This window comes from Zootoca vivipara, chromosome 7 (genome assembly GCF_965207765.1).
Source record: "Zootoca vivipara chromosome 7, rZooViv2.hap1.1, whole genome shotgun sequence".
NCBI lineage: Eukaryota > Metazoa > Chordata > Lepidosauria > Squamata > Lacertidae > Zootoca > Zootoca vivipara.
In genome coordinates this window covers 35,197,992-35,680,119 of record NC_142590.1, presented here as the reverse complement: position 1 = coordinate 35,680,119, position 482,128 = coordinate 35,197,992, and the positions used below count along the sequence as shown (strand labels likewise).

General features: G+C 41.5%; 7 protein-coding genes, 1 long non-coding RNA gene and 1 pseudogene across 30 annotated transcripts; 6 read left to right on the top strand and 3 right to left on the bottom strand.

The window, feature by feature from the left end:
- Positions 1-29,700: 29,700 nt before the first annotated feature.
- Positions 29,701-47,452, bottom strand: TM2D1 (TM2 domain containing 1). Of its 3 annotated transcripts, none has more exons than XR_015951030.1 (8): positions 47,265-47,452; positions 45,534-45,607; positions 44,884-44,992; positions 43,121-43,212; positions 40,416-40,489; positions 35,812-35,930; positions 35,143-35,318; positions 31,008-31,878 (listed from the first exon to the last, which is right to left on the bottom strand). XR_015951030.1 is itself a non-coding variant. In XM_035122731.3 (7 exons), exons 1-6 carry the CDS (start codon positions 47,423-47,425, stop codon positions 35,820-35,822), a joined length of 621 nt encoding a protein of 206 aa, XP_034978622.1. In that variant the 5' UTR covers positions 47,426-47,452; the 3' UTR covers positions 29,701-31,878; positions 35,812-35,819. The 3 variants fall into 3 exon arrangements, 1 of the variants encoding a protein (XP_034978622.1); XR_015951031.1 differs by having other exon boundaries at positions 35,260-35,318; XM_035122731.3 differs by lacking the exon at positions 35,143-35,318 and having other exon boundaries at positions 29,701-31,878.
- A 1,828-nt stretch (positions 47,453-49,280) lies between these two features.
- PATJ (PATJ crumbs cell polarity complex component) lies at positions 49,281-207,238 on the top strand. Of its 14 annotated transcripts, none has more exons than XM_035122724.3 (45): positions 49,281-49,403; positions 51,532-51,587; positions 51,678-51,844; positions 52,405-52,599; positions 53,921-54,060; positions 54,658-54,853; positions 55,326-55,454; positions 58,712-58,933; positions 62,197-62,287; positions 62,426-62,514; positions 63,903-64,044; positions 65,540-65,680; positions 69,686-69,762; positions 71,575-71,631; positions 72,882-73,016; positions 74,736-74,903; positions 77,681-77,803; positions 96,344-96,553; positions 98,631-98,750; positions 100,062-100,415; positions 101,154-101,241; positions 101,426-101,558; positions 102,319-102,390; positions 106,630-106,807; positions 107,861-107,971; positions 109,122-109,193; positions 116,787-116,898; positions 138,717-138,913; positions 151,384-151,475; positions 162,617-162,689; positions 165,749-165,841; positions 170,962-171,033; positions 172,676-172,790; positions 173,541-173,671; positions 180,306-180,389; positions 186,194-186,387; positions 187,770-187,917; positions 188,112-188,198; positions 189,803-189,920; positions 191,253-191,293; positions 192,254-192,376; positions 194,629-194,733; positions 198,355-198,458; positions 201,680-201,803; positions 205,174-207,238. In XM_035122724.3, the coding sequence occupies exons 2-45, from the start codon at positions 51,566-51,568 to the stop codon at positions 205,318-205,320; spliced, it is 5,592 nt and encodes a 1,863-aa protein (XP_034978615.3). In that variant the 5' UTR covers positions 49,281-49,403; positions 51,532-51,565; the 3' UTR covers positions 205,321-207,238. The 14 variants fall into 14 exon arrangements, with proteins under 14 accessions (XP_034978615.3, XP_034978616.3, XP_034978618.3 ...); XM_035122725.3 differs by having other exon boundaries at positions 62,423-62,514; positions 100,065-100,415; XM_035122727.3 differs by having other exon boundaries at positions 62,423-62,514; positions 116,790-116,898.
- Positions 207,239-228,335: 21,097 nt separating this feature from the next.
- Positions 228,336-266,810, bottom strand: KANK4 (KN motif and ankyrin repeat domains 4). 2 transcript variants are annotated; one of them, XM_035122516.3, is made up of 10 exons: positions 266,398-266,810; positions 251,579-251,665; positions 246,936-248,936; positions 244,398-244,509; positions 241,487-241,711; positions 240,171-240,258; positions 238,814-239,033; positions 235,402-235,544; positions 234,273-234,473; positions 228,336-230,844 (listed from the first exon to the last, which is right to left on the bottom strand). In XM_035122516.3, the coding sequence occupies exons 2-10, from the start codon at positions 251,592-251,594 to the stop codon at positions 230,743-230,745; spliced, it is 3,108 nt and encodes a 1,035-aa protein (XP_034978407.2). In that variant the 5' UTR covers positions 251,595-251,665; positions 266,398-266,810; the 3' UTR covers positions 228,336-230,742. The 2 variants fall into 2 exon arrangements, with proteins under 2 accessions (XP_034978407.2, XP_034978406.2); XM_035122515.3 differs by lacking the exon at positions 266,398-266,810 and adding an exon at positions 253,880-254,026.
- Positions 266,811-278,923: 12,113 nt separating this feature from the next.
- Positions 278,924-285,103, top strand: LOC148685038 (uncharacterized). The gene is made up of 2 exons (XR_015951029.1): positions 278,924-279,875; positions 281,673-285,103. It is a non-coding gene; the product is annotated as an uncharacterized LOC148685038 (long non-coding RNA).
- A 10,008-nt stretch (positions 285,104-295,111) lies between these two features.
- On the top strand, positions 295,112-308,900 carry USP1 (ubiquitin specific peptidase 1). Of its 4 annotated transcripts, none has more exons than XM_035123065.3 (9): positions 295,112-295,793; positions 296,732-296,962; positions 298,496-298,625; positions 300,490-300,585; positions 301,502-301,659; positions 302,201-302,898; positions 304,343-304,513; positions 306,172-306,373; positions 307,840-308,900. In XM_035123065.3, the coding sequence occupies exons 2-9, from the start codon at positions 296,793-296,795 to the stop codon at positions 308,558-308,560; spliced, it is 2,346 nt and encodes a 781-aa protein (XP_034978956.3). In that variant the 5' UTR covers positions 295,112-295,793; positions 296,732-296,792; the 3' UTR covers positions 308,561-308,900. The 4 variants fall into 4 exon arrangements, with proteins under 4 accessions (XP_034978956.3, XP_034978957.3, XP_088530084.1 ...); XM_035123066.3 differs by having other exon boundaries at positions 295,401-295,652; XM_088673958.1 differs by having other exon boundaries at positions 295,409-296,023.
- A 1,254-nt stretch (positions 308,901-310,154) lies between these two features.
- DOCK7 (dedicator of cytokinesis 7) lies at positions 310,155-424,534 on the bottom strand. 4 transcript variants are annotated; one of them, XM_035123060.3, is made up of 50 exons: positions 424,002-424,534; positions 412,653-412,758; positions 397,646-397,821; positions 396,804-396,872; positions 394,608-394,737; positions 394,275-394,487; positions 393,506-393,591; positions 390,479-390,545; positions 388,481-388,630; positions 385,747-385,827; positions 385,354-385,519; positions 384,056-384,198; positions 381,041-381,134; positions 379,763-379,925; positions 361,012-361,129; positions 359,609-359,679; positions 358,550-358,688; positions 357,540-357,641; positions 357,204-357,290; positions 356,789-357,020; positions 355,642-355,806; positions 354,698-354,867; positions 352,503-352,595; positions 350,854-350,943; positions 348,715-348,810; positions 347,367-347,507; positions 347,085-347,198; positions 346,269-346,439; positions 344,700-344,839; positions 343,078-343,247; positions 341,733-341,887; positions 340,058-340,240; positions 338,992-339,127; positions 337,863-337,959; positions 334,262-334,358; positions 333,902-334,036; positions 333,492-333,644; positions 332,647-332,805; positions 331,934-332,034; positions 331,651-331,843; positions 330,823-330,966; positions 329,538-329,669; positions 327,599-327,613; positions 317,769-317,894; positions 316,233-316,322; positions 315,477-315,713; positions 314,168-314,311; positions 313,193-313,299; positions 312,053-312,220; positions 310,155-310,648 (listed from the first exon to the last, which is right to left on the bottom strand). In XM_035123060.3, exons 1-50 carry the CDS (start codon positions 424,037-424,039, stop codon positions 310,606-310,608), a joined length of 6,396 nt encoding a protein of 2,131 aa, XP_034978951.3. In that variant the 5' UTR covers positions 424,040-424,534; the 3' UTR covers positions 310,155-310,605. The 4 variants fall into 4 exon arrangements, with proteins under 4 accessions (XP_034978951.3, XP_034978952.3, XP_034978954.3 ...); XM_035123061.3 differs by lacking the exon at positions 327,599-327,613 and having other exon boundaries at positions 317,769-317,903; XM_035123063.3 differs by lacking the exon at positions 352,503-352,595.
- ANGPTL3 (angiopoietin like 3) lies at positions 363,693-374,478 on the top strand. The gene is made up of 7 exons (XM_035123067.3): positions 363,693-364,252; positions 366,585-366,695; positions 367,316-367,427; positions 368,083-368,196; positions 368,746-368,841; positions 372,575-372,847; positions 374,247-374,478. The coding sequence occupies exons 1-7, from the start codon at positions 363,764-363,766 to the stop codon at positions 374,429-374,431; spliced, it is 1,380 nt and encodes a 459-aa protein (XP_034978958.1). The 5' UTR covers positions 363,693-363,763; the 3' UTR covers positions 374,432-374,478.
- Positions 424,535-434,803: 10,269 nt separating the features above from the next.
- On the top strand, positions 434,804-463,412 carry ATG4C (autophagy related 4C cysteine peptidase). Its single transcript, XM_035122968.3, has 11 exons — positions 434,804-435,091; positions 438,692-438,822; positions 440,822-440,905; positions 443,988-444,221; positions 445,249-445,579; positions 448,602-448,672; positions 451,609-451,745; positions 453,417-453,495; positions 454,199-454,275; positions 457,218-457,337; positions 460,780-463,412. Exons 2-11 carry the CDS (start codon positions 438,747-438,749, stop codon positions 460,948-460,950), a joined length of 1,380 nt encoding a protein of 459 aa, XP_034978859.1. The 5' UTR covers positions 434,804-435,091; positions 438,692-438,746; the 3' UTR covers positions 460,951-463,412.
- On the top strand, positions 442,648-442,791 carry LOC118089570 (U2 spliceosomal RNA; annotated as a pseudogene).
- Positions 463,413-482,128: the final 18,716 nt, after the last annotated feature.

Sequence of the window (482,128 nt, the reverse complement as noted above, 5' to 3'; positions counted from 1 at the left end):
CATTTGCATGCTCTACACTGAGCACAGAATTTGGCCGACTTGGCTTAGGAGGCAGAGAGCCGTACACCTCGGGCAGAGCAGAGTGGTGGGACTTCTGTCAACTGGCTATTTTAATCAGTATCTGGGTGCCTTCCAGATTCTAACATTGGCACAGCTTGGTCGGGATGGCCTAATTTTCACTGTATTAATATGCTCTTCTTGGGTAGGAAATTGCCAGCCGCTGAGGAGCCTAAACAAATGCCACAGAAATAAATGCTAATGCTTCAAGCACAAGGAATGCTCATGGCTTCAGTAACCTAGGTGCAAAGCTTGAATAATGGTTTAAAACAACCCTCCTTTTCACACTTCTTGTTACAAAATACTGAAAGAGGTCAGCTTCGTTTTATTGCTGCTTCCAGTCAGGGGCATCTTTCTCTCCTTCGCACAAACACACAGGCTCAAATTGCAGTGGCCCAGTCATACGAGCTGAAAGCCAGGAACTTCCTCAACATTTAGTGCTGTGGTGATGAAGGGGCCTGGCTATGAATTTTTACCTCTGCCCTGTTACGTATCTTCCTTCAAGCTCCAGCCCCTGCTGCAAACAGAATTACAGCACTTTGGTTTTCAGATTAGCTGTTCACTGGGAGCTGCTTCCCTTGTAACTAAAGAACGGAACCGGGCCTTTAATACTCAACAGCCCAGCCTTCTTGCTGCCTTGTATGAGTAAAATTCCTATTTTTATCAATACGAATGGCTGCAGAGTTATAGTGGGCTGAAGAATGCACTCTCAAGGAAAAGATAAAGATCAGGTGTGGTTTCATATCAAACATACAGCAAAACTCTATGTAACACATGACAAACCTGGACGGTTTCATCTTGCTGTACCTCAAACAGGATCAACTCAGTTCCGGTTCCCAAAGTTCCCCTGCCTCCTGGCAAAGGAGGATAGCAGAGGAATGCCTTCCCTCCAGACCTTGGAATATGCTCTACTTCACCCTTCCCTGCAAAATGAGGGGAAATAGCTAAACGTGCCCCTCTCCCCTTTATTCTCCAGCAGAAGTGTGTTTGCAGCAGTGACTTTTTTGTGTTGGTGGAAGAGAAACAACACCTCTGCTGAATACAGTAAAAGATGATCAAATATATCTCTCAAGCTTGGAAAGAGTCAGCCTACTTTCCTCCATCCACCTGAGTGTTTGGACTGTCGCCAGACCAAATTTATTCCTGAGTCAGTTCTGCAGCGTTGACATGCTGAACTATTAAAAGCGCCTCAAGTGATTGGCTAAGAGGCACGGGGCCTGCTTGGTACGACAGGGGAAGTCCAGCAGGCCCCTTCCAGAACCCCCCGAGGCCAGGGGCAAGGGTACCCCTTCTGCACAGGCCTAGTCAAAAACCCTAGCTATTCACCTCTGCCTGCCTCTCGGGGGGTGGGGGTGGGGGGTGGATGCCACCAAACCAAACTTCCCCTCAACCAGGCTCTCACCCTGGTTGAAGGCCACAAGCCTGTCTCGCATGGTGCCTGGCCTGCGCTTCTATAGTCTGACTGAAAACATGGGCCATCCCTGCGTCTCCATGGGGCCAATCCAGCCACGGTCGATTCCACCCCCCCCCCCCCATGGCAGAACTTGCTGTTATAGTAAGGCAGGCCCTGGCCATGCCCCAATCCCACAGCTGCAGCCACTCAGGCAGCAATTAGACACCAACCTCCACTACAAACAGCAGAAAACTCTCTTAGGCTACAAAGAGACATGTTGGATCTTAAGGGAAACATGTATATGGGTTTTCAAAAATCGCAAGCTGGAAATGCGGAGAACCGAAGGTAAGTGGGGGGCAGGGGAAGTCAAAGACTGAAATGGGCAGGTTTGCTTGTCCCTGCTTTGGCTGTTTCTTTTTTCCTTTTAGCTGTCTTAATTAAAGGAGGTTCATAATTAACAAGGGTACATGTAGTTTTCAATTCAGAGGCCTTTCTACAGGTCAGTTGCATTTGGTGTGAGGACACTGCTGACATGGAGATTGCGAGCTTTGGGGAAGGGGGGAGAAAGGGGGGTTGTGATTTTTCATTTTTGTGTGGTGTTTTTGTGTCAGCACTGCGAGGATAGGTTCTTTATTTATCTGTTTGTTTTTGTTGGTGGTGTGGGAGGTTGGAAAGCCCAGTTGGTTGCATTTAGTTGATTGCAGTGATTTTGTTTGTGTGTTAGAGAGAGGGTGGGGGGGTCAGATTAGCCGTATTGAGTTGTATGCTGTTGGGGGGTTTATGTTGTTGTAATAAAGGGGAGCCATGCTGAGGTGAAGGCATCCTTTTGGGGTTTATATATTCCTGTTTGTTAGGAATATGGCTGTCTCTTTAGGGGCCATGGAGTCTTCGGCTAAATCACTAATGTTTATTGGGATATCTCATATTTTATTTCTCTCTCTCCCATCCACATTTTTTGCCAATGGTTAATTGTGGAAACTTGGGAGGGGGAACTTCTCCCTTTGCAAGGAAGCTGGCTATATGTATATATGCTGCATATACATTACAATAACAAATAATAATAATAATAATAATAATAATAATAATTTTTTTGTACCCCGCCCATCTGGCTGAGTATCCCCAGCCACTCTGGGCGGCTTCCAATCAAATATCAAAACAATACAGCAATAGCACAATTACAAAAGTCACAAACAATACCTAAACCACATCAAAAAATAAACAACCGAATGGAAAAAATTTCCGACATAAATCAAAATCTAAAACTAAGAATACATCCTTAATACAGTTTAAAATAACATATGTAAAAAATAACAGGAATTTAAACAAAACAAAATGGAGCCCTCTCTGCCCAGCAGCAGTGGCGGCAACAGTCCTTATAGAGCCCATCAGGCCCTGCCCTGGGCCAGGTGGTGAGTGGCAGGACTGGGGCCTTCAGGCGCTGAGCAGGAGAGTCTGTTCCATCTGATCCTTGACTTAGAAGTTAGCACTTTTTCAGCAACTTGCCCTGATGCAGCTTCAAGCAATCAGTAGGTATAGAAACCTGCCTTGAAGGACTATGGTTTGCAGTTGCAGCATTATTCCCAAACCCCAGGGAACTATGCTGCATTTCCAGGAATGAGGTTTTGGTTGCTAGCTGTTAGGGCCTAACACCAGCAGGCAGTGTTCTGCCAGACTTCAAGGAAAGTTGAAGTCCCACTTCCAGGGGTCTTTGAAAACAAAAACAAAAACTGACATTCACATTTTAAAGCCCAAAATGCCTCAATCACTGCATGAGAAATGACTGATCCCAAAGTTTTTCATCATAGAGTGACAGTAGCAGCATTGAGATTCAAATCTCTATCCCATCTATAAATCCTTTAACAGAATGCCTACACAAAAGTTTCCAATACAGAATGTCTCAGTGTCTTCCCAACCCAGAGAGTTTAGCTTGTGTAAGAAATGAGACTTTCCCCTTCCTGAACAATACCATCCATAGCTGTTGGGGAGCGAAAGAGGGAGTGAGTGAGAGCTATCTCAGCTCATTTTCACAATTTCATTTTTAATCTGGCTGGCAAGTCTCTTCCACTGATGCAGAGACTGTTGGATCTATGATGTCATTGATAGCAAAGCCCTAGGTTGGGACACTGATCATGTGCTAGGTCATCCTCTGGGCATGATTATTTTCTGAAAAATGCCTCTTTTAACACATTCAGCCTGATTACACAAGGGCTAAATATGCCCCCAAGGTCCCCTGCATCTGCTCGACTCCTGACTTTCTCATATTGAACAGGTTGGTCTGAAGGAGGTTGCTAAGTATGTTCACTTAGAAGCCTCATCACTATCAGAAACCCTGATAACCCAGTATCCCATTTTTCCTTTTGTCTGCAAATCTTGTCCGCTTGGTTTCCAACAATGCATCAGTCATCTTTAGACCACTCTTTTTATACAAACAAAACTTTGCCTTCCATCCTCACAGCCTTTTGTCATAGACATCAAAAAGCATCAACCTGGAGGAGTATCCTTATCCAAGAGCAGGAACCATCTGGCCAAGAGTTTTCTGTAATCCACTCTTGTAATGAAGGTCAAGGGGTCCAGCTGGACTCCCTCAGTGTCAGTGTTCTCTTCAGTTATGCTTATGGAATATGTTTAGAAACCTTCCAGCACTGAAACAGCAGCCTCCCCTACCCCCAACCCCTTTGCATGGTGATAGCCTGAATATTTAAGGGGAAAGCATAAGATTTGTTTTCTGGAGCCAGTTCAAGACTCCTGTTACAGTCTCCGCAGAGGTTCCGCAACTCTGTTGGTTCAGTACAGTATTTCAGTCTGGTAGCTCTCAGACATGCTTTTCCTACTGATGCAACTCTACTGGTGGGACAGTGGAGCAAATATCCTTTGCGTGGTTCTTGCTTTCTTGCTGCAACCCAAAGTTCTCCTTGCAATCCTGAGTCCATTCATAGCCAGAGAACGGCTGGGAGAGGAGCAGGAGATAGTGTGCAAATGAGAAATTTAATATTTTCTCTCCTTGCAAATTAACCGATCAAGACATTACAAGGTCCCTTGATTGAGCTAAATATGTTTAGTTTTGGAGATATATAATCTTCAGGATTTTGCATCACCTTTCAAGCTTATTAATACTGCATAGACATCCTGAAGAATTCTCTTGGATGTCATGGGTATGAGGAGGAAAATACCAGCCTTTTAAATTCATGTTATTAGCTTATTGGGCTATTTAATCTCTTCCTTAAAGTATAAAATGTTTCTAGGGACATGGGAAGAAAGGGAATGGAAAAGCATTATTAAGGGAGTAGGTTAGTTTAATGCCTTTTATCTGCCAGAGACAAGCCAGTACTGGAGATATTTATTGGTTCAGTACTTCAGCAACATGGTATTAATTGCCTCTGAGTGTTTTGATAGGTAGTTAGCACAAGGGTATTAATGAAAATAGCACCACTTCATTTTAAAATTAACTACTTGGCCATTCAGCAACATGAGCTGATAAATTATGGCAATAAATTTGAAATGGAGATTTATATAATCATAACTCAAATTCTGCTCAGTAGGCACACTAAGATGAGGCTGCATGATAACTTCAGTGCAATCTTCCTTCTCACTTACTTAGAACAAAAGCTATATTTTTAAGGTTTCCTTCACACTAGGTTTCTCCCTAAGCACTCGCCCTTCTCTTCCCAGTTCCCCTTTGCTTTAGCTAGTTGCTACCCCCAAGACAAACTTGGCTGCAATTATGCTTTGCCATAATTGCAAATATAGAACCTGTAGTCCATATTCTTTATTTTGCATTTTGTCATATATTTTTAGGGAGCGTTGAATCTTGTTAATTTAGGTCTCTCCCCTTTTCTAACTTTTCCAGCCTTATTCACATTCCCCCACCCCAGTTTGTAATAATAATAATAATAATAATAATAATAATAATAATAATAATAATAATATCATGCAAATTTCTCATACTTGTCAGCAATTTTTCCTACTGTGCACACAGAATGTGTGTTGGTGCTAACTATTATTCTAACTCTAACCCCAGCTCCGATAAGGACCAAGGTGACCAGCTAGGAAAGGGGACAGGGATCCTCCACCTTCAACAGTTGTGTAGAAGTGGGGCTTTCAGCAGGCTTAGCTCCACACAGCCACAAAGTCAAAGCATCTGTTTACTCACAACTGAGACAGGTACTAACTATCCATGTCATCGTAGTCCTCTGAAAAAAGATGGGAGGGGTGAGAGTTAAATATAGAACACCCTAAAGTTAGGGTCTAAAGCTTCAAAGTAAGGATATTTGTTTCATTGCACAGAAGTCACGCTAGCCAAACCTTTAAAGGCCTTCATGAATAAGTTCCCTTAATCAGCCTTTTTTTCCTGACCAGTGATTCATCTCCGGAAAGAAATGAATGACAGCTAACAGCCTTAGGCAGCAACAAAATTGAAAAAGTGGCCCTATAAATGTATTTCTTATTATAGCACCTGCCCACATATTGCATTATTGTGACCTATTGGAAAGAAAGGTACTCTTTCAGTGACCCTGTTACGTGGGGCTTAATCCAGCTAATGTTTTCCCTCTTGTTGCAGAAATGCAAGTCAAGCTGACATGCTAGATAACAGACGAGGTGCAGGGCTTTTTGCAGGGATGCATTCTTACAGCAAGTTACAGTAAACTAGTGTGAGCTATGAACTGCAAGATAATGAATAGCGGCCGTATTTGCAAAAAAATCCATGTGTATTCGTCCCTGCTCCTCCAACAAACTAGTATTTCTAGAGGACAGATGAAATCTAGGACAGAAATAGCCAATGTGCTCTCTCCAAATGTCATGCATGGAACGGCGGGGAAGAGAAAGAAGCTGATGTTAATCCTAAACACACTTACTGGGGGGAAAGTCCCATTGAAACAGAGTAAACATGGATCAGGTTGCCCTGACAGTGACAGGTACGAGTTCACAAATCCATGTGATTTATGTTTTGAAATTATCATTTTGAATAGAGTGCATGTATTCTTTTGAAAAGCCAATAACATTTTATGCACACGCACACGCACACGCACACACACGGGTTGAAAAAATAAAAACACAAACAACCACCACCACCACAACAACAATTTATTATTTATATCCCGCCCATCTGGTTGTGTTTCCCCAGACACTCTGGGTGGCTTCCAACAGAATATTAAAATACAATATTAACCATTAAAAGCTCCCCTAAACAGGACTGCCTTCAGATGTCTTCTAAAAGTCTGGTAGTTGTTTTTCTCTTTGACATCTGATGGGAGGGCGTTCCACAGGGCGGGTGCCACTACCGAGAAGGCCCTCTGCCTGGTTCCCTGTAACTTGGCTTCTCACAACGAGGGAACCGCCAGAAGGCCCTCGGCACTGGACCTCAGTGTCCAGGCAGAACGATGGGGGTGGAGATGCTCCTTCAGGTATATTGGATCGAGGCAATAGGGTTGGCCTGTACTGTGGAAGACATTCTTTTAGATACTTGAGTACTAAACTGTTCAGAGTTTTGTATGCTAGTACCATCACCTTAAACTGGACCTGGCAACTGTTCAGTGTATCATTTACTGTTGCAGATAGCAAGCAGGTAGTGGCATTCTGCACTGGCTGCAGCTTATGGAGCATCTTCACAGACAATCCTACATAGAGCACATTGCAGTACTCCAGCCAGGAAGCTGTCAAAAAATGGGTTACTGGAGCTAGGTTATATTGGTCCAAAATTGGCTGTACATGTCAAATGAGCTGGAGCTGGGCATAGGCTTTCTGTGTCACTGAGTCAACTTGGGCCTCCTGTGACGGTTTGAATACCCTCCCATTGCCCCACCGAAACTAGGTGAGCAAAAAGTTCCAGCAAAATGAAGACCGCTACCTGTCTGGGGGGGGGGGGGATTTCTTCTTGCCAAGAATAGTTCCCTTGGCTTTGTTCAGCAGTGCAAAGTTGTAAAAAGCCAGAGAATATCAGGAGCATCTGGGCTTTTGTACTACAGTGTAGCAAATTGCTGTTGCAATTATCTGGCAATCTGGGTTTTTTGGTTTTGAAACTGTTTCAACTATAATTGGAGAAATCCTAAATTACAAATGGACAAATAATCACACAAATCGTCTTCATCCACTTACCAAAACAACAGAGCTCTGAAGAAAATATCAAATAAGTAGAAGCCCCTGACAACAGTCAAGCCAATTTGGTACTCTCTTAACTTCTGACACTTTACAAAGTCAAATAATCAAAAGGTGAAAGTAGAAGGTAAATGAAATAACTGGGAGGGAGAATCAATCACAGTTCACCATTATTTATTTCCTTTGTGTGTCTATTTAATTAAAATGGTTAAATTCCAATAGTAATATTCTTAATGCATAATTAAACCAAGAAGGGAAGCTTCCCAAGGCCAATGGCCGGGCATCTCTCTCCCATGTACTCCTTTTTCTCACAGGAGAAAAAAGGGGGCTTGAATAACAATGAGAGATGTGATCTTGCTGAGTGGCACAAAGAGCTACAGAACTCAGTGTAAATAATTCACCATTTCATTCAATATTGTGTTCGATTTCATCTGCCCAGCTGCCAATCTAGTTTTGATAAACTCTAGGTATCCTTAGCCTTAAGTGTGCTTACTGTACATTAAAAGAGATTGGTTTGGGGTAGATTTGCATGTCAGCTATAAGGGGGGAAATGATATGAAGTATTTTCAATAGGCAGCCTTGATTTGTGTGATCCTCAACCCCCCCCCCCACAACCCCCAGATGTTAAATATGGTGTTCCTCATTTGGGAAGGAGGGGAATTTCTTTTTCAAAAAATGGCATATTTTGGTTACTGAATGAAGTATATGAGAGTTTTATGTGAAAGTCAGCTAAATATTGTATTTATTTATAAACATGACAAATTTAATAGGGTAGGACCTGTATTTGAATTATTGATTGTGAAATATGTAAGCACAGAGTAACCATCCATCAGTATATGCAGGAAGGCTGAGGACAGATTTATGATGTTTGAGTTTTTCTGCTTTAGCTGGCACTTGGTGTTTCTATTAATTATAGCCCCGTGCATTAGTTTCTGCAGAACTTGTTACAAATGCTTATAAAAGATGTCTCTATCATAGCATTTAAATATTGTTTGTGCAACTGAAACATGTTTTCTATGGAGGATTAATACACTCCTTGATTTAGGGAGCAAATTAAACTTGGTGGTGTAATTTACAATGGACAAAAGCTTTCTCTGCAAGGTGTCAATGTTCATTTGGATGTGAGTAATACCACCCTGATGCCGGTGTTCAGTATCATCATTGCTACATACTTCGCACAAAAAAAATTGAACCAAGGAAAGCTGATTCTTAGTTCTGCAGCCCAATTCATTTATGGCAATTTACATAGGCAATGTTTCTGTTCCCGTTTAATTATGAAGATGGGTAAAGAAGTATGCAGGACAGTAAAAAGATGGCCCTTAGAAACCCTGCTTAGGTTTCCCTCTGGTTTCTGAGAGATCCATAGAGTTACAAGCCTATTTTCACAGCTTTTGGGCCTATAAACTTGCTATTTAAAAGGATGAAGCGGAGGCTATGAAGATTCTAAGTTCTGCAACTAACACACAATTCTGCACAAAGGATTGCAAGAATTCACACACCCTGGCTATGATATGATTTATTTACTTATTGAAAGGTTTATAATCCACAATTGCATAAAAGCATATCAAGGCAGCATGCAGCTTACAAAATATAACAAAATAAAAGCATCCATGAAAACCTGATTTAAAATGCCAGTAAATACTGGTTGGTTAATAGAGAAATTAATATTGCAAAGGCCCGTCTAAACAATGCAGTTTTCAGTGCCCAACCTAGCCAACTCCTGGTGACAGTCCTGATGAAACAATTTTGGAGGGAAGTTCAAATCTGAATTAGTTTGGGCCTGGGGAGGTGCCCATGCAATGTTAGGACATGTACCTACTGAATGGAGGTTGTCTGAAGAGCAGAAGAGGTGGCTTTTGTAGAGCCATGACACCAAATAGAATAGACCTTCAGTATTGGAAATCACATTGCATATCAGGTATTGAGGGTTGAATGCATGACTTTTTGCCATTGGTAGCTCATGAGAAGATCCTGTTCAGCAAAAGCACAAGGTTCCATGTCATCTGCAATAGGTTTTTCAAACATAGTAGTGCCTAGAGTCTGAAGGTAGTGGTGGCATCTTACTCTTTTATTTTCCCATTTGTTTTAATCATTATTTACTTATTCACCTGGTCATTCCAGAAGCAACAGTGTCACTGCCCATGTATAAAGAATTAACACATGGTTATTACAAAGTAATTGCAAGCAGCCTCCATATACTTGGGACGTATATTACATCAGTGGCAGCACAGGAGGGAAGAGACGGGGCAGGGGCAGCTTGTCATTAGAACAGCTTGGAACTAAGAATTTGAACCTGAGTTTGCTTTCTTCAACCTCCCTCCCAGTCCATTTTTCTTTTCTGTCGTGTATTTTTATATTGCAAGCCTGTGGGAAGGGACTGCTTTTTTTAAAAAGTGATTTTATAGGATTCTATAGGGAATCCCTATAGGATTCTATAGGGAAAACTACTCTACTTTTTCACGGTATCAAAAAGCTTTATTGAAATATCTTAATTGCTCGTCAAGTATCTATTAAAGTTCACTAACTCACGGAGTCTGTAGGATGCTTCCTGAAGTGTCCTGCTTTTTGGTGCCTTTTGAATTGGTTCAGAAGAAACAACAAGAGGGCAAGTGGTGACTGTTAAATGACTTTTGCCTACGTCTTATTGTCCCTGCAAATGAAAATATAGCTGAGACTGAAAGTTCTGTGAATGGCATCTGAGTAGAATCTTCAATGGAAATAAATAATGACACACATATATCCCATCTTGACCACCCTAGTGAAGCAAGAGCTGGATGGAAATTAATCCAGCACATTAAGAGACAATGAATAGTGTACTTTCATTATAGTGTATGCATTATGGGTGCCTCTAGTGGGTACCAGAAAATTGGAAACAATTTGTAATGGGGAAATCAATCACTGTAAGCATAGGAAATCTTGATTTGTACAAACGTTAAAGCACATATATTCATCTGAGCAAAAAGTGGTTAGATGCCATTTCTCTTTGTTGTGGTCTTGATTACCTCTTGCTTCTGTAAACTACACAAGAGATAACAATGTTATATGTGCTAGTTATCCAATACTTTGCTCAGCCAATGCAGTTGTTGAAGGACTGGTGTTATATGTGTTCCAAACCAGCTGACCTTGTTGGCAGCGACATTCTGCTCTAATTATAGTTTCTGGACACCCTTCAAAGGCAGGCCTGCATAGAATACATTGCAGACATCTAATCTGGGGCATTAATTACAATGGCCAGGTCGTTCTTCTTAAGGAATGGGAGCAGCTGGCAAACTAGCCTACGCTTGGGGAAAGTGTTCTTGGCTAGAGCCATGACCTAAACATTGAGAGGAATCGAAGAGAATAACAGTGATCCTGAGTTTTGAGGGACAGTGCAATCCCATCCAATACAAGATGCGTCCCTACTCCTGAATCAGCTATCTTCTCCATCAAGAGAGAAGGATCAAAGGAGGAAAGGATTATCTTCCCGTTTGTCCGAATCCATCAATGACCCCAGTTACAAGTTCAGGAATTCAATTAGTTCCTTGGAATTTTATTGAAAGAGGGATCAGTATTCATGCCAACAGACCTTCTGAAAGGTCAGTGTTTGGTAGATTGCACCTATCCTTTTCAGCACCAGTTGTGAAGACCAGTTTACTAGATAGGGTGCTACCGGTAAGTGAGACAGATCACTCTGGATCTCACAGTTGATCTCACATGTAGCCATAGGCAAGCAAAGCACTATCAAGGAGTATTTATTTAGCCATGGCTCAGCACTTCGTAACCACAATGGATTTCAAAAAGTAAAGCATATGCATAACATTCTCTTGCTGGACTGAAATGAAACTTAAAAGAGCTTAACTTTGATGCATCTTTAGCCTCTCCTCTCCTCCCCAACAACAACAACAACAACAAAAACCTATTGTGAGCAAAGTGGTACGTTAACCTTTTGCCTGTTGATTTATCACTAGGAACTTGGTAAAATATGGGTATATTTTTGATCACATATTTTGAGTCCCATATTCTGTTGCATCGTGCATATTTCCAAGTGCATGCAAAGCAGGTGTATGTGCCACAAAGGCGGTAAAGTATAATGAAAAAGTGGAGGCCTGGAAGAATGCATAAATAACGCACATTCAGCAGTAATAATTGAAATGGGGTGGACGAGTTATAGCAGCCCTGGGACATCAGTAAGTTACATGCCCTTGACTTTTTCAGGTTGTAGTTGGGATTGTTATCCCATGATTCATTGATCATTAATAATAGCCAAGCCACATCAACTTCTCTGTCATATTCTTCTCTTACTCTGACAGGCTTCCGCGTCTCATGAGGGATCCTGCAATCTCTGTTTCCTGTCCTTGCCTCAACTTCATGAGAGTTCTGCAGGCTGCTTTAATTTTGTGTCTTGTTTTCTAATATCCTGTGGGATGGGGTTTCTTTCTTCTTGCAAAATGCAAGTATTTTTTCCTTCCAATTACATCATCACCCACTGCCATTCTGAAACTCCAAACTCTGCTTTCTGTCTCTGCTAACTATCTCTTAGTTCAGGATGGGGCTCCAGGCATTTGCTGGCTGGTATATTATTTGCCTGTTAGTGTTCAAGTTTAATGTTTCACCTCCCAGGCCATTACCAGGCTTTGTTCCCCTAAGGAACCATACTCAGTGAGCTATCACCAGGCTGGCCTGGCTTGTATTTTTAACATAGGCTGAATCCAGGGATTGAGTGTTCAGCCCAGTTTAACTCCCCAAACCTTAATTAATTCTTACTTTTATTGGACCCATAAATTGAGGGTGTCTCACACCCCACAAACCCATAACAGTATGGAGACTATGTTCTTGCCCCAGATACATATACAGGGGTTTCCACCTACTCCTGCATTATGGGATTTTATTGACCATGAGCATATGTAATCTGTCTTCAGCCTTAGAATTCCTATTGCATTTCTAGATTTTCTAGATTTATTTAAATATTGTAGCACTTGCTTGCCAGTGTGAGTTCTTAAAGGCCTGCACAAGGCCTGGGAACATAGATAACTGGTGTGCAAATGCTGCAGGCCTAGAGACGGTGAATGGACTATGGACTAATAACCTTCAGTTGACCCAAATCAGTCAGGCCCAAACTTTTTTTACTTATGATAACGATAGGTTTTGAGTGTTTGGTGTAATTTCATTTATTACCTACTAACACACTTATTCAGATCGTGAAGCTGAGGCTCCAATACTTTGGCCACCTCATGAGAAGAGAAGAATCCTTGGAAAAGACCCTGATGTTGGGAAAGATTGAGGACACTAGGAGAAGGGGACGACAGAGGACGAGATGGTTGGACAGTGTTCTCGAAGCTACGAACACGAGTTTGACCAAACTGCAGGAGGCAGTGCAAGACAGGAGTGCCTGGCATGCTATGGTCCATGGGGTCACGAAGAGTCAGACACGACAAAACAACTCAACAACAACAACACACTTATTATTTCTGTCCCTGATCAGTTAGGAAACTTAGGATCCTCAAAAGTGCTCGTAATTCATGTTGTATGAACGACACGGTCCACCTAATGGAGTCCCTTTGGCTGTGTAAAAGATTTGGTTTAATTTGACAAATCCACTAATACTATACTCATGCTTAAGATATTAGCAATGTCTCTTGTTGAAATATGAGCCCCTGTGGTACCTGAGTGGGGCTGAGCTTATCATATAACATTACTTTAAGTGGTTGGCTCCTACATATAATCGGTATGTAGAAATACACAGCAGTACACATGTTCTTTAATTTCAGATCACCTGAACTACAAAGTTCATAAATAGCCAGAATAAGAAGTACATTTAAGCACTTAAGTATATAACTTAAATGGAAGGAAATTATGATATCTGTCATCCCATTCACTTTGTCTAGGCCTTGAGGCAGTCTTTGAGGCTCTGGTTCAACTAGATTCCTACAGACTCAATTAACTTTTAAAGGCTGTGAATGAACCATTGAAACCACTGGGGCTACTCATGTGCTTAAATTAAATCACCTGCTTAAGTGCTGAGCTGGATCAGAGCCAGAATAAACTGAGAAACTGAAACCAAGGGAACTAGACATATCACTGGTGCATAAATAGTATAAAAGTTCTAGAAACAGGACCAAAGCTAGAAGGAAAGAAAGGAATGGCTTGGGCTAAAACTGTTGAGATGCCTTGCCATTTGAAATTCATTAACTGAATCAGGGCATTCATCCGCTTCAGTGAAAACCTGAATCATATTAATTACCTTTGTGAACTTTGTTGTTTCAGATACTCATTAAAAGCCCCAAATCCATAAATTTATTCAGTCAATTTAATCTCATGGAAATAATTGGCAGTCAATTAACTTAACCCCAACTGTGGGTTGACTTCATGTATAGATTGTACAAAACTTCTTCATCAAGTGTCTGTGTATGAATGAGAAAGAGTGAAAAAATTATCTTGAATTATCAGTTTTCAAAAAAGTGTCCTCATTTGGGATCTTTAAACTTCAGATCCACAAGCTTATTTGGGACAAGTCGCAGCTCAGTGTCTTGTTCAAGTCCATCCTCAAAAGTAACAACAGCATTGCCCAATTTTGAAACTTTCCCCTCCTTTCATCAACTCCTGTCTTGCAGCACATGCTGGCCTGTTAAAGTATTGGTACACAACTGCATGATAATGTGCATTCAGGGCTGGATGCAGGCACATTTTTGGGGTGCTGTATATATGTTGTCTCTGTGACACCCCTGTCCTACACTCTTGCTTGATGTAAAGCACATTCTGCAGGAACAGATTTATCAGTCTGTTGAATTGCAGGATTTCTTCCCCACAGAGGTGTGTCTGGCATGTTCACTATATAGCTTTCCATGAAGACTGAAGACATACCTCTTTTCTGTGGCCATGAACACCCAAAGCGTGTGTTTTAAAGACCCACCCAATCACTGTGACTGTAGTTCATTTTAACAGTTTTTAATTCTAATTTTTAAATTATTGCAATTGTTTATTTTTTAATTGTTGCAAATTGTTCTGGTGAAAGGTGGGTAATGTATGCAGTCATCTTCGTCACCACCCTCTGATCTGTGCCAAGATTGCACTTCTAAAGCACCTGCTGCCGCCATGTGTGCACCAACCGTGTTTTCTTTGGTCACCTCCTATTGGGGCAGACCTAGTGATGTTGCAGGCCTGTGTCACGCACCTCTCTCCTACCAGTCTTCTGGTACAGTCATACCTCGGTTTAAGTACGCTTCAGTTTGAGTACTTTCAGTTTAAGTACTCCACAGACCCATCTGGAACGGATTAATCCACTTTCCATTACTTTCAATGGGAAAGTTCGCTTCAGGTTAAGTACGCTTCAGGTGAAGTATAGACTTCTGGAACCAAGATTTTCATAAGCTTCTGCGCAGATATTTAGGATGGTTTGGAGGTCATCCTCTGAGCATGCACACACTACATTGTCATCAGCATCCTGAAGCTCTATTTGGTCCAGAAAACTCTTGTTTCAACCACCCTGGCATCTTCTTCATTTGCAGAACCTGCATGAGATGCATGAAGAGGAATTGGCAAAATGATAATGGGAGAGACTCTTGTATGGAAGGTTTCCAAATTCACCAATGGATAATACCAATGGAATCTTTTGGCTTTTTTGTCCTGGGGGTGGGGGTGGGGGGAAGAGAAACCTAATAAAAGGCAGCTGCCATCATATATAACCCCCAAGCATTGCTCCAACTGGCCAATTTAACTTTCATGATTGTGTCCCAATTTTTAAGGGACAAAAATCAACCTATAGCTCGATGGTAGAGCGGTTGCTTTAGGTGCAGAAGGTTGGTCAATCCCCAGAATCTCCAAGTAGGGCTGGGAAAGTCTCCTGACTGAAACCCCACAGAGCCATTACCAGTCAGTGTAACCAACACTGAGATAGATGAACCAAGTATTAGTATATGGCAGCATAGGGTAGACTGCGTCTACCAGTGGAGGGCTGAGAGGTGTGATTCTTTAAACAACACTAAATAATTTCAGCAGGAAGAAGGTAGCAACAATCCATGGACTTGACTCATTTGAGGATCAGGCCATAAAACTCAAACTATGATGTAAAAAAATAATAATGTCCCTATGTTTCATACTACTTTATATAAATAATATGAAATAAATTAACATCTGATGGGTTAAGGCTACCCTGTGAGTTACAATGGTTAGATTAAGCCCATTACCTGCTAGACAGAGTAACTAGATGGAAGTCTGTTATGTCAGTGATCTGAGAAATAAGAAGGACTTACCCGAGCTTTGGCCAACCTGGAGCCCTCCAGATGTTTTAGAATACAACTCCCATCAGTGCTGACTGGGACTGATAGGAGTTGTAGTCCAAACTTCTGGAGGGCACCAGTTGGCCACGATCTCTGTGCAATAATCAAGAACAGCTCTGAATAAACTGTTAATCTCCGTCAGACCAATAATGCACATTCCAGAAAATAAATATCTCTGTAAATGTATATCTCTGTGATAGATAGTAATTGCTCCAGAAGAGCCATTACAGCCTATTAGGTCAATATTCTGCATTGCTAAAGTGCTTTAATTAATACACATTTACATAAGATATCAGGAGTTTCTCTCTGAGCCATGACGCAGTCGGGCAGCGGGGGGCGGGGGGCGGGAGTGGAGCGCAGCACCTAGGCTTGCATTGCAATACAGAGCACGTCTTGATGCTCAGTTATTTGTTTTAATTTATTAAAAGTGCCTGTCAGAGACTCAAGGCACCAATTACGTTCCTAACAGCATGACTATCTTCATATTCATCAACCGGTGTGTTCTCATGCTTCAGGAAATGAAGGGAATTATATGTTTATGGACTGTACGAGAGAGGATGATGTTCTTAAAGCTCTGCCAACTTGGCCTCCATTCACCAATTGCTTTCTCACTTTCTGGTGTTCTTTTGGAGTCGTTAAAAAACTGTAGCTGTGAGATATATGGATGCCACTCCATTTATCCATAGGGATGTGAAGCCCCCCAGTTTCTCTATAGGACACTTGAGAGTGAAGGGGGGGTTCTTGTTTCTCTCCCCTCAAAAAGTTGTGCTTCACAAGCTGAGTTCAGGTGCATGAATGGATGAAATAACAGCTGGTTGTGTTGCTTCCAAGTAGACCCATAAGCTGCCTGTAACTGCAAATATGGCATGCCTGCTCAGACGTCCATCCTTCCTTTCCAGAGCTGTGTTTCAACCAACCCTGTAATGCCATGAAGAGCCAAACACAAAGTTCTATGCAATTTAGAGAACCGTTGCAGCCACCAGTTCTGAAAAGCAAAACCTGACAGAGGAAGTTGTGTTGTTTGAGACTGTCCATTGGCTGGTAGTGATCTCACAGTTAAGGGAGAGGAGTGAGAAAATAAAGTTTCTGGAGAGTGATTTGTCAGTGAAAATCTCCCAGTATGTTACCCTGTGAAGAAGGAAGAGCTGATTTGGGCTTTGGGTCGGTTTAGTAAATCTAAAAATGTGTAACTCCACTTGTCTTTTATACTGAATCATTTTAAATAAAGGCTTACTTCAGCGGTTATATTTTAGAGAAGAAGAGGTGTTTATCAGAAAATCCTATCTCCAGCCTTTTACTTTCCGTGGAAACAGACGGCTTGCCTTGCCTCTCTGTAGGATCGTGATTATGACAGAGTTATAAATCATCTGAAGAAACTTTTGCAATACAAATGGAGGTTTGGGATGCATGTGACAAGCTTCTTCAGCCAGCATATCTCATGCACATGTGGAAAATAAACAACTACAAGAGACTTAACGAGCAAGAAAGACGAGAGAAGGTTTGAAGCCTTAGCTCTTGAAGGTTGTGAGAATTTTATTTCAAAACACACACACACACACACACACACACACACACACACGAGAGAGAGAGAGCGCACTTATATTCCACACGGCTTAATAAAACTTGTCAAAATCAGCACTTCACCCATGTCATAATACTACCTCTCATCAGTCCTCCCCCCCCTAAAATAAATAAATAAATCTTTAGGGGTACTCATTTTCCTACTTATATTGAAATACTGCCCCTCAATGAGGCCAAACTTAGATCACAAAATGTTTAGGGGTATGCATACCCCTGCGTACCCCAAGCAAAAAAAAGCACTGCCTCTCATCTCTGAAAGTAAAACATCTGAAAGCAAGTACATTTGCAAAGATCTGGTGGCACAAACACACTTTCACCAGTGGAACAGACCCCAAGTCAAAGGTGAAGTAGGCTCACTCATAGCTGTGGACAGGAAGCCTTGAGACTTGGCTGCATCACCTACCTAAGACTTATATAGGCTTGGGTGGAGGGTGATTTGATCCTGCCTCCCTTGACAACTTGGAACTGTGCAAAGTTCTAAACAGCAACTGGCCTGCTTCGCTGGGGGCCTTGTGGACACCTCTGTCCCTATCTCTGATGTAACTCTTCAGGAGAATTTCTCTTTTGCCTCAGGCAGCAAAAGTGTCTCTGACTGAGTCCCCGTCCCATGACTCTTTTGACTGCTAGGAGCAGGAGTGTATTTTAAATGTCCTCTATGCAAAAAGAGGCAAGCCGTGGAGCAGGAGCACATTGTATATGGTGAAAGGGTGCAGGGTTTTAGCAGCAGTGTGAGGCCTGATTTGGGGTGTTATAAAAGACCAGCAAATGGGTAATTATTTGCTTTATAATTGCTTAATTCTCCAGCTAGGGGGATTTGCTTGTGAGATTTTCTCCCCCAGGCACCTCAATAACTTGACTGGCCTTTTGTGGGGAGAGTTACTCTGCCTCAGATGTATTGGGCCAGCCCTAGCTTATAGCCTGCCTAGAAGCCTCCTCTTCAGATCTCCCTTTAACACTTCAGCCTTTCTCCATAACAATCATAATAATAGTGAACATCTGAACATTCATTTCCATCTCCCTGCCCCATTTTCCTGCTCCTATGTGTGTGTGGGAGCCTTTATGAAGCGATTACATAGCTTTGTACACAATTAAACATATTGACCCCACACATTTTCACTGATCCTTTATGAGCCTGTGCTGAATCAAACACATCATTTCCCTATAAAATCACAACATTTTGTGTGTTTTTCTTCTTCTGAAGACCCTGTGGTTTGCATTTTAATTTGGGTATGCCCAAGGAGAAGGGGAGAAGGATCAATGGGCTTAAATTATTAAAATTATAAGCATCTGTTAATGATTCAGTCAGGTGTTGTAAAACTTACAGTACATCAATTTGCTTGCTATATTAATTTTAGTCATGCACCTTGACAAGAGAAGGAAAGGTGTGACACACATCTCTCATCTCCTTTACTCACAGTGAATGGAAGTGACTCAGAAATACACAGCCTCCCCCCCCCCCGCTTTTTTAAGATTTATACCGAGTGGTGAGCAACTTAGAATGCAGGTGAATGGCAGGTCTGCATTACAAATGCCTGAGGTAACTATAAAAATATAAATAGTATAAGGTTATTGATTTTTTTCCTTGAGGCCACAAATTAGAAATGGCATGCTGAAGGGGGGGGCGGAATCACTGGTCTATTCACCAAATTTTAATTAAAACATAAATAAATCATTGTAGTCTCAGCACTTGCATATAAACAATGGGGAAAGATGGCATGCTTACAACAACGTGTCAGTGTTTTGTGACTAACGAGTCACTGTAAAAATACAACATAAATGGGAACCAGACTCCCAAACTAAATAATATCATATGCAAAGCATTTCAACCTATTACACCAGAAGCCACTGAAACCACACATTGGGATTTGGAAGAAGTTGGGAAGAGAGAGGATGATTTTGCAAAGTACAGCAGTACTTAAAAAAAAGTTAAATGCTCTTCTGACAAAAAATTGTGTGTGGTGTGTGTGTGGGGGGGGGATATCTTCCATGGAGTAATGGGCCGCTATGTCCTTATAGCAAACAATAACCATATGCTGTGTTGGGTACAAAGTGTTTGTTGCTTCATCAGTGCTTAAGAAGCTTGGAAAAGGAAGAATTTTTGTTGTCATAAGCACTCTGTAAAGGCTTTTAATCAAAGCTCAAGGGAACAAAATATTTAATATGGAAAAACAACAATAACAACAACAGGAGGTTGCATTACAGTATCCTCAAAGGGCTCCCTTGCACTTTGGGAGCAGGAAAAGCTGCCCTGTGACTTCCACTGGGATCTAAGGAGATGCAGAAAGAGCAATATACATTCCCACTTAAGAAAGGGAGATGTTGAAGAAGATAACGGTGGCAGCATAGAGCTGGAGAAAGAGCAGAAAAGAGAAGCACCAAGATGATCTGGGGCTGGAACCAGATTGGCGAAGGATGCTTGAAGGCATCTTGGACATTACCATGACTGAGATGCAGCTATGGAGAGATCCAAGAAAATCAAAAGCTGTGAAGGGTTCCAGAAGAGGTTCACACTTGCCCTGTCTATCTCTCAGTGTAGATCGTTTGAGTGACCAAAGCAGTTTTAGTCCCAAAGTGGATCAGAAGCCAGACTGGTAAGAGTCCAGATAACATGTTGCTAAAACACTACCATACAGTCCAACACTTTGCTCAGAAAGTACGTTTAAATAGATGATAGATAGATAGATGGCATAGCTTGTTTTTTTATCTATCATCTATCTCACTACTATCACAGTAAAGCTATCCATAGCCATCAGCTCTGCCCTTGTCTTCTTGACCCATCAATGTGCTTTCTAATTCTCTGGACAGGATATTTTGCAAAGTTAAGGGGAAACAGTGCTATAGAGTGCCAGCTGGCACAGATCATTTACTGAGCCATTTTTGTACTCCTCACTTCTTTAGTGCAGAAAAAGGGCCTGTGCTTACTCAAAGGCTACACACTAAGGTGAGACTGGCAGTTTTATGCTTTGTTTCTTTCATGCAAGGTTGTCTCAGCTGTTAAGTTATATCAAATGTATGAGAGGAAGGTCACAGGCCTGAGTGCCAAAGATTCATCAACAGGCCCCACTAAGCCCCATATCCTGGTTCAAATTCTTTTTAAAAATTCAAAAAGCCGCCTGTTTCCCAGTTGAAACGCTCCTCTAGAAGTGCCTCTAAAATTAAGCTTTAAAATAGAAATTTTAAATCCAGTAAAGTATCCCATCCAATATGGGCACAACCATGACTGCCTCTTTGTGTTCTTCACGGCTGGTTTATTATTATCGGGATAGGGATCGGTTTCCACATATAAATTCATAATGTAAGATCAATGCTGCTGGTCCTCAGCATCAATACCACTGAATAAAACTAGCTGCCCATAGTTCTGTCCCTGTCTTGCTATTTTCTACACAGGAAGTTACCTTACACTATGTCAGACTACCTTGCCAAATATTATCTTCTCTGACTGCAGCACCTTTCCCTACTGATTCCTTTTTTAATGGAAAGTGCTAGGGATTGAACCAAGACATTATGTGCTCTGCCACTGAGATTTAGTCCATCCTTTACAAAATTTAAAGTGTGTTTACAACCATTGGTAGCCTTTGCTTTATAACTTTTGCTCATAGAGAAGTTGCTTCAGCCCCTTAATTATTTTGTTTGTCCTTTTTAATAACCTCTTCTAGCTCTACAATATCCCCTTTGAAGTGTGGTAACCAGAACTATACCCAGAATTCCAACTGTAGTTGTACCATGAGTTTGCATAGACTTTTTGATGTTGGCAGTCTTCAATTCCTGATGATTCCCAAAATGGATTTTGTCTTTTTTCCTACCAGCTGCTTATCAGGATCTATGTTTTCATCAAGCTATCCACCACAACCCCAATATCTGTTCAGATAGCTCAGACCCCATCAACATGTTTTTGAAGTTGGGATCTTTTTGTTCAAAAGTACATCACTTTCCACTTGCTTCCATTGCCCATTTCAGTGCTCACCCCTCAGTCTGGAAGGATGCATTTGAAGTTCTTCACTATCTGCTTTTGTTTTGTTTTTTATTACTCTCTACATAAAAAAGTAAAGGTAAAGGACCCCTGGGCGGTTGAGTCCAGTCAAAGGCGACTATGGGGTTGCGGTGCTCATCTCGATTTCATGCAGAGGGAGCCGGCATTTGTCCACAGACAGTTTTCCGGGTCAGGTGGCCAGCATGACTAAACCGCTACTGGTGCATGGAGGACTGTGACGTGCCAGAGCGCATGGAAACACCATTTACCTTCCTGCCACAGTGGTACCTATTTATCTACTTGCACTTGTATGCTTTCGAACTGCTAGGTTGGCAGGAGCTGGGACAGAGCAATGGGAGCTCACCCCGTCATGGGGATTCAAACTGCCGACCTTCCAATTGGCAAGCCCAAGAGGCTCAGTGGTTTATACCACAGTGCCACCCACGTACTTCTGTGAATATATTCTACAACTTTATTCATCCAAATGCCTTAGGTACATTCAAAGCATTTCGGCAATCAGATATTTAACTTGTCTTGATAATATTATGTAGGACTGGCATGAGTTGCAGAAATGACATCCAGTAATTATGCTTATTTTTTTTCTTTAAAGATTTTGATTAATTAAAGATACATTGAGCGTTCTTACAGGCCTTTTAACCTAGCAAATTATGAACTGTCCAGCCGTTTAGCAGAATAAAATAAATAGGCCAGTGGAGGGTCCTATTGCTATCACAGCATAATCATGTGTATAAATATGGAGGGAAATGTGCTTATATGGCAACATTGCATTGGAATGGCATGTGGTTGATGGCAATGTAGGTTACATTGTATCACCAGAGGACATATTGATTAACTCAATCTATCTAAGTGGCAAATACATCATCAGTGATTTGTCATTAATGTGGTATTTACAGTTATCCCTAGGGATTTGCTTTATGAGAAATAGCATGTGGCAACAAAAGTAGAAATAAATTATGACCACAAAACATCTTCCTCTTCTGACTATAACACATATGCTAATTATTGTGGTGATATATAGATATATAGATAGATATAGACCAAACAAAAGTGGCAATAGGTTTGGAACAGAGACATGCACCTAAGTTGCTCCCAGCATTGAACTATTATAATGTAATATGTGGAAGGGTTACTGTCTGTCTCATATTACGGCATGTTTAAATCACACTACTTGTGGACCCATGGGGCAACACTCAAATTATGATGGAAATCCACAAGCACAACCCACCCTCTCCAATTTTTGCAAAAACTTGCTCCCCCTCCCAAAGTATTTAAAAAACAGAGCTTTGGGGCCTGTCACGAAAAGGTGAGGAGACCAGCCCTGCTCCCTTTAGCTCAAGCATGGGAGTAGTTTTGTGTTCCAGGCCTTCTTCACACACATTTCGGGATAATTTTCGACATGAGAATTACCTGGAGAACCTTCACTGAAGGTTTGGAAAACTAAACTAAAAATGATGCATTCTTTTAAAATTAACTTAAATATTCCATCCTTGAGGAAGATGAGATTTTTTTAAAAAAGCACATATATAATGTCAAAATTATCTACAATGCAAAGAGCACATTTGTAAATCTCCACTAGTTTAATAAGGAATTAGCGCAAAGGCACTTTAGAAAACTGCTCAGCTTTGGGCTCCCATAAGTTGCCAGCAGGGCAGAGTGCCACTGTTGGGAAGGGAAGCACAAAGAACGCTTTGCGACATGCCTGTCAACACTTCTGCTTGGTCTTTTATGTGCTCCTGCTTGCCCGCAGCCCCATGTAAAACCAAATGAGGAGGAACCACTTTCAGGCTTGCTAACAATTCTTCCAAAAGGGAGGTCTCTCCCCCCCCCCCCCCGCACTCTTCTGTCCCTTAGGAAGTTTTCAATAAATAAAGCATCCTCTGGCATTTGAAGAGTTAATTTGCTGCCATCTAGCGGCCCTCTAGTATTTTTGCAAGCTGTCCTTCTAAGTGCCCTGGAGACAGAGAAGGATCTGTAAAAGGTGTGATATGCTTTGGCATCACCTGTGCTGATACTATGGGCAGGAAAGGGAGGAACATGCTGTCCCTGCAGAATTATTTACCCAAGGATTCATGATCACTTTGTTGCTTGTTAGAAGCAGGTTTCTCAAGCACCTTTCAAGGAAAACCTGGCCTTGTTTTGTTTGAAGGGAAAGAAAAACACCCCACAATTCACTTATAGCTTCCCTGTGCAAAGATAAATAATTAAAATAAAATAGACAGTATGGGATGGCATGCAAGTTCAGTCCAGCCTTGCAAGGTGGTAAAGTGATCTGCTTCAGAGAGCACCATGTTGAGGAAGGAAATAATTGATTCTGAATGGTGCAGAAAGGCTCTTAGTCTCAGGGTCGTAGGTTAGAGCCCCATGTGGGGCAAAAAGATCCCTGCATTGCAGGGGGTTGGACCAGATGGCCCTCAGGGTCCCTTTCCATCTCTATGATTCTATGAAAACTGTTAGTACTAGCAAGGGGGCTGGGGGACATTTGGGTTCTTCTCTGAAGAGCAAAATGTATTGGACTTTGCGGCAGAGGCAACACTCAGGTATATTTCATATACTGTACTTAGGAAGACTAATTGAAGTATACATCCAACTGTTGCACATCTGTGTTAACTATCCTGCATACACACACCATACATTTAAAGCACATTATTTTCCGTCAATGAGTCCTGGGAACTGCGGTTTACCCATTACAGAGCTACAGTGTCCACTGCTCTTAACAAACTACAGTTCCCGTAGTTTTTTTGGGGGGGATTATGTGTTTGGGTGACAATAAAAATTATTTCTTTGTCAATTTTTTAAAATTAACCTGGCTGCATTGTGTTCTCTTACAGTTGGATTTCCTTTTAAAGTCTCCATTTTCTCAGTGCCAGTTGTCAAAACTTGTTTATCCAGCTTCATGTAATGCCTTTGAATATGACCACTCGGTAATTATAAATCTCTGCAACTAGCTTGTTCAGTTACCTGAATTTTTGTTACCAAAACATTCTAAATGGCCTCACATGGCACTTACAAGTTGTATTGCATCTGTGCCTTATTTTTTAGATATCTGGTTTCATGCAAATATTGCAGCTTTCTTTCCCTGCAATGCAGGGAAAGGCTATTTGTGCGTAGTGAATTGTGTACTGCGGCAAAAGGCCTCTCTTTTCTATATATATAAAATTTGAATTGATTTTCAGTTAATAACTTTTAACCTCCTGAACCAAAGAGTCTGTTGCGTGGTACATGCATCAAAGCCTTGAGCAGGTGAATGATAGGCTGGAAACTGCTTTCCTATGTGTCTTCTCATCTAGCTGCACAATCCTGGTACCTGCTGAAGATCTAACTGAAGATTTCAGATGCTAATAGTTGCTTCTTTTCTCTAAATTGGCTAGTTAAAATTCTACAACATTTAACCAATCTAGGCAAATAATGTAGCTGTTCAAAACACATCCCTTGTTTGCAGATGCCAGTAAGCCACAGAAAAAAAGAAAAGCAGTCCTGTATTCTAATTTCAGTTTGATTCCCGGAGTGCTATTGCTTAGGAAGACAAAAATAGCCCAGTGAGAAGTGAGCATGCTCTGTGGGCATGGAATGCTGACCTGCTATTAGGAGAGGGTGTAGAGAAATTTGGGGGGGGGGGGAAGGAATGGAGTGGAGTGGCTGGAACAATGAACAGAAGTACTTCACACTAAATATTCTACTAGCTCATGCAAATTATCAAGGTGGGATGCAATATTTACAACACAAAACTCTTGCTCATATATTAATAATATCTGTTAGTCTTTAAGGTGCTACTAGACTTTTTTTGCTGATGAAGACTAACACAGCAGCTACCTGCTGGTAGTAATCAAGTCTTTGAATGATTGCAGCCAAACAACACCATCAATGAACAAGAGGGAGTTATCGACAGACTTGGGGGTAACTGAGATTGCAGAAGTATTAAAAAAAGCTTTAGGAAAAAGCTTCTAAGACAGAGCTGGGAAACTTTTTAGGCCTGGTAGGCCAGATCTTTTTTTCTCTCCCTCCACCACTGCTCATGGGCCAACATTGACAGGTGAGCAGGACTATTGATCTGCCCGCCATCTAACATCATGATACTGTCCGCAGCTGACTGATAGGTGGGCGATCCCACCCATCAGAGTTGTCCTTTGGGGTTGGGGTTATGGGTCTGTTTCACTAGTGCGTTCCCTACTGGGAACATTTTAGCAAAGGAGATCCTAGCAGATGAGTGGAAGGTTCAATCCTGTTGGCTACGAGGGTCTGCTTCACCCAAGCATTCTCCACAGGGAATGAGCTAGTGAAGCGTCACCCAGTGAAATTGAGCCCCACCTTCTTTCCCATCAACTGGGTGATGCCAGCTGATGGACAAATGGGCATGGTTTGGGGTAAATGGCTTCACAGGCCAGCTAGAAAAAGAATCTGCATAACAAAGAAAGGTAATATTCTGCTGTCCTACTGGTTTGACTCATTTACAATAAAGAATCTCAATTGATCTTGAGCATCAATTGGGGAATACTGCACTAGGTGATTTAAATGACTGCCTGGGACAGTACATTGAAGGGAGGAGGTGCCATATTTTGAGCAATGGCAGTTAGATAGTAGTAATGGTCCATCAGTAGCACGCCTGTGTGGTGCTTTTGTTTATGTTTCTCTCAAGCACTGCAGGATCTAAGAGGAGGCAAGCAAATGCAGTGCAATAGATTTTAAGAAGTGAAGACTTTTAAGAATTGGATTCAGTTTTATGAAAAATGTGCTCAACGAACATCATCCTAACCAGAAATGCTTGTGTCAAATAGGACTATGTGACCATGAAATTACATGAAGCAGTAGCTGCAGGTAGCAGATTTCAGAAGGGCAGCATTTTCTTATCTCCAAAGTCTAATTGGGAGCAGTGACCATGGTGCTATTAAATTAAATGTACATGTAAATGGCCATTTGCCAAGAAAATCCAACATGGTCACATTTGACTTCAAAAAAAGAAAATTCCCCAAAATGAGGGGATTGGTAAAAAGGAAGTTGAAAGGCAAAGTCAAGAGGGTCAAATCATTCCAAAATGCCTGGGAGTTGTTTAAAAACACAATAGTAGAAGCTGATCTGGAGTGGATACCAAAGATGAGGAAAGGTACCATGAGGGCCAAGAGCATGCCAAAGTGGTTGATGAACAGAGTCAAAAGAAGGCTTCCTTTTAAAAAAATGGAAGTCTTGTACAAACAAAGAGAACACAAGGAGCATAAGGAGATTGCAGAGAAGCTGGACAAATTATTTGGATTTGTGGACATCCAATGAAACTGGATATTGGAATTTTCAGGACACATTAAACAAAATACTAAGCAGTTCATATTAAAACCATGGAACTTGCTCCTTCACGAGCCAGTGATGGCCACCAACTATGATGGCTTTATAAGAGGATTAGACAAATTCATAGTGAATAAGGCCATGCCTACTAACCATGATGGCTGTGCTCTGCTTCCATGGTTGGAGGTGGTAATACCTCTGAACACTAGATTCTGTAAACTGCAGGAAGCCCTGGTTGTAGGCTTCCCACAGGCATCTGGTTGGCCAGAACAGGATGCTAGGTTAGATGGCGCCACTGGCCAAATCCAGAAGGCTGCTCTTATATTCTATTGGTACATGCTATTAAGCAAAAATGCACAGGGAGAGGGTTGGAATCAATTTACTAGTTTGCTGCAGGTGCAAAAGTGTCTAAAGATGGTTATATACACTTATGCCTTATGGCTGGTGCTTTTCGCCATCCCTGCCTTATCATCTTCAATGTGTGAGAGCTTGTAGTGCTGGTGAGTAAAAGGCGGGCTTTTGTAAATATTTCTGGACCAAATCCTGACCTAGCAAGCTTTACTTGATGGCTTTGGTTGCCACCCCATCTGTAGAACTGCAGCAATTTGAGCGAGTCATTTGTGTTTGGTAACATTTAGGATAAACAACACCCAAGTTCAGTTTACTCTTTTGTGTCTTACATACGGCCCCTGGTATCTGCTCGGCAGGGTAGCCATATAAGGGATAAAGTTCTGCATGTCTATAAAGCAGTGGAGCTGTGTGTGTGTGTGTGTGTGTGTGTGTGTGTGTGTGTGTGTGTTTAGACTTACAGTACAGTCATTATTTTAACAGCACTTATTGTGACTTAAGGTCAACATTCGTCTTCCAGAATTTTCTTTATTGAAGGAACGAAGCTTTATGCCATAACCCCATGTCTCTTCTAATTGAATGAGTGCTTCCTTTGTCCTTGAAGCAACAAAGAAATATGTGCATCTAGTCTCCGCAACATGGAAAGCATCTACTTTCAGATTTGGCATGTCTCAACTTTAAAACCGGCTCTCTCTTTTTTAAGGTGTATTGGCACACCCCTGCTTCAGTTGCAATGTACAGTACTGAAGGACATTGCTGTGGCTTTCTAGAACAAAGAATTGGCAACTACCACAGCTCAGACACTCACATGCCCATGTGTTTTAGGCATTGATGCAGTCTGTTGGAAGGTTAGGGTCCTTAAGCTTTTCCTTAGCTCTGCTACACATACCTGCAAACGTCTGAATATGCGAGAAAAAATGCTTTCAAATAACTTGAGTTGGTTAACTGGAATGAAAAGACTTTGAATAGTGTAGTTCCTTAATAACCATGCTTGTTGCTGTTGCCACGTGCTTTCCTTCCTGGATAGAATGAGAGAAGATTGTTCCAGCGTGTGACACAGAGAAAATGCAGCAAAGGATAATGTAGAGGTGCCCACATGTGCTGGAAGTAGCTTTTGATACATCACCATGACATGTACTGATGCAGGGTGGCCCCTTCTGCATTGCAATAAAAATGGGGATGGGGATTTGCAAAAGCTAATTTGTGTATATAGGTGCAAATGTAGAAATAATTAATATACTGCACAGCTTGAGCAGTGAGTAAAGGTAAAGGACCCTGACAGTTAAGTCATCGCAAACGACTCTAGGGTTGCGGCGCTCATCTCGCTTTACTGGCCGAGGGAGCTGATGTTTGTCTGCAGACAGCTTCCGGGTCATGTGGCCAGCATGACTAAGCCGCTTCTGGCGAAACCAGAGCAGTGCACGGAAATGCCATTTACCTTCCCGCTGGAGCGGTACCTATTTATCTACTTGCACTTTGATGTGCCTTCTAACTGCTAGGTTGGCAGGAGCTGGGACTGAACAGGAGCTCACCCCATTGCGGGGATTCGAACCGCCAACCTTCCGATCAGTAAGCCCAAGGCTCAGTGGTTTACACCACAGCGCCACCTGCGTCCCGAGCAGTGAGTACCTCAGGAAAATCCAAGCATTGGTACAGAGAATATTGTTCCCTAGTTTTTGCTAGTCTAACAGAGTGTTTCCCAAACTTTGTTTTCCTGCTGTTTTTGGACTACAACTCCCATCATCCCTAGCTGGCAGGACCAGTGGTCAGGGATGATGGGAATTGTAGTCCAAAAACAGCTGGAGACCAAAGTTTGGGAAACACTGGTCTAACACACCGATGTTTATTTCATAGTGCTATGTTGTTCTATGTAGCATACTTCCTAATTTTTTTCATTTCTCATCAGTCTCTTTGCTTTTGTGCCCTACAAATTATTTCACAGCACATCATTCCATTAGCAAAAAGCCCTTGCTTCACTCCTTAACCTGAACTACCACCTGCATAATGAGTGGCAACTTGGTAACCATGCTGTCTAGATTCAGCCTACCTGATTCTAGTTTTTACGTCACTGTCACTTCTAAACTACTAGCTGCATTGTATTTCTACAAGTATAGTTAACTGTCACTCTGAACTCCGGCACTACCAGTTTTAACTTTAATTCAGACTGGAATCCCTTTGAATTTATACCGTAATCCCAATACCTTACCTAGGAATAGTCTCTTCAAACTATGACTCAGAAGAAGTAGAGGCTTTCTGGGTATAGTTTTTAGTAGCTTGTATTTAGCTGTTGTGGAAGAAAAGCATTTGATGTGCAAAAACTGGCACAGGAGAGTGACACCCAATTATTGCTAGTATCAGTTAGATGTATCTCATGCTAATATCCTTAAACTTTAAACATATTCTAGATAGACTATGGTATGTTAGATATCAGAGTACAAGTCAGCTTGACAAAACCCAGGTACACTTTGTTAATAACCATGTATTAAACCTTGAAGAGACATAAGTGCAGGAAAGACGAAAAAAGCTCTGTGCTTGTCAGTACTGGAGGACTAAAACATGGTTCTCTAGCTTTAAATCAGAAGATTAATTGTTTAATGCTATGTGTTATATGTTTTGGAAGTCTACATTCTCATTGTGTTCAGTGGGCATATTTTCCTATCACCAATAATTCTCCACTGCATTGTTCCACTGCATTTCAGAAGTAACCACACTCCAGTAGCTGCACTTTATTTAAAGAGATTTCTTTATCATTTAACTTTATTACAGCAGGCACAGCCTGGACGCTGTTCGAGTGACAAGGACTATTTCCTTAATTACTGTGCATTGATAATAGCATTTACTCTGGCAGCTCCAGTGCTATTCAATCAAGCGAGATTCAATACAAAAAAAGCTGATTTGCCAAAAGGAAGATTAGCATAAGTGCCTGCAGTCACATTCTATTTTTAAAGGTAAAGTTACTTCTTGTCAGAACTTTATTAAAAGCCATAACATGATTACTATCATCTACCTGCTATTGTTAAAAAATAAATAAATCTTAAAAATCTGCAAAGTTCAATATTTAAGCTAAGGACATTTAACATGCTCCCTCCTCCCATCCTAAAGTATTTGATCACATCTGATTTACAAAAGCAACGGCAGGGTTTATTTCTCTGACGTAGATACTCAAATTTATTGTACCAAGTTTTCCTCCCCCTAATTTTGTATTGCTGCACTTAGTCATCGCTTGATTAAGTGATGACTAAGGAGATTGCTTTTTAAAATGGAACATTTCTCTTTTTTTGCAGTGGATCTAGCATAAACTGGAAATGCCGACTTCAGCATTACGCACATCTCTTAGCAGAAGGTTAAACAGGACATTTAAATATTATGGCACGCTATGATGAGATCAAAGCTCAGAAAACAAATGGTAACCGGATAACAGCACTTGGTATGCTCAATTATCAAACGTAGAAGATTGAGGACCACATTATGACCTGTACACGTAAATGAGTCCAGCAGGTCAAACCACTAAAGGAAAGGCATATATATTCCATAGCTTCCTCTTAACAAAATGGCAGGCACACAGTTTTAAATCCTTCTAAAACGGCTGAGAGCATTGGATAGCCATCTTTTTACAAAGACTCTTGTTGCCGATTATAGCTATCTCGCTAGGGGTTGTTCTGGGCTTGTTCCTTCACAGCTGGCTATTGTTGCGAGAATAAGAGAACAGACACTACTTCAATAAGTAAAACTATGAAGTCAGTACCGGTAACTGAGCTCGCTCTTTCAGCAACTTGTTTAACAAGTGCTGATGTAGGCTTAGAGACACAGTGCATTCCCCTCTTATTTTAACTCTTATTAAGTAGACTTGACTTTAAACAACAGTTAAGACTTTCAAGGTGGCAACAAAGCTGACAAAAGTGAAATTGCCAACAGTAGTTGTGCTGAAATATTAAGAGACTTTTTATACCTCTCTTCATACTGGGAAAAGTAAAATGCTTTATGGTTGGAAGAAGTGACAGAAAGAAGACAAGGGAAATGACAGCAATGACCATTGTTTATATTCCTCACGAACAGCAAGATGAAAATGCTACAAACATTTAGCTCTGATTTGGGGAGAGGGACAGTGATGTAAGTGTTCCTAGGGAACAATATTCTTATTCTGTTGAAGGAGGTGAGCCAAGACACTTAAGCTCCAGAGAACCTTTAACACAGGAAGCTATTTATCATAACAAGCTTGGTTGAGACTGCTTCCCATACTGAACCAATTAGAGTAGCTTATTTCGTCATACTTCATAACTTGCAATGATAGGTTTCCAAGCCTGGCACAGTGCAGTAATTGAATTTTGATCAAACACACATGGCCCATAACCCACTATGTGAAACTTTCAGAGCAGTTCGCAGCTTTTAAATATCCAGTCAACTTGTAGCCAAAGTACAGGATGTACTTGATGCAAGGGAGGGAGAGAATGAATGAGCTGGAACTTGGTACATCTGTAAAACAACATTTTTTTTGTTTGGCTTCTCCTCTTGCTTTTAAAGAGCAGTCAGGAAAGGGATGCTGAATCTGAGGTCATTTCTTCCTGCCTTTACTTTTATGTTCGCACATACGCTTTTCACAGTTTTTATGCAATTTGTATTAAGTCCATTGTGCAGTAATTCATGATGCATTTCCCATAATTTATGTCCATTGCTTATTCTTATTTAACAAAATAATTTAAAAGGAAAGTCACTGTCCTATTCTTGACAGGGCTATGGTTATTGTCAAAACCATGGCCTGTGTATGATGAAGCTGTCTTCTGCTTTCTGGCATGGGCAGAGACAACGAGACAACTGATGACACAGATGCTTCCATCAAATCATGTCCTTTGAAGGCAGACCCTTTCCATTAGTTTTTGTTCAGCTGAACTCTGGAAGAAATCAGAGTATTAAATGATTAATTCCTGTCAGTGGGAAAGCATGTGTGGTTCCATAGCTTCCATGAATGAAAGACAGTTTCTGAAGCTGCCTCTTGTCCCACAGGAACCCAGAGCACAATAGTAGCCTCTTGAGTCCCCTTTGCAATTCACAGTCAAACACACATCCCCCTCAAAGCCTGAACAACAGCTGCCCCCCATTTGCAGAAAGAATGGAGCTTGGATTTTCTTCACTTTTGTTCTCCTTTCTGCTCCCTTTCATAGGACTAAAATTCTATAAGGCTGGTTATAGGATAGACATGAGCTGCATCTTCTCTTCCAACCACACCTTTTATCTATGTTCATTCCCAGTGCTTGTTATCGGCATTCTACTGTAGGACACAGCTGCTGCTGGAGCCCCATGGGTGGCAGCTAGGTTAGCTTACTTCTCAGCTTCTTCCTCTTTGCTCTATGTCATTCTATAGCTTAAAGCAGGGATAGCCATTGTGATGTCTCCAGATATTGCTGGACTCTAGTGAGCATGACCAATGGCCAGGGATGATATGAGCTGTAGTCCGGTAACATCTGGACAAGCTGATGAACTCTGACTTCAAGTATAGCTAAGCACATTAAACTATTGCATACCCTAGAGATAAACACCAGTAGCAGCAAAATGCATATGTGAGCTAGTAGACAGCTGTAAATCACCTGCTTCTTGTCATCTGGCTGTGAACCAGCAAGGAAATAGAGACATTTCAATAGCAAACTTCCATACACTGGAAAACAATGCAAATGAATGGTATCCTTGGTAAGATTTGTAATTGCAGGATACAAATACATTCTGATTGCTTGAAGTTACAAACTTGCATGCCTGCAAACTTACAGTACAGAAGTTTAATATGGAAGTCATTTAATATGACCCTGAGAAATACTTGTTGGCTGTATTGGGAAACCAAATGTCAACTGTATTGGGAAACCACATGGCACCAACTGAGCCAAAGAACTCACTGGCTTAGCACAAATGAGCAAATGTGTGGATTCCTGGTGAAATCAGTCACTGTGCTCCTCAGTCATTTTGCTCCTGCCATAAGCTGTGGTCTGGCTTAGGGTGCCATCTGAACCTGGGCTCATGATTTAGCTCTCCCTGACAAACCATGAGCTGTAAAAACCATAGGACAAACCTTAGTTTCAGTTTGTGATTTGTCTAGAGACAGCTAAGTCACGAGTTTGAGTTTGAATTACTGTACATGCTAAGCCAAACCACAGCTTTAGCACAGCAGCAAAACAAGTAGGGAGGGGAAAGTGGCCATGATCTCTTGGGAGCTGGCACATTTTTATTAAGCCATGCTTTGCTGTAACATGATATGTGAACCAGACCACTGGGTGGTACATGAGTCCCATGTGTTTTTTTCAAGCCTTCTTCCTATGTCATATAAAATGTGCCTTTCATCAATGCATAAGACAGACCTGCCAGGAACATAGGATATCAGTCTAGAAAACTTCAGTTGTCTCATATGCCTGTTTGGGGGTAAAGGTACCATGAGGATATAAAGGTTAGCGGTACCAGCATGCTCAGTTAAAGGATCTCTGGTGACTGGGCTGGCAAGGATAGCTGCTTGAGATCTTTAACTGACAAACTTTCCTTGAGAGCTGCTGCCAGAGTAGACAATATTTGTGAAGATGAACCACTGCCAGTTCATCTATATGCCAATCCCATGCATATAAACAGCTCCATTTGTGATTGCAGAAAATATATATAGGGTTCGAAGGTCTAGAGGCAGCCAAATCATGAGCCCTTTCGGGTTGCCACACATATACATGTGTTGTAGTGAGAGCCAGGGTATTGGCATACTAATTATGAAACTAAATCAAATTCAGATCACAGCCATTTTCCATGCTTTTCTTAATTTTATTTTTGCTAGTGGAAAAGATTAAAAATGAACATGATCCCTATTTGATTGCTGTGTTACTGAACAATTCAGTTGTAGATTTAAAGTTGTTGTTGTTGTTGTTGTTTAGTCGTTTAGTCGTGTCCGACTCTTCGTGACCCCATGGACCATAGCACGCCAGGCACTCCTGTCTTCCACTGCCTCCCGTAGTTTGGTCAAACTCATGTTCGTAGCTTCGAGAACACTGTCCAACCATCTTGTCCTCTGTCGTCCCCTTCTCCTAGTGCCCTCAATCTTTCCCAACATCAGGGTCTTTTCCAAGGATTCTTCTCTTCTCATGAGGTGGCCAAAGTATTGGAGCCTCAGCTTCACGATCTGTCCTTCCAGGGAGCACTCAGGGCTGATTTCCTTAAGAATGGATAGGTTTGATCTTCTAGCAGTCCATGGGACTCTCAAGAGTCTCCTCCAGCACCATAATTCAAAAGCATCAATTCTTCGGCGATCAGCCTTCTTTATGGTCCAGCTCTCACTTCCATACATCACTACTGGGAAAACCATAGCTTTAACTATACGGACCTTTGTCGGCAAGGTGATGTCTCTGCTTTTTAAGATGCTGTCTAGGTTTGTCATTGCTTTTCTCCCAAGAAGCAGGCGTCTTTTAATTTCGTGACTGCTGTCACCATCTGCAGTGATCAAGGAGCCCAAGAAAGTAAAATCTCTCACTGCCTCCATTTCTTCCCCTTCTATTTGCCAGGAGGTGATGGGACCAGTGGCCATGATCTTGGTTTTTTTGATGTTGAGCTTCAGACCATATTTTGCGCTCTCCTCTTTCACCCTCATTAAAAGGTTCTTTAATTCCTCCTCACTTTCTGCCATCAAGGTTGTGTCATCTGCATATCTGAGGTTGTTGATATTTCTTCCGGCAATCTTAATTCCTGCTTGGGATTCATCTAGTCCAGCCTTTCGCATGATGAATTCTGCATATAAGTTAAATAAGCAGGGAGACAATATACAACCTTGTCGTACTCCTTTCCCAATTTTGAACCACTCCGTTGTTCCATATCCAGTTCTAACTGTAGCTTCTTGTCCCACATAGAGATTTCTCAGGAGACAGATGAGGTGATCAGGCACTCCCATTTCTTTAAGAACTTGCCATAGTTTGCTGTGGTCGACACAGTCAAAGGCTTTTGCATAGTCAATGAAGCAGAAGTAGACGTTTTTCTGGAACTCTCTAGCTTTCTCCATAATCCAGCGCATGTTTGCTATTTGGTCTCTGGTTCCTCTGCCCTTTCGAAATCCAGCTTGCACTTCTGGGATTTAAAGTACATGTTGCAAACTTCTTCAAAAGGGAATTTACCGGTATATAGTAATTATACTAATGGAAGACAACCTTTGAAATTGTCGAACAGTCTAGAAACTTGATGCACCAACACAGCAGCAGACAATACTATAGGCTTTCCTTGTAGGCTAAACACAGACAGGATCAGTGCTGAACTTATAACCTGACCTTTGCAATGCACTTGTTTCAAACGGCATAAGGTATTTGGTTATGGGGTTTGGCTCCACCTACAGGAAAGAGGAGGCAAAATGTGGGGTAACTAAACATTGCTTTTGCCGAAAACTGCACCTTGCTGTCTTTTCAAGCAAGATCCACAATATTGGCTTAGTTCACTGTGGAGAAGGTAATGAACAACAGCCTCCTCTGCCACTGTTAAGAAGAGAATCACATTGTTTCTACTTTCTCCAAACCACAACACAAATGAGAGTTTGGAGTAGGGGGATCTTCGCACTGCTGTGTGTTCTTCTTATCATAGGTGAGGGGAAGTTGCATGTGATGAGTGAATGCAGTTTTGAACACTCAAAGGAGATAGTCTTGCATTAGTCACAAAACTCCCTAAAATTTGTAGGGGGTTGGTTACAAAAAAACCATTCTGGTTTCCTGTTACATGACAGGAAACAGGCATTCAACTCCTCTATGTCATGCGTACTTCATTTTACAAGAGTAATAGTTATTAATCAATTAATGAATTTTTAACATACCCAAATCCAAGGCACTTACCGGCATATTTAAGGGTATATTTGTGGTTTTCTGAATGTCTCATTAGAAATACTCAGTCTGGTAAGTCTTGCTCCATAATAATCTATGATGTAACTAGAGCCATCAGAAGGTCCTACGATCTAAAAGAGAATGTATTACAATATATATATATATATTTAAAACCATTTTGAACAAAAACAAAACAAAACACAATTTTGAACAGTATATGTGAAAAAAAATCTATTAAAACCATTACCCTAGCCCAGCAAGACATAAAACCTCTTATTAGAGCTAAAACTACTTATTAGAGCTTATTATTCCAAAACAAATATGACTGGAATTCTCTTTTAAATGTTTTTCAGGTGACTCATTTATAGTCTCCCTGCCCAGAACCCAAGAATGTTTACAGGCAGTCACCCATCCAGGTACTAACCATACTGAGACCTGCTTAGTTTCAGTCAGGTGGTGGGCGCATGAATCTTTAGGTGCAGCTGGGACTTAGAAGCAAACAAAAGCCACAAGATTCCTACAGGAGAATATGCAGTAGCATGTATAAATTGTTATAGCACTGCTGACATTTTCTGAAGTTTCAACAATAGGGTGGAAATCACACTAGCTTTACATGTGAATACTGACACATATATTTCCACAAACACCTGTGTTTAGGAAATTCAGAAACACTGTTTTTTGTTTAAAAGAACCAGCTCTTCAAGTGTCAAGCACAATCAAATGTTTTTTACTAAGCAACAGTTTCAGCAACCATTTCAGGCCATTTAGGAAGTAAATACATAGTGCCAAAATAATCTGGAAACATTCCCTTTTGTAAACATCCTTCTCATCCTCAACTTTCTTTAATTTGATATAAAAGCTGACCCAACTAAAAATCTGATCTTTGCATTAAAGTGTTTAATTGGCAGGTGTTTACAATTCATCCAAGAAACCTCACAAATTCATCTATACCTATGATGGCAACATGCAATTTCAAGCACACTGTTGTAATGGATTGAGTTCAATATTATATAAGATAGGCTCATAATTACAGTTGCCCCTCCCATGCTGTGAGATTATGTTCTAGCAGTTTTAATGCCACATCAGTTTTACTTAAGTGCTAACATAGCTGAACAGAGAAGCTGAGAGGAGCCTGAATGGATAGATTTAAATCAAGGAGTTTAATGTCTGTATTTCTATATTGTATAAAACTTCCACAAACATGTACTTCTTCCTTTGTAATGGCAAACTGAGAAAAGTGTCAATACATGAAATTATTCTGCCAAAACTCCTCTTGAATCCATGAGTATTATATTGCTGGCATACAATAATTTTGAACCTTTAAGGTTATTTTTAATCATTAGCTGGCAGGTACAAAACTCATCTATTCTAAGCCCCACTGCTAAAAAACACACACCCCACAAACCCTTCCTGTTTTTAAAGCCAGAGAACTGTGATCACTGGCAGTTAACACCCAAAAATTAATAACATACCTTCCAAGTGTCAAAAACAGAGTGGAAATGTCTATAACTATGCTTCATAGCAATTTAATTGTTTGGTCCTGAAGTTTAAGTTCTATCTGCCACCCAAGGATTCCTTACAGCTATACCTACCCTACTAGTATTACACCTCTATATTTTATGATATTGTGGTTCAAGAAGAGGTTTGGAATTCGAGGGTAGAGCAAATCCCTTCAAATGAATGGAAGTTATTTCTATTTTAGCTGTAACCCACCTTGAGTCCCTTTCAGGAAAAAAGGCAGTGTGTATATATATAATATTATAATACGTTGTATGTCTTTAAAATTTCAACAACATGGGTGGACCTGGTTGGTTTTTGAACTCTGGATTATGGGGTGCTGTACAGGAGCAGATCCACTTATATGAACGAAAGTTTGGTTCCAGGAAGCCATGATTATCTTTATGCCTAGGTCAAATATTTTAATGAGAAAGCATAATTGGATACAGGGATAATTCTTCCTACAAGTCTAACTTTGAGATAAACACAGTGATGGGCCCTATATTTTCCTTTGAAGATAAGTGTCTGGATGGTTGACAGTTCTCTGATAGCAGCACCAAAGGAACTGCAGATGAGCAAATTATGGTTCTCCCAATTCTAATTAAAAACAAGGAAAAAGAGAGGATTTATCACTCTGATCCGTTCAAACCTGTGCTGGAACAATACAGATTTTTTGTTTAATGGGGACTGGAATAAAATATTACTTTCATCTATTTCTGTTTTGGGGTACCTTTTGATTGTACATGTTTCCTGTTCAGAGTTTAAGAGTTACCTATTTCTCTGTTAATTAAACCAGGAAGCAACTGTTCAAAGAAAAGTGTCCCAGTTACAAACTATGGCATGAAAGGGGAGTGTAAGATATGAACTGGGTTCTCAAGTTTGTGGTGAGTGATGTCTTCACCCGTTTTTCCACTAATTGCCCAGGTGTGTGCCTTTGTACTATATGCTTGTTACATTACAAGATTATTTTTATGTTAACGAATATTTTCTTCCCTGGTTAGAGATAGAAGCCTTTGTTTGAGGCAATTAGTTTGAGAAAGGAGAGTACAATCTTAGCTAGAAACCAGGTGGTTTCAAGGATCTTCTTCCAGGCTTGGTCAGAATTTATAACATAGTTCTGATAAGGAAAGCTGAAAGCCTCAAGAGTTGAAAGTAAAGGAAGAGGCACAAATATTAAATATTGGGTCAAGGCATAAAGTAATTAAGGAGTAATTTTAATGAGCAAAGTATTCACATTGTGTCAGGAGATTTGAAATGAGAGGGGATCTATATTAGTGAAACACAAGGAAGTGGACATAAGCAGGGAAGGGGTTTCTCTATCTCTCTTGATATTTTCTTATGTTTTAACTTAATTGGTAGCCCCCCTCCTCAACAGCACAGTCCCTGAAGGCATGCTAGCTTGGTGGTGTGGGGAGATTGAGAGTAGGTTGTCTGTTTGCTAAGAGGAAACGTGCTTCCAGGAGTAGCTTCATAGTTTTTCTAGGGTTTTTTCTTTTACATTCTATTTTTATTTCCCCTAAAGCTTATGAATTATTTTAGCTCAAGATTTCCAGGAGAAACCAGTAGCCCTTACCATAGCAATTCTTGTAGATATATAGCTTTGCTTAATATTTTCCAAATTTAAAGCCAATTATTTACTCTTTAAGGAATAAAGCCCTTAATTTTATCTCAATATTTGGGAAACACATATCTATGTATCATACATTTAATTTACTTGCTTTAAAGTCTTAAGTAACTTTTTGTATATTGTTTCAGAATACCTTTATAATAAAGTGAAACTTTCCTACTTTTTTGAGTTAGCTAGTCTGCAGGGACGGTGTTAGAAGGATAACTGCTTTCTTATAACAAGAAATTATAAATGAAAAATGAAATATATCTCACATAGTTAATACAAACACTTCCTATTTCTTCTCTTCAGCATTTGTAGTAGCCCCATTATTACATCTATTGTAGTATGATCACTTTTATGTAACTTTCTGTTTATTCATATCATGCTTTCACCATCTTAAATGGATATTTACAATTTCTCACAATGTGCCGGTTATTTAGTCTTAATACATTTTAAAAAAAATTTTCTTTTTGTGTGGTTCTGACTCTTCAGTCACATAGAAATATGCTCAGTGGAGCATATTAATACAGATTGAATATAGAACCTGTTATTCATACTTGCTATTACATGTCAACCAAGAGAGCATGATGTCAAGAAATAGTGAATATCAGTCAGATAGGTAAAGGTTAAGTCAACATTTTTAGCCGGCTGTTCAAGCTGAAAGACATGGAGGCTAAATCAACTCATATGATTTGGCAGTGCTTGGTTTAGATCACATAGCAAAACATGTATTTTGAGACTAGCAGATACTGTGGATTTATCTTGGTGGCTCTCAACTATATATAGACAACTCCCCATTTATGCAGGGGTTGCATTCCAACGCACTGTGCATGTTGGCGGGATGCACATCAGCAGTCGTGCATGGCCTGAATGTGTGCAAATGGGGAGTTGCCTGTATGTAACATAGGTTACAAGTAAAAATTAGGTGGCATGGGTCTATAAACTGACTAATACTACAACAATGGAAAGCAAACTCCTCCCAATTATGGAAGATTGGCCTCAGAACATAACAATCTGAATATGTAGTCTTTAATAAATAAAAGAAATCTAGGGACCTCTCTCTCACACTTTTCTGGACTGCCAAGCCTCATATATTTTATTAGTGTTTTTCCCTCCTCCCCACCCACCTCCCACATAATTTCACTTTTCCCAGCAGTGACAAAGGTATGGAAAAATTGTGTTCCAGGGGACTCTATCAGAAATGATACAAATATTTCATTGCTATATAACTCCTACTATTCAAAAATAAATTAAATGTTAATAAACTAGAGCTGCTGGAATAAAAAAATGTAAAACACATTCTTTAAAAAACAGAACATCCCTATAGCAAACTTCTTTTGAAACTGAGGAAAGTTTTAAAAACAGTTATTGACATGGCATGGGAATCGGCTGTTCAAATGGTGTGTGGGGGGGGAGACAATTCTGCTGGGCTAGCACAAGTCCCTTGCGGAAATCTAAGTAGCTTTTTGGATCCTAGCCAATGTCTTTTATTCTGATGTTGCAAGCTTACCTGCATTGAAATCAGAATGAAGTCTATTAAACTACCGATTCCACAAAATCCTACTGTGCAGAACTTTAATAAACCTGTGAATTAAGTGACAATTATACATTGAAGAGCATAAAAAGGTTTAGAGTGTTAGTTTTTAGACAAGGATATATTTTCCTTCATAAAACATCTTTCAATTTCTTAGAAGCCCTTGAGTGTTATCCTGAAGAAGAATATATGTAGCCAATTAGTCATTTTTCAGTGCTTACTTTACACATACACACACACACCCCTAAATAGAATTTTTGTGGGGAGAGATGTGGCTTTGACAGGTACACTACAATTAGCAAAATACTGTGGGTAACTTGGAATGGCCACAAACACACACAGGGTGATATCCAACTAAGTAAAGTTAGACCTATTGAAATCAATAGACTTAAGTGACTTAAATTCATTGATATTATTTGGTCTACTCAAAGTATGACAGTAGATATCACCCCCAGGCTGTAAATTTAGACACCTACATGTGAATGATTTCAGTACATAAAGTATAAGGGGCAAGAAAACCCTCTAAAGTGATTGGCAGGGACTTGCTCCTTGATATTATGGAAGATGGCCGTTGAGAATTTTATATTTATTTAATGCTAGGAGTCCATTTGATGCTGTGGCCGGGTCCCTGTCCAAACAGCTTCCAATCCAAGACAAAAGCAATAAAAAAGAACAATGTTAATATAGTAGCAATATTGTAGCAATTTAGGAAAGATTTGGAACTACATTGGCTTACATGGGAGAGCAGAATGTTTTTAAGTGTTGTAATAATACACTGGAGTCGCAGAACTGTCTATTTGTCTAACATGAAGAAGAATGACAGACTTAATGGGTTGTTATTCCATTGGGAAAAACCAAAATGACACTCTATAATCTGAATGGGTTTCACTCCAAATGGGTACATGAGGATTGCTACACTTATAAAAATATGGGCAAATAAATAATTAAAACATCTTTAGCCAAGCATATAAAAGCACAGGCACTACTCCTGCCAACAGTGTCTCAAAACAGCAAGGCCAGCTACTACCAAAATATTTACTGGCAACAGGGAAAAACTGCAAAAATAACAGAAAAGCAACATGTGCCAATTCTTTAAAAGATACTTGTCTTCTACCTCTATAGCATTTTCTGCCGAGGCAATAGTCAGGGAAGTCTTCCTGTAGAGCTGCTTGCATTTTAGGGGCCTGACAGGCGCCTTACATGCCCAAGTACTGATGTCTGGCAGTACATTTCATGCCATGACAGAAAAGCTTTTCTAACATGAGGTCAATTTGTGAAGACAAAACAATGATAAAATGGCTCTAACGAGATTTTTTTATGATTACACACAAGTTAATATCTCTGAAATGTCTATTAACCTATTTTCTAAGCCTATGATATTCACATGTGAATGAATTCTCTTAAAAAACCCGTTTCTTGGACTGGTAGATATTTTCCTAAACCCTTCTCAATTTTGTTGTGTATGTTTGATAGGGTACTGCCAATCATTTTGATTGCTGGTTATCAATTGGGACAACACTGATTTTTCATGACTTCATCTCAAGCCATGAAGAATCTTAAAACAAGCGAACAAACACACACACACACACACACACACACACACACACACACACACACCATTAACTCTTTTCAACTCCTTGACCTTAGTGAAGCATATGAGTGGGTGTTGTCAATCACATTGGCTGTTTTTGTTGTCTTTTACCCGATTCTTTTCAAAAGTCCCATTTATTTGGATAAATGAGTATACAACCATAGCCTCAACACACTAACCTCAGTGGCATTTACTCCTCAGCAAGCATGCATAGTATCAGGCAGCTTGTCATACTAAAACCATGATTATTTTTTACCAAGTTATGAATGTTTTCAGACAAAGCCTAAGCCAAATGACTTCTACCAGATCACATTGAGGCTCAAATACCAACTCATATTTCTTAGTAACTACAGTATTAAGACTGTGCAATACTCTAATTTTACAGGGTATACAGCCAAGAAGGGTATCAAAATGACAAAAGAAGTTTAAATTTGGGAGCAGGGAAGAAAGGAGAGAAGAAAGAGGATATTCAAAACTATGTGATTAATGTAGATCCCTATCAGGTTTATAGGCAAGATTGAGAGGCATATCATGTGAGTAAGTTTTCAGTGTGGTCAAGGGCAGGACAGACTAAGGGGCTAATGCCTGACTGGGAATTCTCTTCAGAAAGGCTGCTGAAGTCAAGAGGAAAAAGCCCAAGCTTTTTCTCTTTTTGTTCTTTGATACACAAGTTCTTTGATACACAAGATACAAGGTATTTGATACATAAGATACATAAGTTCTCTTTTTGTTCTTTGATACACAAATGCCTAGGAAGCAGGCATGGCTTGTAAACATGGAAATCAATGGAGATGTGATCTGAAATGGCAGCTTGTGAAAAATATTTACTTTTAAAATACGATGGTTGATTTAACTAGCCTACCAACTGAGTTTTAATGCTTATTCATCATATATATGGCATAAATTTAGGTCACAACTTGTATTTATCATTACTTCACATTCTAGCTGTGATCAAATATACACATAGTCTTCAGTGTAATCGTCTTTGTTTACAGTATGAATGGCACCTGCATCCTATCAGCTCTTAATACAAGCTTGATGCATAGTGAGCCATTGTGGTGGCCTAATACTAAGAAGATAAAACACTCACCTAATGCAGGATACCCTAGATAAAACCTATCTGCTCCCAGCCATCCAAGAAATAAAGACAGAGCCACTGCTACTTTGTAGGAGTAACCATTTCTAGAAACAGGAGAGAAATGTGGATGAAAACAATTTGTTAAATCAAACCACCTTGCCCCAGTGAGCAAACTGGCCGCTGAATTCTGAACCAACTGAAGTTTCCGAAGTGTCCTCAGAGGCAGCCCCCCCATATAAAACTTTGCAGTAATCTAACCTATAAGTTATCAGAGCATAGACAACAGAAGTTAGGCTGCCCCTGCCTAGATAGGGGTGTATTTGGGCCAACAGTCGAAGCTGATGGAAGGCACTCCATGCCACTGAGGCCACCTGAGCCTCAAGGAACAGCAGTGGAAGTACGCACAAGCTGCCTACCTGCTCCTTCAGAGAGAGTGTAACCCTATCAAGAGCAGGCAACCTCCCATACATCCAGTCTAAGGAGTCACCCACTTAGCAGTGTCTAAGTCTCTGGATTGAGCTCGTTTCTTGGCTCTCATCCAGTCCATTAACAGGGCAAGACATTAGTCCAGCACACCCACTGCCACACCTGCAAATGTAAAGGAGAAGTAGAGCTGTGGGTTCTTAGCATATTGCTCACAACATACTCCAAACCTCCCGATGACCCCACTCAGTACTGTATATTTTGCTCCATAAGATGCACTTTTATCCTCCTTAAAAGTAAAAGGAAGTGTCTGTGCGTCTTATGGAGCGAATGCATGGTCCCTGGAGCTGAATTGCCCAGGGCAAAAAGCAGATCGTGCTTTTTTATATATAGCGAGAGCTAAAGGCTAACAAGAGGGAAAGAGAACCCACTCAGCAGCTGAGTGCAAGAGATTGGGAGGGAGATAAGAGAAGCTAGCTCCCTTCACGGCCCCACCCCCTTGCCCAGGCCTCCATTGTTGTGTTTCCCCAGCGACATGTGACTGGCTGATTAGATTATCTGTCTGGAAACTGTAGAAATGGCTCCTTTTCCTTTCCTAAAGAAGCTGCAGAACTGTGAGTTGAACTCCATAAAAACAGGATTTTCCCCTTTGCAAGGTAAGCTGCACAACTTTGAGTGATGCTCAAAAAAATGGAGCTTCCCCCTTTGCAAAAAAACTGCACGACTGTGAGCTGATGCTCCCCCAAAACCAGGGCTTTCCCCCTCTAAAAAATTAGGTGCGTCTTTTGGTTAGGTGCGTCTTATGGAGCAAAAAATACGGAAGTTTCACGTATATGATAAAACAGTATGGGGAATAAAATCAAACCCTAAACCCAAAATGAAGCATCCACAGAGCCAAACAATGCTCCCCAAACATCACCCTCTGAGAACAACCATCCAAGTAGGACTGGAACCACCACAAAGCAGTGCCACCCACCCACAACATAGACAGCCACTCCAGAATGATACCATGGTTGATAATATTGAAAGTCGCTGAGAAGTAAAGGAGAATTAACAGGGACATATTTTCCCTGTCTTTCTCCTGACAGAGGTAATCATACAAGGCAACCCAAGCCATTTCTGTGCCAAAACTGGGCTGAACCTCTTAGATGTGAAGCAGTTTTACTACAATTTCTTAAAACTGACGTGCTACTCCCTTACACTCTCCTCTGTCATAGAGCTGAGAAGAAAGAGGGCTAAGTCACACTTCAGACTAAGGAGGTGGCTGAAGTATATGAACAATTTCATAATTAATTTAGCCAAGCTTTACAACAAGTGGTGGCATTATATATTGAACGAAAATATTCACTTACACGTTTCGGCACTCTATAGGCTTGTAAAATCCAATTTCCTTTCCAGTAAATTGGGTTTCATTCCCAAATAAATTCTTGCAAGTAATATTTGGTGCTGGAAGACAGGCAACTGCGGGCAAAAAAAGGCATTCTGCACTAAACTCCAGGGAAAAGCCTCAAATACAGAACAAGTGAAATAAATATATGCACGTTTTTTATCAAGACAGCTGATACTACACATAGAAGAATGCAACTGCACTACAGATTAAATGTTAAATATTTTCTGGAAAAAGTGGAAATATACAAGTTAAGATTTATGAATTAACATTATAAAGAAATGACTAGCATGATAAAATAGTTCAATAAATTTATTTGCACCTATGGCACTAAGTTGTGCTAAACAAAATATATATGACAAGACAGTGAAGTGCAAATTAACATAGACTATCAAGGTGCATAGAAGGTTGTGGACCAAAGATGTTTACATACCACTGTGAATAAATACACCAATTATGCATTTAATTATAAATTGTGCCATACACAGTGTTACTGATCACCACTATACATGATCAATATGTGGTGGGGGAAGTAGTGTTTATCATGAACAGCATTTAGTCAAATAATATGCACCAGTAGCTAGACTAAAAGCATTATATTGCCATACTTCTTACCATATGCAGTGTGATTTGTACAGTTCAAAGGTTCTTGTGTTTCATTGTCAATTTTAGGATCTTCACAAATATATGTTTGAATAATTAAGGAAAACAAATATAAACTGAACTCCAATGTTAAGTGTTCAACAATAACAACACAGTAAATTATGATAAATTGTTTTTATCTGACTAAGATTTTACAGGTGGAAGTGGCCTGTTTTCCTTCTTATTACAGTGGTACCTCGGTTTATGAACACAATTGGTTCCGGAAGTCTGTTCATAAACTGAAGCGTTCATAAACTGAAGCGAACTTTCCCATTGAAAGTAATGGAAAGTGGATTAATCCGTTCCAGACGGTCCGCGGAGTAACCGTTCATAAATTGAAGCGAACTTTTCCATTGAAAGTAATGGAAAGTGGATTAATCCGTTCCAGACGGGTCCGCGAAGTACTTAAACTGAAGCGTTCATAAACTGAAACATGGGTGTAATTGGTTTCGGAAGTCTGTTCATAAACTGAAGCGTTCATAAACTGAAGCGAACTTTCCCATTAAAAGTAATGGAAAGTGAATTAATCCGTTCCAGATGGGTCCGCGGCGTTCATAAACTGAAAATTCATAAACCGAGGTGTTCATAAACAGAGGTTCCACTGTATTAATATTTTGGGTAGAAACTTTGTATTTGAAAAGCGAAGTGCTTAACTAGGCTTTACAAGAGACATAGAATTTCCTGGTATTTATTTATCTCTTACTAATAATGTGAGACAAACAAAATGGAAGAGATCAGACAACCATATAATGGCTTAAATAAAACTAAATTTAAGGATGATTTTTGCTTGTACCCAGACAGCCCTTTGTATGAACTATAATTAAACCTATTCAGTATAGTTTCCTGTTTTATCCAATCCAAGAAATGGCAGCTAGCAATTTCATAACAAATTAGGATGCTACTAAACTATGATTTAAAAATATGTTATTTAAACCATAGTTTAATATCCTGGCTTTCTTCCTCTGCTAAAAACAATTAAATGTTGTAATTTTATCCACAAGATATGACCCAGAAGCCTCAGATAGGCGGGCCATTTGATTAGAACAGGTGTGGGGAACCTGTGGCTCTCCAGATGTTGCTAGACAACAACTTCCACCATCCCTGACCACTGGCTGTGCTGGCTGAGGCTAACAGGAGTTGGAGTCCAACAGCATCTGAAGAGCCAAACTCTTCATTCTTGAACTAGGCTTTTTTCTTCTTAATTTTATTAGCATTCCTTTAGTCCAACACATCACAGACTCAGATAAAGTGACTGTACTACGTTACTCCAAAACCATTTCAAAGACATCTTAGCACAACAGACAAAGAGGGCTCACTACCCTTAACCCTTCCCCTACTTAGGGGTCCTTTACCTTTTACTTAGGTTAAATATTTTTTCTACACCTGATCACTGCCTGATGTCAGATAGCCTTGCTTGATGAGGTCACTTCATGAGGTTTAAACATATATTTCACCCCATAGCTTGCCTCTTTGCGGCTGCCACTTTTTTTGTGTATGGCAGAGCTACTGTGTCCCTTAAGACTACAAAAGATTCAACAGGTGTAGCTTCTGCCCAGCATGCAGCTGAAATGGTGCGAAGGCCTCACCGCGTGCTTTAAATCACCGGGAAAAGGGGCAGCCCCACCGCCCTCCCCAACCCATTGCAAGGCCCATCACCATGGCAACCAGGCGCTGCTGGGCGCCCTCCGCGCAGCTTCAGGATATTGGCCGACTCTCAGGTCTTCGCACTTCAGAGAAGGGTCGCCACCCGCCGCGCCCCGCGCTGCGAGACAAGCCAGCCACAAGGCTCCCAAGGACCAGAGCGCGATCACGCTGCCTTTTCCCCTCTTGTTCCCTGACAGCGGCATCTCCTGCCAGGCGGCCATGTTGGAAAAGGAGCCCCCTTGTCAGCTGACGTTTTCGCCCTATCTAGTAGCGTTGACGCCTCTCCCGAAGGGCCAGCGGGCCTCGAAATGGGGCGGAAGAAGCGGCGCTGTCCTTTCAGGGAAAAAAAAAAACCTTCATTTGCCCATAGCAAAGATGGCTCCCGTTCCTTATACTTTCCAATGCGATTGAAGGCAGAAAGCGCCCGCTTTCCCCCGGTAAACAGATAGGCGGCGAAATGGGAAGCCGGGTGCCTTTTTGAAAGATGGATGCCTTCCTAACAAAGCCGCGAGAGGAAGCTCGGATGCCCTTACTTAAGATGGATCCTTTTGAAGCGCGGAAACTTGACTAAACATTTCAGCCCCGCCCCAATCTCAAAACGAAAGCGCGTGCGGTGAATGTAGAGTATGAACAAAGGATAAAGTCAACCTCACAAATTAATGCCTGTATCATGTTATTTATTCAATTTATATTCCACCCTTCCTCCCGAACAGGGTTTCTCAAACTTGGGTCTCAAGCTGTTTTTTGGACTACTATCCCTGACAGCTGGTCCTGCTAGCTAGGGATGATGGGAGTTGTAGTAAAAAAAACAGCTGGAGTCCCCAGTTTAGGAAACCCTGCTCCCGAAGAAGCCCGGGGAGGCATAGTATCCCTTCCGATCTCGTTGATAGATTCCTCTCGTTTCCATCCACAGTCGCAACCTCTAAAGGCTGCATTTTTCACACACAAAAAAAAAGCTAACGGGGCTCCGGGCTCATTAACCGAAATTGAGCAGTTTCACATACACACGCAAAGCGGATATTTATATATCATAATAAGAAAAAGCTTCACATGCTGGAAATTTCTTTTAGGTTTTTTTTTTAAGGTCCAAAGGGGGTGAAGGAGTTCACTGGCAACAGGGATTGGTAAGCATGCATTTAAACGGTTTAAGCTAATTTTATAGAATAATAGAGAATACTATTGTGTGGTAACTAAGGCTGCAATCCTAACCATGTGTATTCAGAAGTAAGCCCTACTTAATTCAATGGGGCTTTCTCAAAGGTAAATAAATTTAGGATTGCAACCCTTACCCCACTTCCCTGCTCCTGGATTCACTGCCACTGGAGGCTCATGTGCTACGGTTCCTTTTAGACCGAGATGACTTACCACCCGTACTCCATGCTCTACCTAGATTGGATTGTGGCCATGTGCTCTACACACATGATGAAGGGCAGGTAATAAATAACAGCAAAACAAGACAGTACTTTGTTAAGAAGATTTTTATAACTAACGTGAACTATCCTGGAGTTTAGAATGTATCTATGAGACACTGGGCTGTCCGTTTCCTGTCCGTTTAGGAAAAGTTTAAAAACTATCCCGAGTTCTAACAATAAGTAAAAGCCAAATATGACGTGTGTGTGTGTGTGTGTGTGTGTGTGTTTTTCCAACTTAAAAACCCCCCAAAACTGACTTATGATTTCTTCATGCTTGGGGTTGAGCATATTGCTGGTTTCATAAACAGCTACTGCTAAGCCACCTGGATTCTCTTTCGCCACTGCCGCGTATTCACACGTGTCGGGAATTAATGGCGCGCTGGCGCCTCTCGCTTATCTGCCCTTCATCTTGCTTCTCAACCCCTGGATTATTTCCTTCTATGTCTCTCCCCACATCTTTATGTGCCTTCCCCAGTGCCCTTATTAAAAGGAAAACGAAGGGTCACCGCGGCCCTTGGGCTTGTTGGTTAACACCACACGGAAATCCAGCGGGGCAAAACCTCGCCGCCTGCTGCCTGCCGCTCTCTCTGCCTTGCTTTCCCTCCTGATCCGGACTCTCCCGGCGTTGGTTTCCTTGCCTAAGGCACGGCTCCCCCTTGCTGCCAGCTTCCTGTGTTGCAGGTGAGGCGCGGCTCAAATCCAGGCTCTCGCTTCCGCCCAGGTAAGAGCGAGTGGAAGATCCGAAAGAGGCAGCCGTGGCAAATCTCTCCTCCCACCGCAAGACCAGGTAAGAGGGGGTCCAGGAACACGCGACCCTCTCCTCGCCCCCCTGTCATTTTGCGGGAAAGAGAATCAGCGCGCAGCCGCTGGAAAAGCAACCGGCGGCGCATTTACAGGACGCCCTCCACTTACTTCCTGGATGTTTCTAAGTTTCGTCCAAAACACTTGTCGCACTTCGGGCTGGGCTGCTTTGCAGAGCCCTGAGCTGGAATTTAAATCTCTATGGAATTTGTTCCCAGTTCGTGCTTTTCCTTCTAATTATCCAAGGCTAAAAAGATTTAATAACAACAATAAAAAAAGATTGAAATTCTAATTTTAACTGCAAGCTTCCAAACCTACTGGACTTCCTTGTTTTGGCCGAGGCGAGGCATTTTGATCATTGCATGGTGGTGGCCGCTTGCTTTGGGAGTTGCCCTGTTTAAAGTTTTAACACAAACAGTTTAAAGCCTAAGACAGGGTGGAAGAGAGGCGATGAAAAGCTATTATCAGCCTGGTTGTAACTCTCGATCTTGGCACAACAGGTCAGCACAGGTGGGCAGCTGCTGAGGCCCCACACCTTGGCCCCTGACTAGCTGCTGCACCTTGCTTGAGTACCGTAGTTCCCCTCTCTCCACTTCTTTACACAGCCTCTCTGTCTGGTGGGCATTGGGGCTTGTGAGGCCACCCACAGGTTGAGAGTGGACACACCTGTACTGAACTCACACCACCTGCTTCTGAGGTCTCTAGCAGCCACCTCTGCTGGTGGAATGGAGGCTTTGAGCTTTGTGCCTCTCTGAGGACAAGGGGCTCATCTTTCCTGTGCTGCACCACTGTCTACAGTGGGCAGTGGCAACAGCTCCAACATTGTTTTGTCTCACTCTCCTGACAAAGTGAACTGGTGGAGCTGCGAGGAGCCTCCCCCTTTTCTTTCTTGTTGACCCTTTCTGTGTTGCGCCTTCCTCTAGCTGCGCCTTTCTCTGTGGTTGGTGACGCAGGGAGGATTAGGTCTAGCAGGGCTGCCCAGGGCAAGCGCTGCTTCATGGCAGAAGCCACATCTGTCATTTGTGAACTGCCTTTGGGCAGCTTCTTGGAAGAGATTGGGCCAAGTGGGTCTGGAGAGAGAGAGAGAGAAAGAAAGAAACCTAAGCTGTTGCTGCTTCTGCCTGCTCTTGGTAGTGAGCAGCTAGGATTGGATGTAGCAGGCATGGCTCTGCCAAGACATTTGCCACCTAAGGCAGAACAGCAAAGTGTGCCCTCCCGCAATCCATGCACATAATAGCCTCAGCCAGTTAAGTTTATTTTGCCACTCAAGGCAGAACAATCCCCAAAACCCCTCTCACGTTCCCTGGCAGTAAAATGCAATAGTAATAAATTAAATAATCATATGAAGCCTTTTCGTGACACCCCAAACCAGCTGCCTCATTCTGCCAATGATAGGGCTGGCCCTGCTGTAGCACGGCTTGGAAGAGTGCCAAAGCTGGGAGGCCAACCATAATCCAATGTGAATTAAAACTTGTATAATGGGAGAATATGGCAGGGGTGTAATTTTTTAAATTTTCTGGGTCCCTTTTAAGTCTATGTGTAGCAGGAAGGTAAATAGTCACATGGATAATTCCAGGCATCCCCAAACTTCGGCCCTCCAGATGTTTTGGACTACAATTCCCATCATCCCTGACCACTGGTCCTGTTAGCTAGGGATCATGGGAGTTGTAGGCCAAAACATCTGGAGGGCCGCAGTTTGGGGATGCCTGGATAATTCTTCTCAGCATTGTTTGGGTTATGCTAAATAATAATACATATTGGATAATATGTAATGTTTTGTGGCTGGGGATATTTTTTTTCTTTTAGATGCTTTAGGCTGCAATCCTGACCCCTCTTGTCTGGAAGTAAGCCCCACTGAATTCAATAGCACTTGCTTATTAATGGATATGGTTAGGATTGTGCTGTTAGTGAAGAAGCTGTATTTATCACAATAGCAATATCCCCATGAACAAACATTTTGATTGAATGTGGGATTTTAAGAAGCAGCTGTAGATGTAAAATAATGGTTACAGGTATTGTGTGTGTGTGTGTGTGTGTGTGTGTGTGTGACATCTTTGCTCCACAAAGAAACATGTTGACCTCAACTTAACTTGCACTTTTCTTTTAAAATGCAGATTATTTTGACTACTGCAGCACAGATAAGCCAACATGCCAGAAAATCCTGTTGCAGGTAGGCTTCTCTGGAAAAGAATTTCTTGGTCAAATAGTCAAATATTTCAAAGCAGTTGTTTAATGTATGATGTTTTATGGAATCCCACAGATAAGCAGCAGGTGCTGCGGATTCTGGAGCGTCTGCTATTGAAGCTACACGAGAGAGGAGACACTTCACAGATCGATAATCTGGCTTTCCTGTACAATACACTCAAGAATCCCTTGTTTAATCATATGCTGACTCTTCAGCAGTCAATCAAGCAACTGAAAGAACAAGTAAGTTAAAGAAGTTTAGCAATGCTGGTGGTTATGTTTGAGAGATGAATTAATGAAATATTCATCGCTGACAATGTTGTTTTACACTATATATCTGCTTGGGGTGAATGCTGATCTTTTGTCACTTCTATGGTGAAGTTATCATCATTTATAATCTACCATGGATTTACTAAATCACTCACTAATTGCCTTCAGACAATTCTGTTCTATGTCTGGGTTTTCTGCCTCAAGCAGAGGGTTGGGTCCTGCGCTGGGCTCCTTTTGCAGGAAGGTGGGATAGAAATTCAGTAACTAAAATAGATAATAAATAGATGACCACAGGGCCCTCCCCCCACTCTGTGATTTGTTACTAAATTATACAAAGGTTTAAAGGTTTAACATCAGAGGTCAAACTGCTGGCTATCGTGCCTTGAACCTAACATTTGAAGTTTTCCTAGAGGTTTTCCTACATTTGGCCACTCCTGAGATAAATAAGAAGCGCTCAATGCATTGACTCACAAAGCGATTGGCAGGAGAAACAATTATATGTGCAAACTAATGCCTTCCCTTGCTATCCACAGCTTGCTTACGTGCCTCCAAATCGTTCAGTGGATTTTGATTTTACTAGGAGAGGTTTGCTGGTGTTTGACGCTGATCAAAATTCTCTTGCTAATGGAAACCTTTATATGACTTGCAACCAAAACAGTCAGATGACTCTTCTAGTTCCAAAGCATGGAGGTGATGAGTTTAATTTGGCAATCCAGAGGATGGCAAAGGTATGGCACAGCACCATTGGCAGACTAAATATATATTGCTCATCCCATTAATTCCAAATATTTCTGGTTTTTAAGTTTTACATTTGTACAGCAAAGCATGCAAGTGTTTTTTTTTGGGGGGGGATGCATTATAATTGTATAATGGTAAGTAATAGAAAGCTTATGTTATAAGTATTTTTTGAGCAGGTTCTTGCCAAACCTTGAATTTGTGGCATTTTCTTCAATTCTTGCATGCATTCAATATACTTTTTAAAAAAAACTCAGGAAGTGTGTAGTAATCATCATCATCAGTGCTTTTTTTCTTAAAAAATGTTTAGGGGTACTCTCATTTTGACTCAAGAAAATCACCATTTTATAGTTCAAATCGGGAAAAATAAATATAGTACAGTGGTACCTTGGGATACAGATGCTTCCGGTTGCAGACTCTGCTAATCCAGAAATAGTACCTCGGGTTAAGAACTTTGCTTCAGGATGAGAACAGAAATCGTGCTGCGGCGGCGGCGCAGCAGCAGTGGGAGGCCGCATTAGCTAAAGTGGTACCTCAGGTTAAGAACGGACCTCCACTGTAAATGGACAAAATTACAAAGATTGACAAAATGTTTAGGGGTGTGCATATCCCTGCGTCCCCCCAGAAAAAAACACTGATGATAATAATATTTATACCCCACCGATCTGGCTGGGTTTCCCCAGCTGCTCTGGGCAGCTTACAGTGTACAGTCATACCTCGGTTTAAGCACACCTCGGTTTGAGTACTTTCAGTTTAAGTACTCCACGGACCCGTCTGGAACGGATTAATCCACTTTCCATTACTTTCAATGGGAAAGTTCGCTTCAGGTTAAGTACAGACTTCCGGAACCAATTGTGTACTTAAACCGAGGTACCACTGTATCTAAAAACATAATAAAAGCATTAAAATATCTCCTGATACAGGGCTGTCTTCAGATGTTTTCTAAAAGTTGTGCAATTCTTTCTCTCCTTGACATCTGAAAGGTGGGCATTCCACAGGGAGGGCGCCACTACGAAGAAGGTCCTCTGCCTGGTGTCTGTAACTTTGCTTCTCACAGTGAGAGAACTAGCAGAAGACCCTCAGAGAGGGACCTCAGTGTCCGGGCTAAGTGATAAGGGTGGGGACTAGTTTAGTGGTCAATTTCATTATTCTATGTAACGTTATTGTTTTGTAATGGCATGAAGTTGAAGCCATACATGAAATTTGGTTCTCACTAGGCTTTGCTTGTTTAGGTTTTTTTGGGGGGGGGGAATGTATTTTAAGATAAATGAATAGAATATTGTAAGTTAATTACTTCTATTTTTCATTTATTAGGGCAGGCAAATAGAAAATATTGCAATAGAGAAGCCATTTAATGGAGGACTTGGATTTAGTGTGGTTGCTCTTAAAAACCAAAGTCTTGGAGAACCTGGTATCTTTGTCAAGGAAGTTCAGCCAGGAAGCATAGCAGCCAGGTGAGATTCTTGTTTCATATTGTCGAGGCTCATAAAAATAACACGAATTGAATAAAGGGTATGACATTCTTCACGCTGTTCTTTAAAATCATTGTTCTTAAATACTATTGGCATTGCCAGGACCCTAGAGTTGTAAGACTTGTCAAATCTCCTTGTTGTAAGGCAGGACATCTTGCCTGCCACAGATTAGCAGATGTGAACTGGACGCTACAGTGCACTAGAAGCAGAGTACAGGGGCAGTATGGACAGCTGCCTGCCAAGGGTGGCTCTGTATAATGAAAGCAGATGAGCCAATAATGATGATAAAGTTTAGCATTCATTTTGGACTTGAGCAACCAAGAAGCCCCATCATTATTCCTGTGATTCAGAAGGTGGGTGCTGAGATATAGTGGTCACTTTAATGAATTTATGGACAAGTGTGATACGAACTAGGGACAACTCATGCTTTTCTCACTATACCACCAGCCAACCACAATACTATTAGAGAAGGCAGTTTTGTGTCCCACCGCATATCTGTGGGGGGTGTTTGTGTCTTTGAAAACCTGTTATGAAGATGCTGCCATGCTCTTTTCAAACATTTTGTTTGCTTTATCCAAGGGATCAAAGATTAAAGGAGAATGACCAAATACTGGCCATTAATCACACCCTGTTGGATCAGAACCTTACCCATCAGCAGGCCATTACATTGCTCCAGCAAGCCACAGGTTCCTTACATTTGATTGTGGCCAGGGAGACAACCCAGAGAAGCAGTCAGACCTCAACCTCCTTAAGTGATGTCAATTCACTTGAAATGGTAAGTTACAGCTTTGTCAGAATTGAGTTTTGAATTACAAGTGTCTTAAAACACATTGTACAGTGTTTACAATGCTCGACAAGTTGCACTGGGGCATTTAACTCCGTATGATTAGTGTCTTTGTCTTCCACACAGATAAAATGTAGATCAAACTAAATATGCAATAAAAAAACATATTCCTAGATGTATGTGTCAATTTGCAACTCTCTTGGAACAACCTTTCCTGTTTTAAGCATGGGAGCTGTCTAGAATCATGGTGGAACAAAAGGCTTCATTTGACCCAGTAATCCTAGATAGCATTTTAATATTTTCTTAATGTTTTCCTGCTCTTAAATCGACAAGAGCATAATGCATTAATGCATAAATCATTTTACAACTTCAAATGGAGTTGTAAAAATAATAAAATTGCTTTGTAGGAAGTAACTAGCTGGTAACCCATTGTTCAAAGACTTTCATCTTCTGTCTCTTCCAGATCAATTGGGGCCATGTTGAGGAAGTAGAGCTTGTTAACGATGGCTCCGGATTGGGTTTCGGAATTGTAGGAGGAAAGTCAAGTGGCGTAGTGGTGAGGACTGTTGTTCCTGGAGGACTGGCAGATAAGGTAACTGGTTTGTACTAAACAAAACATCCAATTGTTATCAGTTGGAATTTTAAAGCAAGCTAAGGTGTTGTATTTTAAAGAGTGGCAGGTTGGTGGTGGGTGATTGATGCAACCAGTTGGAGACCCCTTGCCTAGCTTAACCTGCACTTCCCTTCACTAGACACTGGAGAAAGATGGCAGAGTTATACCCATCTCTTTCCACTTCTTCATCACTACTGCTGTTAGCAAAGTGAGTGGCAAGCACAATCCTAGCCGTGCTGCTCATTCCATTCTGGGGAGAGGGCAGTAATTGGGCAGAAGTGCTGACTCCAGTCTATGGCCTTTATTTCCCCATGCCTATAATGATCAAATAAGACAGATAATATTCAAGACTCAAGAGTCAGTATCTATAAAAGCAAGACTAAAGCTTGGGCAAGGATAACTAATTTTAAATGTTGACAGTGTTTGTGTTCCAAGTCAGATGAATGGTTTTTCTAGTATGGTATGCCACGGTAAGAAGGGGAATATTAGAAAACATGTGCACCATTTGGATCTAAAGATCAGTAATATGTTAACCATTAGACTTAAAGTATTGGAGAGCAGCAATGCAAAGCTGCATTCATGCAAACTCAGTTAATCATTTCATGTACTAACAGCAGTGAGTTTGCTCTCATCCTCCCTATATGTCTTCCTAAGTATTATTATTAATATTAATTAAATTTCTATACCACCCTTCTAAGGTCACAGGGTGGTTTACAATATAAATATAACTATCCCTCACCCTCTATTCACAGAGGTTTCCTAGCCAATCAGATTTTGATTCTATCAGTCTAATTTGCTGTATTTGCATGCAGCACTCAACACAATAGTTTACTGAGAAACTGGAAGTTGGTTGGGATATTGCTGTGAATGTGTGCTGCCGAGGCTTGCCAGTTGTTCAAAACTAAGTTTTGGCGTTGTGTGTGAATGCAGCAAGAAAGTTTATAAACGAATCATATTTGTTTTGGTGCCTATGGAACTAATACAACTTACGTTGTATTTGAGCTCTCTTACACAGAACTCTCCGGACTTTGCAAATCTGGGGCGTTCATGCTTGAGATTCCCAGAATAATAAGTATGAGTTCAAATAGGAATACTATTTAATTATGGCATTTTCAAGTAATTTTAGTGGCTTACATAGTTTCCTACATCTCCAATTTTTATCTTCACAACAACCCTGTGAGATAGATCAGGCAAAAAAATAGGATACAGGTCTCCCTGGCTCTAGTCCAAGGCAGTTGTTAGTGCTTCCGCCTATAGCTTGATCATGCCAGGAAGATACCTACATGATCATAGAGTTGTGAATCTTCATGCAACAACCCAAGTTGCTTTATAAGCTGTGGGTTTTGGAGTCGGCTGATTGTGCACTCTTGATAGGGATTGATACTTCACCCTGAGTCTATTTTTTTTTAATAGAATAAACCTCTTGTACTTCCATGTCCATCAGCTGGCACTAAAGGATGCTACATCTTTTGGGATTGGCGTTTCAATGCAGCTTTGACTAATCAAACTTTCTGCCTCTAACCTTGTGGATACAAAGAGGGCTTTGTTTCATTTTATTAATATTAATGTACAGAAAAGAGACAGATTATAGGATGTGTTCCAATTCATAATATAAATGAAAGTTGGGAGACTTGAAGAGTTGAAATTTTAAAAGTTGGCTGTTCTGCCTCCTCTACAAAACTGTCTGTTATAATGAATGCTTTTCTCTTGTGCCTTTGGAACACCTGTTTTGCTGTAAGGAACAAAATGTTTTGGCATCCAAAAGCATATGTCATACTGTCTTAATTTGCAGCAGTCTTGAGTGACTAAGAATAGGGGTACAGTACAAAAAGGAGAGTAATTATGTTAAATTTGGAAAGAAAAGGAGGAAGAGATATTGGCCACATCCACCCGTAACACTAAGCCAAACCATGGCATAGGGTGAACATGTTGACTCCCAAGGAGAGGATTGCACTTTCTTTGCTCATCCGTGGACTTTTTACCTCAGCCCGCCAAGCAAAGTTTGGCTTAATGTGTCATCTGAACCAGTGTTTGTGGTTAAGGTCTCTCCTCCTTACCTATGATTTGTAGCCAAGGTTTGTCCTGTGGTTACGGAGGAGAGACCTGAGCAACGATCCCAGGTTCAGACAACATGCTAAGAAAAACTTTGGCTTAGCTGCTGTTTCATGCTGCGCTAAGAAGCCCTCAGAGAGGAACAAAGCAGGTGTGAGCTCCTTAGTTGAAGCCAGCACGGTCCCAGCAAGCCATGCTGTGTCTTGCCTTGACATGAAAAAAAAGGCCATTGACTGGAAGAGCCAGCACAGATATTGAGACATTGTTTTCTTGGGGAGTTTACTTTGGCAAATACTTGCTGACACAAACAATCTGTTCCACATGGGCAGTGTAATAGCAGAGGGCCAGCTCATGGGAGATCACACCATCTACTTCTGTGACAAAAAGAAATTCTTGCGTGCATCCATCTTGCAGCAGTAACCACTCTATACTTGTCTGAGCAGCTCTTCTGGTTTTCTGGAGCTCATGTGTGGATGGTTGTTAGTCCATGTAAAGTCTGAAAAATGACATATCCACTAAATCTGAATTATGAACATTTGCAGAAGCCAGAATGTTAACTTATGAGGGGAAAGCGTATCTGATTTTTCTGTCAAATTCTCCATGCATGTCTGGCAGTTTATGGACTTGTGTTTGGTGCTTTGTCTTGAGACGTTATCTGAAATGTTTTACTCGCAACAAAATGATGGTTTAAGACTCACTCCTATAATTTATTTACTTTTCCCAAGAGTGATCTTGCTTGCAAATATAGTTTGGTGGAAAGTATGTAGAATTCTTTAAAAATAAATGGTCTTGCAATGTGCGTGTGGCATTTAAGATACTTTTTTCTAGGAGCACTAAATCCAAATCCCCCCATTTGCTTTTCTGTTTAATAGACCAGTTTTTATAGGAAGTTGCAAAACTACAAATATTTTTCTGTAGTAGTTTCTTAATTCCTGCCCCCTTGCCCTTATGAAATAACCAAAGAAGTGGCTGGTGGTGCAGTAGGTTTTAAAAAAATTGATATTTAATATTTGACTTTTTCTTTTCAAAGTAGCATTTGGTGGCTGCATTGTTTCATTTGATAGTATTTTGCACAGTCTGGAGGCTTTGGGGGGGATAGTACTTATAGTTTGGCAGTGCTTCATTATACTTGAGTTGCAAATCTTAAAACTATGCAAAAGTAAAGCCATGTTTCCTACTCAAAGGATGGCAGACTCAGAACTGGTGATCACATCTTGGAAATTGGTGGGACAAACGTGCAAGGAATGAGTAGCGAACAAGTGGCTCAAGTGTTGCGAAACTGTGGGAACCGTGTCAAGATGGTTGTGGCAAGAGACCCCACGTGTGAAGTGACGGTGACACCGCCAACCCCTGTAGCTCAGCCTGTTGGGATGCTGTCTCCTTTTCACGACAGGCGATTTGGAACGGTGAGTATCTTCATGCTTTGCAGTTCTGCCGCGAGTTGCATTCTGCAGCAAGTACACGGCTGAAAACTCCATATAGATCGCAAGATTTCAAGGCTATAATTGCCCCTTTCAAGTTGCATCTCAGCCAATGTTCCAAAAACAGTCACCACCACCTCCACCATCACTCACCTTCGCTGTAGAAATTCAGAGACTCTCTCGCTATCACAGAGCAGATTATTTACTACTTACTTATAGCTGAGCTCCCTTCATTTTCTAGAGCTGTTCCTTCTGCCTCAACTGGACATGATTTGTTTGAAGTGGATGGCCTTGTTAGGGAAGGCCTTCCCCTGGTTGGCTCACCTAGCCTTGATAACGGCTGTTTTATATTTGTTGGGGGAAATCCTTATTCTCTCAGGTTTAATGTCCTTTAAAGTATTCTTAGATTCCCTTTTATTTAAAAGCCTCGTCTTTTAGTTGTTGTTAATCTTATAAACCTATTTGTAATGACAGAAGTAGGCTGGATAATCTGTTCTACCTGAATAGCTCATTATACTTGTGACCTATGTATATATAGGTGTATACGGTATATACAAGACAGGAGTGCCTGGCGTGCTATGGTCCATGGGGTCACGAAGAGTCGGACACGACTAAACGACTAAACAACAACAACGGTATATACATGGGGGGAAATATGACCCTTCTTACATATTTGGTTTATAGTCATAGAATCATAGAATCATAGAGTTGGAAGAGACCACAAGGGCCATCCAGTCCAACCCCCTGCCAAGCAGGAAACACCACCAAAGCATTCTTGACATATGGCTGCCGAGCCTCTGCTTAAAGACCTCCAAAGAAGGAGACTCCACCACACTTCTTGGCAGCAAATTCCACTGTCGAACATTTGCTGTCTATCTAAAGGTTTGCGAAAGTTAACAAAATGTTAAAAATTGGACTACTTAATTAAATTCATCTAACCCCATGGTTCCCAATATGGGGCACATGACCCACAGGGGGGCAATTTGATTCTTAAGGGGGGCAATTCGAGAATGAGTTATTAACAGTGAATGGCCTTTTAGGCTTCCTCCATGTGAATAGGAGTTCACTTTTTGAATAATAAGAATTATATGTCACAGGAAGGGGGCATCAGGATTTTAGAGATGCTTAGGTGGGCATGGCCAAAAAAAGGTTGAGGACCACTGATCTAACCCCTACTGACAATCCTGCAACAGAGCTGCTTAACCTCACCTACCAAAACAATGCAAAAGATGGTATTCAGACTTTAGGAGTAGATCTAAATTTAGTCATAATGCTTAAGTAGACCCATTAAAAGAAATGGGGCCTAAGTTACTCATAACTGATGTAGTACTGGCATTCCATTGATTTCAGTGGGTCTAATCTAAGCACAATAAAGTCTGGATCCAGCCCTTTATTTAGAAATTTATCCAACAGAAGGTTTGGCACTTGACATAGCCCTCTCTGTTTTAAGTTCCAGGGGTGATGTAACGATGTACCAGAGTCCTTGTAGTCTACACTAATACATTTGTGGCTAAAAATACACCTTACAAATATAGTTTTAACAAATCTTTAATTTTTGTCACATTAAAGTGTTTTGTTTAAACAAAAGCCCTTCTCAGTTTTGAGTAATTAAAATAAACTAATGCTACTCAAAGTATGCAGGAGGTCTTGAAATGTAAGCAAAGCTGTGCTTGTATTCCATCTGTTGCTACTGTGCTTTTTAGGCATGGAATATTTTCAGAGATCTCTCTCCTGCCCTGTGGTGTGGGGTTTTTTGTTTTTTTGCTGCTACTTCTTCTGTTCCTTCTCAACTACTACAGTGAGATATTTGGGGACATGGCTCTTAGAAACATGGGTTTATATTGTGGGCCTTGCTGGCCCTACAGTTAGACAGAGTGAGATAGCTTTGGGGAGTCATGAAAGGGCCAGCAAATTGCTATTTATTATTCATCATTATTACAATTTTTACTGTCAGGGATGGGGAAAGTGCATGTGGGGTTTTCTGCCTCAGGTGCCAAAATAGATTGGCTGGTTGGCCTTGGGTACTATGAACATGCCTCCTGGCTAGGGAAGAAGCATTTGATGCTCCATTTAGGGCCATAAAATACCTTGGGGGTGGCCCTGGCTGAGGTGATTTCAGTTTTTGTACTCTGATTCCAAATGCATTTAAAGTCTAATGTTTCTGGATAATAACAAAACATTATTCAGATGAAAGGGGGGAAGGTGTAATCTCGGCCCCAGTGCCATCCCTCTGACTGAATCACCTTAACCTCAAGGAAATCCATGCTGGACCCAAATGAGTTGCTTGCTAGAGATGGTGTTTGTTGAGACTCACTGCAGCCTCTTCATGCAATATGATTGCCTTCCAGCGTGGACTGAGAAGTTCAAGGGAGCCAGTTGGTTTGGGATGTCATGTCAGGCAGCAAATTGGCACGCCATCCAGTTTATTGCATTTTTACTGCCAGAGAAGGAGGAAGAGGCATTAATAACTTCTTGACTGTGCCCATGTTGCTGTAGCCTTGAGATAGTCCTCTGGGTCAACATGTTGGACATTGCCTAGTACAGTACCAGGACCTTACATATATGATGAGTTAGAAGATACCTAACTACTTTAATTGAATTGCACTATCACTTTGTTCTAAGCTGTTGGTGGCAGAGTGGCCTTGTGGTTGATAATTTCCTTCCATCTTTGCCCTCACTTCATCTTGGACATATCACATTCTTGCTTATCCATTAAATTATATCATATTGTCCCATATAGTATATATATGTAACCAGTCTTTTTCAGCTATTTTCACCTTTTGTATCCTACTTTGGACAAACTCATGTGCCTTTCCAAGGTGGTAAAATGCCTTACTGCGTTCGCCACCTCAGTTTCATGTGGGGAATTGCATATTTGAAATTACTCCTGTGTGAAAAGCAAATGTCAGAATTTATCATGGCTCCTTAAAAACCTGGAAGAGTATCAGATCCTTTGACTGCTGCGTCGGCCTGAGCTAAGTCCCACTCCTTTGACAATCCGCTGCAGCCACTGATGGGAGCAACAGGAACACTTTAGAGAAGAATTCATTTCAGTACTGAAGCTATGAAAATAGCAAACCTCTTGTGGACCGAGATTGCAAAAGCATATTGCCCTTGGATTCTGGGACCGAAGAAACATCCAATCGGGAGATGACTTATGGGAATTCATGGCAGAAGCTGGAGAAGTGCTTAATACAGATGTTTATAATCTTAAACTTCAAGCTTCAAAACATGCTTTTATTTCCTAGGAAAATGAAATTCATGAAGTTCAGTTGACTAAGAAGGACGGACAGAGTCTTGGTATAACAATTGTTGGCTATTCAGGAGTTTCTGATACAGGTGAGTTACGGTATATGACACTTTCTCTTTTGCTACAGAAAGCCCGCAAAATGGACTCTTTGCTGGAATCTGTAAAAATTCAATGCATTCTAAATGCAGAATTAACAAGTAAGAGTGTTCTTTTTTTTCTTTAAGCAGAATCTTCAGGGATTTTTGTCAAAAACGTAATACCTGACAGTGCTGCGGAACACAGCGGTCAAATAAAAGTCCATGACAGAATTATTGCTGTAAGTTTAAGTCTAAGTCTTATTTTTGCAGGCTGTAGAATCATGCGTTGCAAAACATTACTGGTGTAAGGTCTGAGAATGTTAGGCATAAAATAATCTGTTCCAGATTATTTGCTGGCTGAGAATCCCCTTCACATGCCGTCCATCAAATGCGAGTGACTTTTCCCTTATGTAAATCTTCTCTGCCAGCAAAGTGCATTCAAGACCTATGTAGTCTGTGCTGTCCACAGGACTGCATCAGTCACATGTGGCTCCCTCCCACCACTCCCTGGTGGCTGCAGCTGCATATAAATGGCATGACCACTGACCGCAAGTTCACCTCTGCAAAAAATGCAATGTGTGTGATAGTATATGATAATGGATTGGATCCTCACGTTCCTTCTGTGAAAGGAACAGAGCTCATATTTATAGAAATGTACTTTTTTTTTTGCCTCCCCCTTTCCACTGCCATTTCCTGGAAGTCTAATCTGGGGGTTGAAGGACTGGGAAATGCTATAGAGTATGGTGTAGAGCAGGCATCCCCAAACTGCGGCCTTCCAGATGTTTTGGGACTACAACTCCCATGATCCCTAGCTAACAGGACCAGTGGTCAGGGGTGATGGGGATTGTAGTCCAAAACATCTGGAGGGCCAAAGTTTGGGGATGCCTGGTGTAGAGGATTGAGATGGATGGGAAGCTGACAGGTATCATCCTCTCCCTTGCCTCTGTACTTTTATTTTTTTAAATCCTGAACTCTTAGTTGCAAGGATCCCATATAATCTGAGAACGTGTTCACTCACGCACACAGTCTTCAAAGGTAGCCCCACATAGAGCGCATTGCTGTAGTCCAAGCGAGAGATAACTAGAGCATGCATCACTCTGGCGAGACAGTCCGTGGGCAGGTAGGGTCTCAGCCTGCGTACCAGATGGAGCTGATAAACAGCTGTCCTAGATACAGAATTAACCTGTGCCTCCATGGACAGCTGTGAGTCCAAAATGACTCCCAGGCTGCGCACCTGGTCCTTCAGGGTCACAGTTACCTCATTCAAGACCAGGGAGTCCTCCACACCCGCCCGCCTCCTGTTCCCCAAAAACAGTACTTCTGTCTTGTGAGGATTCAACTTCAACCCATTAGCCGCCACCCATCCTCCAACCGCCTCCAGGCACTCACACAGGACCTTCACTGCCTTCACTGGTTCTGATTTAAAAGAAAGGTAGAGCTGGGTGTCATCTGCATACTGATGAACACCCAGCCCAAACCCCCTGATGATCTCTCCCAGCGGCTTCATATAGATATTTAAAAGCCTTAATTAGCCTTAAAACTGGTGTTATCATTCACGTAACTTGCTTTCTGACATGGATTTCCATTTAGAAACCAATTGTATTTTTCACACATGTCTATGTATTAGGTCGATGGGATTAACATTCAGAATTATACCAACCAAGAGGTGGTGGAGGCATTGCGAAATACAGGCCCGATTGTACACTTGGCGTTGCTTCGAAAGAAACCGTTGTTTCCTGCTTTCTCTTCAGAAAAAGGCTTAGGCAGAGGTAAAGCTCTTCTTTAACTATACCTAATGATATTCTAAACCAATGCAAATCCCTTGGCATTTATTTCACTGAACACCTTGGTATTTTTGTGCTGGTGGTAAAGTCTTATTTATTTACATGACTGGTCATTCCTGCAGAACCAGTTCATCCTGGCCATGTCCTTCCACACTTCTGAGTACATGCTAAAAGGTTTTATGTGGGACATCGCTTGAGGGTAACCACAGTTACTACAGATTGCAGCAGTAACTCAGATCATATTGTGCCAGTTTATACACACCCACCCACCCCTTTATGTTTTCATATAGAACAAACAAACAAACAAACAAAAAGAAACATCAGCAACAACAATCCATTTTATATTGAGGTGTTAGACCTGTGCTTGGAGGTTGTGATAGGCTGGATGTGGGCCAATAACCTGAAACTGAATCTTGAAAAGAAAGGGGTGTTCTGTGTCCCAAGTTCTTGTGTCCAGGAGGTGGGGAGGCAGCCTGCCTTCGAAGGAGCCAAGTTTTCAGCTTGGGGGAATGATCATTGATTTAGCTCTGTCACTGGAGGCTCAGGTACCCTCAGGGGGCTAGGAGTTTTTTAAGCCCTAAACAACTCGGGAGCCTACAAACCTGAAAGTCTCCTTCTCTACAGAGCCTCTCGGGTGCCAAGATTGGCTGTGTGGTGGGGTCCTCTTAGTCTTTGCTCTGCCCTCAGAAGCTCAGGTGGTGGTGGTTCAGGAGACGGCGTTCTGTGTGGCAGCCCCTAAGTTGTGGAACTTGTTCCCCACAAAGGTTAATCTGGTAGCTTTATGTTATAACTTCTGGCAAATGCTGACGACACAGCTCTTTGCCTTGTCTTTTGACCCTGGAAGTTTTTGGGTTTCTAGGAGCTACCATCTTTTCTCATTGTAAGTTATTTTAATCTGTTTTAATATTGTGTTTTAACATTGTAACTTGCTCTGGTACATTTGAGTGAAGAGTAGGTAATTAACAACAACAGCAACATACTCCAGTATTGAGAACATCATTGGTTATCTGTTAGTTTTGGGGCCTTCAGAAATTAACACATAAACAACAGAGCTCTCAAAATGCTATAATCTGGTCCAACTGACTATATTACTGTGCTAAATATAAGGTATTAATTACTGTGGAACCATTTATTTCCCTAAATCAATGTGTGTGTTTTTCATTTCAATTAAAAACATTCTAATAATTTTTAATAAATTATGGAATTGTTGTTCTACTCTTCTAAGAACTTCTTGGGGTGAATAAGCCCACTTTTACTATTTTAGCTGCTAAATGGGGACAAATGGCTTGTTAATAGTGCATTTGGGAGGTAATCCACATCCAGTAATCACAGGGAAAGTTGTATGCTGTGCCATAAAATCAGGCTTGATCTGAAAGGTGAGGTAGGTGGAGTGACATGCTTGCTATCTAAAAGGTTATATAAGCACACTTCTTCCATACAATCCTTGGATTGTGCAACTGACTGGAAATTTTTGGAATAGTTGCAGTGCAGCCAAATATGCCAACCTTATCCTTGGCTGGTGTCGTGGAGACTGAGACTACCGTAGATAGTGATAATGAGGAACTACAAAAGCGAAAAGACAACTCTGAACATGAGAGGAAGCAAAAACGACATGCAGTTGGTAAGTGATATAGCTTTGGAGGAGACCTTTGCTACACTAACCTTCTGTTTGCCAACCATATCATATATGGTCTTCAAATACTAGTAGGACAAAAGAGTGTCAATAGAGGGGGATATTGAGCAATTAATTTTAGTAGCAGCCTTATTTGGCCTAATAACAGCAGGATAATGTTTGTTGTTGTAGCACATTAAAAACTTGTTTTTGAAGCTTTGTATCTGTGCAGGAGACGCATTATGCTGCAGTTACAGAATTGCTGGAACCCTTGTTTTCTGCTGCAGTTGACAAGTTGTGATGACTTTGTCAGCTTTCACCATATTGGGGCATTCACAGGCTAATTGGAATGATTTTTAAACAAAATAAGTGGTCTGTGGCATGCGATTCTTCATCTGTAGGCTTGTCATTTCGTAAAATTTTATTTTATTACAGAAAGGTAAAAACCATTTAGGATACAGGAATGTAAAAGTGTTTTCACACTGGTAAATATATTCACTTACCTTTCGTGCTTGAGAGCTAAAAGCAGTCATTTCATTTCAAACATGGTTGATACTAAAACACTGTCTATAAAAGTTCACCCTGGAGCAGAATTTAATGGCCAAATTAAATTCCAAAAATAGGTACTTATATTGGAAATGCTGACAGGCACTTAATTATAATAGCACTAAAGTAAAACTCCCCTAATTTAATGCCCTGTCTAAACTCTGGAAACGCCTTTCAAACTTAATGTAAAAAGTGTGTTTTATAAAACGTGTTTTTTTCTCTAGGTCTGATTGTGCTAAGCTTTAATTCAAATTCCTGAATAGATTTAAAACAGTGGTGTGGCCTAACAGCTACAATGATGTTTAAGTAATGGTACAGTCAGTGAAATATAATTTAATATGATGTTTGCATGAAACCCTTTATTGGGTTCTAGCCGAGTACCTGAGCATCAATATGATGCATTGGCTAGAATGATAGAATCACAGAACTGTAGATTGGAAGGGATCATCTAGTCCAACCCCTACAATGCAGGAATCCTGCCGACAGCTGTCCCTGGATGGGCTAGAATCACCAACCTTCTGGTTAACAGTCAGATGCACTGACCCATTGTGCCACAGACTGCACTTTGCTTCTGATCCTGTAGGTCTAAAATCCCTTTGAAGCCATCCAATTGGTGGCAATTACTACACCTTGTGGGATCAAATTCCAAAGTTTAAGTATGTGCTGTGTGAAGAAATACTTCAATTTGTCTGTCCTGAATCTTCCACCATTCAGCTTCTCTGAATGACCCCAAGATCTGGTCCAGAAAAGTTATCCGACCCCGAAGTAGACTGCACCATTACTTCAGAGCATCTGGTTGGGGAGTCTTGACAGGTGTTCCAATGGTTTAACTCCTGTCTGGCCATATTCACAATGTGGTTGATAGAGACACTAGTTCAACTCCATGTGTGTTGACTTACGGTGTCATAAGGCTTGGTGTTACAGACAATGCTTCATTAAGATCTACATGAAGCCACATAAGTGTAGATAGGAGTGCAATTTAAGGATGCTTACTTAGAGAGACTTTGCAACCGTATGTCTTCAGTTATATGTTTCCATATTTCAGAGCGTTGTGTACACAAAGCTTCAATGGCAGCTAGCTTAAAATTCATTTAATAAAACTGCACACATGTTCTTCCAAAAGTTTACATAGGGCTGTGTAGGAAAGATAACACTGCCTTCAAAGGAACTTGCTTTCATAAAAATGAATCCCGTGCAAGATTCTTGATACAGAATCTTGATATAGTTCAGTAAAAGAAATAATCTTAAATTTCACTGTGGCCTTGCAGAGATCTTTTGTTTATTTATCTTGGACATTCAGGGTCATGCAAAAGGCACAATGGAGTCTTAGAAGCTCAGTGCATCTGAATAAATTCTTGCCAGGTAGCAGAGGTAAAACTAGCCTGTGTCATTTGGGAGTCCTCCAAAATGACACTTTGCTCAAATGTTTGAAGGATTATCAATGAAGATGAAATGCATGCAATCCAATCCCTATGTGTGTTTTTTGCCTGGAAGTGAGTTCTGTGGGATTTACTTTCAAATATGTGACTTCTACCTTGATATCTTAGGATGTAATTAAACACTATACACTGACATCCTGTGGTGGTTCTCTGTTTCTAATGAAAGCAAAACTTATTCTCTTAAGTTAAAGACTCAAGACAAGACTGGCTGATTTTCTGGTCAAAGCAGATCCTTAAGTGTCCTATCCAGACTACTTCCTGCAGTAGTTCTATTTAATGTGACATTGCATGTTTTAAAAAACATAAATAACAAAATAATGCATGTGGTTTTAGGTGGAAAAGCATTAAAGTAAGTGCAGTATACATTAGGATTTCAGGAACATGGAATGCTGCTCATATGTAATGTCCTGTTACTTGTCCCAAATGGTAACAAAATAAGCCATAAAATTAAATAGCTTGCGGTAAACTTATCCTCCTGTTGGTGCCACTGTTACTTGAACTTTTCTGTCTGCCTGTGGGAGTTTTTTGACTTCTGCAAGTTAAATATTACTTAGGGAAGGAACTTTTTATAAGTACGCTGAGCTTCTGGCTGGGGTCAAATGCAGGGCAGCCAGCCATTTTTATGTTGTCTAGCCATGTCAAATTGTCTTACATGGCTGTAATACCGCTCTGGATGCATAAGTAAGAAAGCTGAAAAGATATAAATGTCAAGATAGCCAAGTTCCCACGGAAGGCTGGTTCAGAACTGAAGCTGATGCTAAAGTTCACATGGCTTTTATAAAAGCAAGGCTTTTATAATAATAACTCTGCTGGATGAGGCCACAGGCCCACCTAGTCCATCACCCTATTCTCACTGTGGTCAGTCAGATTCCTATGACAAGCTTGCCAGCAGGACCTGCATAGAACCCTCCTCTCCCTTATTAGGATTCTCAGCAACTGGTATTCAGAGGTGCTTCCTCTTACAGCGGAGGTAGAACATATCAGTTGATAGCCTCTTCCGTAATTTGTCCTGTCCATTTCTTTAAAGCCATCCAAGTTGCTTGTCATCACTCATGTGTAGTAGCAAATTCTACACTTTTAACTATGTGCTGTGTGAAGAAGTTTTCTTTTGTGTGTTCTGAATTTCCCAGCATTCAGCTTCATGGGATGGCGTGGCTTCTAGCTTTGTGAGAGAGGGCGAAAAATGTTTATCTACCTGTTTTCTCTACACAACGCATAACCTTATGCACTTTTGTCATGTTTCCCTTATGTATCTTCCCCTCCCCAAAGTCCCCAAACGGAGTTGCTCCAACCTCTTGAGAATTCTTGTTGCTCTTTTCTGCACATTTCCCATCAATGCAATATCCTTTTTGAGGCAAGGCAGACAGAACTGTACGCTGCTATGTCTGCCATTCTGTTGCTGTAGTCCTTGATGAGGAGTTGCTGCAAGTGAATGATGGCCCAGTCAGCTTTTATAAATGTCAACTGGTCCTTCTAAGTTAATTGAACTGAACTTTGTAGCCAAGAATGATCAATTGATGCAGCAAAACAATGCAGCACCCATGTCTCATTGACGCAACAATTGCTGCCCTTACTTTTGAAACGAAACAAACGGTATTGGGTGATGCTTTGTTCTCCTGCAATGTTCTGCTCTACAGGGCAGAATTCTACAATTTTCCTGTATACAGGGATAGCAGCGGCCAGCTTACTGGCTTCCCAAAACTGCATGTTGCAGCTGCTTACACAGACTGGGGAGGGCCAAGACTGCAGGGAGCTTGGCAGGAGCAGGAATGGCGGTGGAGCCAATCCAGTGCTCCTGCTGCTGTTTTTGCAGCTGCAAAGCTCCCTGCTGCCATCTCTCTTCCCTCCTCGGCATCAATGCACAGTGTTGGGAAGCTAGGAGTGCACTGCCCCTTTCCCACTACTGTCCCAGGGTAACACTCTTCCTGTACATGGATGTAGGTATAGATATGTTGGTGCTTTATTAATGTTTAATGGGGGAAAATGCATTTCTCAAGATCTGGTCTCAAATTTTAATTGTTGCATCTAGGGAAAGCTCCAGAATTGCCAGAAAACAAATTAAAATCCAAGTGGGAAAAACTGCTGGGACCTGACTTTGAAGTTACGGTATGCTGTTCATACACTTTTGTTTCTGTGATATATATTTAGTGTAAGTTTAATATTCTTTACAAATTTACGAGAGTGATTATCTTCTGCATTTCTAGCTACCTCTTAGAAAAACAACAACCCCAAACACTCAAGGTAGTAAAGTAAACGCAACATTTAGAATATTGAGTAAAATGTTATTACCAAAGGCATGAATGATGTGAAAAATACCATTAGAAGATGCAACAGCAGCAATCAGAGTGAAAAGAGCGATACCGGAAGATGTTCACTAGTAAAGGGAAGGCTTTGTTTCAATGATGTAGTCAAGGGGGAATACAGGAGAATGTGCACGTCTGGGAATATTTTTTCACAGCAGGAGTGATGGCATCGTCTGCCAAAGCACTAGGGAGTTTGATGGTGCCAGCTGATCTTCCTTCAGAAGGGTATTACTCTGTCTTGGCACCATAATTTAAAAGGTCCATGTCCCTTGTGCCTCCACCCTTCTGTAATTCCCCCAGTCCTGGCTGTCAGACAGATTTGTACGTGTGGAGGCGATTCTTAAAATATTGCAGTCCAAGGCTATGCAGGTTTTAAATGTCGAAAGCAGTTTGAATTGAACTGAGATGCAAATTGATTGTCAGCGCAGGCGATAAAGAATTGGAGTTGTCTTAACCCCATCTGATCAATTCAAACTACGGTATTTCTTAATGCTGCTAGCTATCCGCTAGATATTTCTCCTTTTATTTCAATGATCAACTAAGGGCTTTCTCTTCCAATAAATAATGTTCTATAGTTGATTGGACTTTTTGAAAGCAATTAAGGTGACCCCATAATATTCAGGTTTTGTCTGTCTGTATTTTTTTTAAAAATGAAACTAGTCTATTATTTTCCTAACCCCATGACTGAAGTCAAACTTAGTTGGTCTCTAAGGTGCTACTGGACAATTTTTTAGTAGTTTTACAGTGAGTTGTAAGTAGCTTTTTGAAACTATACAGAAACTTATTTTACTTGATGAGGAAGTGGCATCATTAATTATCAGTATTATATCTGCCTTACAAATATTCTGGGCAGTTTACAGATTATTAAAACAATGCACAATGTTAAAGTGCAGTTATTATCTAAATTTCTGAAGTAAAATAGTCTTGTCTGAAAATGAGCAGCAAGAGGTCCCGGCAGCCATCTCTCTTCAGAGGCTTTTCCAGATTTTGGTGACACAGCTGAAAAGGCCCTCTCCCACCTGTGTTTCTGATGCGGGGGGGGGGGTAGGGTCTGATGAGCAAAGTGTATAGTGCAACACACTGCGATACCTCTCGTTCAGTCTCTGCACATTTAGGCTCTAATGCAATTTAATCTCTATGCAAGCAAGCTCTAATGTAAAAGTATGTGTGAATTCAGTTTCAACCACCACTGGCAATGCCTTGACATTCCAGAATTACTGCTGGTATGATTGTTTGTTTCAAGGTGGTTTAAAAGAAACAGTTATTATATCCTTATTTTACATGGGGTCCCTGGTCATCCCTCATCCAAGGAGCTGACTAGACCCACACCTGTTTCATGTTAGCAGTGCTGCACCTTCATATGCGCCCAGACCATTAAAAAGACCTGTGGGGTCATATTCTTATGTTTAAAGGAGCAGCACAACTTTATCCATGCGCCACTGTCCTAGTAATGTACATGTAGGATGATCAGCACTCTCTCCTCTCCACAAAGGGGCATTGCTATGATTTATCTATTTTACATCTGTTGTGCACTTACTGTGTTTAGCCCACTGACTTTGAAATAAATATAATGCTTTAATGAGTACCTGTGAAATCTTTCCTTTTTAATCTTTAGGTTTCAACTGTGGACATGCCAATCACAGATGATGCTGAGCTACAGAAATATTCAAAGGTATTGAGTCGTCCCTTTTTCTATTTCTGTAACACACTAGGAATGTAAATAGATATGGGTATTATCCACCCATTTAGAACTTACTAGATTTGAAAGTTTGGGCAAATTCCTGATTTGTATCTCTTTTTATGTGCTGGACGTGAATTTGTCCCAAGAAGCTATTCTGTCCCTCCTTTTTCAAATGATAGTCTGTGCAGAATTAAATATATTGGTTAGATGTCTAGTATTTAGCAGCTTTGCTCTTTGAAATGCTTTGTGCCGATGTCTTGGCTTATTGATTGCTAGGACAGGAGTTGTAGAATAATGCAAGCCAGAAACATTTTTTTGTAAATCAAAGCTTCACCTTGACTACCAACTGGGAGCAACACAGGCTGTAGACTTTACTGTTAGAAGCTGCACAAAGTTAGTATGCAATCTGCAAAGGACAGACCAATGCCAACTCGCTTTGCTGGATTTCATTTGACCAACTACATCTCATCAGCCTTAATAAACATATAACTTCCTTGATCATCTGAGATTTTCAGGTGATGGGAATTGGCTTCTGCTTTTGCTTTTCCACCACTTTGCCATCTTGTCCAAACCTGGAGCTGTGGGAAACATTTATTATGGTTATTTGAAACAAACCTCCTTCAGAAACCACAGTTGGATTGTTTGAATCTCACAATATTAAGCACATTTTGTCGACTCCTCCTTCTGGCTGCATGGGAGGAGGAGAGGGGAAGATCGGGCATGGAAACCCAGGTGAAGGCTCACGTTTCACTGAACCATGATTTAATGTGATGTCTGAATGCAGCCATTAGACATTATGCAATAAAACTGATGAAGCTATAGATAACACTGCTGAGGTGTAGTCTATGACCCTTGTTTTGAAATACAGTGGTACCTCGGGTTACAGATGTTTCAGGTTACAGACGCTTCAGGTTACAGACTCCACTAACCCAGAAATAGTACCTTGGGTTAAGAACTTTGCTTCAGGATGAGAACAGAAATCGCACGGCTGCAGCGGCATGCCCCATTAGCTAAAGTGGTACCTCGGGTTAAGAACAGTTTCAGGTTAAGAACGGACCTCCAGAACAAATTAACCCGAGGTACCACTGTATATAAATCTCAGTTCTCCAAATCTATCAATTGACTTCTCCCAAGAGGCCCTGTCCCTAGAGGTCAAAGTCGCTGGAAAAGCTGATAAAATACCATACATTTTGGGTTTTTAACAGCTGTTACTTACTCACACACTGCTTTGTTTTCAACAGCTCCTACCTATTCACACAATGAGACTGGGGGTGGAACTGGATACATTTGAAGGACATCATTATATATCTTCAATAGCGCCTGATGGTCCGATTGCCAAACTTGGTTTATTGCAGTTGGAGGATGAACTTCTAGAGGTAAAGTTTGTAGACAATACGTTGTATGTAGCCATGATATTCAGTCACATTCCAGTGTTTTACAAGTGTTCATGTGGGTGAAACTCATCAGAGTACCTTTCTACACAGCTACAAAGAGGAATAACATAAATTAAAGCTATGAGTGGAGGGCAGTAAAGTGTGTCCTTAAGTCTGGAAGTCTCAGGCCTTTGGGTTTTCCGTAGGAGATGGAAGCAGTTCCTCCTTTAAATAATTTAATTCACTATGTCACAAACTCATGCCCATCAATGCAGTTTGTTTTTCCTTTTGGGACATTCATTATAGGAAATGCTGAGTGCCAAAGATTTAAAGGACATGGGGGGGGGAGAGAAATATATTGACAATCAACCAAAACTGTAGTATGGAAGTAATAAAGTCTTGCTATGATTTAATTGTTAGTGAATTATTGTTATATAAGCCTGGATTCTGTCTATACATTACTTATCCAAACCCACAACTATGTCCAGAGCTTGTGAAACATTTCTTTCATCCCACTCTCCCCGTTTTGAGTTTTTTTTAAAAAATAAACAGGCCTCTTGGTTAAAATATACCCCCTGTTAGCCTAGAGCACATGTTAAAAATTAACCAGGTTATGCACTCCATTAAATAAAAGCTGTAATGGGCAGAAAAAAGTAACAAACTCACAAAGAAAACAGCACTGCCAAACCACTGATATCGCTATCAAGAGACAGGCCGTTGGAATTAATAAGATATGCAAGAGAATGCCCATTGACTGAATAGGAGTCAGTCCATAACTCTCATTCCTTCTCTTTGCTGTCCTTCTCAAGACCATCGTTTTGTTTGGAAATTGGCTACTTAGTAATAAGGAAGGAAGGAAATGTGTAAATGAAAATGTGTAGAATGAAAATTCAGGATTATGACATACAGAGAAGAGGCATTGCAATCCTATTCAGATGTGTTTCATCCTGTGAGGAAGGTGTATAGGAGTCTTAATTTTGAAATTATATATATAATGTTTCAGGCTGCTTTAAGGGATTTGCTTTGAACTGGTGTGCTGGAGTTGGAGGGGAGGCTCAGTCAGGGGTGTGAAACCTTTTTCAACCCAAGGATTTCATTCCTTTGGGTGGGTGGAGGAACACACGGCAGTGGTGGATGGGGCCAGGGGCAAACATGGATGGAGCAACAGTGTGATGCTTAGCTCGTAGGCTACCTTCCAGCCACACAGAAGTCAGAGGTACCTACACCATCCTCTCCAACCTCACGAGTGGGAAATATTGTCACATGTGATTCAAGGACATGTTGCCAGCCAGACAAAAAGGCTCAAGTAAGGCACAGAGCAGAGCTGATGTGGGTCGGGGTGTCAGGGAAGGAGGGGTGTGGCCTGGGCAGGTAGTGGTGTTAGAGTCCGATTGAGAGGGTCAGATTGAGAGACTGGGGGAGGAGGTAAATTTGGCCGCTGGGCCTGAGGCCTCCCACCCCTGAGATAAAAGCAACTGATTACTTCTTTCATGAGTGCAAACACATACACACAAAAACAGAATAAGAAGAATAAAATTAAACCATAATGCATCACAGCCTGGAAGGACCAGAAGGGCAAAGATACAACTCAAAAGGGATAATAAAGTATTCATACACATATTCCCTTTACAAATATTTATTTTAAAAAAATAAAAGTATGATTTAGGGTGGAACCAGATCAGTTGCCTTCAAGTCCATGTACGTTCTCATTTCTTGTCATAGGTAAATGGTGTTCAGCTCTATGGAAAATCCCGCCGTGAGGCAGTTTCTTTTCTTAAGGAAGTGCCTCCTCCATTTACCCTGGTTAGTTGCCGGCGCCTGTTTGATGATGGGACAGAATCCTTTGTGGACGAGCCCACAGCCATTCTTACTCGCTCCCCAGAACCAAAGGTAAAACAATAACATTTTTAAAAAACAAAAGAAAAAGGGAAGGGGGTGCAAACAGATGTACCTTGACTTTCAGAAGATAATGGGTTGGATCCAGATGTGGTCCCATTGCATTCAGTGGGATTTAAGTTAGTCATGACTTAAGCTAGAACTGTACGTTCTTGTAACTCTCTTTGCCCAAGTGGTAACAGCTGGGGTAGTTGCAGTTGAACAATGTTGTGGTCTAAAATTGTAACTACTTCTTATTGGCCCTCTAGGCTCAACTATGAACTAGTTACTTTTCAGAATACAGTCGTACCTTGGTTTTCAAATGCTTTGGTACTCAGATGTTTTGGCTCCCGAACGCTGCAAACCTGGAAGTGAGTGTTCTGGTTTGTGAATGTTTTCTGGAAGCCAAACATCCGACATGGCTTCCACGACTTCCAATTGAGTACAAAAAAGCTTTTGCAGCCAATTGGAAGCCGCGCTTCAGTTTTTGAACGGTTTTGGAAGTTGAATGGACTCCCAGAATGGATTAAGTTTGACAACCAAGATGTCTTGAAGAAGACTGTCCTGAAGAAGCGTTCGCAAGACAGGACAGGGATTGACAAATCAATAGTAGGAATGGAAGAAAGATGATGTGGGAGAGAAAGGAAACGGAGGTATTGTTGAAGCACTATAATCTCATCAAGGAGAACAGCAGGGTGAACCAAAACAGTCTAAACTTGAGATAGCAGTTGCAGGATTCTAGTTTTCTACTTCATTTCTCCTCTGAATCCATATTCTATCCTGGTTTTAAAACTTTTCTGACTTCCCTTTCCCCCCAAAGCCCTGTTAATTGTAGTGTTTTGTAAGCAGAGAGGAAACCAAACACTGGTGTCAGGATCAAAAGTGTAAGTGACTGGTGATTTTTCTAAAGTTCCATTTAGGTGACAGCGGCAGCCCCACCCAAATAGTGAGGAGATCCTTTAGAAGAGCATTTCAGGAAGCTCAGGAGCCACTGCTAGAAGAGAGAGCAAGCACAGAAGCATTTTGCCACCCCCACCCCCCAACAGGCTTTGCTGGATCATAGCCTGCAATTCCAAACATTCCACCAGGGGAGTCATATATCTTCTGTGCATAGTGCAGAAAATGATGGTCAAAGTCTCTCTTCTTTTTTTGCCTTTTCTTGGTGAGCAATGAATCTGATCAGAATCTGAAATTCAGGCTCCACTGCCTTGAATTTTATGAAGCTGAGTGTGTGCTTTTGAAGCAAAGCTACAACAGTAGTTTAACAAATGCATCTTCCCTGAGAGATATTTCATGTTTGTGACTTTACTACTTTCACTGTAATTGGAAACTCCTAGTGGCTTTATCTAGGCAGGTAGCTGGAAACATCATTGTACTAATGATACAAGGTATGTAAATCAATGGGCCGACATGCTGACAGTGTACATCCCATTCATCATTCTTCAGTTTAATAAGGGAGCAAAAGCTTTGAATTATACCTAGTCTCAGCTTCCCCATTAGCTGATTACTTCCATCTTGTGAACAAAGGACCTGATGCAAACTGGAAGAATACAGTTTGAGTTTTAAAAATTTTTTTTTCCAGAAGTACAGACCTTGTCTTTCAGTGTTTTGTAATAAAGTAAAACTTTTGCTTCTGGCTCCATGGCTCCATAATGATGTATCTTCTTGATGTACTAGTGTCCGGCTTTGGATAGCTTAGCGATTAAGTTAAACGTTCCATTTAACTGGCAGTGCAGTGCCAATATACTTCTATGAGTTTATCAGTGGCCACTGAGATCTTTTAAAACAATGGTTTTACACTGATATCAGGGCATTGTATAAATTCATTTGTTTCTGAGATATACCACAGAATATGCTTTATGAATCTATTTACCTTGTTCTTATTATGTGAATATCCCTGAGATGCTGTGATGAAGGGCAGTGTATAAATTTAATTAATAATAATAATAATTGCATTACGTCTAAGTCGGGGATTGTAGTTTGTTTCGCTTCTAATAAATCACAGATAATAAGCTAAGAACAAACCTTGGCTACAGATCGCAGTTTATCTGGAGCAAAGCCAAAAGCGATCCCTGGGACTGTGGTTTGTTTCTTTGCAGTATGAGTGGGGAGGAGCAAAACAGGCACAATTAATTCATGCATGGTTTCATCATGCTTTTTAGCTTACCAAGCCTTGGTGAGTTCTTCCATTTTTGACCCTGTACATGTATACAGACTTTTGGTAATGGGACCTCTTTCGGATTTTCAGTGTAAGGAGTCATAACATTGCCTTTCAGAGTCTCCAGCTAGAAGTGCTCTTGTTTTTCCACTGAAAGCATTGTGGGATCATGTGACTGAATATTTTAGGGCCTTGTTCCTTTGTGTTTTGCCCCTACTATTTAAAACTATGAATTTTGGATTGTTCAAAGAACTTTACCGATAGTAATCCTTGCAACAATCCTATAGAGCAGTCCATCATCATTACCCCCATATGGAAGATGGCATGCAAGATACAGTGGCCACTTACAGGATTCCTGGCAAAGATAAGTGTTGACCAGGAGCCTCCAAGTTCACAGCTTTGTTTGCATACCAGGTTTATTTATTTTATTTTATTTTATTTTTTGCTTTCCTCTCTGTGCCCTTTTATGCATCTAATGCTACCATTGAAGGTTAGTGACCTTAGCTTAAGTGAACTGAGCCAATATCTAGTTTCACAGAATGATTTAAATTCTAGTCCAGGCACCCTCTTCACCTTGCGTGCGATGGATAAATTTATCAACAGGTGGAAAAAAGCATGATATCTTATTTCTCAGGTGAAACCAGGGCAGGAAGAAGAGGAAGAGGTGGAGCTAGAACTTTGGTCTTCTGAAGTCAATGTCATTGAACTTGTAAAGGACACTAAGATGGGCTTAGGATTCAGCATTTTGGACTACCAGGTATGCTGTGCATCCATGATGATTAATTGCCTTTGATCCTGATTGCATTTACGGTTGTGCCTTAGTATTCCCTGTACGTTTTGTTGACATGATCTTTGCATATTAGCAAAGAGCTGAGTCGGTTCTTTTGCAGTTTTTGTTTCTGGTCTCAAAAACTTTCTGTGTAGATACAGGAAATGTTTTTAAATAGCTAATAAAAACTACTATCCATTGTTATGGATTGGAATACTGTATCCAGTTCTGGGTTAACAGTTTGCCATAACACGCTGCATATATGAGTGCTGCCTAAATGCTTTTGTTTAATAAGACAAATTTGTCAAAGGATATAGAAATCTATAATACTTTTACAAAATAAGACACGAACTGGGGATGGATTCAAGACAAATACTTGAGATGTGCTTGTGAAAAGTAATTTTTTTCTTGACATATTTTATATTTCGGAGGGGGCTCCAAATGTTTACAGTATAGCTACCTACTATCCTTTGCAGAGGGCAATAATATGCAGACTTGCTTTTATATTTTTGTATGATCAGAATTAATGGAGGCTTTAATAACAGTTTTTATTTACTTACTGATGCAAATACATTGGCAAGGAATAGGATGCAGCTAAATTTGAATTATTTGAAATGGGCTGTAAGCCATTTAATTTTAGATCTTCCATCATTTTAAGATATTGGTTTATAAAGTGCAGTGTGTCCTTGCTGAGCTACTAAGCTTTTTATGGTGCATATCTATTAATGGGGTATATTCAGTCACAGTAACTCTTTTGATAGGCCATGGGGGGGGGGAGCAAATTAATATATGCAACTGGAATTGGCCCTTCAATAATAGACTGGAGTGACCCGTAGAAAAATAAATTATTGCCTTAGCCCAGGAATGGCTAACCTGTGGCCCTGTAGTTGTTGGGACTATAACTCCCATCATCACTCACTACTAGCTATGGTTGCTGGGACTGGTGCGAGCTGAGAGTCCAACAACATTTTGAAAGATCCATCTCTGACCTAGCCCATGCTTACCTGACCTCTGTAGTATTTTGCACTTGCTTCTCCACTTCCATCAATCTGTAAGCCAGCCTTCACCAACACAATGCTCTGGACTATAAAACAGGGGCTGATGGGGGTTGTAGTCCAAAGCATTGAGAGGGCATCTAATTGGCAAAGGCTCTCTAATCTGCCCTATGGTACCACTTTGGGTGTATATATTGGATAATGCACATAATAGCTTCTCTCACAAATTTACTGTTTACTGCTTTTCTCTCTCCTTCTCAGCCATATTCTTACAAATGCTTTTTAATGTATTTTTTTTATAAACTTGGTCTGTAACCAAGGTTGCTTCCACACAAGGGCCCTTTGGCACTGCTGAGGCACTGCTGTTTTTGCATTCAGCCGGAAGTCTTGGTAGCAGTAGACCATCGATGCTTCTTGGAAATGGGAATGATTGGAGGATAGGGATTTCCCTGAGTCAGGGCTCTGAAAAAAAAGGTTTCCTTTCCAGCTTCCAGGGACTATTGGAGGATAAGTTATATGAATGCAGTTACAGTGATTCTCATGACTGCATGGCTGGGGGGGGGGGGATATGGCTTATGGCTAATCAATGAAAACAAAATGAATCTACTGGGGGGGGGAATTATTCAGTGCTAGACACTGTTTCTGATGTATCCTTGCAGCCATATCCTTGCTGTAGATGTTTATATTACCTCCAGATTAGATGTTGTAATTGCTCTACGTGGAGCCACAGTTGAAATTCAGCAGTATAGCTTTCGACTGGTATTAACTGCTATAAGCATGTTTAATGTTACAAGCTACTCAGCTGATTACTAGTCTCAATTCAAGATGGTGGTTAGCTACTTAAAGTTCTGAGCATCTACCGGTAGGTTTGGGATAATTCAGGGAGCAGCTCTGTTATGAATAGCCTGCATTTTCAAGAGGGTACTCAAGGGCACGCAGTACTGGCACCTCTGTTGTTGTTGTTGTTGTTGTTAAAAAGTGTGACACTTCCTGTAACAACTTCATGGTTAGTACCGGCACCTATTTTTCTATTAATAAAGCCATCTTTGACCACCCAATGAGATCCTATGGTAGATGTATTTGCCTTCAGATACCAGGTTGATATCCGCTAGGTGCAGGGTTGCCCACACAATTTCAAGTTGTTTCCCATGCAAGCTAGCTCTATTGCAATATTTAGATATTGAGTTGATGTTGCTGATCAGTCAGGAATTTGAAGTCTGAAGGGCTATGAAGTATTATATTCTTCTTCTGTTTTCAACAGCGCTTGTATTTTTGGTGGTTTTAGTATTGCTATGGTTGTTTAATAGAAAAACATGGCAAAACGTAAAATGTTTAATTTATTTATGTTACACTGTAGCCGTTGGCCCTTGGTAAGCTGTAACTTGGCCGGCTCGTTCTGACTTTTCCACACAACTGCAGACTTGCACTCAGCCAAAGACTGTTTTGTCTGTACGCTGTGGTGTTTGTGTGAACTGGGCCATCGTATCAGACAAAGTTAGACAGAAGGAAGGGTGGCTACAGAGAAACTTCCTAAATGGAAAGGGTGGACCATATGTTTTGCCTCTAAAGCTTACTGGAAAAAATATCTGCTCTTTCCAGCAGCATTTGCAATATATCATTATATATTAAAGTGAGTAAATGGCATCCGTTGTGACATTTGTATGGCCGATAACTTAATTTAAAAGTTTTATACTGTGTGAGATAATTAATGAGCTCTAATATCTCTTTGCTGTAATTACATAATAAATCACACACAGTAAAACTCACTTTTGCAAAGCAGGACAGAGGTTTATTACTGGGAGAACAAAGGCCATATCTGAGGCTTTCTGTATTTCTGGAATTCTTAGCCGTTCCTCACTCGTCTGCCTTTTCCAGTATTCTGCTCTTAACTGTGAGCAATACCAGATGAGCTTTTGGAAGGCGAAGGGAATCCCAAAATGGGTAGTTTGGGAATAATTTGCCTGTAGGCTTTAGTTTTATAGAGATGTCAGAAAGAATCTGGAGTTGTTTTTTCCTCATTTTGCATAAACATTTGAAACGTTCTTATAGTTTAGGGTGTAATTTTAGTTGCTGGACAGTTGGTTGTCCAGCATGTTATGTGCATGACCTCCGAAGATTCACACAGAGGAAAACGGGGACTTGCCTTGTAATGTGCCTATTCCTGTGGCAAGGATTGTTTTACTGAAGGCTCTTTGCTCTCCGGCATTATTCATTTGCTTAGCAAATTTATTGGGGTGGGGATAAAGTCAAGAGCACGATAGTGGTTCTTTTGGCAAAAGAAATAACGGGAAATATAGGATACTATCATTTCAAAATATACCTTGGCATCAGCAGTGTGTGAAGTGGCAGGCTATGTACTGCATGGTACCTTAGGGTTTCATGCATGTGCCATTACTGATGTGCACCCAGCTGGTGGTGCAACCAGCTACGTACTCAAAGGGTTTCATTTCTAGAGGGAAGGATGCTACCATTTTATAGTGTGTCTTTAAAAGAAACAAAGGAAAAGGTATCCCTAAAAGGGAGAGTGGTGTGCCAGGGCCAGGGATTAAAAAAAACAGGGGATGTTCCTGAAAAATAAGGGGTGGTTGGAGGATATGTGTATATGCTCTCCTTTGTATTGGATTGTTTTTTTTTCCAGAGACCTCCCTTTCTATATCACTACTCTGGATCCTTCATTCCTTTAAACATCTAGGAGGAAAGAAGGTTGCTTTGGCATAATTCTGTGTTCATCGCTATCATGGAGGCATGGGTGATCTCCATGCCATGGAATGTTTTTTACCTGCTTAGGCTGGTGGCCCAACTCTGCCTCTGTGTGGGTGAAAATACCCTGTCAGAGGCTGGCAGGGCTCTGACGAATGTGTGGCAAAGACAGGGGTGGTGGTGGAGCCTGACCCAGGAGAAGGGGCCATTGATTTATGAGGTTTGGTGCCACCTGTGAGGTAGGAGCCCAGGGTGGGAGGAAAAGGAAATGCCCAAGCAGTGTGAGGAGGGGAAGGGGGTGGAGGACATGTCAGAAGCAGTGGTGTGCGGTCAGTGGACTAGAAGGACTAGGCTAGTCCCCTAAATCAGGCATAGGCAAACTCGGCCCTCCAGATGTTTTGGGACTACAACTCCCATCATTGCTAGCTAACAGGACCAGTGGTCAGGGATGATGGGAATTGTAGTCCCAAAACATCTGGAGCGCCGAGTTTGCCTATGCCTGCCCTAAATGTTCCCCTGGCACATCCTTCCAAAAGCCTGGGAAGCTTCTGCCCAGCTTAGGCAGGGAGACGCAACGGTTTTGGAAAAAAATGACGTTGCATGCTAAATTTGAGCCCTTGCTGTGCCTAATTAGGCCTGTAGGCCAGAGATTCCCTATGCCTGGGTTGTAGTACTTTCAATGGGAACAGTTTTAACATCTTAGACTTAGAGCTTGTGATTTGCTTTCAGCTGGTGGTTTCTTCACTGTTTATTTATGTTGACTGATGTATTTTAAAGTTTTATGTTGTTTCTTTGGCATGTTTTTGTCTATATAACATAAATTGCTCTGGAGGCATTATTTGTGTTAGGTGACCTATAAATTTTAATTTAATCTACTGAACCAATAGGCCAGTTGATAACTCAGGATTTTTGTGGTGTTGCAGGATGCAGCACAAACCTACATCTGCTGGTCCCCCCATGCCTGGTAATTAAATGTGGGATGGTGTTAAATCTAATATTCTGGCCAAGTTCTAGGTTGAGTAATATTCTCTGGCTCCCTTATTTTTTCTCTCCACCATTCTGTTTGGATGAGTAGCTCACCTCCTAACTAACTTTTATGTAGTGTTGCTGGCGAATTCATAGATGACTTCATTTTACTTGATCTGTAGACTTAAAGTTATTTTTCATATGAAGTTCATAAAGGGCTTTGGACAGAAGGTGCTGTAGAAATGGATGCTCTTTGCCAACAGTATGCAAGTGCTTTGCTTATTAATAATCTTGGTAAAAATCAATTATTTACCATACATTCCACAAAATGTAGTATATGAAAGAAAACAAGTCTCAAATGAGCAAACATCAGTTTGGAAATCAGATATGATCCAGACCGGAGTTTCAAACTCTGGTCAAGAATAAGATTATAGAACTGGAAAGACAAATGAGCTTTTTTATAAATATACTTTGACTGCACAAATGTGATATGTAGTGCTCTTACTGTGTGTATGGTTTGGCAAGTTTTCACTTAGTTTCCAGCCTAAAATTCGAACGATTTTCCCTAGTCTACCATTTTAAGAGCTTCACATTTGTTTTTATTCAATTTCTGTCCGATCAGATATGTTAAAGGCACTGTCCTTAATGTATGGAAAACTAAGCTCTGTGGAAAATGCATTTAGCTGTAGGATTAATGGTAAAGCCATGTATATTATCAAATCATTCAACATAATATAACACCAATCAATAATACTTGAAACATTGCTGGCCTTGTTCCTATCACTAAACTAAAGTTTTTGGTGCAAGCTGGTATTATTGAATGGTCTAGCATTAATTTCTTAGCTGTTCTTTGTTATAATGATTATAAATTTAACTTGTGTTAGCTAGGTAGATAAGTCAACTAAAAATTCATATTGTTTACTACCATCTCTAATTATAGTTAAAAGCTCGAGAGTCCCATGGGATAGTGAAGGCCTGATTTCGGCCTCAGAATCATAGATAGAAATTAGGATAGTTAAGTCTGCACTGGATTGAGCATACCCTCCAACAATCCTCAGATGAAAATAGGAACATTTCCCAATTCCCCCCCCAACTGACCCTGCTCGACCCCCTATTTTTTGTGTCACCCCCCCTTGAGGATTTCCTATCTGAAGAAGGATGTGTGCCACCACCACTGCACCAATGGGGCATAGCACACACATCCTTCACTGTCATGAGAAAACACCTTAATCCAGATTTGATTTGATTCTTTGGTAAATTTACAAAATATTTGGTAGATTTACAAAAGATTTACAAAATACACTGACAGGCCGTGGCTGCCTGGGGTTCAACAAGGTCTCTCCTAGCTCTACCTGGAGATGCTGGGGATTGAACCTGGGACTTTGCTGCGTGCAAAATTATTAATAGGCTGATTTATGTTTCTTAATGCTCTTCGGTAAGATCCTCTATTGTTTGCTCTGCCCAAGTTCCAGCTTTAAATCTTTTTGTTAACCACACCGTTCTCTAACATCTTTGCCCTTATGTAATTGGGATGCGGGTAGCGCTGTGGTTTAAACTACTGCACCGCTGGGATTTGCCGATTGGAAGGTCGGCGGTTCCAATCCTCGTGACGGGGTGGCCTCCCGTTGTTCGGTCCCAGCTCCTGCCAACCTAGCAGTTCGAAAGCATGCAGTGCAAGTAGATAAATAGGTCCCACTCCGGCGGGAAGGTAAACGGCATTTCCGTGTGCTGCTCTTGCTTCGCCAGAGGCGGCTTAGTCATGCTGCCACATGACCCGGAAAAACTGTCAGCGGAAGCGGACAAACACCAGCTCCCCCAGCCTGTAAAGCGAGATGAGCACCGCAGCCCCAGAGTCGTTCGTGACTGGACTTAACTGTCAGGGGTACCTTTACCTTTACCGAATTATTAGCATAAGGAGCAGAGGTGCCATTAAAGCATGGAAGCCAGTCTCGTCCATACCATACATTTAAAATCACCATTTTAACAGTCATGGCTTCCCCCAAAGAATCCTGGGAATTCTAGTTAGTTAAGGGTGCTGGCTTCACAATCCCCAGAACCCTTAACAAGGTATAATTCCCAGGTTTCTCTAGGACTGTTAAAGTTGTGTAATAGAGCTTTAAAATATGGCACCTTTATCCTTTTTCAGCAGTTGATTTATTGCTTCCATTCCCCCCCCCCACCTGCTCACTATTTGTGGGGCAAATTCAGAGTCTTTCTGTCCTGTCTATCCTGCACTTGTTGCTACTACATGCACATGAAGGATGCAATGTTCTTGGGATCTCAGGCTAGTTTTACCAGTTTGGTAACTTGGGCAGTACAGTGGTACCTTGTTTTAAGAACAGCTTAGTTTATTTACAGGTAAGTAGCCGTGTTGGTCTGACGTAGTCGAAACCAAAAAATAAAAAAAACCCTTCCAGTAGCACCTTAGAGACCAACTAAGTTTGTCATAGCTTAGTTTATGAACAACTTGGATTAAGAATGCTGCAAACCCGGAAGTAGGTGTTTTGGTTTGTGAACTTTGCCTTGGAATAAGAACATGTTTCGCTTCCTACTGAGTATGTTTCGTTTGTAAATTGAGTCTCCTGCTGCTATGGGAAAGCACACCTTGGTTTAAAAACGCTTTAAGAACAGACTTCCGGAATGGATTAAATTCGTAAACCAAGGTACCACTGCATCTTCTTCTTCCAAGGCTTCCTCAAGTGAATAATATCAAAAATGATATAAAACTCAGAGCCAAGGTTTGGCTACTAACTAAGTGATCAGTAGGTGAAACAAGTGTTCTTCTTTTCCTTGCTAACGTTCCAGGTTTTATAGTGTCCCCTGCTGGCTTTAGGTTTGCAATGTCAAAAATCTCATCCACTGGTTTCAGACTTGTATAAAATTCTATGAGGACAGCTGGCCTAAGCTAAGCAGAGATTTTCCAGGTCTGCTAGTGGGGGGTGGGGAATGCCCAGGAAAGGATATGGAATATCACCAAAGGAAGTTCTGGCCTGAGGGGAGCACACAGCTTGGATGGAGGAAAGGCGCAGGTGGTTTTTAGAAAAGCCTGTTTGAAAGGATGGCTGGAAAATATTCAGGAATGGATTCTAGACGGAAGAAATGGATTGAGTAGAAAGCGATTTTATTCCTGAGGTATGAAAATAGCCCTGATGTAGCTTGAGTAAACTGGCTTTTGATCAGGGTGGCCGATGAAAGTTGGATCAAATCCACTTCATGAATCTCATGTTCCAACTTGGTTCAGTCATGCCTATGCTGGCAAATACTCCAGGTACTTTTTCACCCACCTTTCAGAAACAATCCAGTAAATATGTGAGGGCTGTTTTAATCATTACACGCCCTCTGTAGAGAGGGCAGCAACACCAGGTGCCCATTGGGCCTGGTGGGTTCGGAGGGCATGTCACCAAATGGTATTATTATTATTTTGGAGAGTAGTGTTTTGGAGAGGGAGTGGCAGAGGGTGTTAAGAGGGTGTTCGCACTGACACCACTTACCGGAACATGCTTACATAGGAGTAAGTCCCAATGAACTCAATTCAACCTACTTCTGAATAGTCCTGCAGAGGATTGCTCTGTATAGCTTATCAATACTTCACTTTCTCAGGTTGAAAAGAAAACCAGGTTCCCACTTCTATACAACAGTTAAAGTTTCAGAAGCCGCCTGCCTAGTTTTGCATCTGACCACCCCCTGTTTCATATGTTTGCTCAGTTCCTGCTTTCACTTGCCCCCCTCCCTTTCTAAGACTGCAGACTTTATTCATCTTTTCATGGAGCTTGGTGGGATCCCCCCCCCGAACAGATAGATATATAAGACAGGGTTGGGGAACCATTTTGGCTCCTTGGGTCAGATCCTTATCAGCATCTGACTTGCACACCAAATCTGACACGTGGCAAGACTGCCCACCTGTCAATCATGTGGCATCATTGTAATGAAACATAACTGACAGGTGGTTTTGCTCTGAACTTAAAAGGAAAGTGGGGAGGTGGCTTGCAAATCTCATGTCAATCTTAAAGACTGACAGATATCACTTTGATTTGGTGTTTCATGCAACTACTGCTTGCTATATATAAACACACACACACACGTAGGCAAGCTCTGCAGAATAAGTTATGGCAATAATCCAACATTATCATGAACTTACCACTACTTAATACTTAGCTTGTGTTGTGCTTGGGAATATTGGTAACATGAACAGCAGTTTTAAACCACACATTTTTTGGTGAAAACAAAATACATTGGTCCTCTGAATGAACAAATTTGGGGATTTCATTCGGCAAATGTACATGGTTGACAATCTCTCCCATAGCAAACCAGTCCAAATGATTACCAGATTAAAATAGCATTTGAACAGCTGTCACAGGAACACTAATAATTCTATTGTTGCTGCTTTGACACCAGTTAAATATGATTTCCGAAAGCATCTGTAGTTGGGCCAAGTGGGATTGCCAATCTTGGCAAGTATTAGGCTCCTGTTCCTAAGGAGTTGCTTTAAAGTACAGCGTGTCTCCTTGGATATCCTTTTTTTTCCTTTAAGGTCTTTAGTTTGAGAGAGGGTGAATGAAGAAAATTTGGAAAGGTTATTTCAACCCCACAAATCGAAACTGGATTTTAGGCCACCAAGTGAAAAAAGAAAGAAAGAAAAAATGTTAGGACTAGGCAACGATTTTTGCCAATTCTCCCTGCAGTTATTTTTCTTCTTCTTTGTGTAGTTTCTTTCTCTGGATCTTTACTGACATTTTCTACAACAGAAGTCTTGATTAATGCCAGATGTATAGCAAGCGTATGAAATTCATTGCTGTACTCGCCACTGCAGATCAATAAATACCCATGTTTTATTTTCCAAATGCTGCCTTCCACTACTCCTAAAACACCCTTCAGTTTAACAACTTGAATACATTTATGCAATTTAGGGTTGTATCACTGTCATGGTGGTAAATCAGCACTTTTATATTCTTACCTAGAGGGGTTGGCTTCTGTTCACTTCTGGCTTCTGGGTTTTGGGGTCACTCTCCCTCCCTCCCTCCCTCCCTCCCTCATTCCAAACTTTTGGAGAAGAGCAGGCTTGGTTGGCATTCACTGTAATTTGTATTTCAGATCTGTTGTCTTCAGTGTGAGGGCTTCTTGTTTGCTTGTTTGTTTTTGTGATAGGCAGCAGGATAGACGTTTTTGTAGATCTGTGTCAGATTGAAACTGTTCCTACAAAGTAATTTTCCATAAAACAATCTTTCAATAAGAATGGTCAAGAGACGTACTACTTCAGGATAGACATTGCCCTGGTTTATTCCAAGTAACTTGCTTTTGGAGAAGCAACAGCAAAAACAAAGTTGGCCAATGAGAGAATTAAGGATCCAGTTTACTGGCTGGATCCAGTTTTCCTGCCCCAGATATATATGATATATCCAGCTATATCCTCCTACAAGGCCCCTTGTATGGTTACTGCTCAGAGTCATTATACCTTGGGTCTACCTGTCGCAAGCCAAAAAATGGCTTATCTTCTGAGTTAGCCAGTAAAACTCAGAGACAAGAGGTGTTAGGAGTCTATTATGTTTATTGCAAAGCAATAAGGTTACAGTCGAAACTTTTCACAAAACTGCAACCCCGCCCAACGTGGGGCAGAGGAATTTATAACATTTCAGACAAAGGATTTCGATTTAACCAATCATACAATTACATCATTGTATATTTAATATTAATCATTACCTCATTTCATATTTAATACGCATGCGCAATAAGCATTGCTAACTAAACTTTGATTCTTACCGTGATCTGTTACATATTGTTAGTTTGAATGCATGGGAACCTGTGTTACGTGTAGATGTAACAATTTATGTTCTAGTTTATGAATTGCTTCTTTGTTATTGACGTATTAGCTGACCTTCTATCCCAGTAGGAACAGCTTCTTGCTGAATCATCAGTTTCTTTAAAGCAACAGGTTACCATAATTCACTAATATAAGCATATTCCAGGATTTATAGGGATTTACATTATCACCTTAATTGGGGCCCTTGGGGCCCCTGCTACATACGGTACCTAATGCTCTTGAGCTGTGCTGCTTTGAATAGGACATCCCAGAATTACAGAAGCCATCCTGGCTTCTGATTATCTCCTTGGATGTTTTGTTTTGGCTTCCACAAAGGCACAGCCCTGAAACACACCTATTTTGGGGTGGGGGGGGGTGAGCATGGCCCTGAAAGATGTGTGTCCCTATTTCTCTATGTTGGAAGGGTATGCTACCTTGAGAGGGGCTATGCACTGATGATTATAGCACATATCTCATGGAACACCAGTGTGCTATTTTTTAATTGTATTTTATTACAATTAGCTCTGCATGTAAGCAGGAGCTGCTGGAATTCACTGTACACAGCAGCTACCACAGAAGTCATTATGAAAACTAGTCCTTACTTTGGGTAATTTTGATGGGTTGTATTCAGTGTAGCACTAAGCAAACTGTTTTGTCAGTGCAAGTATTTCTCCTTGCACATTCTTCCCCTCCTCCCTACAACATATTCCCTAAATCTGTTCTGGGGTTTCCAAGCCTCTGGAGCAGATTTGGGAATGGCATGGGGTGCGTGCAGGGGGAGGAGAGGGAGGAAATTCCATTACACTAGTGCTAATCCTTGCGCAAGAGCAACAATTTAATTGAATATCTAGAGTCTTCAGGTGGCTTTGGTAGTAATCCATTTGTTCCCTGCCTTTTGTCTAAGGCAGTGGTTCCCAACAGGTGGTCCGGGGACCCCCAGGGGTCCGCGAGCTATGCCAGAGGGGTCCGCAAGATGCTATTAGAACAAAAATATATATTAAATATATTTCGTATGATAACAGATTTTTTGTTTTGGCCGCTTCCTGCATGAGCAGAGTCTAGCGCAAAACTAGAATTAGATAGAGGCAGTAGTTCTGCTGTATGCCATTAGGTGGCGCTTTACAAACACTACTGTTTTGCAAAGAGGCAGCGCACGCATTCTACTAATGCTCACCTCCCCAAGATGCTTTGCGCGCGTCGGCTTCATTTGTGCGCTACTGCGCAGGTACCCTCTCTTCTCCATTCCCCTCCCTCCTCCCTGGCGCGCGCTGTCTCTTTGCAAAACAGTACTGTTTGTAAACAAAGCGTTTTTCACGGAAGCTACAGTTCGCGTAGTTAAAAATGGACCGTTGGTTAAAAAGTGGTTCGTTAAAACGACAAAGGCCTACAGATGAAGAGGAAGAACTGTAAAAAACGTATAAATATAAAATATAAAAAGACTCTTAATTTGGCTCTCACTTTTTAATTTTAGGATTAGGAATTAATGGGGGTCCTTGTCACAATAGCGACTCGATGAGGGGTCCTCGAGAAAATTTTGTTGGGAACCCCTGGTCTAAGGAACTCAGGGCAACATAAAAGGTTCTCTCTTGCAACAGCCATGTGGAGTAGGTAGCACTGAGATAATGACTCTTCCAATGTTAGAGGTGCTCTTAGTGGAGACCTGGGAGAGGAGCTTTTCAATCCAGATACCCATATAATGGGACTCCTTTTCCAGAAAGATCCAGTCAGCAATTTCTCTCATGATTTTGAGATGGTCTGTTAAGACTGCTTTATTTTGCCCGACTTTGGCTCCCTGTTGTGCTGATTGTGATTTTCTTGTGTTGACCTTATTTTAATGAATCTGTGTCATGCTCTCTTATTTTTATTGTTAGATTTCGGTACTTTGCAATATGACCTAGCTGCTACAGAGCCTTAACTACCTATATATCTACCTACCACACAGGCTCTGTGATGAGGACTGCAGATCCTCAGCCACGGAGCTGATCTTCAAAACAACTTTTGTTTTTTTAAGAATATTCAAATTATATATATGCAAAATGAAATTTACAAAACACAGAAAACAAAAGAGTTCATAAACAAAATATCACAAATAAAGTAGAAAGAAAAAAAATACAAATAAAAATTTACTTCCTGTTATTTACAACACGCGTTCCTTTATTTATTCTCTTCTTCTTGCTGTTCCTCCTACTCTGATCCAAATCATATTTTCACTTTAAATTTGATTTCTTTTCTCCTTTTAGTTCCTAATCTAAGCATTTCGCTAAATTAATCTCTATAGTCTCTTTCTCCAAATAATCCTGAACATACTTCCATTCATCTATTAATCTCTGCCTCGGAACGTGTCTAATTATTGCCGTTAATTTTGCCATTTTTAAATATTCGATTAACTTCTCCTGCCATTCTTGGATCGTTGGTAAACTGGCCCCTTTCCATTTTGATGCGACCAATACCTTTGCCGCTGCACAAGCGTACAGCAGGATGTTCACTCTGTCTTTTGGAATGTCCGGTGGGGTCATGCTTAAGAGGAAAGTTTCGGGGGTCTTTTTAAATGTGCATTTTAATATTTTTTTAATTTTTCATATATCTGATTCCAGAATTCCGCCACTTTAGGGCATGTCACCAACAATGATAGTAGCTCCCGATTTTGTCCTGACATTTCCAACATTTCCCCTCCCCTGTTTTATAATATTTCGCGATCTTATCTGGGGTCCTATGCCATCTGTAGAACATTTTTAAGATATTCTCTTTGATTGTTGTGCAAGCTGTAAATTTGGCGTCGAATTTCCATAATTTATCCCACTGGTTTGTCGTAATTGGTCTGCCAATGTCTGCCGCCCATCTTATCATGGTATTTTTTGTGAGTTCATCTTTTAGCTCCCAGTCCAATAAAAATCTATAAATTTTCCCAAGTGTTTTTTCCCCATTATCTAATATGATTTCTTCTAATTTGGATTTTTCTTTAGGGAACCCAATTTCCTTGTGTATCTTAAAAATGCTCTGTACCTGGCCATAATGAAGCCAGCTCGAGCAATGTATTTTGATTGCTTCATATGATTTTAAATTGAGTTGATCCTTATCTCTTACCAATAAGTCTCGGTATGAGGGCCATTTGTCATGTATTGGATATCTGCTCATCGCCGTCATTTCGGTGGGTGATGCCCACCAAGGGCTGTATGTTTCCAGTAACTGTTTGGAATCAAGCCAAATCTGATGCAGGGATTTCTTAATTACATGGTCTCTGAATTCTCTCTGATTACCTCTTTTATCCAGCAAGAGGTAGGCATGCCACCCTTTCGTATGCCTGAATCCCTCTAGTTCTAACAATTCTTGATTATCTAAGGTCAGCCATTCTTTTATCCAGCACCAACCGGCTGCGGCATAATATACAACAACTTTTGGAGTGACCACTGTGAATTTCCTAGCAATTCAGAATGTGGTCACTTGCAATATTATGATTTGCAGGTGCTTTTGCAAGACTACTTCACATGTAAAAACTAAAAGTGCCTCATAGTTCACCAGCCCTGTGTCAGTACAGAATTGGTAACATTATATAGAGTTTAAAGGTTTCTATGAAAGGGTAGGAGCTTTGTGAATTAAATGGAAAATACGCAACACAGTTTAAAGAAATAACTTCATAGTTTAATTCTCTAAATGATGTTTTGCAAAATGTAATGCATTTTGTGAGCTGTAATGTGTGTTTCTCTTGGCTCTGCAGTGCAAAATGTGTGGCTTACACAAACTGGTGGTAACTTAAAATGGTACAGACAAATGACTCTGAAAATGTATTTGTTTTGGTGCCTGGTAGCTGTTCTGTTCAGTGTTAGTTCTGATATATTTATATTTGGGTATTTTTGTGGCAGCAGGTATTTTGTGACTTCACTATGCCAACTTTCCTCAGAAAGCTGATTTGTCTGAACCCGGAGCCGAAGGAGTGCCAAAGCTAATATAGTTGGAAAGCAAATGGCAAGAACTGACTTATCTGTGGCATTTTCTTACACGTGCTTCTTAAAATGACATGTGGTACTTGTTCTCAGTGAAGCTGTAGTTACAGAATAATGAGGTGCTGGCAGCAAGTCCTGGGCTTCCTGGGGCAATTCAACATGGTAAAGATCAGTGCTATTTTTTCTGGAAAAGGAGGTGCCAGAACTCACCACAAACACCTCCCTTGTTCTCTTATAATGACAATGGCGCCCACCTGAAAGGTGTGGGAACTCCATTCCGTCGAGTTCCGGCTGAAAAAAAGTCCTGGTTAAAGAGATATTCTGATAATTCCCAATAAAAAATGGAGGACACAATTGCTGGGGCTCTAGCACAGAGTTTGTTCCCCGCACTGGGGGTGGCTGGGAACAGAGTCACGATCAGATAAAGTTCACCTTCTCCATTGCCCTTCAAGGATCTTGAGCAGGCATAGGCAACCTTGGCTCTCCAGATGTTTTGGAACTACAACTCCCATGATCCCTAACCACTGGCCCTGTTAGCTAGGGAGTTGTAGTTCCAAAACATCTGGAGAGCCAAGGTTGCCTATGCCTGATCTTGAGTCTTCCCCAGAGACATTTAGCTATTGAAGCTGCGGTCATTGCTACTCTTTCCACTTTCGTGTCAGCTGGGTTTCTTAGTTGGGGTAACATTAAAGCAATTGTCACTCTCAGAGTTTCCGGCTCTACCCTTGGACCCAGTTGGCAGTGGCCACAATGCTCCATCACCAATTGCACCATACCCTAGCAGAACCCTCTAGGTTCCCTTTCTTTCTCCTTCTGTTGCTTTCTCTGTTTACTACACCTTTCTACCTTTCCCCCTCCCTCCACTGCTCATCTTAACGCCCTTTCATGCTTAACTCCTTCACTGGCCTGTGCCTGAGGCCACCAACATCCCATCCATCTTGTTTTGATTTCTCCTGCAGTGCCTTGAACTGTCACTGAGGCCCCTTCACTTGCTGTTTCCCAACCTTGTGGTCCACAGTCCTTTCATAATAATGAAAAATCTTAATCTGATGGCTGGACAAGTAAATCTCCCCCCTGCACGCATACACACTTTGGCTGAGAACATCAGATGCATTTAGCATTTAGCGATAGATCTTGTTGCTAGTCTGTAAGTGCCCTCTGTTGGCCAATGCTGAAATATCTACCGGTACTTTAGATCTATTAAATCCATCTTATTGTTATGGCTCCTGGGCACCTGATATTGATATTACCGGTAGTCCTACACAAAACCTGCTGTCAGGCTCAGAAAGAACATGAAATCTGGTACATAATAAGCACTGGTAACTACAGAACACGCCACTGTGCTCCGAGACCTTTTTATTTGCTTTTGGAACTATTTGGAAATAATAAGTGAGAAATAGGCATAAAGGACCAAAGTAATAACTTTATGGAAGTATCTAGATCAGGGTGGCTCAACTTTTCATACCAAGCGAGCCACAAGAGTAAAAAAAAAGGGGGGGATAAAGGACCCCTGGACAGTAAAGTCCAGTCAAAGGCGACTATGGGGTTGTGGCACTGATCTTGCTTTCCGGCTGAGGGAGCCGACGTTTGTCCACAGCTTTCCGGGTCATGTGGCCAGCATTACTAAACCATTTCTGGTGCAACGGGACATTGTGATGAAAACCAGAGCACAAAGAAACACTATTTACCTTCCCGCTGCAGGAGTACCTATTTATCTACTTGTACTGGCGTGCTTTTGAACTCCTAGGTTGGCAGGAGCTGGGACCAAGCAATGGGAGCTCTCTTCATCGTGGGGATTTGAACTGCCGACCTTCTGATTGGCAAGCCCAAGAGGCTCAGTGGTTTAGACCACAGCACCACCTGCGTCAGCATGGAACCTACGGACTGCACATTGCTTTGTTGCGTGGGGGTGATGGGGGGAAGCTGGACCAAAATTTAAAGCCCTCTCCCAGCCCTTGTGCTAGCTTCCCAAAACTGGCTAAGTGAGGTACTGGCAGGGTCCTAGAGGCCTCCCACCTTCTTCCCAAAGCTGGAAAACAGCTAAATAGGCTTTGGAAAGGAGGCAGGACGACTCTAAGACCATGTCACTTACCTGGCTTTGAGAAGACTAAAGGGGTCTGTGTGTTTCAAATGTTCTTGAGGGCTGCCAAAAAAGGCATTGAGTGCTGCGTGTTAGACCACCTGATTTAGACTGTGCTCCGAATGCAAATTCTTCATTTTTAATGGAGTGTTCTTGTTTTGTGTATATATTCATTAATTTAATACATTAACACCCTGTGGGTGTAGGGCGGTATATGAATTTAATTATAAATAATAAATAAATAAAAGAATTAACACCCCATGATTCTGAATTTAGCAAATAGGTCACAGTGTGGGTTACTAAAAACTAAAACATCAAATGCAAACAAATGGGGGGGGGGACTGCAGGAAGCCCTTTATTGCTATTCTGAACCAGGATGTAAGTTGCAGTTCAGCCTCCCCAAGCTTGCCACTCTCCAAAAGTTCTGGATTACAGCTTGCATCATATGATGGGGCTAATGGAAGTTGTAGTCCATAAGATCCAGAGGGCACCAGGTTGGGGGATCCTGTTTTGGGCCAACAAACCTAAGTCAGGGGAAAAGAATTGTTTTCTTCTACAGCTGAAGATGCACGAACTGCAGTTTTAAAAGTGTCTGCTTTGGGGCCAGCAGAACGAAAAGTACAAAGTTAAATCTGGTTGTATTTGGTGCCTTCCTTGTGTATATAAATAGCTTATCTGGATTAAAGCAAATTCCAATGGCCTTTAAATGCAGCACATCACTTTTTAATGGATAGTAGCAGTGCTTTTTTCGGGGGGGGGATGATGATGCAGGGGTACACAATACCCCTAAAAATTTTGTGAATTTAAGTTTGGCCTCATTGAGGGGCAGTATTTCCATATGAGTAGGAAAATGAGAGTACCCCTAAACATTTTATAGGGGGGAAAAGCACTGGATAATGGTATTCACAGTCATTGGTCCTGATGGAGAAGGAAAAAAAGTTGTCTAAATGACATAGCCACCACTACAATAGTGCAGCGAGGGACTGGTCAGGTATTTTGCGTTGCTAGTTTTCTTGAGATTAGTTCTCTGTCTTGAAGTTCCTCAAATGGGTGGCATTTTAGGAAACTCAAGCAAGCCTCCCAAAACATGGTACTTATTTAAATATGTCTGTTTCATTGGTCGTTTACAAAAGCATACTGCTTATAACCTATTTTCCTTAAATGAAAAACTGGGGTCTTTGAACAAAAATGTGGCTTTTGAATCTTTTATTGCTTGACTTATAAAATAAACTAGATTTGTAGGTTTTCCCCTTCAACTATATTGCCATCCAAATCTTTTGGGGGACAGAACAGTTTCTATGTGCAGCAATATGTCCTTTCTATCTGATTGATCTTTCCCATTATGTAGCTTCTCTTCTCTTCCTATACAAGAGCTCCCTCTGCTTGAGAATGGTAGAGTAGTTATAGCAAATGCATTCTTCATTTTATCCCCTGAATATTTGTATGCTTCGATTCTGCTCTTAATTAGATTTGTTATTATTTTATTTTTGAAGAGGTTAGATGATTGCTGACTCACCTCAGAGCTAATAGAATTTGGCTTCCACATCCCTTTACTGTCTTTTTATTCTGAAATAAGAACTATAAATGGGGAATTTTTTGTTGCAATTAGGTTCTTGAAAAACCATGCTAAAGGAAAGGTGCTGTTGCTTATTATACCTTGGTCTTTCCACCTAATAAAAGAACCACTCCCTGTTTGTCTCTGTCACATTGGTGAATGTCTGTGTCTACTGTTGGGTGGCTTGATTTGATCCCCCAAAATTTTATCTGTTTGCCATGTGTCCTTTCTAGTGGAGATGACAATGTACAGTATTTTAGAATATCTGAGTAGCCTTGCCTGCCATGTTTTTCTTCCAGTTCTTCTTCTTCTTTTTAGCCATATCCACATTTCCTCGTTGAAATGCATGGCCTCTGACACTAGTCTACGCACTCTTTCTCCCCTCCCTTCGTGACATGTGACATTCTTATTATCATTTGGCAAACCTCGTCATTTTGCTCCTTTTCCTTCTAGGATTTTTCAACTCTGTGGCCCAAATTTTGCTTATTTTTCAGGACCCCTTAGATCCAACCAAGGCAGCATTTGTGGTCAGTTCACTGGTGCCAAATGGAGTGGCTGAGCGTGGTGGCGAACTCTTCCCTGGTGACCGTCTGGTCTTCGTAAATGACATGTGTTTGCACAATACTACTCTGGCAGAAGCTGTAGAGGTGTTGAAATCTGTGCCACCAGGAAAAGTTCACCTTGGGATCTGTAAACCTTTGATGGTAAGGGTTGGTCATCTTATGTTATGTAACCTCCCAAATTCAGCAAAACAAGTTTGAGTGGAGTTTCCTATGTGCAACCCAGCTGGGGCTTGCAAGAAGCAAACCACGCCTGACCTTCTAAGTTCTTTGAGCATGGCATATCTTATGAAACGGTGTGCTGAAGGGCAAAAAAGCATTTTTCTTTGATATTCTTGGAGTATCCATTACTGGCATAATGTTCACTCTCTGGTGATCAAATAAACCATGATACGAATGAACATCCTGCACCTGCATGCAGCCACTTTGCTCCTCCATTTGCACCAGCACAAAATGGAGCTAGGAAGTCATAGTTTGCCATAGATTTCCATTACATCCAAACTGAGAAACTGTGAGTAATAGCTTCCAAACCAGCCAGGATATGGAGCCAGCTTTAAGCCATGGCTTGTTCCAATCGCCCTTTCCCAGCTTGGATGTAATGGAAAGATATGTGATACAATGGAAGGATAAAGTGCACATTGGTACAAAAAGGTTGACCTACACACCTACACACACACACACACACACACACACACACACACAGTTCTGGACTGTGAACTGGTGGTAAATGACCAGGGAAGATCAGTGAAAAGGTTGGCCCAGTGTGCTATAGCTGTGAAAAAGGCAAAATCAGTGTTAGGGATCCTTAGGAAATAAAATTGTCTATTATACAAATCTGTTGTCTGATTGTACTTGGCACTGTGTAAAGTTCTGATTGCTGCACCTCCAAAAGGATATTGCAAAGCTTGAAAAGGTTCAGAAAAGGGCAACCAAAATGAACACAGAGCTTAGACCTATGAGGACAGGTTACATTATTTGGGGCTTTTTAGAAAAAAGGGTGATAAGCACCTAGGAACTTAAGAAGTTGCCTTATATCGAGTCAGCTCATTGGTCTCTCTAGTTCAGTGCTGACTCAGCAACCCACCAGAATTCATCCCAACTCTGCCTGGAGGTTGAATCTAGGACTTTCTGTGTGCAAAGCAGACGCTCTCCCCCTAAGCTGCAGCCCTTCTTGAACATCTTGGCTACCATTTTCTACAGTTCCCCCCCCCCCAAGACTAGTACTGGGAAGTGTTACAAATGCCAGAAAATAGATAGTAATTTGATAGGCTATCAAATTAATACAGCTCTTTGAATACCAGTTGTACATCACAATATAAATAAATAAGGTGACTGCCTCTGCTCTCGTGTCCTGCTTGCGGACTTCCCATAGGCATCTAGTTGGCCACTGTGAGAAGAGGATGCTGGACCAAATGGGCCTTTGGGGGCTCTTATCATTTAAATGTGGCCAATGTCAGTATATGCATATTGTTTATTGGTTACTTACTGGCTTTATTGTTCTGAGTACATCTTCTATCTTCTTCATCCATATGGCTGCTTATAAAGGCTCTGATATGATTGGTTCTGGATTTGATGCTTTTTAACATGCTGCACCTTATTATATAAGCTAGATATAGGAAACAAGTAATATGTATGTGTGTATAAGAATACAGAAAAATATAGTGGAATGTGAGGAAAACTGCAAAAACAAACAAACCAATAAGCCAAGCATATGGGCATGGTATCCAAACCCTTATGTTGCAGTAATTTTATTTATTCTACTTTGGTTTATTGCTTTCAGTAAGTTACTACATAAATAAAGTTAGGAAAAACAGCAGGGCGGTTTCTAAGCTCATCATCATCTATGATTTTCACTGGCCTAAGCAAAACATATTTACATAGCTTTAACTTTTTAATTAAGCGTTTTAAAAGTTTGTAATGTAGTCAAGTGGTCCTGGAATAACTGATGTTGTAGACTGCTCAAGCTAAATACTGATGGACCTTGTCAGTCCCCTGGATAGGAGACCAACAAGAGCCCAGGTATAAACAGGATATTTAAAATTTTACAATAAAATTAGTACTCTGTACTTTTCTTATGACTTGTGTCTCTTGAGTTTACTTTATGCATTCCTTCCGGGTTACTTTTCAGCTCTGCCCCTCTGCAAGCTAGTTTCTTGCCATTCTCTTTCTCAAAAAGTTTGGCCATTTATATTTTCCTGATTAGTGTCTTATTTTTTTAAAGGCAGGAAATAATCAGCAAGGGACCTCTTCCACTGTCGATCGCAAGGGTATTGCCAAAAGTTTTGTATTTCAAGAACCAATCAATGATGTGGATTCATCAATATGCCTTAAAGCTCCAGAGGTATTTATTGACTGTTTCTTTCGTTAAATTTAAAGTAGTGGTGCATAGAGATTTATATTTTTTATAAAAAAAAATATTGTAGGGAGCAGGAAATGTTTCCTGATTCCATCAGGAATTGAACATTTTCTCTTCAACTGTACACATCCCTAAATAATCCACTCAGATCATTTCCACTATTCCAGAGCAAGCAATTTTGGGGATGCAAATTTTACTGTGAGGTAAATTGAATTGCCTTGTGCTTCTTTTCCATATACAGTAGTCTCTTGCTATCCCTGCAGCATAGTATATTAATTGGAACCCCACCTCCTTTTGATCTAGCCCCCAACTTCATTTTATAGACTAAAACAGCCAGATGAAAAGCTGGCTTAAGGCCTTCCTGAAGCAATAGCATGAGAAGACTGGTAGGAACATCTGGGAAATGAGGGATATGCTCACGCCCGCTCCATTCTACTCCTCAAGTTGCTCTCAGCGTTCTGTTGATAGAGTATATGTGTACAGTGGTAACTCGGTTTAAGTACACAATTGGTTCCGGAAGTCTGTACTTAACCTGAAGCGTACGTAACCTGAAGTGAACTTTGAAAGTAATGGAAAGTGGATTAATCCGTTTCAGACGGTCCGCAGAGTACTTAACCTGAAGCGTACTTAACCTGAAGCGAACTTTCCCATTGAAAGTAATGGAAAGTGGATTAATCCGTTCCAGAGGGGCCCGCAGAGTACTTAAACTGAAAGTACTCAAACCGAAGCGTACTTAAACCGAGGTATGACTGTATGTGAGAAGAATAGTAGAACACAAATCAGCACCTTTTTTTGGCTACATATAGGTTACCAATTTGCAGTGAGCCTCTCAGGCAAAATAGGCCTCCTCCTTGCTCCAGTGCCCCATAGCCTTATGTGTTGCAGCATCTTCTGACTTACTTGCTATTAATACTATGGCCTGGGTCCTGCATCATAACCAAATATTTGCGCTCATTACTTTCTCCTCTGTTCATGTGCTTCTGTTTCCCTTCTTCATTTTTATAGCAGCTGTAGTTTGCTGTGACATCCAGAGTGAAATACGTCCATTCCAGCCATAGTTTTCAGCCTCTGAACAGAACTGGAAACTTTTAATTTAATCTGGCATTAAACGCAAGGAACCTAGTGGGACCAAGTAAACATGCATGGAATTGTGCTGCAGTCCCATCAAATTCCACGTACCTGGAATTAGCCAAAGCTTGCTTTTATTACAAATTCAGCCAATAGAAGAACTTCCGTGCTTCAGTTATTTTTAAAAGGGCTACTGCAAATCTCTACTTTCTTTTTTTCTTTTTAAAGCAGGACTTCAGAGCTGAATCTTTCTCTAAAGAGGAACTTGTGGATGAACCGATCCTGCATTTGGGGAGGCAGTTTCAGCTTGCGCAGAATGAGATGGATGCTGATAAGGAGTCTTGGGAAATGCATGAGTTTTTGAAGCCTACAGAGGCTCATCTTGGTGAAGAGTGGGAGATGCTGGTGGATGATGAGTATGATGTGGATCAGGATTATTTTGGCTATATGCCACTAGGTGTAAAAGAGCCGGCTCCCTCTAGTGAGATGCACGTTGAGACTGGAAGGCATTGGGCAAAGGAACTCGAACCTTCTGCCATGGCAGAACTAAGTTCTGACATGGGCCTTGGTGCTGCTAAAGAGGTACTTCTTCTTCTTTTGCATATACAGTAAAAAGAAAAGTAGAAACAAGTTTTAATGTGAAGTATGAGGGTGGGATGGCACAAGGAGAAGGGGACAACAGAGGACGAGGAGGTTGGATGGTGTTCTCGAAGCTACCAACATGAGTTTGGCCAAACTGCGGGAGGCAGTGCAAGACAGGAGTGCCTGGTGTGCTCTGGTCCATGGGGTCACGAAGAGTCGGACACGACTAAACGAATAAACAACAACAATGAGGATGGGATGCCCCCTGTTCATTACAGATATTGCTGGGGAGTTTTCCGTTTGAGGACAAACTCTGGGATGGGGAGCACAAGTCCCTTCCAGGTGCTGCTGGACTTCATCTCCCATCATAGCCGCTCATATTAGCTGGGGCAGATGGGAAATGGAGTCCATTGGCATATGGAGGGGCACAGCTTTAACTAGCACAGATTGAAGTGGTTGATTATTTAGACAGTTAGGAATTTTCTCAATGAAGAGGCTTACGTGATACTCTGCAAGCATAATGCTACAAAGTGTAAACAATGTCAGCTGCAATAACTGTGGTTTTGGGAAGCAGGGTTCAATTAATGGTCACATCTTATGTTCATAAGAACATGTTATTGAATTAATTTTAAAAAGTTAAGTTTCCAGTAAACTCAGCGTGTCTCTGCAACATAGCGCAATGTCAGCAAATTTCCAAATTTGAATTGCCTGGTGTTTTTTCTCCCTTTTTCACTGAAGGCTGAAGAAAATGGAATTAACAGTTCAGGGGTCCCTGGAGCATCAGAGTACAGCCAACCAAATACTATCTTGGATGCCCATGGAATGAGTAAGTTATCATCATAAAAATAAAAATCAACTAGATTAGCTTTCTACCTTTATTGCATTTAATTAATGCAAGATATGTCAGCCTAAACATAAGATGACTTTGGTCAGTTATTCTAAGCTCACTGTACCTTTTTGCTCACAACCTCTGCATCAAGGAACAATAACTGATCTCTTAATTGTGCCAGGTGCCAAGATGCAAAATGACATGGAAGCTCCTCTATGTGTTGATGATGATCTCGAGAGAAATAACCTGAAGACTGAAAATTGTGACCTTTCCAGCGCTCTGGATTCTGCCTCTCTTCAACTAGGGCTGCCAAGGTATGGAAGAGACTCTCCACTTAAAAATGCTTGCTTATTGTCATGGAAGGTGTAGAAGACACATCACTCACAAAGCTGTGCAAAAAAACAAACTTTGTTGTCTGCCTTAAAGAAGACAAGAGCAGAACAGCAATGGGAAACTCCTGACTCCATCCAGATACAAGCAAGTCCCGTGTCACCAAGTAATTGCACTGTAAGCCTGTTCAGACATTTTTCCTGAGCCCATGATCCATGGGCAGGGATGGGCATGCAATCTGTATCTCCATCACATAAAGCACCACACAGTCCATGGCCATCCCTTCTTTGAGTGGCAGAGGTCTGCAGGAGACTTTACTCTTATTCACTTGAACATGAGTGGAACCCTCCACACAATTGTGTGAGGTGTGTGTATATTTGAATATACTTCGAATATTCACATGTTCAGGCAAATACTTGAACATCTCTTATATACAGTGACATTGCACACCCTTATTTTGCCTGAACTGAAATAAGTAATGAGGCAGAACTATTTTCTTCAATGGTTTTAGCTTTATTAAAGAGAACCTGGATTTCTCGCCCTGTTGTGCAAAGCCAGGGTGTGCTCACTTCCAAGAGCATGGAAAAATATAACTATTAACTGATAAAAGATGTATTGTTTTGTCCGCTGAATATCTGTTGTAAGCGAAGATAAGGTGGTAAAGGTGTGTCGAGCATAAAGAATGAATGTTAGGAAGGAGAAAAGTGTGGGAAGCTAAAATTTATTTTCATTTTACTTATTTAGTGAATTGCCTGAAAGAGAAGAAGGAGAAGGAGAAGAAACTCCAGTTTTCAGTCACTGGGGAACGCCCCAAACGTGAGTTGATAAATGTTTCAACATTTCTCCTGCTTTAGAAATTATTTGAGGCCTTTCAGCGTGGAGTATATGCTTGCCTTAACTTTTCATCTCTTGCTAGTGACTGTTTGCTTGACCGTTTATTTAGACCATTCCTGAATAGCACTGAGGTAGTTGTGATTCCAGCTTTGCTTTACTACAGATACAATTAATGCTTAGCAGATGTCCTGCTGAAAAAGCTTTATTATATCAATCCTGTTGCTTTTAGAAACTTGCCAGTTTTCCATTGTAGTTAAATTATCAACGAATGTTGGATCACCTGTGTATTCCTACTTACACCATATTTGCTGTCAAGGCATACCACTTGCATTCAAAGCTCCTGGCAGTCACAATGAGGGAAAGTTCACACATCGTGGATGTTTTGGTGTGTCCCTGTGCCCTTATAACACATGTATTATGTATCCAGATATGTAGAATGCTGAGATGTGTTTTGATTTGGGTCTTAACTTATCATTGATTTTAATTACAGTATTTTTGAAGGTTTTAAATAGTCGTCTTTACTGATAATCTCATTGTTTTATGCTTTTTGTAAACTGCTGTGAAGTTTTTCTTATAGTTAAGCACTATATATAGTTTATTAAATAAGTAAATGTTGTAAAAGGTAAAAAAAAAGTAAAGCATCCCTGGACGGTTAAGTCCAGTCAAGGGTGACTATGGGGTTGTGGCACTCATCTCACTTTCAGGCCGAGGGAGCCGGCGTTTGTCCACAGACAGCTTTCTAAGTCATGTGGCCAACATGACTAAACCGCTTCTGGCACAACAAAACACTGTGACGGAAGCCAGAGCCCACAGAAACGTTGTTTACCTTCCCGCCCAAGCGGTACCTATTTATCTACTTGCACTGGCATGCTTTCAAACTGCTAGGTTGGCAGGAGCTGGGACAGAGCAACGGGATCTCACCCTGTTGTGGGGATTCAAACTGCCGCCCTTCCAATGGGCAAGCGGCTTAGACCACAGCACCACCCGCACCCCTATAAATGTTGTAGAGGTCCATTCATCATGGACATGCAATCAGCTATAACTATCTATGGCGCATACATTCTCTCTTTTAGATAATTTTTATTAGATTTTCTAAACAAAAAACAACAAAACAAAAACAATTACGTTCCAACTTAAATTCCCCCTCTCAGTTCTTTACGCTCTGCCAAGCTGTGACGTCCCTCCCGTCATTCGGCTTTGTTTCTCACTCTTATCTCACAGTTCCTTTTTACAAACGTATATAGATTAAGTTCGTAGGATTTACTTCAGTCCCGCCAGTGTCCTTAAACTTCTACAGTTTTTCTCCATATAGTCAATAAATTTACTCCATTCCTTCTGGAACTTTGTCTCTCCCTTGTTTCGGTCCCACAAGTCTACTTTGCCAGTTCTGCATAGTCCATCATTTTCGTCTGCCACTCCTCAATCATTGGTATCTCTTGTTTCCATTTTGGGGCTAATAACGTCCTCGCCGCGATTGTAGCATACATAGATAATCTCTGATCTCCCTTTACTATTTCCTGTCCCAGTAAAAAAGCTTCGTGCTTTTTGGGAAAGGTATACTTAAACATCTTTTTCAGCTCGTTATATATCATTTCCCAAAATCCTTTCCTCACATGTCCATATGATAAAATACACCACCTTTATCTTTACATTTCCAGCATATTTTATTACTCATCCTATACATTTTAGCTAATTTTACTGGTTTTAAATACCATCTATACATCATTTTCATTACACTCTCTTTCAAAGCGGTACATGCAGTAAATTTCAATGTTTCATTCCATAATTTCAACCACGCATCATATTCAATGTTATGCCCAAAATCTTTTGCCCATCTGAAGCTTACATTCTCAGTGGTGAACTGTATTTTGTGAAGTGGCTCTACAGCAATGCTTGCCCAGGGCCGGATCTAGACACATCAGAGAAGCGTTTCAGTTAAATGCGTTGTAAACTTTGTATGAGAAATCGGGTTGGCAAAAACAGGACTCCACAGTGCCATCTGGTGTCAGTGTTATTATAATACTTATACAATGCATATTAAGTGCTTTTTCTTTTCCAGTGTAGCTGAGTCCCAGCACTATTTAAAGTAGCTTTACATCCAGCTGCTGCAAGAAGAGATGTGTGTGCATGCATGCTGGGCTTTTTGAGTCATGCACTTATTGGGATACTTGTGAGTCTATCTACTAAGTCCCCAAAATTTGAGGGAATCTATAAAACCCTGAGGGCCTGACAGGAAGTGCTGTTGAAAAAGGACTGCAGATAAAAACAACAACAAAATGCACATGGTTCTGAAAGATGTGCACCTCTGCATCAGAACTGTTTTATTTAACTGAGTAGCAAAAACAGATTTATTATTTTTATGCCTAGTTTGCCTTTCAATCTGTGTGGATTTGCTAGTGTTTCACAAAGCAACATGTGCCTGCCAACTTACCCGAGTTCATTTCACCTGGATGTTGAATGACAAGTTCTAGGAAAGGAAGTAGGGAACAGACTTTAAAGATACACAGTGGCATAGTTAAAATGATAAACTAGCTGATGATGGCAACTGAACAGCAGTTTTTCTTTCTGGGCTTCCCAGCATATGGCATGCATGCTAAATGCAGCTGGCAAAGAGCTGAAGTGCAGGGTTGTGTGTGCATGTATGAGCTCCCTAGTGTTTTAGCTGGAGTTCTCAAGCGCATCAGTTACAACTTCCATTAGAAACACAAGACCTGCAGTCTGTGCTTGGATGCAAGTCTTTCTATTGGCAGTATGGACCAGTGGAATAACTTTAATCTAACTGGCTTTTGTCCGCACATCAGCTTCTGTTCTGGCAATTTTATTTTTTTTACTTTAAATGTAACCCTACTAGGTGTGTGGTGTGTGTGTGTGTGTTTGTGTGTGATGATGATGATGATGATGATGATGATGATTGATGATGATATTAGTACTAAAGGAAATGAGAGCGCTGGTGATAAGGGTTCTGCAAAGTATGGATATAATAATAGTGTAAGGTCTAGATTTGTTAGGCATTGTTGAATATTGTAAGACAAGGAAAGCTGGTACACAAAAAATGGGTTCCATTTGGACTACTGCTTTTTTTATATATCCAGAAGGTTACAGAGCAGTTTCTAGATTAATATATGGGATAAAAGCCAATTGGAGCTGGGGACTAAGGTGCTAAATAAGAACATGAATATAGTGGGTATACAGTAGTACCTCGGTTTATGAACACAATTGGTTCCGGAAGTCTGTTCATAAACTGAAGCGTTCATAAACTGAAGCGAACTTTCCCATTGAAAGTAATGGAAAGTGGATTAATCTGTTCCAGACGGTCCGCGGGGTACTTAAACTGAAGCGTTCATAAACTGAAGCGAACTTTCCCATTGAAAGTAATGGAAAGTGGATTAATCCGTTCCAGATGGGTCCGCAGAGTACTTAAACTGAAGCGTTCATAAACTGAAGCATGGGTGTAATTGGTTCCGGAAGTCTGTTCATAAACTGAAGCGTTCATAAACTGAAGCGAACTTTCCCATTGAAAGTAATGGAAAATGAATTAATCCGTTCCAGATGGGTCCGCGGCGTTCATAAACCGAAAATTCATAAACCGAGGTGTTCATAAACCGAGGTTCCACTGTATCAGTAAGCTGGTAGAATGAGAGAATCAGTGGGACAGACTTGTCCCTTAATGCAAAATCTATGGAAAGGAGAGAGAAGGGCATATTCGGTATGTTGTTATTATGTACTGGATAGTGAAGAGTGGAAATAATGCAGTACGCAGAAGACTTGAGAGGGAGTGGGTTGCTGTACTAGGTGAATATTTTGATCTGATCAAGCAGGGTTCTTCTTGTGTCACTTTCTCATGATAAAATGCAGGAACATTTCCTTTAACTTAGTTTCCAGCAAGCAAATTCAGTTGTTGCTGTCATCTGGCTTTTCTATTGTTTGTAGGACAGGGGTTGTACCACCATCTCTTATAACCTCAGACTGAGGCCTTCTGGAATCACGGACTGGGCTGAGTCCCCTGCTTTTGCGTGTTTCATCAGAAGGAGATACTGAGGCTGCTTTTCAGCAATTTCCACCAGGCTATAACATAACATACAAATCGCTTCTCGTTTTAAAAGGCTTATGTTACACCTTACAAAGAACAATATGTTTAGATTAGCATCAGGACTACAGAGTGAAACAGAAATCATGTAACTCAAACCTCTCATGTTTAAAGGATTGTCTTACTCTCTACAGTGTTGAAATTTTTCGAGAACCCCATGTGCCACTTGGCATCAGTATTGTTGGCGGACATACAGTTATAAAACGCTTAAAGAATGGAGAAGAGCTTAAAGGTATATTTATCAAGCAAGTCTTGGAAGACAGCCCAGCAGGCAGAACAAAAGCTCTCAAAACGGGGGATAAAATACTTGAGGTAAGTTCAGACAAACACCTGTATCTTTAAAAGTTGTGTCTGTACACACCTGTTTTAGCTGTATGTGTTAAAGCATTAAATGCATATTTTGAACAGAAAATCCAATCAGCTTTAACTGTAAGTAGACATAGTAAGCATTCATTTGTGAGTTCAAGATGTATGAATTCAAGGTGTGTGAGCTCAGTGTTCCGTATTTGCACACATTGTTAATACAGTGGTACCTCAAGTTAAACGCCTCGGGTTACAAACGCTTCAGGTTACAAGCTCCGCTAACCTGGAAGAATTACCTCGAGTTGAGAACTTTGCCCCAGGATGAGAACAGAAATGTTGTGCCGGCAGCACAGCAGCAGCAAGAGGCCCCATTAGCAAAAGCACGCCTCTAGTTAAGAACAGTTTCAGGTTAAGAACAGACCTCTGGAACGAATGAAGTTCGTAACTAGAGGTACCACTGTATTTGAAGGGTGGGTTTGCCTAGGTCCCACATGGAGATGTGTGTGCTCCTTAAGCAGAATGCAGAAGTCCCACTGGAGGTGTTAATATTATGCATAAATACAGGAAGTGCAATTTAATACAGGATTCCTGTGTTCATGCTTTCTGTATATGTGCACATCACTAATGACTGAAACTACTCAGACTCGCCAAGTCTGAAACTACTTCCTTCCTCGAAATTAATCCATGTGAAACATGCCACTTTGTCAACGAGAAGAAATTAACCATAAGGAAAGAATGTCTTAGCAACACAACCACAGCTGAGGAAGAGAGCCATGCGTTGCCAGGCCCTTGTCCAGCTACTGTTTCTATGTATTTTCTTATGCCGGCATGTCTTAAGACAATTATTTGTCAATGTGAATGCATCACTTGTCTTGGACTGAAAACTGTACTGATTTGATTAAGGACAATTTCGAATCACTCATTTAGCTAAATATATTTGCTATAATAAACCTCCTGGTGACCTTTTTTCTGGCGCATAATTTTTACTGGCTGAGATTTTCTGTTGCATCTTGTACTGTGAACAGTGTAGAAGAGCATCTAAATAGGCTTCTTGCTCTGCAGGTGTCTGGAACAGACCTGCAGAATGCAACTCATGAAGAAGCTGTGGAAGCCATAAAAAATGCAGGCAACCCCATTGTGTTTGTTGTTCAGAGTTTGTCTACCCTTCCAAGGGTAAGTTACGTTGCATGCTGTGGAAGGTGTGTGCGTTTTTCAAACAAAATATCTACATCCTCTCTTTTTTTAGTTTCCTTCTCATACTGTCCTAGTACCGAAGGGTTCAAGGTAGGTGGCAACCTTCAAATACAAATTCAGCCAAACAAATACAGCATCGGAATGTAAAATCACCCCATACCTACTTCCGGCAGTTAGGAGGTAGCCCAAGACTTGAGTGAGTCTCTAGCACAGAAATGTGGAACCTCTGGGTCTCCTCAAACTAGGAGACAACTTCCACCATTCCTATTGGACATGGCGACTGTGGGCTGCTGGGAGCTGGAGCCCAACATCTGAAGGATGACAGATTCCCTATCCTGGCTCTAGTGGAACACAGTTTTCTTTGTGCGTTTGGTACACAGTTTGTTTAATGAAGAGTGCTCACATTTGCTCTTCAAGAAATCCAGCTTCCGATTAACCAACAGTATTCTGAACTATCACTCATTTTTCTGTATCTCCAGAATAATGATTTTGATCCCAGGTCACCCTTCCATGAATGGGAGGATTCCTTCCATTGGCAGGAGGACTTTTAGCCTCTTTGCAGGAGAGCTTTGATTTTCTTGTAACAAAACTGAGCTCTGTTCTGGTACTGAAAACAAACTACTGGATTGAATGTATGCTCAGGTGAACCCTTTCCTTAGTTCTATATTGCCTCCATCCTTTGCCTCGGTTTTGCATTTGGCTCTGCTTGGTGGGTTTCAGGGTTTGGGGGAACAAAGTACTGTATATCCTTCGAGCCTAAAGTCTTTCCAATATGTACTAAACAGAAAATTTGTTTTCCAAGTACCAATCTTGTATAGCCTACAAAGAGTTTCCCCAAGCCTGCTGATATCTCCCACTTTTGTGTGGATTATGCAATTTTGTAGAGTAAAACTTTAGGGCTGGGGATTTGAAGGTGCAAGGTAACTGCCAAATGAGGACTGAGCATGCTGAGTTCGGGTGGAAAGGAAAACCAGATGGGGAGAGAGTGATTTGTAATATCCTGCAAGACAAGATGGCTGTCTAGAATCCTGAACAGGAGCTTCTCACATTGTTATAGGCCCCCAATTGTATGGAATGAATGTATAAGCAATGTATTTTTTTATTGTTTTTTTAAAAATGTATTCTGCAGATAGTTTCCATTGTGAACCCCAAGAAAAATAAGGATCACAAAGTTCAAGACCCAGAGGGAGACTGTGGAAAGGTATTGCAGATGCTATCTCTCACTTACAAAATAAACTTCACGTAGCAATGCATAATACAGAAGGTAGTCTTTTTTCCATTTTAAGACACAGGGAGAAATTCCTTTAAACACAAGGATAATATCTAGAGATTTTGTGTGCCTGTGTGTAGATTTGCTTTCATATTTGGAAAGGCAAATAACAATATGATTTTATAGTTGCAATTGAACTTTACTGTTGTTCATAATGTCATGCATAAAAATGAGATAACATTAAAAGCAATAACTCAGTAGCAGCTTAATTAAAAAAGAAATGTGAATTAATGTTCATATTTGAGTGAGTCGCAAAAAACAAACAAACAGTTTTGCTGAAGAGGGGAAGGTGTCTATATTCAAGCCATCTGCAACTCAATCCTATGCATGCAAGTCCCACTGCGATCAATAGGTGTTACTCCCAGGTAAGTGTAGGGTTCCAGTCTTAAATAATTTTTTGCCTTTTCAGTTAAATGTTCAGAGTGAACCAAGAAAATGCATATGCTGGTTTGTAGGTTTGAGGCCTTCAATAAGTCTGTAGATTTGACTCCAACTAGTTTTTAACTCTAGAGGGTTTGTGTGTGTTTTTCTCATGGGCGAAAAACAGGGATGGCTGCATCAGGTCCCAACATTTTATGCACTCCAGCTGCCATCACAGTCCTCAGAGTACGTTTTGGGATTCATAACCTGCTCCGTATGGCTTGGAGTGGACAACACAAGCTAATATCTAACCAAACAGAATAAAAACGGATTCAAATTAAAATAGTGTTGAAATTTCCCTGCCCCTTGCTCTTGCTTGATAAGCAAACCCCAAATGGCATGCTTTAAAATTATTTTGAAAGCTGAGAATCCACGGGGGTGGGGCAGCCTGCAGAGGGCATCAATAATGCCTCCACCCCACATAATCCGCAAATCTGATGTGTAGATTATACCCATGTGCAAACCCTATGCATATATTGGAAATCGTAATGGAGACTGGGGAATGCCCTGAAGTTAGAGGGATTAATTGGCAGGGTGATAGATAAAACTAAAGGTTAGGATTGGGCCATGGTAAGGGTACCTCATGAAAAGCTTTTTCTGGCAGTTGAGTAGATGCTACATTCTGGGCTATTTCATGTGTGTGTGTGTGTGTGTGTGTGTGTGTGTGTGTGCCCGTGCGCGCTTGCGCACTTTTAAATTTACTACTACAGTGGTACCTCGAGTTACAGATGCTTCGGGTTACAAACTCCGCTAACCAAGAAGTGGTTGCTCCAGGTTAAGAAATTTGCCCCAGCATAAGAACAGAAATTGTGCGCCAGCGGCACAGCAGCAACAGTAGGCCCCATTAGTGAAAGCGCACCTCAGGTTAAGAAACGTTTCAGGTTAAGAACGGACCTCTGGAACGAATTAAGTTCTTAACCTGAGGTACCACTGTACTTTTTATTTTGTGTTTGTCAATGGATTTTAGTGTGTTGTGCTATAGCAGCGGTCCCCAGACTATGGCCCGGGGCCCACATACAGCCCCCGAGGCTCTTTTATGCCCCCGGGGAACCCCGCCGCCCGCTCTTACCGGCGCGGTGTGGCGGCAAACTTCCGACCCGGAAAAGCGACAGAAATAGCTTGTGCACACACGCAAACGTCATTTCCAGTGTACTTCTGGGTCGGAGGTGGCTTCTGCACATGTGCACAAGCTATTTCCAGCGCTTTCCTGGTCGGGAGTGTGCCAGAAATAGCATTTGCGCATGCGCATGGGCGCGCACAACCACGCGCTCCCGCACGCTCCCCCACCCTCCGGCCCACCACGCAATCGGCGCAGCAGGCATCCGGCCCAAAGCCGGGTAATTTTGGGGACCCCTGTGTTATAGGGTGTCATTGGGGTTTTTTTTTAAAAAAATTGTTGACTAGTTTGGGTACCTTTGTCAGTGAACGTAACTGAATAAATTCAAACGAATAGAAATAAATCTCATTTTCCTAACTGAGTTAAGGATGTTGCTTGATTAGGAAAAAAAAATAGTTGCACAGTAGCTATTACAAAAGAAGATTTTCCAATCCTACCCAAGGGACTTGTTTTTTCATATTAATTAAGAAGGAAGTTTTAATGTGCATGCGGAAGGAAGGCAGGCCAAAGAAGGGTTCTTTCTGCATCTTCCAACTCTCTTTCTGGGTTAGGGCTGAAGAGGTGCAAGACTGGAGTCAGAATGTTCTCTCCCCTCTGACAGTGGAAATAATGGTCAGGTAAAGACCTTCCCTTGTGTTTTCCCTTGCTGTCTCTCCTAGAACATGGCAGGAGCAGAGGTGAAGTGCCTCGCGAAAATTAGACAAATTGGTTATGCAGAAAGAGCAAGTCTGATTTGCATAATTAATATATCTCATTTGCATGATATGGAGATTATGCTGCTGTGATTTGGACCTTGAAAAAAGCAACCCCCAATAAGTAGTTAGAGTATTCGTGGCTGATTTTCATTCTCTGTAGCTGCTCATCTGAAAAAGAAGAAGAAGAAACATCCATTTGCAGTGTATCACCCTTTTAACCTTCTAGATTCCCGATTGCTGCATTTTTACAGTTCAAGAGCCGAGTTCACTAATCCTCCTGAAAGCAGTGAAAGATATCTCTTTCTTTGCTACTATAACTCTGTAAAATGAAATGCATGTATACTTTTTCATGTAGGCGATCAAGATATAAAACAAAATATAACATAACAATTTAAGACAGACTCTGCTTGCCTACCAATAATGGATTTTTTTTTCCTTTGGAGATTTCTGTATCTGAGCTGCATCAGAGAATCAGAATATTGAACTATTATGTGGTGAGCCTATAGGCCATGTTTGGTTTAAGCCAAGATTATCATTGCTAATTACTTGAGTCACTAGTGGTTTTCTTCCTCTTTGTATTTTTAGAACATGAAAATCATTCTTTGGTAATAACGTATTTGCTGTATTTGACAGCTCATTCACAAGTGCAAAGGTTTAAGTGCATGGGAGCTGGTAGAATACATACACTCAAAGCTTGCTTAGTGGTCATGCTCTGCTTTGTTTTTGGCAGGGGAGGATGTTAGTGGAAGATGGAGAAGCCACACCCCAGTAGATGGTCTAGCGGTGGCAACTGGTCTCTGTCTCTCTTTCTGTCCCTCTCTTTTAAAGTGCGCATGCAGTTCTAGTGTGTATAAGGTTAGTGCAACACTAGTGCAGTTATCCCTTTGGAAAGTCCCTAAATTGGTAATTCAGGATTCTTTTATTTTAGCTTAACAAGCTGAAAACTGGGTAAAACCACCGGTAGTAGATAAACTATTCCTGTGTTTACAGTAAAGATGAAAAGGCAATCAAACTATTGCTGGGATTGTTCTCCTGAGCATCCGAGGGTCCTGTTATAGAATTGGTGTACATAATGAATGAACATTAATTTATGAATGAACATTTTGAAATTACTAGTAGCCAGAATCCTATTTACAGAACCCACTCCAGCAGACAGAGTTAAATGTGTCACATTCCTAGGCACCAGCAGTAGTATTTTCCCAGTCTAAGCTGCAATGAAATCAGCCATGCTTGTTCAAGGTGATGATTTCATCCTTTGCCTCTGGGCTTTGGCTCATTGTAAATACAGAAAGTGATCCAAGACATTTCATTTGACAAGCTATTACCGGCCAGAGATAAGCACGGATTAATTCGTGTGTTTACCTCGTATTGTAGATAGCAGAAAGCTACGTGGGCCTAGGCTATGGAGGTAGATTTAATGCCACAGGTAAACAGACATATATCCTGCTTCTTCATCTTCTGAAGACAGAACCATTTAAAAAGTAGATTATACAGAGAGGGGGGGGGGAGAGAAAACTAGATATCCAATTGCTAACAAAGTAGTTCCATTAGTGCAAGGACTTCTGGCTGCGCAATAGAACTCCACCCTTTTCTCTCCCCATCCCCCCATCTGTTCTGTTTCCCCTCCCCCCCAACTTCCAGAACAGATTTGGGGGAGGGTACAGAAGTTGTGTGGGGAGAGAGAATGGAATTTGCATTTCCTAAATGGAAATACTTACAGTACAACCACAGAACTATTTAGTTGGATACTGCCCTATACATTCTTTTTTCTCATGGCAGTTTTAGTTTGTAGTTTCACTTAGAAATGGAATCCAAAATGCTTAAATTCAAGTGTGAGGGATGCACACTTAGCATTTCTTTGTAATAGCAAGAGGCATGTTTTGGGGTGATCAACAGTACCAGTGTAGTCTTCTGTGGCTTGTTAAGTGTTTTCTTGTAATTGTTGACTGTTAATCATTGTTATAGTGATGTACTCTATCTTCTTCACTGCTTTTTTAAAATAAAAATAAATAAAATATAAATAAATTAATTAATTAAATAGTATCTTATTATGTAAAGAAAAAATAAATACGATAAGTAGTGTTGTTGTTTTTTTACAATTTCTTTTTCTTTCTTTCTTTCTTTCTTCTTCTTCTTCTTCTTCTTCTTCTTCTTCTTCTTCTTCTTCTTCTTCTTCTTCTTCTTCTTCTTCTTCTTACTCATTTTCTAAGTGGGCCCCAATCTGTGAAGCATTCTTCCAAACTGGTGTTCTTTATAGGGAATGTAGTTGATGCAGGTCATTGTTTCATCTAGCTCACTATTTTCTACACTGAGTGGCAGTTTCAGTCTAGGGCAGGCATGTCAAACCAGTGGCCCTCCAGATGTTTTGGCCTACAACTCCCATGATCCCTAGCTAGCAGGACCAGTGGTTGGGGAAGATGGGAATTGTAGTCCAAAACATGTGGAGGGCCGCAGGTTTGACATGCCTGGTCTAGGGTTTCAGACAGGAGTGGTGGTGGTGTTAATTGTTTCTATGCAGAGCATGGGCTCTGCTACTGATTTACAATCATTCCCTATAGGTAAGAGAATAGTATAGTTGGTACTTTCCCATGTATATTAATAGGCTAGTACATTGAAGCTCCCCAGCCTCCACATAAGATTTCAAATGTGACTACAAGTAAATAGATAGCGTCAATGGTGATGCTAGACATCAATTCAGGGGCCCTGATTTCTATTGAGGAGACTCTGAACTAGGCCCTGTGCTGCCTCTCACGCCGCATTTCAAATGTGGCATCCCTTGCAGTACCCCTGAATCTCTGCGCCCAGTGTGACCAAACTGCTTGTGCTCCCCTAAATCCACCTGTGCTCCAGGAGTCTTTGATTTCAGACACACACATTCATCACTTGATGTTACCATCCCTGATACCTCTGTAGGGAAATTTTAGGGTATGAGAGGCTACACTGAGAAGGTATTTCCTGCCTATTATCTTCCATGAGCCTTGTGGGTAGAAGTTGTACTGTTAAATTATGCAGTATTCCTGGCTGTTCATAACAGGAGCAAAATGTGGTTGTTCTGCTAATGGTTTCTTTTTTATTATTATAAGCAGTAAGCATTCCTCTTCATCACTTAAGTTCTAATAGGGCACACAGGATTTGATTAAAGGCTAATGGCATACATGAGTTTTGGAGATGGCATATGATTAGAGATTTCACTGACAAAACCCCAGTGTGCTGAGTCTTGTGCGCTAAAATAGAAGTCAAGTATATGTATAATATACAGTCCTGAAGGATCAGCTTTGCACTAAAGCTTATATAAACTCAGGAGAATCTGTTAGCTAGGTTTTTATCTGGATTTTCCATTGGTACACCCAACTCAACGAACAAATTATAACCGCACAAAATAAGTATTTGTTAGAATAGCAGCTCTGTGCTGGAGCTCCTTTGGTTTTCAAATGGAGTTTACCCTGTAGAGCAGGCATCCCCAAACTTCGGCCCTCCAGATGTTTTGGACTACAATTCCCATCTTCCCCAACCACTGGTCCTGTTAGCTAGGAATCATGAGAGTTGTAAGCCAAAACATCTGGAGGGCTGCAGTTTGGGGGTGCCTGCTGTAGAGCCAAGAAAGAGTTACAGCTTGGTGAGGAGAAATTTCAAGGTAGAAAAAAATGGAACCTGACATTGTAACTCATTATAACTTGAGACTCCCAAATGAATTTGAGTTTTAAGTACATGGGATCCCATTTATCCTTAAAATTCTGTTGGGCTTTGGTAGCAGATACCCTTGCACCCTACCCAAGCAGTCTTATTTTCTTCTAACGCCTGAACTTCTTTATATTGCTCATGTGATTGAATGGTTTTTATTTTAGAGAGAGTGCAGCTTTGCTTATAATTTTGTTGTTATGAAGCTTTTTTTAACAAGGTAACATTACCTTGCTTTTTGTTTAGTACCTCCTTTTATTTTTAGCTGAATGAAATTTGTTTTATGTATAGACACACAAGAAAAAACCACGAGCTGATTTAGAATCATATGTACAGGTGAAACTCGGAAAATTAGAATATCGCCAAAAAGTGCATTTATTTCAGTAATGTAACTTAAAAGGTGAAACCAATATATGAAATAATGCATGACATGGAAAGCAAGATATGTCAAGCCTTTATTTGTTGTAATTGTAATTATTTGTCTTTAGATGGGTCAATTATAAATGGGATGTAATTAATGAAATGTAATAGCAATGTTTATTTTTGTACTATTGTAACTATTTGTTTTATTACTGTGGAATTTCCAAAAGAAAGCATTTGTAAAAATTAAAAGAAAAATTAAAAATTAAAAGTTGCATTACTGAAATAAATGCACTTTTCGACAATATTCTAATTTTCCGAGTTTCACCTGTACATTAGTATAAATGTGGGTGGTTCATACAAGATTGTGACATCCTTCAAGATGTTGCTTTTATTACAGGCATTGGCAGGGGGTGGGGGTGGGGATCTTTCAAAAATTGGCATGTGGACCTTTGGTAATCATTCTCTCCTGTAGAAAAAGGATTTTCCGGCCATTTGCGCTACTCTCATGACATCTGGTACTTACCATTTGTTTACTAAAGTGCACCAAGCTATTAGCATTGTGATTGCATGAGATGCAATTGAGCATAATTCAGTAAAACTGTGCAGCTAAAGAATGATTCAGTTACTTGGAGCCCAAGGAAACAGATGCTTGGATGTGTTTGCTGCAGTAATCTTGAGCTCCTTTCTTTTTGGACTGATATGTATCACTATATGCATCATTATCGAAAGTGCCTTTATTTATGTGAGGTAATGGAATTTTATTGAAATTTTGTAATGTATAACCTATCTGAAATGGAGCTGAGCTCCAAGTAAAATATTGTAAGCTATAACGCCTGTAGAGCATTATCAAAACAGCACATCAAAAACAGAATTGTTTTTAAAAACATTAAGGTTCTTGTCAAAAAAAGGGGGGTGTTTTTAATTGATGTTGTCAGCTAAGTACCTTGCTGCTATCATGGTTTTGGTATGTATATTAATAATGAAGTCCTTTAGCGGGGTGGGGTAGTGGTGTTTGTTCAGAACCTGCTATGAAATCCGTGTTCTGCATTTTCTGCTCTTTGATTTGGATTTAGAAACATTGTGTGTGGGGGGGGGGGTGTCGTTTTTAAAGCAGTCAAAAATTTCACTGAACCTGAAGCTTCTGAAACTTTTAAATCCAAGATATGCTTCCATAAGTGATTTCTTGAGCTGAAAAAGGAAGTAACTCTGAAGGTTTTCTGCATAATGTACTGAGCTTCCCTTCTCTTTCAGAAGAAAAGTGGAACTCCACCGCCCATGAAATTGCCACCTCCTTACAAAGAAAAGTCCCACTCTGAAGAGACTGAGGAAGAGGAGGAGGAGGAAGATGACACTTACACAGATGGTAAGTTGTCTTACTTAATTTTACTAGATTGACTGAATTTCTGAATAGGGTTGCTCTATATAGAATGGTGTCTTCTAAAATAGCGTTGTATGGTAAGCACATTCTAGAACTGCAGTTAAATTTTGCCAAAGGGAGTGGCCATAGGTCTGTGGTGGAGCATTACGGTAGCTTTGCATGCAGAAAGTCTCAGGTTCAATCCCTGGCATTTTGACGCAAGGTTGGGAGAGACTCCTTTCTAAAACCTTGGAGAGCTGCTGTCTGTCAGTGTAGACAATACTGAGCTAGATGGACCAATGGTCTGACTTAGTATAAGGCAGCTTCCTGTGTTCCTATGATACTCATAATTTGAATGTGAAAAATATGTATTTTTCACTAAGCTCGTGAAAATGGAATTGGTCCTCTGGGGTAAATGGTATCCATAGAGTAATATCAACCATAGGCTTTAGTTTCTCTCATTTACGTAGCCAGTACTGAGGATTGTTTCATTGAATGTCAGATTTCACAGATTTTAGCTTGTTCTGGTAACCAGAGAAACAACAGGGAGTGGTTCCTACTTTTTTCTTTATTTGTTTTGTGACTTAACTAGAGTGGAAGAGCAAGCAAGCAAGCAACAGTGGACCTAGTATGTCTCTTGCTATAACAAATGTCTGTTTTTACTTAATCATTTTGCATTTGGGGTGGGAAGAGAATTGTAGGATTGGAAGGAGTGATGGTGGGTGGCTTAGGTATGTGTTGTAGCAAACTCTGTATTGGCCATTTCCCTGCATTCACTCAAAAGCTCCAGCAGCTGCTGTGTGGGGCAGGGCAGGTTGATCTGAGCCACCTGCAATTTCAGAACAAAAACCTTAGAGACCAACTAAGTTTGTCATAGGTATGAGCTTTCGTGTGCATGCACACTTCTTCAGATACACTGAAACAGAAGTCACCAGACCCATATGTAAAGTCAAAGGGTCTGGTGACTTCTGTTTCAGTGTATCTGAAGAAGTGTGCATGCACACGAAAGCTCATACCAATGACAGACTTAGTTGGTCTCTAAGGTGCTACTGGAAGGAATTGGTTTTATTTTTTTGTTTCGACTACGTCAGACCAACACGGCTACCTACCTGTAACATGCAATTTCAGAGTTGTTGTTAGCATCCATCTACCTCAGGAGACAATGGAGGAGGGCACCTTTGGGGTTAAAGTCAAACCGTTGCAGAGTTACAGTGCCTGCTGTGGAGTATTTGCAGAAAGTGTGTGTGGCTCTGCTTCCAACAAGCCCCTTGCCTAACTTAAGTTCAAAATATATTGAATTCAGGAAAAAATGCTCCTGCTGTTGTTTTTTACGTTTCTGAGCACAATTCAAAGTGTTGGTGCTGACCTTTAAAGCCCTAAATGGCCTCGGTCCAGTATACCTGAAGGAGCGTCTCCACCCCCCATCATTCTGCCCGGACAGTGAGGTCCAGTACCGAGGGCCTTATGGTGGTTCCCTCATTGAGAGAAGCCAAGTTGCAGGGAACCAGGCAGAGGGCCTTCTCGGTAGTGGCGCCCGCCCTGTGGAATGCCCTCCCATCATATGTCAAAGAGAAAAACAGCTACCAGATTTTTAGAAGACATCTGAAAGCAGTCCTGTTTAGGGAGGCTTTTATTGTTTACTCAATTTTTTTCCCTTGGAAGCCACCCAGAGTGGCTGGGGAAACCCAGCCAGATGGGCGGGGTATAAATAATAAATTATTATTATATTTTGCTTGCTTTTTAAATGAGTTTGTCAGTAAATTTCTAAAATGCAAAGTTTGGGCTCAATGTCCTATTGGGACATCATATTGACTGATTCCGCATCCTGCCCCAAATCTGGAAAATACAGGTGGTGACTATTTTGCATGGGGATTCTGTTCCTAGCTCCCGTGCGTGTCGGCAGAGCACATATAATCCTGCCACATTCCACATCACGTTCTGCCCTCTTCTGGGTCCAAAACGACCCACACGTCCACGGTTGTGCATCAATTGGACGCACAGAAAATGTTTGCTACATGTAGTAATAATCAAAGAACACATTGCTAAAAATATAAAGAAACTTGTAACAAATTCATTGCATATATTGTTAATGAGCCCATGTGGGGAGGCAGCTGAACTGTTGACTGACAAGGATGTCAAAAGTATGCTAGAGGAGGAAAAGAAGTTTGACATTGACAGACTTACATGCTTCGGTCTTCACAGCAGAAGATGCATGGTAGATTCCTTTCTGACTTTCTGAGGAAGCAAGCGATGATCACCAACTCCAATGACTTCAAAAGAGGATTAGACAAATTCCTGGCAGACAAGCCTATCAATGGTTACTAGCCATGAAGGGTTTGTTCTACCTCCAATGTTGGAGTATGCCTTTGAATACCTGTCACTGAGTATCACAAGTGGAGAGCACACAGGTCCTGTTCGCAGATTTCCCTGGCTGGCCACTGTGAGAACAAGTATACTGGTCTAGATGGGCTTTTCTTATCGGACTGCAGTTCCCATCATCTCTGACCTTTGGTCATGCTGCTGGTTTTGATTGGAGTTGGAGGAGGGGCACATGGTCCTTCTTTTAGAGCAGGCATGGCCAAACTTGGCCCTCCAGATGTTTTGGGACTACAACTCCCATCATCCCTAGCTAACAGGACCAGTGGTCAGGGATTATGGGGATTGTAGTCCCAAAACATCTGGAGGGCCAAGTTTGGCCATGCCTGTTTTAGAGGGTCAAGGAGTACCATGTGACTTCAGCTTGTTATAAGGCTTCTTTTCTGGTCACGCTAGTTTCCATTTTGCTAGTGGTACACAGGTTGAATCCCTATGCTAGGCTCTGAACCCACAGCAGATTCAGTTTTGGATGAATTCCCATCTGCATGTTGTTTCAACCACCTCAGGTGGCCTAATAATAAGCCCATTCTTAGATATGTGTTGTTTTGCAGAAGAAATCTATAAAACCATGTTCTTCTGTACATGACACAATACAATAGTATGTATATTTTGCTATATGTTTATATGAATTTGACCAATCTGACCATGTATTAGTTCACAGACACTTGACTTGCATTGACTGTGTGGTAATGTTATTGAAGAGTGTATCTTCATTTCTTCCTTTCTTTGGACTAGTAGGACTCAAAAGGGGAAGGGGGGAAATAATTTGATCGATGGAAAAGATAGCAGTATATATAGCTATCCTAAGGTGAACAGGAGTCTGTAGTCAAACACTACCTCTCCAATAGATGTCACTGCAGCCACCAGCAAACAGTGCTGAACCTGATGTGGAAAAGGCAAAATAACTTTAGAAACCTTTCTGAAAAATACAGACTTTCGATATTTAATTTTTGTTCAGTTATTGGATTTTCTTAACGTACTACAAAATGTTTCATTCTCTCAATAGTGACACAAAAGCAGGGTTGTAAGCAAGGAGCTTGGGTTTTAATTTTGATGCTGTGCATTTATCTTCATACAATGGATTTTTGTAAGTAATTTTTTGTTGATGTCGTTCCTATTCTTTCTTTCAATGACCTTTCTCATCATACCTTCCTGAAAGGGCGGTGGAATACAGTTATGTATTCCTGTCCAATAATGTAAGATTTCATCAAGCATGCCCTGCTACGTTCTCTGTAGTGTTGCATGACTAAAGTACCAGTGCACAGATTTTTACAGCTACTGAGGCAGTGTTGGAACACTTAAAATGTCGTCCCCTAAAACTATTTGGAGAGTGGTAACCAATAACAACATTTTGGCTCTTTCCCTGTTAATACACTGAGCAGATGGTATGTCAATGAATGTACACATGCCCATGTATTTTGGGATGGAAGGGGGCAGGGAATCCTAGAAAACATTATTCAGATGCAAACACTGTCCCTCCCCCTGCATTTAGAGCAAATAATATATAGGAAACCTCAGTGTTGAATGACTGTTATGCAGGCTTGTGATTAAATTTAACTGCTATGAAAAAGCAGTATTTTTAAATTTATTTAAATGTCTCACTTTGCCTGCATTCTACTGACAGGGAATTGAATGCCTTATAATCCTCAGGGCAATGATAAGAATTTGGACTGAATCAATGTCAAGAGAGCAGATAGTTTGTTTCTGGGTTGCAGACATGATCCTCTGCTGCATCTCCCATTTAATGCGAAAACCGAAAGGTAATACTTATGAAACTCTGACAGGCGTTCATTGATGATTGGAACTTGAAACATGCATCTCTAAATGCATGTGACTGGATGTTATAAACCATTTTGCCGTAATTAAGAGCGGGTCATTTAGAATCACATCAGCTGTATAGCTAGCCGAGGAGAAAAGGGGCAGCACTGTGTTTAAATTGACTTGTGTTTTGGGACAGGGATGCCATTGGAATATTAGTGATCTCCAGCAGTGCAACATCACAGCAGCAGCAGCAGCAGCAGCACTAGCAGTAGCAGTAGCAGAGCGTCAGTGGGTCAGATGTGGGAAGCCAGGGATTTTCTTTCCCCTGCTGCATAGTTGTGCCGGCAGTTTTGCTGACAGGCGTAATAACTATTTTGCTTGTGGGCAAGCCTGAAAATAAGTATAATTGACCACATCTCACAATAGAAAGAGGACTGACAGCTTGCCCTTAAGGCGAGGGAAATCTCTCTGTCAGGCCCAAGGTCGTCAGAAGAAAGACGAGCTCCGAGTCTCTTTCTGTCTATGTGTGTGAAGAGGATTTGAGCTGCTCTCAGCATCTGAATGTTTGTCAGGAATGCAGATACCTTGAAGTACACATAGCGATACAGCAATGGTACAAGGGGGTTTCCCAGGTACGTAGCAAAGTATCTATGTATATTGTATTATTTTCAGCAGCTCGCATTTAATAATGAGTGGGAATTAGTAAATGAGAATAGCAGCATTTTATCTATTCTTTTTTTAGTTACTTGCATGTAGCAAGGATTGATGGCTAGATGAATTCTGGTGTTGTTGTTTTTAAAAAATGCATTTGGCTAAGTTTTAAGTTTGAAACCATTGATGCAATCCATTTGAATCAACCTGTAAAACTGAGAGCATCATAAATCTTTCACAGTTGCTTATAATGATCAAACTTCCTTATTTGTAACCAAATTGCATTTTTAAAATGTGAGTGCAGGTGGTGGTCCTTTGTTTAGAATACAATTTTAAAAGCTGCTGTTGAAATAACCAGCATTCAGCATTTTCATTGTGTAAGGGCAGCAGCATGCAAGTAAACAAACAGGCTATTTCCAAAAAGTGTAGCTATACTATAACATTATTTCTTACTTGTTGGGAGGTGTGATATACTCTCCCTAGCCACATATATAGTGAGTAGGTTTCAAACATTTTGTATGAACTCCCACGAGTGTGTGTGTGTGTGTGTGTGTAAAATACACACATACACAAAAGACTCAGGTCTAAATATGTAACTATAAAAGACATGACAGCAATAGTTTGGTATTTTTGGCACCTCTCTTTTTGCTTCAACCATTCCTTTGCCAAACACTGCATATGTGGAACTTGAAGCTCTTTATTCTGTATACAAAGAGGTAGCTTTGGGTAGCTACAAAGGAGGAATCTCTTAGGGAAGCAGCACTCTATCACTGAGGAACACTTAGCATCACTGCAGTGACTTGCAATTAGAGAGATGACATAACAGGTGGTGAGGAGAGAGGGGGGGTTGTGTGGGCATTTGCCTGATCAGGAATAAATTATTATATCCCACTAATGCATTCCAGAGGCTGCTTTCAAACGTAAGCTGAATTCATTGCCCCAAACAGCATCTTTTTAGCAGTACCTGTTACAAATAACACTATGGCACTGCAGAGGGAGTAAGAAACATCTGATCTAGCCAATCAGCACAGCCATGAAAATTATATTACAAAATTTTTGCTGCATGTCTGTTTTTGAATCTGGAACTTTTGGAAATGTGAACAGTATATAATCTGCTCAAGGCAGGGAAACTTAATACCTGCCAGCACCTTACTGTGTTCTGCAAACCAGTTGCAGAATATTGTCTGTACAGTAATTGCATAAATTTGCACATTATCTCTCTGTTCATGCTTTTATATTTCCTCTGAAGCTGCTGCTGTTGCTGTTGTTCAGGGGCAGGTTTATAGATGGGGTTAGTGAAGACCCCTATGCTAGACACCACAAGCTGGGTTCAACAATGGCCTCATCTTTTATGGGATATAGCTTCACAGAGGCAAATGGCATGGCATAAGCTCAGCGTCCCATTTCTGACAGCCCCACAGAATGGTTGGCTCAGCCCAGGTTGCTGAGTCGTGTTGGGAAATCGGCACAGCTGTGAAAAGCTCATGTGATTCCAGCAGGGATCCCTCACCCGTGCCCAACACAACTGGGACATAACACTGTTGCCAGTGGTGTGATGGGATGATCCATATCCACAACCTTAAGGAGGCATCACCTGCAAATTCCATGCATTTAAGGATCACACCTGTTGACAAATAAAATATTTGTTAATGTTAACAAATAAAGATGACAAAAAACAACAGCAGCAGCACAAAAACCCTGTGACCAGGGTTGTTAACCCTGGGTCCAGAGAAATTCTGGACTGCTGCTTTACTCAGTACATGTTACACCATGTTTTAGAAGAAGTAGGGATGGGTGCCTGGGGAAACAACAGCTGCCCCATTTCCTCTTTACCGGATTGACTGGAGGAGTGAAGTTCCCTCCCATGGTCCACTTGGGCAAAGGAGGCTGGTCTCTTAGGGCAAATGGGGCAATGTCCCACCAACCTCAGCCTTCTCTCAGCCAGCCTCCACCTGCCTCTCTCCTCACTTCAGCTAAGTCCAGAAGGTGGCACTGCCTTTCAGCATCCTTCTCTTGCTCACACTGCTGCCCCTTGTAGAACTCAGCAGGGAGCAGGAGGCGGAAGATGGGGACAAAACTAAGAATTAGTTGGCTCTGCCTGCTTTTGGGGCTCTCTGTCTTCTGCCCCACCAGTCCCAATGTGTATCAGCCATTCCTGCAACCTGGGTGCCTCTCTCTCTTCCAGCTCTCTTCCGATCGGCTAGGAGAAAAGCATAGAGGCCAGTTGATAGCAAAGGCTGCCCCAACTGTGAGCACAAAGAATGCAATTGGGAACCCAGGTTTCTTTAACAATTCCGTATCTTGTATCACCAGCAGTGAGTAGATGGGTGGCTGTTGCATTGCTTTCTCTCTTTTTTTTCTTGGCCAACAGTCAGAGATGTAGTAGTCCAAGAACATCTGATAAACTGCCAGTTCCCTAACCCTGCTTTAAGCAGCGCTAATAATTCCTATAGCATTGCAGTGGAAGAGGACCATGTCTGTATGGCAGGTGCCTGTATTTGTTGGTTGAGCATAGTGGCATGCAACTGGGAGCATCTGCAGAAAAGGAAGTTCCTCTTGGTCCCCAGGATGCTTGCAATAAGAATCTGATCGTGGAGACTGCAAAGCCATATGCAGCCATGCATATGGTCACTGGAACTCCTGCAATTATTACAGTAATCTGTTTTGCGGACTGTAAGTATGAGAAGTGTAAGCACATTTCCCAGAATAAGCTCTGTGCAGTCAATTTCCAATAGATACTGTACATAGACCCCAAAATTCATTTCAAGGGAGAAATAGTACAAGTACTGCGATGTTTTGGTAGTTCAAACATTTCACTTTACCTAGGAGTTTATTGTTCTGACCCAGGCAAACAATTAGTGATTGTTCTCTGCTTGAAATACAGGTTACTGTCTGCAGTCAAGCTGATTGAAATAGTTTCATATTCAGGGCTAGACGTCCTTACAGGGCTGTCCTACGCATGTCTATACAGGGCTGTCCTATGCACTCAGTTCAATGTCTATAGCAGGCATGTCAAACCTGCGGCCCTCCAGATGTTTTGGACTACAATTCCCATCTTCCCCAACCACTGGTCCTGCTAGCTAGGGATCATGGGAGTTGTAGGCCAAAACATATGGAGGGCCGCAGGTTTGACATGCCTGGTCTATAGCATTGCAGATATGCCTTGGGGGGAAGAAAAAAAATAGCATTGAGCAGAATGAGCTAGAATCCAAAAAGTATTACAGTAGGACCATGCAAACTAGTGTGCTAAGTACCTTTCTTGGGTTTGTTCCTCTAGAGGTGTTCATATGCACCTCCCCTCAGTGGAGGCTGTTCCAGTGGGGCCAGTGGAGAACTGCTTCGCCATCCTCAGCCACCCCCACCTGCCAATCTCTCTGCTTACAACTAGTCTGGGCTTTGCCTGTCTCTAGCTGTGGCTGCATCGACTGTTGCTCTTCCTGCCTTCTGCCTTACCAGTTCCCATGGGCACGCACTGACCCCCTTTCTAAGAACTTATTTTTAAAGCTAAGTAGCAGGTCTACTTTTCTGAGGGAATTACTCTTTTAGCCTTTCGTCCTTTTGTGAACTTTTTGGAACTCTGTAAAAAATTTTGTCAGGGGAACAGGGAATTCTTCAAAATATTAGACACAATGCACTTCTTGTTCGATTTCTTTATCACAACTGCAGGCAAAACAAAAATTATAATCTGCCCAGAGCTAAAACTTTCTTAAGATTCCTCCTTAATAAACCATTAAGACATGTTCCACCTATTCATCTGTGCAATAAGGGACAAATAAAATGTATGTTTCACGTTTTCTCTGAAGTGAAAAGGTTTGAATGTGAATGCACCTGATCCTTACAGTGTTTGTTACTGGGCTTTGGGGGGCTTAGTGTCATCAAATAATAGATTCTACAACAAGAGTGCTGGCATTTAGTTTTAATTTTTAGATCTGGTACAATGAATAAGGTGGTGTAGTTTTTGATTGTGTATGTTTTATGTTTGACTGTTTTTCCCTTCCCAAATCTGCTCTAGTGCTGTTGTTTAGAACAAGCAGAATATTATGTTATGCTGTCCAACATCTTCTTATGTATAGTTCTGGAAAGATGACATATGTTATAGGGAGAGTTATGCTAATATTAGAGGGAGATCTTTCAAGTGTGCCTCAAAACATTGCTTTTTTCCCAGTGATGTAGCACAATGATTTCAACTCTTCCATTTATAATTAGTGACTGAAATGGCTTTTATCTGACAGCTGAAAAACTTTTATGCCAAAACTGATCATTGCTCCCATCGTATTATGTTCACATAATTTAATAAGCTATGTTATTTCTGCCTGCATGTTGTCACTTGAGTCAAGACAGTGATCAGAAGTAGAATTTTCAATATGCAAATAAGTTAATAATGAATTCTAATTCTCAGCTGCATGGTTTTTTGTGGTTTAAATAAAAGAAAACTTATTTAAAAACATCTCAAGTCAAAATTGTTCTGATATGCATTAGACTAAAAGATGTGGCCTTCCCAGAGCTAAAGGGATGTGACAAACACGAAATCCGAATTAATAAAGAATATTGCCGCCCGAGCTTTAATTGGTTTAAAGCTTACTTAAAATAGCTAGATGAGGATTTGTACAATAGATGGTCCCTTTGCCCCTGTAGAGGAAGGACAAGGAACCCATGGATCTTTAGAACACAACATCATCCAGAATCTCATAAAAACAAGAATTAGGTTTAAATCTCACAAGAATTCAGATAGGCTGGGTACATGGCCTGTAGGTTGGCTCCTACCTTGAGAAGTGGCAATTGGATTAGAGGGAGGCAGGTTTTTCCCTTATATTTATTGTGGATGCTGGTTCATTAGGGCCAGTGGGGTACTGCTCCACCAACTTATTCTGCCCTAACCTGCCTGATTTATGTCCACTCTACGTGGGCAGCACTGACTGTCAACTTCCTTAATATCAGTTGTTACCATTGTAGAACTCTGCAGGAAGGGAAACTAGATTTTCTTAGCTCTACCTGTTATTGGCTCTAGCTCTGCAATTATCATTGACTCTGGCTCCACATTGGCCTCCCTGGCTTCCCCTTACTAAGTCCCACTGGGAACTTTCCTCCACTGCTGGTTGCCCTTCATGAGGGCTGAGGAGAAACTTCCCATGCTGCCTGGAATTTGGCATGTTTTCTGCTTTTTATGTCATTCATCTTAATTTTATTAGCTGAGATTGGCTTTTGGACTGTTACAGCTGAACATTTTACTGATTAAACAAAACCTGTTAAGCAAAACTCCCAGCAGCATTTTGTGTGGATTTGTGTGCCTTAAAGCCATACCTTGGTTTGCCTTGGGACAACTTTTTCTGCTTGCTCATCTGTCTTCTTCCTTCACATTTTTAAAATTCCTCCTCCTTGAAGGAATCCAGAATTTTGATGGTGGAGCATGAAATGATACACTGTGGCCTTGGCTATTAAAAGAGATGGTTCTTTTTAACCTTAAACAGCAGCAGCATGATGTATTGACGTTTTTGCTTTAGCATTCATTTGGGAAAGCATAAAATGAAAATGTGCTGCTGGGCTGTTAATAGCTTTCCTTTCAATATTATTGAGGGATTTGTATCTCTTTTGGTGCTTCAGATGTTGGCAGGTATGTGTAGGCTACCCTGAGCCATCATTTCACAAATGAGAAGCAAAATTGCGTTAAACACATGGCATGTTCTGCTATTAAAATTGGTTCCACAGGGTTTTTTTGTGTGCTTTTAGTCAAAAGCCATACATCAAGTATTTTTGGGCGCATCTTTTCTGAAAACAATTAGAAGTAATGATGGAGCTGCACAGGGGATCAGTTCCTGATGTAACCTATGCAATATCAAAGGTCATGTTGCAAATTTGTACAGCTCAGTTTTTTGGGAAGTGTCATGTTTATGTTTTTCAACGTGATGGGTTTAGCTGCATTACAGCAGAATTAAAGAGTGATTTCAGTGCAGAAAGACAATCTGATACTAGATTGTGAGAGCACTGCTGAATCAGAGCAATGTCCTAGCTAATATTGCAACTTATTTTCTGCCCTTAAAGGTAGCCTGAAATAGTTTAAAATACTACAGTAATACCTCGGGTTACGAACGCGATCCGTTCCGGATCGCAGTTCGTAACCCGAATAGTTCGTAACCCGAACGCGATGGGCGCCGCCTTTTTGCGCATGCGTGATCGTGCGCGCGCCGAAAACACTTCCGGGTTTGCGCAGTTCGTAACCCGAACTGTTCGCAAACCGAGGTGGTCGTAACCCAAGGTACGACTGTAATACAGTGGTACCTTGGTTTAAGAACAGCTTAGTTTATGAACAACTTGGATTAAGAACGCTGCAAATTCGCAAGTAGGTGTTTTGGTTTGTGAACTTCGCCTTGGAAAGCAGAACATGTTTCGCTTCCTGTTGGGTGTGTTCCATTTGTAAATTAAGTCCCCCTGCTGCTATGGGAAAGCACGTATTGGTTTAAGAACGCTTTGGTTTAAGAGCGGACTTCCGGAATGGATTAAGTTCGTAAATCAAGGTACCACTGTAAATGCATCACCATTGTTGCCAAACGTGCTTGCTGATGCTCTGTGGAGAAAGAGAAAAATTATGACAAAATCTATACTTTCCACTATTGTGTAGTATTGCCATGGCTTTGGACCATGGCTGTCTTGGACCATCTCAGACTTTTTGTATAGAGAGGATACTGACTGCTTGGTGTTCTCTGGACAAAACAAAGAGTTCTGTAGCATGAGGAGCACTGCACTGCACTCGTTTTCATTTGCTTAAGTTCTCATAGGACATGGGGCAATTCTCAGCAAATGGGACTTTGCAGAACATGTAGTCCTATGCAATAGTAAGGGATGTGTCCAGTTATTTGTGATGAAGTTTCATTCATTAAAAAGTAATTCTGGTAACAATAATATTGTGGTACCTTGGCACTGAGGACACCTTGACCTACATAGGGCTTATTGAGTGATTATGCCAGAACGCACTGAGATTTCTCAAGGATGACAGACACGGATCATTAGAAGTTATACTGCTTGGCAGATGCTTATGTCTGCCCTGTTGTTGCTTTTTTACATGGTCAGAAATGTTTACTCCTAGTGAAGTGTTCATAGATATTTTCCCAGGGGCCATTTCTATGACACAAAGCAATGACCAAACCCTTTCTGGTCTCACAGAAATATAGACATAACATTGGTAAAATTGGGCCCTTATTGATTGATCAAAATCTAAACTACATAGGATAAAATAGTCTGTTATGTCAATTAGTAATTTGAATGATCTTTAAATTACTGCTGACTTACAGAGAACCCTTCATTTTATTTTCATCCTATCTCTTGGCATCTCCTTAGTCCCCCCAAGACAGCTCACAACATCAATTTAATTCAGTATGCAATTGTTTTGGATGGTCCTTGTGCTCTGAATATGTAATCTTACGTGTTGAAGATTTCTGTGCAATTCGGAATCTCTTTTTCGCTTTAAACTTCTCATTGGTGAATTAAATAGCTTAATGCCTCTGTCTCTACAAAGTGATGTGAATTGTAGGAATCATATATGGGCTCTCACCATTTAATTTGGGAGGATTTTGCATTTCTATCTGTTAAGAATGTATTTGAACTTTTGGGGCAACCGTGTATGTGTGTCTTTTTGTTCAAAATACTCCTGCTCTCAGCTCAATTCTGCCCTTGGAACTGCTTATCCAGCTGCTTATGTCATTAATGCAGGATTTTATCAGGAAGGGGGGGATGTCTTCATCATTTATATATTTAATCAGTGATGTCAGGATGGTGATCATCAATCAGCCTGCTCTGTTTCTTTCCTAATCTACCTAAAGCATCTGTTCCTTTATCAACAGTGAGGAAGTGGATAAGAAACATGTAGGCAGCTCTTTTCCCAATTCCCTTATTTTTCAATGGTGTGGAAGCTCTCTAAACTCAACAGTTGTTATTCTGCATGAATAACTAAATGCCCAGAGGAGATGGGATCAAAGGGTAGAATCATAGAGTTGGAAGAGACCACAAGGGCCATCCAGTCCAACCCCCTGCCAAGCAGGAAACACCATCAAAGCATTCCTGACAGATGGCTGACAAGCCTCTGCTTAAAGACCTCCAAAGAAGGAGACTCCACCACACTCCTTGGCAGCAAATCCCACTGTCGAACAGCTCTTACTGTCAGGAGGTTCTTCCTAATGTTTAGGTGGAATCTTCTTTCTTGTAGTTTGAATCCATTGCTCCGTGTCTGCTTCTCTGGAGCAGCTGGAAACAACTTTTCTCCCTCCTCTATATGACATCCTTTAATATATTTGAACATGGCTATCATATCACCCCTTAAACTTCTCTTCTCCAGGCTAAACATTCCCAGCTCCCTAAGCCGTTCCTCATCAGGACTCATTTCCAGGCCTTTGACCATTTTGGTTGCCCTCCTCTGGACACGTTCCAGCTGGTCAATATCCTTCTTGAACTGTGGTGCCCAGAACTGGACACAGTACTCCAGGTGAGGTCTGACCAGAGCAGAATACAGTGGTACTATTACTTCCCTTGATCTAGATGCTATACTCCTATTGATGCAGCCCAGAATTGCATTGGCTTTTTTAGCTGCTGCATCACACTGTTGACTCATGTCAAGTTTGTGGTCTACCAAGACTCCTAGATCCTTTTCACATGTACCGCTCTCAAGCCAGCTGTCACCCATCCTGTATTTGTGCCTTTCTTCTTCTTCTTCTTCTTCTTCTTCTTCTTCTTCTTCTTCTTCTTCTTCTTCTTCTTCTTCTTCTTCTTCTTCTTCTTCTTCTTCATTTTTTCTTTTTTGCCCAAGTGTAGGTGCAACTCCTCCTTCATGCAGGAAATCTAGACAGACCATCCTCAAGAACTGGTTGTCTAGTCTTCAGAAAGGTAATAGTTAGATTGTTGAACTGCTCTTATAGTCAAGAAGGTTGCCCGTACCACCCAGGCGTTGTGGTTAACTGAGTAGGTAAATGCCTAAATAACTTAACTTAAGCTCATTAGATCTAATCCTGCCCTCTAGGACAGTAGAGAATGTGGGTTGTACCCATGGTTATTTCTACTTGGACTAGACCAGGCATAGGTAACCTTGGCTCTCCAGATGTTTTGGGACTACAACTCCCATGATCCCTGACCACTGGGCCTGTAAGCTAGGGATCATGGGAGTCCCAAAACATCTGGAGAGCCAAGGTTGCCTATGCCTGGACTAGACCATTGAAGTTATTAGGCAGGACTAACTTAGGTCTATGCATTTCAGTGAGTCTGCTCTTGAAAGGAACTTAGTTGGCTACAACTGTGTGACACTCCCTGGGATATTTGAAGAATACTGTCATGATTGTGATCCCACCCTTCAGTCTTCTTTGCTCCAGGCTAAACATACACAGCTCCTTCAATCCTGACTCATAGGATTTGCTTTCCATTCTGCTGATCATCATCATTGACCAGTTCATTTTGCCATTCTTAAAACACAGCACCCAGAACATTCTTGCTTTGTGGCAATTGTGTTGATGCTCACAAGCAGCCAACTGAACAGCTGAATATGTATGAGATAGCAGCCCTCCTTAGGACTTCCAAACGAAGAAAGGAAACATGTGGGGGAAGCGGGTAGTCGCGATGATGAGCATGCTGCCTCTTGTATTTTCTGTCACCTTCCAATTCACAAATGGTGACTGCCTTCAAGCCTGCCTGGCTTAGGTCTTTCGAAGCTTGCAATGGCATCCAGAGGATACATTATTCCTGGGTTCTGAATTTTGTCCTCGGAGGTCATAGAAGTCTGGTGCCAGGCAGCTGACCTGTTTGCAAGAGCAGCAAAGGCCCACTGGCATTTGACCAGGTGGCATCAAAGAGGCAAGAAAGGCAAGACTGTTTGGAAGGAGATGAGATGGTGTTCACAACCCCATTAAACAGACAGGTCTTTCGTGAAATACAGAGCCACCAAACACTCTCTGGTTTGTGTCCCTGATAAGAACAGTGAAGAAAGCATAATGTTTTAATTTCAGGGTCATGGATTCGAGCCCAAGTTGGACAAAAGATTCCTGCATCGCAGGGGGTTGGACTAGCATCATGGGTAGGCAAACTAAGGCCCGGATGCCGGATCCAGCCCAATCACCTTCTAAATCCTGCCCGTGGCCGGTCCGGGAATCAGCGTGTTTTTACATGAGTAGAATGTGTCCTTTTATTTAAAATGCATCTCTGGGTTATTTGTGGGGCATAGGAATTCGTTCATTTCCTCCCCTCAAAATATAGTCCGGCCTCCCGCAAGGTCTCAGGGACAGTGAACCGGCCCCCTGCTGAAAAAGTTTGCTGACCGCTGGGTCACTAACTGATCCTTGTGGTCCCTTCCAATTCTACAATTCTATGATTCTGTGACCTTTCCCACCTCCCCGCCCTGCAGCTTCTAGCTTTCCTGCTAAGGGAAATACATTGGGTTACACTGCAATCCTGCAAAGCTCAGAGAAGTGAGAATCAAACTCTTGTCAGCTTCTCAAGAACGTTTCATCAAGCTACTCGCTACAGGCAGAGGAACGGGGGTGGGCGGGGGAGTGCACCGCCCCTGGCACCATCGGGGAGGGGGGTACCATCGCAGCCACCGCCCTGGACATAGGCCGCACACCCTCCCACCGTGCCAGGTGCCATGCCCCCGCGGCCGCCGTGCCCCCAGGGCGCACGCCAGCCACGCCCTCGCCTGCTCTCTGCCCCCAGTGCCAAAGCATGCAGCTTCACCACTAGCTACTAGGCAAAAGTATCCTGGATATATGTTGTTTTTTAGTAGCTTCCAAGCATTTGCTGATTTTATATTTGGGAACAACTCGTGAGCCTTTGTGGGAGGACAAGTGGTTCCATTATAGGTTCTGTTTTAACTTCTTGTTCGCTACTTGTATGTTCAAGTCACAGGGGTCCATCTGTCCTTTTTTAATTGAGGTGCAGAAATCTCGTGGTGTGTATTCAGTGAGTGGGAGGAGAGCAACATAAATTGCCTTTTCTTTGGTTAGTTACTGTACTTCTTTTGATAGTTCTCAAGATTTTTTAATTCAAATTTTGTGTTATCCTAAGATAAGATTCTGGGAGATATTAGGAAAGATGTTTCTCATTGTTTCAGCGCTAAGGAAATTCTAAACCCCAATTTGTTGAATTGCATCTTTTTAATATGCTCCATTTAGGGACTTGTAACCTATAATCAGAGAATTAGATGCACTAGCTTCACAGCCCTGTGATTAGCTTTCAAGGGGCTGCTCATTTCGAAGAAGTGAAACTAAGAAAGGTATGAATCATTTGATACACAAGATTGGTCCTGTAATTGTGTATGCAAGGCACACGTTGAAGCTGGATAAATACTGAATGAAGAATGTGAAATAGCAGTGCTGTGATTCCATGCCCCCTTGTCTCTCTGCATGGAGGGCTAGTTATTGAGGCAGACATGTTAGCCCACTTATGCTCATTAACATAGGGCAGAACATTTCATAAATTAATATATATTACCTTACCTTACCTTACCTCCAGCCCATTGATATTAGAGAATTTTATTATGGTCAAGTAGGATTCATTCATTTCCCTCTAATGCAAATTAGGGTGATCTAATGAGATTTTATGAGATTTGGGGAGGGGGAGAGCGGTATCACATGGATAACTAGAGCTCCAGCTACAATGACAAGATGCCATCTATCTTCTTTCAGTCTTCAATAGTAGTCAAGAATGCCATCCTGCATAGCAAATGTGTAGCGTAATCCAAAAGCACAAAGGGTGATTCTTGGTGATTGTTACCTTTTCAGGAGCTTGGATAGAGTAAGGAAAAGTAGGAAACTCTTGGAGCTGCCTTGCTTTTAGGCATATTTGTGATTTAAAATTGTGTCTTCCACACTCCTGATCCCAGCTGAGCACAACTGTAAAAAAAGAGACTATAATACAGTCTAAAGAATTTAAGCCAGGCATCCCCAAACTTCGGCCCTCCAGATGTTTTGGACTACAATTCCCATCTTCCCCGACCACTGGTCCTGTTAGCTAGGGATCATGGGAGTTGTAGGCCGAAACATCTGGAGGGCCGCAGTTTGGGGATGCCTGATTTAAGCCCATGAAGGCTTTCAGTGTGGGCAGGTACCCAAGACTCTAAGCTTTCTTTCTTTTCTTTTATATATATATATATATATATATAGAGAGAGAGAGAGAGAGAGAGAGAGAGAGAGAGAGAGAGAGAGAGAGAGAGAGAGGGAGGGAGGTCTGGATTGAAAGTTGTTATGCAAAATATGCAGGTACCTTCTAGGTAATTGTGTGAAACAAAAGTGATGTGGCCACCTTGTATATTATTCCTGGTACTGAAGAATGCTCCCTGTTGCTACGTATTAGGTAGCAAAAGCATCAGTGTGTGTATGATCTCCATAATTGGGACTGGCAGGACATAGCTGACTTCCCATGGTAAACGTATGGTTGTCATGGGTGGTTGTCTTATGCCCCACTCCCTGTGGTAGCCATTTTGTGTTACGTCCCCTGCATGGCAGCCATTGTGTGACTGGCATCCCCAGCTCTGCATCTGAGTTCAAAATGGGACCACCAGTCCAAAAAGGTTGGTGACCTTGGTCTAATGTCTTGCTATTCTAACTAATCTTAATAAGACACAACTGTTTGGGGTTTTTTTATATAAAAAAAATGCTGCACTTGTCCAACTGCTCCAAAAGCCTTATCTTTAAAGCAGTTCAACAAATACCAGAGAACTGAACTTTACCTTTTGTTTTGGAGAAGATCATGTGACTTGGATGTCAACATCACAGTCATCCTTTACATGTATTTTTCGGAGTAAATCCCAATCAACTCAATAGCTTTTCATCAGGCTACAAAAGTCTTGCTGCCATTATCTCTAAACATGTAAGTTTTTTTGTCAGAATCAGGATTTATTTAGTTACAGGTAGGTAGCCGTGTTGGTCTGACGTAGTCGAAACAAAATAAAAAAATTCCTTCCAGCAGCACCTTAAAGACCAACTAAGTTTTTTATTTTGGTATGAGCTTTCGTGTGCATGCACGCTTCTTCAGATACACTGAAATAGAAGTCCCCAGACACTTATATATAGAGAAAGGGTGGGGAGAGGTATCACTCAAAAGGGTGGTGGAAATGGGTGGTTGACTGATAGCTGATTGACTGACTGATAGCTGTTGACGACTGTAAACGACTGCAAATGGTCTTGCATGAAAAAGCAAGGGTGAGATGGCTGAAGATCGCTTTATCATGTATAATGAGATAAGAATCCAACATCTCTGTTCAAACCAGGTCTCTCCATGGTCTTAAGCTTGGTTTTTTGGATTTATTTAAGTATTGTAAGGCTTTAAAAGTTATGTGTGGCATTCACTTGTTTTCTGCTTCTGGGCTATTAAGGCACATCCAGAAATCTATATTTTTATTACGTGTTTCAGGGTCAAACAAGGCAACATAAGGCACAGACTGTAGAATAACCACGCAAATAGACGCAGAAAATGTTAAGAGCAGCACAGTAACCTCTTTTGTTTTTCTTCCATGTATGCTCTTCAGAAACATAATTACCTGCCAATAAAACTGTGAATCAATGCATGAAGGGAGGAGAACACCTTTTGCTCATGTTTATCTTTTGAGAATGTTTGCTATTCCCAGATGTGATGCTTTAGAAAGTGATGCTTCAGTGTCTGACAAAATACTTCTTTTGCACGATTTGTCAGTTGAGTTTCATGTAAGCTATATCATTGACTAGATATTAAATGGCTCTATTAGCTCTAAGCAAAACAAAACAAATCACTCAATATCCTTTCTGCAATGTAATAACAACAGAATTGCAATTGCCTTGTGTAAAATATCTGGTAATGAATACAGATAATGGAATTCTTTGCAAAAACAGGTACTGATTGGCTTTCCATTGCTTAAGCAGAATTCTTTTTTAAAAAGTAAAAAAAAAAAACCACCAAAAGAGGAAAAGGAAGCAAAAATGAGAATGATGGGATTTGAAAGTTGTCTGCAATGCATTTGTTTAGGCAGTAAATATTTGTACAGAATGATTGCCTGATAATGCGATCCATGTTAAGATCTAAAACCAGCAAGCAATCCTAGTGTTAAACAAAGCAAGCAGGAAAATCCAGATGATCTTTGTATGTTGATTGCATAACTAACATCAAGCATGGCGTAGCCAGGATTTTTGTTGGGGCAGATCCTCAGTTAACTATGTATTTTTATTGATGGGGCAGCTGCCCCTCCCTGGCTAAGCTCATGACAACTCCAGGATTTGCTTGCGCTCTGACCTGTAATTTGGAGGACAGTGTTGTCCTTCAAGCTGTATCTGCCACTAACCCAGAAATAGTACCTTGGGTTAAGAACTTTGCTTCAGGATGAGAACAGAAATTGTGCCGCCACCGCGCAGCATTAGTGGGAGGCCCCATTAGCTAAAGTGGTACCTCAGGTTAAGAACAGTTTCAGGTTAAGAATGAACCTCCAGAACAAATTAAGTTCTTAACCCGAGGTACCACTGTATAGTCTATGCAACCCCAAACTCGGCCCTCCAGATGTTTTGGGACTACAACTCCCATCATCCCTAGCTAACAGGACCAGTGGTCAGGGATGATGGGAATTGTAGTCCCAAAACATCTGGAGGGCCGAGTTTGGGGATTCCTGGTATAGTCCTTCACACAAGTGCTCAATCAATTTTTTTCTTTGGGGAAAAAAAAAGAATGAAATCTTATTGGTGTGCAGATTTCTACACATTGCATACTCCTGCGATATACACAGGTTGATATGTGCTGGCTGAGTGAGTGAGTGTGGAAATGGCCAGAATGTGGTTTTCAGTTTTCCTTCAGATTGCTCGAGTCCTATCTCAGTGAGCAGAGTGTGGACTTGCAGTTTTCCCTTGGTTTACACTTCCTCATTCCGTATGCATTGCCTTTCTTGCCACTGCAGATTAGAATGGCAATACCTGCATTCTACGCCACTGCTTTCCTATGCCATTGTATGAATATCAGGCTCTGTGCTTGCTGCCTCTCAGACTATGAAATAGAGCAGGATGGCTAAAAGAAACTCGAGGAGTGGATAGGAGCAGGGAGTACAGGGAGGAGCAGGCCGGGGACTATCTTTTCTTCTCATTTATTTATGCCATCCAGTTTGTTTTTTTCTGATACTGGGCAAATAGAAAAAATTAAGCTAGCTGTGCCCTAAAGTCATTTGGTTTTAGGGACACGTCTTGTTCCCGCTGAACAAATGAGCAACAACTGCACAGCCTATGGCAAGGCCCTTTATAAGCAATTGACAACCTGAGCACTTTTGCATGTATAGAAAGGTAGGTGACAAGAAGAAATAAGTGGAAGGGATTCAACTGATCCTTGTGTCTCAGTCCAGATTCAGCCTGAGAGGTCTTCCACACTCTTTGTAGTACAGATTAGTGCAGTCATTTGGTTTCTTCTTTCCCATTTCTTTCCAGGGGCCCATCATCTGGTATCGTTCACCGTGACAGTGTACTATTTATCTTAATTTCCTTCCATTCAGTAGACTAAACAGTGAGGAGCAAGAAATGCCTTTCTCATTAGGGGGTGAACTGCCCCATGCTTCCAGGGGTTTCACACCTGCATATGTCCATTTGGTCATTAAAATAAGCTTACTCTTTAAGTTTTGTATCATATATGATTGACCTAATCATCCATTTAGTAGCTGTTCCGAGCTGATACAGCTAAGTACAGGTTGCAAACCTAAATAGAGGTGGAATATACACACATATAAAAACCATTCTAAAAATGCTTTTTAAATGTATTTTTTTTTAAAAAAATACATTGAATTTTGTATAAGGTTCACCATCGCCATCTAGTTAATATTGTATATTGCACCTAAAATGTTTTATTTGCAGTCCCGTTTCAAATCTTGCCACTGTCACTGGATGATCTTAGGCATGCCACTATATGTTCAATGTTATTCTTTCCCCAACACACACTTACGAGCAGTATGGGGATAAATGCAATGGCCTACAGAATACAGCAATTGCAATAATTATATTTATATTTATAAAATCATTTATCCCAACTTTTGGTTCTTAAAAGTATCCTTGAGGGGACCGATTAAATAAACAAATGAAACAAACCACAACATATAATCTTAAAAGTCATTAAAATATAATCAACCAGTGTGTGTGTGTGAGAGAGAGAAGCATCTGATTATCTAAACTAAACTACTGCATAAAAGCATTTGTTTATGTATGCATTTATTTACATAGTTGGCTTGCAATTGCCTGCAGGCCTGCCAAATCAGAAGAGCCACAGTGTATCCTGTCACAAACGCACACCCTCACACCTCCTTCCAATTTAAACACACACACACACACACACACACACACACACACGGGAAAATAGAAATACTAGCTGCTCCATACCATGTTATTTCATAGTAGGCAAGTTGTTATTGTTTTTAAGGACAAATTTCGCTTTCTCTAGGCACGAATGGATGCAAAATAAATGGTGTGATAATTTCAGGTTGTAAATGCAGAATTAGTTTTCAACTATTGAAACATTGTCCTGTGGTTTGATAGCAATGTCTGTCCTTTAATTTGATAGTTACTCCTCTGTCAAGCTGTTCTTTGGTCTGCTGTTGCTATAGAAACATTTACTGTTCAGAATTAACATTGTACAGTACCGCTAACCTAGTCTCCCAGTGGAACAGTTGTACCTCTGACAGCGATGCAGGCTTAATGTACAGTTCTATATTTATGATCTCATTTCTTTCCTTTGAATGAATTAATTGCTTTCACCTTGTGCTGTTATTGGATGCCACTTTCAAACAATAGTTCAGACTGGGTTGGTTTTTTTTATAAAGAAACTAGGACTTAAAATGTTGTGGAACAAAGCACTCCTGTGGTATAAAATACGAGGCATATTGGGGTCAGCATGGGCTGATGCAGTGCATAAAGGGACAGTATGCAGAATTCATCCATAATATGCTACCTTTTTAGCATTGCGTGACTAAATTGTAAAACTAGAAGCTCAGGAAACAAATGGAACAAACCAATGAGTTGCACTGAAAATACTTTCCTAAGTATGTATATTGTGTGTTTGTCTCTCTTCTTTAATAGAAAAAATCAGGCAAAGATATGCAGATCTGCCTGGGGAATTGCACATTATTGAACTTGAAAAGGACAAGAATGGACTTGGACTCAGCCTGGCTGGCAATAAAGACAGGTCTCGCATGAGCATCTTTGTCGTGGGCATCAGTACAGATGGCCCTGCAGGGAAAGATGGAAGATTGCACATTGGAGATGAACTTTTAGAGGTAAACTTTCATCATTATTATTATTTTTAAAAAGTTAAAGAGTAATCAAAGGAACCCGCTGCTGAATGCAAACTAATAATGCAACAGAGCCGCCATCCCCACTTCAAAGAAGTGATTCAGATCCTATGACTCACCCCAGTTTATTAAGTTTGGTCTCTCAAGAGACTGAATCCTATGAATCCTATGAAACATTTTCACATATGTGGAGCCACTTATAATAATTCTGCTGGAAGAGAATCTTTTATTTGGAGCGGCTATCGTGCCTACAACTTGACTTCAACGGGTCCAGTGATTTGAAGGTTTAGAAAGCAAACTAATGTGTGGTATATTTAGATGGGGGCTACTGTTGGTCAAGGGACGTGGGTGGCGCTGTGGGTTAAACCACTGAGCCTAGGGCTAGCCGATCAGAAGGTCAGCAGTTCGATTCCCTGTGACAGGGTGAGCTCCCGTTGCTCGGTCCCTGCTCCTGCCAACCTAACAGTTTGAAAGCACATCAAAGTGCAAGTAGATAAATAGGTACCGCTCTGGCGGGAAGGTAAACGGCGTTTCCGTGTGCTGCTCTGGTTCGCCAGAAGCGGCTTTGTCATGCTGGCCACATGACCTGGAAGCTGTACGCTGGCTCCCTCAGCCAATAATGCGAGATGAGCGCCGCAACCCTAGAGTCGGTCACGACTGCACCTAATGGTCCGGGGTCCCTTTACTGTTGGTCAAAGAGGAAGCGATTGCCATAAGATTTCATTGATTGTACATCCAGTGCCAGAGAGAGGTGCGCCCATTCTATGCTGCCCCCTTGTTACATAGGATTCCAAAGGAAAGGTCAAATTAATTGCAAGAATTTAAAAGAGCTGTTGGCTGTGAGTGTGAGCTGACAAATTCATGGCTAAGAGCATAGGAATGTGCCTTATACCAAGTGAGACTATTTGTTCACCTACACCTGTATTGTCTACCCCAGGGGTGGTAAGCCTCCAGCCTGTGGACCAGATTAGGCCCACCAGGGCAGGCAGTTCGGCTCATATGGCTGTTTTGGCTAGCCACACCTACTTGTCACTCATGTGACATCAGATGACACCCAGTACACCCTCTTTGGGATGGTCACAACTACCAGGGAAGAATCAGAGCCGGCTCTAGGTAGACCCCCGGTGGCGCAGTGCACCATGGCGCCTGGGTGTTCAGGGGGCGCTGTCGGCATGGCCTGTATGGCTTCTTGCCAGCGCTGATCTCCAGGCGCTGCTGCCGCTGCCACTGCTCCGGTGCCGCTCCGGCTCCAGCTTTGCCTCGGGCCGGCTGGAAGCACGTGTAGAAGGCGGCCAGGCTAGCGGCCAGCTGCGCGCCCGGCTCAGCTCCGGCTCTGGCTGCGCTGCTGCCGGCGCCGCAGTAGAGCCCCACGAGCGAGGCCACGGGCACCGCCGAGCCGTCGGGCGCCCTAGCGCCTCACCCAGCAGCTCGGCCAGCGGTGCCGCGGCGGCAGCGCAAGGCGACGAAGACATCACCGCCGAGCCCCACGCAGCTCCCGCCGCCACCGCCAGTGGGGGGGGTCAACTCTGGGAAAGGGGGGGGCACCAGAGGGATCTCACCAGGGCGCCGGGTATGCTTAAGACGGCCCTGGGAAGAATTGTTTGATGTTTTATTGTGTTTGTGTGTTGGTGGCCACCCAGAGTGGCTGGGGTGTCCCAGCCAGATGGGTGGGGAATAAATTTATTATTTTTATTATTATTGTTATTATTATTATTATTGTTGTTGTTTAGTCGTTTAGTCGTGTCCGACTCTTCGTGACCCCATGGACCAGAGCACGCCAGGCACTCCTGTCTTGCACTGCCTCCCGCAGTTTGGTCAAACTCATGTTCGTAGCTTCGAGAACACTGTCCAACCATCTTGTCCTCTGTCGTCCCCTTCTCCTAGTGCCCTCAATCTTTCCCAACATCAGGGTCTTTTCCAAGGATTCTTCTCTTCTCATGAGGTGGCCAAAGTATTGGAGCCTCAGCTTCACGATCTGTCCTTCCAGGGAGCACTCAGGGCTGATTTCCTTAAGAATGGATAGGTTTGATCTTCTTGCAGTATTATTATTAGGAGGGTGCAAGTGTTTACTGGCAATGGGGCTTGCATTTGACACTGTTTAAATTCAGGGCCAAATGCAAGTCTTGCTTTTGGGTGGAGCCAATCCATGCCAAAGGCAGTGGGGACATGCAGTCAGCACAGAATTTAAACAGCACTGAATGCAATTCCCACTGCTAATAAACAATTAGGAGCTTATGCCCTGGAGTGCTGTCCTGACTTCCTTTGCGATGGGACCTGCATTTGCTGCTGTTTCAATTCACTAAAAGCATGCCCCCATGGTTTTGTCCAGTGGGCTTGAATCTACCTAATATCATACGACAGGTGCCCTCCGAGGATTTGACCCGCTGGACAAAGGTTCCCCAACCTTCTGACTCTGACTTTTACTAGCTCTCCTGGGTCTCTACAGGTTTTCCCCAGCCTTGTTGCTTGAGCCTCTTAACAGGAAATGGCAAAGGTTTCACTTAGGACCTTCTGCATACAAAGCCTGCCTGCTTCCACTGAGTTAGGTCTCTCCCACCTTAGCCACAAACTCACTAGGGGGACTTAGACAAACCATTCTTCTCTCATCTTCAGTCCCCATCTGCCCATAAGCCTAATACTAACCTACCTTACTGGGCCATTGTAAACCTTACTGGGGTAATATATGTGAGGCAGTGAACACTTGCATGTACTCCATGAATAGGAAGTACTGTAAATAGTAGTCATAGTTGAAGAAGATGATAATACAAGAATGTTATATCTCACAGTAATAATTTGTATTTTTAATGCAGTATTTCCTACTTGGCGACTTCACAGCTTTGGCAAAATGAAAAAGGATGCCTGAGGAAATGCGAAAACAATCTAAACATTTGTCAGTGCCTAGGGATCCTCTAATTACATGCTTCTGACATAATGTGTAGATTTGTTTTGATGTAAAATATTGTTGCCTTTCTCTCTGCTGGAATGAAAAACTATTAAAAGTCTGTTTCACTCATGAAAATGTGACAGGCAAATTTGGCATCTCCTTCAATTCCTGTGATGTTTCATATTTCAACAGGATGAGATTTTCTCACTATAAGGTTTAAAACTCTGGACAGATATAATATTGTCTTCATACCCAGAACAGAGGAGATGGCTGACCAGCACTTTAAAAATTAACTAAATAGAGTCAAATATTAAAATTGCTTATCCCCCCAATATGAATTTTTTGCTAGTGGGGGCAAAAAAATAAATGCCGTAAATCAGTTAGGTAAGGAGAAGATAGTTTGTAGCAGGGATTAATATGAGGCTGAGTTTGGGACCTATTTTACATAGGCATACAAAATAGTAGTAGTAATAATATTTATACCCCACACATCTGGGATATATAGAAGTGGAGGCTTAAATGTCTTCTCCTGACCATATTCCCCTGAAACTGAGGGTCAAGAGCTTCCACATGAGAATGATTGTCTGTGGTAGGTACCAATTCCTCTCAGCTTATAAATGAATAAGTGTTTCATCTAGATCAGCAGTGAGCAACTGTGGTCCTCTAGAGATTGTTGGACTCCATCTGCCCCAGGCAGCATGGTTAATTGTTAGGGATGATGGGACCTGCAGGTTCTCTGTCCCTGATCTAGTCAAAGGGTTGCATACTGTAAAGAAGATTCATTTATTATTATTAATTAGTATTCTTGGCTTACTTGATGAACCCAAACACCCAGGTCCAGGTTGCTTAGATCTATTTTCACACAATGAACCAGAAACTGATGGCAGCACTGAATGAAGCCTACTAGACAAGAGGAAGATTTTGCACTGGCATCAATTATCTCACACTACCTTAGGCTTTTCAAAGCAATCAGTCATAAGAGAATAGGAATTCTGATTGATGAACCCAAAGGCGCATCAATTCAGATACTCATCAGGACGCTCATCAGCAGGAGATTGTATAGTTTTGAATTCCATCTGAACAATTTGGGAGCTTTGCCCTGCAATGCAGAGGGAAACCTAGTTCTTTGTTCAGTTTTTAGAACCTGAACAATTTTAGAATGATATCTCCTCTGCTGAAAGTGAGCAATAACAGAAAGGTGTATCATATTGCCCAAACGCATCATTCAGATTGATTACTAAACTTGGGGTGCCGCTGGCCCTACATTCTTGGAAATCCAGCATTTGTAATCCACTTTCAACACCAAACTCCCTGACATTTCAGCTGCTGTTGTGCATTTCTGTATCAGCTGGATTTTAATAGATAAGTTATCACCATCGTATAGGAACATGCTGAGTACAAATCATTTTGAAAAGGACTTCTTTTGACAAAGAGCATGAATATGTTCTGTTTGTAAGGAAGTAACTAGACAGGGTAATAAAAAATGGAGAAATTATTTTGACCAACCTTCCATTTTTTTAAAAAAATAAAGCATATTGCTTTTAAATCCAGTTAATTATATTTGGCTTATCTGTTGAGCTTGAATATTAATATTTTTTGCTGGCAGAACTGCTGCTTGTCTTTCGGCTGGAATGGTCACACTAATGAAATGTGATCAACTTAAAACATAGGTGGGCTGCATACTCTTGGAAAATAAAGACAACAAAAACAATCATTGGGGGGGGGGAGAATCTGTGGCCCTCTAGATCATAGCTGCCAAGTCTCCCGTTTTTCGCGGGAAACCCCCATATTTTAAACCGTTTCCCGCTGGCAGCCCGAAAAAAATCCCGTGAATCGCCCATATTTCCTACCTACCAGGGAGGTTCCATTTTTTTTTTAATAATTATTTATTAAATTTTCCAAAATAAACACATTTAAAACATTATACAAGACAAACAAACACATAAACAAACATTCAAAAATACAAACATCCCAAAAAAAAAAAAAAAAACGCTCCGCCGAGCTTGACTTCCCTCCCTCCCCTCAAAAGGTTTTCTAATCAGTTCTTATCTCGCAGTTCCTTTGTATCTAATCTTTAGGGTCAATTCGTAGGATTTATTTCACGCCTGCAAGTGTCTTTAAACCTTTACAGTTCATTTCCATATAGTCCACAAATTTACTCCAATCCCTTAGAAACCTTGTCTCCCTCTGGTTTCGAATCCTGCTAGTCAGTCTCGCTAATTCTGCATATTCAATCATCTTTGTCTGCCAGTCTCCAATTGTCGGTAAGTCCTGGGTTTTCCATTTTTGGGCTAATAATGTCCTCGCCGTGGTTGTCGCATATAAGAAAAGGGTACTATCCTCCCTTGTTATCTCTTGGCCTATCAGTCCTAACAGAAAGGCCTCTGGTCTTTTGGGAAAAGTATATTTAAATATCTTTTTCAGTTCGTTATATATCATTTCCCAATATCCTTTAACCTTTTCACATTTCCACCACATATGATAAAAGTCCCCTTCCTTTTCATTACATTTCCAGCACATTCTATTACTCATTCTATACATTTTCGCTAATTTCACTGGAGTTAAGTGCCATCTATACATCATCTTCCAAACATTCTCTTTCAAAGCAGTACATGCTGTAAATTTTATTGTTTGGTTCCATAATTTCAACCACGCATCATATTCAATATTATGCCCAAAATCCTTAGCCCATTTTATCATTACCTCTTTCGTCAACTCATCTTTAGTATACCACTCTACCAGCAAGTTATACATTTTGGACAACAATTTCACTCTGCCCCCTAGCAACTCTGTTTGAAATTTGGACCTTCTCTCCTCAAAACCAATTTTTTTATCTTGCACAAATACATCATTAATTTGATGATATTGCAACCAACTCGTCAAATATACTTTCACCTCTTCATACGGTTTCAGTTTCCAACCTTGTTCCGATTGTCTTAGAAAATTTTCATATGTTGGTCTCTCACCTTCCATATTCACTTTTTTCACTATAATCACTTCCATTGGTGAGATCCACCATGGCGTCTTGGTCTCTAACAAGGCTTTATTTCTTTCCCATACTTCAAATAACGATCTTCTTATAACATGGTTCGTAAATCCTTTATGGGGTTTTTTCTTATCATACCATAGATATGAATGCCAACCTGCTCTGTTGTCAAATCCCTCCAAGTCCAACAAGTCCGTATTTTCCAATGTTATCCATTCTTTTATCCAACAGAGACATGACGCTTCAAAGTATAATTTCAAGTCTGGCATGGAGAATCCGCCTCTTTCGGTCTTGTCTACCAATATTTTATATTTTATTCTTGGTTTCTTCCCCTGCCAGACAAATCTTTGTAAATCTTTTTGCCATTCCTTGAATTGTCTTGTCCCCTTTATAATAGGTATTGTTTGAAACAAGAATAACATTTTGGGCAATACGTTCATCTTTACAGCTGCAATTCTACCGAGGAATGACAACTTCCTCCTATTCCATATCTCTAAATCTTTCTTTATTTCTTTCCATACCAATTCATAATTATCATTAAACAAATTTATATTTTTGGTTGTCATCCATATTCCAAGGTATTGTACCTTTTTTACGATCGCAATACCATATCTTTGCTGCAAATCTTCCTTCTCTTCTTTACCAAAATTTTTTATCATCATTTTCGTCTTTTGTTTATTCATTTTAAATCCTGCCAATTGTCCAAATTCTTCAATCACTTCTATCACTTCAGCAACACTTTCTTTGGGGTTCTCTAAAGTTACAACTACATCATCTGCAAATGCTTTCAGTTTGAATTCTTTCGCACCTAATTTAATTCCTTTGATGGATTGTTTTTCTCTAATTCTGTTTAGTAGCACTTCCAAGACCGTAATGAACAATAACGGGGACAGCGGGCATCCCTGTCTGGTCCCCTTTGTGATTTCAAATTCATCTGTCAAAACATTATTTACTATCAATTTTGCTCTTTGTTCCGAATATATTGCTTCAATCCCATTCAGGAAACATCCCCCTACCTTCATCTTTTCCAGGTTCTTTTTCATAAAATGCCAAGATATATTATCAAAAGCTTTCTCTGCATCAATGAACATCAGCGCCGCAGGTTTATCTATCCTAACCTCCAAGAATTCTATCACGTCTATAATATGTCTTACATTATCTTTTAATTGTCGGTTAGGTAGAAAACCTGCTTGGTCTTTATGGATCAAGTCCTTCAAGATCTCTTTCAATCTTGTTGCCATTATGTCTGCAAAAAGCTTATAGTCATTATTCAATAATGAAATTGGTCTGTAGTTTTTTACATCTAAACCATCTGAACCTTGCTTCGGTATCAAAGTTATATAAGCTTCTTTCCATGTGTTTGGGGTCTTTCCTCCTTGAAGTATGTTATTCATTACTTCCACTAATACAGGGATCAACTGTCCATTCAGTACTTTATAATATTTTGCCGATAGTCCATCCGGTCCTGGCGCTTTTCCTTGCTTCATCTTCTTTATCGCATTCTGGATTTCTTGTGCAGTTATTGAGGCATTCAATATATTCTTCTCTTTTTCCATAATTTGCTTTAACTTATGTTTCTCCAAATATTCATTTATCTTTCTAGCATCTTCTTTTCCTTTACTATACAGGTTTTTATAATAATTTTGAAAGGCCCTTCTGATTTCTTTTGGGTCTTCAATTATTTCTTCCTGAACTTTAATTTTGTTTATTATATTTTGATTTTGTCTTTTCCTCAATTGCCAGGCCAACCATTTCCCTGTTTTATTTGCCGATTCAAAATTCTTTTGTTTCATCTGCTTTATCTTCCACTCTATTTCCTGATTCACCAACATGGAGAATTGTGTTTGCAACATCTTTATATTATTCTTAATTTGCTGATCATACGGTTTGTCGATCAGCCTCTTCTCATTCTCCATGAGGTGTCTCAGAATTTCTTCTTTCTTCTTTTCTTTATTTTTCTTTAAATAACTGTTTTTTTGTATTAAATAGCCTCTCATTACTGCTTTACTTGCATCCCAGACTATATCTATTCCAGTTTCTTTATGCAAATTCCAATGGAAATAATCCTTCAAGATTTCTTTTGCTTTTTCCACAGTTTCTTTATTTTCCAGGGAGGTTCCATTTTGGGTCTTGGCGTCGCCCAATTTCCGGTGCCCAGACATGGGTAGCGAGGCACCGGAAGTCACTTCTATGCATGTCCGGACATGTGTAGAAGCGACTTCCGGTGCCGCGCTACCCATGTATGGGCACTGGAAATCGGGCGGCGCCGGCACCGGAAGTTGCTTCTACGCATGTTCAGACACTCGTAGAAGCGACCTCTGGTGCCGTGCCGCTGCTGGTCCTGCATTTTTCAGCGGGAGACTTGGCAGCGATGCTCTAGATGTTGTCCGGACTCCCAATTCCCATGAGCCGCAGCCAGCATGGCCAATTATCAGGGAAGGGGAGGGACCATAACTCAGTGGTAGAGCATCTCCTTTGCATTCAGAAGGCCCCAGGTTTAATTCATGGTGTCATCAGGTAAGGGTATCTGGTACTCTACCTGATACACTGGAGAGCCACTAGCAGGTAGACAATATTGAGACAGGATGGACCAATGGTCCAGTTCAGCTTAAGGCAGCTTCCTATGTTCCTGTCAGAAGTCAATAAGTTACCTTATTGGGTTTTTTTTAAAAAGGAAGAAAAACATCTTTTTCCTCTGGAGACAATTCTCCATCCCAATCCCCTTCCACATCCTGACACGTATAGCTGTAATTTCCTCTTCCTTAAATTTCACTCGTTAGTTTTCATTACCTTCTGTATCTCATCCACCTTCTGTGAAATATTTAAGATGTCACCCTCCCACCACTAAGAACTTGCTGCCTGTTAAGGTTTTCCTGGTATTAAATGTTATTGTAGACTTAGTTAATAATTTAGCCACTCTAGTTCCCTAGCTGGTAGTTCCATTTATTTATCTTACTCTCCCTTGAGCTTTGCTCTCCCTCCTTGACCTCCCTCCTGTGTTTCTCGTAATGAGCCTAGAGCAGCAGATTTTGTCATTACAGTTAAGTCATGGTTCTTTCCTATCCCTACCCTGAAGCCTGTAAGGAAAGCTATGCAATTGGAGGTTTTTTATTACAGTAGTTTGTGGGAAGGGGAGAGAAGCCACAGGTTGTGTTTGTGTTTATGATTTATAAAGTTACTATTAAAAATCAGTAGATTTGCTTATTATTACTATGCTTATATCCCATCTATCCTCCAAGGAGCTATAGTGATACAACAACAACAACAATTTATTATTTATACCCTGCCCATCTGGGTGGGTTTCCCCAGCCACTCTGGGTGGCTTCCAACAAAATATTAAAATACAATAGTCCATCAAACATTAAAAGCTTCCCTAAACAGGGCTGCCTACGGTTTTCTTCTGTGTTATCCTCACAAAAGCCCAGTGAGGTAGAAAAGGCTGAGAGACAGTGACTGGCCCAAGAATAACTCGGTAAACTTCATGGCTGAGTGGGGATTTGAACCGAGGTCCAGCAGTCTAGCCAATAACCCGCAGTGGTTGCATTCTACAAGCATAGATCTATACTTACGGTTGTTACTGGAAATGTCCGCACCCCTAAATCCAACACTGAGGCACTCAACAGCTGTGTTGAGGTGCCAGCTTATGACTGTCCAGTAGTGTCAGCTCAGGGTGGCTGTTAGAGCTTGAATAGACTGAGCACTGGTGTGATCTAGCAGGTAGCTGTTACCTTGCTGTTTGTGGGATATTCATGGCATGGGTAGATGGTAGAGGGTTTCTATCTTAATATGGAAAGTGGACTGTAGTACACAGTTGGGAGCTTAGCAATTTGTGACTACGCATTCCAGCTGATAACAATTGGAGAAAAATAGTTAAGTTGCTTAAATGCACAAGTTTTGTAAGGGAAATCTCAATCTTGCTTCATGTGGAGGGCTGCCTTCTTCACATGGAGACAGACTTCTGTGACAGTAAGCAGACGGAGGTTAGCACTGCCTGTTTTCACCCTTCATGCGTTTTTGCACAATATCTTACTAAAGTGCAGTTGTGCTTTAAAAAGACTCCTGTAGAATACTGATCTGTACTTCTGAAAGGGAAAAAGAGTAATGTAAAGTAAAAGTCTGATATGGTTTGACACTGTAATAGGTTCATAGGAAATGGGATTTCTATCGCCTCAATTCCACAGTGTGTGCAGTTTCTATCTCTCTTTCATTCTGTAGCTCTGTTTGAAGTGGTACACAATGCAAATTATGTTAATGCAACTAAACTTAACTCCCAAGGTTGTTGTGGCATAATTGATAGCCAGCCTTGCCCACATGGGTAGCTAATGCCAGACTAAAAATGCAGAATGAGAATATAAAATACATAATACAATGAAAACAAACCAATAAGTCTCCTCCCATAAACACATTTAACATTTAGAATGTTTTCAGTCAAAGGCCTGGTTGAAGAGAAAATTTTTTGCCTGGCACCTAAAGATATATAATTAAGGCACCAGGTGAGCCTCCCTGGGGAGAGCATTCCACAAATGAGGAGCTGCTGCAGAAAAGGCCCATGTTGCCACACTTGGACCTCTCATGGAGGAGGCATGATCACAGGATCCAGGTCAATTCATATGGGTAGGGCTGGTCCTGGAGGTATTTTGGTTCTGAACCGTTTAAGGCTTTATAGGTCAAAACCAGCACTTCATTGGGCTCAGAAACTAATTGTCAGCCAGTGCTTCTTTCTTCTCTTTGGTGATCACTCATAGTGGAGTAAGATTGTCTTCCATGAACATGGTTTCCGTAGGTGATTGTGGAGGCCAAGTCTGGATCCACACATCCTTCCACAGTGGGGACATAGGTTTCTGGGTGGGAGTTGTCATGGTGAAGGTTTGCCAAACATGCTTCCCTCTTAGCTCATTTCTCCCTTTTGTGTGAGTTCGAGCATCTTCAACGTCCATGACACCTTTGGTAAAGGCTGTTCTCCAATTGGAGCGCATACAGGCCAGTGTTTCCCAATTGTCAGTGTTTATACTACATTTTTAGGGACCCAGGTGGCGCTGTGGTTAAATCACTGAGCCTTGGGCTTGCTGATCAGAAGGTCGGCGGTTCGAATCCCTGTGACGGGGTGAGCTCCCGTTGCTCGGTCCCAGCTCCTGCCAACCTAGCAGTTCGAAAGCACGTCAAAATGCAAGTAGATAAATAGGAACCGCTACAGCGGGAAGGTAAACGGCGTTTCCATGTGCTGCTCTGGTTTGCCAGAAGCAGCTTTGTCATGCTGGCCACATGACCTGGAAGCTATACACCGGCTCCTTCGGCCAATAATGCGAGATGAGCGCGCAACCCCAGAGTCGGTCACGACTGGACCTAATGGTCAGGGGTCCCTTTACCTTTATACTACATTTTTAAAGCTTTGCCTTGAGAGAGTCTTTAAACCTCTTTTGTTGACCACCAGCATTATGTTTTCCATTTTTAAGCTCAGAATAGAGTAGTTGCTTTGGAAGACAATAATCAGATATCCGAACAACATGACCAGTCCAACGAAGTTGATGTTGAAGAATCATTGCTTCGACACTGGTGATCTTTGCTTCTTCCAGTACACTAGTATTAGTTCACCTGTCTTTCCAAGTGATGTGTAAAAAAATTCAGAGACACCGTTGATGGAATCTTTTGAGGAGTTGGAGATGGTGTTTATAAATGATCCATGTTTCAAAAGTGAACAGTAAGGTTGGTAGTGCCAGTGCAGTCAGGCTAGGAGCAGTATAATATGCTCAAACCGTCTTGCCCTAGTGTGTAGCCTGGCCACCAAATTCTGCATCAGCTGAAGTTTCTGAACCATCTTCAGAGGTAGCCCTACATATAACATGTTGCAGTAATCTAATTTAGAGATTACTAAAGCATAGACAACAGTAGTTAGGCTATTCTTGTCCAGATAGGGGACAACTGAGCCACCAGCTGAAAGTGATGGAAGGCACTCCGTGCCACTTAGGCCACCTGAACCTCAAGCTGACAGCATAGGATACAGAAGTACCCCTAAGCTACATACCCACTCCTTCAGAGGGAGGGTAACCCCATTAAGAGCAGGCAACCTCCCATCCATCTGGTCTAGGGAACTGTCCACTAACAGTGTCTCAGTCTCTGGACTGAACTTCAGTTTCTTGGAAATGACCAACCAAATAGGACCAGAATCATTGCAAAATGATGCCACCCACCTGTAATTCAGACAGCTGCTCCAGAAGGATTTTATGGTCAATGGTATCAAAAGCCACTGAGAGATTGAGGAGAATTAAGAGACTCATTTCTCCTGGCCATCTCCCAACAGAGGTCAAAGCAATTTCTGTGCCAAAACTGGGCCTAAACCCTGTTGGAAATGGACCTAGAAAATCAGCTTCCTCCAAGAGCAATCAAGGAAAGTCAAGCAACAAAAAACAATCCCTCCTTGTCTATTTCCTTCACTTTCTCCTTTTTTGCTACTGAAGATAAGCTTCATAAAAGAAGGTTAGGATATTTCCTTCAGAGTTATTGATGGTGTAATAAAATTAGAAAACAATACTTAACCTTTTGTTACTGTTTAATTTGTAACTGTCTCAAATATTCTTCATAAAACAGATAAATAACCAGATCTTGTATGGGAGAAGTCACCAGAATGCTTCTGCAATCATTAAGACGGCACCGTCAAAGGTCAAGCTGGTATTTATACGGTAAGAATAGCATAGTCATTAACTCTTGTGCTCATCATTAGTGGCCTGAACTTGGGGGAGCTGCAAAATGAGAAAGATTCAGTATTCAAATGAAATTGAGGGCTGCTGAAGTGTGCGCCATTTGTCACACAGTTCCCTTTCTTTCATTTCCCCCCATGATGTAACCTCTCGTTCTGGTGGTGCCCTCATCTTAGTCTACTGAAAACTGATATGTCAATGCCTCGAAATTAAATTACTTTCACATTTTAGCAAGTCATGGAAGACCACCAGTGTGATAGATTAGAACAGAGCATAAGGTGGTTTGGTAGAAGACAATCCAAGTAAAACAGAACAAGGTGCTCTTCTTCAGTTTAACAAAAGATTGGATAATATTAAACTAACTGGATATTGTGTCACTTCCTTGAGCAATTCAGGATCCAAGTAGGAAGGGAAAACAACTAAATGATAGCAGACTCTCACCTTTTTCATATGTATTTCATGACTGCAAAAGCAGGAAATTCTTCTCATATAAGCCAAGCTTAATTCAGAGATGGTGAAGCTGTGGCTCTCAATATATCACTGGACTCCAGCTTGAATCATTCCTCACCTTTGACCACATTGGCTTGGGTTTAATGGGAGTAGGAGCATGGCTATATCTGGACAGCTACAACTCCCTTATCCACTGGTCTAGGCCATATGTCTGGCTTGCTGTGTGGAAGTAGAGAGGTCCTGGAACTGGAAACGACGACATGAAAATACCCTGACACCATGGGGGTGGGGGGCATTATCTAAACCTTAATCAGTACACAATTGCTCCAGTTTGGAACAGAAATGGGGAACCTGCAGCCTTTTGCCTAATTTCATGTGATTGGGGGGAGCCCAGGGGATAGAAGGTGGGTGGGAGAGGAAAAATGAGGTTGGGGGAGATGGAAGGTGGAAGGAGAATGGTAAAGCCCCCTGTGGTTAGTTCAGGCCTCTGGCAAGAACCAAAATCCCTCCCTCAGCAGCCCATTGGACTTGAAAGAAGGGGGAGGGAGAAGTCAGATTGAGAGAGAAAAAGAATGGGGGGGGGCGGGACTCTGCCTACTGCAGGCATGTGGCCCCTGACTTTAGCCCTAAAGGGAATGCAGCATTCAAGAGAAAAAAGGCTCCCCACCCCCAGTCTGGAGACGCCTTGAATGAAATCCATGAGGACAATTTGTGCGCATGTCATTTATTTGCCTTTGTTGCCATATTTCGATTATTACATATATCCATTCAGTTAACAACAAGGCAATCACTGTACTCTAGCCAGCAGGTATAGTGTGTTCAAATGAAGATTTCCATTTCCATGGCCTCAGCTGGATGGGGAATTGGGTGCATAAACAGGTCCTGTGCTGGCGGCTAACCTTTCAAATCAGGTAGTTGGGGGTTGTACACATGGAGACCTTTCAGAAAGACCCCGCCAATCAGCTGTTCAAGGAGAGGTGCAGGGGGCTCATTTTTTAATGGTTCCCTCCTGCTTCTCCTTCCTTGCCAAGAATCCGGCTGGTGGCATTTTAACCTTTTGAAAGAGCTCCTCACAGGTGGATCTGCTACTCTCATTTATGCAAGCTCAGTTGGGTTGGTGCATTAATGTCTATGCTGCTGGGTGGTCCCAGAAGTGATAAGAGAGCACAGGAGGCCATTGCCTAGCAACTGAATGACTGGGTTTGGTTTTTTAAATTTGTGTATATTACACAAGCAGAAAGGAGGAAAAACAAGGTAGCATTGGCATGATACGAGAGAAAGCAGGCACTAGAAGAGAAAGGCCTGCTCCCCTTATGCTACCTGCTGACCTTAGGCGTGCCTCTCTCTTTCGCTCTTCCCCTTGCCATTCCATTCCCTGAGCAGTTCTTTAAAGCAAGGAAAGTAATTCAAGCTGGCAACAAACAGGAAAGCCAGCATTTCCTCATGGGCGGCCTGTCCCGTTTCCCCACCTGAGGCAAAATGGGAATTGCCCCTCCTGCCCCTCTGCCATGCCCCACTTCTGCTGCTACCACATCCCAGCTCTCACTGTATTCGGTGGGAGCCAGGGTGCTCCTCATAGTGTTGCCACTCACTCAGCTTCTCCACCCAGGGGTGGGGAAGATGAGCAGCAACGCTGCATGCCAGAAGTTCTCTTGAACTTCCACCGCTTGAGGCAGGTGCTTCACCCCACACCATGGGCTCTGGGGGTGGAGAATCTGAGGCCTCTAGGCCTCTATCTAGCCCTCTCCTCCACACAGGCCTCCTCCCCAAACCACACAAGGAATGTGTCCTTGCTTGTCTGGATGGAGAGGCACATGTTTATAAACCTCTGACTTTTCAGTGGCTGTATAATCACTTGCCCTGTTTGCTTTTTTTGTCACCCATCAATAGCATGTGGCCCTCAGAAAGTTGCCCCCAAGGGGATGTGGCTTCTTGGCTGAAAAGGGTTTCCCCGTCCCTGCTCTACAAGATTGGAATCCGGCTTAGTTACTAAACCCATGTTTTGCTTTTACTGCTACAATAAGCTTTGCTGACTGTGTGTTCAGTTCAGCTTTTAGGAGACTGCCTGATTAGATTTTAGCCCAGTGGGCGGAACTACTGTTTTATTCGATCTTTTAAGAAGGTAGAGTGCCCAGCAGATTTTTAGACGAAGGAGAAAATATTTGTGACATGTTGGTTTGGATGTAATGATCCCCTGGTGCAAGTGAAAGATGCTTGTGTTTGTGTGGAAATGGAGAAGGAGAGAGAAGAGCAGGAGGTCTCCATTTTCTACCAATTTTTGAAAGTGCCAAACCCTGTGCTGAATCAAACACCATTCTGAAGGGTCTCACTGACCCTCAGGAGAGGTTTTCCAGGAAGACGAGGGAATGCAATTGGACAGGAAAGTCCGTTCTGCTATGTGAAAACACTAGCACTAGTAACACTAGCAATTCTTATTGTTATTATTTGGCCTTTGCTTGATAGTGTGACTGGGGAACAAATGGCAAACTGGTTGGTTGGTTGGTTGGTTGGTTGGTTGGTTGGTGCACTGCAAAGAAAACCATTTGAGGACCTTTGTCATCACTTTGGCTGGTAGCAAAACAGCTCACATTGCAGATGGGATGCCTCATCTGTGGAATGCAAATAGGTCGGCTGCCACAGGGTAAAGGTAGGCAGCGGACAAGCATGATGCTATTACCTGCTAGATGTGGAAATAATTTTCTGAAGCATAGTTTTGTATATGATCTGGTATGACATTTTGAAAGAGACTGGGGAAAGAAATTGCACTATACATGAGAGGCATGGAAATATGGTGAATGGAGAAGGAACTGAGAGGTGAAATATTGTAGGATGTATAGAGGACCTAAGTTCGCTAGGAACACCAGCCAGCCAAACAATTAAGCATGTCCTTTAATCTCTCCCAGACCCTACCTTTGGCTGATCTATATCACTGCAGGCATGAACTTACTAAAAGGCTTCACCTTACTCTGCCCTTATCACATCTGTAAGGCAGGGATATTAATATTGGCTTAGCTTACAGTGTTGATGTAAACATCATTGGGACAATTTTGTGAGGAGGCTATTGCTGTATGTAAAAAAACACACCACCTTTTTTAAAGCAAGCTTTGATGTCCTGTGGCGGCCAACTACAGAATTAACATGGAAATGTGTTTCCCAGTTTTAGGATTGGAAGACTATCACTTGTTCAGATTCTCTCTTCTTAGTTGGATATTATGGAATGGTTTCCCCCTCAAGGCAAACAGCTTTAGTTTGGCTGTGGCATGCGCCAGTGACTGTTAAAATCTGTTGCCTACGCAGTTAACATTATGGTTTTCTATTGCATGTTCAGCCATTTATCAGATTTTGCAGTACAGTACCCTGAAAGCCATCATGCACCAGCTATTTCTGTAGATGCATGTCGATTTTTAATGCGTATTTTATACATTTCACGCTGTTTTGAAGCCAGAATGGTAGCCTCATCCCCATCTCAGAGTTGTGTTTATCTATGCTGGTAATCAAGAGTGAAAATGAAACCACCTCCATCCTTGGTTTCTTGTGTAGTATAGGTCAGGGGAAAACTGATGTCCGGGGGAGGAGGGTTTCTTTTCTTTTTGGCATTGTAAAAAAAAAAAAAGCTGAACAATTTTGGAAGTTTCCTAAATAGCTCAACAACTTTTGGGGTCTCCTGGTTTTTACTTTTTGAAATATGTCAACCCTATGAATACTGAAGTTTGATTCTGGTACCCACTGTTTGTTACTGACCCTGCTTTCTGAGAAATGTAAGTAGTGACTAAATCTATGCTCCATATACTTTATAACTATATCAACCTTAGAGTCACTGTGTCTGGATCTTAAAGTCTCAATAAGTTTGACCATATGTGACTATGGTTGAAGAGCAGACCTAGTAAAATGAAAAAATAGTTGTTATCCTTGGCAGTGCAAGGCAACCAGAGGAGATTAATGATCTTGCTTTTAGCCTCCTCTTACTTTTCTCAGTTACTGAAATTAAATGTCGTGTACAGCAACTCACTCTCCATTACTTAATTGCATTTGAAAATATGTCTGGGGAAAGCTGCTCAGACGGTAGAAAAATAATATATGAAACTGGATCCAAGTGGGATTGGCCATTGCCTTGTTCTGCAAAAGATTGGATCGGTTTATTTAAATAAATAAATAAATATAAAATGGGGCCAGTGATAAAGAATGGTTAGTTTTGCATAGGAATTCTCTCTTCCCCCCTAACAGTCTAACAGATACTTGAATTTTACATAGGTATATATATAGTATCAGTGCTTTTTTTCTTTAAAAAATGTTTAGGGGTACTCTCATTTTGACTCAAGAAAACCACCATTTTATAGTTCAAATCGGAAAAAATAAATACAGTAAATGGACAAAAGTACAAATATTCACAAAATGTTTAGGGCTATGCATACCCCAGCGTCCCCCCCCCCCCAGAAAAAGCACCATATAATATATAAATAGCCTTTTAGTCCTAATGAGGGCCCTCAACATAAACTTTAAAATAAACTTGAATCAAACCTTTATACAGTGGACCCTCTAGTTACGTACTGCTCTGGATATGTAACTTTCGGATTACAAACGCGGCAACCCGGAAGGGTATTCGTCCAGGTTCCACCCCCGTGCGCATGCACAGAAGCGCTCAATCGTGCCGGGCACACGCACACACAGAAGCAACGCCTCTGCCTACAGACTTTTCAGGTTGTGGATGGACCCCCGGAACAAATTTAATTCGTATCCGGCGGGTCCACTGTATATCAAAAGGTAGGTCCATCCTACTTGCCTTAAAACTGAAGCAGTTCATGAATTGTTATGAATTAGATCTCTTAAGAACCCCTCTCACTACTGATGGTGTAACTCAGGAAGTTTTAGGAAAGGAAGGAGGCAGCAGCGGCAGCGGCAGCTAGGGTCATGGCAGGGGGATTTCAGTTTTCTCCCTGACTTGATCTGGATTGGTATCTGAAGAAGTGTGCATGCACACGAAAGCTCATACCAATGACAAACTTAGTTGGTCTCTAAGGTGCTACTGGAAGGAATTTTTTTATCTTGATCTGGAGGCAGGGTTAATAGGTTTTAGCTGCTCTGAAAAGAGAGAGTGAATCTCCACATTGGAGCCACATGTATTCTCAGCTTGACTAAATCAACACTATAAAAATTGATAATAATCACTGAAGTTCAGGTTGCCTCTACCATTATAATTTTCAGCCACGAAAAGTACTTTTTGTAAATGACAAGTCTGAAGGAGGCCTAAGCTCCATTGTGTGTGGTCATTTGTTCCATTCTGTATACTTGTGGTATTAAAATGGTGTGTACATAGTTGGCCCCAAGTTGTTGGTTGTTTTTTTGTAAACCACAAAACTCTGATCTTAAAAGAAACTCTTTTCCTAATGTCTTTGCTTATTAAAGCATGGGATTGTCAGTCTTCCTTGTTTTGCTTGTTTAGATAGATGAAGCATCTATCTGTTTAACGGCTGTTAAAATGTAACTGTGAAAAATGTGACACGAATTAATAAATTCCAAGACAATACAGTACTTGGAAATATTAGGATTTAAATAATAACAAACCAAATATTGTAGATAACTAACAATGTATTCATTATAGAGATACGTATGGTCTAAAATACTGAACCACAGGGTATAATAATAGCTGGCACTTGTGATGATAAAGTAGGCAAATGAGATACAGTTAAATTTGAAAATACAGGCACTTGGATGCAGAGATCTGTAAAGCAGAGCTCCAGCAATAGATGGAAGGGGTTTGGGGAGAAGTGATTTTCACAAGATGTCCCTTTTCCCTGCAGTCTGCTTGTGGCCTTGAAAAATCTGCTCTGGAGAATTGACATACCCTCTGCAACAGTGCAGGATGTGGCCCGGGGACTGAGAGGCGGAAGAGGAATTAGTAAAAAGTTTCTCCACGATCCCTTCTGTCGGCAGAAGCCTCTACCAGAAAGATCCTAGTCACTTCTGCAAACAGAAGGGAAATTGCCATCAACTGAAGGATTCCTTCCATTTGTGGAGGATATCCACTGGATCCAGTTCGAATTTTAGTTCCTCCTATTTTCTGCTCTGTGGCAGGCTATCTGCTTTGTTTGCAGAAGATTTCCGGGTCCTATCACTGGCATCTTCAGGTAGGGCTGGAATTTACCATCTGAAATCCTTGAGAGCTGCTGTCAATCAATGTAGATAATAGAACAATGGTCTGACTTTGTATCAGGCAGCTTCCTGTGTTCCTGTACTTCTGAAATAAATCCTATGTATCCCATTGTTATTAGGATCCTTTAGCTGACATGCATATTCACACACTTTCCCCAGCGTATTTCTTTAAATGAATTAAAACCTGGGACTTTTTGATGGGGGCTTTTCACACTTCCACCTGGAGATAAATTATAGCATTTGGTGTCCGTGATCATCATTTTACACATGGGAGTCACAAACTGATTGTGAACTTGAGAAATGTGCATGTGGGAATTCACCTTTTTTTACTATAGTACTACTGGGAATTGAAAGGCTGTGGCAGATGGTTGCATTTGTGCTGAGTTTTTATTGTCACGCACTGTAATTTCAACATTGTGTTCAGGCCCCCTCACTGGCCTGCTTTATCGTGAAAGCGAAGTTGCTATTACTTTTCATTGTAAAATAAATATATTCTGTTTTACAGCTGCTGAGATGGTAGTACAAAAGTCCATTTATTTATTTTCTGTGGTGCCGTTTAAAACACGCCATTACTTTTGAAGCAGCCTCCTTTGAAGCGGGACTAAAGTTGTGTTGAATATGTACAGTCACAGCAGGAATAGATTATGTGCGGCAACCTCTTTTCGCCTAGTTTTCTTTATTTCTTTCCTCTTACCTCAGAGAGAGTTGCTTTATATGAATAAAAATTACCATCTCTTTCTGAAATTGCACACGGTGCAGATTTAATGGGGATGGGGGAAGGCAGGTGGCAGAGGTGTGCTTAAAAATTGCTCGAAACAATGGCAAGGATCCAAAGGGCACTTGAGGGTGGTGGAGTTACATCATGCCCTACAGTGGACTTCTTTTGGAAATGGCAGCCCTGCATTGCATTGTCACATCGTGTGTTTTTCTGTACTCCGTATCATTACTTTCGGGACTGGGAAAACCACTTGTTTAAGCCTTCCTAAACATTAGTGTGCAAAGGTACTGCTCTGGTATCTAGTTTCCCCCTGAGGCACAAGCTTTTCCAATTACTTCTGCTCCGCTCCCCAGTCTTTAAACTGCAGCTCTTCACACCCCTTTCCTAAGATTAGGAGAGGCTGGGGAAAGGGAATAGCTTTGCTGTATGTGCAGAACTTGCCACAAAGCCTTCTTGTTGCCTAAATCAAAAGAGAGGACCTTTATAGAATGTCTGAAGTTGTTTTACTGCTTACAGATCTCCTCATTAGAGGCTGCATCAAGGGCTGCGGGGGCTTTGTGCTGATTTCCTTGTTACTTGTGATGATTAGCTGTTTTATATATATATTTTTCACAAAAAAATTAAACCCAACAACTGGCAGAACCTAAATGGGCACCAGACAGAAATTACCAGGTGTTATGGAGCTTTTAGATATGCTGATTAATTCTCATCAGCAGGAGCTACATCATAATTGGTTTGTATGCTTGGGAAAACAAAAGGAGCTAGAAAATTGCTGTTTTACATGCTGTACTGTTTTAAAGGGAGGTTCTTGGAAATGTGAAGCACAGCTGAGTATCATTTATCTGTAAGAATATTCTGTGTACTTCTGTATGCATTGTTCAAATATTGTCATTTCTGGCTGCCCAGCCCATCACGTTCTTTGCTAAACAAGAATATGAGAGGTTGAAAGTATAATATTGATTGCCTTAATCAGAAATTGTTTCTATCAACTATATTAGTACATCACTACAGTGTGCTTTTTTCTTCTAAAAAAATGTTTAGGGGTACTCTAATTTTCCTACTCATGTTGAAATACTGCCCCTCAGTGAGGCCAAACTTAGATTTGCAAAATGTTTAGGCGTATGCATACCCCTGCATAACCCCCCTCCCCAGAAAAAAGGCACTGCATCACTAGTTATTAGAAGAAAATGCACCAGTCCTTGTTAGGCCGCTTGGGGGGGGGGCTTAACATGGCAATCCAGTGTAGTATAGTGGTTAAAGTGTCAGACCTGGGAGACCAGGGTTCAAATCCCTCACTCAGTCAGGCAACCTTGGGCCCATTACAGTCTTTCAGCCTAACAGAGCTTGCAGGGTTGTTGTGAGGATGAAATGGAGAGGGGAGAACTATGTACCCCACCTTTAGTTCCTTTTAGGAAAGGTGAGATATAAATGTAGCAGCAGTAGTAAAGGTAAAGGGGACCCTTGACCATTAGGTCCAGTTGCGGACGACTCTGGGGTTGCGGCGCTCATCTCGCTTTACTGGCCGAGGGAGCCGGCGTACAGATTCCGGGTCATGTGGTCAGCATGACTAAGTGGTGAACCAGAGCAGCGCATGGAAACACCGTTTACCTTCCTGCTGGAATGGTACCTATTTATTTACTTGCACTTTGAGGTGCTTTTGAACTGCTAGGTTGGCAGGAGCAGGGACCGAGCAACGGGAGCTCACCCCGTCGCAGGGATTCGAACCGCCGACCTTCTGATCGGTAAGCCCTAGGCTCTGTGGTTTAACCCACAGCACCACCTGCAGCAGCAGTAGTAATCCTTTTAATTTACAAGTTTTATACTTCATTTAAAATATTTTTATATGTTCTTCATTACAAATACAAATCCAGAGGGGCTTATCAATTAAAACAAATCTAGATGCATCATACTAGTACTATAAACAATGTTGATAGTTACAACCAGTCAAATTAAAAAAAAAAATCTGGCCTGGTACTTTAGGCCACCAAAAACTTGGCCAAAGAACCAGAAGGTTAAAGAGTAGGCCTCATCCATATCTCAGGGGGCAAGGAGTTCCAAACTAGGTGCCGCCACTGAGAAGGCTTTATTCCCATGTTGTCATATAGCTCAGCTAAGAAGGGTTCCTCAGCAGATCTTAACAAGCAGGCAGGTATACACAGGATAAGGAATTCTCCCAGGTGTCTATTCCCCAGATTGCATAGGGTTTTGCAAGTCAATAGGAGTACCTTGAAGTGGTAACATATAGAGAGTCTGTGTATTTCTTTTCGAATTGGTATTACATATTTGTGACAGGACACCCCAGATAAAAGTGTAGCCACCATTGTTTGCACTAGCTGAAGCTTTCTTCAAGAACAGCTAGGGTTGCCAGACTCAATAGCGGACAGGACTTCTGTGCCTTTAATTGCCCTGCTCTCTTTTGAGTCTGGAAACCTTAAAGAGAAACCAGCAGACCCTTTGTTTAATTTCCAAGCAAAGGGTCTGCTGGTTTCTCTTTAAGGTTTCCAGACTCAAAAGAGAGCAGGGCAATTAGAGGCACAGAAGTCCTGTCCTCTATTGAGTCTGGGAAGCCTAAGAACAGCCCCACGCAAAGCACCTCCAGTCTTGAGGTCTCTGTTTCACTGTGAGCTTCTGAATGCCACTTGCTGGGAATTACAAGTGGGATGTCTGCTGTTGACCTGAGATCCTGCTTTTTGACTTCCCATAGGCCTCTGGTTGGCCATTATGAGCCATGGGCCTGATCCAGCAGGCTTTTCTTATGTTCTTATGTACTGTGGCAAGGCCAAATGTGGTAAAAGGCACTTCTTTCTGCAAAGGTCACTTGAGCCTCCAGTAATGGTTCTAATGGCACTCCCAGGCATAGCTGTCAAGTTTTCCCTTTTCTCGCGAGGAAGCCTATTCAGCATAAGGGAATTTCCCTTTTAAAAAAAGGGAGAAATTGACAGCTATGCTCCCAGGTCACACACCAGTTCCTTCAGTGAGAGTGCTACCTGTCCAGAACAGAAAACCTCCCCGATTTGCAGACCTACCCTTATCAGGATTTATATTCAACGTATTGCCCCCCTTTGACCCACTTCTGTATCTAATCAGCAGTCCAAGACCTGCACAGCCTCAACTGGCTCAGTTGTACAGAGAAAGATAGTTGGGTATCATCAGCATTCTGATCACACCTCTCTCCAAACCCTCCAATGTGCACTTCCAACAGCTGCAAATAAATGTTGATATAAAAAATTACCGTACAAAAAATTGATGGGAGCATAGCACACTATGTAAATGTTACAGGAGAGAGCAGTATTGAAAGTACTGTTGGAAATAGCCATTGGCAGGAAACATAAGCAGGAAATAACAGGTAGGCCTGTTAAAACAGTATGCTGGGCCCCACTATATGGGCCCTAATCATACTATAAGTGGTGCTGGGTTATTTGCATGCAATTTAAAATATGGAAGCTTTCCAAATTACAACGCATTTCCAATGTGGTTCTTAGTGCTGAACTTCTTGCCCCCTTGTTTTAAGCAAAATAAAGAGACAGTGATGCATTATTTGGCCAGTATCTAAATGCCTTACATTTTTACAGGGCTATGTACTTTATTGTGTTGAAGGTGCATTTTTCTTGCTCTTGCTAAACAGTTCTGGATCTGGTCAGTGCAGAGTTGGGAGCCCACCTAGAAATTCTATGTATACCACCTTAAAGGAGGGTTGTGAATGCAAGAGATAACTAAAATAACCAATAAAAGAAAATGAAGATGTTTTTGCAGTTTGTCTAATGTATTAATTCCCTCTTCTCTCCCTCTCTCGCTCACTTTTCAGCAATGATGATGCATTTAACCAGATGGCTGTTGCTCCTTTCCCATTACCCTCCAGCTCCCAGTCTTCCATTGAGGTAAGATACTTTCTGATTAGTGTTTCCTAAATGAAAGCAATTAATCATAATTAGCAGATTAATATAAACCATGGCATTCATCTAATTAAACTCTACAAAAAAATTCAGCAGAAGGCCAAGAGAGCATGAATTTCCCTTCATAATGCAATAGCTGGCATGGTTCACTGTTGTGCGCATCTGTTTGCATTTTTTCAATGATGCAAAATCAGCTCTATTTAAGTTTGAAACATTAAACGCAAAGATGAACTATGCTGAAAACCTGATACCTGAAGCACTTTCCTCTCCCCAAACCAAGGACGGAGCACTCCAGTTCACATAGGGGCACCCTCAGTGTTTTTTGGAGTGACATCCTTGCGGGTCTTGTTGATGTATATGTGTGTGTTAAAGAGCATAATGAGAATAAAGGGGCTCTCCGTGTAGGTCAGCACAACCTCTTTATATGAAGTTCTGAGACAAATGGGCAGCAAATTGATACAGTATAGGTGTTGTGGACTCCAAACATCTACCTTGTCCTCTCACAGCTGCATTCTATAGAAGCTTCTCATAAACAATTGTCTTGTCCATCAATACCACCTGGGCATTGAGTCTAGGAACCAACACTCCAGAAAGGGCCAAAGCCTCCATAATATTGTGCCTTCAGAAACTGTTCCAGCAAGGCGGCCCAGCAAAATACTATGAGTGATGATATCAAAAGCTACAGAAAGGTTCAGGAGAACTCACAGGGTTGCACTCCCCCTGTGCATTCCCCTATGTAAGTTATCCATCAAGTTGACAGCCATATCTTTCCTAATTCAGTTGGAAGGCAGGCTAAAACAGATCCAAATAATAATCAGTTTTGTTCAAGACTGTCTGGAGTTACAAGGCTGCTACTCTCTGCAATACCTTTCTCAAAAATTGTAAATTAGTTGCCAGGCAAACACTTGAATCCAAACTCTATCCCAACTTCAAATTAGGGTCTAATTATCACTTTTAATGGATCATGCCATCCATTAAAACAGGAACCTTCTATCACTTGTTAGAGTCAACATGACATTGGAGATGGAGAAATATCAACAGTGTTATTCCCTTGCATGCCAGAGCATCAGGTAGAACTTTTCATCTTGTGCAGAACTGAGTGTGAATTTTCAAGGACAATGGAGAGTTTCACTTGTACTTATTCCTATCCAAATGTAACAACTATTGTCAACAACAGAACATTCTTCTCCTGGATTTAATGAATATTACCAATTCATGGATTCATGGAGTGGCTCCAGAGGTAGACCTTGCATATGTCTGTGGAAAATGCAGCTATTGCATGTGCCTACAAGCCCCCTGTCTCCAAATACTGTTGTGCCATCCACAGTACAATCTAAACAATCAGAAAGCCAGAAAAAAACCTATGTACATAGCAAATAACTCAAGAAAATGTGCCAAGCTACAAACTGCAGGTCATATTTCGACCTCTTGACACAACTACATCTGGTCTTATGCCAACTTCACATTTGAAGCTCATTGAGTTGTCTTTGGGAAAACCACCATTTTGGACAATGGCCAGTTTCTTCCAGCATCCATTGAAAACAAAGCAGTATCTGACTCACAGAGAAAGTAGGTTTCTACAGTCAGGAAACCCTGGGATTGCTGCCAAACTCATTTGGAAGCCGGACCAAAAAGATGCTGTATGTATATTGGTGAAATATCATAATATGGAATTCCAGAAGTTTAATAATGAACATCTATTATGTTGCCTTTTATTTTGACTTGCAAGCCCAATGATTGCATGTTTACTTTATAAATAAGAGAAAAGAGTTTCCTCCTTCACATTGGTCCATGCCCTCTTCAAATACCCTTGTTATCATTTTTATTATAGAGTTGATTTTCTATCATAACCCATGAGTAGTGCGTAAATTTCTGGATAATTACTGTTTCCCTGATTGTATTTTATTTTTTTGCTGCATTGATGTTCCCTGGTATTGAGTCAAATATTTCCTTCTATTATCCAGTTCTTCTGCTTTAGTTTCTTTGTGGTTTCTCACTCTATAGCATTTTTTTCCAACTTTGTGTGTCTTTTATACCCAAACAACATTATTCTGGTAATGACTTGGTGAAATACGTAACATTATGCAGTTGCATGGTTTAATCATGTTGCAGTACACCAACGTTTTTTTAAATGTTACTAAAGATGTGGGGTGTGCTGGCATCCTTTGTCCTGTGTGTGTACACAGTGAAGCAGACCAAAATTCACTGGGCTAACTCTAGAAAATCTGGCTTTGAAGGCTATGGATACTTTCCAGTTAATTTGAGTGGAAGATTTCATCTTCTGAAAACCTGTTATTTTTCATTTCTGTTATTTATAGGCTGCCTTTCAACCAAAATTGGTTCCCAGGGTAGTTTACAGAATTTTAAAAACTTACATATATTTAAAACCAACAGTAAAACTTCAGGCGGAAAACTGAACCATAACAGCCAGTTAACCACTGCTGTTTTATTAAGAGTTTGAGAGTGTACAGAGCGTGGCTCATTTGATGCATGTTCAGGATCTGGGATTTATTAAACTTCCCGGGAATATCAGCTTTCTTTCTTTCTTTCTTTCTTTCTTTCTTTCTTTCTTTCTTTCTTTCTTTCTTTCTTTCTTCCTCCCTTTTTCTTTTTCTTTCTCTCTTATTGAGACACATTTCTAACTGTCATGCTGGTGAACTAACATCTGAAAATGTACGTGTGTTCTCTGCAAAAGAGTCAGAAACCCAAATCCTCAGTGTTCTGTACCTTATTCTCTTCCTACTGCTGCTTTTTGGTTCCTAACCTCTATACAGCATGTTTTTTTGTGGGAAATGTGCCATCTAAGCCAAGGCTGGGATTGCAGTGAATTGACAGAAAACAAGAGTGATCTGAATGGTCGTATGTGGATATTTGTGTTTCCAGAGCCTTGTGGACTATAGCCCAGATGACCAGTTGAACACTGTTCATGAAAGCAAGGCTGATCTGTTGAGTCTCCCTCCAAAGAAATATATTCTGTAGTTTTATTGTTAAAATTTTAAGTGAAATTCACATTCCTAAATTGAAAAACAAAACTTTTTCACCAGGACCACAGTACCACCGAATCTGCAAGTGGTGAAGAAGATACCAGTTGGGAATTTCTTACAAAAAGCTCAACGGATGATGTGTACACTAAACTAGTAAGCATGCGCTGCAAGAAATATGCAAATTTCTTTACAGAGTCAAGGTTCCAGTAGGGAAAAAAGCTTGAAAAGGAAAGAGAAGCAGGAAATGACATTGGTGCAGTTTTGCACACTGTACAAACCAGCCCCAAACAGCAGGGAAACTATAATTGAATTTTGGCACCCTATATGTGTGTTAGAATTGAACCTTGGATTCTCATGTTGGGACGGGGCAAACAATCAAAACTATAATACTTTTGGTGAGTGTAAATTAGACAGAGAGGGTAAAATGATGTCAGGCTGACACAGAACCATGCATGGCATTGAAGACAATAGCTATTTAGAGATCTTGCTAAGTCCCTCTTTATTTCCACTCACCTGGATTTGCATTTTCAAGTGTATAACTAAGAGCTAAAAACTTGACGTTTGAAAAAGTCAGTGAATTGTGAGAGTCTCATCGTGATAAATTCTGTCTCAATTCTGAATTCAAATAATGAATTCTGCTCTTCTGAAACTCACATCATCTCAACCCCCACCACACACCCCTCTACTAATGAGATCTAGCATAAAGTTCCTAGTAGTGGTTTGATAGTGCCAGTGGAGAATGTTAGAGAAGAGAGAGAGGCCTGTTGACGGGCTCTTCTGCATGCCCAATGTGGTAACCTTGTGAGGCTTTCCTTCAGGTGCCTCTTCCAACTGAGGTGAAGTGGTTGGTGACCAGACTGAGAACCTCCTCAGTGGTGGCACCATATTTGTGGCATTCCCTGCCTGCCCAGAGAGGCCTTGCTGATGTCAGTATTGCTATCCTTTCATTGCTAGGCATTTGTGCACTCTCACGGTTTTTAATGTATTTATCTTTTTATTGTATTGTTGTTTATATTTTATTTATTCATTTTTTATCTCATTTTTGTGAACTGCCCTAGAAAATTTGCTGAAGAGTAAAATACAAACATTTCGAATAAATGAATTCATCCACCTGGCAGTCAGGAAGAGTGGCACACATCTGTTCTCGGGTAGTACTGAGAAAATACATTTTTACATGGATGCTTGAGTGCCTCAGCATGCCAATATATTTCAATTTCTATGTCAAAGCAAGTGAAGGCAACCCAATCATGCTAGCCATACAGTTATGGGTATTTTGTATTTATCATTTAAAAGAATAGTATAAAATTACTGAGATTTCAGGAAGCCTTTTTATGTCGGTGTTCTTTCATGTATTTATTACAGCTATCTATATCCCATATTTGAGGCTGCAAATCCTTTGACTGCTGCTTATAAGTAACACCAATGTGTATATTGAGAAGGGGAGGAGTGAGGAAAGAGCAGTATCACCATAGAGCAAATTATAAAGAGGATTCCTAGCAGGGCAGCTGCTGGTAGATAGCGTTGTAAAAGGAGGAAACAGTCCAGCTGCAACAGGAACGGGTTCCTGATATTAACTCTGGCTTGCCTCCCTTGCTTTTCTGGAATCCTTCCCACAGGGCAGTTGAAAGTAGATGGCTCTGTGGAGGAAGGTGCAATCCAGCGGGAACTGCAGCATGCATTTAATGTTGTTTTTGTCCCTCCCCACAGGCCAGTTTGTGCCAGTTGCCCACGTAGCTAGAGCAGCCTGTGGAGACTTCTTCACCTCTCTGCCAAGCTCTCTTCCCATTTGACAGATTTTGATCCAAAGGGTTTAAGGCCACCCTCGAGCAGGATATTGGTTGCTTGCACTGTGGCACACATTGTATGAGAAACTGATTGATGTGTCATTCTCTAAATACCTTGATGAGACTAAAATGAGAATAAGTTGTAGAGATCAAGCCATTTCAGCATACCCCTGCTTTTAATTTGTCACAAACCCTTTCTGAGACTAGTAATAGGTCACTGTTGCAAGTCTTCAGCTACCTTCTACATATTAAACTTTTCTGCAAATGGAAGCGGTTAAAGTACAGCAAAATGCTTTGGATTTATTTCCTCAACACATCAAATATCCTAATATTCAGTCTATAAAAGTACTCTTATAGAGCAGCTTACAATAAACAATAATTAGGCACAAAACAATTAAAATTATAGTGGCACAGCTGACCGTAGACTGGTAAAACTGGAATTAATCCAATGCCTGGGAGACTTTTGTGTTTTAAAAGCTTTACCTGGCACGAGAAAAGGATATCAAGCTGCTCACCACTCTGGGGAAAAAATCAAAACCCAGGGTGAAAAGACCCTCCCTCTGGAATTGGGATGGAACGGATTTGGGGCTGAACACAGACAAGCAGAAACAGATCAGAAATATAATGATCCATCTATCCCTAGCAGCTATTAGAAAAGGTCCCTTGGCTTGGGGAACCTTATGGCCTTCCAGATGTTAGACTCTGACTCCTATCAGCCAAGTCACCATAGCCGATTATCAGGGCTGATGGAAGTTGCCAAAGGTTTCTCACCCTGGTCTGCAGCTACTCTAAGGCATCTGTTCTTGGGTCCTTTCAATTGCAAGCGATCACCTTCAAAAGGACCCTGAAATTGTACATGCAGAGATAAATGCAACTGCAGCTTTCATTCACAGTGTATATGATACTAGAAGAAATGCTGTGCTGTGTATTAAAAGTGACCCAAGAAAATGTTTTGTTACATTTTGAAGGGTATGCCTTTGATGCATTGCACTAGAGGCAGCTGGAAGGGTCTACCTTCCCAATAAGCAAGTGATTTTAAACCTTCTATGTTGACTTAACAGGGAAATAGCCTGAGTGACAGCTCCAGTGTGGTATTTAGATGTGTGCTCTTACTTTGCTTCACTATACATAGAGGGTATTCAAATGTTCTGTTCAGCAGGAGGCTTTTTCAACTTGATCACTATTAAAGCTGAAAGGTGGGTGTCCTTGAATCTGCCCTACTGTCAAGCATCAGCTGAAATTGATGGCTTTAAAGGAGAGATTCATACTAATATTTCCCGATATTTCTGTGACAAATAAAATACTGATGAGCACACAAATCCAGAGGGGTGTTTTTGTTTTTGTTTTTCAGCAGGATAATCTGTCTCTTTAAAATAAAATCATGTGTAATACAGTATTGGAGGACACAGCTGGCAATGTGTAGGAAACAAATGTTTGAAGGATGTTTTCCTCGTGGCATCTTTGCAGTATTTCAGCTCAACCATTCCTCATAATACTATACTGTACATCAATTTTTACCTCATCTGCTTTGTCCCACTGTTATATTTTGTAAAAGCAGGTGAAAAATTGATGCTTTCGTTGGTAGGACTTTTGTTTGTATAAGCATACTATATTCGAAGACTGGGAATTATGCTATGATGTCTCACGTTGTGCTTCAAAAATGGGTGCAATTTGCTTATTTTGTGTAATAAGAAATGCTTACTATACACAAGCTAGTACAAAATTACTAATCCTTGAATGTTGGAAGTCTACCTCAGCCTCCTTTAATGTCTGATATTTCACCAAACATTTTTTACAAGCTTATTTTCTGAACCATAAGGGATAAATAGGTGTTTCTATTATTATTCTGCAAAAGGTAATATCTTAGAATGCCAAAAACAAAATTCACATATTAAAGGTGTAACTGCAGAAGCACAGAATATATCACAAACATGGTTATCACATTTAATCCGACAAATTAATAATAATAATAATAATAATAATAATAATAATAATAATAATAATTTATTATTTATACTCCGCCCATCTGGCTGGGTTTCCCCAGCTACTCTGGGCGGCTTCCAACAGAAAAATTAGAATACACTAATTTATTAAAGATTAAAAGTTTCCCTAAACAGGGCTGCCTTCAGATGTCCTCTAAAAGTCTGGTAGTTGTTTTTCTTTTTGACATCTGGTGGGAGGGCGTTCCACAGGGCGGGTGTCACTACCGAGAAGGCCCTCTGACTTCTCGGTATAATCCTATATAATAAAGTCCAAGTGTCTCTGCGTCCAGTCCCTGTGTCCCTGGGTTTGCGCTACTGCGCATGTGCCCCACAGACACAGGGACGACGCAGAGACTGGATGCACACACATGCACGCGCCCCCCCTCTGCCTCCTGTTGTCCTGCGGTTGCCAACCACCGCTCCTGGCCGGACAGCGCCTCACTGCGCTTGTGCTAAAGCGCGAGGAGGAGGAGGCTGCTTTCTTTTCCTTTTTTCCTCCCCTACGCTCCTCCTACTATTAGCCATTGGCTAGTTCCAAACGGGGTTTACTGCAGGGGCAGGAGGGAGAAAGTGAGCAAACGGGCGCACTCCATAAGCAGCGGCGCTACTCCTACACGGGCCCCCGGCCGCGCTTCCACGCTACTCGGGTGCGCGGGCGCTGCTTCCCTTCCGCCAGCAGCACACATGGGAAGGGAGGAGTGGCCTTGGTATTTGGGCTCCCGAGGCGGAGCTTCTGCACTAACGGGGAAGGGAGGGAGAGCCAATGCATTGCAAAGAGGAGGAGGCTTTGGGTGGCGTGTGATGCGGGGATCATGAGCACCAGAATCAGGGCAGCGGGGAAACCCCTAGCCTCCAGATCAGGCCCCAAAGATGCCTCTACGAATGTCCCCGAGGTTGCTAGAGCAACAGGTCTGCTCTAGCACCCGTTATTTTAACGGGCTTCAAGATGCTAGTATAGTTATATATTTAGGTTTGAAGAAATAAAGTTAGCATTTTTTTTGCAGTTCATCTTTAAGCTGTGCATTCTTGTCCTTATTAAGCCATCTGCATTATAAGCATTTTGAGGTAGTTTTCCTACAGACACAGTGGCTATCTAGTTAGAATACTTGGCTGTGTTCCCAAAGAAGTAAACTGGATTTTGATTGGTCTTACACTAAATGACCATTTCTCAGTTTGGTCTGCTGTCTAAGAAAATGATGACAAGGTAGGCCTTCAGGGGGACTTAGATGTAGTAAGAGAGGTCTAATCTTAAATGAGCCACATGAAAAAGTAAGCAATATATTCCTAATTCTATGAGATACTAAACTTCACCTGAAGAGCATTTAACATGGACCAGTGAACTATGTGGTCTACATGTGCATTGAACTGTGAATTGAGTATTTCAGTTTGGGGCGATTTATTTCAGGGAATGATGGCTGTGATAAAATAGGTTACACTTGAAAGTGTGTATCTTTGCGCAGGTCTTTACTTTCAGATAAGCCTTTAATTTGGGGGTTGTTTTTGATAGGATGTCGGTGCCAAGCTTGACAAGCAGGTGATAGAGAACCAGCAAATAACAGCAGAGCAACCTACAGAAAATGTATGTATTATGCTCCAAATGGTTTCTTATTCATTTATTTTATCATTATTAACAATTTATTATTCTTATTATGTATATGTGAGTCTGGTTTAACATGTTTCTCAAGCTGATTTACGAACTTGAAAGAAAAAAATGACAGAGAGAAAAAAACAATGGAAGAGAAGGTTTAAAAAATTACAAACAAACACCTAAGGCAAATATATTTTTATCCATTTAGCTACAAGCCTCCATCTTATTAGGAATAAGACTATTATCCCTCAACCAACCTCTGCATCTAGACTTCAATCCAGGGCCTTCTCAGTCCTTCCTCATTCAGGTGTCAACAGAAAAATAGTGTTTGGTAACATCCATGTACTGATAACACCTCACTCCAATTTTCCTGTTGACAGCTCCCAATGACTTCATCTAGTTCTTAAATAGCACTGGAGACAATGCAGTGTTCCATGGCACCACATAGGTCAAAAGCCAGTGGGGCTGGTGAAATAGGCATCCAGTGCTGTTTTCTGGAGATAAGGTTGCAACTGTTGCAGAACCATGGCCCCAATTTCTCATAGATGGTCCAGGAAGATGCTATCCAAAGCTGGAATGAGGTTGAGTAGGAGCTTCAGCGTAGTGCTCCTTTCCATGTGACCAAGGCTGGTTCAATCCCAAATCTGGATTTGAAACCCGATTAAAATGTCCCCAAATAATGACTGCAATCCTCTTGAGTAGGACCTTGCCCCCAAAGGCCATATTTGCAGCTGGGCAGTAGTTGTTTGCTATTGAGTTCAGGGTGGGTTTTCCTTTCAGGAGTGCCCTTACTTAATGCTACCTTCAAGGAGGCAGGCGCACACACCCCAAATGCAAGACATTTATCACACCCTGGCTCCACCCATTCATGCCCCTTCCATCTAGCTTTAAAGAGCCATGAAAGGCAAGGGTGAAGAGGGCACATCCTTGGGAGCTTACTCTCAAGCACCTGGTCCATCAGGCTGCCAAACCCAAAGCTGATCCCACAAAGCACTGCTGACTCAGAGCTGCACGGCATCTAGCTCACTAGAGGTGAACAACTTCCTCCTCAAAGTGCCCAGCAAGCAAATCACAGAGGGTTTCTGAGTTGTCCTGGGCTCCATCACCAATATAAGTGTCAAAACTAAGAACCATCCTGACAAGCTCCATTGCAATTGGCTGAAAGACGCAGCAAGAGAAGCCATGAAGTGGCCCCTCTTTGTTGCATTTACTTCCACGCAGTAGGTACAGTTGTGGGCTCTTGTAGCAGACCTCTTTTAGCTCAGAAAAAGTACGTTTTGATTTAGTTTATAATAGCAAGCTTTTAAATGACCTTGTAAAACAGCCAGAAATAATAATGGAAAACATGGAATTGTTGTAAAACGCTGTCAAGATTTTACCAAAGTTCTTAAACCTTATGGTAAATAATGTTTCAGTAGTATGTTCTCTGACCAAAATTTTTGAAATCGCAGCATCAGAGGGTAAGTAGATTATTACTTCTAAAGTTGTTAAATGTTATTTTACACTCCCCATTTCTGATCTACTATCTAAAACATCTCTGTACTGTGGTTTGAACTGCTTGTTTGGGTTTCAGGAGGCTTAACAGTTCAATGTCTTTGATTTATCTCTCCCCCCCCCTTTTTTTCCCTTCCAGTTTCGTAACCAATTAAAGCAATCAAAGTCTTCAACAGTAATCCCTATCAGTTTACACAAGATATCCTTGGCTCCATCACATTCTTATTCTCCAGAGACAGAGTTCACCAGCAGAAGTATGAACTTATTTCTTCTATCTGAAGAATACCTTTCATTCAATACAAAGCTTTTTAGCATGATAATAGCATGCAATGTTTTGTTTTGTTTAAATTTAAAAGTCTAGATTAACAGCTACAGTGCTGTTTACTTTTACATGCAATTGCTTTAACGTATTTTTTCTTTAAATGTTTTCGTTACATGAAATGTTCTATCTACCACCTTACTCTGCTGCATGGAAAGACCAGGCATTGTTGTCCATGTCATGTGTATGCTACCCTTAGGCTTCCTCCTTCACTCAGGAGAATGATGCATGAGCAGTACAACTGCTGAGATAAGGACTCAGAAATCTCAGCCATGCTAACTCTGCAATCACCAAAATCCCATAATGTATTGATAAATAATAGAGGTTGCCACAGCTGAGAATTGTGAACTTCTGTCACACTGCTTGTATGAATAAACCAATTATTATGAGTGAAGAAACTTGTCAACAGCAGTGAAAAGCAAGATCTTGACTGCCCTTCGGGTAGCAGAAGATCCAGAAGAGGATCTGATGTTGTGTGAGTGTGAGTGAGCATGTGCATGCAGCTAGATATAACAAGTGCCCTAGCTTATCAGAATGGTGTGTCACCTTCCCGAAAACGTTAACTTGAAAAGAATTTGGTGCAGGTGCACACCAAATTCTGACACTGAGTTTATCCCTGTGCAGCTTCTTTCTTTGTTTGGCAATTGTGCTTTTGTTGACCGGTACATTTTATCATTTGCTGCAGGTGGCTTCCCGCTTCCTCTGGTGGATCCAGCGACATGCCCAATAGTTCCTGGACAAGAAATGACTATAGAAATCTCCAAGGGGCGGTCAGGCCTTGGTCTCAGTATTGTAGGAGGAAAGGATACACCACTTGTAAGTTGTTTGGTGGTTTTGGAATACTGTTTCAAGTTTTCATGAATCTCAAAAGCTGCTCCATTTTTTACAATGAAGGAAAGAAATGTGGAAATTCCATAATACATGTTTGACCTGTATGCTTGGATGTTCCTTTAATCCAGGCACCCCCAAACTTTGGCCCTCCAGATGTTTTGGACTATAATTCCCATCATCCCTGACCACTGGTCCTGTTAGCTAGGGATCATGGGAGTTGTAGGCCAAAACATCTGGAGGGCCGCAGTTTGGGGATGCCTGCTTTAATCTCTCCAAAGGACACTGGTGGATACTAATATAGCCACAAATTTAATTAAAGCATGTCAGGGCCAATATGTATGAGTAGATGTGTGATCACCTTCTTATATTCTAAGCATTCTCTGTTGTGCTTGTCTTTAAAACACATGAAGCTGCTATTTTGTTTACAGTATTGCTTATATATTTAGCTTATTTCCCACCTATTAAAAAAGGAATTCAATGTGACTTACAATAATAAAAAATGGTAATTTAGGTAGATACAGTAAGCCATTAATGAGCTATGCATTATGAGTAATGCATAGATCACTCCAACTTAGCTTTCGCTTGTTCACAAATCTTTGACTTGCTGTTACACCCGAACTAATTCAATTTTGGTTGGTTTTGCTCCAAACAAGCATTTTAGTTGGTAAGTCAAGAATAGACCTTATGTTCAGTAAATGGTTTCTTTGAAGCAAAGCAAAACAGAGTTGTATTACAAATATAGAATTAGCAGAAATTTCAGTGTGAAAAGTTATATAAAAGGAAGAATACACTCCATTTGATTTGGGCCTTTCAGCCTGGCTACCTAGCACAGAATATGGCTAGGAAAGCAACAGCTATACAGTAATTAAAATGTATATGAGAGAAAGCAGCATTCAATATACCAAATCACATAACCTCATTTCCTTGCCATCCTCTTCATAAGAGCATTAGAAGATTGCTGCTGGATCAGACCAAAGTCCCAGAGGCTAGCGTCCTGTTTCCTGCACTGGCCAGCCACATGCTTATGGAAAGCCCACCCAAAAAAAGAGACGAGGGCAATAACTCTTTCCTGCAGTGATTCACTAGCAAATGGTGTTCAGAGTCATGCTGCCTCTGATCTTGGGAGATACAGTAGTACCGTATATAGCTATCATGAGTATTCGCCTTTGACAGCCTTATCCTCTATGAATTTCTCTAATCCCCTCTTAAAGCTATCTAAGTTGTGCATGAATTCCCTTAACGCAGCATAGCTTAACGTTACTGTACACACTATGCACCTTGCTTGATCTGCATTGCATATTTGATGCTTCCTTTTTGTGATGAATGCCGAGTAGCAGACACGTGCGCTTAGATTTTAGAGTTAAAAGATAGGGGCAGAAGACTAAATATAATAGCCTTTTGCACCAAAGATAAGCTTTTGAAAGCGTGAACTTCAATATCAGTGTGAAAATTGCATAATATCACTGGAGGTGTAAAAACATACGTACCGGTAGGTTCTTATTAGAAATCTGTGACAACTGTTCCCATGGATTAACAGATTTCTTCATTGAAAAACCACTTATCGTCAAAATGCAGGTTGAGAGTTTCCATCTTTGGATGATATTACTTGGGTTTTGTTGGGCTTTTTACAAAATTATCATGTTTTGTACAGGAGAAATGAAATTCCTACCAGCTGCCTGTCTGCTGCCTCCTTGCTCTCCACAGGCATGTCTCAAAAGACTGGAAAAATATGGTTCATATTTTTTGCACATTGTTATGTCATAAAACTACAGTTTAGCAATTTTCATCCTTTTGAGACCAGGGGCCCACCTTCAGTCAAAACAAGCATTTGGGCACGAACTTCTTATTTTTTTAAAAAATCATTCATTTGTATGATAGCAATGCTGTAGCTACGAGCCATCTTAGGTCAGGCTGCAACCTGGTATTGGGTCCTGATTCACCTGCTGAAGACTAAAGTATAGTTTGTACAACAGTGAATCTACACTGCTATCATTAGGCTGTAGGACTGGATCTTTGTTGTTGTTTAGTTGTTTAGTCGTGTCCGACTCTTCGTGACCCCATGGACCATAGCACGCCAGGCACTCCTGTCTTGCACTGCCTCCCACAGTTTGGTCAAACTCATGTTCGTAGCTTCGAGAACACTGTCCAACCATCTTGTCCTCTGTCGTCCCCTTCTCCTAGTGCCCTCAATCTTTCCCAACATCAGGGTCTTTTCCAAGGATTCTTCTCTTCTCATGAGGTGGCCAAAGTATTGGAGCCTCAGCTTCACGATCTGTCCTTCCAGGGAGCACTCAGGGCTGATTTCCTTAAGAATGGATAGGTTTGATCTTCTTGCAGTCCATGGGACTCTCAAGAGTCTCCTCCAGCACCATAATTCAAAAGCATCAATTCTTCGGCGATCAGCCTTCTTTATGGTCCAGCTCTCACTTCCATACATCACTACTGGGAAAACAATAGCTTTAACTATACGGACCTTTGTCGGCAAGGTGATGTCTCTGCTTTTTAAGATGCTGTCTAGGTTTGTCATTGCTTTTCTCCCAAGAAGCAGGCGTCTTTTAATTTCGTGACTGCTGTCACCATCTGCAGTGATCAAGGAGCCCAAGAAAGTAAAATCTCTCACTGCCTCCATTTCTTCCCCTTCTATTTGCCAGGAGGTGATGGGACCAGTGGCCATGATCTTGGTTTTTTTGATGTTGAGCTTCAGACCATATTTTGCGCTCTCCTCTTTCACCCTCATTAAAAGGTTCTTTAATTCCTCCTCACTTTCTGCCATCAAGGTTGTGTCATCTGCATATCTGAGGTTGTTGACTTTCCTTTCGCTTCCAGGCATATCCGCAACTGAGCGTCCTTTCGGCTTTGGCCCAGCCGCTTCATCAGCTCTGAATCTACTTGTACTTGTCCTCCGCTCTTCCTCAGTAGCATGTTGGACGCCTTCCGACCTGAGGGGCTCATCTTCCAGCGTCATAACTTTTATATGCCTGTTGTCTTTGTCCATGGAGTTTTCTTGGCAGGGATACTGGAGTGGCTTGCCAGTTCCTTCTCCAGGTGGATCACGTTTCGTCAAAACTCTCCACTATGACCTGTCCATCTTGGGTGGCCCTGCATGGCATAGCTCATAGCTTCTCCGAGTTATTCAAGCCCCTTCGCCACGACAAGGCATTGATCCATGAAGGGGGGACTGGATCTTATGACCTTCATATAGCTAGGGGGGGTCTGAAAAGCTGGTTGTAAGAGAAATCCTTCTCCTGCTTTGTGGCCATTCCGGCTGCATTTTTCACTATTCTTGTGAAATTATACAGTTATGGGAGCATGCTTAAGAAAATTTAAACTGCATTTTTATTTCAGTAAGTGCATTAGAAATTTGACCACACACCTCCTTCCTGTATGCAGCCTTAAGCATTTTTTTCATTCAGCAGTAATTTGTACTACGAACGACTCCAGTGTTCTGAAATGCATGATCACTCATGCCATAGAAACAAACCAGAAGTTTGACATGAGACCTTGACTTTTTGCTACAGCAGAGTGGTTGTCAATACTGTTAGTGGGACTGCAAAGGGGGGAGCTTCAAAAAAACAACAACCCCATCCTTATCTTTATCACAATACTTGCTTTCAGGCAAGGATATTAATATTTTCCTTCTCCATGTCTTTCTCACTTCATGTTACCTTGCCCTGAGTGATGTAGTGCTATTTCACTTTAAATGTTTTTTTAAAAACTGAGCACATTCTGTGACCTCCTGCTGACTGCTCTTCCTGTGGTGAATAACTTTATACAGAAAGCAAGTTCCATGTTACTGAATAAATGAAACCTGTTCATTTTCATTAGAATTAGCCACCGAAAGCCACTCTGGAGCATTATGTTGTGTAGATTTTACTGTTACTATCACATGCTTATGTGCTTAAGGCAAGGCTCAGTAAAAACATGCTAATACATAGTTATTTATAAATCACTATTTCATTGAAAAGATCAAAGCAGATAACAAAAATACATAAACCCATACAGTAAAAACCATATAAAGTGGTTAAAACAGACATCAATTAGCTATTGTGGAAAGATTTGTTCTTAATTGCTTGCGTAGCACTAGCAGTGGCTGGGGCAACCCAGTTAGATAGGCAGCAAATAATAATAATAATAATAATAATAATAATAATGGCAGCAGCAGGATAGAAAAGTTGTCAGCTGGCCTTTAAAAGTTGAAACAGAAGCTACCTGCTGAATATTTCTTGTTAAAGCTTTCCACTGGTAGAGCCAATTTCCATTGGGAGAGCCATTATATCCTAGTTATAAAGGCTTTGTTTCTTGTTGTTGTCAAATGAGCCTTTCCAACTCAGGGAGTAACCAACAGTGGTCCTGCAGATTATCTCCATCATCAAACTATAATGGTTCAGGTGATGTAATATAAATAAATGCAAGGACTATGAACCTGTCTCAGTAGTAGGTGAGCAGCCAGTGCACCTTCCAAGCCAGACCCATGGGCAGCCCCACATAGAACGCAATACAGTAATCCAGTCTTGAGGTTATCACTGCATGGACACGTGGGCAGTGTAGGAATGGCTTTAGCTGGTGAACGAGGCAAAGCTGGTAAAAGTCACTCCTAGTCACAGAGGACATTTGGACCTCTAGTCACAAAGATGTAACTAGGAGTATCCCAAAGCTGCACACCTGCTCCTTCAGAAGGAGTGCAGCCCCATCCAGAACAGGTACCTTGTATAGTTCACAAACATGGGAACCACCCAAAGAGCCTCCTTCTTCAAGCATAGTTTATCAGCCCTCATCCAGTCCACTGCATTCAGACGCCAATCCAGAGCTTTCACACCCTCTCCTGATTCCGATGTTATGGAGAAGTAGAGCTATGCGGCACCAGCATCCTGCTTGTCAAGAATCTTTTTTTCTACCTGTAGTACCAAGGATGGGACACGGTCAGTACTCTCAATTTATGACCTTATAGGCACTCCCTAGTCTTAGAAGCAGTGCTGTTGTTGATGCAAGCTAGAACGATGTTGACCTTGTCATGACACAGCATGCTTTTGATTGATGCTCAGTTCTTTGCTCATTATAACCCCTAAATCAACGTCAGAAATTTGGCTCCTAGACATTTATTCCTATTTTATACTTCTCCCTGCATTTCTTCCCATATTCTTTCTTCCTGCTGAATTTAACCTTCTGTTGCTATCTGCACTGCTCTCTGGTTTTTAAATACAATTTTTGAATTCTTAGCTTATCCTCCAGAGTGTATGCACCCTTCTCAATTTCATATGGCTGGTTGTTAAAACTGATAGCTTGGGAGTATTCCGTGGGAGTATGTGGCATTCCATTTCAAAACAAATGGCATTGCTGGTGAAATAAAAAAAAATATGCTGTTTGAGGTGTTCCCTCCCCCTTGTGGAGTGGGGGGGTGTCTACTCCTGACAATAAGTGTATATCACTGAAACATTCCCTAAAGCAACATCTGCTGCTGCGTATATTTTCCAGCCTTGGTAATAAAGTTAATATATTTTTCAAATTCATTTCTTGTTGTGGATTTAACTTGCAGCCACTCTGTACAAGGCTGAACACCCCTGTGAAGGCCTTAAAACAGCCATTACTCATAACACCGTGGGTTTAAATTATGTAAGTTTATATTAAATTATAAAAGTTAAGCATGCAGGACTGAAAATGCAAGTTGACTTAGGGTTCAGATTTCATTAATGCCTATCTGTGTATAATATGGTGGAAGTATTGCACAGAATAATTAGCCAAATTATGGCTAATGTTAGCCAAAATGTGGATTCTAGCACTGGAAAGAGGGGGGGGACCCTTTTACCTTAGCGCTGTGGCAGATATAATGCTGTAATAAAAATACACAAGCATATTAAAAAATATATAGTTAGAGTAAAAATGTCTGGTCATTGGTGCTGCCAAAATGCTCAGAAAAACCAAAACATATTTGTCTGGTGTTGAAATGCTGACAAAGTTGGTGTCAGACGGGCCTCTCTGGGGAGAGCATTCCATAGACAAGGAACTACTTCAGGGGAGAAATGTTATTTCAATGTCACCCACTGGATCTCCTTTGGAGGTGGTGCACAGAGAAGAGCCTCAGAGGTCTGAAATAATGAGCTCCTAAGGTCTGAAATAATGCCAAAACCAGCACTGCAAATTAGACCAGAAACAAATTGGCAACCAGTGCTGCTAATCATAGTACACACCTTGAGGCTGTAGAACTGCATGTTCCATTCAAAGTGAATTTCATCCTCTATCAACGATATTAACCCTGATCAGGTTTTTGACATTGTTAACCGAGGGGAACCTACAGATCAGGTTTTCCCCTTAATAAATACGTGAAAGCGTGGCATGAAGCTGGTTAAAGTTGTCCACCATGTGGTTAAAGTGGGGAAATGTGCGCCTCTGTGAGTGATCTTGCAACACACTCAGTATTTTGCAATACTGTAATGGTAAAGAGATCATTAGTGTAATATATGTGGCTGGGGCAACTCAGTCAGATGGGTGGGGTACAAGAAAATGATGGTGATTGATAGGAAAGGTCACAGTATTTTCCATGTCAGTTCTGCATTCTGGACTGTAGTCTTGGAGCTTACTTTTAATGTATAAGTATTGATACTGAGATTATGTGTTCCGTTAGGATGCCATTGTAATACATGAAGTGTATGAAGAAGGGGCAGCGGCTAGAGATGGCCGACTTTGGGCTGGTGATCAAATCCTTGAGGTAAGATTCATTATTTAGCTCTTCAAATATTTCTATGTTCCAAACAAAACCAATATTTTAAGAGGGGAAACCATGCATTGTATAAGAAACATGGCTGAAATAATCGACTTATTCCTCTAAATAATAATACTGTAGATAATGTGGATTTGATCTACTTCTGCATCTACTTAAAATGTTGAGATACATATGCATCTATTGATCGGATTTCTTTAACATTTTGTATTTTAAAAAATACATATGTATATTTATCACATCACAAATATATAAAATAAAGGCTAAAACATATGAATGCAAATTATGAACATGTTGTAAACATAAATACTAACTATTAGAGAAGAAACGCATACAAACTTTCATTTAGCGATATTCATTGCCAAACAACTTTTTCCTTTTCATCAGATATGCAACACCATTTTCGTGTTCGATTAAAAAATTTAGACAGTAGGCATTAGTGTCACGGGATGATAAATGTTATATCACTTATCACCATATGTCACAAAATTATTTCGATTTACCATCTTTATTTTTGATGAGCTGTCAGTTTAACTTTATTTACCCAGCCCATTTTGATTAAAGTACCGTATTTCAAATTATTTTGAACCCTTAATATCTTGTATCTATTAACTGAAAGCAGAAGCTGTTTTATCTTCTGACTGTAACTTATCTTCATATCAACTGAGGCTGTGTTTTTACAAGCCACTTTATGAAAGTTACTGGTTCTTCATGTGTCTTGTATTTTGATGTCAGGTAAGGAAGGGTTAAGAAAAAAGTTGGCGTTTAATTGTAGCTTAGAAAAGAAGTCAATTCATGGTGGTTGCAGACTGAATAGAAGTACCTCACAGTCAAGTCAACAGAAATTCCCAGTACACCTATTAGGGCTTCCATGTAAGGAGGTTAGGAAAACATTGAGGACTGCATGGGAATTACTCTTAACAGCTCTTTCACCGAATGTTTCTTGTTTTGGCTGCTATTCCTATTTTGGCTGCTATTCTTAAATAACAGCTGTGTATCACAGTAATGTGTCATTAATAGCAGAATGGACATATCAACCAATATTGTTAATGGACCATACAGGAAACATGCTTGCAAAAAGCATTGCATGTGGCGTGGCGCAGGGCCAGTCAAGGGTAGAAATAAGACACAGGACATCATTACTGAATTGAAACTAGCCACAACTTGTATTAATTACAGGTGTAAGTAGGCTTTGGCAAAGGCACTGGGTATATATTGGGTATCAACCAACCCTCCTACTGGTAGATAAAAAGAAAAACCTGGATTGAGAGTCGCCCTATGCCATACATCAAATTAGGGTGAACCCATCAGGGCCATCACCTGGAAGGTTGCTATGGTCCATCAGTGGCCATGTGGGCTCCTGGGCAGAAGCACCTTTCCCCAGATCGCTTTAGTGGGGTATACAATAAGCTAATGATCCAACCCAATGACTTAGCTGCCCAAAGTTGTGATGATTGCTCTGAGGTAGGCATACCCATACCCTGGCCAATTGGTCTGCAGGAACAAAATTATTCCCTGGTCCCAAACACAGAGATTGATTATTCCATAGCAAGGTTCCCCCCACTGACCTGCTCACTCAAATTTGGGTAGGACTAATCAGAAACAGGGCAGGTGGGTGCAAAATCCTGCAATAATCTGAGCAGGGAGGCCTATAACTTACAGTGGTACCTCAACTGTCGAACGTAATCCATTCCGGAAGACCATTCGACTTCCTAAACGTTCAATAACTGAGACGCAAAGGGCGGTTGACAAAGTCAATGCAGAAAAAAAGAAAAACACACAGCAGAAGCTGTTTGACTTCCAGGGCGCGTTTGAAAATGGAAGCAATTACTTCTGGTTTTCAGCGTTCGAAAACCAAAACATTCGGCTTCCAAGACACTTGAAAACAGAGGTACCACTGTATAATGAATAGGCAAACCTGAGTGAAGCCAGAACTGCTGCCGCAAGCACACCCCTCAGCTCACTATGATTGGCCCATTTAAATGGGTGCACCAAGCGATGTGGCCCCGCGGGGAGGCTCTGGCACCCCCCAATGGCCACATTGTGCAGAATTTGGCCCCAAGACTGGGCCGTGTCAGACCACAAACCGCCACTCCCCTGGAGTCTCAGGTATGTGCCCATTGCTTGCCCTGGTGCTTGGTACAGTTTGTGGGCATTAGAACTCATCTAAGAATTCAGTGTACAGCACTACATCCATTTAAGTTTTATTGATTTGCCTTGTCAGAGCCAGGCATATGAGCATGGAAGTCTGTATGCATGTGAACACACACACACACATACATGATGTACATACACACCCATGCCTCATCCCATACTTTCTGCTTATAGTACTTGTAGGTAGCATGTCTTTTTATTTTTCTCTGAATTCACAAGGTGTGTGTGTATGTGCATATTTCTTTTCACAGTGCATGTTGGCATTGAGATTTTGCAGGTTGTCAGGTGTATGTCTAATTGCTGCAGTCCACACATAGGAAAATATTCAGCCAACACTGGCCTTCCAGCTCTCTATACTGCAGAGAGCAAGATCAGCGCAGACTGAGCAGGCTTTGTGGCTCATTTTATGATGAAGGCTAAAGTATGGGTTATCTGGTATCTGTTGCATATTCTCCACTGTTTCCAAGAGAAATCATGTAATCAGTGGCATTGCAGTCCTGGGATGAAAACAGGGGATGAGACACCTGGATAATAACTGGCAACATTTCAAGGTGAAATCAAGTGCTATTCATCTAAAGCAGGCGCCCCCAAACTGCGGCCCTCCAGATGTTTTGGCCTACAATTCCCATGATCCCTAGCTAACAGGACCAGTGGTCGGGGAAGATGGGAATTGTAGTCCAAAACATCTGGAGGGCCGAAGTTTGGGGATGCCTGATCTAAAGGAAGCCAACATCCATGTGCCTTATAAAAATAAGGTTCTTAATTTTGCCTGGTGGGCAAGAGGTTGGTGACCAGTAGGCCAAAATCTGTTTGGAAAGATTTATTTTAAATGCATCAGCAGAAAACCGGTGAATGCATTTTGGTTTATAAAAAGTATAAGCATAATAGTATCAAGGGCACATTATACATGAATGAAAGGAAAATACTATTACTGTACATACAAAACGAAGTTAACAATATGCAAGATTAGAGTTGTCTAGAATTAAACCATTGCGGAGGACTGCGGTGCCCCACCAAGACTCCACTAGTTAAAGTTTACTGCCTAATCTCATCTATCCTAATTACATGAACTTTGAGTTTAAGAGAAGAACATAGCTACCAGTCCAGAGTGAAATTCCGGGAGTCAGGCTCCTGTGGGTTTTGATACATGTTACTAGAGATCACTTTTGTGTCCAGGGAAATGCAAACAGAAAATAAGTTCAGATAAAAACTAAAAGAAAATGTTTAAAAATAAAATAGTGATCCTGACTGTTCATTAAACTGAAATGTTTTAACTGTAGCATTAGTTTTAAGAGCAATTAAAAGTTGCAGCCGTGGTCTGGTGTGCCATCTATTGGAATCTAGAAAAATTATTCTCTTATGATTCAAATTATCGAATTGCCTAAATCTTAACAGAAAAAGAACACTGGTTACAAATTAATGGCTAAAGAGCTACTGGTATATAAGTTCTTACATGTTTACAAAAATGAAGAGTCTTAGCCCTCCAAATCGCAAGCAGATATTAAGTCTACATCCTTCTGCTTTTGTGGCTAGTGTACAGAATAATGGGAAATTGCATTTTCAAGATGGTCTCAGAATGGTATGTGGACTTTCTAAGGCATCAGCTAGGGTTAAATAGACCAGTCTATTTCTGTCCAGTTTCAGTTTTGCTGACACAGAATCATTGGTCCATTCTGTCCAATTGTGTGGATTTTTTAAAAAAATACGCAGAAAGTCTATATTTAAATTGTATCCATTTTATATGCAGTTTCTATGTAAAATACACTTTTCCCAATACATTCTCCCCATGAAATAACCATTTTTGTGAACATTCTTTGCACACTGAAACCACATCACAATCTAGAGAAGTGCACAATCTAACTGGAAGTTGTGTTCTGATCAATGACCAAGTTTGGGAATGTTTGAATGGGCCAGTCCACTGTGAAAAGTGGACCAATCAAAACCATCTTCCATCTCTATGACCATTTTTTAAAGCAGGTAAACCATTGTTGCTTCAATTTATTATCCACCCAGGGACCTTAGGATGAAGGGTGTTACACATTTAGCTTTTCTACATTATCATTGATGATGATAATTACTCTACATTTCAAAAAGTAGTCTACTGAATAGACTTTGGACATGCTGAATTTGTACTATAAAATGCTAAGAAAGTTTCCCATAGAACTTGTAAGAGGATCCATGGATGGTAGTTCTTCCTAATGTATGCTTAAAAATTCTTACTTCATCGGAAACTAAAAATGGATACTAGTACCTATGTTCATGACCAATCATTTTTTTAAATGGTTCTGCTTCAGAAAAGGTAGTAAACAGAAATTAGGTAGCTGACCACATTACAGAGTACTGTTATAAATTGGGAGAGGGGCAAGGATCCCCTAAGCTCCTGGCTGCTAGATTCTCCCCATAGTTCCTGGATTTATTAAAAGTTGGAATTAATCAAGGTTTGATTAAACTGTGCCAAACTCCATTGGATTCATCTTATGCTAATGAGCCAGGCCAGCCTGGGATAGCCAGCTGAGTGTTGGCCATAGGAGGAACACAGATATTAATGACCAAGCCATTGACTCATCCAGAAAGCTGTTAGGAGGGTGAAGACTATGCCAGACCAGGAGGGGTGGGGCCCCTCCTCCAGCTGTGTGTTAGTGGGAAGAGAGATGGGGATTTAAAGGGTGTAGGATTTCAGTTTGGATGATATAAGCCAGGGGTGGCCAACTCCCAAGAGACTGCGATCTACTAACAGAGTTAAAAACTGGCAGTGATCTACCCCCTTTTGGGGGGGGTTCAGGTCAAAGTTGAACTTCTTTTTAGGAAGGAAAGCCCTGTATTTTGGGGTTCAGGTCAAAGTTGTTGAACTTTTTTAGGGAGGAGGAAGGACCGTTTTTGGGAGGTGCAGGGCAAAAATGTGGAGCTTTTATTAGGGGAGACAAAAGTTGTTGAGCTTCTTTGGGGGGGGGAGCCAGTGATCTATCAGTGATCTACCACAGACGTCCAGTGATCTACCAGTAGATCACAATCTACCTGTTGGACGTGCCAGAATTGTAATCTAACAGGGAAATGCGAGTTTTGCAAGCTGGGTGGGGGGCAGAGCTAAAGACGGGCTGTCTTGTTTTATACTGCAGAGAGGGTCAGACACAATTTTTGGGATCTGAAGCTGCAGCAGTGGAAGGAACAAGACCCTCTTGGGATATGAATGCTCTGCACTCTCCATCTAGGCACAGGTATAACCACAGATTCTGCTGTGCCTCATTGTCCAAAAGGAAAGCCATATTCCTGGAATCTTGCAGTGTTTGGAGATCGGAGCGGCATGTGACAATAGTATGCTAAAGGACATTTGGCCTCTTCTAACCTTGCTTTTCTACAATTGCAACCTAAAATGAAAATGAATTGTATTAATCAGGGAACAAAAATGACTAGCATAGAGTGGAAGTTCTGGGATTTTGCAGTGGGACTCTCTCAGACCTCCGGGCTACATGATTTTGAGCATGAAATGCTGCTAAAGTGTTACATACCGTAGTTATCGCTTCCTTTATTCATATGACTCCTTTAACGATAGAAATTGTGATTTGTTCTGAAGTATTACTTTGCTAGGCTAATTAAAATCCAATAAGCAAAGAATATAATATGCTGCTGTTTTATTCTAGGTTAATGGCATAGACTTGAGGAATGCCAGCCATGAAGATGCTATAACAGCCTTGAGACAGACGCCTCAGAAAGTACAACTGGTTGTATATAGAGATGAAGCTCATTATAAAGATGAAGAGAATTTGGAAATTTTCTGTGTAGACTTACAAAGGAAAATGGGCAGAGGCTTAGGGCTAAGCATTGTTGGGAAACGGTAAGGGTTACACACACTGTGTAGAACATTTCTGTAGTAGGAAAGAACATTACAGGGCCTTGTCTTCTCTTAAACTGAATATCCCTCCACAGAATAAGCTGCAGAGATTATGTGCTCTTTCAGAACAGGTGCAATATTTGTAATGGTTGTTACACCTTTAGCTTTTCTACAAGTAGAAGGCTGAAACATGCAATTAGATCAGGCTTCCCCAAACTGCGGCCCTCCAGATGTTTTGGCCTACAACTCCCATGATCCCTAGCTAACAGGACCAGTGGTCGGGGAAGATGGGAATTGTGGTCCAAAACATCTGGAGGGCCGAAGTTTGGGGATGCCTGAATTAGATGAATTATACCTGAATCTGATTTTCCTTTTACATTTAGGAGTCCAAACCTAGTACCTGAGAGCTACTGTAGTGTAATGACAGCTGCCAGTCAGAATGTTCCAAAATGCCACCTCAGCTTCTGACTCACTAGACCAGTGTTTCTCAACCAGTGTGCCTCCAGATGTTTTGGGACTACAACTCCCATCATTCCTGACCACTGGTCTTGCTAGCTAGGGATGATGGGAGTTGTAGTCCCAAAACATCTGGAGGCACACTGGTTGAGAAACACTGCACTAGACAACCTTAGGCAAGCTGTTAACTCTCTCAGCACCCTATCTAAAATATGGAAATATTATTTATACCCCACCTATCTGGCTGGGTTTCCCCAGTCACTCTGGGCAGCTTCCAACAGAAGTACAGTGGTACCTCTACTTACAAATAACTCTACTTACGAATGGAGCTCCGTCCGCCATCTTGGAGGCGGTTTAGATAGGATTTTTTCTACTTACGAATTTTTAGATAGGGTTGCTTCAACTTACGAATTTTTTCTCCCAATGCATTCCTATGGGATTCGACTCACAAATTTTTTCTACTTACGAATGTGTGTTCAGAATGCATTAAATTCGTAAGTAGAGGTACCACTGTATTAAAATACAATAATCTATTAAACATTAAAAGCTTCCCTAAACAGGGTTGCCTTCAGATGTCCTCTAAAAGTCTGGTAGTTGTTTTTCTCTTTGACATCTGGTGGGAGGGCGTTCCACAGGGCAGCTGCTAAAACCGAGAAGGCCCTCTGCCTGGTTCCCTGTAACTTGGCTTCTCACAGCGAGGGAACTGCCAGAAGGCCCTCAGCACTGGACCTCAGTGTCCGGGCAGAACGATGTGGTTGGAGATGCTCCTTCAGGTATACTGGACTAAGGCTGTTTAAAAAGTCTAGAAGGGGGGTATCATTAGATATCTGGAATAAAACACAGAGCAACAGAGAACATATAATGTGCAAATTGTTTTTAGAAAATATTTTAGTGGTGCAGCAATGCCTGTGCTTCTTTTCAACTGTTAGAAATGGAAGTGGAGTATTTATCTCTGACATCGTAAAAGGAGGAGCCGCTGACCTTGATGGGAGGCTAATTCAAGGGGATCAGATCTTGTCTGTCAATGGGGAGGATGTAAGGCTTGCTTCACAAGAGGTGGTTGCTACAATTCTTAAGGTAAGTCCATACTGTATTCTTGAGCACTAAATCATGCTTGCAAGGTTTCTGGAAACTGAATTTTTTTATGTTACCATATGATTGTGGTTTATGCAAAAGTATGATGGTTTGCATCGGGTGGTGGGGGTACTATAGGGGAGAAATTAAAAAGCCACCAGGGTGTAAATGCTTTGTGTTTCTTTACATATCCAAAGTGTGCCCAAGGGCTTGTACAACTAGAGATTGGACGACTGAAAGCTGGATCTTGGCTGTCATCACGGAAGACATCTCAAAACAGTCAGGTTAGTGGCAACCTGGGAAAAATGGGAAGCTGAAGATATAAAACTCAGGGTGTGAAGATTTGACCCTGTCGGGTGTAATTCTGGAAATTGGTCTTACAACCCAGCTATAGTTGTAACCCAGAGAGTCAAGCTTGTTGTTTCAATATTTTGGGTGACCCAGATGTCTGTGTATTCATCATTGGACAATACATCTTAAGAGACAGAAAATGGCTTGGCATTCCATTTCATAATACATGGGCAATTTTACTGTGCACTTGTACTTTTTTTTTAATGAAATCAATAATTGCACCGACAGCCTGAGAACAATAGCTTTTGTTTTCACTTCTGTCTTGCCCTTCGGCCCACTTGTGCCTAGGAAGCTTTTCAGCAATAAAATATGTGGGAAACAGTTGAAAAAAAGTCATGTATCAACATTATGCAAATAACATGTGCCAATAATAAAGAAAAGGCTGTATTGTATTCTGACTTAAGAGAGCTGGCCAGCAATCACTAGGATGTTCATGGGAAAGCGTGGAGATGGTTAACAAAGTCATTTATCACCAGTTCCTGTTTCCGCTTGCTGTCATTTTCCAGCCTGTGTGCCCTTCTGTCGCAGACACCCAGGTGCCAAGCTCTAATTTTGCTTCACCTGAACTGCTGCACTGCAACCTTCCCAGTCAACATGTGTATTATTCCTTTGCCTTATTCCCTGCTAGTTTGAAGAGAACTCTAGAGAGCTGACAGCTACTGCTAATGAATTCTCCATGCACCCTGAGGAGCACTAATCCAGATTCTGCAGAAATTTCATTAGCACTCTGTGGCCTAAAAATCTGTTTAGCTAGAGGTGGTTTTCGATTTTTTTTCCCACACACAACACTGCAGAGCTAAAACTTGGCAGCTGGGCACCAGATTTGGTTGGCGAATTAAATGTTTTGGTGAAATGCTCTTGCTGTATTGGAACACATTGGAGTTCTAACCTCTCAAAGCTTTGCTGGAGGATATTCTATAAATTCTCTCTTACTTGGTCTAGTTAAGAAGCCAACAGAATTGTGTTGTCTGTCTACCCATGGCTCCATCCAGTCTCTTTGAACCTTTTTTTAAACACAGGTGTTGGAATGGGCATCCATATGTAAAAGAAAAACAAAATGCTTCCACGTAATCATGTGACTTCTCTGTTTAACATTAGTGTCAGCAGTGGCAGAGCTTCAGGGCGTGGCACGCCGCATGTCTGGGCATGGTGCCCAGCATGGGCGGGGGGGCAGCCGCGATGACACCCCACCGGGATCGTGCTGCTGGGGGCAGTGCACTCCCCCCGCACTCCTCTTCCTTCACCAATGAGTGTCAATAGCTGCCTGTGAGAGTTCTTAGTAGCACAATTTGTCAGTGCTTCTGGAAGTTCTCATCCAATGTCGTCATGAGGGGAGCAAGTTGCAGGTGTTATTTATTCATTCTTTAGTGAGACCATGGATGGATACTGGATAAGAAAAGCTCCGATAACTTCCATTTTGGATTTCTGTAATACATTGTTTGGGAGATGGCCTTCCAGAGGACTGGAAGCTTCTGCAGATACAAAATACAACTTGGTTCCTTCCTTCATCCTCACTGGTTTTGCCCTTGTATTTCAGACAAGCCAACACAGTGTTCATAGCCACTTTCACCCTACATTTGCTCCAGTTATCTCCACTTTACAGAATTTTGTCAGCACTAAGAGGTCGTCTGCTGATTCCTCTCACAGAAACTCAGGTATGGGACAGAACCTGCAAGCCAATACAACCCTATGAATTATGCTGAATTTTCACTGCCGTCTTACTCTGTTCCTTTATAAAACCTAGTTCGGTACAGTGGTACCTCTACTTATGAATAACTCTACTTACGAATGTTTCTACTTACGTACGGAGCTCTGTCCGCCATCTTGGATGCGGTTTAGATAGGATTTTTTCTACTTACGAATTTTTAGATAGGGTTGCTTCGACTTACGAATTTTTTCTCCCAATGCATTCCTATGGGATTCGACTTACAATTTTTTTCGACTTACGAATGTGCATTCGGAACACATTAAATTCGTAAGTAGAGGTACCACTGTATTTACTTCTGTATGTAGTGAGGAAGCAATTCTTAGCAATAACTCCTAAATATGAAATAGTCCTGTGAAATATGGAGCAGATTATTAGGAGTTTCTAATGTGCTAATTACAGTTTCTTGCATTGTATTTGAAGTAGCCCAGGTCCTGTTTTTCCTTTTTTGAGTCCACTTCATGCAACATCTAAAGTTGGCTGTTACCTACTAAGGTTCAGGGCCCAATAAACTACTTAATTTGTAACAGGCAACTGGCATATCAAACTCATTTCTAAATACTGAAGGAAAAGACCAACCGGACTTTAATTTTTCAGCTATATGGTTCCCCCCTCCAATATATCTGCAATTAACTCTAGTTACGAAAATTTTAGTGTATGTAGTTAAGCATTGTAAGGTATTTATTTGGGCTGTTCACTGCCCAAAATATTTCCCTATAAGGTAGCAAGCTTTATGCACTTTGCAAGGCCTACTATGCTTGCACATTTCACCCACTGTCAAGAAAAGATATAGCTATTTTTTAATCTCCCAATAATGATCAGGGCGGAGAGCAAATTCAAACAGACCCAAACTACATTGGTCAGCCTACAAAGCACTTCAGATCAGGGCTTGCTGTTTTCCAAAGCACTGAATTAGGTTCTAAACCAAGGCTTGCGGTTGCACACCCCTAGTATTTATGTCATTTGCAATAAACCTAATAAAGCAAAAGTTATGCAAAGGACACCCATATTGTATCACCATTTCTGGGCAAAGATATGCAACAGTCACCTTGTGTCTATTGGGGGTATACACTTGAACACACTTCAGTCGATAATGGATTCGCCACTTCCATGCTTAGTGAATGACAGGCGCTAAGTCCTTTTCCAATTGCGTAATGTATTTCTTGCTCTGGCATAAACAGGCTTTTCATCAGTAATAATTTTGAAACAGCAACCAGGGACTATAATCTCCTGATAGCTTTATCTCTTAATTACAGAAACTAATTGTTCATTTCTTTATTAGTTGGGACAGATATGAGCCCGAGGACTGTGGAAATAACAAGAGTGAGTGGCTTTTCTTACCTTTCAAATCATTTAGTTCTTATTTTAAGTGAAAGGTGCTACATGAGGTTCTTCCTGTGTGTAAAAATTAGCCGTGTTGGTTTCTAAAAAAAAAAGTTCGATTTTTATTTGCAGATTTTACACACACACACACACACACACACAAACAAACACATATATATATATATATATGAGGTGATGTACTAGGGGTGTATTAGTCAGATTGTATAGTTTTATTTGTTGTGGCCTTCATATGGATTCTTCAAAGCATGCCTCACTTTTTGCCATCATCTTGCCGCAGCTTATGTGTATGAGTTGCTACCAAATTAAGGGTTCTGTGGATCAATATGAGTCTCCTATAAAAGAACCAGAAACTGCCTTTAGGTTGTGTTTTACTTCTCCAAATGAACAGGCTTTCCTTACATGCATAAAGGATTCTCTCCTGTACTTAGGTAAAGGTAAAGGGACCCCTGACCATTAGGTCCAGTCATGACTGAATCTGGGGTTGCGGCGCTCATTTCACTTTATTGGCCGAGGGAGCCGGCATACAGCTTTCAGGTCATGTGGCCAGCATGACAAAGCCGCTTCTGGCGAACCAGAGCAGCACATGGAAACGCCATTTACCTTCCCACTTGGAGCGGTACCTATTTATCTACTTGCACTTTGACGTGCTTTCGAACTGCTAGGTTGGCAGGAGCAGGGACCGAGCAACAGGAGCTCACCCCGTCGCGGGGATTCGAACCGCCGACCTTCTGATCGGCAAGCCCTAGGGCTCTGTGGTTTAACCTACAGCACCACCCGCATCCCTCCTGTACTTGGTTGTTGATATTGAATGATGCACAGGAAATTGCTAGAAATTTCGTATCACTGTCATTCTTGGTTTTATTTATTACTAAGGCCCATGTGATAAATGTGTTGAATGATGTCAACACACATGGTTATGTTGCTAACCTCTCTGTTAAGGGTCCAAATGATGCTCTTGGTATCAGTATAGCTGGGGGCAAAGGAAGCCCATTGGGAGACATTCCTATCTTCATCGCCATGATTCAAGCCAGTGGAGTAGCAGCACGTACGCACAAACTAAAAGTAAGTAAAAAAGATAAAATTATCCATATAAATTGTCTTCATTTTCTTGTTGCTGATTTTATCCTGCCCCACCCCCACCCCCCAAGAAAACTGCAAGAGTATATCTTGTTGTATATACTCAGACAGGCATTTCCATTCTATTTCCAGCTGTGAAATGTGCTTCTTTCTTACTTCTGATTAGCAAAACCACCTGTGACAACTACTGTGAGTGATTGCATAACAGTAATAATAGAAAATTGTCTTTTAAATGGAACCAATGGTGTGAGTCATGTCATGCAATCTGCCATTTCAACAGAGCAAGGAAGCTGAAAGAACAAAAATTGTCTCGTATGAATTTACCTAAAACCCATATGGATTGTCTTGTGCTAGATCCACTGTCCTGGTTTGTGCTTCACATTAAACCATAGTTCAAAGCAACTGTGATGTCATGTGAACAAGCGGTTTGCTGGTGCACACTGCTCAGAAGTTCCCATAGTATTGCACCCCTGATCCTGCACTGCAAGCACAGCAAAGCCAAAGCCTGGCTTGTCATGTCACATGGACCAGGGCTCATGTTTCCTTCAAACAAAACGCAAGCATTATTCTTGGCTTACTGCTTGTAGTTTGTAGTTTGGCAGTTTGTTTCACTCACATGAAATTATAGTTAGTTTTAAACTCTGGTTTAATATGATCTGCGAACTGAGCCATTGTGTGTCTTCTGTGTACCTTCATCTCTGCCTAACCCTAAGAAATATGATTGCTATTTAACAAAGTATTTGGTGATTGAGCAGCCACTTCAGACACTCAATACTATGTTATTTGACTTTCCTGATGAAACATATGTGTAGGGAACTTAAATTGTGACCCAGGACATCCATGGGTACAGCCATAGGTTCAGAGCAATTATTTCTGCCATTGCCACCATGTATTCTTCAGCCTCTGAAAAACTCTTTCCAAGTACCGGCAGCTATTTTGGCAAACAGCCCAAGCCATGGGTTGCGCTCTCTATGTAAAGTCCCTAGGGACCCCACAGAATGCATTGGGTGGCAAAGATCCTGAATGTCTTACTTGGCCCTAAATGTTTTGGGTATTCAGTAAAGATATGCATAGAAATAACTTTGTGTGTTCCCAAACCTCTTTTTTTTTAATAAAAAAAAATGCCTCCCCGTGGAAAGCTGAAACATGTTTTTGAATGCCTGAAATGGCTCCGAGATTTAGTGCCTACTATTTGGTTAATTGTACCATCATTTTTTATTTTTGAAGGTAAAATATCTTTGTAGCTTTTGTATCAATATACTTAACCCTAGTGATATAAAGATGCAAGTATAAGTACCATAAAGATTATGGTCACCTAAAAGCAGTAAGATAAAAGTGCCTTCTTTCCTGAACTGTTCATGTGCTCTTGCTAAAACAGAAAGAGCTTGCAGAGAGGCATTTCAACTGTTTACTACACAGCTCTGGAATTCTTCCCACTTAGAAAACAACAACTTATCCTGGGAACATGGGGGGGCCATATTGTGTGCACCACTGGTACACGTATGTACCCTACAGCGATTTCCATGATGGCGGTAGTACTCTACTCCATACCACATGTCAGGGATGAGGTTGTGTATAGGAAGAAGATTGTGTGGGGAAACAAGCTGCCTTTTCACTGTGTGAACTGGCCTCAAGACTGAACTTCATCTGGATCTGCTGTAAGACTGTTTGGGTTGACCTGCTTCTTTAGGTGAATGTTAGGACTCTGGGTGGAGGTGATGAGGCCAGCGATAACTGCTGAGCCATTTATGTCACGCTTTATTTAAGTGAGGCAAATGGAAAATTAAAAAGGCTGTTGCAGAAAATTAAGGTGGTTGTTAATACTAAACCCTATATCTTCAATAGTAAGTATTGGTCACAGATATATCATCTACCAGAGATCATGTGATTTCTCCCATATTGAAATAATGAGCTTTTGTTCACTGCATGCATGTGCTTGGACTGCTGTAGGTTTCTGCCACTTAGGATGTGTTCTGATGTAATTCTCTGCTTCCAAAATTTGTCAGTGAAGTAGGAGCTCTTTGTTGGTGTGCTGCTACATCCAGGAGGAGTGTTTTATCCTCCCTATGAAAAGCACTCAATGATCAGTGAAAATATGGCAGATCTCTATTGTCTCTCTATAACCGGGAAGCATGAGTATGCAGAGCCAGAAATTGCAAGAAACGATGAGCTTTCTTCCAATTTCCCTTAATGCCAGCAATTTTCCTGTAGCTATTGTACTTTTCTTTTCCTTTTAGGTTGGCGATCGGATTGTCAGTATTAATGGGCAGCCTTTGGATGGGCTGTCTCATGCTGATGCAGTTAATCTACTGAAGAATGCTTTCGGGAGCATTATCCTGCAGGTATGATGATAAATTGAACATGCAGCTGCACAAGGATAGATAAATGGTGTTTTTAAAGAAAAGGCTGAGCATCACAGCACGGCAGGGCTCTTGCTGATTTGAATTATGCAAGATGAAAGCAAGAAATTATTTCATTCAAGAGTGCTTTATTCTTGTCCATACACACTGCGAACATGATCCTATAAAACTGTGAGGGGGAGAGGAACGACTTCTTGCTGTACATGAAAAATCATCTAGGCTTTCAGTTTCTGTCACTTTTGAAACAAAAACAAATTCCCTCCTCTTGCTACATAGGTCTGATGGCGCTGCCCAATATCTTAACCTTATTTGTTCTTCAAAGCAAGAGGGGGCACAAGGAATAGCATTGCTTCTTTTGAACCACTATATATGGCTGGTTATCAACCAAGTGGCAGTACTTGGATAGTACAATTGATCTATCGTCTTAATTTGGCAGGAGGAAGGGAAAAGGTGTGTTATCTAGTAAGACGCACTCCCTTCGTGTTTGTATGGAAAAGCATTTATTTTCTTAGCAGAGCTAATGAACATGTTTACAGCTCATCTAAAAAAATACAGTAGTACCTCTACTTACGAATTTAATGCGTTCCGAACGCACATTCGTAAGTCGAAAAAAATTGTAAGTCGAATCCCATAGGAATGCATTGGGAGAAAAAATTGTAAGTCGAAGCAACCCTATCTAAAAATTTGTAAGTAGAAAAAATCCTAACCAAACCGCATCCAAGATGGCGGACGGAGCTCCATTCATAAGTAGAAACATTCGTAAGTAGAGTTATTCGTAAGTAGAGGTACCACTGTATGGGCATGCTCTTAATAAAGCCAAACTTATTCACAGGGTTGCCTTGATAAAGGGGTGGGATCATACACATTGCCCTAAGGAAGGAAATAATGGGGCATGGTGTTAAACAATTTTAAATACCACACCACCACCCACTCCCGGATTTAAGCAATTCACACAAGCGCTCATTCTCAGCAGTAACCCATATGGGGGTGGAACCATAAATGTTATGAATGCATAACAAACAGAAGGCAAATTTCTAATGCACTGGTACCACTCCACAAGAAAGAGGAATGCAAAACCACAAATTCCAGGAGGAATATAAATGGGGATTTAAAGCATCCCTAATCTGCCCCTGTTCTAGCTCTTATCCATAAATGCCTTTGCTAGTGCGATAAATGGTAAACTGACAAAATTAAAGCTGCTATCTGAGGTTATGTTAGACTCACTCCCAATAGTGAATGCTGCCATGATTGTAGCCAAAATGGGGCCCACTTGAGAAGGAGATCTAGCAGGATTCTCTGGGAAACCCAAATGTTTGTAGAACTTTACAAAATCTTTTGTAAAAAAAAATGTAATAGGCAAAACTCCATTTAAGAAAAGAGCCCAAAGAGGACTTATCATGCTCAGTAGCCATGGAATGTAAAATGGTAGTTGGAAAAGAAAAATGGAAGTGAGTTTGGGAGAGCATATCTGCTTTATGTAGATTTTGTTGAAATTAGTCTGATAAGGTAAGGCCTACCTGTGCTCAGGGCAATAGGTTCTAATAATAGTAACAGGTTCTAAGCAAGATTTTAAAATATTGCAACTTGGGAAATTAACAAAAATAATTTTGTTAGATAGAGCCAATCTAATGCAACTGAGGTTCAGTTAATCATCTTTTTTAAAGGCTACCTCCCCCCCCCCTGCAGTATGGTTCTTACTTAATAATAATTGACCTACAAAAATAAAACAATGCACATATTTTAATTGCTTGTTAGAAATTTATTCACTTTCAATTTTTGCATTAAATATGCATTAAAATTAAAATTTCTACAAAAAGACATTTAAGAGTCATTGTGCAACTTGTCTTGTTTACTTTCCTGTGTCCAAATAGATCAGCAAAAAAATTGGAAATGATTACCGGTATATTTCATTTTAAATAACTGTATTTCTCATCTGCCCATTGATGAATTCACACCACAAAAGTGAACTCATCCTATCAGTTTGATAATCATGAGTGACACATCATTAAGTAATTCTATTATCTGCTAAACCACCTCATAGTCACTGGCTATGAAAGGTCAGATAATTGTATCCACTGGTGTGGAAAGCTTTATAGTCGATATGTCCTGGGGTAGGATGGCAAAGGAGTTTGTTAATGCTGTTTGCAAATGGGAGATTAGGATCCTGGGGGAATATTTCATCCCTCCTGGCTGTTTGGATGCTGCTAGTTAATTTAATCAGCTGTCTGCAGGTGTAGTAATGAGATAAGGGGAAGCTTTTTGCAAGGTTGTTGAACTTTGATATGCTCTTACTGCCAGCCACAGATGGGTGAATATAGATATGTCCTCCTGCCAGGTTTTGCTGCTGTTTTTAACCACAAAGCACAAGCCATTTTAGCTGTTTTCCCATCCTACTGGAAAATCATTGTACTATTCTGCCTTTGAGTAAGACAGAACAAGCATATAAAATATCTGCTGTTTAATCAATACACTGTGATTCTGAAATCTGGACCATTTATTTTAAGAACACTGAGGGTTAGGATATCAAAACTGGAACAGGCCACTAGGTTTCTTCTCTTATGTGAACCAACTTCACTCAGAGGAGAATGTACTGGTAGCCTTTTATTAGCTGACTCAGTAATATTAATTGGGTGAAAATACATGCTGGCTTCTTTTAGAGATAGGCATGTTTCACCATTCTTGCATTGGTTCATCTTATTACCCCCCCAATTGGTAAGTAGCTCAATTTATGGGCAAACCAATTCAAGTTTTCATGGAAGCAGCCTTCAGCAAAACAACAAAAGACGCAAAAGAATAAAATTTGGAGGGGAGGCAAAGAAAACCCCACGCAGAGGACTTTTGGTCAAGACAATCTCCTGTAGGAGTGGTCATATGACACCCAGCTCCCTGAAGCCGGAAAATTTTCTAATGCTGTTCCTCTTCTTCAAGATAAGCATTATTGAGCCCCTTCTTGATTTGCTAATCTTTGTGTCCAAAAATAGCATGTGCAAAAGGCTTAATGCATTCTTGCAATGAATACAGGTAAGGCAAAAGTGGTAGGAGTTTAATAAGTTAATCTACTTGCTTTCCAAGTCTAGAAGAAAATAAGCATCGTACATGTGTGCATTTATACAGGCTGCAGTCCTATAGATGCTTAATTGGAAGTAAATGTCATTTAACTTGAGGGATTTACTTGTGGGCAAACTTACCTTCTTTTATTTTGAAAAGCTGAATAGGGCTAAATCTAGACACAACAAAAAGTGTTTCTGGAAAACGTGTTGTAAACTTCATAATGTGAAATCACGTTGGCTAAAGGTGGGGTTCCACAGCGCCATCTGGTGCCCCAGTGTTATAACGCATATAAAACGCTTTTTCTTTACTAATGTAGCTGAGTCCCAGGTTATATAAATTGCTTTCATTAGCCTTCTATCTAGACACAAATGATGTCTTTATCCACTTAGCTTTAACAATGCTACCGTCTTGAGTGCTTCCACAATTCACTCATCAGTTAAAGTCCCATTTTAATTAGGAAAAGTGGTTTCCTAAGAATAAAAGAATTTGCTGCTTGATAATATGCTAGCTAAGATATATGTATAGATTTGTCATTTTCACTTTGTCTTGCAGGTTGTAGCTGACACCAACATCAGTGCCATCGCCAGCCAGCTAGAGAGCATGACTGCTAGCACTAATTTTAGCCCACCTACAGAAAACCATCCTGAAGACCCAGAGTAAGTATGCATGTTGTGCTGATACTTAAGTTTTCTAGAGGAAGCAAAACACTGCTCTGAAGAAGCTGAAAATGCTTTCAGTTTAATGGCATTGATATTTGGACTTGCCGTAAAACTTGCAGTTTTAACAAATTACTCTGGACTTTGAGCATGCATTATAATTTGTCCCTTGCTTTCTACAGCTAAAAGGCTTTTAAGTTGTCATAACAATTTGAGCTTCCATAACTGCAAAATTTTGAATTCCATGCTGTTGTCAAAAATTGCCATTAGTTAGGTGCAGCAAATGGTATGGCTGCTAGTGAAACCGGTTGAATGGTTTAGCTGGGGTGATTTCGTTATGGTATGTTGAGAATCAGAAAGTATTTAAGGTGGTGTTGTCAAAACCTTGGTTCTTCCCCATGTTGTCTGAAATAATGGAGATGCATGTAAATGGATTGTAGAGGGGGATGGATTGTAGCGTAATACACATTGTGAGATTTTCCAAATTCAGTGGGATGAAAGATTTATGCTGCAATCTATACCATCTTACTTGGAAGTAATCGAACTTAGTGGGGCTTACATTTGAATAGACGTGCAGTATCAGTCTTCATGCATAAATCTAATAGACTGTCACACCAAGGGCAGGTGATTATTTTCTCTGTAGTCAAGATCCACAAATGCACTGGAGTTTTCCTTGTAAAATGCCACCCAGTCTATTTGACTGAAATACTTGGAGAGTATTTTTCCTTAAGTTACCTCTGGCCTTGTGCATCTTACTTTTGCTGCTTCCTTGTGAAATTTTTCAATCTAAATAATGTCAAGGTTGTATTTATCCAGTGATTCTGAACAAGCACTGCACAATGAAGAATTTTTCATACAACATGTGATCTCACATTTTCTAGACCTTGTGAAAGGAGAGCAGGTGAGGAGTATATCAGCAAGAGAAAGAGAAAATCAGTGGGGTTTCCAGAGGCATTGGGGGGTGGGTGGGTTGGACCTCAGTCTCCTACCTTGCTTCTTGCCCTTCTTCATGACTAAAAGAAGCCCTATAAATTAGGCATATAAGCAACTATGCAATTTCCTACATGGTATGGGTTGTACCGTTCTCCTTTTCTTAGTATAGACTTTGGGAAGGGTAGCAGCTCTTTTTAGAAGCTGGGTAGGGAGCATCCTGCCTGTATGTCAGTAGACCCAATGATACATCTCATCTCTATTATTTTAGCGTTAGATATGCTTTTGTTGTTCAACAGCACCTGTTGAAATGCTTGGCTGTCCTCAGCCTCTTCCCTTGATAGATTATGTAAACATTTTTGTTTTCATCTGCTAGTCTTGAATATAATTGCTGATAACACAAAAATATGCAAATGTGAATCTTCCAGGCTGCCAGAAGATTTGGAGGGTATTATTATTATTATTATTGACTTGTGACAACCAATCCTCCTGAGTTTCCTCCACTGAAGTGTTGTCATGTTGATACTGCTCCTATCTGACTATGTTTTCGCTTGAACTGAGTTATGACAACTACAATTCCAGATGATCTGCCCTTAGAGAAATTAAATGAATAAGAGCTTTCCCCACTCTTCCTGAAAAAGATTCTAGATGCATGCTCCATAAAGTTTCTCTTTGGCTTTACTTTTAGTCTTTTCTCTCCTTTGATTGATTCATGATAATACCAGTCACCAAAACTCAGGTTCAGATCCCACCTTTCCACTTATTAAATAAGCTCTGTTTTAAGTGGCATCTGTTTCATTGACTGGTGCTGGGTTATTTCTTATCAAATGACTCCTCAGTCTTTTTGTAAACAGTCCAATTCAGCAATTGATGTTTTATCTATTTCCTTAAAGAGAGAGGCCTCATTTCTGCTGTTGGTTCCATTGCAAGTCAGATGCACATCTCAAAACTTCAAGATTTGCAGTTTGCTGAGCTCCTCTCCAAAGGGGGCTGCCCTGGTATTATTCTCTTCCACATTGGTCATGACAAAATAAAAAAATTCCTTCCAGTAGCACCTTAGAGATCAACTAAGTTTGTTATTGGTATGAGCTTTTGTGTGCATGCACACTTCTTCAGATACCAAGTCAGGGCCGGCCCTACGGCCAGGCTGGGTGGCCCAGGGCGCCCACCTGCCGCGGAGCTCTGCCTGCCCGCCGGCCTGGCTGCGCAGCTCCGCCCGCCCGCTGTGCTGTGAAACGGGGCGGGGGCGCCGGAGGGATCCGTCGCACCACGGTGCCAGGGCACCAAATATACTTAAGACGGCCCTGTACCAAGTAGAGGTATCTGAAGAAGTGTGCATGCACACGAAAGCTCATACCAATAACAAACTTAGTTGATCTCTAAGGTGCTACTGGAAGGACCACCACAGCTACCTACCTGTAACTAGAACATTGGTCATGGTTAAACAAATATTGGGACTATCTTCTCTCATCTGTAGCTGCCATCATTAGTAGTTTCACTTCTTAGATAGTGAGCTTCATTTTAATATACATATCCTGAAGAATCACAGGACCATGAACATCTTTCATACAACTACTTTCCTTCCAGCCTGGATCTTCTGAGTAACAATTCACCTCAATACCATTCAACAATGTATAGGCCAGTCCTTGCCTGCTGCAAGCAAAGCACAACCATTAGAGGTTTCTGCTAGATATAATTGTTTTGAAAAGTACATGCATCAAGCAAAGCAAATCACTTCTGCTGTCCTAGTGTTGCCAACTTTTGTGAGCTTTCTTCATGCCATGGTTCTCCTCTTGTCTATTTATTTGCCCTCTCTCAGCATGTAAGCAGTGATGAGACTGAGGAGATAGACCAGTATCCTTCACATGCCTTAGTTAGAGTGTAACTTTGGGAAGTTGAGGGGATTAGGCCCAGACGTTGATAGAATTAGGCCCAGAGGGAAAGTGTAGTGCAAAGGATTAGACAGTATGGCCATCGGTGAGAAGGAGGGGTCTCACGGAGGACATATTTACAAAGGTCCTTCAGAAACCTAGAGCCAGCACTAGTCTCACATAGCTGATTCGTAAGAAAGCTCAGTGGTAGAGCGTATCCCAGGATCTGAATTTCAGACCTTGGCCTTTCCAATATCAGTGCTTGGAAATGCTCTTTTGCCCAATACCCTGTAGAGCTACTGCCAACTACGGTAAATCAATATGCATCATTGATCTGACAGTGTGCAGCCGTTTCAATTAGGTTACCTTTCCACTTATTAAATAAGCTCTGTTTTAAGTGGCATTTGCTGTGTTTTCCAGATCACCTCAGCCTAAGATTATTGTGTTGGAGAAAGGCTCAGATGGATTGGGCTTTAGTATTGTAGGGGGCTATGGAAGTCCCCATGGAGACCTCCCTATTTATGTCAAGACCATTTTTGCAAAGGTAATCGACAAGAAAAGATGAACCTATGCATGTATCTTTGCTGCTTCAAAATACATTTGTAACAACTAATTTTAGTTTAATGTGATCAAGGCCACTCTTTGATTGGGGAAAGGGGGGTAGCCTGTGAGTTGTAGTATCTTGGAAAATTGCAACTACATCCCCAGCAGACTGTTGCTAAAAATTTTTTAAAGTTGTCTATTGACTAGGTGAATGAATGTCATCAGCTGTGTACACACCATACACTTAAAGCACATACGCTCCCCCAAGAGTCCCGAGAACTGTGGTTTACCTCTCACAGAGCTACAATCACACACACACCCTTAACAAAGTACAGTTCTTAGTGGAAAAGGTTCTTGAAATGTAAGGTGTGTTTACAGTCATCCTTTAAAGTTCAGCTTCTATCACATCAGAAAGGTCTTGGGCTCTCAAGCTCTCATTTTTTGAATGAAGACAAGTCATTTTCCTAAGTTAGAGGCTGAAGGCCCCTTTAAAAGCACCAGTCTGAGGGCCAGTTTGCAGTTAATGTGTGGTAACATGTCATTTTTTTAAAATAGCAGCTGTGGGGAGGAGCTGATCAGAATTGAGATCTCAGCACATGGGAAAGGGAGGTTTAACTCTGGTGCCAATGCAAATCCCTTCCCGAGCTACTGTTCCCAGGAGAGAAGTTTACACAGCTGCTATTTTGATTTTTCAAAGCCATGCATTTTAATTGCAGCCGTGCTTTTATTGTCACTCCTAGTTCACCATGATACCTCTGGCATCAGGTGTATCCTTTGTTCCTCTCCCACTTAAAGATTCAAATAAGTGTGCAGGTACTTGTTTCTGGGTGTTTTACTCTTTGTTGATCTGGTATATCATATTCTTTGTTCATTGCATTATTTTCCGTATTTGCATGTTTCTTACTCCCAACTGAACAGTTTTGGGCATTATATGACAGGTTTGTATCAAATTTTATGCACAGCCCGTTGTGCATATCTTGTTTCAATCTTTGTTTAGGTGTGCAGAATCTGAGATACAAAACAGACATATTTTTTTCTTTAAAAAAAGATGTCTCTGTGCAGGCATCCCCAAACTTTGGCCCTCCAGATGTTTCAGACTACAATTCCCATCTTCCCCGACCACTGGCCTTGTTAGCTAAGGATCATGGGAGTTGTAGGCCCAAACATCTGGAGGGCCGCAGTTTGGGGATGCCTGTTATAAATGGACAGGCATGTGGAATATTGGAGAGCTGAGAACATATAAAAATGCCCACAATCAGGGTTTTTTTAAAGAAAGAAAAAAGTTAAAAGGGGAGTATTAGAAAATGGGACACTGTTTGCAATCAGGTTAGCACAGCTTCTGGTACAGTACTTAGTTTAGACATTTTAAAAAAATAATCAGGAGTCCTGCCATGGCCACCTGGAATGCTATGCTTGAGAGGGGCTCCTGTTGTGACCTAGCAACTCAACGATTCACCCAGCAACTGACACAAATAGTATACATCAATTATCTCATCTTGCAAAGCTGGCAACACTGACCTACTTGGCCAGCATTGTGTTAGTTTTTTTTAATAAAAAATGGGACAATTTTACATCATCAGTTCACATTTTCAACAAACTGTATCTGTGATCTGAAGCCATGTGTGCAAGTCTTTATCCTATGATGCATAACTCATTCCTTCCAGAGTTCTTATGTGAGCTATCAGTACAAATCTTTTGAAAAGTGGTGCTTCTGCTAACAGTAGCCTGCTGAGAAATAGTGCAGCAAAAGAAGTCCTCCTCGCCGATCCCTAAAAGCAAATGGCTAGCCACTGTGTGGCTGATAGCAATCTCCAAAAAGCTAATCCAGCAGCACAAGATGCATGTGTGAAGCTCAAAAGGACAACCTTATGGATACTTGGTACTCTTTTATGCAATATGCAAGAACTAGCCCACACAGAAATGGGAGTGCCTGATCACCTCATCTGTCTCCTGAGAAATCTCTATGTGGGACAAGAAGCTACAGTTAGAACTGGATATGGAACAACTGATTGGTTCAAAATTGGGAAAGGAGTACGACAAGGCTGTATATTGTCTCCCTGCTTATTTAATTTATATTCAGAATTCATCATGCGAAAGGCTGGACTGAATGAATCCCAAACCAGATTTAAGATTGCCGGAAGAAATATCAACAACCTCAGATATGCAGATGACAAAACCTTGATGGCAGAAAGTGAGGAGGAATTAAAGAACCTTTTAATGAGGGTGAAAGAAGAGAGCACAAAATATGGTCTGAAGCTCAACATCAAAAAAACTAAGATCATGGCCACTGGTCCCATCACCTCCTGGCAAATAGAAGGGGAAGAAATGGAGGCAGTGAAAGATTTTACTTTCTTGGGCTCCTTGATCACTGCAGATGGTGACAGCAGTCACAAAATTAAAAGACGCTTGCTTCTTGGGAGAAAAGCAATGACAAACCTAGACAGCATTTTAAAAAGCAGAGACATCACCTTGCCGACAAAGGTCCGCATAGTTAAAGCTATGGTTTTCCCAGTAGTGATGTATGGAAGTGAGAGCTGGACCATAAAGAAGGCTGATCGCCGAAGAATTGATGCTTTTGAATTATGGTGCTGGAGGAGATTCTTGAGAGTCCCATGGACTGCAAGAAGATCAAACCTATCCATTCTTAAGGAAATCGGCCCTGAGTGCTCACTGGAAGGACAGATCCTGAAGCTGAGGCCCCAATATTTTGGCCACCTCATGAGAAGAGAAGACTCCCTGGAAAAGACCCTGATGTTGGGAAAGATGGAGGGCACAAGGAGAAGGGGACGACAGAGGACGAGGTGGTTGGAAAGTGTTCTCGAAGCTACGAACATGAGTTTGACCAAACGTTAGGAGGCAGTGGAAGACAGGAGTGCCTGACGTGCTCTAGTCCATGGGGTCACGAAGAGTCGGACACGACTAAACAACTATACAACAACAGCCCACACAGTGAGAGGCTCCCAGAAGATCTCATTTCCACACATTGCATGGCCCAGTTGGCAGCCAACCAGGTCTAGAGCAATGAATGATTTCCTCTTCAATCTCTTATTACAATCAGTAATCAGTATTCAGTTGATTTGATCTTGTTCTGTTTGGGTTTATCAAAAAATAACAAAAATGGCAGGGAGTACCATTGACACGCCTATTAATCTTGGAGGTGGGGGCGGTCTGGTCTAGAGCAGAAGCTTCTCTCTACCCCTTTTCCTCATCGTATTTGAAGCGTTAATGCCCACAAATGCTCCAAGAAGCCTTAATAATGATAATGGAATGTCACTGTTGAGGGTGGTTTGTGTATGTCTCTTCTTCTTCTTTAATTAAGCCCCATCAAATTGCTTGGCCTCTGATGTGCCATTTCTGGTGTTTTTTTTCAGGGAGCAGCTGCAGATGACAGCAGACTGAAGCGTGGCGATCAGATTTTAGCAGTTAATGGAGACACTCTGGAAGGCGTGACTCATGAGCAAGCTGTAGCAATTCTGAAGCGCCAAAAAGGGACTGTAACACTAACAGTGTTGTCATGAGATTTTGCTACAAATGCAATCTGGGCTGGATGCAATTTATTTCTGAGCATTGCTAGAGCTGCTATAAAACAATCCTGTGCGGGATGAAAACCCAACTCTGTCTAAATTTAGCACACCATTAATCATGTTGCCTGTGGTGTTTACATCCACTGTAGATGTTCGTTTTGCTTAGTCATTGAAACTAATTGTGAAATCCTTAAGCCCGCCCACACCATTCATCCCTGGTTTCCTTTGAATGTGCTTCCTGGCTCCTGCTTTGTCCAGAACTGTAATAGGAAGTAAACTCACTGAAACAAGAATTAGCTTATACACAAGAAATAAATTAGCTTATTGTTGGATCTCATGAAGAGAAATAACTACAGAGTGGCTTTTCATCTCATTCATGGTTTACTTACGTTAATTCTTTTTTTTTCAGCCATTCCAGAAAACATTAAAAATGTAATTCAATTACTGCTGTTCTAAATGATGAAATATCAGATTCTCCCATGGGAAATTAATTGTAAACTGTGTTCTAATCATGAAATGTCAACCCTCCCTGTCTAATCTCTCTGGATAGATATTTGTAAGTTAGTGGCAATCATGACAAGTCAATTTCAGCCTCTCCTTAGTTTGTGTGTGCCATTGTTTTAAAGGCTGGCTCCCAAAAATTCTTGAGATGGATTGGCATGAGCCTTTTGAAGGGGTTGTCTCAAGGGAGCTGGTTCAGTGAGAGGGATGGTTTGTACAATATAAAGCATAATTGCACAGTGGCAGAAGGAAGCACCTTAACTTAAAATAGGGCTACACATTATTTATAACGACAATATAGCAAAAGAAACCTGGTGGCTCCAGGTAAATTTATGTAGTACAATGTCATTGTCATCAGTAAACAAAGTGACAATTTTCTCTCTAAAGCCTGCAATTTCTGTAGAATGTATGTAAACTGTATGATACAATTAGAATGCAATAACGTTCATGTTGATTGTATATGTGCTAAATTGGTCAAAGGTGACGCAGTAATCAAAGAAAATGTGATTTTGTCTCATTAATAAGATTATTATCTTTGTTTTATGTGCTATGTTTGGATCTAGCTAATCACAAAGTGCTTTAAGCTATTGGAATACTTTCATGAGTGTTCCGTGAATAGTGCCTGGAAGTGGATTTTAAAGGATTTCTACACATCAGTGTGCAGATTAATGCTAGTAATATTTCTAAGAAATGCTAAGAAAATGTCCCAGGAAGAAAACTGAAGAACACTTTAAAGGCTGGGAGGCATTCTATCTGATAAAATATGCTGACGTTCACACTGCACACCCGTAATTAAACTTGAAAAAGCATTTTAGACTTGTTTAAGGATTGTGACCAAAATCTATTGATCGTTCTAGTTTAGTTTTGACCAAAAATGTGTAATTTGACCCCAGCTTTTGGCCCTTTTATGCATATGTTTCTGATATAAAGAAAGTTGAGCTTCTATACTGAGATATTTTGCACTCCCTGTGGCTCAAGGCAGAGGTCACATGATTGCTTCTTGTAATTTGCACTCTTCTGTGTGCCACATATAGTACTGCCAAAAACTGCATTGCAACCTGCAACTGAGCTGGTAGGGAAGTAAGTGCTATATGTAAAAGAAAAAAAGGCACAATCTGCTAGGATGTTCTCCTTGCTGTGAGCCCCGTTGAGATGAATGGGAACTGTATGGACATGGGGTGGGCAGGGTTTAAGGCAGGAAAACCTCCCAATGGATTGTGCCTCAACTCTTTTAATGAAGCCTGCATTGCGCGCTTTTTCTTTTTTAGCATATGGGCTTTGGGGTTGTTTAATAATGCTGATTTATGTCATGTGGGGGGGGTAACAAAGCATATTTGTTCATTTATGTATGGCAGTAAAATAAAATGTTTTACGACTTCCAAAGATTTGAAATAAAATTCACTTGCAAAAAGATGGAGGAATATTGCAGAGTCAATATTGCACCAATGCACAGAAGCCTAGCTTTATTTTAGAAGAGAACAAATACATCCCCGATGACATTTTTCCTTAAAAGGCATAATAGACTCTTGGGAAAAAATGCTTAAAAATGAGTATCATTTGGGAGCATGGGCTAAGGACTGTAGATTATTAGCAATTTCGTCCCTCACACAGTGGTTCCTTTTTTTTTTTACTTGTTACCCGCACTTCACACTAAGGTCCCAGGGTGGGTTATATAGCATTAAAACACAAGATTAAAAACAATATTGTATCAAGTTGTTATAGCAGGCATGTGAGGGCGTCAGAGCAATGGTCTCTTGGCCGGCCTTAAGCCACTTGCAATCTAGCCATCAACTTTTGCCGTTTCATTGCTTGCAGGTCACTGCCGTACCAAGTTGACCTACATCAGGCATCCCCAAACTGCGGCCCTCCAGATGTTTCGGCCTACAACTCCCATGATCCCTAGCTAACAGGACCAGTGGTCAGGGAAGATGGGAATTGTAGTCCAAAACATCTGGAGGGCCGGAGTTTGGGGGTGCCTGACCTACATGCTCCACAGTGAAAGCAAGGCCAGTCGGGAGCATTTGTCATGTGTTCAGCACAACTCACCATCCCACAGTGAGACAAGAGCCTCAACAGGAATGCCAGCCACATTAGCTGGGAAATCCCCCAGGGCATCCAGGAATCCACCCATCTTTGAGAGTAGACCATCTCAGTGGATCCTCCACCATGACAGAGTAGGCTAGCTATATTCAGCCCAAATATCACCACGGGATTGTCCATCCTCAACACTCAAGAATACAGTGGTACCTCGGTTTAAGAACAGCCCTGTTTACAAACTATTCGGTATAAGAACTCTGCAAAACCAGAAGTAGTGTTCCGGTTAGTGAACTTTATCTCGGTCTACGGACGGAAGCCAAACGGTGGAAGGGCACTGGCAGCGGGAGGCCTCATTAGGGAAAGCGCCCCTCAGTTTAAGAATGGACTTCTGGAATGGATTAAGTTTGTAAACCAAGATACTACTGTGTTATCCATCTGTTCTAGGGCATATCTAGTCACTTGCCTTCAAAGCAGTTTTAGCTTTATTCTGTTTTCGGTGTTATCCTGCAGCCAATGGCAATAGGAACAGTTTAATGCAGAACAGATTAAGCATGTAATCTGTTGAAATAAGCCCTCTGGACAATTTCAAGATCAGCAATATGACTCCTCATTAGGTAATAAGCATTCCCCCCTTTCAAGGAACTTCTGCCTGCCGAAATATCTCAAAGACCAGGTGTATAATGTTAAAAGCATCCAGTCTTGATAGTTTTTCTGAGCAGCAGGATCCACCAGTGCCTAATTTACAATTCATTTTTCAAGTGCAAAAAGCGCTATTCATGTGACCAAGTGGGGCTGCCCTTTAGAGTGACACATGCATGCTCTTTCAACAGTCACACCTATACAGCATATGCTCCAGCTATCTCCACATCCTTAGGTTGACTTTTGGAGCTGCTTTTGCAGGAAAACAAAATATTAGTATGAGCTGGTAAAATTGCTGCTCGCCCAGTGCCCTTGGCCTTCTGCTGACTGAACGGGGGGGGGGGTTAAAAGTGTGCCTCTTCTTCCTAGCTCCTTTCTAATCCCCTTCACCTACAGCCCTACAAGCCCGACACCTACAAGCAGTTTGATAGAAGGAATGGAACAGTACAAACCAAAGACAGGTAAGGAGGATGGCAAGAATTTCAATGTCATGAAGCAATTATTTCCACTATGTGGCTTCAGAAGCAGAAGCTTGCGTTGCAAGCCCCAAGTGTCTATCAAAGGGAGACTCGGTGCCATTTGATGGGCATATCATATTATCATAGGCTCTCCAAGCTGAGTTCCTGCTTCAAAAACTCACCCTTAGAGATATTTTCCACATTGACCTACCTCCCTTTAAGATCACAAAGTGGGACGACTTCTCTAGTATCTTCAACTTCTTATTGTTAAAGCAATCTTATTCTATGAAATTGAGTCAGAAGAGCATGCTCAGCTGTGACAATTTTATCTGTCTTTATAGCTCTGTGCTGTCGCATTCTTGCCAGATAAGCAGGAAATCTACTCATAACTCTCCAGTTATGAGCCATTAATGTTCTCTGCGGGTCTATCCTCTCTATCTTGGAAAGCAGGTGAAAAGTGAATATATTATTATTGCAGGACAAAATGGTCCTGGGAAGATATATTTCTTTACTGGCAAATCAAATATAATCACTGCTGCCAGGAACCCTGCGAATAAGCCCATTGCTTTACAATTAAAGTTGGAAGTTTGCAAGTTCCATGTAGATAGATTAGGGTGGCCCTATTCCCATATTGCCAGTCCCCCAAGGCAACCACCCAAAAGGCAAACTCTTTGTCCAGTCAATCCTTTAGGACCAAGGCAGCAAGTGAAGAAAAAGGGGCTCTCGCCCGTGCCGCCTCAGCCGCAGATGCAGTGATGAAAATAAATTAGGGGCCACCTCAAACCAGCCCCTGCCCCCGGCGCATCTGCCAGAGCAGCACACAGGAGCGAGATTCCAAAAGGGCTGCCTAAACAAGCTATAGCTTAGAGCCCCCCAAAAAATTAAAGGGAAAAAACTGTATGTACATTTCCAAAATATAAGATTTTTTTTTAAAAAAAACCTACATATAGCAGCAGTGTTTTGTGTTGTGTAGGCTCCTATGATGTAAGTCATGGGCCCCGCCTGCTAGCCTGCTCCCTAAAATATCACTGGTTTGCTCATTTCTATATACAGGTTGCCTACAGTCTGCATGGACTGGTTGCATGGCAACATGTGCAAATGGCTTTAGATACCGTCATACCTCGGTTTAAGTACGCTTCGGTTTGAGTACTTTCAGTTTAAGTACTCCGCGGACCCGCCTGGAATGGATTAATCCACTTTACATACTTTCAATGGGAAAGTTCGCTTCAGGTTAAGTACGGACTTCCAGAACCAATTACAGTCATACTTCAGGTTAAGTACACTTCAAGTTGAGTACTTTCAGTTTAAGTACTCTGCGGACACATCTGGAATGGATTGATCCACTTTCCATTACTTTCAATGGGAAAGTTCGCTTCAGGTTAAGTACGCTTCAGGTTAAGTACAGACTTCCGGAACCAATTGTGTACTTAAACCGAGATACTACCGTACTGTACCTATTAGGTCCATAAATTACCATATAGCATATATTGAACACAAAAAACAATGACAAAGGACAGCTTGACATATAATGGGCCCCATTGCCTTCAGTAGCGTAGGGCCTCATCAAACCTAAATCTAGACCTGGCTGCCTCATATTGGTGGCAGTTGGCCACAAGGACCTCTCTGAGGTGGCGGAGGGAGCCTCCCTTCTCCTCTATCGCTGAAAAAGGGTCGGAGGACGAAAACACAAATGTCCCATGGTGCCAACGGGGCGAAGCGAGGGAAACTGTCTGGCGCCCTTCCTCAGAGAAGATGGAGCGGCCCCTGGCTGAGAGGGCGGTTGCCTGGCGCTGTGTAGAGGTGTCTGCCACTAAAACCCAATGCACCGAGTGAGAGGAGTGGGTTGGCAGGAGAACGAGCCTCTGGCTTTGCTCCAAGTGGAGAGGGAGGGGAGGCAACAGCTGCCCCCACAAAGTATGCCTCAGCACTCCTTGCTCCCCTGCCCCCTCTTCACTCCTTCTCTCACACTCTCACACTTGTTGAGTTGTTTGTTTGTTTTTTTGGGAACATCTCCCCCCAAAATTAAAGTTTTTTTGGATTTTCAAAGCCTTTTTTTATTTTAAAATCGCGCTACTTGCCGTATGTCTCGGTTTTCCAGACATTTTGTTGATCAGGCAAAAATCCACCCGGATGCCATTTTTCAGCCCGATTCCCAAATGTGTCTGGGAAACCCCGGACGTATGGCAGCCATAGGGTGGGTGCACTTTAAGATTGTTTTAGCATTATATTAAAGAGCAGCAATTCTTGCCTGAAGTCACTAGGTTTCCCACGAATATGTGGGTAATCCCTCAAAAGCTAATTGAAAGAAATAATTGTTTCAGTATTATACAAAAAGTGGCATAATCAGTAAACTGGTCTAGGTCTTGTATGTTTGGTGCCCTCTAGTGCCAGGTATCCATTATGAAAATTTGTGTATCGAATTTATTCAGAATAGAGTAGAGGCTCTTAGAAAACAATGAAATGAACTTGAGTCCCTTTACCTCTAGGTACCTCAGGCCTGGTTAGTGTGGTGTGGCATCCTTAATATCAGCCATGACTCAACAAACACTTTGTGACTAGTGGCTGATGTACTTTTATTGACTAATATGGGTATCGGGTCTGGGCAGTAACTAGAAGCACCCCACCTTTGCAGCTGTCATTACCCAACATAACTGTTAGCTGCTGCTTTGGCCTTCAATTCAGTTTTTGTAAAGATGGGTATATGACCATTTTAAATAAATAAATGAACAAATGAATAAAATCACATTAATAAGCAAGAGTGGTTTGTACGCAGGCTGGATACCATCCCACAAATATTGTTATTGTTATTGTTATTGTTAGGATGTGGGTGGTGCTGTGGTCTAAACCACTAAACCTCTTGGGCTTGCCAATCAGAAAGTCAGCAGTTCGAATCCGTGCAACAGGGCAAGCTCCCATTGCTCTGTCCCAGCTCCTGCCAACCTAGCAGTACAAAAGGACGCCAGTGCAAGTACCGTGTTTCTCCGAAAATAAGCCATAGTGATAAGCAGTTTAACCTTGTAGGTTGAACTGTACCACACTTAATAAAAATAATAATAAGACATCCCCTGAAAATAAGCCACTGTGTGTTTTTTTGAGGAAAAATAAATATAAGACGGTGTCTTATTTTTGGAGAAACACTGTAGATAAATAGGTACCACTGTGGCGGGAAAGTAAATGGCGTTTCCGTGTGCTCTGGTTTCCATCACGGTACTCTGTGTGCCAGTAGTGGTGTAGTCATGCTGGCCACATGACCCAGAAAGCTGTCTGTGGACCAACACAGACTCCCTCGGCAGGCACGTAGCAAGGGAGGGGCATAGGGGGTGGGCTGCCCTAGCTCCACTCTGGTGGGGGCAGTGTGGGGGCAGTGCGAGGGGGCAGCGCCCTCGGCCCCCAGCCCCTGTCCTGCCCCTCGCTTCCTCCGCCTGAGCAGGAAGAAGCAGAGTGTGTAAGCAGCTGCCGCTTTCTTTCTGTGCAGGGAGGAGGGAGCCCTAAAGGCCCTGTGCTTCCCTTCTCCCTGCACAGAAAGAAAGCGGCAGCTGCTTGCTTACACGCCACCGCTTTCTTTTTTTTCCGTGCAGGGAGAAGGGAGCCCCGAAAGCTGCCGCTTTCTGTCCGTGCAGGGAGAAGGACGCATGGGACTGCTGTGCCTCCCTCCTCCCTGCATGGAAAGGTTTGACGCGGGGGTGTCCATGGCGCGCATGCGTCGTGACGTCATACAATGTACATGACGACGCATGCGCGCTGCGGACAAGCCCGCCCCCGGGGGTGCCTTCGGGTTTGCCGCCCCAGGTGGCCATGCAGCTCCGTTCGCCACTGTCCCTTGGCCTGAAAAGTGAGATGAGCACCGCAACCCTATAGTCGCCTTTGACTGGACTTAACCGTCCAGGCAGGGTGCTTCGCCACGCACGATGCATGCGTTGTATGCGTGCTATGAAGCGGTGCCGCCAGCAAACCGCCCCAGCGCCGTAGGTGGATGGTGCTAGAATGGATCCTCCATTCGTGGCTGCAGCAGCCGCGAGCAGAGAACCCCAGCACTGAATGTATGGTGCTGGAGTGGCGGCAAACCACCCCAGTGCAGTTCGAGGTTTTTTACTGGGCGGCTTGGGAGGCACCGTTGCCCTTCCGCCCGGTAAAAAGTCTCGCTCCGCAGCTTGCTCGCTCACCTACTCGCCATGCGCTTTGCTTCTTCCTGCTCTGAGGGGCGGGCCAGGGAGGGGCAGCAGTGGCCGCCACTGACGCCCCTCTCTGGCCCACCCCTCGCCTCTGCCCGAGCAGGAAGAAGCAAGCGCGTGCCGGCCAAGCAAGTGAGTGAGCAGCCAGCCGCCAAGCAAGGCGTTGTACCAGGCAGCAGCTGGCTGCTCGCTCGTGGGGGCGCGCCGATCCCGGGGTGGATTCTGGGATGCCCCGTCCCCATCGCCCCCCTTGCTATGCCCCTGCATCCAGGGGTCCTTTACTTTATTTATTTATTTATTTATTTATTTATTATTATTATTATCAATCATCATCATCATCTGGCAGCTATCTCAGATGTTATTCACAGTGTGATATGAAAAATTGCCCATATTTTCCCTCAGGTTTTGAAAATGAATCTGTTTAAAAGCAAAATATGTGTGTCACTTTCAAGTTCTCGCTGGCCGCCATACTGCTTCTTGAAGAGATCTATTGCTAAACACACTTGTGCCTCAGACACTGCCCAGGCTTCAAACCTTGTAGTGTTCTATATCTGTGAAGGCCTTATTGTTAGGCAGTGCTGGCTTTTATTATAGAGCCATCTGTGAGGGTGTTGAACTTGGTGCAGGCTAAGAAAAGCTATCAGGTTTTGTCCGTAATGAGCATCCATTAAAAACTCTTACAAAAATAAAAAATGGAGGCAGGGGAGTGCTTACTCTGATCTGCTTCTAGACATGCCCAGCAAAAGGAAGCATGTTTTAAATTATTTGTGACAAGAACCCTAAAGCATGCTGTTGTGCGCACCAGAGAGGAGGCAGGGATGCCTTCACCCAATGCACATTACCTGTTTGGCATTTCTACATCCAAAACACACCTTCCCACCAAACTCTGCCGGAACTCACCGTGAGTGCTTCCCTTGTTCTCTTACAATGGCAACGGCGCCCACCTGAGAGGCCATGGGCGTAGGCAGGGGGCAGGGGGGCAGTTGCCCCCGCCTAGAAGCAAAAGGCTGAGGGGCGCAGCGTGGCGGCCCCAGGCTTACGCTCCCTGTGCGCCTCCGGGACTTCGCGCGGGGAGCGAGAGCCTGGGCCGCTTCCTCTGAACAGCTGAAAGGCGCAGGCCACGTAGCCCCGCCCACATTCCCACTGTGGCCCCACCCCTCCCCTCCCGCCCCTTGCCCCCCTAATTTTGATCCTGGGAACGCCCCTGTGAGAGGCGCCACCGGAACTGAGTCCCGGAGAGTTCCGGCTGAAAAAAGCTGTGGCTGTGATCCACACATGCGCAATGGCTGTCTCAAATTTACACACCTCAGCTTAACTGCACAGTCAACGTGGCTTACGTTTTCCTTTATGATTGAAGCTTCTTTGAGGGAAAACGCATCAAGCAGCCATGCAACTACAAGGCGGCTCTGAAACATTGAGAGTAATGTCATGGGTACATGGCTTCGAAAGCCAGCAGTGGGAGCATGCTTGACCTAAAGTAAATGGCAAAGTGTACATAGACAGAGACTAAAAGCAAAGCAAGGGCATTCTTGGCAATGGTGCCCTTGTGAAACGCTCTACCAAGGAGAACAATCAATTCCTCTTGCCCTTTAGGAAATGTGTTTGCGGTTGGCTGCTGAGCTAGAGGGTTTTTTTAACTGAGTGTCAGTTGGCCTCTGTATGGGTTGTATGGATAACAATTGCTATATTTTAGTGCCTGAAGAAAGTGGATCTTGATCATTTTATATTGAATTACTTTTACTGAAAATTGTTTGAACAGTGCTGCATGTTTTATTTTAATATTCTGCTTTTTGCCATGAAGGTCTCAAAGCGGTTTACACAACTACAGTGGTACCTCGGTTTACAAACACAATTGGTTCCGGAAGTCTGTACTTAACCTGAAGCGTACTTAACCTGAAGCGAACTTTCCCATTGAAAGTAATGGAAAGTGGATTAATCTGTTCCAGACGGGTCCGCAGAGTACTCAACCTGAAGTGTACTTAACCCGAGGTATGAGTGTAATTGGTTACGGAAGTCCATACTTAACCTGAGGCGTTCTTAACCTGAAGCGAACTTTCCCATTGAAAGTAATGGAAAGTGGATTAATCCATTCCAGATGGGTCCACGGAGTACTTAAACTGAAAATACTCAAACTGAGGCGTACTTAAACCGAAGTATGACTGTATATCTATTTACAAAATAAATAAAATTAACTAACTGGATTGAGAACTCTGGAAGGTGCTATGAAGAAATACTGAATCAGACTGGTACTGCCTGACAGTCAAAGGTATGCATTTGGGTGCACAAACTTTATCCATAATTGAACATAATTTCAACATAATTGTGGATAGCAGGTTTTTGTCAGTTGGAATAATAAGATGTTGTTTTCCCAGGCCATTTAACCAAATGTGTGAACAGAAAGGAATTCAACAAATGTCAGATTCCAGCAGAGTGCCAGCTAAAATTTAGAGAGAATGCTCTTTCAAAACAATCCTCCTGTAGGACGGAGGAAAGACTTCAGCATTTTCTGTTGTCAAACATTGATTGGTGTTTTGTTCGTTCTTGTTCTCTTCATTGAATTCCATGCTTAGCAAATGGCTGAGGAAAGTTGATGTGTGTGTGTGTGGGGGGGGGCTTTTATGTGAGACACTGAACTGAAACATGAACCAAAAGTTCTAGTTTGGACCTTTAAATTTTAAACCCCAAATATAGTTTGGAACAAAGCTACCAGGAGAACCACCCAATACAAACTTGCCTGGGAACATAATAACACAAGGGCCTGCCATATCAGGCCAATGGCTTATCTAGTCCAGCATCCATTCCTCACAGTGGCTATCCAGATGCTTGTGTGAAACCCTCAAGCAGGACCTGAAAACTTTTCTCTCCTGTGGTTTCCAGAAATGTATTCAGAAACATATTGACACCAGCCATGGAAACACAGCATTAAGATCTGTTTCAGAGACAGCCCATGCACAGGAGACAGGGCCTTTTTAGTGGTGGCCTCTGGGATATGGAACTTCCTCTCCACAGAAGGGTACGCAGTCCCAATGTTGCACACTTTTAGCTACATTTTAAAACTTATTTTGGATTGCTTTAAATTATATTTCCTACATTTCCAGATGGTTTAAGATGACTGAGCCGTTCTATGCTGCTGTTTTTTAAAAACTTTTTTTTAAAAAAAAATATAATGATGCAGCTGCCTTTATTAGGAAAATAGGAAGCTGACATACGAAGTCAGCTCATTTCCCCATCTAGCCGAGTATTGTCTACCCTGGTTGAAGAGATGCCTGCACCCCAGTATGGTTCCCCTTTATCACATACACAGCACAGCAGGACTATGACCTCCCACCCACCCCCCAAAACCCCCAGCATACAAATCAATATGGCTAACAACAACCTACCCCCCCTACTTACAAACAAGTCACATTGCAATCAACTGAACTCTACCAACCAAGCTCAGGACCTCCTACTCTCTCGCAGTAGCAAAAATAAATAAATATATGAACAAAGGACCTGCCTGTGTGAATCTGAGACAAACCCCTACACCAACACTAGGCAACAGAACAACAAAAAAAAAAACAATACCCCCATCTCTCTCCCCACAACTGCAAGATATCTATGACAAAAGTGTCTCTCACTAAATGTAAACGAACTGTGAAAAAGACTCTGTGAATGGAAAGTGGACACAATAGATGTACCTTTCCCTGTTTATCTGTTTTGTAGCACACACAAAAAATCCTCAATAAAAATAATAATTAAAAAAGAAACAGAATTGTAGAGCTGGAAGGTACCCCAAGGCTCATCTAGTCTGACCTTCTGCAATGCAGGAGTTCTCCAGGGTTTCAAACAAAAAGCTTTCCTGCCCTACCTAGAGATGCTAGGGATTAAACCTAGGATCATTTTGCATGAACATTTTACTGTTCTCTTATAATGTTTGGATTTTTTTTTGTTTGGCAATATATTTTGTGATCATATAAAGTAACCTTCCAAGGGCTATGCCTAAAGAGGTTGCATATAACTGTATAGATAGAAATCCATATCCTATTAAGACTGCAATCCTAGAATAATTTTGCAGGAATAAGTCTCATTGAATCGAATGGAGCTCCTTTTTAGTAGACCAGCATAGGATTGCACTGTAATAACCTTTTAGCCCTGCGTCTCATTCTTCGGAAATTTCAGTAGGTGGAGCAATTGACAACATTTTACACAACACTCACCATTTAGTATAGACAAGCCACACAAAACAATTGCATACGAAAAGCATCCTTTGCCTGGTGAATTAAACAGACGAACTGAAATCATAGTTGTTTTCTTCTTGGACTAGTGTTTGCTGGTCAAATTTTATGAAGACTGCACATGCTTACCAAAATAAAACAATGCTACCCTGGGGTTTTCTTTACCCTCTAATTTGATGAAGGGTTTTGGTGGACTTGAAAGCTTGCACACTCCTTTTGTGTGCAAATTGATTGGCCTAATGCAGATTTTTATTATTGGCCAACACAGCTACCTTTGCTTTTCACCAAAGCAAGTTCAATAAAAATAAGCATTCAGGCCTTTTGCCTGGCTCATTCTGTTGACAAAGACCAAAGCAACAAGTTTTAGCTTATTTAAAATCTGTGTCAGTAACGCTTTAGTAACCAAAGTGCACATCTACATGACACTATTTGTGGAGATTGGATATTCTTTTTCAGGATTATGAGCTATGAAGATTAAGAACCCCTGGCCTACCTGGCAGCAAGTTCAAAGTCCAGGAGTCAATCCATGCAAGCAAGCCCAACGTCCAAAGGTCTGGAAATACAGTCCAGGCAGGGTCAATCCAAGTAGCCAAGTCTGAAGTCCAGCAGCCAGGATACAGCCCAGAGTTAAACCCAAAGCACAGTCCCATAAAGATCCAGGCGTATCCAAGCCAAAGTTTATCAACAGGGGCAGTAAAGCAGACACAGCACTTCAGCTCTGCTTCCCTCTTTGTTTGCTGATTGCAGCATCTGGGTTTGATGAGGCTTGTGACCCTCACCTGTTCTGAGCCTACTCCTGCTGAGGAATCACAAAGCGAGCCCCACCTGGCCAGCTAGGGAGCTGGGCTGTGGGTTATTGCCTGCCCCAGCCTCCTAGAGAGTCTCTTCTGCTGCTTCCTACACTTCAGAGCCTGCCTTGTTTGTGGAGACAGGGGCCCCCCCTGGCTCCAGTGATGGGTCCTGGTGCTCTGGTTCCTGTGCAGTGACATCTATCCCCTCACCATTGTCTGTCACCTGTGAGTACTTCCTTCCCCAATCCCTTCCAACTCTACAATTCTATGATTTCCCCATCCTCTGCTTGCCCCGGTGTGTCCCAGTCCTGACTACACCCCTCCCCAAAAAATCAGCTACAGGGGATGGGATTTTGTTGTGAAAATTCTGTGTGGGTATTCACAACAGCACAATTCAGAAATAGCTAAGCGAATAGGTCCAAATGGTTTCAATGGATCTCAGTCTCGTCTGACGTTTTCTCAGATGTCCTCATAGAGTATGTCAACCACCTTTGGTGATGCGGGGTCTCTAAATTATATACTTAATGCTTGGGAACAATAAACTCATAACTCCACCATGTGGTTAGGCTATGGTACTTCTGCAATAGTTATTGTTTTGCTCCGAATCAGTTTATTAATAAAATGGGGGAACCTTTGGGAATGTTTTTTACCTGCATGATGTGTTGTCAAAGTGCATGTTCAGTTTTCACTTTCAAGGACTTCCCCTTCCCTCTTGCACAGTGAACAGCTTTATTCTTCTTCAACAATTTAAATGATGATGTCAGCTGCGGACTTAGATTTTTCAAAAACAAAATCCTGCTGACTAAATCTATTTCTGCGCTGTAAGCCAATAAACATTGATTTCTGCAGATGGGAGAAGCCAAGAGATATTAAATGATAACATTTTGTCCGTGATTCTGTGATAGGACCTGGAGAGATTTATAATTATTACCTCTCCATCTCACTATTATCTTATTTAAGACCCCTGTGTGTGGTGTGGTTGCCAGGCAGCATACACCATCCTGAGATATTTTCACCATTGCTATTGACCTCTTTAGGTCTTGAAAAACATTAATAACCTCCTTTTTCCTGGATGGCCTCATGATCTTGGCATGTACCCTGACTCGGTATGATCCTTATATTGTATACATTCAGATACCAATTAGAGGCAGTCGTTGCTCCACTTTTTTTTATAAGATGAGGCTTGCTTTCACATGCATGAAAATTATTTGATGTGTAAGTTCGGGAAGAGGACCCGTAGCACAGTGCCAGAGCCAAGTACTTGGTTTCTTGCCAAGGTTCAATCCTTGGTGGGGATGGCAGGATCTGTCAATTTCGGTCCTCTCAGTTTCTCAATCTTAAATTCAGTTTTTCACATTCTGCTTCAGTTTCCAAAGCGTTTTGATTTAAAAAAAAAATCCCCAGCATTTTAGTGCAAATTTCTCCTGTTAAACACATTTTTGTATGCAGTTTTGACTAATGTGCACATTTTTTGCAAGCATTGTCTCCTAATGCTTTTTTGTATGTTATCATCACTAATGTAAAACATTTTATGCACATGCATCCCTACTACAGTATATGCATTCCTGTAAACACTGTTTGGCTGGGAAACTGCATCAAAAAATTTGGATAAGAACAAATTTCAAAGGTTGGCTGTGCTAGTTTGAAAGATTTGGCTTTAAATGCAAGCTGAATGGAATTACTCCCCCTTCGCTAGTACGTAGCTGAGCCACAGGACTGGGAAAGATCCTGACGGAAGACTTTGGCAACCTCCCCCCCTCCACCCCTCTGTACCCAGCAAAATGCCCAGGGAGGGTCAGATCACTCTTGCTGGGGGTCTGAACTGATTCTTTGTAGAGGATTTTTGAAATTAGCCAGAGTCATATGAAATTAGGCTGAGGACCACAACACGCCCACCTCTAGTGTAGGCCTTGCTGCCTCAAGACAAAGGAGCTTTGTATGTCCATGTGATGTCACATCACCTGGTCACTAAGCGCTTGATGACTTATCAAGTCATCATGTATGAATTGACTCCAGTTGAAGACATCATGTTTGTGGTGATCATGTGATGTGGTGCACAGGATCTGCTTGCGGTAGTATAGCTTTAGGGAGGTCACACAGACACATGCCATCTGCCATTTGATATGGCAATCATCAAGTGGAAAGAAGCTCACTTTATAATCTAGAATATCTGTGTGTTTTCTGTCCGTTTGTGGGTGCCAAGGCTCTCATTTATGTAATATGTCCCTACAAAAGAGCTGGTTAAATTGTGAACTGAAGTAGAAAAAACCACCAGATGCTGTATCGTCCTATTCTATTAATGGGCCTTGATGCACAAAGCCACTGGGAAGGATTGTGGCTTGAGCGTTGCCGTTGCTTAGGTGGTGCTAGAAAGTTGTTTCCCCTCCCCTGTCATTTTTGCTGTTATTTCCTGAGTGGAAAGAATGCTGTTGTTATGCTTTAAAATACGCTGGGAAGAGAAGGGGCCAGTTTCTGTTGTTTATTTTTAAGTCAGAGGCCCTGCCATTCTTCCCTTTTCCGTGGAGTCTAAGACTCAGGGAGACCGCACAGTAAGCCGTGGATTGGACGTTCGCATTCTTGGCATATCTTTGAGTTTATATCATGACAGCTTGCTGGAGGAGAGCTCTTCCATTTCAGTCTGCCCTCAACCACCCTGCCTGCTTTTAAGGAGGGTGTCTGGTGCTTCCACCCCCTAACCCCTTTCAGCAAAGCAATGGACAATGTGGCTGAAATGTGTTCTGTTGATCTCAGGGCTGCTTCACATGAGACATTTTGTACTCGGTTTTAGGATATCCAAGAATGCCTACATGTTGCATCAGCTACGAAGTGTGCTTGTATAAATGACAGGTTTTCTTTTCAAAATATTGGCAAGTGATAAACTGCTTGTGGTGATTTTGAAGTGAAGTAGAGCAGCCCATAGCTATGACCTTGGCGACATACACACCATCCTGCAAGAATACTGGGAAATGTCATTCCCCCCCCCCCTCACTGAGTTACAGTTCCCATCACCCTTGACAAACTACTTTCCCCATTGTTCTTTTTTTGGGGGGGGGAGTAAACATGCTTTAAATTTATGGTGTACACTCATCCTTATAAAAATGGATGTTAATACGTAGAACTTTCCTTCCTAAAAGGAAAAAAATATGCAAGACAGTTCACTATATCTCTGGGTAGGGGTGGGTGTACAAACAACACACACACCATACAATTTTGAAGTCTAAAAACAAACACCATTTTAATTACCAGAACATTGCAGATGGTGAGAGGTACATTTTATTATCTTCTTTCTATTCCCCCCCCCCAATAAACATGCCCATCCACAAAAGGAGGTATTGACAGGCTTTGGGTGAAGGAGCAGGGCTTTTTTTTCAGCCGGAACTCAGTTCCGGCACCTCTCAGGTGGGTGCCATTGCCATTATAAGAGAACAAGGTGAGTTCCAGAACCTCTTTTTTTCTAGAAAAATAGCACTGTGCAGAAGTAGAAAGAGTATTTAGAAAAGCACCTCGAGGGAGGCATACATCCCCTTTCATGAAAGCAGACCAAGGAGCCCAGTTGCCACAAAATGTTGTTTGGCTGTTGAAGGTAGAGGGGTGTGTGTGTGTGTGTGTGTGTGTGTGTGTGTGTGTGTGTGCGTGCGTGCGTGCTGGGGGAGAGATGTAAAAACATAATGGAGGGGAATGGAACAGAGTACTTGGGAAGAGGGCAAATTCCGGTTAACAAGCCGTAACAGGAACACCTCACAGTGAACCATTTTGTTGCAAGTACTGTACTACTTGTTTTGCGACCAGTCCAGCACCAGAGATCTGCACATAAACAGAATTGAATGTTCCTATTACAGTACTTACTACATACAGATGTGCATCTGGGTGGATATAATATATCTCCATTGCTTTGAGTGGAAGGCACTGTCCGCATCCTGTTTAAGTGTGTACCTACCAACCATTTACATTCTTGTGCAACTAGTCACCTATTTGTCTCCGTTGTCACCTATTATTGGATCAAGGTATTTGTTATCTGTCATAGTTATGATTCTGTACCATTTATATTTCATAGAATGGTAGAGTTGCGAGGGTCATCTAGTCCAATCTCAACTAAAAGCATCCATGACAGAGGGCCACCCAACCTCTGCTTAAAAACCTCCAAGGAAGGAGAGTCCACCACCTCCCAAGGGAGTCTCTCCCACAATCCAACAGCTCTGTCAGAAAGTTCTTCCTGATGTCTAGTTGGAGTCTCCTTTCTTGTAACTTGAATCCATTGGTTCGAATCCTACTCTCCGGAACAGGAGAGGACAAGCTTGCTCCATCTTTCATGTGGCAGTACCTTTAGATATTTGAAGCATGGAATAGATGTATAAATTAATGTGTAATTGTGACAGTGTGACTATTATGAATCCGCAGTACGTAATGTTGCTGAGCCACTTGAACTGGTGAAGGCTATGTGGTGAGCAAGTCATCATAAAAATACATTTAAAACTGATAAATTACTTCTGCTCCTCACTGCACAGAGAAGTTAATCTACAGGACTGATGGGCCTATAAATAACCTTCAGTGAGCTCCTTCCCATTTAGTGTCTAAATTGTTGTTGCTATACAGCACAGTATTAAACTATCTGTTTCTTTAACAATCAACAGCCTTTTTTCTGAACTTGCCAGACTTGGGTGTTTACGCTGTCTTAAGACAATAACTGGGATTTTAGACAGTTCTTTTCAAACATTAAATCAAACCAAGTAAACAATGTGTAGAAAAATACTTTAGGTTAGCACTTCTCTAAACAACAAAAGGCTAAAAAAAAAATCCTTCCAGTAGCGCCTTAGAGACCAACTAAGTTTGTCATTGGTATGAGCTTTCGTGTGCATGCACACTTCTTCAGATACAGGCTAAATAGTATCTCTGAAGTGCAAATAAAAACTGCAAATGTAAGGTCAATATAAAGAATTCTAGCATCTCCAACTGACATCTGCAAAGTTCCCTTGTTCTCTTGGAATGGCAATGGCGCCCATCTGAGAGGTCCCAGAAATGAGTTCCTGTGAGTTCCCCCTGAAAAAGCCCTGATTACAATATTAGGTTGTGCTACAATATTAGGCTTTGGTAAAGGGACCCCTGACCATTAGGTCCAGTCGTGACCGACTCTGGGGTTGTGGCGCTCATCTTGCATTATTGGCTAAGGGAGCTGGCGTACAGCTTCCAGGTCATGTGGCCAGCATGACTAAGCCGCTTCTGGCTAACCAGAGCAGCGCACGGAAATGCCATTTACCTTCCCGACAGAGCGGTACCTATTTATCTACTTGCACTTTGACGTGCTTTCAAACTGCTAGGTTGGCAGGAGCTGGGACCGAGCAACAGGAGCTCACCCTGTCACAGGGATTCGAACTGCCGACCTTCTGATCGGCAAGCCCTAGGCTCTGTGGTTTAACCCACAGTGCCACCCGTGTCCCAAATATTAGGCTTACATAATGCAAAATTGAAGGAGGTTATTCAGATGTTGTTAATCATCATATTTATAGACTGCATAATTTTATATGAATGCAAATGCTGTAATTCTATTTGCTGCCCACAGGCATTTCAGAGTATAATAAATAACCAGGATGGCAAGAAGTATATTTTAAATACTTTTACTAATTTATTCCTGAAAATATCTGAAAACAAGCAAATGTTACATTTTTCACATGGGTGCAACACGGAATTCACTTGTAGATTCAGGTTTTAGAACACTAAAGTAAAATTTTAAAGCTTGCATTAGATGTTCTTTAGCTTGTGAAATGCAAACATTAAGATATGATTTTAGAATTCTAGCGCTCGAACAAGTACAGGCACATTCACTGAGGGGCCAGTAATGGATAACTTTCCATTGCAACATGAAGCTTGTTGTTTTTTTACATTAAACAGGGTCTCGATGTTTTGGGGAATCAGTCCAGTAGGGTTTTTTTTTTTAAAAAAAAATAGAATTGTGCCTGGTGGGTGCATTTTAGGTATGTAGGCCTTTGCAGAATTAATATTTATTTAGAGATGGCAACCACCCTAAATTTAGCCATTATATATAGGGATACAATCAGATGGATTTTTTTATATTTAAATTAGAATTTATTTTTTTCCCTTAATGACTCCAGAGAAATTGCATCAGGAGTTCGCTATCAGTGGATTTTGACAGAGGAATTTGGCTACTATTCACAAGTAAGGCATTTGTGGTTGGTGGACTGTAAACAGATTATATTCATTTGCAAGCAAGGAGTTTATTTATCTGAATAAAGTGAATGATAGTGTATTTTGAGTTGTCAGTCACTTTCACTAGCAGCGAATTTTGCTTTCCTGTTTTTTTACCATTCCAGGGGAAATGGCATTCCTTGAATGGAGCAAAGCTTTCCTGCTTCCTCCTCCTATCTGCAGTGACCTTGGGCTCCCTGAAAATCTACTCTTGAGGGCTGGCAGGTGATCTGGAACAGCATGGTAAGTTGCATAGGAGGGATTCAAAGCAGTGGGTGCAGGGAGATTGCAAAGAACCTGGGGAACCCATCCTTGCATGAACAGAAGCAACTTCCACTCATACAACTACATCTTTAGAATCGAGCCATTGGCAGCATTCATCCATTATAACCAGAACAAATAGAGGTTGTTTTTCTATTTTCATGTTTCCAGTAAATAAGGGTGAACCAAAATGGACCAATGAACTGGATTTCTACCAGGATTTAACAGTCAGATATGCTGTGCAAATTCACAGACTCCTGATCAATCTGGAACCAGGTTGATGTTGATGTTTCACTTTTGTGAAGTGAAGCCGCCATTGGTCCATCCAGCTGACCAGTGGCATCTGTCCAGGGTTTCCAGCAGGAGTGTCTCCTGGCCTTAGCTGGAGAGGTGAGGGATTGAACCTGGCACCTTCTGCTTTCAAAGTATGTTAGCTACCATTGAGCCATGGCCTTTCCAAACGTGCCATTTTCAGCACTGTTTTGTTTTTACATAGTATACTTTTTCATTTATCTGATGGCATTATATAGTTTTATGAATTGCAGGTTGTAACCAACAAAGTTCTGCTCAGAATGGACCCCAGTTAGTCATGCCCACTAATTTCAGTGGGTCTACTCAGAGAACTACCAAAGCTTGATAAAAACCCTATGCCTTTAATAAGCCATTTGTGAATTTTAGAGGATCTTCAATTTTCTCTCGCTCTCCAGTTTATTCATTATGAAATGGAATATCACTTTAGCTGCCTCTCTGTCTCATTTATTTTGCTTGACTGTGTTGTATCCTCATAAGGTGTTTGTAGGCTATATCCAGCTTTGTGGGTCCCAGGTTTTGTGTGTGCCTCCTACAAGAAGCCAGGCCTTGCTGTTCATAATGGAATGTGAGGTAGAATGACCTCCTGTTGCTTTAATGATTACAACACTTTTTTAAAGGTCTTTTTCAGGAAGTTTTGGGATCTCTCGTTTCCAAGGGTGAAATATATATATATGTGTGTGTGTGTGTTTCCTGGAGGACAGTAATGAAATGAATGCTCAGTTTGAGCCCTTAGAAAAAGGGCAAGGCCTGAAGTCCTGTTTTCTTGAGGGTATTTGGGAGTTGTGCAACTGATGTCTTATGTGAAGAGTCAAATATTTTTGCCCTGAGCAACAGAATCAACTGCAACCATTAGCTCCATTCTTGGTGCTGAAACAAGTATTTTTTGTGGGATCACTTCTGACTGAAGGTGTGGAGGAAAGTGAAGAAAGAAGCGGTAAATAAGGTGCAGGGTGGTGCAGATGGAAAAGTCCATTCAGTTGTCAAGAGCATTTTAATTTTCTTACAAGTTCTTTGTAGAGATTGTGTGACTAATGGAAGCCTGTTTTATTTTTAATGAGGGCTGTTTAATAAGAGTCTTACTTTTATTAAAGCATCTCTTCACTCTGCTTTGGTCACCATTATTTTACCTCAGAATGCACCACATAGAAGTTTATTTTGACAGCACAGCTGGATTCTCAAATTGATTTTGTGCTTGTTTTAGCCCTACAAAGCTGGACCATTAATTGATTACCTCTCAAAGTCTGTGACTGCTTTTATCAAACCTAGCATTACTTAACCATTTTATAAAGTTTCCCATCAATGCAATCATGACAGACTGAAACAAATTTAAAAAGAGGCTCTGTCAACTTGTTATATGACTAATTTTAATAGTAATGTACAACAAAGTTCAGACAAGTCTCATTCTATTTTTTCCTGGAAGGTTACTATAAATGATAATGTCAGTTCATTTAAAGCATTGAAAGCCGGACGCAAAACAGTTTTTAAAAACCCCAAATTAATCAAGGTTTATTGTAGACGGGAGATCCTTTGTTTTGTGTGTGTGTGCGTGTGTGTGTGTGTGTCTGTGTGATCCACTCTCAAGCTGCTCAAATGTGATGTGTCTCACTTTGCAGCATCCCCTCTCCATCCCATTGCTGCTAAGAATAAATTGTTGCCCATTTTCTTACAGAAGCTGTGCCTTAACAGGTGCATGCATGCAGAATTGAACAAGTGTAGGGACCCAGGTGGCGCTGTGGTTAAACCACTGAGCCTAGGGCTTGCTGATCAGAAGGTCGGCGGTTCGAATCCCTGTGACGGGGTGAGCTCCCGTTGCTCGGTCCCAGCTCCTGCCAACCTAGCAGTTCGAAAGCACGTCAAAATGCAAGTAGATAAATAGGAACCGCTACAGCGGGAAGGTAAACGGCGTTTCCATGTGCTGCTCTGGTTCTCCAGAAGCAGCTTTGTCATGCTGGCCACATGACCTGGAAGCTATACGCCGGCTCCCTCGGCCAATAATGCGAGATGAGCGCGCAACCCCAGAGTCGGTCACGACTGGACCTAATGGTCAGGGGTCCCTTTACCTTTAGCTTTGTTGCATTTATGACCAACATGCCAAGAGATCTTATGTCATGATAGAGAAAAATAGAGACCCTATTGTGAAAGCATTCGTTTTTTTAAAAGTTGGATAGAATTGCCAGGTACATGTCAAATGCCAACATATGTAAGACTGGCTGGGTTTGCAAGTAATGTCCTGCAAGGCTAAGCCTTGGGGTTGCAAGTTTTCCCATCTCCCCTTTCACATGGCAGAGGAGCCACCACTTAGTTTTATCCTAATCATTGTTCGTTGTGATGTTCAAGCCTGGGAAACTATGATTTGTCAAATTTAAGATCTGTTAATAAGGCAATCTATAGAGGTTATGGGTTTGTCAAAAATATAGTTCGAAAACAAGCCCCTCTCTAAAAAGTATAGCTTGATTCTAAATTGCTCTCACTAAACATAATACTAAAAAGCCTTTGCAGTTCTCTGGGTTTGAATGTCACAGGGAACAATGTTTACTTTAAAATAAGAAGTAGCTCCTCTTCTGGTATGTGAGAGATGAGGGACAAGCACACAAAGCCGAGGTTGTGATTGCTACAACACATGCACATACAGTGGAACCTCGGTTTATGAACACCTCGGTTTATGAATTTTCGGTTTATGAACGCCGCGGACCCATCTGGAACGGATTAATTCACTTTCCATTACTTTTAATGGGAAAGTTCGCTTCAGTTTATGAACAGACTTCCGGAACCAATTACACCCATGTTTCAGTTTATGAACGCTTCAGTTTAAGTACTTCGCGGACCCGTCTGGAACGGATTAACCCACTATCCATTACTTTCAATGGAAAAGTTCGCTTCAGTTTATGAACGGTTACTCTGCGGACCGTCTGGAATGGATTAATCCACTTTCCATTACTTTCAATGGGAAAGTTCGCTTCAGTTTATGAACGCTTCAGTTTATGAACAGACTTCCGGAACCAATTGTGTTCATAAACCGAGGTACCACTGTAATGGGAAACCATAATGGAAACCCATTATATCTGGACCCAACCACTGAGTACCATAAATGGCTTTGTTATAGGGCCAAATTAATCATGACACAAGAGCTCAATGATCAGGACCACTGCATTTTGTTTAATCATTCAAAACAGCCAATTTGATCAGGGAAATAGTGCTGAGGGAAGCTCCTCAGTGCTGCCTTTTTCTCCTCAGAGAAGCCCTAATGCTTCCTGCACTGACCACATCACGAAATTTTCTTTAGCTTTGCCCTAAAGAAATGTGTGCATGCACTGAGAGCTCTGTGACTTTCTTCTTTGCAGAAAAGAACCCTATGCTTCATCCCACATTATTAACGTAACACACCTGATTTTCAAACATAGTTCATCATGCAGCATAGAAGACTGTTATTTTACAGTTCCATTTATTTGCTTAAAATGATGGGTCATTGCAAAACATTGCTCATAGCAGAGACAGCCCAAATACTGTAGTTAAGCAAGAGTGATCTGACATGCATGCACCCCAGTTTAACTAGTTTTCAGCATAACATTTGCAGGATAAATTTGAGGCAGAGAAGCTAAGCAGATGCATTTTACAGCAGTTAATAAGGATGAACTTAAAATTATCACTTCGACAAAGCTGCTGTTCAAAAGAGGAGGCTACACTGGAAATGAACAACTGGTTGCACCATTTCTGGATTATGGAAGGTATTTTTGTTATTCATTGTGGTTGAGCAATGGGAATTTGAGCGAGCTCTTCGTATGTGTGCATTGTAGTGAGTTCTGGAAGGCTGCCAGAGCCCACAGAAGAACTCTGCCTACCCTGTGGGTGGAAGGTTACTCAATAAATGAAACAATATGGCAGATAAATTAGTACAACAGATTTCAATCTACCAAGTTTGGGATTTCCAGCATTTTAGCCTGATGAAACAGATGAGAACAGATGTTTGCCCAAAAGGCACCTTCCATATGAAGCCATAATCACAAATAGCTCTACAGAACCTAATTATGAAAATATCTTAAAACAATAATAATTCTCATGAGGAAGTTTATGATCAAGTCATTTTGTTCTACATACTTAGCTTGGTTAAAAAAATGAAAAAGCACACTGTATCTTAATTGTGTCCAAACTTCCAGTGAGAAATGTACTTCAAAGCTTTCTGCTGGCTGGTTAATTCAAATTCAATTAAAAAAAACATAAGAAAGCCATATATATGATAATTCCAAAGGGATAAAAAACAAGATGGTTGTGCTTTGTGAATATACAGGATGTGTGTGTGTGTGTGTGTGTTTGTGTTTGGATCTAATACATTCAATTATTTCTGTAAATAATTAGCTATGACTTCTTGCATCAGAGCCATAGAAACCAAACACAACCAAGATATATATTGTGCATAATCTACCCAATCTATATTTGTAGCTGTATGCTGAGTAAATGTTGACTGCCGGTACTTATAGAAATCAATAGTAATAAATAGCACAGTACTTACAAGTTAACTGAGACATGCATTAAGGTTACAAACAACACTCATTATCTAAAGTTACCCAAAAAGTATTGCTTTACTGCTGTGCTTGTAGACAAACTCGAAACATCATGTGCTTTAAGAGATATATGCAATATCTGTTTTCAGAGCCCAACCCAAAGATGTGGTACCGATGCCAAATCGACGACTATCAACTATACTTTAACTCTGTGTCTTTGTTTCCTTTCTTCACAGTAATGTCTAGTTTTACCCTATATGTGATGCTGCCATGCTGTGCGTTTCTTCTTCTTTGTCTCAGAACATCTGCTATCCGCAGTGGTGGGCGACAGAGAGAAACAGATAGGACGGTGATACAGAGTCACATATTGCATAAAATGAGACACTCCTGGAAAAGCATGGCGTGATGGCAACAGCATGGTTGGATCCCAAGTTCTGTAGATGAAGTTCTGCTCATGCAATGGGGATCTCGAGTCTCAACTCTCAAGTTCTGCTGCAGTTGGATCCAAGCCCTTTTGACAAACACATCCAAACTAATGCCTCTTGTAATAACTGCTGAGGTACTAAGAATGGGTACTAATTTGTGCCCTTGTACTGGGATCAGACCCAAACCATAGCCTTAGCCCAACAGCAACCATCAGTGCTACTACACTCGGAGTTGTCCCTGATATGATGCTCTGATGCAGCAGGGGGGAAAGACAGAGCAGGCAATGGACTGTGCAGCAACAACAGGCTTAGAACAAAAATAAGTGAATCAGAGGAAGATTTACTGGGCAGGAAGGAAGACTTCCTAGTATATTTGAAGTTAGTACAAGCTGACATAGCATCAGGCTATCAAGATATTTAAAGTATCTCAGAATTGCTCCACGTTACTTGTACCTTCACTGAACCTGGGCAGCTTTGGTGTGGTGGTGATGTCATATCTGAAAACACATTGTCCTTGGTCTTCGAAAATGTAAAACTATGCCCAGGGCCAACCTAGTTGCTTCCCTGTAGTTATTCAAGCTTTGAGAAACAAAAAAAGGATAAGCTGAAAGCAGCTGCTGCTGAAGAAGAGACAAGACAACTTGACTTGTGGAAGTAATTACTATTAAGAAAGGCAATGAAATAATCTAACCATTATTTGTGCCACTGGTCAGAGGTTAAGGCTATAAAAGCAGGTTTAAGGGAGTGACTCATTCATTAGAAATGTATGCAAATAGCTGACATAGTTCCGCCTTTCCATAAGTAGAGAAATCAGCAGTTCATCAGCTATGATCATGGGCATATAAATTGGTTACAGAGCTGGGTAAAATAATGAGTCTTTTGTTATCGGTTTCCCATTCCATCACTTTATGTATTCAGAGGTCGACTATGCTGTATGTGGCTCCGAAGGAACTCTGCAATTTCCTTGTGGGCAGATTTCAAAGCTATGGACAAAGCAGAATTACCAGCCTACATGAAGGAGAGGGGGGAAAGGAGATTATTATTATGCCAGCACTCTACGTTTAGACTTACCGTGTTTTTCCATGTATTAGATGAGGTTTTTAAACTCAAAAATAATGTCAAAAAACTGGAGTCATCCTACACGGGTTGCCAGTCATCTGGTTGGCGGGTGCGCAACTCCCCCCCATGCAGCTGTGGGAAGCATGCGCTCTAGGGCTACACACTGCCCAGACTTGCACCCAGAGAGGTCACTTTGGTGCTGATAATGCAGCAAAAACGTGGAAAGCAATTAAGATTTGTTGCTCACTGCAGCCACAGCAGGCGCTGTGATTCTCCAGTGGTTTGACTTCACCTCTAGAGGTGCAATCCATTGTCTCTTGAGACAGACGGATGCCAACAATGGCAGACTTTGACATAAAGACTCCCAGCCCATTGGGTGAGATTTCATAGCAATTATTAATCAGCATCTTTCAATGGCAGTCGGATTAGGTATTTGAAGTATTGCAAACAATCACATTTCACTTTATTGACCACCACTTTTTTTTTGCAAGTCTTATTTTGCAGAAACCAAACAAAAACCAAATACAAAAATGCCTGGGTCTTCTAACAGTACAGCAGAGTGAATTGCTCATTAACAGAGCAGGTCCTTTATAATACCGGTAGCATATTAGTACTAAATTTCATGTGGAATCAACACGATGTTGATGGTCTCCAGTTGCATCAGTGTACATGCAGTTAAAAGCTTATTGTAAGTCACAGCCCTGCCTCAAGAGTTGTTTGGCTTGGAAATTCTGCTTAAATACCAGGCCGTTTCACTGTGAGGCAAAGCTTGATGGGACACATCTGGATCCAATTAATTATAACATTTTCTCTAGTTTCTGCCAGCATAAGTAAACCTTTCTTCCTGTGATGTAAACTAAACAATGGAAAGAGATAAACTGCTGCAGATTTAGTCTACCTGGGATACTTTTCATATGATTCGAATTCACGCCACATCAGATCAACTCAGGATAAATTACCTGATCAAGAGATCAGCTTGGTAGGTTTTGACTGACACTTCCCTAAGAATCTAGAGCTTGGGTGAAGAACCTATGGCCAACTGGCCATGCTTGCTCAGGTCGATGGAAACTGCAGTCAACATCTGCAGGGACATAGGTTCTCCACCCCCGATCTAAACATTAAAAAGCCTAAATTCCTAGTTGGATTTTATTAACATGGCAGGGCAGCCACCCCCTATAATACAGAAGGAAGTGAAAGCCAGACTGATTCACATTGACCTAGACTTTGATTCAAATTCTTGCTAAGCCGCAGAATTTCAGAGACAATGGATGTTCTGAAAGCCCTGTAGAAATACAGGGCCTATCTGTTGCTGTTATTATTTATATAAAAAAAAACTTCCTCAAATGACCAAAGTGTTCTTTTTTAAGCCTACACTAATTTAAAGAAGTGGCTGTTAAGTAGTAGTAACAACAGGAGAACTGTGGCCATGTTGCGGAAGTAGAAGGGAGACCAGTACACACAAAATAAATCTTAAACATGCAACTTCTTTTGTTGAAAGGGCATACAAACCAATTGGGTCAGGGAGGTCAACCAAATCAACTTGCTGTATAACCACGTAAATCATTCATAGGGAAAGCTGAAAACCATGGGTATACAAACTAAGGCCCAGGGGCCGGATCCGGCCCAATTGCCTTCTAAATCCGACCCACGAACGGTCTGGGAATCAGTGTGTTTTACATGAGTGGAATGTGTGCTTTTGTTTAAAATGCATCTCTGGGTTATTTGTGGGCCATAGGAATTCGTTCATATTTTTTTTAAAAAAAAAAATCAAAATATAGTCTGGCACCCCACAAGGTCTGAGGGACAGTGGACTGGCCCCCTGCTGAAAAAGTTGAACCCTGCTGAAAACTAACACAAATTGACTCTTCTGAAAACTGAGACCTCAGTGTTCAGTATTTATTGAATAGTGGGTAAAAGGAGAATAACTCTCCACTTGAGTCTTGAAGAATCCAAAGAACCCCTAGAGCCATTTTAAGCCCATCTCAAACTCCTTAGGTTGAAAATAATATGTTTATGCCATATTGCTACTCGTCTTAATTAAGATTGAGCTGAGATTGCTCTATTCAGTTTGGATACAATTTGCTGTATCCTCAGCTCTGTGTCCAAGAGTTGTGGCAAACAGAATACACGTATCTTGGCTAAAAATAGGCTAATCATTGACAGCGGTATTTTCTTTCACAGCCCTGCAAGGAAGCAGCAGCTAGCAACAGCTCATGAGGTTAGGTTTTAAGAGTGGGTGGCAAAAACTGGAATGCCATCAGCAAGGGAGGAGGAAAGGTGGGCACAAGCTTATAAATCCCAAGGCATCCAGTCCCAATAGCAACTTAATTGGTTGACCTGTAGACAAGTGCACAGCTTGACCAATCATAATAAATGGTATCATTCAAAACTAGATTCTCCCTCAGTAAACCTCTGCCTGTGTGTGAGGCAGCAGCCTGTTAACCTTTGCTCAATTTATAAGGAAAATGAGACAGGAATCTCATTTGCCTTTTAAGGAGCAGTAAATTTCACCTCCTCCAGTTGGAGGAGACTCTTGAGAGTCCCATGGACTGCAAGAAGATCAAACCTATCCATTCTGAAGGAAATCAGCCCTGAGTGCTCACTGGAAGGACAGATCGTGAAGCTGAGGCTCCAATACTTTGGCCACCTCATGAGAAGAGAAGACTCCCTGGAAAAGACCCTGATGTTGGGAAAGATTGAGGGCACTAGGAGAAGGGGACGACAGAGGACAAGATGGTTGGACAGTGTTCTCGAAGCTACGAACATGAGTTTGACCAAACTGCGGGAGGCAGTGGAAGACAGGAGTGCCTGGCGTGCTATGGTCCATGGGGTCACGAAGAGTCGGAAACGACTAAACAACAACAAATTTCACCTTGAAATTTGTTTTCCCAGACCAGAGCATGCATCCCTGTACATCAGTCTTGTTGTAGCATGAGTTTTGTAGTCAACAGTCACTACATACATTGTTCTCAAGCACTTTTTGCTCACTGTTCCACTGCACCATGGGATCCGTATTCTTATAGAAACACATACAGTTGGCCTGTGCATGCACGCTACATCTAAAAAACCTCATAATGCTGTGTGTCAGTGAGCAAAAGTTAGGTTAGGAACTACACTGTTTAACAAGGACCCTTGTACAGATATGACAGTCAAGTCAAGAGCAGCTCTGTCAGAAGAAACCTGAATTTCTATAAGATTGCTAGCAATTTCAGAAAAAAAAACTACCTCATTATTGGTTCCCAAATTTTGGTTCCCAAAAATTGGTTCCCAAATTTTATGTTAAAACCCGTTTGAGATAGTATGTAACAGCGAGCTTAGTTTTAACATGGTTTGAAATTGCGGGTGCTTATAATTTGGCAAGCATTTATTTCTCTCACCTTGTCAATCAATGCAGCATCACAGCTTGGATGGGTCAAGAGAAGCTTCACAATTTCGATGTTACCATACTGAGAAGCAACCATCAGTGGTGACAAACCAGCATCATCCTGAAGGTTTACATCAGCGCCACATGACAACAAGGCTTTCACCATATCTTCTCTATCATGGCTCACCCCCAGAATTAAGGCAGTCTGGCCTCCCTAGAAAAAAATCAGAAGCAAGAGAGAGAGAAAATTAGTTTTTGTATACTATTTCTTATTCTCTCGGTGAAGAAAATCACCAATATTTGTAGCCCGTTCTTTAAGGAGGAAAATGGTCCAAGATGGCTAAGGATATAAGGAAGACATGAAAACATGGTGCACTCCGATTCTTTAGTGAATGTTGTACTCCCATCTCTTCATTCTCTCAAAGCTATTTTCTGTGTTGCCCAATCTCTGACAAAGCTTCAGAGTGTGGCTGCCATTTTGTTGAATTATGGGAAGGAAAAAGATTAGAAAAAAGCTCATAATCTCCCTGCTGATAAATATATGTAGCCACTCTAAGATAGCAATGTAAGATAAGCTGATGAAATTTAGTTGGTTTGTAGATATGAGCAAAATTATTTAGCCAAGTCTGATACAGGAGACCCTGTTTACAGCACCAACCCTCTGAAGCAGATTTTGAGGGTAAGCAGAGGTCTGGAAAAGAGGATTAGATGACTGGAGGACAGGGATACCAATGGCTACTGAGATCTTATGATGAAGGACTGTATGTCAATCAAATACATGCATACTAAGCTATGATGACTATGCTCGCCTCCACAACTGGAGGCAGCAATGCTTCTGATCAGATGCTGGAAACCACAGGAATGTGCTGTTGTGCTTGAATCCTGCTTGCTAGTTTCCCACAGGCAAATGTTCAACCACCGTGAGATGAGGATGCTCCAACAGGTTCTTCTAATGTTCTTATGTACTATTACAAATATTGTGGCATCTTGATCATGTAAGCAAAGACTGACATTTCAGCATGATAGCGTTAAATAAAACTATGAGTCCAGATACCCACGATCACTTTCTTTATATATAAAAAAAGCCTTTTGGTGTCTGTAACTCAAAACAAAATGAAATGTAGTGACACATTTCAGCATACCTGACTTGCCCGTATATTAACATTGCCTTCTTTCAAGAGCTTTGTGACCACGTCCATTTCTTCATCGGTTTCTGCAGATGCAAGTGGTGTGATCATTACTGCTGTATACCCAGCTTTGTTTTGATGGTCCACATCACAGACACCTAAACAAGAGGCAACATTTTTCATCTATCTATATCTACCAGGAGTCAAAGAAGCACAAGAGATGTGAAGCAATATTCTTATTTAATTTACTTGTATCTCAGAGATCAGACTTCCCCAATGCGTAATCCTCCAGATTACAATTAGCTCCACAATGAATGGAAATTAGCTGGCTAGGGCTGATGAGAGCTGTCCTCCAAAACATTTGGAGGACACTGGGCTGGCAAAAGGTGCGTTACAGTGCAATCCTATATGTGTCTACTTGGAAGCATGCCCCATTGTTTTCACTGGTATTTACTCCCTTGTAAATGCGTCCAGGATTGCACCCTTAAACGCATAAATATTTATCACAAATCTGTTTTTTAAAAAGACAATCGGCAACAGATTGTACAGATAAGCGTGAAGGCCAAGACTTTGATTCATGTTCCTTAGGCTTTTAACACACTGAATTTTAAATCTGGAGGGATGTCTTTTCCAGAGATATGCAAGCTTCTTGTTAGGGCATAGACTCTGGAAACAAAACATGGAGAAGTTACAGCGACAGAAGGGAACACACTCCTTGCATTTTCTAGAGCTTCTCAGAATATAGTCAGGACCATGCATGCCTTCTGTAAGCACTACCCCATTTGCACAATTTGTTATGCTGGAATAACGACCACGCCACTCACTTCAGCTTTTGACTTGTTTGGACAGTTTAAGGGGAAAGACTCAAAAGCTCAAATGGGATGAACGGCAAAATCAGGGGCTCCTCGATTCAGCTCACTGTCACACCAGAACAAGGTCAATTCTACATTCTCTGACAACACTGGGAGGTGGGGAGGTCATCGGCCCCCTCATGAAGCAATTTCACCAATACTTTACTGACACTGCATCATAAAAGATCCCTACGCCAGTCTTGGAAGGTGCAAATTGGTCCTAACAACACTTTCCTCTCATCCCTAGGGAAATTTGCTGGCGTGTATATGACCCAAGACAGTTTATAAGGGGATAGGCATGAAATACCTTGGTTATGGAGAATGATATTTTACTCAATATGCCTTGTACTAAATATGTACACTATTGTGTTGGATTTGCTAGAGAGGCATATGGGAACATGAGCTGGCTACCTTACTTGGGAGAAATAGGGAAATACACATTGAGTAGCCCTATTCACAGATTGCTCACGTGCGGGGTTGTGCCCTTCACGCTGCCATTGATGTTGCTTCCTCTTCCTCAAATAGCCATGTGTGTCACCCACACTTGTCTGAAGAGAAACCACAGTCTTCAAGCTCTTGCTCCTGTGTGGGGCCTCTGCATTATCAGGACACCGGAACAAGCAGGTGTCCTCTGTTTATGCAGAGGCCCTACACACATGTAGGGCAATGCACGGTTGCTTCTGGAAGAATTCCTCAGGGCAGGGCTAAAAGCATTCCCCGCCCCTGGGTCCATGGGTGATGCCCAGCAGGCAAGTATAATGCATGAATAAGGCTATTGTGTCTGGCTTATTGTGAGAGTTTTCCTCATACTCCTTGGCATCAGACCTTGGCTGTCTTAACTTCAAAGGAAGATGCAGGTGCGCAAAAGGAAATAGGTGACTAAAGGATGGGAAAGAAACTGGAAGAAAGAAGTTCAATGGTAGAGTACATACTTCACATGTATAAAGTCCCAGGTTCAGTTTCGGGCTTCTCCAAACAAAAGATCTCAAGCAGCAGAGTTGGCAAAGACCTCTGTTTGGAGAGTTGTGCCCAGGCAGAGCAGACAGTACCAAGGTTTTTCTTAAGGTTTGCATCATTGCTAGAACTCCAGGGCATGCTCCCCCCCCCTTCTTTCATAGACTTGAAATGAGTTAGTATTTAAAACTCAATGTGTAGCTTTGAATATAATTGCCCGGGGGCATCTACCAAGAGAACAAAACAACCTTGTTTCAATATTCTGGGGTGGCTTGGAAGTCTTAGTGCAACAATTGATTTATAGACACATATGATAATATGCCATTCTTCTAACATTTTACAGGTTGTCATGCCAACCAGGAAATCAAAGAGCTCCTTTCTTCTTGCTGGGAAATACATGCATGTTTACTGGATAAAAATCTTGTAGGACATTTTACTCTTTCACATCTGACCTAGCAGGCCAACCGTTTAGAATGCAGTTTTTATTGCTGAACTCTAGCTTCCCATTTCAGTTTATAAGTAGCAATCCTCGATTATGAAGTACAGTACAATCATGCCTACTGTGAATGTTACAGCATAGAATATTTCACAGTTCCCCCCCCCAAATTTGGGGTGAGGGGATGTGTAGAAAAGCCTGTATTGCAGGGCCCAACTCTGGTATGCTCTTGCGCCTTAAAGGTGTGTCATTTTTTATCACAATTTTTGGGTTTCAGGTGTCAACTGAAAACACTTTTGAAACTCTTTTGCAATATGATGAACAGAAGATTACTTCCTTAGCAGCAATGCATGTATCTGTGTTTGAATTACTTGCTATATTTGTTGTTTTTAGTTTGTACACGTTTTTAGTTATGTTTGGATGCATTTTGCCTAGATATTTTTTTAAAAATGTACTGTACATCACCCCCGAGTTCTTTTTTTGGAAGGTTGCATCTATAAATATCCTAAATAAATAAATAGAAGTTAGCCATATGTATATTTGAGGGCTGATTCACCCTCAAATATACATACCGCAGACATAATTTAGATCTACCGGTAACTATGTAAATGGAAATACAGCGCATCTCAGCATAGCGTGACCTGTGTGTCTGCTCACTGTGCTATCTAGGGTCTAACTGTTGACGGGCAATTTCAAGGCCCCTGTTATCCCTCCCTCTAACGCCCTTAATCTTTCAACCCAATTTGGGTTGAACAGGCCTTCAAACAGAGGACTCCTTCAAGAATGCTGCCAAGCTTATGCCGGCCATTAAGAAGTTATCCTTCTGTAATCACCAAATTCTGATTTTACATTTTTATATGGTTTTATATACGATCGTTGTCAATCACTATGATATTTTAAAAGGAATAATGGTATATAAATATTTTTTTATACACCAAAGGAAAATAAGCAAAGAGCAGTGTATCAGGACACAATGCCAGCTCCCCCTTTGCTGCAGAGTGTGGACAAGATCAAAGCATAATGCAGGGAAGCCAGAGAGAAGATTACTGTAATTAAGGGAAAAGAAAACAAGTACCCAGTTGGGCCGTAAGAACTGAGATTGAAAAAGCAGTTTCAGGGAGAGTGTTGAAAGCAGAACAAATGGACATAATTTTCAGCTCTGAAAAAGCAATTAAGGGATTCTTACCTGTCTCTAAAAGAAGCTTCACAATCCGAAAGTTGGAATGAGAAACACTGTAATGAAGTGCTGTGTTGCCATTCCCATCAGCCAAGTTCACAATTATATTCTCTAACTGTGGATGAATTGCCTCAACCTCTTGGAGGTAAACTGCCACAATTTCAGGGCTGGAGGATTTCCTGCTTGAGATTCGGAACCACTCCTGGCAGATGGTGCTTAAAACGTGCCTCTAATAAAAAAGACCAACAGCTGATTCAGTCCAACGATGAGGGTATTCCAAACTCTTTAACAATGTTTTTGTACTTGAAACTCACGGCCAAACTATTAGTGCCTTGGGGACCAAGAAAGTTCTCAGACTTCAGTCCATATAGTAACTTACTGCTCTATGTACAAACTTCCTCCATGGAACAGCACTGTGAGATGCAAAGATGAGATGATAGCCCTTGCCAGAGCACCTCTGCTAGAGCTGATGGGAGATTGAGAGTTCAACAACATCTGGATGGCTGCATATTCCCCAGCCTTGTTGAATCTTAATTCTATTATAGTTTAATGTGCTGTTCCACTGCTTGGGTGGGGTGCAAAAAGCAATATATAACTGAGACATAATAAATAAATCTACGCATATTTAAACTTGCCTTGTTATGAAATCCTGCTATGGTAGCAGACCAGCACAACATCTTTTCAGTAGCTACTGGATTGATTTGAGTTTTGAGAGATGCAGTGTTGTGGCCAACTAAGTGTAGACCCATTGAAATACATGAACTGAAGCTAGTCATATCCATTAATATCAATGGGCTTACTCTGAGAATAGCTAGTGCTGAATACAACCCAGTTAGTAATACTGGATGCAATCTAGCAAAGCATATTAATACACAGTAATGTACAAAGGGTTCACAGCCACTCCGAATGAATGGGAGCCAACCATATAGTAGAGAGAGGACTAAAATCTAGAAGCCCACCCCAAGTTCTACCCTGACATCTGCTTTGGGATGATAAACGCAATGGGTTTAAGATGTGAAAAGGTTGATTGCTGCGAATGAATAAACTATACAAAACAAACTTTGTTTGGGGAAATGTGTCCTTAGCATTTCATTAGTTTAGATTTTGAAAATAGGAAATTCGAAGTGCTGTCGCTAGTATGCCAGGGACAGCTCAGTTGGTAGAGCATGAGACTCTTAATCTCAGGGCTGTGGGTCTCAGCCCCACGTTAGGCAAAAGATTCCTGCATTGCAGGGGAATGGATCAGATGACCCGCAATTCTATTATTCTCTGAGTCGACCATTAACCAAAAATAATCACTGAGAAGGTTCTTAAATTAAGCTGAAACAAGGAGGTGCTCAAAATACAACATGAAAAATATTAGTACCAGTAATTTGTCCTTTGTGGTTCTTATTTCTGGCAGGTGTTTGCTCAAGATCTGGCATCCTTTCAGAAAATCTGTAGAGGGTTTAAATCTGAAAACGAAAAACATCTTTATGGATTCACTGTATAAAATAAAGTGCAGAAAAACACAGCTTCTTCCCTTTTTTAAGAATAAGATTAGGAAAAATGAATGAATACTGATGGAGGGAAGGACCTTATAGCAAAACTGCTCCTCTGCCCCTACTACTATTCAATAACTCTTTTTTTATATGCAACTATATAATTGAAAGGTTCAATGCAGGACATAAAGCACAAACGTAACTCTTTGTAGTGGGAGGCTAATGGGCTGCCCACTTCCTTATAAACCACGTATTGAAAAGGTACTGGCCACAATGCAATACACTGTAAACTTAAGACACTAGATTTAAAATGATACACCCACCAGGAAAGGTGGGATATAAATGTAATAAATACAGGTTACTTGAAAAACTACCGTTTCTTATATACCCAAAAGGTTGCTGTGTTTCGCATTAGTGTTTCTCTTTCAAGTCTCCGAATTACCAGAAACCCACTCCACTGTAACTCAGAGCAGAGCCTCCCGAGAGCAGAGCCTCCTGTGTGCCTGCCCCTTGTGTTCAACTGTGTCCCTGTCGACATACGTCAGGGGTCCATTATTTGTACTTTCTGGAAACAATTGATGGCAATTTTGTTTCAACAAGCTCTTGCAGCTCCCTTAGGTGAAGATTTTGTGTTGCTTTTAAACCTATACTTTGTAGTGGTTGTTTTGGTTTTAAAACTTAATTTTAGCTGGGTTTCTTTGTTTTGTTATGTTTGTAAATCACTTTGAAAAACAAGCAGAAAATGATTCATAAATGAATAATCATAGTAATACCTTGTCTTCAGTGTTAATTCAAATGCCTTATAGCTCATAATAACTTGCATTTTATTATTGTTTCTCTCAAATATATTATTACACCTGAAAGCAGAATGGAACAGAAACCACGACTGGTTGTCTGCAGGAATTGTACATATTCACATAACGTTCCAGCAGCTTTGCTGAAACACCAGCTGCATCAGGCACCTCCTACCCCTAAACTGTGCCAGCTGGTCATTATAAAAGCATTAAGAATTAGGACCAGAGTTTGATTTTCCCTCTTCCCATCCTGTCTGTGTGTGCTTGTGCGCCATTTTTTAAAATATATATTTTAAACTTGCAGGTAGGGGCTGTGAATTGATTCCATGTAAGCCACTCTGGGAGCTTTTAAAGCTGAAAAGTGGGGTACAAATGCTCTAAATAAATAACAATAACCGCTTCATTACCTGTCTGCCTTGTGCTGTGTGCTTGGTCGCGTGGTTCCCTCTTGCTCTTCTGGGTCTTCTTTCCTTGTGTAATGGGCAGTTCCAGAAGCTCTTTGTTCACTTTCATTGCCATCTTCACACCATCTATGCTCATCACTGCCACACTTTCTCTCAGCCTCACTATCTGAATTCCCTTCTGAGGAGCTTTCTTCGCAACTTGAATCTTCACTGGATGTAGTTTCGTAACTGGGTGAGGACAGCAGGCATTATTCAGCGTTCCTTCTGTCCGAGAACCAGAGAGCTATAAGCAAAATTGGTGGGCCCTAGGCCCAAAACCCTCTTAAATTTGAAATCCCAGGCTGTGCGAGCCATGGATTTTTATTTTTATGCACTGGGACATAAATAATCTCAGAAGCCTGCAAGTTTTTTTTTCAAATTCAAAAGGAATTGGCCTCTTGTAGGAGTGGTGGTTTCAATAACAGTATTATTGCTTGCTTTCTAACTACTATGATGTGGCTCATTCATAATAATACTTTTATGGCTCTGTGCCATAAAGGTGACATTGAGGTGACATTGCATAATTTCCAGAATGGGGATTATAGGCATTGATGCCAAGGGAAGAACGTGGCGGACAATTGTACATGACAACCATGCACATATCATTGACATCTTCCTCACTGCAAGACTAATATTTAGAACCAATACCAAAGCAATATTGGTATCTTAACAACTCTTAGCTTTCTGATTTATGTCCCCAGCTATGACACACATGTTTATTGCTTCCATTACAATTAGGAGCATATATCTGAATTCTACTTTACACTGTTTTGGAAAGCATTGTCCCTAATTCAGGGAATGATCCACAAACTTGAGCTCTACTGTGAGCTCCCCAACCTTTTCACTCTCTGCTAAGCTCCAACACATTTGAATCCCTGCTTCCACATCGCCCAGCAGCTGTGAAATAACAGTTAAAGCAGCCACAACAGCTCCTGGACAGAACTGGAAGCAGATAGCCACTGTACCTAGGGATGAGGGATATATTTAGTGTTGCTCACATTTTAATGCAAAAAATACGTCATTTCCACCTCTATAAACAATACCGTACACACACAAATCAAAATGCAGCTATCTACCAAATTTGTGCTTCTTTGAATTTTGTTATTCAGTTCTCCAACTAGATGTGTACAAAAATGCATATATTTGGGAAAGCACATGAAAATATTTATATTACTGAAAACAGCACACCAAAAATGCCTTATATTAGGGGAAATTGTATACCAAAATTGTATATTGGGAGAAATACACAACAAAATGCTGGTTTACTATTGTTTTTAATTGCACACTGATGCAGAAATGTGGAGAACTGTCCCTTAAGACTGGAAAAATGAGAAACTGAAAGAAATCAAAATTAAAGATTCACTCATCTCTATCTGTACCTGGCTGGTGAGACTGTTATAAGTGGTCAAAGGTTGTGTTGGAGGTTGTTGCATGGCTATTATGTCAAAAAACAAGCCAGTGGGTTTGCTAAGGTTCAGCTAGGTATTCTGTTAGTACTACAGATTGGGGACCATCCCCTTAATGATGAATTATGAATTGCACTGCTTTCTCATTTTATTCAAATACATTTTCTGCTATCTAGACCTTAAACATTTTACTAGCATTAGTGCATTTTCAAAGTATAAAGTAACCACCTATATATCAAAGCACTTAGAAGACAAAGGTGACTGTTTATTAAATCACTTCTAAGGGTTGCTTAGGGAAGAAAAGGTGTTAGTCCTCACTCTCAAGATTTTGTCCTGAGATGGGGAGGATAGACTATGAAATATACAGGGCCCAGACACCAAACAAGTATTGTAATATTTGTAGGGAAGTTTGGGCAGGTAAAGATGTCCATGTGCACATGGACTGATAGCAACATGTAGACATGCTAATAATCTGTTTTAATGATTTGTGATATATTTGCATTTATTGTATGAATGTCGTATCATTGATATTGAGCTGTTCACCTTTTTTTAAAAAAATATGGTAGTACAGTATATAAGTTTTTGCAAATAAATTAATGTATTTAAACACATGGCCACAAGCTACCTTTGATTCCCATATTCCACCTTTCAAGGAAGTTGCAAGCGATTGCAGCATTAATCTACAGCTACAAATGTCCGGTTTCCTACATGATTTCTGTCATGTCTCTGCGAGTTTACAAGCAACCACAGCAAGCAGCCAGTCCACTTGGATTTGGAACTGGTGAGGAGAGATGCGCTAGGCACATGGCAGAGGATCTGGTTTACAGGGGAAGGTGGGCAAAGTTGATGAATCTTTCTTAACACCAACTTGCCTTCTGCACCAGAAGCCAAGGGCTGTGGGGTTGCCAGGTATATGGAAGCTTAAATGAGCACAGTGCCTTCATACACAGCCAACCATGGCAGTAGTTATTTAAGACTGTGTGGCAAGCAACATTCTAGTAATGGGAAGCTGCAGTCTTTTGAATAAAAGGTTCACTGGCATTTTTTTAAAAAAAAAACTATTTGTAAAAGAGAGTGGAAAAATATCTAAGTTCAGATTGTTTCGTTCTTTCTACAGAAATAAGAGAGAACTCCAAATTGCAAGCTAGTTCCAATGATTTCCTGCTTTGGTGTCATTGCTCATGTCTGTTTCCTAGCCTACTCACTCAGTGGTAAGGTTACCATTCCTTTTGTGAGGTTTGCGGTGATTTTCAGCTTAGGTTTATATTAGTGCAGTACTGTTCAATACTTCAGCTAACGACCTACGTCTTAATGCTTCCTCCAGCTTTTTGCAGCAATCTCGCCAACATCAGAATGGAGAAGGAATTAAGTGAGTCTGTGTTTAATGCATCAATCTTTTCTTTTGGCATACATTTAAAAAGTAGCATTACAAATGACAAGGCAGTTTTGCTTCTTCCATTGATGCTTACCCACCATTTACCCCAACAAACTGAAGGTTCTTTTTGGTGCCGTTACCTCCTGCATGGAAACCAGTGTCTTTCTTTTTCATTATAGATTTAAGGCTTGTGCTTGGAGAAATTTCTAATACAAATATTGAAAACACAGAACATCAGAAATGTTGCAATAGAGTTGTCCTACTTAACTATATCACATACCTTTAACAAACTGAACATGGTAAATAAGTCCCCCTATCTATTGAACGGCTGATCCCAACACCTCTCAACTCCTACAGCAGTGGCTGTAGCTAATATAGTAAAATTTATACACTGCTTGATTGTAAAAACAAAAACTCAAAAGCGGTTCACAACGTGGCTGTTTTTAAGAGGCCTATCTTGTCTGGTAGTTCTTCTGTTTGATAGCTTCATAGACTTACCTACCCTACCCTAGTTGGGGAAGGGGGGGACACACACCAGTGGTTGGTCCCTAGATGTTGTTGGATGCCAGTTTCCATCAGCATGGTCAATAGTCAGGCATTATGGGAGTTGCAGACACAGATCCCTCAACCCAGCTTTAAGGCCCAACACTGAGCAATGTCACATGCATAACTGCAATAACATTCATTTATTCATCATTACAAAGACCCAGCCCCTTCTTCCCCAGCCCCCTACAGCTATTTTGTTGGTGCTTCTATCTTGTTGAGTGTGAAGATGGAATTGACCGTCAGTGGAGTTAAGGGAACGTGATAGAATAATGTGAAGGATGGAGCAAAAGAATGGGGCTATGTCAGCTCTCCTTCGCTATGCAAGAGGGCGACAGGAATTTGTAGAAGTGGATAGGACTTTTTCTCAACCACCTTGGGGTCCTTGTTGGTGTTTGCGGAGGACATTCCCATTAGGTTTCTGACATTGCCTGGGCCCAAGTTATATGTCAGTGGTGTTCAACTCATTATGAAATGTAATGTTCAGAGGAAAACAAGACAAAGGGAAGATGAAGACAGTGTGGAGAATAGCAGATGGCTCAGTTGCCTCAGGAGACTTAAAATGGAGGCCAATGATGACCCTGCTCTGTTGATACTGCTGCTGTTTAAATATAAAGCTTTTATATGTCAATCACCAGCTACTGTATCACTGATTTGACTCATTGGTATCAGTGTTTGCCCAGATACGGTTGTCATCAGTTTGTGGTTGCAGTATATGGAATGGCAACCCTGAGACACTTTGCAATATCAGTGTCTACTGTATGGTTGGCATACCTTCTGACTCCACCCTCCAATGAGACTTCCAGTCTGAGCTAGCTGAACTGGTCCAGCTTAAATGTCATCAACTTGGGTAGCTTGGGATTCAGTGAACATAGGACTCCACTGCTTCCATGACATAAAAAGAGAGGATTGAGGGTGGATTTAATGTTTTCCACTTGAATGGAAACAAGTGCTGTGCATTTTGAAGAAGGCACAACTGTAATGGGTAGTTTCAAAAGATTGATAGCTTGGATTAGTCTGTTAGGTTGGTTTGGCCCTAGAAACTGAATGAATCCCAAAACATTCTGGTGGGCATACTTTGTGCTACTCTTCTGATCACAGGATAGAATCACAGAATCATAGAGCTGGAAGATATATCAAGGGGTTATCTGGTCCAGCTCCCTGCATTGCAGGAATCTCAACACATGGGTCTCCCATCCAATATGAAACCATACTGGACCCTTCTTAGCTTTGCAAATGTGTTAGCAGTTTTATAAATTGTGAAATGGCTCAAAATAGTTGTGTCTAAGAGTTCCCTATAGCTAATGTGGGAATAAAAGTCTTCACGGAATGAGGAACTGAGGTTGTTGAAAGAGGACAGGTGACATTAATGGCACTTACCTTATGACAGAGCTGACCAGTTGCAGCTGTGCCATAGCAATGGCAACTTTTTCCTCCACCACAGCACATATCATATAAATGGCTGATAAATTCTACAAAGAGGTTCATCCCTGGTTTTCCCCACCCTCAGTAAGTAGTGTGAGTGGCAGAGAAATTGGGGGGGGGGAAACTATGTTGATACAGCAACGTGAATATTTGCCATTCTGGGTTTGGGCTGAAAAAACTGCTTGACTCTATTCATAGAAGCCCTATGCACCTTCTTATGAGCAACATGGAGCTAGATTGTAGCTATTCCAGCCATCCCTGTTCATCAGTTGAGATGATGTCATCCAAGCCTGTCCATACCCAGTATCTCTTACTATCACTATGAAATCGGTTGTATTAATATGATGCCATGCATTTAAGTGATGTTGGATTATATTTTTAAGACATAAAAAATGCATTTGGTTTCTAAACTTTCATATTTCCTTAACTGCCACATTAAGTTCTGTTTACATTAGTTTCACTGAAAAATAGTGCTTTTCAACAACATGGAAATGTCACAAGAATATTTTTTTAGTTTCCCTTGTTGGTTTTTGTAAAATGAACATTTTTATTATTATTTTGAAGCAGCAAACATGTTTATTTCATTCAAAATATCTCAGGTGATATTCCTGACTAGCTGCAAAGTAAGTGGAAAGGAAAGACTGGCTTTGCCAATATTATTTACCCAACTGATGATACTGTGTGTTGGAATTCTCCTTGTCTGTCGGCGTTTGTGTTGAGTAGGCAGAGAGCAGCAAGTTCAAGGAATTAACAAGCTGGTTCTGGATGGAGCTGAGCTTTGAGGCAGGCTGCTTAATGGCGCTGGCGAGTTCTGGGTACCCGTGTTCTAGGCATGTCCACTGCTCTTGCAACAGATCCTGGATTTTTTTAACGTATTGGCCTACAATGGGATCTGCAGGTGAATTCTTTGGTTCTGGGCGGGTTTCCTCCTCATTCAGCTCCTGCTTAAAATCTTCTTCAAAAAGGCCTTCATTTCCTCCTGCCTTTGAGCCAACCACTTCAACACCTGAGCAGCTTTCTTCACTAGCAGCAGAGAACTGTGTGCCATAGTTGCACACTCCCTTCTGGTAGTTGTCATTATCAATGTGTTCATCAATCTTCAGTTCATTGTAACTTAGCTCGAGAGGGGAACTATCATTTTCCTGTTTCATTTCTTTCTGTCTCTGGAAAGATGGACGGTCTTTTTCTCCAACATCAACACTTGTCATCTCATGGTGGACATGGAACAGCTTCCTATGCCCTTCCTTTATCGTCATATTCTTATTATCAATTTCACAGGCATCACACCCTATTGATTCCATAGGCACAGTGATGCTTCCATTAACCCCTTTGTCTGATGCCTCCTTAGCTGCCAGTTCGGTATTCACAGCAGCATCATGGTACTGGAGGGCAATTTTGTCCTGCTTGCACTGCGTAATTTCTTTGGTACTCTCCCCACAGAGTTTCTCTTCCAGTTGAGCTTTGGAATTTGCCAACATTTCAATGCTTCTCTCCTTGGCCTTGATTTCCTTATCCTGCTGCTTCAAAACTACTCGAATCTGCTCAAGTTCTTCTGTCTTGTTGTTCAGCTGTTCCTCCAGAATAGCAATATGCTGCTTTAAGGCTGTTATCTTGCTAGGTTCTTCAGAGAGCAAAGGCTTGAGGTTTACGTTTCCTTTCATCTCTCCAATGCCAGGGCTTGTAACTTCATCCGCCTCCTGTAGTCCTGCTGTAACAGTCTCAGTTATGTTGAGTTCTATGTCTTCCTGGGTCTGGCTCTCAGGGCTGTATTCCAAGGCTCTGAAAGTGGTCAATTCACTTTGGATGGATGGCCGACAAACATCTGTCTCCGTTGCATCACATTCCTCTTCTCCGCTCTCAGCAACTGCATGCAGTTCCTGAGATACTAAATGCTGGCTTTGCCATGAAGCACTGGGTTGTATTCTCTCATTTGTAAGCTCTGGTTGTCCCTGGTCTAGCACAAGCTTAGCTTCTTCCTGTTGCCTCGTAAGCTTCTCAGTATCCTGGACGGCCTGACTGATTTGCTCCTTTACATTTTTCAGATTTTCAGGAGATCCCTTGGACCAATCTGAATCCAGTGGTCCCCTTACAGGACCAAAATCAAATTCCAAGCCTTCCCCATCAGAAGACTGAAGGAATGTCAACGGTGGAAAAGCTTCTGGCTGCGTTTCTACTTCTGAATCCTGGCTTGGTGGCAGCGTGGCAGGCATACTGGATGCCCTCAAAAGCTGAGGCCTCCCTCTACAGTTGCCAGTCTCCTCTTCAAGGTGCGCAGCATCTTGCTTGACAGTCTCTATTAAAGGGGCCTTTTGTCTGTAGCTTGGCTCATTTGGACGGGTGGCTAAGGGCAATGAGTCAGTCGATGTGACAACAGGGCTACTTTCCTCTGCCCCTAGGGAGGCCTTCCTCTGCGTAAGGAAGCTCTTGTTTGGGGCTGAGGAGTAGGCCCGTGATCCATTTTCTGGAAGGCTGAAATTGCGAGGCAGCGTGCTGAATTTTGGGTGCTTTGCCTTCCTGTGAATAGGAATCCTCTTGATAGTATTTCCTTTCTCGATGTCATCTACGTACTTCAGGAAGTCAAGATCTAAGTGGAAGCCATAGGGTGTTTCAAGAGAATAGGGGCTTTGGGGTGGATCTTTATCTTCTGGTTTGGAAGCCCATGCATCTGCCGACGTAAAATCAAAAAATTAAAACAGTGGAATAATCTACAGCTATAATATCAAGAAAGCTCGATGTCTGAATATATGTAAATAAGTTCTTTTCTTATATTATTATTTGACGGAAAGATCAAAATGAATCTGAGTGAATATTTTATTTTGATTATGATAATACTGTATTCTTTCCTATGAGTATATTTAATGTAACAGAACAATAGAATTACGTTGTATTGTTTGTACGATGTGAAGATGTATCTATAAAAACCGAATAAAAAGAGATTAAAATAATAATAATAATAATAATAATAATGCAGCTTCCTATGTTCCTCCTTTTCTGGCTTGCCATCTGGTCAGGTCATAACACAGAGTCCCACAGACTCAGCCACTTTCTGACCCGGGGTCCTAGTGCCCAAGGAGCTCCACTCACAAGCATCCAGTTCTGCATAGCATAATGTACATACTAAGGACCCGGGGGGGGGGAGGGAAGAGGACTTCTTTTAGCCCTGTGCCCATCTCTTCCAGAGCACATCACAGTAACTATATGGAAATGCTTTGTGCCCGTTTCCCATTCGCTGTGTTTCATCAGCATAACCCTCTATCATTAGGATGAGGACTTGTGAATAAAGGATATGAAAGAAACAGATGAATGCCAGATAAGGAAGGCCCAATATTCTACGGTGAAGTCCCTGTGGACTTCCCCAAACCCTCTCCCAGCTGTCTCTAAGGCTGCAACAGCATAGAGCCACTGCAGTATTGCTGAAAACCAGCCTATACCAGCATGCATAATTCTCTCTCTCCCCCCCCCCAATTTTTTATTGAAATGCTGGCTGTAGCTCCAGGCACAACTGCAAGGCAGTTTCACTAAATCACTGTGCAGTTAGCCTCTATCCAAAAGGCAAAAGGGGGGGGGACATAGCTTGCAATTTGTCATCTGAGACATCTCTGTACAGTCAGCTTAGATATATAGTCCCGAAGAGGAATGGGCAAAATGTATAATCTTGTTTTCAGGGGCTGAATCATGTAATTGTACCACCGAAAGTCATCAAGAATTTGCTAAATAATCACTCTACTTGGTAATTATGTAAATGACAGCTTTTGCAATCCACACAGAATATTTGCTTTAAAATCTGCATGATCCTAATGTATAAGAAACCTTTACCATTACACTCAGCATCACTAATATATTCACACTGGCTTTCAAACCATGTCAAATGCTTAAAGACATGCATACAAGGTTGATCCGGAAAAAGAGCAAACTGAACAGATTGGTTCCTGGGAGTCAGCCTTGATCTCACTTAAATATATATTTAAAAATGCCTCTGTCTGCACACAAGACAGCTTGTTCCCATGCTAAGAGCTTGGTGCTTTTGCACAAAACCAGACAGAAAGGAATCAGGAAAAGCAGTTATCTTCTTGAGTGGCACTCGAAGCGCAACTCCTGCTCAATGACCTAATGGCTCACTTTACTTTTCTTGCTTAGGTGTGTAAGACCCATGAGCAAAAAGTGAGGAGTGGCCCGAATACATGTTATCTCAGGCAACCGTATACTGATTCAGGGGCAAACAAGATGTGACATTATTGACATCGTTTGGTCTTCCATGGTAGTCAGCAACGACAGTCAGGACTGTGGTGTGTAAGGAAGGCTTTTTATCCTTTGACCCCACCACTGTCTGGGTCTGAATTGGGACTCCTTAACTTGCTGTTCACAGTTCAAGGAAAGTTGACCCTTGGCACCAAATGATTTGAATAACATGGCATGTATTTTGGCCTTAAGAGTACAGGACCATGTAGGCCAGTTCTGCCTGCTCTGAAGTGCAATAGCTCTCCAATATCTGTGGCAGAGGTCTTTTTCAGCCCTGCTACCTGTCTTCATAACCATAAATGTCTGGGGTTGCAGTTGGGAACATGTTTGCAAAACATGCACTCTCCCACTGAGCAAAGGCCTCTCTCCAATGGAGGAAGTTATCCCTAAGCCCCAAAGTACTGAAATACTTCTCCTGCTTCTTCTTATTTTTAGGGGGTGGTGCTGTGGTCTAAACCACTGAGCCTCTTGGGTTTGCCGATCAGAAGGTCAGTGGTTTGAATCCGCATGACGGGGTGAGCTCCTGTTGCTCTGTCCCAGATTTTGCCAACCTAGGAGTTCAAAGCATACCAATGCAAGTAGATAAATAGGTAGTGCTACTGCAGGAAGGTAAACGGCATTTCTGTGTGCTCTGGCACTCGTCACGGTCCAGAGTGATTTAGTCATGCTGGCCACATGACCTAGAAAACTTTTCTGTGGACAAATTCTGACTCCCTCGGCCTGAAAAGCGCACCGCACCCCATAGTTAACATGTACATAGTTAACAAGCACCCCATAGTCGCCTTTGACTGGACTTAACCATCCAGGAGTCCTTTACCTTTTATTTTTAGGGGGAAAGGCCATCAGCTTCTCTCTGCAGGCATAAGGTCCAGAAGCAGACCCCTCCTGCAACAACTCTGTTTTCCCTTTGCACTTAAAAGATTTTGAACAGAGATTGGGTGAGTATTCAAAACCAGGGCCTGAACATTTTTTAAAGTCTAATTCAAAAAGCATGAGTTCTTTAATCGTTTAGCAATCAACAGTATAAAGTTTTTGCCTCTCAATTAAGGTTAAATTCTGTATCCATACCATCTGTATTCTCCATAATGACGATTGCTGTCCAGACCACAGATGTCAAGCCATTAGTGAAACATCATCTGAAGACATTTAGTCCACCTTAAAAAAAGGGAGAGGGGATAGAAACTGTTAAACAATACAATTATAGTTATTTCAAGACCTAAGCATCATACCTCCTTTCGATTACTTCTTTATGTACAAACTGCTCACTTCTCCAGAATAATCTATTTTTAAACACAGAGCTATTAAGACAGCTTCCGTCTGCATGGAGTGAAATTATTATCCTTTGAGTCCTTATCCAGTAAGCACTTCCAGGCATCTTTTAAATCAATGTTTTCTCTTCTAACTGAAACAGTTCCTGCTTTGAAGACACAGAGGTATCTCTATCAGATCATTTTTCACTGCTAAGCAACAACACAAAGGACCAAAGGAAATTCAGAAGGAAATTGGGGAGGGTAAGGGAGGGGAAGAAATGCTGAGGAGGTGCATGTTGAGTAGAAGTTGAGGTGATAAGTAATCACTCATCTTATTACTGTTGGAAGCATTGATTACTCTGGGACATGGCCTATAATTAATGTGCTGTGTACTACAGCTTACTTAGTTTAAAAAGCAAGGTGTTTTTTTTTGGGGGGGGGACTAATTCTAGACATGACAAGATATTGCCAGGGCCCTTCCCTAGGGTTCTGCCTTAAATAGCAGATTACAGTATAGACACCTCTAAAGGGCAGCAAACTGAGAGATATGATATGAAAGCTGATGTAGATAGTTTTGTAAAATAACTAGCCCCTTTTTTGCACATGTTAATAGGTAGGTCTGGGTACAAAGAAACAGTTCACACGTCACAGTAAAGCATAATTCAGCCTTCGCTAACTTGATGCCAGCCCAATGTTTTGGATTACAATTCCCATCAGCCATGTTGGGTGGCGCTGATGGGAACTGTAGTCCAAAAGATCTGAAGGTTGGAGAAGGCTGCCAGGTTTGGGGAAAATAAGCAAGCAAGCAAGCAAGCAAGCAAGCAAGCAAGCAAGAAAACAACAACAACAACAACATATGAATCAGTCCTTAGACATGACCATTACTGCTTACCGGTACATTATTATTTTTTCCTGCTAACAATGCACACATACCCATGTCAATACAACAGACTGTGGCTACCTGACTTTTGCCAAAAAAACAAGCCCCCATGCTTGTCAACGATTATTCAAAAGATTTAGAAAAGCTTCTGTGGTGTTGTCTTTGCTTAGTAGCCACGTTTTCACCAGTGCTGCTAAGTTCCATAAATCAGTAGAAACAACTTTCTGTGCAGGATTATCTGAACAGTGTGTCAGTAGAACGGCACCAGGAAACCTTCAGTTCTAGACAATCATTGTGTAAGCACAAGTGACATCTTTAATTTTAGTGGATGTATCCATTTGAAAATATGTTCTATAAAATACTGTAAGTATATACAGTATACAGAAAATACTATAATAAAGATGTAGAATATGTGTATCAATTAGATGTGGAAATTGTCAAGATCAAACAGGCTTTCTTTATTCACCTTCGTTTTTCATTCACAGGAGGCATGGTTTATAGAGACAGCTGTAAGGTAAAGGTAAAGGGACCCCTGACCATTAGGTCCAGTCGCGGATGACTCTGGGGTTGTGGCGCTCATCTCGCTTTACTGGCCAAGGGAGCCAGCGTACATCTTCCGGGTCATGCGGCCAGCAAGACTAAGCCACTCCTGGTGAACCAGAGCGGCACACGGAAACGCTGTTTACCTTCCCGCCAGAGCGGTACCTATTTATCTACTTGCACTCTGACGTGCTTTCAAACTGCTAGGTTGGCAGAGACAGCTGTAGTTTGCTTTATATTTGCATCAACTGAAGAACAACAGGTAAACTGAATCTAAAGATCCAAAACATTCAACACCATGTCAAACTACAGTGGAATCCTGTGCATGTTTACTCAGAAGTAAGCACCATATTATTCATTGCTACGAACTCCCACCTATGCATGTGTAGGATTAAGTTCCACTGAGCCGGCTGCAATGGTTTGCCACTTCCGAGCTGATAATGCATAGCGTCACCAAGATCAATGCCTGTGCACTGCAAGGAAGGACCCTTTGATCATTTAAAAGCATTTAAAAACAGTATTTTGAAACCAAGATCATTTCTCCCCAGTGGGATGACAAGTTAATGCATTCTCATTAAGAGCTATTGCAACAGCTTTCTGATCCTGCCTATCATTTGCAACTGCATTGCAGCAATTTAACTCGGCATTTCATTATTGGAGTTCAAACTGGCAGTTAACAGAAATATTTGGCCAGGTTACCTTCATATCCTCCCAGCTGCCAAATCAAAAGGAAGAAAAGAAACCCAGACAAGTCTTCTCTTTCTAGGAAGCGCTCCAAACACTCCTGAAAAGTCCAGAGATACACTGGCAAAACATGTAGTCACTCCAGCTGCTAAAGAGTTGGTCAGCTGACTAATGACCTTGCTTGAAAAGCAAATACAACCTTTACTGTGATAACACAGAAGGATGCAAATAGAAGTCATGTTCAGGCTTGGTAAAAACATGGCATTTGCAAGAATCTTCATATACTTTCCAAAGAAGGATTGTCTTGTTTTTGAAGCTCCAAGAGAAACAAAACATCTGATTAACTCCCAAGAGGAAATGCCTCAACCAAGTTGTGAAAGTATGTATCTTTTTTTAAAAAAAGATTATTTAAAAGGCTGCCAATAATTAACAGTGGCAGAAACATAAAAATTATTTAGGGTAGGACAAGCAAGGCCTAGTTCTACCTCATATCACAAACCTTCCCAAACAGAAACATGATTATATTGTGCATTAATATTTCCTCAGAATTCAGACACTGTGAATTTCAGCAAGTTTTACAGTGGATGCTCAGGTTGCGAACGTGATCCATGCGGGAGCCATGTTTGCAATCCACAGCGCTGCGTACGCGTGATTCAGTGTTTTTGCACATGCGCGAGCGCCGAAACATGAAAGTAACCTGTTCGAGTACTTATGGGTTCACGTGGTGTGCAACCCGAAAAGACACAACCTGAAGTGTCTGTAACCCGAAGTATGACTGTATACAGTATTCTAATAAAAAGTTACAGATTGCAGCCTTAATTACATGTTTGACTTAGTGTCTGATTTACTTGTAGTCTGCAAGTACTGCTAAAAGGGCAAGTTTTATTTTCTGAATTAAGAACAATGATAGATGCCACATTGATCTGCCTTGTAGCCGTAGGTCTTATGTAGGTAGAAAGGTTTGTTTTAACAGCTGCATGGCAGGCATTCAACAGGAGCTTTCCCCAGCATGGAACTGTTTCACCTGCTGGGCTTCTGCCTAATATGCTGCTGTCAAAAGGTACAGGAGAGCAGGCAGGGGAAAAAATGCCAAGTAATGGCATAAGAAAGTAAAAGCAGCCCTGCTGGGAAAGGCTATAGCTCAGTGGAAGAAGAGGTTACTTTGGCTGAGGCTTCGTATCTTCCTTGTTATACCATCAGTCTACAAAGAACCAGTGAAGACACTGAATCTGTGCAGAAGGACCAGAAAAACCAGCAATGCATCTGTTGTCATTACTGAGCATTCAGCACGGTTGATTTTATACCTCAGCTGCAGTTCCATGAGTAGCATCTGTAAGAGCAGGCAGAAGTGGGAGGAAAGCCCTTTTCAGAGTGATCCTGTGGTTTAAGGAGACCCACTTAAAACCCTACTGACTAGTTGTTCACTAGCCACCCCTTGACTAGTTGTAAGCAAGGAAGCAGGCAGGTGGAGATGGCTGAGGTTGGTGGGGCAGTGTCTCCATTCACTCTGCTGGACCATCCTCCAGCAGTGAGAGGTAGTAGGCAGAAAGGGGTACTGTGCCACACTGAGCACAGTGTGGGCTCTGCCAAACCGCAAAACAGGCTAGATTAACAAAATCAAGGAAAACGGGAACATGCCTTATCCGAGACCCAAGACTTGACTATTGGCAATGGAGCTTTGTGTGAGGAAACTGAACAAACAACGTCAAAGTGTCACCACACTGCTTCCAAGCTGCAAAGTACACTCAAGTCAGCTGCCCGTTTTTGAGGCTTATTGTTGGGGTCGGTGGGGGAGATCTCATTAGAAGGGAAGAGATTTCATAATAGCTAATAAAACTCGCCAAGGTCTAGATAATGCTTCAATTGTGACCTGAGAGAATATTGCAACAGGAGGCGTGCCAGAGTTCTGTCAAAAGGCTTTCGAAGGGGAAACTGAACCCACAACGTTCCGATTTAGTTATCCAGTCATGTCCTACTTATTTTAAAAGTACACCTCTTTTGGGTCACGAAAAGGTCGTGGGGGCAGGAAGAGGAGGGTTAAGCACCTCCTCCTTTGCTACCGCTGCTCCGATCAAAATTTGAGCCTTTAAAGTTGCTTTATAGTAGTACAAATGAAAGCAACAAGGGGAATGGCTCTCTCAAGGCATATTGTCATTTTGGATTGAAATTCTAGATGTATTAAAATGTACTGTTGGTTTAATGTAGTCCATCTGGCTACAGGAGCTGAGGTTCAGGGATCCTACAAGAGGAATGTTATAGCTGGACAGGCTCTAGAAAGAAATCTTAGGCGCCTGGAAACACAGCTACCTCAGCCCTTACCCACTTTAATCTGACCTCTCGCCTAGTACATCCATGATTCCTTGATCTTCTTTCCCTACTGTGAATTCTGCAAGGAGATACCACACACAGCACCAAGTGTGAGTGCATATTTGCAGATTGATCATTGTCTATTTTGTAAGATGAATTACTTAAGTAAAAAAAAAAAAACCCACACAAACAAATAGAAAGCCAGCTGCCAAAACACTTGAAGTTTAAAACTAAACTCGGCAATCCTAATCTGACCTAAATGGCTGACTGAGCTTTAGGCTGGGTCAGGTACACCCATCCCATGCAGGATTAAGATGCTGAATCAACAAATTCCCTTCAGGAGCAGGATTGCGGCGTCTCAACAGGAGCTCATTAAGAACTCCTTCCTAGTGGGCATCAGCTGGCAGTGGAAGGACCCAATGGTCTCCTTTATGCTAACCATGCCTTCTGTCATGAAATAGCATTTACGCCCTCATCCTCCTATGCCATGTGTGATCTAGCATCTCCTGTTTAAAGAGCTCATCTGGGTAGGTGGTCCAGATGAACACAGAGCAGTGAAGCAGAATTGTCAGCAAAAGCAACCTATCAAATGTAAATGCGGACTCTCGGGAAATATATGCGGTACATACTTTTGAAATCTGTTTGGATATACAGATGCGTACCTAATGAGTTTTCAGCCTGTCAAGTGAAGAACAGGGAGAAGAATTAGTTATGCAGGAAAGGACTCAAATGATACAGGATGCATGAAAAACGCACACACTAAGACTAAAGATGGGATTTGATGCAAAGAAGCAAAGTGTTGAGAGCTAGTTTAGGCTTTACAGAAATCTAAAATTGCTGGCACCAGCCATGCACATTGACTTCAGTGACTACAATTAAAAGCTTGAACTACATGACATTGTGTTACTTCTGCCTGCCTGCACATTTATTGACCTGACTCTCATGATGCAATACTTTGCTCAACTAAACAACTTACTATACAGCAAAGGGTTGACTATTAGAATATACCATTATATGATTTACAAATGGGCCTGGATAAAAAACTGAATGCTTTTTGGTTCCAGTACCTTAAAGAAATAGGTTCAACTGACTGCCACTAGCCAACAATAACTAGTTTACTTGATAAACTTCTACAGGATGCTGCATATCCACAGCTATAGAAAATCCACAGAATACCAGACTATTCGCTGTAATGTGTACATGCACCTAGAATTTTGAGGGGGAGGAATGACAGCACAGCATTCAGATAGTAATTTCCCATGCCCTGTGGAAATAGCAAGTACTTTTTCCCAGGGACGCTGCTGTACACTACATGGGGAGACAGCTGTGTGAGATGCTTTCGTGTTTCCATTGGCTGAATAATGGAGGAGCAGCACAGGCTGAAATTCTGCACTGGCATTTGATTAATCACCGTTTTATGTGCTATCCAATAATATGTGCAGAAACATAACAAAATAAAAGGTTTAGACATTCAAAAACATTTAAATGAAAATATTTTCTCTCTGTATAATAAAAATGTAAGAATGTCATCATGAAGTTCCCATTGGATGATCTATAGTGCCGCATCACAATCCTGGATTTGCATGAAGTCTGGGAGCAAAAGTCTGGGAAATTAAAGCCACTCACACTCACCCATCAGGCTTGAGAAGCTAGGCCAACATTCTCAGTAAATAACACATTGCAAGACCTAGATACCCCACTGCATCCAGAAACCATATGTTGTCAGTTAGCTCACCCATCCTCTCTCATTTGAGCAGCTGTTGTTCAAACCAAGACCTGCAGCAAAGCATTGTTTCCTCCCAAGCATGTGGGAGAGAGCTGGGCCACTCTGCACCATCTGCCATTTTAGAATTCTACATTTCAAGTCCTGCCCACCCCCTTCCATACAACGGATTTTTACTGGTCAAATACTGTTCTGGTGTCAGGCAGAGAAAGGTTCCCAAAACCTTTGGGATACAGAACTGGAGGCTGGGGCTTTTTATTCATATACTGCTTCATTGCCAAGGTGGTTTGTAAGCGGCTTACAAGTATAAGACCAATGACAAACACACATAACAGCCTCTCATCTCTGCTGTGCAAAACTGCTTGCCTGACTGACAGCTGTTGCAATCCTTTCAAAGAGGAAGGCTGTCAGCACTGGAGTGAAGGGATATCTCATCTTAACAGTTGGAAGCCTTTACACACACACACACACCCAATCCTATGCCTGCCAGGATCTGACTGTAAAAAGGCATACAGTATATCTACCAGCTGTAATGATAAACTCAAACCTCTCAGGTGTTTTGACAGAACTTTGCACATACTTTGCTTTTAAAATCAGATCTCTGTTTCAGTCAAGTGGAACCGTGACATTGCTGGGAGGATCACTAATAATATATGAGCTGTTTTCTAAAGGCAGTACAAGCTATCAGGTATTCAGGAATATGAAGCAAATCCTTTGGTGCAGAACAACCTCGTCTGGAGCATTTGGATTCGACTTCACAGTGCTGGTCCTTTTTCTTAAACTTGTTATCCATGTAGGAAAGTTTTAATTAAATCCTGAGAGGTGAAGAAGGGTACAAACAATGTAGAGGTCAGTCAGCCCACAACTGAAATTTGCAAAGAGATCATATTTTCCTTTTTCTCTTTAAATGACTTCTGATTTTGAATGCTGTGATAGCTACTATCTTGTCTCCCATCAAAAGAAAGCATTTGCTAAGAGATATGAGCTGTTGCTTGGCATTTTCTCCACAGGAGTTCATCTGTCTCTCTTGAATTGAAAATTTGCAATCAGTGTAATGGAAGCTTTATTTGTCCCTTTAAGCTAGGGATAGGGGACTTTTCCAGCTCCAGGTCTGAATTCCCTGATGGGCAATCTACTGAGGGGCATATCCTAGTGATAGGTGTGGCCAAAAGTAGGGAAGGCAGCGCTTGTGGCATTATTACAGGTAAGAAATATTCAAGCTTGGCAAAAAACCAAACAAACCACAATTAAGGGCATGTGAGAGCTTGACCATAAAGAAGGCTGATCGCCGAAGAATTGATGCTTTTGAATTATGGTGCTGGAGTCCCATGGACTGCAAGAAGATCAAACCTATCCATTCTTAAGGAAATCAGCCCTGAGTGCTCACTGGAAGGACAGATCCTGAAGCTGCAGCTCCAAGACTTTGGCCACCTCATGAGAAGAGAAGACTCCCTGGAAAAGACCCTGATGTTGGGAAAGATTGAGGGCACAAGGAGAAGGGGACGACAGAGGACAAGATGGTTGGACGGTGTTCTCGAGGCTACCAACATGAGTCTGACCAAACTGCAGGAGGCAGTGGAAGACAGGAGTGCCTGGCATGCTCTGGTCCATGGGGTCACGAAGAGTCGGACACGACTAAACGACTAAACAACAACAAATCGGGAGCAGTGAAGGATATGGCCTGGGGCAGAGGGACAGCCTGGGTAGTCAGGAGGGCTGGATTTGGCCCCCAGGCCTAAAGTTCCCCACCCCTACAATAAGCTAACATGAGAGATGGATTTGGTTTTTAAAATTTTATTTATAGATTTACTGAGTAATCTTATGTATACTTACCAAAAATTTAAACTCACCTGTTCAATGGGACATTGGTGGGGGTTTTGGGGGGTGGAGGGGGTAATTTATTTATCTATTAGATGTATATACCGCACTTCATCATAAGATCTCAGGGCAGTTCACATAATTTTGATTAGTTTCATAAATATGATAACACATAGGGTGTTATTCAGCTAGGGTTTACTCACAGCAGACCCACTGAAATTAAATGAGCATGACTAAGCCAGGGGCATTGATTTTAATAGGTCTACTCTGTATAAAAGTTAGTTTGAATACCACTCATATGATATTGCAAAACAAACACAGCATTTCAGAGACTTTAGGCACATTAGTTAAAGCTTCTGCCCATCATAATTTCACCAGTATTTCAATTTGAGAGTATTTTTATAGCATACACCACAAATTATTCCTTTCTTCGGCCACATAAGGTTAAATATACCACCTCTAATGTTCCAGTTAAACTCTAGACTAACAAAACTCTTGGAGGCATAGAAGGGTTCCTGAATTTGAGACTCCCCCAGGAGACTCCTTGCACTGCATAGACTTCGTGCTTTATTAACCCATGTAATAATTTCCTTGGGCAAAGATGCCCTTTAGTTTCTGCCATTATAAGGAGATTAGACAAAATTAAATAAAGCAGATAATCTGTGAGCAATTATTCCATACAAAGTTCTGTGTTAGAAGGGTCACTCTCCTCGACTAATACTGTTCTGAAGTTCCTTGGACTCAGCGCAATAGCTGAGCTGGACCCTAGAGCAAAAGTGACTTGAGAACCCTCCCTCCTATGGCCCCTACTGATATACTAGAGAAGTAAAGGCCTTTGCCGCGTGTACCGTTTTGAGTACTGAACTGTTTGGAAATTGGTCATGAAACATCTGTCACAGCCACGTGCAAGATGGGACGCTGATAGTGAGAAGCACTGGGAAGCAAACAGTGGAAGAAATTTCCAAGGAATGGAACTGGTGTTGCTGTGATCTGCCACTGCCTGTGGGCTTACACTAAATACTCCTATTCAACTCACACATTTGCCGCATGTGCAACCTGCACCAGGAGACTCCTCAGTTGCGACTAGTGAATACACTATTAAACACGACAAGCCGGTAATTAAAAAAAATCAGCCCCTGGTGGTAAGCTATATTTAACACAGGTTGCTCCTTAAATTTCTAAATCGTTGTTGTTGTTGTTGTTGTTGTTGTTGTTATGAGACTTGGATAAACAAAGCTGGCTGCTGTGTAATTAACTCAGAGTACCTTAATGTGAACTCAATTACTTTCAAAATAATTGGCAAAACCTCCACTGAGTCCATAGGCAGTTAAATAGCCATTTAACAAGATGGCAATATGCACAGCCATCCATTTTTGATTAAAATGCCATTTTCTCATACGTAGGGCTGCTTTGATTGAATGTATTCTGAGCAGATTCTCAGGCATATAGTGCCCCTCTCCAAAATTTTGAGGGGAAAGAGTGGGTAAATGTTTTGTAGAAACAAACAAACAAACAAAAAACCCTGACCTATCTCCCATTAGAATATAGTTTGCAGAATCATTTCTGTATTTCATTCTGTTGCATCCTTTAACAGGTTCTGGCAAAGTGAAAAAACAAGGCATTTTCTAAAGAGTAAATCATTAACCCACTGAAGTCAACGACAAAGCTCCCATTGACTTCTCTGGGATAAGAACTTGGACGTCAGACAAAGGCAACCTTGCCTCTCCCAAACTAGCTTATCCTTTAGTTATATGTAGCCTTGAATGCAGGTCAACACCTCCCAACACACCAAATGCTGGGAGAATTATGTTTTTACAAAGCTAAAGAAAAATGCTATTTTGTTCACACTGTGAACTGATGGCACAGTAGAAGTTCTGTTATGCAGACAACTGGAGAACAATGTCTATAATAAATATGCAACGTTGAGTGGTTTCCAATGAGCTTGTTTTGTGTGGTTGATACTGTCCATCATGTACATTGTTCTATGTCCTACATATGGCATTCCAGAAAAGTTAAGACCAACAGGTAGAACAGCCTTCTGTGACCTTGTGCTCCCCCCCCCCAATGTTTCTAGCTATAGCTTCCATCATCCTGGCTGTTGGTTTGGGCTAAGGGGGACTGGAGTCCCAGATATCTGGTGGGCACCAAGTTGGAGAACACTTGTCTGAAATGACCCTCTGTCTGTGAGTTTTCTGCCCCCATCAACCTCAGGTACAGTATGTGAACACCTTTTCAGAAGTGGGCTCCTGCTTTCTATGAAAATTTGTGGTTTGATGGGTATGACTTCTCTTCATAATTTCCATGTGATCGTGGAACAAGACAAAAGCAGAAAGGCATGTTCATCATGTGGAATAGTGGAGGTTGAGGGGGTGGGGAAACAGGCCTGCAAACATTTATGGTGTTTGTTTTTTAAGGAGTTCAGCCTGGACATGCGAAGTTATTAAAAACTGAAATGAGTGTTTGATTTAACACGGGCATATTTTATAACCTCTGCTAAGAGGTTTTGAGAATCTAACACCTGTTTCTGCTATCAGCATTTAAATGCTAAGGTGACTCCATTTGAGCCAGTGTTATCACACAGGTTTTAGACTAATTTGTGACCAGAATTAAGTGCCTAGTCTTTAGCTCGCCCTACATGTTTCATGATGATTAATGGCCCAATTGGTTTGGGATGGGAGCCACATATATCCTGCTCTGCCAAGTGGAGACTGCCACTTAAGGAGGCTGCGCTTTGCTTATTCTTTATCGGTATTCGACTCACCAGCCGACATTTCCTTGTCTTGTAACCAAAACGGTATCAAACAGACATCACCAAGAGATAAAGGTTAAAAGACAAAACCCAGCCTGCACCAAATATCAGCAAAGGTCACTTCCTAATGACCCTCCTCAATGAACATTCGTTCTGATGTGTTTACAGGAATGTTATATGACACATGACAGAGCCTGTGTGGTGTAATGGTTAAAGTGGGAGACCAGGTTCAAATCCCTACTCAGCCATGAAGCTCACTGGATGACCTTGGGCCAGTCATTGCCTTTCAGCTGACCTACCTCACAGGGTTGTTGTGGGGGGTTAATTGCAGAGGGGGAGAACCAGGTACGTCACCTTGAGCTCCTAGAATTGTATCAGGGGGAACATTGTACCAGGAAGCATATGGAAACAAGGCAGTGAAGAAGAAAATATTGATTTGTAAGCATACTCTTAATCTCTTAATTCTGAGAAATTCCTTAATTCCCCAGAATTATGTTGGTCCTTCACAATGCTTTGAAGTAAATTGTTTATTCCCTCATTTGGCAGATAACCGCACCTAAATATTTTGGCTGAACAGGCTCTCATAGGCCCGAGAGTGTGGGAGGCAAACCTTTCGTAGGAATTTGAATTTCTCAACTCTGAACTCTACAGAATGTAGTGACCCAATTCGGACTTCGTGTGCTTCAGTTCTGCTCCCCTCAGTTTGTTCACACCCACCCGGGCTCACTTGTACAAACAAGTCCCTATGCAATCTAACCAAACTACTTCTCTCACAAACAAGAGAAAGGAGGGGGGAATGGTACAGTCATTCCGCTTCTAAACGCTGCAATATAGCAATGAAAGGCAGCGAGACGAGTACTCTCCTATTCATAAGCATGCATTGAGGTTTCGGACTACTGTACAGATTATTTGCCAACTATATTTTTATGAAGCCGTTTTGAGTCCTGTGGAGACTTCTTGAGAGAAGGAATGGGAAGAGTGGAACCTGATTCGGGAGAGGGACCCAGTGGTCTGGGAGGTGCTGATCCAGATCGTGGAGAGGCACTTGTTCGGAGAAAGCCCCCCCACACACACCAGCGTTGAGGGAGATCCACCTAACTAGGCCTCAGCTCCACTTGCGGCCAGTGAACTGATTCCCACCCCCCAGGGAAGCACCTGAGCCTAGAGCAGATAGTGAGCCACCAACTGCTCCCACCTCCAAGGATGCATCACTGGTTGCGCCAGCGCAAGTGGACCCAGCCTCCTGACAGGAGTACCCGCTTGCTGGCCCGATCCCATGCCTCAGTATGTAAAACACATAAATGGCTGTGCCTACCCCACTCTCCAAAAGCAGAGCTCAGGGGGCATGCCAAGTGCTGGGATGACGTGTCTTCGTAATTTATGCCAATCTTTGTAACTTAGAACGCTGATTTAAGTGGCTGATTTGCACACCTTGTAATCAGTTTTAGAAACTGAGCTATGAAATCTAGGCGCTAAATGGTACCTTAAACCTAGGTTATGGGCGCAACAACGGAATGTCTAGGCACACTTTTTTTATATAACAAGAATACAAAACTGAAAATGTATGAACTGTAGCTAAAATACTATGTTCATTTTTAACATAGTCTAGTCCTTCCCCTGTCCACCCCCCTAATATTCTTAAGGTTTGTTCTCCAGTCTTCAGAGAGTAGTTGGAAGCGGGGAGGCAGAAAAAGGTCCTCCTTTCCTTCCACTCTGCAGTTTTATTCTGAAATCTTAGGCGCAGTACTGCGCTCAAAGCTCAGAAACTGCTCGCACTAATGAAATTCCCTGTCGCAAAATGCTCCTAGAACAATGGGAGTGTTGAAACACTGCTTGTAACCTGATCTATGTTTGGACTGTGCAGCGAGACCATCTTTGGAATAGCATCCTTAGTAGTAACCAAGCCAAGAGTCCCAAGTCCTGCGTCAACTAGTGGGAGCCTGGACAGTTTGGAACAACAGCACTAAATCAAGGGTGGAGAACCTCATGCCCAGAGGCCAATGTGGCCCACCAGACCTATTGCTGTAGCTCTCAGGAATCTTCCCAGGCCATGTCTCCTGTCAGGCCTCTTACAGTCTCCACAGACCAGGTGCTTACTAGCCCTACAATAAACCCTCTTTGAGTGGTTTTGCCTTGCTTTTGCCATGTGACCCTGAACTGCGCATATGCCTATTGCTTGGGAGATATGTGTATATGGCTGCGGGTATAGAAATACCTGAATTTTGCATAGCTGGAAGGAATGCAGCCTATGGCACAAAGAGAAGAGTCACATCCAGTGTTCCATCTACCGGTACTTTTATCTCGAAACAGGCCCTCAAGCTGGACAGAGCGGCTTGCAGGACCATATTCAGCCCTCAGGCCTGAATTTACCTGCCCTTGCTTTAAAAGGTAAAAAAGCTGGAAACTCAAGGAAGCTTTTCCTTCTCCTGCAGCAATAGCTAGCTATTTAAGAACATCTTTTTTTGTTTTCCTTCCATATTTCATTCTTTAAAAGGAAGCGTGTGCTTCCCTTGCCCCACCAGTGCAGGAACGCACACCTCCTGTTTCAACAATAAATAAATTACAGTAGTAAAAGAGGAATCAGGCTTCCTTGAAACAGCTGTAATACTAAGAGGAAACTTGCCACCCCTCTGCACATCTGCAGAATACATTAGGCTGGGGAAAGAAACCCCTTGGTTTTGGACAAAGGAGTTAAAAAGAGAACCGGAAGGGAATTGTGAGTCCCTTGGCACCTGTCTGTTCTTTGTATAAAGTATCAGGCATGTAAGTTGCTCTTTGCCCCTGGAACAGGTAATCTATATGTTCACATAAATAAATGCCAGGATGCTATCAGGAGGGATGAACTGAGGAGGCGTGTCTGACCATCAATATTTGTAAGGGTTTGCTATCCACAAACGAGTCGAATCACAAAATACCTGTGCTTTCATTTCAAATAAAACAGCAATTATATCAAGGGAAGGGGATTGTGAAGTTGTTTCTGACATGTCTATGATTCTATGTCAATAATTAGGACATGTGATGTAGCCCCCCACTCTAGAAATTATTTAAATCAGATACTCATCTGGAGCCTTCCCAACACAAAATCACTGGTATTCTAAATACAACAGAACCTGCGCCTCTCTCCACAACCAGACACTTTAAAGATGCGGAAGTTAAATGGGTGGGGTGACTTGCTGAGGAGAAAGCACTCTGTGCTTGCTCAGGAGCACTCTTTCTATCTTTCTCCTTTCATGCATCTGAGGTATGAGTCCCTACCCTGTTTAAACCGATCGGGAGGAGAACCCGAATCGCAACAGCAGACAAACGAGCTAAGCAAGGTAAAAAAGAAAGGCACCGACAACGGGAGATCTGCTGAACTCAGCAAGTGACAAGGAGGACCCATCAGTGGCGCTGAGCTGCGCTACACGGCAGGGACAGATTACATTTCTTCCCTTTGAGCATGATCCTGTAGGGGGCGGCCGCTCCATGCCAGGAAGCGAGCACTTTGGGAAGCAGCAAACTGCCCAAGGAAAAAGAGTGCTTATCATCACCATTCATCATGATGATGATGATGATAATTATTATTATCATTATCATTATTATTAGAGCCTCAGCTCGCATTTCTCCGGATAAACCGACTCGAAGCTGCGTTCTCGCGCCGCGCAGCTTCAGTCCCGCCACCATCGACTCTCCCCCAATTTTTTTCGCCGCACCCACACACCCCCTTTCAGCCTCTTGCTCTCTCTCCCCCAACCTTATTTCTGGCCAGCCTGTTCTGAGATCGGAAGATCCCGATCTCTTGGCGATGGAGCCCGGGAGCAAAATGTTTTTTTAAAGTCCCATTGGTCCTTTGCAATGGGGAGGCAGCAGCAGTAGCAGCGGCGGCGGCAGCCCAGATCTTGAGCTCTGCCGGCGCGGAAGCGAAGGCGCACAAAGGAGGAGGCAAGTTTTCTTTACCTGGGCCCCGTGGCTGGGGACTGCAGCTGGCCGGAGTGAGCCCACCGGCCGCGCTGAGGAGGTGTCCGTCCGGTGCTCCTTTGCCCTCCTGCGCCGGCTCCTGCAGCTCCCCTCCCTGGGCCGGCAGCACAGCGCTCTCTGGAGTCCGGCGAGGCGCTGGAGAAGCAAGCGGGGCTTCTTCGCAGAGTTTATGAGCCTCCTTGCTCGCTGCAGGGGAAAATCTGCCCACAATGCTCTGGCGTTGCAAAAGCGAGAGAGAGAGAGAGAGGCTGCCCCCTCCCCTGCGCTGCTTCGGCTGGCGCGCACGGAGAGCCACCTCTCGTGATCACGTTAAAAAGAAGCATTCGAGTGTCCTATATGTGTGCACGCATCTCCTTCGTGGCCGTTGGGCTTACGTGTTCTTATTTCGAAGTGAGCCCCGCGAAAAGCCGTGAGAGGAAAGGTAGTTAGGGCAGAGTTATTGGGGCGGGGCGGGCTTCGCAGATCGTTCCCTCTGACCTCTCCTTTTCTTTCTAGCATTTCTACCCCGCCCTTCTTCACCCCAAGGACTTCAGGGTCGCCTCTTCATTCCTCGCACTTTTAACCCTATTCCAACAACAACCTTGTGATGTAGGGTAACCTGAGAGATGGTGACTGAGCCAAGGTCATCCAGTGGTTTTTGCGCCTAAGGGGGTTTGAACCGCATTGCTGCCCTTTCTTCCTGCTCCTTTTCAAAGTGCATTCTGGAGATAATTTCTATCTAGAGGCTGTAATTTGCATGCAAAGGTTCGGAATACTTCAAACGGTGACCGTGACTGCAGACCTTAATTGCAGCAAACAGAGCTCTATTGTGATCCACAAGTCAATTGTTTGGAATACTGGGGTTCATTCTTGGAAGGTGTAATAAATATCACGGCAATGCTTTTGAGCATGAACAGTGCCCATATCGAGGTCCACCTCCTTTGGGACTTTCACACACCTTTTCATCATAGCTGCCAAGTTATCCCTTTTTTTAAGGGAAATTCCCTTATGCTGAATAGGCTTCCTCGTGAGAAAATGGAAAACTTGGCAGCTATGCTTTTCATATATAGTGTGAACTGGCTTCTTGCCAGCAAAAGTGGAAATTAAACCAGTTAATATCTTTTATGGGACAAACATCTTTTGGCATCTAAGTATGCAAGTTTTGAAGTTACAGAAAAGACTTCAGCAAACAAGATTTTTCTCATGTTATATATATATTCCATCTGAAACAATATGCTCACGGATAAGCACTTTTTAGAACAATAGTGCCTTAACCGTGTCACTACCAGCTTCAAAGCTCATAATCCTGCCAGAGCAGGGAAACTTGGTATCTGTGTATGTAAATATTTGGAGAGGATAAAATATGTCTGAGAAAATTTCAAATCTCACCTTTATACATGGATATGTTTCCAATAGGCTGGAGTCCCTGCTCAGCCATGAAGCTCATTGGGTGACTATGTCCAGTCTCCTTTTTGCAGCCAAAAGTACTTCACAGGGTTGTTGTGAGCATCTCTCTCTCTCTCTCTCTCTCTGTGTGTGTGTGTGTGTGTGGCATTGTGCAGGAATAATGGGATATGTACAGAACTCAATGTACTTTTTTCAAGATTTGGTTTTTTAAAAGACTGAGATAGTCCTGTACACACTATACTTTGAAGTGTGTCCTATTGACTGTAGTAGGATTGGCTTCTGAGTAGACATACACAGGACGGTGCTCCAAGCCTGCTTTTTTCCCCATTCCAGTACATTATTGTCAAGCTGCAGGTTTGTACATGCTAAAAGCGCATTCAAAACACATTATTTCCCTCAAATAATTTTGGGCACTGTTGTTTGTTAAGGGTTTCTGCTAATTGTAACCCTGGCTGCGTTCAGACCACACTTACTCCATTATCCTGAAATTTCCTTACCTGGTAATTTCCAGGTTTAATGTAATCTTTCCAGGATCTAAAAGCCACTTTTGGGAATCTAGTGGAAGTTTGACACTTTTTTCTGTATTACAGTATTTGTTTCATCCGTTTGCAACCCTGTTAACTTGGAAAATCCTTGAAGTTTTGCAGTGCAATATCACATGATGAAAGTTGGGGAGGTATCCTAACGTTGCATTCTTTCCTGCCATTTAAAACTTAGTCTAACATGGTAAATCACTCAGAAAACCACAGTTCCGTAACTCAAAAGGTACTGCACTGCAGTGTAAAAGGAACATGAGAAATCAAGACAGAATCTCTAGCGTTTTAACCAATCTGAATGCAGCATTCCAGCAACCCTTAACAAACCACAATCCCCAGAATTCTTTGAGGGAGGAAATGGGTTTTGAATGTGCTTTAAAGGTGTAGTTTGCACACAGCCATTCACTGATTAATGTTGCAGAATAAAACTACAATGTACTATGCTGACCCTATAAGAGTACACTAGGAATATGCTTCTACTGTGGTTATGACCAATTATGTATATGGCTATTCTTATTTATTATATATATATGAAAATGAAAACCTTGATGGCAGAAAGTGAGGAGGAATTAAAGAACCTTTTAATGAGGGTGAAAGAGGAGAGCGCAAAATATGGTCTGAAGCCCAACATCAAAAAACCAAGATCATGGCCACTGGTCCCATCACCTCCTGGCAAATAGAAGGGGAAGAAATGGAGGCAGTGAGAGATTTTACTTTCTTGGGCTCCTTGATCACTGCAGATGGTGACAGCAGTCACGAAATTAAAAGACGCCTGCTTCTTGGGAGAAAAGCAATGACAAACCTAGACAACATCTTAAAAAGCAGAGACTTCACCTTGCCTACAAAGGTCCGTATAGTTAAAGCTATGGTTTTCCCAGTAGTGATGTATGGAAGTGAGAGCTGGACCATAAAGAAGGTTGATCGCCAAAGAACTGGTGCTTTTGAATTGTGGTGCTGGAGGAGACTCTTGAGAGTCCCATGGACTGCAAGAAGATCAAACCTATCCATTCTGAAGGAAATCAGCCCCGAATGCTCACTGGAAGGACAGATCGTGAAGCTGAGGCTCCAATACTTTGGCCACCTCATGAGAAGAGAAGACTCCCTGGAAAGGACCCTGATGTTGGGAAAGATTGAGGGCACTAGGAGAAGGGGACGACAGAGGACGAGATGGTTGGACAGTGTTCTCGAAGCTATGAACATGAGTTTGACCAAACTGCAGGAGGCAGTGGAAGACAGGAGTGCCTGGCGTGCTATGGTCCATGGGGTCACGAAGAGTCAGACATGACTAAACGACTAAACAACAACAAATGAAAATGTATAAGCTGCTTGTTCATAAAAATATCCCAGAATATAGTGGGATGCCCAAAGAAGCCTGTGAAACAACAAGCTTTGTAAATACGTGGTATGTAAAGTAGCACCATCCATTTACAGGAGGCTTTCAGACCCATGTAGGTCACAATGTTGTCATTTCAGAAGTATTGTGCCACGTACCAGAAAAGTGGTTGGTGCAAAAGCTAAATGCCATGGTGTATTAGCCCAGCACATCTTTGGGTCCCAATACAGAGGTTGATCTGCATGCTATGACCAGGAAGCTTAGAGCCAGTGTTTGCAGCTGCCATTGTGAACAGTGGGCCATCTGACTACCTTTCCATGTGCAGAACTGGAATTCCAGAAGTCATCGCAAGACAGTCTTCTCAATGTTGAGGAAATATCCAGATATTTGCCCAGCTATGTCCTTTCTCCATGAGCAGAGGGGAGAACAGAGCTACCACAGATCTTTTCAGTGGCCAGTACTAAACTGTGAGGTGGTGGTGGGGTCCTTTAAATTGGCCCACACATTTTTCAAGCATCTTTGGATGCCCTCTAGTCTATCTCCCCTTTCAGTAGCCTCTAGGCTTTAATAGACTGGAACATGGGACCCAAGCTATCATTGCCAAACATGACAAGAGTGGAAAACAGGTTGAGATAGTTGCCTCTTGCCATTTCTAAATCAGTGATTATTTCAGCTGCTGCTGCTTTTGGGTGGTCTTTGGATATGTTCAAACACAGAGACAGCACTTTTACTAAGCAATAGTACACACTTAAATAAATTAGAATATGAAAACAAGCACTGTTTGCACCCAACACAACACACGGTTCACACACTTACACTGAGAATCTGACAAGACATGGTCTTGCTTGAGCTTGTGTTGTTCCAGCAATGCAAATGAGACTGTTAGGTATGCACTCTGCTCTGCTCTTTGGCCTTCTGTCTGCTCCTGGACAGGAGACACTTGGCAGTCGCATAGCAGTACTCTCATTAATGCAAGATCAGGTTCCCAGACACACCAAGTCCTACTCATCAATCTTCCTCCTTATACGGAAACCGGCAATGCAATGCTTACTCCGGTGCTAAGAGCAAGATGCCCTAGAAGGGGGAAATTCATCCTTCCCAGCTTGTTTCTCAGCAATAAACTATTTATGGCTAGAAATATGTTTTCTGGAAATGTGCTCCTGAATCAATCCACCCAATATAGTGTCACAAGATATACAACATTGGTTGGCCCAGTTATGCAACAAAGGTAATATTTCCTAGACTTAGGTGTTGCTGGTGTTCTTGCAAATTTAACATGTGAGGTTAGATTGCTACGTGAGCTGCAGGAAACAAAGAGCACAGATATTGGCCAGCGACAAAAGGTATAACCTAAAGTCTCTGATTGTTGTTGTTTAGTCGTTTAGTCGTGTCCGACTCTTCGTGACCCCATGGACCATAGCACGCCAGGCACTCCTGTCTTCCACTGCCTCCCGCAGTTTGGTCAAACTCATTTTCGTAGCTTCGAGAACACTGTCCAACCATCTTGTCCTCTGTCGTCCCCTTCTCCTTGTGCCCTCAATCTTTCCCAACATCAGGGTCTTTTCCAAGGATTCTTCTCTTCTCATGAGGTGGCCAAAGTATTGGAGCCTCAGCTTCACAATCTGTCCTTCCAGGGAGCACTCAGGGCTGATTTCCTTAAGAATGGATAGGTTTGATCTTCTAGCAGTCCATGGGACTCTCAAGAGTCTCCTCCAGCACCATAATTCAAAAGCATCAATTCTTCGGCGATCAGCCTTCTTTATGGTCCAGCTCTCACTTCCATACATCACTACTGGGAAAACCATAGCTTTAACTATACGGACCTTTGTCGGCAAGGTGATGTCTCTGCTTTTTAAGATGCTGTCTAGGTTTGTCATTGCTTTTCTCCCAAGAAGCAGGCGTCTTTTAATTTCGTGACTGCTGTCACCATCTGCAGTGATCAAGGAGCCCAAGAAAGTAAAATCTCTCACTGCCTCCATTTCTTCCCCTTCTATTTGCCAGGAGGTGATGGGACCAGTGGCCATTATCTTGGTTTTTTTGATGTTGAGCTTCAGACCATATTTTGCGCTCTCCTCTTTCACCCTCATTAAAAGGTTCTTTAATTCCTCCTCGCTTTCTGCCATCAAGGTTGTGTCATCTGCATATCTGAGGTTGTTGATATTTCTTCCGGCAATCTTAATTCCGGCTTGGGATTCATCTAGTCCAGCCTTTCGCATGATGAATTCTGCATATAAGTTAAATAAGCAGGGAGACAATATACAATATACAAGTCTCCGATTAGTAAAGCTTAATAAAACAGAAACCAAAGATAGTAGAACCTGGGGCTCTTGAACCGGCAGGATGATGGTGAGGAGGAGGAGGAGGAAGAATATCCTGATGAGGGGTGAGGCCATAGCTGCCAAGTTATCCCTTTTTTAAGGGATTTTCCCTTATGCTGAATAGGCTTCCTCGCGAGAAAAGGGAAAACTTGGCAGCTATGGGTGAGGCTGGGGCTGGGAAAAACCAGAGCAAGCAGGGGATACCGAAGGAAGTACTGTACTCACAAGGTGATGTAGGATGGCAAGGGGATGGCTGTCAATGCACAGGAACCAGAGTAGCAGGACCCATCATGAACACAGTGGGCTCTGAGGCATAGAGAGCAGCAGGAGTGGTGCTGTAGGAGGCTGAGGTAGGCAATAGCCCACAGCCCAGCTCTATAGGTGGCCAGGTGGGGCTCACTAACTCTGGGAGAAATGTGTGATTCCTCAGCTGGAGTAGACTCAGAACAGGTGAGGGTCACCTGCCTCATCAAGCCCAGATGCTGCAATCAGCCTGCAAAGAGGGAAGCAGGGCTGAAGTGCTGTATCTGCTCAGCTGCCCATGTTGAGGGACTTTGGCTTGAATGCTTCTGGATTTCTATGGGATGCAGCTTTGGGTTTGACTCTGAACTGTATGCTGATTGTGGAACTTCAGACTTGGCTACTTGGACCTGGACTGTGTTCCCTGGACTTTGGACTTTGCTTGTGTGGCTGCATGACCCCCGGATTTTGGACTTTGGATGCAATATTTTGACCTGCTGCCAGATAGGCCGGGGGTTCAAGACACAGATTAAGAGTCTGATGCTTTGCCAACTGAGCTATCATTACATTTTTTTTAAATGCAAGAAAGTGAGAGTTTAGGACTGAGAATAAAGTAGCCATTTGCACTAGTTTGCAGAGGACAGGGTTGTTACTGAAGGATTGTCTGACCCAAGTCTGCTTTAAATGTAATTCACCAGAAGAAAGGAGAGCAGGGTCATTGAAGTTGTCCATCAACAGCCGGCATATAGACAACAAACTGAACAGGCAGGCAGGCAGGCAGGCAGGCAGTCTGTCTGCCTGTCTGTCTGCCTATCTCTCTAGTGGTATATGCTAATTGTATTCAAATCTGTGTCATTTTCCCCCTTAGATATAAATGACCACCTTAGTATTATATTCAGAGAGAGAAGGAACATTGTCAGTTTGTGAGTAAATCATACAGGGGTTTACTTACAACAGAGAATAACTTGGGATATTCATTTGTTGTTGTTGTTGTTTTAAAAAATACAATTAAAAAGCTGTTTCCTTCATTTTTCAAGCTATGAGCAATACAATGACCAATGGGCATTTTTCAATTTTTTAAATATACAGCCAATTCCAGATGCTTCAGAGGTAGTATGCAATATAATTTGTGTGGTTTATCTCTAGCTTTTGGCTATCTGGGATTTATATTTATTCAAGGATTTATTTATTCAAGATCAGAGGATTTGAGCCACCACCTCTGCTGCTTGGTGAATGTGCAAAAAAGAAAAAAGTTTACAATCTGAAATGTTAATGGAGAAAACAAAAAGTGAACATTGCTTGAGAAGATATAGTGGATGTTTCATACATCTCAAGCTGGCTGGATTTAACACTGATTTTCACTTCTAGTCTGGAGAAATAACAGCAGCAGATGTGTAAATTTGAACTGAAGCACTGACAAACATTTGACATCAATAACATTTTCTGATTACAACTACAGTTACTCAGGTTTAGCTGCTGTAAGGCTGTGTATGCAATACTGGCTTAAAATGCAGCTAGCCCTTTATTCCCAATTTGGTTGGGGGTAGAGAATGCATCCATACTCCCAACATTACATTGTGAAGCTCTGTACACACAGTTAGCTGCAATCCACATCTATCCTGTAGTTTCTTGGAAAATACTGTATTCTGATTTGAAAACTTAAGCCATATAAGGACATCCATCCTCCTTGTCCACCCACTGGTGTGGGCAGACATCAGGTGACTTAGAAATACAACCATACTGACTTCACTGTGTTTTAAGCCAGTAAATGTGTGCACAATCAGCATTTCAAAATAAACTACAAGGTAGATACAGGATAGCTATGGGTTGTGATTAACATTGATTTTTTAAAATTTATTTATTTATTTATTAAATTTCTATACCACCCCTCATCCAAAGATCACAAGAGCACAAAAATGCATACCATAGTAACCAACAAAAACAAGATTCCCTCTCTCCCCCCTCCCAGTTTAAAAGACCATAGATTGTTTAATTAGCCAAAGGCCTGGGAGAAGAAGAATGTTTTTGCCTGGCACTTAAAATTAGGGTTGCCATATGTCCTCTTTTTCATGGGTATGTAAAATGAGAGTCACCATAGTGATCCAGTTAAAAGTAGAAGTCAGCAAAGGTGTCCCTCTTTTTTTACTCTTCAAAATATGGCAACCCTACCTAAATATATGTAACGAAGCTGCCAGGTGAGCCTCTCTTGGGAGAGCGTTCCACAAGTGGGGAGCCACAGCCACCACAGAAAAGGCCCATCTCGGAAGAGGCACACAAAGAAGGGCTTCAGGTGATGGTCAGTTTCTGAGTCAATTCATATGAGGAGAGGCTGCAAAGTAAATGGGTGTGTGTATCACAGCCTAATTGTCCTTATTTTTCAACTTCTATATACTTCCTCAAGGGCAGATTCTCAGGGATCCTTTTCCAATAGAGATTAAAGGTGGGAAGAATCACACGAGTGATTCTTTTCCTTCTGAAACATGCATTGAGAACTTGTCATGTTGAGCAGATGGGACAGAGAGCAGGAGGGTGGCGGCAGTACACCTCACAAGGCCATCCTTACCTTATATTTTATGATAGTTCTGAGATGAATATTAATCCATGAGTCAGATAAAGCAGTATTTAATCAAGCAATGCTAGCATGCAATGCAATGTGAATTGAAGGTTAAGGCTGAGTCCCACGCTTGCACTTAGGCAGTATTTCACCTTAATGAGATTACCTTCCAAGACCCCTGGGGCCTAAAGAAATTAGTAGCATTTAGTGATCTTCTTCAGCAATAGCTCTGTCTTTTGAAAATTAAAATTGATTCTTATTGTCTTGACATGTGAAGATCCAGAATGTGCCCTTTGACCTTGTAAGTTTAGGGGGGACTGACAGCAGATGTGGAAGCAAAAGCTCTTATATCACCATGAGCAGATTGTGTGGCTCAGGGTCCCAAACGCGAAGGAGGGTGATAAAAAATGGGTACTCTCTACCAAGTTCTAGGGGAGCATAGCTTGGGCTGCAAGCCCATTACTGTGAAGAGAAATATCGAGGCTCAATGGTAAACCTTGCTTGAGAATATATATGCAAACTCTCCCCACCCCCTGTATTTCCAGCATCTTAGCTGGTGAAGAGGGGAGAAGGAAGTTTAAAAAAGAAAGGAAAGGAAGTGGAATGAAGCTGGATGTTTTGAATGTGGGAGGGCAAAGGGAAGGAAGTGGGTTGGTTAGGATAGATTCAGGGGTCAAGCAACCTTTTTCAGCCATGAGCCGGTCCACCGTACCTCAGACCATGTGGTGGGCCTGACTATATATATGGGGGGGGGATGAATGAATTCCTATGCCCCACAAATAACCCAGAGATTCATTTTAAATAAAAGCACACATTCTACCCATGTAAAAACACGCTGATTCCTGGACCGTCTGCGGGCCGGATTAAGAAGGTGATTGGGCCACATCCGGCCCCCGGACTTTAGGTTGCATACCCCTGGGATAGATTGTGCCTAAAAAGAAGTAGGGTCCATCTGTAAATATGTGGGATGGCTTGCTGTTGTGCTTCAAGTGTTGCCTGTATCTATATGGGGTGTCCAGCTCTTGTGAGATTGTCTGGAGCAAATTTGCTTGTACAATATGCAACCAACGCAGACATGGCCAGCTACGAATATAATATCAGGCAGTCAGAAATACAAATAGCACAAGTAATGGGAACTAAAATAGACTACTGTAATCAATCACTCCGTTTTTCAGATAGACAAGGATTGGAGGGGTGCCTTTGTCTGTTTAACTGCTGTTTTTGTTCCACACAATCATTTTCCTCTATAATGCATTGACATGAAGAATGTACTTTTCCCATCGGGAATGCAGTTGGGAGCAAACTTGATCTATTTTTGCTTTAAAAGTTGTGGTTTAGGCCATTCAAATCAAAGTCAGGTAGGTTAAAAAAAGAAGCTAAAATAATATACACTGAAAAGGGAGCTTCTGACTATCATATTTAGAGCTAATACTTTTTCTTAAGGGACCCATGTGGCGCTGTGGGTTAAACCACAGAGTCTAGGGCTTGCTGATCAGAAGGTCGGCGGTTCGAATCCCTGCAACGGGGTGAGCTCCCGTTGCTCAGTCCCAGCTCCTGCCCACCTAGCAGTTCGAAAGCACATCAAAGTGCAAGTAGATAAATAGGGACCACTCCGGCGGGAAGGTAAACGCCGTTTCCGTGTGCTGCTCTGGTTCGCCAGAAGCAGCTTTGTCATGCTGGCCACATGACCCGGAAACTGTCTGCAGACAAATGCTGGCTCCCTCGGCCTATAGAACGAGATGAGCGCCGCAACCCCATAGTCGGACACGACTGGACCTGATGGTCAGGGGCCCTTTACCTTACTTTTTCTTACTCCAGGTCAGATTGGCTGGTAACTTTGAAGGATTTTCAATTTAACTTGCTTATTTGAAAATCTGGTAATATTTAATTTGTAGGGTAATGCTTTCTTGGCACATCTGTGTTATCTCTCTGACTCTGGAAGACTGTGGTCTGTATGTGTAAGTGGATTTAAGAGGGACTAGTGCCCCGGTCTTGTAAGGGATATACTTTCAGCAATCCAGTCTTGGGTGAAAACATTCACAACTCTCAAAAGACCAGAAACTCTAACTTTATTTATTCTAGGTAAGCCTTGCAATCAATAATTTTCTTTTTCCTTCTGCTTGTGGACTTGGATAGCTTCTAAAACATTGGGAAGTTCTTCATGTAAACTTACTGCCAAACCAATTTACCTGGAGTTGCCAAGCTTTAAAAACCATGCGAGCTGTTGTGTGTATACACCAATTGTGTATAAATCACACATTATATGTGTATACACCATACATTTAAAGCACATTACCCTGAAAAAGAATGCCAGGAACTGTTGTTTACCCCTCACAGAGCTATAGTAATCAGCACCCTTAAACTACAGTTCCCAAGATGCTTTAAATATGTGTAATATATGCAGCCATCAGCCATGTAAGCAACATACAAATAGTGCTATGCACTTAGAAGAATGCAGTGTAACTCTGGAATGTGAGGGTTCTTTCCTATACAGTCATACCTTGGATCCCAAACGCCTTCCAATTCGAACGTTTTGGCTCCTGAACGCCGCAAACCCGGAAGTGAGTGTTCTAGTTTGCAAACGTTCCTTGGAAGCCAAACATCCGACGCAGCTTCCGATTGGCTGCAGGACTTCCGAGGTACAACTGTATTTGCAACCCTCAGCCTCCAAACTTTTGCATATACTTCAGTGGGATTAGTTCAGAGCAAGTGTTTCAATACTATGTTTTAAAATCCTTCTTTTAGGTAAAATGAGTTTATTTTTCTCCCAAAGTCATTTTCAATTGCCTTTGTTTTAGTTCCGTTTTCCGGTTCGCAGTTTATTTTCACTTTAAATCTGGTGCTCAGCATGCAAAGGTTTAAGATTAAGGCTGTGCATATTTCCGTCTAAAAACAGAATGAAAAATTAAGCAATATTTTGCAGGCAGACATAGCTATTGATAGATGTCTCAGAGAAATTAGAAACCAGCATGTTGTACCTCAGCCAGACAGAGTGATATTTATATTTGTTATAAAAAGCTATTTCATGAGGAGCATGTATTAAACTGAACACATGGCTGCACCGTTCAGAATTGGCTGAAGAATCCGAAGTGAATTTATAAACAAGTCCCACTAATTTTAGTAGAACTTTCACCAGTTAAAATGCATTTAAGATTACACATTTTGAGCTGCAATATTAAATGTACTTGTTAGGGAATAACTTCCACTGAAGACAGTGGAAAGCAAAGACACACAAGCAGAGATGGTGGTATCATTAGGTTAACTAGGGCCCTAGGATGCTGACCTCAGAGGAGTGCAGTACTGGCCTTTGAGGGAAACTGTTTTATAAATATTAGTTTTTGTTATATCTTACAAATTTCTGGTGACAATTTACATTTATTTTATATTCTGAAGAACTTTATCAGTTTTGAATTCATACATTAGAATGGTTTATGTATATATGAAATAGACCATAGAGTTGATCGGAGGTTACACACACACACAAATGCACACAAAGTGAAAATACACTTAATTTTAAATCTTTCAGTCACAGCTTAATCTTATTTAGAAAATGTATTCATTTTTCTAGTGAGCTATGGCAGATAAAAACAACAACAACCATCTGGAGCATAGTACCGTAAACAAAAGTCAGATACTACTCAATACTCCTCAATTATTCTGGAATGCAAACCTGATGTTAGTCATATTGAACAAACGACAATGATTGTATGTTATGCTGATATAATCAAACCATCAGATAATGAGATGACTGAGCCTGAGGTTATCATAAGAGAACATTTCTTGGGATTTGTTCCACTAAAGGAGACTACAGGTGCCTTTAGGACAGAAATTCTTCTTGGACAGCTTCAGTAAATAGCATTGCCAATTGAAATCTGTACGGTCAAGGTTATGATAATAGGAGTAAAATGAAAGGGGAGGGGGGACGGGAATGGCATCCAGAGTCCTGGATATAAACCCACGTGGCTTTTTGTGCCCCACAATCACACTCTTTAACACTAGGTGTTATCTAGAAGCAGTTAGTTTCTTCAGTTTGGTTCAACAGATCTATAATTATTTCTTTGCATCGATTCTGTGTTGGCAAATTCTAACTAATCATGTATCAGACTTAGGCATAACAGTTAAGCCATTGCTCAAAACAAGATAGGAGAGTTGGATCGATGCTTTGAAACCACTGAGATATCATATTGGTAGTATATATGATGCTTTAATAGAGATCATTGACTACATAAGTCTACAAGGTTTATCTGGAAGTACTTCCCAGATTGAAGCTAAGACCCTTGCTGGTGCAATTTGTAGGTTCAAGTTTGTGGTATCCCTTGTTACATGGTACAACATCCTTTTCAAAGCATGGTTGATGATCGGGGATAATGGGAGTTATAGTATAGGGTGGCAATGACCAGGGCCAGAATAATCCTGGTCAGGCCGCACAGGCCCTAAGTAGCCAGAGGAACTCCATTTTCAAAATCTCTCTGTCTCTGATAGAGAAAGTAAACCAGACAGCACTTTGCACACAGGCACAACATGTTTGCACATCTAATGCAAAGATCTAACCACACACAGCACTTCTAAGAAATTCTAGCTACACCACATTTTGTTCCTTTGTTCCATCCTGTCTAGCATAAACCACAAGAGCACATCCTGTATAAGCTTTGTAATTTACATGGGGGTGGCGGTGGGTAAGTTTTGTTATAAAAGCACTCTGTGTATGCCCATGGGTCGGGCAGAATGAGAAACTCATTCTCACTGCCACCATTTATTGCAATAAATGTTTTAATAAATCTGTTTTATAATATGTACAACTGCCTGAGATTTCGTCTGGTCAATTTGGGAAGCCAATCATCCATATTACATTTCTGGTGACCTTACATTTCTGGTGCCTGCGTGACTCGGATGAGGGCTTTTCCCTGAACCAGAGGCAGTCCCCTTTTTGCCCCACTGGACAGGGCGCAGATTCCTAACGGCGCCTCTGGTCTGGTGCACACCGGCAGACTTTTTCCGGAGGATCAGAGGTGGCCCTTGAGTTTCCGTGCCCTGGACGAAGAGGCAAAAGGACCGAGGTTGGAAGGGAAGAACAGGAAAAGCCGGCTGGGGTAAGTAGAAAGGGAAAAGGTACCTTGAAGGGAATTGGCCCCCTTTAATGAGGGGAAGGGAGATCCTGATCACATCTCCAGCGTGTTGGTAGTACTCAGTTAATCAGAGGTCAACTGGGAAAACCAGGCGCTTTGGGTAAGAGGCAAAGGGAGGAGGAAAATGTGTATGTTAGTAGTCAGTAGGGAAGTGGTCCCTTGACAAACAGATACTTAGGAAACAAGGAAAAACTGGGAGGTAGAGTGTGGTAAAGTGTCCAATGCATGGTATGTGTGGCAAAGTTTGCCGTGCGTGCTGTGAATGAGGGGATACTTTACAGGGCCATAAATGGGAGGAGTATGGTCAAGAGGAGGGTAAAATGTGATTTCCCTAGAATTCATGATAGATAAATTCAGAATGCCATAAAAGAAATTTAATTTACAAGTCCTGCCAACAAGTTCAGAGAAAAAAGGTGGTGCAAACCAGTATTCCCCCAAAGAGAAGAAAGGCATTGTGAGAAAGAAGAGGAAGAGAAAGGCAGTGGTTAAACGGCAACAAATGATGGCTCAAGGACCAGTGAGGAACCAGAAGGGGTTCAAAGGTCACTGGTGAAGGTCAGTTGCTAGGGAAAGGAACCACTGGACCTTAAAGGACGGAGATGTCTCGGTCAATGTAAAAGAGGAAGGAAGTGTGTTCGGAGAAAGATGGGACAAGGGGGTCCCAGCAGAAGAGAGTTTGTCGGTTTGGCAGGCATGGCAAGGAGCCATGGTCAAGGTGACTTAAGAGTTACCTGCATCTGGACTTTGTTATAAACATAGGCACCCAGTATTCTGTTTTTAAATATCCTTGAAACAGCCCCCCCCCCCAAAAAAAACCCAAAAGAAGCATCAGACTGATTTTACGCCTAAAAGGGCTGTACAAACAGACAGCGGAGGATTTGTTCAGAAAAATCATCTCTGCAACCTTTAGAATGCTATTCACCACACTAGAAATGAGGCTACCGCCCCACAAGAAACTGACAAAATGCCAGTAACGGTGCTCAGAAAATGTTTTCATATGCTTCAGCTGGCTTCAAAAGAAAAGAAAAAAAATCATGTACTTAAGTAGTTCACAACGCAAGAGACAATAGATTTTATTTGAATAATTATAATCTTTTCCCCAAGTCCTGTTGAATCTGTGCAGACTTTAGTTTTTGGGGAAACTTACAAGAATGGGGGAAAAGAGACATTTGAGTCCTTCTAAAAGCAAACTACGTTTAAAGGGTTTTACCCTCCTACCTGCAACCCCATTTCATATGTTTTTGTGACAGCAACATGTTGGAAAATTTGTAGAACTGCATATTTTAATGAAATGAATGTCTGTTAACTAAAGAATTCAGGATAAGGTAGAAGGAAGTTATACTGAATTGAGATTTGTGTGTAAAGACATTGTTTGAATCTAACACTACGTTGGAAGACAGGCTGCAACATCTCAATAACTCTCAAACCTCCGGCAGAGATGTGTGGCGTAACCCCCCTTATTTGGTTACACAAGTGATTCTGCATGATTTGTATTTGCACAACTTGTTTTCTCCTGCAACCTGCACTTAGAGACTGTGGCTGTGCCTGGCTGGTGTTGCCATTTCGGACATTCTATTGTGTGACATTGTGTGACCAAGACCGTTGCTGTGAAAGTAGGGAGAAAAAGATGTTATGCTTTGGAGGTCCATGTTTCAGCTTACAAAAACACTACTGCTCTAAATGCTTTGACTTTAAATTTTTTTATGTCTCACGGAAACAGCCCATTGCTACAAAGCAGCTGTAAGTTTCTTCTTCTTCTAGAAACCACAAGACTTTGCATAATTTGAAAAACAGGCTTCAGTATCCTAGCAGAACTCAGCCGTCGGCAGCTGGATGGGAGGCAAATACGGATTTAAAGGACCCCTCCTTAACCCTGCACATGCATGAAGTTCTGTGGAAGGAAAGAGAAACCACGGGGAGATCCTGAAAGATGGACCAGACGTGGAATCCTGTTGTAAGCCTTGTGAAATTCTGCAAAGACTGCTGTAAGGCACTGCTGCTATATCCCAGAGATGACTTCTCAACTAACTGCTGCTACATCCCAGAGATGACTTCTGTGTGCCAGACACACCTCAATGTCCAATACGTGGGACGCACTACCTCGGAGAGTTTGGTGGTGGACTTACCAGCAAGAAGTTCTAAAACAGCAGCGGCAGCTACAAGGACAAGGACAATCTCTCTCCCCCCCCCCTTCCTTTGTTTTTTATCTACAGGAAATCACTCGAGCGAACAGCGTGTAGCCTTGCGGAGCCTGACACGATGGTTCCAGCCTGATGCTAGCGAGTCCCTGAGTGAATCCCTGAAGGAATGGAGACGAGACCCCCCTCATTCCTAGGTGGTGAGGTATCCATTCCAACCAGTGACCCCCTGGATCCACACCCTGCTGTGCCTAATCAGAAGTGGGTACCCAGCGCACGGTGCACCAGTTTCCCCTTGCAGCGTCTGACCGGCAAAAGACGCCCAGCACATGGGAAACCGAAGTAGCCCCTGCTGTGACACTCCGGACGCTGTCACTCGACGCACGGGTTGAGGAACGTCCGCCAACCATCAAGAAGGCACAGTAAATCTTAGACCCTTATGTATGTATGTATGTATGTATGTATGTATGTATGTATGTATATTTGTATGGGAGGCATCAATTGAGTGGGACCCACAGTAGAAGTCTACCTGCCCCCAAAGCAGTATCCTTAATTTCGAAGGAAGGGCAGTGTACCTGCCTCACTTGAGCGAACAGACCCAAAACAGTTTCAGAAATTGAACCATGGGGTGGGTTCCAGCAACTCCCTAGGTCATACAGATATGGGGAGGGTTCCAGCAACTCCCTAGGTGATACAGGGCTGTAGCTGGGTTGGGGATGTAACTGGAAGAAGTTGGCCAGGTGCACCCCTCAGTTCTGGTTTTGGAAATGATGGGAGAAGCTTCTGGTAGCCCACTGATATCTAATGCAAGCCTCTCCTGACTCTGGCAAACTGGAACAATAGCCATTCTTTCTGTAGCCAAATGCTCAGCTAGGACAAACCTCCAATTGTTATATATATATATATATATATATATATATATATATATATATATATATATATTCCTGGCCTTTAGAACTGTGTAGGAACTCTTGAAACCCACTGATTTGCATTGAAGCCCAGTACTGAGCTGAGAGAGAACTGTGTATTTTCCTGCTGACATAAAGTTTTGGAAACAGTGGCCAAAGCCCCTCGGCTTTTAGATTTCCAGCAACTATAGTATCCCAGTATCTCTGAAGACCAGTGTGGCCATTATAGATTCATGGCCCACCTGAGAGAAAGAGCCCTTTGTTGCCAAAAGTCTGTATTGTGATTTCTAGGGGAGTGGGTGAATCACTATTGGGAAAAATCTGGATTTAAAACTCAGCTTTTGTTGTGCCTCTAATGGAAATGCAATGTAGTAGAAAGTGGCAATAGTGCTTGGATGTTTGTATAATGCAAAAATGTGTTTCCAGTTAGGTCTAACACGAAGGCTAAAAACTTCAACAGAAAATGCTTAGGAGTTATGGAAATAGATTAATCCAAAGGCTTGAATTCAGCAAGCATTTTTACTCTGGTTTATAGCATCAAGTTGATGCGGGAAAAGAAAAACTTTCATGGTTACTTTACACTGACAGTTCTGCAAACTGAATGCCTTAATCTATGATGGTGTCTATCCTAACAATGAATTATTCTTTCCCCCTTAGGAAAGATTTCCAAAAGTGCATGTGTGGTAGCACTTTTAAACTGTTTAGTGATGCACATTATTCACTTGTTTTAGAAACACTAGCTTGTATACCTTAAGTTAAGAAGTTTCAAAATGAAGGTCTGAATGTGCCAGGTAACAAAATGTAGGTCTGTTTGTGAAATATTTTGCTATTTGATTTAAGAAAGTAATGCACTAATGTCTTTAATGACTGCTAGTTCCTAGCACCTTCTTAGTTCTGGTGACCCTAAGAAACATTTAACAGCCTTGGTCAGGTATTTTAACTGTTCGGTAGAAAAGGCAGCCCCCACCCCGAAGTTCTCTATCTGCCTTGCACTATTTCCCTGGAAGTCAAAACCTAACATTTGAACAAGCTTCCAGTTAGCCTTCTTCTGCCCTACATACTTCTTTGAAGTCCCTCAATAAAGCATGAGGTTTTGGCCAGACTCTCAGGACTAGATGTAGCTGGCCAGGTAGCCCTTCTGAACTCCTCCTGCTGTGTGTACATCAATCAGGATCAACGCGTGGTGACCAATATTGGACGGATCAGGGAACTAGCATCTGTATACAACCAGAGTAAACGTGTTGAGAGTGATTTTAAAAACATTAAGAAGCAGGCTGATTTGTACCACAAGGTTAGCCTAGACGGTGCAGGTCTGCCCAGTGTATGGAGTTAGATTAGTTCTTGGCTCCCAGGTTGGTCATAGTTAAAAGAGATTCTGCTTGTAATATTAATTTTCTTTCTTATTGTCTTAGCCCTATGCAGAACCTTGGTCTGTATAAAGCTTCTGGTAACCCTTCTGAGACAAGCTGAATAACAAGCCTGGGAAAAGTCAGCAGAAGCTTCCTCACTTACTTTGCTCTCTGTTGCCCATCCTTTGGCCTAACATTGGAGCATGGGAAGCTGCTGGATCCTCTGTAGAATCATAGAGTTGGAAGAGACCACAAGGGCCATCCAGTCCAACCCCCTGCCAAGCAGGAAACACCAGGAAACACTGTAGTGCGATGGCTCAATCAAATGGAGATGCAGAAACACACCTGTTCTTCATCTCCATATTGAAGAGGAGGGAATATAGGGTGGCAATGACCAGGGCCAGAATAATCCTGGTCAGGCCGCACAGGCCCTAAGTAGCCAGAGGAACTCCATTTTCAAAATCTCTCTGTCTCTGATAGAGAAAGTAAACCAGACAGCACTTTGCACACAGGCACAACATGTTTGCACATCTAATGCAAAGATCTAACCACACACAGCACTTCTAAGAAATTCTAGCTACACCACATTTTGTTCCTTTGTTCCATCCTGTCTAGCATAAACCACAAGAGCACATCCTGTATAAGCTTTGTAATTTACATGGGGGTGGCGGTGGGTAAGTTTTGTTATAAAAGCACTCTGTGTATGCCCATGGGTCGGGCAGAATGAGAAACTCATTCTCACTGCCACCATTTATTGCAATAAATGTTTTAATAAATCTGTTTTATAATATGTACAACTGCCTGAGATTTCGTCTGGTCAATTTGGGAAGCCAATCATCCATATTACATTTCTGGTGACCTTACAATAGCCCAACAACATCTGGCCACAGCTTTTCCATTCCTGCCCTAGTCTAAGAGTCCTGGCTAGCTACCAACACTTTGGTCAATGCTTTCCCGTCTTTGTGCTTTTTTACATTTTATATCGTTAATAAATAGAAAACCTTTAAAACCAGCAGCTTATAAAATATATGGAGGATAACAGTAGCAAATACAAAAAGATGTGTGACAAAATTAGCAGAAGGAAAAACTAGTGTTACTTTCTTCTCCTGCTTCCTTGAGTGGTGAGAAGTTCCAGGGGCAGCACTATGGGGTTCATTTTTCTTTTGACAAGAGACCACTGCAGACAAATGGTGCCTTTGTAGTATTCCCTCCAATTATAAATATACAAGCAGAACACAGCGGAGGCAGACAGGTGCTCCTTTAGCGGGCAACACAGCTGCTAATTCTGCATGATTCCCAGAAAGCAGCTGCTGCTGCCCTCTCCAAGGCTGCAACACCTCTGTTTAGCTAACTCCAGCTGCCTCTTCTCAAAATTCAAACTACAAAATGCTTTATTTTACCTAGCACAATCCTTACACTGCGCTGTCTCTGATTCCAACCCTATTGGGGAATTTCCTATTCAGGGAACCATCCACTGGTACTGAGAACTGTTAAGGTTCTTAAGTCTCTGACACCCACCATGTGACAGTTCAGACAACTCATCGTGGCAAAACTCACCTAACGTCATTGTCCCTTCCAAACGAGGCTTGGCTGCCATTACTGAAATGGATCACACTTGAAAGTTTCCTGAGGACAATAAAATTAGACAACTTAACAAGAATTAAGAGCACACAGGATAATACATAGTTGACCAATTATATATTTAGAAATGTGTTTCTCTTCCTTCAGGTCAGATTCTCTTTAGTGAATGAAAGACAGCATGTACCCCTTACACAAAGCCGTTGCCCCAAACTCGGGTACATGCTTGCACAAGATCGATTTTTCTTCAGATAGCAAGCTTCTGTTCTGTCACTCACCAACATAAATTAGAATTTCTGCGACAATGGGCTCTCCTCATTATGTCATCAAATTTCTAAAATGGAGTTTCACTAACAAGTAAGGCAAGCATTCAAAAAGAAATTAATGTCCCATATGTATTTGTGTGTGTGTGTGTGTGTGTGTGTGTGTGTGTGTGTGTGTGTGTAGGCATTCAGCAATCAACTTTTCTTCCTCTCTGCTGATCTTGACTATACAAATGCTTGGCATTTAAAACCTGCAGGACATTCATTCCTAAGTAATGTAGCCTCATGGGACGCGGGTGGCGCTGTGCCGATCAGAAGGTCAGCGGTTCGAATCCCCGTGACGGGGTGAGCTCACGTTGCTTGGTCCCAGCTCCTGCCAACCTAGCAGTTCGAAAGCACGTCAAAGTGCAAGTAGATAAATAGGTACCGCTACAGCAGGAAGCTGTACCTCATCTGTCTCCTGAGAAATCTCTATGTGGGACAAGAAGCTACAGTTAGAACTGGATATGGATCAACTCATTGGTTCAAAATTGGGAAAGGAGTACGACAAGGTTGTATATTGTCTCCCTGCTTATTTAACTTATATGCAGAATTCATCATGCGAAAGGCTGGACTAGATGAATCCCAAGACGGAATTAAGATTGCCGGAAGAAATATCAACAACCTCAGATATGCAGATGACACAACCTTGATGGCAGAAAGTGAGGAGGAATTAAAGAACCTTTTAATGAGGGTGAAAGAGGAGAGCGCAAAATATGGTCTGAAGCTCAACATCAAAAAACCAAGATCATGGCCACTGGTCCCATCACCTCCTGGCAAATAGAAGGGGAAGAAATGGAGGCAGTGAGAGATTTTACTTTCTTGGGCTCCTTGATCACTGCAGATGGTGACAGCAGTCATGAAATTAAAAGACACCTGCTTCTTAGGAGAAAAGCAATGACAAACCTAGACAGCATCTTAAAAAGCAGAGACAGCACCTTGCCGACAAAGGTCCGTATAGTTAAAGCTATGGATTTCCCAGTAGTGATGTATGGAAGTGAGAGCTGGACGATAAAGAAGGCTGATCGCCGAAGAATTGATGCTATTGAATTATGGTGCTGGAGGAGACTCTTGAGAGTCCCATGGACTGCAAGAAGATCAAACCTATCCATTCTTAAGGAAATCAGCCCTGAGTGCTCACTGGAAGGACAGATCGTGAAGCTGAGGCTCCAATACTTTGGCCACCTCATGAGAAGAGAAGAATCCTTGGAAAAGACCCTGATGTTGGGAAAGATTGAGGGCACTAGGAGAAGGGGATGACAGAGGCCGAGATGGTTGGACAGTGTTCTCGAAGCTACGAACATGAGTTTGACCAAACTGCGGGAGGCAGTGGAAGACAGGAGTGCCTGGCGTGCTATGGTCCATGGGGTCACGAAGAGTCGGACACGACTAAACGACTAAACAACAACAACAACAACAGCAGGAAGGTAAACAGCATTTCCGTGCGCTGCTCTGGTTCGCCAGAAGCGGCTTAGTCATGCTGGCCACATGACCCAGAAGCTGTACGCCGGCTTCCTCAGCCAGTAAAGCGAGGTGAGTGCCACAACCCCAGAGTCTGTCACGACTGGACCTAATGGTCAGGGGTCCCTTTACCTTTAATGTAGCCTCAAGCCCAACCCTTCTGCTGTAGGGAGGTTATAAAAAATAATAACCTTTTTGAAAAAACCACCACTGCAAAAATACATTTCCCCCTATCGGCCACAAAAAGTTTTATTTGTCTGTGAATTCTTAGGCCTCCTTTCAAAATGCCAATGTAGTTCCAGGTGTGTTTTTTTAGATGTCACTTTCACAACAGCATCTTTTGTCATTGTTGAGAGGTACATTTATTTTTGTTCTAATAGAGGAATTCTCACCAGTTTCAGATATGAGGACTCAGAAAGATGATAGCGTACTCTATTCAATTATTAAAAATGTGTTTCAGCCAACACTATTTACTTGATGATTTGTACTTCCGTTTGTGGGGGAAATTGTGTTAGTAGAGACTCCTGCTTAGGGTTGCCATATTCCTAAAAGTGAAATGGGGGGAATACTCCTGTTAGTCTAGGCATATATTCATGAAAGTTCCAGTAAAATTGTTTTCCATTAAGATGATTATTTGCAGGGGTCTTTCTATCCTAGGCCCAGAAATGGGAGAGAGGAAAATGTTCCTTATTACTGGCAATAAAGAGTCAAGGTGGACCAGGATTTCTTCACATTGTGAACTCTCAGCTGTCCTGTGTAGGGAATCCCAGAAGCATCTCCATCACTCAGAAAGCAGAACCCTGGCTGGCGGTGGGCCAGGATCCAAAACTAATTCCTTAAGCCAGGTTGCCTTTCCCCTTGCTTCTTTTGAAATGGTAGCCCCTAACACCACATGACAAACTACATTTAAAATTGAAGGGTCTTGCTGAAGCGGTTTGTGCTACTACATGGGGGATAAGATTGAATCCCTCAAAAATTGCATAGCTCTGAATTTTGCAATACAATCCTCCAGCAAAGTCATGCGTACAAAAATGAACATAACAGGATAAGGGCTGAAATAAAATCCATGTATTATTGAGAAGAACATACAAAATGCATTATATTGGGGAAACTGTATACTAAAATGTATGTGTGTGTGTGTGTGTGTGTGTGTGTGTGTGTGTGTGTGTATATATATATATATATATATATATATATATATATATATATATGCAGCCCATCTGCCCCAGCCACTCTGGGCACCTTTCAACAAATTATCTTTAAAAAACCCAACCATTAAAAACTTCCCTATACAGGGCTTCTAAAAGTCAGATAGTTGTTTATTTCCTTGACATCTGGCAGGAGAAATTCAACACTAAAATGCTGGTGGATTTTCACGAGGACTTTTTATCAAAACACTTTGCAAACCGATGTAGAAATGTGGAGAACTAAACTTTGCAAAGCGGGTAAAATGGAAAACTCAGAGAAACAAAACCTTACCTATTTGCCCATTCCTAGCTATCATGCTCTTGATTCATCTGAGAGATTACTGAGAAAATGTGTGTATCTTTTTTGATATAAGACTGAAGTGTGCCTCTAATTTACTTAAATGCAAGGACTATGCAGGTATCCAGTTTGAAAAATGCTGTTCTGTAGTATTAGTATTGCAAATTAGGCAAGTGCCCTTACTATTTTGTTTTACCATCATGCATACTATTTAACAGCTGGTTCTTGTCTTATAAATTGTAGACCATTACATGAAACAAAACTTCCTGCATTAGCAGAACTCTAGGAGCAAAACAATCTGAAGGCATTTGATCAGAAATTAGGCTACTCTGCCAAAGACAAATGGATTTTGTCACTCTGGCACTTCAGGAAAATCAGAGCATTTTGCAGTCTTTCCAGCTGTGCGGTCTCTACCTTGTGTTGAGGCCTCAGAAGGGAGGTTAATAAAGGAACATATGGTATGTGTACAATTTGCACAGTGTCCACAAAACTCGCACCATAATTTTGACAATGCAGGAAGCCTATTAGATTTATAGGTTTAATGTTGAAATACCCTGGGGCCGAAGCAGGATTTTAAATAGGCTGGGGTTTCCATGGTTTATGTGTAGCACAGAAACGACTAAAGGTTGCAGGAGACTTTCTTGCAGGGGTAATGCTTTGTAATGGAGACTCCTTTGAGCTCCTTAAAGATTCTGCCTCCTGGAAAGCTGTGCTTTTCAAGTGCTGTGTGTGGTTATTTTTGGCAAAGTATATGGGGAGCTTTTGGGTTTCCAAGTGCAGTTATTTTTGCAGACTGCAGCTATAAAGTTTATAGAATTAGAGCTGGTTTAATCTTATCCATCCAAACATTTTTCATTGCACATACCATATGCAGGTTTGCTCCCTCTACCACCTGCTTTCTGATGCCGTGCAACAATTTCTGCTTGTGCAATGGGACTCCCCACACATGCATCACACCCTCCTCAGAGGGTTAGGGGGACTCCTAGAACAGATTTAGGGGATACACAAGCAAAAATCCTTGCGCTGTCAGAACGAGTGACTTCACACTACATGCGATTCCACCTTATATGTATATTTTATCAGGAATAATTTCATATCTGAAAATGTTGATATAATGGTTTTCTTATTTTTTAACTGAAACCTCTGTCCTGCAGCTTCTAGTGTGCTAGCTTAGGATAGCCAAATGAACTTCTTTACACAGGACAACTCTTCTATTTGAAAGACTGCCAGTGGATAGTTTTCTATTTGAAAGGTTCTCTAGCCCAAATGTGGTTTAAAGATAATTATAATAAGGGAAGCCTCAGTGGTTAGCACCTGGACAGCCAACAGAGCAGGCCACCTTGTCAGTCATGGTGAGATGTACTCTGTTTCTATTATAGAAATTATTTCTGCATTTGCATATCTCAATACATAAAATGGTATATGCAAACTGTATTCAAATCTACATCTTTTGGGGTGATGTGTAGGTGGCCACATATAAAAACAAGTACTCTGACTCCATTGATTCTGGAATAAAATATATACATGCAACCTGAATGAACACATGTGAAACTAACACAGACCAGAAATAGATTGATATGTTTACCTCTATTGTACACAATTGTATATATTACCATTGGTATTACCTTCTTGCTTAAGTATATCACCTTGAAGCAAGTTTTAGGGTTTACTTTGAACCTTTTCCCCTAACTAAACTGCAAATACAAGGTCAAGAAACCCCTGATATACCTTTACATTTTTAAAGTATTCCCCTTTTCTACAAACTGCACCCAAGGTAAGTCGTTCTTAGCTTCTATATTTAAAAAATGAAATTGACATTCAGGATCAGTCTTACATTGTGTAGCATGATGGTATGTGAATCTGATGTATCTGTTTCATATTGAATATGAAATATTTACGAAGCTACATCCTCATCTTATGGGGGATTTCATTTTCCTTATATAAATCCTGTCAGTGAAAAGGAGTTGCAAAAAACAGAAGCCCTTATAAGAAACAATGTCTGTGTAATATGAAAGCCATCTTATGAGTAAAGGGGGGGGGGGGAAACATAACTCAGGGCTTCTGAAGATGTGTGTGTGTGGTCCATCTTAAATGGAACAAACCTGTGTCCCCCAGATGTTCACTTTGTCTTGCCTTTGACAGGTTTACAATACTGTATTTACCGTAGTTCTTTTTTCTATTGTAAAATAAAGGTGCCATTTCATCACTCCGTTGTGCTGTGTAGAACTCTTTAAAAGCACAGAATGTTAGAGAAGTCACTGAAGACCTTCAGCAAGCCATGTTCTGAAAGGAATGACTTATCTCTTCCAGAACTTCAGAAGGCCAATTCACTATTTACACAGTGTTTTTCCCAGTGAACATTCTAGGGGTATCTAACGCACAGCCTGTGACTATCCAGTCCCAAAAGTTTTTTTTTTACTCCTCAATTTGTCATTTACAAATGCAGCAATAATAATAATAATAATAATAATAATAATAATAATAATAATAATAATAATAATAATAGAACTGCTTCAGTGGGTTATATGCTGTGATGCCAAGGGCACCCCAAAAAAGTCTGTGTTTTTGTTAATGTACTGAATGCTCCTATATGTCCCATGCTGTGATGTCAAAATATTTTTTTGTGGCTCTCCAAGGCCCCAATTTGTTATGCCAAAATTACATTTACTGACCACTCCTGTATCCCCTGCAATGATTCTGATACTATACCTTTTTAATGACTACTCTTCTTCCTCCTTCTTTGGTGATAACTTGTAACCGAGTAAGATTGTCCTCCAAGAACACGGTCTTAACTGTGAGTCTGTAAGTGACTCTGGAGGCCAATTCTAGATCCACACGTCCTTCCACAGTGGGGACATAGGTTTCCGGGCAAGAGTTGATCATGGTGAGGGTTTGCCAAACATGCTTTCCTCTTAGCTCGTTTCTCCTTTTTGCCCTGAGTTCATGCTTCTTCAAAGTCCATGACACCTTTAGTAAAGGCTGCTCTCCAATTGGAGCACTTGCAGGCCAGTGTTTCCCAGTTTTCAGTGCTTATGTTACATTTTTTTAGATGTGCCTTGAGAGCATCTTTAAACCTCTTTTGTTGTCCACTGGTATTTCGCTTTCCATTCTTGAGTTGGGAATAGTTGCTTTAGAAGACGATAATCAGGCAGCCGCACAACATGACCAGTCCAACAAAGTTGATGTTGAAGAATCATTGCTTCGACACTGGTGATATTTGCTTCTTCCAGTACACTGGCATTAGTTCACCTGTCTTCCCAAGTGATGTGTTAACTTTTCAGAGACAAAATGTAGCACTTTGAGTCCTGGTCCAGTTCAGCGTGCCTCTGTGGAGGAGGAAAGGAGTTCAAACGACACTGGGTGTCCTCAGAGAAAAGAACTTTTATTTTTGCTAAGCAAGCAGAGCAAAAAGGCAATGCGTGATCTTTCACAAGCAAGCGCGCACACACAGAGGGGCTGCAATCCTTTATACCCTATTTCCCTCTTATCTTACACTACAGGCTGTATATCGTTCATGGAAGGAATATTATCAGCTTATGTTTGGTACATCAAAAGGCTCATAGCCCTGGTTTACTGTAACTTGTAGCTGCTTATCCTGTGGGCGCATCCCTTCTTGCAAGAGCGAGGCGCAGCCCTTGCAAGCCCTATGGCCTTGCATACTATAACTGTTTTATCCTGTTTATGCAGCTATTTTGGGAGGGTGAATACATGCCGGTCTTGCCCACAACTGAAGGCTATCTACCTCCTTCAACAGTTGATGGAATCTTTCGAGGAGTTGGAGATGGCGTTTATAAGTGGTTCATGTTTCACAAGCGTACAGTAAAGTTGGTAGCACAATAGCTTTGTATGACTACCTCAATCCCCTCATGAGTGTTTCATTTAAAAACAATGAATTCCTATGTTTCAACCATACAAGTGTTTATATACCACTCCCAATCTATGCCAAATAGTATCAAAATTCCAGAGGGTTCCAGGTGCTCATCCAGGGTTGTGATCTATGCTGTCGGTGTATGTTAGGTATGAATGAGAAAAAAGAAAGTAAGTACTGAGATGCAGGGTAGATACCTCTTCTCAACTTTCCCTGTTTCACAAAGTTTAGTTCCGGGAAGGGGGGGGGGGAGTAAGCTGGGGAGTAAGCTGAGGAACATAGTGTGATGATTCTGGCTGATGTGTTTTAAATACAGTACAGTACAGTACACACACAATATGAGCACCATCTAGTGGAGACACTGAATATCTGTTTAAACACACTCCCATACCCAGTTTCTACCTTTTTGTCTTTGATATATTGTACCATTCTTCCTATTCAAGGAACCCACCACAAAGGATATACTATTTTCTTGATGCATGATATTGGAGTCTACACTTGTCAGAAATGACTGGGGCATAAAAGACCCCAAAAAACTCAAAATAGGGGCCCATTAGATTCATGTTTTGCTTAAAATTGAAGAAAACAGGTTATGACTACATACCATGTGTTCTAACACTGAGCAGCTTTCCTCATCCTGGTGCCCTCCAGTTTGCTGAGGTTGATGTGACTTGTAGTCCAAAACATCTGGAGGGCACCAGGTTGGGGAAGGCTGTCCTAGACCAAAGCAACTTCACCAATGCACTAAAGCAAAGGGATTCTCAGTTGGTGTTGCAGTGCTCCAGTTATTAAATTCACCTGCCGTCCCTTGATTTGGCAAAATACAAGCCCAAGTCAACATTTTGAAAATAGTATAAGGTGGTGTTATCAGATAACTTTCTATTTACCTTTTGAAAAGGCTTTCCTATTCAATTCTGATATCAGTCCCCACCCGAACCTATATTGATTAAACTATTCTGTTGATCTTCCCACTATTATATCAACTGTTTGCCTCAGTAACATTCCTCACTAAAGTTTCTATGCCTTAAGTCTACACGGCACAAAAATGGCCAACTGGACATTCCCCACAACAAGGCTGTGAAAGGGAAATATTGGGACTTACTATACAGTACATTCATTTTCTTTAGGGGATGAAGGGTATCCTTGGATATATGGGATCAAATGCCATCCACCTGAGAGTTCTCAAATAACTTGAATGTGAAATTGCTGATCTTCTAAAGGTGAGAAGGTTGGGGGTCTTCGATTCTAAACACTTATAAAGCATCCTGCCAATCCAACTGCAAATACTGTACAGGTCAGGACACTGTTATCTCCCTATTGCTGGGGCCTGAATGTGGAGACCTGTGAGGGAATGGCTAGTCATGAACAAAATCCGATTAATACTGCAGATTAACTGCTGAGACCGAAAGAGGAATTTACAACAATCCTGCAGAGTAGTACAGTGTTGAAGTTCCTCCGACTCCCTGGTGGTAGAAAGGCGTGTGAAGGGCTTGCAAAGCGGATCGTAGCAGAAGCCCTGGTGGAAGTAGCAGCTATCTGCATTGGAGGCAAGTTTTGTAATCAAAGCCATCTCCTGCTTTCCTCTTTCCTCCCTGACGCCAAAGCAGTTTTATGAGTGCATATTCCAGCCCACGGGGATCTTTCAGTGTTACTACTACCAATGTCACGGCCTCCTTCACAAGTCTCCGTTAAGGAAAAAGTGGTTTGATCTCTTTTTTTAATTGTTGCGAAGGCGTAATTTTAGTCTTAGGGCAGGGATAGGGAATCTGTGACCATCCAGATGTTATCACCCCCTGGTATTTGGCGATGCTGGCTGGGGCTGATAGGAGATGCAACATTTGTAGGACAGCAGATTTGTCAAGTTGGCTCCCAGCTCCTCCTTACTGCTGCTTATTTTCTGACCATTACTGGTTTGGCTTTCCAGCCCCATGGTGCAGCAAATTACTGTAGTCACCAATTGCATTGCAGATGCTCTTGTGTCAACTTGATGCAGATACTTCTCGCCTTCACTTCCGAGAAGCCCAAAACTAGCATTAAAAGTCAAAACGGAAATAGCCAGCGCGTGTGAGTCTACACTTTTTAAAATAGATCTACGACTCCGCCTGGTTTCCTCTTTCGCGCCTTTTTTCTCCCCTACGTTCCTTCAGGCCTCTGCGTCCCAGCAACCGTTACACTGTCACTTTTAAAACAGCACTCTGCTTTTCTTCTGGCCTTGCGGGTAAAGTGATTGGCTAGTCAAAGCAGGCCGCGATTGGTGAAGCGACGGGGCAGGGTGGGGCCGATTCGTATTTCCTTTTCTTCAATCCGTCTCCTGTTGGCGGCGGGCTTTAAGCTTTCCAGCCAGGCCTCTACCGTTGCACGCGCGCGTTTCCGCAAGGACCCTTCCGAGCTGTCCTAGCCATCCGCCTGAGTCTAAAAGAACGAGGGAGGCAGGGAGGCAGTGTTTTTGTTTGCACCAGAAGCGGGGGCGAGCCCCAAACCAGCTAGGGAGGCAGTTTGCCGAACTTTTCACCACCTCAACGGACAGTGACCGCGGCTATTATCAAACCGGCATCCGTTCAGGGCTACCCCCGAGTCGCCCGGCGCGAGAAACGCGGTGGGGGAACGAGGGGTCCTGGCTGTCTGCAAAACGCGCCAACTTTCCCGTCGTGGGTGGGTGTGTGACTGAGATTGGAGGGACCCCAGATCCCCTCTGTCTATAGAGCAGCTGGGGAAGGGGCTATTCCGGGGCAGCGCCCTCCCGCGCCTCGCCCACGGGGACCTGGCCAGGAGGAGAAGATGTAGCAGCGGCGGGTGAGGAGATGCGGCGGCCGCGCCACCATTAGCGAGCCTGAGAGCCGGCAGGAGCGGGCGGGGGCGCGCGTTTCTTTCCATGCGACGGGTGGGCACCTCTGCCTGCTTTTACCTCGTTCCCCGGGTGGGTTTTCCGAGGGCCGCCGCTGGTTCTCTGGCGCTTCGAGCCGCAGCCCTGCCTGCCTGCGGGGAGCTTCAGGGAATATTTCGCTCTCCTTTTCACCAATGAGGTGAAAACTCAGCTGCGGCTTCTTTTGATTCGGTCTGTCTGCCACGGGCGGAACCAGGCTTCATGTTGAAAGTGGGGGGGGGGGTGGAACCTCAATTAAGTATTTTTATTGATGAGGTGGGGACAGCTGCCCTTCCCCTTGGCTTCGCCCATGGTGTCTGTGCAGGGGGAGCGTGCCTGCCTGCTTCCCTCCTATGAAAGGTTTTCTCGACTTTCGGTTTTCATCCTTGTCGCAGCAAGTGCCGAGCTTGGGCCGAGTAATGGGCCGAGAGTATTTTTCCGGGGGGGGGCTCGTTTCTCGAGCTGCCCTCAAATCTTAGGGCGGGGCGGCGGGGGAGATGCCGCGGGGTTGTGTACCGGAAAAGTAACGACATCCCGACGTTCTTAAGTACCTGGGGCGATTTGGGGCTTAACTCTCCAGTAAATAGTATTTCCGCCCTGGCCGATAGCGTCAGATTCCTGCACTGTTTTGCTTCTCCTTAACAACCCCCAAAAAAAGTTCAGAAGCCGCCGGCTTTTAATGTCTAGGTCAAAGGGAACTTTTTATTAAGCGGTCACAGAAGTCTGAGTTACATCGCGCGCTAATAAAAGCGCAGTTTACCGACCCACTTCGGCGTGTGCTCCGGTTGCTCTTGTGAAGCTGTGTCGTCACAATACATGCTACCGCTTACAAAACATACAAACGTGGTGTTTTATATGCTTTTGACAGGCATGACTACAGGTTGCAGTTTTGTCGCGTTCGTCCCTCGGCGTTCTGGTGAGGGGGGAAAATGCCAGGCGTGCTGCCCAGTGACAGTAGCGGGCTTTCAAGAGGCACCCCCACGAAAAAAAGCAGACTTTCACTGAAGTTCTTTCAGAAAAGGGAAACAAAAAGAGCTCTGGATTTTGCAGAATCTGCAGAAAATGAGCAAAAGACTTCAGAATATGAATGTTCTGAAATGTATGTAAGCAGTTTATTTTTCAGTAACTCAACACACCGTGCAGAGAACTTTTAAAGGCATTTTGGTGGATCTTCATTTCTATATTTGTGTTACAGTGTATGCTTAAAGTTCTGTATCTTACTGTATCAGTTATGCAAAATCTTACTGGCTGTGCTTAATTACTGTAACTACACATATTTGCATTGGCTTATGTATACCCCAGCCTTCAGTTGGCTTTCAATGTTTTATAACAGAAGACTGTAATGGTAGGGTGTTAACATAATGGATTATGACTGAAATCAGTTTGATTACTGGTATTCTATCTTGGTGACAATTTGTTTTGTATATAGGTGGCATTACATACATTCTATGCTAATTGAGGGTAGAACAGGCACAGTACAACCCAAATTTAAGTGTTCAAAACTCCATTGAGCCCAGTGGAAGATATCTAGGAATGTACTAGACCTTGAACTTTATTCTGTCAAAGGACTTAGCAGAGTTGGATAGAGAGTACCCTACATACCCTGCTTTGGGTGGAATAACAAAATGTGAACTGTTTGTTTAAAACATTAAATTTGGTAGAAAAGTTTTAAAGGATACAGTCCTAAGAATATGTAATGGGAAGTAAGAACCACTATATTCTTTTTGATTAACTTCTACACACAAGATTGTGCTGCACACCTTCATTCTTGATTGCAGGTTTCTTACACTTCACCAGTTTGTTTCCATATGAGAATTTTTATTTTATTTTTAAATAGATTAAGGTGTCAAAATGGAAAACTAATTCAATAGACTGCACTGGGAATAAACTTTAAATCCTGGTCTAATTATGGCCATACAGTATATTGTTGGCCTAATACTCCTGTGAAAACGGAAGCTTGTGTGGGATAAAAATACTATAGCAATTGAAGAATTCCTGGCTAGAAAGAAATCTGTTCTGTTGCTAAGGAAAACACAAGAATTATCAATACCATTTTTGTACTTATTATTGTACTTTAATTACCTTATTGTACAGTTGGAGACGGCTAATTCATTATTTTTGGAGTGTGGTTTTTATGTGGTACCTCAGTAGTGGTACTACATAGAGCTCACCCTGTCGCAGAGATTCAAACAGCCAACCTACTGATCAGCAAGCCCAAGAGGCTCAGTGGTTTAGACCACAACACCAGCCACATCCCTTGCTCTGTCCCAGCTCCTGCCAACCTAGCACTTTGAAAGCACACCAGTGTGAGTAGATAAATAGGTACTGCTGCAGCGGGAAGGTAAACAGCGTTTCTGTGCGCTCTGGTTTCCGTCACGGTGTTCTGTTTTAGTCAAGCCACATGACTCAGAAAGCTGTCTGTGGACAAATGCCGGCTCCCTCAGCCTGAAAGCAAGATGAGCCCTGCAACCCCATAGTTGCCTTTAACTGAACTTAACTGTCCAGGGGTCCTTTACCTTTTATCTTACTACATAGAGCAGGGATTAAGAAACAGTATTTTAGTAAATACTAAATTTAGAAGACATCTTGCACATGTGTATTTTGGAAAAAAATATCTTTTTTTGTATAACAGTGACCAGGTAGTTCCTGCAACACAGCCACTTTCACCGTCGCCTATCTGCTGTGAGAAGAGAGACAACATGCTACCTTTCGTGGGCTTGAACAATCTCGGTAACACGTGTTATCTTAACAGTATACTTCAGGTAAATTCATAACAGGTTAAAAATAATAGTGTTGTCTAAGGTAATTTTGTGTGAATTAAAAGCTTACTTGGTAGGTATTTACGTGTGCTGCATGAAGGAAGCAACAGAGGAAAGAGGCTGTAGAGAGCAAATTTTTTACCTTTTCTCTCATTAGAGACCCACTGCACAATTAAAATTTATTTCATTCCATATACTATCTTTCATCATGGAACCCATGGTAGCATACTAGTGGTTCCTAGGCGGTCTCCCATGCAGGCACTGAGCAGGTTTCACCACATGCTCATAAGTTGGGCAATTTGCTTTTTGTTAAAATCGTCCTTTTCCATCTTATGTCCTGATGTAAAGTATTGTGTAACAAATACATTGCACAAACCTTGAAGGTATGTGACAGGCTCTAAGACAGGCATCCCCAAACTGCGGCCCGCCAGATGTTTTGGCCTACAATTCCCATGATCCCTAGCTAACAGGATCAGTGGTTGGGGAACATGGGAATTGTTGGAGGGCCGAAGTTTGGGGATGCCTGCTCTAGGGTATTGATTTCTTAGTATGGTTTGCAAAATATTAAAATGAGGTGTATGTGAAGAGGCTGTACTATGAGTATAATCCATCAAAAGTCAAGTCATTGTCTTTTAACTTAACATTTTCAGTGGAAGTGCTTTAAAAATACCTGCTTTACCTAGCTCAAAGGGAAAACAAGGAAAACTAAAGATGAAAACAGTAAAACCATAGTACTGATAAAACCTGCAGCAGCTTGACCCACTATGCCTCCTTTGTCCAAATGTCTGCTAGAGCAAAACAGTTTCACCTGCCTATTGATAACCAGGCCTTGTCAGGAGATTGGAGTTCCAAAATGGAAGCAAAATGATTGAGAACACTTGGATACCCAAGCTATGTAGCATAGCTTTATTTCTGTTTGAGGTTTTTCTTTGTAACTGATGTAACCTTTTTTAAAAAAAATAATATGAGAACTTTGAAGCCAGGATAATGCATTTAGAAATAATACTCAAACAACATACATGAAACAGTGGGGCAGGGGGAAAGTTCTTAAGAACCAATGCAAAACACTTTAAAAATAACAGGATAATCAGATTTCAGAATAATCAAATATAGTTATGACCACCTGTCTTTTACTATTAACACCTTATATACTCAGCAATTTATTAAGGCCTGACTCTCGTTCATCATAGAGACATATGTTTAAGATTTATCATGACAGTTTGGTCCTTTCTTATTTTGCAACATATATATATATATATATAGACTTACTCACTTCTGTTTATCTACAATTACATCTGTTGATGTCAACTTCTAAAATTAAATTTGTATCCCATCCCTCCAAGAAACTCAAAGTGGCACATGCATTGGGTCATCCTACATTAATTATCTTGCTTTTTCTGCAAGATTAGGTAAAACTGCACAATCAAATCATGGCTTAATAAGCTAGTTTATTAATGAGTGGCATAACCCCTTCCATGCCCTTTTGCTCTACCCACTGAGCAAATGGCTAAGCAGTTCAATATTCTGTTTATAAAAATAGATTTCTGTTATACATGAACCTGGAAACCTATGGTTAATGACTTGTGATGATATTAAGCTATGGTTTAAAGTTAGCTTATTATCTTGGCTCGATTGCAAAGGTGTTATATACACCCATCATCCAGGATATGATTTGTGTGAATCAGGCCATCTAGTGGTTGGTCCAAGGTTAACCAGTGTCCTTCATGACTTAGCAGGGATTTGAAAGCAGGCCTCCCTGATCTAAGTGAAAAACTCATTCCGCTACATCACACAAATATATAGCTAAATATGTGTTTCACAAATTCTGTGTTCCTTCATTGTACTGCATATCTTGTTCCTATTTTAGGTGCTTTATTTTTGCCCTGGCTTTAAGACTGGAGTGAAACAACTATTTAATATAATTACAAACAAGAAGGAAAGCTTAAAAGGTGACACTGATAAGGTGAGAACATATTGTCTATTATTGGGCATATTGTACATAACAAAAGTTAGTATATTGTGGGTTCAATATAAACAAATCACTTTGTTCCTTTTTTTTTGTTGGAAGCTGCCCAGAGTGGCTGGGGAAACCCAGCCAGATGGGCGGGATACAAATAATAAATTAAGTTATCCTGTAGCAGGGTAATTTAGACTCGGCATGTCTTTAGAGGTGCTTGCCCCATTAGCACAAAGCAGTTTGCCTTGAAACCACTTGCTATAAGGCTGGAAGGTAGGTGGGAATTCAGTATTAAGTGGTTTGGATGCAAACCACTTTTATGTAATGGAACAAGTCCCTCTGAAAAAGTACTAAACCTCCATCAGCTTATTGATGCTAACGGAGCCCTGCTTGCAAAGGCGTTTTGGGAAACTCACTTTAGGATCCTGATTGTTCCATAGTAGCTGTCTATACCTGGTGTCTTGTGTGATGTTAGATGTGGGGCAGGCGAACATAGTTTACAGGAAATTACATTGTGGGTCAAAGTAGGACACCATGCTGGTTGTTCTTCATCCTTGTTTTAGAACTAGTTAAATGTGTTCCAGAATAGACAGATGATGCCTTATATGGTATATTTTTATATGGTATGGCATTGAATTGGGACTGAAGCACAATGAAGACACGTTTGTTAGGGTAGTTTTATAGTTACTTTCAGACAGTAAAAGAAAATTAAAAAAAAAATTAATTGACTTCAGTCTTTGGCAACCTAATGATAACATTTATACATTTAAAATTTTGTATCACAGAATCATAATAGCTTGAGCTGATGTGCAAAATGAAACACATCAATATTATGAAAAAGGACTATAAAATTATATAACTAGCTAAAAAGAAGACAAAATTAACTTCCAAATGCAAACACTTATTTTCTCTGTCTTTACAGGGAATTAAAGAAGATTCTCTTGCAAGCTATGAATTGGTCTGCAGTTTACACTCCTTGATGGTTTCAATTGAACAGCTTCAGGCCAGCTTTCTCTTAAATTCCGATAAATACACAGATGAACTTGCAACTCAGCCAAGAAGACTACTAAATACGCTTAGGTACAAAAGATGTGTTTCTAACTATTTCTGAAGCAAATTATACGGAATCTTGTAATTTGCTGCAAGAAGACAGCCTTTTAAGTTTATTGAATTATTCCTATTCACAAATATGTTTTCCAGCACCTTCTTACAGTAAATGTGTTCATTTCTAGTCACTTGATAATGTGAGGTAGCTCAGCAACAATGCAGATTAGAGTTTGAACCAGTTCTGTGATCTCTCAAATCAGTCAAATTTAAGAGACTGATAGGCAAAAATAATAAATTGACTGTAATATACTAGTTTTTACAAAAAACATCTCCATTATCTCGGCTATACATAATAGCCTGCAAAACTGAGCAACTTCATGAAGCTGTACATCTACCGCCTCATTTTAATTTTGGATTCCCCCAAACATAGTGTAGTAACTTCAATTGTACTTAAAATGTGTTCCCAAGAAGGGCACCTGCCAAATTTGGTTATGCTCATGAGTCCCTGTCTAAACTGTGTCAATAAGCTATTTTTTGACTGTACATTAGGTAATGTGTTGCATTTTTTTTAAAGGGAACTGAACCCCATGTATGAGGGATACTTACAACATGATGCCCAAGAAGTATTGCAGTGTATATTGGGACACATCCAAGAAACATGTCAGCTGTTGAAGGAACAACTGAAACCCAGATCACTAGAAGAGCCCACAGCTGAACTAAAGAAAACGACTAATCAGGATATTGGCAGTGCTGGTATTGTTGAGGAAGAAGTTAGTTTGATCTCTGACCAAGATATTGAGGACAGTGAAGATAAAACTAACGGAAATGCAAAAAGAAAAAATGATACAGAGGATGGCAATGAAAAGAAAAAATCCAAAGTTTCCAAAGAGAAAAATGGAATAGAAGAGAATCAGAGACGGACCAGGTCAAAGAGAAAAGCCCTGGAGGAAAAACTAGAAAATCAATCTGAAGCAACCATTAAGCATTGCATTGAAAATGAAAATACAAAACCAACCCATAAAAAATCCAGGCTTCGATTAAATTGGTTAAAATCTTCAAGCAAGCAACCTAGCATTCTGTCCAAGTTTTGTAGTTTGGGAAAGCTGACAACAAACTTGGGGTTCAAAGAGCCTGTTAAAGAAATAGAAAACTCTGGATTCACAGACAGTTTCCGCAAGTGTGAAAATGGCAGCCAAGGGATGGAAGACTATTCTGATCTATCATCTCTTGAAAGCACTGTCGAAAAAGAAATTGAAAAACGATGCCAGAGAGGTTAGCCTTATGAGTAACTTATGTGTGTGCCCAGTTTGCTGAGGTCACCTGGCCACATTTTTGTGCTTTCATAGCATTAACTGCATGGTGGGACACAGGGTGGAAAGAGATTGAGATATATGTTTAGTTCCAGCAGTGTAGCTTTCTTTCAGGGCAAAGCAAAGATGGTTGATACTTGCCCCAAGCAAGCAGAACGGTGGCATATTGCAGGGCTGGGTTGACTAGATCCGAGTTGGCAAATATAACAGAAGCCAAAATGTAATACAGTGAAGGTCAGTGTTTTAACATTCCTAATACTTCTGGATTTAACTTAATGAAAATTAAATCAATCATTTTAGTATTTTTTAAAACAAAAACTGAAAATACTGGGATTTCTTTGTAGGGGTAGATTGGTAAAGTGGTTCTTTTTTAGATGTAAGAAGCTGCCTGGAATGGTTAAGCCTATATGCTGCAAGATCTTTTATCTTACCCTATGGAAAACTAGGGTTGCGGGTGGTGCTGTGGTCTAAACCAGAGCCTAGCGCTTGCTGATCAGAAGGGACCTGCTCCTGCCAACCTAGCAGTTCAAAAGCACATCAAAGACCAAGTAGTGCAAGTAGATAAATAGGTACCGCTCCAGCGGGAAGGTAAACGGCGTTTCTGTGCGCTGCTCTAGTTCTCCAGAAGTGGCTTAGTCATGCTGGCCATATGACCCAGAAGCTGTGCGGACAAATGCTGGCTCCCTCGGCCTATAGAGTGAGATGAGCACACAACCCCAGAGTCGTTCGTGACTGGACCCAATTGTCAGGGGTTCCTTTAACTTTACGGAAAACTGTTTCCTACATAATGAATGATTTTTCTTCTCATACTCCTATTTGAGTAAACATGCTTAGGGGTGTGCTGGTTGCATCTGAAAGATAGGGCTGTAATGACATTAGCAGGTTCAATATCAAGAATACAACTCCAGTGTAGTGCCTAATAATTGAAGTTCCTAATAAGAACTACAGTGGAACCTTGGTTAAGAACTTAATTCGTTCCAGAGGTCCGTTCTTAACCTGAATGTTCTTAACCTGAGGTACCACTTTAGCTAATCATGGGGCCTCCCGCTGCTGCTGCTGCCGCCGCATAATTTCTATTCTCATCCTGAAGCAAAGTTCTTAACCCGAGGCACACTTTCTGGGTTAGCGGAGTCTGTAACCCGAGGTACCATTGTACATTCCTCAAATGGAGTGGGATCTAAAGAGATCCAAAGAGCTGTGGATGGAACTTCCTGCCTTGGCATACAGTTTTTGAACTATACTTTGGAGCATTTCCTCTTGCTGTTTCAGCTGCTCAAAGAAGTGGGATTTGGAGGAGTAGTGTTAGCTGCAGTATGAGGAGCTGCAGTAAGATGACATTCAGAGAACTCTGATAATATCTATTCAGGAAAAGAGTTTAACCTTATCTGGTTTGTGCTTTACCTTAGGTTCAGAGTTAGCTGTCTTCGATTTAGTGGAGAGACTCTTCCAGGGTCAGTTGGTGTTACGAACACGATGTTTAGAGTGTGAGAGTTTCACTGAGAGAAGAGAAGACTTTCAAGATATTAGTGTGCCAGTGCAAAAAGATGAGCTCTCAAAAACGGAAGAGAATTCTGAAAGTAAGTATAAACCACAGTAAATTTTAAGTATGCCTGTGATTCGCATGCTTGTGTTTGGTAGGAGTATACATTTCCTTGCCAACTGTAGTTGAATTCTGGGTGTACATTTCTATATATAGTTTTATCATTTCTTTTTAAGTTGTATCCTGACAACTTGTCACCTGATGGGTGCTGACAGACATTACCTTTTAAATTACATATTCAACCATTTTCTTGGAAACAGCTTTTCCCCAGCTTACACTTGATGCCAAGGGTGGGCCGGGTGGGCATGGTTTGGGGAGAACAGTATTGTGAGTGAAGTTAGGATCCCTGCTGGGCTGAATCAGGACCATGGGCTGGAGTTCCCCTTCCATGCTGAAGACTAGTGAAGCTAGTGAACCCTCTGCTTGATGAAGGGAATTCAGAGCTACAGCTTCCCCCAGCAGAGATTGCTGTTCAGCTCCCAAGAGCAAGGGCCCCTTCCCAGTAATTTTGTTCCACTGTGAAACTTAAATGTACAATAACTCTTGTAACTTAAGGTTACTTTAGGAAACAAGTCTTTTCTGTATGACAGCCCTTCAATATCTGAAGAGTGGCTGGTTGGTTTGTTACATTTTTCTTAGAATGTTTTAATCTGCTGATTTGGTTGCATTTCTGTGCTTTTTTTTCATGGCATTAATAAAATGTACGGTAAGCTACATTGGAAGAATACAGCATAAGTTTTATAAATAAATATGTACCTTCCTTAAGTCTTTTCTCTAGGTGAAACATACCTAGTTTCTCCAACTTTTTCTCATAGGCCTTGTTTTCCATATTTCATTATCCTTTACTGAACCAATTCCAATTTGTTTATATCCCTTTGAAAGCACACCACCCAAAACTGGACACAGTACCTCGGATGTACAGAATAAGGTGACACTGTTATTTAGAAACTAAGGTTCTTTGAATTGCATTAGCCCTTTTGCAGTTGCACCACACTGATCAAACCTTCTGAGAGAAGAAATAGGTGTGTGCCAGAGGGGTGGCTGGTGTGAATGTGCTCAGTATGGTATTTCAGGTGATGAATATTGTTATCCTATAAAACAGGCATAGTAGGCAAACTCGGCACTCCAAATGTTTTGGGTCTACAACTCCCATCATCCCTAACTAACAAGATCAGTGGTCAGCGATGATGGGAATTGTAGTCTCAAAACATCTGGAGGGCCAAGTTTGCCTATGCCTGCTATAAAATGTCCCCATTCTGGTTGCTTAGAAATGTGTTATCATTCCAGTCTGTAACATGCTGAAATGAAGCATGGCAATCGATGTAAGACAGATACTTCCTATAATACAGGTCTTTGTATATGGAAGGGTGCATGGCTCTAGGATTCTGCAGGTTTCTAGGATGGTGTTAAACCCCTTCCCCACCTTAAAGAAACTGCCTTCTGTTTGGTTGTGCTGAAGTGGTTCTGGTTTAGTATGGAGATTCGGAATTGGCTTTGGAGAGTCATGAGATCACAGCAGACCATAAGCTTTGGAACCGTGATGTGTAATTCGGTGTGTAATTCTTTAGGATTTTGGCACTTTTAAAAACATTTGCTCACATGTCCTGCACTCATATTATTGTGGTCAACAACCTAATTTGTTTTTAACTGTTTACAGTATTGGGCAAACTAAATATAAGCAACTTTCTTTTGTAGTTTCTCCAGACCCCAAAACAGAAGTGAAGACTCTTAAGTGGGCAATTTCCCAGTTTGCTTCAGTGGAGAGGATTGTGGGAGAAGATAAATATTTCTGTGAAAACTGTCGTCATTACACAGAAGCTGAACGCAGTCTTCTATTTGATAAAATGCCTGAAGTTATAACCATCCACTTGAAGTGCTTCGCAGCTAGAGGATTAGAGTGAGTATAGTAAATAAACCACATTGAACCTGACCACTGGAAGTAAAACTTTACACAAATATAATAAAATGGAACCCACATCAAGTGAATTTAACTTCTGGAAAGAAGAGCATGAACTATATTGTTAGGTATCCCAAAATACACTGTTAAGAATGTGCTTCCCATGGAATTTGCACAGTAGCTCAGTTCCTCTACTCCAGGCATCCCCAAACTGCGGCCCTCCAGATGTTTTGGCCTACAACTCCCATGATCCCTAGCTAACAGGGCCAGTGGTCAGGGATGATTGGAATTGTAGTCCAAAACATCTGGAGGGCTCCAGCAGCGCCGCATGGAGCATCGCCTCCTCAATCCAGCACGGCATTGCTGGGCGCTGACTCTGCAGACCGGCTCCTCGAGCCAGTGCTCCACGCAGCGCTGATCAGCGCCGACCCGGCAGGCTGCCGGATTGAGGAAGCTTCCCAGGGTGGTCGTTGGGGGGGGGGGAGAAGAAAGAGGGAAAGGGTGCCGGCGGGGAGAGAAAACACGCAAGTCCTCTCCCCTTTCTTTCCTGCTTAGCCGGCTTGCGGGCATTTTACAGGAAAAAACGTGTATCTCATGGAAAGTCTTAACAAATATTTTAAAACATGTATCTCTTCCACTGTTGTCCCACATTATATATATTTAGGCCATGTTCATAATGCATAAAATATATTGCCAAATAAACCCTATTCTTAATTTTCCACTATTGTATGGCTTTTCTTGCTATTTAAACACCAATCAGCATATAATTATAGACTTTATCTTTTGTAAGCTTTCAAACATGAGATACCTCAGGCAAAAACCAGTAGACTGTAATAAAAACAAGGCAACCAACAGTTCCTGCTGTTATTTTACTGGAAGTTTAAGTATAAATTAAAGGCATATCTGAAATTGAATTATCTATTTGAAATGTTGCTCACATAAACAAGTGGATTCTCTCAACTGTCCCCAACATGAATTCGATTGTTGCGAAACATTAAATTATTTTACAATTTGTAAGTACAAACACGAGGGGGGAAATTAGCTGGTGTCTTGTTGCAGTGCTTATTCAGAAATACCTATGCAGATTGCTTACCTATTGGGCTGTCTTTTGAAACACCTAATTGTCAGTCAAAAAAATTAATTTACCTTTGTAATAGTTTTTTCTTTTTTTAAAAGTTGCTGTTCAGTCACTTGATTTGTTACAGCAAGAAATTAAGTACAGTATCTTAAGATGTTGGAGATCTCAAAGCTAAGCACTAGAGTACCTCCTTTTAGCTCAACGTTTGCAATTTAAATCTTATTAGTTGGTGATAATGCAAATTTAAGAGAATCCAAGTTTAAGAGTGACTGATATCCTAGAGCAACAGGAAAGCAAATAGCTGAATTTTAACATTTAAAAAAGTTTTATTTTTTAAAGGAGCTCTGCAAAGTGACAACATAATCTATTTATTACATTTCTCCCCAAGGTTTGATTGTTATGGTGGGCTGTCCAAGATAAATACTCCTTTACAAACACCTCTCAAGCTGTCTTTGGATGACTGGAGCATAAACCCAGGCAACGAAATATATGGACTGTTTGCTGTAGTGATGCACAGTGGTATTACAATCAGCAGTGGGCACTACACAGCCTCTGTTAAAATTACAAATTTGGATAGCTTGGAATTGGACAAGGACAATTTAACAAGTGATCCATTTTGTAAAATTCACCCAGAGCCACTGAATGAACAAGAAGCAAGAGCTGTCACTGAGGACTATGACGACGGTGAGGTCTCCTTTAGAGTCAGTGGAAGTGCTCAGCCTAACAAAGGACTGAACAAAAAGAATATAGAAGCTGTGGGGCTTCTTGGAGGACAAAAAAGCAAGCTGAACTGTGATTTGCCAAGCAACAAAGCAACCCATTCTGAGATGATGGCTAACATAGTCACTGAAACTAAAAATGCAGAGCATAGCCATGCTAAAGGAGTTGTGGAGTTTGAACGCTGTGAGCAAACTGATCCTGCTATTGGACTAGAAAATAAAGCAATGCATATAATGCAGAGCTTAAAAGAGTATGAGGGGAAATGGCTACTTTTTGATGATTCCGAAGTGAAAGTTACAGAGGAAAAAGACTTTCTCAACCTTCTGTCCCCCATTTCCTCATCTACATCTACTCCTTACTTGCTGTTTTATAAGAAAATTGTAGAGTGAGGTTGTATTTTAACTATGTAAATATGTTTAGCATCTGGTCAGCACTGAAAAGCACCTATGAAGCTACAGAATGGTTCACCAGACTAAGATTCTGTAAAAAGTGAGATTTTTTTTAAAATGGGTAATTATCTTTATAGATTTATATAGAGATCATAGCAATACAAACCTGTATATATAGTCTGTTTAATAAAATGATTTAAGAGTGCAGTAGCATTTAAAGGTGGTTCTAATTTCTTCACACTACTCATTTGCTCTCTTTAAAAATAAAAGTTATTTGTACTCACATTCTAGAGTGTATAGTTGATATAAATAAATCCAATTGCTTTTGCAAACAAAAAAATATTTTTTCTTTATTTCTAAAGCCATAGGACCTGAAAAAGTAATTGCTTCTTTTGCCCTTACCCTTCTCCATTGTTCCTCATATAGTCAAAATATGTGGTGGGGATGCTCATCTCAGTTTCAAGGTAGGAATATATACATGACTTGGTGTTTCAGCTTTATTTCTGAGTTCAAGTTAAACCTATTTTAGTATAAATATTTAAACTATTGAAATTTTTCTTTAAAAGGTAAGCATATTAATGATAGAGGTGCCTCATAGCTAGGTACCAATAGAGAGGGTTCCAGTTTCTAAGGACCACTTCACATTTTAGGCATGCAGTACTTTTGAAGGCAACAAATGTGTTTGCATGCATGGGTTGCATAAGGGAGATTTGATTGGTTGGTACTTTCTATTGAATGTACGTACATGTGGTGCTAAAACTAGGTTTGCTTTTGTGTAATCTGTGAACTGACTTTGCAATGTACTCCACTAACCTTAACACTATGCTAACTGTAGTGGCTTTTTACAGATTTCATCCCTTCCAAATATGATGTGTAATTGAACACAAGGTGGACTAAAGGTATTTTTGGCTAAAGGCAGTTACCACATTTTCCAGTATGCCGGTATAGTTTTCAAGAGAATCACAAAATTTTGCACTAGGCATATCTACTGATAAGTTGTTGTTGTTTAGTCGTGTCTGACTCTTCGTGACCCCATGGACCGTGCTTTAGAGTTTTTTCCTCAGTTTTAAGTGGTTTACAAATGTCTGTATATCAACTGAATTGAATTGGGGCTTACTCTCAAATAAGGGGTTAGGATTGCAGCCTTGATGCTGAACTAGCAGTTTGCAAAAAAAAAAAAAAAAGGCACCACTGAAGAGGTAGTAGTGTTATGTAATGAATACATCATGTGAATACCTAGTCTGCTTTACACAAGTCCGTCCTTCCTTCGCTGAAGCCAGCTTAGCCTTGCAGCAGGAATGAGACCCTCTTGTCTGCTTGAAAGCCAAAAGTCCCTGCTTCACTTTCAGTGACCCAAAACAGTACTTGAACCTGGAAATTAGCACTTTAGAAACAGGTTGGCTTTTGTGGACCCCTATATCCCCAAGGTCATCCCAGCAGTTTGAGGCACAGACCCAATGTAGCTGTAGCCATGTGACACAAAAGTTTAAAAATGAAAGCATCCTTTGCATCCTTAAAAAGCATTTTGTACTTACCTTTCTCTAGGATCTTTTTTCACACAAAGATGAATTTTAGAAGCTGGTACACCAAGAAATAAAGTGTAAACATTCAATATTTAATGGTACCATTAAAATAAACACTGCATTAAAAATGGTTTAAATTCATTTGCAAATGCTCCTAATATAAAATAAATATATGAACTAAAACAAAAACAAATTTAACATTAAAGAATGCTATAAATAATGGTTGATGCATTTGGAGTACCTCTGAATATTAAAAAATTTCTTAAAAAACAGTTTTGTTTACAGCCTCACCAGTAGTTTATATACTGTTGCCATGGGGTTAAAAAAGGTTTGAAGTCTATATAATTAGAAGGGAATTTGGCCACTTAACACTTCCATGTAAATTGGTAAAATGTGTGCAGGGTGTCCTGAACAAAGTCCAAAGTTTTATTTCCAAATAAAACTTATAAAAAATTCCTGGTGTTGATGACACTGCACTCGTTTGTTCAGTACCTTAAAATTCTTAAGCATATTTTAAGGTGCTCAGATGTCCATTTTGCGAAGGCTCATTCTGCTGAAGGAATCTCTGGGGAGGAAAAAACAATGAGATAAGCTTCTGCTTCCCAAGCTGAACGCCAGTCTGGTGGTGAGTAATATTCTGCTACACAAAGTGTTTGGATGTGCAGCTATAAAATTAACTAGTCCCAAGCCATGACAAGGACTGATAATGTGAGATGATCAGTGGTTCTTGAATTCATGCAAACCTGCCTCACACGTCAACACAGTTTTCTTGATTCTGCTGGAAGCTGTGATTGTGTGCACTTTCCCTTCAGTTTCCACTATCTGAGACAATGGGCAACATGCAGTTAAAGTTATATACTGATAACTGAAAAGGATTTCAGCACATGCTAAATTTCTCCACCGAAATAAATGGAGACTTGAAAGTGCTTCATTTTAGTGTTATTGTGGGTTAGTGTAGATCAGGCATCCCCAAACTCGGCCCTCCAGCTGTTTTGGGACTACAATTCCCATCATCCCTGACCACTGGTCCTGTTAGCCAGGGATGATGGGAGTTGTAGTCCCAAAACGTCTGGAGGGCTGAGTTTGAGGATGCCTGGTGTGGATGAACCATTGTTCTGACCCAGAAAAGAGTTTTACCAGTCTTAATCAGCACAAAGCTAAATTTTACTCAGAAAACAGAATCTAAAATCTGTACTGTATTGGGGAGCCACATTTTCATTTTATGTTGCTGTTAAGGGGGGGAAAGCAACATTAGCAAGTTGACTGTCAGCATCCAATGCAGCTGATCCTGCATGGTACATATTGTAAATGAGTATTTGATTCTTAAATCAGTTAAGTTTCAGCAAAGTATAAAAGCTGTGTACAAAGTTGAGCAGGTCTGCAACCCCATCCTGGAAATATTTTTCTGGATGCTCTAGTGCCTTGTTGAATATCATCCTGTGAAAGTAGATTAGCAGCTGTCTATCCAAAAGACCCTCTTCTGAATTCTTCATTTCACTGCATTAAGTTTATATCATACTTTCCCCTACCGGATCATGCCTAAAGTGGCTCACAACAGGCACTAGAGATACTATTTTAAAAGACCGTAAGAACAATGTATTACACAACCTAACAATTCTTCCTCAAATCTATTTTGTATGCAAATCTGTTGTCAGCCTCCTTAGATAAGCTTGTGCCTGAAATACTCATGAGTTGGACCAACTAAAGGAAGTATTAAGAATGTCCTTACGGCTAGTGCTTGAAGACTGACCACTCCTATCTCAGGGGTGACTAGAAGCCTAAGGCTCTGGTCTTCTGAAGTGTGAGAAATAGGGCTTGGGGCCACAGATATAGGGGTTTTAGTAAAGTAATTATCAGGATTGTATTACACTACAGATAGGAACTTTCAATTTCCCTTCCCATGTACTTTTCCTATCCAGGAGACCTTTTAAAGAAACATTAACAAGAAATGTTAACATATAAGAATGACCTGTGGCAAGCAGCAGGAAGGACCGTCTTGTATAATTGGGGAATTTTTCTATTGATCAGAGGCTGAAGGGCTTCTTTGAGACGGTGGTAATTTCTTTCAAGCTCCCGCTGATACTCTTTTTGATCTGGACCAATCAGGCTCTTGTTCTTACGCAGTGCATCTTCACACCTAGAGAACAAAAAAATTCAGACAATAGGAAAGTGACCATAGTCTACCCACTTGGAGCCAGCCAGCAGCATTGTATCTGTCTCCTTTGTGTAGACTCCTTGGGCCACAACACTAATTGCACTTATTTGGAAACATCCGAAACTTCCAACGCAGCATGACTGCAATGCCAAAATTGGCTTTTACACAATAAAACACCAGTCTTTCTGTTCCTTGGAGTAGATTTCTCCAAGTCACCCTAGAAATCTGATTTCTCTAAAGTTGTCTAACAGGATTTAAAAAGAAATGAAGCTGCTGCTTCTGTGCCCAAGCAGCTGGCTATACATGATTCTCCGTGTATATAAAAGGTAAATATGGAGCATAATCCAAAGCACTGTGAGGTTTCCTGGGTTTCCTTGTTTAACAGCAGGAAAATGCTCACCATACATGTCCAGGATGCCAATCAGCATTCATGGATCAAGGCCAACGTGCTGGAAGAACATCAGTGCCACTTAATAATGCCAAATCTGTTGTATGCCTTAGTCGTGCTTTTTTGAGGAATGTAGGATAAAGTTTCAAGGAATTTTCTAAATTATGCAGAAATGAATTAAGAAGCAATATACAGTATCTCAGAAGTTGAACGCCTTGTGACTGAAATGTTTTGGCTCCTGAACGCTGCAAACCCGGAAGTGAGTGTTCTGGTTTGCAAACACTCTTTTGGAACCTAAACGTCCAACGTGGCTTCCAATAGGCTGCAGGAGCTTCCTGCAGCCAATCGAAAGCCGCACCTTTGTTTCAGAACATTTTGGAAGTTGAACGGACCTCCGGAACAGATTCTGTTCAACTTCCAATGTGCGACTACATCGGGGCTGCAAGGTGAGAAAGGACTAAAGTAAGTAATCAGACCCACCACAAGACAATTGATCAACATATCTATCATGATCCTTTTTAGGACAATTAAAATGGGGGGGGGAGATGTTCATTGAAACACAATACCTTTTTGTGAAGTCTTTGAAACAAAGCCGTAGTTTATTATGGTGACGGAAGAGCTTAGGATCGTTGGGTATCTCTGATAAGAAAACCTGTGCAACCTCTAGTGGTCCCTTTAAAGAAGAGACAGGTAGTGAGATACTTCTGCAGGGCTGGCTCCTGGAATAATTTCATATAAATAGAAGACCCCATAGAATTTTTTTAGGCTGTCTTCCCACTAGGACCACACTCCACAACCTCCCTTCTCCTATCTTCGTGGACATTTATGCAACTGTCAAGGAGAAGGCAGAGCTGCACAATGATTTCTTTCAAATGTTGCCTATAACAGCTCTAAGGATGCATACAAACAGATCTCAAAATAGGACCCACCGCACACTCATGAAATATGTTGGTTCCCTCCACACAATGCAGTTGACAGTTGTACTTAGCAAAGATTCAAATACTGATTCAGTCTGATACCTACCCCTACTTGTTGGTGGGCCACTGACCTCTAGTTTTTAGGTATCACATACTGTACATGTTTACCTAGGAATAAGTCCCATTAAACTCAACAGGGCTTTTCTTTGGAGCAAACATGTATTATGTACATGTTTCAGTGTACGTTTTTTTAGTGAAACGTTTTTTAGAGATGTTCTGTCCTGAGAAGGGGAGATTATTACATCATATGTTCCATTCAATCAAAAGTGTGCACCTCTTGCCTCTGTTAACTCACAGAACCACTTTGCTTCAGAGAATAAAACTTGGCGAACGTGCTTCTACACACTCAAATTACGTGAATTGGAACACACTATGTTAGCAGTTACTTCAATAATACTGTCCTCTTAGTTCCTCAATACAAAACAAGTTATTTATATACACTATTATTACTGTTTATATGCAATATATATTCAGAACCCATTTTTGACAACATTTTTTTAAATGAGAAAGCCTTAATGGTTGGACTCATAGACACTGGCGGGGCTTCAAGTTCTGCATCCTTACCTGATTTACCGTTGTGCCTACTGAACCCTGAAGCACCATCTGGAGCATTTTGGGATCTGCAGGATCTTGATGTGTTGCAAAAGCCAACTCTTGGGTTTTCTTTTGCATATCCTCAATGGCAACTTCAATTGGTGTCAAAATTATCTAAGGAAACAAACACAGGAAAATTTAAGAAGAACATCAGGGATTTTCCCTTTTCATTGTGATTACGAGAAAATTTAATTTAGACTCCTAAATAAGGAAAGGGAGAATCACAGAATTGTAGAGTTGGAAGGGACCCTGAGGATCATCTAGTCCAACCCCCTGCAATGCAGGAATAGGCAACTGTCCCATACGGGGATCAAACCTGCAACCTTTGTGTTATCAGTACCACACTGTAACAAACTGAGCTATACAGGTGAGTTGATTTTTCTTTTCCCCAGTTGTTAGATGCAAAGTACTACTGAAAAAATTAGAGCAGTTTCCAGTCTGGTGTTATGTAGACAGATGATCACTTCTGCCTACATTTCCCAGTGAGTCCATTCTGGAACTCACTGAGTTCCCAAAAAGCGAGCGATCTGAGCATCGTACATCAGGCTTCTGCAACAGGAAACCCAAACTGAATAATTTGTGAAAAATACGAAATCTCACAAAGCGACCTGACCGCAAAAATAGTACAATTAAGCTGGGAGAAGGTGGCTCTTTCCGTGAACTGACTTGGGTTTCCTGAAGTGCAAGTGCAAAGGGCAAGCATGTGGTGTTGCAACAGATTGTCAAAATAATAATAATAATAATTTATTATTTATACCCCGCCCATCTGGCCGGGTTCCCCCAGCCACTCTGGGCGGCTTCCAACAAAATATTAAAATACAGAAATCCATCAAACATTAAAAGCTTCCCTAAACAGGGCTGCCTTGAGATGCCTTCTAAAGGTCTGGTAATTGTTGTTCTCTTTGACCTCTGGTGGGAGGGCATTCCACAGGGTGGGTGCCACTACCGAAAAGCATAATATGTGATACTTTTGAGAGAGAGTTTGGTCTGTGGAGGGCAGGCACTAAACCAACACATCCATTAGAAAGTGGTGTTGCACATGATAATACCAATAATAATGGTAATAATAGCAATAGTAATCATCAGTGTCAAAACATTACACCTGAAATAAATCTCCTCTCAGGCTTTTGCAGTAAAAGCAGCTTTGTAAATGCATCTAAAACACATGCCAATCAATAATCAGCAAGCTGAAACTTTACTGAACGCATAATCATTCCCCCTCTATTTCTGGCATTTCTCCCTCTTAAATTTACAGTTACCATCGCTGTTCAGGGCTCACCTCCTCCTTGTGAATAACATTAATCCGGGTTTTAATATAAGGGAATGCATGTGATGTCGTGAGGATGGTCTTCCTCTTGAACTGTTCATGCAGCTCACCATGAGCTCTGCCATCCAACGTGAAGGGTGTACAGTACATGAATCGCCGCAAGTTGTAGTTTTTGTCAAAATAGGTTATCCGGTCCTTCATTTCGTATGTGTCAAAGTAAGGCTCCACGTAAGTTATCTGTATATAGGCCTGGGGCAGAAAAACAGACTAGTAGGAAGACACTGCAGAATAGTCATCAGCCAACTAGCAACCATGCATGGCCCTCATTCACTCATGACACTGCTCCTGGCTGCAGAATGTTTATGTTTGTGGGTGAGCAGTAAGGGGTGTGTTAACCAAGAGACAAAACGAGGCCCACATCAGTGGGCAGCACAAGCTTGCCGCCATTTTGTCCTCCGCACTCTGAACTTATCAGAGCCAGTTACAAAGATACAAAAGTCAGTGACAGCAGACAACTCTTGCCCCAGTCTCCCTGGTGAAAATATTGTATGACGTGATACATCAATTATATTCTAAACCAGAATTGTCTAAAAGCTGCTACCTGATATCTGTATCTAGATTGAGAGAGGCGTGTGCATAAGCACCACCTTATCCACTCAATTTATTTTCTGGAACCATAGTGTGTAGTCATGCACAAGCCAGGAACAAGGGCACTTCTCACACCAGATACAGGAATGTCCAACTTGATAGTTATTTTTAGCTTCTTACCTTGTTGGCATCTAATTTACATTTGTCGACAGGGTTAGAGTCCTTAATTACTTCGACAACATCTTCACCAAACCTTTCTCCATAAAAACCCTGAAAATGATCAACAAGATATTGTAAAGTGCAATCTGGAGCAAAGTTTTAAAGGAAGGGGTGGCACACAATGTTAGCAGAATCACATGAAAAACAGTTAGGACTATGGCTGTGGTGTGGGCTATGCCTGCATAACTTTGGGTAACATTTTTTTTTTGGGGGGGGAGGCAAAAATAATAATAACGTGGGTGGGGGGGAGTTTGCCTCAAAGTATTTTGTCGATGTGGAAAAATTCCATCATTTTATCATACGCTGGACAGTGTGTGCAGCAAAACAAGTTTAAAAGACCACACAATACACACCAAAGCACACACTAAGCCAAGATATGAGTGAGCTTTGTTCCCAGGGTGCAGCTGTTTTGTTCTTTCATTCATGAGTGTAACGATTTAGTCTTAATTAACTAGTTCATAAACTATATTAACTAGTTAACTCTCAGTTCAAGCTGGGAATCTATAGTTAATGACTCCTTAACATGTCAGGGTCCCAAGTCAATGTTAAACCAAGGCTTTGTATTCTGGCTTGTTTGGAAGCTCGAAACCATCAGTTCCCAGTTGGAATGTAAGGGGAATCTATAGCTAACTGAAACTTCCTGACTTGCACGAAGCAAAAAGTGAAGCAGCCGACTGTGGGTGCATAAGGCTCATTCACATCCCAGCTTATTAAGCCGAGGTATGGTTATCTGAATGCAACCCCATGGCTCAGAACTGGGCTTATACAAGATAAACCTGAGCCTACATTTACCTTGTGGAGGTTTAAAAAGTAAAATAACAGGGCTCCTATCTTTGATTGCTCTTTGTGAAAGATTGGAAATTACTTGGCCTGAAGGGTCCTTTTCACCCATGCACTGAGCCACAATCCTATTCATGGCTGTCTTGCATATGTGAATGCTACAGCTTATGTGGACAGGACCACAGGTCAGGTGAACACAGGAACTTTTTCTTTTTTTTTTTGCAGGGGGAGGGAGTCAAGTAATCCCCCCGAACTTGACTCTATTTATAATTACAATTACAATTGTTTATTACTTATACCCCATCCATCCAACTGGGTTGCCCCAGCCACTCTGAGCAGTCTCCAGCACAGTGAGACATCAAACATAAAAAAACTTCCCGATACAGGGCTGCCTTCATAAAGTTGAGTAATTGTTTATTTATTTGACATCTGCCAGGAAGGCATTCCACAGGGAAAGGGCCACTACCGAGAAGGCCCTCTGCCTGGTTCCCTGTAACCTCAGTTCTCACAATGAGAGAACTGCCAGAAGGCCCTCGGAGCTGGACTTCAGGGTCTGGGCTGAACAATGAGGGTGGAGATGCTCCTTCAAGTATACAGGACCGAGGGCTTTAAAGGTCAGCACCAACACTTTGAATTGCATTTGGAAACATATTGGGAGCTCCCTGAAAGCCCATGTAACTACAGGATTATATTTTAGACTTGCTGAGACCATCTCACCTCTAACCGATGAGAAATTTCAGCCAATTTTGTTATGGCCGGTTCCTTGTAAACGAACTCTTGTTCATCGAGGTCTCCAAATTTAGTCCCATAAAAACCAACACGGAAGTATGTACCAAACATCCGCTTACCATCCTAGGTGCAGAAAGACGAACAGCATTTCAATACAAAAGCCCCTTCACATCTTTTCATTGCTTTTAACGCTCCCTTTGAACACAATGTCATGCAGGAACAAACCAACCAACCAACAAGTGGGACTAAAGAGAATTGTAAACCAGTTACAGCAAAAAAGAAAAAAGAAAAAAGAAGGGGGGGACACTAAAATTTAAACCATACACTTACAAGATTTATGGGAAAGCTAGCCTCAATCATGCAATGGGATAAAAATCAGTAGCTCGGCAGAAGAACGGGACCACTTTAGCTAGCCTAATAAGTTTAGAAAGCAATGCTGGCAATAGTCAAGAAAGCAACCTTACAGAAAGGAACGCTGTCATGGCTATTTTCTTTCTTGACACTGGTGGAGCAGCACAGATTTACCATTGATTAGGTTGGTGTCACTCTGAGTTTGGACCAAGCCAAATTTCCAACACCTTGCGGGTTTGGATCACTCAAGAATTATTAGGGATTCTTGCTGGACTTCACAGTTTACTTGCATGCTTCCGTTCTCTGGGACTGTGGCCTAAAATATGGCATGGGCTATGTTATCACCAGAGCAGAATGCTGAAATAATAAATGTGGGGAATAATTGGTGTTATCTAATTTGCTCTTTGCAGCTCATCATTTAAGAAAATGGGAATAAAATGGGTTTAAGGGGCGGAGATGGTGCCTTGGTTGAAATCATTTCTCCCCACATTTGGTGTGTGGGCTGAGAGACTGCAGAGTGGTATAGTATTGTCACCACATCATGCCCTCTCATGGTTTCTTCTATATGTGAAGGCATCTAGTGTGAATAGTGCTATGGAAACTAGGCTACCGTATGTTTCATTCTGTTCTCTAATAGAGCTGAAAGCAGGATCAGGCAGCAACTTAGAAAAATGCTTCACCACTAAACTTTCCTGTAGCCACAATCCACGAGAACATCTTGTGCATGCTGCCATAAAATGTTAGTGCCACTGGGATCTCGTCTTTCCTGGAAAGGAGACCTGGTATGGCATTGCTCTCCATGCAATCGTATGGATCACTCTGACAATTCACAAATTTTCAAATGCCAATCCATCCTTTCTGCTAGGAAAGCCTCCCAGGTTCCTCTCCCACTTTTATTTGGGGAGTCTTTGCGATGCAGAGTTGTGTGTCAACTCTCCACCTATTCACACCCCCTCTATAGTAGGGGAAGTGATTTTGCAGCGATTCAAAACAGACAAGTTGTTTTGAGCACATCATTTCTGGGGTGAACCATAGTGCTAAACTGCATTCTTCTGGCATATACAGATGCTCCTGTATTAAGATTCCAAGCAGTTGCTTCCATTTGGCTCAGTGGTCAATTGAGCCGTCTTAACACACCCAACACTTGTGGCAATAAAACTGGGAGGTGGTGCACACTTATGTGGAAGGCAAAAATGTAAACTGAAAGATAAGAGAGCAGCAAATTGTTTGAAATGGAAGCCACCAAATCTGCAATTTCTTTCCACCAAGTCACAGTTGAAAGAATCCACACTGCATGCACATAGTCACAAATATAAGCTGAGAAAAGTACTCCAAATGTTCACCTTTACTCTCATGGCACAGTTATGCTGCAGCACTCAGAACTATATATAAAAAAGGAGCAATGTGATGCACTAGCTGTTGAACTTTGCATCCCACCCTATCCTTGATGTCTCTGGGTCAGTAACACGTTTCAAAAGATGCTTAACAGGAAAAAAGAAGAGGATTAAAATTGATAAACAAAGCCTCCCTCACTAGCTTCCAATTCTAGCTTGAACAGAAAGGATGGACAGCGATCCGGGATAATGCTCTGGGGCCTGGGCCTGGGCGAAATGTCATCCAGGGAGACTGTGCAAGAAGAAATTGTCCACCTATGTTAACGGTCAGGATGGGCACACAAAAGAGAAAGGAAAGCTCTAAGAACATGCAAGGATAAAACTCTTTAGGGCCTCGTAAGTCATAATCTGCATTTCTAATTGTCACTGAAATATCAAAATGTTGGTGTAGGTCTGGAAGCAAAAGCAGCCCATTCCTATCAAGTACAGTGGTACCTCGGGTTAAGAACTTAATTCATTCTGGAGGTCCATTCTTAACCTGAAACTGTTCTTAATCTGAGGTACCATGTTTCCCCCTTTTTAAGACACCGTCTTATAACTTTTTTCCCCTAAAAAAAAACACACGGTGTCTTATTTTCAGGGGATGTCTTTTTTTGTTGTTTAATTAGATTTTTATTACCTTATGGCCTCCTCGGCCAGGCCGGATCACGGCGCTGCTGGGCTCTCCGAGCGCTTGGCGCTGCAGCAGCCACTGGTTCCAGGCGCCGAGGCGGCAGGCCTCCTCGGCCGGGCCAGGGGGAGGCAAGGCCGCTGGCTCAGGCGCTTCGCTTGGTGCTGCCGCGCACTCCGCGCAGCAGCCGGTTCTGGGTGGCGGGGCGGCAGGCCTCCTTGGCCAGGCCAAGAAGAGGTGAGGCCGCTGGCTTGGGCGCTCCACCCGGCGCTGCGGGGCGCTCCGAGCGCTCGGCGCTGCAGCAGCCAGTTCTGGGCGGCAGGCCTCTTCGGCTGGGCCAGGCAGAGGCAAGGCCACTGGCTCGGGCGCTCCGCGCGCTTGCCGCTGCAACAGCAGCAGCCGGTTCCAGGCCCTGAACTGGCAGGCCTCCTCCTCCGGCTGCTGCCGCAGCCGGCATACTGGGTCCCGCTGGCTGGCTGGCTGGGGCACTTAGCGGTCTCGCTCACGGCATGGAGGTATGTCTTATTTTCGGGTTATGTCTTATATTTCGCAAATGCTTAAAAATCCTTGCCATGGCTTATTTTATGACTACGTCTTAAAAAAGGGGAAACACAGTACCACTTTAGCTAATGGGGCCACCCACACGATTTCTGTTCTCATCCTGAAGCAAAGTTCTTAACCCGAGGTACTATTTCTGGGTTAGTGGAGTCTGTAACCTGAAGCATCTGTAACCCGAGGTACCACTGTAGTAGTAATCCTCATCTTCATCATTCCCAGGTGGCGATGAAATCTCAGAACAATCCTCAGGTCTCATGTAGCATGCATTATTACTACAGTCAAACTTGGAGAGTACAAAGGCATTCCTTGTGGTTGTTAGTTTGTAACCTGAGAAAAAAGTGCACCTTCTCTAAATGGTGTTAGCACGTACAGTGGAAGCTTGGTTTCCAAACGGCTTAGTTGCCAAACAAATCAACCTCCGAATGCCACAAACCCGGAAGTAAGTGTTCCAGTTTGCGAACGTTTTTCGGAAGCCGAACATCTGACGTGGCTTCTGCTTGAGTGCAGGAAGCTCCTGCAGCCAATAGGACTCCCGGAACAGATTAAGTTCGAGAACCAAGGTACCACTGTACACTTGGGTCCACCAGTCCAGCAAAAGTCTGCAGACTTTATTTATTTATTTTGTATTGCATTTACATGTATATGCCACTTTCCCCTCTAAGGAGCTCCAGGCTAAAAGGCAGAGAATGGCCTAGAGGCACCCAGTGAGCTTCGTGGCCAAGTGGGGATTTAAACCTGGTCTTCCAGGTCCTAGCCTGACACTCTAACCACTACACCTCACTGGCTTTAGGATGCCAAAATTATTAATAGAAGATGTTTCTGATCCTCCCAGATCATAGGGTCTACCAATCAACTCAGTCTTTTCTGGATTCAGTTCCAAACACCTTCTCTACCATTCCTCCCTATATCATGGACAGACACTGCCAAACCAGAATTTTAGGACCCAGGTTGATTAGAGAGAGAAATAAATAATGCCATCAGGACACTCCATATATTTTCATGATGTTGCCCCATATATTCAGCAGAATAGGACGACAGTGTAAAATGCTACCGGACCTTATAGAAAAGGTCCTGAGAAGATGAGGAGTCACCACCGCTTACCACTCTCTGACTGCCTGGCCTGGACTACTGAAGAGCAGTCCTGCAAACACCTGCCTACTCTTGCAATAACGGCAACCTCTCATGTGACATTGCTCTTCAACAACAGGTAATCTGCTGTGGCCATAAACAAAGATTCTGATAGTTAACTAGACTGGTCAACACCCAGGACAGAAACTGGAGCAGGCCCATGAACTGCCCAAGGGAGGTGGAAACAGCTAACGGACTACTTACATGGCCCTAAGGAAAAAGTAGAAGTTGCAGAATGGGCAGGGAGTCAGTGTTGGGAAGGCTACAGGTTAATTTCCCCTGTCTTGGAATAGTAGCATGGATACCTTCAGCCTGTGTTAATCCCAACTGGCCTATATAAAAACAAGGTTGACTCAAGTAAGCTACCAGAGTTGATGTCCCTCAGCATAACCTCTGTACCAGTGGACAGTATCAAGTGTTCCATGAAAATTGAGAAAGACCTTCAAATACATTTCAGCCACTCTGATGTCATCTCTAAGTTAAGCACCTGGGTTGCATTTAAGCCTATATTCATAATTATATGTGTATCCTACAACTGCGGAACACTCTTCTCTCTCTCAACACTTGTACCTTATGTCTTTCATCCACATAAAACCACTTACTGTTATTCCCAATGACAATCCAAAGCATTAGAAGTCACTCAGGGCCACTGTGTACATGATGTTTCTCGGACAGTGATACTGCTTCCATTGGGGGGGGGGGGAAGGCATGTACACTGACCGCCATTGGCAGAAAACACACATGCTTAGCTTGGCACATGCAGTGGGAATCACAGCTCCTTCTGAACACATACAACATTTGGCAAAATAGACAACATGTGCATAATTTACTTATGAATTATGTGCATCATAAGAACCTTGTATAAAAGTGTAAAGTATGCAATGAACTCCCGAACCACTATCTTATTCAATGCATGTGGCGGGATGACTTCACAAATTTGTGGACCGGAAAAATCCATGCCAAATTGTTGTCCTATGAGATCTCTCCCTCTGAATTGCTCAAACTGGATTTAAATGCAGCAAAAAGGTGTATAAACCAAAGGTTGGATGATGTGGAGCTATACCAAAATTGTCTAGATGGCGGGGGAGTCTGCTCACCGTTAAATATCGGCATAACCCCTATTTACCGTACTCCATCCTACTTAACAACGCTTACGGCCGCGTCTCATCGATATGCCTTCCTTAAAGCTAGGTTCAATGTTTTTCCAACTAACGTGCTGAGACATAGATTTACTAAGGGCCAAGTCTCTTCAATGTGTGCTTGCGAAATGAAATCAACTGAATCTTTACACCATGTTATGTTTATCTGCCCTATGTACAGTTCGGCTCGTGCGAGTATATTAAACTCCATAATCCAGCCTATGGCTGACAATCCAGTTGACCTTCAGCTAGCCTGGGTTCTTCAAGATGTGGACCCTTATATCACTCTACAGGTTGCTAAATTCCTAACAGCCGTCCTCTCGTACAAGAGACGGAATGGAATGTTAGCTGATTATTGATAGTTATAAGTATTTTTTTGTTTTTTAATGACATCAGATATTGATTTTAGTTAGGCGCCTAAATTTTTAATCTTAATCTTAAACCTTCAAGATATGTTTTTTGAATTGTTAATATTTGTCCTTGTGAGCTGTGATTTGTGTTATATTATCTGTGGTTTGTACGAGTCTGCGGTTTTTATTTGATTTGTTTTGTTGTGTTGTGTTTTATGATGGGCGTACAGCCGAATAAACATATTTGCATATGCAATGAACTTGATAAAAAGGATTGAAGGACAACAGGTAATTTTATGGCTGACAGTGCTTGTCCACACATGAGCAGGCACCTTCTAAATCTCCGCAACTCTCTCCAGGCTTTAGAGAACCCGACTTGCTCTCCTGGAGGCTTCCCCTCCACATACCCCACAAACCTTAGGGTTATCCTTGATTTTTATAGTAGGAAAGGTAAGCTGTTTGGCTTAGGCAACATTGTCTGCTAATTGCTCTTTCGTTAATAATCTTGGCAACATCATGAGACACTGAAGGAAACTTACGTAATGAATCAGAAGTACTATTATGACAGGAGTTTCAAATAAATAAGCATCATTCTAAGATTTAACAATGGTCACCTAAGACAAATTAGGAGGTGGTGTTTATAACGAAGGTTCTTTCCATTTAGCTTCCATTAATTTGTGGGGAGGGGAATGTGGGGGTGTTGATGGATCAATGCCTAGGAAGATTTTGGGGAAATGTCAACCCAGAGCATGCTGGAATGTGTGCAACACAAGAAGCAAAGCACGAAGTTCCATTAACAACAGGCAAAAGATGGGGACATCAATAACATCATATGTCATCATGTTATTGTTCCAAGTGTGTTCTGAATACATGAAGGCTCTATAATTTTGCCCAAAGGTTTTCGCAGAAATCAAAACCCTTGCTTTCAAGCAAAGAAAATAAATTAAAACTCCATGGTCTTTGTTTCTGAGAGGTGCTAAAATGCAGTTATGAGAAAGGAAGTTATTATAAAGCATTTAAATCTATTATTTTGAGAAAAAATAATAGCTCCTTGGTAGGCAAAGAGAATGAAGGTGAACACTGTAGAGTCATTACAGAACTGGCAGAGCAGGTATAACAGCCGTCATGACTTATGAAGGGTTCATAATATGTTGTTATGCATGGTAAATATCTGTTGGGTACAAAGTTTTAAGAGGCTCCTTCTGCACATGAACCAAAACCTTTGCCAACTGGATTTACTTAGCCAAAAACAACAAAAATGGTCGCCAAATTTGGCCCTGCTGTTATCCACAGGGAAGTGCAAATATGTCCAAGGCTGTCTGATCAGAGTCAATAATGCCACGTTTTTCATTGCAGTGAAATTGCTAACCCAGCATTTGAATTTGTAACATCAGAGTTGAAGAAGCCAAAAGGCCTAAGCTCAACCCCCTTTCCATGAGGAAAAACCACTCCTCCATGAACATTTAACTTTAGGAGTTAGCTGGGAAGTTTTTTTCCATACAAACCTAATTGGGATTGATTTGTGTGGCGTTTCATAAACCCCTGAGCTGGCACAAGTCATTGGTAAAATGAAATTATTGGGGGATGCCATGGGAGTTTAAAAAAAAAATCACCAACAACTTAGTAGGAACTTACCACAACAGACAATAGTAAAAGTGGGGAGGAGGATCAGCAACCAGGGCAATAGAGGAGAAAACAGAAAGTATTTTGATTAGGGAAAATCCAAAACAAATAAGCAGCATTTGGCAGCAAATAAACAAAACAAAAAAAGTATTTTAAAAACTGGAACTGGGTAAATAACATGCAATGGGTATTAAAAGGCCACACAGAAGGGAAATGTCCAGCAAGAGGAAAGTTCAAGTGCAAAGCAGTGGACAAGAACATAAACCATGGGTGTGTTTTACCATGCAATAGAACATTACTAAATAATGTTAAAATTGTAACTGATGACAGGATATACTTCAGGGGTCGATTTAGCATCACACACATTGATCAGAAAAGATGCTCGCAGGCTGTTGTCCCATTAATGGAACAGCCACAAACTGCCTTGGGGACGTATGAGGAGAGTGCTTCATAAATTAGCCTTTTGCCATGGTTTTGTGCCAATTTTAACACCACCAGGGAAACCCTTCGGGGGGAGGGGATTGTGGTGCTGTTGACAGAAGCAACCAAACTGTATTGGTGCCACTTCAAGCAAGCACTTGAGCTAAATGGAGAGTCCATGTGACATGAACTTTGCCTTTTGGTTAAAGTGGGCATCGTAAAAGGCTGCACATGCTTGGGCCTGCTCCCAGGTGGTACAAAAATGCACATTGACTCCAAAACTGATTCTGGGTCCCCAAGCCCCCCCATTGCAGATGGCGGGTCATGGAATTAGCACTCTTGATATTACATGCCTTGATGATGTTTTGACTTATCTGTAATTGCTCTTCTGAACCAAAGCTCTAAACAAGAGAGCCGGGCTCTTATCTGATAGAGCAACATAGTCAGAGAAAATGAGAAGCAGAAATAATCACTTGAGCAGCTTTTGGGGAGGTGGAATCCAAAAACTATTCACATATTTACTAACAACAACAGAATGCAAAACACACATATTTCAGCTACGTACCAAATTCTTAAAATTCCTTACAAAACTGGTCTGTGTTGGTGTATATACAATATATGTATTTGGAGACACTTCTATTGTTTTTAAATGAGGATGGAGGTTTGATTGGTACATATTAGACACAAGTGTAAGGAAATTAGAGGTACTCGAGTCCCACTGAAATCAGAAGGGCTTACATACTTAAGTGCCCTGTACCACCAATTATTTCAACGGGAATCTGATTTTGGACGAGTTCACACAGAGCTTTATGCCATGGTTAACATAAGCCAGGGTTTCTAAACCAAAAGCACACCGTGGCCTATTAGCATAATTTGCTTGTGGTTAATAAACCATGATTAAGCTGCTGGGCGGGGTTCAGGCGAGAAAATTAAACCATGGTTTATTAAACCATGTCTTAGCGTTATGTACAAACCATGCCACTCTCAAGAATGTGCCTGCCCTGCGGCAAAAAAATGAAGGTGTCAGCGTTCAAACATATCTATTTATAGTCTTGGATATTTGTCGCAGTATTTTCCATTATACCTATTTCCCAACAGATAGCCATCTTAGGCCGTTGCAGCAAAAAGAACAAATAATCTTGAGACGTCTGAAAAATAAATGTGCAAGTCTTTAAGGGGCATGGTCATCTAAAAGGCAGTTGGGCTGGAAATGTGCTCAGTGTGATGGGCCATATTAGAACCATATCAGTAACTTCCAAACAGCTAATCAAATAACACAAAAGGGGTCTTTTCTGCTTTTTGTCAAAGTCTGGGCACTAACCACAACTCTCAAAGGCAGAATTCTAAGGTTTCGGGAGGTAGTGCACAGTCCAGGAAGCAAGGGAACTGTACAACCGCTAAGCTTGCTTCATGAAGGTTAGGAAATCTTCCCAGTCAAACAAAGGCTGAGGCAGAGTTCATATAATTCATATAGTTCATATAATTCTCTGTAAAACCTCCCCCAGTCCATGGGGCGATGAAACTGGCATTCTTATGCAAGCCAGGGCAAGGTTGGTGAATTGTATCTCCCACAAGATCTTCAAGGATTATTTTCATGGTTTGGGTCCAGACATATATCAGAATCAGCTGTATTAGGGTCACTGAAAAGCTGCAGAGGAATTTGAATTTTGTACATCTCAGAATCAAAACAAAGGACTCTATCTTGGCACCTAGTTGAAGCCCTAATTCCTAATTCCTAAGAGATTTGAGAGCTGGGTCTAAACTCAAGTTCATTTCACTCTTGCTCAGAGCTTAATGTAGCAGAAGAGTATTAACACTACAGTTATACATTAGGATACGAGTGAATGTCTTTCTAGCGGGAAACAGTTTTTTGCATTCAAGGTCTTTGAGCATTAGAACTTAAATCGACCCCTGTGTTGGGGGGTGAAAATATGGTAGGAAGAAATGGTATTCTGTGTCAATATTGATGAGAAATGGAATACAAAAATAACAAACTAGTGATGGTAAAAAGTGGCTCATTCACCAAAGAACCTCATTAGTGTCATAATACAAATGCATTCATGCACTACCTAAATTGTCTAAAATGACCACAACAGTTTTACTGATATTTCTTTGGTTAATTAATTCAGGTCAATAGCAGACAGCAACAGAAATACCCACAGCTAGCACATGTGGGCAAAGCATTGGCAGGGGTCATCATCAGACCAATCTATTAGTGTTCTTTACTAACTAAAACATTACCTACCTCCCAGCCAGTACTCTGTGTAATAAAAAGTAAAACAAAAAAACAAAAAACAAAAAGGTATGTCACAGGAACAAGACCAGAACTCCTTTTCAAAGGCCAAAACATGACCATCGACAACAAGGTGCTATCCACTTGAAATGGCTTAGCTGCCACACATTTAAGTTAGCCTTTCGTTTCATAGCCCAGAAGGAAATATTAAGTATGAAGAAGCTACATTATTAGGTGTTGGAAATCAAACATAAATGCAAATCCTCTGGCAATCGAAAAATTTTACATTGCATTCACCATTCCAGCCTGAAGTTCAGCCACTGAAACCCAGGTTAGTCCTGCTGGAGGAATTCAGTTTTTTGCGCTGAACAGCATGCTATGCCAGTGTTTCCCAACCAGTGTGCCTCCAGATGTTTTGGGACTACAACTCCCATCATTCCTGACCACTGGTCTTGCTAGCTAGGGATGATGGGAGTTGTAGTCCCAAAACATCTGGAGGCACACTGGTTGGGAAACATTGTGCTATGCAACACAATTTCAGTTCCCAAGTAATGAATGGCAATGTTCATTTTGTGTCATTGTTGTTAATATCCATAAAGCAAAATGCAAACCATTCTTCATTTGTGCTTGAGCTCCAGTTAAATAATCACATGGCACAACCAGTTGTCCAAACAGTATTTCCCTGCTAAATTCAGGAAGTAAAAATGTAACCAAAATGGAAAACAATAGGCTCAATCTAGCAGAGCTTCTGGAGGCCCTACACAGATGCAAATGCCCTCATTTATCAGGATATAGCCAAGAGCTGGCTTCAACTTTGTGCCCAGAAACCTACTGTTCAGCTTCAGTTTCAAATGCTTAACGGGAAATACTTAACATTAGCTTTCCTGTTAATTAACCATGGTTAAATTCAGCTGGCATTAGCCTGAACTGCCTGGGAGTGTGCCTTAGTCTTGCTTAGAGCCTAATCTGATCCTAGCTGCTGTGGTGCCATCTTGCCCTTGTTTTGACCCCCACATACCATAGAAAATTTAGCTGTTGCGTTCATCAACGTGGAAGAAGCAGGACCACATTGAGTCACATGCTCTTCTCTCGGTATCCACGTGTGCTGCATGAATGTCTGCAGAGAGGGGTCCTTCGTCTCTATAACTATACATGTGAAAACCCCGTCCCACCCCAACATTTGTGCTGTAGATGCAAACAACATGGTAGGGCACAGACTGGAGTGTGTGAGATGGGAGAGGGCTGCTTGCAGCAGCCTCACTTCTTCCCCCCTTGTTGATGAACATGGGAGCTTTAACGCCTCCACTGGGCTCTTCTCTTGGCCCATGGGGCCCTCTTTCAGTGACACTTCCAGCCCACTTCTCCACACCCAAAAGTAGGATCATCCATCACATCACCACACAGCCTCTACAATGCAGGTCACGGTTTGCACAAGCAGAGAGATGTTGCAGCACCAAAAAAGAGATACCTGCCAAATAGGTAGCACAAAATGCAAAAGAGTAAAAAAATAAATAAATCCCCAGGCCGTCCAACTAATGTATAGCTTGGGGGGTGGGGGCAATCTTGTATCTGCTTACTTACAGGTAAGTAACTCAATGGGAGTAAACAAGATTGCAGTATAAAAACACCTTAACTATACTTTCACATGTTGTGAAGTCAGTCTCTAGCCTGGAAAACACAAGTAGGGAATGAATTTGCAATACACTACATGATAGGGACCTGATATAGGTGAAAGGCTCTGGAAAAACTAGGACTGATCTGATAGCTCTCTTTTCCTAGTTTTGCTGATTTTTTTTTACACTTTGCAATATTGTCCACAAGGTCTCCAAATTTTGACTGCTTTGCTGACCTGGAAAATAACTGCCATTGAGGTTTCAATGTAACTTGAAGGGGAAATGACACAAATACTTTTAAGGATCTCCACACTGCAAGCAAGAGCCCAAGTCATTACCTGATGAACTATTTTGGTGAATGCTTCCTGGAGTTTACCGTGAATTGTGGCTAGCTTCTTGGCATCTCTGTTAGCTTCATGAATTGGAATGAGGATTTTGTAAACTTCGTTGACTGCTTCGTACATGCCAGCCTACAAAACAGTGTCCATGTCAGGGGGTTCTATCAATTCATCAAAAAAACAGACATGCAGCAGCCCGAGTACAATATGTTATTAAAATGCTTATATTACAATAATGAAATTAAAACACTTGCTTGGGATTATTTGGTTACTGAGATGGAACAAGTAATGCATGATATAAGTATCAGTCATGTGTTAACCTGTGCAAATGTAACATTTTGCCAAAGGTCTGCACGACTCCATGCATCAAAGTCCATTTTAAACTTGATGAACACTGATATAAGACTTGCAGCTCATGTGCTGGTCCATGTGTGAAGGAAGCAGCTAACAGCCTATGTAGCAGCTGTGCTGGGATGCCAGCATGTTTGCTCCAACCCATGGAATGAAAGCCTTTTTAAAGATGATATAAAACTGTGTTCCAATCCACAGACAGAAGCTTCCTAACACTACATGGTCAAGGCCAACCTTGATGACACAGAAATTTGAGGAACTGTAGTGCTGAACAAGGTTTCATAGCAACTTCTGAATGCCCATTCCAGTTGGCTCATGATTTAGCACAGCATGTTGGAGAACCAGCTTAGCCATGATCCCAATGGCACAAAATATGTGGGCAGGTTCACAAGCAACTTGACTCAATGCTGCTGCCAATTAAACAACTGAATTCAGTGCAGCTAAGCAGCTAGAATGCAAATACTGAAGCTTCTATACTGTGCATTTGAGTGTTTACTTCCATGCAGAAGAGGGGTGGGGAACTTTTTTCCGACCTGGATTTCCCTTCTGGAAATCCCCCATTCCAGTTGTGAATGTGGCCAGAGGCAAAAGTGGGCAAAGCAACTGATGTGATTCTCACCTGTGTATGCTAGGTTGTATTCAAGCCAGAGGTTTCTAGGCCCACATCCCTCCCTCCCTCCCTCTCCATTCAAACAAGCAAGAGGCTTTATCGCAGCTCAAGAACACTTGAGAAGAATGCCGAGCAGAGCAGGTGAGAGGTGGAGTCCAGGGGGAGGGGCCATGACATGAGAAGGGGCGTGGCCTGGGGAGAATCCAGAGGCCTGCATTTGGCCCTCAGGCCTGTGGTTCCCCACCCCAATGCAGGGCACTGATTGTATATACTATGCAACCATAAGAGAGTACTGTACTAAATACATGTATTAAAGGCTTCTACCATGGAGAAAGAGGCAGCAGCTTGCTCCAGCAATCCAACCAGACCTGCTTCAGTAAAATACTTTCCAGAGCATATTCCTTCTTCATCTGGCGATACGACATCATCAGAAACTGCAGATTCTTCCAGGACATTTGAGGAGATGTTCTGAGGAAATATATAACATTTACTTTCAGCAGTTACAGTTCCAGAGACACTGAAAAAAACAACTATTTAAAAGTCATTCATCACCAGGTTCAGGCAATGCTCTGCTGCAAAGTCTGAAACCAAAGTAGCTTCCATTCTGCCGAAGTCCTACTCTAATGGAATATAGAAGAAGAAGAAGAAGAAGAAGAAGAAGAAGAAGAAGAAGAAGAAGAAGAGGAGGAAGAAGAAGAGGAGGAGTTTGGATTTGATATCCCGCTTTATTACTACCCGAATATAGTAACATGTAACTATAGTTTTTTGCTTTTGCTCTGCAGAACGTTAATTTGAAATATAGGTTTACCCACAAGATGTTCTTTTTTAGGAAGGGAAGCCACTGTACCAAAGACCCAACCTCTTTGAGAAGAAACATGAAACCAAACTACTTTAGGAATTATTGGGCGAGTAAACAAGTATGGCAAATTCCTTTGCACATGGCCGGAATTAATAATAGAAAGAGCTTTTAGCTAATGTGCCTCCAATGTATTGTACCTGCAGCCAAAGTGGAGCAATGCAATTATATCACATGAATTTTTGGGAAATGTTATTTTAATATAGACAACACTATGTTTTCTGGGGGGCTTATATCATTGCTTTGTGGAAAGGCAAGAAGCCCAGCTGTGCTGTTTTGTAAACAAAGAGCATTACCTGAAATGTAACGCATCCTACGGGGAGATATTTCCGATCCTCAAGCATGCTCAAGTATTCAGCAACGAGTCCTGCAGAGTGGACCAAACACTGTGCAGATTCTGCGTGATTGCTTCTCTCTGAGTGTTTCCCAGCCATGTTCTGTAGCCAGGTGAGTCGTAGGTCTGGGGAATTCTGGTATCCCTTGGCAATTCTAGTTTTCAAAAACCCAGGGGAGTCACATCAGTGTACGTTTACTTACTCACATTTTCTTAAGACGGCAGAAAATCCAGTAAAACTGTACCTGAACATCAAGTCCACCAGCATCTCTGGGTCTTCTTGGTGCTCCTTCATCTTAACTGTATCAGACAGGATCATATGGAGGTTGAACACAAGATCTTGGACCTGAAATGGGGGGGGGGTAAAGTATCTGAAACAAATATTCTGTGCAAAACAAGTATTTGTTGGTAACTTCGAATTTGTGTGACAGGCATTCAAATGTGAAAATCACTTGCCATTGTTTATTTTTATAAAATGAATCCTGCCAGGGAGACATCATGTTTCCCTCCAGTATTTCTAATTTTGCATTCGTCGCCAGTCAATATTTGTTAATTCTGTGTTCATTCACACATCCAGCAAAGTTGGACTGAATTATTTGAGTGGATGAGCAGTTTCTTAGAAATGTCGACAGACTTCATTTTTTTTTGTTCATTTCACCATTTAATCAAGTCTAGTTTAGAACCTTAACTAAATTATCTATTTTTTATTTTATTTTATGTGAGACATTTTTAGACCAACTTTCAAATACAAAAGAAACCCTCATCACAAAAAACAAACAAACTAGGAATATCCAATCTGATACATTTTCATGTATCACTCCATGTTCACATCCAGGTTTTGCATCATCAGAAATTCCAATATGGATCAGCATCCTATTGAATCTAAAAGCAATTAAGCTGAAAATTGTGGAAATAAAATAACCCATACTTATCTATGTCAAGTACTATTCCTCCTAACCTGATCAGGGAATGTTGTTTCCCTTAGTTCCAGGTCCTCTTCAGCATAGGTCAAAATGGTTTTCAGAGAACGTCTCAGAAACTCCTCATTAAAATTCTGAGATGTTCCTACTAAAGATGAGAGTGACATGGTCACCTGCATTTTCACTCTGGCAAAGTTCTGAAACAAACAAACAAAAAACTGTTACTGCGCCAATAACGTCAGGTGACAACACCAGCTTAATAGGCATCACAGTCCCAAACCAAAAAGTACAGCAAACATGTTTGATTTTCCTGAAGGGGTCTGGCCGGAACTCCGTCCATCCACCCATATGATTGATTTATGGCTGAGTTGTTTAACTCCAGATTAAAGTGTTCTCCTTTAAAGACGACACAAGCCTTTTGGTCCATGTGTGACTATTCCCATTTAAAATATATGTCCCTCAAAAAATCAGTGCTCCTCACTTGTCCTCTCTTGTACCAGTTTGGATAGGCATTGCACCCCATGCTCGCAGAAACACTATACAAGGGGTGGGTATCTTCAGGCCTGAGGCCTCAATGCGGCCCTCCAGCCTTCTCTATCTGGTCCTCCGAACTCCCCCCAGGCCCTCACTGGCCCTGTATCACCCTCTGCGTATTTTAGCTTGGATGGAACGTGTCCTTGTGTCTGGATGGAGGACAGAAAGGGATGTGCAAGTGTGTGCAAAAGCTAGCCTACTGTACAAATCTAAAATTCAGATTTGTTGCTCCACATGCTTTTGCCTCTCGCCCTGCCCACCACTGGCATGTGGCCCTCAAAATGCTGCCCAGAAGAAAATGTGGCCCTTCGGCTGCGAAAGGGCTTTCCCGCCCCTGTGCTTTACTTACATTCCCAATCTCAAAGTTCTGCCTCATGAGGAGGTACAGGGAGGCGCTGGCATGCGAGCGTATGGTGCCGATGCTACTGCTACAGTGGCGCAGGAGTCGGAGGCATAAGTCAGCACACTGCTCTGTCTCCTCTTCAAAGAGCAGTTCTGGGAACTAGAAGGACAGCGCAAGAGACAAGCATTCAGCAGTCGTGGCTGCACCCCAAACGCCAACACAATGTTAAATTAATTGCACCACAATCATCATGGCCTCAACTTGACCCAGTTGCGTGCCCGCTCCCAGTAAAGGAAGTTTGCCGCAGTTTGCCGGCCACCACTGTGGAGGTCCAACACTTTCCAAATCAGAAAACAAGCTGAATACTGAAGTGAAATTCTAACTCCATGTTGCCCTCCCATCCTCAGGACACTCACCTTTGACACCAAGGCCCTCTGCGTAGCAAAGCAATGCTGCAGGTAAAGAGCGCTCTGGTTGCAAGCCATGCTGTGTAAAAGAACCTTCAGCACTCCGCCAAGAATGCTTTCCTTGGACTCTGTCACAGAGACAGTCTGTAACCGAAGACAATGTAAAAAAGAGAGGCGGGGAAGTCAACTTTAGGGCTGTTGCAGGCAGAGGTCACATCAAATGGAAGCACTGTGAACATGTGCAATGGAGAGAGAATGGCCATTTCAGAATACACTTTCTACAGGGGGCATTGCTAGTCCTGCCTACTATCTGTTCTTCAGGCATTCAGAGCACTGGGAAGGTTGTAAAACGGCTTTTATCATCCTCACCTGGACTACTATCTCCAAAGTATCCAAAATGATCAGATTTGCTTCAGTTGCCAAGTTGCCATCAATAAGAGCCTCGTGTTCTATTTCAGCCCGTGATCTAAAAAAGCATTAAACATAAATTTTCTTTGGAGAAGCGAGGAAAAGACACTTTTTGTTGCAGCTGGAGAAATAAGATTGCTTATCAGATAATCACCATGCTCTAACAGAACACTTTAGCATTGGGAGCCACCAAAAACAGGCTCAGTACCTGCCATCACCAGCTAAAGCAGGGATGGGGAAATTCTGGCCCTCCAGATGTTATCAGAGCCCACCGCCAATCGAAGCAGCTATTACTGGGCTGGATGGACCAAAAGCTTACATGATATAATAACTTTAAGATGTAATAAAGCTAATAATGCTTGCAACAAAATGAGGAGCACACAGAGTAATAAAAGATAAAGAGAAAAGGGAAACCACATTAGCATGTTATTGATAAGCTTGAAGTACAGTGAGAAAAAAACAGCTGTGGGGCACCCACGGCACTCCCAATGTTGTTGGACTACAACTCCCATCATCCCTAACTGTTGGCCATAGTGGCCAAATCCAATGGGAGTTGGGATCCACTGATATACGAAGGACCACAGGTTCCCCATCAGTGTGTGTGTGTGTGTGTGTGTGTGTGTGTGTTGTATTTTATAGGAATCTGATGAGAAGCTTGAAGATAAACTGAAACCACAGAACTGTTAAAAAATTTCAGTGGGATTGTTGCACTTGCCAAGTTTGTAGGAAATTATGGTCTCCCAAATCTTATCAAACCACTTCTATTCAGAAGGTTGCTTGGGTCCCTACTGTGCTACCAGCAAAAGCCTACTAAAACAGAAGAGACTTTCAACAGCATTTTGTGATGTGGAATGGGGCTCCTCTGCAAAGAAAAATAGCCCACTGGATGGACAAACTGAAGCCAGGTTTCAGGAATCCCTCTTCTCCCGAGAAACCAAGAATATAACCAGGGACTATCTTCCATGCAAAATATGTGCACTATCGCTGATCTATGGCTCCTCCTGGACATGTCCGAATTTGCGCAACTGAAGTACAGTCGTACCCCGGGTTACGAACGCTGCGGGTTGCGCGTTTTCAGGTTGCGGAACGCGCTGAACCGGGAAGTACCGAAATGGCTTACTTCTGGGTTTCGGCGCTTGCGCAGAAACACAAAATGACGTCACACACATGTGCAGAAGTGCCGAATCGCATCACGCGTGTGCACAGACGTGGTGCTTCAGGCTGCAAACGCTGCGGGTTGCGAACGTGCCTCCTGCACGGATCACGTTCGCAACCCGAGGTATGACTGTAGTTCTTTGAATCCTAACTAACATGATTTGTATATATCCTCCCTTTCATAAAGTTATGGGGTCTCTCCCTGCTTAGCCAAATGGTGCCCACCGTTTCTTCATGAAAGCCAAAGGACTAAAATTACAAAGTGTGCAGCAGAAACACAGTTTGGTAAGGAAAATTAGGGCTACACCGAAGAAAATGAGTATCTTTTTATTCATCTTTACATCAGTGAAGACAGCATGGCACTTTATGATGTGAACACATGGTGGCGCCAAGAGAATAAATTTCTGGTGAACATTACTAGGTAGCAGCTACCGGTGGAAATGTCTATATGGGATGTATGAAACATCCTGCTGATGTCCTGCTGTGCTATAATGCACCATAGATGCTTCCCAAAAGCCGGCAATGATCTGTCATAAATGGTAGCAGTACATGCTACTGTATGCACCAATCTGGAGCAGAAAATATGCACTGCTTGCAACAGACCAACCAACATCATTTTTACTGGCACGGTGGGGGGGAGGGCACATTGCTGAAAAAGTGGAAGTTGGTCCAAATTATTCCACTTGACTTCCACTGAAGTATGTGTTGGAAGCTGCCCAGAGTGGCTGGGGCAACCCAGCCAAATGGGCAGGGAATGATAACAAACTAATAATAAGAATTCAATTGGTCAATACTAGCTACCTGCTAAAAATCCTACTAAGAGCATCAAGCTCCTCCTTCCCTCTAGGTTGTGTGTGTGTGTGTGTGTGTGTGTGTGTGTGTGTGTGTGTGTGTGCGTGCAAGGGCAACTTCTATTGCAGTCCTTACATGAAGAGAAAGCTTTTGTAGAGCCTGGAGATGGCAGGGCTTGTACCTGGGACCTTACTACATGCAAAGCATATGCACTACCACTGAGTCACGCCTTTCCCACATTTTCCCACATTTATTTCTGAGCTGGACAGAGGCCTTCGGCAGAAAAGGAGAAAGCTGTCCAGGAGCCCAAAACACGGTGATGCCTCAGCAGGCTGGACTGAGATCTTGCACAAGGATGAACACCTCCAGGGTTAAATCTGTTTTAAGGGCACTGTCCATACACTCAAGCTGTGCTAGGCAAAACTGAATTGTACAGAAGGCAGTGAATGCTCTGGTCTTGCAGGTGCTGCAAAGGTTTTGAAAAGGAGAGTGCTCTAGAATTCTTTAAAAAAGAGATCTACAGATCTCTAGGTTATTCCTGCCTTCAGTTTATACGCCATGTGACCTTCTTGCATTTCGGCTGCTGGACCCTTTAACCAAACACCTCCAGAAGTTTTACCTGGACGAAATTAAGACTACATCAAAAAGAAACGATTCTTTTGCAACATCAATGCAGCCATTGAACTATCAGGGAAGTGCAATTTTCACACCATAGTTCAGACATGCCCAGCGCTATGGGGAAAAAGGGACACCCTGTAGTAGCATACACACACACACACACACACACACACACACACACACACACACACTCAGACTTCACAGCCAAGTCATGTTGCAAAAAAACACACACAATATCCCATAGACTTTCTGCAAAGCACCTCAGTCAAACAAAACCTGCACTCAGAGCCTTATTAGAAGACAAAAAGCATGCCAAGCAAAGCTGCAACCATAAGTCCTACACCTAACCAACACCCCGCCCCACCATTTCAAACCCCAGCAGGCACTCGTACAACAAAAGGAACCACTGAAGTCACAGGCAGGCATACAAAGCTGCTTCCAAGTGCCAAAAGCCAGAATTGCAATAGCAAAAGTACAAACGCACGACAGGGGGGGAAATTAAACACAGCAGACCAGTGCTACAGTACCTGGCTGGTTTGTGGCTTCTAAAAACACAGCACATGTGGGGGAAATAATCAAAGTGATGGATTAGGGTAGGAGAGGAGTCAGCTTGGAGAACTCCAAAATGCTCTGATGGAGTAAGTGACTTATGGCACGTATGCAATTACACCTAGTTACTCTTGGCTGCAACTTAAAGCATCCTATAGCCATCTTATCAGTGCATAGGTCATCTTCCCTTACAGCACAATCCTATACAAGTCTAGTCAGGAGCAAGTCCCGTTGAGTTTAATGCCCCTTCTACCAGGGAAGTGGGTATGGGATTGCAGCCTCATTTTCTTTTAAATAAACAACACACGTGTGTGATAGTGCTATTCTTATGAGGTTAGTCCTATCTCAGTTCAGGTCCAGACCTGCTCATACTGTGAGGAGCAAGGCAGTCCCTATCTTGGCCAACTGGCCATTCCAATGTTAAAATGTTTGGATAAGGTAACATTACTTGTCAAGTTTTTCCGTGTTCTGTCGCCAGTGAGTCATATCCTTTCTCCATCTCAGGTTCTCTTGACTTCCAAAGGCACTCCCAGAAGGACTTCTTTCTGCCAAGCAAAGGTTTTTAAAAATTGCTTTTAACTTTTTTATCTTTGACTGCTGCGTTTGACGAATTAAATGAGGTATCATGACTACACCCTTAGCACACAGGGGATGGTTAACCTCAGATTAAATTATTATTGCATCAGTGTTGACCAATCCTTTCAATACAAAATGAACCAGCTTCCAAACAAACGTGTGAGTAAATCAATACTACCATATCTACCAAAACAGGAGAAGGAAACCTTTTTAACTGGAAGGCCACATTCCTTCATAAACACCCTTCCAGGGGCCACCCACCAGGGGTGGACCAGGGGCCTGAGGAAAAAGGGGTCCGGGCAACAGATGTTAACATCTCCCTTTGTACATTAGGCTGCATTTCAGTCGCATGCACACAAAATGTGGAGGAGAGACACTGGTTTTACACATACACACCTCCATTTAAATAGTTAAGAGGAACCATCAAAATGCAAGGACACTCAAAGAGGTGCGGAATACAGTCAGTGAGGGCCAAGGTCCTGAAAGGGCCATCACCTGGAGAGTGCCTTGAGGGCCAAATATACAGGTTTGGAGAGCTATATTTGGCCCTCGAGTCTGAGGTTCCCCACCTTAGTTCTATAATATCTAATTAACACTATCAGGATAGTTTACTATTCATAAATTCAAGACTAGCTCAGTATCAAGGAATGTCGCATCGCTGACTCCAGAGGGCTCCATTGCAGAGGGCCCAGTACAGCCAGTGTCTCCCCTGCTCTGTCAGAGTAAAGGACTGCTGGCATTGGGCAGCTTTCATGAAAAGCGGACTGAATCACTGGCTCCTATGCAGGACTCAGGTGGAGGCTGACTGCTGCTGAAGCAACATCCAAGCTCTGCCTCCTTCTGGCATTCAGCCTGAGCCTGCACAAGGCAGGTTTGCTTTGCTTGGCCTGCCTTGTCACTGCAGAGGTCAATGCTTGCAGCAGGACTGCGGCCGATCTCCCTGTCCATCACACAGAGTGCATGAAGGGGGCTTACCATTTCAGCCCCTTCTGTCAACTTACCCAGCTGTCCCCTGCTTCGCCGTACCATTTCTTGCCTCGCCCCGATGCTGCCAAGTATAGCCTCTTCAAGCTTGGCTCTCATGTCTTTTGACTTCTTAAACGTCAGGCTGTTCATTCTTTCAAACACTTTCTTACCCTGAACAGTTCACAAGAAAGAGGATAGAACATGAAACAAGAGTCAGCCCAAAACATAGAAAGCCCGTAATAATTCAATAAACAAATAAAGCAAATTATTTAGAATGCCGTTTAAGGCAGCTTCCTATCTCTAACACAGAATTCGCAGTATCCACAAATTCTACTTCTAATCTTTCGGGGGAAGCTAAGACAGTTAAACTCGCTACAAAGTGGTATATATTTCTAGCATTCAGGGTTCCTTTTTCAGTCGGAACTTGCCGGAACTCAGTTCCAGCACTTCTCAGGTGGGCACCACTGAAGCATTCATGGTAAGTTTCAGCACCTCGTTTTCCTAGAAAAATAGCACAGGTAGTGTTGATTCATCCTACATTTGCTTTCTTGCCTATCCTTGGCTAACTAGAAAATTGTGAATCACAGAGAAATGTGAATCAATCAGTTGTTCCTTCAGCAAAGCAGAGAAAGACCCTTCCAAGCAAACATGGAGGAGATGGTACTAACTCACTGGCTCTCAAGAATGTTCAGTGGGTACAATCCCAACCAAGGATTGCATGCTGAACAAAGCAGGAAGCTCAAAAACAGGAATTTAGTTTACCTTTCTAATAGGAATTTGGTTTGGTGGAGACTTCTAAAGGGTGAGAAACATGAAGGAAACATTATTAGCAGATCCACTTTTAACTGAGTAATGGTTGTGTGGTTCTGAATTCAGGCGGCAACCATTTTGTGTGAGGGTTTTGTTCCTGACCCCTGTGCATGTTGCCGGAGCATGCATAAGCCTACCTCGCTCTGCCCCATTTTCAGGATACTTCTAGACTGGCAGTGACGAGCATGTGCATGATCGCGCCTCAATCGGACACATGTAAACTGCTTTCTGCCTGTACCGCTTCACTTCTTTGAAAAATGTGTGAGCGTAATTGTCTCGCTGCTACTATACCTTGTATTCGAAGCAAGAAACACAGAGATAGAGCAAATCCAGTAAACGATTAAGCTGTAGCACAGAAAGGTCCGTGAACCATTTTTGTAGGACACTTTCATCAGCGTTCTTCAGGACCCACAAGAGGCAGATCAGAAGGTTCCGACTTGACTCGGCTGAAAATGTTGAATGCTGCCTATTTGTCTGAAGACACAAGAAGAAACAGTTAGAATCAGGAACACTTCTTCTGTTTGGGAATATTACTCAACCAGCTACTCTTCCGGAAGGAGTCTGGTTGAATTTATTGTAATTATTTATTATTATTATTATTATTATTATTATTATTATTATTATTATGTTTTATTGTGCTTTTAATATTCTATGGGGCAGCCAAGTAATATAAATAATAAAATTATTGTAATTATTACACTGGTTTTAAGTACTGGCATAGCCATGAAGTGGATCACTGTGAACTATATATCACTTCAATTCTTTCTTTCTTTCATCTATCTATCTATCTATCTATCTATCTATCTATCTATCTATCATCTGCTTTCTTGAGAAATATATTTAAAAATTGAATAGAAATCCATTTAAAATTATTTAATGAAATAGTTTAGTTAGTTTGCTACATTTTAACCATTGCTTCACACTGCTATCCTGAAGTGATTTGCAATAGTGAAGTATAAAACACACAAGATTTTATATCAATATCCACACAGGATAGACATCAGTAGGCACCAAAATCCAAAATTAGGGATATTCAAACTTATTGAGCAGACCTAATGCAAGTCCTCTGAATTTTAACTAAAATTACATTCCCCCCATGTGTTTCACAATGGAGAAGCGAGGTTTTAAATCTTGATGTGCAGCCAAAGAGTTTATTATTACACCACTATCTCCCAGGAACTGAGATAATTTTGCTGCAGCGCAATCTATCTGTCACCTCCTCCCACCCACCCTCTGTGTTCCAAGAGACAGTAGTGCCATCTGTTCTGTGATCAGGACTGCCACCCACTCTTGCAGCCTTGCAAACACGGGACATGCACATTTGTCTGTTCACAGGCATTCTAGAGCAGTGGTTCCCAACAGGTGGTCCGCGGACCCCCAGGGGTCCGCGAGCTATGCCAGAGGGGTCCGCAAGATGCTATTAGAATAAAAAATATATTAAATATATTTCGTATGATAACAGATTTTTTGTTTTGGCCGCTTCCTGCATGAGCAGAGTCTAGCGCAAAACTAGAATTGGATAGAGGCAGTAGTTCTGCTGTATGCCGTTAGGTGGCGCTTTACAAACACTACTGTTTTGCAAAGAGGCGGTGCGCGCATTCTACTAACGCTCACCTCCCCCCCAAGATGCTTTGCGCGCGTCGGCTTCATTTGTGCGCTACTGTGCAGGTACCCTGTCTTCTCCATTCCCCTCCCTCCTCCCTGGCGCGCGCTGCCTCTTTGCAAAACAGTAGTGTTTGTAAACAAAGCGTTGTTTTTTCGCGGAAGCTACAGTTCACGTAGTTAAAAATGGACCGTTGCTTAAAAAGTGGTTCGTTAAAACGACAAAGGCCTACAGATGAAGAGGAAGATAATGCATTTGATGTTCAAGCAATGGGGGTCCTTGTCACAATAGCGGCTCGATGAGGGGTCCTCGAGAAAATTTTGTTGGGAACCCCTGTTCTAGAGGAAGAACACTTCTCTGTACCGATGACGTTAGGAGAAAACTGCTGGGACGGGTGAGTTGCGGGACGGAGGTTCCTGCAATAGCCATGGCAACCGTTTGGCTTATCATGCTTCCACCCTCGCTCTCATAGTCCTCCATTGCTGTGCAGCTTGGCCGTCCACGCTGGTTGTGGTTTTCTGTAGAGAAACAAGCCGGTCCCAATGAAGCACCACTGCAACAAGGCTATCCCACTCCACTCCCATCCTCCTAAATTTGTCCCTTAAGTATTGTTTAGCTTGGAGGCTAAGCAGTAATAACGCCTTTCACATTGGACTGCAAACGAGCAAGTAAAGCTATGTTCAAGGTACACTCATAAATTATCTGGATGAAAGTGTGGCATTGCCTCTTTCCCTGGGTTTAGGATACCAACCACACAAACGGTTTGCCAGTAGAAACATATGAACCTGCCTCATTCTATGTCTCAACTTGTCAGAAGTTGGTATTGTCAGGCAGCTGCCAAGGCTCACATTCTAGCTGTGATCCCTAGAGATCCTTAGTTCTCCTCCTCTTCCTCGTTGCTGTTGCCTGTTCCCCTGGCCTCCTCAGGCATGGCAACAGTAACAAGAGCAAGGAGAATGAAAATTATAATCCTGGGCTATGGTACAAACTGGGCCCAGAGATCTAAGGCAAATGGACAGGGAATGGACACAGTGGCAGGAAAGTGGACTTCTTGCTCAATGGCCTTTCAAAATCTGGGACCAACACTGATTCCATACAGACAATTTATAAGGTTAGATGTGCTTAGCTTAAACAGCAGAACTGTATCTTGCACTCTCCGACTGTTAAAACAGTGGTGTACAGACAAACCCAACATTTCAGTCAGTGAGCCCAATCAATTATCATCTTGTATGAGGCCCACTATCCACTAAATATCTTTTTCAGCAAGGCTTTGAGGGGATCTGATTAATTGGCCCAGATCTGACTGCATCTGCCGTTAAAGCTCAATTGTTGTGGGTTTTATTTTTGTTGTGCTTTATTATTGATGTGATTGTATTCCAACTTGACATTACATTTTGATGAAAAGGGTGTGGGTGTGTGTTAGAAATCTTTTAAATAAAATAAGAACTCAACAGCAATAGCAACAGGCCAGTGGAGAAGACATTGGCACACATCCTGTTCTGTGTAGCTTTGGGACTACGTGCAAAATTTTATCGCTGATGCAAACTCCTGAAGATTCAAGCACTCATTTCCTGGATGTCACTTAGGAATTCCTTGGGGATTACTTGTTCAATTGAAAGATAGCACTCAGGCAGCAGCACAACATGTCTGGCAGTTAATCTGCCATTTTTCTTAATGCAAAAGGGGAAAAAAACAGCATACGAAATACCTGTGAAATCATACAGCTGGGGCACACTCTCCATGATCACACCAATCAGAGGCAGGTACAGTGTAGCCACCCGGGCCTTTACCTGTGGGTCAGAGTACCGTGGGTCGGAGTCATGGCTGGACAGCAAGTTGTGTACCATGTTGATGACTTTCTTATGCAATCCAAACAAACTGTTAAGATACGGGTAGGGTTGGAAGGATTAGTTTTAGAGCAAATAAGACTTGGTAAACACACACCTACACCAACACTCTCACCGATACCGCATTTGTCTGTGCGTGCAGTGTATTTTACAGTTGCACACCTGTATTAAAAGATGCCAGAGTTTTGTCACCTGCAGTAAAGTGGTAAATGAATCACGGTCATGGAGCTGGCAATTTCACGGCCCCTGGTTTAACCACGGAAACAGGATTTGTTGATATGCAAACCCTTAAAACATGAGCCAAGTGGCCCTCAAACATGTATTTAGCTCCCACCACCTTTGCAGCAGCTAAAGGTGTGAACCAATTTTACAGATGCTTCTCTCCTGTCTCCACACAGATCAATGGAGCAAATGCTTTTCAGTCAACTGGCATAGTGAAAGCAATGGGTCAATAAGCAGAAGGATGACCAATGGTGGTTCCCCCAAAGCCCAGTCAATGGGAGCAGGGGTTGCTTATCAATGCCCCTACTGTTCCTTTTTCTTTTTCTCCTGCCGGCTATACTTGGTTGCTATGGCTTCCTTAACACTTCCTGCCTCTTTGCTCCAATTTGTAAATTTCTTATCAGACTTCTGCATCTTTGCCTTAGTTGCTGCATCCAGAGTCCCTGGTGGCCACCACAACTTGTGATGATCCGAAAGTGTGGCTTGCAACCTAAATGTCCACATGCTGGAGACTACACACAAGCAAAGAGGTGCTTTTATTTACAAGGCACCACAACAGGCTCCCTGGGGAACGGGAAACCATGTTAAAAACACAGAGCTCCTATTTTCCAGATGGGGTTATCTATAACATAAATGTAAGCCAATTACAGAGTTGCAAATTTGCTGGCAGATTTGAGGGCAGGGACCACACACCCCTGTGTAGCTGGGGTTAATGGAAACGGTTGGGTTTTTAATAACCTGCATGAACACAATTAGTTTCAAAGCAGAAATTGGTGTTTGGCAGCCAAATCTTAGTACTACCTCGCTTTGTCTGTGATCCAGAGCTCCATGCATCAATAGGGTTCTCATTGACTCTATGGGTTGTAACCTACTGAAATTAATAAACCTAAATTAGCCATGTCCATCAGCTTCAGTGGGTCTATGCTCAGCAGAACTAGCACTGAATACAATCTTGTGGTAGATGGAACACCATGAAAGTGACTATGTTTACGGAGAAGCCCATACTCTCTCCCTGTATATACATGGCTGCCTCGTAGTACCGATATAAAAAGGCTGCTCTGGTAGGAAAGATCTTTGGATAGCAATCAAAGCAGAGGTGCTGAGCTTGAGAGCGGCTGGGACTTGAGAAAGAACCTGTTTCCTTTCTTTTCCTTCTAATATCACATTTGAACGCAGCCCTGCCTAAAGCAGAATTCTGCTTGTGAAACATTAGATCTCCTTAGAATTATTCCATCCCACCCAAAAGAATTGTAAAACTCACCCTTCTACGTCAGGATCCAAAATGACAGTCAGCTCAGTAAGCACCAGGCCTGACAAGTAGTGCTGCTGGCGGAAAGGCACAGACAGTTCAAACATATTTGCAATCTTCTGGTCCTGGATGTTTGTCGAGAAACCAGAACTCTGTTATGGAAACAAACACCAACCTTTGTTAAGTTTTACTGTATATAGTCAGATTGCAACGTGTAGGCTGCACTTTCCTCCGGACAGGTTACATTTTACGAACAGACCATTTGGGTAATTGGGTAATCCTATAAATGTGGCTGGAGCAACTGTAAACAAGAGTCTTGTATAACGTACTTAAGACTTTTATTTACAGAACTCCGAAAGACTCCACATACACTCTGCTAAGCTCTCACAAACACTGCTCTCTATTTTTCTGTATTTCCAGTAAGTGAATCCAGAATTTTCCCAATTTGTGAGCTACACCTCTGAATATAGAATCTCATCCCTGGGATAGTTTTCATCATCATCATCATCATCATCATCCTAACAACTTAAATACAAAGTCAAGGAGCATGAAATATACAAGCAGTATATAGTTACACACAGCTTAAATTATATTCAGTACATATAGTATACCTGCTGTGAGTTATGTTTTACTGTTCCAATAATGTACAATATTAAAATGTGCAATACAGTCATACCTCATGTTGCATTAGGTTCATGTTGCGTCTTTTCGGCTTGCGAATGCGGCAAACCCAGAAATGTATACTTCCAGGCTTCGCCACGCGTGTGTGCACAAAAGCGTTCTGCATGCTTCGTGCATGCGGAGAAGCATCGTGCATGTGTGCGCAGAAGTGCTCTATCACGCCGTGCGCGTGTGCAGAAGCGGCACTCTAGTTAGACTTTTTGGGGTGCAAATGGCACCCTGGAACAGATCAAGTCCGTAACTAGATGTACCACTGTATAGATTTGCCTTCCGTTCACCTTATTTAATTTGTATGCAACAGGTAAGCTTGGTCATGAATTGCATGCGGTTCACATTCTTTCAAAAACTGGAATTATCTAAGCTCTACAGCATTTTGCATAGAGCATTCATGCTGCAACAACCACATGAGACAAATTCCCTCCATTTTGTGTAAAAAAAAACACCACAATAATTGTTTTTAAGTGCAAGGCTTATAATAGAGTAAATCTGTCTTATTCTTACCCAATAGTTGATCACAACAGGACATGACTACCACAAGTGGAAAAAGGTGACTTGCTCTTAATTATCATGATGGTGCTTGGTGAGTGCTGTACCATCTAGTCCTCTGCCAGTCAACCTGGCTGGCTTTATCCACTAAACACAGAGGTGCTATGTGCAAAAATGGTGCTTACCTTTCCCTAGGAGACTCTCTGTTCTCCTGGTTGTCCAGCACCCATATAATTTAAAGCACTTCCCTCAGCGAGTCTGGATGCTGATTACACAAATGAGCACCAAAGGATAACCTACATTCAAAGCTGAACTATACTTGGAAAAGGTACCTCATTCTACAAGTGCTGCCACCGCTCACTGGGTTGTTCTTCCCACATGGCAAGCAATGTCTTTTCTAGGCACCCTGCTCACCTGAGATGTTGCGGAAGACACGGAAGGTGACGGGGATGCCGGGGGTGTCAACAGGCTGCATGGTAAATTCAGAGTAACGTAGTGTTCATGGCTGCAGACAATGCGGAGGAAATCCAACCTCAAGGACACAAGGGTGCTCGGGTTGGGTAAGGAATAAAGCTTGGATGACACCTTGTAAAGACGGGGAAAGCACAGTTAAAGAGTTACAGGCCACAAGAAGCCACTGCAGCACAGAAATTACAGCTACAATTAATCCTGCATGCGGCTGCTAGACTGATGACTGGCAGCAGCTGCCAGGACCACATAACACGTCCTAAAAGACCTACATTGGTTCCCGGAACATTTCCGAGCACAATTCAAAGTGTTGGTGCTGACCTTTAAAGCCCTACACGGTTTCAGCCCTGTATACCTGAAGGAGCATCTCCACCCCCATCGTTCAGCCCGGACACTGAGGTCCAGCTCCAAGGGCCTTTTGGTGGTTCCTTCACTTAGAGAAGTGAAGCTACAGGGAACCAGACAGAAGGTATTTTGATAGTCACACCACCCACTCTGTGGAATGCCTTCCCATCAGATGTCAAACTGGCCCAGTGCCCCAGCCTCCCCTGAAAATGCCATGGAACCAGCCTCAAATTGACAACTGAAAGTGAAGCTCCTGTCACTTCTCCAGTCATCTGCTCTTACGAATTCTGCTCCAGAGATGAACTTTCCTTCTGCTCCTATTCTCCTTCTTTCCCCTTCCCTGCTGCAGTTTCCAAAGATTCTCTGCTTTCACCTCATGCCAACCCATCTCCACCAGTTTTTATCCAGAGACTTTACCTGTTTGTAGTACACCTTAGTGAGGCTGAAGACAAATCCTCTGTCCATAACAGTGAGTAGATCGTTTAGGAAGAAGGCTAAGCTAGTGTTGAGCCTTTCAATCATTTCAGTATCCTACATTGGGGTGGGGCAGAAGGGAATGAAAGCAAAGGAACAGAGATAAACACTGAGGCTTCATGCTAAGGCCCTGATCCAAGAATCTGTCTTGCATCATCTGGAAGTTATCGCTCGGAATCAGCGGTTAAAATTTTGACAAGAGTATGGCTGAACTTCTTCCATTACCTTCTGAAACCGGGAGACTATATCACTGGCAATTGTGCTGACCAGAGCAGCTATGTCATCCATGAAGCGCTCCGGAAAACGATTCTTCCTTGGAGCATCGAGTTTGTCAGCAAAATACAAATGATGCACCATACTTTTTACCTGGAGGGAACATATATTATAAGCTGCAGTCAGTTGCAAGGGGAGAGGGTGGGGAGGAAAAAAATCAGCCATGGATAGATAGCACTGTGATTTGATGCCTTTCTTTAAAACAAACCAACAATAGCTACAGATCCATCCTGTTCGGTGAGGGGCATAATTTTCACCTCTAAACATTTCCTGGTGTTTCAAGTGGGGCAAAATACATCCTGTCCTCTCCTTTCAAATTTCTTTTTTGAGCGTGTGCCAAGCTGCTGCTGCTGCTGCTTCTGAGCTATGCTTTCCCTTTTTATTTATTTCTTCTTAAAATTACACAGTAAGTAGGGCCATAGCTCAATGGTACAGCATCTGATTTGCATGCAGAAGGTCCCAGGTTCAATCCCCAGTATTCCCAGGTAGGGCTTGGTATGTACCCAGTCTGGAATGCTGGAGAACTGCTGCCAGTCAGTGTATGCAATACTGAGCTAGACAGACGAAAGGTCTGACTCAGTAGAAGACAAGCTTCCTACATGGTGAAGTCAAAGCCCCACATAGCCAATCAGAAGACCTGTTCCTTGCCTTGCCACAATGCAAGAGTGAGCAATGAAACCGGTGCTGGATCCAAATTTTGTGGGACCCTTGAATAAGAGGCTTTCTGTGGTATTTCCTTCCTGAGTGGTCTTTCTTCTCACCACCACCACCACTGCTCCCCATTCACTCCTCCTCTCACTCTGGGCCCAATCTGAACCACTGGCCAGAAGGAAGATGAAGGCTCATGGCACTGCCCACTCGGGGAAAAACAAGTGAACATAAACAGATAGTAAATAACAGAGGCTGGGCAATAGCCCCCCACCTGGAGTGTAGTCCTTGGCGACACCCAACCATGCTAACCACCATCACCCACAGCACCTTGAACGAAATGGCTGCAGCACAGAAGGCCAAGTCATGGAGCATTCTCACAGCTGCCTTCGCAATGGGGATGCCCCCACAAACATTTCTCTACACTCTTTGGAGCCCCTTCTCATCACTGAGCAGACTCTGCAAAACTGTTTTTGAGAAGCAGCCTGCCACCCTCCCCTCCAAGGTCCTGTCTCATCTCTAATTCACACTACCTAGCGGAATTATTCAAGGGCATTTCAAGCATTGCACTAGCACAAGCACCTGGGAAATCAGTGGAATTAATGTGAAACAGAAGAGAGGGAAAATTAACCAGATTTTCTTGTTCTCTTACCATAAGTTCGAAGAAGAACCACGCTTGCTGGAGAGCTGCCTCACGTACACTCCCACTGCAGACAACCCACTGTAAGGCCAATTCTTCATGAAAAAGCTAGCCAGATTCAAATTCACATTCGGTATCAGTTGCATGATAATTTTCAAACACACAATCCATTAAAAAAAAACAACCACAACAGTAACAATGGACACACGGGGTTGGTGTGGACATAATACTAAAGCATTATTAGACTTAAGAGAACAAGTCTAGCCTCTCTTAGCTCATATGATCCCTCTCTCCTTCCCCAATGCAGATATACAGAGGAATCTGGAAGCTTTTGATTCTGTTTTTTAATTATTATTATTATTATTAAGCAAAGCTGGTTGTGTCATTCAAACATGGATGAACTGTGGTTAAGTCTTAACTACGGTTGATAGAAACGAATATGAAGTTGGCTTCTTTTTCCTAACCATAGTTAAGATTAACCAGTTTAAGGTTTGAATGACGTATTAAACTGTACTTAATCTAAAAAGTGGAAGCTTCTAGCCTCCTCTTCCCAGGCATAGTGGAGAAGTGGCGAGTCCAGGGGGAGGCCAAGCTCATTCTCATAAAGCTAAATCATGGTTAGGCATTTATGTCCGAACAAAGTCACAGTGAAGGATGAGAGTAAGCAAAACAATGAGTGTGAAGGGAACAGCAATGGTAAATGTGCTTTGATGAACTACTTGGGGAACAACATCAGACCACAGTGTGTACTGTGTGTGAGAAATATTTCACATCACCTTGGTCCAGAATTTTATTATCAGTGGGGATATATCACACTCTTTCCCTCAAAATGCTTCCTTTAGTTTTAAACATTTTGCATAGCCTTTTCTTAACAAAACCAAGAAGAGGAGAACCTCTAAGGTACACAGGATGATACTTTATCATAGCAAATTATAATTTACTCTGTGCTTCTGGCAAAGATTATCAACATAAGGCATTAGGCTGAATAAATCATCATGAGCTTCTCTCTTCTGGTTCGTGAACTGTTGCCTTCCCTCTTGTTTTTTCTTATCTTGGCACCACAAAGGGGCATAATTGAAAGCTAATTATGTAGGGGTGTCTTGATGTTTTGTTTCATTTTTAAAAATCAGGCTTTCATAAGGAACTGGTTCATTCCTAAGCCTAGGGGAGGTGAGAGGGACACTGCTGGAGTGAACATAATCATGCTATCACAGCTGCTTCTGACAACATGCTCCTCTCTCTCATTTTAATCTTACCAGAGGGGCACAAAAGAGAACAACAGGGATCTTTAAGCAGAGGTCGTCTGGCCATTTGGCATGTATGATTTAGTTGAGATTCCTGCATTGCAGGGAGTTGGACTAGATGACCCTCAGGGTCCCCTTCCAATTCTACAATTCTGTTATTCTATGAAACCACGAGGCCCCTGCAACATTAGAACAAACACTTCCCTCGGAGGTGTTAAAAATGCAATTTATGCTTTGGCATGTGGGTAGAGTGCTGCAGATGCTAAATGTAAGATACAGTTCTGAAGCACAAACAGCCTCCCGGAAGAAGATAGGAGGCAGAGGAGGGAAACAGTTCATCCCTGGAGGGTACTTGACAGGAAGGCGCTCCTGTTTGTTCCTCCCCTACCTTCCATTGTGGTAGGTGGAAAAGACCTGCTTTGGGAGGTTTCTAGCAGGATAAAAGTTTAGCAGTGCTATTATCTCTTCCCCTCCCTTGGAAGAAGTAAAGAATGAATGGGAAGGATGATGGAAAAGATGGGAGGAGTTTGTTTTTTTCTGGCTCTCATTTATTCACTCCAAAACTTGTGAAAAACCAAGACAGAAAATGGCCAGTGGGAGCCACTGCAGAGCCCACATTTCTTGTGCATCTGCTTAAATCTTTGTACTATTCTTGAGAGAATTGTTTAAAATTGGAGAGGGGAACTCTTTTGAAACCATAAGTGAATCTTCTGAAACATTTTATGACAGCCTGAAGCCCTGGTTTTTAAGAAGAACTGAGCAACCTTGGCTAAGCTGACTTAGCACTCTCAAAACCAAGACACAAAGGCGGGAAACCCACTAAAGTATGATGGCTTTAATGGTTTATAATGACTTAAAACTCCCCTGCCTTCCATACAATGTTTAAATTGTCTTCACTAAAATCTACCTTTTTAGTTGGCAACCGTCCTGTTAATGTTTGTAAGAAACTTGACGTCTCTGTGTGCGAAGACATACGATTACAACTTCGGTCTGTAGCCTACAGAGTGGGAAATGAATGAATGATGACAGCACATTAAAGTTGGTTGCGGGTGACATCTGCAGTTTGGGGACTACACACATCAACAAAGTAAACAGAAATGTCCAGGTATCAAATTCTTTTGTGCCTCTCGTTCAAATAAAGGCCCAGTCCGGACAATCATTTGAGGAATCATAAGCCAAGATTTATGAAGCTGGGAATGAGTGCAGGGGCCAAGCATCCTTCCCTTCCACCTCCATCCAATTTGGGCATGGAAACCATTGAATGAACATCCACACTGTGGAATTCTGGCTTAATGTTCATTAACAAATCAGGAACTAAGTCAGGATGTGATCTAATCCCGGCTTATTTTCCTTGTTCGTTAACCGACATTAAGACAGAGTTCCTTGGTTTTGATGCAAAAAAACAGGATCTTTACACCAAAGCTGTCGTGCAGCATGAGGAGAGGGGAGAGAAGCAGAGCTTGACCCTGACTTCATAAGCCATGGCTTACAAAGTTTCAAATGCAATTTGTTTAGCAAAATATTTGCAGAGTTTAGGGATCAGGCTTCTGTAAAATCAAGTGCCAAGTTTTTGCATAAAGATATGTATTGTTGCAAAGCATGAAACTGGTGTGTAGCAGCATTATATTCTGTTGACGTGTATATCAAGAAAACAGTATACTTTAAGGTCTCAGCGCCATTCCTTCCAGCTTAAACAAATGCGGGGTTCTTACTTCCAAAGTATAATCCAATACCAATGGTTATTGCACTAAACATGACTTTTTTATTCTTAAACTTGGTTTTAATTTTGACAGCTTTTTGACTAGAATGATGTTCTAGTCTATCAGATTTGTTTGGGGTTGAAAAAAATGTTGTTTTGCTTTTGTAGATAAAGCTGAGAGGTATGTTCAACTGACTTCAACCCATTCATTGGTTGGTACAAATATCCAATAAATCAATAATCATGCAGTGTTAAGAAGCAAGCAGCTAAGGTTATAGTGTCAAGACCCGACATATTTCATACTTTGCAACAACGGTATCTCTTATGACACCCCCCACAGTATCCAAATGTAATTAGCTGAGATTAAGATCTAACATATACAACAACGCCATTTTAATTACAGTCACCTATTCACATGACAAAAGGAGGAGGGATGGATGAGGAAGAAAAATGCATTATGAAAATGGTAAAAAGGAATGGCATGTTACCAAAACAACAACAACTTTTATATGATTCTTAGTACATGTTTTCATTAGGAATATGTGTCACCTAACATTCAGAACTTTTGTAGAGGTATATTATAAAGAAAGGGCGGAAGGAAATAAAAATAAATTATATAGCATCATCATTTCACAAACCCAGAAACAACTGAAAGACAAAGCGGGGACAAACAGTGGTGGCAAGTGGGTGGTTTTTCATGCAGTGTGGCAGTGGTGGGGGTGGGAAATGAGGACATGGAACTCTTCAAAATAGATAAAGGCAAGTCAAGGAGACCACAGTGTAAACTTGGGAGGATGAGATGTTCTATAAAGGTAATATTAGCCAAGGCAAGAAGAAAGCTCTAATGTAGACACCACCTGTGTAGCCTCTGCACTTGGACTGGGGTTGGATCCCCATGGGGCAGCTTTTGGAGCACCAGTGTTTACCCAGGAATTGGAGCGGTCTAAGCCCTGGGCATATAACAGAAAGCAGCAGGGAAAGGAAAGAAATGTTACATGTTGCATGCCACACAGTATAGGAAAACGCAGAGAAAATCAATTCCTTCAAAGAAACCCAGAGTGTATTCCATACAATTAGTACTGTTAAAACTACCTATGTTTTAGTCCAATGGGTTATTTCTCTCATTTCCCCATCAAACACGTGCTTACATGCTAAAAAGATGGATGCCTTCAATAAAGGGCATCTTATCAAATTTCCCTAATTTTTTATTGATTTTTTAAAAATATATAATAAAAGCACTCTCATAAATATGTGTATGATGCTGTAACTATAGGCCCAGATCCAAATAAAGCCAGTCAAACTGAAATTAGTGGAACTTATAAATGAGTTGCAGTTAAATTTCAGTGAGATTTAGGAGCAGCTAATTTTGCCTGAATTTGGGTCATTGATTACATCTTAAAGAAACAATTTTTGTGGGTTTTTAAACAAATACAAGACATTTATCCAGCAGTACATCTAATGGTGTTTGTTCTAGCCATTGACTTTAGACATAAACTTACATATTCAATGTTCAAACATATTACTTAACATAACCTCTCCACTGAGACTATTGAGTGGTTGGTATAACAAAGATTTTATCTTAATTACTTCAAAGAAAGTAGCCTCATCAGGCCTCTCTTCACCACCTCAGAGTAATGAAACCTGTCCACATACATTTCTGGGCACACACAAAAATCGATATCTGCACACAGATGCATCCACATTGCTGTTTCAAAAGTTTCCTAGGCTCCTGTAAATTGCTACAGCCATCCTGTTGGCATTTTATACTTGGACCAAAGGTCGCTGAACCAAACATTGGCAGATAAATAATGAATAAACAATCCAGGTCTCAGAGTCAAAATTTATAAACCATGAAGCAATATGAAAGCACTCTTAGGAGTTTAGAAACTCACAGTAAATAAAGTTCAACAACTGGGGCAAGAACAGCCCTGCAATCAAAATTTCTGTAAGAGGCAGTTTGTGGTTGGTTGGTGTTCCACTCACCTTTTAAAAATCCATTGGCCAGTCTGAGTGCCAATCATGTCCTTGTATTGTATTCCTCTTTCCACTCCCCCAGCTCCCACCTCACACTCCCTCACCCCCTGGGTGCAGGGCAGGAACTGGAATAAGCCAATCCATAATTTGGACCCAGTCTATATATATATTTTAAGCAAAACAAGTTTTCAGAAGCATAGCAAAAAGCCCCAAATCAGATTTTGGTCGGGGAAAGAAATCAATGACACTTCCAAAGCAAAATTGAGGGTCTCCGCTGATTTTGATGTGCCCAGAGTTTTACAATATCTCTGCCAGGCTGTCGCATTACTCCTTCCAGCTTATTAAAAAGCAGAATATGTTTCTGTAAGAAAGCTTCTATCCATTTTTATTGCCAAATTACTCAAGGCCAGGCAGCTCACATAAAACTTATCATATCCAAGGTAAATTCCATGTGCACATCACTCCCTCAGGCATTTCACAAAAAGGTCAAGGTGGTTTAATTAGCAAGACCATCAAATGGATACTTAAATATTCTGAGCTCTCCCAGTCAAAGCCTTTAATGTTTAATAAGAACAACATGTGTCGCTTTTTGGGGTGAAATGGTGTTCTTTCTTTTTTAATCATTCAATAATTATTAAATTCCTTGGTCCTTCCATTTTCATCTTGCCCTTTTATACAAACGGGGAGATGACTTAAAAAAATAAAGTGCCTTCGATTGATTTTTCATGTAACTGGGTGTAAAACGCTTTTAAAGTGGCTCATAAAATCATTTGGACCGAAAGGAAAAAGTAAAGGTCAGAACTTCACAATAAAAAGAGTCTGCTCTTTCGTTGCCTTTGTCCTTGTACAGGTAGAGCACCTTGAAAAGTAACCTGCTTATGACTGCAAACACCCTTTGAGCGCTGCCTTCCTGAACAAGCAAGGACATCGCAGCACATTTTAGAGTACAAGCTGCATCCAATTTAGGGCGGATAACACTGCCTGGAGTGGAGTTTGAAAATGTAAGAGATTAACTACCTGAATAGGGTTTAGGAATTAAAAATATTGGGCTATCACTCTCAGCTAAGTGCAATCTTACCTTACTCCCGATGATTGATCGGACTTCATCATCGGGCGAGGTTGGAGTGCCAGAGATATCTGGGTTGCTGTTGCTAAGGCTCCTGGAGCGATTCAAGTTTAGGCTTGCTGGTCTGACAGCAGAACGAGCCATGGTGGCGTAATGGACTGATCCTCCCAAGCCACCCGAACCTAAAACAATGAAGCACAATATAACTCAACAAGGTAGCATGAGGCAGAATACTGTATACCAAACCAACACTAGTTCCACTTCAAGTATCAGCCACTTCCACAGCTTCCTCAATGGCGCTGTTGGCAGATCCCTTGGGTTCAAGTCATCCTTTGTGTTGCCTTCATTTCCCAACGGTCTCTGAAAATGATTGCCTTTGAAGCTTTCAAAGGAGGCACTGGAAGCCCCAGCTGGTCTGGAATTCATGCAGTGCCTTCATCAAGATCAGGCATCCCCAAACTTCGGCCCTCCAGATGTTTTGGACTACAATTCCCATCTTCCCCGGCCACTGGTCCTGTTAGCTAGGGATCATGGGAGTTGTAAGCCAAAACATCTGGAGGGCCGCATTTTGGGGATGCCTGATCAAGATGCCTGCACTTACTCAGTGGTGAGGAAAAGAGCCTGAACAGATGAGCCTTGATTCAACAAGCCACAAGGGAAGGGGGATCTTCTGACACCACCCACTCCAGCTGAAGCTGCTTGTATCCCATAGAAATATGTTCCTTGAGGTTGTGGGACCACTCAGCATGGGTGGACAGGAGATGGGGAGCAATCATGTGGAGGGGGAAACTGGGGTGCATAAGGGACTCTGGTGCATCCAAGCGATGGTTGTGTCAACTAACTCACATGTTCTCTTGCTAAAACTAGGCTCAGCCTCTGACAAACCCCAAGACGACTAACACCTGGAGAAGAAAGCCCCCCAGTCCCAAACTTTACCCCCCAAAAAGAGAACCTACCTGAAGATGGCGAATTGGGAGAGGTGTTTGGCAAGCGAAAAACATAATAAATATATGAGGTGAGGAGGTTGTTTCTGCCATGCTGGTCTTGGTTCCCTTCGAGGTTTTTGTGGAGTCTGTTTACAATAGAGGCCATGGCTTCAAAAGATGCTTGACCCAGATTTACTAAAAATAAATCAATCAAGCAGTTCAGCATTTATCAGTATAGGTAACCTCACAACAGCTTTTTTTTAAAGCTAAGCCCACATTCATTTCTCATGAAAAACATTTCCAGAGTAGCTTAAGTATTATGAAATTTAACCCTTAGTGGGGAGAGCAAGCACTTGAATTATTAAGTCTTTCTAGGATGCTGAATAGTTTATATAGCATACATTATAAGTTCCAACAAGGAACTGGGTAAGAAATGGCTCAGGGAGCATGCCAACCAGAAACAGTGGAATCCAAATTGGTGCACTGTGGTCACAAAAAGCTTTTGGATGCAGCAGAGGTGTCTGCTAATGGAATAGGAAGAAAGATCATTTTTGTCACTTCTTCTTTCCCCTACACTCCCCCCCCCCAATTCCACCTTCCACCCTGTTCTGGAAGATCTCTCAACTACCTGAAGCTGATTTTTTTTAAGGTGCTAGGAGTGGTAAAAGGAAAGAAATCGCCTCTCCTCTTTGTCCATTAATGAACACCCCCACTGATCAAAGGACACCAACTGGAATTCACTAACTGTCGCAGACAAAATGTTTAGCTCTCTTCCATTTCAATCCTCTACCACAGCCAACAAGTATACATATTTGGCCAAATATACTACATTGTTGTCCCTGGGATGACTTCATAGTAATTTCAATTATCCGCATTACAGTACAAAGGAAAAGGCACTGAACGTCAAGCCAACTCTGGCGTACTCTATTGACAGTAACACAGAAACACACACATGGTGAACTCCAAACATCTCCTAATTCCATTCGTCAAGACTTCCAATCAATGATGGCCCCCAAATGTTACAGGTGAACAATGAAAACATCCTTGAACATGCCCATGAAGAACAAAACGTCTACATGTAATTATGGCAGTTTAAAGTGTGGATGAGTTAATGCAACAGGGAGGGTTCGCTCCAAGATCTATCATGTTTTTAAAAACCCAAGCATAAATAAAATACCTATTTGGCCAGCAATGATAGGCGGTCGTACAACCAAGAGGATCAGCTTGTCAAGCAAGAGATGGAGAAATCGCACCACGGGCTCCAGCTGAGAGGAATTTAGTGCCGAAATGCTGCTCTTCAGTTCGTTCTCCAAGTTGTTCTCCATAATTCTCATGTCGCCGATCCGCACAGGGAACATGTGTTCATCCAGGGCATGAACAAGGGCAAAGAACTTGTCAAGGTAAGGGTCCTGCATAGACAAAAGTCCCAACAAAACATACTAAGCCACGATACTTTAAAAGCGAATTATATCTTCTATCTAAACAAAAAACACATTTCTCTGTGTGAGAGAGAGAGATAGGAGAAATTGTATCCATTCATATCTAGATTGGATTCAATCCTTTCTCATGTAGGGACTGCTATTAATACATACCTGTGTATGAATAGATGACACAGCAACTATTTCTACATTAAAAACTCCCTTATGGTTATCTACCCACTTCATTCCAGGCAGGGGCACCTGAGGGTGGGGAGGAAGCAAATAATAAAAGCATTTAGGAGTCTGACTACAATGACAAAGCAGAAATATCAATTATTATTTTTTCTTTTTTTTCAGAAATATCAATTACAGATAGGTCTAGCAAAAGCAGGCACTCCATTCAATATTAGACATGGAAGATATGAACATCTTTTAAAGCTTGCTGTCTAAGTAAGGGATCAGAAGATTTCAGATCTGCTTAAATTTTCATTAGCACAAGGAACTACTGACCTCTGGAGAGAGCACAGAGTATGCCTGGGGTGGTTTCTCTAGCGAAACAGGGAGAAGGAACTGACCGGTTTTCAACCGTCCATTCTGAAGCATTGGTATCCACTATAATGGGGGAAAGAAGGCAAAATATCTCATTTGTACACAGGGTATGTCCAATTCATCCAATGTAATAATAATAAAACTTATCTGAAGGATAAGAACAACACAAGGATTTGGGTTCAAGAGTGCATGGACTTTGTGATGAGTGGCATATGCTCAAATTCTTACTCCAAAACAGGGTTCTGGGCCACAATCCCAGAGGCCCCCAGGCTCTCCCCAGGCCACGCCCCCTTTCCCCAGGCAGTGCCCCTCACTGGCCCGGCCCTGCATCCTTCTTAAGTGCCTTTGCCTTGCTCATATTAGTCTCTGAATGGTGATAATGCCTGTATGGTGCTCTGAATTTTTCCTGGGCTGGAATGGAGTCTACTGGACAAAGGCAAGAAACACCTGTTGCTCCAGAAACATTTGGCCCTGGCCCCACCTGCCCCACGTATGTGCCCACCGAAGGCTGTCCATGAGATAATGTGGCTCTCGGTTTCAAACAGGTTCCCTACCGCTGCTCTAAAAGCAAGAGGCAGAAGGAAAGATAAGACTAGAAAATGGAAACCATGAAAGGAACGCTTCAAGCTAATGTGGAACACAAGGGTTCGTTTTTACAAGAATATATTTCTCTGTTCACAAGAATATATCTCTCTGTCCAACATCAGCTTGCCTCTGTTCTTGTTTCCAATTCTGAGTACCACAGTGGGTGGTCACTTTCAACCTAGTCACATAACGCTGAGCTCTCAGCGGCATCAAAGAGTCAGAAGTTACTAGAATACAGAAATAACCTGAATCAAACAAAATAAAATAAAAAATCTGTGGCTCTCCTCCTCCGTTCCTGCTCCCAGGTGAAAAATGAAAGGAGTGGGGAGTAAAAGGGAGAGAGAGGATTTGTGGGATAAATAGTTTGTTTCTCTGTGTGTTTTTACCGTGTATCCAACAGGCGTCTCCAGAGGAGTATTTTGTTTTTGTTGGCAACTGACATGATAAAAAGTGAAAAGCAGGTGGTGGTGGTCAGTTAAAGTAGCAGGGAGTTTAATCTTGATTTCTTCGTGAAAATCAGGAGATCTGTTTTGAGATAAAATGTTTTCATCTGTAAGTATAAAGCTTTTGAAGCCTAGAATACAACCATGCTTAGTTGCCTAATTCTGCATTTAAACAGAATCTTCTGATGTGAGAAGCATAAAGAAAAAGAAGAATAATTAATAATTTCCACTTAGTTCCCTAATTCCAGACAACCAAATTCTATAAGACCTTCAGGTGAATTTAGCATTTCTAAGATAAGAGGCAAATTTGCATGATCAAATCTTGGTTTAATGATACAGGAATGCTATTCTTTTAATATTTAATGGCCTGTTTGTTCTCTCTTAGAAAGTTACAGACAAGGAGACAACACACACACTGCATTACATTAAGATAAATGTCCTCATGACTCAAAGAACGTCAGAAGTGCTTTGAACACCTTCAAAGCATATCACAGCAGTCTGGCTAATTCCTTGCCCTGCTCCCCAACAGCATCAGCTACGAGCTCAAGGAAGAGAGCTGGACCTTGTATGTGATGAACACTTTGGAGATAGTGTAAATGTTCAGAAATGCAGTGCAAAATAGATGAACCCAAACTCTTCTGTCAAGACTGGAGCTGAGCCAGTCTCACATTGTGCACATGAGCACCTTTGAAGCCCTCCCCTGCTCCCAGTGGGGAGGGACAGGGTCCTGGGAGCCTCAAATTTTTGCTGGCTGCTCAGGCCTGGCTACCTAAACCAGCCAAAAGTTATTGACCATTTTTCTAAGTGTTTTGCTAGAATACTTGGCATGCCACCAGGATCAAGCTGCATGAGATTTAAAAATCAAAAGAATGACAAATCCCTGAAAAAGTCAAAAAGCACCATGCACATAGCTATTGGTACACTGTTTTAACCACTACTGCCTTGCTTTCAATTTTAACTGCATTATGCACATAGTGTAACGTGACGTCTTTTACATTTTACCTGTTATGATACACAACAGCTGTATATGCTTCTTTTGAAAATTCAGCACAGCTGGATTTTCCAAATATTACCTGCAAAAGGAAATAAAACAAGACGATTTAACATTGCTTCTGAGTTCTGGAAGTTAGGCTAAGAGCCAAGAGCCTATACCAACGTCAGTGAAATGTCGGTCAATTTTGCCAAGGCAAAATGAACACCAGAACCTCTACTGGTAGACTACATTTTATATACGGTAATTATGATGCACGTCAGTTTAAACAATGATTACAAATGGAAAACGGGCAGAAGGTGATTTGGCTGGAATGATGGTTGCCACGATTTCAAGAGAGAGACGATTCCATTTCTCTACTGCATATTAAGCAATGTTGGTTGTACGAGCATCATAGAAAAGCAATGGCAAGAACTACATAAGCACAAGCCCAAATGCACCATGAAGTTTGAAAGGTTAGATCAGGCTTGTGTAGGGGCTCATGCTGATGGCCATCCATAAAAGAGTTTTCTCAGAAATTGCCACTCAGTCGTGAGACTGTCCAGTTGAGGGTCCTTTACAGTGTGTAAAAGACCTTTGAAGACAACTCTTTCCTCACCAGCTGTTAGTGGGTAACATTATCTTGAGGATTTTGAGCTGTGGGTCCTTGGATTTTAATGCTGCTTTTCTCATTTGAAATGCATGGAGCATTTTTTCTCCAATTCTTATCTTTTATTTGTATATTATAATGTGTATAAAACAATCTTAGATGCTGTGGAAGCCACACTGTAGAGAAGACTTCTGAAAAAGTGGGGCATGAATTTATTGATTAAATAAATTGGAAGACACAAAATGTCATAAAATAACATGTCATACATATTTACATTTAATGTAATAATAAATAATAATAATAATATATTTTATTTATACCCCGCCCTTCCCAGCCAAGTCCGGGCTCAGGGCGGCTAACACCGAATATAAAACAATTAATTAAAATACAGCTTAAAAACAAGATTAAATGCAACATTAAAATTAAAATGCAGCCTCATCAGAAAAAGGAAAAAGGGGGAGGGGATCAAGTTAATTCCAGGCCAAAGGCCAGGCGGAACAACTCTGTCTTACAGGCCCTGCGGAAATAAATCAAATCCCGCAGGGTCCTGGTCTCATGAGACAGAGTATTCCACCAGGCCGGAGCCAATGTTGAAAAGGCCCTGGCTCTGGTTGAGGTTAATCTGACTTCCTTAGGGCCTGGGATCTCTAATATGAACTGTGCTCTATTTCTGTTGGGCCTGCAGAAAGGGGAGGAAGCACCATTTGAGTCCAAAGCAGACTACTCAGCCTAGATCCACAGAACGCCACATGTAGCACACATCCAACAACTGAAAAACAATCAGGGCACCAAAGTCAAAAGCAAACACAAACACACACACCATACCGGCATTGCATTGCTTGGATCCTCTCCAAACATAAATTGGACTTTTACAGTGATGTTCCGAGCAGATCCTTGACGGTTGGCAAAGTTAAGGCTTTGAGGATAGACATACAGAATGTTTCTGTAAAATAAATGAAGATTCCATAATGAATACTGCATCATACAACAATGAAGATATACCAAAGTGTCTTGGGCATCAGTTATAAACTTTGGAGCAATGTAGGAGTGTGTTGTGTGAGGCCAACGATGCACATTACTGCATCTTCCCTGCCTGCTTTCTTACACTTCTGAAACATAAAAAATGCAAAGAAAAATCATGTAAGAGAAGTAGCATGCAAACAGCAAGGGAAAAACGAGAGTCAGAATGCATTATTTCTCAATATATCTTTGCCCATTTTGACATGACGTGTCTAAGTTTTGGCTTTTCACAAACTCCCAAACACAAAACATCACTGGATCACTTGCTACAGATCCATCGCCAATGGTTTGGTATTTACAATATTCCACTGAGCCACAACTTAGCTGACTCATGATGCTGTTCTACCACTACATTCCATTCTCAACGGGTTGCTTCCAAAGGCTCATCTAAACAGACAAAATCTCCCTGTGTCAGAGGAAGGCACCTTCTATTGCCAGTAGCAGACGTACCTTCGAATCAAACCCAATAGACTTTGCATTATTCTTGTGCTACACAGAATGGTGGACTATAGAGCCACATTATCTTTCTGCGTTCCATACACTGCAGCAAGCTGAAGTGAGCAGATAGGGCATTCTTTCTGTTTCAAAGGAAGACCTTCATGCTGAATTAAGCGCCGGAATTTCATCCCCATTGGTCATCTTGCTTAATCAATGTTCTCTTTATTATTTCTGCAGGCGGCTGCTGAAAGATTTCTCCCCCCCCTTTTTTTGTGGCTCTCCTAAATTACCTCATTCTGGCATGAATACATTTGCTCCTCAACGTGCTTTTTCAAATAAAAATGGATATGAAAATTTACTTTAAAATGTACTTTTCTCATAAAACTTTCATTAAGTGTTATTAGTAGCTTAAGAGAGGGATTTAAATGTATTTGCGAAGCCAAGCTGTGTGATCCCTATATTAAGAACAGTGTTCTTCTGGGGGCTCATATTGGTACTGGCCATTAAAAAAAAGGACTTGTGCCCTTTGTACTATTCTTTGGTGATATTTCTTCTCAAGTACAGGTGAGGAACCTTTCAATCCAAAGCGAAACTGTTTTGGTTAGAAGGTTAAAAGTTTCTTCTTCTGTTCAAAATGAATCTTTATTTGCTTTAAAAAGCTGAGCAAACAGAATCCTGCCCTAGGGTTGACAGTGTTGCAAGAGGGAAAGAAACAAAGTGTTAAAACCCCACAACTTGCGTCCAATGGGACAAATGCCATCATACTTTCTTGTGAAGTGATCCTCTTTCTCCCTTCCAGGCTATGTGTCTTCCCGTGTCTTTGCAATGACTTATCTCTTTAAAACCCTACAGTCCTCATATAGCATTTTGCCAGTGCATGGTATATTTCGTCAGAGGCATGACCTTATTATAGCATACTCCTACACACAAACTTTTCAGTCATATAAATCCCTTACAACTTTATATCCCCTTTGGGGTTCAATGGTGTATTAAAGGAGGAAATCACTTCTGTTTGAACAACATGGTGGCCCCCTTTCTAATTTCCATCTATTCTCCCTTTTCAGCCTTTACTATGATACACAGGGATGCCAACCACCAAGAAGGAATGATGGGCCAAGCAAGGAGAGATCAGTAGTTCCAGGCTCCCCAGGCAGCCAGGGCAGAACAAGACTATGCACCATTGAAGGAGATCAAGGTGGAGGTTCAGTACCATGCACAGTACTCCTGTAGCTGAGGCCAAAACATACAAGTTGTCTCAGCAAGGTCCTTGAGCAACTGGTCAAGTTTTATAGGAGGGCTAGGTAGTCGTTGACTAGAGGCCTCACCACTTAAGTACTGCCTCCAGCCTGGGCCATCTCTAGGCCCGGGCTGGGTGGCGCAAGGGCGCCTGGCCACCAGGGGCGCCGAACGGCTGGTGTCTGGGAGCAGCTGTTGCCGGCGCCCTCCCACCCCCATGGCGGCAGTAGCACACGGCCATTGAGCTTCCTCAATGAAGCAGAATCAGAGACTCCTGCCTAGAGTGGCACCACGCGCCTGCTGCCACTCTAGGCAGGAGTCTCGCTGATTCTGCTTCATGGAGGAAGCTCAATGGCCGCGCGCCACCGCCACGTCCAGGAGCGACCGCTGGAGGGAGGCACCAAGGAGGGGCTGGTCCAGGGAGGGAGGCCGAGCAGCCCCTTCTGCGGGAGGTGGGCTCTGAGCCCAGGCCAGCCCCCTGCAAGGTGGTGCGCGCCGTCCAGGCTCCGCCACCCTCCATCTCCGCCCCTTAGTCGTGCGCTACTGCCTCTGGGGGCGGGCGGCGGAGCATTCTTGAACCACGGCGCTGGATACCCTTAAGACGTTACTGCCTCCAGCTGATCTCTCCTCACAGCTGATCAGAAAAAAAGTCTGACATAAATGGCTAGTCAGGTGGGTTTGTCTGTTTTGATGTCCAAAAAGCCTAACGACGACACAGGTTACACTCATTTAAGTTTAATGATCAACTACCTCAACTTGACTTTTCAGGTCTGAGCAGCACATATTTATAGGCAAACTGAGTTGCAAGAACTATCACATAGAAAGGCTAACAGCAGCTTGGGAAAGCTTTTCTTTCCCAAAGGCTATCATAAGCAGAAAGAAAATGAAAATAATACTAGTATTACTCTTTGTAATTTCTCTAGTTGCTGCAACTAGAATAGATGGAGATGAGTTTCCCTTTGTACCAGAATCTCCTGAGCCAAGGTTTGCTATGTTACATGATGTGCAATTACTAGCCACCGGGCTGCTCCAGCTTGGGCGTGGCCTTAAAGACTTTGCCATCAAGACCAAAGGCCAAATGGATGACATCTTTCAGAAACTTCACCTTTTTGACCAATCTTTTAATGAGATCTCAAAACAAGCCAATGAGATAAAAGAAGACGAGGAACAGCTAAAAAACACTACTTCTATGTTGCAAGTCAATAACGAAGAGATAAGGAACATCTCTGTGGAGCTGAATTCCAAGATAGAAATACTTTCACGGGAGAAGATTCAACTTCAGGATAAAGTAGGGAAGCTGGAAGAAAAAATAACCAAATTGTTTCAGACCCAGATTGAAAATCCGGAGCCTGAAGAAATTGCATCACTTAAAGTAAGTAGCAGGTATGGAATAGATTTAATATTGCCAAAGTCACCTGAAATGGGCTACTGATAGAATCCAAAGCTCCAAAGTCAATGATGACCTTGTTGCACTAATATCAGTGATGAAAGACACTTTATCTAGCGGCTGTTTCATACAGTTTTGCTTAGTTTTGCAGTGATAAGTAAAATTAAGATGCTAAAATGTTTTTAAAAAATTAGATGCTAAATTAGATCTCTCTTTGGGGAAGGCATAGCCAAAAATTCCTTTGCAAATCAGGTCAATTTGTGTTCAAGTACAAGGGTACTGGAAAGTACAGTACAGTATAGGAAAATGTTCTGATGCCTTAGAGCAGGCATAGGCAACCTTGGCTCTCCAGATATTTTGGAACTACAACTCCCATGATCCCTAGCTAACAGGGCCAGTAGTCAAGGATCATGGGAGTTGTAGTTCCAAAACATCTGGAGAGCCAAGGTTGCCTATGCCTGCCTTATAGCAGTACTCTCCAGATGTTGCTAGACTAACTCCCATCACCTTGACTCCTGGCTATGCTTGCTGGGGCTGATGGCAGTTAGGAGACCAACAATATCTGCAGGCAATGTTGTTGGATACCCCTGCTATGATGATGATAATTTTATTATTTATACCCCGCCCATCTGGCTGGGTTTTCCAGTGCAAACATTTTCCAGTGCAAACTACCCTTGTTTTTGCACAGGAATGTTTTCCACTTCAAACATTTCCAGGAAAGCCACATCACTGCATTTTGAGGAATGAAATGAATGTACAGAAAGTAACAACTGGTTCTTTACTGTAAATTTGTTTCTAAATGTTTGTTATGCAATTATATAAAATGTATCCTGTGGTACAAGGATACTTCATGACTTTATCTTTTTTAATTAGTTTTTTTAAGGAGGATAGTTTTGGATCAACAGCAAACTGCATGGAATATCTAGAGAACTAAACAATGGCTCACATATACTCTGTGCTTTACCAAAAAGCAACCACGATGAGATGAATTATTTTAACAAAGGCCAGGGATGGCCAGTGTTCTAAACATGTAAGCCACATGCTTTTGCACCTAGAATTTTTTTTCTGGACAGTCCATAAGGGAGGATAATCAGAATACACTTGGTGGCTGGAACCGCTTCCCTTTCATAACATAAGACCATGACACAGGAAAGGCTCATTTATTTTTAAATATTTGTAGCAAAATGAATGCGTTTATAGGGGGTGGGGTAGGATGCAAAAACAGATAATAAAAGCAAGTCCCAGTCACCAGACAGTAGCTTTGCTTCAATTCCAAGAAACCAGCTCTTAATCCATCATTTTTTTAGGGCAGAGTACAGGATCCATAGATTATGAAGCAAACCAGGATTGTTGCATGATTTGACTATACAAAACCATCCCTCCAAATAAAATTGAGGATATACCCTCTACTTCTGTTTAGCATGGTAAGACAACAGCCTTTGGTGAAATTGGCTTGCACTGAGAGGTGCCCTTCTCCCAGCGGAAAGCCTCCGGCAAGGACCTTAAATCCAAAGAAGCTCTTCTATCGGCAATATTTTACACAAACTCTCTTTTTGTAGCCTACTAGAGCACATATGGTGACGCGGGTGGTGCTGTGGTCTAAACCAGAGCCTAGGGCTTGCCGATCGGAAGGTTGGCAGTTCAAATCCCCGCGATGGAGTGAGCTCCCATTGCTCAATCCCAGCTCCTGCAGTTCGAAAGCACGCCAAAAAATGCAAGTAGATAAAAAGGGACCGCTCCGGCGGAAAGGTAAACGGCGTTTCCGTGCGCTGCTCTGGTTCGCCAGAAACGGCTTAGTCATGCTAGCCACATGACCTGGAAGCTGCCTGCGGACAAATGCCGGCTCCCTCGGCCTATAGAGTGAGATGAGCACACAACCCCAGAGTCATCTGCGACTGGACCTAACCATTAGGGGTACCTTTACCTTTAGAGCACATGTGCTACAAATCCAAATCAGGGATGGAAAACCTGTGACCCTTCAGATGCTGGTGAACCTACTCACCAACTGCTTTGAGGGTTTTTTCCACAATAAAGCCGTATATACGTTTTATGAAATACACTCCAATATCCTTCAGCCACAGCCAGCATGGCTGATGCAAGTTATAGTTCACCAAAGTCTGGAAGGCCACAAATTCCCTACCCTTGGCCTAGATCCTCTGTACTCTGCATATTTCTCATGCTGTAAAACACTGACTCCACACTGCAGGAATATATCAGCCAGAGCTTGCTCAAGAGTCCATGGACTTGCACTATTAAATTTTCTCCTTCTGCTTCATGGTCCTTTGAAACCAAGCCATTGTTTATGCTCTCCCTGCAGAACTTCGTTGAGCAGCAGGACAACCACCTCAGATCCCTTCTCAAAATAGTTCAAGCGCAGCATGTTCAAATTGGCAAACAACAAGAACAAATAGAAGACCTGGAAGAGAAGGTAACATTGCTGCTTTACCAATGACCTCCTCCAATTCAGGGCAGTTTTTTCAGTGATGTTAGGTGATTTTTGAGACAGCTGGGAACTGAGAAAGAGGTAAAGGGTGCAGAAATTGGGAGAAATAAAGAACTAATGGAAAAAGTACAAACTCCTGAACAAATAGCAAAGTGGACAGGGAATAACTAATCTTATACGATGATTTAATAATTTAAATATATTTCCATCATGCTCTAAGATAATTTGTGGACACTATGTGTCTTCGCTGTGTATTCCCAATGTAGCTCCAGGATTGGAATGGAAAAATAACATTTCCTTGTTGTATTTCAACTTGAAAAATTCTGAAAACACTTCCTTCAGCTAACAATCTTCCTGTCATGGAGAATACTCTTGTGGTAAAAGAAATTGGGCATGCCCCACACATGACTGTAGAAAGGTATTGGGGAGGGGGAATGCTTTATTCTCAGGAATTCTCTGGTAAAGATAAGAGGTCTCTACCATCAGTAAACCACTTTCCCCCATTTTGTTCTCTCAATATACCTAGGCTCCAAAGTATCAGTAGATGAATGACGAACTTTACTAACAAAAAACAGAATAATAATAATAATTCTCTGTCTCCCCAGCTAAGCAGCCCTGGTTTTCAAGACAGCAAACAGACTTTATTCCCCTTGAGAGAAGAAAATGAAACAAGGCAAACTAAACTTAATACAACAACTAAAGTTCAAGATTACAAAGGTAACTGCCCCTGTAGAAGAAGAAAAAACAAGTAATCCTTGTGTACACTGTCATCTGTGAATACTGTTCTAGTATACATTTTACTATGGGTATACATCTTTGAACGCCACACTGTTAAATTCTCTTTATTACTGTTGTTGGAAAAACAAGTGTGGCCTTGTTGCAGTGTATCCTCCCTCCGAAAAAGGAAAGCTCCTTTTCAGGCTTCTAGTCATCCATTCCCTACAAGTAGGACATTCTACTCTTTCTCTTCCCCACTCTCTGCTCTCAATTATTTTTTTAAACTGTCACTGTTCATTCTGTTGTTATCGAACATGCTCATTTGGCTGCTTTGATGGAGTTTGTCCATTTAGGGTTGTTTTATTTTTAAAAGCTTATTTCTGCAAGCCACAACTTTTCCCCAAGTATGCCAATACTTCCTTCTTGTTTCTCAGCGGCCATTTCGGCTACCATTTTGTCAGCGCTCACCAACTGGATGGGATAATGTGACATATTAAAAGTAACAACAATCAAAGGAATGATTCATAGCATTCTTTCATACAATATCATCACCCAAGTCCCTGCCACAATACTGAGTGCATTTCAGTGTGCCTTAAACTCACCCCGCACAAATTTAGTCATGCATTTGTAACTTTTAAAATCTTGTTGTTCTTAGGCAATGCTACTGATTGCATGTGGATATACAGCAGAGGTGAAAGATCTAGTGGCATTTATTCTATTAAGCCCAGAGGATCTGAGGCTTTTAATGTCTACTGTGAAATCAAAGCAGGTAAGTCCAGCTACACCAGGGACCATCTAATTCTCTTGCTAAAAATCATTATGGACTTCATTTTCTGCCCTGAATGATGTTAAGTGTTCCATTAGTGAAACATAGGAAGTTACCTTATACTGAGTCAGACTATTTGCCTATCTAGCTCATTATCAGTTTAACTACAGCTGGTCAATAGTTAACTAGGATTACCAAAAATAAAATAAAATGGTGCAGTCAGTAGGATCAATGACATGTTCCAATTGGGTCAGATGAGGATGCCATGACTGAATAATCATCACAACTAAACCTCTTCCAGCAGTGGACAGATGGCATGCATAACTTTCATACCCATACATGAAAATTCACATGCAGGAGTAAATTCAATGAATACTTTACAAATATTGTGTGTGTGCGCGCACACACCCCTGCTTTTTTTCTATATTTTACTGCATAAAAAGCTTTCATGGAGGGGCACAATATGAACTGGGCCTATGTTTGCTGCAGTCCAAAACTAAGGGAGGGGGGCAATAAAGCAGGTAATATTTATTTATCTTTTTTCATACACAGAAAGTGCATGGACAGTTATTCAAAACAGATCAGATGGATCACTAGATTTCAACCAAACCTGGGAGAACTATATGAATGGATTCGGCAACCTTGATGGTAAATAAATCCTCTTACATTTTCCTAAATAATTGAAGTATCTTTATGTGCTAAAATAGTAGCTGACTGTGGTTTATGCAAACATCAACACATTAAAGTAAGTGGAAAAGATACCTTTAGGAGAATAAGGGATGGTTCACATTTGCTATTTTGGGGCATGTTTTAAACAGGTTAGCTTTCTTCACCCCCATTGTTTTGGTCTGAATTGGTGCACGGCGAACAGCTTGAGATTTAAACTACCCTTGGATTGGGTATTAATGTGACTTTAACCCACAGAGCATCAAAGGCAGGATGCCCCTCTAAAGACCAGTTTGCTAAAAGCACATGCAGGATGGGTTAACAGAAAAGAAGTTAATCGGAATGCATAACCTGCCAAAACTGGGTTTTATGGATAGATCCTAATATATCTGCCACTCAGATGTTTAAAAACATACACAATGTAGATTAAGAATACCAGTAATATACCCTGCACTTCAGATACATATCCACCTTCATGTTTACATGTACAGAACATTTTTGCTTAGGGCTTAACACCATAGACTGAGTCTATCAGGCATATGACTGATGCAGATGACCTGTACAACACAAAACTGAGATGTACAGTTCATGTGGATGAATCCAATAATTTAGTTGATTTATGCACTGCTTGACAATCCCAATCACTACCGTCTTCTATCCTGCCCTCACCCCACTATAACCATATAACACAAGCAGAGGCTTGCATGGCAACAGCTGCAGTTCCATGCAATGCAATGCAATGCAATGCAATGCAATGCAATGCAATGCAATGCAATGCAATGCAATGCAATGCAATGCAATGCAAGACGGGCAGGGCGCATCCTGCCCATTTCACAGAATCACCCTCTTCAGTTTTCACAATTTTCTGCACCCTTTTCCAGGCACAAGACTCCCCTCAGTGTTCTTAGTGTGAAGCTTTTCCCTGGCACTGGCAAAGCAGCACTTACAGCTGCTGTGCCATTAGCAAGGGGTAGTGCCTGCTTCCCACTTTTGTTACTTCAAAAACTTTACAAGTTGAGTGAGGAAGTATGTAAGGAGGCACTTTCTAGGTGTCTAAAATACTGCACTAAAGTACTAAAGATCTGTAAACATAGCGATGCAGACAAAAAGATATTTCTATTATCTCAATGTTTTTTGCAGAAAATATTGGACCAAATGAGGCCAGAAAATACTCAAGAACCTTTACAGCATATTAGAATTAAACTCCATAATATACAGTAGCAAAGTTGCCACGTAGTGACTGATACAACAGGCAGTTTTCATGCATATCACACAATGAATAGCACTGGGTCAACATAAAGCTCAATGGGCTTCCGTTGAAACAAAATCCTGGTTTCTAAACTTAACCAGCCAATCATCCCATCAGAGGACCAGACACAAAGAAACCACCCTTATTTGCACTAGTTAATCATCCACTTGGGACACAAGGTGCAGGCTAACAGACACATCATCCAGCACACTTTGCTAAAGGTATGTTCCAAGCTGCTTCTACAGAGATGCTAAAGGGGGGCAAGAATTGAAGTGGCAACCCTGTTTGGCCACCAGGACAGGGAGCAACATATATTTGCAATTATCCTGAAATCACTTAGTGAAGTCCTGAAATATTATAGTCCATAAGTAGTTTAAGTGGCTTCATTGTCATTACTTGCAAAACAGTAATTTCAAGATTGCAAAGTAAATTTTATAACCTGGTGCGCTAGTGGAAGCCAGTGAAAGAACTCATGGCGCAATGGGCCTCCTCCTCCTCAATCTGCTCTGGGGGGGTCAGGAGAAGTCCCAGAATAGTGTGCAAGCAGAGGGGAGGGGAGATCATTCTGCCTGGAATGCAGAAAAGTTTGCGCTAACAGAACAGTTGTAATAGCATGATCTTCAGTTCCACCCCTAGCATCTAGGGATGTCTCAAAACATCTATTCTTCTATTAGTTGAATAATACTGAGTCAAATCACTGGCCCATCCAGCAATGGCTCTCCCAAGATCTCAGGCAAAGAGCCATTTCCTACTATTGCCATCCAAGATCCTTGTTACTAAAAACTGCTGGGGACTGAACTCAGGATGTTAGACATGCTAAGGAAATGCTGTTATCAGTAAATTATGGGATTTTCCAGCTGTTATTTGATATGTAGAGCAGACATGTCTAACATCAAAGACTCTCTTCTTAAACCAGAGTGCTACTGGATTCCAACCAAATGTTACTGGATTCCAACTCCATCAGTCCCAGACATCATCCAGCAACATCTGGATTCATTACATAGAAAATATTTCCATTAAATGTGGCCCACCATGAGTTTGATTGTTTTGCAGTTCACTTGAACTCATGGACAGTTTGTTCCAAAGAGAAGTAGGGGAAATCCAAATAAATTTAGCATGCGCGACACTGCAAAAATGTCTGAACGATCACAAAGTCTTCTTAAGGAAAAACTGCACATGTAGGTTAGCTCAAAAAGCCGTTAGAATGCCGCCACCCCCGTTTCCTCCCAGCTGGGATCTGTGTTATATAATTTGCACTGAAGACACAAACAAGCTCTGTGCAATTTCATTTCCTCCTAATAGCTACACATTGTTTTGGCATTCCCATAGCTTGTTACAGGTATTTTCAGTCCTTCTTATATTAATTGGAAATTATGGTAGCTTCACTGATGACATGAGATTAGATTGTCTATGATGTATGAAAGTCCCCACAACAATTCTGCTCTCAATATGAATTTTTGCCTTTTTTGTTTTTACAATAATGGTGTCTTAATTAAAAAATACTGAAGCTCCTTCACTGTCCCCTACATAAAACTCAAGAACCTGGTTCACATGACATAGGAAGCCAAGCTGTGGTTCAAGAGCCAATCTTCCTTTAAAAAAAAAAAGAGTTCATAAAGGTGAAGTTTTCAATACTTTTGAAATAAGAGCTTTAAGAATAGCTGAATTGGGAAGAAAGTTGATAATACTTTCCCACAGCAGCAAAATCAAAGTTGAAACTGAGATTTCATCATTACACTATATAAAGTTTGCCTGGTTGTGAAATCTGAAACATAAATGCAAAATCACATGTTTGTTTTAAAAGGGTACGTTTTATCTTTTCCGCTATTTCTTGTTCAAATGTCCTCTCTCATTTGTCTTTGCCAACTTGGAATGTATCCATTGGCCCAGGATACCAACAACTTAAGTGCCTTAATGTAGTTATTCTGGAAAAAAGATAGAAGAAAATACAACTTTTTTTTTTAGTAGAATCCAATGTACACTTACTTCTAAGAAAACATGCTTAGTTTTGCACTCCATGTAATTCACTTAGAATGTTCAATTTAAATGTGCTGTGGTAAATGACACTACCTAAATGCCTATTAAGAGTGCATTCCTTTCTCATGGCTGACACTCCACTTCCATTGCAATTAAATTTTATAGATGCCACTCGCTTCACTTATCAGAGAGATTCATTCACATACTTTTGTTAAGTATGCCTTGCATTATCCCTGGAAGACTATGGCAAGCTGCAAAGTTCCATTCCATTCATATTTAGTTTTAGTTTCCTGTTTTAATTGATCATTAGTGCATAATCTAAAAGTTGTAAACAAAAAAGAGAGATCTTCAAGAGAGATTATCTGAAAAGTTCAAGGGTTCCCAAGACTCAGGTTGTCTGCTTAATTAACCGAATTAGTAACTCTAACTTGCTTATGTCTTGCCATCAGCCTACCCTAATAGTTCGGTCTGTGCAACTTGTATTTTCAGGAGAATTTTGGCTGGGCCTACAAAAGATCTATTCCATTGTAAACCAAGGTGACCACATCCTGCGTATTGAGCTGGAAGACTCAAGAGCTAACAAACGTTATATTGAATATACATTCACAATGGGAGGTTCAGAAACAGACTACACTGCTCTTCTCTCCAGGATTACTGGGAATATCCCTAATGTTTTGCCTGAACAGAAAGAAGTGAAGTTCTCTACAAAAGATCACAACAGCAATACTGAAAGAAAAGTCAAATGTCCAGAAAACAATTCAGGTAGTCTTTTTCTGTGGAAGATATAGCTGCAACTTTGTTTACAAAACTTATATATTCCCTGTTCTGAAAAATGAAGCATTAGGAACCAGAAGCAAATTCTGAAGAACAGCTGGGTATATTGGGTGAGGGACTGCACATCTGAGTGATCCATCATGTTTAGAAACAAACTTATCTGCACTCAGAAAGCTAGCATGTCATAGACACTATAACTTTTTTGCTCCAATATGGTATTTTATAAATGTATATTTGATATGGAGGAGTATCCAGCTATGTAATTTTCCACATGCATTCTGTACTATCTTGGAAGGCTACATCTCATCAATCTCTGAACATGTGACTCACGCTCTAGAGCAGGGATGGATAACCTATGGCCCTCCAGATGTTGGTGTACCTCCTCTCTATTGGCCATGCTGGCTGGGTGTTGGGAGACCAACAACATCTGCAGTGACACAGGTTCCCCAATCCCTGCTCTAGAATTTCTCTCCCATTTATTTTTAGTCCCCAACTGAACATTAGACAGAACTTTAGGAAACAGAAATAGAACTAAAAATGAAGTGACCTGGCAAAGATCTAAAAAGAGAGAGCGTATCACACAGGAATAACAGATTGGTGACATGATTTCCTGTAGAGCACCTCCAAGTAAATTCGTAAGAAGTGCTAGGATTCTATACACTGTCTCCTCAAACCGGGCAAAAACGTTATTCTAAAATTCCCTTTTCTGCCCCTTCCAATGTGGAAAATTCAATTTTGCAGCATGAATCAGTAAGTTATTTTAATTCATTTGCAGTTCAATCCTATTTATTTTACTTCCTCTAATAAATGTAGATAACTATGAAACCGTATAAAGTTCACTTCTGAGCATCAGTTTTACAGAGAATATAAGTGTTTGAGATAGATAGGAGAGCTGTGGGTTTTAAAAATCTGACTCTGGGTAATTAAGTTAAAATAGGATGAGTTCTTTTTTTAAAAAAGAGAGGTGCAGTGAGTGGGGGTAGGGGCCATTGTATGCAGAGATACCAGGTTCAATCCCTGGCATTTCTAGGTAGAGCTGAGAATATCTCCTATTGAAACTCTGGAGAGGCAATGCCAATGTAGACAACTCAGCATAGGGCAGCTTCCTATGTTCTTAGAGAGAGGGGTGGTGGACATGAGGATTTGTGACGATGTTATGACAAGCTTCATAGATGTACAGTCCCCCTGATAAGCTACTGTTGATGCTACCAAGGATTTTGAGAAGTGACATCAAACACGGCGTGAGAAGAAATGTGAGAAATCCTCCTCCACACATGGAAGCCCTTCTGGTGCCTAAAGGGGGTCTATGAACCATGCCCTTAGTCCATATGATTGTACTACAGTGTTGTCGCTATCAATTAAATGGTGCTTATAATTTCATCTTCAGGTGGTTGGTGGCATACTGCATGTGAAGAAACAAACTTGAATGGAAAATATATCAAGTCAAGTTCAAGAGGAAAACTGGAAAGGAAAAAGAGAGTGCTCTATTGGAAGCCTCAGAAAGGACGACCCTATTTTATCAAATCAACCAAACTGATGATACATTCTACAGATTTTGAAAATTTTGACTGAGCATCACCATTTAGAGTCTATCTAATAAAGAACATACCTCTGTCAGAGCCAAGTGAAGGCACTTTTCAGTACTCAGGCGAAAGAATTCCATTGTACCTTAATGATATATTTTGTTTCTGTGGCCACCATATACAAAAACACAGTATGGTCAAAAGATGGGCAGAGTAATGGAAACAGACAAATGCAGGCAGTTTTTTAGGATTGTTGCTGTCTCTAGAAACCCACTGTTAGCAAGCTTTCCTTAGCTTTCTTAAGGATAGCTATATCTGAAGACCTTTACCATACCAATGAGAAGGAAGAAGGGAAGGAAAAAGCTTGCCCCAGCTTGGGCTTGAGCTTCCCTACCTTCCCTCCTTTCTCTCAGCAGCAGAACTTGTACTACTACAGGGGAGACAGAAGAAGCAAACATTGCAGGGAAGAAGTGTGGCAAGGAGAAATCTTGGGGCAGAAAGGAAATATTATGCACAGGACAGCAGCTCACCAGCCCACCTGGTTTTCCTAGCCTGGCCCAGCCTGTATCACCATAGAAGAGAATTCAGCCACTTCATTTTGATGGCAGAAAATAAGCTATTGCTTTCAGGATACATTTAGGGGGGCATAACTTACTACCGTGGATCTCAATGTCACCATAGGCATGGGGGAAGGCTTTGCCCTTTAGAGGAAAATGTCACTGTTCTCTGTTCAGATCAACAGCTTTCATGGATCTCTATGGAGTAAAATAAACAGGGTGCAATGCAGTTCACAGCTTAGGGGGAGCAAGTCCTGTCTCTTTGAATGAAGGCTGAAGTCGTTTGTATGAGGGAGAACATACATGCTTTTTATTACACAACACCTGTGACCTACTATAGCTGGTACACACCTCTACCTATACAAGAGATTCCACTGAACTGGATGGCACAAAATAAATCGGCTCCGTTCTGGATTTCATTGAAGTGAATGAAGTAAAATTCGATTCTTGCCTAGTAGCTGCCCCCACCCTAGTGACATAGAAAAGTGCACCCCCTTAGCTGCTTCTCTTTTTTTTAAAAAAAAATATTTTTATTAATTTTCCAATTAAAACCAATTATATCACATTCAATATTTCAAATTATACACATATATATATCAATCAAACCGAATGTTATACCAAATCATCTAAAGAATTTTTTATTTGGGTTCCCATGCTTCAAGAAATTGGGAATTCCTCGCAACTGTCCACTGCCGTCTTTTTTCTAAAGTTCAAATCGTCCTCCAAGTTCATAATAATCCAGATCTTCCCCTTACAGTCACATAGATGTTTTCCACTTTCATCCGATTGTTTCCCAGCCGCTGAGATAAATATCAAACAAAGTTTCACAGATGTTCTTTCTCCTGTGTGAGTTAATCAGTCCAGCCTCCCCATAAATCTTAATGGAGCTCCCTGTTGCGTCGAAGCAGCCCGAAGCAGCGCCATCTCAAAAAGCTCAAATCACTTTCGTTTTCTCTCATAGCCATGAAGATTCACGATCATTATAGAATTTACAGCTTTTTCAGGCAGGAGACCCAAACATCAAACCATAAACTCTTGGTAAATTAATGGATCTCCTTGCCCTATAGCTGAACTTAGCTTCAGGTCGCTGCTCCAATTTAAAGTGCGTCACAACTCATAAATCCTCCGAGCGCGTCCAGAACTCCTTCCGCCCGACTAGGGGGAGGCTTTTCTCATCGGCAACTCCACATCTTTAAAAAAATATGCTCAGTAACAACAGTTATAAAGTTCAACTCACACAGTCTTTTGCTTCTCTTTCACTCCAAACAAGCCAGGACATCGCGTCCGGGAAGGTACGAGGCAACAATATGAAGGAAAAAAAAATAAAAACTCACTTCCCTTATCGCTCCGTCCCCATCAATCCTTCTTCCAGATGCAGTACAATCTTTGACTCCTCTCCCTCAGCAGCATAAATTTCTCAGCAGTAAACAGCGCTTCTTCCCCTCCTTCTGAAGTATGTCCATAGATTTAAGCCTAATTATCTTCTTTAACCATGGAAATCCCCGCCATGCAGATTAGCGTCCGGGAGTCCTGGCCCTCGTAAGTGCTCAGCCCAAGCTCCCCCCACTCCAAAAACAGTCGGAGTGGGTCTGGGGGCATCGCGGGCCAGCGGCCCCTCTCCGTAACCCCCGGAGAGGGTAGGGGGTTGCCATTTACTCCCCTAGCAACCGCCAAATTCCTCACGAAGGTCAGAGAGATGGAAAACAGGTCCGCCATTCCTGCAGGCGGAAACCGGAACCCCCCCCTTAGCTGCTTCTCTATAGAAGAATGTCTGCCATTCACCACTCCAGAATTTAGGATACCACTATGGTGATTGTGGCCTCCCACAATTCCTTGCACTAGCCTCTGCTGAGAGAAGGGAAAGGAAACGACACCACTTGCACACCAAGCTAAGCCATGTGAACAAGAATCAATGAGCTCGAGCGAAGTATTAGGGTTGTATTCTCCCCTTTCCTCCTACCACGTAGTTGGGAGAACTTCTGTCAAGTTTAATTTCTCTTTTACATGTTACACTTAATGCATGTGTTTCTTCCTCTTCCTCCTCCTCCTCTTCTTAAATCTAGTATTTAACCCAGGCATCCCCAAACTGCGGCCCTCCAGATGTTTTGGCCTACAACTTCCATGATCCCTAGCTAACAGGACCAGTGGTTGGGGAAGATGGGAATTGTAGTCCAAAACATCTGGAGGGCTGAAGTTTGGGGATGCCTGATTTAGCCCTTTGAATTTCATTGTTGAAGACACAGTAAAGTATCTCTCACAGCTGCTGTGGAGTATCTCAAATAAAGTGTCACATTGCAAATTCATATTAGATCTGCTGCAGGCCTCAAAGATTTGAAAATCTTTACGCTCATCCTCTGCTTGGCTCAATGTCATTTGCTAAATAAACAAATCTATCATTTATATTGGCAAACTGATGACCCATTTCTAATAAGAAAATTTTCACTTTTTAGTAATGTAAAATAAGGATCCACATCCATCACTTTTAGAAATAGATTTCCCTCTTCAGTAGCCTGCCACCTCTCCAAGAAAAAGCAAAGTATCTTTCATCCCAGCTATACAACAAAGCACTGTGTAAAGATTACATGACTATATTATACATATATTATTTGGTAGCACTGTGTCCTTGGGAAGACTTTTACCTGCCTTGATTTATTGCACACTCCCTGATGGTTGGCTGACCACAATTATTATCCCTCTGCCCTAATCCCTAAAAATATACTTAGTTGAAAAGAGACATGGAATTGTCTTCCAAATTCTCTTCCTGATTTGGCATTGAAGTTAATTAAATTTCTCCTTGAGAAACAAGAAATTTGGCCTGTTCCCAGAAGAACAGTCAGGTTTTAGAGAAAGCTGTTTCTGCGATAAAAGAATTTTCAGTTATTCATATGTGATGGCTAAATACAGTTTTCAGAAATATAACTCTTTCCAGCCTTCATCTATTGAATAAAATTAAGACTCTCCACATAAAACCAAATTTGGAAGAAATCACTTTTCAGCTCAGTTAAGCTGTTTGGGGTTGTTGCTTGTTTGTTTTTTGGCCTAGAGTTTTGTGCTGCAGTAAATCAGATTTGGAGAACCTCTTCGATTCCAACTTCCGATATTTTTAGCCTCCAATTTCCATTGGGCCAGTCAGCATGACCGATGGTCAGGAATATTGTTATGTATTTATATTTGTTCTTATATTGTAAACCACCCTGTGATCTTTGGATGAAAGGTGGTATAGAATTTAACAACAACAACAACAACAACAACAACAACAACAAACAACAGAAGATGAAATCCAACCACATCTGGAGGGCCATGGCTTCCCCATACTTGCAATAAATTATGCAGCAAAGCTTTTGGAAGCATGTCAGCTCTGGAGTGACTTAATAACCTTGGTTACAAAAGGATATAATCCTTTTGCAACTTCACAGTGCCTAACAAACTGAAGTCCAGTCTTGATTTTTATAGCATCAATAACCAAAATGGATGGTGGCATGCTATGAAACCATGCGTTTTACCCTGCTCTTTAGAAATACCTCCATCCAGGTATTCTTGCAAATGGCATCAGACCAGACCAGACCATGGAGACATCTCCTATGTGCAAGTGGTAAAATATGAATCAGGCCTCAGTTTTCTTATTACAAGCAGTTCCCCAAATGAAAAAGCTGCTTCAGACTACCCTAGCACTAGATTAGCTAAACGGAAGACAGAAGGACTTCCAAGGATGATTGTGAAGTGTATTGATTCTGAAAGTTCAGTGGGGAGCAACTGTGAAAGGAAAGAAATGCTCTCCAAGAATCAGATACTTGTCTAAAGAGGAAATGTCCATATTACACAGCATTATAGATGCTACTTGAAGGAAGAGTTCAATGTCCATATTTTCATATAAACTATCAAGTGGAATACAGTAGTCTTATGCCAAACAATCCAACATCTCCATTCCACCACTGCAAGGGTGGACACCTGAAAGGGGATTCACAGGATCTATTTATGGACTCTTCTATAGTGCAATCAATTGCACATTTATATGGCAGCTAAGGTATGTATTCAATGCCCCATTAAGTAACCTCCCACGACACTTGTGCAAAGGGACTGCCCTCCCATTTCTTCCCCCCCCCTGCATACCCCCTAAAACTGTTCTGGGGATTTCTCCAACCCTCTGGGGCAGATTTGGGGAGTGTGGTGGCACACATGGGGGGAGAAGGAGAGAAAAGTGTAAATTCTTGTGTTGATGAGACAGTTACTTAGCCCTGCACTAGGTACAAGCCTGTGTCCTTATGGATTCAACAGGGCCAATTTCCAGATAAGAGCATAAGATTGTAGCCACAGTCAAATAAATTAGGAATCTGGATGAATTGTTAAAATATAAAATTCTAAACAGCAATTAGGAGAACATGACAGATAAAATTTAGAATTAAAGCAAAGATGAATACAACACCAGGAGAACATTCCTAGAAATAGGAATTGAAAGACTTAGGGCATCTACATTTATTTCATTTTTTACCGGATTGTATGAACAACAGGATAACAACCAGCCTGTGAACTAGTATATCTTATGTAATCCTCTGAATATGCACTAAACTAAGAACTGGTGACTCTAATCAGTTTCCAGAAATATGAAAACAAAATCCAGAGGATACAGGCTATTATGGGTTTACTAAATGAAAAATGAAAAAGCTTCCCCTGAAGACTCTTTGTCCTCTGAGCAATTACCTGATTACTGAGAGTGTGATTATCCTGAACAGACTTAGCAATCTCTGTGTGATCTGCCTCAATCACTACATCTGGATGAAAGAGAGTACCATGTAAACTAATTAAAATCTAAATTCCACTCTTACCTGTATGTTGTATTTGGAATATAAACATCCCTTGCAGGAAACTCCAGGATCTCTCTTGTTGGTCGTACTCTGCTATCAGGGTAAAGTTTGACTTGCAGCAACTCTGGCGTTAGACAATAATGTGGGTTTTCTGGGGCTGGAGAAATGTCTATCTTCAACTGAGCTATGTGGAGAAAAATTAGCAATATAACCAATCTGGTAAGCAACCATTTGCCTGGCTGCCCATGATGAGTAACAATCATCACCAGGTGGTGAATCAGGAAAACTTTACAAAATATGGTCCTTTTTTTCCTTTTAGCCACAAAGTTCTAATGCTGCTTTGCATAGGTAGGCAGGAATCATGACATAGTGGCAAGAAAACAATGTTAACACCCTTATTTTTATTTACTTATTTTAAAAGTGTGCCTTTAAATATTTATGTTTTATTAGGAACATAGGCCTTATGTAGAGTCTGATCACCAAACCACTAGCAGCCTGTCTGATCACTGGTCTGTCCAGCAGTTTGCCACAGCCAGATGCTAAGTCAGAAAGAAGAGGAGAAATAACTTTCCAAGATCAACACCAAGCCTTGTGTCAAAAGGTTAGTAAAAATGTTTTATGATCTGATCAGTTTGGGGGCTTTACTTGTAATACCTATTTGAGTTTAATAGTCAAAAGGCAAGAAAGTAAATACTCACAATTCTTTTCCAAAAGAAGCAATGTGACGCGATAGCAAATAATATTCTGGAAAGTTAGGATTGTCAATCCCCGGAAGGGGTTTTACTTGCTTAAGGCATTGTTGGAAAAATAATCACTGATATCAAGAATGACTCATAAGGCCTCTCAGATATAAAAATATATTTTTTAAAAAACCCTAATGTATCTTAGCCAAAAATAAAAATGCATAAATCCACAGGGGGGAAAAAATAAGGCCTCTCAGACTTTGTTCCTCCTGGGGGCCCAAATCTGAGTCGTTCAGATCCCAAAAAACCCAAGGGAGCCAGCCACAGAAACAACAGTTTCAGGGGAATTGTGGGAGAAAACGCGATTAATTTGTAGTATTACTTTTCTAGTTCAGCACTGATGAGCTATGGAAAAATAAGGAATTAGCTCTCTGTCCAATGTTTGAATCTCATGGAAGCTACCGATGTGTTATAAAATGGTTTACTGGACCCACATTCTGCTACTGAATAACAAATACTTAAGCAGATACAGAAACAAAATTAAAGCCATTCAAGGTGCCAGTGGCTACTAAACCAAAAAAGGCCTCAGCCTTCTCAGAAAGATCACCAAAAATACCTGTGATAGGTCTCAACCTCCGTAGAACAGAAGATGGCCTTCTCATATCCGCAAGAAACTTGTACAGGTCTTCATCACTCAGGCGGTCACCTTCCTATTGTTAATCAAAAATAAAAGCATGCAGTAACTTTCAACTGTAGAAAAAACCTTTCTTTTTGCATTCTTTATTGCCTTTCATTATATTCCAAGTTTTCAAATAACTGTCTTTATAATCAAATAACCACTAAAGTGTTATGTTTGTGATGGATTGTTTAAATAGCTCTTCTCTGTTTTAAATTATAATATATCCATAACTAGATGAGAGATTTTCTTTTTAATTGCAATCAGGAGTAATTACAGTAGGCCTCCAATTTTAAAAAAAAGACCAGAATGATTTCAGGATGGAGGGAACCACTAATGCTCATTTTATTCTCATTTTAAAAGTAAAACAAGGCATATAGTTCTGACTTCTCTATTCAACTGATCAGAGCAACTTCCTTTGACTTACCAGTAGTAGTTATACTCCTATCTGACCAGGAAGAGCATCAGAACCATAGAGCCTACAAATGCACTGCGGAGTCTCTAGCAGCAAAACTAAACTACAGTATTTCTTCCTTTACATTGCAATAATCAGGCCACATTACAGAAAGATTTCACTGGGTGTTCATTGAGAATTGCGCTGAAGTAAGTGGCCTTAAAAACTGCAGTATGATATCCATCTTGATTAAAGGTAAGAACACCAACTGTTTTGCTACAGCCCTTTCATACCCCCTTTGCACATGAATCATAGGGGAAGGGGAAGGGCCACAGCTCTCTGCTTTGCATGCAGTAAGTCGCAGTCTCAAGTTCCAGCATCTCCAGGTAAGCCTGGTAATGCCCTTTGGAGAGCAGCTGCCAGCCAGTGTAGACCATATGGAGGTAGATGGACCACTAGTTTGAAGGCAGCTTCCTATGTGTTCTACACATAGAAAGGACGTATGCTACTAAAGGTTGTGCAGCTTTCCCTAGCCCCATCCTATGTTAATTGTTGATGCCCGATAGGCCACAGCTAACATGGGTAGACCTCTATGCAAGCTGTGGCCGTGCGCAACTGGGCTTCCCTTGCAGACATCCACACCTAACACATGGATGTTATGGTAGGGCCAAGGACCAAGATGAACCAAGCAACCCTTTCTATGCAGGAAATCTGTTTTCTCGAGACTGGTGCAAAGTGATAAACTTAAGTGATAATAATGAAGGGCTGCGGTTCCCAGGTTGCTGGGCACAAATATCTGCTCTACCTTTCTCATCAGAAATGAGCTTGTGTCACACTGCCCTGAACCACTTATGCTAGGCAAGTTGCTAATTAGTTTGCTATTTGCTTGTAATGGAAAAATTGCCCACAGTGTGAACAATTTCATTCCCTGCAACCTACTAGACAGTGCACATGATTAAAGCGGATTTCCAGTATAATGCACTGTTATGGGATGGTGGGAATTAGAATATAATGCTGAGAATATAGAATTTAGGTCAAATGTAGTTACTTCAGCAGCTAGCAAGAGTGCTAAGTTAAGTAAAAGAAGAAAAATAAAAACCTTGGTTGATATATACTTTATTTAACAGTTGCCAACATAACCTTGGTTTTAAAATACGATATTCTCAGTTCTCTGTTAATATAGAAACAGTTTTGAAAACTGCATCTGAACTTTCAACTAGAAATGCACACAAATATTCTAGATTTATCTTTCTTAATCCTAGCATGCTGCTTATGGGAATCCTTACATGACCCAGAATCTCAAAGTCCTTGTTTTAAAAATCTCTTAATCTGCCTCCTTGCAAAAGTCAAGGTGTAGTGGGAGTATTGATCTGGTTTTTTTCAGATCAGTAGACCAAGGTGCTGACCACCTTTGCTGGTATTGTGGTGTTAACATAAAGAAGCACCAATTTTGCATAATCTCTGCAGAGCCTATCTAAAATGCCCTGAATTTTTGTGAAGTGAGCTGGCATATCTTCTCCCGATACCCTTTACAGTGGTACCTCGGGTAAAGAACTTAATTCATTCTGGAGGTCCGTTCTTAACCTAAAACTGTTCTTAACCCGAGGTACCACTTTAGCTAATGGGGCCTCTCACTGCCACCACGTGATTTCCGTTCTCATCCTGAAGCAAAGTTCTTAACCCGAGGTACTATTTCTGGGTTAGCAGAGTCTGTAACCTGAAGCGTCTGTAACCCGAAGTACTTGTTGCCCATAACATGTGGTTTGAATTTACCTGTATCCTTGCACCAGTGTTAGAAACTGAGATATGAAAGCTACCGGTAGGAGCTAAATGGCACCTTAAACCTAGGTTGTGGGCGCAACAACGGAATGTCTAGGCACTTTTTTTATAACAAGAATACAAAGCTGAAAATGACTGAACTACAGCTAAAATTTTATGTTCATTTTTCACATGGTCTAGTCCTCCCCCTGCCCATTCCCCTAATATTCTTAAGAGGCTCTCTTTAGTCTTCAGAGTAGCTGGAAGTGGAGAGCAGAAAAAGGTCCTCATTTCCTTCCACTCTGCAGTTTAAATCTGAAACCTTAGGCACAGTACTGTGCCCAGAGCTCAGAAACTGCTCGCGCTAATTAAATTCCCTGTCGCAAAATGTGCCTAGAACAATGGGAGTTTCAAACACTATTTTGCACCAACCCAAAAAACAAAATAAGTGATTCATTGACCCTGGTCATAAACTTCTCTTATTTATTTTGGATTTTTAGCTTGCCCATTCTGAAAGCTCAGTGTTACTAAACGAATTGCTTTAAAATAGCTGAATTGTAATACAATGTGAGATGCAATAAAATTGCAATTTAAAAGCAAGCAGCATCTAGCACAGAGCATTACAACTTCCACAACCAGGAGAAAAATCATTAAGTGGTATTCCACGACCGTCAGTAATTTTCAAGTGGTTTACAAAGGGAAAAGTTTGGGAACCACTGGTCTAGGGCTAAAAACTCCTGTGCCAGTCCCTAAAGTGTGAAGACCGTGATGTAATGTTACCGTGAGAATGAATCGTGTAATACCTGTTTAAAGAAGTTTGTCACCGTGAGTGTAGCTGGTCTAAAGTTAGTCAGGTTGCAGGCCTCATCCCCACTCGTCGTCCTTTCCAAGGAACGCCTGCCGACAATGCTAGAATTCCTCCTCTCTGACCACGACCCTTTGCGTTCTTTAAGAAAGAAAGCAGGGGAAAAACAGAGCCAAAATAAAGTCAAATAACTACAATTGTTTTAGGAGCCAGCATGTGAAGAGAATGGCAGTTGCTTGAAATCATGAGAAAAGCAAGACGGAATGGGTGGTTAATGCTAAGACAATCGCACTCCTGAGGCATTAGGAAACAATGAAGCACAGCTGAATACTTCTGCTCCTCTCACATCAACCATACCTCAGTGCCTTGTGCCTATTACGAAAGTCTTTATCATGTGGAGAATTATGTTTTTCTCCTAGTGCAAAAAATGATGAAGTTGGCAGTTTTGGGAGGGTGTAGGGGATGAGGAAGATGCTGAACAGTGGTTTCAGATGAGCTGTGCCGCTCACAACGATTAATCCACTCCTTTGGAAAATGCTCATCAGCCTGAAACACTCTCTCAGACTTAGTTCTAGAGAGCATAACAGATGGTTTACGAGGAAAATCCTTGAAAGATAAACGTATTTGTTATTACAGGCTTGTCCTTTTTCCTTTCACCCCATTACCGAGGCTTGGGCAAGGGAAAAAAATAGGCAAAGCAAGCTGATAAACACATATTGTGCACCAGGCCCGAATGCAAACCCTGAGGCGTTCAAAAATCAAAAACAACACAACTATTTTGTTGGATCAGAGTAGTGATCCTTCGAAAATGTGGCATCCTTTCTCCAAGGACTGAGCGAAATTAAAGGTGCCACAAAGATGGGGCAAAATAGGGGAGGCTAATGGCAATCCAGGAAAAGCTTTTACTGAAGCAGCAGCTTAAAACTTTAAAAGAGATAGCAAGAAAGTGTGATGGATAAATAAGAGAAGGCTGTAGAGCAGCATGGCAGAAGAATGGGGCAAGGAAGGAGAGGCGCTGAAAGCAGCAGAGAACGTTAGCCCCTGACATTCAATTAGAGAAGACTCAAAAGTTAGGAATGGCGCACATACTACCATCTTCTATATAACTGTACCACCACTTTTATTTCGAAGGAAAGCCCCAGTTCAAAACAAAAAGATGTTATGGATCAAGGCCCTGCAGCTGGTTTTTCTTCAAAATAGAAGTAGCCATTTTAAGTACGCTGTTTCAAAGCGTAAATGACATGATTCAGTTTGTGTTAAGATTAACAATCACTTTGTAATTATCTAGATACCTACCTCCTGCAGAAATTTCCACTTCTGTAGAGTCCCTCTCCAAACTTCCAGCGCTGCTGACTATGTTCATTAAATGAATGGCCGTCCATGCAAAAGGCATGCGATATCTGCCAAGCCTTTGGCAAAATTGTTCTGATTGACTTTTCAGTTTCTCTAGCTTTTCCTTGTTCTGCAGAGGTAAAACCCCAAAACTTACAAAATTGAAACATTTCTGAATTTTTTTTATACTGCCTCTACTATAAATAAATGCTGGGTTTTCAATAGAAGGAAGTACTGTTTCATTAATGTATGATTTTTTAAAAAAATGAGAAACTTGCAACTGTTTTAAGGGCTACAGAACTATTAAAAAAAAGGCACCACCTGCATTTAGGTCGAAACTCATTGAAAACTGCTTACCTTTGCAGCATCTGCTTCTTTTAAAATCATATATGGCTCTGCACACTCCCCAATATCTCCCTGTTGTAGTACCTTTTCCAGCTGTGGGGATGGGAAGTGGGATGGGATTGAAGAAGGAAAGGAAGAGGCAAGCATGATGTTGGAGATACGTACATCACACACATACACAACGAACTGACTACCCAGCACAGTTTTAGCTACCCACCCAGACACCAGCAGGTAGACTGCCTTTCCTATTTTGCACCAGCAAGATAAACTGCAACTATAAAAGGTAAAGAGCTATGTATGTGCAAGCAATTTCAATTGCATATTCAATGCCCCTGCAGAAGTCACAGAGGAGCCCCTGCCTAAAGCTTTGGCTTTGGGGCTTTGATTGGTTGAAAGCCAAACCAAGGCATTGTTGTTGAATGTGCCAGGCTCTGAAACATCTAATTACAAGTGAGATCAGACAAGGGAAGAAGAAAAATGCAGTGTGGAGTCTTCCTGTTCGGGTTTCCTGCCACTCCATTCCATTCTCCCCACCGAGCAGTTGGCCAGCACTCCGCAGCTACTGAGCATGCTCAATTCTCATTGGTCCACCCCCACCCCACCCCAGTTTTTGTACTTCTGCAAACCTTGATATTTCCCCAAAGCCTGCTGATACCTCCACCTACATCTTCTGTGTGGATGCTGCCATTGTGGCTACATATAGCTACCTAACTAATTTACTGTAAAATATGTATGGGAATTTAAAAAGGAGACACAGCTAAGCAAGACTTTCTGAAAGCATTATTACTTTCTTCAAGGAGAATTTTGGGAAAAACATGTAGGGGTGCTGTAAACATTCACCATGAATGTTTTATTTAGCTGTCTCTCTTTAAGAGAAAGTATCAAGCCTTGAAGCAAGGCAGAGAGCTTATGATGAACAGTTTTACCCAGATAGTTTCTTATCTTTTGGCATTTATATTTCTAAAGATCCTTTTGCACAGCTCAATTCAAATGTCACCGAGAGAGGTTAATAACATGGCATTCATTTAGAGAGGCTTTCTTTTCGTACTGCTGGTGGGGAAACCCGGGCTATGCTATAAACAAGACAAGTTCGCTCCCTCATAGATATCATATGTGGATGAAGTGAGCAAACAAGCTGAAGGAGGAGGCAAGAAGGGGGGGGGACGACATTTAGGAAACACGCTTGTTCCCAGCAACTAACCATATTCATACATTCACCCTAATCTGACACAATGATATGGCCACGTAAACAGGTTTTTGCATGTGCTCCTCTTGCTGGATCTGGAAATACTTCTGCATAAGGATGCTTCATGAGCAATTTATGATACTGGATGTCTTCACCTAGCACACAGGCATGTTTCCTTGACTCCAAAAAGCATCAAAACAGATGGTCAGCACCATCAGTTTGGACAATACTGATGATCTGTGAGGAGGTGGAAGGTGCTAAATTCAGCCCAAGTTCTACATCTTATCAATTGGGGCGGGTGGGGCGGGGTGGGGGTTAAGGTTGGCTTGGAACCCAAGTCCCTCCTCCCGCTCTTTCAAAAGCACAAATGGCACTGCCAAGGCTGACAGTTCCAAACATTTGCTGGGCAGCTAAGTATGCAGATCAGTTAACCTCAACCTGGTATCCTTCAGATGTTCTGGACTGCAATTCCCATTATCCCTAGGAACCAGGGAAATGGGTTGAGGAAGGTTGCGTAGGATGGCATAGCTAGTGTGGTTAGGTTTTGGAAGCAGGAAGTTTTCTAAAAAAAACTAATTCTTCTCACATTGCCCAAATCACATTTGGGCCCAGATTACATTGCAAACAGCCATTTCACAAACTAAGTGGCAGGGGAATTATCTAAAAAGGAGCACAATATATGATGGCACCTAGCCTGTGACATATGACAAGCTATTTTTCTGGCTTATTTATCTTGCTCATGTCCTTTTTCCTTCTCACAGACCAAAAACCTAGCTCTATTTTCAACAAATGACTGCTAGCTAGGCTCATCTCATTGAGTTTACAAGCATTAATGTGCAAGTGTAAGCTCTTTGAGGTAGATTGCATGGTTTTAATCTTTTTCTCTTTTCTTGTAAAAATCAACTACTGTGAATATATGCAGATTCTGGCTTCAGAAGGTATGCAATGAGACGTGTGCAAAATTTGAGAACAGAATCTCCTCTTAACGCTGCTGTCAATGAGGCTTCCCTCTTGCTTCAGCAATTTGGGACAATGCAACGTGAATCTCAATCTTAACATATTTCCCATGGCATTAGGAAGCTTTTCTTCTTCTTCTTAAAAAATTCTATTGCATAGTGACTATCTTAAGTGCCTCCCCCAGGCTAAGGCATTGCTCTATTGCCCTATCTGCTTTCAGAGTTCAGTAATGTTACAAGTCTAAGGCAAGAAAGGTCAAAGCAAGCATTGTCTTTGGACAGAGTCTATTTCTTAGTATCAAAAATCAAACTTCTGGAGATTGAATTTAGTCATTCTCAAATTGAAGAGTTCAGTCAGCTACAGGAAATGGCAACACGAAGCAGGGTCATGCTGGAATCTGATTTTCACAAGATTTGTGGCTTTCCTTTCAGTTTTCCCTATTGAGGAAGGATAAAATAAACATAGTACCAGCAAAATGCAACCAGATGGTATGTTTTTCTTAATAAATTGTTATATGGGCACAGAAACTTTAGCTTATTCATGCCAGGAGATAATACAGTTTTCCAAGTTAAAGATTCATAAAGGGGGAAAAATATTTCTTACCTTTATTACTAGAAAGACATCCTGAGAAGGATATGTAATAGAAAAAATGGCTGACCGGGCCAGCGTGGTTATAGCAGCAGGTGGGACATGAGGGCGCAGCATCCCTTTCATTTGTTCAGAGTTTAAATCAAAGTAGAAGTTCTCTGAAATCTAAAAGAAAATAATAGCTAATTACACTGAAATATATCCAAAGGCTTCACCAAAATAAAAAAATGTAAGAAAAAAATGTTAGCTGTTAATTTCACTTTCACACCAACTATTATTAGCTTTTAACAGCAGACAAAAAAACCCTGTTAGCTAGCTGAATTGTTCATTTCTTAACAGGCAATATATCTATTTGTCCCAATATGATTTGGGCTTATTTTAAAATAAACCACCACACCAAAAAAAACCCTCTGTGGCCCAACAATGATACCACAGAGAAGTATAAGCATTCAAACAAATAAGCAAGGCAATGGCTTTGAAACCAATATACTCAAAGAGTATATTATTATTATTATTACTCAAAGCAGCATGCACATGGATCCACTTCTCCACTCATCACCCTCTCCTTGGTACATGCTCCATTGCCATCCATCAAGAATGACAAGAGAGCCCCAGCCTTCCTCCCTAACTTGGACCTGGATACGTAGTGGAAAACAATCCAGTATAGCTTTGCTAATTTGAGATAGCTCGATGCAGCTACGGGGAACATCACCATCCCCCTCTAGAGGCAACCTAGAGAGAAAGATTTGGTAGCGGGCAGCTCAAGTGTTTGGATAGCAAAGGTTTTAGTTATCGTTGGGCTTGCCAGTTTCCCCTCTCCTTCAGATAATTTCCAACCAGATACCTGATAATCTGAAAATATACTTTAGGGGATTTGGTTTTGATAGATTAGATAGATTAGATAGATAGATAGATAGATAGATAGATAGATAAGATAGATTAGATAGATAGATAGATAGATAGATAGATAGATAGATAGATAGATAGATAGATAGATGATAGATAGATCCTCTTTTTTTGGCAAGGATGAATGGTCCTGCTCAAACACCCTTCTCACCTTAGGCCCAAAATAACAGATACTAGTACCCAACAGTTGTTGGGCATGTCAACGAAGCCCTCTCATAAGGAAATATAATTTGGATTGAAGTGGGAACTTTTCAACTGTAAATCTAGCTTCTTAAAATGATATTGTGTAGTTCCTCTGCACGTGACTGAGGCAGGAGCAAAGAATTGTGGGGGGCAGGCTGAATCTCCTCAGACTTTTCCCCCTGCCTTGACGGAGCAGTTCACTCCCCGCCCCCAAGTTCTCACTGTTTCCCTTATATTTAGTTAAGTTTTCTTTCATTATTTCTCTTTGTACTCTTCCTTCTTTGCATTGTGTTACGTTGTCTTCATTTGCTTTCACTCTCTTCATGTTTTCTTTTCCTCCACTGGGGCATTAAAAAAAAACAACACAAGCCCTTCCTCTCCACTTGCTGCTTATCATTATTTCTTAACTTCCTTGCTGTTCTGCATTGCTTCCTGAACTTTATTTGGTTTATTTCATTTATTTTTCTATTGCAATCATAAAAAATATAGAAGTGGAACAAACTCAGGGGGCCATCAAGTTTCACTCTCCCTGTTGGAATCAGATGTTTTTAGTTATGTTCACTGCATTTTGCCTATTTGGGCTGATATACACCACCCTGAGCTCTTTTTTAAAAAAAGGGTGTTCTAGAAATATCCTAAATACACTAAATAAATAAACAAAATAATCAGGCAACCGGTGGGATAGTTTATTGTATCCAGCAACTGCCACCATTCTTTACAGGTTTTGCTTTTTGTAGTACTTTCAGCTCCTTCTGTTCTACTTTCTATTTCTTAATGTAATTTTGAATAACAGGGATGAAAAACGCAGTATTCCAGTGAAGACTTCAAGTGCTCTTAAGCAGAGAGGTGTTGTTACCACCTATGTCTTACTGCATATGGTTCAAACACCATGCAAATTAAGCAAGCATCAAGTAGATAACTCACCTTTTTCTTTTCCTTAACGTCGTACAATGCCAAACTTGCAAAAATCGGCTCTATTTCAATTTCAAATCTTAAAGGAGAAAGAAAGTTTAGCTCTATTTCTTAGATTTTTCCATTTTATATACAACCAAACAGCAACAAGGTTATTTCCCAACTGAAGCTGCACTAATGCAGCTGTGTGGCTCCCTAGAAATAACTTTAGGATGCCGTAGCTCAGGGGTAAAATACATGTTCTGCATACCAAAAGGACGCAGGTTCAATCCCTGCTGTCTCCAAGGTATGACTCAGAAAGATTCCTGTCTGAAGCCCTGGAGAGTCACCATCTGTCACTTTCGACAATACTGCACTAGACAAACCAATTGTCAGATGATGATTTTTTGAATTTGTATACCACCCTCCATCTGAAGATCACAGGGCAGTTCACAACTTCTGGGAAACACATACTGCTGACTTTACTTAACAGTTGTGCCATCTAAAGCAGTCCTGCAAAACCCAAACCTGCAACAAGTTCCCCTGATCTGATCCTGCATGGGGCCTAAACAGCAGCACCAGCTGACGTACCTCATCCGAAATATGCTGGTGTTTAAAACAGGTTGTCAGCCAGTTTGATTGCAGCTTATGCACTTTTGCATATTGCTATTCATGAACCTTTTAAAATCTGCTGAGTATTACGAGATCTCAGGTCATAATCTTAAACAGGCTTCTAATAAAATCAGTAGGAGTTGTTGTTTAGCACTTAGGCATGAATGGGAATGGATAGCAAACTGGGTCAAAGCCCTACCCAAAGACCATTATTTGCAACTGTTGAGCTAAAATCAACAGTCCTTCTGCATAAAGTGTTTAGGAGCAGGGTGTTAATCACAAATAGCTTTATCTCTTTTAAATGAAGCTCTCCAAAGCTGCCAATACCAGAATTAATGAATTTACTCCCTGGAGATCAATGAGATTATGTCTTTTGTATCAATCAGCTGTTCACCATGGCTTCTATCTTTCTATCACTGGTAGCAGAGAACGAAGAAAAGAACCGCAAGTCTCAAAACTGTCCCTCTCTTACCACTAATGGTATCTATTGACAGTTAAATAATGGCTATTAGCTAATAAAGACTGCCTTCAAAACACTTCTGCTCAAAAGCAAGTCCCATTCATTCCAATAATTGCTCACCACAATTTTTTGAACAGATGGCAGAACACCCTTGCATTTATGACAACTTTTAGACATTGTGATATACTCTGACCTTGTCTGGGATATTTTTCTCTAACACCTGGAAGAATCTGCTGGTGTATATGACTCTTCACTGTCTTGTTACTGCTAGTTTGTTGATCAATACCTGTAATGTTCTTTGTTCTTTTATAAATGCTAGTATTGTAGCTAATTATTGCATTTTTATATTACTTCATTTATAATGGACTTTGTTGAATGATGCAGGACTAAAATCGCAGAACCAAATAAAACATTTCAGTTTTGAGTATGTGGGCTTAAAGTTCCTAAAACTATAAAAACTATATTATACATATTTGCCCTTCCATGAACTAAACACAATTCACATTCTATTTTTAAAAAAGAGCACAAGATAAACATGAACTATGTACAATAAAGACAAACATCATTTCCTCGGATCTAATATGGATTTCTGTAAAAGGAAAATCTTAATTAACTGCTGTAATTTGTTTTTTATATAGCCATTCACTGCACAAGAGTTGTCCTGGGAACTGTATTCTGGTACAACAACCTGTAAAAGGCTATACCATGGAATCATCTGGATTAGTGTGAGGACTTAAAAGCAGCTCTCCTCTAGGAGGCAATTCCAACATATATCTCAGTTACGAGAGGCACTCTCGTCTAACTGGAGCTCCCTAACAAGAAGGGTTGACCTAAGTGAGGACACACAAGATGAATACAGCCATGTGGAAAATCAGTTTTGTGCTTTATTTCTCTAAGGGAATACCAGTAAAATTTTACCTCGTGTTATTAGAGAAGAGTTATAGGCAATGAACCAGCTGCAGGTAACCCTACATTCAGGAGCTCCACTTCATTAAACTTGTTTAACAGGTTTCTCTTCTCCCCAGTGAAAGCTTTGCTAACTGCCTCAAGTCTCAAGTCTTAAAGAGGCAGCCATGGATTTAAAGACTCAACTTTGTCTTAAGTACTGAATCAGTTATCTGACTGGTGGCGTAAAATCTCATCTCAAAAAAAAAGGCTACATCAATCATGTTGTTTTTAGCCAATTGTCCTTTGTTTGTGGGATAAAAGCCAGATGTAAACAGGATGAGGGAAGGAATTGTGTCTATGAAGTATGTCTTTATTATACCAGTTGCATTGGCTGCCAGATTGTTTCTGGATCAATTGAAAGTGCTAGTGTTGACTTTTAAAGACCTACGCTTTAGGGACAAGGCTACATGAAAGACGACCTGAACTCATATGAACTTAAAAGGTAAAGGTACTCCTGACCGTTAGGTTCAGTCACAGATGACTCTGGGGTTGCGGCGCTCATCTCACTCTATAGGCTGAGGGAGCTGGCGTTTGTCCGCAGACAGCTTCCAGGTCATGTGGCCAGCATAACTAAGCTGCTTCTGGCAAACCAGAGCAGCGCATGGAAACGCCATTTACCTTCCCACTGGAGCAGTATCTAGACTCTTAAATCTCAGGGCCGTGGGTTTGACCCCCCATGTTGGGCAAAAGTTCCCTGCTTTGCAGGGGATTGGACTAAATTACCCTCATGGCCCCTTCCAACTCTACAATTCTATGATTCTATAGTACATACCATTTTACAAAAGCATGGCTAGGTTTGAATATTGTGGCAAGCTTATTTTATCATTATTTCCAGCGTTTTTAAATGTACGATGGGAATATTTAATTGACTTACTGCCATCTTTGCACATTAAGGTGCTCACTGTAGATTTTGAAAAATTAATTGTGTCTTGGTAGTTCTATCAGTCCCAATTATCATACAAGGTGCATTGATTTGATAGATCAAATGCAAGCATGCATTTTTTTTTAAAAAAAAAAATAACAACAAGCTTATTACTTACTTTAAAGACAAACACTTCACAAGAAGCCTCTGACCAAAGTGTTCCTTGGGGATTTCAGGGATGCCCAGTCTTTCTATTGGTTCTTCCTGAAATTGGGCACAAATCCAGCAAGTAATGCATGCACTCCTTCCACAAACAAAGTGTATTGTTAAATGGCTAAAGAAGGCAAAGTAGATTTCCTCCCCTCCTATTCAATACAATTTAATCTTCAAGCTTAACAGCGTGTGGCTTTTGCTGCAACTATAAATAACACTGAAGGGGTTTAATTTAGGAGAGCTACTGAATAACAGATTGGAGTTCTGTAAGAAAATTCCTTGGAAAGCGATGATCCAAAAGTCCAGATTTGTGCTTTAATCACATGCTGCTTTGACAGCAGTCGCATGGAAACAAAAGCAAATGCAATCTTAGGGTCAATCCCTTTAAAATCTTTGGCTCCTCCACTCTCCTCTACACTTTCTACAAGAGCTGGCAAACACCACTATCGAAAGCCTAGGACTGGTATTCAACATTAGTCATAAACAAAGTAGACTCATCAAATTCATCCCACTGTGGACCTACAGGCATACAAACCCAACAAGTTATGAAAGAGCTTCATGCTATTTTGCCTCTATCTTCTCCCTCCCCATCTCATTTTAATGACTTCTGAAATTGAAGTCATATATATAGTCCTACTATAATAGACCAGCACTCACTATCTGGCTACAGAGGTGGACCTGACACGTGTGTGCTTTGTGCTAGTATTAACAGGTCTCAGTTAACCTCTCAATACCTCATCTGGGGCTGGATGCAATGCAAAAAGTTCCTTGTGTCTGTTGGACTTTCTCTGTTCATCATTTTGATGGTCGATTTCTTCATTTGGGGTCCGATCCAGAAGATTTGGAAGCAAAGCATCCGGGAGGGAGTTTTTCAAGTCAAAAATACTGCAAGCCCAACTGCCCCGAGGTGTGTCATCGATTGACATGGACCGTCTTTTAAGATCATCCTGAGATTGAAGAAATTAAACGAAGCATGTAAAGTGAAATACGAAAAATGTCACATGTATTTTTAACACAGTGAATTTTATTATTAATTTTTTAAGATGCAGGCTTCATAAAGCACCTACTTGTTCATCCTGGTAATTGTTGCCATCCGGAACTTCATCAGACTCAAATATCTGTTTGGGTAGGCCTTTTTGCCTCTCCTTCTGTTTGTCTAATGTGTTGGGGTTAAATCCTGTTCCCAGTTTGTGATATCTATTCAAAAATAGATCATATTAAGCAATGTGTCTCCTCTACAAAACCAAGCAGAAATGGCGAGCAACATCTGAAAGCTTAATTCCCTCCCCAGAAAATAATTTTTGCTACCCCTGACAGTATCATGTTGTCCATCATGTTCTGTAACAGGAATTCCTGAAAACAGCATTTTCTCTTCCGACTGAAAATGTGGATTCCAGTGTAGGATATTTAGACTTGCAGTCTTAAAACATCAACTCATACTTGTTACTTTTCCTGGTTGCAATAAGAAATGACTCCTGCTGTGACTATATAATCCTATAAGCACAAGCACCCGTCAATCAGCAATGGAATACTTGAAGTGTACCATGATGTAGCTAAATGCAAACAATTTGTCCTAGTAGACTGTATCCTTTAACTCATTAAATCACTAAATATTTTTATAAGCAATCCAAGTGTCACAGCATTTATTTATTCCAAGGCAGTTGCAATATTGTGATCATTCTAGCCTATTATTCTCAGAGTTGGTATTATTCTCAGAAATGGTATTACCATTTCCCCGGAAGCCAAATTAAAATTATTCTTTCCGTATATGATCTTGATGGGTATGTGACAACTCTCTGCCCTTCCTCCTCCTCTATTTCATCTGCACATCTGAACTGGGACTACTAATGACAACTCTTGGGAAATATGTACATTTATTCTGGCCTCCTGAGAAGCTGACAGCACTCTCCTGTCTCACTGCAGTCTCCATTCTGACTGCAAAGAAGGATGGGTGACAAAAGGCTTATGGGTGGAACCAGACATGACACGGAACACAAGGGGTTGCCAAATGGAATAGATTGCTCGTAATAGGGCTATCTGGCTAGGATTGCCTGATATGCCTGAGAAGGCCCAATAACATTAACATATTTAACATTGCTACTGGATCATTTTACTTTTAAAACATTCCATATTTTATCAGTGTCGCTCTATGTCAGCCTTCACCTTCCTGGTGCCCTTCAGATGTACTGGAGTACAACTTCCCCCCCAGCCCCAGCCAGCATGGAGGGCAAAATTTCTCTACTATTTCTCTACTACTTTCTGCTCTACTATAAAGACAGAACTAGATGAGAAACGGCGGCGGCCAAAACTGGTAAACTCCATATTGTCTACCTCCTTCTGGACCTGACCTGTTAGCCTGGTTTGTTAACTGATGTTCAGCCAGAATTTCCCCAGTTCAGATATAAAGGGAACTGTTGTCACATGAGGGGAGGAGGGGTGAGCGAGGAGCCCTCTGCCCCAATGCCTATTCCTGGACTCATAAACCACAGTTCATAAAGTTGTGAATGATCATCTGAACCTGGACACAGAGAAATTGACACTCCTGCACCATCGAAAGAAGGTTATTTCCTACCGCCTTCCATTTCTTGTTATCAGCCTTTTCCACTATTATTTTCCTCTTCTTTTTATTCCTCATCTTGACATTTTCTTTTCTACCTAATTATATAAATCGTTTGAGTAGTTAATTGTGGTTTTACCAAGTGATTACAAAAGCTCTGGGAGGACAGTGAGCTTGGCATATACCGGTACTCTAGTCTCACGCAAAAAGGCTCTATTCTGACACAATTCATGAGTCATCCCACTGACTGCTGAACTGCTCCATTGCAAACAATCTCTCCTCTGCATATGGCAAGCCCTTTCAGCTAACTTGCTTCCTATAAGTAGCCACAGCAAAAATGTGGGAGGGGGGCAGAGAATATGCATAGGTGACCCATACTTTCTCCATTATTCTCTCCAAGGCATTCAGAAAGTTGTCTCCCCCTTTTCAGGAAGTTATCCTTAAGGGAACCTGCCTAAAAGTGATGGCTGTAAAATAGCAGTGTGGTCTTACATTGGCTCTGAATTGATAGCTACAGCAACTGCATTCTGAAAATCAGTTCCCACCATAGCTGCCAAGTTTTCCCTTTTCTCGCGAGGAAGCCTATTCAGCATAAGGGAAAATCCCTTAAAATAAGGGATAACTTGGCAGCTATGGTTCCCACCCACCCAACAAACACAGTTGAAGGGCATCTCTTCAAATATATAACTTTAAATACACAACTTACTTTCTGTTCACAATGGCCCAGTCTTCTGTGTAACTTCTTACGCAATCCCTCACGTGAGGGTCCATTTCACTACAGAGAGGAAAAATAGCTCTAAATGGTCTCTTCAAATCACAAACACCTTGTTTCATTTTAGACTGACAGGCCAAACTACCATTTAATACCCCAGTACAGTGGAACCTTGGTTCCCAAACGGTTTAGTTGCCGAACAAATTTGCTCCCAAACATTGCAATCCTGGAAGTAAGTGTTCCGGTTTGCAAACGTTTTTCGGAAGCCGAATATCCAGTGTGGCTTCCGCTTGAGTGCTGGAAGCTCCTGCAGCCAATCGGAAGCCACGCCTTGGTTTTCGAATGGTTTCAGAAGTTGAACTGACTCCTGGAACGGATTAAGTTCGGGAACCAAGATACCACTGTAATAAATACAGCTTGCATTCTGTAAACATCTACTACGTTTCCAGTCATCACAAGGGCATACAGGTTGCCCAACTTTCCTTCATTCAATGTTTATTAATGTGCTTCCTCCACCTTTATGCCATAAGTTACATGTGACACAGAGCCTCTACTTTTTAGACTTACAGTCAATTCACTGTCTTTCCCTTTGCTTCTCAGGTCAACCTAGAATTTCAAGGGGTACAGTTCCCTTCTCCAAGGCCTCACACTCTGATTCTGCCACCACTGCCATCTCTCTGTACCTGTATAATTTTTTATTTCTTTGCTCTCAAAGCTGCCCTGGCTCCAATGTATAGTTTTGAGTAGCAAAGGAAGAGAAGAATATGTGGATAAAGTCCAACTCCTGTTAATGGCTTCAGCCAGGCCATCTCCCATACCTGTTGGCTAGCTCTTACCTCTCTTCAGGTACTGCTGACACAAGTGTTCTGCATTCTCGAGGACTGTAGATAACTTCAATATCATCAGAAGGAAATTCAAGCAAGTCTCTCAAAGGGCCGCAATCCACTGCAAGTGGATGTGTAAGGAGGTATTCTTCCAAATCCACTGGATCCACAGGCTCGGTAAGAGGCACCTATGAAGATAAAGAAAAGTTATTCTAAAGTGTCAACATTTGGCTATTTTAAAATAAATATATCTGTACTTAATTTCCCCACACTGCGTATTTTGTTTTTTGCTCTGTAGCTGAAAAAAAATATCAATATCTAAGACTGCCCAGCAATACACAGGACTGCCAATTTCATTAGATGATAAGGTTTTCAGGCCAAAATCACAAATACTGTACAGACACATCCAGATGGTAACTGCTTTGTTCCCTCACCGGGAAAAACATTTATCTCCTGTAGTAATATCCCTCTGTCACCATCCCACAGAAAACAGCCAGACAGACATGTAGACCATCAAGTCCTAGGCTCAACAGTCATCCCCAAAAAGCACATGGACTAAAAGATGGGATACCAACAACAGCAAATTAAAATCTCAGAGCCTGTTCTGAAGATGCATCATGCAAGCATTTTGCTGAAGCCAAGGTGTGGCTCTTGTCAGTGCCTTAATGGAAGAACCCCATGTAAACTGCATTAATTTCAATCATGGAAGAAATGCAGGATATAAATGTAGTACGGTAACTAAAGCAAAAACAAACTGTTCTGCACATGTACCCTGCAGAAATTGGTCATGCTATTTAGCTCCTGTGTGGCAAAGGCTCAAGTTTTATGCCCTTCAAGATGGTATGCAAGTTGCTTTCCTGTGCTTTCTTGTGTCTCAAAAGACAATGGAGTTTACCTCTGGGGGTGAAGTCAAACTGCTGTGTTACCAGCACTAAAGTGCCTTCCCAGGGCACTAGCCTGGGCGGTGTGTACGGAGGTCCTAGGCTGCCCAGAAAACAAGACACACACACCATTTGGCCTTGCTGATGTGGCCCAAAGACAAGCAGAGCAATACGTGTGGCACCAGCTTGGCTGCAGAAGTTGCTGGAAGGAGGTGTAACAAGGCACCAACTTAGGCACTCCCCTCTGGATTTTTGTAGTAGGGTTTACTCCTCAGCCTTTTCGTCTTCAGAAGATATCCCACAAGGCAGTAGAGGTTTAGCATCAGAGTCTTCCTTCTCCTACCGGTAGGTGGGCTACCTTCCCACTTTCTTGTGAATTTAAGAGATTTTGTAAGTGCAGTGGTACCTCAGGTTACAAACACTTTGGATTACAGACTCCACTAGTACCTCAGGTTAAGAACCCGGAAGTAGTACCTCAGGTTAAGAACTCTACCTCAGGATGAGAACAGAAATCGCGTGGCAGCGGCGGCAGGAAGCCCCATTAGCTAAAGTGGTACCTCAGGTTAAGAACGGTTTCAGGTTAAGAACGGACCTCCGGAACGAATTAAGTTCGTAACCAGAGGTACCACTGTAGTCTACCAGCAGTAGCAGTGCAATATCAGAGCAGAGGATTCAGCAAAAACAGTGGATCAGCCTCACCAAACAAAGGGATTCCAGTGTCAGAGTTTACTCTTCTTATAGAGGATAATGTGTCTAGTTCCAGGAGTGCTTTCCACTCCTCCCAACTGTGGTGTGATGTAGCACAGTGGCTAAGAGGAGTGAGATATGAGCTGGGGAGTAGTTGGTCCAGGTCTCAGATCAGCCATGAATTTGCTAGGTGACCTTTCACAGACCATTATCCTCTCAGTCTCAGTCCCACCCCGTCTGCAATCTGGGGGCAATAATACACATATACAGAACTCTTTGAATATTCTCAAGTCCTATTATTATGCCTGGCTCATGATGGATAACGGACCCTGTGAAAGCCAGCACCTAATTTTATTGAGGCTCGCACCCATCATCATAATCATAACTTAATGGCCCATTCTGCGGACAGAGGAAACTCGAGCTTACAATTATGCAAAGAATCTGGAGATTCTGGTCCAACACTCGCTGTGCACTATAATATCATCTTCTGCCTGGTGAAAGGAAACAGATGGTCCAAACTTCACGGGGACATGCCAATTGGCACATAATATTCACAAGACAGCTACAGGGAGATTACTCTGCGGCCCAGGAATTGGGTCTAGGTATCTGAAGGGATGCCTGCTTCCACACCAATCTCCCTAAAAATCATTATCGGAAACCCTCATCCAGGTGATATGACTGGGATGGGAACTTGCATCACCTCCTCAATGGAATTGTCTTCCTAGGGAGATTTGACTGCCACCTACTCAGAAATCTAAACAGTGATGGTTTTGTTTTGTTTCTTACTATTGCTTGTTTTATTCACTGCCTTAACCTTTTTAGCTTCATTGTTGCTTTAATCCTTCACTTTTGTGAAGCATCTGAGGCACCCTGAGATTATTTCTACTGAAGGGTTGCATAGAAGTGAATTAAACAAATTCTGTTCACAGGAAAGGCTGTAGCTCAGTGGCAGAGCACAAGCTTTTTGAATGCACAAGGTCCCAGGCTCAATCCCCATCTGGGAAAGACCTCCGCCTGAAATGAGAGAGTGCAGCTGCCAGTCAGAGTAGACATTACTAAGTTTGATGGACCAACGGTCAGATTCTTTATAAGGCATCTTCTTACGTTGCACATGCCCAGGTTCTGCTGACCCAAACCCTACATTCTGTTCCAAAACAAACTCTATGGGAATTAAGAAGTACAGTATTATAGAAGTAGGCCAAAAATAAATGCCTTCTTATTCTGAGTCTTTCATTTTCTTGAAACAAAGCAATGCTACACTCAATCCATTTCTAGCAAATGATTGCTACAAATGCACAGGTTTGATACTTGTATTTCTGGGGCTGTGTCGCTTTCCATTATACTGTACTACAAGCCTAGGCAAAAATCATCAAGGTGACTCAGGAGAGAGACATTTCCACCCTTAGGCATCACCAAGTCATGAAAACCTGAGCACTGCCTTAGTCGCTATGTCAGCATTTAGCAAAGCCTCCAAGGCAGCACCTCCATTACTTTCAAAATCAATTCTAAAAAAGCAAAGCCTTTGATCTGACCTTCCTTCTCATACAGGGCTGCAAGTTAAGACTGAATTAGTAAACTAGCTTTTTGCAAAAGAAAGGGGGAAAGGTGCTCAAACAAAATGGTTCAGATTGATAGGCTGGTTATTGAGCATCTGAAGACTTCAAAAATAAACCCTACAAAGCCTAATACACATATAAACAAACGGTATAAACAATATAGACCTCCCAGTCATGGTCAAGCAATGAATATGGTAAACAGCAATACTCTTCATATGAAGCTGGAATTCTGAAGAGAATCATCTTAAGCTAAGAAGGGGTGGCTGACCACACAATGCATAAAGCTTGGTTGCTTCTTACAAGAGTCAGGATTTGGTCCTAGGTCAAGAGGGTTTGATATCCCAATCTGCAACTGTGTTTGAATGTCATGCTAAACCATAGTGCTCTGACATGGCTGCAAGGAGCAGTTTGGAAGCTTCCATTTTTTTTTGCTCCAAACAGACAATTCAAGTTGGCTTGGTTCACACAAACCATACATAACCAGTAGGCACAGTTTGTCAATGAGAATGGGTTGGCAGAGAGCACGAACCCAACACATGCCTAGCTCCATTCACATTATGTCAAGCTATAGTTCAGCATGATGTCAAAACACAGCCTCTGCATTTGCTTACATGAATCAAGATTTTGTGTGACCATATTCTCAAATAAGCAGAGCACTGGTCTCTAAGAGCTTTGAGACAGACAAACACTTTACAGGTGCAGCTTCAGTGCAACACTTTAAAGCAGGGGTGTCAAACTCAAATTCATCGGGGGCCGCATCAGCAGTTTGGTCACCCTCAAAGGGCCGGTTGTATCTGTAGGACTATGTGCCCACTCTTTATTATCATAAATTATTGTCACTGCATTCAATTATTACTGTTTTTTTTTGTAATAATGTCAGTAATAACTAGCTCTGAAAGCAGAAACATAGTCAGAATAATGGCAAGTAGATATTCAAATGTACAATTATTGTACAATTTATTGAAAAATGATTTTTGGTAACTGCACTGGGTGGTGGAGGCTTGCTAGGGTTTCATGCAGGAGCTTTGCAGAGCTACTGGTACCTGGAGATGCTGGGGTCCTTCTACATGCAGCTCCACGCGGCGCTGCTGGGTGCTTTGTCTGTGCTTCAGCAGCAGCAGCAGCAGCAGCCGTTTCCAGGCGCCGAGCCGTGGCAGGAGGAGGACAATTCAAAGTGCTACAGAGCACTGCTGCGTCCCAGAGGCTCGGCACTCTCCGTGCGGCGCTGCTGGGCACTGACCCGGCAAGCTGCCTCCTCCTTCTCCTGCTGTGGCTTGGGGCGCTCCACACAGCGCCTTTCTAACACCCCCAGGCCCCAGCTCTTTGTCGGCGCTTTGTCGGCGCGGCGCTTCAGCAGCAAGGTCCCGCTGCTGGGTCCCGCTGGCTGGGGCGCTCGGCGGGCCACATGACGAGGTCTGGCGGGCCGGATTTGGCCCCCGGGCCTTGTGTTTGACACCCGTGCTTTAAAGAGAGAATAGAGGCAATAGTTGCACTCCCATAAGGAGAGAGGCCCAGAAGGTCAGGAGTTCTGCAAATACAATATCTCCGGTTCAATCATGCCAAAGATTAGAATGCTAAAAATACTTTAAGGTACAATTCTTGGTCATTTGAGACTAGAGAGTAAGCTGCTGATGTGCTCGAAGTGAAACATATTTGCCCTGCCTCCCAGAAACACTGAATGGATATATTCATTCTGAACTGGTGATATGGTGACATACGTTTCCTGTGGGATAGATTCTGTTGCCTTTGCCCAAATTCACCATGTGATTTCAACATCTGAAATGGCCCCCCTCTCTTTTCCCATGCAAAAACATTGCTCCCAACAGGAACACCATGTGATCACCATAATCAGTAGCATCCCAGCCCTGTAAATTGCTAGGTTCTGCCATTTAAGAAAGCTGGAGGGAAAGCACAAATCTGGTGTGTCACTGTGGTGCTGCAAAGCAAAAGGGTGCCTTCAACCCTACGAAGACCTAAGTGTTAAACTGTATGTGAAAGAAACACAGAGATAATCAGCTACACAGACAGGGAAGAAAATAAATGGGACAAACTTTTAAACTGAGTACAAACTGATGTGGCAGGGAATGTGCTGTATTTGTTTTATTTTTCTTATCCTCTATCTTCACTAAAAGAGGAAAATATATTTCTAATTATAGACTGGCTGCCCCTCCTAGCACCATCATCCTTCACAAAATAAAGTAGAAATTATCATCATGCATCACAGTGATCGTTGGGCAACTGTATTTATTATTTCTCCATCCATTTGAATCCATTCTTGCCAAGAAAACTACCATATATTTAGGGTGCCTTATTTTACAACAAAATATGGTAGGTGAAGAATGATAGGCTGAGAGCAGTAGAGGCTTGCTCAGCTCCTTACCCGACTTCCCAACACTGCCATTCCTGCAGCGTACTGGGAAGACAAGGGCAAGGGGTGAAGAAGCAGCAAGGCTGGTGGAGTGCAAACGCACCAGCAGGGCCAATCCAGAGCTCCTGCTAGTGTATTTGCATCATGTCAAGCTCTCGCCTTTATGCTCCTGATATGCCAGACCAACGGCAGTGACAGGAGGTCAGCTAAGCAATGCAGCCCATCCCACCACTGCTGGCTGAGAGATTCTCCAAGGGCACTCAATACTTAATACACTACAATGCACATTTCTCATGACATTGTACAGACTTCCCTGATCTGATCTGGTACCCTCCAGGTGTTTTGGACCACAACTTCCATTCCCCAACCCTCACCAGCCAGTATGGCATTGGCCACTGGTGGAAATTGTAGGTCAAAACATCTGGAGAGGACACAGTATATAAAATAGTTCAGCACAGGCCACTGGGTGATACATGACTAAATATGGGTCAGCCATATTCCAGGGCAAATGCACACATTCAATTTTTGATTTGCTTACAGGGAAAGAGTATGACTCAAAAAGTCTAGAACAGTCTGTGGGGGGAAAAGTACCGGGAGCCAATGTAGACATGATTAGAGCAATAATGTTAGAACAATAATGTTTCTATTTTAGGTGCAGAGTGTTCACAAACGTCCTTATTCAAGTAATGTCTTTCCTTTTATGAAATGGAAGTAAAACTGCCAACACATTCCAGGGAACTTCATAATGAGAACTGATGTCAACAACGGCTACAGGAGCTCATCAGCTTCCAGAATCAGGTAAGGCATTTGCATTTTGGTCCCTACACCTCTTCAGTTGACTATTATAGCATGAAGATGTAAACAAACATAAATGTCAAACCCAGAAGCCAACATTAGCCTCGCCATCTGTGCAGTCAGAAATACTGCCTAACACCTGAGTAAACAGGCAAAACATAAATTCTTGGTTATGAAGAGGAACTAGTTTGTGTCAGCTTATTGGCAGATGAAAGACAAACGCATTATTTTAAACTCTGGCTTTTTATGGTGGAGAGGCGGAGAAAGCAAGCTTTGGAAGGTCAACCTATCTCCTTTCTGGCTATAAGGGATTTGTTGGCACCGCCCTCCTGATGAACAGGTTGCCAGCTCCTATTAGGAAAACAATGTTATGACCTTTCCTCAATAAGCCATATCAGGACATGGGGTATTGTGCCAGTCAAGCTTTCAAGTGCTTTTTCAAAGGAACATTGGGGAGGGTATCATTATTTTCACTGTAGAAATTGAAAGCCCATATAAAAGCAGAGAAACAGGACTAACGTGTAACAGGCAACAATGCTCCCAGGCAAGCTATATAAGAAGAAGTTAAATTGATTCTATGAGTTAGATTCTTCCTGTTTCAGTTGCAGGGCCTATTCATACCAACGTTTCCTGCTACAATAAAATCTGGCATATGCTCACCTATGTCATCTTACAGTCAATAGTGCATCCACTGCCATACATCAGAAAATCCAGCTCTTAGGTTGCCACCAAAAATATGCATTTATGAAGGTATGCCAAAAGTTGGCTTTTGAACATCGCACCAGATGCATACAACCCTACAAGCCTCAGCAAGAGGCAGAATACCTCTATTTTAAAGTATTTTCTTTTGTAGCTACTACACACGCAAAAGTCACATGAACATGACCTCAGATAAATGAGTTTTGGTCAACAATTTCTTCCTCTTAAGTGTTTTTTCCTTCTGCTTCAATCTTTGATATTAGTCATTCTCTTGTTATGCAATTCCAACCACACCCTATTTTTGTTAACCTTCTGTCAATGGATCATGGAGAATAGTTATAGCATCAATAATGTCTAAACATTCTGGTGTTTATCATCAGTGAGCATGGATGTAAGTTTTGACAACATTATGATTCTTGCTGTGGAAAATAGTTTGTTATTTCTGCAAGTAACATTTTTTTTATATACATGTTGCTCTTTATAGGGATATTTCAAACAATTGTTATTTGTTTGGTGCATTAACTTCCTGCAATACTATTAAGTATGCTTTGTGTTTCTGGCTAAACATCTAACTCAACAAAAGTTTCAGAAACTACAGGAGACAAGGTGCCACCCTGCCAGCATACAATTGGGCAAACCAGTAAGGCACGACTTTAATCACTCTGTAAGAATATTTATACCATAAAGCCTTCTGCAGCTCTATCAGTTTGAATCTCAGTACACACTCTGTACTGAGTGTGTCGAAAGGCTTGATCCTGAACACCGCAAACCCGGAAGTAAGTGTTCCAGTTTGCGAACCTTTTTGGAAGCTGAATGTCCGACACGGCTTCCAACTGAGTGCAGGAAGCTCATGCAGCCAATTGGAAGCTGCACCTTGGTTTTCGAACAGTTCCAGGAGTCGAACGGACTCCCGGAACAGATGAAATTCGACAACCAAGGTACTGTGCCACTGTATTGCAAAGAGCAGGGCAAAAATCCATTTAAATTGTAAGTTTAAACACAATTTAGCCTAGACATGGGAACAAGTTGTCTTGAAAGCTTAGTTCTCCGTTCTTGAAAAGCCTGGTTTAAATGTCAAGGTATTTCTATATAGCATCCCTCGGGAGAAACTGGAGTAGTTGGAACTCCTTCAAGTTGTCCTTGCTGTACTGTTGCATTTATGAATGCAACAGTAAAATTAACTAGTCAAGGCACAGTCACCACAAGGTAAACAAGCTGTGCAAGAATTACAAAATACAGAAGCAACGGCCATTAAGTTTGGAAATCTGCTAAGTTCCTAAGGCTGAAATCCTACACTCGCTTACCTGAGATCTAATCTTAACACACTAAATAGGACTTATTTCAGAGGAGACATGCATAGGGTTTAAGAGGGACACCCATCAGGTATAACTGTGCAATAGCCTAGCACTGGAGGTCATGTTGGACAGCAAAGATCATGTTGAACTTTAACTGACAACTGATTCAAACTTATTTTCCCCATGCATGTATTAGGCAATGGTCACCAGAGGATGGTGTGGTGTGGCAGAGCTGTGGAGCCAACCCACCAACACCACTCACTACAGCTTACGTGGATGTGGACAGGGGAGCAACGACATCAGGGCTGTGCAGGCACACCAGATTGGCGCTGTGTGTTTTTCTACAGCTGTATGAAAATAACTGGGAAAGAGTTCCATCGGCAGCACCAGAACAAAGAGCCACTCATCATGACTACCTTTGGCATATTCCAGTAATTGCAATAAATAAACGTTCTGCCTTCTTCAGCGGTTCACACCTCTTATGAGGGAACTGCCATCCTAAATATATACATACATTATATCTATATAAATGTGTACACAGCCCTTAACTAAAGTAAGATACCAGTTTGATAGATTGGGTTTATATAAACTATTATCCTTCCCCCGGCTCCATTGGGAAGCGTGCACAGGTAGAGTTAAGGTTGTCAGTGCTGGCATTATAAAACCCTGTCTCAAATGTTTATAACTGGACTGTTACAAGGACGCTCAAGCGTTTTGTCTTTAAGGCTCTGTTATTCTTCACTGTTATGTCCCCTTACTAGCTCGAAAATAAAACTCTGCTTCCTATCGACTTTGTCCTTCCCTGGATGTCAAACACAGTATTTTGCAGTATTTTAGTGCTTCCCTCAGCCAGCCAACCCTTGTTTCCATTTGCTCTCCTACCTGCATCTCTGCAGTATCATCTGCTACAAGATGAGCAATGTGTTAGCTAAGCATGTCTATCTGTTATTCCATCCATACAACACTGTTGTATTTCCTAGTGCCGTTTCATTTTTAAAGTGTCTTGGGATTTGATGCACAAGCTATTTTGTCAAGGCGGAACCAAATGTGCTGCGAGTGAATCAAAAGAACAGGTCTAAGAGCCTTTTGTTCTGTGAGCATCTCAAATGCTCCAACCTGCATTCTATTTTCAGTGGCTTTTATTCTGGGTGATCACTCCTAATGCATTGTAGCAAAAAGGGGCATTCACAAAATACTGGAATCTGTGCCCCCCCCCCAAAAAAAATTGAGAACAAAAAACAGATTTCATTCTAAACCAAGCTTTTTAAAATAAAATAAAATATGTACTTTTTAAAAATGATTTGTCTTCACTTTTTAAATTTATACCTTATGCACAATTGATATTTAAATCAAACTGAGTGTTTTTAAAAGTATGTTTTAACTGCCCTGCAGCTTTTCAAGTTTCCAAGTTGCTATTACAAAAGTCCTATATGGTGATGCCTAGGGTGAGTTATCTTTGATGGAATTTGCACATATCACAAAATCTCCAATATCTAATAATAAACTCATACTGAAAATGCAAGTATCTTCAAACAGTATGTAAGAACATTAGGAACTACCCTATACGGACTTGGGCCATGCAACTATCTATTCTATCTATTCTATTCTAATCCTATGCTGACTGGCAACAGCTCTCTAAAGGTGCCAGAAAAAAGTATTTTCTAGTTCTGCAACCAGAAATCCTTTGAATTTGAAATGCCAAGGATTAAGCAGCTAATTGTGAAAGCACCTAAGTGTGTTTTTACCCATACAAGGGACCTGTGCTGACACAGAAAAAGAACAAAATTTGGGAGTGGAAATCTTTTTATTTACCAGTGGCTTTCAAACCCCTGAAATCATGTTTCGTTCTTTATTAGAGAACAATAGAAAACATGCCAGTCAAAGAGAAATAACAACAATGGGTGCTTGACCTACTTGGCTCAATCAGCAAGACAGCATTTGTACCACCAAGCAAGGGAGGGAGAGGGGAAATCTAAGGCATTAGATGAAGAAGATCAAAGTCTGCTCTACTATGGGTATATTCAAAGACGGATAAAGTTCTTAGGCAGTGAAGACAGACAGTAAATTTAACCCTACAGCTGCTGGCTACTCATACATTTACAGGAAGGCAAATCAAATTTCAGGTGTTTATTTAAGTGGCCATGAAGCCAAGACTTGAAAGACACTTGTGTCTATATTATCTGCATTAAAAAAATAAATCCTTCCAGTAGCACCTTAGAGACCAACTAAGTTTGTCATAGGAAAGCTCATACCTATAACAAACTTAGTTGGTCTCTAAGGTGCTACTGGAAGGAATTTTTTTTATTTTTTGTTTCAACTACGTCAGACCAACATGGCTACCTATCTGTAACTTATATTATCTGCATAACATTGATAAATGTAAGATATTTAAAGGTAAGGTAAAGGGACCCCTGACCATTAGGTCCAGTCGTGACCAACTCTGGGGTTGCGGTGCTCATCTCGCGTTATAGACCGAGGGAGCCAGCGTACAGCTTCCGGGTCATGTGGCCAGCATGACAAAGCTGCTTCTGGCGAACCAGAGCAGCACACGGAAACGCCGTTTACCTACCCGCTGTAGCGGTACCTATTTATCTACTTGCACTTTTACGTGCTTTCGAACTGCTAGGTTGGCAGGATATTTACTAAGATATTTAGCTGCTCTCCCTGGTAAACTCATAGGATATAATGTGAAGAAAGTAACTTATGAGACCCACACCACAGTGGGGCTGTGGGGATTAACACACAGGAGAAAACGTTAATAACCGCTTTAAATATACAGGAGAATGTTCCTGGGTGTGGTGGGATTTCCTGATGCTTTGGTAAATTATGTTAAGAACACCTTTTACTGCAGGCTTTTTCTAAGAAAACAAAATGACAGTGGGGAATAAGGTGAATTTAAGTTGATGAACATCCATTTTCCCTGCCAGAATTCCTCTAGAATTCTCGCTTTTTAACTGGATTTTTTTTTCTTAAAGGCATAGATTCTCATGTGCTATATTCCATTTTCCCCAGAGAAATAAGGGCATCTGAGTTTTTCTACTGAGACTCTGCACTAAAACAGTAAGACTGAGAAACAGGACAAGTATAATTTGTAACTTTATTTAGTAATCGCTTCGTTAAAAAATGACCTTAGGCAACATAGAGATCAAAATACAGGCAGTGACCATTTTAGGCCTGTCCAATTGATTTGCGTTTGCTAACACATCGGTCCTTTGGGACATGAAAGAGGGGTGAACGGGGGTGCTTAGAGGTGCTCCACCAACATGCATGGGGCAGGAACAGAACCCATGCACAAAATGCTCACCACCTGTTAGTAAATTCAGCATTATAATCCTAAACAACCCAAGCAACGCAACATAAGAAAAAACAAAACACATAAATGAGCCAAACACCACCACAAAACTAAAAACCACACAGCCACTGTTAACCACAAAGGCAATAATGCTAGTAACTTTTCACTTGGGGACTGCTGAAACTCCTCCTCCAAGTCTCCATAGGTACTTCTGGAAGGAAGACAGCAATGGGCCTAGGCATGTGACAGAGCAGGCTTCTCCAACCTGATGCCCTCCACATTGTTAAAAAAAACAGCAATTCCCATCTCCCCTGGCTGCTTGCCATGATGGATGGGGTTCAGCTGAATTAAAGTCCAGGTTGGGAAGGTCGACATACAGTGCTGAACTTCAATGGAGGAGGAAGCTCAGGGTTGCATTCCTGCATGCCCATGACACACTAGTTGACTCTGAGTCAGTCACTATCTCATATGATAAAGCCCTTTGGAAGGCAGCATGGAAGAAAAATGTAACCAGTCACAATTGTCTCTGGACGGCACATTTAGCAGGAGTTTGCCAACCAAACAAGCCATGGAAGTATGGATTGAGGTCTAGAAGACTCCAATTCACTGTGTTATCAAAGCGCTTTAATTTTTATTTCGAGCAGCCAACTCATAATTTTGTGCCTTTAGGTTTAACAGCGCTAGTTTCTTGGCAATTTAAAATGGTTGAAGAACTCAGCTGATGAGAAAAGGCTGTCACAATTCCAAAATTCTGAGGCTTTTATTTCCTTCTGAAAATAAAATGTCAAGCAAGGCACAGAGGGAGACAGCCACGGAGGGGGGGAAAACCTGTTCTAGGAGCTGGAAGGAAACTTGGTATGAAGAATAAAAGAAAATATGGCTCCTATTTTTCTCTGGTAGCTCAGGAATGAGGATGCTTGCCTAAAGGTGAAATTAACTGACCTGTTTTTATGCAGTGCACACACACATTGAATATATAACTAACCAGCAAAGATTAAATACAGTATGCAGATTGGCTGCATCCTATCTTTCAGCAGCGTTCTGAATGGCAATTTTACAGAGATGCTGCCAAGAGTGTGTTCATAAGAAGTCTATTTGCTTTTAGTGATGCATTTAAACTGAAACTGTCTTATACAGTCTTATTGTCTAAGCTGAGTGCAAAAAACATTTTACATCAGTGCTGAAAGATCTAGTCCTGATAAGGGCCTTTGTTATTTAATTAATTCATGACCAATCAGCAAAGCTTGCATCTCCACAGGTTGTGCTTGATGCAGAAATGCCTAGGGATGCGATTGCTATCTGTCTTGCAGACTTAACTGGGTCTCAAAGTCTCTCTCATCCAGTCAACTGATTTTTTTCTCTATCAGTATAGCTGGTGGAGGTGTATGGAAAGGAGAGGGTGGATACTTTTTCTAGACGGCGCCACAAGATGGCAGAATGAATTCTCACCAGCCCTCTTGATAAATCTTGCTCTAATTCTAGTGCCCCATTGGGCAATGGCAAACGTTCAAAGAAATGTCTCAGAAATGAAAGGAAAGAGTAAGAGTCGTTGACCTTTTCATATTTAAATGAAACAAGATTTAACAAATGCACTACCTTTTATTTAATTTCAACATGACTTTTACATTACCTGTCAGGTGATTTGCAGTCTAGCGTATCACTGCATAGTCAGATAATTCATTAGTTACTGCCCTGTCACAGATTGGACGAACTGAGCGTGAATACACAACACAATTGCCAATAATAAAAGGTACTCAGCGTGGGGAGGCAACGGGCTGCAATGCATAACCCTTATGCTGCATTGCTGCCACCACATTCATTGGGGATACGTAAGTGGGAGCATTCAAGATGTGAACTACAACCTCTAACAGCTTGGGATGAGTTGAACAACACTGTTTTCCATTCTCCTAAATCCTCCTTGGCTCTACCTTAACATTTCTTGCTGAATATCTCAACAAGAAATGTCAGGGGTACATTAACTACCGTATCTCCTTCTGTTAACTTTCTAAGGAAGTGAGGCAGCAAACCAACAGTGCTGCCATTCTGGAAACTAGCAACACTCTCTTGAATATGCAGCTTGTTTTTAATTTTTAAAATACATCTCCAACTCTTCCTCACAGCCAATCCTGTTCAACCTAAAGTTAGTTCAGAACATCTTGAAGAATCAGCTGCTTGTTTTTAATCTTTTTAGATTAATAATATCCAAGAAACATGTAGCTATTGTGAAATTTGTGTAGGTATAATTACACAATCAAACGTTGTTTCAAATATCTTAAATAATCAGTAGTCTTTCAGCGCTTTAGTAGACTGATGTCATGCATGAGGATTAAGGGATTCAGTGTTGTCGCTCACATACTTCCAATTGTGCAGAGCAGATTTTCCCTTCTCTCCTCTGCAGCTCCCAGTGCATCCTCAAGATATGCTATAGAGGGCCAGGAAACCCTCTAGAACAGATTTGGGTGCACACTGGGAAAAGTTATGAAAGGGAAGCCTCATTGTGCAAGCAGAATCCCACTCATGCAATGCTGGAAACATCCCTAAGTTTGTATCCACAAAAATATAGCAAAAACACTTAACTATGGAAGGGAAGCATCCAGAATTAAGAGAGAAGAAGTCCAACAAGAGTTTACCTGCTACTTCTTCCCACTGCATTCCCCACAGCTCTCCAAAATTCCACTAGACACAGCCATAGTGGCTGCAGCAGGAGGACAGGAATGACAAAATACAGGGGAGATGCCTTTGAATCTTAAGACTTTGCTGAGTTGGAAGGGCCCACGAGGGTAGAGTCCAACGCAGAGATATTTTGCCCAGCCTGGGCCTCAAGTCAATGACTCTGAGATTAAAGATCTACCGACTGAGCTATCCCAGGTGTCTTGAATATGCAGAAGGAACTCTTGAATGCAACCCTTTATATGTATCTCTTAAAAGAGAGCTTTACCTGGCCAGTTTTGTATTCTGGCCAACTCTGCAGCCGAGCAAATCCCACACCCTACTGCATGTAGCTGCATCTGGGCAAAAATCCATATTGCTGCTGTTCTCGGGGATGCTACATACACGAAATCTGGCACAAGAACTCACACATCCCAGTCTCCTTTGTGTAATTAATAATACATCCAGGCACATTCATTTCCTACACATGCTCACCACCTTTGAAGACCAAATTTAGAAACAGGGTACAGATATGCTCCTTTAAGGTACTCAGAAAAGGGCCAAACCTCCTTGCCAATTCCAAGTATTGCAAAAGGGTATGCCCTTGGTTTTCTTGGACATGCCCTTCACACTTGAAGACAGATTTGGTTATTCACACATTCGGTATCCATAGCTAAGAGTGAAATCTAGAAACCAGCAAGCATGCTTGCTCTTATATACAGTATAGGAAAGCCAGGTTAAAGCAGTTTGTGTTCTGCACCAGTTCAGCTTTCTTATGAATATAAAAAATTACTTACAGTTGTATGATGGGAAATGCTGCCTCCAATATTAAGGTTCTTGAGAAGCTGCGGTGATCCACCATATTGTCCTGAAATCTGCTTCCGGACTTCAGCGGCCACAGTTCTAGAATGAAAAGGTAATTTTACTCAAATATGATAGGACACTGCTTTAAGTGACAGCATTTAAAAAATGCCAAAATTTACAGAGCATAGGGGCTCCATCCATAATACATTGCCATGTGGCCTATGCATATATTAGATTGTATGTATGCAAGTCGAATTCCATTATTTTTATTTTTTGTTAATTTATTATTTAAAAGTTTTAGATTATCAACTGAACTACATGAACCTGTATCAACCCCCAACAACTCAGTTTTTACCAAGAAGATAATATGGAAAAAACATTAGAGAGGGAAATCAGATGGGGAACAGAGAGCAGAAATGTTCTGCTGTATTTATTTAAATTTATCAGGGTCTTGCATCATATTAAATGACAGTGCAGCCAGTTTTTCTTTGGTTTGGTTTCTGTTTGTTTTAAAACAATCAGAGTAGCAACCAGAGAGCCCATCCCATTCTTGTCCTACAGACCTTCCCACTTCTGAAGCTTCCAAGGAGTAGCAAGCAATATGGTGAGAGAAATCCTAACTCCCTTTTCCTGATGGCAGGGCTTTGGAAAGAGTTGGATCTGTTCATGGTGGCTGGAAGGCAGGATGAGCCCAATGCTATTACAGTGGTAGCAAGACTGGCTTAACTCTACCCTGTCTCTCAAAATGTCCCATTTTCAGGGCTTTCCATTGGCTCCCACACTCACATTTAGTGGACAACAGAAGGCCAGCTAAGGCATGAGAGCTGGGATGAGGGACACCTCTGCCTAATCCAAACCTCCTTCCAAAATTGACGTGGCAGAGGTGGAGTGGATTGCTCTTTACACATTTTCACTTTACCTCATGATTCAGAAAGTACCGTAATTTACTTCTGAATGCTAAAGTATTACCTTTCATTGATAACATGAAGGCAAGGATTACCCTCTTGTCCATGAAATAAATATATGCACTGCAAATTTGTAAATAGCTAATACAGATCACAAGCCCTTCTTCTATAGTTTGACTCAAAGCCCTCACTCAGAAAATGTCTGACTACGCAAAGCCCTATGCAGAAACAAGACTAGGCATAGGACCTACGAAGGATTACTGGTAGTCACCAAGTGACACAGGTCCATAAATTCTTGCACTGCATCTCCAAACCATCGCAGCTTTAAATCTTAATAATCAGCATACAGACTGCCAGAGTTTGATAGCCTCTTCAGAGTCCATCAGATGTTTGAGAGGAGGCTTTAAAAGCCTTTAAAGCATGAAATTGACAACACCTTCATCACGGGGATCATCAAAGAAGCCAGCAATGTAAAAGAAATGCTAGGCCAGCAATGGAGGTAATTGTTTGCCAGAAAGAAAATAGACATGAGTGAGTACAGGAGATAAACTGTTAAGAGTAAGAAGTATGTCCTGCTGCAGCCACTATGGCTGTGTCTAGTGGAATTCTGGAGAGCTGTGGGGAATGCAGTGGGAACTCATGGTTATCCATTGAAATTGGCAGGAGATGCAGGACTGACAAACAGGAGCAATATTTCATTAAAAGCATATTTAAATGTATAAAATTCATTGTTACAAGATGTGGTATTGGCCCTTAAGCTCGGATTGGTTTAAAATAGGATTTGACAAATCCCTGACTGTGCAGATGGTGGCTGACTAGAGTTGGGAGTCCAACATCTGGAGGGCCAAAGGTCCCCATCACTGGTTGTTGTGTGAATAATGACATGTTTGAGAAGCACTCTGAACACTTAAAAGAGCTATACAGGAGTTCAGGGTTATTATTATGGACCTATCAGTGGCTATTTCCCCACAGTAACCAAGGAGAACTTCCAAGTTTCAAAGATGGGGTACAGACACAAGAGCAGGCAAGACTGTTGCCTTCATATCCTATATGTGAGCTTCCTGGAGACATTTGATCTGTGGGAAAACAGGATGATCAGTGAGATGGGACACAAAGGCTCTTCTTGTGTTCCTTATTGCTGTCCTCATAGGGAGGGCAGATGTTACCTTAGCCCCCTGAATAGAACTGTCTGCAACAGCATCATATCTAGTAACTATAAGGAGTAGATTTTTGTTCATCCAACTCTCACTATCATATGTTAGATCTTGTTCACAGGGAGATCTCCTTTTCTTTAATAGAGTCTGGCTGTAAACTGTGTAAACTGAAATTCCATTTATTTCAGCAGGTGACAAATTCTTCTGCATTATTCCTTTAGGTAAGATGGAGAAACTGCAGCCTCCAGGTGTTGAACTACAATGCCCAACAGCCCCAGTCAGCATCACCAATGGTCAGAGATGATGGAAGTTGTGGTCCAACAACATCTGGGGGGCTATTGGTTCCCTATTCCTGCTCATGTATTAAACTAGGCTTCAGACCCACCAATGAAAAGAGAGCTCACTAGCTATGCATTTGGTTGAGACCTCCTCTCATTTTTGCAGTTCAAGGAAGTCAGCAAAAAAAGTGCATTTTTCTCTCATTTTGTATTATGTCATGCCCCTCATGGCAGCCATTTCATGTTGGGCCACACCCCCCCCCCAATCCCAGCAGCAGCTATTTTGTGACTGATACCCTTGGCACTCTCTCAAAATTCAAAATGTGCCCACTGGCCCAAAAAGGTGGGCAACCCCTGAATGAGTTAACTTTACAGCCATAAGAAGAGATGATTTGCCTTAAAAGCACTTTGAGTCTATTACAGTCGTACCTTGGGTTACGAACACGTCGGGTTACGAACTCCGCAAACCCGGAAGTATTTTCACCGTGTGCGCGTTCTGCACATGCGCAAAAGCGGCACGTGCAGATTGCGCTTTGCACATGCACAAAATGGCGCTTCGGGTTACGACCATTTTGGGTTACAAACTGCATCCCGGAACAGATCGTGTTCGTAACCCGAAGTACCACTGTAATGGAATGTGTGTAACCTTTTCTTGTGGGATCCATATATTCATTTCTAGGAATTCACTGGCAGCAGGGGAAAAATTAAGCCTCTGGAATTTGTCTACAAATTGTTACCAGGATGCAACCACAAGCCACAAACTGACAATCCTCCACCAAGAGAAAACGTAGCTTCTAATATTATCAAAGGATGGAACTGTTTATGTTACCAAAGGATGTGGAATTAGTTTTCAAAGACTGTCACAAAGGAGAAAAACAATTAACCAAATATTCTACCACATTTGTGATTCAATGAGATCATTATATGCAGAGAGGTTTTTTTTTCTGAAACAAAGGTTCATTGAGAGTATATGAAACGTCCAGATCAAAAAAGACCAAATCTAAATTTTGGAAACTGCTTTTGAAAGTCAGCACCTGCAGACTTTCAGTATTTTTAAAAATGAAAGGTGTTTTTAAAAAAGACACCCCTATTGTCTTTATATGCACAATTCAAGTATGTGCACTATGTTTAGAATTATGATTACAGTGGTACCTTGGTTCTCAAACGCCTTGGTACTCAAACAACTTGGAAGCCAAACACTGCAAACCCAGAAGTGTTCCTGTTTGTGAACATTTTTCGGCAGCCGAATGTGCTCCGTTTTAAGTGTTACACTTCCAATTTGAGTGCTACACAGTACATTGTTTATTGTTTTCATTTTATGGATTAATGGTCTCATTAGATAGTAAAATTCATGTTAAATTGCTGTATTAGGGGTTGTTTTTAAAAGTCTGGAATGGATTAATCCATTTTGCATTACTTTCTATGGGAAAGTATGCCTTGGTTTTGGAACACTTTGGTTTTGGAATGGACTTCTGGAACGGATTAAGTTTGAGAACCAAGATACCACTGTATATTGTTTTCCAGAGACAGCCAACACGGTGGCCTCCCCATGTTACAGACTACACTCCCCACCATTCCTGTTCTATAGCACCCAGCTATAAGCTGTTTCTTGTGAAAAGCCCTGACAATGTTGGCCCTATCTGCACCAGCAATATTTTCGTCAAAATACCTTCCATCATTCCTCAGTTTTGCTCAAAGTTGCCCATAGATCATGGCACCTTTGTTTCACCTGGCCCCAAAGAGCCAACAGTGGAGTTTGTAACCTCTGAGAAACTGAGCCAATGACACCTGTAAGACCTTTGGATTTCTGACCTAGTTTTTCCAAATTACAGTCATACCTCGGGTTAAGTATGCTGCGGGTTGCGTATTTTCAAATTGCGTACTCGGCGGACCCGGGTTTACTTCCGGGTTCCGCCGCATGTGCATGCACAGAAGCGTTCTGTGCGCTTCGCGCACACGCGCCATGGCCGCTTGGGTTGAGCACTTTTCGGGGTGCAAACGGCACCCCAGAACGGATTGAGTACTCAACCCAAGGTACCACTGTACATTTTCCATATACTGTATCCATAGGCACAGGTGTGGCTTTCAAAAGTATGCCCAAGTTTTTAAAAAGTTATGTGAAAAGTAGCTCTTAAGAAATAAAAATGAAATGTAATAAAAGCACTCTTTTTGGTAACATCAGCTGGGCAAGCAGCCAAAAAGAAAAGCAATTCAGGCTTTGCACTGAGCCAACATATAACCAGTTGCAGACTGCAGTGAAACCTTACCACCGCTAAAAATCACTGTGAATTTTGCTACTTTCCATAAGAACCAAGAAAGACAACGTGACAGAAAGGCTTTGCATTTTGAACTGTTGTTCAAACCCATTAGAACTGGATTCTGGTAAGAATCTAATTTTACTACAGTACTGAGAATATCTAAGTATTTTGCAGAATGGTTTAATTGTACATGAGCAGCTGTTCACAGCGTGAAGAAAACCCGAAACTATAAATGGTTTGCATGGGGCCTAAGACTTAAAATTTCAACTTCTGAGATATCAATATTTCAAGAACAATGGAAACTTTTCATGGCTTCTAAATGATTGTTTTTAAAATAAAAAGAAAAAAAAACTTGAATAAACAGTTTTCACCAGTAGTCTCAAAGATGTTTTAAGGCACCATGTTTAAGGGGGGGGGGGTTCAGTGTTGGGACAGAAATCCGTATGTTATAGGAATCAGGCCTTTAGTGCAGCACCCTCCTATTAGGCCTTACTGAAAACCTTTCTTTTTCAGCAAGCCTTCTATAAAGAGGTTCTTATGCCAGTCTGCATCTGAATTAGATTTGAAAATGCTTTATATCTCTCTTTATTATTGATATTTTAAAAAAATTATTAAACACTTCAGGGTGTTTTCACGAGAAGCAATTCATAAATGAAAAAAATAAAATGCATAAAAATAAATCCCAAGATTGGTTGTAGAGCCTTCTCCCTGCTGTTGCATCACCACTTCTTATGGATATACCTGAATATATTTCTCTTATTGCTGCTGTTGCAAAGAAAAAAGGAATACACAGGGATCAAAAACAGGCAGTTCATCAATTCTGGTCTCTTCCAGCATTTTCCCTTTCCCTATAAACAAAGTTCAGGACAAGAAAGGTTGACACTCTCTCCCCCCCCCCCCAATTTTTCCTTTGGAGTGGTCCTCTGTCATGAATAGATTCAGTCACTGCTGCCAGAGCTTGCTATTCACAAGGGGTGAAAGTAACATTCTTCTGGCACTTGCCTTCTGAATAGTTGCAATTGAACTGGCCAATGTCAATCTCATGCAGCCACTACTTAAGAGAAGTTGTCTAGCATTAGCAAGAGCACTTGATCAATCACTCAGTGTTCTAATAAGCAAAACAGATTCTTTTCGTTCCCCTGGTGAGGGATGAATTAAAGTTGCATCACTGCAAACATATTAATTTATTTCAATGGGACTTACTCTTTGGTATGCATGCTTAGAATTGCAACCTGTGATCCCCAGATTCTCAAACACAGTGGTGATTTCTAGATGTTGGGGAAGGTGAAGAAGAGAGACTAATAATAATAAGTTGCTTCGGAGCCTAAGTGGAAATCTATTTGATTTCAAATGGAATTCACTGGCAAAATGCACCAGCAAGGAAGGTTTTTCTTAATTGCGTCATACCCCCAATCCTTTATCACTATCTGTCCCTCTAATAGGGAACTCAGCTGGGGAGTGCTGTGGCCCAAACAAAGACCATGAGAAACAAGAGAGAGATAAAAAATATGATTGGGGGAACCCAGCGGTCTACAGGAATACAAAAATATTTAGTGAAAGAAAGTAAGTAAGTCTAGGGGGTAAGTTGGGAAAACATCCCCGCCCCCACCAAAAGCAGCCCAAAGAGAATTGAGCATGCTCAGTAACCACAGAATATCTGGGGAGGGGGTAGAATGGATGTTTTGAAAGAGGGCAACAAGTGCAATTTACTCTGCAACGTTTTGTTACTGGTCCCACACATAACAGGCACCCCCAAACTCGGCCCTCCAGATGTTTTGGGACTACAATTCCCATCATCCCAGACCACTGGTCCTGTTAGCTAGGGATCATGGGAGTTGCAGTCCCAAAACAGCTGGAGGGCCAAGTTTGGGGATACCTGAATAATATTTAGCAGGGTGGGGAAAGCTAGGGGAGCAGTGATCATAATCCTTTAATCTGGAATTACTACTACAGTAGTACCTCGGGTTACGAACGCGATCCGTTCTGGGTCGCAGTTCGGAACCCGAAAAGGTCGCAAACCGAGCGCGCGCATGCCGAAAACACTTCCGGGTTTGCAGAGTTCGTAACCCGAACTGTTCGCAACCCGAGCGGTTCGTAAACCGAGGTACAACTGTACTTCCTTGGTCATGAACTCACCTACCCAAACATACATACATGTAGGGAGAATTATTATACTTAAAATATCCCCATTACTCAACTTACTGCTGTAATCTAGGCCACATGAGCTCTATTCGTTTAACACAGGGAACTCTGAGAATTGTACCTCTGCAAAATGAAGAAGGGTCTCTGTTAAGTGTTCTGAGAAAGTAAAGGACCCCTGGATGGTTAAGTCCAGTCAAAGGCGATCACGGGGTTGCGGTGCTCATCTCGCTTTCAGGCCAACGGAGCCAGTGTTTGTCCACAGTTTTCCGGGTCATGTGGCCAGCATAACTAAACCGCTACTGGCGCACAGAGGACCGTGACGAGTGCCAGAGCACACGGAAACGCCATTTACCTTTCCACCGCAGTGGTACCTCTTTATCTACTTGCACTGGCATGCTTTTGAACTGCTAGGTTGGCAGGAGCTGGGATAGAGCAACGGGAGCTCACTCCTGTCATGGAGATTCAAACCACCAACCTTCAAATCAGCAAGCCCAAGAGGCTCAGTGGTTTAGACCACAGAAGCCATGACTGTTAAAGTGGTATGATGCCACTTTTAATGTGGTCTAAAACACACTTAGTACTGTAGAGAGAAAGGGATTCACCTCTGAGTAAACATGCAAAGGAATGCACAGTAAATGTGTCAATAACATACCAGTACAGTGGAACCTCGGTTTATGAACACCTCGGTTTATGAATTTTCGGTTTATGAACGCTGCGGACCCATCTGGAATGGATTAATTCATTTTCCATTACTTTCAATGGGAAAGTTCGCTTCAGTTTATGAACGCTTCAGTTTATGAACAGACTTCCGGAACCAATTACACCCATGCTTCAGTTTATGAACATTTCAGTTTAAGTACTCCGCGGACCCGTCTGGAACGGATTAATCCACTTTCCATTACTTTCAATGGGAAAGTTTGCTTCAGTTTATGAACGCTTCAGTTTAAGTACTCCGCGGACTGTCTGGAACGGATTAATCCACTTTCCATTACTCTCAATGGGAAAGTTCGCTTCAGTTTATGAACGCTTCAGTTTATGAACAGACTTCCGGAACCAATTGTGTTCATAAACCGAGGTACCACTGTAGTTCAAAGAAGCACAGATGGAACAGCTCTAAAGTTTCTGAGGCAGCACTGTGTATAGGTGGAGTAGTGAACTTCAGTATACAGAATATGGCAGTGGCTCCTCTTGTTGTTGTTGTTTAGTCGTTTAGTCGTGTCCGACTCTTCGTGACCCCATGGACCATAGCACGCCAGGCACTCCTGTCTTGCACTGCCTCCCGCAATTTGGTCAAACTCATGTTCGTAGCTTCGAGAACACTGTCCAACCATCTTGTCCTCTGTCGTCCCCTTCTCCTAGTGCCCTCAATCTTTCCCAACATCAGGGTCTTTTCCAAGGATTCTTCTCTTCTCATGAGGTGGCCAAAGTATTGGAGCCTGAGCTTCATGATCTGTCCTTCCAGGGAGCACTCAGGGCTGATTTCCTTAAGAATGGATAGGTTTGATCTTCTTGCAGTCCATGGGACTCTCAAGAGTCTCCTCCAGCACCATAATTCAAAAGCATCAATTCTTCGGCGATCAGCCTTCTTTATGGTCCAGCTCTCACTTCCATACATCACTACTGGGAAAACCATAGCTTTAACTATACGGACCTTTGTCGGCAAGGTGATGTCTCTGCTTTTTAAGATGCTGTCTAGGTTTGTCATTGCTTTTCTCCCAAGAAGCAGGCGTCTTTTAATTTCGTGACTGCTGTCACCATCTGCAGTGATCAAGGAGCCCAAGAAAGTAAAATCTCTCACTGCCTCCATTTCTTCCCCTTCTATTTGCCAGGAGGTGATGGGACCAGTGGCCATGATCTTGGTTTTTTTGATGTTGAGCTTCAGACCATATTTTGCGCTCTCCTCTTTCACCCTCATTAAAAGGTTCTTTAATTCCTCCTCGCTTTCTGCCATCAAGGTTGTGTCATCTGCATATCTGAGGTTGTTGATATTTCTTCCGGCAATCTTAATTCCGGCTTGGGATTCATCTAGTCCAGCCTTTCGCATGATGAATTCTGCATATAAGTTAAATAAGCAGGGAGACAATATACAACCTTGTCGTACTCCTTTCCCAATTTTGAACCACTCAGTTGTTCCATATCCAGTTCTAACTGTAGCTTCTTGTCCCACATAGAGATTTCTCAGGAGACAGATGAGGTGATCAGGCACTCCCATTTCTTTAAGAACTTGCCATAGTTTGCTGTGGTCGGCACAGTCAAAGGCTTTTGCATAGTCAATGAAGCAATGAGCAGTATGTTGGAGTGGCTCCTCTACTCCATACAAATCCCCACCCCAACATACTGCTCATTACAACACTTTCCTTGGACTAATAATCTAATTTGCAAACTGGACTTCACTAAGCATAATTAAGATGGTACCAACAGACACCTCAGATATATAGTAGTTATTTCCTCATAAAAGAGAAAGCGAAGAATATACAAACTCTTAACCATCTTGCAGGGAAGCTAGCAGTAAATAAGACCTTGACACATTTATACTGTAGTCACAACTAAGAAAAAGAACTCTGATTTGAAGATTAAGTCCTTTCGGTTTTTGAAAAAGTACAGATATTGCCTCATTTTTATGCAGTTGTTTTGTCTATCCCTGCATGTGAATTCTGTTGCAAATCTGCTAGCTTTTCCTATAATTGTCCTTAACAAGTTCTCCAATATTTGCATTCATTAAAGTTTATATATCTAAGTCACCTTAGTCACTATAAAATAAAGTGGCTAGCAATGTACCTGAGTTATAATAAATTGGATAAAGTATTTTTCAATGAAAAATAGACCCATATATAGTAGAGAGATTAAAACTCAGAATCAGCAGAAATACAAGGAAAATAAAAGATTCCCTAAACAAAATTGTAATCACTAAGCAGTGGAAACAAGGTGCCAAGTTAATGTCCCATGGAAGCATAGGAGCCAACTCTTAGGGGCTGAGTTCCCTTCGGACCCTCCCAATAAAAAATTTGAGGGGGCCAAGCCCCCCTCACTTGATGGGCATTGCCATTATAATGTTGTGTGCACATTGCATCTTGTAATCAATTATGTGGGGTGGGGTTTATTTAAGATGGCACCCCTGCAAGAAAAACTTGGGGGGGCACGGAAAAGGTGCTTTCATCAGTCCTGACCAACCTAGCATCAATCCACAGTGATATGCAAAGAAGCCTACCCCCCCTCCAAGGTGTGAAAACCCAATACTAAGAAATATCCAGAGTTTGGGGGTTTTCTGCTTTGTGAACTGTTGTTTAGCTTTGGAGAATACCAGACTGGGCCAACACATTGGGGGGAAATAATAGCTTAACAACATTTCATGAAGGTAGGCAATAGTGTTAAAGAAAAAAATGACAGAAATATTTTTGGGAGAACTTCTTTCTCAAATCACAGGCTTGTTTTTTACTTTAAAAAAGCAGGTCTCTCTAAAAGAAGAGGAGCAAAAAATGAATAATGAAGAACCTGGAATTTATTCTAAAAGCCCAAACTTCTACATATCTTACATGGAGAAAGAGCATTCTTTCCAGTTGCAGTAACCTAAGGAAAGGGACACTACAGTTCCAGGGCAGGTTGACAGTTGCAAGACAGCAAAGAATTTCAGAGGGTTTTACATCCCCTGAACATCAGGCCTGAGTTCTGCTCTCCACCTTATTCTGTGAAATGAGAGATGCTTGCCATGCTGTTTAGCAAACAAGAACCCATCCCAGATTCCCCTTTGTGTACAATGCATGCATCACCAGCTCCCTCAGGCACATATATCACAACCTTGAAGCCAAAGCCATGGTGCACCTCACCAGATTGTGATGTAGGCAGCACAGTAGGCAGCTTAGAACCACACTCTGAGAAACACAATTCACAGACATAAGGACAGTGGGAGTAAAATACACCAGCCTCTTACACGAATCCGGAGAACAATGCATAACAAAAGGGGCCTGCACACGATTCACGGAATGCAAAGATAAAGAGGGGAGAAAGGGCAATGCATGCATGACAGCTTTTAAGCCAGCGCATAAACGAACAGCATGCTTGGGGTTTTGCTGTCGTGCACTTGCAAGCAACTCACAAAGCACGGCGCAATCACACAATGCAGCCACCTCCCTCCGACGCAGACCCCAGAGTATGGCAAAGCCCTGGGACGACCCTCGCACGCTTTTTCTGCCAAATCTAGGAGAAACCCCACCAGGCGTCCCGCCCACTCGCCGGAGCGCAGGGTGCTCGGCAGACAGAAGGTGCTTGCAGATCGGGGTCACGCAGAGAGCGCAACGCCCTTTGCGATAACACGCGAGCACACAATGCTCCCCGCCCCCGGGCTGGCGCGGAGGGAGGGCACCCGAGGTCCGAGAGGGTGTGACTCCTCGCAGGACCAGGGCCAGCCAGGAGCGCGCAGCAGCACCCGCCGAGCGAGCCTTTCCCCGCCCCAAACGCAACCCGGCCACCCGCAGGCTGCCGCGGGGAGACTGGCGGCATCTTAGGCCCCTGGCGCTTCGCCTGCAGAACCCAAGTTGCAGCTCCTGCGGCGGCAAAGCCCGCGGGGTCCGCAGGTTGGTCGCGCTTCCTGCGCGCCGCCCGCCTTACCTGCTGATCTTCTGAGCGAAGGCGCGGCGCTCGGCCATGGCTGCTCAGGATCGACAAAAGCAAAAGCGCTTCCAGCTTCCCTCGCCGCCGCCGCCGCCGCCGCCAGAGAACAAGTCAAAGGAGCCAGGAATGGGCGCCGTAATGCTCAGGAGTGCCGCGCAGCCACACGTCGTTGCGCGTCCCCGCCCGCCGGCGCAAGCCCTCCTTTTCCATGGGACAAGGGAGAGAGTGCGCCTCTCGTCGTGTATATATGGCCCGGCAAAAGCAAACGGGAGGAGGAGAGGCTGAGGAGGGGTGGTCCCGCTCGCCCCCAAATCTCTCGCGGGCGGGGGGAGTGGCTGGGATCCGGGCTCATCCCGCCTCGCGAAGGGGACGAGTCATCGACGGCCGGGAGGGGAAGGGAGGGCGCGCCTCCGCCCAGCTCCAGGGAAAGAGATGGGGCAAAGGGCGGGGGCAGAGCCGTGATTCCGCTTCCAAAAGCTGGGAGCCTCCCTCTTGAATTCCTGGCTGGGCTTTCGGGCTCCTGCTCCGCCCATAAGGAAGACGGAGGGAGGAAGGGATCCGGGGTTGTGGGAACTCGCATCCAAAAAGAACCTGCGGAGGCGTGGAAGGAGGATTGAGAGAGTTGATCCCATCTCCCCCCCCCCCGTCGCCCCCGTCCGTCATTAAAACTGAAATATTTGGTGCCAGGCGAGTCTTGTGTTATTTTTACTAGTTGCACGCTATCTCAGGTTTGGGGGTTTTAAGGCTGGAAACTTTAAAATATGAATACAGTACAGTACTGAAGTTTCGTTGGTTTGTTTTTCGCCACGTTCTAAGCTGCGCCTCTTTTCGGAAGTGGCTTTGGTTTTGTGTCATAAGGACGAGTCCTGCATAATCATAATATAGAGGGGGGAATTACCACGACGCACATTCCAAAATACCCTTCACAGTTGCCTCTGCCACTTCCCCTTTCTCAGTAGCTTTGCTGTTGAGCCCACTTATGACAAACATCTACTTGCTATTCCTGACTTTTCCCAAACCACCCATCTCCTCTTCCTTACATAGAATCGTAGAGTTGGAAGGGACCACTAGGGTCATCTAGTCCAACCCTCTAGCTCCCTTTCCTCGCCAGACTTTTCATGCTTTTCATGTGAAATGTTTGGTTACCATTACAGTACCTCTTTTGCAGTGACTGAAGTCTGATAGAACAGAAAGTGAAAGGGCTCTCTTCTTTATTCCACCGTGGTATTAACTGTCTTCACATCCTTGCTTTCTCCAGAAAACTGCCCTAGATAACAGAGAAGTTATTGTTATTAGGGTTATATATTTATATTCCACCTTTCTTCCATTACAGAGCTCAAGGTGGTGTACATTGGGTTCCCAGGCAATTTCTGGTGCAGGCACTGATCAGACCCAAGCCTGATTGGGGCCATTTTATTTTAGAATTATGTGATTTGAAGGGGGGAAACAGCCTGTAGGTTCCAGCATAAATATGACAAACAAACAAATACATGCTCTTCTTCATCGCTATAAGGGAGAAAAAGGGAAATGGTAGAGGTTGTCCTGTCCCCAAAATCAATGCAAAGGAATTATCACATTTACTGTCCATAAATCAGTGGTACAGTTAGGGAATTTGGCCTTAATTGCTTTTTATGGGTCCTTCTCTATAGATGGTAATCACTTACTTTACAGTGTAGTAAGCCAGCCATTTGGGAACCCCTTGCTTCCAGCTGTGCAGAAGGGGAGACAGACGGGTACACTTGCACTGGGCATTGGTGGGTTACACCAGCTGGGGGCCTTGCCAAGGACTGGATGCTTTTTTGAGTTTATAACTTGATTCTAACAAGACTCCCACCCTCAGCATCAGACAAGCTCTGTACAGGCCTGCCCTGCTCATTCTGCTATGTGGGGGCCCTGTACATGTGCCCCAAAGTTCTGCCCTGGTTGGCAGCACCACTGGCATTAACTGAAATGTCAGAGAGCCCACTTCACTGAAACCACAGCCTTACTATAATTAATGGAAGTCAATAAATTCAGTAGCTGCCAGCATGGGCATAGCCAAGCGGGGAACCTTCTGCCAACCTAGTAGTTCAAAAGCATGCCAGTGCAAGTAGATAAATAGGTAAAACAATAGAAATACTTAAGTAACTGACCAATCATGTCAGTTCTGCCCACCCCCAACAAAAGTACTGCCCACCCCCCACAAAAGTCCTGGCTATGCTCATGGCTGCCAGGTACAAGGCTCAGAACATCCTTGGATGTTTAGAATGGTCCTACAGTTTAAAAGGATGGCAAGGAGCTTCGCAGAACAGCAGAAGTGCCTTGTGTTGAATTTTGAGGAGTATCTAGAATAGGGTACAAAAATAAATAATCCACAGTCCTCATTTCTAACAAGCTGTTCTGAGAACCGCCCTGTTTTCAGTCTATTGACTGCCAGATGGTTTAGACTACAATCCTAAAAACGTCTATATACATCTTCTGATGTATAGGATTGCACTGTTTAGACTACGGTGCAGAATATGAGGCCCAATGTAACATCCAATTTAGGTGTCATGTTAGTGACAAATCCCAGAAGCTAGCACTATCAGCATGAATTTAGCACAACAGATTCACACAAAGCCTCTTCCAGTAAATTTGAACCAAATAGGTATTTTGGCCAAAGTCTTGTTATAATATATTTTAAAGTGTTCAGGTCATAACTCTCCGTATCTGAGAGCTAACATTTTAAAATAAATGTTATACCGGTATCTTGGAAAAGCAGACTAAACAAAGACATGGGCGAGATGTAAACTTCTAGGCTCACACTGAAACCCCTGTTTTCTTTTCTGTCCTTGTTTTCCTCCCATCTTTAAGAACAATCCCTTTATCTGAAACATATGAATAGGAATAAGATATATGCAGCTCAGGCCCAGGTTGCTTTATAAACTGTCTGCAGTGGTTTTCTGAAGACCTCAAAAGCCTGCTTTGCAGGGTTTTTAGTGTGGCTGCTGCTATTTTGTGGAACGGTATTCCTGTCAAGATATGATAGGCACTCAATATCTGCACTTTCCTGAAACAATTGAAGACATATTTGTTCCAACCAGATTTCCCAGCTGGATAAATAGGTATTTTGCAAATTTCTACTTTGTACAGTTTAGGCTTGTTTCAAATGTATTTATTCTTTATGTCTTTTGAACAGTTTTTAATTATATTCAGTGTAAATTGCCTTGAGACGGTTGTTTAGAAGGTGATCGATAAATTGTTGTTGTTAAGGGCACAATTTTATTCACATTTACATGGGAGTAGGTCTCATTGAATCCAATGGGACTTACTTCTGAGTAGACCTGCATATAATTGCACTGTAGCAGTGAAATCAACACTCATTCAGATGAGTTGTGTTTTAAAATTGCAGCCTAATCTTGCAACTTGTATGTAAATGTAAAGGTATTATATCATATGTGTGTAGTATATAACAATCACAGTAGTTAAGGAAGAAGAAATTGGTAAATAATTATTTTTTTATGCTTTTAAAATAAAATTACAAAATGTATCAGGCATAATATAATTTTAATACTGCATGCTGAGCACATGGTGAACACATGTGAGCACATTTCTAAAAGGAAACTATTAATAGTAATATGGGAAGTGTCCAGAATAGGCGCTATTAATTAACCTGACTCTTTCTGCTTTTTTAAAAAACCATCTTATTTCTATTTCTAGCCTTCTGAGACTGTAATCTAAATGTATTCATTTTCACCCTCTGTGGAGAAGACAGTTTAATGGAATTGTACATTATTACTTTACTTACAAGCAGATTGCCTTGGCTTCCTTTTCTAGTCATCTAACTATTCTGGCCTTCCTAAGGACCTGAATAGTCTGTTTTCAGTGCTGACTCAGCCCTGAGAATGTGAAGAGTAACTTTGAGCATGTCCAAAAAATCCTGTATCATACCACTGCCTGCGTAACCTCAAGCAATGCCTACATCTGGGATTGTAAGAGCACCTGGAGCCACAAGAGGTTATTTACACAGGAATGCTACCTTTGATGCCCCTCACTGCAGAAATTATGCAGTGCCCAACACTTTGGCTGTTGCATTTGCCCCCCATCTTGCTCTATCATCTGTGATCTTGGCTTTTAAGGATGAAGATAGATATTGTAAAGTCTGATGGAAGTGACTTTAACACCTATTTGCTGCATGCTGGGGCATTTGATTTCAGGGAGGGAATGTTCATTCCTTATTCATTGCATTTATGGTGTGTCTTGTCTTCACTCTGTCCTGACTTCCTGGACAGGCTAATTGCTTGTTTCACGAATTTAAAACTACAGAATGACCTACCAGACCTGATGCATGTCTTGGTCTTCAATTTTCACTTGCTTACCTGCTGACTTCTGATGGTTTGCTCAACCTGTTATGTGGGTGAGTGACATTGAAACATTGCCTTCGTTCTTGGCCTGGAACCCAAAGACAAGCAAAATCAAGTGGATATATCAGTTTTAAATGCAACACGTCTCAATAAATCCTGAGGTTGGTGAGTAACATTCATGAGTTGAGGATCTAATAACAGTATGACCCTGGCACATACTGCATTGGAAAAATGCACAGAAAAGTCTCAGGATAAAGCTACCTTTTATTTTTATTTTATTTTATGAGCACTAAAAATCATTTTTGCAAATTACGATGTAGAGAAATGCTGAGAATCATGGGTAGTAACAAATAGTCTCAGCATTCTTATCTGATACATGATGAAAACAGCATAAAGAAGTGTATGTCAGCCTCTAGTACAGAATTTGAATACCTTTTAAATTCTAACTCCAGTTATACTACTGCTGCTGCTGCTGCTGCTACTGATGGTGATGATGATGATGATGATACTACTACTACTACCGGTACTACTACCCAGTGTTCCACAATGTAGATTGAAGGACCTTCTCTATACAACTACTGTAAAAAGCTAAATAAAATCTTTCACCTCACTGAATCTCAACAAGCAAATGGGGAGGGGGGAGTATTTCAGGTTACATTTTCCAATATAGCTGCAGCTCAGTAACAAGCTACTACATCTGTGCCAATGAACTTAAATCATAACAGATGGATGAGGCTAGTAGAAATGTATACATGACCTTGTAAGGAAGACCAACAGATATCACAGACTGTCTGACTCAAATTTTTTCAGTGCATGGAACATTAACCAAAGGAAGTGAAGGAAAAACTGAATTAGTATATGAAAAGGGCCAGAGTTGCCTCCCTGCTCCTCATACGCTTCAAATAACACTATCCACTAAAATTCACATGAACAACAAATCTTGTCTCTCCAGTGCTGACAGGCAGCATTTCTGAGAGCCATAAAGTCCCACATACTTGCCCCACTGTGATTCCCCAGCTACATTCAACCTGCTTTCTAACCATACTCTCTTCATTATAAAACCTACTTATCTGCATATGTTTGATTATTTACAGAATTTTTATACTGTATACTATAGCATCAAGTTAATTAGTCCTAAATAATTATTGTTCTGCGTTGCTCAAAAAAGGCTGCTTTTAGAGTATTTGTCATGTATCACTCAGTCTCCTCTTTTCGCTTTATCACTGCATCACTCAGGTACTCTTTTGCATTTCCTCTTAAAGACAATATTTACACATATGACAATTAACCTATTGTATTTTTCCATGTATTGAACAAGGTTTTTTACTCAAAAATTACATCAAAAAAACTGGGGTCGTCCAATACACGGATAGTGGCATGAAGGCGGGGGAGAAGCGGGGCACCACCAGCCATCCAGTTGCCGGGAGTGCGGCTTCCCCCTATGTCGCAGCAAGCAGGGAGCAATCTGGGGGGTGTTTCCTACCCACAGCTGCATGGGAGAGAGAAGCTGCACGCCGCCAGTCAGCTCGTTGGCAGGAGCGCAACTTCCCCCAATGCTGCTGCGCGCAGGGGGCACTCCCTGAGTTGTTTCCCGCATGCGGCGGCATCAGGGGAGGTTGCACTCCTGCCCACCAGATGGCTGGCAGGAGCACAAATTATACATGGGGGCGTTCTATAGATTGAAAAAGATGGTATATTGTTTGGTGTCTCTGGCAGGGAACCTCTGGGCCTTCAGATGTTGCTGGACACCAATTGCCATTATCCCTGAGCACTGGCCATACAGACTCAGGCTGATGGGAGCTGGGAGTCCAAAGTCGCACAAATAGGGTGGAATAGAAAACTACATATCTCAGTTGGCAAAGCCCAGGATAAAGAGGTGCATATTTTCCATTTGATGGAAACTATAATGAAGAAGATGCCAGGCACACCTTCGTGTGGATAGGAAAATTCATCCACCTGAATGGAGAGGATCAAGGAAACACATGTACATATACAGAAATGCTACGTATTAATTTCATTTCAATATTGCTTTATATAACTTTTCTGAAGTAAGAACTTCATTGGCTTCCATGCAACTTCCTATTTGGCTCCACAGAATTCTAGACAAAACTGTGAATTAGTATTGCGCCTTTTGTTTTCCCATTTCCTCATGTACAGGAAGCTTCTAAACAATTGACTTCTAGCCATTAGCTTCCTATGAGTTTAGTTGTTAATATGAACGTTTATTATATCTGTCACTATCTGTAAATTGAGGAAATGGTTTGCAGCTAATGATCTATGCTTTGGGAGAGACAGAATTTAATATCAAGGTGTGTGCAGTGCATTTCTTTGTGCATGTGTATGCAGGTGCATGCATGTAGATGCTTATTAAATACAGGGAGCACTGCTAGGAAATCTAGTTACAGGACCAGCCCAAGATATTTGGCACCTGAGGCAGACCACAAAACGGTGCCTCCACACCCAGGAAGAAAATCTATATTGGGAACAAGGGAGAGAGGAGACCAGCAGCTCCTCCTATTTGCCAAGAGGGCGCTGCAGAGATGTCATTGCAAGGAGCTGCTGAGATGGCAGATCCAGCCTCCAAAGAGCACACCACAGCTGTTGCCACCACAACGGCAGCAAGTGATTCATTCCTTGGAGGCCAGATCATCTGCCCCTGTGGTTCCTGCCGCCTGAGGTGGTGGCCCCACCTTGCCTCATGAGTGGGCCGGCTCTGCCAAATTATAAAACAACCTGAAGAAGTGTGCATGCACACGAAAGCTCATACCAAAATAAAAACTTAGTTGGTCTTTAAGGTGCTACTGAAGGGATTTTTTGATTTTGTATAAAACTGTGAATACTGTAGAGCAGAAATGGGAAACTTTTGTCCATCCAGAAGTTGTTAGACTCAATCTTACATCAGCCCCAGCCAGCATGGTTAATGGTCAGGGTAAATAAGAGTTGTAGTCCAACAGATGGAGGGCCACGTGTTTCCCACCCCTGCTGTGTAGTGAAGACTGAGTTTCAAATTAAAAGGGAAAATTAGACTGCAGATAGATGTGAAACATTGTGCAAGTATTTTATTCACCTGACAACAACGACCTGAAAGCAAGTAGTAGCTGTATACTGTATACTGTATACTGATATGGAAAAATATCTATGTGAACTCTGAAAATGTTTGTATAATCAGACACTAATCAAAAAGTTCTGTTGTAAAAGGAAAGCGAAAATGACTGCATTTGGATGCAGATAGCACTAAGTACAGCACAGTGAATAGAAATGAATACATGTCAAAAAGGAACATTAAATTAGTGCAATAACTGAATGGGCCACTGACCCTATTTCACTGGAAGAATTTATCCTTTTTAATAGAGTTCCAAAGAACACAATTACATACGTGAATTTGTTCTTTTTGCATTTTAAATGTTTACTGTATTAGTTTATATGTACTGTACTATACGTCTTAACCTGGGGTGAAGAACCCTTATTGGTCTCACACTTCATCGTCAATAATATTTTGGGGGCCACATGACAAACTTACCTGATAATGAAGGTCATAAGCATGCTGACTTTAAAGACTTTGACTCTTCACAGTAAGAATATAGCTCTTAGAAAAATTGCAAGTTAACACTTTCCTTAATCATTCACTTTCCTTATAATCCAGTTACTTCTTTTATCACAAATCTTGGTCTGATGATGAGCTACTTCAGCATTTATTTGGCCTTGGTATTTCAATAGTGGGCCAGTTATGTTTATTGCTAAATTTCTATCCTGCAAGTTGAAGGTCTTCAGTCAAGGTGTTTTTTTTGCTATTTCATTGTCATGAGCGATGTTATTTTTGGAAAGGAGGAATTGTTACAAAGTATATACAGTTATTTATGTAAACTTTTAAACCAATGGTTATAATGTATATGACTGTGCAGGGACTGTAAAAGTAAAGGTAAAGGGACCCCTGACCATTAGGTCCAGTTGTAACCGACTCTGGGGCTGTGGCGCTCATCTCGTGTTATTGGCTGAGGGAGCCGACATACAGCCTCCGGGTCATGTGACCAGCATGACAAAGCCACTTATGGCGAACCAGAGCAGCACACGGAAATGCCGTTTACTTTCCCGCTGTAGCGATACCTATTTATCTACTTGCACTTTGATGTGCTTTCAAACTGAATGGGAGCTCACCCCGTCGCAGGGATTCGAACCGCCGACCTTCTGATCGGCAAGCCCTAGGCTCTGTGGTTTAACCCACAGCACCACCTGCGTCCCAGTGCAGTGACTGTAATTGGCCACAAAACAACCTGACTTTGCATTTGCATCTTTCCAAAATCGTGAGTTTCAGTTTCAAAACACAAAAGTGTTCTATAATAATAATAATAATAATAATAATAATAATAATAATAATAATAATGCCAGTTCTGCAATGGAAGTCTCCCTATGTTAAGTGTAAATGAGGAAGAAATTCCAAAGGTAGATATTTAAAAGCAGTGAGCAAGCACAAGTGTATCTTTAAATAAGATACACATAGTGCAAAGGTATAATACAATTTTGGATGAAGATACCATTAGAAGAATTATAGTTAAAATACAGTGCATACAGTAGTAAGGTGTTCATATTATTGTGAAGTGGGAAACCTGGCCAAATTGAAATTATAATTACTGTATGTGGGTGCAATGCCTGACTTATGCTTTTAAAATAATACAGGCAAATGTGGCTGCTAAGGTTTTTAACGTATGCTTTTATTTGGTTTTATCTTTCAATTAGTACGTTAGTTTTCAACTTTTTCTGACTCACTTTTAACACATTTCTTGATCTGGAGGCCAATTTATTGATTTCCCCCCTTTACCATACATTTGTATGGTGGTAGTGCTGCTTGAGATCCACCCTTACATCATGGCCTGGAAATGGGTTCTGACCCAGATCAAGACCCATGAACTACTGGTATACACAGCCTGTTTTGCTTTCTGTAACTTACCTTTTTCTCTCAGAAACTTTAAATAAAACAGGCTTTCCATTGCTTGGGAGGCTCTACATTATGCAAATTATCCACATAGGACCTGACATTAGGAGGGCCATCTGCTGGCGACTACGTAGTTATATCTGCTAAATAGTATCAAGTCCAAATTCTGCCTGTGTCCAAGGCTACTTGGGTCAGTGCAGGACAACTACAAGAAAAGCAAATCTTTCTGTGTGGGTCTCAGGGCCAGTGTTACCATTAGGCCAGCTAGGCAGACATCTAGGGCACAGACATCAGAGGGGCACAGTACTGACCTTTGAGGGGCACAGTTTCATATACAGTGGAACCTCAGTTTACGAACACCTCAGTTTACGAATTTTCGGTTTACGAACGCCGCGGACCCATCTGGAACGGATTAATTCACTTTCCATTACTTTCAATGGGAAAGTTCGCTTCAGTTTATGAACGCTTCAGTTTATGAACAGACTTCCGGAACCAATTACACCCATGCTTCGGGTTAAGTACGCTTCAGGTTGAGTACTCCGCGGACCCGTCTGGAACGGATTAATCCACTTTCCATTACTTTCAATGGGAAAGTTTGCTTCACTTTATGAACGCTTCAGTTTAAGTACTCCATGGACCGTCTGGAACGGATTAATCCACTTTCCATTTCTTTCAATGGGAAAGTTTGCTTCAGTTTATGATCGCTTCAGTTTATGAACAGACTTCTGGAACCAATTGTGTTCATAAACCGAGGTACCACTTTAGTTAGTTTTTGTTATATCTTATAAATATTCTGATAATATTTTACTTTTATCATTTTAAAGCGATTTATACATTATAATGGTTTAAAATGTATATATATATGAAATACACTGTAGAGTTGATTGGAAGTTATGTTTTATCTATTTCTACATACTGTACATACGTGCTGGAACTCACCTCATTCTCTTAGAATGGCAATGCTGCCCACCTGAGAGGTGCCGGAACTGGGGGAAAAAAGCCCTGCATACATAAAATATGAAAATGCACTTAATTTTAATTTTAATGCTTAACAGTCACAATGTATTCTTATTTAGAAAATGGATATATGCTAAGCTGGTACCGGTAGTTGTTTGCATATAGATAGGCCTCCAACAACGTTTACCTGCCTACAGCTTAATCCTCATATAACTGACGGGCCGAAGACAGGGTGCAAGCACTCTATGGCTAGTTGCTACCAAGTATTTTTAGGGTTGCTTGTCATCTGCTTTATTAGGAAAATACGTGGTCAAGTTAGAAGGAGCAGAATTTAATTTGTACAGTATTCAGAGGGTACAGAGTGGCTAGGGCAGCCCAGCCAGATGGGCGGGCTATAAATATTACAGTATCATTATTATTGGTCAACTAAGTAAATTCTAGGAAATTGAGGTGTCCAACGGTCTCGTTTTCTTTGGGTCTGAACTCCCAAAGTTCTTCAAACTTCGGAGACTACATCTCCCAGAGTGCACTTATTTCTCAGCGCATGGGCACCCTCTTACGCCGCGGGAGCAGTGCATTCCGGGACTTGTAGTGTCTGGGCAGCTAGCAAATGAGAAGAGTCGCAGTTTTGAATTCCCGCCCCCCGCTCGCGCCGGTGGTGACCCTCTGCTGTGTAGGCAGATTTGGTTTCCTCCCCAATCCCGGAAGCGGCGCCACTGGGGGATTCGTAACGGCGCCGACTGGCGCTTATGGTAGCCGGAGTGGGTCAAAAGAGTCGGTGGTGAAGATCGGAAAGTTTTGTTTTTTAAAAAAGAGTTTTAAAACAGGAGGGCCCTCCCCCTCCCCTTTCTCGCCTCCTTGTGACTCCGGCGTCCTCGGTGAGCGTGAACTTTTGAGGTCGGGTTGGGGAAATTAGGACTTCGGGTTCCTCGGGGCCGCTTTCAGTGGGCGGACAAGCATTTCAAGGCAGGGGGACCCTGATGGGTCTTGCGGGTTCCTCTGGAAATCCTTTGGGGCTTGGGAACGGACGGGGAGCAGCCTTGTCTTGTTGAAGAAGGGGACGTTGAGAGACACACGCAGCCATTTCTTCCTATATTACCCAGTGATTTTGGGAAATAACGGTCTCTGCTTTTTGTACTTTATCTGGAGGTTTTGCAATAAGGGCACATATTGGGTCGTGACAAAAAATAAGGTTTCCGCTCGCAAATTTATCTTGTCCCACCTGCAAGCCAAGGACCTCCCTCAGTTGCTCCATCTGGGTGCTGAGATGCCACAGATTACCACTTTGGTCTGACATCTGTCGAAACAAGGCGTTTCAGGCTACAGCATGGTTTGTTTGTTCGTTTGTTTTTACTTATTTACTCTAAGCCACCCAAGCAACTTTATGTTGTATGGTGGCATACAAATGTCATACATGTAATAAAATCCATTCAGTTTGGTTGCTTATTGATACTTAGGCTGCATCCCTGTGCATGTCAGCACATGAGGAAGTCAAATGGAGTTCAGTGGGTGTTACTTCCAGGTGCAGTATGTGTGTACAGGATTGTGAACTTAGTGGTTTTTTAAACAGCTTTCTAAAAGAAACAGTGTGATTGTGTGCCAATCCCATTTAGGACACCTGGTAGTGACAGTCTGCTCTTTTTCATTTCCTGATAAAGGTATCAACTTATTTATTTACTAATGGCTCAGGGCAGTATGATGTGAGAATAACCTATTGTCTTCAGAAAAATCTAAATTGGTTAAAGCTACCTTGGGAGAAATTTTTCCTGCTTAGTATAGGCATCTCCATCAGACCAGCGTTGCATGCCCTTTTGTACCTTTTTTCTCATGATCTGTATAAATATAGATAAAAACAACACCAAACACACCTACTTATTTCTTTGGCATTTATACTGATTCTTTCCCTTCTACATCTAGTCCCAATCTTTCTCCTTAACACACACATTCATTCAGTCCCCAAAGGAACCCCCTTTCCTCTAACATGCTTTCTCCTTATTCTCCATGATCTTAGCCTACAAATGATTCAGTGCTTTCAAACAACAGAGTCTTGGAAGCAGCTTTGGGTTTTCTGGTATCTAAATATAAATTAGTTTACAATTTTTGGCTAGCCAAGCCAAAATTGTGGTTTTAAGGACCCTTCCCCTTTCCTTGTCTCTTACTTCACCCTGCACCCCTGCACATATTCAAGGACTGTCTTCTTGTGCCCTCCCTAGCTTCAAATCTGGAGCTCAAAAGAGCTGCAAGGAATTGCAGGTTTGGCTGCTGTATCATACATGATGCCCAGGCACTAAGGAAATTTTTGCCTCACTTTCTTGCTGAAAAGAGGGAAGCGTTCCATCGTTAGCCACTACAGACTTGCTTCCAATTCTCCAAAACATTGTTTGAAGAGTTGGAAACATTATGCACAAAACCACCCAAATGAATTTAGAATCTTGCTGATTGTCATTAGTATGGAAATTGAATAAGCTCTAATGTAGTTTCCTATATTGTCTCAATAATTTATATTTTGTATGTTCCATATGGGTAGTTTTCAAAGAATGCTTTGGACTGATAGCTGCTTGTTGCATAAGAAATAAAAATAGTGTTCTTTGAGATTCAACTAGGGCAGGGCTAGTTAATGTAATGCCCTCTAGATTTGTTGGATTCAAACCCCCATCATTCCTGACCTGACCATCGGCCATGCTTGGGGCTGACAACAGTTTGTCCAGCAACCCAAGTGGATGGGCGGGGTATAAATAATAAAGTTGTTGTTGTTGTTGTTGTTGTTGTTGTTGTTGTTGTTGTTGTTGTTGTTAACATCATTTGGAGAGCACCATATTTGTGACCCTTGATAGGTGCTTGGACTTATTTTATCCCTGAAATAGCCAGGGGAAACTTTCAGAGCTGCAGACTTGCAGATCAATTTTACCTTTACGAATGTCCTTGATCTTAAAAAGGCAATGAAAGAAATCAGACCCCCAGAAGCTGCTATTCTTCTGCCATTTACACTGACAAAATCTGATGGAGCATATGCCAATTAACCCCTATGTAAACACAACCTGTGATTGTTAAAATGAATGCTGATACACTTATCTCCATGCAGCATTGTTTATGTAATAAGATGTCTGTTCAAAGTTAAGTACTAATCTTGTGAAGAAACTCTTGCTTTGCTAACATTGCTTTGTTTGCTTAGCTGTTTTCCAATGCAAATATTTACAGAAGTAGAAAGGAAGGTTAACACTCAACAGTGGTTCCTCCATCCATATCCATCCAAAATCCATATCGCAGCAATATCGTTACTAGCAGCAAAAAGACAAAGTCAAAGGAATAAATTAATACAGTATGTGAACAAGCAAATAGAAACTTGACTTATCATGGTCATTATATAATAACAAACAATGTGAACCATATACAAGCCATTGAAATTATTTAAACAGTACACTACAAATAGACAATTCCCCAATCAATTTGGAGTAAGAGTTTCATGATTAAAATTCATTTCATGCTTTTTCAACTAACAGAGACCATGTATGAATGGCAGACCTCACTGCCACCATTCTTTGGTGTTTTTCTTCCTTTCTCATTAATGTCAATACAGTAGACCCAGAAAACATACTATTAAAAATATAATTTTAAATCACCCACTCTATGTAGAATGTAAAATGTAAAATGCATAATGTAATTGAAATACCTGTTAAGTTCTGTTAAATGCTTTCATGGTAATCTTACATCAAACTTCCAATATCATATGGCTTGACTTGGCACACTGTTTGGTGACATTTTGGTTAGCCTGTTAAAGGTATTGCCTTAATACAGATTTTGATTTTTTTTTAAATGAGCCAACACACCTGACCTTTACTTGTATTCTTCATTTTATAATTGAAAGCCTTGCAACATATAAATTTTCTAGTGAATTTTTAAAGTAGCTCTTTTGCAAGAATAATCTAACATATTACAGGAGACTTGGTTTTGGTAATTTATTTTTATTGTTAAGCATACCCCTCTCTCCTTTTTTGCAACCCATATTTCTTCCCTTTTAATACATTTTGGACTGGGATAGAACCCAACTATCTTAAATAGAGCATTAATATTCATGAGCCCAGAGTCCTGCTTCTGAACAGAATAGACATAATATAAAACTGTGTCCCTTTTGCAGCAATTCAAATATTTTTCTCTGTCTTCCAATTAGTGTTTAGGTGTTCTCAGATGTACACCAATGTAGTCTGTGTACACAGGACAGTTTACTGTGAAATAGAGAGCATTTGGAGGACATTATGTTTTATTTAGCGTTGGATGATAATTTTACTGTTGTATATTTGGAATAAAATGTTTTTATTATTTATTCATAGAAGTTACAATTGCTTTTCTCTCTGCAAGTGGAGGATTCTGAGATTTTATTGCTCTTCCTAGTCACAATATGTTTAACCACCTAATAACACAAGCATGCTTAGCTATGCCCTGAGTGTTCATGGATGTGTTTATTCCTTTTCCTTTTACAGTAGCACAGATTAGTGTCTTTTGAGACAGTGATGGCTTTTCCTCTTGAATCTGAACATGGAGGCCACAGGGACAGATGAAGTAGAGAAAATAAAATCAAAGTTTATGTCTGCATGGCATAATATGAAATACAGTAAGTGAAACGCGATAAATTGCATTGCTTAAAACAATTAATGGAAGAATGCAACCTCATCTTTGAAAATGGATTGTGCATTGTCTCAAATGACTGGAGCTGGTTTGCTGTTCCCAGTTAATGTTAACTGTTGTTAGTGCTGGTGCAGATGTAAAGCTAATACTACAAGGGAAGGAAGTGGGAATTTGCACAAGAGAGAACATGAGTCATTTTTTGAACTCTGAGGCCCAGTGGACTCATTCGGATGTAATGCTAAGCCATTTCGCGTTATGTGAATGAGACTTGGGTTTGTCAACTTCCTCCTCATCTCTTCTCTCTCAGTGCAACTGCAAAAAGGAGATCGGAAGCATTCACTTCTATTTTTAGCTAACCTTTGCTTAGCATTATGTCCAAAGCAAACTGTTTTACCAATAGTTTATGGAAACAAGCCAGCTTTAAGCCATGGTTTATGAAGTTGGCTTCTTTTCATAAACCATAGATAAAGATTAACCACAGTGTCAGGTTTGCGTGTAATGCTAGACTGCCATTGATTGAAAAGAGAGCTTTTGATCTCATTGTAGCAGCGTCAGAGGAGGAAATGCATGAACCACAGTTTAGTACTGTGTCTGAATCAAGCCAGTGATATAGCAATTAGGGTATCTTTAGTGCTAATGAAATATTGTTGCTTTATCCTTACTTAAGATCTCAACTGTACGGTTAAAACATGGTTTAGCTGAGTAGTCTGCAACCTTTTCAGACCCAGAACCCACTTTCAACCCAAATATGTATATGGGAAATAATTTCTTAATTTTTTTTACCATATATTTGTATGGTGGTAGTATGACCTGTCTTAAATCAGGCCATGACCTGGTGATGGGTCCCAGCTGAAGACTGATGATTTAGCTTGTGAAACCCAGCCTTTCCCTTGGAGGGCATCTATAGATAGACCTACTTGTCATCTTGCAGGCAGGGAGGCTGATGACGTATGAAACTGCCATAGCCATGATTAAGAAAGCGGCTGTGTTACTTCTTCAGTTGACAATTTTTTTTCCTTTCAGAATTTTCTGCACCTCTTTGGACACCTACTCCTTTCTGAACTTTTAAAAGAATCACTTGCACTTAAATAGCCAGCATTAGCTGGGGATAAATCAGTGTATTTCCCCATTCCGTGAATTCCATGTAATCAGAGATCCATGACAGATGCAAATCTTTTCTGATACCATAGTCCAAGAGGAAGATGCTAGAAAAGGGGAAGAAGAGGGTAGCATGAAAAAAGAAAATATTTATGAAACTTTCTGCAGAAATAACCAAAAGAGCAACTGTTGTTTTGTAGTTCCTAAGAATAAAGCTTAAAGAAAGCTTAAAAGATTCTACTAGGTTTTTGTCAGGTTTCTGCTCTCAGTAAAGAGAAACTCAAAAGACATAACTATTTGAAGACTTTTTTATTTTTTTTAAAACCAGCCTTTAATTCTGTTGCTGTTAAATTTTTATTGTTTGCCCTGGATTTCTGTTCCTTATTTTTAATGTGCTTTTAATCTAGTTGTTTTTCAGCCCCAGTTAGCCTTTCCTTCCTCTATGCGAGGAGGAGATCAGGGCTGAATCAGTGTGAGCAACCCCTGCTCACAAGTTCCCATGACCATGTTGAGGACTGAATATGTTTTTGTATTTGATTGCTTTGAGTGTCGCCTTTCAGAGGGATGAAGTGAGCTGGATAGAAATTTTGTATAAATATTTATTTATTTATTTGAAACATTTATATACTCAATACTATGTTTCCACTAGTTGTTACTCCTGCCTGGAAAGTGAAACTTTTTATGTACTGTATGCTTTTTTAAACACGAACTATTTAACAAAGTTAGCATAGGAATAACTTAAACCCTATTTGTGTTGTCCAAAGCAGAGGAACTTGTTTTTAATAAAAGCTGAGACTGCTTATTTTCTTCCTTGTTTTCTGTGAACTTCATTAAAGTTGGCCTGGAGATCATTTCTAAATGTCTTACTTCGCTTTTCTTCTTTACAGGCTGGGTGTTGAAAACAAAAACATACTTTAGCAGAAATTCTCCTGTCTTTTTGCTGGGAAAATGCTACCATTTCAAGACTGAGGGTATGTGCTGCAAGCATGTAACTTGCTCTTCAGTCCAAACGGACATTGATGCATATACTGTATATTACTGCTTCCTACTTGCAATAAGTGGCTGCTGGAAAGTCTTACATTCCATATGTGGAGGATCTTCCTAGGACATTTAAAGCTCTGTTCCCTTACTTCCAATACACCCGAAGTTGTACAGACAGCTACTAACACAATCTAGTCTTTGTAAAGGCAGCATATACCTCTCAGATCCTCTCTACTTTGTTGAGGACGAGTGCAGCTGGAGGGTTGGGTAGTGAAGGAGAGGCATGCATAGGCCTCAAATTCTTTATAGTGGCTTGTGAGCATTTGCTGACTGGGCAAATAGGGCTTTGTTAAATCCTATGCCAATTCGTCTGTGTCTAGGCAACAATGGTGCTTATATGTCAATTACAGCCCTGCCTTAATGTCAGTTACCGTATTTTCTTCCTTTTTTCTTTCTGCAAAAGTTGTATGCAGGATACGGTAGTTGTTTCTATAATATGGGGGAATGATATAACAAAAACCAATACAAACTGGCAACTGCTTCTGTTTGTCTTCTCATTTTTATATAATTTTTTCTCGTGACATTTCCTTTAAATATTCTGACCTAAAGACACTGGCTTTACTTTTACTCCCATGGAGTGAAGCTTCTAGCTGTACAGTATATTCATTCCCTATGGCAAATACCTGTAAGCTCAAGTTACAATTTTTGTTTTATTATTTTGTAGAGATTTCTCACAGTGGGCTTTGTAAAGCAAATATGTTTATTCGGCTGTACGCCCATCATAAAACACAACACAACAAAACAAATCAAATAAAAACCGCAGACTCGTACAAACCACAGATAATATAACACAATTCACAGCTCACAAGGACAAATATTCCCAATTCAAAATACATATCTTGAAGGTTTAAGATTAAGATTAAAAATTTAGGCGCCTAACTAAAATCAATATCTGATGTCATTAAAAAAAATAAAATTTGGACTGGATGGCCCTTGTGGTCTCTTCCAACTCTATGATTCTATGATTCTAGGACGGCTGTTAGGAATTTAGCAACCTGTAGAGTGATATAAGGGTCCACATCTTGAAGAACCCAGGCTAGCTGAAGGTCAACTGGATTGTCAGCCATAGGCTGGATTATGGAGTTTAATATACTAGCACGAGCCAAACTGTACATAGGGCAGATAAACATAACATGGTGTAAAGATTCAGTTGATTTCATTTCGCAAGCACACATTGAAGAGACTTGGCCCTTAGTAAATCTATGTCTCAGCACGTTAGTTGGAAAAACATTGAACCTAGCTTTAAGGAAGGCATATCGATGAGACGCGGCTGTAAGCGTTGTTAAGTAGGATGGAGTACGGTAAATAGGGGTTATGCCGATATTTAATGGTGAGCAGACTCCCCCGCCAGCTAGACAATTTTGGTATAGCTCCGCATCATCCCACCTTTGGTTTATACACCTTTTTGCTGCATTTAAATCCAGTTTGAGCAATTCAGAGGGAGAGATCTCATGGGACAACAATTTGGCATGGATTTTTCCGGTCCACAAATTTGTGAAGTCATCCCGCCACATGCATTGAATAAGATAGTGGTTCGGGAGTTTATGCCATAGGGATATCCAGTAAATCAAAACTCGCCTCCATAAGACTAACTCAACTGAAGGGATCTTCATTTCTAAACGAATAGCAGCATTACTTACGCATGTTGGTAATTTTAAGAGTCGACGTAAGAATCGCTTCTCGGCCTTTTGGCTAAGATCAAGTGTAGTGGGCTTTGTATTGTTAACAGTTCTTTTTTTATATAATATTTTTTTATTGATTTTACATAATAAAGAAAAAACATACAGAACATATTATCCCCCTTCTTCTACCCCCCCTCCACGAGCCTCCTCCTGCCACGAGAGAGTCCCATGAAAAGTGGGCAGTCGAAGGTGGTCCATTTTATAATTGCGTTTGTCCACCCCACCCCACCCCCAGAGCCCCTCCCTGCCACCAAGAGGCTCTAGTATGACAGGGAGAGATGCAGGCGAGTGCCCACCCAACTATCTAAACAAACATTATTGATTAAAACACAACAACAAAAACAAACATATCCCATTTTCAAATTCATAATTTGCTTAACATTGTGACTTCCCCAGATACCTCCCAACTGATTTTCATTTTTGACCAAATTATATTTTCATAACAGTTTCCATATGACCCAATTTCAACTCATTTTCTTTAACATAAACACTCTTACAGCTAATCCTTATACCTAAACTTTATCTCTTTTTCTTCTTAAACATATTCCATCTTTTCCTATCCCCCCCCTCCATAGGCCCTCTCCTGCCACGAGAGAACCCTGTGGCTGGTGGACAATCCAAAATGGTCCATTTTATAATTGGGTTTTTCACCACCCCTCCCCCCCCGGACCTCCCCCTGCCACCAAGAGGCCCTAGAATGAAGGAGATGAATAAAGGCAGTAAGCCGCCCAACTACGGTATCTACCTAAACATAAATTTTCTATTTAGCCTACACCTCTGCCTATTTTTCAAACTTCATATAAACTTTTTTTATATGGCTAAAACACTACTTCCTAATTTCTCAGTGGGTAGACCGACTCCCATTTTTTAAGTCTCTTCCCCTAGCCAAATTGTCCGAATTAAACTCCAATAAATCCAACTCACATTTTTAATCCAAATCTTTGGGAGAATTGATCGCTGTAGCCTCACAGTCCTGCAGCGTCGCACTTTGAAGTTAGTGATCTGATGTCTGCCGCGCCGCAGCTCTGATCCCCCCGCTCTTGGGGGCTCAAAACAGAGCCTTACCAGGGGGGTAGCCCGCTTTTGACGCCCGCCAGACGACCTGACCCCAAGCGCTCGACTTGCGGGTTTTCGAGGGAATCCGCTTTCTTCAAAGTGCCGAGGTACGCTCCGCTGAACGGACCTCCGACTACGATGGCATTGCGACCAACCGGAAGTCCCCTACTGTTAACAGTTCTAATAAATTGTACAAGATTTTGCAGTTGGTTAAAACAAGTACTGGTAAACTTTTTTAAAAAACAAGAAGCTTGTTATGTCTCTCTCTTTATAGAGTCAAGTGACACATCACCAAATGGGTCAAATTATGATATAACTGACGAAGGGTTTTCAAGAAACGTGGAAGAGTTCCGTAAAGATTTTATTTCCAGAATATGGCTGACATACAGAGAAGAATTTCCTCAAATCAAGGGCTCAGCTTTAACAACAGACTGTGGCTGGGGCTGTACTCTGAGGACTGGCCAGATGCTTCTAGCACAAGGACTTATTCTTCACTTTCTTGGTAGAGGCAAGTTCCCCAGATTTTTGGTCTATTCAGTTGGCTTTTAGTTTTTGATTTGAGGGAATAGGTAACCACGATAATTGGGCTATGTGTGCTTATGAGAATGAAGTGTGTTAGAATTGTAGAGTTCGAAGGGACCACGAGGGTCTTCTAGCCCAAACTCCTGCAGTGCTGGAATTGTACAACGTGCAACGGGCTCGAACTCACAACCGTGAGATTAATATTCTCATGTTCTACCAACTGAGCTATCGTGAGTGTTAGCCTTTCAAATTCAGTAGTTACATGCAATGCTTATTTGGTTGTTTTTTAAAATGATTTTAATAGTGTGTGGGATGTATTGGTGGATGTTGTGAAACTCTGTAAAAACCATAATTATGCAATCCTTTTCCAAAATGGACGCAACTTTCTAATGCCTGTGTTTGGCAAGCATGAATGTATATGTTTTCTTCCCCCCAAATATGTTGCTCTTCTAATGTTTTTACCCCAAAGATAACTTGACTTTTGTTTTTTATTTAGCATTTGAGGCAGATGTAGCCTGTTCCTAAATCTTGCTAAGGCAATATCTTGTTGCAATGAGTTTCACAACCTAGTTGTAAAATCATTTTGAGGAAATTGCCCATTTAATAATTTTAAATGCAAATTAAAACAATTCAGTTTAAACTAAAATTTATTCTAACTTCTTGGAAACCGTGTTTAATTCTTGGAAAAATGAAAATTTAATTCAACTGAAAAAGTTATCAGTTAGGTTTGGTGTATTTCAATGACATTTCTTAATTCGTCGATGCCCCTTAATCCTGTTCTGTGTGAAAATATTTCTATGTTGTGATGGAATCGTTATAAAATCGGTGTTGCTGTCCTTTTATTCAGAAACTCTGGGGTAGTCTGGCTGATGCTAAATCTCTGTTGTTTAGTGTAGAGAACAGACAACTTTAAATGTCTTTAAAAATTTCACCAGATAATTTTAAACGAATAAAAATTCTTTAAATTGTTTACTAGCAGGCAAACCATTAAATATATGCTGTGTTTGTCACAGACTGGACGTGGCCAGATGCATTTGTCATTGAAAATTCAGACTCTGAATCATGGACAAGTCACACAGTAAAAAAGCTCACTGCATCCCTCGAAGCATCACGTACAGGAGAGAAAGAATTCAGGAACCAGTCAAGCCACCACAATCAAGCCCCAAGGGGGAACTGGGGGAACGGAGAAAGGAGGGATGAACACTTTCATCGAAAAATAATATCATGGTTTGGCGATTCTCCACTTGCAAATTTTGGCTTGCATCGCCTAATAGAATATGGAAACAAGTCTGGGAAAATAGCTGGAGATTGGTATGGGCCAGCTGTTGTAGCACACCTTTTGAGGTAAAAACAAACTAAATTGTCTTTCTCTAATGTATCCAATGGAGAGAGAGCTCATTTTAGCACTGTCTTGAGATTGTCAGCTAATTAGAAAGTAACAATTAAAGCTTTAGCTATATATCCTTGTCTTTAGTGATTCAAATTCATAGGATGTGTTCCAGAAAGAAGAAAAGGAAGCAGTAGTGAATATTTCACTGTTCAAAGTTTCTTTTATTTCTGAAACATTTCCGTTGGGCTATTCTAGACTGCAAAGATTTGTTCCAAACCTAGACTTTTCGTAGGGTATCTTGAATGAAATGTTCTAAAAACTAACAGCTCTTTTAACCTTGGAACATGCATAACATTATAGACTACTACTTCTTCTTTTTTTAATACTGTAACCTGGGGGCTGTAATGTACTGATAGTGTAATGAACTGTCAGAGTTTAAAATTGATGTTTTCAGCATTTCTTTGCACACATCAAATTCTTTTGAAATTGTAAGTGTATGGGACTATTAATATTATAATTACATAATAGTAAAAGTAAAGGGTCTGTGACATTCAGCCTAAATTGAAAAAAAAGGAAAAAGCTGAAAGTCAGATTTCTCAGTACAGGGTGCCTTTATGTGCCATTTTTTTGGACACCATTGATTTTGTATTTTTATAGTCTTATGTTCTAGGTGGGTCCCAATATGGTCATAAATTGAATCATTAAACCTTCTAAGCACAAGAGGCCAAAGTGCAGATGTAAATTTTTACATTTATATAGATGCAGGAGTCATGTGCTGCTTGTATAGCAAGAATATTCACCTTGAATGAGACTACTGGGAAATAATGCAGTGTCTTCAGAGGTGAAGGTTATTTATGTATCCAGTTGAATTTGCAGAGATAAATAATTGGAATTGACATGGAAAAATTACTAATATTTTCCTAGAATTTCACGTTACACTTTTAAAAAAAGAAGCTTCTAAGGTTTTCATGTTCAACTTGAGTATTTTCTGTAAACCAATACCACCAGAAATTTATCCATTGCATAGCCACCTTATCTCTTCATCGTACACCCTTTCCCCACCCACTTGGATCCCTCATACAACTTGGAGCTGATTGTTCTACAAAATGCTCTGAGGCCAGGAGTAGCTAACCTTTGGGGACAATAATGATATGCATACTTGCACGGGAGTATTTCCCACTGAAACTGGTGGGCCTTACTTCTGAGTAAACAGGTTTGTGCATTTAACTTTTGAGCTAAGGTCATATAATGATTACATATACAGATTGGGTTGGATCCAGACTAGTACAGTGGTACCTCAGGTTAAGTTCTTAATTGGTTCTGGAAGTCCGTACTTAGCATACTTAACTTGAAGCAAACTTTCCCATTGAAAGTACAGGTAGGTAGCCGTGTTGGTCTGAGTCGAAGCAAAATAGAAAAAAATTCCTTCAGTAGCACCTTAAAGACCAACTAAGTTTTTATTTTGGTATGAGCTTTCGTGTGCATGCACACTTCTTCCAGACAGGTCCACAGAGTACTTAAATTGAAAGTACTCAACCTGAAGTGTACTTAACCCGAGGTATGACTGTAATGATATACAGTCCTTGTGCTCCTGGAAAAGCTTTTGCAAAGGGTTGGTGGACCCTGCAGAACAGTATGGGATGTGATGGTGGAAGATCAGGGGAAAATCAGGATGAAGGGTGAAGAAAAGCCTTTGCCCCCTTTCCCAGCAGAAACCCTCTGCCAAATCCTGTGGAGGGACAACCCATTATGTACTATAACATGCTCCCAAATCCATTTTACCATGTGTATATGTGGTTGGTTATGACTGATGGTAGATTTCCACTGTGAGTACTCTTTATCATAACCTGTTTGTAACATGTTGGCACATTATAGTGGACAATTAGCTTTCTTCACACATTTCAACAAAGATGTGTGCAGCTTCCCTAACTCAGATTTTTCAGCATTTCTTTTTTAGTAAAAGAAGATGGGAACTATACTAAAACAGTTTCAACTTGGTGAATTAGCTATCTGCGGGTGGCGCTCTGGGTTAAACCACAGAGCCTAGGGCTTGCTGATCAGAAGGTCAGCGGTTCGAATCCCTGCAACAGGATGAGCTCCCGTTGCTCAGTCCCTGCTCCTGCCAACCTAGCAGTTCGAAAGCATGAAGTGCAAGTAGATAAATAAGTACCCCTCCGGTGGGAAGGTAAACGATGTTTCCGTGTGCTGCTCTGGTTTTCCAGAAGCGGCTTAGTCATGCTGACCACATGACCCGGAAGCTGTACGCCGGCTCCCTCGGCCAATGCCGCGAGATGAGCGCTGCAACCGCAGAGTCGGTCACGACTGGACCCAATGGTCAGGGGTCCCTTTACCTTTTAATTGGAAGTAAGCATAATGAAAAACAGACTGGTACAGTGGTACCTCGACTTATGAACGACTCAACAACCGAATTTTTCGACTTACGAATGGGGGTAATGTCTCAACATCCGAAAGGAAACCACTGCGGTTTTAGATAGGGATTTTTCGACTTACGAATTTTAAGATAGGGTTGCTTCGACTTACGAATTTTTCTGTTTCCAATGCATTCCTATAGGAAATCGCGTTTCCAATGGCGTTTATCGACTTAGGAATTTTTCGACCTACAAAGGTGCCTCCGGAACGGATTAAATTCATAAGTCGAGGCACCACTGTATTGTCTTGTGATGCTTGTTTTTTAATTGCTTTTTCCCTTGCTTGCCACATTTTGCAGTCTGCAAATTACACTTGTAGTTCATCTTTGTGGCAGATTAAGGCTGTGCTTTTCAATGCTCCTGCCTAGTCTATTTCACCGGAGTAGGTGATTTGAGGATTGTGTCCTAATAAAACTGCTAGCACATTTGCAAAGCTAAGCAGGGTCCGGTGGGGTTTCAAATTGAATGAGGAACCATGTGTTGAGATTATTTCATTGAAGGGGGTTGGACTAGATGATCCTTGGGATTGCTTCCAACTCTATGGTTATGATTCTGTGCCTTAATTCTGTGCATTCTGTGAACCTAAAGTAAGCCTGTTTGTACTTAGAAAAGCTGTTGAAGAGTCAAGAGACCCTGAGTTACAAGGAATAACTGTCTATGTTGCTCAAGACTGTACAGGTAAGTGGGGTATATTGTGCAGTATTCTTGACCAATGCTAGAGTTAAATCTTACATTTCTTTGTGAGGCTAAAAACATAAGAGTTTGATCCAAACATAAGAGTTTGATCCATTTTGCGAGTGGATAGGAACATTTCAATTTGTACTCCTCATGATAGCTTCCTGACCATAGCTGCCAAGTTTTCCCTTTTCTCGCGAGGAAGCCTATTCAGCATAAGGGAATTTCCCTTTAAAAAAGGGAGAACTTGGCAGCTATGTTCCTGACCTCAACATTCCAGAGGACCTACTTATTCTCAACCAGATTTTTTTTTTTGCTTGGGTGGGGGAGTCCCACAATGCAAACTGATCCCCACTGACATTCTTCTGGATCAAACGCTTTACAAACAAAGTTACATATTAAAATAAAAAAATTCCTTCAGTAGCACCTTAAAGACCAACTAAGTTTTTATTTTGGTATGAGCTTTCGTGTGCATGCACACTTCTTCAGATACAGTGAAATGGAAGTTTCCAGGCACTTATGTAGAGAAGGGGTGGGGAGGGGTGGGGATGGGGAGGGGGGATCACTCAGAAGGGTGGTGGAAATGGGTGATTGACTGACTGATAGCTGTTGATGACCGCAAACGACTGCAAATGGTTTTGCATGAAAAAGCAAGGGTTGAGATGGCTGAAGATCGCTTATCATGTATAATGAGATAAGAACCCGATATCTCTGTTCAAACCAGGTCCCTCCATGGTTTTGAGCTTGGTGATAAGTTGCAATTCAGCAACTTCTCTTTCCAGTCTATTTCTGAAATTCTTTTGTAGTAAGACAGCTACTTTGAGATCTTGTATAGAATGTCCTGGGAGATTGAAGTGTTCTCCTACTGGTTTTTCTGTCTTCTGGTTCCTGATGTCAGATTTATGTCCATTTATCCTTTGGCGTAGGGTTTGGCCTGTTTGTCCAATATAGAGAGCTGAAGGGCACTGTTGGCATTTGATGGCCATACCAAAGCTCATACCAAAATAAAAACTTAGTTGGTCTTTAAGGTGCTACTGAAGGAATTTTTTTATTTTACTTCGATCCAGACCAACACGGCTACCTACCTGTAACCAAAGTTACATATTGCAAAACTTCATATGTAAATAAGATTAATATTAAGCATTTGGGTTAGATTGTAAGCTCCATGGGGCAAAAAGCTCCTTGTTGTTTTACTCTTAAGGTGCAGGGTAAATCACAAATGATAATTACTGAATTCCTGGGGATCAGTGTTGCTGCACTGACTCTTAAATGTTTGTTTGAGTAACATTTTATAATGCTGAAATATGGAAGCCTTTTCTTTTCTGATACAACCAGAGGATTGTGCACTTCTGTAGCATCTGCCGTGAGCAGGTCCTTTGAACTTATTGACTCAGTGTTTCGGACTCATCCTTCTTTCCCAACATGCACAAACCATTTTAAGTGATATATTAATTCTTTTTTCTCTATGGAAAAAAAATCTGAGTAATTAAAAGTATAGTTTAAGAAAGCCATATTCTCTTTCCTGTGCTATTAGATCAATGCAAAAAGTTAATTTCCTTCTGCCCTGGAGTAATAATGAATGTTTTCACTTTGCATTGAATACTCAAATATATCAGGCAGGCAATAAAGCAAACACAATTGCGGTTTCCTTATTGGACGATCGCAGCATAAATGCTCTGATTATGTATGTGCTGCTTCCAGGCGAGGTTGGATACTAATGCTTTTGCTGGAGTACCAGAGGGAGATGCGTAACACTAGGCTTCTGGTAGAGATGCTGCTGTGAGTGATCGCCCCAAAGCTGTAAGAGCATAAGAATAGACTTCTGGATCCGGCCAGTGACCCATCTGGTCCAGCCTCCTATTCTCACAGTGGCCAACCAGATGTCTGTGACAAGCCAGGGCATGGAACAGAGCACAAGGGCAACACTTTCCCCTCCCATGGTTTCTAGCAACTGGTATTTGGAAGCGTTGCTACCTCCAGCTCTGGAGGTCAAGCACAGTCATCTTGGCTAGTAGCCTTGAATAGCCCTCTCTTCCATGCCCCTTCCACCCCCTGGAACAGGACAATGTTAGCAGCAGCTAGAAGGTCTGTGGGACATCTCCAAACCAGGTATGCCTATGGTTTTCCCAGGCTCAACTGCTTTCTTTCCTAGCAAAAGTTCTTGTGATACCTTAAAAGACTTGCAGATTTCATTACGGCATCAGGTTTCATGGCTATGCCATAATACAGTGTGGTTGTTTTGAAGCTGCCACAAGACAAATTGCTGTTTATGCTCCAGCAGATTAACAGAACCCTCTGGAAATCCCTTGCTTTGACATATCTCCATCGGTGTGCCCTAAGAGGGAGAGATGGCGAGCCTAACCTCATTTGCCTGGGAGTAAACCCCATTGAATTCAATGCAACACACAGCAAAATGCTGTTTTCAGTTGGACTCCAAGATGCTCTTGGTGCAGTGCGTGGGTGGACTTCATGCTATATTGACATAGCAGTGGAAACCTATTCATTTCGTGTGCATGCACACGAAAGCTCATACCAAAATAAAAACTTAGTTGGTCTTTAAGGTGCTACTGAAGGAATTTTTTTATTTTGCTTCGACTCAGACCAACACGGCTACCTACCTGTAACTATTCATGACTAGTGAGCCAAGAAGCACCAGTCCCATCAGTTCATGTTACAGCAGTTGGGCTTCATGCAATGCAGGGCTTGTGGCATCTCTGGTTTCTGCACCTAGGCATGCACACTCACATGCTTCTGGTCCTCACATGTTTCTGGTCCTCAGTGGGAGGACACAAGAATCCATGAGGAGGTCCAAACAGTGCCAGTTCCCTCCTATCCCGCTTATAATCAACAGATACCTTGTTTTTTGTTTGGTTTATCCAGTGTGTGTTTGAAAATGCATTTTTAAAATCTCCTTTACATTTCATGTTGCCTCATTCAAGTTTACAAGTCCGATGTTACCGATATGCAGTGCTCTTTCGCGGATTCTGAAAAATCGGATGCCAAATCTGTCATCATATTAATTCCCGTGAGGCTTGGAGGAGAAAGAACCAACATGGAATACCTAGAGTTTGTGAAGGTATGAAACGGGTTTCAGTGTCACTTTTCAGAAAGTAACACTAGATGGTATAAAAAGACAGTTAAGGATGGAAATCTTCAATCTATTAAAAGCATTTATGATTTTTACGGTAGTAGATCATAAAGTTTGACTTCAGAAATTTGAAATTTCAGTATGCAGACATAATTGCAGGGCTAGGATATTCAATGTTAAACCAGTTATAAGTATTCCAGTCCCTAAATGGCTGTCTTGCTGATGCAGTAATTCAGGATAAAGACCGATCTGATTTCACCTGTATTGGTGGTTCATTCAGTGATGCATCCTTGATTTTAAAATGTTACCTAGGATCTTCATCTGTTCCCCACACTTAAGCAGCTGATTAGTGGCATTTACATTAACAGCATCCGTTTTCTGTCTCAGTGGTGCTAATAATCAATTTAAGACTGTCATGGAAGCCCTAAAGATGACTATCTCAAATATCAGCAATAGTGTGCCATCCCTTCAGTTTATGCTCTTGTGACCCTCCTTTTCCGTAAAACACTCGGATATCAAAATTAATAAGCATGTTCAGACACTGGGTGGTACAACATCCGCTGCTGCAGCCTGTTGTACCCATATTGGCTGCTGTACTATAGATGGTTCATTGTAATCTCTCAGTTTGGAAATTGTCCTATCCTCTTGCCTTTTTTACACACTTCTAGTCCTCCCTCTGAGAAAAATTCTTTACCTGGGCCTGTAAAAATGCTCTTCTGAATTAATGGAAGTTGTTCCTAAAGGGAAGAAAAGGGGACCAGCCCGGCTTCTATTTTCGCCAAGTACTCTTAAGAAGCAAAGTCTACTTGGTTAGTCAGGGGTTCAGAGGCTGTGCTAGATGAAATAAAATGACAGTGTGGCAGCTATTTGCTTAGCCTGCTCCAAGTGTGAAGGTTTTAAATTTAGGATTTCCTTCTCATTTGCTTTCTTTTCAATGTCTGGAAGGACAAGTGTCATGCTCCATATGTACATGGACACACAATGGATAGCACCAGTTGAAAGAAAAAGAGGATGCGTTTGATTTTTCTTGTCAAAGTAGTTGTAGAGGCCAGGGAACCTGCACAGGCTTTGTCAGGCACATTAGCATGCAGTCCTTTGAAATGAGGACCTTTAGATTCTTCATCCCACAGCACTCTCTCAAATGCTCCTTAGTCTCAAACTCACCCCGAGTGCCAGGCTTGTTTGCTCCTTCCCTCCTCATTGTGGTTCAGTGCCTGGGTGTTTTCACCATTGCTGTTACTGTTCTGGAATGGCTTATCCATGCTTCCTGCAACCCCAAAGTCCTGTGCTTTCTCTGTGCCAAGGTGGGGAGGAGGCCACTTCCTCCCTGGGGTGGCGAGGATGCTTTTGGAAAGTGCAGTTCAAGCAGATCAGCCCTTTTGTAGCCTTCTGCTTCGCAGCAGAACACTGTGAGATAGAAGGGGCGGAGCGACCAGAGATGCCAGGGACTGGCAGGCCAAGGGATTCAGGCAGCCCACAGGTTGCTCAGTTCACCTCTGCCTCACGCTTTCTCTGAATGCCATTCTTAGGTAAATGGTACAGCTCTGCTTTCCTTTTGTAAGCAGCTTGTACTGAACAAAATTAGCCAGCATTGAATTAAGGCTACTGTGTGGTAATCCTGCCTCTCTTCCCCGCCCCATTTATTTATTGTGATGACAGGGGATCTTGAGTCTTGAATACTGCATTGGTATTATTGGTGGCAAACCTAAGCAGTCATATTACTTTGCTGGATTTCAAGGTTAGTATTTTAATAAGGTATGTCTTTTTCAGTGTGGTGTGCCTCTTCTCTTTTCTCCTCCCCACCCCCTCCCACCCGCCAAGCTTGGGAGTTAATAGAAACCCCCTGGGAAGTGGAATGATTAAAATAGCAAAATGAGTACTTTATTAATCAGACTCACCAAAGTCCAGTCATTTGTCATTTGCCCTATATGGTAATTGGATTCTGTAAAATGTACATTTAATTTTCTTTGTTGCACAAACAAGGCATAATTTATCTGTTTCATCAAACTCTGTGAGCCTTTCACTGCTTACTACCTGGCAGATCTTGGTTATATATTTACCCTTTAGTAGTTTAAATGGTACAAGTTGATGACCAAATGACAAGCAAATATGTTCTTCCTGTCATGATGAGGGAGTACAATGCATTTTTCATATGCAAACTCCTGGAATATAATTGTGTGTTTGTAAAAGTAATTTTATCTCCAAAAATTAAATGACAGTCTCATCACTTTATCAAAATTCTGCTTCTACAAGCATATTTGATTATGCAAAAGTTAATCTGTCCTGCGAAAACCTACGCTTCAGTCAATGAATATCAGCCTGGCAGGCAGTTACTTGCTGGGGGTGTCTTTCCCCCCACGGTTCTGCATAGAAATTGGATTGTAAGCAGTGTAATAATAAGGTGTTTTTTGAATTACTTGTCTTTTGTTTTGTCCTTGTAGATGACAGTTTGATTTACATGGATCCTCATTACTGCCAGTCTTTTGTAGATGTCAGCGTAAAGGATTTCCCCCTCGAGGTAGGATGGATAAAGAGCCAGCACTGTTTGCTTCATATATGAACCAAACACTAATTACTTAGATCGTTTCTCTTTCTTTCTTTCTTTCTTTCTTTCTTTCTTTCTTTCTTTCTTTCTTTCTTTCTACATAGAATCACAAAAAGGAATAAACTAAAAAACGAACCAAGCCAAATTCATTGCTGATGTTTTGTATACAGTGGAATACATATCTTCCGAATTTGTTTGTGTGTCAGATTTTTGCTTTGAGACAAACAAAGTCTAGTTTTGGTGCTTCTGCAATGGGAGTAGCATAACCACACTCCTTGTTACTCCCCTCCCACTTACAGGAATTTCAAGTGCTGAGTGTCCAGCTTCACTGCTTTGGGAAGGAGAGTTCTCTCAGTTGTGTGTGTGGTTCATACATAAACAGCTCTGTGCTCAGACTAGATGTTGCACATGTGGGTGGGAGGGATCCCCATGACTTTCCCAGGCTTGGAACTAGGGGAAGGGCTGTATCTCTGTGGCAGGGGATCTGCTTGGCATGCAGAAGGTCCCAGATTCAACCACTGGGATCTCCGGGTAGGGCTTGGAATGTTCCCTGCCTTGGAATCTTGATGAATCTCTGCCAGTCAGTGCAGACAATACTGAAATTTATGGACCAGTGGTCCGACAGTTTCCTAAGTTCCTATGATATAGATGGCGGCCACACACAAAACATTGGGGAGTGCAATGCCTCTGTTATGCCCCTGGGACTGTTTATGGAGCTGAAAGCATGTAGATGGAAATAGTTCTGAGATTATGAATGCCTTTACTTGACCGAAGTTGACTTGCAATGCAAACCTATGATACTTGAATGCAACGGAAGGCAACATCCCGCAATGAAGGTCACTACTACCAGCAGCAGCTAGCCCAATTTACAGCTAGTCCATATCCCAGGAAACACAGGTCTCAGGAGCACAGGAGTGTTGAACCTGTGGCCTTCCAGATACTGAAATCCACAGTTTCCATCAGCCAGCTTGGTTAGAGTCAATGGGAACTGTAGTCCAACAACATCTGGTGGGCAGTAGGTTCTCCTCTTCATATTTTTTTAAAAGGAAGTTTCCAGGCCTCTGTCAAGGGGCTAAACTTGAAATCTGTTTGAGCAACTCACAAACAGACAGGGCACAACAGCCCCACCCATGCTGTGTTTAAAATGAGCTAGCACTTTTGAGCTAGCACTGATGAAGATCCTAGTCACTCCTACAGTCTGCGCAACTCATCTACTCAAAAGGGCCTTTTCTCTCACCCCACTTGAGCAATTTACATCAATTGTGCACAGTTTAGCTACTGCCACTCAGGCTCAGACATTTTTCCATCTGGATTAAATTGTGCAAATATTTTTAGCTTGTGTGTAATCCTCAGATTTAGTAGTGAATAAAATAGATTAGCACATATATATCTATTGTAGTATTGTTAAAAGACTTTTAGCAGGTAGCAGTCCTAGATGAGAAGTTAAGGAATGAGAAGTTAGGTTACAGCAGGTTGAGAGAGAAAGGAATAGATAGATGTCTGTGAATTATAGTTGTCTATGGAAACAATTTCTTATTAAAGTAATATCTGTTGGCTCAGTTCTTCAGTAATCATTTTTTTATAACAGTGTCTGGTTCTCCCTGATGTCCGAGGTAAAATGGCTACCTGAACGTATGTGGCATAACAAGAACATGCCAATTTGGGTGGTCTCACATTGCAAGAAGCACTCGTTTAACAACTGAATTGTGGATCAGAACTTAATGTTGAGTGCATGTAATAATAATCTGTCCTTGTCTAGGGGGTGTCAAAAACTAACAGAAATTGCTTTCTTATTGTAGGTAACAGTTCTGCTAGATTTCTCCATATCATATGTTTTCAGAATTGATAAACTGTCCAGGCTAAGTTGAAAATCAATCCAGTCTGCAGTCAACCTACAGAATCTATTTGTTTGGAAGAGCCTGGCTGCTGTTCTATGCATGTAGAGTGTATTTTCTAAGCATTGAGATAAAACCCTGGATGTGCCGCACTGCTTTTCAAATGCTGCTGAGCCATCCCCTTTTGTGTGTGTGCCTGTCGGGAAACTTCTGATTAATGTATTATATCACTGAATTTCAAAAATAAGAATTATTTTTCTAAAGTGGATAAAATATTCTAATACTAGGTTACTTTTCTCTGTATTGAAGAAAAGTAGAACTATGGAATCTCACTAATAAAAATGCATTGCAATGGAAAAGATACATCAGTGGAAAGGAAGTATAATGAAAAATTATTTCATCCAGTTCTTCTAAGCCCTTGCAAATGTCTGCAAAACAATAGGGATACAAGCAGCTATCAGGGGATTGTTATTGCTAGTAGATGCTGGCAGTAGGTCTCCAGGTTTTCAGAAAGTTTTCTTTCCCAGTCTTCCTTGGCAATGCAAGAGACTGATCCTGTGGTTATTTGCAGGCAAAGCCCATGTTCTTGCCTGAAAAAGTCAGCTGGGTCATGAAATGGTCAACTTCTCTTTTGATAAAGTTCCTCCGCTGGAAACAGTCACTTAATATCCTTCATGACTTGCATTTTGCAGATTCAAATGTGCAGAGAAAAGCGTGCTTGTTACTTTAGAAGTGCCAAAAATAAGGAATAAACAACACTATCTTAAAATACTTGCAAATTATGCCAAATTCCTTTTCTTGCAACACCCATGTTTTTCCACATTGCAGTTGGAGATGATAGGTTTATTACTTTACTTGGAAAAAAATAGGAAATTTTGGATTTTTTTGAACATTTAGTTGACTTTAGCAGCTCTCATTTTTACCATGTAAAAGTGTTTTTTTGTTAATTGAACTGGTAAAACTCGGTCAATTTCATGGAAATGTTTTATGAAACATTCGGAAACAGGACAAGTAATTGTATCTTATATCAATCATTTTCTCTTGTGCTTTTAAAGCATTTTAAAAATCTTATAATTACAGTCATTCCACTGCCCTTCTCCAAAGAAGATGTCTTTTAAAAAAATGGATCCTAGCTGCACTATAGGGTTATATTGTCCAAATGTGCAAGCCTTTGAAAGGGCTTCTGAAGAAATAACTAAGGTAAGTACCCACATGATGAAACTGATACTTCACCTTGTCATCCTTTACTTTTATATTATTTTATTTTGGAACATCTTAAAATATAACTCTTCAAGATATATTATCAAGGCTTGAGCCACTGATATATACTGGCAAAGATAAATATATAAGCCCATCAGCAATATTTTGTGATCCCATTACATCAGCACAATTGAATTGTGAAGTCTAGATAAAGAAATAGCTTAAGCAGATGATTCAGTAACTACTTACACAAGAGTATTTTCAGCAGATATGCCTATTACCAGAGAAAATGGCCTTTCTTAAAAATAATCTGCATCTTAAAAGGCAGTTCGGGGTGGGGGGATCACTGACCAAGTTTAACTGAATTACATGGGGTAAATGATCTTGCAACGCATGCATATGTGTATTGTAGAAGTTAAATTAACTCTGAGATAATTTCCCCCTTCTCAATTATATCAAGACCAAGTATAGGATTGTCCCACTAGGTGGCAGCATTTAAACGAAAATATTTATGCTGAAAGCTTCAGACATTGAATGATCTTCTACACAAAAAGAATCTCTTAAAAGGCAATCAATTCCTTGGGGATGACTTTAAATGGAAATATTAAATCAAACTAAATTGTGCATTATTATTTGTTAGTGTAAGTATGTTTGTTACATTTACAGATAAAATATTATTACTATGTGTTAGCACCATTTTAAATTTACTGTGAAAGTAAGCACATCCTAGATACAAGCAAACACAGGGTTGTTTATTACATCTGATATAAACTAAGAAAAAGGAAATAAAATTGTTAAATTTAACACATAAAAAGGCAACAGCCACTATATTTGCACGGTAACACACACCAATTTCTCTTAATTGTTCATGCTCACTCCCATCTCCTCTTCTGTTTGTTTTCATCAAGCTAACATAAGTAGTTGTCTTGCTCAAAAGTATGATAGACATTTAAAACTATGGTGGTTTAACAAATTCTTGTCTGAAAGATGGCATAGGAGAAAGCTTTCCTAGTACCACTCTTACAGCACTTAGGGTGCAGTCCTATGCATACTGTGCAAGTCCCATTGAACTCTGATTTGCACTGTTAAAGCTGCTAGGTATTGTGAAGTGGAAACGTGAAAGTAAAAAATAAAAAGTAAGGATCTAGGAAGAACCCATGTCATGTTGACTCGTTGGCCTTGTTTGCATCTAGCAGTGAGCCATGGTCAGAAATAAAACATGGCTTGTCATGAATGAATGACATGCTGGTGCACGCTGCTCAGTTTGCATGTAATGCTAAGCCAAGCTTTGTGGTTGGTTTCTCCTGGAGATGCTTGCAGGATGGAGCAGGCATGATTGACCAGCAGGCACCAGCACATTGCTCGTTCATAGTAAGTCATAGTTTGCTTCCGGCCATTTTTGTTTATTTTGCTTGATAATTGAATCTACCTTCTGAACAATTAATAGATGTTGGAGGCCCAAGCTTTGCTCACATCCTTCATGAAACGTAAGAGAGGGAGAGAGAAAATATGCTGCAGATTTAATAATCCTAGAAAGTAAGGAGGCATTCTGGAGAGGGGAAGGCTTAGAGAGTGGCTTGTCCAAGGCTATAGGGTTCATAGCAGAAATTGCATTTGAACTAGACTTCTTGGCTCATAGCTTACATTTGTAGTCACTAAATACATTGCACTGCTTCTTAAGAATTCCGGAGATTGGAATTTTCTGTACAGAAGACTGCCTCAATCAAAATTACTTTTCTTGGGAATTAACATCATTTTGGTTCTGATTACATTGCATCATTTTTCATGTGCATGCTTCTACAGGAATCATTCTTTTGAAAAGAAAGTACTACATACCTTAGAAGCCAGCCCCTGTATCAGCAGGGAGGTGTAGTAGTTCTGTGTGATTGTCTTCCTAAGTGGGGAATTGTTCAAGCAGTGGTACAGAACCAGATATTTTAAAAGTCTTTCATCTCCTTTGAAATGGTCAATGCGTACACCATTTCATTTTGTGAGAATCTGATAATTTGGTGTGAAATTTGATAACAATCTTTTTTTCTTTCTCGAGCTAGTTTCTAGCTCATGGCTAAATGTGAATTTGGAAATATATAGGCAATGTCTGAAGATAGCTCAAAAAGCAGACCAAGGAGGGCTTTCATTTGGTAAATGGGTTTCAGCCCGTCAATGCCCTTCACAGCTCCTGTATCACATTTCGATTTTGTAGGTCTTGAGTGTCAAAGATTTAAGAAGGGTAAAAAAATAGTTAATCATTTCCACAGTTCTGTGGTCTGAGTTTCTTTACATTCCCTTAACAGTCAGTATTTAGGGAATCATGTGGTTTATTATATCTAGTGTCCTCCATACAAATTTAACATGAAGCCACTAGACTAATGTAGATCGTCCTCACAAAAATGTGTATGTGTGTGTGTGTATGTGGACACATAAATTTTCATCTATAATGGGAAGAAACTCATCAGACACTGAGTAAGTGGGGAGCCGCTTTTACTTAGTCGTGGTGGTGGCTGTCATGTTGCAAGACACCTGTCAATTAGGAGGGGAAGGCCTGCCAGCTAATTTCACAGGCTACCAAACAGCCATCAGAATGCCGTGAACTTCTGTTACTGATGTGGGCTGAATTGATCCAATAGCCAAATGATAAAAGGTTGTATCCAATTATCTTGTCCCTTGAGATCTGTTGCCCTGTACCACCTTCCTAAAATGTTCCCCTTTCACGTGAGCCTCCTTTTTCCGTCTCTCCTCTGCTCACCACTGATCATGTCTCAGTTCTCCTTGCCCTTCTCTTTCACAATACTATCAGAAGGATATAATTAAACTGGGGTAGAATAAAGTATAAAACGGCAGAGCACAGTAAAAAATGTGGAATTTGATTTTACTGCAAGCATGGCTTTCCCGCTCCTGACTGTTGTTGTTTAATACCTCATTCTGCTTAAACATTTTTTTAAAATTGTTTTGGATTAAATGTGCAATTAGAACTATTTTTGACCAGTCCCTCATGTAGATTAATCTGTAGACTAATGTGGCTTTTTAATATGGTGCTGTAACCATATACGTAATTTAGCTGATTAAAATTATAGCAGTTCAAAGAGCTGGTGTGAAGCTTGGCTTTGAACTTATTAGGTTTTAGATGTTATACAAGAAAGCTGACTGTGTATGATTTGTTTATCATTTGTTGTGCTTTAGGTGTAATTCTACCATGCAAATAAATGGGTGTTCTAGGTACAGATCTAGTGTACACACATCTCTGATAGGTAGATGTGGCATCGCGAGGTGTGCCACAGACATGAAAAAGATTTATTTGGGATGATTTGCATGCCCTTTGTTTTCTGCTTGGTGTTAAAAATGAATGCTCAGTTGACAACGTACACATAGTTGGAATAAGAGCAGTGCAATTTTTTTTTGTCTTCTAATCAGTGTTTTTCTCTGATCCTGTGTTTAATTGTAGATCCTGAAATCCTCATCTAAGGAGAACTACCCTTTGTTTACCTTTGTAAATGGGCATTCTAGAGACTATGATTTTCTGATGAGTCCAGTCCTGGAAGACAGAACCCTTTTCTCTGAGGATGAAAACAAAAAGTTGAAATGTTTTAGTACTGAGGACTTTGTCTTGCTGTGAGGACATTTTATTGTATTTATTCATTTGAAATATTTATGCCCCATCTTTCCACCTGTCAGGATCAATAATGTGGCTTAACATTTAATATTAAAAACAACAGATAAAACCATTAGACAGCTTAACCGAAAGCATCAATTCACAGAAAGATAGAAATAAAGCAATCTAGGTCTGCTACTGATGATCAATTCCACCATTTTCTAAATCCCAAAAAGTTGGGGAGGTGGGCGAAGAACAAAACAAAAAAAAACCCTCTTGGAAGAGAATCCCACACTCTAGGCACCACAACAAAGAAGACCCTGCTTTGCATAGTTACTCTCAACATTTCTCAGGGCAGGGGAGTCAGAGCAGAGTTTCTAGCTGTGGCTCAAGTGAAGCCATTGCTTCCAGGTGCTGAAGATTCACACATGGGCTAATAAATACTGTAATTTACCTGTCTGATTTGCCTGAGGGAGAAGCAGAAAGGTGAAGCAAGTCCTGCCCCCCCCCCAAATCCCATCTCATGTATGAAGTGGCATCAAGTTGGGATATATTAACTATCGTTTGGACAGCCCTTCTCATAGCGAACCCACAGTGGTGCAAGTGGTGGCCCTACCTGAAGCAGATGTATGCTCCTAGGTGTACATCTAGGTGTGGTTTATCAGTTTGCATTATACTTGATGGGAAGCAGTAGTCTTGATGCATGTGAAGTATCGGAGTACATTCTTGCCCTGAAAGCAACACCAACATCTGTAAAGGCGTTGTTGGCTTGGCCTCAGCAGCTGACTTATTCTCTAGAGTTTTGGATTTGTCCACCAAGCTTGCCATAACATAGTTTTACCTGCTGTGGCAGTTCCAGAGAACAGTAAGACAACAATTTCCCTTTGAAAATACATGTGTTGTGTTCTTGTGGTTTCAGATTTTGCCAACGTCTTGTTTTTTTAAAACACCCTTTCTTAGATAGTTGATGAATAATGAAATGATGTTAAAGGAATAAATCATTGTTTCAGTTCAAATATAGTAGAATATTGAAGAATATGTGCCAGAGTTACTTTCTTTTTATAGTTTTGCAGTGTAATCTAAACATTCCCTATTCAAATCAGTTTTTTGACCTTGACGCCACATTAAGGTTTGGTTTTTGTTTCATATTTTTTGGGATCCCCGATTCAGAGTATCTGTGGTGAACTTCATTCAACCCACTAAAAGGCAGCCGGACATGTGAGATAACTTATATGGCGAGTTTGCAGTATGGATTCAAATCCGTTGAGAACAAGTTTTTAGGATGTTTTCTTAATTTAAGATTAATGTGGATAAAGAGCCAGCAAATAAAAATATTAGTGTTACTCTGTCTGAACTCCCATAGTGTTTAATGACATAATCATGAAGTGCCACTTCCAGTGTGCATCTTGCTCAAATGTGCATCTACTTGGGGGGAAAAAACAACACAGTAATATGGATGCAATTGTGAAAGCTGAGCTATGTAAGTGCATTAAGGTGCTGCTTAGCAATATTACCTTATAATGGCTAGTCATTAAGATCATAGTGGAACCTTAATAAGAAGAGCTAATACAGTATTGGCTTCTCCCACAATTTGAAAAGGTACGTTACCAATAATAATCTGCAACCAATCATAGCAGACACAAACAGTTATTACACGGGTGCTGTTTGTTTTGTTTCCTGTCTCCAAATACAATTTGGATGCTTATAATACTAACACTGTAGCTTGTAAATCAAAGCATATAACTGCAGGGTGAGAAGTTAACAACAGACACGCAAGGGGATGGTGATCTGGTTTGTGGTACCTCTAGCCACTGATGTACATTTAGAAGTACCAATCACTTAGCATGTAAATCTCTAACAGCAGGCTTAATTTCAGCACAGCGTATTTTAAATGCACACAAATAATATGGGGAAGAAAACTCTTGCTTTATTAAATATGAAAATATTAAATGCTCATGCCTTCATTTTAAAAATGTATCGTTTCCCCTGGGATGATTTTTTTCCTGCTTTCTAAAGAAACAAGCTATGTAAAATGGCCTGGCTATTGGTTCTGTTTGTTGTAACCCAACATTCTGCTACAGTTGTCTTGTCTGAATAATAAGCTCCCTGTACCTCCTTTTTACAAGGATGACAAAAGGACAATTTATAGACATAGCACAAAACTTGTCTGAAACTGTGCCCAATGCAGCTAAATGGGAAACTTGCAAGTTGAATGATGGCTCATTCAGTGGCAAAATGTTTGGGAAGTCTTTTGTGGAAGTAAGTTCATTGTGTTAAGTGTGGCTTGCTCTCTAGTAAGTGGTAAGCAAATCTAATGCACAAACTTTTTATTGGTACATGACAATAATGGTAGTGTATTGATTGTAGTATATCTGTATATACAGTTGTATATTTTTCATTAAACAGTACAAAAGACCATTTGTACATTTCTGCCTTCTTCTGTGCTTCTAAACTAAAGTCATTCACATTATCTTCATCTTATTCGATACCTTTAGTTGCTTTCTTTTTCATGAACAAACTTACCTTTCGCCATTTGACTAGCCCCCGAAAGGAATAAAACTTAACTAGATTGTAGTTTATGAAGGAGCAAAGTTCTCTATGGCAGATCAGTAAGACTTTTAACTTAGGTCTTGAAAGTGAGACCTTATATACTCTATCAAGAAAACACAACATTCTAAAATATAATTCTTTTAAGAACCATCAAAATACATTTTCTCCTCTGTCATGTAGAGCACCTTTAAGAGACATCTGAAGGCAGCCCTGTTTAGGGAAGCTTTAATGTTTAATAGATTATTGTATTTTAATGTTTTGTTGGAAGCCGCCCAGAGTGGCGGGCGGGGTATAAATAATAAATTACTATTATTATTATTATTATTATTACTACTACTACTACTACTTGAACTAGACATTGTTCTGTCAGCTTGTAGCCAAAACAAGGTGTGCCATAATTCTGTCTCTTCACAACAACTGACAAAAGGCCTTGACATTTTTACAAATAATCAGATCACCAAGCTTAATAGCACAGCCCAGTTTGGGGTGGGGTTGTTATAATCTTTTCCATTTTGCTCAGTGTTCAAGTTGACTAAACTATTGAAATATTTCTCTGGGTTAGCACACTCCAATGCATTCCCATGTAACTTGGAATGTTAGTTTTGCATCGTGTCACTGCCTGCTCTGGCCCCCATCCTAGCTTTGGGACATTCACAGATTGTCCTAAAAGTTTGTGTTACAGTACTGACAAGTTAAATTACTAAGTTACTATAAATTAATGTTTTTCAGTAACTACAGGGGACTTTAATTTGAAACCACGTTAATTACATGGTGATTCTCGTTACCTCTGCTGCATTATCTCCTTGAAATCTCTGCAATTAATTTGTGTCGTTACTGTTGTTGCTGCTGCTGCTTTCAAACACAAACCATCCTAGCATTCATTATCACATACCCAGCAGTTTGCCTGGTGTTTTTCTTCTTTTTCAAAGGCATCTTATAAATCAACACCCTAGTTTCATGCCATGATATGTTGAATGAAGATGTGGACATGCTAGGATTAAAATGACCAGAACCTTACTGAGAGGCATAGGCAACATAGCTAAACTCTGTAAGAATAGTGCAAAGAGGAACTCTTAACATTAGTAGGCCTGACCAGTTTGGGGCAGGCATGGGTGTTTCCAGTGAAAACACTTCTTGCCTATTAAATAGGCCATAAAGCTGTTCCTTCCAAGGGAGAGAACCAAATTTTAAAATAGGGATCACAACCCTCATTGAAAAGGTTAACTCGGTCTTTGCAGAAAAAGTAGGGCTTCCTGTACAAAGCCACAGGGTTGACAGTGGCCTCGGAAAGATCCTGCCCATATTCATCTTTGCATTTGTTGTCTGCAGATCCTGTTCAGAAGCCCACCTCTTTAATTTAATGTGAACTCCTGGGGGAGTTTTAAAATCCCTGTTATATCCTGAAAACCTTGCCAATCATTTCCAGCCCTCCCCTTTTGCTTAAGTTATGATCGTCAAGATAAATCATCATGTAGGGACACTGTTCCCCCACCCCCCGCCAAATTTTCATACAGCCAAGGAAGCATTGCTTCACTGCTTGCCCTGAATGCTGAACCAAAGTGTCTGTGGCCCTCAACTGCTTTTGGAGGGGACTCTAAATACTATCTTACTTTCTCATATTGTGGACGTAGAGAGGAGAATGTAGCACATTGACATCTGATGCAGGAAATCTGTAAGCTGGGTTTGTATATATAATACCAGTAAGTGCCCACAAACACCACTTTGATGTAATCCCACCCCCCATCCAAAGCTTCTTGTGACAGCTACTCCAGCAGCTTTTGCATTAACTTCTTGGAACAGGTCCTTAATGACCCTCCTGACCCAAAATTTGAGACACTGAACGTGGTCTGTTCTACACCCAAATGTGCAGAGGGCCTGATAAACCTGACCAGCAGATAAGAGCACTTTGCTTCCACAGTGATGGCTGGTTTGCAAAAAACCAATTAGAGAGCCTGCAAATTCTGGAATTCACTGGTGGGTTGGGGGTCCAGAAGAAAAACAACAAATCCCTGTAAGGAGGCCTTTGCGGCACTTGAGCTCTCCAGATGTTTTGGACTACAACAGCCCCAGCCAGCCAATACAATGTGATAAGAGATGGTGGGAGTTGTAGCCCAAAACTTCTGGAAGGCGTCAGGTTGGCAAAGGTTGCTTTTGGTCTATCTTTGCAGCAGGACAGTGCTATAAGTACTCTCAGAAAATTTGATTAAAGCTGTTAAAATGCCCTTTTTCCATCAAGGGTAAGTCAAGCAGTTTTCTACCTAGAGGCATATCCCCTCTGAGTGATAGACCTTTGCTTATAGTCTTTCATGGCCATGACTCGTTACAAGCAGATCCCTTTTTTTTTTTATGCATGCAGTTGGTTGAGTAGATCTCAAAGCCAAAGCAATTGTGCCTACAGTGCAGATGCAGGGTGGATTTTTTAAAAATCTCCCTGTGTGGAAAGCCTAGATAGGACTCGAGTGTTTGAACCCAGTCTCTCAACTCGACAGGCAAACAAACCTTGAATTGGATCAGTGGATGGATGTGAAGCAAAATGTAAGGTTTGCAAATGATAGCAATCTGAACCCCTTTGCACAGAGCTTTCTGAGCACAGGTTAAACAGTGGGATGTTATTTTTTCCTGCCAATGCGAATGCTTGTTTTAATAGGAACATCCTGGATTTCTCCATCCAGTTTGGGGGGCGGGGCGGGGCGAGGGGAGTTACTTGCCTAGTAAACAAAGAACAGTAGAATTGATTCTGTCTTCCTTTTTTTTCCCCTAAAAAAGAAAGATGGTATGAAGCAATAGCAGAGTAATGTTAATTTGTAACTTATTGGTTGGATTACTTGGATTCTCTTTTTAGGGATTGGGGTACATAGCGCACCAGGAATGTACAGCATGACCCCTTGTTCTCAGGATTTTTTTGTCAGCCCTACATGAAAGAGGTTTTGTGCTGGGATGCTCCACTCTGAAGCTGTTCTCTGTTTCGCATGTATTTACAGAGATGTATGAATATTTGATTAATGAGTCATGGTCTCTGGAGAAATTTAATAACTCTACTGCTGTACAAAGCCAGCTCCTTTACTGGTAACACAGCTGCCAAGGGTGTCTGTGACACTGAAGCCCTTTCTGGATCTAATGTATGCTGGGAAGTAAATTCCTTCATTACAAGGCGAGACATTATTCACTCCCCAATTTTGAACTTTTGCAAGCTCACTTTGCTGGCTCTGATTTGTAAAGATTTTCCCTGCGGAAACTAATCTGCGACATGTGAGCTTTCTTGTTTTGGCAAAAGTTGACGGGGAGGCCAGGTTGCAAAGAGACGCATCCTGTGTCCTCCAGCATGTCAGAGGAAAAGACGTTTCCCTTGTGTTCTTGCAACACCTTTATTCTAATCCGGAAGATCATTATCAAATGTTGTATGTTAAAAACAAAACAAAAAAACAAGGCACTTGTCCTAGGTTGGCATACATAAGAGTTCAAAATGAATTTCATACGCTGCATCAGGGGAGCTGCTAGTTGGGTCCCTTAGGCTGCATTCCTATACAGTGGTACCTCTACTTACGAATAACTCTACAGTACTTATGAATGTTTCTACTTACGAACGGAGCTCCGTCCGCCATCTTAGATGCAGTTTAGATAGGATTTTTTCTACTTACGAATTTATGCTAAGACAAGCAATAAAGCATAGGTTTCACAGAAGTGATGCGGATGAAATTTTCTCTCAGATTTCTTAAGTCTGGGTTGTCATTAAATTGATTTTTTTTTGTTTCCATACCTATACCACATTTTATGCTGAACAATCCGAAATAGCTGTTCCTCTCAACCCAAAACACACACACACACACACCCCCTAAAGTATCTTAACACGGTTATGGGTTTGATTTGGCTAGGAGGTGGATTGGAGATGCTTGGGATTGATTGAACATGGAACTTGGGAGGGGGAGGGGAGACACCTGCAGTACGCATGTAATCAAAAGCACCAATCTTTGTCTTCTTAATTTCAAACTAGTATTGCTCCTTTTTCTTTTTCTTTTTGGTATGGAGATTTCCACAGGAAATTATTCACTGCCCATTTGCTCATTCTCCATTTTTATTTCTAATATCTCGGAAAAGGGATCAATTCTCACTTAGAAAGTTAGGTAGATATTTTAGTGGTGTTACTTCAGCTAAACTACTTGAAATAATGGGAAGAAACACTAAATGAGAGGAAAAGGAAAAGATAAATTTAGTGCAGAGGCTTTCACGGGGAGTTTTAACTGCAGCTTAGAATTATACATGCTATGCAGAATTTCCTGCAACTCCTTCTCCTTGGGGCCACAATGCATTACAGCAGACGTATAATGAAGCTGCTATAAAATCTCTGGTAATTAAGGGGGATTTGACAGTAATTGCAACAGTGAATCAACTTAATTATTACCTGCTTCAAAGAGAGCTAAACTGATGTTATAATCTAACCTTTCCTACTTTTAAAATGAGAGATTAAACAAGTATGTGTAGCATTTAAGAATTAAATCTGTTGAGATAGAATTCTATTAATATGCTTTTACACACACACACACACACACACACACACACACTGGGTATACACAGCTGATGTGAGCAGCAGAGCTATTATCCAACAACCACTGAAAAAGCGAACATTTCTTCCTATGTTTAAACAGTTAGGTGTTGTCCCACATCTGTGCTGCAAGCCGTCTCCTTGGGTATTAACAGAGGGACCCATATAAAGCCCTCTGCTATAAAACTGTACCACACAAACCATACTCAGCCCTCCAGCAGCTTTGTAGAAGAGGTCCAGTGTGATTTCTGGACAGTTTTAAGCACATTGTGCTGAATATGTACAGTGGTGCCTCGCAAGACGAATTTAATTTGTTCCGCGAGTCAATTCGTTTTGCGAAAAATTCATCTTGCGAATCGCGGTTTCCCATAGGAATGCATTGAAATTTCTTTTTTTTTTTTTGCCCATAGGAACACATTAATTAAATTTCAATGCATTCCTATGGGAAACTGCGATTCGCAAGATGAATTTTTCGCAAAACGAATTCGTCTTGCGAGTCACCATCTTGCAGGGCATTTGTCTTGCGAGGTACCACTGTATTTAAAACAGGGGTGCCAACTCAAAATATGGGGGGGCAGGTAAGCCCCACCTCACAGAATCAGCGACACACCATTTGAATGGCCATCAACTTGGGGGGGAGGGTGGCAGGTGCCCCTCAAATACTTTATTTTTTGAGGGGGGCAAAGACCCTTTAGCCCCTAGGCTCTTACGATTTAAAATATAATGCAAAGCCGTATAATCATTGAAGATACAATAGACCTGAGAGTTGCTTTGTAGATCTTATTAGAATAGATATTTTATGAGGTTTTTCTTTTAATGCAATGGGCCTTATAGACTAAATATATGCCTCGTTCACAAGTGTAGAAAGTTACAGCCATGTTGCTCCACCAAAGGCATGAAATAGGGGAAAACCTTTCCCAACCTTGTTCAGTTTAAATTTCTAATTTTTGTTGTACACATTATACATTTGGATTTTTTTAAAAAAAGCTTTTGACAAATCCTCCCCACCCAACAAGCTCCTGAGTAGAATGTAGCAATCAAACCATCACACAAATGCACACATCCTTTTTACTACTCCCCTCATTTTTATTTTTATTTTGGAAGTTTCCTGTTTCAAAGTCAAATGTGACTGCATGGGACTCCCTTGGCAATTGTCCACTTGCATAGACATTTAATTTTATAGCACGGTGGTCCCTGTTTTTAGTTGGTTGTCTCTCAGCACTTATGTCTCACATTGGGTCCTGGTGCCATTTCAGTTTAAGTCCAATGTCACCTCCTCTCTGGTTGGTTCCATGACCAACTATTTCAGGCATCCCCAAACTGCGGCCCTCCAGATGTTTTGGCCTACAACTCCCATGATCCCTAGCTAAGAGGACCAGTGGTCAGGGACGATGGGAACTGTAGTCCAAAACATCTGGAGGGCCGAAGTTTGGGGATGCCTGAACTGTTTGAGGGGACAGTCACTTAGAAAATCTAAAACATTTATCCATGTTGTTATGACTGGAACACACATTTACTGAGTCTATGTGAGGGCAATTGAAGTCACCTAGTATTGCAATTTTTTCTCCTTTAGTTCATTCTCCATAATCCTTTAGCAAAAGTGATAAGTTACTTTTGGGGGTGTGTGTGTCTAGTATTGACACACATAGTGAAACTGTGGAATAATCTGCCCCAGTTAAGACATTTCAAGGTTGTTTGACTCTGTGCTTTCTTTGACATTAATTAATTTCTGCAGAGGGTATTTCTATTTATTTATATCATCACCTATGCTGTGCACAAGAACTTTTTTCCTTTACCCAACCTTGGAATTCTTAACTGCTTTTATGACCACCGCAGAAATGGGTGTTTTTTGAATTCTCAGTAATTTCACACATTGTAAGGGATTGAAAATGGGCCTTATATGATGTACATACCGTAGAAAGATTCATAATAATGGTTTTCATCCTGGACAGTATCTTTGAAGTCTTAACAGAATTAACAGAAGTGTGATGGCTGAGACTATGGGTTAATGCCTAAGTAGTTCTAAAAAACATTTTACCGAACTAAACTCACAATAAAGCAGTTAGCTCCTTGAGTAGAGCATCAAGGTCAAATTTCTGTCAAGGTCAACTCTCCTTTTATGTTTGTGTGGTAAATGTAGCTCCCATGAGATTTAGCGTTCATGTCTTACAAAATGGAAGTTTTCTCTGCCCTAGAGAAGAAATAGATTTCCAATGGGTATTGACCAACACATTCTGTCAGAATTCTCCCTTGAACATGTTCAGTAGAAATTACTATGGAGGTGTTTCTTTTCAACACTGCCAATATTCAAAGCCATGTTCCTGATTTTTGTCAACTAGTGAGCCATAATCTAATGGGAACTGAAGTTTTGAATCTATGGCTTGTTAAGAGATGGAGTAAGTAACTGAGTACATGTTATGGCAGAATTAGTAATCGTATTGTTAGTTTTTTAAATGTTGTACTAGTAGGCATGGGGAAAATGTGATCAGTACTTGCAGCACATGACGTGGGGAGATTTAACTTCCCTCTTCTGCTGCAGTGTTGGTAAAAATTGTCCCCAATGTGTGCTAATGGGTTTTTCCCCCAACCCCACTTATTTCCATATGAGGTGGAGGAGATCACAGCCAGGGAGGGCAGGCTTAAACCTCCTCTCCCCTCAAGCTGCAGTGCCGATCACAATCCCCACACACCAGGTATTTAATTTTGAAAAATGAATGAGATGATTGCCAATAACATAATTAGCACAATGTGTAACTTCCTGTGAAGAGAATCATAGAGTTGGAAGAGATCACAAGGGCCATCCAGTCCAACCCCCTGCCAAGCAGGAAATACCATCAAAGCATTCCTGACATATGGCCGTCAAGCCTCCGCTTAAAGACCTCCAAAGAAGGAGACTCCACCACACCCCTTGGCAGCAAATTCCACTGCCGAACAAGGTTTCATAGCTGCCAAGTTTTCCCTTTTCTCGCGAGGAAGCCTATTCAGCATAAGGGAAAATCCCTTTAAAAAAGGGATAACTTGGCAGCTATGCAAGGTTTCCTGTTTCGAGAAGACTTCACTGTAGCACCCATGTTGTTGTTGTTTAGTCATTTAGTCATGTCCGACTCTTCGTGACCCCATGGACCACATAGCTGCCAAGTTTTCCCTTTTCTCGTGAGGAAGCCTATTCAGCATAAGGGAAAATCCCTTAAAAAAAGGGATAACTTGGCAGCTATGATGGACCATAGCACGCCAGGCACTCCTGTCTTGCACTGCCTCCCGCAATTTGGTCAAACTCATGTTCGTAGCTTCGAGAACACTGTCCAACCATTTTGTCCTCTGCTGTCCCCTTCTCCTAGTGCCCTCAATCTTTCCCAACACCAGGGTCTTTTCCAAGGATTCTTCTCTTCTCATGAGGTGGCCAAAGTATTGGAGCCTCAGCTTCACGATTTGTCCTTCCAGGGAGCACTCAGGGCTGATTTCCTTCCGAATGGATAGGTTTGATCTTCTAGCAGTCCATGGGACTCTCAAGAGTCTCCTCCAGCACCATAATTCAAAAGCATCAATTCTTCAGCGATCAGCCTTCTTTATGGTCCAGCTCTCACTTCCATACATCACTACTGGGAAAACCATAGCTTTAACTATACGGACCTTTGTCGGCAAGGTGATGTCTCTGCTTTTTAAGATGCTGTCTAGGTTTGTCATTGCTTTTCTCCCAAGAAGCAGGCGTCTTTTAATTTCGTGACTGCTGTCACCATCTGCAGTGATCAAGGAGCCCAAGAAAGTAAAATCTCTCACTGCCTCCATTTCTTCCCCTTCTATTTGCTAATAGCACCCATATTTCTTGTTATGGTGAGGTGCAGAAAAGACAGTAAAAGCAAATGCTATTTAAAAACACAGTGTTTGGGGTTTTTGTTGTTGTTTTGCAGTTTAATCCTGAATATATATATATATATATATATATATATATATATATATATATATCCCATTGACCTGGTGTAAATCCCTATTTAACCCAATGGGACTCCCCCGCCCTGCTCTGCCCCAAGCAGCCATGTATAAATTACACTCACTGTAAGTCTTCACCTGTTACTGAAGGCGTCATGGTCATCACGAAGCCCAAAGTAATTGGTATCATAGTGTAATCACACGGGCAACGTGGCCCCTGACTGTTTGGGATAATATTGCCAGCAGGAAAATTGCAACATTTGGAAAAATCAAAATGGCACTGAATATGCCATCAGCTGCAAAAAAGCAGATTAAAAAAAAACATGAAAACGACCAGTTCTTAGGAGTTTGTGGGGTGGATAGTGGGCACTTCAGCAGCCCAAACCTGTTCTTTTGCTTTACTTTGTAAATATTTACTTTGTGAACATTGTTAGGAGCTTTGGTACAGTTAACTGCTAGCAGAATATGTGAATAGCTGTGGAAAGCCAGTTCCATGGCGGGCGGGCGGGGGTTGGGTGCCATTTAGGGCTAGCTGTGATAATGGAGGCATTCAGAGAAGTAGATGCTTATTGCTTCAAAATTTATGGACTATATAAATCCCCCCCTCCTTTTTTTGCACACTGTGATACTAGGCAAAGAAAATATTTCTTTAAAAATTGCTTTTTTAAACACAAGGTTTTTGGACTAGCAATAGAAGTCTTTTCTAAACGAACCAATGCTCCTATGTATAAGTGGGGGGAAATAGGCAAACTTTTAACAAATTTTCATGGGTGCCTTTTGCTATTTTTACAGCACATTTTAAAATAAATGAGAGATTAACGTAGGAAGAAGTACTTAAGATGCATGCTCAGTGACTATTTTTTCATAACGTTTTAATGGGCTCAGGGCTGAGCTCCACTAAAATCTAGATTTATTAGAAACGTTTCATGCATTTCAATGGAGTTTTTCATCATGAATCTGGATATTTTACATTATTTCCATAGAGCTGACCCTTTGGTTCATTAGAAATGCTCCAGTATAATCAATGGACCATTTCTAATGATCCTGGTTTTACAGCAAAGCCAAGGGTCAGTTGTACTGAAAACAATGGTGCTAACCTCTCGGTTTATTAGGAAAATGCTTCCATGTCTCAATGGAGCACCTCTAATAAATCATATCAATAAGTGCCCTGTACTAAAAATTAAAAGAAAAGTGAAGATCTGCTGGTTGTGATCCTTCAGAACCACAGCAATTATGAAATTATGTACCCTACCTCTCCCCTCTAAGGATTTAGCCTGCGGCTGCTTTTGCCCCCAAAGTCCTGTGGCCTGGGAGTCTAGCAGCAAAGCAGATTGGCTCGCAGCTCTGCCTACAGACTCTGCCCTCCACCCAGCAGAAAGAGTCTCTCTTGGGGCAGAAGCTTCCTAAGGCTTCCCATCCTCCCCCCCATCACACACATGTCTGTGCTGGGCCACAAAGACAACTCCCAGTGATCCAGGAATAGGGCAATTATGTGATGCTTTCCCCAGATGGCTGAGAAGCCCATATCCAGCTTTTTCCAATGGCCGTTTCCCCAAATATCACAATGTCCTGGGGTGTTGAATTTCCTTCCCTAATTGTGTATATTCCCACGGCAATCTTCAGCCCATATTCTCTAGAACCTAGTTTCCCATTTCTTTTCTCAATAAAAGTGGTAAGTGGTACTGCCTGGAAGTGGCTCTCATCTGTAAACATCACTTAACTGATGCTAAACTGTTCACTCTTATTGCCTCCTTTATTGCTTCCCTTACATTTACATCTCAGTCACCAAGAGCGGAATTCAACATTGCACTATTATAAATGTTGGCATAGTCAAGTGGATAGAGAAATAAGGTACAGTCATACCTTGGTTTAAGAATGCTTCGGTTTGAGTATTTTCAGTTTAAGTACTCTGCGGACCCGCCTGGAACGGATTAATCCACTTTCCATTACTTTCCATGGGAAAGTTCGCTTCAGGTTAAGTACGCTTCAGGTTAAGTACGGACTTCCGGAATCAATTACAGTCATACCTCAGGTTAAGTACGCTTCAGGTTGAGTACTCCGCGGACCTGTCTGGAACGGATTAATCCACTTTCCATTACTTTCAATGGGGAAGTTCACTTCAGCTTAAGTACGCTTCAGGTTAAGTACTCCGCAGACCCGTCTGGAATGGATTAATCCACTTTCCATGACTTTCAATGGGAAAGTTCACTTCAGGTTAAGTACAGAGTACCGGAACCAATTGTGTACTTAAACCGAGGTGCCACTGTACTGTACTGTAAAGGGATATTAAGTGGACCAGGACCTGGGAGACCGGTGTTCAAGACCCTGATGTTGGGAAAGATTGAGGGCAGTCACTTCCTCTCAGCCTAACCTACCTCACAGGGTTGTTGTGGGGGTTAAATGAGGAAGAAAACCATATATGCCACCTTGAGCTCCTTGGAGAAAAAGCTGGAATATAAAGACAGTAAATAAACATTCCATCTGTGCATGCTTATCAGTTTGTCCAGTGGAATGATCCCCCTCTCTCCCCAGTGCTATTCCAGGGGTTCTCCTGACTTCCCCAGAGCCATTTTCAGGCAGTGTGGAGGGCATATGGAGGGAGGAAGACAGCCTCTTTGCACAAGTGGAAGCAATTGCACAGGGCTTCTGTTGACATGGTTAGTTCGGTGAATCTTGCCTTAAGCATGTTGACTAGTAGGGGCTGGGAAAGACCCCTGCCTGTGCCTGAGACCTTGCAGACCTGCTGGACTAGATGGACCCATAGTTTGGGGTCAGTATTAGACAGTCCCATGTGTTTCATGTTTGTTTTGTTTAGACCAGTGGTTCCCAACCATTTTTGGCCATGCCCCACCTAAGCATCTCTGAAATCCTCATGCCCCCACTTCCTGTGACATATAATTCTTATTATTCAAAAGGTGAACTCCTATTCACGTGGAGGAATTACAACTGTTAATAAGTCATTCTCGAATTGCCCTCCTTAAAAATCACATTGCCCCCCTGTGGGGCATGTGCCCCATGTTGGGAACCACAGGTCTAGACCTACCTATGTTGTAAAAATTAAAAGACCAGCATTAATGCAAAGTGTGAATTGCACCAACTCCACTTTTTCCCTTTGAAGAACAGTAGAATTTGGTTTCAAAAGAAGCTCACTCTGGCTATACAAAAAATCTTCTGGTATCATAGCAGACCCGACTCTGTCTAGACATCCATCACTTGGCTGTAGAAATGCATAAATTGATTGGGAAAGGAAGAGGCAGTTCCCACCAGTTTTGGATGGCAATTTAGCAATAACTTTTACTTAACTTTTGCCATCAAGAAATAATTTATCCAAGATTAACAAATAGGGAGGGAGGGATAAGAGGCTTCCTTCCTTCCTTCCTTCCTTCCTTCCTTCCTTCCTTCCTTCCTTCCTTCCTTCCTTCCTTCCTTTTCCTTAGGCCCTGGCATGGCTATCAATGCTACTATGCCTCTGGGGTTATCTCTTAACATTCAAGACTTCTGCCTGTGGAAAAGCCCTGTACATGGGCATACAATTAAGCTAAGACCAGGCTTTCCAGTAGCTACTGAAAATGTGCTTGGTGGTTCCTATCCCACCCCTTGTCCTTGCAGGGAGAGGTGAGTAACTTTGTCCTCTGTATAATCTCCCCACCCCTTTCTATATCCATGAGAAGTGGTCAGCTTCATTTGTCCACTGAAGATCACTCTGGTCTCCCACAATATGCAAAAGTGTGTTACTTGGAAAATTCTGCAGAAGGATTAAGAATGCAGAAGCCCAACTAGATTTCATTGATGAAGAATATCTCTGCTCTTCAAATGGAAATTGATCCCTCCTGTTCCTTTGTCCTCTAACTGGCAATGCTGTGTGGAAAGGATACAGGCTGTATGGGGAATCTACTTGTCCTGGGTGATTATGATAAAGACCACAGTGTGACTTCAAGCCCTTTCCTTCTCTAGAGGCACCAGCAAATGCACCAAGAGGCAGACAATTTCCTTACCCACTCCCATGAGCTACTGCAGTTAATCATGTCAGCCCATGCTGCTGAGTGCTATGTTTAGGGCCTCTGGCTGACAAAGGCAGGAGTTCATCTTATGGTCCCTAGGGCCATCAAGAAGCCCTAAAATGTTCATTTGTGTTGCCTATTGTCTGACCACATCTGTGTGTGCTTTGCAAGTTTTCAGGGCTCACCTTCAAAGAGGCAAAGAGATTCATACAAATCCGCAACCTAGCAAGTTAATTTAATGGTGTGGTGGTGTTTTTTTGCTTTTGAAGTGGTGACTTGCACAGAAAGTTTCCTGTGTTAATTTGGTGATCTCTACTTTGGCCACCTCGTGCGAAGACTCCCTGGAAAAGACCCTGATGTTGGGAAAGATGGAGGGCACAAGGAGAAGGGGACGACAGAGGACGAGATGGCTGGACAGTGTTCTCGAAGCTACAAACATGAGTTTGACCAAACTGCGGGAGGCAGTGGAAGACAGGAGTGCCTGGCGTGCTATGGTCCATGGGGTCACGAAGAGTCGGACACGACTAAACGACTAAACAACAACAATCTGGGCTCAGATCTGCACTTCAACAACCCAGTGGGTTAGGAGGTAAAGACAAACCAGTGTTAAAGACCACACACTCTAGATGGTAACTCGCGTTCATCATTTGGCTTATTGATACACAGACCCTGTTGTTTCCAGCTGAATGAAAATGTTGGACTCTGTATGTGTGGATGGGTGCGTGAATAATTCAGACTCTTAATATCTACTTACAGTAATCAGGATCTTTTATTCGGCCAGACTTCTCCATATTTCATGCCAGTTTTATCACCTATGTGCAACTACCTAGGGAGTAGCTCATATGCTTTTTGTCAGTCTGTTACTCAGGTGACACTGACACATTTCAACATATTTGTCAAAATGATCCAATAATGTTGTGATTCCCATGGGGAGCCGTGGCCCCGGTCACAATTTCTGAGGGGGCGCAACCAGCCCCCCCCCCAAGCCAGGCTCCCTCATCAAGGCTGGAGCCACAGGGAGGCAAGCCAGACCAAGACCAGGTCTTCGGGGATGGGGTGCTGAAATAAATAATTATTGCTTCCCTTAAGGGGGTCCTAGCCTCGTAGGGAGGACCGGACCCTCGGAGAGAGCACGTTTGTGGAGGCTCTGTACCGGTTGGGAATAACAAAGACCACACCAGGACTTACCAAAGCAAAGCCTGATCTTTATTTCAAAGAACAAAAAACTGTTGCAACAGGGTTCCCGCTCACGTAACAAGAAGGACGGAATGAGAACCCCGAACAAAGGAACCACTTTTACTTACATACACTTTCATTTTCATACAGGTCAATGGTATAGAAAATGACAGAAATGGCGCGAAAAGAGGATTAACATAGGTAAGTAGAATGTTGTTAGATCTTGGGTGGTGTGAATGGAGATGTCGTTTTGTTTGAGGTTGGGAACAAAAGGTGTTGAGCTCTTTTCCTTTCTATTGGATCTTGGCTAATAGTTCTGTTTTTCCTTTATTCACAGGAAAGAACTCCGGAACTTCTGGGGTGATCGGCATGCAGATTACGTGGCTGGATTTTTGCTTGGCTGGTGAAGGGACACCCATACACATCCTGCCCTGGACCGGCTGAGAGGGAGGCAACACTGCCCACCGAGGAGGGAGGGAGAAAGAGAAAGGCAGGAAAGCACTTCCACTTCAATGCCCCAAAGGGAACTTTAGACTGACTTAGACCAACTGTCAACCACTCACCCACTGCAATCCACCTCTGAACCTAGCAGGAGTTTCAAAAACAGCCACTAACGTAGCACAGGCTCAACTATACAAGAAATCCATTTGGTATGCCCAGAGAAGCTCTTTGAATCACAGCTAGTAGCATTATAGTTATCTGAAGAAGTGTGCATGCACACAAAAGCTCATACCTATGACAAACTTAGTTGGTCTCTAAGGTACTACTGGAAGGAATTTTTTTATTTTTTGTTTTGACGTCAGACCAACATGGCTACCTACCTGTAACTAGTAATATGGATTCATGTAGATGTTACATTTATTTTTGCATATGTGCCTATGAGCGTACATGCATACTACCCATTTTATCTTTGTAGGCACTGGAGGAAATAAGAAAGGTTAAAAAAAAATGCCACGGGTTCATTAGTGTGTTGCATGCAATGTGCATTGGAGCATGAGTGTTTCCCCCCTCCCCCGGCCTGTTTCAGACATCATGATAATATATTTCCTAGAAGAATCATTTCACTTCATCATCACACATGGGCTCCTTTTCTAACCATGTTAATTGTTTCTGCATCAAAATCACTGATGATAACTCTTTCCTGTATTGCCATGTTGTCTATAAATATTTAGCAACTGGCTTGCCTTTTCCTGCCCGGCTCCCGCATTCGAGATGCAAAGGTAGCATCTGCTGAAATTGAAAGCGGCCACATTTTTTGCGATTGCTTAATTAAATGCCAAAATTTATCTACATTAACAACAAAGTGGTAAAATTTATTGATCAATTCACATGATATAAGTTGACAAATGGCCCGGGCAATTTCCATAATTTTCTACATGTGTTAAAATTTGTAATGGGGGAAAAGAAGAGAGCGGACGAGGGAGAGAGCACTATATTAACATTCAATGGGGAATGAAAGTGATGTTTTGTAATAGAAGCTAATGCCCTGCAGCAGTATACTTTGTTTTCTGTGCCCTGTCCAGGCAGAGGCTGTTTGAGTAGTGTACAGATGGGTCTCTGACAGTCCTACAGCTGTTCTCCTAATTGTCCATTAAGTGTTCTATTGATTCCCTGATTCAAAGTACATGTCTTTCAGCTCAACCTATCGTGTGAAGTGGCAGGCACATTCCTTGTAGGATGACAGAGCTGCCTGAAACCTAAAAACGTGGGCTGCCACTTTCAATTGAGCATCCTGCTTTCAAAGGGAAAGGCTTGGTTAAAGGAGCTTTGTAATAGCAGGATGGGATTTTAGTTTCCAAACTTTGAGCATCAATCAATTAAAGCAGCCTTAAGCAAGAGGAGCTTTAATTCCTCGTAAAGGATGTGTCGCTACTGAGGCCTGCCTGATGAAAACATTGGGCAAGCATATTGGCATCCTATTGATAACAAGTTACTAGATTTATTTAACCATATGCAGATCTTCCTCAAATTGTTCTGACGTGAGCTGTCAAGGGTATTCTTATTTAACTTGGCGCACGCTCCCCCCCCTCTCTCTTTAATAGCAAAGCCTAGATCATTGCTGATTCCAGATTATGCCACTCAGAAGCCTGTTTAAAATCATCTTTTTTTAATCTGAAAAAGTGAGACATAGGATGCCTATCAGTGGGAAGAACCATAAATCTTCAAAGAAACGAATAGCCCCAGATAAAACTGTAAAAGTTATTTAGTTCTCCACAGAAAGAGGTTTATTAATCTAAAATTTCCAGTCCATTGTGCCATGATTAGGTTTTCACACAATATCTCATTTTTGGCAAATAAGGCTTGTATCTCAAACAAAGAGATGATCATCGCCTCAAATCTGAAATAGAGGTGTCATCGAAGCAAATTCCTCCTAAACAAAAGTGAGGCGGTGATTCTTTAAAAGGTTTTGTTCACCAATATTAGTTTTATAATAGCCTTTACTGTTAGGATTGGTTTAATTTCAACATACGTACTTTTGAATGTAAATTTATGTATGTAAGAATTACTTTGTTGTGCCAATGTTTAAAATATCTTGCTTATGATTTAGCAGTTTATACTTATTGGTGTTGAATAGAGCATAAAAGTTTGAGATGTCAAACTTTTACAGATTTAGGGTTTAAGAGAAATTATTCTTATTCTGCTGAATTATTTCCCGTAAACATTAACGTCTTATTATTTCATGCCACTTTGTTTTATTGTACATTTTAGTTTTTCCCTTATGGGATGCCTAGGTTTGTGGCATTATATCCACCATTACTGTATATCTCCCCCCCTCCAGATGTTAAGTGGTACTATGGACCAGATTTAAATTTGAACTTTAAACAAAGTTAAGTGTCCAGTTTGTTGCCTGATAGCCAGACCTACTGGTTCTTTCAACTCAGTATTATCAACACTGACTGTCAGTGGATTTCAGATGAGAGCTTCTCTCATCTCTACCTGGAGATGCTGGGAGATTGATCCTTGAACCTTCTGCACAGAAAGCAGGTGCTCTACCATTGAACTAAGCCCCTTTAAAAAGTCCCACATCTTCACCTTGTTTTAGAACTTTACATTTCTAAAGCCCTTTCCAGGCTTTCCAAAAGAAAAACTAAACACATGAGGGATGGCAACGGCGAGAAGCAATGTAGGTCAAAACACACAGACTTCATCGCCATTTCTGTCACCTTTCAGCTCATGGAAATAGATGTTTTATTTCATGCCTGGACATAAGGTCTTGAGTTATTCCAGGGCTGGTGGGACATGCACAGCAACGTCTACCATATGGGACATGCAAGTGGCCTTCCCTTTCCCCTTTGGCTCTTCTCCACATTTGCAACAAGAACTAAGAAGTAGCGATAGCAGCACAAGTGGAGGTGAGCATCTTATGCACTGTGAGGAGTCAAGTAGAGATAATACTTGACACCAACCTAATGTGAATTGCATATACTGGGGTTACAAAAACCATAAAACTGCACATATCAGTGAAAATAACTCTGGACTTACTTTTAGGATAAATTCTTTTGCAAATTGTATATATTAGTCAAAATTGCATACCAACTATTAGGAGAAATTTGCATTAAATGCTGATGAATTTTCATGAGGACATTTTTCCCAAAAAAAGTTCACAAGCTGGTGTGAAAATGTGGAGAATGAATTTAAGACTTGGAAAATGCAAAATTGAGAGAAAATGTAATCGACAGATTGGCCCATCCCTAATGAGGGCTCCTTGAAGAGGGCTACGTTCCCAGTCTATGGTTATACAATGGGACCTCGACTTACGAACTACTCGACATCCGACGTTTTCGACTTATGAGCGGAAAAAGTGGCCGCGCGCTTATGATTTTTTCGACATCCGAACGGAAAACCCGTTCGTGGCTAGATGTGGTTTCCTCGACTTACGAGTTTTTAGATGCGGTTTCCTCGACTTATGAATTTTTCCATTTCCAATGCATTCCTATGGGAAACCACGTTTCCTATGGGAAACTTGACCTACAAAGTTTTTGACCTACGAGTGTGCATTCGGAACGGATTAAATTTGTAAGTCGAGGTCCCACTGTATCTAGTATGTATTCCTCATGTATTCAGATCTTGTTCTATTTACATGGGGGGTTTTGTGTCTACCAATATGTGATAGTTTTGCATACATTTACACACATTGAACATATTCATATTCTCAATTCAGGATTGTATTTTGGCCATCGTGCATGGATTAAAGATATATCCAAAAGGATATATTATTATTATTATTTATTAAATTTGTATACTGGCTGTCGTCCGTAGATCTCAGGGTGGTTCACAAAACAAAATTACAATTAAAAAAACGAAAAGCACATAATAAAAATAAGAACAAAAACAAACCAATAATCCCCTTCCCACAACGCATTTGAAAGGGCATCAAATGTCAAAGAGACAGGAAAATAATGTTTCTGGTTGTAAGTATAAAAATGTTTGTGATGTTCTTTCAAAGTCTATCTAAGATGGTGACAGGATATATACTCTTAATACCAGTAAAAATGTTTTGTGAATCTGCTCAAAGAACCAGCACTTTCAAATACACTGTTAGGAGGGTTTTCACACAAGATTTTCAGAAGCTTTCAGGTGTAGACTTTTGTCTTGTTGAATGAACTTCAGCTACACTAAATTTTAAGTAAATTTGTGATGACTGAGCAATATACATTGGCTGAGCTGAAATCCAATAACCCACAGGACAAATTAATTTTCAACAAAAAGGGCAGAAACCTCAAGTGCCACAAGACTATGGAATCTCCGAGTCTCTCTCTGGAGCCATTTTTGCAAATCACTACTGCTATTCATAATCTAAATCAGTCTCCTTTAGCAGCAGAAAGATCTTTTTTCATGACAAAACTGAAGATGACATTCATTAGTGCCTAACATGCATAAGCTACCTGAAATTTATTGGTGCTTTTCTACTTATGTGGCTATGGCTTCCTTTGCCTACTGAAATGGGCAAATTCCAGGTGTAAAACTTAAAACATATAAATTGTCACTTTTCCCAGCAACTTCTGGC

Bases quoted from the DNA above. Each gene is read 5' to 3' on its own strand.
- KANK4 (XM_035122516.3), bottom strand. The intron at 240,259-241,486 runs GTAATGAAGCGG...TTTCGTTTTCAG, and splicing joins ACACAGCACAAGGCAGACAG to ATTTAAACCCTCTACAGATT. The intron at 234,474-235,401 runs GTATGCTGAAAT...ATTTTTTTCTAG, and splicing joins TTAATATACGGGCAAGTCAG to GGAGGCCAGACTGCCTTAAT.
- ANGPTL3 (XM_035123067.3), top strand. From the start codon at position 363,764: ATGAAAATAATACTAGTATTACTCTTTGTAATTTCTCTAGTTGCTGCA. The intron at 364,253-366,584 runs GTAAGTAGCAGG...CTCTCCCTGCAG, and splicing joins AAGAAATTGCATCACTTAAA to AACTTCGTTGAGCAGCAGGA. The intron at 368,197-368,745 runs GTAAGTCCAGCT...TTTCATACACAG, and splicing joins CTACTGTGAAATCAAAGCAG to AAAGTGCATGGACAGTTATT.
- DOCK7 (XM_035123060.3), bottom strand. From the start codon at position 424,039: ATGGCCGAGCGCCGCGCCTTCGCTCAGAAGATCAGCAG. The intron at 358,689-359,608 runs GTAAAATGTAAA...ATCTCAAAACAG, and splicing joins GCTGTTGTGTATCATAACAG to ATCTCCTGATTTTCACGAAG. The intron at 329,670-330,822 runs GTAGAAGCCTTT...ACTGTTTTGTAG, and splicing joins CTGCTGCCTCTTTCTCCATG to GCTGGCATGTACGAAGCAGT.
- USP1 (XM_035123065.3), top strand. From the start codon at position 296,793: ATGCCAGGCGTGCTGCCCAGTGACAGTAGCGGGCTTTCAAGAGGCACC. The intron at 298,626-300,489 runs GTAAATTCATAA...TTCCTATTTTAG, and splicing joins ATCTTAACAGTATACTTCAG to GTGCTTTATTTTTGCCCTGG. The intron at 306,374-307,839 runs GTGAGTATAGTA...TTTCTCCCCAAG, and splicing joins TTCGCAGCTAGAGGATTAGA to GTTTGATTGTTATGGTGGGC.
- TM2D1 (XM_035122731.3), bottom strand. From the start codon at position 47,425: ATGGCCGCCTGGCAGGAGATGCCGCTGTCAGGGAACAAGAGGGGAAAA. The intron at 43,213-44,883 runs GTAAGTGAATAT...TCCTGTTTCTAG, and splicing joins CCTATAGAGTGCCGAAACGT to AAATGGTTACTCCTACAAAG. The intron at 35,931-40,415 runs GTAAGCTTGCAA...ATTCTCTTTTAG, and splicing joins TCATTCTGATTTCAATGCAG to ATCGTAGGACCTTCTGATGG.
- PATJ (XM_035122722.3), top strand. From the start codon at position 51,566: ATGCCAGAAAATCCTGTTGCAG. The intron at 100,416-101,153 runs GTACTTCTTCTT...TTTTCACTGAAG, and splicing joins GCCTTGGTGCTGCTAAAGAG to GCTGAAGAAAATGGAATTAA. The intron at 116,899-138,716 runs GTAAGTTGTCTT...CTTCTTTAATAG, and splicing joins AGATGACACTTACACAGATG to AAAAAATCAGGCAAAGATAT.
- ATG4C (XM_035122968.3), top strand. From the start codon at position 438,747: ATGGAGGCCACAGGGACAGATGAAGTAGAGAAAATAAAATCAAAGTTT. The intron at 448,673-451,608 runs GTAAGTGGGGTA...GCCTCATTCAAG, and splicing joins TGTTGCTCAAGACTGTACAG to TTTACAAGTCCGATGTTACC. The intron at 457,338-460,779 runs GTAAGTACCCAC...GTTTAATTGTAG, and splicing joins CTTCTGAAGAAATAACTAAG to ATCCTGAAATCCTCATCTAA.